The sequence below is a fragment of the Oryctolagus cuniculus genome, chromosome 5 (genome assembly GCF_051225735.1).
Source record: "Oryctolagus cuniculus isolate XC-2025 breed Fujian yellow rabbit chromosome 5, ASM5122573v1, whole genome shotgun sequence".
Taxonomy (NCBI): Eukaryota; Metazoa; Chordata; class Mammalia; order Lagomorpha; family Leporidae; genus Oryctolagus; species Oryctolagus cuniculus.
The window spans coordinates 137,094,267-137,633,386 of NC_142871.1; the positions used below are offsets into that span (position 1 = coordinate 137,094,267).

Here is a 539,120-nt window from a genome sequence, read left to right on the forward strand (position 1 = left end):
CACAGCCCTGAGCTGGCGCAGCTGTTATGTATGTCCAAAATGGTGTCTGCTGTATTGTTTTCCCCACCTTTGTAAGGTGAGTTGAGAGAGAGAATCGTGTCCATACTGGTCCCTTTTATTTTTTTTTCTCTCCTCTAGTCAGGCTGGTGAACTTTCCCCCATGTGGCTTCAAGCCTCGTTCTTTCTAGGCTCTTCCTGCTGCTTTTCTGCCAGTGTCTTTGGCTACTGCAGTTTTGCCTCACTCCTTTCCAGTGCTAGTGCGTAGACTTGGCAGCTGGGGTCCTGAGATTTGGGCGCCCGTGTCCTCTACGTAGGTCCACCCTGACCCAGTAGTTCTGAAACAGTTTCCTCTGCAGTTTTTTCCTTAACTCTTCCCTGAGACTACAGTATCTCCACTTTTATTAAATTATCTTTTCCGGGACTATCAGTGCACTCCCTCCCTATTCCACTATCTTGGAGCTCCTCCTTTCCTATAGACACTTTAGATTTAGTCAGGAAAATTTTTTCCTCAAAATATGTAGTTCATAGACTGCATCTTATGTCATGAGTTATGTCTGATTTGTGTGTGTACGTCTATATTTGTGAGATTGTATAACTTGAAAATTCATGTATACAACATAATGAACTATTTCATCCACATGAAGATCTTCCACTATTACCTCTTTAAACTCATCAAGCCCAACCTTCTCCCTTCTCGATCTCCTCCAACTCTAGTAACTGGTTATGTGCTCCCCATTTTCAAAACTATCATTTCACCTAAAGTAGGTGACACTTTGAGGTTGTATCTTCTACTCAGGATCAGGCCTTTGAGATCCATCCAAGTCATTTTTTGGTCAACAGTTTGTTTAATTAGTGATAAATATGTTCCAGGTATAGATATACCAAAGTTCCCTTAACCATTCACTCAGTGAAAACCATTTTCATATTTCTAGGTTTGGGATATTACAAACAAAGCTGCTATGAATTTTGTGTAGAGGTTTCTTTGTGGTTGCATGTTTTCTCACATAGGAAATACATGCAGGGATTACAACTGATTTGTGGCATAATGACTAAACATTTAGCTTTTCCATAAATTCACAAACTGCTTTTTTGAGTGACCATCCCACTTTACATGCCTACCAGCACTGTACATTCACCACCATCTTATATTAAGTTTTAGTCATTCCAGTGGGCATGTAGTGATATGTCATCATGGTCTTAACTTACACTTCAATAATGGTAGACAAACTTGAAAAAGATTTCCTGTGCCTATTTCCCATATGAGTATTTTTCCCTGTGGAAAATATGTTCATATATAATTATATTGGATTTTTTGAAAACTATTGAGCTCTAGAGCTTGGCAAAAATTGCAAATTGTCCCAATGACTTTGCATGTAGTATCTCCCAAACAGTATTGCATCTTTTCACCTTATTTATCATATCATCACTATTAAGATTTAAAAATTTTAAAGGCATATAAAAGTTGTACATACTTATAAGATACCATGTGACACTTTGATATATGTACATGTTATCCATTGCCCAAGTTACTTACAAGGATCTCCCACAGAGGAAAATATTTAATTTTGATGGAGTTTAAGTTTAAGGTGTCAGGTCAGTTTTTTTTTTCTTTCCTATTTTGCTTTTTTCATATAATTACTCTAGACTATTTAGTCAGTTATTAAATGAGGATAATTTATATTACTTTAGTTCAAAAGCAGGATCTTATGCTGTCTATTATTACTGTCTTGTGTGTTTCTGTGTTGATTCACACGGTAGATTCATGTAAACACCCACATATCAACATAGTGAACTATCTCATCCCCACAAAGATCTTCCTCTGCTACTGATTTCAGCTCACAGCTAAACTTCTCTATCCCCAACCTCCTCCAACCCTAGAAAACAGCAAGCTTGTCTCCATTTTCATGACTTTGTCACTTCATACGTGGAGATTAAGTGGAAACCTACTATACTATATCCTTCACTCTTTGTTCCTTACTTACATTTTTGTTTACCAGCCACAATTTTTCTCTATATTTACCTTCCCTGGCCTCCAGTGAATACCTGAGATCTCAAGTTAGGATGTTGAAATGAGAGATATTTCTATTCAGCAAATTATATCTTAAATACCATATATACGCTTAGGGTAGGGCATTTCAGCAGCACAGGGCATGCTGTGAAGAGAATTTATCAATATCTATCTATAGAATTATAATAAAAATAGAAGAATAGAGTTTATTCTCTTTTTATGGGTTTTTATACAATATTTTCTCTTATTTATTTATGAAGATTTTTCTATTGTATTGACATACCATGAGATAAGCATATAGTTTCTTTACATTTTTTGTGTATTAAAAATATACTGGCCGATATACCTATCGGGCACATTATATATCTACTAATGCTACCGTTAATACAAATAAAGCTAATTTTGTCCTTGCTCCAGTCCCATCCCCATTCCTCTTATTGGAAAGAGTTCCTGGAAGTTCACATCCTATATTTGGCACCTTTGACTCACAGGTCCACGGTACTTCCCTTACGTCAGGAACCTTATAGGCTGGAGGCAATTCAACTAAGCCCAACATTTGAGAGTGCACTACTGGTAATATCACTAGCATTATTAAGGGTATGAATTTTACTTTTATAAGAGGCCGCGATTTTTCCTTACCTGTGTATACCTTACCTGGCTCCCATTCAGTTAGTTTCTCTTTTATTTCCTGCAATTCTCCTGCCTTTTGTTCTTGTTGTTCCTTTTGGAGTCCCTCAAACAGGTTCTTCATGGAGGGCTCTCATGTTCCTTATCATCTTTTCTATGAGTTTTTGATACAATTCTTTTGCTTCTTCTCCACTAATTGGTAATACTTGCGCCATCGATACTCGATCTCTTTCTGCTTTTGTCTGGAATAAGATATCCCTAACTTCTTTTGTAGAAAGCATAATTGGCAATGATAGCAACATTCAGAGCACATGCAGGGATTATTTTGGCAGGGTAATCATAGCTGATAATCCATGTATGCTGTAGGAAGGTTAATTTTCCGGGTTTGGGATTAGCTTAACATGTCTTTGTGGTAAACTAATTATCCCTTTCTCAGGGGTTTCTACAACTACCACTTCTTCCCCTTTCCATAAGATAATTGTAGGCCTCTTCCAATCTTTGCTGTTGGGGAGTCTAGAAAAACAAGATACTTTTTGTTTTTTAAATTATTGGATTTGTAATTTCTGGCCTAGTTCCTGCCATCTTTGATAAATATACCTTTCTATAGGGGTGTATCCCCCTATTCCTCCCCTTTTCTTTTTTGTTAAGAGCTATAAGAGCCAATTGTAAATGAGCCTCTATAGTTTGTACTTCTTCAGTAAATTTATCCATCTCCTGCTTTAACGCTTGATTTGCTCTTTCTACCATGCCCTGGGATTGTGGATTATATGGAGTACCTGTGGTGTGACCAATATTTAAATATTTACATAGCCCTTCTACTTTTTCTGCTGTAAAATTAGGCCTGTTGTCTGTATGTAATCCTGTAATATGAAATAAGTGAGCCAGCTCTAATAGAGCCCATACGATTTCTTGTGCGTTTTCTTTTGGAACTATCTTAGCCCATAATAGTCCTGAGGATGTCTCAACTGCTACTATAAAGATTTTTCCTTCATCATGTGTGGCATCCATCTGCCATACACCTGGTCCTGATCTACTGAGATGTGGGATAGTTCCTCCTTTATTAATGCATTTGGGACACTTCTTAACTATTTGTTCTGCAACGTTCTTTGGAAGGTTGTACTTCTGTCTTAAGTATTGAACATCCCCATGCCATTTTGTATGGTCCTCTTCTGCTGACTTGATGTTTTCAAGGAAATAAATTCCTTGGTGCTTAGATCCTACCTGTTCTGGTACCTTCTCCCGGATATTACCTCCTTGCACCACTAGGTGTATCTGCATCCTACAAGATGTGGATGCTAGCTTGTCAATGTTTTCATTCCCTGATATACCTTTGTGCCCTGGTACCACTGTATATAAAGCTCCTCTTTGTGTTCTATAGATTCTAGTATAGTGTCGCTCCCCCTCTTCGTGGAGGAGCAACACAGGACCCTGCGCTGTTCTTTCGTCTGCTCGGCCCTCCCCGGGTTTCCTGCTGGTTCTTCCCGGGTTGGCTACTATCCCTTCCACCTCCGTGGAAGGGCAGTTCCCCCTGGCCACATTCCCCACTTCCGCAGGGGTGCGGCACACCGCCGGCCGGTTCTCTCGGGGGCTGCACGGGTTCCCTTAGATGTTCCCCTTAGATGTTCCCGGTGCATGCCGTCTCTCTCCTCCTTTATAGTCCTCCTCCGCCAATCCCAACTCGGCTGCCCACACGCCGAGTACGCTGCTCTCCAATCAGGAGCAAGTCCTACAGTTTATTAGCTGAACTGGAGGCAGCTGTGCGGAAGTTGTTTACTTCTCTCCCAGCGCCACATTGTGGGAGAGCAGATGCATAGAATAAGTCCTAATTCGAGTAACTTAGTCTAGTCCGGATTGCTCCCCACAGATCCCCCTTTCTTTTTATTTTTTAGCGTTGATACGCGCCTGTCTTCGGTGTCCCGCGGCACACACTCTGCTCTACTTGCTAGAGTTGCCACAGGCTCTTACAAGTCCTATCAGGCAAACCGAATCCGGGTCCTCTCTTCGCCATGTTGTGAGGAGGTTTTTAGGCGCTGATGCGTGCCTGTGTTCGGTGCCCCGCAGTGCATGCTCTGCTCTGCCTGCAGGGGCTTACAAGGCCTATCAGGCAAACCGAATCCAAGCCTTCTCATTGCCGTATTGTGGGGGAGACTTATTAGTGTTGGTTTGTGCCTATCTTCGGTGACCTGCAGCTCATACTCTGGTCGAGCTGCTTGCTGGCGCTTACCGCCTTAAATCAGGCAGACCGAATCCAAGCCTCCTAATTGTTGCATTGTGGGGAAGCTTTACTGATGTTAATTCGTGCCTGTCTTCGGTGACCTGCGGCGCATAAGCTGCTAGCCGCCCAGGTGCTCATCGTGCTCATCGCCTCACTTAATCAGGCAGACCGAATCCAAGCTCTCACAGTGCAGTGTTGTAGGGAGGCCTTTCTATTTCTCTATTTCTCTATCTCCGGGCATTCCTATTTCTCCCATTTTACTTCTATCTTCCAGCATTCCTATTTCTCTCACTTTACTTCTAAAACTTCTGTTTCTCTTATCCCCGCGGCTTCCCGGCGCCTCGCCCTGCCTGCAGGCTCCGCCCCGAGGCTATTTCTCTGCAGCTTTCCCGCCAAGCCGCTTCAGCCCGCGTCTCTCATCTGCGCGGCTTCCCGGCTTTGCGCGGCTTGGCTTCGCGCGCTCCGCGGTCTCCACGCCCTTCGCGTCTGCACCACGGCCTACGCCAGCCCCGTTCCCTATCTATTCACGCCCCGTGCTCTCTCTGCATGCGGCGGCTTCCGCGAGTAACACAGCGTAGCTTACGTGTCTGCCACTAGCATTCAATCTAAGTTCCCCGGGCTAGCCTGGCGAATTCAACCCAGCGTACGTCTCCGCCCCACGGTTTGGCTTCCCGTCCTTTGCTCCCCGGGCTAATCAGACGGATCCCAATCTGGCTTACGTCTCAGCTTCTGGTTTCAACTTTTCGCCCCCCATTCCCGGGCTAACTTGAGAATCCCAAAGTGGCTTTCGTATCCGCCTCGGCCTGCCCCCGCGGCTTCAATTTCCCTAACACTTTTCTCTACCCGGTATGTTTCCCCAAGCTTTCCTCCAACAATACTCCTCCCTCATTTCTCCTGGCCTCTCCCCACAGTCCGCGTCCGAGTCTGTTTGTTCTAGCTTTCACTTTCGCTTTCGACCTTAGAGATTTCTCCCAGCTTCCCCCCGTAGTCTGTATCCGAGTCTATGCCTAGGCTTTCAATAGCTTCTTCCGGCACCCTTTTCGTCCGGCTTTTCCCTAGGCTGTTTGCTAGTCTCTCTCTCTGATATTTTCCCAATTCTTCCCGTTTCTTCCCGTTTCTTCCCTCCTAAGTTTGCTATCCGTCCTAGGTTTCCTATCCGAGCTAGGTTTCCTATCCGAGTCACGGCACCATTATGTCGCTCCCACTCTTCGTGGAGGAGCAACACAGGACCCTGCGCTGTTCTTTCGTCTGCTCGGCCCTCCCCGGGTTTCCTGCTGGTTCTTCCCGGGTTGGCTACTATCCCTTCCACCTCCGTGGAAGGGCAGTTCCCCCTGGCCACATTCCCCACTTCCGCAGGGGAGCGGCACACCGCCAGCCGGTTCTCTCGGGGGCTGCACGGGTTCCCTTAGATGTTCCCCTTAGATGTTCCCAGTGCATGCCGTCTCTCTCCTCCTTTATAGTCCTCCTCCGCCAATCCCAACTTGGCTGCCCACACGCCGAGTACGCTGCTCTCCAATCAGGAGCAAGTCCTACAGTTTATTAGTTGAACTGGAGGCAGCTGTGCGGAAGCTGTTTACTTCTCTCCCAGCGCCACATTGTGGGAGAGCAGATGCATAGAATAAGTCCTAATTCGAGTAACTTAGTCTAGTCCGGATTGCTCCCCACAGTATAGTCTTCAAGAGAGGTTCTTCGATGTCTTCAGGCCGAGGCCTTGCCTCAATTAACCCACATACATACTGTGAATCAGTAACTATATTCATTTTTTCAGGTCCTGCATGAAGGGCAGAAAGTATAGCTCTTTTTTGTAATTCTTGGTTGCTCCCTTCATGTTCCTTAATCATTATTTTTCCTTCAGCTGTCCAAAAGCCATATTTTCCCATTCCCTGTTTGCTACCTCCATCACCGTAATATGGGGTCCTTCTACCGGCTTAGCTTGTAGACTGCTTAAAGCTCTCCTGAATTATAGGAGCATGCATGCATTCTATTTGGGGTACCCAGTGTAGATAAGGGTCTTCTAGGATAATGATATCCAAATCTCCCTTCTTTATAGGAAGCCTATAAATAGGTTCTCTTCCTAGTCTTATAATACTTTCCTGTCTTACTTTGTGTAGGCACCGAATTACTCTCTGTTTATGTTCCTGCAATGGTAAATCTGAACCAATATATAAATCATCCATATACTGATAAAGGTCCATTTCTGGATGTTGCTTTCTCCAAGGCTCCAGTATATCCCTTAAAGTGGTCTGATAAATTAAGGGACTTAATATAAATCCCTGTAGCAGGCAATTCCAGAGATACCTATGTCCTGGTCCTTTGTTATTAATTTCTGGGATTGTAAAAGCAGTATACTGTCTAAATCTTGGCTCTAAAGGGATAGTAAAGTATAAATCTCCTCTATCTAATACTGTAACCTGCCTTCTTTTCTGTTACCCCCTGGGATGTGGAATACCCAATTGCACCTCTTTTCCTTTTTCAACTAACTTGTTAAATTCCTGAAAGTCTATCAGCATATGCCATTTACCAGATTTTTTCTTGATAACAAAAACTGGGGTATTCCACGGATTGTCTGCAGCTGCAGGGGATATTTTCTTTTCCTTTAATAATGCATCTATTATCTCTTTTAATCCTATCAATTTTTCTTCAGTTAAAAGCCATTGGGGAGTAATAGGACCTTTATTGGGATCTTTCATTTTTATTTTCACTGGTTATATTTTAGTTGACAGTTGTGCCATTACTAGGGCTACTCCTAACTGGAGTAATAAATCCCTACAAAATATGTTGATCAGAATATTGGGGGAGACTAACAAAGATGTCCATTTGATGTCATTTTGTGTTTCCAGTTTCAGTCCTGATATTTTTCTGTAACCTAGTTCTTCCACTTACTCCTTCTACATATTGCCATCCCTCATTAATCCCCCCTTGTATTCCTTCTAGATCTTGTTTTTCTTTGATAAATAAATCTGCTCCTGTATCTAATAATCCTTCAACCATTTTTCCCCCATCTTAATTTTTATCATTGGTCTTTTTTCCAAGTCTAGTCCTTTGGTAATTTTGGGTAAATTCCTATTTGCGAGGTTTCTGCTTGCATTTCCTTCATTGTCGGGGCAGAGGGTTGGATATGACCAGGTTTCTCCTCCAATAGCATTTTGGCCATCATCGTCCAGGGAAGCCTTAAGCCCCCCCCCCACCCCCGTCCCCTGTTTTTTGACTTTCTACAATTTTTTGCCATATGTCCAATTAGCCCACAGTTATAACATTTTAAAGGAGGTCTAGTGGCTTCCCTCCCATGACTTTCTTTAGCCATATGACCTCTTTTTCCACATTTATGGCAATTTCCTTTAAATGTATTAGAGCTTCCCTTTTCATTCCCCACCTTTAATGCTTCTGCCAGCATTGCCATCTTATAGTCTGTGGACCCAAACTCTCGACAAGCATACATTTTGTCGTCTAAGGAGTCTTCTGGTCTTAAATTTCTAAGCAGTTTCTTACATTCATCATTGGCATTTTGAATGCTCATGGTGCCCTTTAAGTACTCCCTTAAATCTTCTCTAGATACCTCTAAGTCAATTTGAGAATATAGCCTGTCAATAAAATCAGAATAAGGTTCTTTTGGTCCTTTCCTTATGCTAACTGCTTTTGGAGCCCCACTAACTACCCTCTTGGTTTCTTGCATTGCCTCCATTATCCACTGACTAGATAGGGCTTGGGCATTATTAAATACAGGGTCAGGTGCTTCCTGTGGTGTCATGCCTATTCCCCTTATTTGGATAGATGTTAATGGTGCCGGTCCTGCTGTGCTGGCTGGCGGGGGTGGGTGTTATTCATCCCACTGTGCTGCCTTTTCCCTTATTTTTTTCTAGAATTAATTGCTTTTCTGATGCTGCCCCTGTTATCACATTTAGAAGCATATGTATATCTACTGATGTAAGATTTACTGAGACTACCCCAAAATAAGTAATGATAGGGGTTCCTGTTAAGCCATGTTCCTGTACTTGCTTTACCCAAGCTGAAATTGTGCTAGGACCCAATGGTTCATATTCTATGTTTCCAGCTTGCACTACTACAGGGTAGGCTGCCTACTCTTTCATTCTTTCTTCAGTCGTAGTGGGCAAAGGCTCAAGCCATGAACATCTGTCTTGAAAGTCTGCAATCATGTTATTTAGACTACAGGCTTCCTCAGTGTTCCTAGGGCATAGCTCTTTCCCAGAGCAGACAATCACCTTAAGGGTCTTGGCTGTGCACTTATAATCCTTTCCAAGATTACATTCTCCCTTTAGAAGGAAGTCCTTTAACATCTTCTGTATGTCTTCTACTGTCCTAAGACTAGAGAGGTCACGTTCTGTACAAGCTGCTGCCAGCTTACAAGCCCATGTTACATTACCTGGTGTGTAGCATTTTGCTCTTTTTCCTTTCTGCGTTTATCCTGGAAAGACTTTTACCTTTCCCATACTCTCTAGAGCCTTCCTATACTCTTTAGACTGGGATGTCCTACCCATTGTGGTCTTTTTCAACCACCGCTACTCACCCTTCTCTAGTCTTCTCAAGGGCACGTCTCCTTCCACTGCCTCAGTCGAGTCTCTGTTCTGGCGCCAACTGTTGACTTCCCGATCATCAGCAACAGGCCAGGAAGCCAATGACGGGTTCAAAAAAGGAGACTGAGAAGACTCAGGTACACACCTTTATTATGGCATCTAGAGGAAGACACTGCTCAGCCAAACTCCTGCAGGCATAAGGCACTACGGACCAGGAGAATCCCCCTAGGCACAAGGCACTATGGACCGGGGAGAGAAGCTGAGTAACCTCTGCTTACCGAGTCTGAGGGTCCACTTATATACAGTTCTAAAAGATCAACCCCGCCCCTGTGCCGCCCTCCCAGGGTCTTGTAATCATAGCAACGCTGCCCTCCTAGGCCCCATAGTCCTAGTAGAAGGGTTACATAGTTATAACAACGATCTGTGGTTAGGCCATTTCTTCTTGCAGGGCAGCTTAGAGTGCAGCTTCTTCTCCTTAGTAATTCCCTGACAATCCCTATGAAGATCTTCCTCTACTACCTCTTTAAACTCAGATCTAACTTTCTCCCTCCCCAAGCTCCTCCAATGCTGGCAACCACTGATCTGTTCTCCATTTCCATTTCCAATTTCATTTCATCTTAGACTGACTTTAAGTAGGTGACACTCTGAGACTGTCTTTTGCATTTAGTGTCATGCCTTTGAGGTCCATCCAAATAAATTTTGTATTAATAGCTTGCTTCATTATTGCTGAGTGTGTACCAAAGTATGGATATTCCAAAGTATGTTTAACTATTCACTCAGTGAAAGCCATTTTCAAATTTCCTGGTTTTGACTCTTACAAAAAAGCTGCTATGGGTTTCTTGCAGAGGTTTCTTTGTGGTTGCATGTTTTCTCATCTCTGAAATACATGCAGGGATTCTGAGTGATGAAGGGCATGTTATGTAAACATTTAAATTTTTAAAGACATTCCCAAATGACTTTTCTGAGTGACTCTACCATTTTACATGCCTACCAGCCCTGTATATTCACCAGAATATTATTTTACATTTATTTTGGTTGTTCCAGAGGTATGTAGTGACATTTCATCATGGTCTTACACTTCACTAATGGTTGATAAAGTTGAATAAGATTGCTTGTGCCTATTTCTCTTATGAGTATCTTTTCCTTGCATAGGTATGCAAATAGACATTACCAAAGTCTTGCTCTACTGGAAGAATATCATATATCCAAGGCCAAAATCAATTTGACAATAATACCTCCCCTCAAGGAGCAGGCACCTGTAAGCCATCTGACAGTGGCAGCAAAGTGGAAATTTACTCCAGAGATAAAGAGAAAAATATAAAATGCATATGTAAATTTCAGTGGTAAAAGGGTGACACGTGTCTGTCTTGATCAGAAATGCACCTGTAGTCCTTCAGGATGATGATAATATATATTCCGGAGATGGGAGGCAGAACTATAATTTCTGAGTCAATATATGAGACACTCAAATTGAGACAGCCTACAAACTCCTCAGAAATACAGGCAGAAATGCTAATTATTCTATACTTCAAATAATATAATATCTTTTTCTTTTTCCTTAGTGCTCCAAATAAAGGCAGAAGATAAATATCTTATCACGGTGCTTGTACTATGGAGGCTGGGGAGGGGGCAGGGAGGATGAGATTTTCAGTGTATTTTTATTTCTTTTTCTTTGGTAATCTCATTTAACTCTCTAAACTGATAATACAGAGAACAGAGATCATGATTTCCTAAATCTTGACACTGGTATACATTTTTAAAAAATTTTGTCTTTTCTGTCTGTGCCTTTAAGAAGGTAGTAGTTTAAATTAATCCTGTTGTGAAGTGAGTCCAGAGATTATTCCGCCTTGTTGTCTTCTAGCCTCCATACTACTACTTCTACCTATCTCTTTCACTCTTTGTTCCTTACTTTGGTTTGTTTACCAACCACAATTTTTCTCTACACTTACTTTTCCTAGGCTTCAATGATTACCAGCCATCTCATGTTAGGGTGTTGAAATCAGATATATTTCTATTTACTACTTGTTGAATAGGGTATTTAGTGGAAGGTTAAATTTGTGATTATTAAGAAAATTGAAAGTTTGTCATATGTCATTGTAAAAATTAAAAGAAAAATAAGAAACAAAGCGGGAGGTGGGAGAGAGGAACGGAGAGAGGGTAGGATGGGAGGTATCATTAAGGTCTTAAAACTGCATATATGAAACACATGAAATTTGTTCCCTTTTTATAAATAAAAATTAAAAAAGAAATGAGATATTAAGGTTTATGTCCTGAAGTTACTGTTATTTGTAGAATTTACCCAGTAATTTTATATTTTGATAACACATATAATTTCCAAATTTATATTCCCTTTAATGTGCTCATTTTAATTTTCCCAGTCTTGTATGATCCTAGATATCTCTAAAGTGGTGGCTGATAAATGCCTCTTTGATGACCATTACTTTACAGAAATCCTTCTTTTTTACTGACATTCTCAAAAAAGAGTTGTTAGCATCTCCACAGGTTAAGGTTATAATTTTCTCCTTGGGAAAGTTCCCACATATGGTTTGTCAGATAAAGTTGGTCCATGCTGAATAGTTGGGATTACAATTTTATTGAGTTAATTCAATCTTTCTCCCATAGATATGTCAGAGAAATCTTTAGAAGAAACACAGGGTGAGTTCTTTTACCTTTTTTACCTCTAGTTTTTCATTGTTATTATTTTTTACTTTTTAATTTTCCCTTGGGTCTCAGTCTTCTATTGTCTCATATTCTCATATGTTACAAGTTATATAAATATGTTTATGAAAATTAATCTCTCAAATTGAAGTTTATACTTTTTAAAATTTTATTTATTTATTTGAGAGGTAGTGTTACAGAGAGAGGGAAGGACAGAGAGAAAGGTCTTCCATCCTCTGGTTCACTCCTCAGATGTGTGCAATGGCCAGAGCTGTGGCAATCTGAAGCCAAGAGCCAGGAGCTTCTTCCAGGTCCCCCATGCGGGTGCAGGAGCCCAAGCACTTGGCCATCTTCCACTGCTTTCCCAGGCCATAGCAGAGAGTTGGATCGGAATAGGAGCACCCAGGTCATGTGCTGGCACCCATATGGAATTCTGGCTTCAGGCTGAGGCTTAGCTCAGTATGCCATGGTGCCAGACCCTACACAATTCTTAAATGAGTGTTTACTACCACACATTGCCTGCTTTGTCATCATATGTCATCATACTCAGATAATTAAAGATAACCTTTCCAGGTGGAGATCCTAAACTGAGTCACATTTGCAAAGTTCCCTTCTCCACATAAGGTAACAAAGTATAGAGAGTAGGAGATGGACATTTCTAGGGGAACATTAGTCTGCTTATCACAATGTATTTCATGGATATTTTACAGTTCTTATACTTAGTACTTATTTTTAAAATACTACATATGCTTAGAGTAGAATATTTCAGCACCACAAGACATATTATGAAGAGAAACTAACAATATCTATCTTTAGACTTGTTACAAAGATTTGAAGAAATTAGAACAGAGTTTTTAGTTCTCCTTTTATGCGATTTTATAAAATATTTCCTTTGATATAGAATTTAATGTATATGGAATCATACATTAAGTACTTTCTGGATTCTTTTGTTAAATACAATTCGCTGAGATTCATTCAGTTTACAGCTTGTAAAAAGTTATTTATTCTTAATTATTTATGAGGAATTTTATATTGCTTGGACATACCACAAGATGAGCATTTAATGTTTCCATTTTCTACATATTAAAAAATTTACTATCCATTTTTCACAAGCGTATGTATAAACCTACAATTTGATTTCTCTTAGAAGTAGAATGACTGAGTCATGTGATTTCTAGTAAATTCATATCATTTTCTTCTTGTTATTCCCTTTTGGATAATTTTGCTCTTATTTTTTCTCAATTCTTAGGTTGGAAGCTGAATTATTGATTTTCTTCTTAATATTAAAATTATTATTTATAAACTTCCATAAAAGCACTACTTTGGGTACATTCACTAAACACTGATATGTTGAATTTTTTAGAGTGTTTTCTTTCAGCTCTAAGTATGCTCAGACTTAACAGCCCCAACTTCATCAGATCATACGGACAAAAAAATCAACATAGAAAATTATATACTAGGTCAAATGTACCTGAGCAACATTATACATTTCACTGAACAACCTCAGAATATACATTCATTTCATCAGCCCAAAGAATGTTCTCAAGGAAAAGTCATCAATAAGTTAAAATAAATAAAATCACATTATGCATCTTTTCAGATCACAACATAATAAAACAAGGAATAAATGTTAATAGAAATTTTAGAAGTTACAGAAATACATGGAAGCTAAGCAACATGCTTCTGAATAATGGATCATTGAAAAATTCAAACTAGCAATTAATAAAATTCTTGGACAGATGAAAATTGAATACATAACATACCAAAATGCAGTACTAACAGGGACATTTATAGCAATCAGCACCTACATCAGATTATCTTGTCAGGATTGATGAATTATGTTCCAAAAAGTGTTTTCACTTCATGTAGGTTTCTAAAATGATTTCAAAGAGTTGTACATATGAACATCTTAAAATTAACTATCTTTATTAATAAAAATTTAGCAAAAATAAAACTATCACAAATAAACAACAATTGAAGATCAATGAAATGAAGAGTTAGGCTTTTATACTTAACAGTAATTGAAAATATTTGTGTATTGAAGTGTGGCTTTTCAATAATGCATACATGTATACTGATCAAATAAGGGTAATTAACATTTCCTTCTTTTGTTTTTAGTTTATGATTGGCGATTTGGAGATCCTCTGTTCCATTTGCTCACAGAATGTAGAATAGGTCACTGTGAACGTCAGTCACCCCACTATGCTGTGTAACACTAGCAGCCTGTTTTTTCTATCTAACTCTGAATCAATACCCATTATCCAACCTTCTTACAGTCCCCATCACCTTCCTAGCCCAGCCTCTGTAATTACTGTTGTATGTTCAAATTGAGTTGTTTTAGTTTCCACCTATAAAGGAGAAGGTGTGGCATTTGTCTTTCTGTGTTTGGCATGTTTCACTTCATGTCATCCACTTCCATTCATTTTGCTAAAAATGAAAGGATTCAATTCTCTTTTTTTAAGATTTATTTTATTTATTTGAGAGGTAGAGTGACAGACAGTGAGAGGAGAGACAGAGAGAAGGTCTTCCTTCTGTTGATTCATTCCCCAAATGGCCGCAATGACTGGAGCTGCACTAATCTGAAGCCAGGAGCCAGGAGTTTCTTCCAGGTCTCCCACGTGGGTGCAGGGCCCAAGCACCTGGGCCACCCTCTACTGCTTTTCTAGACCACAGCAGAGAGCTAGATTGGAAGAGGAGCAGCTGGGACTAGAACTGGCATCCTTATGGGATGCCAGCACCGACCCCAGATTCCATTCTTTTCTAACTGGATGATATTCAATTATATATTAAATATATAAAATATACATAAATCAATGAAACATTTGCTTTATCCACTCATTAACCCAGACTGATTACATATCTTGGCTACTGTGGATAGTGCTACATTAAACATGGTGGAGCAGCTATCTCTCTGATACAATCATTTCTTTTTTTTTTTTTTTTTTGGATATATACCCAGTAGTAAGATTTTATTTCTAGTTTTTTAAAGGACTCTCCATGGACGGTGCCATGGCTCACTAGGCTAATCCTCCACCTGCGGCACTGGCACCCCAGGTTCTAGTCCCAGTTGGGGAGCCAGATTCTGTCGCGGTTGCTCCTCTTCCAGTCCAGCTCTCTGCTGTGGCCCGGGAAGGCAGTGCAGGATGGCCCAAGTACTTGGGTCCTGCACCTGCATGGGAGACCAGGAGGAAGCACTTGGCTCCTGGTTTCGGATCGGTGCAGCGCGCCGGCCGTAGTGGCCATTTGGGGGAGTGAACCAACGGAAAATGTAAGACCTTTCTCTCTCTCTCTCTCTCTCTCTCTCTCTCTCTCTCTTTCTCTAACTCTGCCTGTCAAAAATATAAATAAATAAAATAAAAATAAAGGACTCTCCGTACTGTTTTTCATGGTTGCCGTACTAATTTACTTCTCACTACCAGTTATGTGATGTCACTCTTTCTCCATATCCTTGTCAGCATTTGCTACTTTCTGTCCTTCTGGTAACAGCTAGAATAAATGGAGTCAGATGCTATCGTTTTGTAGTTTTGATTTTCAATTCCCTAATGGCTAGTGAGCATTTTTTGAGCATTTTTTCATATATTTGTTGGTCATTTTATTTCTCCTTTTGAGAAATTTCTATTCAGATTCTTTGCTTGTTTCTTGCTTACTTTTCTTGTTTTGTGGCTGTTGTTGAGGTTTTTTAGTTCCTTATACAGTCTGTGTATTAATACTATGTTCGATAAGTAGCTTGCAAATTCTTTCTTCTGTTCTCTTAATTGTCTCTTCACTATGTTGATTGTTTCTTCAGCTGTGCAGAAATGTCTGAGTTGGATATAGTCCCATTTGTCTAGTTTTGCTTTTGCTGCCTGTGTTTTGGGGCTCATAACTAAAAGATTTTTGTGTACATCAGTGTCATAAAGCGCTTCCTTTATGTTTTCTTCTAGCAATTTAATAGTTCCAGGTATTATAATTAGGTCTTTGATCCATCTTGAGTTGATTTTTAATATAGTGAGAGAGAACTTACTTTCATTTTTATAAACATGCTTATCTAGATTTTTTGCCTTTTTTTTAAAAAAAAAGATTTATTTTTTATTTGAAAGACAGTTACAGAGAGAGGTAGGGACAGAGTCTTGCATCCTCTGGTTCACTCCCCAAATGGTCACAATGGCCGGAGCTGAGATGGTATGAAGGCAGGAGCCAGGAGCTTCTTCCAGGTTGCCCACGTGGGTGCAGGGGCCCAAGGACTTGTGCCATCCTCTGTTTTCTCCCCAGGTGCATTAGCAGGGAGCTGGATAGGAAGTGGAGCAGACAGGACTTGAACCAGCACCCACATGGGATGCTGGCTGTATGGGCCAAGGCTTTAACTGTTGTGCTACAGCATCAGCCCCTATATATCCAGTTTTGACAGCACCATAGATTAGACTATCCTTTCTCCAATGTATGTAGTCAATATCTTTATTAATAATTATTTGGCTATTTGTATATGCATTAACTCCCAAATTCTATAATCTGTTGTATTTATCTAATTATCAGTGCTTTATGGCAGCACTATGCTGTTTTAATTACTATAACTGTGTGGTATACTCCACAATCAGGCATAGTGATTCATCCAGCTTAATTTTTTCCGCTTAAGATTGTTTTGGTAATTCTGGTTCTTATGTGGTTCCACGTGAACTGTAGGACAGTTTTTTATATTTCTGTAAAGAATGTCATTGATACTTTAAGGAATATTTTTACTCTGTAGATTGCTTTGGATAGTTAATATTGTTAATTCTTTCAATCCATGAACATGTTTTATCTTTCCATTTAAAAATATTTTTATTATTTTCATTTCTGAATGAGAGAACAAGATAATGACAGACACAGAAATATCTCTCATCTAATGGTTTAATTCCCAAATACCTGCAACAGGTGAAACTGGGCCAGTCCAAATGCAGGAGACAAGTATTTAATTCTGGTCTCCCACATTGGTGATAGTGGCCCATACTTGAGCCATCATGCTACACTTCCCAGAATGCACATTAGCAGGAAGCTGGAATTAGGAATTGAGAAAGGATCAACCGAAGGGACTGTAATATGGGAGATGCATGCATCCCAAGTGCTGTCAAATGCTACTCCAAACACCTGCTCACTTTCCATATTTTATGGCCTCTATTTCTTTCACCAATGTCTTGTAATTTTCAGTGTAAAAATCTTTCACTGTTAGAATTTATTCCTATATATTGTGAAAGGAATTACTTTTGTCTTTTTCCTTTCAACAAGATTATTAATGATAATTTCTTGTTGATTTTGCATAGCACAACTTTATTGAATTCAGTTCTAACATGTATTTGTTGGAGTAGATTTTTTTCATGTATAGTAATTTGTAAACTTGGATATTTCTGTTTCTCCCCTTTCGGATCATAGCAGTTCTTCTCTTCATAAACACCCTCCCACCCGCAAATCATCCAGTCTCCTACTCCCTCTCCTATGCCATTCTTCATTAAGATTAATTTTTAATTATCTTTATATACAGATCAACTCTATACTAAGTAAAAATTTCAAGAGTTTGCACCCACATAGAAACAAAAAGTATAAAGTACTGTTTGAAGATTGGTTTTACTGTTAATTCTCGTAGTGCAACACATTAAGGACAGAGGTCCTACAAGGGGAGCAAGTGCACAATGACTCCTGTTGTTGATTTAACAATTGACACTCATTTATGATGTCAGTGATCACCCAAGGCCCCTGTCATGAGCTGCCCAGGCTATGGAAGCCTCTTGAGTTCACCAACTCTGATCTTATTTAGACAAGGCTATAATCAAAATGGAAGTTGTCTCCTCCCTTCAGAGAAAGGTATCTCCTTCCTTGATGACCCCATATTTCCACCAGGATCTCACTCACAGAGATCTTTCATTTAGGTCATTTTTTTTGCCACAGTGCCTTGGCTTTCCATGCCTGAAATATGCTCATGGGCTTTTTAGACAGATTTGAATGCTTTAAGGACTGAGGCCAGAGTGTCTTTTAGAGTATTTGTTATTCTTTGAGTCTGCTGTGTATCCTGCTTCCCATGTTGGATCATTCTCTTCTTTTTAATTCTATCAATTATTATTCACAGTCAGTGTCCTTTATTTCTTTCTCTTCCAAAACCACTCTAAGACTTTCAAAAATATATTGAGTAAGAGTGGTGAAAGCGGACATTCTTGTCGTGTTCCAGATCTTAGTGGAAATGCTTTCAGCTTTTCTACCTTCTGCATATTGATTGTGAGTTTGTCATATAAAACCTTTGTTATTTTGACATATGTTCCTTCAAATTAAAATTTTCAAGAGTTTTTAACCCTGAGAGGATATTGAATGTTAACATACACCTTTTCTGCATCTATTGAAAAGATCAGATGATTTTTGTACTTCATTCCATTGCTATGACTTATTATGCTAATTGATTGGAAATGTTGAACCATCCTTTTCACTAGGATGAATCCCACTTGATCATGATGTATATATAACCTTGTTGATGTACTGTTGGATTCTGTTTGATAATGTTTTATTAAGAATTCTGCATCAACATTCGCTAAAAATGTTTGTAATTATCTATTGCTTGTGTGTGCCTTTGTTTCTTTTTTGGTATCAAAACAATGTACGCCTTTTAAAAATAATATGCCAGTCCCAATTTTTTCATCTTTTGGAACAGTTTAATAGCAATGGAGTTAATTCCTCCTTAAATATCTATGTAAAATTCACCGTAAAGCCATCAGGTTCTGGGATTTTCTTTGATGAGACTTTTAACTATGCTTCAATCTTCTCTCTGATAGTTGTTTCATTTCAATTTTCTGTACTTCTTTGATTTAATCTGGGTAAATTGTACATATCCAGGGATTACAAAAAAAAAAAAAGAATTTCTTTGAATTGTTAGTATGTGGTGGTTCCTGTAAATTTCTTGTGATTCCTTTTGTTTCAGTAGTATTGGTTGCAATGTCTCCTTTTTCATCTCTGATTTTATTTTTCCTCTTTGACTTTGGTAGCTTGATAAAAGTTTGTGCTTTTTTAAAAAAATACAATATTTTAATTTTTTATCTTTTATGCAACTTACAATAAATCTGAAGTATTATTGAATGTCTATTAAATGCTTGAGAAAGGATACAGCTTGATGTTAAAGGAAATGAGGCCAAGAAATCAATTTGGATTGGGATGATGGGGAAGGTCCAAGAGCCTTGAGGTCTAAATAAAAATCACTGGCGGTTTTTTTTTGTTGTTGTTAATAGCTTTTATTTTTCTTTTATTAGACAGGTAGAGTTATAGACAGTGAGAGACAGAGAGAAATGTCTTCCTTCTGTTGGTTCACTCCCCTAATGGCCGCCACAGCTGGCGCTGTGCTGATCCGAAGCCAGGAGCCGAGTGCTTCCTCCCAGTCTCCCATGCGGGTGCAGGACCCCAAGCACCTGGGCCATCCTCCACTGCCTTCCTGGGCCACAGCAGAGAGCTGGACTGGAAGAGGAGCAACTGGGACTAGTACCCAGTGCCCCAGCCAGGACTAGAACCCGGGGTGCCGGTGCTGCAGGCAGAGGATTAACCAAGTGAGCCACGGGGCTGACCTGTTAATAGCTTTACTTTATGTATAACTGCATAAAAATAAAATTCACTCATTAAAATCATGCAACTGAAAAATTTGTGAAATACACATACACTTGTGTGTCCATAGCAACATTCAAGAATATACATATCTATCTCCTGAAAAAGTTTCTCTCTGGTCCTTTGTATTACCTCCTTCTGGCCCTTGCATGTTCTCTCTGGTCACAAGAAATCATTGATTTGCTCTCCATAGAAGTTGGTTTAAACTTTCTAGAATTTTCTCTAAGTGGAATCAAACTCTGTGTACAGCTTCATATCTTGCTTCCTTCCATCAGTAATAAGAATTTTGATATCACTCCATGCTGTTGCACATAGCAATAGTTCATTCCAGGCCTGACATTGTGGCATAGCCAGGATAGCTGCTACCTGTGATGCCAGCACCCCATATGGGTGACGATCTGAGTCCTGGCTGCTCCACTTCTGATCCAGCTCCATGCTTATGTGCCTGGGAAAGCAGTGGAGGATGGACCAAGTGCTTGGTTCCCTGCACCCAAGTGGGAGATCTAGCCCTGGCTGTTGTGGACATTTGAGGAGAGAATCAGCAGAAAAAAGATTTTTCACTCTCTCTCACACTCTCTCTTTGTAACTCTGTCTTTCAATAACAAAATAAATCTCAAAAAATCTGTTCATTCTTTTTATTACTACCTATTATTCCACTGTTTGTGTATGCATGCTATGACTATGTGAAGTTTGCTCAAATATATTACAAAAATCAATGTTAATAAAATAAATACAAGTAAGAGTGGCAGTCAGCTTTGAAGTAGATTATTAAAACATTTTCTCAAATATCAAGGTTTATACAAGTGGTAAGGAAGAAAAATTGGAATATACCTGGGAAAGCAGTCAGAAGGTAAATAGATATTCAAATTGACTTTAAGTGTAGATTGACTTGAATGATTGGATTATGAAACAAAGGAAGTAGATTCATTATTGGAGCCTGTCAATGAAATATTTGGTAAGTAGCCACTGAAATCTAGGATGGTGGTGTCTCCTCTGAGCAGAGGAAGAAAGATTTTCAGTGAGTAACATTGCCTTGGCAGGGCACCAGTAAGGTTTTTTTTTTTTTTAAGATTGATTTATTTATTTGAAAGTCAAAGTTACACAGAAAGAGGAGAGGCAGAGAGAGAGAGAAACAGAGAGAGAGAGAGAGAGAGAGAGAGAGAGAGAGAGCGGGGGAGGGAGAAGTATTCCATCCAATGGTTCACTCCCCAATTGGCCACAATGGCCGGGGCTATTTGGATCCGAAGCCAGCAGTCAGGAGACTCTTCAGGATCCACCATGTGGGTGCAGGGGCCCAAGGACTTGGGCCATCTTCTATTGCTTTCTCAGGCCATAGCAGAGAGCTGGATTGGAAGTGGAGCAGCCAGGTCTTGAACAGCACTCATATGGGATGCCGGCACTTCAGGCCAGGGCGATAACCCTCTGTGCCACAGCGCTGGCCCTGCAGCAGTAGGTTTTTACTCATGGGATATCGTAATACCATTTAGTATGAGAAAATTAACAAACCTTTGAAATGACCATTGATGATACTTGCTAACTTTTTAAATAAACAAATGAATGAGCTAGAGAGAATCAGCAGGATTCAGAGCCTAATGTCCAAATTGAATGGAAATGAGAATATAAGAAAAATAAGGATGACTTTCAATCTTATTCTGTAATTAGATATTACATAATGAGTGAAGTAGAATTTTATGAGGCATAAATGGCATAAAATGTAGGAAATTAAAACAAAGGATGATAAGTATGTGGGGAACAAATCTTTCTCAGAATTTGGGTTGAGATAATATAATTTTCCACTTTACTGTTGGTTAGCGTAGAATTGAGAAATCAAGCTGTCCCATAAATGTCTCTGCAAAATCCCTTTTCTAACTCTTTCTGCCCTCTATGATTACATTATACTAGTGAAGCATTCATGGTCTCTGCTCTGTGGTCACACCAAATCTTTTAAAGAAAAGCAGCCCTAGAAATTCAACTACATAATGTGACTTGGGGAAAACTTCCAAGACACAAAGTATAACTTCAATTTCTGTGCGATTCTCACAGCAGTTAGTGTAATTTAATGAAATTAGCTGTTCAGAAATTTGTTTCCATTGTTCAAATAAAGATACGAATATTTTAACTGGTCATATTGAGCATAAATACATATGAACTATTCTAGGATAAAAAAGGAATGAAAATTGTGTCTAACTCTACATGTCTTTGTTTTCTTTCAGGAAACTGTGCAAATGATTCTAAGACTTTGATTATGGATGCAGTCATCCTTGGGATTGTATTGTTTACTTTAATTTACATTTGCATTTCAACTTACTTTATTTGCAAAGGTTTTATAAAACGCATCCAAAATGGTAAGACATCAAAAATTGAATGTGATAAATTATGATGAAGCCAATAGATTGGGTGAATCAAATAAGAACAGAGAAGTGGTAACGTCAGTTTTGTCTTAATGTGTCAGCAGTTTAGAAAATCAATGAAAATCCAAGCCATACAAGAAAAAAATTTCTTTCATAAATTTTTATTTATTTTTAGCTGAATAGTGGTTGATAATTAGTATACCTGTATTCTGAATCAAAAGGACAATATACATTTTCATTGATAAAGTTGTTGTTGAGGAGAAAAAAGAAACCACAAATATTTAGATACTTGAGGCAAATTTTATCTTCTGCTTAAATTTTCATCTTGCCATAAATAATCTCTGCCTCTTAGTATTCAGTCTTGTGTAATCCTCTGTCCTTAAATAATTTTCTTCTCATTATATTACAAAAGATTTTGATGTCTGTCTTGCTGGCAAACTGTCTTTCTCACTGTTTCTGATGAATCACATTGTCACATTGGGGGAAACTAACTGGACGGGAAATTATGGCAGCCTTCAGAGTAAAGGTAGCTAGGAACTGAGGCTCTCAATCTAACAGTCACTCAGTTGGGATTCTGCCAGTATTCATAAAACTTTGAAACAGATCCTTCCCTAGTCCAAATCCCAGTGGTGACCAACACCTTGACTACAGCCTTGGGAGAAATTTTAAGGTAGAGTTAGAAAGCTGTGCTCAGATGCCTGATCCAGGATTCCTAATCCACAGAAACTGAGATAATAAGTGTGTGTTTTTTAAAGCATTATGTTTGTGGTAATTTGTTGTGCAGCAATGTGTAACTAATTTAATTTTAATAATAATTACCTTTGGAAAGCCTGCATAAACAGGTTAGATCAAACAAATTAGGAATATGGTCTTATAAACATAGTTATGATGTTTTTTGAAGTTATTGATATTTTAAAAACATTTAGCTGTTAAAATGAACACTTTGTTGAACTTAACTCATTTTATGTAGGTTTTTCATTGATGTTCTTGTATGTTTAGGATCTAAAATGAAATCAGATCCAATTATGATAGTTTTCATATATAATTAACTTACTCTAATTTACTTTTTGATTTTTGCAAGGTGTATTTATTTATTTGAAAGAATTACGGAGGGGATGGGGAGAGAAAAAGAGAGATGGAGAATGAGAGAGAGAGACCTTCAATCACCTGGTCCACTCCCCAGATGGCCTCAGTGGTGCTGCACCAGGCCTAAACCAGGAACCAGAACCTTCATCCAGGTCTCCCACCTGAGCAGCAGGGGCTAAAGCATTGGGCCATTTTCTATTGCTTTTCTCAGGCAATAAGAAGGGAGGTGGATCAGAAGTGGAACATCTGGGACATAAAACAGTGCCCATATGGGATGCCAGCATCGCAAGTGGCAGCTTTACTGGCTATGTCACAATGTCAGCCCCTAATTTACTCTTTATAAAATATGTTTTTATTGATGTGTATATACACACACACACACACAATATCTTTTTTCCTACTGTGTTTTTGGCTTGAACCACCTGAAATAATATTCCCTTGTTTTAATGTTTATCATTAAGAAAAATATTTATTATTCATTTCTGAAGGATATTCTTTGTTAGCGTTAAAATATTTTCTTCTGTTCTAGTTCTCTACTTTTTATTATTTTGTATCAAGGGTGCATTTATTTCACTTTTGGGATATAATAAAATGATAGTTCTTATATATATTACGTTGGAAATATCCTTTAGCATAATATCTAATTGTTGAATCATTCTTGTATTTCTGATCATATTTACTTGTTGAATATGTATAGCCTCTTAGTACATAGCTTTGTCAGGTTAAATACACTTTTATTGAGATTTTTTGCATTTATATTTAGAAATATCATTTGTCCCTACAATGCTTATCAAGCATATCTATTTAAGACTTGAGTAGAATGATTTTATGATAATTACTTCTTAGGTTCTCAGGGTCTCACAATTATAAATCATGTACTCTTGGATAAGGCACTTAAATTTTGTACGTCTAAGATATTATAACTACTAACAATATATTTCTGAATTATTATGAAGATAGACAACCTTGAGATTTAAAAATGTTCAAATAGCAATGACTAAAATGCAAATTTTAAGCACAAATATATTTAAAATTATAAAACTATATAAATGATAACTTATGTTTTCACACTTTGTTATAATGTGATTAATGATTCATTATTTTTCTTCTGTTCTCTATTTGTCATAATACTAAAGAGCTTAATGATATATATTTTTTCCATTTCAGGTTTATTACATCAAACTTCAGGTAAGACCTGAATACTAAAATTTTCCAAAACAATAGAAATAACAATTGAAATAACTAGCCATAATTATAGTGCTATTTATTATAATTAGAAGTTGCTCATATATTTATAAGCAACTTATATATATATAAGCTATATATACACACACACACATGCATATATATATTAGTTTGCTAGTGCTGTCTTTAAAAATACCCAAAATTATGTGCCTCAAATAGCAGAAATTTGTTGTCTCCATTGTTCTTTAGGATATAAGATCAAAATCAAGATATCTACATAACAACATAGTTGGTTCCTTTGAATAAAGAATCTGTATCATGCATGGCCCATAATATCTGAAAGTTTTCTGCCAATCTTCAGTATTGCTTGCCTTGTAGAAATTCCTTCATCTTCACATGGCTGGGCTCCTCATATAGTCTTCCCTTATGTATGTCTTTCTCTGTGTGCACATATCTCCTTTCCATAAGGACATCCTAGTAGTGCCTGCAATGACCTTTTTTCCAAATAAGATCATGATCCAAGCTACTAGGAGACAAGATTTCTACATATTAATTTCTGAGGGATGCACTTCAACTCATAGCAATTTTTTACTTAGAAAAATTTTCAAAACAAGTGTGGAGAACAACGAATTTCTACAAAATGAACATACCTATGTGACATCAATGATATCATAAAACTTAAAAATTAATATTGCTACAATGCTTCCTTCTTTCCTCTCTCAGTGCTAACCCCTTTATTCATAAATAACCACCACAATCATATTTATCAACTGCTTAGAGCTTGGATTTTGGCAGTAGAAGTGATTTTTTTGACAGGCAGAATTAGTGAGATAGAGAGAGAGAGAGACAGAAAGAAAGGTCTTCTCACCATTGGTTTACCCCCTAAATGGCCGCTACGACCAGCGCATTGTGCCAATCCGAAGCCAGGAGCCAGGTGCTTCCTCCTGGTCTCCCATGCAGGTGTCGGGCCCAAGCACTTGGGCCATCCTCCACTGCCTTCCTGGACCACAGCAGAGAGCTGGACTGTAAGAGGAGCAACCGGGACATAATCTGGCGCCTGACCAGGACTAGAACCCAGTGTGCCAGCACCGCAGGTGGAGGATTAGCCTATTGAGCCACGGTGCCAGCTGTATGTACAATTTTTGACAATGTATTCCATCACTGTATGTATGTCTGAGTGGTGACACAAAAGGCTAATGCCACTGAAAAGAGAAATTATTACGTATATTTTCTGAGAGAAAGGGGCGTACCAAAACACTATAGTTCACATGGGAAGCACCACTGTCAAACAGCAAGCAGAAAAAGAGAGAGGGCCTCCATTCACCGGTTCACTCCCCAGTTGGCTGCAACTGCCAGAGCTGCGCTGATCCAAAGCCAGGAGCCAGGAGACTCCTCCAGGTCTCCCACATAGGTGCAGGGACCCAAGGACTTGGGGCACCTTCTCTTGCTTTCCCAGGCCATTAGCAGAGAGCTGGATTGGAAGTGGAGCATCCAGGACTCGAACCAGTGCCCATATGGGATGCTGGCACTGCAGGCAGTGGATTCACCTGCTATGCCACATCGCCGGCCCCATCCCACTCTTAATTTTTACAATGAACTATTTTCAGTTCAGTTTATACTCAAAAGATTAACTGTATAAAAAGTAAAGAGTTCAACAAATAGTAAGAGGAAAAAAATACTGTTCCTCAACAGTAGAGACAAAGGCTATAAGCAAATCATTGAAACTGAAAATGTCAATTTCACTTGAACACATTATATTTTAGATACTCTATTAGTTACTATAGATAAAGGAACACATAGGGTATTTGTTTTTTGGGACTGGCTTATTTCACTAAGTATAATGATTTCTAGTTGTATCCATTGTTGCAAATGACAGGATTTCTTTTTTTAACTGCTTAGCAGTATTCCATAATGTATATACAATATAATTTCTTTATCCAGTCTTGGTTTATGGATATCTGGGTTGATTCCATATATTATCAATTGTGAATTGAGCTGCAATGAACATGGTGGTACTGATAACTCTTTCATATGTTGATTTCATTTACTTTGGATCAATTCCAGGTAGTGAGAAGGCTGGATCATTATTGTAGGTCTACTTTCAGGTTTCTGAGTTATCTGCGTTTTGTCTTCTACAGAGATTTCACCAGTTTACATTCCTATCAACAGTGGATTAGGGTACCCTTTTCCCTACATTCTTGGCAGCATTTGTTGTATGTTGATTTCTGTATGAGACCCATTCTAACTGGAGTGAGTTGAAACCTCATTGTTGTTTTGAGTTGCATTTCCCTGATAACTACTGATTCTGAACAGCTTTTAAAGTATCTGTTGGCCATTTGATGTGTTGTTGCATTCTATTGGCGAGAATTTTATTGAGGATTTTTGCATCTATGTTCATCAGGGATATTGGTCTGTAATTCTCTTTCAGTGCTGCATCTTTTTCCAGATTAGGAATTAAGGTGATGCTGGCTTCATAGAAAGAATTTGGGAGGATTCCCTCTTCTTCGATTGTTCTGAATAGTTTGAGAAGAATTGGAGTCAGTTCTTCTTTAAATGTCTGGTAGAATTCAGCAGTGAATCCATCTGGTCCTGGGCTTTTCTTTGTTGGGAGGGCCTTTATTACTGTTTCAATTTCTGTCTCAGTTATGGGTCTGTTTAGGTTTTCTATGTCTTCCTGGTTCAATTTAGGTAGGTTGCATGTGTCCAGGAATCTATCCATTTCTGACAGTTTTCCCTGTTTCCTGGCATACAAGTCCTTGTAGTAATTTCTGATGATTCTTGTTATTTATGTGGTGTCTGTTGTTACATTTCCTTTTTCATCTCTGATTTTATTGATTTGGGTCTTTTCTTTTTTCAGTTAGTTGGGCCAATGGGGTGTCAATTTTGTTTATTTTTTCAAAAAACCAGCTCCTCGTTTGGCTGATTTTTTGTAATGTTTTTTCTTGGATTCAATCCTGTTGATTTCTTCTCTGATTTTAATTATTTCTCTTCTCCTACTAGATTTGGGTCTGATTTGCTGTAGGTTTTCTAGATCCTTGAGGTGAATTGAAAGCTCATCTATTTGGTGCCTTTCCAATTTCTTGATGTAGGCACCTATTGCTATAACCTTTCCTCTTAACACTGCTTTTGCTGCATCCCATAAGTTTTGGTATGTTGTGCTGTTATCCTCATTTACTTCCAGAAAAATTTTGATTTCTCTTTTAATTTCTTCTATGACCCATTGTTCATTCAGGAGCATGTTGTTCAATCTCCATGTGTTTGTGTATGCTCTAGGGATTCCTGAGTTGCTAATTTCCAACTTCATTCCTTTATGGTCTGAGAAGCTGCATGGTATGATTCTAAATCTTTTGAATTTGCTGAGATTGCTTTATGGCCTAGTATGTGATCAATCCTAGAGAAGGTTCCATGTACTGCTGAGAAGAATGTAAAGTCTTTAGCTCTAGGATTGAAAGTTCTGTAGATATCTGTTAGATCCATTTGGGCTATAGTGTCGTTTAAATCTACTGTCTCCTTGTTGATCTTCTGTCCTGTTGATCTGTCTATTTCTGAGAGTGGAGTATTGAAGTCCCCCAGTACTATTGTATTGGGGTCTAAGTCTCCCTTTAAGTCCCTTAACAAATCTTTTAGATAAACCGGTACCCTGTAGTTAGGTGCATATACATTGATAATTGTTATATCTTCCTGTTGAATTAATCCCTTAATCATTATATAGTGTCCCTCTTTATCTCTCTTAACAGTTTTTGTGGTAAAGTTTTTGTTGTCCGATTTTAAGATGGCTACGCCCGCTCTTTTTTCATTTCTGTTGACATGGTATATCTTTTTCCAGCCTTTCACTTTCAGTACGAATGGATCATTATCGGAAAGATGTGTTTCTTGTAAGCAGCAAATAGATGGGTTTTGTTCCTTAACCCAATCGGCCAATCGGTGTCTTTTAACTGGACAGTTCAGGCCATTCACGTTCAATGTGACTAATGATAAGTGGTAACTTTGCCCTGCCATTTGCCAAAGATAAGTTCTTTTTTTTTTTTTTTTTTTTTTTTTTTTTTTTTTTTTTTGACAGGCAGAGTGGACAGTGAGAGAGACAGAGAGAGAAAGGTCTTCCTTTTGCCGTTGGTTCACCCTCCAATGGCCGCCGCTGCAGCCGGCGCACCGCGCTGATCCTGGCAGGAGCCAGGAGCCAGGTGCTTTTCCTGGTCTCCCATGGGGTGCAGGGCCCAAGCACCTGGGCCATCCTCCACTGCACTCCCTGGCCATAGCAGAGAGCTGGCCTGGAAGAGGGGCGACCGGGACAGAATCCGGCGCCCCAACCGGGACTAGAACCCGGTGTGCTGGCGCCGCAAGGTGGAGGATTAGCCTATTGAGCCACGGCGCCGGCCAAAAGATAAGTTCTAATATATGCTTCGAATTCCCTGTGATCTTTTGCTGTGAGGTTTCCTTCCTTTACCTTCTTTCATATTGATGACCGTGTTTCTGTGTTTCTGTGTGCAACACATCTTTAAGCATCTTTTTCAGGGCTGGATGAGTGGCAACAAATTCTTTCAATTTCTGTTTGCTATGAAAAGTCTTTATTTCACCTTCATTCACAGATGATAGCTTTGCACGATATAATATTCTGGGCTGGCAGTTTTTCTCTCTTAGTACCTGGGCTATATCTCTCCATTCCCTCCTAGCTTGTAGGGTTTCTGATGAGAAGTCAGCAGTGAGTCTGATTGGAGATCCTCTGAGAGTAATCTGACGTTTCTCTCTTGCACATTTTAGGATTTTTTTTTAAATTTTTTGACAGGCAGAGTGGACAGTGAGAGAGAGAGACAGAGAGAAAGGTCTTCCTTTGCCATTGGTTCACCCTCCAATGGCCGCCGCGGCCCGCGCGCTGTGGCCGGCACACCGCGCTGATCCGATGGCAGGAGCCAGGAGCCAGGTGCTTATCCTGGTCTCCCATGGGGTGCAGGGCCCAAGCACCTGGGCCATCCTCCACTGCACTCTCTGGCCACAGCAGAGAGCTGGCCTGGAAGAGGGGCAACCAGGACAGAATCCGGCGCCCCAACCGGGACTAGAACCCGGTGTGCCGGCACTGCTAGGCGGAGGATTAGCCTAGTGAGCCGCGGCGCTGGCCAGGATCTTTTCTTTATGTTTCACTGTGGAGGGTTCCTCTCTTGAAAAATGCCTGTTCAAATCTTTAAACCATTTCTTAACTAGATTGTTTTGTTGTTGTTGAATTTCTTTGGCTGTTTATAGATTCTAGACATTAATTGTTTATCAGTTGCATAGTTTGCAAATATTTTCTCTCATCCTTTCGGTTGCCTCTTCACTTTGCTGAGTATTTCTTTTGCATTGCAGAAACTTTTCAGCTTGATATAATCTCATTTGCCAATTTTGGCTGTGACTGTCTCTGGGGTCTTTCCCCAGAAGTCTGCCTGTGTCAATGACTTGCAGAGTTTCCCCAATGTTCTCTAGTAATTTGATGGTATCACATTGTAGATTTAGGTCCTTGGTCAATTTTGGATTTCTGTTTAAGGTAGAGGTCTTGTTTCATACTTCTCTATATGGAAATTCAGTTTTCCCAGCACCACTTATTAAAAAGATGGTGCTTGCTACAGGGATTGATTTTAGTTGCTTTTTCAAAGGTAAGTTGGTTGCAGATGCATGGATTGATTTTTGGAGTTTCTATTTTGTTCTATTGATATACAGTCTTTTAAAATCCATATGAATTTTAGCAGTTTTTATTTCCTAAATCGTAGAAGAATGCTGGGGTGGCATCGTGGTACAGTAGTTTAATCCTCCCCCTTGGCACCAGCATCCCATATGGATGCCCATTCTAGTCCCAGATGCTCCTTTTAGGATCCAGGTTTCTCCTATACTTGGAAAAGCAGTAGAAAATGGCCCAAGCACTTGTGTCCCTGCACTCATGTGGGAGGCATGGAAGAAGTTCCTGGCTCCTGGCTTTGGAACAGTCCAGCTCCAGCCATTGTGGCCATTTGGGGAGTGAACCAACGGATAAAAGAACTTTCTCTCTCACTGTCTGTTAACTCTACCTCTCAAATAAATAAAATCTTTTTTTTGAAAAAGAATGTAATTGGTATTTTGATTGGGAACATATTCAATCTGCAAATTGTTTTGGGCAAAATAACATTTTGATATTAATTCCACCATTCAATGTATATGGAAGATTTATTCCATTTTTTGTGTCTCCTATTTCTTTCTTTAAAGTTTTGTAATTTTCATAGTAGAGATCTTTGACTTCTTGGTTAAATTTATTCCAAGGTATTTAATATTTTTGTAGCTATTATGGAAGGGATTGGTCATAGATCTTTCTCAATCATGGTATATTTGTGTATACAAAGGCTATTGATTTTTGAGTGTTATTTTATACCTTGCCACTTTATCAAACTCTTTTATAAGTTCTGATAATCTCTTAGTGGAGTCTTTTTGTTTCCTTATATAGAATCATGCCATCTGCAAATAGGAATAGATTGACTTGCCTTTCCAATTTGTATCCCTTTTATTTCTTTTCCTTGCCAAACAGCTCTGGCTAAAACTTCCAGGACTGTGTTGAATAGCAGTGGTGAGAGTGGGAATCTGTGTATACTTCCAGATCTTAGATCAAACTTTCCCAGAAAAAGTTACTGGCTGAAGGTTTGTCATAAATTGCCTTGATTGTATTAAGGAATGCTCCTTCTATACCCATTTGTTTCCTTCATCATGGAAGGGTGTTGTATTTTATCAAATGCTTTCTCTGCATCTATTGAAATAATTATTTAGTTTTTGTTCCTCAGATTGTTAATGTGATGTATAACATTTAATTATTTTTATAATGTTGAACCATCTTTGCATAACAGGGATAAATCGCACTTATTCCAGATGAATGGTTCTTCTTGTCTGTTTTTGGAGTCATTTAGCTAGTATTTTGTTGAGTATTTTTGTGTCTATGTTCATTAGGGAGGGTGATCTATAGTTGTTTCTTTTTCTGCTTTAGGAATAAGGGTGATGCTGACACTAAAGAAAAAGTTTGGGAGGATTTCTGCCTTTGAAATATTTGAATAGCTTGAGAAGAATTGGATTTATTTCATCTTTAAATGTCTGGTAGAATTCACCAGTGAAGCCTTCTGGTCCTGGGCTTTTCTTTGTTGAGAAGGTCTTTACTACTGAATCGATCTATGTCTTATTGATTGAGCTGTTTATGTTTTTTATGTCTTCAGGACTCGATTTTATTAGATTGTATGTGCCCAGTATCTATCCATTTTTTAGATTTTCTGATTCATTGGCATAATTTGTAGTAATTCCTGATGATTCTTTTGTTTCTGCAGTGTCTACTGTAATAATTCTTTTTTCATCTCTGATTTTATAAATTTGGGGCTTCTTCCTCATTTTTTTGAGTATTTGGGCCAATAGTGTATGAAATTTTTTTTAAAAAAACAGCTCTTCATTTCTCTGATCATTTGTATTTATTTAATTTAAATTTATTTATTTATTTCTTCTCTAATTTTAACTATTTCTTTCCTCCTACTAATTTTGGTAATTGTTTCTTGTTCTTTTTCTAAGTTCTTGAGATGTGCTGATAGCTCGTTTATTTGGTACTTCTCCAATTCCTTTATGTAGGCACCAATTGTTATAAACTTCCCTCTTAATACTGTTTTTGCTGTGTTCCATTAGCTTTGATATGTTGTGTTATTGTCTTCATTTGTTTCCAGATATTTTTTATTTCCCTTTTGATTTCTTCTATGACCCACAGTTCATTCAAGAGGATGTTTTTCAGTCTCCATGTGTTTGCATATGCTTTAGACATTCCTGAGTTGTTCAGTTCCAGCTTTATTCCATTGTGGTTGGAGGCGATGCATGGCATGATTTTGATTTTTTAAATTTTTTTGAGACTTGTTTATGGCCTAATATATGGTCTATTATAGAATACCTTTACAAAGTTCCATGCATTGATGAAAAGAATGTGTGGTTGGCCGGTGCCACGGCTCAACAGGCTAATCCTCCGCCTAGCGGCACCGGCACACTGGGTTCTAGTCCCGGTTGCCCCTCTTCCAGGCCAGCCCTCTGCTATGGCCCGGGAGTGCACTGGAGGATGGCCCAAGTACTTGGGCCCACACCCCATGGGAGACCAGGAGAAGCACCTGGCTCCTGCCTTCAGATCAGCATGGTGCACCAGCCGCATTGCGCCGGCTGCAGCAGCCATTGGAGAGTGAACCAATGGCAATGGAAGACCTTTCTCTCTCTCTCTCTCTCTCTCTCTGTCCACTCTGTCAAAAAATAAAAAAAGAAGAATTTGTGGTCTGCAACTGTGGGATGAAAAGTTCTGTATATATCAGGTAGGTGCATTTAGTTCATAGTGTTGATTGGCTCTTTGATTCTTCGTTGATTTTCTTTCTAATTGATCTTTCCATTGCTTGAAGTCAGAGGTTGAAGTCCCCCATTAGTATTATATTGGAGTCTATGTCTCTCTTTAGATCCAGAAACATTTTTTTAACTTTTATTTAATGAATATAAATTTCCAAAGTACAGCTTATGGATTACAATGGCTTCCCTGCAATAACGTCCCTCCCACCCGCAACCCTCCCCTTTCCCACTCCCTCTCCACTTCCATTCACATCAATATTCATTTTCAGTTATCTTTATATACAGAAGATCAGTTTAGCATATATTAAGTAAAGATTTTAACAGTTTGTACCCACACAGAAACATAAAGTGAAAAGTACTGTTTGAGTACTAGTTATAGCATTAAATCACAATGTACAGCACATTAAGGACAGAGATCCTACATGAGGAGTAAGTGCACAGTAACATTTGTTTTAAATAGCCGGGCACTTTGTCACTGGGTGAATTTCCATTTATTATAGCTACATCTTCTTGTTGAAATAATCTTTTAATCATTTCATAGTGCCCTTCTTTGTGTCATTGAATACTTTTTGTATTTAAGTTTTTTTTATCTGATATTAGGATAGGTATACATGCTCATTTCTGCTTTCTGTTAGCACTTTGCATGTATCTTTGTTGGCGACGTGTGCTTCGTGTAGGCAGCAAATAAATGGGTCTTGTTTTTAATCCATTCAGCCAGCCTGTATCTTTTAGCTAGAGAGTTGAAACCATTTACTTTCAAGGTTTCTATTGATAATTAGTGATGTGGCCTTTCCATTTTCTCATAAATATTCCTATTGTTACTTTGGGTTTCCTTTATACTTATACTGTGAAATTTTTGTCTTCACATTCTTTCATAATTATGACTATCTATCTGTGTTTCTGTGTTTAGCATAACCTTAAACATCTAGTGTAAGGTGGATGAGTGGTGAAAAATTCTTTTAATTTCTGTCATGAAAGATCTTTATGGCTGGCACTGCAGCTCACTAGGCTAATCCTCTGCCTTGTGGCGCTGGCACACCGGGTTCTAGTCCCGGTCGGGGCGCCAGATTCTTTCCTGGTTGACCTTCTTCCAGGCCAGCTCTCTGCTGTGGCCAGGGAGTGCAGTGGAGGATGGCCCAAGTACTTGGGCCCTGCACCCTATGGGAGACCAGGATAAGTACCTGGCTCCTGCCATTGGATCAGCACGGTGTGCCAGCCGTGGCGGCCATTGGAGGGTGAACCAACGGCAAAGGAAGACCTTTCACTCTGTCTCTGTCTCGCACTGTCCACTCTGCCTGTCAAAAAAAGAAAAAAAAGAAAGATCTTTATTTCACCTTAATTCATAAATGAGAGCTTTGTTGGGTACAACATTCAGTGTTGTACAGTTATTGTACAGTGTTGACAGTTATTTTTCTTTTAAATATTAGACTATACCTCCCATTCTTTCCTAGTCTGAGGGTTTCTGATGAGAAGTCAGCTGTGAGGCTAATTAGAGATCTTTTGAAAGTAATGGTGTTTCTCTCATGCACATTTTAGAATCTTTAATTTATTTATTTGAGAGGTGCATTACAGAGAATGAGAGGAGAGAGAGGTCTTTCATCAACTGGTTCATTCCCCAAAAAGCCTGCAGTGGCTGGAGCTGTGCCAATCCAAAGGTGGAAGCCAGGTGTTTCTTCTGTGTCTCCCATGTGGGTGCACAGGCCCAGGTACTTGGGCCATTTTTCACTACTTTCCCATGACATAGCAGAAATCTGAATTGGATGAGGAGTAGCTTGGAGTGCCCTTAGGGAAACCTGGCACCAGAATTAGAGGCTTAAGCTATTCAGCCACAGGTCCACACAATTAGACTATTTTCTTTAAGTTTTACTGTTGAAAGTTAAACTACAATATCATGGTGAAGATGTTTTCTGTGTTCTATGTGCTTCCTTTACTTGGACATTCCTGCCTCTCTCCAAATTAGGAATATTTTCTAAATTATTTCACTGAATAGGCCCCTTCTAATCTATTCTCTCTTTCCTCACATTCAGGAACTCCAAAGACCCATATGTTGGGTCATTTGATAGTATCCCATTGATCTCCAACACTGTTTTTTAAGTTTTCCATTTCTTCTTTTGTTTGGTCTGACTGAAAAATTTACAGAGATTTGCCTTCTAGCTTGAATATTCTTTATTTTACCTCACCAAGTCTGTTGTTAAGGATTTCCACTATATTTTTATTAGACATATTTAAGTCTTCATTTCTAATTTATTTCATTGTGATTTCTCTTCAAAATCTCAATTTCATGGGAGAATTTTTTATTCATGTCATGTATGAATTTCTTTAATTTGTGAATTTGCTTCTCATTTCTTCTGAGTAGTCCTGTGATTAATCTTTTTAATTGTATTTCAGGCATTTCATGAATCCCTTCATCTTCACACCCTAATATTGAAGTGTTGCTGTGTTCCTTTGGGGGATAATGTTGTCTTCCTTATTTTTGTTTCTTGTATTTCTGCATTTATTTTTAGGTGTTTTTCGAAAGACTTGTTGGCTTTTTATTCCGATGGCTTTATCTTTGAACTATGCCTCTGTGGTTTATTGTGGTGTCAGCTCTTTCAATGAATACTCAGAGGTGTGTGCTGGGTGTGGCCAGGGAGCTCTGGTCATTGCTCCAGGGTGGGGTGTGTATCCAGGGTGACACTGTAGTTGAGCATGATAGATCTCCTCTCACCTCTTCTCTTCCAAGGTGATCAATGTCTCAGTGTTATCCCACAGTGGGTGCAATCCATGCTGCCTTATGTTCTGAAGGATCAGTACAGTCCTCAGCATGGATCCCCTTGCAGTGACCAATCCCTTGGCAATCAGGGAGCTCTGAGCATGTGTAGCCACTCATACTGATTGCTCACAGACCCAGCTACACCCTCTTGTGCAGTCACAGATTTCTCACAGTCTCAGTACATAATTCTCCCACAGTCACGGAGTGCAGAGTTTCCATTCCACCCCCACTAGCCTGACCCATCCACAGAGAGGCAGAGATGTTCCCTGAACTAGCTGTCCGTGGGTGCTCCACTTTTGCAATTTGTGTCCTGGAGTCTGTGATATGTTGAGAGGCTCGGGGCAACTCACATCCTGCATGGCTGCCCGGTCCCTTGTCAATCCTTCCAGTCAGATTCAAAGTCAGATTCAAATTTCTCCCTTTGGTAGAAATTCTGGATGCCATGCAAGGGTGAGGTTCTGGCCAAATGTTGCTATCTCCCTACTGGTTGCAGGGTGCATGCACCTGAGCTGTTGTTGCTTTTACTACTGACAAGAAGGATAGTTGTTGGGCATGCACACAAGTGTTTCTGCAGTTGCTGCCTATGCCCAAAATGTTGCTTGTCCTCTCTCAGCTGTTGCCAAGAGCCTTTGTAGGGTGGTGGTGGTGAGAGAGAAATGTGCCATTTTTTTTAACTGAGTCTGCAGATACCTATTCCCCTCAGGGTTTCAGGCTAGACTTATGCCATGTTCTACTTCTGGCTGTATCTACAGTGTCAATGACCACTGTAGTCTGACCTCATCTCACTCTTCAATGCTGGCACTTTCTCTGGCTCTTTTTGTGGAGGTCGGCTGTTGTGTCCATGTTCATGTTGCCCATCTGCACCTTCCACACCAATCCTCTGCATTCCTCTTCCTTCAGTACAATTTCCACTGTGGTTTTCTCTCTTCCTGTCCCCTGAGAATCTATCATGGATTTTTTAATGCATCCACTTCTGTGCAGATGATCCTAATCTAATCTTTAATCAGAAGAGAACATAACTAAAGAGGATGAATTAACATCCTCTTTCTTGTGAGTCTTTTAAAATGTTTTCACCAACATTCTTCATTGCTCAAGTTTCAATGTAACTCTGCCTTTAATCCTACTGCTCCAGTACTCCTAAACATATTGAACCTGATCTTGCCTGACACATTGCTCTTTCCATATCCAGTAACTTTTCTTTTTATTTATATTTTATAACATCAAATATTCATTGTAAAACTAATTTTCTTTTTGAGTCCTTTATCCTGGGATTTTTCACTGAGGGTTAGAACACTTAGTCCTTTTTATTTTTCAGAGGCATCTTAGAAACAATCTTGGCGAATATTCTCTGACAACCCTTAGATCTGCACCATGGTGCCTTTTTCCCTTTGACACTCCCTTCCTCTTCATTAGCATGGTTCCCATTTGTCCTGAATGTCTACTTTTCTGCCTCATATTTTGAATCTTAGACTTCTCCTATGTTAAGTTCTCTACCTTCTTTCTCTCCCATCTGTTTCCCTTTCTTCTTTTATCCATTGTCTTTCTTCTTTTAGATGCCATTTTTATTCCCTATAAACCCTGGCTCTTTATTCCAGATGCTTATCACAGAAAGACAAGTTTGTGATTATAAAATAGATTAAAAGCATGTTATAGCAAAATTTAAAAGAAGAATAAGAAAGGAAGGAGGAGGAAAGCTGTGAGGGAAGTATGGAGGATGTATGGAGAATGTCTTTATGGTCTTAAACTGCGTAGGTGAAATACTTGAAATCTGCTCTCTTTATGTAAATAAACTAATTGAAAAGAAAAACCAAGTTCTGTATTGATCCATTGGTATAAATGTGACACAAGCTTAGAATAATCTAAAGCTAGATTTCCTTCAAGAACAATGGTTTATGATTCTCCAATTCAGTGTTTGTGGTGACTCAATAAAACATAGCTACTACAATAATGATAATCTGCATTATCTATTTACTGGAAGTCAAAGAACATATTAGTTAGCAGACCAAATAATAAAAGCCAAAATAACATAAAAAGGAGTCAATAGCGATTTAATAGGATAATAATAATTTACATTTCTAAAATGTTTATAAATATTTTCCATCCCTCCAAATTTCATATTATGCTACATTATACTTTTAAACAACAACAAAAAAACTATTTGCCACTGCATATGTGTGTGAATATCCTGAGAGTTCTAAATTTGCTTTTTATGATAAATTGAGTGATCTTTTAAATTTGTTCTCAATAATATCTACTTTGTTATTTTTCATTTTATTTTTTAAGAAATCTTATGGAAAACAATGGTAAATGTTCCTTGGAAGCCCTTACTCCCATATCATATTTTGCATTTTCAGTAAGTTTGCATTTTCTTAAGCTTTGCTTCCCACAGCAAGCATATTTATTTTGTTTTTCCATCTTATTTTTCAGAACTTTGGAGACAATGTGGTAAATATTCCCTGACAGCCTTTACTCCCATGCCACTTTAAAATGACCACTTTCTCGCTATCTTTAACATTTGTTCCCTCCTCCCCTATATGTATCTCTTGATTCATGCTTCTTTTGAATGTCTACTCTCTTCCCCATATGTTGACTACTGGAGTTCTCCCACATTAAGTTCTCTCCTTTTTTCCCCCTCCATTTTCTTTTTTTTTTAACTTTTATTTAGTAAATATAAATTTCCAAAGTACAGTTTATGGGTTACAATGGCTTCTCCCCCCCATAACTTCCCTCCCACTCGCACCCCTCCCATATCCCAATCCCTCTCCCATTCTATTCACATCAAGATTAATTTTCAATTATCTTTATATATAGAAGATTGATTTAGTATATATTAAGTAAATATTTCATCATTTTGCACCCACACAGAAACACAGAGTGTAAAATACTATTTGAGTACTAGTTATAGCATTACTTCACATTGGACAACACATTAAGGACAGATCCCACATGAGGAGTAAGTACACAGTGACTCTTGTTGTTGACTTAACAATTTGACACTCTTGTTTATGGCGTCAGTAATCTCCCTAGGCTCTAGTCATGAGTTGCCAAGGCTATGCAAGCCTTTTGAGTTCGCTGACTTCGATCTTATTCAGACAGGGTCATAGACAAAGTGGAAGTTCCCTCCTCCCTTCAGAGAAAGGTACCTCCTTCTTTGATGGCCCATTCTTTCCACTGGGATCTCACTCACAGAGATCTTTCATTTAGGTCTTCAATTTTTTTCCCCCAGAGTGTCTTGGCTTTCCATGCCTAAAATACTCTCATGGGCTTTTCAGCCAGATCCGAATGCCTTAAGGTCTTATTCTGAGGCCAGGGTGCTATTTAGGACATCTGCCATTCTATGAGTCTGCTGAGTATCTCGCTTCCCATGTTGGATCATTCTCTCCCTTTTTGATTCTGTCAGTTAGTATTAGCAGACACTAGTCAGTTCACAATTGATCACACTGTACTTAATGTTATTTAGTACTTTTTGTACTCTATAACAATAAAGGATAAAGACAAGGTTGTTGCAAAAAGTGCAGTTTTTTTTTATTCTGATGAATGAAAATGATCTACCATGACACAGAGAATTGAAGTATAAATTCCAAGGTCCATTTTAGTACTCTGACTCCGCAAGTCTTCATTATTGAAGAAAAGTACTCATATCATAGCCCAAAATACTGGAGAAGTACATATAATCTTTCTTAAATAACATAAATAATTCTAATAAAATCATTAAAAGCATTACAGACCACCTGAGCCTTGGCCTTTTAAAGTGAAAAATAAAAAAGCTTCCAAATTGTATTTCTGCTTAATAATGCATGGTTGCCATGAACTGCTTAACAAGAAGGACCACAGGATGTTGCCAAACTTCCTTTACCTTCAACCCAAGCTGACGAGCTGACGGCATGGTCAGTGTCAGTATGCTCTGCAGTAATGCAGGTGGTCTCAAAGGACCCTTTTTATGTCAATTCTTTTACAATAACAAAAACAAAAGAAAGCCTTAGGAAAATCAATCCAAGCATCACTTTTTAAACTTCCAATACATTTTTATCTTTTCATTGTTTTCGGTAGGGGGGAAAAAACCCTCTAGTGCTCTAATCAAATGAACAAAGCATTAAACTGGTTACAGAAACACTGTCCATGATTATGCATTTTACAATTGTCTTGATAAATGTAAAACTGCCTTACTCTCATTTCTTATCTAAAACATTATTTCTATCACAGAAAGATGAAAAAATTTATTTTATCTTCATCATTAACCACTACTAATTTTAATCATGGAAAAATCATTTCACCTCAGACATTTCTTTTGAGATGTTGTGCTAATATTAAAAGTGTAACTATCAACTATAATGCAATACTTCACCATTGTATAAATGTATTAGTATTCATTTATGGGAGCACACTAGGATTAACATTAAAAACTAAGGACAAATTTTATAGAAAAAGCTTAGCAGATATAAAATAGGACTTTGTTACCTGAATTCACAGCCTATTACGTGACAATCTGTACACTAAGCCAAAGCTTCTTTTTGTTAGTATTATTGAAGTTTAGTTCAGAAAATACGAAATCAACTGCAAATAATGGAGTGCAATGTAAGAATGATCAGAATGAAGTTAACCTCTGAGATACGACCTTAAAAGTAAACAGCAAAATATTACATTGAAGGATTTGAGCATAGCTTAAGAGAAATCTAATTTTCAAAAATGTTACCTTCAAAACATCCATTATTTATGCCACCTGAACATCCCCCCCCCCACCTTTTTTAATAGACTGCATGGAAAGGAAATCTACCTATTAGAAAGGAAAGCATCCATGTTTTTCCTTTTAAATTATGTAACATAATTCAGTTTCTGAAAATAATTATAATTAAATAAATATAATAAATACCTGTAAAATAAAAAAAAAAGAGTCAAAGGGATCACACAAACAAACAAAACAAGACTAGTGTCCCCCTCCATTTCATCATTCCCTATCCTTTTTTGTTCAGTTATTCCTTTCCTTCCCTGTAAATACTGATTTATTCTGGATCAGATTATTGACATACAAGCATATAAAACAAAGTGATATTTTGGTACTGTGGTGGCCAGTGACTTAGAGGCATCTGAACTTGGATTTATTCCAGGATCAGTTGCCCAAGAGTCTGTAACTCAGAGTTGATGGTGACTCAATACAACATAGCTACCATGATAATGAGAATCAATATCATATATTTACTTGAAACCAAGACAGTGTTGAAGATAAGAACTCTAATAATAAAAGCTTAAATAACATAAAAGTAAAATAAAAATATATTATATAGTAACCATCAGAACTAATATTTCTATTTTTGTCAATGAAGCAGATTTTCTCCTTTTCTCATTTCATTCTGTATAGCATATTAGTTAAACAAAAACACTTTTCCAGCACCATGTATGAGTGTATATGTGTGTGTGTTTTTGTGTGTGTCCATATCCCGAGTTTTAACTTTGCATTGCATTTTTCATAAGTTGGAATTTTATTAACCTTGTTTTCCATTACAAGAATATTTATATTTATTTTTCCATCTTATTTTCAGATGAACTTCAGAGACATAATGGTCAGTACCATGACAGCTCTTTATTCCCCTATCACTTTAAAATAACTAATTTCTTGATGTCTTTAACTTTCCATCTCTCTTTACTTACATGTCTTCAGCTCTCCCTTCTCCAGATACCTACTTCTATTCTTCCATCTTCATTTTTTTTTTGGTTATGGGCCTCCCTCATGTTATCTCTATTTCTGTTTCCTTATCTTTTCCATTCTGTATTCCATTTATGTATTTTCCATTTCTGTATTACAAATACTTCTGAAGTTTATGATTTTGGTGAGATCATGCACATTAAGCCAAAAGGCACATAGTTTCCATTTAATGTATATAATTTCTGGAAAACTTCTCTTGATTTAGGAACTTTATCAGATATTCCAATCTAGAAGTGCCCGTTACTTTGCACATTACACCTCCCTTACCTTAAGAAATGACAAATAAATTCCAAACTTGTTTGTGATGAATTTACTTCATACATATTTTCATTTCATGTGATTTAGTTATTGAATAATGTGATTTTCCTCTCTGGAATGAATATGAGGTAACAGCATCATATTTTTTCCATTTAGAAAATTGTTCCCAGAGTCATTTTATTTTTTGAATACTATACTCTTCCTCCGTAGAGAGAGGAATATTCTGAAAAATCCAGCAAAGATGACAAAAGAATCAAGGAGAAATAACACAATAAAATGGATTTCTTTAAGAATGTAGGGCCAATAAAAGTTAAATATCATATAAAAAGTTGAAGTGTTATAAAGTGCAAAAATTGCCAATGTACAATAAAAATATCTATGAATTTTAGATTATGAGCTCATATTTCCAAAAGTATATATAAGCTATTTAAGGAATATCCCTGAAGCCTAAATTCATATATTTAAAAGAGATGGAATAAGAAAGTTTAAAGCACAGTTTTCAAACATTTTGTTCATGTAATTCTTAAAATAATTGTGGAAAACTAAGTCTACCTTAAACAACTTAAATATGACCTCAAAAATCTTCATCATAAATTTCTCAGTGAATTATTTGTTTATTATTTAAATAAAAGTATCAGTTTTATTTTATGTGCATAAAATGCGTGACATACATTTTCATTGTAATTATGAATTTCATAGCACTTTTAACTTGGTTTGCACATGCTTAATTTTGTATTGTTTATATAAGGTGAACAAATTTCGTGTATTTCATATATACAGATTACAAGCATAGTGGTAATGCTCCACTCAACACTCCCTCCTCCTTCCTTTCTTATTCTTTCTTGTTTAATTTTATTTCTCTGAAACACTTGAGTCAGTGGCCTATATCAATGCTTTTTAAACTTTATTTAAGGTGTGCAAGTTTCATGTATTTCATGTGTATAGATTTAGGAACATAGTGATACTTCCCATCCTAAACTTCCCCCTGCCCATGCCCCAACCCTTCTTTCTCTTCCCTCTCCTATTCCCTCTCTTAATTTTTACAAATATTTATTTTCAGTTTACTTTATACTCATAAGGTTAAACCTTCGCTAAGTAAAGTTTAACCAATAGTAAAAAGAAAAAAAAAAACACTGTTTCTCTACAGGTGAGAGAAAGGCTATAAAAAAATCATCAAATCTCAAAATTTCAGTTTAGCTCTAATAGAGTACATTTTAGGTACTATATTAGTTACCCCAGATCAGTGAAAACATATTGTATCTATCTTTTTGGGACTGGTTTAAGGAATATCCCTGAAGCCCAAATTCATGTATTAGAGAAGAGATGGAATAAGGAAGTTTCAAGCACAGTTTTCAAACATTTTGATCATGATTTATTTCACTAAGTATAATGATTTACTCCATTTATTTTCTTATTTTTTAATCAAATATTTATAGGCTAACAAATTGTGTTTTTATTTGTAAGATAATAAAAATAGGAAGGGCCTTAATTAAAACAATGTCACCAGATTTTGGAACTTCTCCTGAGATAAATAATAAAAACTACAGAATAACTATTTATCAAAGATAATTTTAAAAGTTCTGTCAACTGACAACTCAATTAAATCCTAATGAAATTTTATTAAATGGGAAGAATTAGAGACCATGAATCTTGCAAAAATATTGTGCCCAGATGTTATAGTAATCTGTTCCCTTATTGTTTGTGATATCTTCTGAGAAGCCTTTGGAGGTTATCAGAGCCTAAGAGAAAAGATGGGAGAGATGGAAAAAGACCTGGAGCCAGAAACTCAATCTGGGTCTCCCATGTGGTAGCAAGGACTCAATAACTGAATAATCACGGCTGCTTCCTACAGTGCACATTAGCAGGGAGTTGGATTCAGAAGTGGAGCCAGGATCCAAACTCTTTGATATGAGATTGCTCCAAATGCCTAATTCATTTTTTAAATGCCATATTTATATCTTTATTTGAGAGGTAGAGACAGAGAGGTATCATCTTTTAATCCCATTTTTCCACTTTTTGAATACCTTCAATTCATATGTCTGTGTATGTGTGTTGGATTAGTTAAATTACTTCAATACTTTAATCTATAAAGTATGTATGTATGATATAAATCCTAGGTAGTTCTTCTTTTCCATCATTTACATTCTTCTGTCCTGTTTCAGCTTTTCTAATATGCCACTTTTTCAAGTTTCTAAGTTAGAAATGTGCTTCCTTGTCACTTTGTTGATTTTATCATGACTATGTTTATGCTATAAATTATATTTATTCTACCAATTTATACTTTACACTAGAAAATTTAACTCATTTTCATTTTCTTTGTTGGTTCATATTGTCCCTTCACTTAACATTTTGAAATTCTATTTAGGTGCAAAATCTTAATTTTAAAATATGCATGGATTACAATGTATTGTTTTGATTCATGTTGACATTGTATAAGGACTCAGCAGGCTAATTAACATATCTGTTATCAATTTATTTTTGCAGTAAGATTATCAAATATCTTTAAGAGAAATTTTAAATTTACATTGTTATTAAGTGTGGTCACTATGTAGTCTAAAACATATTCCTCCAATTTAACTGAAACTTTGTACATTTTGATGAATCTCATTCCTCTTCCTTTTCCTTCTTCTCCCCTTCAGCTGCTGGTAATTAACTTTCTACTGTATGATATTGGTTTTTTATGATTTCACATGTGAAAGCACACGATATGTGTCATTCTGTGTCTACTTACTACAGTTAACATAACATACTCTAACTACATCTATGTTGTTCCTTGACATTTATATGAGTTTTTCCATTTTATTTTTCAGAAGAACTTCAGGGAGAGATTGGTAATTTTTGACTGTTTTTCTTATTGACAGATTTCTTAGATCTTTTTGCCATCTCTACTCTTCACTTCATCACTATCCTCTCTTTGCTTTTCCTTCTTGTGGATTTCAAATTAGGCTATGTATTTTCTTTTTTGGCTTCCTGAAATTATCTCACATTAAATTTCCTTCCCTCTCTTCCTTTCATCTCTATTCCTTTCTGTGCTATATATCCTTCTTCTTCTCTCTTGGAGATAATTGATATAAGTTTATTATAAGGTCATGAGATGAAAATGATTAGGTCAAGAGGAAAATAGCTGTTTCCACTCAATGGAAAACTCACTTTAATTGTGTTCCACAACACATCTTCTCTAGTAGAGAGTTCATTATTTTTTCACATGATGATGTCTTCACTCTTACCTATGGATATCAGACTATGGGTATGAGAGAAATAAATTCCTCCTTTTATTTGCCTTTTAAATGTTTGTATAAACTAATATTAAGCGTAGTCTTGAGACTTGCTGATCCATATCATTTGACAATATTTTTAAATATTCAAAAATGTTAAATATTTTTCCATGATTTTTCCGACAATTTTCTCTTTTCAACCATAGTTACTACTCTACTGCTTTTTCTTCCTTTTAGTTTACTCAGTTATAAATTGTTCTTCTTTCATGACCTAGGTATGCATTGTTATTCATGTAAATTCCATTGGTAATATATCTTTAAAATCTAAGACTTTGTTCTTTAAGATAGTTCTACAAATTTTAATATCACATTATAGGAATTTCAAGGAATCTCAAAAAAATGTGTTGAAAGTGTGAATTATGAAAAATTGTACATAGATTTCAAAATTTTTTGCACCAAAAATAAAACAAGTTTTCATTTCATTTCATACAAGATTTCTGAAGCATCTTTTATTTAACCATTCATATATCAGGCAGTTTTCTTCCAATTGGAGTGAGGTATTCATTTGGAATATACTTTAGAGTTTTCTTTTTTTGCTAATGAAATGAATAAGATGTGTCCAGTGTTGCAGGCACAAACACTGGCAGATATATGGTTTAGATTGTGTATTCTTCATAATATTAACAAAACTTATCTCATGAAGTGATGTTTTGTATTTTTTCTCTCAGATAGGAGGAAGGCTCAATATAAGTCTGGTAAGTAATTATTATCTCTTGGAAACCTCCATTTCTTTATCTCCCATGGGATCAGTCCATATCTAAGTACTATAGCAATTATACGATGCATGCTGACATTGCTTCTCTCAGAATAGGCTCAATTTAAGTTCAGTGAGTAATCATTCTCTCTCAAAATAATTCCATTTCTCTGCCTCTTTTGGATTCAATCCCTATATTAACCTCTATAGTAATTGGTTATGATACAGAAATGCAACAAAAATGCCTATTTGGCAAAGAAGAATTTGGGGCACAATCTTGACAAATTTTTTCCACTGTTTAAGGAATTTTATTAAAGTAAGAATTTTATAATCCAAATTATGTTTCCTTTCTCAGTCATAACTTCTGTTCCTTAAAATAGAGCTGACATTCTGTGCTATTATACAGTAAAGAATTATAACTTTAAAGAAAGGAGTGCTGTACATTTTTTATTTTGCTGAAAAATCTTTTTTCCAGGGTCTATAAAACATTAATTTGTCTTTATATTTTACTATTTTTGTTTTTGTTTTTGTTATTGTTGCTTTTAAATCAATAAGTAATCTAGGAGTAGCATTATGCTTGCTAGACCTGGCAATTGCTTGGTACATAGAGTTCAAAATTTCTTCTCTTTTTTAAAATTAATTTCATATTTTGCAATGTTTACTTCTTAATATTTAAATTTTTATGCTTATATATTTTTCTCTGGTGATGTATGAGTTTCTCTGCATTGTCCCTGATCATTTCTAAGCAATTAGAACACCAGTGGCACTGCTCACTGTTTTCCGGGCAGCTGCTTTAGTTGAAGGGCTTGTGGTACAGCTACAGCTCCACCAGTTTTACAGCAGACAGACTCTGGAGACTCAAGCTATGAAGAAGTTCTGAATTATTACTCTCCAACCACATGGCAGTGATTTTACCAGCAAGACTAGAGTGCATGGCTTTAGAGACACCGTAGGAGCCAGCAAGCACACTACTTTGTATGTATCCAGAAGACACAAAGTCATTGTGACTCAGCTTTCTTTACGCCCTTCCTTGCACTCTTCACTCTTTTTTCTTTCCTGCATTTCATGCTCCCACCTTCAGGCGTCTTCCTTTTATTACTTTTATGTTTCTACATTTCTTCCACTTGATCATTTTTCTCATCGTGTCTTTGAAATTTTAAATGTCGGATTATAGGTCAGAAAATTAAAGTACAAAAGATGTACAGGAGAAAATAAGAGAAAAAAAGGGTAAATGAGAAGGGGAATGAGAGAAGACTTAGAAGGAAAAAAGTAAAGGGTTTCCTGTTTTCTTCTCTTGCAGACTGGAGGAAAACAGTGTTATACCCTGGTGAGTGACTTGGTTTCTAAAAATAACCCATTGCAACTTACTATTTTATTTCTTTTAATATTTTTTGTTCTACTTAACCATTTGTTGAACTCTTTAATTAACACACAATTATTCTTATGTGTTTAAATTTAACTGAAAAGTTATCCCTGTTAAATATAAGAATGGGAATAAGAGAGGGAGGAGAGGTGCAGTTCGGCACATGCTCAATCAGACTTACCCCTAATGGTAGAGCTAGAAACGTGCCAGGGGATTCCAATTCAATCCCATCAAGGTGGCATGCATCAGTGCTATTTTACTTGTTAAAGTGATTAGTTTAAGTTCATAATTGTTCAAAAAGATAGTGTCAAAGGGATTACATAAATAAGACCAGTGTCTGCAAATAATAATTGATAGAATTAACAGGAGAGAGTGATCCTACATGGGAAACGGGATACACAGCAGACTCATAGAATTGCAAATGCCCTCAACAGCACTCTGGCCTCAGAATCAGCCCTTAAGGCATGCGGATCTGGCTAAAAAGCCCATGAGAGTATTTCAGATATGGAAGGCCAAGACACCGGCAAAAAAATGACCTAAATGAAAGACCTCTGTGAGTGCAATCTGAGTGGAAAGAATAGGCCATCAAAGAAGGAGGTACCTTTTTCTGAAGGGAGGAGAGAACTTCCACTTTGACTATAGCTTGTCTAAATAAGATCAGAGTTTGTGAACTCAAGAGACTTCCATAGCCTTGGCAGCTCATGACAAGAGCTACAGGTTGATTACTGACATCATAATTAAGAGTGTCAATTGTTAAATGAACAACAGGTGTCACTGTGCACTTAATTCCCATGTAGGATCTCTGTCCATAATGTGAAGTACTTTGTGAATTAACGGTAAAACTACTACTCAAACAGTACTCTATACTTTGTGTTGTTTTGTGAGTACAGTGTGTTGAAATCTTTACTTAGTATAGAGTTGATCTTCTGTAGATAAAGATAATTGAAAATGAATTGTGATGAAGAATAGGATGGGAGAGGGAGTGGGAGATGGGATGGTTATGGGTGGGAGGGAGGTTATACGGGGAAAAGCCATTATAATCCAAAAATTGCATTTTGGAAATTTATATTTATTAAATAAAAGTTGAAAAAATAACCCATTATTGAAGATACTATAAATGAACATCTTCAATATACAAAACATTACAAAGGAAAAGAAATCCAAATCATATCTCTCATAACATACTACACATTGGGGTGTGTATTTTGGCACAGAACTTTAGCTATGGCTTGGGACAGCTGCATCTCACACTGGAGTGCTGATATGATTTCAAGTTCCTCTGATCCAATCCAGCTTCCTAGTGATACAACTGGGAAGGTTCAGGTTTTGGCCCAAGTTTTGTTTCCCCACCTCCCTCATGGGAGACGTGCATCGAGTACTGGGCTCCTGGTTTCAGCCTAGCCCATCCTCAGTCACTGTAGTAGATAGAAAAGCTCTCTCTTTCGCTCTCTCTCTCTCTGTATATGTGTGTGTATGTGTGTATTTCTCTCCTCAACCCCATAATTTTACCTTTTAAATAAACTTAAAATTTTTTTAACTTTTATTTAATGAATATAAATTTCCGAAGTACAGCTTATGGATTACAATGGCTTCCCCCCCATAACATCCCTCCCACCCACAACCCTCCCCTTTCCCACTCCCTCATCCCTTCCATTCACATCAAGATTCATTTTCGTTTCTCTTTATACACAGAAGATAAGTTTAGCATACATTAAGTAAAGATTTCAACAGTTTGCTCCCACACAGAAACATAAAGTGAAAAATACTGTTTGAGTACTAGTTATAGCATTAAATCTCAATGTACAGCACACTAAGGACAAAGATCCTACATGAGGAGTAAGTGCACAGTGACTCCTGTTGTTGACTTAACAAATTGACACTCTTGTTTATGGAATCAGTAATCACCCTAGGTTCTTGTCATGAGCTGCCAAGGCTAAGGAAGCCTTTTGAGTTCAGCGACTCTGATCATATTTAGACAAGGCCATGGTCAAAGTGGAAGTTCTCTCCTCCCTTCAGAGAAAGGTACCTCCTTCTTTGATGACCCGTTCTTTCCACTGGGATCTCACTAGTGAAGATCTTTCATTTAGTTTTTTTTTTTTTTCCCCAGAGTGTCTTGGCTTTCCATGCCTGAAATACTCTCATGGGCTTTTCAGCTGGATCCGAGTGCCTTTAGGGCTGATTCTGAGGCCAGAGTGCTATTTAGGACATCTGCCATTCTATGTGTCTGCTGTGTATCTCACTTCCCATGTTGTTAACACATAATGTGACTGAAACATTAAATTTTAATATTTTTAAATTTGAGTATCACCTTATATTTGAGAGAAGACAGAATAGTAACTAGATACTAATTTGTGAAGAAAGAAAACAAAACAAAAATTTTCAAGTCAAATTCACCATAAATAGACCAAAGACTATTATCTTGAATAATATTTAAATGAGGAAATAATTGGCATAGGTCAGGTCCTTAAATCTGACATAATTTGGCAGGCTATAAAATGAAGGGCAAGGATATAAATAGAATTTTGTTCAGTTGCTATTATTTTAAACTAAACCTGGGGAATTAATACTCTAAATGGTCAGGTAGCTTTCTTTCTCAGATGGTGGTTCTCATTTTGATATATTTCTTGCAGATTGGAGGAAAGAAGAGTTCCAGGCTGGTGAGTCTATGATGGTGTACAGGGATCCACATCTTTGTGGGTAGTCTCACACAAAGATGGGTAGAGGTTAGCAGAATTCACCTTGGGCCAGAGAAGCTCTCACAGAATAGCTTCTCTAGCCCCGGACTACTGAGACTTTCCCTAGTTAGATGATGATGATTCTCTTGTCTTTGCAGTAAACGTGACCCTGGATGCAGAAACCGCCCATCCTGCGCTCTTCCTGTCTGAACAGAGACGTGTAACATGGCAAGAAGAGAAGGAAGATCTCCCTGACTCCCCACAGAGATTTCATTCCCTGCCCTGTGTGCTGGGTCAGCTGAGTATCACCTCGGGGAGATACTACTGGGAGGTAGATATTGGGGACACAGCTTCCTGTGATCTGGGAATCTGTAGGGACAATGTAACAAGGAAGGGGCAAGTCACAATATCCCCACAAAATGGTTTCTGGGCCATCAGGCTTTATGAGGAGGAGTACTGGGCTCTCACTTCCCCAGAAACTCATCTTACTCTGAGAGTGTCCCCCTGTAGGGTGGGGATATTCCTAGATTATGAAGATGGAGAAGTGTCATTCTATAACATGACAGATGGGTCCCATATTTACACCTTTACCCAGATTTTGTTCCAAGGTGCCTTAAGACCTCTTTTCAGGCTTTGGAACTCTGACTCAGGCACCTTGACCATTGTCCACTGAAGGAGAACAGAGTGATGTTGTAATTCAGAAGTGTACCCTGATCACAAAATGAGAGTCCTAATGTTGATTGCAATTCTACCTAACAATCCAAAAATTGCATTTTTGTTTTTCCTTATTTGTTAATTGTCAAAATGAAGCTGAGGGGCACAGATTCTGATTTTGCATTATATTCACTTTTTTTCTCCCTTATTAATAGATCTCTTGACCTGAGACAGCCTGGTTTAAAAATTAGATTTCCTAACTCCTCGGTTGCATGTGACTAGATGTTGGCCAGTTTAATATATGTTGAATTGTGCAATGTGATTTCCAAGATTTGCCTTTAAAGGGAAATGGTATGTCTTTCTATGCTGTTTACTTTTTCTCCTGGCTCGATATGACATGATGGATATTTACTTGAAGCATATTATTGAGCATGAAATAAAACATGATTACATAAAGTTAGTATGATTTTGACAAGTTATTGTATCTACTCTTGTTTAACACAAAACATCTTTTCTTTGGATAATAAAACTTTATCTTTAAGCCATTTGTGTATTTTTGTGTGTTTTATTATGAGATCTAACTCTAATTGGCACACACTCTTTTTCAGGATAGCAGCAGACTTCCACAGTTGAATATTAAAGTGAAACAGGAGGTTTAATGTCCTGACCTGCATAGTTCACTTTTCTACTCATCCAGTGCTTACATCTCATTAGACTTTCATTTTTTTCCTGGTCTGTCAGTCTCTCATGACTGCAATTCCCATCCTTTCCTACTTAAATAATAATGGTTAATAACTTCAAATATTTCCTTACTAGTAAATGAAAGCCCTGTCCTTGTCCTTCTGTGACATCTTCTTATCAAGACCCAAATATGGATGATTCTATCCGCTGCTCACACTAACAGCTTAACCTGCTATAAAATCATACAGATGATCACACTGGTACCTTATATACTTGTTGTATCTTTCACAACTTGGATGTCAACACTATTTCCCATACTTTTCGAGCTATCTACATTCCCTTAATTTTGTCTATAAAACTTTAAAAGAGCCCACTTACTATAACTTTAATTTCTACTCTTCCTTGTTCTCAATAAAGTACTGTGTTCTCACTTAGAAAATCAAAGTAATAATAACTAGAATCCATCAGAGAGGAACTGTCTGATTATTATAACAAAATATAAAAATTTGTATCTAATTTAGGATGTCTCCATTACTTCTCCCTCTCAGTTTTATTAGCATAACCTCTTCCTCTATAGAGAACAACATATATTCTCTTCCATCAATCCTATACTGACCTACGTGGTATGGGGAATCATCAATTATTTCTCTTAGCTTTTATATTCTCTCCTCAGGAATCTTAAATATTATAACTATATCAATATTAAAACTGTAAGAATAAAATATTGCATGAACTCTATATCTTCCTATATATTAATCTCATTTAACTTATATAATCAAAATTCTCAAAATAATTATCTAAATATGTAGTATAGAGCTGCACCAATACGAAGCCAGGAGTCAGGAGTTTCTTCTGGGTCTCCCATGCAGGTACAGGGGCCCAAGGTCTTGGGCCATCTTTTACTGCCTTCTCAGGCCATAGCAGAGAGCTGGATCGGAAGTGGAGTACCCGGGACATGAACTGGGGTCCATAAAGTATACTGGCACTATAGGTGGTGGCTATACCTGCTAAGCCATAGCACTGGCCCCATCATTACGTCTTTCAAGTCCAAGTATACTTTACACATGCCAGGATCTCTTTCTTAATGCTGAATGATATTTAATTTTACAAGAGTACTCTAGGGCCGGCGCCACGGCTCAATAGGCTAATCCTCCGCCTTGCGGTGCCGGCACACCGGGTTCTAGTCCCGGTCGGGGTGCCGGATTCTGTCCCGGTTGCCCCTCTTCCAGGCCAGCTCTCTGCTGTGGCCCAGGAGTACAGTGGAGGATGGCCCAGGTCCTTGGGCCCTGCACCCGCATGGGAGACCAGGAGAAGCACCTGGCTCCTGGCTTCGAATCAGTGCTGTGAGCCAGCCGCAGCGCGCCGGCTGCGGCGGCCATTGGAGGGTAAACCAATGGCAAAGGAAAACCTTTCTCTCTCTCTCTCTCTCTCACTCTCCACTCTGCCTGTCAAAAAACAAAAACAAAAACAAAAACAACAAAAAAAAAACCAACAACAACAAAAAACAAGAGTACTCTAAAAAGTTTTTCAATTAAATGTAATTAAAAGATGATCTACATGAAGGATCTCTGTAAGTGAGATCCCATGGGAAATAAGGGGCCATCAAAGAAGGATGCACTTTTCTCTAGAGTGAAGAGAAAACTTCTACTTTGCTTATGGCACTGTCTAAATGCTGACAGAGTGTGTGGAATCAAGAGGCTTCCATAGTATTGGAAGCTCATGACAAGAGCCTTGGGTGATCACTGATGTCATAAGTAGGACTGTCAATTGTTAAATCAACAACAGGAGTCACTGTGCACTTACTCCTATTGGAGGACTTCTGTCCTTAAGTGTTGTACTCTGAGAATTAATGTAAAACTGAACATCAAACAACAGTACTTTATATTTTATGTGTTTGTGTGGGTGCAAATTGTTGAAATCTTAACTTAGGATAGAGCTGATCTTCTGCATATAAAAATAATTAAAAATGATTCCTAATGAGGAATGGGATGGGAGACAGAGTAGGAGGTGGGACTGTATGAGGGTGGGAGGGCAAATATGGATGGAAGAGACACCATATTCCAAAAGCTATATCTTTGAAATTTAAAAAATTGAAAAGCTTTCTTAAAAATGTTTATTTGGTGAAAAAATTGAAATTCATACATAGCTTTTTTAAACTTTTATTTAATAAATATAAATTTCCAAAGAACAGCCTTTGGGTTACAGTGGCTTTCCCCTCCCCACAACTTCCCTCCCACCCGCAACCCTCCCAACTCCCACTCCCTTTCCCATCCCATTCACATCAAGATTCATTTTCAATTATCTTTATATACAAAAGATCAATTTAGTATATATTAAGTAAAGATTTCAACAGTTTGCACTCACACAGAAACAAAAAGTGTAAAGTACTGTTTGATTACTAGTTATACCATTGATTAACATAGTACAACCCATTAAGGACAGAGATCCTACGTGGGGAGAAAGTGCACAGTGACTCCTGTTGTTGATTTATAAATTGACACTCTTCACTCTTGTTTATGCATCAGTAATCACCCAAGGCTCTTGTCATGAGTTGCAAAGGCTATTTTGATTTCGCCAACTCTGATCTTATTTAGACAAAATCATTGTCAAAGTGGAAGTTCTCTCTTCCCTTGAGAAAGGTACCTCCTTCTTTGATGGCCCATTCTTTCCACTGGGATCTCACTCACAGAGATACTTCATTTAGGTCTTTTTTTTTTTTTTTGCCACAGTGTTTTGGCTTTCCATGCCTGAAATACTCTCATGGGCTTTTTAGCCAATTCAAAATGCTTTAAAGGCTGATTCTGATTCCAGAGTGTGATTTAGGACATCTGCCATTTTATGAGTCTGCTGTGTATCCCGCTTCCCATGTTGGATCATTCTCTCCTTTTTAATTCTATCAGTTAGTATTAGCAGACACTAGTCTTGTTTATGTGATCCCTTTGACTCTTAGACCTATCATTATGATCAATTATGAACTAAAACTGATCACTTTGACTAGTGAAATGGCATTGGTACATGCCACCTTGATGGGAAGGAATTGGATTCCCTAGGCATGTATCTACCTCAACCGTTTGGGGCAAGTCCGATTGAGCATGTGATAAACAGTACATCTCCTCCCTCTCTTATTCCCACTCTTCTATTTAACAGGGATCACTTTTCAATAGTATTAAGTAGAACAAAAATACTAACAGAAATAAAGTATTAAGTTGTTCCTCGACATTCAGGACAATGGCTGATCAAGTCATTGTTTCCCATAGTGTCCATTTCACTTGAACAGGTTTCCTTTTTGGTGCTTGGTTAGTTGTCAACAATCAGGGAAAACATATGATATTTGTCCCTTTGGGACGGGCTTATTTCACTCAGCATAATGTTTTCCAGATTCCTCCATTTTGTTGCAAATGACCGGATTTCATTGTTTGTTTTTTTACTGCTGTATAGTATTCTATAGAGTACATGTCCCATAATTTCTTTATCCAATCTACTGTTGATGGGCATTTGGATTGGTTCCAGGTCTTAGCTATTGTGAATTGAGCCGCAATAAACATTAAGGGGAAGACAGCCCTTTAAATTGCCAATTTAATTTCCTTTGGGTAAATTCCAAGGAGTGGGATGGCTGGGTTGTATGGTACGGCTATATTCAGGTTTCTGAGGAATCTCCAGACTGACTTCCATAGTGGCTTGACCAGTTTGCATTCCCACCAACAGTGGGTTAGTGTCCCTTTTCCCCCACATCCTTGCCAGCATCTGTTGTTGGTAGATTTCTGAGTGTGATCCATTCTAACCGGGGTGAGGTGAAACCTCATTGTGGTTTTGATTTGCATTTTCCTGATTGCTTGTGATCTTGAACTCTTGAACATTTTTCCATGTGTCTGTTGGCCATTTGGATTTCTTCTTTTGAAAAATATCTATTGAGTTCCTTGGCCCATCTCTTAAGTGGGTTGTTTGTTTTGTTGTTGTAGAATTTCTTGATCTCTTTGTAGATTCTGGTTCTGGTTTTTAATCCTTTATCTGTTGCATAGTTTGCAAATAGTTTTTCCCATTCTGTTGGTTGCCTCGTCACTTTTGACTGTTTCTTTTGCAGTACAGAAATTTCTCAATTTGATGTAATCCCAATTGTTAATTTTGGCTTTGCCTGGCTGTGCTCATGGGGTATTTTCCAAGAAGTCTTTGCCAGTACCTATATCTTGCATGGTTTCTCCAATGTTCTCTAATAATTTGACAGTGTCTGGTCGTAGACTTAGATTTTTAATCCATGTTGAGTGGATTTTTGTGTTAAGTGAAAGGTAGGACTCTTGCTTCATGCTTCTGCATGTGGAAATCCAGTTTTCCAAGCACCATTTGTTGAATGGACTGTCCTTGCTCCAGGAAATGGTTTTAGATCCTTGATCAAATATAAGTTGGCTGTAGATGTTTGGATTGATTTCTGGTGATTATATTCTGTTCCACTGGTCTATACACCCCTTTCTGTACCAGTACCATGCTGTTTTGATTACAACTGCCCTGTAGTATGTCCTGAAATCTGGTATTGTGATGCCTCCCCCTTTGTTTTTGTTGTACAAAATTGCTTTAGCTAGTCGAGGTTTCCTGTGTCTCCATTGAATTTCACCATCATTTTTCACAGACCTGAAGAATGTCTTTGGAATTTTGATTGGTATCACATTGAATCTATAAATTGCTTTTGGGAGAATGGACATTTTGATGATATTGATTGTTCCAAACCATTAACATGGAAGATTTTTCCATTTTTTGTATCCTCTTCTATTTCTTTCTTTAAGATTTTGTAGTTCCCATCCTAGAGATCTTTACCATCTTGGTTAAGTTTATTCCAAGGTATTTTATTTTTTTCGTAGCTATTATGAATGGGATTGATCTTAGAAGTTCTTTCTCAGCCATGGCATTGCCTGTGTATACAAACGCTGTTGAATTTTGTGCATTGATTTTATATGCTGCTACTTTGCCAAACTCTTCTATGAGTTCAAATAGTCTCTTAGTAGAGTTCTTTTGATCCCCGAAATAAAGAATCATATCATCTGCAAAGAGGGATAGTTTGAGTTCTTCCTTCCCAATTTGTATCCCTTTAATTTCTTTTTCTTGACTGATGGCTCTGGCTAAAACTTCCAGAACTATATTGAAGAGCAGTGATGAGAGTGGGCATCCCTGTCTGGTACCAGATCTCAGTGGAAATGCTTCCAACTTTTCCCCACTCAATAGGATGCTGGCCATGGGTTTTTCATAGATTGCTTTGATTGTATTGAGGAATGTTCCTTCTAGACCGAATTTGCTTAGATTTTCATCATGAAAGCATGTTGTATTTTATCAAATACTATCTTTGCATCTATTGAGATAATCATATGTTTTTTCTACTGCAGATTGTTAATGTGGTGTATCACATTGATTGATTTGTGAACATTGAACCATCCCTGCATACCGGGGATTGATCCTACTTGGTTTGGGTGGATGATCTTTCTGATGTGTTGTTGCATTCTATTGGCGAGAATTTTATTGAGGATTTTTGCATCTATGTTCATCAGGGATATTTGTCTTTAATTTTCTTTTTATGCTGCATCTTTCTCTGGCTTAGGGATTAAGGTGATGCTGACTTCACAGAAAGAATTTGGGAAAATTCCCTTTTTTTGATTGTTCTGAATGGATTGAGAAGAATTGGAGTTAGTTATTCTTTAAATGTCTGGTATAATTCAGCAGTGAATCCATCTGTTCCTGGGCATTTCTTTGTTGGGAGGGTCTTTATTACTGATTAATTTCAGTCTCAGTTATGGGTCTGTTTATGTTCTCTGTGTCTTCCTGGTTCAATTTAGGTAGGTTGCATGTGTCCAGGAATCTATCCATTTCTGACAGATTTCCCTGTTTGCTGGCATACAACTCTTTGTAGTAACTTTTGATGACTCTTTTTTATTTCTGTGGTGTCTGTTGTTACATTCCCTTTTCCCCTCTGATTTTATTGATTTGGGTCTTTTCACTTCTTTTTTTAGTTAGCTGGGCCAGTGGTGTGTCAATTTACACTTTCTATGAACTTTTGGACCACCCTCATATGCCAAATTTTCTTTTTTAAAACTTTTATTAATATGAATAAGACAGATTTCATTTATCATATATGTAGGTACATTTATAAAGTAACCATATACCCCAAGTTTCTCCTGTTCCTCCCACAATGCCTCCTTCTTTTTCATTAATTTTTCAAAAACAAAATTTGTTCCACTCTATAATCACTGACTGAATGCAGCACTAACCAAAATAGTCAACTAGCAAAAGTAGAAATACCACAGTTCCACAGGAGTTTAAATCAGGGTTAACTACAACAATGAAATCATAAAATGTCTATTACATTCCTATAATTTTTATGTTCTATATTACCTACCATTTATCAGAGAAAATACATGATGTTTACCTTTCAGGGACTGCTTTATTTCACTAAGCATAATAGTTTAGTTGCATCCATTTTGTTGCAAAAGACAGAATTTCATTCCTTTTTTTTTAACAGGCAGAGTGGACAGTGAGAGAGAGAGACAGAGAGAAAGGTCTTCCTTTGCCGTTGGTTCACCCTCCAATGGCCGCCACAGCTGGCGCACTGCGGCCGGCGCACCGTGCTGATCCGATGGCAGGAGTCAGGAGCCAGGTGCTTCTCCTGGTCTCCCACGGGGTGCAGGGGCCAAGCACCTGGGCCATCCTCCACTGCACTCCCTGGCCACAGCAGATAGCTGGCCTGGAAGAGGGGCAACCGGGACAGAATCCAGTGCCCCAACCGGGACTAGAACCCGGTGTGCCGGCGCCGCTAGGCAGAGGATTAGCCTAGTGAGCCGCGGAGCCGGCTCATTCTTTTTTGATGGCTGAGTAGTATTCCATAGTTTATAAATATACTACATCCAGTTATGTGTCAGTGGAAACTTAAGCTATTCACATATCTCAACTGTTGTGAATAATGATACAATGAATACAAGAATGCATTCATCACTTCGAGATAGTGATGCTATTTCCATTGGATTTATACCTAAAAGTGCATGGCTGGATCATATGCTAGTTCCCTTTTTAATTTTTGGAAGAACCATAATACTGTTTTTCATAATGACTAAAAAAGGTACATCACCAATACTATTAAACAGCCTCAAGAAGATTTATTTTTTCACTTCTTGAATATACTAACTGGTATGAACTCATATTTCATTGTGATATAGATTTACATTTTCGTAGCGATTAGCGTTATTGAGCACTTTTTCATATATTAGGTGCTCATTTGCGTATCTTCTTTCAAAAATGTTCATTTGAATCATTTGCCCACTTATAAATCACTTCCTTGCTTTCTTGCTATTGAGCTGCATGGATGATTTGTATATTTTGGATGTTATTCCTTTATATCATATACATGGTTTGCAAACATTTTCTCCCATAATATGGGTTTGCTTGTCATTTTATTGTTTTCTTTGATATACAAAATCTTTTATGACTTCTCATTCATTTTTGTTCTTATGGTTATGTCTTTTGTGGTTGTATCAAAAACTCATTTTCAAGACAAATGTCATGAAACTTCTCCAAGTTTCAGATTTTCTTTTTTTTCTTTTATTTAATGAATATAAATTTCCAAAGTACAGCTTATGGATTACAATGGCTTCCCCGCAATAACGTCCCTCCCATCCGCAACCCTCCCCTTTCCCACTCCCTCTCCCCTTCCAATCACATCAAGATTCATTTTTGATTCTCTTTATATACAGAAGATCAGTTTAGCATACATTAAGTAAAGATTTCAACAGTTGGCTCGCACACAGAAACATAAAGTGAAAAATACTGTTTAAGTACTAGTTATAGCATTAAATCTCAATGTACAGCACACTCAGGACAAAGATCCTACATGAGGAGTAAGTGCACAGTGACTCCTGTTGTTGACTTAACAAATTGACACTCTTGTTTATGGCATCAGTAATCACCCTAGGCTCTTGTCATGAGCTGCCAAGGCTATGGAAGCCTTTTGAGTTCAGCGACTCTGATCATATTTAGACAAGGCCATGGTCAAAGTGGAAGTTCTCTCCTCCCTTCAGAGAAAGGTACCTCCTTCTTTGATGACCCGTTCTTTCCACTGGGATCTCACTCGCAGAGACCTTTCATTTAGGTTTTTTTTTCCCCCCAGAGTGTCTTGGCTTTCCATGCCTGAAATACTCTCATAGGCATTTCAGTCAGATCCACATGCCTTAAGGGCTGATCCTGAGGCCAGAGTGCTGTTTAGGACATTTGCCATTCTATGTGTCTGCTGTGTATCTCACTTCCCATGTTGGATCATTCTCTCCCTTTTTTATTCTATCAGCTAGTATTTGCAGACACTATTCTTGTTTATGTGATCCCTTTGGTTCTTAGTCCTATCATTACGATCAATTGTGAACAGAAATTGATCACTGGGACTAGTGAGATGGCATTGGTACATGCCACCTCGATGGGATTGAATTCGAATCCCCTGGTATGTTTCTAACTCTACTGTTTGAGGTAAGTCAGCTTGAGCATGTCCCGAATTGCACATCTCTTCCCTCTCTTATTCCCCCTCTTATATTTAACAGCGATCACTTTTCAGTTAAGTTTCAGTACTTAAGAATAACTGTGTATTGATTACAGTATTCAACCAAAAGTATTAAGTAGAACAAACAAAAAAAATACTAAGAGGGATAACATATTAATTTGCTCATCAACAGTCAGGGTGAGGGCTGATCAAGTCACCTTTTCTAGTGTTCATTTCACTTTAACAGGTTTCCTTTTTGGTGCTCAGTTAGTTGTCACCTATCAGGGAGAATATATGGTATTTGTCCCTTTGGGATTGGCTTATTTCACTCAGCATAATGTTTTCCAAATTCCTAACAGGGATCACTTTTCAGTTAAAATTTAAACACCTAAGAATAATTGTGTGTTAATTACAGAGTTCAACCAATGGTACTAGAACAAAAAAATATTAAAATGGATAAAGTATTACATTGTACAGCAACCGTCAGGACAAGAGCTGATCAAGTCACTGTTTCTCATAGTGTCCATTTCACTTCAACAAGTTTCCCCTTTGGTGCAAATACTAGCTGATAGAATAAAAAAGGGAGAGAATGATCCAACATGGGAACGTGAGATACACTGCAGACCCATAGAATGGCAGATGTCCTAAACAGCACTCTGGCCTCATAATCAGCCCTTAAGGCACGCAGATCCTGCTGAAAAGCCCATGAGAGTATTTCAGGCATGGAAAGCCAAGACACTCTGGAAAAAAAAAAGGAAAAAAAAAACCTAAATGAAAGATCTCTGCGAGTGAGATCCCAGTGGAAAGAACGGGTCATCAAAGAAGGAGGTACCTTTCTCTGAAGGGAGGAGAGAACTTCCACTTTGACCATGGCCTTGTCTAAATATGATCAGAGTCGCTGAACTCAGGGCGCTTCCATAGCCTTGGCAGCTCATGACTAGAGCCTAGGGTGATTACTGATGCCATAAACAAGAGTGTCAATTTGTTAAGTCAACAACAGGATACACTGTGTACTTACTTCTCATGTGGGATCTGTCCTTAGCATGCTGTACATTGAGATTTAATGCTATAACTAGCACTCAAACAGTATTTTTCACTTTATGTTTCTGTGTGGGTGCAAACTGTTGAAATCTTTACTTAATGTATGCTAAACTGATCTTTTGTATATAAGAGAATTTAAAATGAATCTTGATGTGAATGGAAGGGATGAGGGAGTGGGAAAGGGGAGGGTTGCAGGTGGGAGGGAAGTTAGGGGGGGAAGCCATTGTAATCCATATTCTGTACTTTAGAAATTTATATTCATTAAATAAAAGTTAAAAAAAAAGAAACCAATAGTGAGTTACCTGGAAAAGAAGGTAGTTCCTATAGGACTTTTTACTTACCCAACTCTATTTAGTGGAGCATTAAGGCATTGACTATAAAGTCAATTTCAAATGTTATCTCAAAAATTATAAGAAGGGAGGAGAGAGAGAGGTAGAAGAAGGAAGGGAGGGAGAGTGGGAAAGAAAGAAGGAAGAAGAGGGAGGAAAAGGACATTATATTCTTAGAATTCCATCTGTGAATAATATTAAATCTGTTCTCTTTATAGTAATATTGTAAAAAGGAAATTAAGTAAAGAAAAAATCCCAATCCCAATAAATACAAAAAAAAAATAAAATTCTTAGGAATAAATTTAACCAATTAGCCGAAGGATCTCTACCATGAGATGTGAAACTGAAGCTATTAAAAGGATACATAGAGAAAATACATTATGCCATTGGAATGGGCAGGGATTTTATATACCACACTGCTAATTGCACAGCAAATTAAAGCCTAATAATTAAATGTGATTTCATCAAACTAAAGAGTTTCAGTAAAACAAAGAAAACAATAGACTGACTCAAACTACAGAATGAAGAAAATATTTGTGAGCCATACATGTTTACAGAGTATGTAAAAACTTAAATAACACACTAGAGGAAAGCATACACTCCAATTAAAATGCACAACAGATTTAAACAAATTTATCAGAAAAAGACATAAAGAGACCAAAAGATATATAAAACTGCTCAACATCAGTAATCATCCGGGAAATGGTCACTTATTAAAAGTTTCACCATAATGTAAACTTAAAACATTATCTCAAAAATTTTAATGGAGAAAAATTAACTTTGGATTACACAGAGAAGTACTCAGTCTTAAATAATTTCACTGTCCTGCTCTTTGGCAGTAAGACTGAAATAACCGAGTGGAGCCGAGCTGAGGCCCTAACTGATATGTGACCAGTCAGGCAGATACTTTATGTTCATGAGCTTCTTGCCATTCCTTTCCGGCTATATGTTACCATATCAACCACCTGTCAATTAGACGACCCCTCCCCTGGATGTACCTCCCCTTACCTGGGACCTGGGGACAGTACTATGTAACCACTCCCCTTCTCTAAGCTCATAGGAAGTCTGGTGAAGGGAAGGGGCTCATTCTTTCTCACCCTCTGTTCTCTCTCTGCCCTCATGGACCTAGGAAAAGCAGGGTATGAAAGGCCCAATTTACTTTTCCTGGCCCACTCTCCCTAAATAAGACCTCATGTACCTGTGTACTATTCTCACTCTGTAAAGAACCGTTACCACACTTCATGTTGTGTTTTTGCCTGTACTTACAATTCTTCTCTAAGTAAAAGGCAAGAGTCTGGAACAGAGATTTAGGCCCTGCCTGGCTCACAACACCACTAGGTGACATCTGGCAGGTCAGATCTTTCATACTGGGTGTTTCTCTCAAGGTTCATTCTATATCCTGCTACTCTTTAAAAATGAAGCATAGGATGAAATCAGGAACTCTGAACTTGCATGTACTAGATTCCATGTTTTACACATACATACAGCTAAGTACTTATTAAATTGTCACATTACTGCATGCAAGGCTTTAATGCTGCACCTGGTAAATATCAGGACACCATTTTCACAGGTCCGTGTGCCACCATGGTCTTCACACACTTCTCCATAGTCTTCAAAACAAAAGTGTGAATGAGACAAAAACCATGTTTGGTTTGAATAAGATCTGCAATATTGACTACAAGTGATGAGCTGAAGGAATTACAATTGGCATCTGTCAACACTGTGACTCTCATCTTCAAGGTCAACATAAAATTAAATAATCATGGGGAGATAAACTCAAGTATTACCTGCAGCAGTCAGCATCTAAATGGCCCTAATATACCCTAACTCCAAGAATTTGTATCTTTGTGTGCTATTCTTCCGTATTATTCCAAAGTAGGTCTGAGACTTCCACGATTGAGTAGTAAAAGAAATTGAATTCTTTGATACTGTGAAATTTACATTGGGTCTTTGCATCTCATTTCCTGGAACATGGCTCCAAAAATCCTTGAAGTCTCTGGAATTATGAGAATGTCTTCAGTTTATTAAGAAGACAACTGGAGCCTAAGGAGTCCTAGATAGCTTCTGAATGGGAGCAGATCATCCAACCTCCAGAGAAGGGTGAAGGGCTGATGATTCAGATTTTCACCAACAGGACTGTGTTTTGAGAGTCTCCAGATAGCTGGACAGGTGGAAGTTTCTGGATAGTGGCACTACCAGAAAGTATATGCAGACTAAACACGTCCTCACATTCCTTATCCTATGTATCTCTTCCATGTGTCTATTCATCTGTACCTTCTGAAATAATCTTTATAATAAATGAGTAGACATATTAAATTTTGTGACCCACTCTGGTAAGTTAGTCAAATCCAAGGAAGTGATCATAGGGTGCTCATATTTTAGCTGTTGGATCAGAAACGTTAACAACTGACTACCTACGACTGGCATCTGAAATAGAGGGCCATCTATGGATCTGAGCCTTCCACTTGTAGACTATGGCACAGTCTTTAGCTAGACAGTACCAGAATGGACACCCAGTTGGTGACTCCTGGAGAATTGCTTGAAATGCGTGGAAACAATCCCCATACATCTGGTTGTGGAAGTGCTGAATTGAGAGTAGAAATAGAAAAAGCACACACACCCTACCACCAGTTTCGAAAACCATTTATGTCTTCCTCTCAGTCTCTCTCTTGGATTACTCAGTGCAGAAAGCAAGCCATCTTTCATGAGCAGCGCTCTGAGGAAGCCCCATGGCAAGGAACTTGGGCCTATTAAGACAACATGAGGAACAAATCTTGTGAGCACATCCTCCATTCTTCATCAGTCTTTCAGGTGACTAACACCAGAGCAGATCTCAAATGCTATCTTTGAATCTTTAGCCAGAACCATTAGCTAAACCACCTTAAATTCATTATCACAGATGTTTTGTGATGTTTGTTATATTCAGCTGCTGAATTTTAGAATAGTTTAATATGTAGCAATCGGTACAGCCCAGATTTACAGAGAAATCATTTATGATTAATTAAATCAACATCTAAGCAAAATGTTGGAAGGCAGTGCCTGGAGAGTTTTAGAAAGCACACGTAACTAAAATTATTCACTGCTTGAAAATGTGCAAATTAAGCACAGTAATTGCCATTACCCTCCAGCAGAAGCAGAGGCAGCTATTCCACTCCATGTGTTAACCATGTCTTTTATTTAATGTATTCTGATACAGTGACAGATGGGGCTCTTCTGACCCTGGAGGGTTTGGCCTTATCAGGGATGGGCAGAAAATGTGTTTTCCAAAAAAAAAACACACCATCTATTTAAAAGCACATCTTTAATGGAGCCTTTGCCCACTGAACTAATATCTACCTGCTCCAGTCACCACAGACCAAAAAAACAGACAAGTACAGATAATCCCTAAGCCCAGAATTTGCTGAAATTTTTCAAACTAGTTAAAGCCTGCTTATTTACCTTACTCATTCCTTCTCATGGGCTGTAACCTGTGTCCCCCTTCCTTCTGCCTCATGACCATGCCCAGTACTTACCCATGTAGCCTTCCTAAGCATGGGTTGCACTCTCCTCTGGAAACTGCTAACAATATACTATACTTCCTTTTATTTCTTAAGCTTAATTTACCTATGGTTGATAAATACAAATAGCACAAATTGCATATATTTAAAATGCACATGTATTTTGTCATTTTATACACATAAACAAACATTGTGAAATGATCAACACAATCAACTTAATTAGCATATCAGCTACCTTGTGTAGTTATCATTTTAGGCTAATTTTGCTTCTCATGACATTTTTCAGGTTCACATATACTGTTCCAAATGGCAGGATCTCTTTCTTAATGCTGAATGATATTTCATTTTACAAGAATACTCTAAAAAGCCTCTCAGTAAATTGGAATTTAGTGAAAAAGTTGAATTTATATATATAGCTTTTTATCAACATACACATTCCATGAACATTTGGAAGACATTCACATGCCAAGTTTTTTTTTTTATCTTTTATTTAATGAATATAAATTTCCAAAGTACGACTCATGGGTTACAATGGCTTCCCCCCCATACCGTCCCTCCCACCCACAACCCTCCCCTTTCCCACTCCCTCTCCCCTTCCATTCACATCAAGATTCATTTTCGATTATCTTAATATACAGAAGATCAGCTTAGTATACCTTAAGTAAGGATTTCAACAGTTTGCTCCCACACAGAAACATAAAGTGAAAAATAATAGATGATTTTTTTAAATGATGATGAAATCAGATCAGACCTATTGTCATGTTTAATCCCAGTGAGAGTCAAGTTGGGAATTGATAATTTCTTTTTTTTTTTTTTACAGAAGATCAGTTTAGTGTACATTAAGAAAAGATTTCAATCGTTTGCACCACCATAGAAACACAAAGTGAAATATACTGTTTGAGTACTCGTTATAGCATTAAGCCTCAACGTACAGCACATTAAGGACAAAGATCCTACATGAGGAGTAAGTGCACAGTGACTCCTGTTGTTGACTGTACAAATTGACACTCCTGTTTATGGCATCAGTAATCTCCCTATGCACCAGTCATGAGTTTCCCAGGCTATGGAAGCCCCTTGAGTTCTCCAACTCTTATCTTGTTTAGACACGGTCATAGTCAAAGTGGAGGTTCTCTCCTCCCTTCAGAGAAAGGCACCTCCCTCTTTGAAGACCTGTTCTTTCCACTGGGATCTCACTCACAGAGATCTTTTTGCCAGAGTGTCTTGGCTTTCCATGCCTGAAATACTCTCATGGGCTTTTCAGCCAGATCCGAGTGCCTTTAGGGCTGATTCTGAGGCCAGAGTGCTATTTAGGACATCCGCCATTCTATGAGTCTGCTGAGTATCTCACTTCCCATGTTGGATCACTCTCCCCTTTATTTATTCTATCGGTTAGTGTTAGCAGATACTAGACTTGTTTATGTGCTCCCTTTGACTCTTAGTCCTTTCATTATGATCAATTGTGAACTGAAATTGATCACTTGGAATAGTGAGATGGCATTGGCACATGCCACCTTGATGGGGAGTTCAATAGACATTTTTCAAAAGAGGAAATCCAAATGGCCAACAGGCACATGAAAAAATGTTCAAGGTCACTAGCAATCAGGGAAATGCAAATCAAAAGCACAATGAGGTTTCACCTCACCCCGGTTAGAATGGCTCACATACAGAAATCTACCAACAACAGATGCTGGCGAGGATGTGGGGAAAAAGGGACACTAACCCACTGTTGGTGGGAATGCAAACTGGTCAAGCCACTATGGAAGTCAGTCTGGAGATTCCTCAGAAACCTGAAGATAACCCTACCGTTCGACCCAGCCATCCCACTCCTTGGAATTTACCCAAAGGAGTTTAAATTGATAAACAAAAAAGCGGTCTGCACCCTAATGTTTATTGCAGCACAATTCACAATAGCCAAGACCTGGAACCAACCTAAATGCCCATCAATGGTAGACTGGATAAAGAAATTATGGGATATGTATTCTTTAGAATACTATACTGCAGTAAGAAACAACGAAATCCAGTCATTTGCAACAAAATGGAGGAATCTGGAACACATCATGCTGAGTGAAGTAAGCCAGTCCCAAAGGGACAAATACCATATGTTCTCCCTGATCGGTGACAACTGACTGAACACCAAAAAGGAAACCTCCTGAAGTGAAATGGACACTATGAGAAATGGTGACTTGATCAGCATAGCCCTGACTGCTAATGGACAACTTAATACATTATCCCTCACAGTATTTTTTTTTGTCTGTTCTACTTAATATGACTGGTTTAATTCTGTAATTATCACACAGTTATTCTTAAGTGTTGAAAATTAACTGAAATGTGATCCCTGTTAAACATAAGAGTAGGAATAAGAGAGGGAAGAGATGTATAATTTGGGGCATGCTTGGGCTGACTTGCCCCAATTGGTAGAGTTGGAAACATACCAGGGGATTCCAATTCAATCCCATCAAGGTGGCATGTGCCAATGCCATCTCACTATTCCAAGTTTTGTTTTTAAAAGTTTTTTGATTAATATGAATAGAACAGATTTTGTTTATTTTACAGGAAGGAATGATTATAAGGTAACCATAATCCCCAACTTTATTCTTTCCCTCCCACAATCTGATCCCATTTTTTTCATTATTTTTAATTTAGTAAATATAAATTTCCAAAGTACAGTTAATGGATCACAATGTCTCCCCACCCATAATTTCCCTCCCACTCACACCCCTCCTATCTCCCGCTCCCTCTCCCATTCCATTCACATCAAGATTCATTTGCAATTATCTTTATATACAGAAGATCAATTTAGTATATATTAAGTAAAGATTTCATCAGTTTGCACCCACACAGAAACACAAAGTGTAAATTACTGTTTCAGTACTAGTTATAGCATTACTTCACATTGGACAACACACTAAGGACAGATCCCACATGAGAAGTAAGTACACAGTGAATCCTGTTGTTGACTTAACAATTTGACACTCTTGTTTATGGCGTCAGTAATCTCCCTAGGCTCTAGTCATGAGTTGCCAAGGCTGTGGAAGCCTTTTGAGTTCACCGACTTCGATCTTATTCCGATAGGGTCATAGTCAAAGTGGAAGTTCTCTCCTCCCTTCAGAGAAAGGTACCTCCTTCTTTGATGACACGTTCTTTCCACTGGGATCTCACTCACAGAGATCTTCCATTTAGGTCCTCTTTTTTTTTTTCAGGGTGTCTTGGCTTTCCATGCCTGTAATACTCTCATGGGCTTTTCAGCCAGATCCGAATGCCTTAAGGGCTGATTCTGAGGCCAGAGTGCTGTTTAGGACATCTGCCATTCTGTGAGTCTGCTGTGTATCCCGCTTCCCATGATGGATCGTTCTCTCCCTTTTTGATTCTATCAGCTAGTATCAGCAGACACTAGTCTTGTTTATGTGATCCCTTTGACTCTTAGACCTATCAGTGTGATCAATTTTGAACTGAAATTGATCACTTGTACTAGTGAGATGGCATTGGTACATGCCACCTTGATGGGATTGTATTGGGATCCCCTGGCATGATTCTAACTCCACCATTTGGGGCAAGTCTGATTGAGCATGTCCCAAATTGTACATCTCCTCCCGCTCTTCTTCCCACTCTTATATTTAACAGGGATCACTTTATAGTTAAAATTTAAATATCTAAGAATAATTTTGTGTTAATCACAGAGTTCAACCAATAGTAATAGAACAAAACAAAGAGAAAATACTAAAATGGATAAAGTATTTCATTGTACATCAACAGTCAGGACAAGAGCTGATCAAGTCACTGTTTCTCTTTTTTTATTTTTTGACAGGCAGAGTGGACAGTGAGAGAGAGAGACAGAGAGAAAGGTCTTCCTTTGCCGTTGGTTCACCCTCCAATGGCTGCCGCGGCCGGCGCGCTGCGGCAGGTGCACCACGCTGATCCGATGGCAGGAGCCAGGAGCCAGGTGCTTCTCCTGGTCTCCCATGGGGTGCAGGGCCCAAGCACCTGGGCCATCCTCCACTGAACTCCCTGGCCACAGCAGAAGCTGGCCTGGAAGAGGGGCAACCGGGACAGAATCCGGCACCCCAACCGGGACTAGAACCCGGTGTGCCGGTGCCACTAGGCAGAGGATTAGCCTAGTGAGCCGTGGCGCTGGCAAGTCACTGTTTCTCATAGTGTCCATTTCACTTCAACAGTTTTCCCCTTTGGTGCTCAGTTAGTTGTCTCCGATCAGGGAGAACATATATTTGTCCCTTTGGGACTGGCTTAATTCACTCAGCATGATGTGTTCCAGATTCCTCCATCTTGTTGCAAATGACTGGATTTCGTTGTTTTTGACTGCTGTGTAGTGTTCTATAGAGTACATGTCTTATAATTTCTTTATCCAGTCTACTGTTGATGGGCATTTGGATTGGTTCCAGGTCTTAGCTATTGTAAATTGAGCTGCAATAAACATTAATATGCAGACAGCTTGTTTGTTTGCCAACAACAGATGCTGGAGAGGATGTGGGGAAAAAGGGACATTAACCCACTGTTGGTGGGAATGCAAATTGGTTAAGCCACTATGGAAGTCAGTCTGGAGATTCCTCAGAAACCTGAATATAACCCTACCATTCAACCCAGCCATACCACTCCTTGGAATTTACCCAAAGGAAATGAAATTTTCATTATTTTTTGCAAAAACAAAATTTTGGTCCACTCTATAATCACCAGCTGAATGCAGCACTAACAATAATATTCAACTAGTAAAAAGTAGAAAGACCATAGTTCTACAGGAGTGTAAAAGAGGGTTTAAAACAACAATCAAATCATAAGATATCTATTTTATTCCTATAATTTTTTGTGTTCCATTAGCTACCACATATTATAGAAAATATATGATATTTATCTTCTGGGAACTGGTTTATTTCACAAAGCATAATAGTTTCTAGTTGCATCCATTTTGTAGCAAAAGAGAGAATTTCATTCTTTTTTGATGGTTGAGTAGCATTCCATAGTTTATATACACTGTATCAGTTACGTGTCAGTGGAAACTTTAGTTGTTCACAAATCTCAACTGTTGTGAATAATGATGCAATGAACACAAGAATGCACTCATCTCTTCGAGATAGTGATGTTATTCCCATTGTATGTATACCTAGAAGTGCACTGCTGGATCATATGCTAGTTCCCTTTTTAACTTTTGGAAGAGCCATAATGCTATTTTCCATAATGGCTACATAAAGTTACATCCCCAGTAACATTGCACAAAAATTTCCTTTTCTTCACAGCCTCAAGATTTATTTTTTCACTTTTTGAATACGCTAATTGGAGTGAGCTCATATTCCATTGTGATTTAGATTTACAGTTTCATGATGATGAGTGTTATTAAGCACTTTATCATATATTAGATGCTCATTTGCATATTTTCTTTGAAAATTGTCCATTTGAATCATTTGCCCATTTTTAAACCAGTCCATTGTTTTCTTGCTATTGAGCTGTATAGATGCTTTGTATATTTTTTTATATCATATACATGGTTTGCATATATTTTCTCCCATAATATGAGTTTCTTTTCATTTTATTGTTTTCTTTGATGTACAAAATCTTTGATGATTTCTCACTCATTTTTGTTCTCATTGTTATGTCTTTGTAGTTGTATCAAAAACACATTTCCAAGACAAATTTCATGAAACTTTTCTCCAAGGCTCAGATTTTATTTATTTGAAAGGTAGAGCTACAGAAAGAGAAATCTTCCATCTGCTGATTAATACCCCAAATGGCCACAGTGGCTGTAGCTGGGCCAGGCTGAAGCCAGGATCCAGGAGCCCCCTCCAGGTCTCCCACTTGGGTTCAGGGTCCAAGCACTTGGGCCATCATGTTTTCTCAGGCATTATAGCAAGGAGCTAGATTGGTAGTGGAGCAGCCGTGACTTGAACCAGCACACACATGCGATGCCGGTCTGCAGGTGGCAGCTTAACCCACTATGCCACAATGCCAGCCCACTCTTCAAGTCGTTTGGCTATTCCCAGTAGTGAGAATGGGATTTCTGGATCATATGGCAAGTTTATTTCTAGTTTTTAAAGAAATCACACTATTTTCCACAGTGGCTGTGCTAACTTACATTCCCACCAACAATATAAAAGTGTTCTAATTTTTCCACATCCTTGCCAGCATTCATTACTGTATGTTTTGGATTTTAGCCATGCTGACAGAGGTGAGGTGACAGCTCATTGTGGTTTAGATTTGCTATTCCCTGATGACTATTGATGTTGAGCATTTTTTTCTTATATTTGTTTGCCATTCATATCTCTTCTGTTGAGAACTGTCTATTGAAAACTTATGCTCATTTCTCTTTTTTTTTGTTCTTGTTGTTATTATTAAATTACCGATATGTTTGATATATTTGGGAGACTAATCCTTTGTGAAACAGGTGTTTTGCAAATATTATTTATATTATTTCCCATTCTATTGGAAGGCTTTTGACTCTGTTGATTGTTTCCTTTCTTGTGCAAAGCTTCTGAATTTGAAATAATCCCAATTATTTCATTGTGCTTTGTTGACTGTGCTTTGAGGGTCTTATCCAGGATATTAGCCTTACACAAATGTCTTGGAGTGTTCTCTGTAAATTTTTTTCCAGCAATTTCATTGTCTCAGGTCTTAAATTTAGGTCTGTGATCCATCTTGAGTTGATGTTTCTATATGGTGAGAGGTATGGATCTTATTTCACACTTCTACCCATGTACGTTTTATTTTGCCAAAATCATTTGTTGAAGAAATTATCCTTACTCCACAATATGGTCTGAGAAATTTTGTCAAAAATAAATTGGCTGTATGTATGTGGATTCATTTCTGGGCTCTACATTCTGTTCCATTTATATATGTATCAGTTTTCACGCCACTACCATGCTGTTTTAATTATTATAGCTTTGTAAGATGCTTTGAAATCAGGTATTGTGATCCCTCTAGCTTGATTTTCATTGTCCAGGTTCACTTCTAATATTCCAGTTCTTTTATGATTCCATCTGAATTTTTGAATTGCTTTTACTAATTTTGTGTAGAATGTCATTGATATTTTGATAGAGATTGCATTGAATTTGTAGATTGCTTTGGGTAGTATAGATATTTTACTGATACTGATTTTCCTAATAGATAAGCAAAGAATATTTTTCCTTTTTTGTGTGTCCTTGATGATGTCTTACATCAACGTTATCTTTAAATACACATTTGTACTCCTCTCTCTCTTCCCCTCTCTCTCTGTATCTCTCTCTCTTGTTTATGATATTCTCATAATACAACTTAGCTTGCTTGGAGTTGTATGCCAAATCCTATAGGTTTATTTAATTCCTTTTCAATTTTTTCTCCACCACTGTCTACTTTCAGAATATTAATCTTGTCTCACAGATTCATTTGCTCAAATCTGTTGTTGACTCTGTTTAGTGTACTTTTCACTTCATTCTTTCTATTATTCAGTATCAGCACTTCACCTGGGTTCTTCTTTTTTTAATGTCTCTTAACTGAACTTCTCATTTTCTCCTTATGCTGTTTTCATTTTTGAGGTCTGTATCTGTGTTCTCTTATAGTTCATTAACTGCCTTAGAACAATTTTAAATTCTGTGACAATTTTTAGACTTCTTTTAGGAACAATTTTCATTATTTTTGAGTCAAATACTCAATGTTTTTTGTGTTCTTTTGCTGGTGTTGTTTCTTTGATTCTTAGGGATTATTACAGCTTTGTGAAAGTATCTACACATTTGAAGTAGTAGTCATCTTTTCCAAACACTGTGGATTGACATTGGTGAGGAAAGAACTTTAGCTGTTACTCGGATAGATATTAAGGAACATGCCTGGTCACTGGATCAATCGAGTGACACTGGGTGCCAAAGCATTTCTGCCCTTTGGTGGACATGGGCACAGTGTCATGTTGGCTAAGACAATTGCTGTCCATGACATTACAATTGCATGATCTTGGAAATAAGAATTGTTGGATGTTTCTGCATGCAAGGGTTAATGATGATTTCAGAGGCATTTTTGTTTTTAGTATCAGGGAATCAATCCAGGCAGCTGTGGGGGTTGAGACCAGCCATATTCATGACTGAGCTATAGAGGCTTGCTACAAGTACATGTGTGGCAACAGAACCTGGCTTCAGGAATGCTTGCATTAGTAAAGCCAGGAGCTGGGGCCAATGCAGACTGTGTGCATAACCACAGCAGTGGGATCTGGCTTTCTGTATGCATGTAGCTACAACGTTCAGTGATAACAAGAGGCACATGTGCAGCTTTGTGGCCAGCTGTGGACACAAACATGATGATGGGATCTGATAACAGTTGCTGGTACCAGGTAAAGGTGCTTCAGCTGGCAGCATTCACATATCCAGCAGCGGTAGCCTGCTTTAGGAGCCATCAGTGTGCACATAGTTGTAGGGGAGTTTGAGCACACAGATATTTGGGGAAATGGAAATCTGCATCAGGGGCCCAGGCCATTTGTGTGTATGTGCACGGTGACTGTACTGGGTCATGGATGGATTTCTTTAATTCATGATTTTGCTTCTCTTCTGAGTAAGCCTGTGATAAATCTTTTGAATTCTGTTTCAGATGATTTAACAATCTCTTCATCTTCACATCTAATATTGAAGTGTTGTGTTCCTTTGGGGGGTTATGTTGACTTCCATATCCTTGTCTCTTGAATTTCTACATTTATTCTAAGGCCTTTAGGAAATACTTGTTGATTTTTTCCTATGATGGATTTCCTCTTTGAACTATGTTGCTGTGACTTTGTGGATTGTCTGCTCTTTCAGTGAATCCCCAGATGCATGTGCTGGGTGGCTAGTTGTGGGGAGCAACTGGGAGCAACTCAGACTAGACTGAGTTACTGGAATTAAGGCTTATTCTATGCATCTGCTCTCCCACAATATGGCGCTGAGAAGGGAGTAACAGCTTCTACGCAGCTGCCTCCAGTTCAACCAAGAAACTGTAGGACCTGCTCCTGATTGGAGGAGAGCAGCGTACTCGGCGTGTGGGCAGCCGAGTTAGGATTGGTGGAGGAGGACTATAAAGGAGGAGAGAGACGGCATGCACCAGGAACATCTAAGGGGAGCACCTGAGGGAACACCTGTGCAGCCCCCGAGAGAGCCGGCTGGCAGTGTGCCGCTCCCCCGCGGAAGTGGGGAAAGTGGCCAGGGGGAACCGCCCTTCCACGGAGGTGGAAGGGACGGTAGCCAACCCGGGAAGAACCAGCAGCAAACCCGCGGAGGGCCGAGCAGACGAAAGAACAGCGCAGGGTCCTGTGTTGTTCCTCCACGAAGAGGGGGAGCGACAGCTAGTGAGCTCTTGTCAGTGCTTCATGGTTGGGTGAGTATCCAGGGTGACACCTATGTTAGATTGTGGATCTCCTCCCCTTAGCAGGAAGGAGGTTATGAGTACCTCTCTTGGGGTAAACATACTTTCACCTCTTCCATTTCAAGGTGATCAATGCCCTGGTGTTAGCCTCATAAACTGTATAAAGGATCTGTGCAGTCCTTAGTGTTAGCATGGATCCTTCTGCTGTGACCCACCCCTGGGAGCTCTAAGCATGTGGAGCCACACTCAGTGATTTTCCAGAGAACTGCCTATATCTGGCTCCCTCTCTTGCATCCACAGATTTCCCAGTCTCAGCATACAGGGCTCCAATATTCATGGGATGCAGAGGACCTGCTCTGCTCTGTTTGCCCTTCCTGTCCACAGAGATGCAGAGATGTTCCCAGAGACAGCTGTCTGTGGGTGCTCTACCTAGGCAATTTGAACCACAAAGCCTATGATATCTTGAGAGGTTGTGGGCTTCACACAGCCCAAGTGGGTGCCAGCCCCTATCAATCCCCCCAATCAGACGCAAAGTCAGTGGGGAACATGGATTTTTCCCTCTGGTAAAACCTGTGGAATCTACGTTAGCATTAGAACCACTGGCCAAAACCCCTGCTCATTTCACAGTGGCTCCTTCTCCCCACCTATTGCTGTTTGCATGCAATAAAACTGCTGCTGCCTTCAATGTTTCTCTCTCTAGTTTTTAAAGGAGAAGCTTAGGTTATTGATTTAGGATGGTTCTACTTTTTGTACTTTAATACACAAAGCTCCAAACTTTTGGGCTGGCGTTGTGGCTCACTTAGTTAATCCCGGCATCCCATATAGGCACCTGGTTCTAGTCCCGGTTGCTCCTCTTCCAGTCCAGCTCTCTGCTGTGGCCCGGGAAGGCAGTGGAGGATCCCCAAGTGTTTGGGCCCCTGCACCTGCATGGGAGACCAGAAAGAAGCACCTGGCTCCTGGCTCCAGATGGGCGCAGCAATACCCGTAGCAGCTATTTGGGGGGTGAACCAACAGAAGGAAGACCTCTCTCTGTCTCTCACTGTCTGTAACTCTACCTGTCAAAAAAAACTTACTTCTAGGCACTGCATTAATTACATTTTAGACATTTTGGTTTGTACAATTTTCATTTTCAAGCAATCCAAATTATTTTTTAATTCTTTTTTGATTTCTTCTTGGATCCATGGATTACTTGTTTTGTTTAATATCCAAATTTTAATTAAGTTTCAATTTTGCTTCCACTTGGATTTTCAATTTAATTCCATTGTGAGAAAATAGTGCCCTTTTAAGTTTTTAGAAACGTGTTCTATTGCCTAGAATATTGTCTATATTGGGGAATGCATTACATAAGCTTGAAAATGATGTGTTTTGTATTGTTGCTTGGTGCTGTGCTCTGTAGATGTTAGTGAGATCATGTTACTAATAATGTATAAATCTTCACATCATTATCATTTTCAATGTAGTTGTTTTATCAATTATTGAGAGTTATTGAAACACTTGACCATTACTTTAAAATTATTTATCATACCATTAATTTTAGGCATTTTGCTTCATATACTAAGAATTCTGTGTTTAGGAGTGAAGGTGATTATAACTGTTAGATCTTGCTTCTGTTACCGGAGAAGCAAAGGGTCCTTGACTTCATGCAAGAAAGAATTCAGGCATGAGACAGTGAGCAGTGGAAAGCAAAGTAGCGAAGTTTATTAGGATAGGGACATTTGTAAGAACGGACGGGCACCTCTCCAGACAGAACCTGAGAGTGTGTAGTTCACATTTAGGCTGGGGCTTTTAATGAGATGGGTCTTGCCTTCCCGCCTTTTCTCTCCCCCTCTCCTTCTTCACCAGAACAAAGGACTTGTTGGGTATAAATATGAAAAATTCCTTTCTGAGTTTTCCCCCTGAAGTTGTCAGATAGGGGAGCTTCTGTCTAGGGTGCCTGCCTTAGAGGAAGGATGTTTATCAGGCCAGGTAGTAGGGGAAGGACCCCCTGGAAGTTCATCAGTGGTGCACTGCATCATCCAGGTGCAGTGCAGCCATGTGCGGCTCCTTGCATGGCTCCAACGGTGACCGTGTGGGGTCCAGGCCAGCCAGGTACGCGGCCAGCACGCAGCAGCCCTCGGCATTGTCAGCAAGGCGATGCATCAGGTGCACCCAGGGACCCTGGAAGGTGGCAGCCAAGTCCCCAGAAGGCTGCGGGGTGATCCACCCTCAAGGTGTTGTGCGGGGGCTCTGCCTGGCCCCAGGAGCTGCAGCACCAGCAGAGCAAGCAGCATGGCCACTGCCATGCCAGCGGCTGCTCCTGCATAGATCTCCTCATTTCTTCCCCCTCCTCCTGGGCAATTGCAAGGGTCTAGATCAGGTAGCTCCCTCCACGGCTCTACGTAGGGGGAGGCCACCTCTGCCCCTGGGAGGTATGGGGGGCGGTTCCAGTCTTTCTGGGGTGGATGGACTAGGTGGGGTGTCTTTTACTTTCATTTTTGCTTCCTGATTAAACTTAGCCCATTCTCTCTCCCCACCATCTTCCTCTGAGTCTTTGGGCTCTCCTAAGTCCTATAAGACCTTTAAGGCCAGGTTCACTTTGGACAATATTGCATTACCCATACTGAGGGTTTCACTTACCCTGAGAGACCACTTAGCCTCGGCTGATAACTTACTAGTTGAGCCCCATGTTGGGCGCCAGATGCAGGGTCTTAGTCCACCCATACGAGGATGGACTGGGCCCAAGGAAAGGTAAGAGTGCTGCTCGCCCGTTCCCCAGCCTCCCGAACTTGAAGACAATCAGACACAGTGGGGAGCCAAGTCAAGCAGGGACTCATTTATTTCATGCGTACAAGAGCCTTTTAAAGCACAAAACTGCAGAGTCATTGGGGCAGGGCATAAGGACCAACCAATCACTTAAACGGTCATTTTACGCGGTGATTTTCATAGGACTAGCCATATGTCTGTATACTTGTCATCAGTTGTGGTCACTTCACTTGATGCTGGGCAGCCAATCAACTTTAGTGACAAACAACTTTGAGTTCCACCCATCTTACTTCTTCTGGGTGCCATCTTTGAATTACCTCGCTTAACTAATTTCCCCACACCCCTCCTTCCTTTCTTATATTTCTTTGAAGTTTCAGAATGGCATACTTTCAATTTACTTTATAATCACAATCTTGACCATGCACTAAATAAAGGGTTCTACAAGTAGTGATTAGAAAAATCAATGTTAATGTATCTGTTTATTCTATTCCTTTAGATTATCCTGTATAAAACAGATACATTCTAAAGTACTAAATTATCTTGTTTAGTTATTACTATATTTTTCTGAGTGACATTTTAATATCTGCTCTGGGAATCACAAGATAAATCTTAAATGAAAGCAATTTACTTCAGATTACACTCACTGAATTCTGAAAATACAGAAAATCACTCCATTAACCTTCCATTCTCTTTATCAACTCATAAATTACTCCTTTCAGTTAAAGTTTCAAAATAAAATTTTATGGTACTAGTTTATGCAATTCTTTCATAAGTCAGTTAAGAGAAAAAATGGAAAATTATATAAGATATATACTTTTGGAGCTGGTGCTGTGGCTCAGTGGGTTAACGCCCGGGCCTGAGTGCAAGCATCTCATATGGGTGCCAGTAAAACACCTAGCTGCTCCACTTCTGATCCAACTCTCTGTTATGGCCTGGGAAAGCAGTGCTAGTTTAGTTGGCCCAAGTTCTTGGGCCCCTGCACCCATGTGGGAGACCTGGAAGAAACTTCTACCTCCTGGCTTCAGATCGGCACAACTCTGCTGTTGTGGTCAATTGGGGAGTGAACCATCGGATGGAAGATCTCTGTTTCTCTCTCTGCCTCTCCTCTCTCTGTGTAACTCTGACTTTCAAATAAAAAAGAAAGATATATTCTTTTTATACAAATTTATTGGGAATACTATTATTACACATTTATTGGTATTCTTTCTTTTAAAGATTTGATTTATTGACTTTTATTATTTCCTTTAATATAAATTTCTTACCAGCCAATTATCTCTGTTTTTATTTCCTTGGAATGCCTTCATTTTAGCCTTTATTATGCAATAAATACATTGTTAGATATAGACATTGTGTTGCTAGTTATTTTCTTTCAGTAGTTTGAATATGTTGTACTCATGTCATGAGTTTTTCTGTTGCTGCTTCCAACTTAATCTGTCATTACTCTTAACTGCTTGACTTCAGTGTGTAGACTTTGTTGTTTATGCTACTTTGAGTTAGTTGAGATACTCAGATGTGTGGATTAATATTTTTCATCAAACTTGAGATGTTTGTGGCCATTTTATTTCAAATATTCCGTTCTTTTCTTCTTTTTGGAGAAGTCTCACAAGTCTCTGAATTTCAGTTCATTTTTTTTTTTAATTTTTTTTTGTACTTTGGTTCTTTAGGTTGGATAATCTCTTAAGGTATTGTTTTCAATTCACTGATTTGATTGCATGCCTGAAAGGACACCACAAAACACACCAAAGACCTGATAAAGGGAATGGTTTATTGTTTCGGATGGGGGTGGGGGACCTGACAGGCTGGAGAGAGAAGGTAAGAGAATGTGAGAGAAAGAGAAGAGAAGAAAGCCTGTCTGGGAAAGCAGGTCTTCTTATAGCCTTGCAGGCATAGGGAGCTGGGAGTAGCAAATCTCATTATAGTAGGGGTGGAGCTGATGCTTGTGGTTGGGCCATTTGGTCTCCTGAATTCTAATAAGCCAGGCTGAGCTTAGGAATGAGGTTTACTGTGCAAGATGGCAAAGGGCCTAACTTGGCACCCGGGTCTTAGATGGTGCCACATATATGACCGTGCCATTTTACTAACATTCCCTCCTTTTTTTCTATAAAGGAAGTGTTTTATAGTTTTACATTGGCCCCAAGTGTCAAGAATGGGTAGCAGAATGATGATCTTTTAGAGCTACTGCTTGCTGGCATGGAGAAACAAGTCACTCTCCACGGGTGGGGCGATTTCTCAAGGCGTGATCTCCTGGGTGGGAAGCTGAGTATATCCCTGTAGTAGCATTTAGTTGACCACCTAGTTGGTGAAGACTTTGGATTATTTCAATACCACCTCCTGTAAACACTTAAATAGAAAAGTAGTATAAAACGCAAGGTGAGAATAGCAGCCAATGGTCCTGGAAGTGACATCAACTAAGTGGTGATGGTTCTACAGAGAGAGGAAGAAAGGAGAGACTCTCTGGATCCTAGGGCAGGCTTTCTAATAGATGTGGCAATTTGAGCTTTTTAAAACATTTTTTCCATGGCCTGATTAACATAATCATCATTGTTAGACTATTTATAAAGTGAGAAATGTGTTTTCTAAACCATGAGCAAGTTTTCCCAATGAGAAACAAATAGAAACTAACAAGAAGGCTTTGATAATAATCAGATAGCCTTTAAGGCCTTTTCAGTTATGAGGCCCAGACATGTCTATCTCTTTATATGGTCTACATCATAAGGGAGGTGTGAACTTCTTTGGGGAAGGGTTACCTGTTGATTTATATTACCTAGCTGACCTGGGAGGAGAGCTGGCTAGGTAAGGCAGGCAGCATCTCTAATAGGAAATTTACAGTTCTGCCTGCAATGTTGCTCACCCTACCTGGCTATCTGCTCAGTGGTGGTGGTTACTTTGGAAGCTGGGCTGAATGAAAGGCTTTTCAGATTAGAGCCAAAGATCTCTGAGACTCTGACCAGGATGTCCTTCAACTCCTGGGCAGTTCCATTTTCAGTGACCCAACTCTTGGCTGGTAGAGCTGGTAGGGCTCTTCATAAGATGACTTCTGCTGAAGCCCTGCCTTTCTACAGTGAAAACTGCTGAAGTGGACTGGCCTGTTGTGTCTCCTTGATGTCAGGTCACTGTGTAAAGCAGCCATTAATTGGCCTGCCATCTAGCTTCACCTTGCTTCTGCGCCTAGCTTTCTCTTCCTCCTGGTTTTTGTTAAAGCAGACCAGAGGAAACCTTTAAGGGGATGCAAGACATGTGCTCCATCTCTAATCCTTGGTGGAGTATACTAGAAATCCATAGTCACAGGCATGTTCTGATAGTGGGTTTTTTGTGAGATAGGGTAGACAATGCCCATGAGGGAAGCTATGCTCTTACTTTAACATCAAACTTGATGACCATCTTATATATAAAATTTGAAGTTATTAGTAAAACGTTCTCTCCATTCCTTTGTTCCCAAATTGAGGTTTTGCCTATTTATTGTACTCATGGCAAAATAATCTAGCTGTAAAATTATAATTTAAGCTCTCATTTCAGCTATGCTGTTACTACAGAAAAATGTTATCCATCCCTTTTAAAAGATCTGAAGATCAAACTCTACATTATGGAGAGTCCTTCAGTATGGAGTCAGTTTCCCACACATTATTTATGAAAGCACCTGTAGGATTTTTACAAAACAATTACCCCTTTTAGGCCTCTGGGCCTTTCTCATTAAGATCATATCTGACAGCAACACAAGATAAACTTGGACATTTGTATCAATAGTATTTTACATTATTATAATTGAAAACTTAGCATCACTTTACATCTTGACAGTATATTAATATAATCCAAATAGCCTTATTAGTTAGTGTCTCTACAAGATGAGAGACATATACTTTGATATATCTAGGGGCCCAACTGGAAATTTCAAATTCCAGGCAATTTGGAAATTTGATTTTTTTTGTTTAGACAGGAAGCACCATTGTGCTCTGTATGTTTTTTATTTGCCTCAGGTGGGGTAACTGTCACTGACCCACACTCTGGGTCTTTCTCATCTCACCACAAGGAGCCCTTAGATCTGCTCAAGTGGGACACTGGGAACGAGGACTTCTCACCCCTGCCATCCTGCCCACGGAGTCTCCTCTTAGAAAAAAATCAAATGGTTATTGCATGGGTCTGGATGATTCCACTCTCAGCTCTCCATGCTCCCAGCCACCTCGTCTTACATCCCCCACCACCAGTCCCATTTTTTCGTTTTTGGCAGGGAGAGGCCGGAGGATGCAGCTCTCCCACTCTCCTTCCTCATTCACCTAGTTAAAAACCAAAGGGGGGGAAAAAAAACAACCCAGCAATCTCCATCCCCTTTCTACACCCTTTGTTGGAACCCTTTGCATGTAAGGCAATGTGGAACTGATGTTTTTTTACTCATCTCGCTGTTTGAAAGCACTGTTGTGAAGTCAGGTTGTATAGTAGGTAACAGCACCTTTATATATATTTATATATTTATATATATATATCATATCTATTATATCTATATATATCTATATCTATAAAACAAGAGGGAACAGTGCCTTCTAGAAACTGATTTTCTTCAAGTTCTCCTGTGTGGTAGGCACCTGAAATACTGTAGAAAAGGGTCTTGTGTGGTGTCATGTCCCCTGACCCTAGTTGGATTCTGTTTTCCATGATCAGGAATGGTGCTGACAGGCAGCTCAATGGCTGGAAGAGAATGCGGCTACCTGAGTGTCTCTATTTTCTGTCCCTGCTTGTGCTCCTAATCTGATTAGGCTAGAGACAATGAAAAAAAAAAGATATATAGTAAAAAACAAACAACCAAAAAAATTCAAAATTCCCAATATATAGATTATTACAGAATTTCCATTTCCCCCTCTCCCACCGCCCTTCTCAAGGTATTGTTACTATTTTGTTGTCGTTGTGACTGATTTTTGCTGCAATAACCCTCTTGATTCAGTTACAGCAAGAAACAAAAACCCAAAGAAACAGAAAAACCCCTCTGAAAGAGTAGAAAACAAAAGGTTTGACCCAAAAAATGAGGGGAGGGGAGCAGAGAGGAAAGGGAGGGAAGGGTCTTGGTTGTTTTTAAATAGGACTGAAGATTATTGAGCCAAGGCTCAATAGGCTAATCCTCCACCTACGGCGCCGGCACACCAGGTTCTAGTCCTGGTCAGGGCATGGATTCTGTCTCTGTTGCTCCTCTTCCAGTCCAGCTCTCTGCTGTGGCCCAGGAGTACAGTGGAGGATGGCCCAAGTGCTTGGGTCCCTGCACTCGCATGGGAGACCAGGAGAAGCACCTGGCTCCTGGCTTTGGATCAGCGCGGTGCACCGGCCGCAGTGGCCATTGGGGGATGAACCAACAGAGAAGGAAGACCTTTCTCTCTGTCTCTCTCTCTCTCTCACTGCCCACTCTGCCTTTCAAATAAATAAATAAATAAATAGGACTGAAGATTAACATTGAAAAATCAAGAGACGATATCCAGCCCTTCTCACAAGGCAAAGCCCTCCAGTATTTCCGCCTCTGTGGTGTTTGTTTTAAATTCATTTTTCTCTTCTGGGTGCTAATACTTCTCTCCATCCTCACGTTCATGGTATCTTATTGTGTTTTGTGGTTTGTTGTTTGCTTGTTTAATTGTGTCACTACCTCAGTTTGCCCCTGGTCCCTTACACGTAAGCCAAATATTCCTTCAGCGGAGTGAAGAGGTGGTGGATCACTGGCACGCTCCACGACCGGCCCAGCAGTCTCTGCCTCGCCAAGCGGCTCATGTTGGAGACATCGGTATAGTGGACAGGAAAGGCAAACACCTTTCCATCTCAGGGCACCACAGGATGTCCTCTTTCTCGTTCATGAAGCCGGGGAAGTCCTGGTCTTTGCCCTGCTTTATGGAGTTTGACCTGGTAGTGATGGTCCTCACTTTACTGAACTTGGCTATCCTGCCATGCTCCAGACACTCCTGCAGCTCCAGCTTATCATTCACATAGGATGCCAACGGCTTATTCATACCTGGAAGGTTACCCCAGAGGTAGGGGGCCCTGTGTGACGCCGACACTTCTTTGGCATCAATCATGACGGTGTTGGCCTCGAGAAATCGCGAGATGTCCCTCTTGTCACTAACGCCCATGCCCACCACATTCACAAAGAGCCAGAAGAAGGGGCAATCATCTCCCTCCTTGGGCAGCACATCATGCAGGAGGCGGTAGAACTCAAAGAAGAGCCGGCCAGTGCCCTCATACAGTCCCTTGCCGGCAGGTTGACAATGGAGAGGTCGTTGCAGGGACTGCCCCCGTTCACAAGGTCAAACGGGCCCCATTCCTGGATGTGCTTCTGTGTGTCGCTGCGGACATCCCGCATGTACATGATCTTCCACTGGTGCCGCACCACGCCCACTGTGGTGGAGACCTCGCACACCTCCGAGGCAATGTAGCAGTCCACCTGGATGCCCAAGTCCTTCAGCACCAGGAGCCCTGTAGCAATTCCATCAAAGAGAGACAGCACCCAGATGAGCTTCCTCTTTTCAGCTGGGACAGGCGGGTAAACCTTTGGAGGATCAAATTCCTGGTCGTGATTATTGGCGAAGAACATCTGGAGCCGAGAGGGCCAGTCGTCCTGACGCCGCAGCAGCCTGTAGGTGCCCTTGTGGCTGCACATGTAGCAGTTCCAGGGGTCTTCCTTAATGGCCGCCTGCGCAGACCCTGACCCCACCACCAAGAGTTCCACACACTCCACACAGAAGCACATGCAGCAGTTGTTGTTCTCACACATGAGCACGTCATGGCCGCCACAGCAGATGGTGCAGTAGGACTGATAGCCATCGTCACCGTAATGGTAGGCGCATTCCAGGAAACAATTCTTGCAATTTTGGCACATTCCTCCAATGGAGAGGGGGTGTTCCAGGGTAACAATGACGCTCCCACAAGTGATGCAGATGTCCTCGATGTTCCAGCACTCCTGCCACACCTCGTACACCAGCCGCTCCGTGTGTGCTCATCAATGATCTCCTTGACCTTGGGCTTCTCTGTCAAGCTCTTCCACGGTTTTTTGGCTGGTGGGTGTGGGGCGTAGGCGGCTGCCTCGGGTTCCACCCACAAGTCCGTGTAAACTTCTTTGTAGGGATTCTTCTACTCTTCTGATGGCTCCAGACCCTTGGGGCCTGAGGGCTGGAATCCCCCAAGGGCTCACTCGATCATCTGCTTGTTCTGCACCTCCACGGCCTTGTCAGTATCACTCTTATCATTGTCGTGGCAGGCCGGGGAAGAGCTTGCCCGCGCGGCTGCTGGCCACACGCTGCACTGATCTGAAGCCAGGAGCCAGGTGCTTCCTCCTGGTCTCCCACACAGGTGCAGGGCCCAAACACTTGGGCCATCATCCACTGTCTTCCCGGGCCACAGCAGAGAGCTAGACTGGAAGAGTAGCAACCAGGACAGCATCTGGTGCCCTAACCAGAACTAGAACCCAGAGTACTTTTGCCGCAGGTGGAAGATTAGCCTAGTGAGCTATAGTGCAGGACTTCGTAGATGGCTTTGAGGTACATGGGCTGCTTGTTGTAGGTGACCTGGTGGAAGGCACTGCAGAAGGAGCTCAGCGGCATCAGCTTCTCCACGCACACCACTGAGAACTTGCCGTCTCCGAACTACATAACCCAGCGGGTCCCCTCGGCTGGGCAGCTCCAGCCCCTCATCCACCAAGACACTCTGCAGCCTGGCTGCCAGGAGAAACAGAGTTAGACAGTGAGAGAGAGACAGAGAGAAAGGTCTTCCTTCCGTTGGTTCACCCCCAAATGGCTGCCTCAGCCAGCACGCTGCACTGATCTGAAGCCAGGAGCCAGGTGCTTCCTCCTGGTCTCCCACACAGGTGCAGGGCCCAAACACTTGGGCCATCATCCACTGTCTTCCCGGGCCACAACAGAGAGCTAGACTGGAAGAGTAGCAACCAGGACAGCATCTGGTGCCCTAACCAGAACTAGAACCCAGAGTACTTTTGCCGCAGGTGGAAGATTAGCCTAGTGAGCTATAGTGCCGGTTGCAAAGTGATTTCTTAAGTACTTTATAATAAGCATATATATATAAACAAAGCATAACTCTTTTTTTAATTTATTTTTATTTAGTAAATATAAATTTCCAAAGTTCAGTTAATGGATTACAATGGCTCCCCCCCCCAATAATTTCGCTCCCACTCACACCCCTCCTATCTCCCGCTCCCTCTCCCATTCCATTCACATCAAGATTCATTTGCAATTATCTCTATATACAGAAGATCAATTTAGTATATATTAAGTAAAGATTTCATCAGTTTGCACCCACACAGAAACACAAAGTGTAAAATACTGTTTCAGTACTAGTTATAGCATTACTTCACATTGGACAACACACTAAGGACAGATCCCACATGAGAAGTAAGTACACAGTGAATCCTGTTGTTGACTTAACAATTTGACACTCTTGTTTATGGCGTCAGTAATCTCCCTAGGCTCTAGTCATGAGTTGCCAAGGCTGTGGAAGCCTTTTGAGTTCACCGACTTCAATCTTATTCCGATAGGGTCATAGTCAAAGTGGAAGTTCTCTCCTCCCTTCAGAGAAAGGTACCTCCTTCTTTGATGGCCTTGTTCTTTCCACTGTGATCTCACTCACAGAGATCTTCCATTTAGGTCCTCTTTTTTTTTCAGGGTGTCTTGGCTTTCCATGCCTGTAATACTCTCATGGGCTCTTCAGCCAGATCCGAATGCCTTAAGGGCTGATTCTGAGGCCAGAGTGCTGTTTAGGACATCTGCCATTCTATGAGTCTGCTGTGTATCCCACTTCCCATGTTGGATTGTTCTCTCCCTTTTTGATTCTATCAGCTAGTATCAGCAGACGCTAGTCTTGTTTGTGTGAACCCTTTGACTCTTAGACCTATCAGTGTGATCAATTGTGAACTAAATTGATCACTTGGACTAGTGAGATGGCATTGGTATATGCCACCTTGATGGGATTGTATTGGGATCCCCTGGCATGATTCTAACTCCACCATTTGGGGCAATTCTGATTGAGCATGTCATAACTCTTAATAAAACTCAGCTGTTTTAAGCAATCAGAATTAACAGAGACATAAATCAACATAATAATTTACTTTAACAGAACATAAAATCTGTGTCTCTTTGGTCATTCTAAGAATAAGAAATAAAATCCTAAATATACAAGTCAGTGCATGAAATCACACATAACTCAGAACAATTTTAATAGAGTCAAAACTAGGGAAGAAAAAATAGCTGACTGGAGCTGGCTAGAAAACTGACACAGTGAACAATCAACAAAACTATTAAAAGGAGATGCTGTAGGTTTTAAACAGTTTTTGTTATGATTTTTTAAAAGCACTCACTAACATATGTGCATTGTCAAAACCTCATTATTTTGGGCCTGGTGCTGTGGTATAGCAGGTTAAGCTGCTGCCTGCCATACCAGCATCCCATATGGGTACTGGCTCAAGACCTGGCTGCTTCACTTCTGATCCAGCTCTCTGCTGTGGCCTGAGAAAGCAGTGGAAGGTGGCCCAAGTCCTTGGGTCCCTGCACCCACATGGGAGACCTGGAAGAAGCTCCTGGCTCCTGGCCTCGGATCAGCACACCTCCAGCCATTGTGGTCATTTGGGAGATGAACCAGCAGATGGAAGACCCCTCTCCTTCTCTCTGTGTAACTCTGACTTTCAAATAAATAAATAAAATTTAAAAAAAAAACTCATTGTTTTAACAGGGGATCAGATTCTAATTCTATGTAAAATCTCCACATTTAAACATATTTTAAATAAGATAACACATTGAATTTTAACATTGGCTACTTTTAAGTGTGTTAAACTATTTTTACATATATTTTATGAAATATATTTATTAACAAACTCAAATATTATTTTTATAGAATGTAAGGTGTTAAGAGTACCAATATATACATTTAGACACATTAATCTCATTTATCTTTACCCAATTACATTTCACAATCATTCCTACATGAATTAAGATGTTGATATTATATCTTCATCTGAATTAAGGTCAAAATTGCATTTATATGGAAGTTTACTCTTCTTAGTTATAAATCAGTGATATTATACCAGGAATTGTATAGGAGTATAATGAGTACTAATTACCAATTTGCTGTTTCATCACATACTTATTACCAATCGCTATATCATTGGAAACCTGTTAAATTAAATTACAAAAATGTTTAGCAAGTTACAAAGCAATATTTTTAAAGGCAGTGACCTTCCTAGATTTAAGAGAGAAATTTCCTTAAAAAAATTAAATTCCTAATGTCTACAGCTGAGCCAAATTTTCATGTACAAGATTGTTATTTGTCAAACACATCTTTTAGATTTTAATTGAATTCGAGTCTAGTTTTATTTTTCCCAAAGAAAAACACCTTAGGCCAATGAAGCCTAATCAACAATCAACTACTTTGAACTGTCTATGAAAAAACACGTGTTAAGGCAGCTATAGGACAGGTTGCAAGGGTGACTGTGGGCCAGGGACCAGTTTGGCATAGATGAGTTACCCACTGGAGATTGTTTACCATTATGTTAGATTTTAAGATTGTAGGGTTTAAATAAGAAGTGGCTAGTTAGAGAAGACTTCAGAGATGAGCCTGTTTAAATAAAGGGCAGGGGTGCAAGGTTAGGCTTGAAAAGCAGAGCTACCTGTTGGGGGAGGTGCAAAGCACCACAAGGACTTTGATAAGAAGAGTAGAGGATTAGAGGAAGCCTCCTTGGTGAAGTTTGCAGTGTACTCTCTTAGGAACTTGAAATGTTGCAGGAGCAGAATTTTCAGAATGATAAACATTTTCTTAGATTCTATAGTATTTTTTTTTTTTTGTACTCAGGGTAGAGCGTGGCAGAACAGTGGAGGAGGGTTTAGGAAGAGAGAGGCAGTTTAGGGTGCTGCAGAGGGGAGGGAGAGATAGGGATCTGGGGACAACTGGAGGGGTGGAGTTGTATACCAAAGATCCAGGTAGAGTCTAGTGGTGGTATGAAGATGGAGACTTTCAGTTCTACTGAGTGAGAAAGGAACATGGACCCTGAATTTCCCCTCCACCCATTCACACTCTTGGAGGGGTAACAGGGAAGCAAGCTTTCCAGCTGCCACAGGAGTGTGAGTGATCAGGGACAGGAAAAGGGGGGTCATAAGGTGGCTGTCACAAGGCAGGAACAGGATGTTAACTCAGCAGAATGGGGGAGGGTTAAGTTGGAAAGAGGAGTTTGAGATAAGGCAGGAGGAGTAGAAATGGATGTTCCCTCCAGGAATTTCTGGGCAGGAAGGGCCCGTCAGTGAGACAGAGCCATGGGGCCAGACTGAGCAGGAGGAGGGGGCATGAGGTTGTTGAATGGGAGGTGACTGTATTGGGGCCTGAGCAGGGAGAGGTTGAGCTGGTGCCTGTGGTGGAAGGCAGTAATGTGGGAATTCATCTGTAGAATCAAATGTAGAACAAAAGGGCTTCAGTTTTGAATCTTTAGTGGAGAACTTGGAGGATAAGAGATCTGGGCCAGGAAGCATGAAGTGCAAATAGAAGGGTTAGATCAGAGAGAGGTGAGAGCTAAAATATCTGGAATCTCCTTCCATATTCCTGAATGAGCTATTAAGTGGCCATTTGTTGAGGTCATAAATGGGCCATGCCTTATTATAAAGAAAGGTGAGGTCTGGGGCCAATTTGAGAGGAACAAGATTATTTAGGAGACAACTGAAGGGAGAATCAGAAGGAATGTGGGATGAAGTTCCCGTAGTGACCTCTGGGATCTGATGGTGGATAGCAGGCATTCCCAGTGTCATAGCAGTCCAACATGAGAGAGAGGGGAGCAGAGAGTGGGGTTTGTCACTCATACCCACTGGAGCGCAAGGCATGGAGCCTGTGGAAGGGAAGTAGAGAGAGGGGTCATAACTCATGTCCACTACTACTTGATGTTTAAATCCCATGGAAAGTTGAACAGCCAGTGGAGTTTGTGGTGTCTGGTACCAGGGTGGAATCGCAACCTGTGGTAGAGGTCATCTTGACAGAATACCCTGTTCCCTATCTTAGGGTGTTGGAGGGCCAATGTTGAATGGAAATCAGAGAATTTGGTGGCAAAGAAAGAGGTCTCAGGCGAGTTTTGTGGTTGGCAGGAACACAGGATTCTGAAGCAGCTCAGATCACTGAGGGGTGATTAAGGTTAGTGGGAGAGCCTAGATCTGAGTCATGGCACCAAGGAAACACCACCACAAAACACAGCAAACACCAGAATAAGGGAAACGTTTATTGTGGAGGGGAGGTGTCAAACAGGCTGGAGATAGAGGGCCAGAGAGGGCAAGAAAGAGAAGAGAAGAAAGCTTGTGTGGGAAAGCAGGTCTTTATAATCTTGCAGGGGTAGGGAAGTGGGAACAGCAAATTCCGTTAGGGTGGGGGTGGAGCTGATGCTTGTGGTTGGGCCATTTGGTCACCTGACTACAAGTAATCCAGGCTGGGCTTGGACTAAGCCTTATTGTACAAGATGGCAATGGGGCCAGAGCCTCAGATGGCACCTGGGGCTTAGATGGCACCCAGAAAAGACTGTGCCATTTTACTAACACTGCTCAACTCTTCTATGAGTCCATCTAGAGATTTTATAAATTCTGTTATAAATTGCAATTCTAGGTTCTTCTCTGTATATGTTTTTGTAATTCCTCTTTGACATCTCAGTGTCATCATACTTTTCTTTGATTTACTCCTTAGCCTTCAGTTCTTTAAACTTATTTATAATATCTGTTTTGGCTTCCTTCTCTGTTATTTTCATTTTTTGTGTCATCTTGGCAGAAAGCTGTTTTTTTAATCTTATTTTTTATTTAGTAAATATAAATTTCCAAAGTACAGTTAATGGATTACAGTGGCTTCCCCCACATAATTTCCCTCCCACTCACACCCCTCCCATCTCTCACTCCTCTCCCATTCCATTCACATGAAGATTCATTTTCAATTATCTTTATATACAGAAGATCAATTTAGTATATATTAAGTAAAGATTTCATCAGTTTGCACCCACACAGAAACACAAAGTGTAAATTACTGTTTCAGTACTAGTTATAGCATTAAATCACTATGTACAACACATTAAGAACAGAGAACCTACATGAGGAGTAAGTACACAGTGAATCCTGTTGTTGACTTAACAAACTGACACTCTTGTTTATGGCGTCAGTAATCTCCCTAGGTTCTAGTCATGAGTTGCCAAGGCTATGGAAGCCTTTTGAGTTCACCGACTTTGATCATATTTAGACAAGGTCATAGTCAAAGTGGAAGTTCTCTCCTCCCTTCAGAGAAAGGTACCTCCTTCTTTGATGGCCTTGTTCTTTCCACTGGGCTCTTACTCGCAGAGATCTTCCATTTAGGTCTTCTTTTTTTTTTCCAGTGTGTCTTGGCTTTCCATGCCTGTAATACTCTCATGGGCTCTTCAGCCAGATCCGAATGCCTTAAGGGCTGATTCTGAGGCCAGAGTGCTCAGATAGCTTTTTTAATGAGCATTTTCCATGCTTTCCTTTTCCTGCACATTCTCTATGAAATTTTGTTGCTGTATAAAACTGAATACTAAATAACATAGTAATTTGGGTTCTGATATTACTCTCCCACCTGGGAATCATTGTGTATAGGTTTGTTCGTTTAGTGGTCTCTCAGTATTAATTATCCAAAGTCTTTTGATTCATCAACGTGTTGTTGTTAAAGCCTTTGCTCGCTTTTTAAGAGTTCTAAATTTTTCAATCTGGATTCCCAGAAGTCATCCCTGGGTCAGAATATTAGTGATACACAAACAATTGATTAAATGTTGTGGTTAACCCAATAAGGTTTTCATCTTTTGTTAGTAAATCTGTGTTTGTTTTAGAAAATTTATTCACATCACCGTCGTATTCCTGGTCTTTAGTCATCCTCACATTTTACATTCAGCATATTCAAAGTTCTCGTGTTCAACCAGGGACTATTAAACAAGTATTACCCTCTTCTTTTTCTAAAGAATATGTTTGTAGTCTTGTGCACATATGCAGCCTTCCAGATGACGAGGCGTCGATAAAATTATACTAGGTCTGTGTGTCACCAACCTCTGGATTTTTCTGACAATTAGTTGATTTACCTGATAATATAAAGGTAGGTGAAAAATGACCTTGCTTGATTGTTTGAAGCTGTTCCTTGAATGCACTCACTGTAGTAATATTGTTTTGAAAAGTTATCTGAACATATATTTTTTAGTGCTCTGGTTCCAAATCAATTCAGGCCTTATGGCAGCTGGATTGCTGGGACTAATGGCCTGTGTTTACCTTGTAGAATTAGTGCACCACTGTCCTACAGGATGTGAGAAGAAATATATGTTAAAACGATGATGTCCTTCATGATATTTTGTAATTTTTCATGATCAAATATCTCTAAATTTCATGTGTGCTTTTGTCAATTTCCAGAATTCTAAAATGGTCATTGACATTTGAATAATTTTTTCAGTCTTATTTTGGTTTCTGAGCAAAGGAATTGCAAGCCTACTAATTCAGCAATTCCAGATGTCCCCCTCATTTTATTTTCATTTTTAAATATTTATTTGCTTATTTATTTGAAAGGGAGAGAGAGAGAGAGACCTTCCATTTGTTGCTTCACTCTCCAAATGGTCATAACTGCTGGGGCTGGGCCATGGTGAAGCCAGACCCAGGAGCCAGGAGCTTAATCCTGGTCTCCCACATAGGAACAGGGACCCAAGCACTTTGATCATCTTCTGCTGCTTTCCCAGGTGCATTAGCAAGGAGTTGGTTAGGAAGTGGAGCAGCTGGGGCATGAATTGCACCCATACATGAAGCTAACGCCTCAGGCAATTCCTTTTCAGGCTATAGCACAATGGTGGCCCTTACTTTTGGCACAGTTGTTTTCAAAATCAATTGGGTTTTTCATATACTTACTTTAAGTTAGTTTCATGTATCCATAACTGAATCTTAATCGAATATGATATAAAGATGCATTTAAAAATATATTTCTTTTAATGGTTGCTCTCCTGAAGGATTCTTGAAGGTTGCTCACTTGAAAGTGGAACATTTATCATCTTTTTTTTTTTTTGACAGGCAGATTAGACAGTGAGAGAGAGAGACAGAGAGAAAGGTCTTCCTTTTTGCCGTTGGTTCACCCTCCAATGGCTGCCGTGGCCAGCATACTGCGGCCGGCGCATCGCGCTGATCCTAAAGCAGGAGCCATGGTCTCCCATGCGGGTGTAGGGCCCAACACTTGGGCCATCCTCCACTGCATACCTGGGCCACAGCAGAGAGCTGGCCTGGAAGAGGAGCAACCAGGACAGAATCTGGCGGCCCGACTGGGACTAGAACCTGGTGTGCCGGAGCCGCTAGATGGAGGATTAGCCTATTGAGCCACAGTGCTGGCCAGAACATTTATCATCTTAAGTTGTTCTTTCCCTAAGTCACATTATTCAATAAAGATATTGCATTATTCCTTTGACCTAAAAGGCATTTTAAAATTTCATCTCTTATGATATTGTGGTCTAGAAAAGTAGCTGGCATATTTTTTTCTTCCAAAGAGCCAGATCCTAAATTTTTGATGATGGGAATATTATTATTGTTGTTTTTGAGGGTGAAGAAGTTCATTTGGGGCACAATCCAAGAAAGCGTGTCTGAGACTATGAAATGTAATAGGAAAGGGAATGTATCTACCTAAGTGCCACTGTTGGGGACTAGTACCTCATGTCATTGGGAAACATTGGATATTGATATAGAATAGGCATATCAGATATTCTACCCCCCAAGTCATTGACTAGGGCCTGATGAGGAACATAAATTCTGTAACACATCTGGTCTACCTTTGGTATAAACAGAGAGCTTCAGCTGTCTAAGAAAACTTTCCAGCAAAGAAACACACCTGATGAGGGTTAGAAAGAAGACAGGAAGTGGACTAAAAGGTGAGGTTTTATGGTTGGTTGGCTATATGGTCCCTGTCTACCTATATAGCAAAATGCAGTCATAGGAAATATGTGAATGATTTAGTATGAATCTGTTCCAACAAGATTGTTTTTACAAAAAGAGATGGTAAGATTGCTTGACTCTTGTGCCAAAGACTGCTGACTTCACTTCTTGAAGAAGCCTTATTTATTTATTTATTGCTTTTTAAAATGCTACATAGCTATGCTATACTTAACAGAAATACACTCATATTGGTTAAAAGGACATAATTTAAATTTAACTTATATAATTTCAACCAAAAATTGGTACATGGTTTAAAATTTTTTAAGAATTTGCAAGCTGTCTTTTTTAATCTATTACAAATGTATAAAAGATTGGCCGGTGCCACGGCTCAATAGGCTAATCCTCTGCCTGCAGTGCCGGCACACCAGGTTCTAGTCCCGGACGGGGCGCCGGATTCTGTCCCGGTTGCTCCTCTTCCAGGCCAGCTCCTGGATATGGCCCGGGAAGGTAGTGGAGGATGGCCCAGGTCCTTGGGCCCTGCACCCGCATGGGAGACCAGGAGAAGCACCTGGCTCCTGTCTTTGGATCAGCGCGATGCGCTGGCCCCAGTGTGCTGGCCGCGGCGGCCATTGGAGGGTGAACCAACTGCAAAAGGAAGACCTTTCTCTCTGTCTCTCTCTCTCACTGTACACTCTGCCTGTCAAAAAAATGTATAAAAGATCTTCCATCAAATACTGCACACCAAGGAAGCAAAAACCTTGAGAAATTTACCTTTGGTTTGCCTCAGAAAAACAACTGTATTGCATTGTAAAAGTTTACAAAATGAGTGCAATAAAACACTGCTGTAATGCTTCAATACTTGTTTACAAATTTTCATAACTAATGAGGAAGGGGTCAGGCAAGAGCCTATGTACCCGTGTGTAACCTGAAGAGCTCTACAAAGTAGGTGAAATTTCATGTAGACTGTGAGTACACCTAAACCCAGATTTAGATCATTTCTTAAATCTGAATTAATTCTGTCTACTCACTTCATCGGCCGAGGCTAACAAGGAAACCCAGCACACTAATCTTTTCTGAATCATGCAAAAGAAGAACATTTTATTTATTCCCAGCTTTTCAGTCTGTGGTAATGGTACCTACAGGCAAGGCATTCCCTCCATCATCAGCATTCACCAGTGGGATGTGATGAGGTCTCCTTAGGTTTCAGTTTATATCAGCACTCATAGAAAACCATACCCAAAGTTAGTGACCATAGATAGGACTTCAGAACTGACTCAAAACAATAGCATAGCAGTTCTTGGTATACTATATCAAGAACAGAGACACAATTAAAATAAGCTTTACCTAAACAACAGATACAGACACTTGTGAATTCAATCAATAAAAAGTAGCTCCAAAATAAGCAGCTCTGAAAAAAAAAAAAAACAGGAGAAAATATATAACTTATAATATAACATGTTTCAAAAACCATGTTAAGATAGGTTCAAAAGATAATAAAAGAGATATACCTAATATAACTAGAATTAGGCTTTTAATGTTTTCTAGTAATTCAAGTTTAGTGCTGGTTAGTAATTTACAAATATCATGTTCTTTTACAAATATCATGTTACAATTTACAAATATCATGTTCTTTTTTGGTTCATTAATCAAAAGGGAAAATTCTATCTTCAATTCTAAGGAGGGGAGAGGGTTACAGGCCATGGGAAAGATTACCAGAAAACAGCTTTATGCAAATATCACATTTTTCAAAGCGGAAGAACTCCAACTGGACCACCAAAGTTACTAACTCAGTTTTCATTGAAACAATCTTTCATGATAAGTGCAAACATGGCATTAAGGTTCAGAACCTAGTATAAGCCTGACAAGTCCTTGTTTTCTGGAAGAAAGGCCTGAGATCCCAATAAATTCCCAGAAAAATGTTTTTAAAGATTTAACATGAGATTTTCTTCTTATTTTTGTTTTTAGCATTTTAGTTTTAATGACTAGATTAGAAATTAGTTTAGTTCTCCAGATGGTAAACTTTTCACCTGCAGTATGAAAGAATTCACAAAAACTTCTTCTTAAAACTGGCATTCAAGCTCCAATTTGTGCTTAAACTATATTTCTATAAAAGCAAAATGTAACCTAGGTAAAATGTGCCCATAGCATTATCACTAGTTTTTAGATTTAACTAGTTTTATAACTTGCATCTTAAAGCATAAATATTTGCAGCTTAATTTTCTGCTGACAATGATTGTCAGAGAAAGGATTTCAACATTTACAAACCTTCATTCATCCACATATTACACCCACCATTTATCATGCAACTTTTTTCCTGTGTCTTAAGAGAATCTTCTGTCTCTTTAAATTTTTGGCCTCCCAATCAATTCCAAGTTCAAACAAATTCTGCAGGGAAATTAGGCAATTCAAAGATGGCCCCCAAAGGAAGTAAGGTGGGCGGAACCCAAAGTTGTTTACCACCAAAGCTAACAGGCCACACATCAGGGGAGGTGACAACAACTATTGACAAGTGTATAGAAATATGGCTAGTCCTATAAAAAATTGCCCCATAAAATGACCTTTTAAGTGATTGGTTGGTTCTTATGTCCTGCCTCAATGACTCTGCAGTTTTGTGCTTTAAAAGCTTTGCTATACATGCAATAAACGAGTTCTTGCTTGACTTGACTCTCCGCTGCCTCTGATTATCTCCAGGATCAGGAGGCTGGGGAACGGGTGAGTGGCTCACCTACCTTTCCTTGGATCCAGTTCATCCTTGTTTGGGTGGAGTAAGACCCTGCAAATTCTAACTCAAATGCCACAATTAGATTTTTAACCAATTTTCAATGCTTGTTCCAGTTGTTCATATGTACTGACAAAACTCGAAAGCTGTCACAGAGAGAGCCTGTAAAAGAACACTGAGAGAGGTGCAGTTCATCGAGGCCTATATGTTGAATAGTATTTAATCTATTTTTATTTATGCTTGAAAAAGTGAGTGGTATAATAATAAATCTTTTGAAATAGGATGTTAGAAACAGATTTAATGACTACTCTCTTTTCAAACGCATTCCTTTACATCACTAGTCTGTTTAGGATACATGATATGCTTTCCAGATGACCAACACAGGCAACAGTCTTAGCCAGAGTTCTATCACTGCTCAACATGGAAGTCTATGAATTCTGTGAACCTAGACCACATATTTTAAGTGTGTGTTACAGCATTTCATTTTATTGTAACTTTTTTTTTCATAAAACAGTAATTAATTCTGTTTTTTAAATCATATCCCATATCTCAGTAGTTTACCATAATTTTTTACTCTATACTCTTACAAATTATAATACTAATATACCTGAATGAATGTGTCTCCTGGACAACTCTTCAAAATATTGACTCTGAGACCAGAGCATTTTTAATCTTCTGCTTCTATTTATGGGCCTTTACTATCAGCTTTTTCGTCCTGGGCAATATTGGAAAATTATTACAATGATAATAAGCATGAAGGAAACAAATCACATGAAGTATTTTATCAGAAATTGTACAGATCATCGCTAAGCATTTTTGGGCCACCTAAATATAATGAGAGTGGTGTTGAGGGCCATGTACTTGTTTTGTCTGTTCAAGAGGGGAATAACTGTCTTCTCGTGACTATCTATCTGTAGTTTACAGGAAGTGTTAAGTTGTAGGAATTAATTCTTTTTAAAAAACATACTCCTTTTATTTATTTGAAAAGGAGAGGGAAAGAGAATCTTCAATCTGCCCATATGAGCTAGAGCTGAGCCAGACTGATACCAGGATCCAGGAACTACATCCTGGTCTCCCACATAGGTGTCGGGTGCCTCAGTCCTTTAGCCATCTTCTACTGTCCTCGCGGGTGCATTAGCAGTGAGCTAGAGCAAAAGCAGAGCACCTGGGTCTTGAACCAGCATTCATATATGGGATGGTAGTGACACAAGCTGCAGCGTAACTTGCTGTGTCACAATGATAGCCCTAAAGAACTATGTCCTATGGGAATAGGCAATAGGAAAAGCAGTGGAGCATTTAGATCAAGTGAAAGGTGCAGAGTGCATTTGGAGTAAAACAAAATAGTGGAGAAAACAAATTATGGCTTGTGCCAGGAAATTCAAGCCAAAGGCTTGACAAAATATATCAATGTTTTTTTCAGACTGAAGGGAAGAATTTTTTTCAGGCTGTGACTCATGCCCTCATGGTCTAAGAGGGTCTCTAATCCTTCCGCTCAGGTTCAGTTTCAGGAGGAGTTCCTGGAGAAGGGCAGATGAGCACCCCATGTGAGAGTGTGAGTATGTGCTCCTCCCACAGTCCTCTGGATAGCTCAGGCTATTATAGACACCTTGCTTTTTTCATTACTCTAACCATTTAATTTCTCTCATAAATGCTTTCCCCTAAAGCCTGGTCCAGTATAAAGAAGTGTGTGTTACTTGTAGCATGATATGAAAAATTGCATACTTAGATGGTATAAACATACAGACACATGTAGTATAATCAAATTATCACTATAAGATTATACAAGAGGCTGGCGTCGTGGCTCAATAGGCTAATCATCCACCTCACTATTGCTTTTGGTTTTCATTTCCTTTTATTGCTTTAATGCTATCCAACATAATATTTTGTCTATCACTGCTTTGAGGCCAAGCTTGACCACGAAGGTCAACCTGGAACTGGCACCTTTTATTCTGTTTTTATATCAATTTTATGGAGTACAACTACAGCTTAAAAGAATGTATCTATTTTAAGTGTACATCCCAAGTAATTCTGGCTATGATTCATCCTGAATAAATGCTTTCCTAGTCAAGAAACCTTCCTCATTTCAGAGAGTTCTCTCATGTCCTTTGAATCAATGTACCCATTTCTGGAGCTAGTCAGCAACGGTTATGATTAACAATGATAATTTGATCTATTTTATAATTTTATGCATATAGAATCACTCTTTTAAAAGCTTATTGTTTATGTATTTAAAGTGTACAACATTATGTATTAAATACATATATACACATAAAAATATGTGTACTTCAAAAGTTTTGGGGAAAAGGAATTAAGAGTTTAATTTCATGCAAAATAATGCATAATTCACACTTTTTGTGCATTTTTCAAGTGCCTAATATGAATGTGTATGATATATATATGTACAAAAATGTATATGCATATATACACATTTATATTTGTGTGTGACAATTCTCATACATTATTGGACACTCATGTTTCTACATTTTGGCTACTGTAAATAATGCTGCAATGAATGTGCAAGCAAAAATCTCTGTTAGAAGATGATTTAATTTCCTTTGGACATACACTCCAAAGAGAGTGGTGATACTATTTTTAATTTTTGAGAACTTAACTACTATTTCCATATTGTTGATTCAATTACATTCCTACCAATCATGTGTAGGGGTTGTCTTTCTCCACATCCTCATCCATACTTGTTAACTCTGTTTTTTGAGAATAGCAATATTTTTTAAACTTTTATTTAGTAAATATAAATTTCCAAAATACAGTTTATGTATTACAATGGCTTCCCCCTCATAACTTCCCTCCCACACGCACCCCTCCCTTCTCCTGCTCCCTCTCCTGTTCCATTCACATCAAGCTTCATTTTCAATTATCTTTATATACAGAAGATCAATTTAGTATATATTAAATAAAGATTTTATCAGTTTGCACCCACACAGAAACACAAAGTGTAAATTACTGTTTCAGTACTAGTTATAGCATTAAATCACTATGTACAACACATTAAGGACAGAGAACCTACATGAGGAGTAAGTACACAGTGACTTCTGTTGTTGATTTAACAAACTGACACTCTTGTTTATGACATCAGTAATCTCCCTAGACTCTAGTCATGAGTTTCCAAGGCTATGCAAGCCTTTTGAGTTCACTGACTCTGATCATATTTAGACAAGGTCATAGTCAAAGTGGAAGTTCTTTCCTACCTTCAGAAAAAGGTACCAACTCTTTGATGGCCTGTTCGTTCCACTGGGATCTCATTCCAAGAGATCTTTCATTTAGGTCCTTTGTTTGTTTGTTTTTTTACAGAGTGTCTTGGCTTTCCATGCCTAAAATACTCTCATGGGCTCTTGAGCCAGATCTGAATGCCTTAAGGGCTGATTCTGAGGCCAGAGTGCTGTTTAGGACATCTGCCATTCTATGAGTCTGCTGTGTATCTCGCTTCCCATGTTAGATCATTCTCTCCCTTTTTAATTCTATCTGTTAGTATTTGCAGACACTAGTCTTGTTTGTGTGATCCCTTTGACTCTTTTTTTGACAGGCAGAGTGGATAGTGAGAGAGAGAGAGAGACAGAGAGAAAGGTCTTCCTTTGCCGTTGGTTCACCCTCCAATGGCCACCGCGGCCGGCGCACCGCACTGATCCGATAGCAGGAGCCAGGTACTTATTCTGGTCTCCCATGGAGTGCAGGGCCCAAGGTCTTGGGCCATCCTCCACTGCACTCCCTGGCCACAGCAGAGAGCTGGCCTGGAAGAGGGGCAACCAGGACAGAATCCAGCGCCCTGACCGGGACTAGAACCCGGTGTGCTGGCGCCAAAAGGCGGAGGATTAGCCTAGTGAGCTGTGGCGCCGGCCTCCCTTTGACTCTTAGACCTATCAGTATGATGAATTGTGAACTGAAATTCATCACTTTGACTAGTGAGATGGCATTGGTACATGCCACCTCGATGGGATCGAATTGGAATCCCCTCGCATGTTTCTAGCTCTACCATTTGGGGCAAGTCCCAAATTGTACATCTCCTCCCTCTCTTATTCCCACTCTTATATTTAACGGGGATCATTTTTTAATTCAATAAACACCTAAGAATAATTGTGCGTTAATTACAGAGTTCAACCAATATATTAACTAGAACAAAAAAAAATACTAAAAGGGATAAAGTATTAAATTGTACATCAACAGTCAGGACAAGGGCTGATCAAGTCACCATATATTAACAAGTGTGAGGTGATATTTCACTGTGGCTTTGATTTTCATCTCCCTAATCACCACTGATGTCAAGCCTTTTTTGATGGGCTTGTTTGTCATTTGTGTGTCTCTGTGAAACTATGTCAGTTCAAAACTTTTTTTTCTTGTTTTACTTGAAATTTTTATTAATCCCTTATTAGATATATGGATTACAAATATTTTCTTACAATTCGTAGCCTACCTTTTCATTTAGTTGACTGTTTCCTTTGCCTTGAATCAGCTTTGTAGTTTCATGTAGCCCCTTTTATTTACTTCTGTTTTTATTGCCTGAGCTTTCAATGTCACACCCTAAAAGTTTCACAAAGTCTAATGTCAAGGGGAAGTTTTCATTTATCATTTCTTCTATTTGTTATAGTTTCAATTATTATGTTTTGGTCTTTTTGTTCTACCTTTTAGAAGAATATACTAAGGCTCCATTAAGAAACTCTTAGAATTAATTAAAATTTTAACATAGTATCAAGATACAAAATCAATACACAGATGATCCCCAATTTACAATGATGGATCTCACACATTTCCACTTTATAATAATGAAAAAGCAATACAAATCCAGTAGAATATGTATTTTAATTTTTATCTTTTTCTGGGATAGAAAAGTGCGGTACAGCACATTTTTGCTAGGTTGGGACTTGATGTGAACCACAGTTCACAGTCAGCCACACAAACATGAGGGCAATTAATAATCTACAGTATTCTGGGTTATTGCATTTTTCGGATGTTGTGTTTTGTGTTTTCAATAATTATCATGCTTACAAAATGCCTTACTGTGTCTCTTATACCCACAGAACAGTATGTATTCTGTACACTTTTAGTATAGTAGTCAATATATCATATGACATATTCAATATTTTATTGTAAAATAAGCTTTGTGTTGGATGATTTTGCCAAACTTGTAGGCTTATATAAGTGTTCTGAGCACATTCAAGGCAGGCTAATTTACGTTATGATATTCAGAAGTGTAAGTGTATAAAATGCACAAAAGCTCAAGCAATGAATATGCATCTAGGCAAGTGAGATTACAGTCAACTCAGAAGCTTCTACATTGCAAGAAAATGATAGAGAGAAAATACATTTGACAGAATGAGAAAAATATTTGAAACTATCTTATAGAAGATTACTCTCAGTTTATGTAAGGGATTCTAAAATCTGAACCATAAAAAACACTCCATCCAGATAATAAGTGGGCAAAATGTCCTCGAAAGAAGAAATATAGCAATGGTACTGTGGCATATCATGCTGTTTCTGCCTGCAGTGCTGCTATCCCATATGAGCTCTGCCTCATGTACCAGCTGCTCCTCTTCTTTTGATCCAGCTCTCTGCTATGGCCTGTGAAAGAGTGGAAAATGGCCCAAGTGCTTCGGCACCTGAATCATCTGGGAGACTCAAAAAAGCTTCAGGCATCTAGCTTCGGATTGACCTCATTATGTTGTGACCATTTGGGGAGTGAATGAGCAGATGGAAGACTTTTCTCTCTGTCCCTCCCTCTCTGAAACTCTACCTCTCAAATAAATAAATAAAAATCTTTTTAAAAAAGAGGAGGGCCGGCGCCACAGCTCACTAGGCTAATCCTCTGTCTTTTGGCGCCGGCACATCGGGTTCTAGTCCCGGTCGGGGCTCCGGATTCTATCCCGGTTGCCCCTCTTCCAGGCCAGCTCTCTGCTGTGGCCAGGGAGTGCAGTGGAGGATGGCCCAAGTCCTTGGGCCCTGCACCCCATGGGAGACCAGAATAAGTACCTGGCTCCTGCCATCGGATCAGCGTGGTGTGCCGGCCAGCGCTGCGGCCGCAGTGGCCATTGGAGGGTAAACCAACAGCTAAAGGAAGACCTTTCTCTCTGTCTCTCTCTCTCTCTCACTGTCCACTCTGCCTGTCAAAAAATAAAAAAAGAAGAAATCCAAATGACCAACAGTATATGAAAAAATATACAGTATCATTAGTCAGCAGGAAGATGCAAATAAAAACTGCAATGTCACTTCACCCATTAGAATGGCTATTATCAAAAAACAAAAACTAATAAATTCTTTCAAGGATGAGGAGAAAACAGAACTCTCATACTTTGTTTTTATGAAGGCAAATTTGTATAACCATTATTAAAAAACAATATGGAGATTTCTTTAAAAACTAGAAATTGAGGCTGGTGCTGCAGCTAACTAGGCTAATCCTCTGCCTGCATCCCTGGTTCTAGTCCTGGTTGGGGCACCAGTTCTGTCCCAGTTGCTCCTCTTCCTGTCCAGCTCTCTGCTGTGGTCTGGGAGTGCAGTGGAGGATGGCCCAGGTCCTTGGGCCCTGCACCCCATGGGAGACCAGGAGAAGTACCTGGCTCCTGCCTTCAGATCAGCGCAGCACACTAGCCGCAACGCACCAGCGGTAGCGGCCACTTTGGGGGTGAACCAGCGGATAAAGGAAGACCTTTCTCTCTGTCTCTCTCTCACTGTCTAATTCTGCCTGTCCAAAAAAAAAAAAAACTAGAAATTGAACTGCCATATGATTCATAAGTTCCACTAATGCAAACATATCCGAACAACATGAAACCATAGGAAAGAGATACCTGTTCCACTATGTTTTTTGCAGTACTGTTGACAGTAACCAAGATATAGAATTAACCAAGTTGTCCTTCATCAGATTAATGGATGAAGAAAATGTGCTACATACACACAATGGAATATCATTCTTTCATAAAAAACTTGAAATCCTGTGATTGTGGCCAAATGGATAAGACTGGAGGACTTTATATTAAATTAAGTCAGACAAAGAAAGAAAAATACTGCATGTTCTCCCTTATATGTGGCAGCATTGCTAAACTAAATGAACACAGAATTATGATTACCAGAGATTGTGAGAGATTGGGGGGGGGGATGGAGGATGAGTATTCAATCAGAGTTAAAGCAAGGGAACAAGTTCCTGGTGCAATCTGAAGACTATAATTCACAACTACCTACTATACATTGTAGAAGAAACAACAGATGCTCCAAACATCAAATCATAAAATATGTCAATAAAGAGGAAATATTTTACCCTTTGTGATCAATACACTCTATGTAAATGAAATATCACACTGTGGTAACAAGTACTTATCTACCAAGGATTAAAGAGAACTCCATAGAAAATACAGATAGCAGCTACTATCCTCTGGGAATCAGGCTGAGGTCCCTAAGGAAGGAAGGAATTAGCAGTGTTGCACCGAAGGCTGAGATAAATTGTCTCCATACTTATGTAGAGACGGTGGGATGGATGCTGACAGGAGACAGAGGCTCACTATGTGGCTAAGGAAAAGCAAGAAACTGAATGCTGCAGAAACTCCTAGGAAATCATGTGTGAATTGCTTTAAATACTCAGTGGGAGATAACTGGGGAGCTGCTGGACTTCACTTGGAAGTCCACCTGTAGTCAGTGGCACCAATGAAACACAGTAAGAAGTGAGCCAAGCTAGCAGTTCTGTGTGCCAGAGCAGGAAGTGGAGAGAAGCCTGAGAGAAACAAGAGAAGGGCTTTTGTCTGTTGTGCATTAGTATTCCTAAAGGAATTTTCTATTTACAAAGCTTAACGTTGCGTGCTGGAGAAGAAGAAATATTACAGTCCAATTCCATGACAAAAAACAATGGATTTGGATGTCAGATGGAAAAAAAATTCTAATATTGAATATCTTATTTTGTTTCTTTGACACACTAGAGTTTGATTATGGATTTCCTTAGTAATGCTACAGTTTGCAGTATTTATAAATAAAACTTGGATAGCCATTCATGTGTAAATCTCTTAATGTGTGGATGTATTTTCATTTCTCTTGAGTTGGTATCTAGGAGTGAAATTGTTGGTTCATTTAATATATGTTTAGCTTTGTAAGATAACAATAAATTGTCTTCTAAAATACTCTTGCCATTTTCACTTCCTCCAGGAATATGTCACAGATCTATCACACACGATGAAGTGTATGTATGAACTGTAAGGTATCAATATCTGACATCAGGCCTTCTAAGACCAAACCGATTATTTAAACTACAAGAACAATGCCTTAAATGTATCATACTTATAATTTTTTTGATTTTAAGAAAGATTGATAGTTAACCTTAAAAAGAAACAGAAACGAAGCAAGAGGCTGGAAAAGTTGAATAGTTGCAAAACCCGTTAATGCTATTAAAACTTTATGAAAAAAAATCCTGTCGTTTTTACAACATGGATGACCTAAGGATATTATGTTAAGTTACACAAGACAGGCACAAGCACAGAGATATGAACATTGCACCATAATATTTGTTATGTACTTTTGTGGAATCTAAAAAGATGAATTCTAGAAGCAGTGAATAGAATGGTGGTTATCAAATGCTGCAGGTTAGGATTTGGGGTAATGTTGGTTCACAGATACTAAATTTTAGCTAGACAAAGGGAATGAATGTAACAGACCCATTATACAACATGGTGGTTACAGTTTATAACAGTGTAACAGATTCTTGAAAATTGCTAAGAGGATAGGCCCTTCTTTTTGTTCATAAAAAAGTGATTAAATATGTGAGGTTATGAGTATGCTGATTAGCATGATTTAACCATTCCACAATGTATACAGAAGTATACAAATATGTACCAATATATCACATGCTAAAACATTAAATATATAATTTTTTCAATTATGAGATTTCAAGGGGCCAACGCTGTGGTGTAGCATGTAAAGTAGCTGCTTGCAGTGCCTGAATCCCACATGGGCACTGATTCAAGTCCTGGCTTCTCCACTTCTGATCCAGCTCTCTACTATGACCTAGGAAAGCAGTGAAAGATGTCCCAAGACCTTGGGACCCTGCACCTGTGTGAGAGACTTGGAGGAAGCTCCTGGCACAGATTGGCACAGCTCCAGCCCTTAGGGCCAATTAGGGTGTGAACCAGAGGATGGAAGACCTCTCTCTCTCTCTCTCTCTCTCTCTCTGCCTCTTCTTCTCTCTGTGTGTAACTCTGACTTTCAAATCAATAAATAAATTCTAAAAAAAGAAATTTCAATTTAAAAATTGTGGCAAAAGCAAGAATGATATGGTGGAATCTGTAAGACAATGCAGACTAGAAGGAAGAAATTTAATTGTGCTTAATTTTCTTTTGTTTTTATATGGGGCATACCAAGTGACATGTTTACATATGAAGGAAGATAGAGAATGGACATAGAAATTGTAACACAGAAGGTGAAGTACCTGGGTCCCAGAAAGAACAAAGAAGATCACATGTAAGTCTAATGCTGAAGAGTGCATGAAATAGCACATGGCAGAAAAGACAGGAAAAGATCTTAGTTTTATTTATGAAATGCATGAAGTTTGTATGCCTTATATAAATGGTCTCTGGGTAAAAATATAAATAAAAAATAAAATAAATGCTAAGAAAAACTTAAAGGAAAGATAGCAGCACCACAAAATATGGGATTAAAATATTCACCTGGACTGGAGTTTTGAGTTGACTCAATGAATATGCATTAAGAATGGATTCAATGGAGAGTGAGTGTCCCCAAAGTGAAGATCCTGCACTATTGGGAGAAGCATCATGATAACAGATGTAAAAGCAGGCTAAGGAAAAGGGGACATTTCTGAGTTCTTGCATTGATGAAAGTGTAAGAAATTGTCAAGCTATGCACATTAATTGTAGAAATTATTAAAATTGCATTATTTTACCACTGCTATGTCCTAAAAGGTTTGTGTCTAATTATCACAAATTCTCACTGATCAGAGTATAGATCCAGTTACTAACAACCTCTGTATACAATCTGTACACAAATAATCTTCAAACATTGCATTGGCTATCTCCGGATGTTTTCTTGGTAGTCTCAAATTCTCATCTGTTTGTTGATACATTGAAATTTTTGTGTAAGATAGGATGGAAAGAAATATGTATTTGGGAACAAAATAATTTTGAAATCCACGCATGCTTTTTTCATAATATGTATTTTCATAAGCTTTTTGAAGATTCCTTGTATTTTAGATTGTGATTGTTTTCAAATGCCACTTTTACTGTGATTCATATATACTATTTATGTCATGATTTTTGCCTCTCAAATGTATCAATATTTTATTTTTTAAAAAGACATCATTTAAAATTTTTATTTATTTACTTACTTATTATTTTCATTCTATTTGAAAGATGGAGAAACAGAGATATAGAGAGATCTTCTATCTGGTGGTTCACTCCTTAAATACCCACAACAGTCAAGGCTGGCCATGTCAAAGCCAGGAGCCCAGAAGTCAATCTGAGTCTCCCACACGTGTGGCAAGGATTCAAGTACTTGAGCCACCACCTAATGCTTCTCAGGATGCTCATTCCCAGGAAACTGGATTTGCAAACATCCAAGACTCAAACTGAGGCTCTGTGATATGTGATACAGGTATCCTAAGCATCATCGTGATTACTGTGCCAAATGCCCACTCCCTAATATTTCATCTTCATTTCTATGAAATCTAAAATGTCCTTGCAGTTTTCAATATTGAAACAAACAAAAAAATGCTTGCATGGAATTGCTTTTCCAATAATAAAACTAATATCGCTACCCCAAGCAACTCTGTAGTTTATTTTATTTTTACTTTATTTTTTTATTTTTGACAGGCAGAGTGGACAGTGAGAGAGACACAGAGAGAAAGGTCTACCTTTTGCCATTGGCTCACCCTCCAATGGCCGCCATGGCCGGTGCGCTGCGGCCGGCGCACCACGCTGATCCGAAGGCAGGAGCCAGGTGCTTTTCCTGGTCTCCCATGGGGTGCAGGGCCCAAGCACTTGGGCCATCCTCCACTGCACTCCCGGGCCATAACAGAGAGCTGGCCTGGAAGAGGGGCAACCGGGACTAGAACCCGGTGTGCCGGTGCCACAAGGTGGAGGATTAACCTATTGAGCCATGGTGCCGGCTACTCTGTAATTTAAATAACAAAGTTAGATCAATTCATAGCCCAGGTCTTTGCTAAGTGTTCATTCATGGCTGATTTATTGCTGCAATCATTCTCTTTTTAAAGATTTACTTATTTATTTGAAAGTCAGAGTTACACAGAAAGAGAAGGAGAGGCAGAGAGAGAGAGAGAGAGAGAGAGAGAGAGAGAGGTCTTTCATCCACTGGTTCACTCGTCAACTGACTGCAGTGGCTTGAGCTGATCAGATCTGAAGCCAGGAGCTTCTTCCAGTTCTCCCAGTTGGATGCAGGGGCCCAAGGACTGGGCCATCTTCTATTGCATTCCCAGGCCATAGCAGAGAGCTGGACTGGAAGTGGAGCAGCCAGGACTCAAGATGGGATGCGGGCAGTGCAGGTGGTGGTCTTACCTGCTACGCCACTGTGCTGGGAAAATATTCTATCTGGGAAAAATATTTGGGTGACTTTTTCATATTAATATTTTCTGAAGTAATGTGTTAAAAATTAATAGTGTACCAGGAGGGCAAGAAAGAGACTGAATGCAAAAATGATAGAACCCTTGTTATCCTCAGTAATGAACTCATGGAAAGCAAATGCAAACTGAAAATCAGCAAGCTTTGGCAAAAGAAGCTGCAGAAACTATTCCATATGAACTTTGAAATCATAGATAACAGTATAGTGATAAAAACAGTACAAAGATTACTTTTGATGTGATATATACTTTAATTCTGTTTGCTAGAGTAAATTTTGAAAGAACACTAAGTAGCTGGAGTTCATACCATGGCATTTCTGGTCTGCCCCCCCAGAAGGTGTCCCTGGCAGTCTGGAACCAGCAGTCTGAGCCCTGGATTTAAAACTTAAAAAACAAACAGGAATATAAAGAGTTAAAATAAAAAACCTAACTCAGCAGAAGTTCAATGACTAAAGTTCAAGGAAGGTTACACACAAGATAAATAGATCTGAGAGTGGCACAGAATGATTTCAATTTAGGGAAGGAAAACCAGTTGTCTTTACCAAGAGAGGAAAGGATTTAAAGTGGAAGATCTCTGAGTGACTCCTGGAAGTGCCCTCATCAATACTGACTTTGTTATCTCCATCATGGATTAAATATCATTAACTATCATCCACATCTCTAGTCAGCAGTAGCCAGTTTGTCATTTTAACAGCCTAGGGTTATATCTTGTTTAAATGACAGAGATTTGTCATGCTTTCAATGAAAATTTTGCGAAGGAGTTGGATATTATTTTTTGGCTTAACTTTCTCTATTTGACATCTTTTTTACCTCAATTTCGGAAATAACAATTTGACCAGTAGGAAGAGAGTTATAAGAAATTCTTAGGCTTATAGGATACAGGGTTGTGAAAAGCAGCTCTGGGTTGTCCTGGTGTCTATGCAGTCACAGAAGCATGGCCACAGTTTCTTTCAATTTCCTGAAATCCTGAAAAGCTGGGGAGTTTTGGGGGAGAAATTCCCTTCCTGGTGTCTCTTGTGCATGCACAGCCTTTAAATTCTGTTCTTAATCTTACCCATTAATCTAAAAGTGTAGTTTCCAACTAATACAATTCTGCATTTCTCATCTCAAAAGTGTTCTGTTCTAAAATACTCACATTCTCTCAAGTCTGTGTTATGAGAGGAGGTCATATGCCTAAAAATATAGCTCACTAAGTCATCCAGACTTCCTACCTGAGAGGAGGGACTGTGCAGAACATTCACAGGTTGAACAAAGAGATGCAAAATGCCAACATTAGTGTTGGGGAAAAATTCCAGGGAAGGTTTTCAGGTACAGAATCAAATTCAAGGAAGCAAGAGGTATCTAATAAATTCAGGTTATGATCCCTAGAATTTACATTAGGTCCTAAGAGATTTTTTTAAAGATTTTATTATTTTATTTGAGAGTTAGAGTTACAGACAGTGAGAGGAAGAGACAGAGTCAAAGGTCTTCCTTCCATTGGTTCTCCCTCAAAATGGCTGCAAAGGCCAGAGCTGTGCCAATCCAAAGCCAGGAGCTAGGAGCCTCTTCCCATCCTCTCACATGGGTACAGGGGCCGAAGGACTTGGGCCATCTTCCACTGCTCTCCCAGGCCTGGACAGAGAGCTGGACTGGAAGAGGAGCAGCCAGGACTAGAAGTGGCTCCTATATGTAATGCTGGTGCTGCAGGCAGAGGATTAACCTATTGCAGACAGTGCTGTCCCCCAGGTCTTCAGAGATTAAACCGAGTTTAAGAATTCCAAAAACAAAAGGGACGTGAGCTTTTCGCTACTACATGAGTTCTTGCCTAGACCAACTGTCAGAATTTCTAATTCAGTCTTATGTGTTGATAACACTGACTACAAGGGAGTGTCCAGAGAACGCACACTTGATTGTTGTAAGTATTTGCACAGGCAGGCTGTAAACATTTATGGTTCTGGAGATATAAATGTAAGAACCAGCCTTTCTCAATATCCTAGGAAGATTTTATCTAAACTGTAGGATTGATAAGGCCCACTCATGATGCAGGACACAAGGTCCTCTCCACCAATTCTGTCCTCAATTCCTCACCATAGAATAACTCTAGGCAGCATCCTTCCTCTGTGTCCTGGGAAATGATAGAGACAGATAACATCAGCTTTCCTGAACAAAAGGCCACAGAGGAGACATATTTACACATCCATCACACTGAACGGAGTAAATACATGTATCTGGTATATGAATGCCTCATTTAAATCTCTTCTAAATGTTTTTCTCTTAGAAATAGTAATACTATTAATGATCTTTTTAAATTTTTTATTTAAGTTATACAAGTTTTCGTATACATATGCAAGTTATATATGTATTTCACATATACAGATTTAGGAACATAGTGACACTTCCCACCAATAGTAGTAATTAAAGAAAAAAATCAAGAAGGAGAACAGCCAGTCTTCAGAGCTTTCTTTAAGTGTATGTGTGTTTTTATATGAGCATATAAATATCTAGGTACAGTCTACTTTGTTTCATGTTCATTAGAGGTCTTTATTGCCACTAATTAAATGGAGTAGTTCAAAGTTCAGTCCAGAGTCCTTCCCTGTTATTCCTTTTTCTTTCTATTCCTTACAACTTTCATATTCCTGTTGGTTACAGTGCATGTAGCAGACAACTGCACTTCCAGATAATAGAAGAAATTTCTAAGTAAAGACATATTCATTGTTCCATTTGAACCTCATATTTTTTCAGCTGAAATTAAGACAGGTAAATTAAGAAATTTTTATCATGGAATAGTTTAAGGGTAGTGTTGGGGTGTGAGAGTGTGTGTGTGTGTGTGAGAGAGAGAGAGAGAGGGAGAGAGAGAGAGAGAGAGAAACAGGAGGGTTTATGAAGGACCTAAGGTCAATAGAGAAAACAAGGAATATAGGGAAACTTTTAGTTAATGTCATTTGTCCTGATGATTTATTCAACTGATTTTAATTTATTTCCTTCACAGTTAGAAAACCTTCAAGATTCTAGTCCATAATCCTATAAAACCTTAAGTATTGGGATTTCCCTCACACTCTGTTCTTGAGAACATGTCTGTCTCTATTTCTATTTGTTTGGATCCATTCCAAGGTCTCTTTACTATTGCCACATACTTCCGTTCCCCCCTCATTGTCTGTCTACCAGGAACACTTTTCTTTTGTGTGGTGAAAACATTGTAAGTCCATTTTCATCCCTGTAGCTCTTCCCCTCAGGTAAATCACTCATTAAAAATCGTCTCGAAATTTTATTCAAACAAATTTCATAATGATCAGGAATAACATATTTTTAGCTTCTCAGTCCCCTTATAGAAGGATGAGAGGACAAGAGCCAAGCTGTGGTCAGGTGAGGTTGTCCCACTCAAAGCTCACCATTACCCTGTAGGGAAGCTTGACTCCACCAACTCTGTCCTCAGTTACTCACCAAGGTACAACTTGAGTCAGCATCTTTCCTCCATGTCCTTGGAAGTAGTAGGGGAGGGGTATAACTTTCCTACAGAAACTTGATCTGAGTCATGATTCTCTGGTTTACTTGCAGCAAAGAAGTGAAGAGATTGACTGCATTCAAATTACATGAATTGACCAAAACATCTCCAGAGTTATCTTTTCACATCATAACTCCATTATGGCCAATTCATGCAAGATTCTTCCAGTAGTTCACCTAATCATGGTACTAATTTTGTTTTATCAAGGCATTTCTGCAGAATTCAAAGAAAAAGGTAAGTTTCTAAATGGGTGAATTTACAGATACATATATTTTGGCACAGAAACAGACACTGAATTAAGCAAAGAGAACCAATATTGTTAAGGACAAAAGGTTATAGTATTCAGAGTTATGCAATGTCTACAGCTCTAATGTAGGAAGAACAGTTATAAAATGGAAATATTTAACTTATGGAAAGTAATTTTAATGAGATGTGAAGTTGTTCTACTTTTAAATACATAAAGGACTATCAATTTGATGAGATGTGTGACTGTGCATTGATCAGCAGTATTAAGAATACCTTGTATCAATTGCAAATTCAGTGTCTTCATTGTGTTAAAATCAATGTGTTCAAGTTCAAATATAAAATGTTTCTTATTATCCTTGGTTATAACTAATTTAAATGCCCCCAAAATATGCCTTTACAAAAGGAAGAGATTTTTCTCTTTCTTGAGATTCTGTGGAGCTTGATCACATCAGGGAGAAGTTATGGGGGAGATTTTAGCACTGAACAAAGGGATAAAACATGAGCTTTAAGAATAACTATTTTCTGTATGCACATTGATGAAAATATTATTTTCTTCTCAGAACAAATGCACATTCCTGGTCACCTATCACTTTGTCCCTTCAGTTTTCTGCTGTCGTAGATTGGTATCATGCTGCCCTTGCTTATCCTCTAAGACAGGTTCCCATCCCCACCACTTCCCTCCTAACAGCAGGTAACCTCTCTCCCTCAGGGGCCTCATACAACTAACTATTCTATTCTACTTCAAGGCATACACAGGAATAATATTTCAATTTTAAAACTCCCCCCAAATATGATGGCATTTATTATTCTATTTACTTTTGCAAAGATTCTTTTGGTTCTAATCACAATGCCTTATTTATTCTGATCTGAGTGTTCTTTAAAGCCAAATCTGCATCCATTGTGAAGCAAATGGTAGAATTTTATTGTTCTTTTTATACCTGAATAATATTCCATTGTATACACATATATACCACATTTTCTTTATCCATAAATAATGATGGAAATATTGGTTGGTTTCATCTTTTGATTATTTTAAACAGTGCTGCTATAAATATGATGGTGCAAGTATCTCTTTATATAACATACTCATATGATTATGTGATTATACAGTGGTTTAAAAGCCTGGGATTATATTGTGGATTAAAATTATATCTCTGCAAAAATTAATGAAAAAGGGAGGGAAGTAGGGGAATTAGGTGAGGGAGAGGGAAGGGAGGAAAGTTTGATTATCATCATACTATTAAATATATAAATCTGTTCTCTACTAATAGAAAATACAATATGTTCATATCTTGTGGGTACATGCTCAGTAGTAAGATTGCTGGAAGCTAAGGCAAAACTACATCATTTTGAGTGAAATAAGCCAACCCACATAGACAAATACTGCATGTTCTCCCTTATATCTGGGAGTTAAATTTAAAAAGGAAAAAAACAAGGAAAAGATGCCTGGATCTATTGTTGCAGATATATTTTTAACAAACACTTTCCTCTATCTTTGTCAAACCACCTGTTAAGTGTTATGCTACTATAGTTTTAGACAACTGGTTTTATTTTAAAATTTACTATAAGTGGGTGAAATGATCATCTTTCCATTTTATTATTATTTATAGCCCTTGTCTATATTCCCATTGAACTGGGATATTTTATCTCTATTTAGTGGAGTATTGTTCCCTTGACTGTAAACACTATAATTAATTAATTAATTATTAATTAAAATTTGATCTAAAAATATAAAAAAAAGAGAGGGAGAGCGACGAGGAGTGAGGATGAGAGAGAGGGAGGGAATATCATTATAGTCATGGAATTGTATCCAGGAACTACATTGAATTCCTTCTGCTGGTTCACCCCCCAATGGCTGCTATGACCTGTGTGCAGTGCCGATCTGAAGCCAGGAGCCATGTGCTTCCTCCCGGTCTCCCATGTGGGTGCAGGGTGAAATGACTTGGACCATCCTCCACTGCCTTCCTGGGCCACAGCAGAGAGCTGGACTGGAGAGGAGCAACCGGGACAGAATCGGGCATCCCGACCGGGACTCAAACCCGCGGTGCTGGCACCGCAGGCAGAGGATTAGCCTAGTGAGTCGTGGCGCCGGCCGAAGGGATAGTTTTCTTTAAGCTTTTATTTAATGAATATAAATTTTCAAAGTACAGCTTATGGATTACAATGGCTTCTCCTCCCCCCCATAACTTCCCTCAACCCGCAACCCTCCCCTCTCCTGCTCCCTCTCTCCTTCCATTCACATCAAGATTCATTTTTAATTCTCTTTATATACAGAAGATCAATTTAGTATATATTAAGTAAAGATTTCAACAGTTTGCACCCACACAGAAGCACAAAGTGAAAAATACTATCTGAGTACTACTCATAGCATTAAATCACAAGGTACCACACATTAAGGACAGAGATCCTACATGAGGAGTAAGTGCACAGTGACTCCTGTTGTTGACTTAACAAATTGACACTCTAGTTTATGGTATCAGTAATCACCCTAGGCTCCTGTCATGAGTAGCCAACACCATGGAAGCCTTTTGAGTTTGCCGATGCTGTTCATATTTAGACAAGGTCATAGTAAAGTGGAAGTTCTCTCCTCCCTTCAGAGAAAGTACCTCCTTTTTTGATGGCCCGTTCTTTCTACTGGGATCTCACTCGCAGAGATCTTTTGTTTAGGTCCTCTTTTTTTTTTTTTCAAGAGTGTCTTGGCTTTCCATGCCTGAAATACTCTCATGGGCTCTTCAGTCAGATCCAAATGACTTAAGGGTTGATTCTGAAGCCAGAGTATTCTTTAGGATATCCGCCATTCTATGAGTCTGCTGTGTATCCCGCTTCCCATGTTGGATCTTTCTCTCCTTTTTTTTTTTTTCTATTGGTTAGTATTTTCAGACACCAGTCTTGTTTATGTGATCCCTTTGACTCTTAGTCCTATCATTATGAACAACTGTGAACAGAAATTGATCACTTTGTATCACTGAGCATGTACCAAATTGTACATCTCCTCCCTCTCTTATTCTTACTCTTGTATTTAACAGGGATCACTTTTCAGTTAAGTTTTAACACTTAAGAATAACTGTGTATTAATTACAGAATTCATCCAATAGTATTAAGTAGAACAACCAAAAAATACTAAAAGGGATAAATTATTAAGTTGTTCATCAACAGTCAGGGCAAGGGCTGATCAAGTCACCGTTTCTCATAGTGCCCATTTCATTTTAACAGGTTTCCTTTTTGGTACTCTGTTAATTGTCACCGATCAGGGAGAACATATGATATTTGTCCCTATGGGACTGGCTTATTTCAATCAGCATGATGTTTTCCAGATTCCTCCATTTTGTTGCAAATGACCAGATTTCATTATTTTTGACTGCTGTATAGTATTCTATAGAGTACTTGTCCCATAATTTCTTTATCCAGTCTACTGTTGATGGACATTTAGGTTGATTCCAGGTTTTAGCTATTGTGAATTGAGCTGCAATAAACATTAAGGTGCAGACCACTTTTTTGTTTGCCAATTTAATTTCCTTCGGAAAATTCCAAGGAGTGGGATGGCTGGGTTGTATGGTAGGGCTATATTCAGGTTTCTGAAGAACCTCCAGACTGATTTCCATAGTGGCTTAACCAGTTTGTATTCCCACCAATAGTGGGTTAGTGTCTCTTTTTCCCCACATGCTCACCAGCATCTCTCATTGGTAGATTTCTGTATGTAGCCACTCTAACTGGGGTGAGGTGAAACCTCATTGTGGTTTTGATTTGCATTTCCCTGATTGCTAGTGTTCTTGAACATTTTTGCATGTGTCTGTTGGCCATTTTGTCCTCTTTTGAAAAATATTTATTGTGTCCTTGGCCCATCTCTTAAGTGGGTTGTTTGTTTTGATGTTGTGGATTTTCTTGATCTCTTTTTAGATTCTGGTTATTAACCCTTTATCTGTAGCATAGTTTGAAAATATTTTTTCCCATTCTGTCGGTTGCCTCTTCACTTTCTTGAATTTTTCTTTTGCAGTACAGAAACTTCTCAATTTTATGGAATACTAATAGTTAATTTTGGCTTTGACTGCCTGTGCCTCCGAGTTCTTTTCCAAGAAGTCTTTGCCGGTACCTATATCTTGCAGGGTTTTTCCAATGCTCTCTAATAATTTGATGGTGTCGGGTCGTAGAATTAGGTCTTTAATCCATGTAGAGTAGATTTTTGTGTAAGGTGAAAGGTAGGGGTCTTGCTTCATGTTTCTGCACATGGAAATCCAGTTTTCCCAGCACCATTTATTGAATACCCTATACTTGCTCTGGGAATTGGTTTTAGATCCTTTATCAAATATAAGTTGGCTGTAGATGTTTGGGTTGATTTCTGTTTTTTTTTTTTTTTTTCTATGCTGTTCCACTGGTCTATCCATCTGTTTCTGTACCAGTACCATGCTGTTTGATTACAACTGCCCTGTAGTATGTCCTGAAATCTGGTATTGTGATGCCTCCAGCTTTTTTTTTTTTTGTACAAAATTGCTTTAGCTATTTGAGGTCTCCTGTGTCCCCATATGAATTTCAGCATCATTTTTTCTTGATCTGAGAAGAATGTCTTTGGTATCTTGATTGCTATCACATTGAATCTATAAATTGCTTTTGGGAGAATGGACATTTTGATGATGTTGATTGTTCCAATCCATGAGCATGGAAGATTTTTCCATTTCTTGGTATCCTCCTCTATTTCTTTCTTTAAGGTTTTGTAATTTTCATCGTAGAGATCTTTAACGTCCTTGGTTAAGTTTATTCCAATTTGATGATATTGATGATATTGATTCTTCCAATCCATGAGCATGGAAGATTTTTCCATTTCTTGGTATCCTCTTCTATTTCTTTCTTTAAGATTTTGTAATTTTCATCGTAGAGTCCTTTAACGTCCTTGGTTAAGTTTATTCCAAGGTATTTGATTGTTTTTGTAGCTATTGTAAATGGGATTGATCTTAGCAGTTCTTTTTCAGAGGTGGCATTGCCTGAGTATACAAAGGAAGTTGAATTTTGTGCATTGATTTTATATCCTGCTACTTTACCAAACTCTTCAATGAGTTCCAATAGTCTCTTAGTAGAGTTCTTTGGATCCCCGAAATAAAGAATCATATCGTCTGCAAAGAGGGATAGTTTGACTTCTTCCTTCCCAATTTGTATCCCTTTAATTTCTTTTTGTTTGCTGACAGCTCTGGCTAAAACTTCCAGAACTATGTTGAATAGCAGTGGTGAGAGTGGGCATCCCTGTCTGGTACTAGATCTCAGTGGAAATGCTTCCAACTTTTCCCCATTCAATAGGATACTTCCCATGCGTTTTTCATAAATTGCTTTGATTGTATTGAGGAATGTTCCTTCCAAACCCAGTTTGCTTAGAGTTTTCATCATGAAAGGGTGTTGTATTTTATCAAATGCTTTCTCTGCATCTATTGAGATAATCATAAGGTTTTTCTTCTGCAGTCTGTTAATGTGGTGTATCACATTGATTGATTTTAAAACATTGTATACCAGGGATAAATCCCACTTGGTCTGGGTGGATGATCTTTCTGATGTGTTGTTGCACATTTTATTGAGGATTTTTGCGTCTATGTTCATCAGGGTAATTGGTCTGTAATTTTCTTTCAATGCTGCTTCTTTCTTTGGCTTAGGGATTAAGGTGATGCTGTCTTCATAGAAAGAATTTGGGAGGATTCCCTCTTTTTCGATTGTTCTGAATAGTTTGAGAAGAACTGGAGTTAGTTCTTTAAATGTCTGGTAGAATTCATCAGTGAATCCATCTGGTCCTGGGCTTTTCTTTGTTGGGAGGGCCTTTATTACTGTTTCAATTTCTGTCTATTTAGGTTTTCTATCTCTTCCTGGTTCAATTTAGGTAGGTTGCATGTGTCCAGGAATCTCTCCATTTCTGATAGATTTCCCTGTTTGCTGGCATACAAGTCTTTGTAGCAATTTCTGATGATTCTTTTTATTTCTGTGGTGTCTGTTGTTACCTTTCATTTTTCATCTCTGATTTTATTGATTTGGGTCTTTTCTTTTTTAGTTAGTTGGGCCAATGGGGTGTCAATTTTGTTTATTTTTTCAAAAAACCAGCTCTTTACTTGGTTGATTTTTTGTAATTTTTTTTTATTAAATCCTGTTTATTTCTTCTCTGATTTGCAATTTCTTTCCCCTGTGGTCTGAGAAGCTGCATGGTATGATTCTAATTCTTTTAAATTTGCTGAGACTTGCTTTACGGCCTGGTATGTGGTCAGTCCTAGAGAAGGTTCCATGTACTGCTGAGAAGAATGTAAATTCTTTAACTGTAGGATGAAAAGTTCTATAGATATCTGTTATATCTATTTGGGCAATAGTGTCAATTAAATCTGATGTTTTTGTGTTGATCTTTTGTCTGGTTCATCTGTCTGTTTCTGAGAGTGGAGTAATGAAGTCCCCCAGTACTATTGTATTGGAATCTAAGTCTCCCTTTAAGTCCCTTGACATATCTTTTAAATAAATTGGTGCCCTGTAATTAGGTGCATATACATTGATAATAGTTATATCTTCCTGTTTAATTGAACCCTTAATCATTGTATAGTACCCCTCTTTGTCTCTCTTACCAGTTTTTGTGTTAAAATTTATTTTGTTGATATTAATATGGCTATGCCAGTTTTTTTGTTTGTTTTTGCATGGATATTTTTTTTCCAACTTTTCACTTTCAGTCTGCATGCATCCTTGTTGGAAATATGTGTTTCTTGTAGGCTGCAAATAGATGGATTTTGTTCCTTAATCCATTCAGCCAGTCTGTACCTTTTAATTGGAGAGTTGAGTCCATTAACGTTCAATGTGACTATTGATAAGTAGTAACTTTGTCCTGACATTTTCCCAAAGATATTTGCTAGCATATGCTTTGAGCTTCCTGTGATGTTTTACTGGTAGGTTTTCTTCCTTTACCTTCTTTCATATTGATGACCGTGTTTCTCTGTTTCTGTGTGTAGCACATCTTTAAGCATTTTTTCCAGGGCTGGACGAGTGGCAACAAATTCTTTCCATTTCTGTTTGCTGTGAAATGTCTTTATTTCACCTTCATTCACAAATGAGAGCTCTGCAGGATATAATATTCTGGGCTGGCAGTTTTTCTCTCTTAGTACCTGGGCTATATCTCGCCATTCCCTTCTAGCCTGTAGGGTTTCTGATGAGAAGTGTGCTATGAGTCTAATTAGAGATCCTCTGAGAGTAATCTCACATTTATCTCTTGCATATTTTAGGATCTTTTCTTTACGTATCACTGTGGTGAGTTTCATTAAAACATGTTGTGTAAGGATCTCTTTTTGACATGTTTATTAGGGGTTCTATGAGCTTCCTGTACTAGGATGTCTCTGTCCTTCTCCAAACCCGGGAAATTTTCTGTTACTATCTCACTAAAAAGGCCTTCTAATCCTTTCTCTCTCTCCATGCCTTCAGGAACTCCTAGAACCCGAATGCTGGGTTTTTTAATAGTATCCTGTAGATTCCCAACAATATTTTTTAGATTTCTATTTTCCTCTTCTTTACTTTGGTTTGACTGTATACTTTCCTGTTCTCTGTCTTCTAAGTCCAATATTCTCTCTTCTGCTTCACTGACTCTGTTTTTAAGGCTCTCTAATGTGTTTGTCATTTGATCTATTGAATTCTTCATTTCATTATGATTTCTTGTCACTATCACAGTTTCATGTTCTACTAGTTGCTTCATTTCATTTTGATTCCTCCTTAATATTTCATTTTCGCATGAGAGATTTTCTATCCTGTCCAGTAAGGATTTCTGTAGTTCAGAATTTGTTTTTGAGAACTTCTTAATGTTTTTATCAATTTTTTGAGATCCATATCTTGCATTTCTTCTATATCATCAGTTTCATAATCTTGAATTGGGTTTCTTATTCATTTGGGGGCATCATAGTGTCTTGTTCCTGTTTCCTCGGTTTCTGTATTTGTTGTTTGGAATTGTGGAGATATTCTTGTGTTTCTTTGCTCTACTGGTTTTTCTCCTTATACTGTGACTCTAGATTAAGTGGAATGTCTGCTTTTGATGGATCCTTAGAGGCAGTGATGTGTGTGAACAGAGAGCTCTTTTTTGGTTCTTCAGGGTTAAGGGTGTGCCAAAGGTAACTCACCCAGCTTGTTCTCTCTCTCTCTCTCTCTCTCTTTTTTTTTGACTCAGAGGGAAGTAATTCCACACAGCTGAGCGGAATTGAGGGTAGTCGATGTATGAAATCTGGCCCCTGTGGGTATTCGTCTGCTCTACCCCAAGGATCACACAAAGGGTCTATGCAGCCCTCAGTGTGGTCTCAAATTTCTCTGCAGTCTCCCACCAGGTTGCCAAGGTTACTGAGTTCGTGTACTCCGTGAGTTCTCTCGCCCACCCGCAGATTTTCACAGTCTCATTTAATTAGTTCCACACCTTCACTAAGTCCTAACCTCCTGTTATTTCTCCCCACCAGAGTCAGGTTTTTCTGCTTGGCTGATGGCGGGCGCCGCTTTACCTCAGTCCAAAATGGTGCCTGCTCTTTGTCTTGCTCGGCTTTGTAAGGTGAGTGGAGAGAGAGAGGCTCGCGTCCATGCAGGTTCCCCTTATTTATTCATTTTTTTCTCTCCTCCAGTCAGCCTGGTGAACTTTTTCCAGCGGAGCTTCAAGCCTCGTTCCCTCTAGGCTCTTTCTGCTCTTTCCCCGCCAATGTCTCAGGTTATCGAGGTTTTTGTATCACCTCCCCTTCCTGCGCTAGTGCGCAGACTCCACTGCTGGGCTTCTGAGCCGTGGGCGTCCTTGCTCTCCCCGTAGGTCCTCTGTGTCACATCTACTAGATTCGGAAGAGTTTGCTCTGCATTTTTTTTTCCTGAGCCTTTCCATGAGACTACAGTAACTCCACTTTTATTAAACTATCTTTTCCCGGACTATCCGTGCACACCCTCACTATTCCACCACCTTGGCTCTGCCAAGACAGTTTTAAAGAAGTGGATAAAGTGCCTTCGCAGGGAAGAGTTAGTGTCAAAACAGCAGAGGAAACTCTATGTTAATTGAAGGAACACAGTGGACCTATGTACGGGGCAAAGATGTGCACAACTTATTACCCCACCAGCCAAGAGCTTCCAAAGAAGAAAACAATAAGTATCCCCCAAATAACAAATGCACCAATCTAAGAAACAAGAAAAATGAAGAAGACAACATGACACCCTCAAAAGAGTACAACACCTCAATACCAGATTCTGAAGATGATGGACTAAAGACATGCCAGAAATGGAATTCAAAAAATTTATCATAGGATTACTTAGAAGTAATTAGAACCAAATGCATGAACTAATGAAATCCATTCATGACATTAGAGAAAATTTCTCCCTTGAAATTAAGAACTTACAGAGAAATCAAAATGAAACCTTAGGAATGAAAAATTCAATAGAACTAATAAAAACACAGTAGAGAACCATAACAACAAAATCACTGAAGCAGAAGAAATAATATCTGATGTATAAGACTAAGTACAGGAAATTATACTGCCAGAGCAAACACAGGAAGTAGAAATTAGACAACTGAAAAACACTGTTGGGAATAAACAAGATAGTATCAAACAACCTAATATATGGGTTCTAGTAATGGAAGGCCTTTTTAGTGAAATAATAACAGAAAACTTTCCCAATTTGAAGAAGGAAATGCAAATCTAAATATAGGAATCACGTTGAACTCCTAATGGATATGACCAGAAAAGATCTTCACCATGACACATGTAATAAAACCCTCCACAGTAAAACATAAAGAAAAGATTCTAAAATGTGCATGAAACACCAGATTACTTTCAGAGGATCTCCAATTAGACTCACCTTGGGCTTCTCATCAGAGACCTTAAAGGCTAGGAGAGAATGGCAAGATATAGTCCAAATCTTAAAAGAAAAAAAATCAACTCTGAATACTACACCCTGCAAAGCTCTCATTTATCGTTGAAGGTAAAATAGAGACATTCTATGACAAACAGAAACTGAAAGAATTTGTCACCACTGGTCCAGTCCTGTAGAAGATGCTTAAGGATGTGTTGTACACAGAAACACAGAAACATGATCATCACTATGGAAGAAGGTAAGGAAGGATAGTTCCCAGTAAAAGTGCAAAGGAAATCCAAAGTAAACAATAGGAATATTTATGGAAAAATGTCAGGGCAAAGTAATTTCTTATCACTAGTAACCTTCAATGTAAATGGCCTTAACTCTCCAGTTAAAAGACACAGACTGGCTCAATGGAAGAAAAAGCAAAACCCATCTATTTGCTGCCTGCAAAGATGCACAAAGTCTTAAAGTGAAAGGATGGAAAAAGATATCCTATGCCTACAAAATCAAAAAGAGAGCTGGTGTAGCCATCCTAATGCAACTGATAAAGGATTAATAACCAGAATATGTAAAGAGATCAACAGTTAAGAAATGGGCCAATGACTTTAACAGACATTTTTCCAAAGAGGAAATCCGATGGCTAACAGACATATGAAAAAATGTTCAGGTTCACTAGCCATCAGGGAAATGCAAATCTAAACCACAATAAGGTTTCACCTCATCCCAGTTAGAATGGCTCTCATACAGAAATTAACAAACAACAAATGCTGTCAAGGATGTGGGGAAAAGGGTACCCTAATCCACTGTTGTTGGGAATGTAAAATGATAAAACCACTATGGAAGTCAGTTTGGAGATACCTCAGAAATATGAATATAGACCTACCATGTGACCCAGCCATCCCACTCCTGAGAATTTACCCAAAGGAATTTAAATCAGCAAATAAAACAGCTATCTGCACTCCCATGTTTATTGTAGCTCATTTCACAATAGCTAAGACATAATCAACCTAAATGCCTGTCAACTTTAAATTGGATAAGAAATTATGGGATATATACTCTATCAAATACTACACAGAGGTAAATAAAATGAAAAAGTAGTCATTTTCAACAAAATGGATAAATCTGGAAAACATCATACTTAGTGAAATAAGCCAGTCTCAAAGGCCAAATACTATGTGTTCTCCCTGGTCAGAGCACCTAAAAGGATATCTACAGAAACAAAATTGACACTTTGAGAAGCAATGACCTGAATAGTCCTTGTCTTGACTGTCAAGGAACTGTTTTTTTCGTGTTTTTTTTTTTTTTTTCTTAATGGAGATTGGGACTGGAGACGAGAGAGGGAGGAGGAGTTGGCTTGGGATTGGTGCTGGAAGGGCGGGTATGATGGGAAGAATCACTATATTCCTAAAGTACTCATGAAAAAGAAGTACATAATGTAATAATTTGATATAAGTGTATATTGCACAATGTTTATCCCAAACGAATTAGCAAAATCATTACCACATCTGTAAAACAGATTCCCAAAACTTTCTCACATTCTATCTGAAAATTTGTACCCTTTCTTCCCCTTATTCTCTTCAATCCCTAGTCCCTGTTAACTACTCTTCTACTCTCTCTTTCCATGACTTCAACATTTTTAAAATTCAAGTTATTAAAATCATATAGCATTTGTCATTCTGTGTCTAGCTTATTAAACTTGGTATAATATCCTCCAGTTTCATACATATTGTTACAAATATAAGGATATCCTTCTTTGTGTTGTTAAATAATTGCCTATTTTGTTTGTAAAAAAATAAATTCTATTATTTTCTTCATGTTACTCCCTTTAGGATAATTTTGCTCTTACTTTTCTCAGTTCTTAGGGAGGAAAATTGGATTATTGAGTATCATCTTATCATTAAAATTATTAGCTATAAATTTTCCTATAAGCTTACTTTGGGTACATCCTCAAACATTGATATGTTATATTTTTTAGTAAATTTCCTTCCAGTTCTAAATATGCTTTATACTTTACCACCCCCAACTTTATCAGATCATACAGACCAAAATTCCACATCGAAAATTATACTACATGTCAACTGTACCTGAGCAACATTATATATTTCACTGATCAACCTCAGAATATAGATTCATTTCATCAGCCCAAAGAATGTTCTCAAGGATAAACCATAAAAAATGGTCAATAAATTAAAATAAATAAAATAACATTATGCATCTTTTCATATCACAACATAACAAAGAATAAATGCAAAGAGAAACTTTAGAAATTACAAAAATTACAAATTTTTTGTAAACACAGAAATTACAAAAATACATGGAAATAAAACAACATGCTTTTGAGAAAAATCAAAGTAGCAATAACTTTATTGGAAAGGTAAAAAATGGAAGCATAATATACCAAAATGCTTTGATAGGACAAAAGCAGGACTAACAGGGACATTTACCGCAATCAGCACTTATATCAGATTGTCTTGTGCCAGGATTGATTAATTATTTTCCAAAACGTGTTATCATTTCAGGTAGGTTTCCAAAATAATGTCAATAAATTGTACATAAGACCATTTTAAAATTAAGTATTTTTATTTAATAAAAATTTGCAAAAAAAACTATTGCAAATAAACAACCTAATAGATGCATCCCAAGTAAATAAAAAAGCAAGAACAATACAAAGCCAATATTGGTAGAGGGAAGTAAATAATGGAGATCAGAGTACAAATAGATACATACTAAAAAACAATTTAGAAGTTCAATGAAATGACTTTAGGCTTTTTAACTTAACAGTAATTGAAAATATTTTTGTATCAAAGTGTGGCTTTTCAATATATGCATACATGTGTACTGATCCAATGAGAGTAACTAACATTTCCTTCTTTTGCTTTCCTTTATGGTTGGAGCTTTGGAGGTCCTCCATTCTATTTGCTCACAGAATGTAGAATAGTTCACTGTGAACGTCAGTCACCCCACTATGCTGTGTAACACTAGCAGCTTATTTCTTCTATAATACTCTGATTCAATACACATTATCCAGCCTTCTCACAGTCCCCATCCCCTTCCCAGCCCAGCCTCTGTAATTGCTGTTCTATGTTCAGATTGAGCTGTTTTAGTTTCCACCTATAAGGGAGAATGTCTGACATTTATGTTTCTGTGTCTGGCATGTTTCACTTCATGTCTTTCACCTCCATTCATTTTGCTAAAAATGACAGGATTCCATTCTTTTTATGACTGGATTATATTCCATTATATATAGAATATGTAAAATAAATATATAAATTATATAAAACATTTGCTTTATCTTCTCATTAACCCTGATTGATTACATATCTTGACTACTATGAATAGTGCTATATTAAACATGGTGGAGCAGCTATCTTTCTGATACAATGATTTCATGACTTTTAGATATATACCTAGTAGTAAGATTGCTGGATCATATGGCAATTTTATTTCTAGTTTTTAAAGGAATCTTCATGTATTTTTATGGCTGCTATACTAATTTACATCTCACTACCAGTTTTGGGAGTACACCTTTTTCCATATTCTTGTCAGCATTTGCTACTTTCTATTCATAGTGTAATAGCTAGAATAAGTAGGGTGAGATGTTATCTTTTTGTAGTTTTGATTTGCAGTTCCCTGATGGCTAGTGATATTGAACATTTTTTCATATGTTTGTTGGAAATTTTATTTCTCCTTTTGAGAAATGTTTATTCAGTTTCCTTGCTTGTTTCTTATCTACTTTTCTTGTTTTGTTACTGTTGTTGAAGTTTTTTATTATTTTTTATTATATTTTTATTTCCTTATATATTCTGTATATTAATACTATGTTAGATGAACAGGTCATCTATCTACTTTTCTTGTTCTGTTACTGTTGTTGAAGTTTTTTTATTTCCTTGTATATTCTGTATATTAATACTATGTTAGATGACCTAATATACAGAATATGCAAGGAAATAAAAAAACTTCAACAACAATAACAGAACAAGAAAAGTAGATAATAAACAAACAAGGAAACTGAATACACATTCCTCAAAAGGAGAAATAAAATTTCCAACAAACATATACAGAACAGGTCATCAAAGAAGGAGGTACCTTTCTCTGAAGGGAGGAGAGAACTTCCACTTTGACTACGACCTTGTCTAAATATGATCAGAGTCGGTGAACTCAAAAGGCTTCCTTAGCCTTGGCAGCTCATGACAAGAGCCTAGGGTGATTACTGAGGCCATAAACAAGAGTGTCAATTTGTAAAGTCAACAACAGGAGTCACTGTGCACTTACTCCTCATGTAGGATCTCTGTCCTTAATGTGCTGTACATTGTGATTTAATGCTATAACTAGTACTCACAGTATTTTTCACTTTGTGTTTCTATGTGGGTGCAAACTGTTGAAATCTTTACTTAATATATGCTAAACCGATCTTCTGTATATAAAGAGAATTGAAAATGAATCTTGATGTGAATGGAAGGGGAGAGGGAGCGGGGAAGGGGAGGGTTGCGGGTGGGAGGGAAGTTATGGGGGGGAAGCCATTGTACTCCATAAGCTGTACTTTGGAAATTTATATTCATTAAATAAAAGTTAAAAAAATACTATGTTAGATAAATAACTTGCAAATATTTTCTTCTGTTAGTTGTCTCTTAACTATGGTGATTGTTTCTTAGGCTGTGCAGAAATGTCTGAATATTTTTAAGATTTATTTATTTATTTGAAAGTTGGAGTTACACAGAGAGAGAACAAGAGGCAGAGAGAGAGAGAGGTCTTCTATCCACTGGTTCACTCCCCAAATGGCCGCAATGGCCAGAGCTGCGCCGATCTGAAGCCAGGAGCTCTGAGCTTCCTCCAGTTCTCCCACGTGGGTAAAGGGCCCAAAGACTTGGGCCATCTTCTACTACTTTCCCAGGCCATAGCAGAGAGCTATGGACTTGAACTGGTGCTCATATGGAATGCCGGCACTGCAGGCGACGGCTTTACCAGTTATGCCACAGAGCTGGTTCCTTGAAGCATTTCCTTTATGTTTTCTTCTAGAAATTTAATAGTTTCAGGTGTTATATTTAGGTCTTTGATCCATCTTGAGTTGATTTTTAATATAGTGAGAGAGAATCTACTTTCATTTCTATAATATGTATATCTAGGTTTTTTTTTTCCATTTTTAAAGATTTGTTTTCTTTATTTGAAAGACAGAGTTAATTGCATCTTCTAGTTCACTCCCCAAATGGTAGCAACTGCCAGAGCTGAGGCTGTCTGAAGCCAGGAGCCGGGAGCTTCTTCCAGGTCTCCCACATGGGTGCAGGGGCATAAACACTTTTGCCATCCTCTGCTGCTTTCTCAGGTGACTTATCAGGGAGCTGGATCAGAAGTGGAGCAATTAGACTCGAAATTGGTGCCCATATGGGATGCTGGTGGTGCAGGCTGGGGCTTTAACCCACTGTGCTACAGTGCCAGCCCCTGTGTATCGCGTTTTGACAGCACTGAAGATTAGACTATAATTTCTCCAATGTATGTTCTCAGTGCATTTATTTGGCTATTTGTACATGCCTTGACTTTTAGGTTATCTAGTCTGTTTAATCAATCTAATTATCAGTGTTTATGCTAGTACTATGCTGTTTTAATTACTAGAACTTTGTGATATACTGCACAATCAGGTATAGTGATTCATCCAGCTTAATTTTTTCCCTTAAGATTGCTTTGGTAGTTCTGTGACTTTTGTGGTTCTATATGAACTTTAGAACAGTCTTCTATATTTCAGTAAAGAATGTCATTGATATTATAAGGAATAGTATCAAGTCTGTAGATTGCTTTGGATAGTTAACATTATTAATTCTTCTAATCTATGAACATGGTTTACCTTTCCATTTAAAAGCATTTTTATTATTTTTATTTCTGAAAGAGAGAGAGAAAGAGATAATGACAGACACAGAAAAATCTCCCATCTGATGATTCAGTCCCCAAATACTTGCAACAGCTGGAACTGGGCCAATCCAAAGACAGGAGCCAAGAACTTAATTCTGGTCTCCCACATGGCTGGTAGTGGTCCACGTTTGAGCCATCCTGCTACACTTCTCAGAGTGCACCCTAGCAGAAGCTGGAATTAGGAATTGAGAAAGGATCAAACCAAGGGACTTTAATACAGGAGATGCATGCATCCAAAATGGTGTCAAATGCTACCCAAACACCTGCCCACTTTCCATATTTTATGCCCTCTACAAATGTCTTGTAATTTTCAATGTCAAGATCTTTCACTTTTTTAGAATTTATTCCTAAATACTGTGAATGGAATTACTTTTGTTATTTTCCTTTCAATAAGATCGCTAATGGTGTATAAAAATTGTATAATTTTCTGGTTGTTGATTTTGCATACCACAACTTACTGAATTCAATTATCAGTTCTAACAGTTTTTTTGGTGGAGTATATTTTTTCAATGTATAAAGTCATTTGTAAGCTTGGATATTTTTTATTTCTCCCCTTCTAATTTCAGTGTCCTTTATTTCTTTGTTTTCCGAAACCACTCTAAGATTTTCAATACTACATTGAGTAGGAGTGGTGAAAGCAGACATTCTTGTCATCTTCCAGATCTTAGTGGAAATGCTTTTAGCTTTTCTGCATTCTGCATATTGATTGTGAGTTTGTCATATAAAATATTTATTATTTTGACATGTTGCTTCAAAATACAATTTTTCAAGAGTTTCTAACCCTGAGTGGATGTTGAATGTTAACAGACACTGTTTCTGTATCTATTGAGAGGATGACTTTTATACTTCTTCTGTTGCTGTGATTTATTATGCTCATTGGTTGGAAATGTTCCTTATTTCACCAGGATGAATCCTACTTGATCATGATGTATAACCTTTTGATGTACTTTTGGATTCAGTTTGATAATGTTGTGTTAAGAATTCTTCATCAACATTCACTGCAGATGATTTTTAATTATCTGTTTCTTATATGTGCATTTGTTTCTTTTTGATATCAAAATAATGTTGGTCTTTTAAAATATAATATGGCAGTCCCACTCTTTTTAATATTTTATAACACTTAAGCAGTGGAGTTAGTTCTTCCTTAAATATTAATGTAGAATTCAACTTAAAGCCATGAGGTCCTGGGATTTTCCTTGATGAGAGACTTTTAGCTATGCTTCATCTTGTTTCTGGTACTTGATTGGTTTCAATTTTCTGCATTTCCTTGATTATATCTTGGTAAGTTGTACATATCCAGGGATTTTTATGTATTTATTCAAATTGTTGGTATGTGGTGGTTCCTATAAATTTCTTGTGATTCCTTGTGTTTCAGTAGTATCAGTTGCAATGTCTCCTTTTTCATATCTGATATTGTTTTTCCTTTTTTTTTGTCTTTGTTAGCTTGGTAAAAGTTTGTCTTTTTTTCAAAAAAAATCCAATAGTTTAATTTTGTTTATCTTTTATGCTATTTTTAATCTCAGTTTCATTTATTTCTGTCATGAACTATATTATTTATTGCCTTCTGCTAATTTTAGACTGTTGTTTTCTAAGTCCCTGAGGTGCATAATGAATTGTTAATGATGGAGTTATTGACTTAGACTTCACACTGCATATTGCCTTTGCTCTAGCTCACAGAATTTAATGCTCTGTGACTGAATTTACATTTTATTTCAAAAATTTTATTTCATTCTTAATTTCCTGAGTGATCTATTGGTCATTAATGGGCATGTTTTTCAACTTATGAGTATTGTAAATTTCCCTTTGTTCATCTTATTGTTGATTCATTTATTCCACTGTGGTCTGAGAAGATACAGGGTGTGATTTTTTAAATTTATAACCTAACACATGGCTTTTCCTGGAAAATATTATGTGCTTATGAGAAAAATGTGTGTTTTGCAGCTGTTGAGTGAAATGTTCTATAAATGCTTATTAGATCCATTTTCTGTATAGTATGATTCTACTCAGATGTGTCCTTCTAGATTTTCTGTCCAGATGATCTGTCTTTTAATGACAGTGGGGTGCTGAAACCCCCCAACTACTATTGTATCTTACTTTACATCTAATGATATTTGCTTTGTATTTGAATGATCTGGTGTTGTATCTCATTGCTGAAACAATCCTTTCACAATAATATATAAGGCCCTTCTTTGTCTCTATTTACAGTTTAAGTTTGGTTTATTAGATGTAATTATTGCTACTCCTGCTCAATTTTGGTTCCCACTTGCATAAAATGTCTTCCTCCAATCCTTCACATTCAGCTTATATGTGTCTTAATTGTGAAGTGAATTTCTGGTAGGCAGCAGAGTTTGGTCTTGTATATTTATTCTTTTAGAAAACTCATATATCTTTTACTCATGGATGTAATCCATTTATATTCAAGGATAACACTGATAGGTAGGAACTCCTATCACTTTGTTAATTGCTTACTGATTGCTTTATATATTATTTAAAACTTTTATTAATAAGAAATGTACATTTCTTGGACAACAGCTTGGTATTTCAATGCTTGTATACAACTGTAATGATCAAAACATTTGTACTTATTTACAACACTTTAATTGGAGGCCAAGAGCTTCTTTCTTCTATTTGTTTTATCAAAAGGGGCCACACTATCATGACCTTCATTCTCCCTTCTATGTGTGTAACAGTAGGCATTTATTCCTTTCATCTGATTCTGATTTGGTGTTTCTTATGCAAACTTCTTCTATCCACACTCCCTGCCTCAACCCAGTCTCAAGTATCCGATATTTCTGTGTTCAGATTGAGGTTTTTGTTTTATAAGATCCCACATATGGGGAAAACATGTGGTAACTGTCTTTCTGTGCCTGGTTTATTTTAGTTAACTGTCCTCCATTTCCTTCTATTTTACAGCAAATGACAAGATTTCATTCTTCTTTTTAAAAGATTTATTCATTATTTGTAATACATATTAGAGAGACAGAGAGAGGCAGAAAGCAAGAGTGAGAATGAAGAGAGAGAGAGAGAATGATAGCTAGAGCAAGAGAGATGCAGGGGCCCAAGTACTTGGGCCATCTTCTTCTGCTTTCCCAGGCTCATCAGCAGAGAGCTGGATCGGAAGTGGAGCAACTGTGACTTTAACTGGCGCCCATATAGAATGCAGGCATTGCCTTTACCAGCAATGCCACAGCATCAGCACCCAATATTTTGTTCTTTCTCATAGATGAAAAATATCCCACAGTGTGTATATTTTCTTTATTCATTCTTTGGATGATGGATATATTGGTTGACTGTGTATCTTGGCTAAGGTGAACAGGGCTTCACTAAACATGGTGGGGCAGGTATCTCTTTGATACAATGATTTCATGTCCTTCAGATATTGACTCACTGGTGGTTTCAATGATTCATATGGAAGTTCTAGTTCTACCTTTTTGGGTAATCTCCAAATTGTTTTTCACAGTGGCTGTGCTAATTTAGAGTCACACCAACATAGTATGAGTTCTCTTTTCTCTACATTCTCACCACTATTTGTTACTTTCTATATTTTTAATGATAGTCATTCTAACAGTAGTAAGTAAGGTGATTTCTCATTGTGGTTTTAATTTGTATTTCCCTGATGGGTAGTGATATTTAGTATTTTTTTTATGTATCTGTTGGATAATTGCATTTAAACTTAGAATTGTCTACTGAGTCCTTTGCCCATGTCTTTGATTTGTTTGTTATATTATTGTTGAGTTTTTTTTTTTTGAGATGGTTTATATTCAGGATATTAATCACTTGTTAGTTAAGTAGCCTGCAAATATTTTTCTTATTCTGCTTGATGTCTTATATTCTGTTGATTCCTTTGCTGTTCTGAAGCTTCTGATTAATTAAATCTTATTCATCTAGTTTTGCTTTTCTGCTTATACTTTTGAGGTTATTTCCAAAAACTCATTGAGTACACAAATGTTTTGAGGTGTTCCCATATGTCTGCTTCTAGCAATTTCATGTTTTCAGCTTTTACATTTTGGCTTTTGATCAATCTTTAGTTTGATTTTTAACATTTTTTTAAAATACAGTATACAAATCAAGAAACACACATAAATGTAGAGATCGTTGAGATTGTTTTGTCATCTGATCAGCCTCATAACCAACACACAAATTAAGAACAAAGCATTACTAGCACCCAAAGAGACCTAACTATTCCCCCTTGTCCATTTAATTTTTTAATATGTACAACAAGCATATGTGGTCATTTACATGATATGATTCAGTGAAGCAATATTTATAACCATATATCAAATTATCTGACATTCAAACAATTTTTATCCTCTCTATATAAACAACCACAAATAAGAGAAAACATGAAATATGTGATGTTCAGCATCATTTATTCAAAGAATATTGTGTCCCCAAAGCATATTATTGGTATCTTAGTCAAAAATCTATTTATCTGTGTATACAAATTAATTTATGGGTTTTCTAATCTGTTCTATAGATCTACTGTATCTGTTTTTATAATAGCATCATGATGTATTAATTACTATAGATTTGTAGTATGCTTAAAAGTCAAGGTATCATGGGGCCGGCATTGTGATCTGGTGGGTTAAGCCACCATCTGCAATCCAGACATCCCATATGGGCACCAGTTCAAGTCCTGGAAATGTCCCAGCTACAGAGCTTGGTTAGGAGTTGCAGTAAGCCCTATGTTGAATTTTGAAGGCACTGTGCTGTTAGGGTTCCCATTACTTCTTCACCGAAGTTTTCCTTCAGTCGGTCTTTTGCAAGCACATTCTTTGTTGTTTTGATGAGTGCAGGGCAACACTATTCAGGCATCTGAGATCTGACAATTTGATTTTTGAAAACACAGATAAAGTTGATAACCCTTTAGTTAGAGTAACCAAGAAAAAGAAGGCACAAATAAAATCAGATGTTAAAATGAGATGTTAGACAATAACACAGAAAGCCAAGGAATTGTTAGAGTTGATTATGAATAACTAAATGTTAATAATATTAAAACTTGAAAGAAAATGGATAAAATTACAGAACCACATCATTTATCAAAATTGAACCATGAAGACATAGAAAATCTAGGCAGATCAATGAATAATAATCTTGAGTCAGTAACAAAAATTCTCCCAACTTAGAAAAACCCAAGATCAAATGGCTTCATTGCTGAGAACTTTCAACTTCTTGAGGAAAATCTAATATCAGTTATTCTCAAAACGCTCCAAAAATGAAATAGGGATACCAAAATTGCTACGCTGTTAAATCCAGACAAGGACAGAAAGAATGAAAGAAACCTGAATGAAGAAAATTTTATTTAAATGTAGAACAGTGAATGCTAGAGGGTGGAAAGGAGAGAAGATGGATAATAGGTATCAAAACATTGTTCAGTAGACAGAATAAGTTCTATTATTCCATAATACAGTAGGGTGATTAAGTTCATAATAATTTATTATGTTTTCTGAACAAATAGAATAGAGTAGTTGAAAGGCTTTATTCATAAAGTAATCACAAGGAGAGGGAAATGATTATTCAGATTTCATCATTCCAAATTGTATAGTTATTTAAACTTAACACTATACTTTGTAAGTATATACAATTAAACAACAATTTAAACTTCTAATTTTCCTTGTGATTTCCTCCTTGATAAATAAGTTTCTCAGAATGTGATTTACTTTCCAAATATTTATGGTCTCCAATTTCTTTGATGCCAAATTCCAATTTAATTCCATTTTGTCATAGAATATATATGATTTAATTTTTTTTAGTGTTACTGAAATTTGTTTATAGTATGTAATCTATGCTCGAGAACGTCCCATACACACTTGAGGCCATATCTTGACCACTTTTGTGGTCATTCACAAATATGTATGGAGTAGTAAAATTTTCGTCCACCAGATTGTATTGGATATTACCAGGTGAGTCCAAGTCTATTAATGTCCTGATTTCTTATTTCAGCTCTCTTATTCATACTTTTTGTTCATTGAGATAGCCTTTTAAATGAAGTATTTAATCTTTTAATAGTCAATATTATTTTTATCAAGGTGTATTTATCTCTATTTGTATATGAAACATGCCTTTTGGTTTCTTTACATCCTTTACCACTTCTGATTTCTTTTTCTATTATTTTTCTGCTTTACATATCAATAATTTTTACTTTGAGCTTTATTATTTCTCTTCTGATCTTTTTCAATTTAATGTTCTCTTTTGGGGTACTGGTCTTTTAATTAGTTTAAATATTTATTGCCTATTTTTCCATGGTTTCATTATTTACCAAGAAATTTGATTCATTTTTTTAGGTTTTATTATAACTTAATAAATAATTCTTGCTTAGATGGAAGGATGGATGTAGGTAAAGGCATTCCTTTGTTTCTCAAGTAGGAATTAAGTGCAATTATTTATTAAGCTCCTAAATAGTGGCTAACAAAACTGAAACATTCTGATATACTGGGTTTACATGTCAATTGGGTACAAAACTATTTTTCTTTTTAAATTTCCTTTAAGGACAATGTGTTACTTTGAAATATATTATTTTATTTCCTAATATTTGGAAATTTTCCAGAAACCTTTGTCCTTGGTTCCTAACTTGTTTTCATTTGAGTCAGAGAATATATTGTGTGTAGCTTTTTCCTTTACATTTACTTTTTTAACCTTTATATTCAGAAGAGTTTTACATTTACCATACCAATAGTGTGAAGTAGTATAAAGAGTTCCGATATACATCAACCTGACTTTCCCAATTATTAACATTTCATATTAGTATATATGTTGGTCACAATCCACAAACCACACCCAGTTCCCCCTATTATTATTATTAATATGCATATTCATATAATGTAGTTGTTGCAATTAATAAACCAAGCCTACCTTCCTTTTATAAAAAAAATTCAAACTCCTTCCATTCCTTTCACTCCTTAGTTTATCACCATTTGTATTCTGATTGAATTATTTTCAGTCTCCTATGAGCAAAAATATGAGGTATTTGTCTTTCTGTTTCTAGCTTATTTCAACGGGAAAATGCTTTCAGTGTACAGACATAAGTAAACCAGTTTTTTTTTTTTTTTGACAGGCAGAGTGGACAGTGAGAGAGAGACAGAGAGAAAGGTCTTCCTTTGCCGTTGGTTCACCCTTCAGTGGCCGCTGCGGCCGGCACGCTGCAGCTGGCGCACCGCACTGATCCAAAAGCAGGAGCCAGGTGCTTCTCCCGGTCTCCCATGGGGTGCAGGGCCCAAGCACTTGGACCATCCTCCACTGCACTTCCGGGCCATAGCAGAGAGCTGGCCTGGAGGAGGGGCAACTGGGACAGAATCCGGAGCCCCGACGGGGACTAGAACCTGGTGTGCCGGCACCGCAGGTGGAGGATTAGCCTATTGGGCTGAGGCGCTGGCCTAAACCAGTTTTTTTAAACAAAGATTTGACATAGCAAGTTTATACATACACAATATATTTTTTCTGATCAATTTGAAAAGTACTTACTGAGTGATGTACATGTTGATACAGATTATCTGAACATAATTTTTTTTTAACTTTTATTTAATGAATATAAATTTCCAAAGTACGGCTTATGGATTACAATGGCTTCCCCCCCATAACGTCCCTCCCACCCGCAACCCTCCCCTTTCCCACTCCCTCTCCCCTTCCATTCACATCAAGATTCATTTTCGATTCTCTTTATATACAGAACATAATTTTTAAGAAATTTAAGAAATGTCCTGTGCTCTTTGTTTCCTGAGAAAGAGGAAAAGTAGTCACTTAACATTTCATTTTCCTCAGGTATACTGAGTTGTGGTTTTCTTGTAGAAAGCATAGTTGGGTTTATGTTTATATACTGTCTGACATTCCCTGCATTTTCATTGGAATTTTTTTTAAATAACAACTGCTTTTTATTCATTTGTAGATATTAATAAATGAAAGGCTTAGCATTTTTTAAACTCCACTGTGAAATACAGGTTACCATAAAAATGTATTTTATGGGTTATTTCAATGTCTGATTTTAACAAAAAGAAAACAATAATTATAAAACTATATGTAAAACATTTGCTTCACTAAAGTTTAACAAATTATTAAATACAGGTAGAAGCATTTTTTTTTTCATACTGGCCCAATACGATGTATACAGGTGATGTGACGAAGCATCACAGTTGGTGTTTTTCTTCTCATCCTCCCAGATAGTACCAAAAGGTCAGACAGTTTATGGGAAATAGAAAAATGACAAATTTCACATACTATTATCCAAGTTTTCCCCAAAATTAGAAGGCCACATCCTGCTTCGCTGCCCCACCATTTCACTGAAATCTAGATTCTATCAAATAATAAAAAGAAATCACCCATTTGGTTCAAATCCTAGAGGGCCAGAACAGACTGCAGTGCTCTCAGAAAGTGTCTGTGGACACGTGATGAGATGATGCACTGATTACATCTCCCACAGTGCTGTCTACTCACATCAGACATCAGACAGACACAGCCAGGAGATTCCAGGCCACTCACCTGCTCTGTGCTCCTTCCTCTTGACACACTGTAGAAATCAGATCCTGATGCCAGAAGGCCTTAATCCTCACATTTTCATTTATTTACATTTTAGGGACTAATAAATATTATTGCAATGTTTAGGCTAATATGAAATGAACAACAGGCATCATGTAACCACAAAATCTGCTCACAGAAGTCAGTAAATTACATCTAATTTGCTCCTATTATTAAAATAGGTAACTTTTAATAAAAATCCATAATTTAATTGAAGTTCAAGAGTATAAATATTTAACGTTTACACCTTTAAATATATATGAATATCCATGCATCACTTCCAATTGCTTTCTCTATTTGCACATTTTGCATTACAAATCTTAGTGATCCCCATCACAGATGAACAAGGCATAACAGAATAAAGGGACTGCTGGAAATTCTATTACCAGCTCTATTTTAAAGGGTTATAATGAGGGGCTGGTGCCGTGGCTCACTTGGTTAATCCTCCGCCTGCGGCGCCGGCATCCCATGTGGTTGCCTGGTTCTAGTCCCGGTTGCTCCTCTTCCAGTTCGACTCTCTGCTGTGGCCAGGGAAGGCAGCAGGCATGGCCCAGGTGCCCCTGCACCCACATGGGAGACCAGGGAGAAGCACCTGGCTCCTGACTTCGGATCGGCACAGCCCCAGCCTTAGTGGCCATTTGGGGAGTGAATCAATGGAAGGAAGACCTTTCTCTCTGTCTTTCTCTCTCACTATCTATAACTCTACCTGTCAAATAAATAAAAGAAGAAGAAGAAGAAAGGGTTATAACAAAATTATGTACAGTATATAAAGCTTGCCAAACTAATATGGTCTTAGGCCATTAAAACTATTTCATTCCAATTTGGATTTTAATGTAATCAACTTAAAGATCTGAAATAAAAGTATTGCTTAACGGTTGCAGATGTATTTTGATATTTAATGTCTCAAGGAGTCTTGCAAATAATAGATTGTAACTATAATGAAGAGATCTGTCACGAATGCTGCTGACATGGACAACAGGGGGAACAGTGACTACAAATACTGTTCTTGAGAGTTCTATGAATTAAACATCATAAAATTTCTAGATTTCTTTAAAATAAACAAAATTAATAGCACATACAAGAGTACTTTTTTTGACAGGCAGAGTGGACAGTGAGAGAGAGACAGAGAGAAAGGTCTTCCTTTGCCATTGGTTCACCCTTCAATGGCTGCCGTGGCCGCCAAACTATGGCTGGCGCACTGCACTAATCCGAAGGCAGGAGCCAGGTGCTTCTCCTGGTCTCCCATGGGGTGCAGGGCCCAAGCACTTGGGCCATCCTCCACTGCACTTCCGGGCCATAGCAGAGAGCTGGCCTGGAGGAGGGGCAACTGGGACAGAATCCGGAGCCCCGACGGGGACTAGAACCCTGTGTGCTGGCGCCGCTAGGTGGAGGATTAGCCTATTGTGCTGTGGCACCAGCCAAGAGTACTTTCATATAGCATTAATGACCTAACAAACCTTCCAAATGGAAGGGAATACAAAATAAAGTTAACAAATACAAAATAAAGTTGACAAATCCAGTTCACCTTATATTAATATGCACCAGGTCATTTTGCTAGCTACATGCAGAAACCCTAATATAGGGGCAAGCTGTTAAGAGTCATGCTGCTGTGGGCTGGCTGTGTCCCACAGTCACACACACACAGAACCTTGTAAACCTGAGGCTTCCCTGACACCTCTCATGGTGCTCACAACACTGTGTATTCACGGCTGTCCTTCCTGCTCAATTTCCATGGAGAATTGTGTGGCTAAGCCAAATTAACAATATTAAACCTTCCACACATGGCACACATATATGAAGTATTTAGTTTAGTAAACTGAAAAATTATATTTCAAAAAATTAAATTTCAAAATAATACTGTAGTCTTTATTGAAGCAGAAGCCACCAATAGGGAGCACGCATTTCAACAGAGTGAATAAAAAAAAAAAAACACTGGGGCAGATCAGACATTTGTTCATGAGAATACTTCCTAATCACTGCTATGCGACATCTCCCAGATGATCTGCAACATCACTGAGCTGGGAAAGAGCTAGGTTACTGGTGAGTTTAGAATATTTATATTTAATGTAATTATCAATATAATTGGGTTTAAACCTATAATTTAAGCAAGTTTTTCCTGTATCCCCTTCATTGTTCATTTTTCTCTTATTCTGCTTCACATTAGATTGACTTTAATTAATTTAATTTAACAACATTTTTTTTCTTTCAAACTTTTATTTAATGAATATAAATTTCCAAAGTACAGCTTATGGATTACAATGGCTTCCCCCCCATAACATCCCTCCTACCCGCAACCCTCCCCTTTCCCACTCCCTCTTCCCTTCCATTCACATCAAGATTCATTTTCGATTCTCTTTATATACAGAAGATCAGTTTAGCATACATTAAGTAAAGATTTCAACAGTTGGCTCCCACACAGAAACACAAAGTGAAAAATACTGTTTGAGTACTAGTCATAGCATTAAATCTCAATGTACAGCACACTAAGGACAAAGATCCTACATGAGGAGTAAGTGCACAGTGACTCCTGTTGTTGACTTAACAAACTGACACTCTTGTTTATGGCCTCAGTAATCTCCCTAGGCTCTTGTCATGAGCTGCCAAGGCTATGGAAGCCCTCTGAGTTCACTGACTCTGATAATTTTTAGACAAGTCCATGGTCAAAGTGGAAGTTCTCTCCTCCCTTCAGAGAAAGGTACCTCCTTCTTTGATGACCTGTTCTTTCCACTGGGATATCACTCGCAGAGATCTTACATTTAGGTTTTTTTTTTCCCCAGAGTGTCTTGGATTTCCATGCCTGAAATACTCTCATGGGCTTTTCAGAGGGATCCGCATGCCTTAAGGGCTGATTCTGAGGCCAGAGTGCTCTTTAGGACATCTGCCATTCTATGGGTCTGCTGTGTATCTCGCTTCCCATGTTGGATCATTCTCTCCCTTTTTTATTCTATCAGTTAGTATTTGCAGACACTATTTTTGTTTATGTGATCCCTTTGGTTCTTAGTCCTATCATTATGATCAATTGTGAACAGAAATTGATCACTGGGACTAGTGAGATGGCATTGGTACATGCCACCTTGATGGGATTGAATTCAAATCCCCTGGTATGTTTCTAACTCTACCGTTTGAGGTAAGTCAGCTTGAGCATGTCCCAAATTGCACATCTCTTCCCTCTCTTATTCCCACTCTTACATTTAACAGCGATCACTTTTCTGTTAAGTTTCAGCACTTAAGAAGAATTGTGTATTGATTACAATATTCAACCAAAAATATTAAGTAGAACAAACAAACAAAAATACTAAGAGGGATAACATATTAAGTTGCTCATCAACAGTCAGGGTGAGGGCTGATCAAGTCACCGTTTCTCATAGTGTTCATTTCACTTTAACAGGTTTCCTTTTTGGTGCTCAGTTAGTTGTCACCTATCAAGTGGTGTTTTTCCCTTTGGGATTGGCTTATTACACTCAGCATAATGTTTTCCAAATTCCGAACATGGATCATTTTTTAGTTAAAATTTAAACACCTAAGAATAATTGTGTGTTAATTACAGAGTTCAACCAATGGTACTAGAACAAAAAAATACTAAAATGGATAAAGTATTACATTGTACAGCAACCGTCAGGACAAGAGCTGATCAAGTCACTGTTTCTCATAGTGTCCATTTCATTTCAACAAGTTTCCCCCTTGGTGCTCAGTTAGTAGTCGCCAATCATGGGGAAAATATGATATTCGTCCCTTTGGGACTGGCTTAATTCACTCAGCATGATGTTTTCCAAATTCCTCCATCTTGTTGCAAATGACCGGGTTTCTATAGAGTACATGTCCCATAATTTCTGTATCCAGTCTACTGTTGATGGGCATTTGGGTTGGTTCCAGGTCCTAGCTATTGTGAATTGAGCAGCAATAAATATTAAGATGCAGACTGCTTTTTGTTTGCCAATTTAATTTCCTTTGGATAAATTCCAAGGAGTGGGATGGCTGGGTTGAATGGTAGGGTTATCTTCAGCTTTCTGAGGAATCTCCAGACTGACTTCCATAGTGGCTTAACCAATTTGCATTCCCACCAACAGTGGGTTAGTGTCCCTTTTTTCCCCACATCCTCACCAGCATCTATTGTTGGTAGATTTCTGAATGTGAGCCATTCTAACTGCGGTGAGGTGAAACCTCATTGTGGTTTTGATTTGCATTTCCCTGATTGCTAATGATCTTGAACATTTTTTCATGTGCCTGTTGGCCATTTCGATTTCCTCTTTTGAAAAATGTATATTGAGGTCCTTGGCCCATCTCTTAAGTGGGTTGTTTGTTTTGATGTTGTCGAGTTTCTTGATTTCTTTGTAGATTCTGGTTATTAACCCTTTATCTGTTGCATAGTTTGCAAATATATTTTCCCATTCTGTTGGTTGTCTCTTCACTCTCCTGACTGTTTCTTTTGCAGTACAGAAACTTCTCAATTTGATGCAATCCCAATAGTTGATTTTGGCTTTGACTGCTTGTGCTTCTGGGGTGTTTTCCAAGAAGTCATTGCCGGTACCTATATCTTGCAGGGTTTCTCCAATGTTCTCTTAAAACTTGATGGTGTCAGGTCGTAGATTTAAGTCTTTAATCCATGTTGAGTGAATTTTTGTGTAAGGAGAAAGGTAGGGGTCTTGCTTCATGATTCTGCACGTGGAAATCCAATTTTCCCAACACCATTTATTGAATAGACTGTTCTACTCCAGGGATTTGATTTGGATCCTTGATCAAATATGAGTTGGCTGTAGATGTTTGGATCGATTTCTGGTGTTTCAATTCTGTTCCATTGGTCTATCCATCTGTTTCTGTACCAGTACCATGCTGTTTTGATTACAACTGCCCTGTAGTATGTCCTGAAATCTGCTATTGTGATGCCTCCAGCTTTGTTTCTGTTGTACAAGATTGCTTTAGCTATTCGAGGTCTCCTGTGTCTCCATATGAATTTCAGCATCATGTTTTCCAGATCTGAGAAGAAGTTCTTCAGTATCTTGATTGGTATTGCATTGAATCTTTAAATTGCTTTTGGGAGAATGGACATTTTGATGATATTGATTCTTCCAATACATGAGCATGGAAGATTTTTCCATTTCTTGGTATCCTCTTCTATTTCTTTCTTTAAGATTTTGTAGTTCCCATCATAGAGATCTTTACCATCTTGGTTAAATTTATTCCAAGGTATTTGATTGTTTTTGTAGCTATTGTGAATGGGATTGATCTTAGAAGTTCTTCCTCAGCCATGGCATTGCCTGTGTATACAAAGGCTGTTGATTTTTCTGCATTGATTTTATACCCTGCTACTTTGCCAAACTCTTCAATGAGTTCCAATAATCTCTTAGTAGAGTTCTTTGGGTCCCGTAAATAAAGAATCATATCATCTGCAAAGAGGGATAGTTTGAGTTCTTCCTTCCCAATTTGTATCCCTTGAAAATCATTTTCTTGCCTAATAGCTCTGGATAGAACTTCCAGAACTATATTGAATAGCAGTGGTGAGAGTGGGCATCCCTGTCTGGTACCAGATCTCAGTGGAAATGCTTCCAACTTTTCCCCATTCAATAGGATGTTGGCTGTGGGTTTTTCATAGATTGCTTTGATTGTATTGAGGAATGTTCCTTCCATACCCAGTTTGCTTAGAGTTTTCATCATGAACGGGTGTTGTATTTTATCAAATGCTTTCTCGACGTCTATTGAGATAATCATATGGTTTTTCTTCTGCAGTCTGTTAATGTGGTGTATCACATTGATTGTTTTGCGCACATTAAACCATCCCTGCATACCAGGGATAAATCCCACTTGGTCTGGGTGGATGATCTTTCTGATGTGTTGTTGCATTCTATTGGCGAGAATTTTATTGAGGATTTTTGAATCTATGTTCATCAGGGATATTGGTCTGTAATTCTCTTTCAGTGCTGCATCTTTTTCCAGCTTAGGAATGAAGGTGATGCTGTCTTCATAGAAAGAATTTGGGAGCACTCCCTCTTTTTCGATTGCTCTGAATATTTTGAGAAGAATTGGAGTCAGTTCTTTTTTAAATGTCTGGTAGAAGTCAGCAGTGAATCCATCTGGTCCTGGGCTTTTCTTTGTTGGGAGGGCCTATATTACTGTTTCAATTTCTGTCTCAGTTATGTGTCTTTTTATGTTTTCTATATCTTTCTGGTTCAATTTAGGTAGGTTGCATTTGTCCAGGAATCTATCATTTTCTGATAGGTTTCCCTGTTTGCTGGAATACAAGTCCTTGTAGTAGTTTCTGATGATTCTTTTTATTTCTGTGGTGTCTGTTGTTATGTTTCCTTTTTCATCTCTGATTTTTTTGATTTGGGTCTTTGCTCTTCTTTTTTTAGTTAGTTAGGCCAATGGGGTGTCAATTTTGTTTATTTTTTCAAAAAACCAGCTCCCCATTTGGCTGATTTTTGTACTTTTTTGATTCAATCCTGTTGATTTCTTCTCTGATTTAAATTATTTCTCTTCTCCTACTAGATTTGGGTCTGGTTTGCTGTAGGTTTTCTAGATCCTTGAGGTGAATTGAAAGCTCATCTATTTGGTGCCTTTCCAATTTCTTGATGTAGCCACCTATTGGTATAAACTTTCCTCTTAACACTGCTTTTGCTGCATCCCATAAGTTTTGGTATGTTGTGCTGTTATCCTCATTTACTTCCAGAAAAATTTTGATTTCTCTTTTAATTTCTTCTATGACCCATTGTTCATTCAGGAGCATGTTGTTCAATCTCCATGTGTTTGTGTACGCTCTAGGGATTCCTGAGTTGCTAATTTCCCACTTCATTCCTTTATGGTCTGAGAAGCTGCATGGTATGATTCTAATTCTTTCGAATTTGGTGAGAACTGCTTTATAGCCTAGTATGTGATCAATCCTAGAGAAGGTTCCATGTACTGCTGAGAAGAATGTAAAATCTTTAGCTGTAGGATTGAAAGTTCTGTATATATCTGTAAGATCCAATTGGGCTATAGTGTCATTTAAATCTACAGTATCCTTGTTGATCTTCTGTCCTGTTGATCTGTCTATTTCTGAGAGTGGAGTATTGAATTCCCCCAGTACTATTGTATTGGGGTCTAAGTCTCCCTTTAAGTCCCTTAACAAATCTTTTAGATAAACCGGTGCCCTGTAGTTAGGTGCATATACATTGATAATTTTATATCTTCTTGTTGTATTGATCCCTTAATCATTATATAGTGTCCCTCTTTGTCTCTCTTAACAGTTTTTGTGGTAAAGTTTATGTTGTCCGATATTAAGATGGCTACGTCCACTCTTTTTTCATTTCTGTTGGCATAGTATATCTTTTTCCAGCCTTTCACTTTCAGTCTGTATGGATCTTTGTCGGAAAGATGCGTTTCTTGTAAGCAGCAAATAGATGGGTTTTGTTCCTTAACACAATCAGCCAATCGGTGTCTTTTAACTGGACAGTTAGGCCATTAAGGTTCAATGTGACTAATGATAAGTGGTAACTTTGCCCTGCCATTTGCCAAAGGTATTTTCTAATATATGCTTTGAATTCCCTGTGATCTTTTGCTGTGAGGTTTCCTTCCTTTACTTCTTTCATATTGATGACCGTTTTTCTGTGTTTCTGTGTGTAACACATCTTTAAGCATCTTTTGCAGGGCTGGATGACTGGCGAAAAATTCTTTCAATTTCTGTTCGCTATGAAAAGTCTTTATTTCACCTTCATTCACAAATGATAGCTTTGCAGGATATAATATTCTGGGCTGGCAGTTTTTCTCTCTTAGTACCTGGGCTATGTCTCGCCATTCCCTCCTAGCTTGTAGGGTTTCTGCTGAGAAGTCAGCTGTGAGTCTGATTGGAGATCCTCTGAGAGTAATCTGACGTTTCTCTCTTGCACATTTCAGGATCTTTTCTTTATGTTTCACTGTGGAGAGCTTAATTACAACGTGTCGTGGTGAGGATCTCTTTTGGTCATGTTTATTAGGGATTCTGTGAGCTTCCTGTACTAGGATGTCTCTGTCCTTCTCCAAACCTGGGAAATTTTCTGCCAATATCTCACTAAAAAGGCCTTCTAAACCTTTCTCCCTCTCCATGCCTTCAGGAACTCCTAGAACCCGAATGTTAGGTTTTTTAATAGTATCTTGAAGATTCCTGACAATATGTTTTAGTTCCTCTTCTTTTCTTTGGTCTGACTGTATCCTTTTCTGTTCTCTGTCTTCTAAGTCCGATATTCTCTCTTCTGCTTCACCCATTCTGTTTGTAAGGCTCTCTATTGTGTTTTTCATTTGATCTATTGAATTCTTCACTTCATTATGATTTCTCGTCACTATCAGTTTCATGTTCTACTAGTTGTTTCATTTCACTTTGATTCCTCCTTAATATTTCATTTTCACATGAGAGATTTTCTATCTTGTCCATTAAGGATTTCTGTAGTTCAAGAATTTGTTTTTGAGAACTTCTTAATGTTCTTATCAATTTTTTGAGATCTGCTTCTAGCATTTCTTCTATCTCATCATCTTCATAATCTTGAATTGGGGTGTCTTTTTCATTTGGGGGTGAGTTTCTAGTTTTATCAAAATTAGTAATTTAAGACTATTTCTTCAAGCATTTACCAAACCCCCATTTATTTATTTGCAATTGGGGTCTGAATTATATTTATGTTTGTCTAATTGATATTCTCTGTACTTCAATATCAATACATGCAGCATGTCTAAAAGTTAATTGAAAATGGTATTTGATGAATTTTGAAGGTTTCTTGTATTCTAGTGGTACAAATATGCCTCCAATTTTGGTAATATCCACTTATGTGGTATGTAATATGTATGTATAATATGTATGTAGTTATGATTTTCAAACAAAATGGTCTTTCATTTGTAAGAGTCCCATTTATGTTTCTATTGTATTTAACATTGCTCTATGTACATTATTTTATGATTTTATGATTCATAGATTTCAAGTTTTATATAATCTTACTAGTTTATTTGTATTTCTATTGATTATTCTTTGATGTCCTAGCAAAAATAATTTTCCCTATATAATTTGTTCTTAGATCAGTGGCCATTGAGTTGTTGGTGCTCTTTTATTGATTAGCAAGTTATGCATATGCCATAGCAATAAAGCCTTTGTGTACAATATCAAATACAAATAATCAAAATACATCTCAAATTTGTCCATTTCTCTTCATTTCTATCATCCTATTAAACTTTTTTTCCAGGGTGATGTCCATTACTTCCTTAGATGATTTTTTTTTAAATTTTCACTCAGAAATGGCATTTTAGATACCCTGAAATAATTTGCCAGATTTAGATTTGGGGGTAATTAGTAGACAAAATTCAGTAAAGGGACAATTTACAATAATCTGAGGTATTATTTAATGTCTACTAAATGATTGAGAAAGAATACAACTTGATACAGCTTGATATGAAAGGAAATGAGGCCAAGAAAGAAAGTTGGATTGGGATGATGGGGAAGGTCCAAAAGCCTTGAGGTCTACATAAGATGTATTGTTTCTTTTTGGGGGGTGGGGGATGGTTTTGTTGTTAATAGTTTTATATACAACTGCATAAAATTCACTCATTAAAATCATGCAATTAAATAATTTGTGAAATACACATTCACCTGTGTTGTCCATAACAATATTCAAGAATATACATATCGGCCCAGAGCCATGGCTCACTTTGCCAATCCTTTGCCTGCGGCACTGGCACACCAGGTTCTAGCTCTGGTCGGGATGCCGGATTCTGTCCCGGTTGCTCCTCTTCTAGTCCAGCTCTCTGCTGTGGCCGAGAAGGTAGTGGAGGATGGCCCAAGTGCTTGGGCCCTGCACCCACATGGGAGACCAGGAGAAGCACCTGGCTTCTGGCTTCGGATCGGCTCAGCGTACCAGCTCAGCACGCTGGCCATGGTGGCTATTTGGGGGGAGAATCAATGGAAAAAAAGAAGACCTTTCTCTCTGTTTCTCTCTGTCTCACTGTCTAACTCTGCCTGTGAAAAGAAAAAAAAGAATATACATATCTATCTCCCAAAAAAGGTTCCCTGTGTCCCCTCTATTATCTTCTTCTGGCCCATGAATTTCTCTCTGCTCCCAAGAAATCATTGATTTGCTCTCCATAGAACTTGGTTTCCACTTTTTGAATTATCTATAAGTGGAATCAAACACTGTGTACAACGGTATATCATGCCTCCTTCCCTCAGTAATAAGAATTTTGGTATTCCTCCATGCTGTTGTACATAGCAATAGTTCATTCAGGGCTGGCATTGTGGCATAGCCAGTAAAGTTGCTGCTTGTGATGCCAACATCAAGTATGGATACTGATTCGAGTCGCAGCTGCTCCACTTCCAATCCAGCTCCCTGCTTATGTGCCTGCAAAAGCAGTGGAGGATGGCCCAATTGTTTGGGTCCCTGTACCCAAGTGGGAGATCCAGCCCCTGGCTCTTATGGCCATTTGGGAAGAGAACCAGCAGACAAAAGAACTCCTGCTCTCTCTCTCTCTCCCTTTCTCTCTGTAACTCTGCCTTTCAAATAAATAAAAGCTATCTACAAAAATCTGTATATTCTCCTTTATTGATACATATCATTCCATTGTGTATGTACATGTAATGACTATCTGAAATTTGCTCAAATATATTACAAAAATCAATGTTAATCAAAAAACACAACTAAGAGAGGTGATCAGCTTTGAAGTGGATAATTAAAGAGGTTTCTCAAATATCAAAGTGTTAGAGAGGAAAAAGGAATAAACCTGGGAAAGCAGTCAGAAGGTAAGTAGACAGTCAAATTGACCATAAGTATAGAGTGATTTAACTGATGGGATAATGAAACAAAGGAAATAGATTCATTAATGGAGCCTGTCAACGAAATATTTGGGAAGTAGCCTTTGAGGTCTAAGATGATGGTGTCTCCTCTGAGCAGAGGAAGAAAGATTTTCAGTGAGTAATTTTTCCTTGGCACTACAGAAAATTCTCAATTTGGGAATATTCAAGGGATATCCTCATATAATTTAATGTGAAAAAATTAACAAAACTTTGAAAAGACCATTGATGACATTCGTTAATTTCTTTTTGATAACAAATGAGGGAGTAAAAAATGAAAAGGAGATGAAAAGAGCTAGAGAGAAATAGCAGGACTCAGAGCAAAATTGAACAGAAATGAGAATATAAGAAAAAAGAAAGCTTTCTTAGTCTACAATTATGTATTACATAAGTGAGTGAAGTACAAATTCAAGAAGCACAAAAGGCATAAAATGTAGGAAGTTAAAGCATTGGATTATAAGTACATAAGGAACAACTCTTTCTCAGAATTTGGGTTGAAATAATATAATTTTCCACTTTACTGCTGGTTAGCAAAGGATTGAGTAAATCAAGCTGTCCCATAAACATCTCTGCAAAATCCCTTTTCTAATTCATTTTGCCTATTGTTACATTATACCAGTGAAGCATTGATGGCCACTACTCTGTGGTCACACTAAATCTTTTCAGGAGAAGCAGCCCTAGAAATTCAACTAGGTTATGTGACTTGAGGAAAATTTCCCAGGACACAAAGTATAACTTCAATTTCTGTGTGATACTCACAGCAGTTAGTGTAATTTAATGAAATTAGTTATTCAGAAACTTATTCCCATTGCTTGAACAAAGATAACAAATTTTATAACTGCTCATATGTGAGCATAAAAATACATATGGGCTATTCTAGGATAAAAAAGGAATGAAAATTGGGTCTCACTATGCATTCTTTCCTTTTTTTCAGGAAATTCTGCATTTGTTTACATGACTTTCTTTAAGGATGCAGTCATTATTGTGATTTCATCATATGTAATTTACACTATAAACCACAGGAGAAATGGTAAGGTATCAAAAATTGAATGTAATAAATTATGATGAAGCCAATAGATTAGGTGATTCAGATGAGAATAGGGAAGTGGTAGCATCAATTTTGTCTTGATGTGTTAGCAGTTTAGGAAAAACAATGAAGATCCAAACTATACAAGAAACATTTTCTTTCATAATCTTTTTATTTATTTTTAACTGACTAGAGGTTGTCAATCAGTCTACTTTTATTTTGACTTTAAAGGACAATACACATTTTCATTGATAAAGTTATTATTGAGGAGAAAAAAGAAACCAAGAGTATTTGGGTACTTGAGGCAAATTTTATCCTACACTTAAATTTTCATCTCACCATAAATAATCCCTGCTTCTTAGTACTGATAGCCCTGTGTAATCCTCTGTCCTTAAATAATTTGCTTCTCATTATATTACAAAATACTTTGATCTAACTTGCTGGCAAACTCTCTCAGTCTCTCACTGTTTCTGATGAATCACGTTGTCACATTGACTATTCCCTGTATTTGCAGAATGCACAAGTTGATAGTAGCAATGTTATTATTCTGATTAAAAAACGTTGGATGAAATTACTTATAGTAAGAGATTTCTCTGTCTACAGCCATACCACCCTGGGCATGCCCTGTCTCATCTGATCTCGGAAGCTAAGCAGGATTGAGCCTGGTTAGTACTTGGATAGAGTAAGAGATTTCTCATGGAAAGTTTGCCCATATAATTCACATTTATGCTATAATTTTTTAAGATTTCTTATTTGCCTAAACCAAGCACAGCTATTTGTTTTACTTACCTAACCAATAACAAGTTTTGGCATTTTCACTTATTTTCAAGTTAAAAGGAATAAGCATTTTATGGATAGTGATGATTGAGTCAATTCAGCCTTGTTAAGAGATAGATGAACATTGGTTCTAAAATTATCTATGTATTAATTGTACCTGAGTAGCAAACCAGCAGAGCACTCATCTTCTGGTTCATGCCCCAAAATGTATTCAAGAGCTAGGCTGGGCCAGGAAAAGCCAGGAGCTAGGAGCCCAATCCTTATCTCCCATGTGAATTACTTTGCTTCATCACATTCGTGGGGAGTTGGAATCTGGTTATTTCCATCCACATTTAATGGACTTTTCATTTTATTTCTGAGGATAAATAATTTGACAACTTTTCTTACAAAACCTTTTACTGATGCATCTCTTAGAGATTATTTATTTTGCATCAATTTCTTTAACATGATATCCTGAGTTTCTTCACCTGTGACACACCTTAGATAATTTTTTTTCTGGACTGGAACTTTATCCATTTTTAACTTCATTCTGTATTTAAAGAAGTCTTCTTTTTTTCCTTTCTATACTTTTCAAAATCCCTATCATTTACAATTATTCCATATATTTTCCAGGATCCTTTTTTAATTCCAAATAACAAGTAATTATAAAATTACAAATATAGTGCAAAGAGGAGATTTCAGTGTAGAGGAACATGGTTATTTCTACCCAAAATGTTTTCCGCAAAACTTCTTCTAACCTAGGTTCTCTATCATAGATTTTTTTTAAAAAATTATTTAAGGTATATAAATTTCATGTATTTCATAAACAGAAATAGGTAAATAGTAGTACTTCCCACATTGTCATCCATCCCTCCCATGCTGCAACACTTCTTCCTCCTCCCTTTCCTATTCCCACTCTTAATTTTTACAGTGAAGTATTTTCAGTTTACTTCATACGCATAAGATTAACTCTACACTAGGTAAAGATTTCAAGAAATAGTATGGACAAAAAATATTGCTCCTCAATAGTAGAGACAAGGGCTGTAAACAAATCATTGAAAATGAAAATGTCGCTGACGCCGCGGCTCAATAGGCTAATCCTCCGCCTTGCGGCGCCAGCACACCAGGTTCTAGTCCCTGTCGGGGCACTGGATCCTGTCCCGGTTGCCCCTCTCCCAGGCCAGGCCAGCTCTCTGCTGTGGCCAGGGAGTGCAGTGGAGGATGGCCCAAGGCTTGGGCCCTGCACCCCATGGGAGACCAGGAGAAGCACCTGGCTCCTGCCTTTGGATCAGTGCTGTGCGCCGGCCGCAGCACGAGAGCCATGGTAGCCATTGGAGGGTGAACCAACGGCAAAGGAAGACCTTTCTCTCTGTCTCTTGTCTCTCTCTCTCACTGTCCACTCTGCCTGTCGAAAAAAGAAAAAGAAAATGAAAATGTCAACTTCACTCCAATAAATTATATTTTAGGTACTATGTTAGTTAACACGTAACAGGGAATACATGTGACATCTGTCTTTACAGGACTGGCTTATTTAACTAAGTATAATGGTTTCCAGTTGCATCCATTTTGTTGCAAATGAAAGGATTTCATTTTTTAACTGCTCAGTATTATTCCATAATGTACATACAAAATAAATTCTTTATCCAGTTTACATTTGATGGACATTTGTGTTGACTCCATATATTAGCTATTGTGAATTGAGTTGCAATGAACATGTGGGTTATAGATAACTCTTTCATATGCTGATTTAATTTACTTTGGGTGAATTCCTAGTAGTGTGATGGCTGGGTCATGTAGTAGGTCTACATTCAGGTTTCTGAGGTATATCCACTCCTTCCACAGTGAATTCACCAGTTTACATTCCCATAAACAATGGGTTAGGGACCCTTTTTTCCCACATCCTTGCCAGCATTTGTTGTATGCTGATTTCTGTATGAGACCCAGTCTAATTGCAGTGAGGTGAAACTTCGTGTATTTATTTGTGTTTCCCTGGTGGCTACTGATTCTGACAAGCTTTTCAAGTGTTCATTGGCAGTTTGAATTTCCTCTCTTGAAAAATGCTTGTTCAAGTTCTTTGCCCATTTCTTAACTGGATTGTTTATATGGTTATTGTTGAATTTCTTGAGTTTTTATAGATTATAGAAGTTAAGCCTTTATTAATTATGTAGTTTGCAAATATTTTCTCCCATTCTGTCGATTGCCTCTTCACTTTGCTGAGTGTTTCTTTTGCAGTGCAGAATCTTCTCTGCTTGGTGTAATCACAATTGTCAATTTTTACTCTGTTTGCTTGGGCTCATGGGATCTTTTCTAACCAGTCTTTGCCTATGCAAATGTCTTCCAGAATTTCCCCAATGCTCTGTAGTAAGTTGATACTCCTGGAAGTTTTAGACAGGGCCATTAGGAGAGAAAAATAAATCAAAATGATAAAAATTGGAAAGGAGGTAATCAAACAATCTCTATTTGAAGGTGCCATGATTCTGTATACAGGGGATCCAAAAGACTCCACTGAGAGATTTTTGGAACTCATAAAAGTGTTTTCTAAAATGATAGGATAGAAATCAACACAGAAAAAAATCAATAGCCTTTGTACATTCAGATAATGTCATGGATGAAAAAGAACTTGTAAGATCACTACCAATAACAGTAGCTCCAAAAATAATTAAGTACCTTGGAATAAATTTAACTAAGGGTGTCAAAGATCTCTATAAGAAAATTATAAAATACTGAATTAAGAAATACACAATGACAGTAAAAAATGGAAAAATCTTCCATGTTCATGGATTGCAAGAATAAGCATCATCAAAATGTCTAGATTACTAAAAGATATGTACAGATTAAAAGTGATCTGAACCAAAATACCAAGAACATTTTTCATAGACCTAGAAAAAATGAGTCTAAAATTCGAAGGGAAACATGAGAGACCACAAATAGCTAAAGCAAACTGATAAACAAAAACAAGGAGAGGCATCACAATACCTGATTACAAGACATCTGGTCATTTGCATCAAAACTGAGGAATCAGGAAAACACCATGCTGAGTGAAATAAGCCAGTCCCAAAGGACCAAATTTCATATTTTCTCACTGATCTCTGACAACTAACTGAGCACCTAAAAGGAAACCTGTAGAAGTGAAACAGACACTATGAGAAGCAATGACTAGATAATCCTTTGTCCTGATCATCGAGGAACAACTTACTATTTTATTCATTTTAGTATTTTCTTTTTCTACTCTTTGAACTCTTTACTTAACACAGAATTATTCTTCGGTGTTTAAATCCAATGGAAAATGGATCCCTGTCAAAAATAAGAGTGGAAATAAGAGAGGGAGGAGATGTACAGTTCGGCACACATTCCCTCAGACTTACCCCTAAGGGTAAAACTAAAAACTTAACAAGAGGACTCAAATTCCCATTAAGTTGGCATATACCAATGCCACTTTTCTAAAATGATTTGTTTAAGTTCATAGCTGATCATAGTGATAGGATTAAGTGTCAAAGGAATCACATAAATAAGACCAGTGTCTGTTAATAATAATCGATAGAATTAAAAAGGAGAGAATGATCCAACGTTGGAAGCAGGCCACATGGCAGACTCATAGAATGAAAAAAGCCCTAAACAGCACTCTGGCCTCAGAATCAGCCCTTAAGGCATTCAGATCTGGCTAAAAAGCCCATGAGAGTATTTCAGTCTTGGAAAGCCAAGACACTCTGGCAAAAAAATGACCTACATGAAAGATCTCTGTGAAAGATATCCCAGTGGAAAGAAGGGGCCATCAAAGAAGGAGGTACCTTTCTCTGAAGGGAGGAGAGAACTTCCAATTTGATTATGGCCTTGTCTAAATAAGGTTGGGGTTTGTGCACTCAAGAGGCTTCCATAGCTTTTGGAAGAATGGACATTTTGATGATACTGATTTGTTGAATTGATATTGATTTTTTCATCCTTAACCAAGGATGTCAAATATCTCTACGATGAGATTAACAAAACTTTATTCCAAGGTATTTGATTGTTTTTGTAGCTATTATGAATGTGATTGATCTTAAAAGATTTTTCTCACTCATGGCACTGTCTATGTATACAAAGGCTGTTGATTTTTGTGCATTGATTTTATATCCTGCTGCTTTACCAAACTCTTCTATGAGTTCCAACAGTCTCTTAGTGGAGTTCTCAGGATCCCCTAATTAAATAATCATATCATCTGCAAAGAGAGATAGTTTGACTTCTTCCTTCCCAATTTGTATCCCTTTAATTTCTTTTTCTTGCCTAATGGCTCTGGCTAAAACTTCCAGGACTATATTGAATAGCAGTGGTCGGAGTGGGCACTCTCTGGTAGCAGATCTCAGTGGGAATGCTTCCAAATTTCTGCATTCAATATGATGCTGGCCTTGGGTTTGTCATAAATTGCCTAGATTGTGTTGAGCAGTGTTCCTTCTATACTCAATTTGCTTAGAGTTTTCATCATGAAAGTATGTTGTATTTTATCAGATGAATTCTCTGCATCTCTGGGATAATCATATGGTTTTCCTTCTGAAGTTTGTTAAAAGGTTGTATCACAATGATTTATTTACAAATGTTGAACCATCCCTGCATACCATTTTTTCCCTAACTCTTCCCTGAGACTACACTATCTCCACTTTTATTAAACTATCATCTTCTGGATTAGATCAGTAAGCTCAGTCCCTATTCCGCCATCTTGGAACCCCAATATATGTTTTTAATAGTTACATCTTCTGTTGAATTGATCCCTTAATCATTATACAGTACCTCTCTTTTTTCTCTTTTAACAGTTTTTGTGGTAAAGTACATTTTGACTGATATTAAGATGGCTACTCCAGCCTTTTTTTGGTTTCTGTAGGCATGGAATATCTTTTTCCAACCTTTCACTTTAGTCTGCGTGCATCTTTGTTGGAAAGATGTGTTTCTTGTAAGCAGCCTATAGATGGGTTTTTGTTTTTTAATCCATTCAGCCAGTATGTGTCTTAACTGGAGAGTTGAGGCTATTTACATTCAAGGTTACTATTGATAAGTAGTGATTTTGCCCTGCCATTTTTCCACATATATTCCTAATTTGTACTTTAAACTTTTGATCTCTTACTGAGATATTTTCTTCCTTTACCTTCTTTCGTGTTAATGGCCGTGTTTGTTTCTGTGTTTCTGTGTGTAACACATCTTTAAGCATAATTTGCAGGGCTGGACGAGTTTTGTAAATTCTTTGAATTTCTTTTTGTTCTGGAAGGTCTTTATTTCATCTTCATTCACAAAGGAAATCTTTGCAGGGTATGATATTCTGGAATGACAGTTTTTTTTTCCTCTTAGGACTGGGCTATATCTCGCCCTTCTATCCTAGCCTACAGGGTTTTTGATGAGAAGTCTGCTGTGGGTCTAATTGCAGATCCTCTGAAAGTAATATGGTGTTTTTCTCATGCACATTTTAGAATCTTCTCTTTATTTTTCACTGTAATGAGTTTGATTAAAATGTGTCATGTTGTGCATCTTTTCTGGTGATGTCTATTGGGAGTTCTGTGTCCGATATTCTCTCTACTGCCTCACTGATTCTATTTTTAATCCTCTCCACTACATTTTTTTTGTGGAATTCTTTATTTCATTTTTTGGAGATTTTATTTCTTTAATTGAGAGGTAGAGTTACATACAGTGAGAGGGAGAAACAGAGAAAAAGTTCTTCCATCCATTTGTTCACTCCCCAAATGCCCACAACAGCCGGAGCTACACCAATCTAAAGTCAGGAGCCAGGAGCTTCTTCCCAGCCTCCCTAGTGGGTACAGGGGCCCAAGGACTTAGGCCATCTTCTACTGCTTTCTCAGGCCACAGCAGAGAGCTGAATTGAAAGAGGAACAGCCGCGATTAGAACCGGCTCCCATATGGGATGAAGGCACAGCAGATGGAGGATTAACTTGCTGCATCACAGCACTGGCTCCTATTTATTTTATTTTGATTTTCTTTAATATCTCAATTTCATGTTCTATTGAATTCTTCATTTCATTTTGATTTCTCCTTAAGATTTCCATTCGCTGGGGAGATTTCCTTTCATGTCCTGCATGAATTTCAGTAGTTCATACATTTGCTTTTGATTACTTCTATGTAATCTTATGATCATTTTTTAGTTCCATTTCTTGCATTCCTTCTATCTCATCATCTTTATAATCTAGTATTGAAGTGTCGTGTTCTTTTGGGAGCAGCATGTTGTCTTCCTTTATCTTGTTTATTGGATTGTTGTGTTTGTTGTTCGGCATTTGTGATGATACTTGTTGGTTTCTTCTTTTTTTTTTTTCCACTGTGGCAGTTTTTTTTTCATTGTACTATTACTCTGTAGATAATTGGACTGTCTGCTTTTGGTGAATATCTAGAGGCTTTTAGTGAGTGTGGCCAAGGAGCTCTGTTCAGTTCTCCAGGGTTAAGGGCATGCTTAAGGTGACACACCCAGATTTGGAGTGGTAAATCTTCTCTCTCTTTTATTTTTAATCAGAAGGGAGGTATATTCTGCTCAGCTGAGCTCTTCTCCTCGATGGAGATGAGTGCCTGAGTGCTAGTCCCAGTGGGTATATTCATCTGCTCTTTTCCAAGGACCACAGAAAGGATCTGTGTAGTCCTCAGTATAAGTTCAGATTCCCCAGCAAAGTCTCTCATCAAGTAACCAGGAATCCCTTACCTTGTGAAGTCTCCCACTGAGACTGCTCAAAGTCTCAGCCACACCATGAGTTCTCCCACACACCCTCAGGTTGTTTTTTTTTTTTTTCACAATCCCAGTTCAGAAGCTTCACAGAGTCACAGGATCCTAGCCCCCTGTTATTTCTCCCCAACAGAGTCAGGATTCTCCACTCAGCTGATTGCTCAGTGCAGACATGAGTGGGCACAGATGTTAGGTATGTCCAAAATGGCACCTGATCTATCAGCTTGTATGCCTTTGTGAGTTGATCATAGAGAGAAATTTGTCCATAACTTCCATTTTTTTTTCTTTCCACTAGTTTTGCTGGTACACTTTCCCCCATGGGGTTTCTAGCCTCGTTCCCTCTAGGATTTCCCTGCTGATTTTTCACCAATGGCTCAGGCTACTGCGGTCTCATCTCACTTTCCAGCACTGGTGCCTAGGCTCTCAGCTATTGGAGACCCTTGCCATGGGTACCCATGCCCTCCATGTAGGTCCACCATTTCTCTCTAATTTTGGTAGATTTTCCTCTGCCATATTTCCCCTAACTCTTCCCTAAGACAACGCTTCTCCACTTTTTTAAAACTATCTTCTCTTTGGCTAAGGCAGTAAACTCCCTCCCTACTGCTCCATCTTGGAACCATCTGGACGTTAGTGATTTAAAAAAAAAAACCTTTAGTTCTTAAAAATGAACACTTTGGGCTGGTGCTGCAGCTCACTAGGCTAATCCTCCGCCTTGCGGCGCTGGCACACCGGGTTCTAGTCCCTGGTCGGGGCGCTGGATTCTGTCCCGGTTGCCCCTCTTCCAGGCCAGCTCTCTGCTGTGGCCCAGGAGTGCAGTGGAGGATGGCCCAAGTGCTTGGGCCCTGCACCCCATGGGAGACCAGAATAAGTACCTGGCTCCTGCCATTGGATCAGCACGGTGCACTGGCCGCAGCGCGCTGGCCGCGGCAGCCATTGGAGGGTGAACCAACGGCAAAAGGAAGACCTTTCTCTCTGTCTCTGTCTCTCTCTCACTGTCCACTCTGCCTATGAAATAAATAAATAAATAAATAAATAAAAATTATTTTTAAAAAATGAACACTTTGTTGAATTTACTTATATTCCATATGTTTTCCATTGATTTTTTATTTTTATGATCTAAAATAATCTTGAAATTTTGTTTTTTATATATAGTTGACTTACCCTAATTATTTTTTTAAAGATTTTTTTTTAATTTGAAAGGTAGAGTTACAGAAAGGCAGAGACACAGAGAGAGAAGTCTTCCATCCACTGGTTCACTTCCCAGATGGCCTCAATGTCCAGAGCTGAGCTGATTTGAAGCCAGAAGCCAGGAGATTCTTCCTGGTCCCCTATGCAGATGCAGGGGCACTTGGGCCATCTTCTACTGCTTTCCCAGGCCACAGCAGAGAACTGGGTTGGAAGTGGAGAAGCGGGGACTCAAACTAGTACCCAGATGGGATGCTGGTGCCACAGGCAGAGGCTTAGCCAATTATGTCACAGCACTGGCCCCTCTAATTTACTTTTTAAAAATTTTTGAAGATTCATTTATTTATTTGAAATAACTACAGAGAAAGAAAGAGAGAGAGAAAGTGGTGAGCAGGGGGGAAATTATGAATCTTCAGTTTTCTGGTCCACACCCTAAATGTCCACAATGGGCCTGGCCAGGCAAAACCAGGGGCCAGAAGCTTCAACCAGGTCTTCCACCAGATGGGACAGGACCAAAGCTCTTGGACAATATTTTGCTGCTTTTCCTAGGCCATTAAAGGGACCTGATCAGAAGTGGTGCATCTGGGACACAAACCAGTGCCATTACGGGATGCCAGCATCACAAGTGGCAACTTTACTAGCTAACGCACAATGTCAGCCCCTAATTTAATCTCCATAAATATGTTTTTATTGATGTATACACACACACGCGCACACACACGATTTCTTTTTTATACTATATCATTGACATTAGCTAGAATTACCTAAATTATATTGAATGCCTTTGATTTAATCGTTAAGTGTTGTATCATTATCAAAAAAGCTTATTGGTCATGTCTGATGGATATTATTTGTCTGAGTTAAAATATTTTCCTCTGTTTCTAGGTCTATACAGTTTTTACTATTTTAGATCAAGTGTGCTTATATTTAACTTTTGGATATAATAAAATGATCATTTTATTTTTTATATTATTTGGAAATATCCTCTAACATAATATCTAATTGTTGAATCATTATTTTATTGTATTTCTGATCCTACTTATTTGTCAAAGATGTACAATCTCTTCATACATTTCTTTATCATGTTAACTACACTTTCATTGAAATTTTGCATTTATATTTAGAAATACAAATTGTTCTTCTGAGTAGAATGGTTTTATGACAATTAATTGTTAGGTTCATGGAGTCTCCCAATTATTAATTGTGTACTCTTGGACAAGGCCATTAAAATTTGTAAGTCTAAGATAATATAACGACTAACCAATATATTTTTGAATTAGTATGAAGATGGACAACAACATGATTGAAAATTGCACAAATAGCAATGACTGGAAATTCAACTTTTTAAGCAAAATATTTCAAATATTATACAGGTTATAAATAATAATTTATGGCTTCACTTTTTGTTATGATGTTATATATTGATTCATTCTTATTCCTCTGTAATCTATTTGTCATAAGACTAAGGGGCCTAATGAAATTTTTAATTCATGTTCATTACATCAACTTGCAGGTACAACCAGAGTATTAAAATTTTCCAAAACAACAGCGAGAAATAATTAATTTAAATAAATAACAATAATTGCCATGCTATCCATTATATTAGATTATTTATGAATATCTGTGTATTAGTTTGCCAAGTCTATTTTTTAAAAATGCCCAAAATTATGTGCCTCAAGTAGCAGATATTGAGTTTCATTATTATTTAGGATATGAGACTGAAATCAAGATAGTAAGACAATTGTTTCCTTCCAGTTTAAGGAGAAACAATCTCTATCATGAATCACCCATAACATCTATTAGTTTGCTGCCAATCTTCAATATTGCTTGTTTTGCAGAATTTTGCCTTCATCTTCATGTGGCTGGTCTCTGTGTCTCATCACATTGAGTTCCCTTATGTATACCTTTCTCTGATTTTAAATATCTAATTTTCATAAGGATACCAATCATAATGCATTAGAGCAAACCCTTATAACCCATGTTAATTACACCTGCAATGACCCTATTTACAAATAAATTCATGATCCTGAGAGTAGGGTATAGGATTTCGATATATTAATTTCTAAAGGACATATCTCAATTCATAGAATTTTTACTCATGAAAGTTTTCAATAACAAGTGTGAAGATCAATGAATATCTACAAAATGAAAATACCTTTGTGACAATACTGAAATCATAAATATCAGCATTAATATTCCCACAGGATTCCTGTCACCCTTCTCAGTACCAGCCCATTTAATCACAAATAGCCACAACAATAAAATCCATCAACTGGCTGGAGTTTGGATTTTAGCAGTAGAAATGATTTTAAAAAGAAAGAAATCTCTTTCCATACTCCTATTGGAGATAGAGACATGATATCATTTGCACTTAGATTTGATGCTGAATTAATAGTGGTTCTCAATGGGGAGAAATGTATGAGGGCATTTCAAAAACACTCTAGTCAAACATTTTTGTTGCCTAAATGGTTAAGAAACTCAGACCCCATTATATTATGCCTTTAAGAAACTCACTTCACAAATAAAGATACATAAAGACTGAAAGTAAAGGGATAGAAAATGACATACCAGGCAAATGGAAACCAGAAATGAACAGAAGTAGCTATCCTCATATCAAATAAAATAGACTTTTAGCCAAAAATTGTAAAAAGAGACAAAGAAGGAGATTACATTTAAGAGGATTGAAACAACAAGAAGATAAAACAATCAAATATTACATGCCCAACACAAGACTATCCAGATACATACAGGAAATACTGTTAGACCTACAGGGAGAGATAGACTCCAATACAATAATAGTGGGTGACTTCAACACCCCACTCTCATTAATGGTCAGATCATTCAGTCAGAAAATCATCAAGGATACATCAGAGTTGAAGCATATAATAGAGCAAATGAACCTAACAGCTGCTTACAGGACATTTCACCAACAGCTACAGAATGAATGCTTTTCTCATCAGTACATGGAATATTTTGTATGGTAGAGCATATATTAAGCCACAAGTCTAAGATACTTAGTAAGATTGAAATCATACCATGTATTTTCTCATCTCAGAAAGGAATTAACTAGAAATCAAGAACAAGAAGGAAAATAGAGCATTCAAAAATACATGAAAATTCAACAACATGTTACTGAATGAAAAATGGGCCATTGAAGATATTAGAAAGGAAATAAAAATTTTTCTTGAAATAAATGAAAATGAAGACAATATATCACTTATGCATCTCATAAGTTTCTACTATTAAAAATGAATAAATTAAATGATATTTCTGGGCAGATGTCCCACATCTAAGTGCTTGGGGCCCATTTTGGGTTCCACTATCAACTCCAGTTTTCTGCTAATGTGAACCTAAATAGGATATTTGGGTCCCCGATACTCATGTGGGAACTCTGGATTAAGTTCCTGATTCCCAGCTTCTATCTTTTCCAGCTCTACATTTTGGGGCATATGGAGAGTGAAATATCAGATTGTATTTCTGTATCTCTCATTCTGTCTCTCAAATAATGATTTAAAAATCCTCAAATTATCTGAAAATACACTTCTACTAAAAAAAAAATGCTGAAGTGACCAGAGACTTAGAGGCATCTGAACTCAGATATTTTTCCAGGAGCAGTGGATCAGGAGTCTCGAACTCAGGGTTGACTGTGATTTAGAACAACATTGCTACCATGATGATGAGAATCAATCTATAGGTTTATTGGGAATCAAAAACAGTATCAAAGAACCCTATTAAGAAATGCGTTTCTCGCCAATAGAATGCAACAACACATCAGAAAGATCATCCACCCAGACCAAGTGGGATTTATCCCTGGTATGCAGGGATGGTTTAATGTGCGCAAAACAATCAATGTGATACACCACATTAACAGACTGCAGAAGAAAAACCATATGATTATCTCAATAGACGCCGAGAAAGCATTTGATAAAATACAACACCCTTTCATGATGAAAACTCTAAACAAACTGGGTATGGAAGGAACATTCCTCAATACAATCAAAGCAATCTATGAAAAACCCATGGCCAACATCCTATTGAATGGGGAAAAGTTGGAAGCATTTCCACTGAGATCTGGTACCAGACAGGGATGCCCACTCTCACCACTGCTATTCAATATAGTTCTGGAAGTTCTAGCCAGAGCTATTAGGCAAGAAAATGATTTTCAAGGGATACAAATTGGGAAGGAAGAACTCAAACTATCCCTCTTTGCAGATGATATGATTCTTTATTTACGGGACCCAAAGAACTCTACTAAGAGATTATTGGAACTCATAGAAGAGTTTGGCAAAGTAGCAGGGTATAAAATCAATGCAGAAAAATCAACAGCCTTTGTATACACAGGCAATGCCACGGCTGAGGAAGAACTTCTAAGATCAATCCCATTCACAATAGCTACAAAAGAAATCAAATACCTTGGAATAAATTTAACCAAGGCCGTTCAAGATCTCTACAATGAAAATTAGAAAACCTTAAAGAAAGAAATAGAAGAGGATACCAAGAAATGGAAAAATCTTCCATGCTCATGGATTGGAAGAATCAATATCATCAAAATGTCCATTCTCCCAAAAGCAATTTAAAGATTCAATGCAATACCAATCAAGATACTGAAGAACTTCTTCTCAGATCTGGAAAACATGATGCTGAAATTCATATGGAGACACAGGAGACCTCGAATAGCTAAAGCAATCTTGTACAACAGAAACAAAGCTGGAGGCATCACAATAGCAGATTTCAGGACATACTACAGGGCAGTTGTAATCAAAACAGCATGGTACTGGTACAGAAACAGATGGATAGACCAATGGAACAGAATTGAAACACCAGAAATCGATCCAAACATCTACAGCCAACTCATATTTGATCAAGGATCCAAATCAAATCCCTGGAGTAGGACAGTCTATTCAATAAATGGTGTTGGGAAAATTGGATTTCCACGTGCAGAATCATGAAGCAAGACCTCTACCTTTCACCTTACGCAAAAATTCACTCAACATGGATTAAAGACTTAAATCTACGACCTGACACCATCAAGTTTTAAGAGAACATTGGAGAAACCCTAAAAGATATAGGTATCGGCAATTACTTCTTGGAAAACACCCTAGAAGCACAGGCAGTCAAAGCCAAAATTAACATTTTGGATTGCATCAAATTGAGAAGTTTCTGTACTGCAAAAGAAATACTCAGGAAAGTGAAGAGGCAACCAACAGAATGGGAAAATATATTTGCAAACCATGCAACTGATAAAGGGTTGATAACCAGAATCTACAAAGAAATCAAGAAACTCCACAAAATCAAAACAAACAACCCACTTAAGAGATGGGCCAAGGACCTCAATATACATTTTTCAAAAGAGGAAATCCAAATGGCCAACAGGCACATGAAAAAATGTTCAAGATCATTAGCAATCAGGGAAATGCAAATCAAAACCACAATGAGGTTTCACCTCACCCCAGTTAGAATGGCTCACATTCAGAAATCTACCAACAATAGATGCTGGCAAGGATGTGGGGAAAAAGGGACACTAACCCACTGTTGGTGGGAATGCAAATTGGTTAAGCCACTATGGAAGTCAGTCTAGAGATTCCTCAGAAACCTGAAGATAACCCTACCATACAACCCAGCCATCCCACTCCTTGGAATTTACCCAAAGGAAATTGAATTGGCAAACAAAAAGCAGTCTGCATCTTAATATTTACTGCAGCTCAATTCACAATAGCTAAGACCTGGAACCAACCCAAATGCCCATCAACGCTAGACTGGATAAAGAAATTATGGGACATGTACTCTATTGAAACTATACAGCAGTCAAAAACAATGAAACCCGGTCATTTGCAACAAGATGGAGGAATTTGGAAAACATCATGCTGAATTAATTAAGCCAGTCCGAAAGGGACAAATATCATATGTTCTCCCTGATTGGCGACAACTAACTGAGCACCAAAGGGGAAACTTGTTGAAGTGAAATGGACACTATGAGAAACAGTGACTTGATCAGCTCTTGTGCTCATGGTTGATGTACAATGTAATACTTTATCCATTTTAGTATTTTTTTTGTTCTAGTACCATTGGTTGAACTCTGTAATTAACACACAATTATTCTTAGGTGTTTAAATTTTAACTGAAAAGTGATCCCTGTTAGGAATTTGGAAAACATTATAATGAGTGAAATAAGCCAATCCCAAAGGGACAAATACCATATGTTCTCCCTGATAGGTGACAACTAACTGAGCACCAAAAAGGAAACCTGTTAAAGTGAAATAAACACTATGAGAAACAGTGACTTGATCAGCCCTCACCCTGACTGTTGATGAGCAACTTAATATGTTATTCCTCTTAGTATTTTTTTTGTTTGTTCTACTTAATACTTTTGGTTGAATACTGTAATCAATACACAATTCTTCTTAAGTGCTGAAACCTAACTGAAAAGTGATCGCTGTTAAATATAAGAGGGGGAATAAGAGAGGGAAGAGATGTGCAATTCGGGACATGCTCAAGCTGACTTACCTCAAACGGTAGAGTTAGAAACATACCAGGAGATTCCAATTCAATCCCATCAAGGTGGCATGTACCAATGCCATCTCACTAGTCCCAGTGATCAATTTCTGTTCACAATTGATCACAATGATAGGATTAAGAACCAAAGGAATCACATAAACAAAAATAGTGTCTGCAAATACTAGCTGATAGAACAAAAAAGAGACAGAACGATCCAACATGGGGAGTGAGATACACAGCAGACCCATAGAATGGCAGATATCCTAAACAACTCTCTGGCCTCAGAATCAGCCCTTAAGGCATGCGGATCTGGCTGAAAAACCCATGAGAGTATTTCAGGTATGGAAAGCCAAGACACTCTGGGGAAAAACAAAAACAAAAACAAAAACAAAAACAAAAACAAAAAACTAAATGTAAGATCTCCGCGAGTGAGATCCCAGTGGAAAGAACAGGTCATCAAAGAAGGAGGTACCTTTCTCTGAAGGGAGGAGAGGACTTCCACTTTGACCATGGACTTGTCTAAATATGATCAGAGTCAGTGAACTCAGGGGGCTTCCATAGCCTTGGCAGCTCATGACAAGAGCCTAGGGTGATTACTGAGGCCATAAACAAGAGTGTTAATTTGTTAAGTCAGCAACAGGAGTCACTGTGCACTTACGCCTCATGTAGGATCTTTGTCCTTAGTGTGCTGTACATTGAGATTTAATGCTATAACTAGTACTCAAACAGTATTTTTCACTCTATGTTTCTGTGTGGGAGCAAACTGTTGAAATCTTTACTTAATGTATGCTAAACTGATCTTCTGTATATAAAGAGAATCGAAAATGAATCTTGATGTGAATGGAAGGGGAGAGGGAGTGGGAAAGGGGAGTGTTGTGGGTGGGAGGGATGTTATGGGGGGGGGAAGCCATTGTAATCCATAAGCTGTACTTTGGAAATTTATATTCATTAAAGAAAAGTTAAAAAATAGAAATTCCTGAATAACATACCAAAAATAAAGATATTTCATATGGTAACCATCAGAACTAATATTTCTATTTATTCTCAGTGAAGCAGATTTCCTCCTCTTCTTTAATTCTGTATGGCATGTTGCTTAGACAAAATTAGTTTTCCAGCAGCATGCAAGGGTGTGTATCTGTGTGTGTTGTAAGTATCTTGCATTTAAGTTTTGCATCGCATTTTCCATAAGTTGGAATTTTCTTATCCATTTTTAAACAAGAATATTTATCCATCTTATTTTCAGTTGAACCTCAGAGAAATAATTGCAAATATTGTCTGACATTCTTTTATTCTCTTGAAATGTTAGAATTTTCTTAATCTTGCATTCCATAAGAAGAATATTTATATTTATTTTTTCCATCTTGTTTTTAGATGAAATTCAGAGAAAATTTGGTAAAAACTCCCTGATATCTTTTATTCACTTCCATTTTAAAACGATTGCTCTCTTGTTGTCTTTTGCATTTATTCCCACTTCCTTAACTGCGAACCTTGATTCACCATTCTCCTGAATGTCTATTCTCTCCCCATATTTGTTGACTACTGGACATCTCCCATATTCAGTTCTCTCTATTTCTCTTTTCCTTCATTTTCTATAATTCAAATCCAGTTATAGTTCAGCAATGGATTTACTTCCCTGTAAGCATCTCTTTATTCTGGGTCCAGATTCTTGAAACAGAAGCATGGAAAACTTAGTGATATTTGGGTGCTGTGTTGAACAGAGACTTAGAGGCATCTGTACTCAGATTTTTTTCCAGGAGCAATGACTCTGGAGTCCTGAACTCAGGGTTGATTGTAACAACATTGCTACCATGATGATGAGAATCAATCTCATATGTTTACTGGGAATCAAAGATACTATCAAAGAACCCTAAAAATAAATGCCTGAATACCATAAAAAATAGATATCTTATGGTAACCATCAGAACTAATATTTCTATTTATTATCAGTGAAGCAAATTTCCTCCTTTTCTTTAATTCTGTATAGCATGTTACTTAGACAAAAACAATATTCCAGGAGCATGCATGTGAGTTCGTGTTTGTGTGTGTCTGTATCAAGATTAAATTATGCACTGAATTTTTCATAGTTGGGATTTCTTAACCTTTTATAGCAATAAAATTTATGTTGATATTTCCATCTTATTTTCATATATACTTAAGTGATTTATGTTGTTTAGAAAAAATTAGCTTTCCAGCAGCATGTGTGTGTGTATGTATTTGTGTGTGTCTGCATCATGAGTTTAAAGTTTGCACTGCATTTTACATAAGTTGCCATTCTATTAACCTATTTATAATACCATAAGTATAATTATTTTTCCATTTATTTTCAGATAATCTGAAGAGAAATAATGGTTAATACATTCTGACATTCTTTATTCAAATTAAAACGTTAGGATTTACTTAAAATTTTATTCCGTAATAGAATATTTATATTATAGTGTTCCATCATAGTTTTCAAAGAAATAAGAGAAGATGTGGTATATATTCAGGAGTCCCTAACTCAGGGTTGACTGTGACTTAATACAACATGGCTACCATGATAATGAGAATCAATATCATAGATATACTTGGAATCAAAGACAGCATCAAACAACCCCAACAATAAAAGCCCAAATAACGTACCAAAAATAAAGATATCTTTAGGGTAACCTTCAGAATTAATATTTCTGCTTTTTCTCACTGAAGCAAATTCCTTCCTTCTTTACTTCCGCACAGCATGTTACTTAGAGAAAATTAGTTTTCCTAGGGTATCTCTGTGTGTGTTTACGTGCGCGTAAGTCCACATCTTGAGTTTAAATTTTGAATTGCATTTTTCATAAATTGGAATTTTCAAACCTTTGTATAACCAGAATATTTATATTGATTTTGCTCATCTTATTTTCAGATGAACTTCAGAGAAATCATGGTAAATATTTACTGCCTTTCCTTTCCCTTAAAATGTTAAAATATTCTTCACCTTCCATTGCTGAAGAGGAATATTTTTATTGATTTTTCTCACCTTATTTTCAGATGAAGTTCAGAGAAATCATGGTAAATACATTCTGCCATTCCTTTATACTCATAAAATGTTAGAATTTTCTTAAGCTTGTACCGCAACAAGAATATATTGAATTTTTCCCTCTTATTTTCCGTGGAACTGAAGAGAAGATGTGGTAAATATTCCTGACAGCCTTTACTCCCTTGACACTTCCCAAGGACTGTTCTTGTTGTTTTTTGCTTTTGTTCCCTCTTCCCCTAATGGATGCCTTGATTTACCCTTCTCCTGAATGTGTAATCTCTCCATATACGTTGAATACTTGACTTCTCGCATATTAAGGTCCCTCCATTTCTCTTTCGCATCATATCCCATCATTCACCACCGATTTTGTTCAGCCATGGCTTTACTTCCCTATAAACATCTATTTATTCTGTGTCCAGATCCTTGACACTCAAGCATGTAAAACAAAGTGATATTTGGGTGCCGTGGTGACCAGAGACTTAGAGGCATCTGAACTCACAGTGTTTCCATGAGCAATGGCTCAGGAGTCCCTAACTCAGGGTTGACTGTGACTTAATACAACATGGCTACCATGATAATGAGAATCAATATCATAGATATACTGGGAATCAAAGACAGCATCAAACAACCACAACAATAAAAGTGTCAATAACATACATAAATAAAGATATTTTATACTGTTACCATCAGAGCTAATATTTCTGTTCTGTCTCTGAAGCAAATTCCTCTTTAATTCTGTGTAGCGTGTTACTTAGACAGAATTCCTTTTGCAGCAACGTGTGTGGGTGATTGTGTGTGTGTATGTGTGTGTGTGTTATGTCAGTAGCTTGAGTTTAAATTTTGCATTGCATTTTACATAAGTTGCAATTTTCTTAACATTTTTGTAACAAGTATATGTTATAAAAATAATGTATTTTTCCATTTACTTTCAGATAAACTTCAGAGAAATAATGGTAAATATTTTCTGGCATTCCTTTATTCCCTTAAAATGTCAGAATTTTCTTAAGCTTTCATTCTGTAAGAAGAATATTAATATTGATCTTTACCATCGTATTTTCAGATGAACTTCATAGAAGATGTGGTAAGCATTCCCTGACAGCTTTTAATCCCTTACCACTTTAAAATGATTTCTCTCTTGTTGTCTTTTGCATTTATTCCCTCTTCTCCTAATTGCACACCTTGATTTACCCTTCTCCTGAATGTCTACTCTCTTCCCATATATAGTGACTTCTGGACTTCTCATATATTAAGTTCTCTCCATTTCTCTTTTCCTTCGTTGTCTATCATTCACTTTCGTTTTCAGTTCAGAGAAGGCTTTACTTCCCTGTAATCATCTATGTACTCTGTGTCCAGATTCTTGACACACAAGCATGTAAAACAAATGGAATCAAATTTCCTCCTTCTTTAGTTCTGTATAGCTTTTTATTTAGAGAAAATTTGTCTTCCAATAGCATGTGTGTGTGTTTATGTCCACATCTTGATTTTAAATTTTGAATTTCATTTTTCATAAATTGGAATTTTCAAACCTTGTGTAACCAGATTATTTTCTTTGATTTTTTCCATTTATTTTTAGATGAACTTCAGAGAAGTAATGGTAAATATTTTCTGACATTTCTTCATTCCCTTAAAATGTTAGAATTTTCTTAAGCTTGCATTTTGTTTCAAAATATTTTATTGATATTTTCAATCTTATTTTCTGATGAACTCCAGAAAAATAATGGTCAATATTGTCTAACAGTCCTTTATCCCTTATAATGTTTTCTTGATGTCTTTAACTCTCTATCTCTCTTCTCATAGATGGCATCATTTAGCTCTCCCTTCTCCAAATATCTCCTCTTCTACCCTCCTCATTTTATTTTTTCATTAAGGGCCACTCATATATCAAGTTATCATTTCTTTTTCCTTATCTTTTCTATCCTTTCTCATTCCTTTTTTGTTTTTTGATTCTATGTCATTCATTTGTATAAATGTTGCTTTTGTACTCCAAATGTCTCTGAAGTTTCATTATTATTAGTGAGATGAGATGATGGAAGTTAAGCAAATAGGCACATACTTTCCATTCAATAAATTTAATTTCTGGAAAACTTCTCTTAATTTAGGACCTTTATCAGTTATCCCAAACTATAAGTGTCCTTACTTTGCATATGATAACACCTCATCATTAGGAAATGATTTAAAAATTTCCAAACTTATTTGTTATTAATTTATACTTCATCTATATTTTCATTTCAAGTGATTTAGTTAAGGCATAATGTGATTCTCCTTCCTGGAATGCATATGAAATAGCAGCATACTTTTTTTCCATGAAGAAAATTGTACCAAGCATCATTTTATCTGGAAATCTATACTCTTCCTTCAGAGAGAAAAGGTTTTGACAAATACAGGACAGATGGCAAAAGAACTAGAAAGAAATAACACAATAAAATGAATTTCATAAAGAATGTGGGAAAAACAAATATGTAAATATCATATAAAATCTTGAGACCTAATGAAGTGCAAAAATGGCTAAGGATCCATATAAAACAAAATCAATGAATTCTAAATTATGAGGTCATATTTCCAAAAGTATATGTAAGCTTTTTAAGGAATATCACTGAAGCCTAATGTCATGGATTAGGAAAGAGATGGAATAAGAAAGTTTAAAGTAACGTCTTTTAATATTTTGGTCATGCAAGTCTTAAAATAATTGTGGAAAACTAAATCTTTCTTAAACAATTTAAATATGCCCTCAAAGTTTTCATCATAAATTTCTCAGTGGATTATTCATGTTCATTCTTTAAATAAAACTATGGTTTTATTTTTTGTACATAAAATGCATGTTGTACATTTCCATTGTTACACAAATTTTATAGCAGCCTTTTACCTTGATTTATTCATGTTTAATTTTTATATTTTCTTTATTTTCATAGGTGAACAAATTTCATTTATTTCATATATAGAGATTTAGGAGCATAGTGATAGTTCCCTCCCAAAACTCTCTCCTCCTTCCTTTCTTGTTCTTTTATTTAATTTTATTTATCTCAAACACCTGAGTCAGTGACCAACATCAAATTTATTCCATAATTTTTCTTAGTTTTAATCAAATATTTATAGGCTAAGAAACTGTGTCCTTATATGTAAGATAATAGGAATAGGAAGGACCTTAATTAAAGCAGGGTCACTTGATTGTTGGAACTTCTCCTGAGGCACATATAAAAACCACAAAATAACTCTTCATCAAAGATAATTTTAAAAGTTCTGTCAATTGACAACTCAATTAAATGCTAATGAAAGTTCATTAAATGTGAAGAATTAGAGATGTTGAAGTTTGCAAAAATATTGTCCCAGATGTAATGGGAATTTGCTTTCTTCATTGCTCTTATATATTCTAAGAAGCCTATGGAGGTTATCAGAGGCTGAGGAGAAAAATGGGAGGGAGAGATGGAAAAAGTTTGATTAATATCTACAAAGTAATAGTTAGATAGGAGTAAGCAGTGCTGGAATGCTCCTATGCAGTAGGGTGATAACAGATAATATTAATGTACTTAACATTTCTCTAATTTAAAACACCCAGGAGATAGGATTTTGGATGTTTTCATTACAAAGAAATGCTAGATCTTTGAAGACATAGATATATTTACCTCCATTGGACATTACAGAATGTATACACGTCCAAAAACATCACTAAGTGCCCCACAAAAACGTATAATTTTTTATGTTCATTAAGTATTTTTAAGAAGTTTTTTTTTTTTTTTTAATTTGACACATAGAGTTAGACAGTAAGAGAGAGAGACAGAGAAAGGTCTTCCTTCCATTGGTTCACCCCCCAATTGGCTGCCACTGCCAGAACTATGCTGATCCAAAGTTTGGAGCTGGGTGCTTCCTGCTGGCCTCCCATGCGGGTGCAGGGGCCCAAGCACTTGGGCCATCTTCCACTGCCCTCCCGGGCCACAGCAGAGAGCTGGACTGGAAGAGGAGCAGCCAGGACTAGAACCTGGCACCCATATGGGATGCCGGTGATGCAGGCAGAGAATTGGCCAAGTGAGCCATGGCGCTGGCCACAAGAAGTCTTTATTTTTTATTTTTTTAAAATTTTTTTATATTTATATTTTATTTTATTTAATGAACATAAATTTCCAAAGTACAGCTTATGGATTACAATAGCTTTCCCCCCCATAACTTCCCTCCAACCCACAACACTCCCCTCTCCCACTCTCTCTCCCTTTCCATTCACATCAAGATTAATTTTCAATTATCTTTATATACAGAAGATCAATTTAGCATATATTAAGTAAAGATTTCAACAGTTTGCACCCACATAGAAACACAAAGTGTAAAATACTATTTGAGTACTAGTTATAGCATTAATTAAACACCTAAGAATAATTGTGTATTAAATACAGAGTTCAACAAATAGTTTTAAGTAGAACATAAAAAATACTAAAAGGGTAAAGTATTAAGTTTTTTTTTTTCTTTTTTTGTTTGTTATATAGTTTTTTTTTAATTTAATAATAGTGAATTTACAAAGTGCAACTTTTTTTTAACTTTTATTTAATGAATACAAATTTCCAAAGTACAGAATATGGATTACAATGGCTTCCCCCCCATAACATCCCTCCCACCCGCAACCCTCCCCTTTCCCACTCCCTCTCCCCTTCCATTCACATCAAGATTCATTTTCGATTCTCTTTATATACAGAAGATCAGTTTAGCATACATTAAGTAAAGATTTCAGCAGTTTGCTCCCACACAGAAACATAGAGTGAAAAATACTGTTTGAGTACTAATTATAGCATTAAATCACAATGTACAGCACACTAAGGACAAAGATCCTACATGAGGCGTAAGTGCACAGTGACTCCTGTTGTTGACTTTACAAATTGACACTCTTGTTTATGGCATCAGTAATCAACCTAGGCTCTTGTCATGATCTGCCAAGGCTATGGAAGCCCCCTGAGTTCACTGACTCTGATAATTTTTAGACAAGGCCATGGTCAAAGTGGAAGTTCTTTCCTCCCTTCAGAGAAAGGTACCTCCTTCTTTGATGACCTGTTCTTTCCACTGGGATCTCACTCGCAGAGATCTTTCATTTAGTTTTTTTTTTTTTTTTTTTTCCCAGCGTGTCTTGGATTTCCATGCCTGAAATACTCTCATGGGCTTTTCAGCCAGATCCGCCTGCCTTAAGTGTTGATTCTGAGGCCAGAGTGCTGTTTAGGACATCTGCCATTCTTTTTGTATTGTTGTGGTTCCCCCCCCCAACCTCCCTCCCTCCCGTGGCCCTCCCCTCTCCCACTCCCTCTCCCAATCCGCCATTCATCGAGTTTCATTTTCAATTACCTTCATATACTGAAGATCAACTTAGTATATACTAAAAGGATTTCAACAGGCTGCCCTCACACAACCGCACAAGGTATAGGGTATTGTTCAACTAGTAGTGTTGTTTTTAAGTTTCATAGTAAAACACATTAAGGACAGAGATCCTGCATGGGGAGCATGTATCCAGTGACTCCTGTTGTTGATTAACAATTGGCACTCTTATTTATGACATCAGCAATCACCCGAGACTCTTGCTATGAGTTGTCTAGGTTATGGAAGCCCCTTGAGTTCACCGATTCTGAACTTGTTTAGTCAAGGCCGTATCACAGTGGAGGTTCCTTCCTCCCTTCAGAGAAAGGCGCCTCTCTCCTTGAAGGCCTGGTCCTTCTGCTGGGGTCTTGTTCACCAGCATCTTTCATTTAGATTGTTTTTTGTCACCGTGTCATGGCTTTCCATGCCTGTGAGACTCTCATGGACCTTTTAGCTAGATCTGAATGTCCCAAGGGTTGATTCTGAGGCAGGAGTGCTGCCATTCTATGAGTCTGCTGTGTGTCCTGCTTCCCTCGGAGGATCATTCTCTCCCTTTTTATTCTATCCTTCATTATTTGCTTACACTGGTCTTATTTGTGAAATCTCATCGACACATACCCTATCTTTTTGATCGGTTGTGTATTCATACTTATCACTTTATCAAGTGCGCTGGCATTGGTACCTGCCTCCTTGGTAAGACTGAGTTGAAATCCCCTGGCACATTTCTAGATCCACAACTGGAGGTAAGTCCGAGTGAGCATGTGCCGACCTATATATCTCCTCCCTCTCTTATACCCAATCCTATGTTAAACAGAGATCACTTTTCTGTTAATTTTAAATGCCTAAGAATGATTGTGCATTGATTACAGAGTTCAACCAGTAGTCTTATGTAGAAAAAACAGAGCAACAACAACAACAACAAAATACTAAAAGGAATAAAATAGTAAATTGTTCCTCAACAGTCTACATAAGGGCTGATCATGTCATTGTCTCTCATAGTGTCCATTTCACTTCAAGGGGTATCATTTTATTTTATGCACTGAATCTGTAAATCACTTTGAATAATATGAACATTTAATAATATTAATTCTTCCAATTCATAAACATGAGTGATTCTTCTATTCTTTTTTGTGTCATTTTCTACGTCGTCCACTATAGAAATCTTTTACCAAAAAATTGTTAAATTTATTTCAAGGCATTTAAAAAAATTTTTGTGAATTAACGGTGGCTTGATCAGCATAGCCCTGACTGTTAATGAACAACTTAATACATTATCCCTCTTAGTAGTTTTTTTATCTGTTCTACTTAATATGACTGGTTTGGTTCTGTAATTGAAGCACAGTTATGCTTACGTGTTGAAAATTAACTGAAATGTGATCCCTGTTGAACATGGGAGTGGGAATGGGAGAGGGAAGAGATGTATAATTTGGGACATGCTCAGGCTGACTTGCCCCAAGTGGTGGAGTTGGAAGCATACCAGGGGATTCCAATTCAATCCCATCGAGGTGGCATGTACCAATGCCATCTCACTGTTCCAGGTGATCAGTTTCAGTTCACAGTTGGTCATGGTGGAGGGACTGGGAGTCAAAGGGAGCACATAGACAAGTCTAGTACCTGCTAACGCTAACCGATGGAGTAAATAAAGGGGAGAGTGATCCAACATGGGAAATGAGATACTCAGCAGACTCATAGAATGGCAGATGTCCTAAATAGCACTCTGGCCTCAGAATCAGCATTCAGATCTGGCTGAAAAGCCCATGAGAGTATTTCAGGCATGGAAAGCCAAGACACTCTGGCAAAAGATCTCTGTGAGTGAGATCCCAGTGGAAAGAACAGGTCATCAAAGAAGGAGGTACCTTTCTCTGAAGGGAGGAGAGAACCTCCACTTTGACTATGACCTTGTCTAAACAAGATAAGAGTCCGAGAACTCAGAGGGCTTTCATAGCCTTGGAAGCTCATGACTGGAGCATAGGGAGATTACTGATGCCATAGACAGGAGTGTCAATTGGTAAAGTCAACAACAGGAGTCACTGTGCACTTACTCCTCATGTAGGATCTCTGTCCTTAATGTGCTGTACATTGAGATTTAATGCTATAACGAGTACTCAAACAATATATTTCACTTTGTGTTTCTATGGGGGTGCAAACTGTTGAAATCTTTACTTAATGCATACTAAACTGATCCTCTGTAAAAAAAAAAAAAAGAAATTATCAATTCCCAACTTGACTCTCACTGGGATTAAACATGCAATAGGTCTGCTCTGATTTCATCATCATTTAAAAAAAATCATCTATTATTTTTCACTTTATGTTTCTGTGTGGGAGCAAACTGTTGAAATCCATACTTAATGTATACTAAGCTGATCTTCTGTATATTAAGATAATTGAAAATGAATCTTGATGTGAATGGAAGGGGAGAGGGAGTGGGAAAGGGGAAGGTTGTGGGTGGGAGGGACGGTATGGGGGGGAAGCCATTGTAATCCATAAGTCGTACTTTGGAAATTTATGTTCATTAAATAAAAGTTAAAAAAAAAGAAAAGAAAATTGCTGAGAAAGTGGATTTTAAGTTTCTGACCATAAAAATGATGAGAATTTGAGGTAATAAATATTGATTAACTTAATGTAGTCATTCAACCATGTATAGATGTTTAAAAATATTGTGTTATTCTTGCATATGATAATTGTTGATGATTTTAATTTATCAATTTACAATAATAAATACACTGAAAATGAAAAAATTTTGTGAATTTTGTGAATAAGTTTGCTGTTACAGCTTTTTTTTAGTGAGTTCATTACTGGGGTAACAAAAAGCTAACTAATTTTGTGTCTTGAGACTTGATCAGATTAGTTATTAATTCTAAAAGTCTTTTTTTTAACTTTAAGTAGAACAGACAAAAAAAAACTACTAAGAGGGATAATCTATTAAGTTGTTCATTAACAGTCAGGGCTATGCTGATCAAGTCACTGTTTCTCATAGTGTCGATTTCACTTCAACAGGTTTCCTTTTTGGTGTTCAGTCAGTTGTCACCAATCAGGGAGAACATATGGTATTTGTCCCTTTGGGACTGGCTTATTTCAGTCAGCATGATGTGTTCCAGATTCCTCCATTTTGTTGCAAATGACTGGATTTCGTTGTTTCTTACTGCAGTATAGTATTCTAAAGAGAACATATCCCATAATTTCTTCATCCAGTCTACCGTTGATGGGCATTTAGGTTGGTTCCAGGTCTTGGCTATTGTGAATTGAGCTGCAATAAACATTAGGGTGCAGACCGCTTTTTTGTTTGCCAATTTAAATTCCTTTGGGTAAATTCCAAGGAGTGGGATGGATGGGTCCAATGGTAGGGTTATATTCAGGTTTCTGAATAATCTCCAGACTGACTTCCAGTATCACCAGTTTGCATTCCCACCAACAGTGGGTTAGTGTCCCTTTTTCCCCACATCCTCACCAGCATCTATTGTTGGTAGATTTCTGAATGTGAGCCATTCTAACCGGGGTGAGGTGAAACCTCATTGTGGTTTGATTTGCATTTCCCTGATTGCTAGTGATCTTGAACATTTTTTCATGTGTCTGTTGGCCATTTGGATTTCCTCTTTGAAAAATGTCTATTGAGGTCTTTGTCCCATCTCTTAAGTGGGTTGTTGGTTTTGTTTTTGTGGAGTTTCTTGATTTCTTTGTAGATTCTGGTTATTAACCCTTCATCTGTTGCATAGTTTGCAAATATTTTTTCCCATTCTGTCAGTTGTCTCTTCACTCTCCTATTTCGTTTGTAGTACAGAAACTTCTCAATTTGATGTAATTCCAATAGTTGATTTTAGCTTTGTCTGCCTCTGCCTCCCGGGTCTTTTCCTGAAACTATTTGCCTATGCCAATATCTTGAAGGGTTTCTCCAATGTTCTCCAATAACTTGATGGTGTCAGGTCGTAGATTTAGGTCTTTGATCCATGTTGAGTGGATTTTTGTGTAAGGTGTAAGGAAGAGGTCTTGCTTCATGATTCTGCACGTGGAAATCCAATTTTCCCAGCACCATTTATTGAATAGACTGTCCTTGCTCCAGGAATCCGAAGAGCTGGTTTTTTGAAAAAATAAACAAAATTGACACCCCATTGGCCCAACTAACTAAAAAAAGAAGAGAAATACCCAAATCAATAAAATCAGAGATGAAAAAGGAAATGTAACAACAGACACCATAGAAATAAAAAGAATCATCAGAAATCACTACAAGGACTTGTATGCCAGCAAACAGGGAAACCTATCAGAAATGGATAGATTCCTGGACACATGCAACCTGCCTAAATTGAACCAGGAAGACATCAAAAACCTGAACAGACCCATAACTGAGACAGAAATTGAAACAGGAATAAAGGCCCTCCCAACAAAGAAAAGCCCAGGACCAGATGGATTCACTGCTGAATTCTACCAGACGTTTAAAGAAGAACTAACTCCAATTCTTCTCAAACTATTCAGAACAATCGAAGAAGAGGGAGTCCTCCCAAATTCTTTCTATGAAGCCAGCATCACCTTAATTCCTAAGCCAGAGAAAGATGCAGCACTGAAAGAGAATTACAGACCAATATCCCTGATGAACATAGATGCAAAAATCCTCAATAAAATTCTGGCCAATAGAATGCAACAACACATCAGAAAGATCATCCACCCAGACCAAGTGGGATTTATCCCTGGTATGCAGGGATGGTTTAATGTGTGCAAGACAATCAATGTGATACACCACATTAACAGACTGCAGAAGAAAAACCATATGATTATCTCAATAGACGCCGAGAAAGCATTTGATAAAATACAACACCCGTTCATGATGAAAACTCTAAGCAAACTGGGTTTGGAAGGAACATTCCTCAATACAATCAAAGCAATCTATGAAAAACCCACGGCCAACATTCTATTGAATGGGGAAAAGTTGGAAGCATTTCCACTGAGATCTGGTACCAGACAGGGATGCCCACTCTCACCACTGCTATTCAATATAGTTCTGGAAGTTCTAGCCAGAGCTATTAGGCAAGAAAAAGAAATTAAAGGGATACAAATTGGGAAGGAAGAACTCAAACTATCCCTCTTTGTAGATGATATGATTCTTTATTTAGGGGACCCAAAGAACTCTACTAAGAGACTGTTGGAACTCATAGAAGAGTTTGGCAAAGTAGCAGGGTATAAAATCAATGCACAAAAATCAACAGCCTTTGTATACACAGACAATGCCATGGCTGAGGAAGAACTTCTAAGATCAATCCCATTCACAATAGCTACAAAAACAATCAAATACCTTGGAATAAACTTAACGAAAGACGTTAAAGATCTCTACGATGAAAATTACAAAACCTTAAAGAAAGAAATAGAAGAGGATACCAAGAAATGGAAAAATCTTCCATGCTCATGGATTGGAACAATCAATATCATCAAAATGTCCATTCTCCCAAAAGCAATTTACAGATTCAATGCAATACCAATCGAGATACTGAAGACCTTCTTCTCAGATCTGGAAAAAATGGTGCTGAAATTTATATGGAGGCACAAGAGACCTCGAATAGCTAAAGCAATCTTGTACAACAAAAACAAAGCCGGAGGCATCACAATACCAGATTTCAGGACATACTACAGGGCAGTTGTAATTAAAACAGCATGGTACTGGTACAGAAACAGATGGATAGACCAATGGAACAGAATTGAAACACCAGAAATCAACCAAACATCTACAGCCAACTTTTTAACACTTTTAAATTAAATTTTGTAAGAGGTGTGGGCCTAATTTCATGCTTATATATCTACAGCAGTGAAATGAAGGAGTACCCTACCTTTCTAGGAAGTGGAGCTAATAACTGCACAGCCACCATCTTCCAGAGGTCACAAAACAAGTCTCCACAAATTTAAAATAGCAGAAATAAGATCCAGTATCTTTTCTGATCACACTGCAATGAAATCAGAAAATAAATAACTAGATAAGTATTGGGAACCATACAAGTACATAGACATTAAACAGCTTACTCCTCTAAATTCATAGGAAGCCTGGTAAAGGGAAGGGGATCACTCTTTCTCACTCTCCTGCTCTCTGTCTGCCCTCATGGACCTAGGAAAAGCAGGGTATGTTAGTCCCTCTTTACTTTTCCTGGCCTGCTCTCCCTAAAGAAGACCTCATGTGCCTGTGTATTCATCTCACTCTGTAAATAATCCTTACCACAGTGCATGCTGTGTTTCTGCCTGTGCTTATACAATTCTTCTCTAAGTAAAAGGTAAGAGTCTGGAAAAGAGATTTAGGCCCTGCCTGGCTCACAATAACACTAGGTGACATCTGGCAGGTCAAATCTTTCATACTGGGTGTTTCTCATTAAGGTTCATTCTATATCCTGCTACTCTTTAAAAATGAAGCATAGGATGAAATCAGGAACTCTGAATTTGCATGTACTAGATTCCATGTTTTGCACAGATACACAGCTAAGTACTTATTAAATTGTCACATTACTGCATACAAGGCTTTAACGCTGCACATGGTAAATACCAGGACTCCACTTTTGCAGGTCCATGTGCCACCATGAACTTCAGACACTTCTCCATAGTCTTCAAAACGGAATTGTGCATGAGACAAAAACAATGTTTTTTTGAATATAATCTGCAATATTGGCTACAAGTGATGAGCTGAAGGAATTACAATTGGCATCTGTGATAAACTATGCCCAGTTTCAACACTGACTCTCATCTTCAAGGTTAACATAAAATTAAATAAGCATGGGGAGATAAACAAAATTAGTACCTGCAATAGTCAACACCTAAAATGGCCCTAATATTCCCTAACTCCAAGAATTTGTACCTTTGTGTGCTATCCTTCCATATTATGCCAAGGTTGCTCTGTGACTTCCACGATTGAGAAATAAAAGACATTGGGCTCTGTGATACTGTGAAATTTACATTTGTTCTTTGCATCTCATTTCCTGGAACGTGGATTCCAAAATATTTTAACTCTCTGAATTATGAGAATGTCTTCAGTGTTTTAATGAGATAACTAGAGCCAAAGGGGTCCTAGATAGCTTCAGAATGGGGCCAGATCATCTGAAAAACCAAGGTATTATTAGAGCATTGTGATGTTGAAGCGCATCTCCCAAACTCCATGGAAGGCAGAAGGGCTGATGATTGACTTTTTCACCATAAGGATTGTATATTGAGGGTTTCCGTACAGCTGGACAGGTGGAAGTTTCTGGATAGTGACACTGCCAGAAAGCACATGCAAACTCCACACCCTCTCACATTCTTTACCATGTGTTTCTCTTCCATCTGTCTATTCATCTGTACCTTCTGTAATAACCTTTATAATAAATCAGTAAACAAATTTGTGACCCACTCTGTTAAGTTAGTCAAACACAAGGAAGTGATCATGGGGAGCTCAGATTTTTAGCTATTGATCAGAAATGTTAACAACAGACTACCTGAGACTGGCATCTGAAATAGAGGGCCATCTGTGGACTATGATACTGTCTCTTTAGGGAGACATTACCAGAATGGACACCCAGGTGGTCTCCTGGAGAAATGTTTGAAATGCGGGGAAACAATCCCCATATATCTGTTTTTGGAAGTGTTGAATTGAGAGTAGAATTAGAAATGCACACATACCTCACCCTGGTTTCTCAAAGCCTCATTTGTCACCCTCTCAAATCTCTCTTGGGTCGCTCACTGCAGAAAGCAAGCTACCTTTCATGAGCAGCCCTCTGAGGGAGCCCCCACGGCAAGGAAATTGGGCCTCTTAAGACGACATGAGTAACACATCTTGAAGCACATCCTCCATCCTTCATCAGTCCTTCAGGTGACTGACACCAGAGCTGACCTTAACTGCAGTTCTGTGAAACTTTAAGCCAGAAATATCAGCTAAACCACCTTAGATTCATTATCACAGACGTTTTGTGATGTTTGTCATCTTCAGCTGCTGAATTTTACAATAATTTGTTATGTAGCAGTGGGTACAGCCCAGATTTACAGAGAAATCATTAATGATTAATTAAATCAACATCTAAGCAAAATCTTGGAAGGCAGTGCCTGGAGAGTTTTTACAAACTACATGTAACTAAAGGTATTCACTGCTTGAAAATGTGTAAATTACATATAGTAATTGCCATTACCCTCCAGCAGAAGCAGAGGCAATTATCCCACTCCATGTGTTAACCATGTCTTTTATTTTCTGTTTTCTGAAACATTGATTAATGGGGCTTTTCTGACCCTCGAGGGTTTGGTCTTCCCAGCATTAATATATAGTAAACAATTGGACAGAAAATGTGCTTTCCCAATAAAAACCATCGATCTAAAACCACAACTTTAATGGAGCCTTCGTCCACTGAACTCTTATCTACCTGCTCCAGTCACCACAGACCAAAAAATCAGAGAAGTGCAGATAATCCCTAAGCCAAAATTTTGCTGAAATTGTTCAAACTAATTAAAGCCTGCTTATTTACTTTGCTAATTCATTCTCTTGGGCTGTAGTGTATGTCTCCGTTCCTCTGCCTCATGACCATGCCCAGTGCTTACCCATGTATTTGTCCTAAAGTACAGGTTACACTCTCCTCTGGGAACTGATAATAATGTACTATACTTCTTTTTATTTCTTAAGCTTAATTTACATATGATTGATAAATATAAATAGCACAAACTGCATATATATGAAATGCACATGTATCTTGACATTTTATACACATACACACACATTGTGAAATGAACAACACAATCAACATAATTAACATATCAACTACCTCGTGTAGTTATCATTTTTGGCTAATTTTACTTCTTATTACATCTTCCAGGTCCAAGTATACTGTTCCAAATAGCAGGATCTCTTTCTTAATGCTGAATGATATTTCATTTTACAAGAATACTCTAAAAAGTCTCTCAGTAAATTGGAATTAAAAGATGTTTATTTTGGTAAAAAAAATGAAATTCATATACAGCTTTTTAACAAAATACACTTTCCATGCACATTTGGAAGACCATCACATGCCAAATTTTCTTTTCACAAGTTTTTATTGTTTATTCTATAGGTAGGTACGATTCGTTTATTCTGTAGGTAGGTACAGTTATAAGGCAACCATATTCTCCCAACTTTTTCTTTCCTTCCTCCCAATTTTTTCATTAATTTTTGCAAAAACAAAATTTTGGTCCACTCTAAACTCACCAGCTGAATACAGCACTAACAATAATATTCAACTAGTAAAAAGTAGAAAGACCACAGTCCCACAGGAGTGTAAAAGAGGGTTAAGAACAACAATCAAGTCACAAGATACCTATTTTATTCTTATATTTTTGTGTTCTATATTTGCTACCACATATAATAGAAAATATATGATATTTATCTTTTGGGGACAAGTCTATTCCATTAAGCATAATGGTTTCTAGTTGCATCTATTTTGTTGCAAAACAAAGAATTTCATTCTTTTTTGATGGCTGAGTAGCATTCCATAGTTTATATACACTACATCCAGTTATTTGTCAGTGGAAACTTAAGTTATTCACATATCTCAACTGTTGTGAATAATGATGTAATGAACACAAGAATGCACTCATCTCTTCGAGATAGTGATGCTATTCCCATTGGATGTATACCTAGAAGTACATTGCAGGATCATATGCTAGTTCCCTTTTTAATTTTTGGAAGAGCCATAATACTGTTTTCCATAATGGCTACATAAAGTTACATCCCCAGGAACGTTGCACAAGAGTTCCCTTTTCTTCACAGCCTCAAGATGTATTTTTTCACTTTTTGAATGCACTAATTGGTGTGAGCTCATATTTCATTGTGATATAGCTTTACATTTTCATGATGATTAGTGTTATTGAGCACTTTTTCCTATATTAGGTGCTCATTTGCATGTCTTCTTTGAAAAATGTCCATTTGAATCATTTGCCCATTTTTAAACCAGTTCATTGTTTTCTTGCTATTGAGCTGTATGGATGCTTTGTATATTTTAGATGTTATTCTTTTATATCATATTCATGGTTTGAAAACATTTTCTCCCATAATGCGGGTTTGCTTTTAATTTTATTGCTTTCTTTGATGTATAAAATCTTTGATGATTTCTCACTCATTTCAATTCTCATTGTTATACCTTTTGTGGCTGTATCAAAAACACATTTCCAAGACAAATTTCATGAAACTTTTCTCCAAGGCTCAGATTTTATTTATTTGAAAGGTAGAGTTACATACAGAGAAATCTTCCATCCATTGATTCACACCCCAGTGGCCACAATGGCTGTAGCTGGGCCATACTGAGGCCAGGATCCAAGAGTCCCCTCAGGTCTCCCACTTGGGTTCAGGGTCCAAGCACTTTGACCATCTTCTTCTGTTTTCTCAGACATTTTAAGAAGGGGCTAGAATAGTAGTGGAGCAGCCATGACTTGAACTGAACCCCTCGTGTGATGCTGATGCTGCAGGTGGCAGTTTAACCCTCTATGCCACAATGCCAGCACACTGTTAAAGTCTTTTGGCTATATACCCAAGATGAGAATGTGATTTCTGGATCATATGGCAAGTTTATTTCTAGTTTTTTTTTTAAACATTTATTTAATGAAAATAAATTTCCAAAGTACAGCTTATGGATTACAATGCCTTCCCCCCCCCCATAACTTCCCTCCCACCCGCAACCCTCCCCTTTCCTGCTCCCTATCCCCTTCTATTAACATCAAGATTCATTTTCAATTCTCTTTATGTACAGAATATCAGTTTGGTATATATTAAGTAAAGATTTCAACATTTTACACCCAGATAGAAGCACAAAGTGAAAAATACTGTGTGAGTACAAGTTATAGTATTAAACCACAATGTGCAGCACTTTAATGACAGAGATTATACATAAGGAGTAAGTGCACAGTGACTCCTGTTGTTGACTTAACAAATTGACACTCTTGTTTATGGCATCAGTAATCACCCTAGGATCTTGGCATGAGTTGCCAAGGCTATGGAAGCCCCCTGAGTTCACTGACTCTGATCATATTTAGACAAGGTCGTAGTCAGAGTGGAAGTTCTCTCCTCCCTTCAGAGAAAGGTACCTCCTTCTTTGATGACCTGTTCTTTCCACTGGGATCTCCCTCGCGGAGATCTTTCATTTAGGTCATTTTTTTTTTTTTTTTTGCCAGAGTGTCTTGGCTTTCCATGCCTGAAATACTCTCATGGGCTTTTCAGCCAGATCCGAATTCCTTAAGGGCTGATTCTGAGGCCCAGAGTGCTGTTTAGGACATCTGCCATTCTGAGTCTGCTGTGTATCCCGCTTGCCATGTTGGATTGTTCTCTCCTCTGTTGATTCTATCAGTTAGTATTAGCAGATACTAGTCTTGTTTGTGTGATCCCTGTGACTCTTAGACCTATCAGTGTGATCAATTGTGAACTGAAATTGATCACTTGGACTAGTGAGATGGCATTGGTACATGCCACCATGATGAGATTGTATTGTTATCCCCTGGCACATTTCTAACTCCACCATTTGGGGCAAGTCAGCTTGAGCATGTCCCAAATTGTACATCTGCTCCCGCTCTTATTCCCCCTTTCTTATTCCCACTCTTATATTTCACAGCAATTCCTCCATCATGTTGCAAATGACCGGATTTCATTGTTTTTCACTGCTATATAGTATTCTATAGAGTACATGTCCCATAATTTCCTTATTTAGTCTACTGTTGATGGGCATTTGGGTTGGTTCCAGGTCTTAGCTGTTGTGAATTGAGCAGCAAAAAAACATTCAGGTACAGACCGCTTGTTTGTCTGCCAATTTAATTTCCTTTGGGTAAATTCCAAGGAGTGGTATGGCTAGATTGAATGCTAGGGTTATATTCAGGTTTCTGAGGAATCTCCAGACTGACTTCCATAGTGGCTTAACCAGTTTGCATTCCCACCAACAATGGGTTGGTATCCCTTTTACCCCACATCCTCACAAGCATCTGTCATTGGTAGATATCTGAATGTGAGCCATTCTAACTGGGGTGAGGTGAAACCTCATTGTGGTTTTGATTTGCATTTCCCTGATTGCTAGTGATCTTGAACAATTTTCCATGTGTCTGTTGGCCATTTGGATTTCCTCTTTTGAAAAATGTCTATTGAGGTCCTCGGCTCAACTCTTAAGTTGGTTGTTTGTTTTGATGTTGTGGAGTTTCTAGATTTCTTTATAGATTCTGGTTATCCACCCTTTATCTGTTGCATAGTTTGCAAATACTTTTTCCCATTCTGTTGGTTGCCTCTTCACTTTCCTGAGTATTTCTTTTGCAGTACAGAAACTTCTCAATTTGATGCAATCCCAAATGTTAATTTTGGCTTTGACTGCCTGTGCTTCCTGGGTCTTTTCCAAGAAGTCTTTGCTGGTGCCAATATCTTGCAGGGTTTCTCCAATGTTCTCTAATAATTTGATGGTGTCGGGTCATAGATTTAAGTCTTTAATCCACGTTGAGTGAATTTTTGTGTAAGGTGAAAGGTAGGGGTCTTGCTTCATGATTCTGCATGTGGAAATCTAATTTTCCCAGCACAATTTATTGAATAGACTGTCCTTACTCCAGGGATTGGTTTTGGATCCTTGATCAAATATAAGTTGGCTGTAGATGTTTGGATTGATTTCTGGTGTTTCAATTCTGTTCCATTTGTCTATCCATCTTTTTCTGTACCAGTACCATGCTGTTTTGATTACAACTGCCCTGTAGTATGTCCTGAAATCTGGTATTGTGATGCCTCCGACTTTGTTTTATTTGTACAAGACTGCTTTAGCTATTCGAGATCCCCTGTGTCTCCATATGAATTTCAGCATCATTTTTTCCAGATGTGAAATTGACACCTGAACAGCTCTTGTCCTGACTGTTGATGTACAATGTAATAATTTATCCATTTTAGTATTTTTTTGTTCTAGTACTATTGGTTGAACTCTGTAATTAACACACAATTATTCTTAGGTGTTCAAATTTTAACTGAAAAGTGATCCCTGTTAGGAATCTGGAAAGCATTATGCTGAGTGAAATAAGCCAATGCCAAAGGGACAAATACCATATGTTCTCCCTGATAGGTGACAACTAACTGAGCACCAAAACGGAAACCTGTTACAGTGAAATGAACACTATGAGAAACGGTGACTTGATCAGCCCTTGCCCTGACTGATGATTCTATTTATTTCTGTGGTCTGTTGTTATGTTTCCTTTTTCATCTCTGATTTTATTGATTTGGGTCTTTTCTCTTCTTTTTTTTAGTTAGTTGGGCAAATGGGGAGTCAATTTTGTTTTTTTTGTTTTTTTTTGTTTTTTTGTTTTTTTTTTTTTTTTTCCAAAAAACCTGCTCCTCGTTTGGCTGATTTTTTTGTAATTTTTTTTTTTTTATTCAATCCTGTTGATTTCTTCTCTGATTTTAATTATTTCTCTTCTCCTACTAGATTTGGGTCTGGTTTACTGTAGATTTTCTCGATCCTTGAGATGCACTGAAAGCTCATCTATTTGGTGCCTTTCCAATTTCTTGATGTAGGCACCTATTGGTATAAACTTTCCTCTTAACACTGCTTTTGCTGTACCCCATAAGTTTTGGTATGTTGTGCTGTTATACTCTTTACTTCCAGAAAATTTTTGATTTCTCGTTTAATTTCTTCTATGACCCATTGTTCATTCAGGAGCATGTTGTTCAATCTCCATGTGTTGGCGTATGCTCTAGGGATTCCTGAGTTGCTAATTTCCAACTTCATTCATTTATAGTCTGAGAAGCTGTATCATAGGATTCTAATTCTTTCGAATTTTCTGAGAACTGCTTTATGGCCTAGTATATGGTCAATCCTAGAGAAGATTCCATGTACCACTCTGAAGAATGTAAATTCTTTATGTGTAGGATGAAAAGTTCTGTAGATATCTGTTAGATCCATTTGGGCTATAGTGTCATTTAAATCTACTGTCTCCTTTTTGATCTTCTGTCTGCATGATCTGTCTATTTCTGACAGTGGAGTATTGAAGTTCCTCAAAACTATTTTATTGGAGTCTAAGCCTCCCTTTAAGTCACTTAACAAATCTTTTAAATAAACTGGTGCCCTGTAATTAGGTGCATATACATTGATAATTGTTCTATCATCCTGTTGAATTGATCCTTTAATCCTTATATAGTGTCCCTCTTTGTCTCTCCTAACAGTTTTTGTGTTAAAGTTTATTTTGTCTGATATTAAGATGGCTTTCCCACTCTTTTTTCATTTCTGTTGGCATGGTATATCTTTTTCCAGCCTTTCACTTTCAGTCTGTATGCATCTTTGTTGGAAAGGTGTGTTTCTTGTAAGCAGCAAATAGATGGGTTTTGTTCCTAAGCCAGTCAGCCAATTGGTGTCTTTTAACTGGACAGTTCAGGTCATTAACGTTCAAGGTGACTATTGATAAGTAATAACTTTACCCTGCCATTTGCCAAAGATATTTTCTAATATATGTTTTGAACTTCCTGTGATCTTTTGGTGTGAGGTTTCCTTCCTTTACCTTCTTTCATATTGATGACCGTGTTTTTGTGTTTCTGTGTGTAACACATCTTTAAGCATCTTTTGCAGGGCTGGATGAGTGACGACAAATTCTTTCAGTTTCTGTTTGCTATGAAAGGTATTTATTTCACCTTCATTCACAAATGAGATCTTTGCAGGATATAATATTCTGGGCTGGCAGTTTTTCTCTCTTATTATCTGGGCTATGTCTCGCCATTCCCTTCAAGCCTGTATGGTTTCTGATGAGAAGTTTGCTGTGTCTAATTGGAGATCCTCTGAGAGTAATCTGATGTTTCTCTCTTGCACATTTTAGAACCTTTTCTTTCTGTTTCACTGTGGTGAGTTTAATTACAACGTGTCGTGGTGAGGATCTCTTTTGCTCATGTTTACTAGGGGTTCTATGAGCTTCTTGCACTAGGATGTCTCTGTCCTTCTCCAAACCCGGGAAATTTTCTGCTAGTGCCTCAATATAAAGGCCTTCTAATCCTTTCTCTCTCTCTCCATGCCTTCAGGAACTCCTAGAACCCTAATGTTGGGTTTTTAATAGTATCCTGTAGATTCTCAACAATATTTTTTTGATTTCTAAAATTTTCTTAGGTTTGACTGTATACTTTCCTGTGCTCTGTCTTCTAAGTCCGATATTCCCTATTGTGTTTCACTGACTCTGTTTTTAAGGATCTCTAATGTGTTTGTCATTTGATCTATTGAGTTCTTCATTACATTTTGATTTCTTGTCACTATCACAGTTTCATGTTCTGCTAGTTTATTCATTTCATTTCGATTCCTCCTTAAGATTTCATTTTCTTGAAGGAGATTTTCTATCCTGTCCAGTAACGATTTCTGTAGCTCAAGCATTTGTTTTTGAAAACTTCTAAATGTTCTTATCATAAATTTTCTGAAATCCGTATCTTGCATTTCTTCCATCTCATCATCTTCATAATCTTGGCTCTGGGTGTCTTGTTCATTCGGGGGCGTCATAATGTCTTACTTGTTCTTGTTTCCTTGGTTTCTGCGTTTGTTGCTTGGCATTGTGGAGATATTCTTTGGATTCTTCCCTCACTGTGGTGTTTTTTTCTTGTTATACTGTGACTGTATTAAGTGGACTGTCTGCTTTTGAAGGAGCCTTAGAGGCTTGAGATTCGTGTGGCCTGAGAGCCCTGTTTGGTTCCTCAGGGTTAAGGGTGTGCCAAAGGTGATACTCCCAGGATAGGCGTGGTAAATCTCTCTTTCTTTGTTTCCTTTTTCTTTCTTTTTTTTATTCAGAAAGGAAGTAATTCCCCACAGCTGAGTGGAATTGAAGGTAGTTAGCAGGCTGATGATATACTCACAGGAGCCAGAGATCGAAAGCTGTTTCCCAAGGACCACACAGGGAATCTGTTCTGCCTTCAGTGTGGACTCAAATTCTCCTGCAGTCTCCCATTGGGTTGCCAAGGTTACCGAATTGTAGCATCTCTGGAGTGTACTCAGGTGAATTCTGTGAGTTCTCTCACCCACCATCTCTTTTTTCACAGTCTTGGTTCATTAGCACCGCACATTCACTAGGTCCTAATCTCCTGTTATTTCACCCCCATCCAGAGTCAGGTTTTTCTGCTTGGCTGATGGTGGGTGCAGTCCTGACTGAGGTTGCACCATTTATGACGTATGTCCAAAATGGCTCCTGCTCTTTGTCTTGCTCGCCTTTGAGAGGTGAGCGGAGAGATACTCATGTCCATACTGGTCACTTTTTTTTTTCCTCTCTCCTCTAGTTAGCCTGGTGAACTTTTCCCCACATGGTTTCAATCCTCCTTCCATCTAGTCTCCTCTTTCCACTTTCCCACCGGTGTCTTGGGCTATTAAGGTTCGGCTCAACTCCTCTTCCAGCGCTGGTACATTGATTCTGCCACTGGTGTCTTGAGCTGTGGGCTCCCACACCCTCCACGCAGGTCCACCATGAATCACTAGTTCCGGAAGGGTTTCCTCTGCTGTTTCTTCCCCTACTCTTCCTTGACCTGCAGTATTTCCACTTTTATTAAACTGTCTCTTCCCAGACTATCAGTGTGTTCCCTTCCTATTCCACCATCTTACCGCTCTCTTGAGGAGTTTCTTGATCTCTTTGTAGATTCTGGTTGTTAATCCTTTATTGGTTGCATAGTTTGCCAAAAGTTTTTCTCATTCTGTTGTTTGCCTCTTCATTTTCCTGACTTTTTTTTTTTTTTTAGCAGTTGACAAATTTCTCAATTTGATTAATCCCAATAGTTAACTTGGGCTTTGACTGCCTGTGCCTCCAGGATTTTCACGTGCTGAAGCATGAACAAGATCCCTACCTTACACCTTACACAAAAATCTACTCAACATGGATTAAAGATCTAAATCTACGACCTGATACCATCACATTATTAGAGAACATCAGAGAAACCCTGCAATATATAGGCATAAGCAAAGACTTCCTGGAAAAGACCCAGAGGCACAGATCTTTTTATTTTTTTTCTGAGCAATGTTGTCAAAAATAAGGGTGCTGGCACTGCAGTTCACTACACTAATCCTCCACATGCAGCACTGGCACCCTGGGTTCTAGTCCTGGTTGGGGCACCGGTTTTGTCCCAGTTGCTCCTCCTCCAGTCCAGCTCTCTGCTGTGGCCCGAGAAGGCAGTGGAGGATGGCCCAGGTCCTTGGGCCCTGCACCCGCATGGGAGACCAGGAGGAAGCACCTGGCTCCTGGCTTCGGGTCGGCGCAGTGCACTGGCTGCAACGTACTGGCCATGGCGGCCACTTGGGGGGGTGAACCAATGGAAAAAGGAAGACCTTCCTTTCTTTCTCTCTCTCTCTCTCTCACTGTCTAACTCTGCCTGTCCAAAAAAAAAAAGAAAGAAAAATAAGTTGGGTGTATGTATGTGGATTCATTTCTGGGCTCTATATTCTGTTCCATTTATCTGTGTAGCAGTTTTCATGCCAGTGCCATGCTGTTTTAATTATTTTAGCTTTGTAAGATGCTTTAAAGTCAAGTATCCTGATCCCTCTAGCTTGATTTGTGTTGTTCTGGATCACTTTGAATGAACTTCCTTAGAACAATTATTTTGAATTCTGTGACAATTTTTAGATTTTTTTAGGAACAATTTTCTTTGCTTTAAAATCAATTAATCAATGAGTATTGTGTTCTTTTGCTGGTCGTGTTGTTTCTTTGATTTTTAGGGATTATTACAGCTTTGTGTAAGTATCTACACATTTGAAGTAGTAGGCATCTTTTCCAAAATCTGTGGATTGACATTGGTGAGGAAAGAACTTCAGCTGTTACTCAGATAGACATTTTGGAACGTGCCTGGTCACTGGATCAATCGAGTGACACTGAGTGCCAAAGTATTTCTTCCCAGGGGTGGACATGGGCACAGTGTCATGTTGGCTAAGACAGTTGCTGTCTATGAAATTACAGCTGCATGATCTTGGAAATAAGACCTTCAGGAGGTCTCTGGATGCAAGAGTTATTATCGACCTCAGAGACACTTTTGTTTTTAGAATTGGGAACTCAATCCAGGCAGCTCTGGGGGTTGAGTCCAGCCATTTCATGTGTGGCAACAGAGCCTGGCTTGAGGAATGCTTGCATTAGTAAAGACAGGAGCTGGGGCCAGTGAAGAATATGTGCATAACCACAGCAGTGGGATCTGGCTTTCTGCATACACATAGCTACAACATCTAATGATAACAACAGGCACATGTGCAGCTTTGTGGCAGCTGTGGACACAAACATGATGATGGGATCTGATAACAGTTGTTGGTACCAGGTAAAGGAGCTTCAGCTGGCAGCATTCACATTTCCAGCAGCAGTAGCCTGCTTTAGGAGCCATCGGTGTGCACACAGTTGTAGGGGAGCTTGAGCACACAGTTACTTGGGGAAATGGAAATCTGCAGCAGGGTCCCAGGTCATTTGTGTGTATTTGCACTGTGACTGTACTGGGTCATGTATGGATTTCTCTAATTCATGATTTTGCTTCTCTTTTGAGGAAGCCTGTGATTAATCTTTTGAATTCTGTTTCAGATTTCTCATCAATCTGTTCATCTTCACATCTAATATTGAAGTGTTGAGTTTCTTTGGGGCATTATGTTGTCTTCCTTATTCTTGTTTAATGTCCAAATTTTAATTAAGTTCAAATTTTGCTTCCACTTTGATTTTCAATTTAATTCCATTGTGAGCAAATAATGCCCTTTTAAGTTTTTAGACACTTGTTTTCTTGCCTAGAATATTGTCTATAATGAGGGATGCATTCTTAAGCTTGAAAATAATTCATGTTGTATGGTTGCTGGGTGTAGTGCTCTGTAGATGTTAGTGAGATCATGTTACTAATAATGTATAAATCTTCACATCAGTATCATTTCAATGTCATTTTATTAATTATTGAGAGTTATTGAAAGAATTGATAGTTACTTTGAAATTATTTATCATACCATTAATTTTAGGCATTTTGCTTCATATATTAAGAATTCTGTATTTAGGAGTGAAGGTGATTTTAACTGTTAGATCTTGCTTCTATATCAACACTTTACCACTCTCCCCCTCCTTCCATTCTTATATTTCATTGAAGTTTCAGAATGGCATACTTTCAATTTTCTGTACAATCACAAGTTTGACAATGCACTAAATAAAGAATTTTTCAAGTAATGAGTAGAAAAACCACTGATAATTTATCTGTTAATTCTATTCTTTTAGATTATCTTGTATAAAACACATACATTCTAAAGTACTAAATTATCTTGTTTAGTTATTACTATATTTTTTCTGAGTTAAATTCTTATATCTGCTTTAAATTCACAAGATAAATCTTAAATGAAAACACTTTACTTCAGACTACACTCTCTGAAATCTGAAAATACAGAAAATCACTCCATTAATCCTCCATTCTCTTTATTGATGAATAAATTACTCCTTTCAGTTAAAGTTTCAAAATAAAATTATACAGTTACTTGTTTATGCAACTCTTTCATAAGTCAGTTAAGAGAAAATGGAAAATTATGTAGGATATATTCTTTTTATACAAATTTATTGGTAGTACTTTATTATGTGTACATTTATTAGGATACTTTATTTCTTTTAAAGATTTTTATAATTGACTTTCATTATTTCCTTTAATATAAGTTTCTTACCAGTCAATTTTCTCAGTTTTTATTTGCTTTGGAATTCCTTTATTTTTCTCTTTACAATCAAATAAATATATTTTTGGATATAGACATTTTATTAAGAGTTATTTTCTTTCAGTAGTTAGAATAAGTTATACAACTGCCTTCTGGCCTCCATCATTCTGCTGAGAAGTCATTTATTAATGACATTGCTGTTTCATTTTATGTCATGAGCTTCTTTTCTGTAGCTGCTTCCAACTTCATCTTTCATTATATTTAACTGCTTGACTTCAGTGTGTAGACTTTGTTGTTTATTCTGCTTTGAGTTAAACTACTCAGATGTGTGGATTAATATTTTTCATCAAACTTGAGATGTTTGTGCCATTTTACTTCAAATATTCTGCTTTTTTCTTCTTGGAGAAGTCTCACAAGTCACTGAATTTCATTTCAGTTTTTTTTTTTTTTATTTTTTTGTTCTTTGGTTCTTTAGGTTGGATCATGTCTTAAGGCATTTTTTTTTCAAATTCATTGATTTGTTTGCCTGCCTGAAAGGCCACCACAAAACACACCAAACACCTGATTAAGGGAAAGGTTTATTGTCCAAGATGGGGATGGGGACCTGACAGGCTGGAGAGTGAAGGTGAGAGAGAAAGAGAAGAGAAGAGAAGAGGAGAGGAGAGGAGAGGAGAGGAGAGGAGAGGAGAGGAGAGGAGAGGAGAGGAGTGGGGAGTGGGGTGGGGAGGGGAGGGGAGGAGGAGAGGGGAGGGGAGGGGAGGGGAGAAGGGGAGGGGAGGGAAGGGAAGGGAAGGGAAGGGAAGAGAAGAGAAGAGAAGGGAAGGGAAGGGAAGGGAAGGGAAGGGAAGGGAAGGGAAGAGAAGGAAAGAGAAGAGAGAGAAGAGAAGAGAGAGAAGAGAAGAGAAGAGAAGAGAAGAGAAGAGAAGAGAAGAGAAGAGAGAAGAGGAGCCTGTATGGGCAAGCAGGTCTTCTTACAGCCTTGTAGGCATAGGGAAGTAGGAGTAGGGAATCTCATTAGGGTATGGATGAGCTGATGCTTGTGGTTGGGCCATTTGGTCACCTGCCTTCTAGTAAGCCAGGCTGGGCTTAGGATTGAGGCTTATTGTGCAACATGGCAAAGGGGCCAGAACCTAACATGGCACCTGGGTCTTAGATGGTGCCATAGATATGACTGTGCCATTTTACTAACATCCCCCAATTTTTGTTTTTTATAAAGCAAGTGTTTTAGGGGATTACATTGGCCCCAAAAGTCCAAAAGGGGTTTCTCAGGTAGCCTTTAAGGCCTTGTCAGTTATGAGGCCCAGGCATGTCTATCTCTTTATATGGTCTACATCATTTGGGAGGTGTGAACTTTCTTGGGGAAGGCATCTGTTGACTTCTATTGCCTAACTGACCTGGGAGGAGAGCTGGCCAGGTAAGGCAGGTGGTGTCTCTAAAAGGGAATTTACAGTTCTGCCTGCATTGTTGCTCACTTGGCCATCCGCTCAGTGGTCGTGGCCACTTTGGAAGCTGGGCTGAATGAAAGGCTTTTCAGCTTAGAGCCAAAGAGGTCTGAGGCTCTGAACAGGATGTCCTTCAACTCCAGGACAGTTTCGTTTTCAGTGACACAACTCGGCTGCTAGAGCTGCCAGGGCTTTTCATAACCTGACTTCTGCTGAAGCCCTGCCTTTCTACATTGAAAACTGCTGCAGTGGACTGACCTGTTGGGTCTCCTTGATGGCAGGTCACTGCATAAAGCAACCATTAATTGCCCTGACATCTAGTTTCACATTGCCTCTGCACCTAGCTTTCTCTTCCTCCTGGTTTTTGTTAAAGCAGACCAGAGGAAACCTTCAAGAGGATGCAAGACGAGTGCTCCATCCCTAATTTTTGGTGGAGTATACTAGAAATCCATAGTCACAGGCATGTTCCTATAGTGGTTTTTTTGTGAGGTAGGGTAGACAATGCCCATGAGGAAAGCTCTGCTCTTACTTCACATAAAACATGATGACCATCTTATATATAAAATTTGAAGTTATTAGTAAAATGTTCTCTCCATTCCTTTGGTCTTAAATGGAGGTTTTGCCTGTTTATTGTGCTCATGGCAAAATAATCTAGATGTGAAATTATAATTTAAGCTCTCATTTTGGATACGCTATTACTACAGAAGACGTTAGTCATCCCTTTAATAAGATCTAAAGATCAAACTGTACATCATGAAGAGTTCTTCAGTATGGAGTCGGTTTCCCATTTTAAAGGGAATGGAGAAATGAGGAACAAGCAGGCTCCCAGATTGCTTACAAATGAAAACTCAGCACACGATTTTAACTACTAAATAATTTATGAAAAATTTACCAGAAATCCAATGCCTTCTATAAATTTTAAGACAATAGTACAAATATTTGGAAACATCGCTTAAATATCTCATACAAGTTTAATTAGTTTGACCAGCAAAATTCAAGTACAAACATATGAATGTGTTAAACATTTTTAGATTATTACACCAACAAATTTAAGATACGCAGATCGCTTAAATATCTAACACAGGTGTAATTAGTTTGACCAGCAAATTTCAAATACAAACACATGAATGTCTTATACATTTTTAGATTATTTTACCAAAAAATTAAAAATTTGGTACAGAGATTTTTGACACATGAACTAAAAACGTATCTTTGATTGATTTAGCAGTTTTTTTATGAGTAATCTTTTATCATCCTTTTAGTCAATTAAAACAGTTTTTGATAAAATTTTCCATGCAGACATATAATATGTATACACGTATAACATAACATACAAGATAGAACAATAAAGCAGTTTTAGTTATAGCTTCTTAAAATGTTTAACTGTTTTTTAAATTACCAAGTGTTTTGAATTACTTTCTGCTCTTTGTAACCTCAATTAACCATACATTCACTCAGTTGGAACCTGTAGTCAATTATTGCCTTCATCTGTTTACAGAATCATCCCACAGTACTGAATATGATAGAAATCACTGGAAAAAGACCTTCAGAACCTAGAGGACACATTTAAACACAGAACCAATAATGTTCTAGTTTTTTTTTTTTGACAGGCAGAGTTAGAAAGACAGAGAAAAAGGTCTTCCTTCCGTTGGTTCACCCCACAAATGGCCTCTACGGCCGCTACACTGTGCCGATCCAAAGCCAGGAGCCAGGTGCTTCCTCCTGGTCTCCCATGCAGGTGCAGGGCCCAAGCACTTTGGCCATTCTCCACTGCCTTACTGGGCCACAGCAGAGAGCTGGACTGGAAGAGGAGCAACCAGGACAGAACCTGGCACCCCAACCAGGACTAGAACCCGGGGTGCCAGCATCGAAGGCAGAGGATTGTGCTGTGGTGCTGACCAATGTTTTGGTTTTTATGATCAGTAAATCTGATTTTTAGGGTTTGGAGAAGAACACAAACTATGGATGACAAAAGACTTTAAATAGCCATGTTTAAAATTATAAATACATCACCAACAAGAGGCAATTTCTTACACCACCCATTATTTTTGAAAGCACCTGTGGGATTTTACAAAACATTTATCCCTTTTAGGCATCTGGGCCTTTCTTATTAAGATAACCATCATGTCTGACAGCAACATAAGATAAAATTTGGACATTTTTATCGATATTATTTTACATTATTATAACTTAAATAGCACCATTTTACATCTTGACAATATCTTTAATATAATCCAAATAGCCTTATTAGTTAGTGTCTCTACAAGATGAGAGTCATATCAATTGATATATTCAAGGACCCAACTAGAAACCTCAAAGTCCAAACAATTTGGACATTTAATTTTTTTGAATGCCTGTCAAAGATGCCAAGGAGTTTTAAAATATCTGCCTGAAATATGATCCCTTAAAGTCAGGACATAATATAGACCAGATTTGATTATTGTTAGAAAGTGATTACATACTCCAGGGATTGGTTTTGGATCCTTGATCAAATATGAGTTGGCTGTAGATGTTTGGGTTGATTTCTGGTGTTTCAATTCTGTTCCATTGGTCTATCCATCTTTCTGTACCAGTACCATGCTGTTTTGATTACAACTGCCCTGTAGTATGTCCTGAAATCTGGTATTGTGATGCCTCCGGCTTTGTTTTCGTTGTACAAGATTGCTTTAGCTATTCGAGGTCTCCTGTGTCTCCATATGAATTTCAGCATCATGTTTTCCAGATCTGAGAAGAAGGTCTTCAGTATCTTGATTGGTATTGCATTGAATCTATAAATTGCTTTTGGGAGAATGGACATTTTGATGATATTGATTCTTCCAATCCATGAGCATGGAAGATTTTCCATTTCTTGGTATCCTCTTCTATTTCTTTCTTTAGGGTTTTGTAATTTTCATCATAGAGATCCTTAACGTCCTTGCTGAAATTTATTCCAAGGTATTTGATTGTTTTTGTAGCTATTGTGAATGGGATTGATCTTAGAAGTTCTTCCTCAGCCGTGGCATTGCCTGTGTATACAAAGGCTGTTGATTTTTGTGCATTGATTTTATGCCCTGCTACATTGCCAAAATCTTCTATGAGTTCCAATAGTCTCTTAGTAGAGTTCTTTGGGTCCCCTAAATAAAGAATCATATCATCTACAAAGAGGGATAGTTTGAGTTCTTCCTTCCCAATTTGTATCCCTTTAATTTCTTTTTCTTGCCTAATAGCTCTGGCTAGAACTTCCAGAACTATATTGAATAGCAGTGGTGAGAGTGGGCATCCCTGTCTGGTACCAGATCTCAGTGGAAATGCTTCCAACTTTTCCCCATTCAATAGAATGTTGGCCGTGGGTTTTTCATAGATTGCTTTGATTGTATTGAGGAATGTTCCTTCCATACCCAGTTAGCTTAGAGTTTCATCATGAAATGGTGTTGTATTTTATCAAATGCTTTCTCGGCATCTATTGAGATAATCATATGGTTTTTCTTCTGCAGTCTGTTAATGTGGTCTATCACATTGATTGTTTTGCGCACATTAAACCAACCCTGCATACCAGGAATAAATCCCACTTGGTCTGGGTGGATGATCTTTCTGATGTGTTGTTGCATTCTATTGGCGAGAATTTTATTGAGGATTTTTGCATCCATGTTCATCAGGGATATTGGTCTGTAATTCTCTTTCAGTGCTGCATCTTTCTCTGGCTTAGGAATTAAGGTGATGCTGGCTTCATAGAAAGAATTTGGGAGGACTCCCTGTTTTTTGATTGTTCTGAATAGTTTGAGAAGAATTGGAGTCAGTTCTTCTTTAAATGTCTGGTAGAATTCAGCAGTGAATCCATCTGGTCCTGGGCTTTTCTTTGTTGGGAGGGCCTTTATTCCTGTTTCAATTTCTGTCTCAGTTATGGGTCTGTTTAGGTTTTCGATGTCTTCCTGGTTCAACATAGGTAGGTTGCATGTGTCCAGGAATCTATCCATTTCTGATAGGTTTCCCTGTTTGCTGGCATACAAGTCCTTGTATAATTTCTGATGATTCTTTTTATTTCTGTGGTGTCTGTTGTTACATGTCCTTTTTTTCATCTCTGATTTTATTGATTTGGGTCTTTTCTCTTCTTTTTTTAGTTAGTTGGGCCAATGGGGTGTCAATTTTGTTTATTTTTTCAAAAAACCAGCTCCTCATTTGGCTGATTTTTTGTAATTTTTTTTTGATTCAATCCTGTTGATTTCTTCTCTGATTTTAATTATTTCTCTTCTCCTACTAGATTTGGGTCTGGTTTACTGTAGATTTTCTCGATCCTTGAGATGCACTGAAAGCTCATTTATTTGGAGCCTTTCCAATTTCTTGATGTAGGCACCTATTGCTATAAACTTTCCTCTTAACACTGCTTTTGCTGTACCCCATAAGTTTTGGTATGTTGTATTGTTATATCATTTATTTCCAGAAAGTTTTTGATTTCTCTTTTAATTTCTTCTATGACCCATTGTTCATTCAGGGGCATGTTGTTCAATCTCCATGTGTTTGCATATCCTCTAGGGATTCCTGAGTTGCTAATTTCCAACTTCATTCTTTATGGTTTGAGAAGCTGTATGGTATGATTCTAATTCTTTTGAATTTGCTGAGACTTGCTTTATGGCCTAGTATGTGATCAATCCTAGAGTAGTTCCATGTACTGCTGAGAAGAATGTAAATGCTTTATGCGTAGGATGAAAAGTTCTGTAGGTATCTGTTAGATCCATTTGGGCTAAGATTTCATTTTCACAAGAGAGATTTTCTATCCTTTCCAGTAAGGATTTCTGTAGTTCAAGAATTTGTTTTTGAAAACTTCTGAATGTTCTTTTCATGAATTTTTTGAGATCTGTATCTTGCATTTCTTCCATCTCATCATCTTCATAATCTTGGAGTGGGGTGTCTTTTTCATTTGGAGGCGTCATATGTCTTCCTTGTTCTTGTTTCCTCAGTTTCTGCATTTGTTGCATGGCATGTGGAGATATTCTTTGTTTTCTTCCCTTGCTGTGGTGTTTTTTCTTGTTATACTATGACTGTATTAAGTGGACTTTCTGCTTTTGATGGATCCTTAGAGTCTTGTCATGGGTGTGGCCAGAGAGCTTTGTTTGGTTCTTCAGGGTTAAGGGTGTCCCAAATGTGACACTCCCAGCTTAGGTATGGTAAGTCTCTCTCTCTCTCTCTCTTTTTTTTCAATTCAGAACTGAAGTAATTCTGCACAGCTGAGTGGAATTGAAGGTGGTCAGTGTTTATTTCTGACTCCTGTAGGTACAATATTTGTCTGCTTTGTCCCAGGACCACACAAAGGCTCTATGCAGTTGTCTGTGTGACCTTAGATTTCCCTGCAGTCTCCCACCAGGTTGCCAAGGTTACCGAGTTTGCAGCGTCTCCGGAGAGTACTCACATGAACTCCATGAGTTCTCTCCCACACCCTCAGTTTTTCACAGTCTCAGTTCATTAGCTCCACACCTTCACTAGGTCCTAAACTCCTGTTATTTCTCCCCACCAGAGTCAGGTTTTTCTGCTTGTTTGATGGTGGGCACAGTTTTTACGTTTTCACATATGTCCAAAATAGCAACTGTTCTTTGTCTTGCTCACCTTTGTAAAGTGAGTGGAGAGAGAGACTCATGTCCCTACCAGTCCCTTTTTTTTTCTCTCTCCTCTAATTAGGCTGGTGAGCTTTCCCCCTTGGGGCTTCAAGCTTCGTTCCTTCTAGGCTCTTCCTTCCGCTTTCCCGCCAGTGTCTCAGACTACTGAGGTTTTCTCTCTTCTTCTTCTCCAGCGCTGGTAGATTCAGCTGCCAGTGTCCTGAGTCATGGGTGTTGGTGCCCCCTTCTTAGCTCCACCATGTTTCACCAGTTCTGGAGGAGTTTCCTCTGCTTTTTCTTCCCCAATGTTTCCCTGAACCCACAGTAGCTCTACTGTTATTAAATTATTTTTTTTTCCCGGACCATCAGTGTGCTCCATCCCTATTCCACCATCTTGCCCAACTCCCTAAATAATATATAAAGCTATCAGTAAGTAATTAACAAAGTGATAGGAGTTCTTATCTATCAATGTTAGCCATGAATATAAATGGATTACATCCATGAGTAAAATATATGAGTTTTCTAAAAAAATGACTATACAATACCCAACTATATATTGCCTACAAGAAATTCACTTCACAATTTACATACATATAAGCTGAATGTGAAGGGTTGGAGGAGGGTATTTTATGCAAGCGGGAACCAAAATTGAGCAGGAGCAGCAATAGTTACATCTAATAAACCAAACTTAAAAGAAACTGTAAATAGAGACAAAGAAGGGCCTTATATATTACTGTTAGGATTGATTCAGCAATAAGATACAACACCAGATCACTCAAATATAAAACAAATATCATTAGATCTAAAGTAAGATACAATAGTTGTTGGGGGGTTTCAGCACCCCACTGTCATTAATGGACAGATCATCTGGACAGAAAATCTACAAGGGCACATCTGAGTAGAATCATACTATACAGAAAATGGATCTAATAATCATTTATAGAACATTCCACTCAAACGCTGCAGAATAAAAATTCTACTTATAAGAAGACAATATTTTCCAGTAAATACCATGTGCTATGTCATAAATTTAAAAAATCATACCCTGTATCTTAGACCACAATGGAATAAATGAATCAAAAATAAAATGAACAATGGGAAATTTACAATGCTCATAAATTGAAAAGCATGCTTGTTAATGACCAACAGATCACTGAGGAAATTAAAAATGAAATAAAATTTTTGAAAAAAAATGTAAATGCAGTCACAAAGTATCAAAATCTGTGAGCTAGAGCAAAGGCAATATGGAGTGTGAGTTATAAGTCAATAACTGCATCATTAACAATTAATTATGCACCTCAAGGACTTAGAAAACAGCAAACAATCTAAAATTAATAGAAGGCAGGAAATAATATAGCTCAAGGCAGAAATAAATGAAACTGAGATTTAAAATAGCATAACAGATAAACAAAATCAAACTATTGGATTTTTTGGAAAAATCCAACAAACTTTTTACCAAACTAACAAATACAAAAAAAGGAAAAACAAAATCAGATATGAAAAAGGAGACATTGCAACTGATACTACTGAAACGTAAGGAATCACAAGAAATTTATAGGAACCAGCACATACTAACAAATAGAATAAATACATACTAATACCTTGATATGTACAACTTACCAAAATATAATAAAGGAAATGCAGAAAATTGAAACCAATCAACACCAGAAACAAGACTGAAGCATTGCTAAAAGTCTCTCATCAAAGAAAATCCCAGGACCTGATAGCTTTTAGTTGAATTCTACGTAAATATTTAAGGAAGAACTAACTACACTGCTTAAATGTTATAAAATGTTAAAAAGGATAGGACTGCCATGCTATATTTTAAAAGACCAACATTGTTTTAATAGCAAAATAAAACCAAAAGCACACAGAAGAAATAGATCATTACAAATCATCTGCAGTGAATGTTGATGAAGAATTCTTAACACAACATTATCAAACTGAATCCAACAGTACATCAAAAGGTTACACATCATGATCAAGTGGGATTCATCCCGGTGACATAAGGATGGTTCAACATTTTCAATCAATTAGCATAAAAATCACAGCAACAAAAAGAATTACAAAAATAATATGACCCTCTCAATAGATGTAGAAACAGTGTTTGGTAATATTCAAATCCCCTTAGGGTTAAAAACTCTTGAAAAAGTTTATTTTGAAGGAACAAGTCAAAATAATAAAGATTTTATATGAAAAACTCACAATCAATATGCAGAATGCCGAAAGGCTGAAAACATTTCTACTAAAATCTGGATGATGATAGGAATGCCATAGTATTGAAAGTCTTAGAATGGTTTTGGAAGAGAAAGTAATAAAGGACACTTACATTAGAAGGGGAGAAATAAAAAATATCCAAGCTTACAAATGACTTTATACACGGAAAAATTCTACTCCACTAAAGACCTGTTAGAACTGATAATTGAATTCAGTAAGTTGTGGTATGCAAAATCAACAACCAGAAATTTATACAATTTTTATACACCATTAATGATGTTATTGAAAGGAAAATAACAAAGGTAGTTCCATTCACAATATTTAGGAATAAATTTTAAAAATGTGAAAGATCTTGACATTAAAAATTATAAGACATTTGTGAAAGAAATAGAGGACATAACATATGGAAAGCGGTCAGGTGTTTGGAATAGCATTTTTTTTTATTTTTTTTTTATTTTTTGACAGGCAGAGTGGCAGTGAGAGAGAGAGACAGAGAGAAAGGTCTTCCTTTGCTGTTGGTTCACCCTCCAATGGCCGCCGCGGCCGGCGCACCGCGCTGATCCGATGGCAGAAGCCAGGTACTTCTCCTGGTCTCCCATGGGGTGCAGGGCCCAAGCACTTGGGCCATCCTCCACTGCACTCCCTGGCCACAGCAGAGAGCTGGCCTGGAAGAGGGGCAACCGGGACAGAATCCGGTGCCCCAACCGGGACTAGAACCCGGTGTGCCGGTGCCGCAAGGCGGAGGATTAGCCTAGTGAGCCACGGCGCCGGCCCGGAATAGCATTTGACACCACTTGGGATGCATGCATCTCCCATATTAGAGTCCCTTGGTTTGATCCTTTCTCAATGCCTAATTCAAGCTTCTGCTAAGGCGCAGTCTGGGAAGTGAAGCATGATGGCTGAAGCGTGGACCACTACCACCCATGTGGGATACCAGAATTAAGTTCTTGGCTCCTTCCTTTGCATTGGCCCAGTTCCAGCTTTTGCATGTATTTGGGGACTGAATCATCAGATGGGAGATCTTTCTGTGTCTGTCATTATCTCTCTCTATCTCTCTTGTTCAGAAATAAAAATAATAAAAATGTTATTAAATGCAAATATAATCCACATTCATAGATTAGAATAAGTAATACTGTTAACTATCCAAAGCAATCTACAGACTTGATACAATTCCTTAAAATATCAATGACATTCTTTAAAGAAATATAAAAGACTGTTCTAAAGTTCATATGGAACCACAAAAAACACAGAACTACCAAAGCAATCTTTTTTTTTAGACAAGCAGAGTTAGAGAGTGAGAGAGAGACAGAAAGAAAGGTCTTCCTTCTGTTGTTTCAGCACCCAAATGGCCACTACGGTCTGCGCCGATCCAAAGCCAGGAGCCAGGTGCTTCCTCCTGGTCTCCCATGCGTGTGCAGGGCCATCCTCCACTGCACTCCCAGGCTACAGCAGAGAGCTGGACTGGAAGAGGAGCAATTGGGACAGAACCGGCGCCCCAACCAGAACTAGAGCCCAGAGTACCGGCTCCACAGGCGGTGGATTAGCCTAGTGAGCCACAGCACCAGCCCCAAAGCAATCTTAAGGGCAAAAATTAAGTTGAATGAATCACTATACCTGATTGTGGAGTATACCACAAAGTTATAGTAATTAAAACAGTATAGTACTGGCATAAACACTGATAATTAGATTGGTAAAACATAATAGATGACCTAGAAGTTAAGGCATGTACAAATAGCCAATTGATTATCAATAAATGCACTGAGAACATATATTAGAGAAATGATAGTCTAATCTTTGGTGTTTTCAAAACTAGATATACATGGGCTGGTGCTGTAGTATAGTGGGTTGAATCCCCAGCCTGCTCCACCAGCAGCCCATATGGGCACCAGTTCCTGTCCTGAATGCTCCACTTCTGATCCAGTTCCCTGATAAGTCACCTGAGAAAGCAGCAAAATATGGCAAAAGTGTTTGTGCCCCTGCACCCAAGTGGGAGTCCTGTAAGAAACTCCTGGCTCCTGGCTTCAGATAGCCTCAGCTCTGGTGGTTGCTGCCATTTAGGGAGTGAACTAGAGGATGCAATTAACTCTGTCTTTCAAATAAAGAAAACAAATCTTTAAAAATGGCAAAAAAAAAACACCACTAGGTAAACATACACATAAAAAAGAAAGTAGATTCTCTCTCACTATATTAAAAATCAAGTCAAGATGAACCAAAGACCTAATTATAACACCTGAAATTATTAAATTTCTAGAAGAAAACATAAAGGAAATGCTTGAAGGGGCCAGCACTGTGGCATAGCTGGTAAAGCCGTTACCTGCAGTGCGGCATCCCATATGGGCACTGGTTCAAGTCCCTAGCTCTCTGCTCTGGCCTGGGAAAGCAGTAGGAGATAGCCTAAGTCTTTGGGCCCCTGCACCCACATGGGAGACCTGGAGGAAGCTCTGAGCTCCTGGCTTCAGATCGGTGCAGCTCTGGCCATTGCGGCCATTTGGGGAGTGAACCAGTGGATAGAAGACCTCTCTCTCTTTTCCTCTTCTTCTCTCTCTGTGTAACTCCAACTTTAAAATGAATAAATAAATCTTTAAAAAATTCAGTCATTTCTGCACAGCCTAAGAAACATTCACCATAGTTAAGAGACAACTAACAGATTAAATATTTGCAAGTTATTTATCTACATGGTATTAATATACAAAATATATAAGGAACTAAAAAAACTTCAACAACAGTGACAAAACAATAAAGATAGATAAGAAACAAGCAAGGAAACTGAATAGACATTTCTCAAAAGGAGAAATAAAATTTCCAACAAACATATGAAAAAATGTTCAATATCACTAGCCATCAGGGAACTGCAAATCAAAACTACAATAACATCTCAACCTCCTTATTCTATCTATAACCTGAAGAATAGAAAGTAGAAAAATTCTACCAAGAATATGGAAAAAGGTGTACTCCCAAAACTTGTAGTGAGGTGTAAATTAGTATAGCAGCCATAAAATATATTATGGAGATTACTTTAAAAAACTAGAAATAGAATTGCCATTTGATCCAGCAATTCTACTACTGGTTATAAAATCAAAAGACATGAAATCATTTTATAGGAGAGATAACCGCTCTACCATGTTTAATATAGCACTATTCATAGTAACCAAGATGCGTAATCTATCAGGGTTAATGAGTGGATAAAGCAAATATTTTATATGATTTATATATTTATTTTATATATTTCATATGTAATGTAATGTTATCCATTCATAAAAAGAATGGAATCCTGTCATTTTTAGGAAAATGAATGGAGGTGGATGACATGAAATGAAACATGCCAGACACAGAAACACAAATGCCACATGTTCTCCCTTATATGTGGAAGCTAAAACAACTCAATCTGAATATTGAACAGTAATTACAGAGGCTGGGCTGAGAAGGGTATGGGGACTATGAGAAGGCTGGGGAATGGGCACAGGATCAGATTTAGACAGAAGAAATAAGTTGCTAGTGTTAGACAGTGTAGTGGAGTGACTGACGTTCACAATTACCTATTCTACATTCTCTGAGCAAAAGAATGGAGGACCTCCAAAGCTCCAATCATAAAGTAATAACAATAAGAAGGAAATGTCAATTATACTCATTTGATCAGTACACATGTATGCATATATTAAAAAGCCACACTTTAATATAAAATATTTTCAATTACTGTTAAGTAAAAATACCTAAATTCATTTCATTGATCTTCTTACACTGATGTAAGTGCTGATTGCTGTAAACATCCTGTTAGTATTGCTTTTGCTGTATAAAAGCATTTTGTTTTGTTATGTTTCCATTTTTCATCTGTTTTAGAAAGTTATTGCTACTTTGATTTTTCTCAGAAGCGTGTTGCTTAGTTTCCAGTATTTTTGTAGTTTCTGTATTTACAAAAAATTTGTAATTTTTGCAATTTCTAAAGTTTATCTTTGCATTTATTCCTTGTTTTATTATGGAAAGATGCATAATGAGATTTTATTTATTTTAATTTATTTATATTTTTATGGCTTATCCTTGAGAACATTCTTTGGGATGATGAAATTAATCTGTATTCTCAGACTGTTCAGTGAAACGTGTAATGTTTCAGATACAGTTGACCTGTAGTATAATTTTCTATGTGGAATTTCTGTCTAAATGATATGATGAAGTTTGGGCTGTTGAAATCTAAAGCATACTTAGAACTTGAAGGAAATGCACTAAAAATTTAACATATCAATGTTTGGGGATGTACCCAAAGTAGTGCTTATAGGAGAATTTATACCTAATCATTTTAATAGTAAGAAGATACTCAATATTCCAAGTTTCCACCCTAAGAATTGAGAAAAGTAAGAGCAAAATTATCCTAAAGTGAGTAACAGTAAGAAAATAGAATTTCTTTTTATACAAACAAAACAGACTATTATTTAACAACACAAAGCAGGAAATCCTTATATTTGTAACAAAATGTATGAAACTGGAGGACATTATATCACATTTAATAAGCTAGGCACAGAATGACAAATGCTATATGAGAAATCAAAATGAAATGAAGAATTCAATAGATACAATGGCAAATGCATTGAAAAGCCTTAGAAACAGAGTCAGTGAAGCAGAAGAGAGAATATCGGACGTAGAAGACAGAGAGCAGGAAAGTATACAGTCAAACCAAAGAAAAGAAGAGGAAATTAGAAATCTAAAAAACATTGTTGGGAATCTACAGGATACTATAAAAAACCCAACATTTGGGTTCTAGGAGTTCCTGAAGGCATGGAGAGAGAGAGAAAGGATTAGAAGGCCTTTTTAGTGAGATACTAGCAGAAAATTTCCCAGGTTTGGAGAAGGACAGAGACATCCTAGTACAGGAAGCTCATAGAACCCCTAATAAACATGAGCAAAAGAGATCCTCACCACGACACGTTGTAATTAAACTCACCACAGTGAAACAGAAAGAAAAGGTTCTAAAATGTGCAAGAGAGAAACATCAGATTACTCTCAGAGGATCTCCAATTAGACTCACAGCAGATTTCTCCTCAGAAACCCTACAGGCTAGGAGAGAATGGCAAGACATAGCCCAGGTATTAGAGAGAAAAACTGCCAGACCAGAATATTATATCCTGCAAAGCTCTCATTTGTGAATGAAGGTGAAATAAAGACCTTTCATGGCAAACAGAAATTGAAAGAATTTGTCGACACTAGGCCAGCCCTGCAAAAGATGCTTAAAGATGTGTTACACACAGAGACAAAGAAACACAGTAATCAATATGAAAGAAGGTAAAGGAAGAAAACCTCACAGTAAAAGATCACAGGAAGTTTAAAGCATATATTAGAAAATATCTTTGGGAAAATGACAGGGCAAAGTTACTACTTATATATCAATAGTCACCTTGAACGTTAATGGCCTCAACTCTCCAGTTAAAAGACACAGATTGGCTGAATGGATTAACGAACAAAACTCATCTATTTGCTGCCTACAAGAAACAAATCTTTCCAACAAAGATACATGCAGACTGAAAGTGAAAGGCTGGAAAAAGATATTCCATGCCAACAAAAATGAAAAAAAGAGCAGGCGTGGCCATCTTGATATTAGACAAATAAACTTTAACACAAAAACTGTTAAGAGAGACAAAGAGGGGCACTATATAATGATCAAGGGATCAATTCAACAGGAAGATGTAACTATTATAAATGTTTATGCACCTAATTACAGGGCACCAGTTTATTTAGAAGATTTGTTAAGGGACTTAAAGGGAGACTTAGACTCCAACACAATAGTACTGGGGGACTTTAATACTCCACTAACAGAAAGAGACAGAACAACCAGACAGAAGTTCAACAAGGAAACAGCAGATTTAAATGACATGATAGCCCAATTGGATCTAACAGATATCTACAGAACTTTTCATCCTAAAATTAAAGACTTTACATTCTTCTCAGCAGTACAAGCACCTACTCTAGGACTGACCACATACTAGGCCATAAAGCAAGTCTCAGCAAATTCAAAAGAATTAGAATCATATTATGCAGCTTCTCATACCACAGTGGAATGAAGTTGGAAATCAGCAATCAGCAAATCAGGAATCCCTAGAGCATGTGCAAACACATGGAGATTGAAGAACATGCTCCTGAATGAACATTGGGTCATAGGAGAAATCAAAAACTTTCTGGAAATAAATGATATAACAATACAACATACCAAAACTTATGGGGTACAGCAAAAGCAGTGTTAAGAGGAAAGTTTACATCAATAGGTGCCTACATCAAGAAATTGGAAAGGCTCCAAATAAATGAGCTTTCAATGCATCTCAAGGATCTAGAAAACCTGAAGCAAACCAGACCCAAACCTAGTAGGAGAAGAGAAAAAATGTTAATCAGAGAAGAAATCAACACGATTGAATAAAAAAAATTATAAAAAATCAGCCAAATTAGGAGCTGGTTTTTTGAAAAAAATAAACAAAATTGACACCCCATTGGCTCAACTAACTAAAAAAAAAAAACAAAAAACAAAAAACATCCAAATCCATAAAATCAGAGATGAAAAAGGAAATGTAACAACAGACACCACAGAAATAAAAAGAATCATCAGAAATTACTACAAGGACTTGTATGCCAGCAAACAGGGAAATCTATTAGAAATGGATAGATTCCTAGACATATGCAACCTACCTAAATTGAGCTATGAAGACATAGAAAACCTAAACAGAGAGAAAGTCTTCCTCTTTGCCGTTGGTTCACCCTCCAATGGCTGCCACCGCCGGCACACCGCGCTGATCCGATGGCAGGAGCCAGGTACTTCTCCTGGTCTCCCATGGGGTGCAGGGCCCAAGCACTTGGGCCATCCTCCACTGCACTCCCGGGCCACAGCAGAGAGCTGGCCTGGAAGAGGTGCAACCGGGACAGAATCTGGCGCCCCAACCAGGACTAGAACCCAGTGTGCTGGCGCCGCTAAGTGGAGGATTAACCTGTCGAGCCGCGGCGCCGGCCCCAAATTCTTTTTATGAGGCCATCATCACCTTAATCCCTAAGCCTGAAAACGATGCAGTACTCAAATTTTTTTTGAAATCCGTATCTTGCATTTCTTCTATCTCATCATCTTCATAATCTTCTATTGAAGTGTCTTGTTCATTCGGGTGTATGGTAATGTCTTCTTTATTCTTGTTTCCTCGGTTTCTGTGTTTGTTGTTTGGCATCATGGAGATATTTTGGTTTTTTCTTTTTTTTTCCTTGCCTTAGTGGCTTTTCTCATTATACTATGTCTCTAGATTAAGTGGACTGCCTGCTGTTGGTGAATCTCTAGAGGTATGTAGTGAATGTGGCTAGAGAGCTCTGTTCAGTTCTTCAGGGATACTTACTGGACAGGATAGAAAATCTCTTTCGTGAAAATGAAATATTAAGGAAGAATCAAAATGAAAAGAAGAAACTAGTAGTACACGAAATTCTGATACATTATGTGACTTGAAGAAAACTTCCCAGAACACAAAGTGTAGCTTCACTTTCTATATGATTCTCCCAGCACTACTGTAATTTAATGAAGTTAGTTATTCAGAAACTTATTCGCATTGTTTGAACAAATATACAAATTTTATAACTGCTCATATGTGAGCATAAAATACATAGACAAGGAATGAAAATTGGGACTCACTACATATTCTTTCTTTTTTTTTTTTTTCAGGAAACTCTGCAACTTTCTTGAGGGTGCCATCATTCTTGGGATTCCATCATGTGTGTGTTTTTACAAGATTTACAAAAATGTTATAAATCACAGAAGAAATGGTAAGATATGAAAAATTGAATGTATGCCATCACCATGGCTCACTTGGTAATCCTCCACCTGCAGCACCCGTAGTCCCAGTTGGGGCTCCAGTACTGTCCCAGTTGCTCCTCTTTCAGTCCAGCTCTCTGCTGTGGCCCGGGAAGGCAGTGGAGGATGGCCCAAGTGCTTGGGCCCTGCACCCACATGGGAGACCAGGAAGAAGCACCTGGCTCCTGGCTTCGGATTGGCACAGTGCCCCAGCCATAGCAGCCATGTGGGGGGGGGTGAACCACTCTCTGTCTCTCTCTTTCACAGTCTAACTCTGCCTGTCAAAAAAAATGAATGTAATAAATCATGATTAATCCAATAGATTGGGTGGATCATATGAGCATAGAGAAGTGGTAACATCAATATTGTCTTGATGTGTTAGCAGTTTAGGATAACAATGAAGATCCAAACCATACAAGAAAAAAATTTTTCCATAATCTTTTTGATTTATTTTTAACTGAATAGTGGTTGTTAATCAGTCTACCTTTATTTTGACTTAAAAGGACAATACACTTTTTCATTGAAAAATTTATTATTGAGGAGATAAAAGAATCCAAGAACATGTGGGGACTTGAGACAAATTTAATCTACACTCAAATTTTCATCTCTCCATAAGTAATCCCTGCTTATTAGTACTCAGTCTTGTGTAAACCTCTGTCCTTAAATAATTTGCTTCCCATTATATTACAAAATATTTTGAGGTCTAACTTGCTGGCAAACTCTCTCTCTCTCACTGTTTCTGATGAACCACATTGTCAAATTGATATTTTCCCTGTATTTGTAGAATACACAAGTTGATAGTAGCAATGTTATTATTCTGATTTAAAAAGTTGGATGAAGTTACTTAGAGTAAGAGATTTCTCTGACTATAACCATACCACCCTGAATATACTCTATCTCATCTGATCTCAGAAATTAAGCAGGATTGGGACTGGTTAGTACTTGGATAAGAGTAAGAGATTTCTCATGGACAGTTTGCCCATATAACTCACATTTATGCTATAATTTTAAGATTTTAACTTTGAATAAACCAAGCACAGTTGGAATCAGGAGTTCCATTAACTTTCTGAAGTACTCTCATACTGAGCTGACTTTTACCTAACAACACAGTGAAGACACTTGATTGCCCAAAAATATACCTTTATACCATTTACTTGGTTTCATAGTACTCAACTGTACAAACCCAAACATATTGTCGTATATTTTGTTGAAGTTTATTTTGAATATCAGTTCCATATCTGTCTCCATTCTGGTACATTGACCTTTAGGCACAGAGGCCCATCCTCTAGAAATTATTTTCTATGACTTTCCATGTTATACTTGGCATATTGTAAATGTTCAATGAATAATAATTTTAACATGAAAGTTTACATCAAATTTAATATCCAAATAACTATATTATTTTTTGCATCACTAAATCTTATTTATAATTATCTTTTGATTTAGATATTTATATGCTCATATTTGGGCATCACAATTTGTTTTCAAGATTTATTTCTTTATCTGAAAGACAGAGTTACAGAGAGACAAAGTCTTCCAACTGCTTGTTCACGTCCCAAAGTAGCTTCAATGGCCAGGGCTGGAACAGGCTGATGACAGGAGTATGGAGCTCCATCTAAGTCTTCCATGTGGCTGCAGGGATCCAATAACTTGGGCCACCTTTTGGTACTTCCAAGGCACATAAATAGAGAGCTGGACTGCAAACAGAATGGCCAGTTCTTGAACTAGAACTCCAATATGGGATGCCAGTGTCGGGCTTAACCTGCTGTCCCATAATGCTGGCCACTACCATCACACTATTTAAAACAAATATTTGACAAACTACTTAAGCAGAAAATTGTAGAATATAGTGTAAAGAACATTAATCTATTCACAATCTCACTTTATAAATTCTTATTTTTTGTCATGTTTGCCTAAAATCTTTGAAAATAATTTATACCCATATTTTAAAAACTCAGAACACTGTATGATGGCATTCTTATGTGCTCTTCCCTTGAAGCAAGTACTGTCTTGAATTTGTCATTCAGCATTGTCATATATATTTTTACATAAATAGAAGGCACTTAATAAAATGAATGGGAACAGAAGCAGAAAAAGCCAATGAGACAAATACAGTTGATCTAACAGAAGCAGAAAAAGCCAGTGAGATGAATACAGTTGATCTAAGAAAGCAGTCTCTAATAAACAGAATCTGATTTGACATGACCACCTACGCCTTGGTGCTATTAAATGCTGGCCTAACACCCACAGCTGTGTGCTTGTGTCCTCCTGTTGAATGTGAACAACTTCATATAATAACAGCATCAGATAAGGCTGTTCTGTGACAGTGGTGGATCAAGAGCAAAACAATACCACCCTGTATATCATGTATGAATACATCAACATCAACATTGGCCCAAGAGCAAAATATGTAATAATTAAAAAAAGCCCCTCTTTACCTGTCTTACAGGAGAGACTGCTGGTCTTCTTTAATTATATTTTTAACCTTGCTTTAGTTTGCCTCCCTAAAGATAAGCATTTTCAACACATTTACATTTTCTTTCTAGTTTTTTCCATCCACATTTAATGGACTTTTCATTTTCTTTCTGAGGATAAATAACTTGACAACTTTTCTTACAAAACCTTTTACTGATGCATCTCTTAGAGATTATCTATTTTTTCTCAATTTCTTCAACAATATGATATCCCCAGTTCCTTCATCTGAGACACACCTTAGATAATTTTTTTCTGGACTGGAACTTTATCCATTTTTAACTTCAAGTCTTCCGATCACTTCCTTTTTTTCCTTTCTATACTTTTCCGAATCCCTATCATTTACAATTATACCATATATTTTCTAGGATCCTTTTTTAATTCCAAATAACAAGTAATTATATAATTACAAAGATAGTGCAAAGAGGAGATTTCAGTGAAGAGGAACGTGATCATTTCTACTCAAGATATTTTCCACAAAATTCTTTTAACCTAGATTTTCTTTCATAGATTTAAAAAATTATTTAAGGTATATAAATTTCATGTATTTCATAAACAGACAAAGGGACATAGTAGTACTTCCCACATTGTCATCCATTCCTCCCATTTTACAATACTTCTTCCTCCTCCCTTTCCTATTACCACTGTTAATTTTTACAATGAGCTATTTTTATTTAACTTTATACTCATGAGATTAACTCTACACCAAGCAAATAGTTCAACAAACAGTATGGAGAAAAAGCATTGCTCCTCAATAGTAGAGACAAGAGCTGTAAGCAAAGCATTCAATATGAAAATGTCAATTTTGGGGGCCGGTGCCATGGCTCAATAGGCTAATCCTTTGCCTTGTGGCGCCGGCACACCAGGTTCTAGTCCCGGTTGGGGTGCCGGATTCTGTCCTGGTTGCCACTCTTCCAGGCCAGCTCTCTGCTGTGGCCAGGGAGTGCAGTGGAGGATGGCCCAAGTGCTTGGGCCCTGCACCCCATGGGAGACCAGGAGAAGCACCTGGCTCCTGCCTTTGGATCAGTGCTGGCTCCTGGCTTCAGATCAGCACGGTGAGCCAGCCACAGCGCACTGGCTGCAGCAGCCATTGGATGGTGAACCAATGGCAAAAGGAAGACCTTTCTCTCTGTCTCTCTCTCTCACTATCCACTCTGCCTGTCAAAAAAAAAAAAAAGAAAATGTCAATTTCACTCCAATAAATTTTAGGCAATATATTAGTTATCACAGATCAGAGAATACATATGACATCTGTCTTTTTCAGGATTAGTTTATTTCACTAAGTACAATGGTTTCCAGTTGCATCCATTTTGTTGCAAATGGGAGGATTTCATTTTTTAACTGCTCAGTATTATTCCATAGTGTACATAAAACATAATTTCTTATCCAGTTTTCATTTGATGGACATCTGGGTGACTCCATATATTAGCTATTGTGAATTGAGTTGCAATGAACATGGGGGGTATAGATAATTCTTTCATATGCTGATGCTGATTTAATTTACTTTGGGTAAATTCCCAGTAGTGCGATGGCTGGGTCATATAGTAGGTCTACATTCAGGTTTCTGAGGTATATCCACTCCTTCCACAGTGACTTCACCAGTTTACATTCCCATAAACAGTGGGTTAGGGACCCTTTTTTCCCAAATCATTGTCAACATTTGTTGTATGCTGATTTCTTTATGAGACCCATTTTCACTGCATAAAGGTGAAACTTTATTGTTGTTTTGATTTGTGTCTCCCTGATGGCTACTGATTCTGACAAGCTTTTCAAGTGTCCATTGGCAATTTGAATTTCCTCTCTTGAAAATGCCTGTTCAAGTTCTTTTCCCATTTCTTAACTGGATTGTTTATATGGTTATTGTTGAATTTCTCAAGTTCTTTATAGATTCTGGAAGTTAACCCTTCATTAATTATGTAGTTTGCAAATATTTTCTCCCATTCTGTTGGTTGCCTCTTCACTTTTCTGAGTGTTTCTTTGGTGGTGCAGAATCTTCTCAGCTTGATATAACCCTAATTGTCAATTTTGACTTTGATTGCCTTGGCTTTTGGGATCTTTTCCTACCAGTCTTTGCCAATGCAAATGTCTTCTAGAATTTCCCCAATGTTCTCTAGTAATTTGATACTCTGGGAAGTTTTAGCCAGAACCATTATGTGAGAAAAAGAAATCAAAATGATACAAACTATAAAGGAGGTAATCAAACTATCGCTATTTGCAGGCGGCCTGATCCTGTATACTTGGGATCCAAAAAATTCCACTAAGGGATTTTTGGAACTAATAAAAGTGTTTGGTAAAATGATAGGATATAAATCAACACAGAAAAAATCAATAACCTTTGTACATGCAGACAATATCATTGATAAAAAAGAGCTTGTAAGATCAGTATCATTGACAGTAGTTCCAAAAATAATTAAGTACCTTGGAATAAATTTAACTAAGGATGCTAAAGATTTCTACAAAAATTATAAAATACCAAAGAAAGAAATACAAGATGACAATAAAAAATGGAAAAATCTTCCATGTTTGTGGACTGCAAGAATCAGCATCATCAAAATGTCTAAATTACTAAAAGCAATTAACAGATTCAAAGTGATCTGAACCAAAATACCAAGAACATTTTTCATAGATCTAGAAAAAATGAGTCTAAAATTCAAAGGGAAACATAAGAGACCACAAATAGCTAACGCAAACTTACAAACAAAAACAAAGCAGAGGCATCACAATACCTGATTTCAAGACATCCAGTCATTTGCAACAAAATGGAGGAATCAGGAAAACACCATACTTTGTTAAATAAGCCTGTCCTAAAGATACAAACATCATATGTTCTCTTCCTGCTTAGTGCTCCAGGCCAGACTCACACAATTCTCTCCCTCTAGTTATATCACCAGTGACAGGGGTGCTGCAGTCTGATATCATCTTACTCACCAAAGCTGGCAACTTCTCAGGCTCTCAGCTGCTGGGGTTGTGTGTTGTGGCTCTGTTTGTGATGTGTGTTTACACTTCCCACACCAATCCATGCATTCTTCTTCCTTCCATAGAATTTCCACTGTGGAAATTCTCTCTCTACCTGTCAACTGAGAATCGGTCATGGATATTTTGATGCATCTGTGCAGATGCTCCTAATCCAATCTGTAACTAGAAGAGGATAGACATTGAAGAGTTTGAGTTAGAATCCTCTTTCTTCGAGTATTTTCAAATGTGCACACCAATATTCTCCATTGCTCAGTACAACTCTATCTTTTATCCTATTACTCCAGTACTCCTAAATATATTTAACGATCTTGCATGGTACTTTGCTCTTTCAAAACATAGTAACTTTTATTTTATGTTTTAGTCTATAAAATATTAATTGCTAAACTACTCTTCCTTTTGAGTCCTGGAACCTGGACTTTTTCACTAAAGGCTATATCACTTGGTACTTTTTTTTTAGTTTTCAGTGGCACCTTAGAAACAAACATGGCAAATATTCTCTGACAACCTTCACATCCACACCATGGTGCCTTTTCCCCTTTGACAACATTCTTTTCCTCTTCGTTAGCATGGACTTCACATTTCCCAAATGTGTCTTCCTTCACACATTTTGACTACTAGACTTCTACCACATTAAGTTCTTTTTTTTTATTTTTATTTTTTTGACAGTCATAGTGGACAGTGAGAGAGAGAGACCGAGAGAAAGGTCTTCCTTTCCTGTTGGTTCTCCCCACAATGGCCACTGCAGCCAGAGTGTGTGAAAGTGTATTAATGTTCTTAAAACTGCATATATGAAATACAGGAAATAAGTTCTCTTTATATAATTAATTAATTGAAAAGAAAAGAAAAACAAATTTATGTATTGGTCCATTGATGTAAATGTGACCATAGGCTTAGAAGAATCTAAAGCTGGATTTCCTGCAAGAACAAAGGTTTACTTTTCTCCAGCTCAGTGTTTGTGGTGACTCAATGAAACATAGTTATTACAATAATGAGAATCAGCATTATCTATCTACTGGGAGTCAAACAAGGTATTAATTAACAGACCAAGTAAAGAAAAGCGAAATAACATTAAAAGAAGTCAATAGCAATATAACGCGATAATCATAACATGTTTCTAGAATGTTTATAAATATATTCCATTCCCCAAATTTCATATTATGGTAGATTATGATTTAAAGAAAAATGAACCATTTACCACTATATATGTGTATGAATACCTGTAACATTCTAAGCATACATTTGCACATTCTGATAAATTGAATTATCTAACAAATTTGTTCTCAATATTTACAATTGTTTCCATTTTATTTATCAGAAAATCTTCTGTAAAACAATGGTAAATGTTCCTTGGAAATCCTAACACCCATATCCCTTTTTGAATATTCAATTAGTTTTCCTCAAGATTTGCTTCCAAATAAGTAATTATTTGGAATGTTGGAATGTTGGAATATAAAAATATATTATTTTTAATTTTGAAAAATTTTGAAATTAATTTTCAAATCTTCAGATAAGTAGTAAGTATTCTCTGATGTCCTTTATACCTTTGACATTTTAAAATGATTGTGGTAACTAACTAGAAATAATATTTCTATTTATTCTCACTGAAGCAAATTTCCTCCTTTCTTTAATTCTGTATAGCATGTTAGTTAGACAAAATTAGTTTTCCAGTAACAAGGATGTGCGTGTGTGTATGTGTGTGTCCGTATCTTAACTTTATATTTTGCATTGCATTTTACATAAGATATAATTTTCTTAACTATTTTATAACAATGTTCCCTGACAGTCTTTACTCACTTAGCACTTTAAAATGATTGCTCTCTCATCATCTTTTGCATTTATTCTCTTTTCCCTAATTGTAAGCCTTGATTTACCCTTCTCCTGAATGTCTGCTCTCTCCCCATATTTGTTGACTCCTGGACTTCTACCATATTCAGTTCTCTCTATTTCTCTTTTGCTTCTTTGGCTATCATTCACCTCAAGTTTTAGTTCACCCATGGCTTTACTTCCCTAAAAACGTCTATTTATTCTGTGGCCAGATTCTTGACACACAAGCATGGAAAACTTAGTGATATTTTGGTGCCGTGGTGACCAGAGACTTAGAGGCATCTGAACTCAGATTTTTTTTCCAGGAGCAGTGGTTCAGGAATCCTGAACTCAGGGTTGACTGTGACTTAATACAACATTGCAACTATGGTAATGAGAAGCAATATCATAGGTTTACTGGGAATCATAGACAGTAAATAAATATATAAAAATAAAAGCGTGAATAACATACAAAAATGATATTTTAAACTTTTACCATCAGAACTAATATTTCTATTTTTTGTTCTGAAACAAATATCTTCTTTTCTTTAATTCTGTATAGCATGCTATTTAGACAATATTAGTTTTCCAGCAGCATGGATGTGTGTGTGTGTGTGCACGTTCATATCTTGAGTTTAAAATCTGTACTGCATTTTATTCATTTGCAATTTTCTTAAAAACTTTATAACAAGAATATGTATAATGATTTTTTCCATTTATTTTCAGGTGAACTTCAGAGAATTAATGGTAAATACATTCTGATGTTCTTTTAGCTCATTAAAAGTTTAGAATTTTCTTGGCCGGTGCCGTGGCTCAACAGGCTAATCCTCCACCTAGCAGCACCGGCACACCGGGTTCTAGTCCCAGTCAGGGCGTCAGATTCTGTCCCAGTTGCCCCTCTTCCAGTCCAGCTCTCTGCTATGGCCCACGAGTGCAGTGGAGGATGGCCCAAGTGCTTGGGCCCTGCACCCACATGGGAGACCAGGAGAAGCACCTGGCTCCTGCCTTCGGATCAGCATGGTGTGCTGGCTGCAGCGGCCATTGGAGGGTGAACCAACAGCAAAAGGAAGACCTTTCTCTCTGTCTCTCTCTCTCTCACTGTCCACTCTGCCTGTCAATTAAAAAAAAGAATTTTCTTAACCCTGCGTTCTGTAATATGAATATTAATATTGATATTTTCATATTAATTTCAGATGAATTTTAAAAAGTAATGGTAAAATTGTCTGACATCCCTTTATTCCCTTAAAATGTTAGAATTTTCTTATCCTTGCATTCCATAACAGGAATATTTATATTGATTTTTTTCATCTTATTTTCATTTGAACATCAGTGAAGATGTTGTAATTTTTCCCTGACAGCCTTTGTTTCCTTGACACTTTACATGAGTGCTTTCTCATTCTCTTTCCCATTTATTCTCTCTTGCCCTAATTACATGCCTTGATTTACCCTTCTCCTGTATGTGTAATCTTTCCCATATATGGTTACTCCTGAACTTCTCCCAGATTCAGTACTGTCCATTTCTCATTTCCTTCATTTTCTATCATTCACCTCCAATTATATTTCACTGATGGTTTTACTTTCTATAAACATCTATTTATTCTGTGTCCAGATTGTTGACACACAAGCATGGAAAACTTACTGATGCTTTGGTGCCGTGGTGACCAGAGACTTAGAGGCATCTGAACTCAGATTTTTATCCAGGAGCAGTGGCTCAGGCATCCCTAACTCAGGATAGATTGTGACTTAATACAACATTGCTACCATGATAATGAGAAATAATATCATAGGTTTACTGGGAATCATAGACAGTATCAGAAAACCCTAGGCTGGCACCGCGGCTCACTTGGCTAATCCTCCGCCTGCAGCGCTGGCACCCCAGGTTCTAGTCCCAGTCGAGGCACTGTATTGTGTCCCGGTTGCTCCTCTTCCAGTCAAGCTCTCTGTTGTGGCTTGGGAAGTAAGTGGAGGATGGCCCAGTTCCTTGGGCCCTATCTATGCATGGGAGAGCAGGAAGAACCACCGGCTCCTGGCTTCGGGTTCTCGCAGCATGCTGGCCATAGTGGCCATTGTGGGGTGAAACAATGGAAAAGGAAGACCTTTTTCTCTTTCTCTCTCATTGTCTAACTCTGATTTTCAAAAAAAAAAAAAAGAGAGAAGTATTTAAAAAAACACTAAAAATAAAAGTGCGAATAACATACAAAAAATAAGATATTATAAACTGTTACCATCAGAACTAATATTTCTATTTTTTCTCAGTGAAACAAGTTTCTTTCTTTTCTTTAAATCTGTATAGCATGTTATTTAGACAATATTAGTTTTCCAGCAGCTTGGGTGTATGTATGTATGTGTGTGTGTATGTGTGTGTGAGTCTATATGTTGAGTTTAAATTTGGTATTGCATTTTACATAATTTGCAATTTACGTAACTTTTTATAACAAGCATATGTATAATGATTTTTTTCCATTTATTTTCAGATGAACTTCAGAAAACTAATGGTAAATACATTCTGGCATTCTTTTATTTATTTATTTATTTTGCTTTCAAACTTTTATTTAATGACTATAAATATCTAAAGTACAGCTTATGGATTACAATGGCTTCCCCCCATACCGTCCCTCCAACCCGCAACCCTCCCCTTTCCCACTCCCTCTGCCCTTCCATTCACATCAAGATTCATTTTCAATTCTCTTTATATACAGAAGATCAGTTTAGCATACATTAAGTACAGATTTCAACAGTTTGCTCCCACACAGAAACATAAAGTGAAAAATACTGTTTGAGTACTAGTTATAGCATTAAATCTCAATGTACAGCACACTAAGGACAGAGATTCTACATGAGGAGTAAGTGCATAGTGACGTCTTTTGTGGACTTAACAAATTGACACTCTTGTTTATGGAATCAGTAATCACCCTAGGCTCTTGTCATGAGCTGCCAAGGCTATGGAAGCCCCCTGAATTCACCGACTCTGATCATATTTAGACAAGGCCATGGTCAAAGTGGAAGTTCTCTCCTCCCTTCAGAGAAAGGTACCTCCTTCTTTGATGAGGCATTCTTTCCACTGGGATCATTTGGGTTTATTTTCCCCAGCGTGTCTTGGCTTTCCATGCCTGAAATAGTTTCATGGGCATTTCAGCCGGATCCGCATGCCTTAAGGGCTGATTCTGAGGCCAGAGTGCTGTTTAGGACATCTGCCATTCTATGGGTCTGCTGTGTATCTCACTTCCCATGTTGGATCATTCTCTCCATTTTTTATTCTATCAGCTAGTATTTGCAGACACTATTTTTGTTCATGTGATCCCTTTGTTTCTTAGTTCTATCATTATGATCAATTGTGAACAGAAATTGATCACTGGGATAGTGCGATGGCATTGGTACATGCCCCCTTGATGGGATTGAATTGGAATCCCCTGGTATGTTCCTGGTGAATGTTGTCTCTCTCCTCCTTTATAGTCCTCTTCCACCAATCCCAACTCTGCTACCCACATGCCGAGCACACTGCTCTCCTCCAATCAGGAGCAGGATCAGCTCCTGCAGCTTATCAAACTGATGAGGCAGCTGCGTAGTTGTTTGCTCCTCCCCAGCACCATATTTTGGGAGAGCAGATGCATATAATTAGTCCTAGTTCCAGTAATTCAGTCTAGTCTCAGTTGCTCCCCACACCTAAGAATAATCGTGTGTTAATTAAACAGTTCACCTAATAGTACTAGAACAAAAAATACTAAAAGGGATAATGCATTACATTGTACATCAACAGTCAGGACAAGGGCTGATCAAGTCACTGTTTCTCATAGTGTCCATTTCACTTCAAATGGTTTCACCTTTGTGTATTGATTTTATATCCTGCTACTTTGCAAAACTCTTCTATGAGTCCCAATAGTCTCTTAGTAAAGTTCTTTGGATCCCCTAAATAAAGAATCATATCATCTGCAAAGAGGGATAGTTTGACTTCTTCCTTCCCAATTTGTATCCCTTGAATTTCTTTTTCTTGCCTAATAGCTCTGGCTAGAACTTCCAGAACTATATTGAATAGCAGTGGTGAGAGTGGGCATCCCTGTCTGGTACCAGATCTCAGTGGAAATGCTTCCAACTTTTCCCCATTCAATAGGATGTTGGCCATGGGTTTTTCATAGATTGCTTTGATTGTATTGAGGAATGTTCCTTCCATACCCAGTATGCTTAGAGTTTTCATCATGAAACGGTGTTGTATTTTATCAAATGCTTTCTCTGTGTCTATTGAGATAATCTAATGGTTTTTCTTCTGCAGTCTGTTAATGTGCTGTATCACATTGATTGATTTGCGAACATTGAACCATCTCTGCATACCAGGTGGATGATCTTTCTGATGTGTTGTTGCATTCTATTGGTGAGAATTTTATTGAGGATTTTTGCATCTATGTTCATCAGGGATATTGGTCTGTAATTCTCTTTCAGTGCTGCATCTTTTTCCCGGCTTAGGAATTAAGATGATGCTGGCTTCATAGAAAGAATTTGGGAGGATTCCCTCTTTTTTGATTGTTCTGAATTGTTTGAGAAGAAATGGAGTTAGTTCTTCTTTAAACGTCTGGTAGAATTCAGCAGTGAATCCATCTGGTCCTAGGGTTTTCTTTGTTTGGAGGGCCTTCATTATGTTTCAATGTATTTCTCAGTTATGGATCTGTTTAAGTTTTCTATGTCTTCCTGGTTCAATTTAGGTAGGTTGCATGTGTTCAGGAATCTATCCATTTCTGATAGGTTTCCCTGTTTGCTGGCATACAAGTCCTTGTAGTAATTTCTGATGATTCTTTTTATTTCTGTGGTGTCTGTTTCCTTTTTCATCTCTGATTGTATTGATTTGGGGTTTTTCTCTTCTTTTTTTAGTTAGTTGGGCCAATGGGGGGTTTCTTTTGTTTATTTTTTTCAAAAACAGCTCCACGTTTGGCTGATTTTTTGTAATTTTTTTTTATTCAATCCTGTTGATCTCTACTCTGATTTACATTATTTCTCTTCTACTAGGTTTGGATCTGGTTTGCTGCAGAATTTCTATTCCCTTGAGATTAATTGAAAGCTCATTTATTTGGTGCATTTCCAATTTCTTGATGTAGGCACCTATTGCTATAAACTTTCCTCTTAACGCTGCCTTTGCTGTATCCCATAAGTTTTGGTTTGTTGTGCTGTTATCCTCATTTACTTCCAGAAAGTTTTTGATTTATATTTTGATTTCTTCTATGACCCAATGTTCATTCAGGCGCATGTTCTTCAATCTCCATGTGTTTGCATATGTTCTAGGGATTCCTGAGTTGCTAATTTCCAACTTCATTCCTTTATGGTCTGAGAAGCTGCATCGTATGATTCTAATTCTTTTGAATTTGCTGAGACTTACTTTATGGCCTAGTATGTGGTCGATCCTAGAGAAGTTTCCATATACTACTGAGAAAAATGTAAATTCTCTCTATGTAGGATGAAAAGTTCTGTAGATATCTGTTAGATCCATTTGGGCTATAGTGTTGTTTAAATCTACTGTATCCTTGTTGATCTTCTGTCCTGTTGATCTCTCTAGTTCTGAGAGTGGTGTATTGAAGTCCCCAGTACTATTATATTGGAGTCCAACTCTGCCTTTAATTCCCTTAACAGATCTTTTAAATAAACCCGTGCCCTGTAAATAGGTGCATATACATTGATAATCGTTATATATTCCTGTTGAATTGATTCCTTAATCATTATATAGTGTCCCTCTTTGTCTCTCTTAACAGTTTTTGTGTTAGAGTTTATTTTGTCTGATATTAAGATGGCTACGCCCGCTCTTTTTTCATTTCTGTTGGCATGGTATATCTTTTTCCAGCCTTTCATTTTCAGCCTGTATACATCTTTGTTGGAAAGATGTGTTTTTTATAAGCAGGCAAATAGATGGGTTTTGTTCCTTAACCCAATCAGCCAATCGGTGTCTTTTAACTGGAGAGTTGAGGCCATTAACGTTCAAGGTGACTATTGATATATAAGTAATAACTTTGCCCTGCCATTTTCCCAAAGATATTTTCTAATATATGCTTTAAACTTCCCGTGATCTTTTGCTGTGAGCTTTCCTTCGTTTACCTTCTTTCATATTGATGACTCTGTTTCCGTGTTTCTGTGTGTAACACATCTTTAAGCATCTTTTGCAGGGGTGGCTGATTGTCGACAAATTCTTTCAATTTCTGTTTGCTATGAAAGGTCTTTATTTCACCTTCATTCACAAAGGAGAGCTTTGCAGGATTTAATATTCTGGGCTGGCAGTTTTTCTCTCTTAGTACCTGGGCTATGTCTCACCATTCCCTTCTAGCCTGTAGGTTTTCTGATGAGAAGTCTGCTGTGAGTCTAATTGGAGATCCTCTGAGAGTAATCTGACGTTTCTCTCTTGCACATTTTAGAACCTTTTCTTTCTGTTTCATTGTGGTGAGTTTGATTACAACATGTTGTGGTGAGTATCTCTTTTGGTCATGTTTACTAGGGGTTCTATGAGCTTCCTGTACTAGGATGTCTCTGTCCTTCTCCAAACCCAGGAAGTTCTCTGCAAGTACCTCACTAAAAAGGCCTTCTAATCCTTTCTCTCTCTTCATGCCTTCAGGAACTCCTAGAACCCGAATGTGGGTTTTTTAATAGTATCCTGTACATTCCCATCAATATTTTTTAGATTTCTAATTTCCTCTTCTTTTCTTTGGTTTGACTGTAAACTTTCTTGTGCTCTGTCTTCTGAGTCTGATATTCTGTCTTCTATTTCACTGACTCTGTTTTTAAGGCACTCAAATGTGTTTGCCATTGTATTTATTGAATTCTTCATTTCATTTTGATTTCTCTTCACTATCACACTTTCCTGTTCTACTAGTTTCTGTCTTTTATTTTGATTCCTCCTTAAGATTTCATTTTCTTTAACGAGATTTTCTATCCTGTCCAGTGAGGATTTCCGTAGCTCTAGCATTTGTTTTTAAAAACTCTAATTGTTCCTATCATAATTTTTTTGAGATCTGTATCTTGCATTTCTTCCATCTCATCATCTTCATAATCTTGGCTTGGGGTGTCTTGTTCATTTGGCGGTGTCATAATGTGTTACTTGTTCTTATTTCCTCAGTTTCTGCATTTGTTGCTTGGCATTGTGGAGTTAGTCTTTAGATTCTTCTTCCCTCGCTGTGTTTTTTTTTTTTTTCTTGTTATACTATAACTGTATTAAGTGGACTGTCTGCTTGTGATGGAGCCTTAGAGGCTTGAGATGGGTGTGGCCTGAGAGCTCTTTTTGGTTCCTCAGGGTTAAGGGTGTGCCAAAGGTGACACTCCCTGGTTATGTTGGTTTATCTCTCTCTTTCTTTTTTTTCTTTTCTTTTTCTTTTTTTTTTGGATTCAGAAGGGAAGTAATTCCACACAACTGAGTGGAATTGAAGGTAGTTAGTATGCGAATGATATACCCACAGGAGCAAGAGATCTGAAGCTCTTTCCCAAGGACCACACAGGGAATCTGTGCTGCCTAGCATGGGCTCAAATTCTCCTGTAGTCTCCCACTGGGTTGCCAAAGTTACGGAATTGTAGTGTCTCTGGAGAGTACTCACGTGAATTCCGTGATTTCCCTCATCCACTGTCACTTTTTTCACAGTCTCAGTTCATTAGCACCACACATTCACTAGGTCCTAATCTCCTGTGATTTCACCCTCCCCACTGGGGTCAGGTTTTTCTGCTTGGCTGGGGGCGGGTGCAGTCCTGAGGTCATGCCACTTATGTGTATGTCCAAAATGGCACTTGCTGTTTGTCTGGCTCACCTTTGAGAGGTGAGCGGAGAGAGAGAAACTCGTGTCCGTACCAGCCACTTTTTTTTTTTTTCCTTCTGTCTTCTAGTTAGCCTGGTGAACTTTTTCCCACGGGATTTCAAGACTCGTTTCCTCTAGTCTCCTCTTTCTGCTTTCCCACTGGTGTCTCGGGCTATTGAGGTTCAGCTCACCTCATCTTCCAGCACTGGTGTGTTGATTCTGCTGCTGGTGTCCAGAGCCGTGGTCTCCCACGCCCTCCATGTAGGTCCACCATGAATCACTAGTTCTGAAAGAGTTTCCTCTGCTGTTTCTTCCCCTACTCTTCCTTGAACCTGCAGTATCTCCACTTTTATTAAACTGTCTCTTCCCAGACTATCAGTGTGCTCCCTTCCTATTCTGTCATCTTGCCCTTCTCCCCTCTTTTCCTTCATTTTCTATCATTCACTTCCAGTTTCAGTTCACCCATGGCTTTACTTCCCTATGAACATTTACTTATTCTGAGTCCAAATTCTTGACACTAAAGCCTGCAATGGTTGCATTGTGGCCAGAGACTTAGAGGCATCTGAACTCAGATATTTTTCTAGGAGCAGTGGCTTAGGAGTCACTAACTCAGGGTTGATTGTGACTTAATACAACATTGCTATCATGAAAATGGGAATCAATATCATAAATTTACTGGGAATCAAAGACAGTATCAAAGAACCCTAAAAATAAAAGCCAGAATAACATACAAAAATAAAGATATTTTATACTTTTAGCATCAGAACTATTATTTCTATTCTTTCTCAATGAAGCAAATGTCCTCATTTTCTTTAATTCTTATAGCATGTTACTTAGTCAAAATTAGTTTTCCAGCATAATTTGTGGGTCTTTGTGTGTGTGTGTGTCCATATATTGAGTTTAAGTTTTGTATTTCATTTTACATAATTTGCAATTTTCTGAACCTTTTTATAAGAAGAATATGTTATAAAATAATGAATTATTCCATTTATTTTCAGATGAACTTCAGAAAAATAATGGTAAATAGTTTTTGAATTTCTCCTATTCCCTTAAAATGTTTTAATTTTCTTAAGCTTTGATTCCGTAAGAAGAATATTAATATTGATTTTTACCATCTCATTTTCAGATGAATGTCAGAGAAGATTTGGTAAGTATTACCTGACAGCCAATACCTATGAATTCTAGACTATGACCTCATCTTTCCAAAAGTATATGTAAGATTTTTAAGGAGTATCACTGAAGCCTAATGACATGTATTAGGAAAGAGATGGAATAAGAAAATTTAAAGTAAAGTCTTCATATATTTTGGTCATGTTATTCTTAAAATAATTGCAGAAAACTAAATCTATCTTAAACAATTTAAATATGGCCTCAAAGTTTTCATCATAAATTTCTCAGTTAATTATTTGTGTTGATTCTTTAAATAAAACTAGGCTTTTATTTTACGTACATAAAATGTGTGTTGTACATTTCCATTGTGATAAAAATTCCATATCATCCTTTTACCTTGATTCATTCGTGTTTAATTTTTATATTTTCTTTATTTACATAGGTGAACAAATTTCATTTATTTCATATATACAGATTTAGGAGCACAGTGATACTTCCCACCCAAAACTCTCTCTTCCTTCCTTTCTTATTTTTTCTTGTTAATTTTATTTCTCTCAAACACCTGAGTCAGTGACAGACATCAATTTTATTCCATAATTTTTCTTAGTTTTAATCAAAGATGTATAGGCTAGGAAACTGCATCCTTATATGTAAGATAACAGGAATAGGAAGGTCCTTAATTAAAGCATTGTCACTTGATTGTTGGAACTTCTCCTGAGGCACATGATAAAAACCACAAAATAACTCTTCATCAAAGATAATTTTAAAATTCTGTCAATTGACAACTCAATTAAATCCTAATGAAGGTTCATGAAATGTGAAGAATTAGAGATCATGAAGCTTGCAAAAATATTATCCCAGATGTAATGGTAATTTGCCTTCTTCATGGCTCTCATATCTTCTAAGAAGCCTTTGGAGGTTATCAGTGGCTGAAGAGAAAAATGGGGAGGGAAAGATGGAAAAAGGTTGATCAATGTGTACAAAGTTATAGCTAGATAGTAGTAAGCAGTGCTGGGATGCTTCTGCACAGTAGGGTGATAACAGAAACTATTCACGTACTGAACATTTCTCTAATTTAAAACACCCAGAAGATAGGATTTTGGGTGTTTTCATTACAAAGAAATGCTAGATCTTTGAGACATAGATATATTTACCTCCATCGGACATTACACAATGTATACATGTATAAAAACATCACTAAGTACCCCACAATAATGTATAATTTTATATGTTCATTAAGCATTTTTAGGAAGTCATTTTTGTATTGTTTTTAATTTGACAGATATAGTTAAGATCATAAGAGAGAGAGACAGAGAGAAAGGACTTCCTTCCTTTGTTTCACCCCCCAAATGGCTGCTACAGCCAGAGCTATGCAGAACCGAAGCCAGGAGCCAGGTGCTTTCTCCTGGATTCCCATGCGGGTGCAGGGGCCCAAGCACTGGGGCCATCCTCCATTGCTTTCCTGGGCCACAGCAGAGAGCTGGATTGGAGGAGGAGTAACCAGGACTAGAACCCAGAGCCCATAAAGGATGCTGGCGCTGAAGGTGGAGAATTACCAAATGAGCCACGGCTCTGGCCCCAAGAAGTCTTGATCATATTAATGTCAACACACTAATGCCAAGATAATATGCATTATAAAATATATTTACATGTAGAGGAAGGCAATGCATAGTCTCATACAGGAGGCTTCAAACAGTTTGTGGAAAATCTCCATCATCTATTTTTTTTAACTTTTATTTAATGAATATAAATTTCCAAAGTACGACTTATGGATTACAATGGCTTCCCCCCCATACCGTCCCTCCCACCCACAACCCTCCCCTTTCCCACTCCCTCTCCCCTTCCATTCACATCAAGATTCATTTTTGATTATCTTAATATACAGAAGATCAGCTTAGTATACATTAAGTAAGGATTTCAACAGTTTGCTCACACACAGAAACATAAAGTGAAAAATAATAGATTATTTTTTTTAAATGATGATGAAATCAGATCAGACCTATTGTCATGTTTAATCCCAGTGAGAGTCAAGTTGGGAATTGATAATTTCTTTTTTTTTTTTTTACAGAGGATCAGTTTAGTATGCATTAAGTAAGGATTTCAACAGTTTGCACCCCCATAGAAACACAAAGTGAAATATATTGTTTGAGTACTCGTTATAGCATTAAATCTCAATGTACAGCACATTAAGGATAGAGATCCTACATGAGGAGTAAGTGCACAGTGACTCCTGTTGTTGACTTTACCAATTGACACTCCTGTCTATGGCATCAGTAATCTCCCTATGCTCCAGTCATGAGTTTCCAAGGCTATGGAAGCCCTCTGAGTTCTCCGATTCTTATCTTGTTTAGACAAGGTCATAGTCAAAGTGGAGGTTCTCTCCTCCCTTCAGAGAAAGGTACCTCCTTCTTTGAGGACCTGTTCTTTCCACTGGGATCTCACTCACAGAGATCTTTTGCCAGAGTGTCTTGGCTTTCCATGCCTGAAATGCTCTCATGGGCTTTTCAGCCAGATCAGAATGCCTTTAGGGCTGATTCTGAGGCCAGAGTGCTATTTAGGACATCTGCCATTCTATGAGTCTGCTGAGTATCTCACTTCCCATGTTGGATCACTCTCCCCTTTATTTATTCTATCGGTCAGTGTTAGCAGGTACTAGACTTGTTTATGTGCTCCCTTTGACTCTTAGTCCTTTCATTATGATCAATTGTGAACTGAAATTGATCACTTGGAATAGTGAGATGGCATTGGTACATGCCACCTTCCATCATCTATTTTTAAATTTTTTTATTCATTTAATTTAAAAGTGACAGACATATGGAGACAGAGATTTCTCCAATTCTCTGGTTTATTCCCCAAAGCCTACAAAAGTCAGGCTGGGCCAGGTCAAAGCCAGGAGCAAGGAACTTATCTGGATCTTCCATGTGGGTAGCAAGGATACAGTAACTTAGTAATCACAGCTGCCTCCTCGGGTGTGCATTAGCAGGTAGCTGGTCTCAGAAGTGGAGCCAGGATTGGAACCCTTATGACATGAGGCACTGACATTCCAAACAGTGGGTTAGCCACTGCTCCAAATGCCCAACCCCATTTTATTTTTAAAAAAAAGTATATGTATTTATTTGTTTATATGAAAGGTAGAGACACAGACAAACAAGGTATCATCTTGTAATTCCATTTTCCACTTTTTAAAGCCCTTCCATTCATGTGTGTGTGTGTGTGTGTGTATGTGTGTGTGTGTGTGTGTGTGTATGATGGATTAACTGAATTACTTTAATCTATAAAATAAATATGGATGTCATAAATGTTAGTCTTTCCTATCATTTACATTTTTTCATCTACTTTTAGATTTTCTATAATCCCTCTTTCCAATTTCCTGAGCCAGAAATGGGCTTCCTTATCAGTTTGTTGATTTTTTAATAATTATATTTATCCTACCAATTGTATTTATTCTTCTAATTTATCTTTACAATAGAAGTTTGACTCATTTTCATATTCTTTGATAGTTTTCCCTAACATTTTCAATTTTATTTTAATTGAAAAATATTGATTTTGTAATTTTGTTGAGTATAATGTGATGTTTTGATTCATGTATATATTGTAGAAGAATCCAATCAGGTTAATTAACACATATGCCATCATTTATAGTTTTTGTGGTAAGAATATTAAAAATATGCTTTTTAAAGGAGCTTTGAAATTTATATTGCTAATAACTGTGGTCAATATGGTCTAAAACCTATTCCTCTAGTTTAATTGAAACTTCACACATTTTAATGAACTTCTTTCCTTTCTGTGTCCTTCCTACTCCCCTTTAGCTTTTTCTTTTTTAATTTTATTTAGGGTATACAAGTTGCATGTAGTTCATACATATATATCCAAGCACCTTCAGCTTCTTGAAATAAACTTTCTACACCGTTTCTATGGTATTCCTTTTTTAAGTTTTCACATGTGAAAACACATAATATTAGGCATTGTGTATTTACATATTACACTTAGCATACATACTCTAACTATATCCATGTTGTCCCTTGATATTTATATGAATTTTCCATTTTGTTTTTCAGAAGAACTTCAGGGAGAAATTGGTAATTTTTCTGATATTTTTTTCCTATTGATATATTTCTTTTTCTTTTTGCTGTCTTTTGACCCTTTTACATCATTTCTACTCTTCCCTGCTTTTTTCATCTTGTAGAGTTCAAATTAAACTATTTACCTTCTATTTCACTCCATGAACTTTGTCTTATTAAGTTTGCTTCTGATCCTCTCCCTCCCCTTCTCTTTATCCCTTTTCCATTCTGTACCGAATGTTCTTTGACTTCTTCTGTCTTGCAGATAATCGTTGTATCTCCAATATGTGATTATGAGATGAATAGAGGAATATAGTTTTTTCCACTGAAAAGAAAACTTCCTTTAAATGTGTTCCACAACACATCTTCTGTAGCAGAGTGCCATTATTTTTCACATGATGATATCTTAATTATTAGCTGTGGGTATCAGACTCCAAAATTCCTGGAAGTTACAAGTTCCTCCTTTTATTGGCCTTTAAACAGTTAGTATATACTAATATCAAATATAGTCTGGAGACTTGTTAATTTGTATTACTCAGTTATATTTTTAAATAATCCTAAGTATTAATTACTTTCCCATGATCTTACAATCTTCTCTTTACAATCATAGCTACTACTGCAATTTCATCTTTTGGTGTATGAATTTTGATCTCTGAATTTTCCTCCATTCATGACCTTAGTATGCATTGTTAAGTAAATTCCATTGGAAATATATTTTTAAAATCTAAGACCTTGTTCTAAGATACTTCTACAAATTTTAGTGCCAATTTATAAGCATTAGAAGGAGTCTTCAAGGGCCAGTGCCATGGCTCAATAGATTAATTCTCCACCTGCGGTGCCAGTACTCTGGGTTCTAGTCTCAATTGGGGCACTGGTTCTGTCCTGGTTGCTCCTCTTCCAGTCCAGCTCTCTGCTATGGCCTGAGAAGGCAGTGGAGGATGGCCCATGTGCTCGGGCCCTGCACCCACATGGGAGATCAGGAGGAAGCACCTGGCTCCTGACTTCGGATTGGCACAGCGCCCCAGCCATAGCAGCCATGTGGGGTGTGAACCAATGGAAGGAAGACGTTTCTCTCTCTCTCTCTCTCTCTCTCTCTCTCTCTCTCTCTAACTCTGCCTGTCAAAAAAAAGGAGTCTTCAAAAAGTTTGTGGAAAATGTAAATTATGAAAAAAAGTAGATATAAATATCAACATTTTTGTACCAAAATAAAAAATAACTTTTAATTCTTTCATACAAGATTTCTGAAGCACCTTGTATTTAACTATTTATACCTCATATAGTGTTCTTCCAATTGGAGTGAAGTTTTCAGTATGAATGTACGTTGAGTCTTCTTTTATTGCTAATGAAATTAATATGATCTGCTCAATATTGCAGGCATGAACACTAACAGATATATGGTTTGAATTGTGTATTATTTATGATTTTAACAAAACCTATCTCATGAAGGTATGTTTTGTATGTTTTTCTCTCAGATAGGAGGAAGGCTCAATATATGTTTGGTAAGTAATTATTATCTCTAGAACACCTCCATTCCTATATCTTCAATGTGTTCAGTCCATATCTGAGTTCCACAGCAATGAAAGGATGTATGTAGTCATTGCTTCCTTCAGATAGAAGTATGCTCAATTCAAATTCAACGAGTGATCATTCTCTCACAAAAAATTCCATTTTTTCTATCTCTTTTGGATTCAACCCTATCTTAACCTCTATAGTAATTGGTTATGATACAATAATGCAACAAACAATGTGTATTTGGCAAAAAGGATTTCAATAAATTGCTCCCTTAAATACAACTTAAAAGTGTTTCAACATTGGGGTGAATTTTTTTTAAAGATTTTACTTATTTATTTGAGAGGTAGAGTTATGGACAGTGAGAGGGAGAGACACAGACAAAGGTCTTCCTTCCATTGGTTCACTCCCCATATGGTTGCAACAGCCGGAGCTGTACCGATCTGAAGCCAGGAGCCACGTGCTTCTTCCCAGACTCCCATGCAACTCAGGGGGCCTAAACACTTTGGCCATCTTCACTGCTTTCTCAGGCCATAGCCGGGATTGGAAAAGGAGCAGCTGGGACTAGAACCGGTGGCCATATGGGATGCTGGTGCATAGGTAGAGGCTTAACCTAGTGTTCTATGGCTCTGGCACCTGGGGTGAATGTTATATTAGATTTTTATGATCTTATTTTTAAAAACTTTAAAATAAACTTTTAATTTCAGAATCATTTTAAAGTTACAAAGCAAAAAGTATATAGTACAGAGTTCCCATATACTCCACACTCATCTTCCCCTTATTACCATCTTATATAAGTATATGTGTACCACTTAAGAAACCACACCGTGTTTGTGCCCCTGCACCTGCATGGGAGACCAGCATGAAGCACCGGGCTCCTGGCTTCAGACAGGCACAGCGCAGGCAATAGCAGCCATTTGGGGAGTGACCCAACCGAAGGAAGAACTTTCTCTCTGTCTCTCTCTCACTGTCTATAACTCTACCTGTCAAATAAAAAAAAAAGAAACCACAACGAAGTTCATTATTACTAATATCTCATATTAGTATTTGCGACAATTAATGGACCATACCCAGCTGATCCTATTAATTTATCCAAACTCCCTCTATCCTCCCCATCCCTTCCCTTGCAGCCTGTGGTGGTCACTATTCTGTGTCATATTGAGGTTTTTGTTGTTGTTTTCTTATTTTATCCCCCATATAGGGTAGAGAATATGCAGTATTGTCCTTCCGTGTCTCACTTATTTTGCTTAACATGATATACTACAGTCCCATCTATTTTCCTGCAAATGATAACATTCATTTTTTGTTGTTGAATGGTATTCCATTGTACTTGTGTGTATGTGTATATGTACGAATACATACATACATACATACATACATTTTCTTTATTCATACATCTGATGATGGATACCTTGGTTGATTCCTTTATCACAGTTATTATGAATAGTGCCACAATTAACATAGTGGAGCAAATATCTCTTTTCTGACATAAAATTAGTATAAAAATATCTCAGTGACTCATAAACAACAACAACAACAACAAAAATCCAGAGGAGAAATTGACAGAAGACCAGAATAGACGGTTCTCAAAGAATAAATACAAATTGTCAATAACATATGAACAAATGCTTAATATCACTAGCCTTCAAAAACCGTAATGAGATATCACCTCACTCCAGTTAGAATAGCTATTATTAAAAAGACAGAAATAAATATTAATGAAGATATGGGATACAGAAACACAGTTGATGGGAATAAAAACTAGTAAAACCACTATGGAAAATAGTATGAAGACTTCCTATTTTCACTGTTTAAGGAATTTTTATTAAAGTAAGACTTTTATAACCCAAATTATGTTTTCTTGCTTGGTCATCATTTTCTTAAAACAAAGCTAACATTCTGTGCTATTTCATCAAAAAAGAATTACAAAATTAAAGGAAGGGATGTTACACATTTTCTACTTGTTAAAAATTCTTTTTTCCAGGACCTATTATACATTATTTTTTCTTTTTATTTTACTTTGTTGCTGCTGTTCTTAAATCAATAAGTAACCTAGGACTACCATTATGCTTGCTAGGTCTGGTATTAGCACAGTACATAGGGTTTTACATTTCCTTTCCTTTTTTATTTATTTTATATTTTGCAATGTTTTCCCATAATATTTAAGTTTCGAGGATTAGATATTTTTTCTCTGGTGAGGCCTGAGTATCTTTTAGTGGTCCCTGATCAATTATAAACAGCTGGAACCGCAGTGTCCCTGTTCACTCTTTTCTGGGCAGCCTGTTTACCTTGGTGGACATGTAGTACAGCTAGAGCTTCATCAGCTTTACAACAGAGAGACTTTGCAGGCTCAAGTACATGAAAAAATCTGAATTATTAATCTCTGACAACATGCCAGTGATGTTACAAGCAGGAATAGATGGTGAGTGCATTGCTTCAGAACAGCCATATGATCCAGCAATCACACTACTGGGTATATATCTGATATACATAAAATCATTGTGATTCTGCATTCTTCATGCCCTTTTTACACCCTTTCCTCATTCCACTTCCCTTTATTTCTTGCTCCCACCTTTACACTCCTACTTTTTATTGCTTTAATTTTTCTAAATTTCTTCCACTTCATCATTTTCATCATCACGTCTTTGAAATCTGGAATACAAAGATAAAGGCGAGAAAAAGAAAGCACAGAAGATGTAGAGAAGGAAAGGTGAGAAAAATGTGGGATGATATGAGAAGCATAATGAGAGAAGACACAGAAGGAAAAAAATAAAGGATTTCCTATTTTCTTCTTTTGCAGACTGGAGGAAAGCAGCATTATATCCTGGTAAGTGCCACGGTTTCTATTAATAACCTATTACTGAAGATATTATACATGAATATCTTCAATGTACAAAACATCATGAAGGAAAAGATATACAATACAAATCTCCCATATAAATGACATAATACTACAAAATTTTCACACATTGGGATGAGTATTTTGACACAGAAGTTAAGCTACTGCTCAGGACACCTGCATCCAATACTGGACTGCTGATGAGTTCAAGTTCCTCTGCTTCCAATCCAGCTTCCTACTAATGCACCAGGGAAGGGAGCAGATGATGGCCCAAGTACTTGGTTCTCTACCACTGCAAGGAGATTTGGATGGAGTTCTGGGCTCCTGGCTTTAGGCTAGCACATTCTTACTCATTGCAGTAGATGAAAGTGCCCTTGTTCTCTCTGTTTCTCTCCTCAACCCTCCATCAATTTACTGTTCAAATAAACTGAAAATTTTAACACATATGGGATTGAAACACTAAATTTTAATCTTTGTAAATCTGTGTGTTACCTTATCTTTTGAAAGAAGATAGAATGGTGTTTATTTACTAAAATTTGAAGAAACAAAGCAAAAATGAGTTATTGAGTCAGTCCCCATATGCCCTATTTCCACTCCAATCTCTAAATATAGAAAAGATTGTTACAGTGTAGAACTTTTTAAATGAGGAAAGATCCGGCTGAAAAGCCCATGAGAGTATTTCAGGCATGGAAAGCCAAGACACTCTGGGGGAAAAAAAAACCTAAATGAAAGATCTCCACGAGTGAGATCCCAGTGGAAAGAATGGGTCATCAAAGAAGGAGGTACCTTTCTCTGAAGGGAGGAGAGAACTTCCACTTTGACCATGGCCTTGTCTAAATATGATCAGAGTCAGTGAACTCAGGGGGCTTCCATAGCCTTGGCAGCTCATGACAAGGGCCTAGGGTGATTACTGATGCCATAAACAAGAGTGTCAATTTGTTCCGTCAACAACAGGAGTCACTGTGCACTTACTCCTCATGTACGATCTTTGTCCTTAGTGTGCTGTACATTGAGATTTAATGCTATAACTAGTACTCAAACAGTATTTTTCACTTTATGTTTCTGTGTGGGAGCAAACTGTTGAAATCTGTACTTAATGTATGCTAAACTGATCTTCTGTATATAAAGAGAATCGAAAATGAATCTTGATGTGAATGGAATGGGAGAGGGAGCAAGAGATGGGAGGGTTGCGGGTTGGAGGGACGTTATGGGGGGGAAGCCATTGTAATCCATAAGCTGTACTTTGGAAATTTATATTCATTATATAAAAGTTAAAAAAAATAAATAAGGAAAGCATTGGCATGGGTCAGTTCTTCAAGTCAGACATATTTAGCAATCTATAAAATGAAGGGCAAGGATATGTAAGAGAATTTTCTTTAGTTGCTATTATTTTAAACTAAACCTGGGGAATTCATACTCTAACTGCTCAAGTAGCATACTTTTTCAGATGGTGGCTTCTCACGTTGATATATTTCTTTCGGATTGGAGGAAAGAATTGTTCCAGGATGGTGACTCTATGATGGTGTAGAGGGATCCTGTTTTTTGTGCGTAGTCTCACACAAAGATGCACAGAGGTTAGCAGAATCCAGCTAGGGCCAGAGAAGCTCTCACAGAATTCAGTTTCTCTGGCCCAGGAATATTGAGACTTTCCCTAGTTACATGATGATGATTCTCTTGTCTTTGCAGTAAATGTTACCCTGGATGCAGACACTGCCCATCCTTCCCTCTTCCTCTCTGAACAGAGACGAGTAACCTGGCAAGATGAGAGGCAAGATCTCCCTGCCTCAAAACAGAGATTCGATTCCCTTCCCTGTGTGCTGGGTCAGCTGAGTATCACTTCCGGGAGATACTACTGGGAGGTAGATATTGGGGACACAGTTTCCTGTGATCTGGGAATCTGTAGGGACAATGTAACAAGGAAGGGGCAAGTCACAATATCCCCACAAAATGGTTTCTGGGCCATCAGGATTTATGAGGGGGATTACTGGGCTCTCACTTCCCCAGAAACTCATCTTACTCTGAAAGAATCCCCCCGCAGGGTGGGGTTATTCCTGGATTATGAAGATGGAGAAGTGTCATTCTATAACATGACAGATGGATCCCATATTTACACCTTTTCCCGGATTTTGTTCCAAGGTGCCTTAAAACCTCTTTTCAGGCTTTGGAACTCTGACTCAGGCACCTTGACGACTGTCCACTGAAGGAGAGCAGAGTGATGTTGTCATTCAGAAGCACACCTATTTCACAAAATAATGACTTTGAGTCCTAATGTTGATCGTTATTCCATCTAACATTGAGAAATTGCATTTTTTTCTTTCTCCTTATTGGTTCATTGTCAAAATGAAGCTGGGGGGCACAGATTTCGGATTGTTCCTTACTACTAATTTTCCTCTTCCTTAATAATAGTTTTCCTGACCCATGATAGTCTAGTTTAATATTAGATTTCCTAGCCTCCTCTGCTGCATGTGACTAGACGTTGGCCAGTATAATTATGCTGAATTGTGTAGTCTGACTTCTGATATTTTCCTTTAATAGGAAATTGTATGCCTTCCTTTGCGGTTCACTTTTTCTGCTGGCTAGATATGAAATGATGCATAATTACTTGAAGCATATTTTTGAGCGTGAAATAAGAAATGGATAACAGATAGATATTGTGATTTTAAATTTTTGACAACATATTGTAAATTCTCTTGTTTAACATAAGACTTCTTTTCTTTGGAAAATAAACTTTTATGTCTTTAAGCCATTAGTGTATCTTTATGGGTCTTATTATGAGATCTAATTCTAACTGAAAGGCACTGCTTTTCAGGATGGCAGCAGACATCCGCATTTGAAACAGGAGGTTTAGCATCATGAACTGCACACTTATCTTTTGTACTCACCCAGTGCTTCAGCCCCATCAGACTCTCATTTTTTCCTGGTCAATCAGTCTCTCCTGATGTCAATTCCCACCCTTTTCTACTTAAATAGGAATGGCTAATAGCTTCAAATATTCCCTTATTAGTAAATGAAAACCTTGCCCTCTTTGTCCTGCTGTGACATTTTCTTAGCAAAACCCTAAATATGGATATTTCTATCCTTTGTTTACACTAGCAGCTTAACATGCTTTAAAACTTCATAGGTATAAACAGACTGGTATCTTATATATTCGTTGTACCTTTCACAACCTAGATGACAACACTATCCCCCATGCTTTTCTAACCATCTACATTTGCTTAGATTTGACCAATCAACTTTTAAAATAGTCCACTTATTTAAACTTTCAATTCTATTCTCCCTGGTTTTTAATAAAGTACTATGTTCCCACTTAGAAAATCAAAGTAATAATAATTAGAATCCATCAGAAGGGAACTGTCTCATCTTTATAACAGCAAATAAAACAGTTCTAACTATCTGGGAGTCTGCATTACTCCTCCCTCTCAGTTACATTAATACAAACAACCTCTTCCTATGTAGGGAACAACGGGTATTCTCTCCATTAATCCTATACTGACCTACCTGGTTTGGGGAACAGTTAGTTATTGTTCTTACATTTTCTATGTACTCCTTCTCATGAATCCTAAAAAAATCAAATTCCTACGCATATTAAAACTGCAAGAGTAAAATTTTCCATGAATACTATATTCTCCATTATATTCATCTTTTTCCTTATATAATCAAAATTCTCAAAATAATGATCTAAACACATAATGTTTTCTATTCTTCATATTTCTCTTAAATATTCTCTGTTCTAATGATTGAATTGTGTCCTAGCCTCAGTCTCAGATGCTGAATTTCTAACCTCTAGTATCTCATCTCATAATGTGACTTTATTTGGCTATAGGATTACTGCAGATATGTAAGTTGATATTACACTGAATGAGGACATGTCTTTAATTCAATATGACTGGTATCCTTATGAAAAGGCAAAATCGGTACAACTCTCCAGCACATAGGGAGAATCCAAATGAATAACATCTACATGAATGCCATACAGATTTCCCTCTATTTTTATCTATTATCTTTTCAGCTTCACGTTTCTGATTCATCTTTTTAACACTTTTTAATTAAATTTTGATTGGGTGTGGACCTAATTTCGTACTTATATATATACAGCAGTGAAATGATGGAGTACAGTACCTTTCTAGGAAGTGGAGCCAATAAATGCACAGCCCCCATCTCCAGAGGTCACAAAACAAGTCTTGACAAATTTAAAATAGCAGAAATCAGATCAATATCATTTCTGACCACACTGCAATAAAACCAGAAAAAAACAACTAGGTAAGTATTGGGAACCATACAAGTACATAAACATTAAATGGCTTACTCCTATACAATCAATGGATTCAGACACATACAATCAGAAATGAAAATGGAGACAATATGATTGATTTCACAAAGATATAAAATTGTAGGAGATTACCATTAACAATTGTATGACAAAAATTTGGTTACCCAAAAAATGCCAAATTCTTAAATATGTATAATTTAGCAATATAGAATCATGATCAGGGTGCCTGAGCGATTAAATAAATACTAGAAATATCTGGTAGCTTTGGGATCCACAAGGAGGGAAGGCCTACACTTCTGGGAATGGAAAGTTTCTTCCTGTACTTCCAGGGAAGACAAGTCCTTGTCAAGGTCCCTGTGGGTGCCTAAAGGTCAACCAATGAGGATCAGTCCTGCCTCAACCTTTAAACCCCATGCCCTGAATCTATAAAAGGAGCTCTCCCAATCTCTGATGCACGACTTCCCCGGCCCCCACTCTGTTGGGACTGGGGAACTTTGCCTGGGAGCAGAACCCCAATAAAAGCCTGTGAATTAATTGATTCATCTGCCTGGGAAGATTTGTTACCTGCCAGACACCTTGCAGATTGCGCCAAAACCCAGGAGCTGAGGTTGGCACCTCCTCTTTCTGGGAATGAGGCTCCCTCGCTCCTTGAACCTGTCTGGTGCCCCAGGCTGACTACAGACCATGCTCGACCAACTATAAGTAACTCCTCCCTTGATCTCCCTCCCTCCTCTGGGTTGGCCCAGTCTCTGCGATCTCCGGCTAGCTCTCTGTCTGGACAGAGACCTCCAAATCGTGCGCACATGGGCTCTGTTCTCCGCTGTTTAGCCTCCCAGCGGCTTGTGGAGATGTCCTGCAACTGGGTTGACCCTGTAGAGGACTGACCTCTAATCCGTCTGCTGAAGTCCAGGAGAGGGGACACCTTGATGGAATTTCAGTAGATCCAGGCTACCGGGGAGACCATGGGATCTGGCTAATCCCGAGGGTGGGACTCAAAATTCCCCCTGGCCTGCCTCCTAAAGAACTTGAAGAAACTGGGACTGGCCCAGGACCTACGGTGTAAATGCCTAATCTTCTACTCCACCCAGGCATGGCCTAATTACCTCGAGAATTTCTGCCACAGGGAGAGAAAATGGTCAGAGGTCCCATATGTCCAGGCTTTCTGAGACCTCTGCTCCCATCCTACCCTCTTCTCTAATTTCCTCTCTGCCTGCTCCATGGCCCAGGTCTTGCTGGCCAAGATTGGGCCCCCACCTCCTTAGGATGCCTCTTCTGTTTTACTGCTAATTCTTGACACTCCACCTTTTCCGACCCTCCTGAGTTCGTAGGTATCCCACAGCTAGCCGGGAATCTCCCTCCCCCATATGCGCATTCTTCCATCCTGCCCCACCCCATGTCCTGCCTCTCCCCGCTGCCATCACTGGAAGTCAGGTAGCCACGTGGCCCAACCACTAGTGTTAAGCTCCCACCCCCATCCTAGTGGGATTTGCTGCTCCTGCTTCCCTGGCTGCCCTCCGGCAAAGTTTTAAAAGGACCTGTTCCTGAACACATGGCTCTCTAGCCTCCTCCTCTGGTTTCCTTTCTTTGAATCTAGAAAGATCACTACCTTTGAAAATATTGTTTTGTAACTGGCTGTGCTTATTTTTGCAATTTATTTTAACAGGTTTCTGGGCAATCAGTACTCAGTGAAACAGCAATGGGTAATTAGTACTTGTTTTAGATGAAAGCAATTTTAATTTTAATTGAATTCAAGTAGAGATATATCATATCACCATCTTAAGTAATTTAGGTGTAACTGCAAATTTATTGTAAACTCTTGTATACTCAGCATGTTAAATTTGTGTTAAAAATGTTATATAAATGTGCATTTGGTTAGGAAAGTTAAAAGGAAAGAGTTATTTTGAATAAAGAAAGGACAAAGTTTGTAAGATTGACTTCATCCTGATGGCTAGTTTACTCTAGACTGGAATGGAAATGATGAAATGTTTCAAGTAGGTTGAAGAGGGTGTGTGGAAGTCACAGAAGGTTACAAAAGAATTCTTGGATCTTAATGAGAAAGCCACAGAGGCCTAAAGAGTTAAATGTTCTGTAAAATCCTACAGGTGCTTTCAAAAATGCTATGTGAAGTAAGTATGTGCCTCTTGTTGAGTTTATAATAAGTTTATAATTTTAAACCTGGCAACTTAAAGTATTTTGTCTTCCACAGTTTTATATATCAGAGTCACTGCTCATAAAACTAAAGCATTGTTGGTTCTGTGCTTAGCTGTCCTCCTATAGGTTCTGATGGACTTTTTCCAGCCCCATCTATTGTATTCAGTACTTTGGGGTGGCGCTGTAAACAGATGAAGCCAATAATGTATTATAAGTACCAACTAAAAGTATGGTTAGCTGAGGTTACTAAGAGCAGAAAGTAATTTGAATCAATTGGTAAATTAAAAAACAGTTAAAGTTTTAAAAAGCTAGTATTGAAACTGCTATATTTGTTATCTAATGATTTAAACTGCTTTCTAAATTTTCATTTGATATTACTGTTGTCAGTAAGTGATCTCGGACTTGAGCACCCCCTTGACTTGCATCCTCTGGTCTGCTTTAACAAAAACCAGGAGGAAGAGAAAGCCAGGCATCAGAAGCAATGTGTGGCAGGCCTATTAATGGCTGTTCTGTACAGTGATCTGCCCTCAAGGAGACCCAACTGGCAAGTCCACTGCAGTGGCTTTCAACGTGGCAAGCCTGGGCTTCAGCAGAAATCAGCTTGTGAAGAGCCCTGGCAGTTCTGCCAGCTGAGACTTGGATCACTGGAAATGGACCTGCCCTGGAGTCGAAGGACTTCAGGTCAGAGCCACGGATCTTATTGGCTCTAAGCTGAAAATCCCTTCACTCAGCCCAGCTTCCAAAGTGACCACCGCAGCTGAGGGGACGGCTAAGTAGGGTCAGCCACATTACAGGCAGAACTGTAACTTTCCTGTTAGAGATGCCACGTGCCTTCACCTGGCCAGCTCTCCTCCCAGGCCAGGTAGGTAATGGAAGTCAACAGGGTGCCTTCCCCAAGGAGGTTCACACCTCCCTTAGGATGTACCCTAGGAAGAGATAGGTCTGGGCCTCTTAACTTACAAGGCCTAAAGCCCACCAGATTATTATCAAGCCCCTTCTGTCAGGTTCTTTTTGCCTCTCAATCAGAAAACTTAGTTGACTCTACTCCCAACCTGTGTGTATTGATAGTCCTCTCCTTCTCCACCACTTAATGTTGTATGGTTATTCAGAATTTCTCTACAGACAAACCCCTCTACCTGAAAAAAATTGAGTGGCCTTTTTCCTGGTCTTGGCTAGGATCAGATTTAAACCACGTCCTTCAAACAATCCTCACAAGGGTCCAGAGACCCCCCTCATTTCCTCTCCTCTTTGAAATCCTTTCATTACCTGGTTAATGCCACTCTTAGGGTCATTGGTTGCCATTCTCACCCTGACTTGTATAATACAGTGTCTGTTTAAGTGTTTACAGCAGGTGATAATAGAATGAACCAAGGCCTTCAGCAACCAGGCAGTCAACCAGATGCTTCTCCATCCATATATGCCTGTCCCTGCGGAACCCCAAGATACCCGCAGTGGGCCCCTGTAGACGATATCCCCAGTCAGCAGGAAGTAGCCAGAGAGACTCATCATTGCCCCCTTTCCTATCATCAAAAGGTCGGGATGGTAGATTTGGGATCTGCAAGGAAGGAAGGCCTACACTTCTGGGAATGGAAAGTTCCTACCTGTACTTCCAGGGAAGAAAAGTCCTTGTCAAGGTCCCTGTGGATGCCTAAAGGTCAACCAGAGAGGATCAGACCCGCCTCAACCTTTAAACCCCATGCCCTGAATCTATAAAAGGAGTTCTCCCAAACTCTGATGCGCGACTTCCCCAACCCCTTCTCTGTTGCCCTGTTGGGACTGGGGAACCTCCCCCGGGAGCGGAACCCCAATAAAAGCCTATGAATTAATTGATTCGTCTGCCTGGGAAGATTTGTTATGCGCTGGACCCCTTACAATATCCTTTTAATAATGAAATCTCCCAACAAAGGAAAGCCCAAGACCAAATGGCTTCACTGCCAAATTATACCTAACATTTAAACAAGAATTAACAAAAATTTTCTTAAATAATTTAAAAAAACTAGAAGAGGAGGAAACTCTTCCAAATATATATTATTCACTCAACATTACATTCATATCAAAATAAGACAAGGACACAACAAAAAGAAGAAAATTTGGGGCCAATTTTCTTAATGAATATGAGTGCAAAAATCTTCAGCATATACTAGCAAATCGACTTGAGCAGCACACTAAAATATCATTCAGCATGATCAAGTAGGGCTCATACCAGAGATGGAAGGACAATGCAAGAAATGTTAATCAATAGATGTGATACACCATCAAAAGAATGAAGGACAAAACCAATATGATCATCTTAAGAGATGCAGAAAGGCATTTAATAAAATTATACATCCTTAATGTTAAAACTCTCACCAAATTTACTGTACAAGAAATATATGTCATGATAATAAAACCCATATGTAACATGTCAGCAAATAACATCATATTGAATGGGGAAAAGCTGAACTTTTCTCTCTAGATCTTGCACTATACAGGGGTGTCCACCTTCACCAATTTTATTCAACATGGCACAGGTGGCCCAGCTAAACTATTAGGCAACAGAAAAAAATGCACCCAACCAGAAAGAAGAAAGCCAAACTGTTACTAGTTGCTGATGCATGATCTTATATTATAGGAAATCCCTAAAATTCCACTGGAAAGCTGTTAAAACCAATAAAACAAATTAAACAAAGTTGCAGAAAACAGTCAATGTAAAAAAATAATTAGAATTGTTAGATATTAATAGAGACTTATCTGGTAAAGAAAGTAGTCCCTATAGGACTTTTTACTTGCCCACCTCTTTATTTAGTGGAGCATTAAGCCTTTCACTATAATGGCAATTTAAAACATTTTCTCAAAAATTAAAAAGGAGGAGAGAGAGAGATAGAAGATGGAAGGGAGTGAGAGAGGGAAAGAGAAGGAAGAGGAGGGAGGAAAAGGATATTATATTCTTAGAATTCCATCTGTGAACAATATTAAATCTGCTCTCTTTATATTAATATCATAAAAATAAATTAAGATAAAGAAAGCAATCCCATTGCCAATGAATACAAAAAATGAAATTCCTGGGAATAAATTTAACTAAATAGATGAAGGATCTTTACCATGAGATGTGAAACTGAAGCTATTAAAAGAAAAAATAAAGAAAACACCTCATGACATTGGAATGGGAGAGGAAATTATATATCAGACTGCTAACTGCACAGCAAATAAAACCCTAATAAATAAATGTGATTGCATCAAACTAAAGCACTTCAGCAAAACAAAGAAAACAATAGGTTGACTCAAACTGCAGAAACAGAAAATATTTGAGAGCCATACATGTTTACAGAGTATGTAAAAAATAACACAGTAGAGGACAGCATGCAATCCAATTAAAATGCACAACAGATTTAAACACATTTATCAGAGGAAGACATAAAGGAGACCAACAGATATATAAAAATGCTCAACATCAGTAATCATCAGGGAAATGGTCACTTATTAAAAGTTTCACCATAATGTAATCTTAAAACGTTAGCTTGAATTTTTTTCATGGAGAAAAAAGTAACTTTGGATTACACAGAGAACTACTCAGTCTGGAATACTTTCACTGTCCTGCTCTTTGGCAGTAAGACTCAAATAAGAGAGTGGAGCCCAGCTGAGGCAGTAACTGATGTGTGATGGTGAGGCAGATACTTTATGTTCATGAGCTGCTTGCCATTCCTTTCCTGCTCTGTGTAACCGTATCAACCCACCTGTCACTCAGATGACCCCTCCCTTGGATGTACCTCCCCTTACCTGGGACCTGGGGGCAGTACTAGGTAACCACTCCCCTTCTCTAAGCTCATAGGAAGCCTGGTAAAGGGAAGGGGATCACTCTTTCTCACTCTCCTGCTCTGTCTCTGCCTCATGGACCTAGGAAAAGCAGGGTATGGAAGTCCCTCTTTACTTTTCCTGGCTCACTCTCCATAAATAAGACCCCATGAGCCTTTGTATTCTTTTCACTCTGTAAATAATCATTACCACACTGCATGTTGTGTTTGTACCTGTACTTACAATTATTCTCTAAGCAAAAGGCAAGAGTCTGGAAAAGAGATTCAGGCCCTGCCAAGCCCACAACAACACCAGGTAACATCTGGCAGGTCACAGTTTTCACATTCAGCAAGGTTTCTCATCAAGGTTCATTTTATATCCTGCTACTCTTTAAAAATGAAGCATAGTTTGGAATCAGGAACTCTTTTTTTTTTCTATTCTTAACTACTTTATTATAAAATGTCAGACAGGAATATTTCTAGTTGACTGGGCATTCTATCATTTTTTAAAACTTTTATTTAATGAATATAAATTTCCAAAGTACAGCTTGTGGATTACAATGGCTTCCCCCCATAACGTCCCTCCCACCCGCAACCCTCCCCTTTCCCACTCCCTCTCCCCTTCCATACACATCAAGATTCATTTTCATTTCTCTTTATATACAGAAGATCAGTTTAGCATATATTAAGTAAAGACTTCAACAGTTTGCTCCCACACAGAAACATAAAGTGAAAAATACTGTTTGAGTACTAGTTATAGCATTAAATCACAATGTACAGCACACTAAGGACAAAGATCCTACATGAGGAGTAAGTGCACAGTGACTCCTGTTGTTGACTGAACAAATGGACACTCTTGTTTATGGCATCAGGAATCACCCTAGGCTCTTGTCATGAGCTTCCAAGGCTATGGAAGCCCCCTGAGTTCACTGACTCATAATTTTTAGACAAGGCCATGGTCAAAGTGGAAGTTCTCTCCTCCCTTCAGAGAAAGGTACCTCCTTCTTTGATGACCTGTTCTTTCCACTGGGATCTCACTCACAGAGATCTTTCATTTAGGTTTTATTTTTCCCCAGAGTGTCTTGGCTTTCCATGCCTGAAATACTCTCATGGGCCTTTCAGCCAAATCCACATGCCTTAAGGGCTGATTCTGAGGCCAGAGTGCTGTTTAGGACATCTGCCATTCTATGGGTTTGCTGTGTATCTCACTTCCCATGTGGAATCAGGAACTCTTAACTTGCATGTATTAGATTTCAAGTTTTACACGGATATACAGCTAAGTCCTTATTAAATAGTTGCATTGCTGCATGTAAGGCTTTAATGCTGCACATGGTAAATATCAGGGCACCACTTTTGCAGGTCCTTGTGCCGCCATGGTCTTCATACACTTATCCATAGTCTTCAAACCAAAAGTGTGCATGAGACAATAAGAAAGTATGGTTTGAATATGATCTGCAATATTGACTACTAGTGCTGAGCTGAAGGAATTACAATGGGCATTTGTGATAAACAATGCCCAGTTTCATCACTGTGACCCTCAACTTCAAGGTTAAAATAAAATTAAGTAAGCATGGGGAGATAAGCACAAGTAGTATCTGCAGTAGTCAACATCTAAAATGGCCCTAATAGTCCCTAACTTCAAAAATTGGTACTTGTGTGCTATCCTTCCTTATTATGCCAGGTTTGCTCTGTGACTTCCATGATTGAGTAATAAAAGACATTGATCTCTGTGATACTGTGAAATTTATATTTACTCTTTGCATCTCATTTCCTAGAACATGACTCCCCAAAATTCTTGAAATCTCTGGAAAGATAAGAATGTCTTCAGTGTATTAATGAAATAACTGGAGCCTAAGGGCTACTAGATAGCTTCGGAATGGGGGCAGATCATCTGAAAAAAATAAGGTATTATTGGAGCATTGTGATGTTGAGCCTATCACCCTCCAGGGTAGGGTGAAGGGCTGATGATTCAGGTTTTCACCAACAGGGCTGGGTTTTGAGAGTCTCCGGACAGTTGGACAGGTGGAAGTTTCTAGATAGTGGCACTATCAGAAAGCATATGAAAACTCCACACCTCATCACATCCTTTACCCTATGTATCTCTTCCATCTATTCCATATATTCATCTATACCCTCTGTAAAAACATTTATAATAAATGAGTAAACATATTAAATTTTGTGACCCACTCTGTTAAGTTATCAAACCCAAGGAAGTGATCGTGGGGAGCTCAGAATTTTAGCTGTTGGATTACAAATGTTAACAACAGAGGGACAAATATCAAATGTTCTCCCTGATCAGGGACAAATAACCTAGCACCAAAAAGGAAACCTGTTGAAGTGAAATGGACACTATATAAAACAATGACTTGATCAGCCCTTGTCCTGACTGTTGATGTACAACTTAATACTTTATCGCTTTTAGTATTTTTTTGATCTACTTAATACTATTGGTTGAGCTCTGAAATTAACACACAATTATTCCTAGGTGTTTAAATTTAACTGAAAAGTGATCTCTGTTAAATATGAGAGTGGGAATAAGAGAGGGAGGAGATGTACAATTTGGGATATGCTCAATCAGACTTACCCCAAATGGTAGAGTTAGAAATGTGCCAGGGTATTCCAATTCAATCCCATCAAGATGGCATGTACAAATGCCATCTCAGTAGTCAAAGTGATCAATTTCTGTTCACAGTTGATTATACTGATAGGTCTCAGAGTCAAAGGGATCACATAAACAAGACTAGTGTCTGCTAATACTAACTGATAGAATAAAAAAGGGAGAGAACGATCCATTATGGGAAAGGGGATACACAGCAGACTCATAGAATGGCAGATGTCCTAAACAGCACTCTGGCCTCAGAATCAGCCCTTAAGGCATTCAGATCTGGCTAAAAAGCCCATGACAGTACTTTAGGCATGGAAAGCCAAGACACTCTGTAAAAAAAAAAAAAAGGACCTAAATGAAAGATTTCCGCGAGTGAGATCCCAGTGGAAAGAATGGGTCATCAAATAGTTGGTACCTTTCTCTGAAGGGAGGAGAGAACTTCCACCTTGACTATGACCTTGTCTAAATAAGATTAGAGTTGGTGAACTCTAAAGGCTTCCATAGCCTTGGCAACTCATGACTAGAGCCTAGGGAGATTACTGATGCCATAAACAAGAGTGTCAATTTGTTAAGTCAACAACGGGAGTGCACTTACTCCTCATGTAGGATCTCTGTCCTTAATATGTTGTTCAATGTTAATTAATGCTATCACTAGTACTTAAACAGTATTTACACTTTATGTTCTGTGTGGGTGCAAACTGTTGAAATCTTTACTTAGTATTTACTAACTTGATCTTCTGTACATAAAGATAATTGAAAATTAATCTTGACGTGAATGGAATGGGAAAAGGAGTGGGAGTTGGGAGGGTTGCAAGTGGGAGGGAAGTTATGGGGGGCAAAGCCATTGTAATTCATAAGCTGTACTTTGGAAATTTATATTTATTAAATGAAAGTTAAAAAAAGGGAAAAAAAAGAAATGTTAACAACTGACTACCTGCAACTGGCATCTGAAATAGAGGGCCATCTTGGATCTGAGCCTTCCATTTGTGGACTATGACACCGTGTTTAGGTAGAAGTGCCAGAATGAACATCCAGTTGGTATCTCCTGGAGAATTGCTTAAAATGTGGGGAAACAATCCCCATACATCTGGTTTTTGAAGTGCTGAATTGAGAGTAGGAATAGAAAACGCACACATACCCCACCCCTGGTTTCTCAAAGCCTCATTTGTCACCCTCTCAATCTTTCCCTTTGATTACTCAGTGCAGAAAGCAAGCTATCTTTCATGAGCAGTCCTCTGAGGAAGCCCCCAGGGCAAGGAACTCAGGCCTCTTAACAACTACATGAGTAACACTTCTTGGAAGCACATCCTCCATCCTTCTTCAATCCTTCAGATGACTGACACCAAAGTGTGGGGAGCAATCCGGACTGGACTGAGTTACTCGAATTAGGACTTATTCTGTGCATCTGCTCTCCCACAATATGGCGCTGGGAGAGAAGTAAACAGCTTCCGCACAGCTGCCTCCAGTTCAACTAATAAATTGTAGGACTTGCTCCTGATTGGAGAGCAGCGTACTCGGCGTGTGGGCAGCCGAGTTAGGATTGGCGGAGGAGGACTATAAAGGAGGAGAGAGACGGCATGCACCAGGAACATCTAAGGGGAACATCTGAAGGAACACCTGTGCAGCCCCCCAGAGAGCCGGCCGGCGGTGTGCCGCTCCCCTGCGGAAGTGGGGAATGCGGCCAGGGGGAACTGCCCTTCCACGGAGGTGGAAGGGATAGTAGCCAACCCGGGAAGAACCAGCAGCAAACCTGGGGAGGGCCGAGCAGACGAAAGAACAGCGCAGGGTCCTGTGTTGCTCCTCCACGAAGAGGGGGAGCGACATAATGGTGCCGTGACTCGGATAGGAAACCTAGGACGGATATGAAACTTAGGAGGGAAGAAATGACTCGGATAGGAAACCTAGCTTGGATAGGAAACCTAGGACGGAGATGAAACTTAGGAGGGAAGAAACGGGAAGAATTGGGAAAATACCGGAGAGAGAGACTAGCAAACAGCCTAGGGAAAAGCCGGACGAAAAAAGAGCCGGAAGAAGCTATTGAAAGCCTAGGCATAGACTCGGATACGGACTACGGGGGGAAGCTGGGAGAAATCTCTAAGGTCGAAAGTGAAAGTGAACGCTAGAACAAACAGACTCGGACGCGGACTGTGGGGAGAGGCCAGGAGAAATGAGGGAGGAGTATTGTTGGAGGAAAGCTTGGGAAAACATACCGGGTAGAGAAAAATGTTAGGGAAATTGAAGCCGCGGGGGGCAGGCTGAGGCGGAAACGAAAGCCACTTTGGGATTCTCAAGTTAGCCCGGGAATAGGGGGCGAAAAGTTGAAACCAGAAGCTGAGACGCAAGCCAGATTGGGATCCGTCTGATTAGCCCGGGGAGCAAAGGACGGGAAGCCAAATCGTGGGGCGGAGACGTACGCTGGGTTGAATTCGCCAGGCTAGCCCGGGGAACTTGGATTGAATGCTAGTGGTGGAGACGCAAGCTACGCTGTGTTACTCGCGGAAGCCGCCGCGTGCAGAGAGAGCACGGGGCGTGAATAGATAGGGAACGGGGCTGGCGTAGGCCGTGGTTCAGACGCGAAAGGGTTAAGCGTGGAGACCGCGGAGCGCGCAAAGCCGAGCCGCGCAAAGCCGGGAAGCTGCGCAGATGAGAGAGGCGCGCGGGCTGAAGCGGCGCAGAGCCGGGAACCCGCCGGCGGGGCGAGGTGCCGGAAAGCTGCGGGGATAAGAGAAACAGAAGTTTAGAAGTAAAAGAGAAATAGGAATGTTGGCAGACAGAAGTAAAATGGGAGAAATAGAAATGCCCGGAGATAGAGAAATAGAGAAAAATAAGGCCTCCCCTCAACATGCCAATGAGAAAGCTTGGATTCGGTCTGCCCAATTAAGTGAGGCGATGAGCACCTGCGGGCGGCTAGCAGCTTATGTGCCCCAGGTCACCGAAGACAGGCACGAATTAACATCAGTAAAGCTTCCCCACAATGCAACAATTAGGAGGCTTGGATTCGGTCTGCCTGATTTAAGGCAGTAAGCGCCAGCAAGCAGCTCGACCAGAGTATGAGCTGCAGGTCACCGAAGATAGGCACGAACCAACACTAATAAGTCTCCCCCACAATAAGGCAATGAGAAGGCTTGGATTCGGTTTGCCTGATAGGTCTTGTAAGTCCCCTGCAGGCAGAGCAGAGCATGCGCTGCAGGGCACCGAACACAGGCACGCATCAGCGCCTAAAAACCTCCTCACAACATGGCGAAGAGAGGACCCGGATTCGGTTTTCCTGATTGATAGGACTTGTAAGAGCCTGTGCCAACTCTAGCAAGTAGAGCAGAGTGTGTGCCGCGGGACACCGAAGACAGGCGTGTATCAACGCCAAAAATAAAAAGAAAGGGGGATCTGTGGGGAGCAATCCGGACTGGACTGAGTTACTCGAATTAGGACTTATTCTGTGCATCTGCTCTCCCACAATATGGCGCTGGGAGAGAAGTAAACAGCTTCCGCACAGCTGCCTCCAGTTCAACTAATAAATTGTAGGACTTGCTCCTGATTGGAGAGCAGCGTACTCGGCGTGTGGGCAGCCGAGTTAGGATTGGCGGAGGAGGACTATAAAGGAGGAGAGAGACGGCATGCACCAGGAACATCTAAGGGGAACATCTGAAGGAACACCTGTGCAGCCCCCCAGAGAGCCGGCCGGCGGTGTGCCGCTCCCCTGCGGAAGTGGGGAATGCGGCCAGGGGGAACTGCCCTTCCACGGAGGTGGAAGGGATAGTAGCCAACCCGGGAAGAACCAGCAGCAAACCCGGGGAGGGCCGAGCAGACGAAAGAACAGCGCAGGGTCCTGTGTTGCTCCTCCACGAAGAGGGGGAGCGACACCAAAGCAGACCTTAACTGCAGTTCTGTGAATTTTTAAGCCAGAACCATCAGTTAAACCACCTTAGATTCATTATCACAGACGTTTTGTGATGTTTGTCATCTTCAGCTGCTGAATTTTACAATAGTTTGTTATGTAGCAATGGGTACAGCCCAGATTGTCAGTGAAATTCTTTATGATTAATTAAATCAACATCGAAGCAAAATCTTGGAAGGCAGTGCCTGGAGAGTTTTTTACAAAGTGCATGTAACTAAAACTATTCACTGCTTGAAAATATGCAAATTATGTATAGTAATTGCCATTACCCTCAAGCAGAAGCAGAGGCAATTATTCCACTCCATATGTTAACCATGTCTTTTACTTTCTGTATTCTGATACATTGACAGATGGGGCTTTTCTGACCCTGGAGTGTTTGGCCTTCCCACAGTAAAACAGTTACTAGATATAGTAAACAATAGGACACAAAATGTACTTTCCCAATAAAAGCCATCAATCTAAAAACACATCTTTAATGGAGCCTCACCCACGGCACTATCATCTACCTGCTCCAGTCACCACAGACAAAAAAAAAAAAAAAAAAAAAAAAAAAAGACAAGCACAGATAATTAGAAACCATCAATCTAAAACCACATCTTTAAGAAAGCCTTTTCCCACTGAATTATTATCTACCTGCTCCAGTCACCACAGACCAAAAAATCAGAGAAGTACAGATAATCCCTATGCCCAAAATTTGCTGAAATTTTTCAAACTAGTTAAAGTATGCTTTTTTAACTTGCTCATTCATTCTCTTGGGCTGTAGCCTATGTCCCCCTTCCCTCTGCCTCATGACCATGCCCAGTGCTTATCCATGTAGCCATCCTAAAGTATGGGTTGCACTCTTCTCTGGGAACTGCTAACAATATACTATAGTTCCTTTTATTTCTTAAGCTTAATTTACATATGATTGATAAATATAAATAGCACAAACTGCATATATTTAAAATGCACATGTGTCTTCACATTTTATACACATACATACACATTGTGAAATGATCAACACAATCAACCTAATTAACATATCAACTACCTCGTGTGATTTTCATTTTTGGCTAACTTTACTTCTCATTACATCTTTCAGGTCCACGTATACTCTTCCAAATAGCAGGATCTCTTTCTTAATACTGAATGATATTTCATTTTACAACAATACTATAAAAAGTCTCTCAGTATATTTGAATTAAAAGATTTTTATTTTGGTGAAAAAAAATGAAATTCATATACATCTTTTTAACAAAATACACTTTCTAGAAGTGCACTGCTGGATCACATGCCAAATTTTCTTTTCAAAAGTGCACTGCTGGATCATATGCTAGTTCCCTTTTTAATTTTTGGAAGAGCCATAATACTGTTTTCTATAATGGCTACATAAATTTACATCCCCAATAATGCTGCACAAGAGTTCTCTTTTCTTCACAGCCTCAATATTTATTTTTTCTCTTTTTGAATATGCTAATTGGTGTGGGCTCATATTTCATTGTGATATAGATTTACAGTTTCATGATGATTAGTTTTATTAAGCACTTTTTCATATATAAGGTGCTCATTTGCATATCTTCTTTGAAAAATGTCCATTGAATCATTTGCCCATTCTTAAACCAGTTCATTGTTTTCTTGCTATTGAGCTGTATAGAAGCTTTGTATATTTTGGATGTTATTCCTTTATATCATATACATGGTTTGCAAACATTTTCTCCCATAATGTGGGTTTCATTTCATTCTATTGTTTTCTTTGATGTACAAAATCTGATGATTTCTCACTCATTTTTTTTCTCATTGTTATGTCTTTTGTGGTTGTATTAAAAACTCATTTCCAAGAGAAATGTCATGAAACTTTTCTGCAAGTTTCAGATTTTATTTATTTGAAAGGTAGAGTTACAGACAGAGAAATCTCCCATCTGCTAATTCACACACCAAATGGCCACAATGGCTGTAGCTGAGCCAGGCTGAAGCCAAGATCCAGGAGCACCCTTCATGTCTCCCACTTGGGTTCAGGGCCCAAGCACTTGGGCCATCCTCTGCTGTTTTCTTAGGTATTTTAGCAGGGAGCTAGATTGATAGTGGAGCAGCCGTGACTTGAACCAGCACCCTCATGTGATGCTGGTGCTGTAGGTGGCAGCTTAACCCTCTATGACACAATGTCAGTCCATCTTTCAAGTATTTTGGCTATATACTCAATAGTGAGAATGGGAATTCTGGGTCATATGCCAGGTTTATTTTTAACTTTTAAAGAAATCTCCACACTGTTTTCCACAGTGGCTGTGCTAATTTACATTCCCACCAACAGTATGTAAGTGTTCTCATTTCTGCACATCCCTGTCAGCATTTGTTATTCTGTGTTTTGGATTTTAGCCATTCTGACAGATGTGAGGTGATAGCTCATTGTGGTTTAGATTTGCTATTCCCTGATGACTAGTGATGTTGTGTTGTGGTTGATTTGCTCTGAGATGAGGATTCGTTCTGAGAGGAGGAGCATGGTAAAGGCAAGAGGCACAGTGTCACCACACAGACCCTTGGAGTCTGGCGAAAGCGGGCCAGAAGTGAGCAGCCCGCAGACTCATTTATTTCAGTTGGTACGACAGCTTATATAGCCAAGACAGCAAATCCGGTCAAGGGGCGGTTTATGCCCTAACCAATCACAGCCTGTTGCCAGGCAGTATCTGAAGCCATCCAATCACAGCCTGTTTGCAGGCAGGCTCCATTGCCAGGTGGGATTCAAAGCCATTCCTGAGTAACTGATGCTTGCTTGCTCAAAGTTGAGCATTTTTTTCATATATTTGTTGGCTATTTGTATCTCTTCTGTTGAGAACTGTATATTGAAGACTTTTGCCCATTTCTCTTTTGTGTGTGTGTGTTGTTGTTGAGAATATTATTACTGATATATTTGGGATATTAATCCTTTGTCAAATAGGTGGTTTGCAAATATTACTTCCCATTCTATTGGAAGATTCTTGACTCTGTTGATTGTTTGGGCTGTTTTGCAAAATTTATGAGTTTGAAACAATCTCATTTTCTAGTTTGGCTTTGTGTCTGTACTTTGAGGGTCTTATACAGGAAGTTAACCCTGCACAAATGTCATGGAGTGTCCCTTTTTGTTTTCTTCCAGCAATTTCATTGTCTCAGGTTTTAAGTTTAGGCTTGTGAACCATCCTGATTTGATTTTTGTATATGGTGAGAGGTATGGATCCAATTTCATTCTTCTACATATGTAGATTTTAATTCACCAAAATCATATTTTGAAGAAATTATCCTTACTCCACTGTATTATCTTAGCAATTTTGTCAAAAATATGTTGGCTGTATGTAAGTGGATTCATTTCTGGGATCTATATTCTGTTCCATTTATTTATATAACAGTTTTCACGCCAGTACCATGCCATTTTATTTATTATCACTTTGTAACATGATTTGAAGTCTGGTATTGTGTTCCCTCTAGCTTTATTTTTGTTGTTCAGGATCACTTTGAATATTTCAGTTCTTTTGTGATTCCATATGAATTTTCAGATTGCTTTTTCTAATATTGTCAATGGTTTTTGATAGAGAGTGCATTGAATCTGTAGATTGCTTTGGATAGTATAGACATTTCAGTGATACTGATTTTTCTAATCCATAAGCAAGGAATATTTTTCCTTTTTTGTGTCCTTGATGATGTCTTACATCAATGTTATCTTTAAATACACATTTATACTCCTCTCTCTCTATCTCACCCCCCCTCTCTATCTCTATCTCTCTCTTCTTTATGATATTCTCATAATACAACCTAGCTTGCTTGGTGTTGTCTACCAAATTTCCCACGGTCTCAGAATATAGGGCTCCAATATTCATGGGTTGCAGTCTTTTCTGCTGGCCCTTCCTGTCCACAGAGATGCAGAGGTGTTCCCAGAGACAGCTGTCTGTGGGTGCTCTGCTTAGGTGATTTGAACCCCAGAGTCTATGATATCTTGAGAAATTGTGGGCTCCACACAGTCCAAGTGGGTGCTCAGCCCCTGTCAATCTCTCCATTCAGACCCCAAATCAGTGGGGAATATGGATTTTTCCCTCTGGTAAAGTCTTTGGATTCCACGTGAGCACAAGAATCACTGGCCAAAACCCCTACTCACATTACAATGGCTCATTCTCCCCACCTTTTTCCGTTTGCATATAACCAAACTGCTGCTGCCTCCAATGCTCCTCTCTCTAGTTTTTAAAGGGAGAAGTTTAGGATATTGATTTAGGATGGTTCTACTTTTTGTACTCCAATATACAAAGCTCCAAACTTCCTTCCAGGCACCGCATTAATTACATATTAGCCATTTTGGTTTATACAATTTTCATTTTCATGCAATACAAAATATTTTTTAAATTCACTTTTGATTTCTTCTTTGATCCATGGATTACTTGTTTTCTTTAATGTCCAAATTTTAATTAAGTTCAAATTTTGCTTCCATTTTGATTTTCAATTTAATTTCACTGTGAGCAAATAATACCCTTTTAAGTTTTTTGAAATTTGTGTTATTGCCTAGAATATTGTCTATATGGGGGAATGCATTACATAAGCTTGAAAATAATGCGTGTTGTGTTTTTGCTGGGTGTAGTCTCTGTAGATGTTAATGATATGCTACTAATGATGTATAAGTATTCACATCATTATCATTTTCAATGTAGTTTTTTCTCGATTGTTAAGAGTTATTGAAACACTTGACAATTACTTTAAAATCATTTATTACACCATTAATATTAGGCATTTTACTTCATATACTATGAGTTCTGTGTTTAGAAGTGAAGATGATTATAACTGTTAGATCCTGCTTCTATATCAGTACTTTACTATTATACAATATTTCTTTTTCTGTGATAGCATTTTTTTTGTTTTAGAGTCTACTTTCCCTGAAATTGGTATAGTCAATGAAGTTTTCTATTATTTGTGCTTGAATAATAATTATTTTGTTATTTTGTTTTTAACCAGTTTTGCCTTTGAATCTAAGTTTTGTTTCTTGCAAATACATATAATTAGATGATGATCATATCTCTATCTCTTGCTTGGGGTATTAATATGTTTAAATTTAACATATTCTCTATGATTTTTACCATATTTTCAATTATTTCCTGTATATATTTTTATTAGCTTTTACCTTTTCAATTTTGTATATATGGTTTAAAAGCATAGTGATACTTCTCACCACACCTTTTCTCCCTCCCTCATTCCCACTCTCCCCCTCCTTTCTTTCTTATATTTATTTGAAGTTTCAGAATGGCATACTTTCAATTTACTTTTAATCACAAGCTTAACCTTGCACTAAATAAAATTTCTATTAGTAGTGAGTAGAAAAACCACTGTTAATGAATCTTTTTATTCTATTCTTTTAGATTATCCTGTATAAAACAGATAACATTCTAAAGTACATTTTCATTGCTTTATTTAGCTATTACTATATTTTTTTTCAGAGTCACATTTTCATATTTGCTTTGGGAATCACAAGATAAATCTTAAATGAAAGCAATTTACTTCAGATTACACTCACTGAATTCTGAAAAAAACAGAAAATCACTCCATTAACCCTCCATTCTCTTTACTGATGCATAAATTAACTTTCAGTTAAAATCTCTCAAAATTTTACAGTTATTTGTTTATGCAGCACTCATAAGTCAGAAGAAAAAATGGAAAATTATGTAGGATATATTCTTTTTATAGAAATTTATTGGTAATACTACTATTATGTGTACATTTATTGGCATTCTTTATTTCTTTTAAAGATTTGAGTTATTGATTTTTATTATTTCCTTTAATATAAGTTTCTTATCAGCCAATCATCTCAGTTTTTATTTCTTTTGGAATGCCTTTATTTTTGCCTTTATGGTTGAATAAATATATTTTTGGATATAGACATTGTGTTGTTAATTATTTTCTTTCAATAGTTTGAATATGTTGTACAACTCCCTTCTGTCTTCCATTGTTTCTGCTGAGAACTCATTTATTAATGACATTGCTGTTTCATTTTATGTCATGAGTTTCTTTTCTGTAGCTGCTTCCAACATAATCTGTCATTAAGTTTAACTGCTTGTCTTCAGTGTGTAGACTTTGTTGTTTATGCTACTTTGAGTTAGTTGAGCTACTCAGATGTGTGGATTAATATTTTGCATCAAACTTGAGATGGTTGTGGCTGTTTTACTTCAAATATTCTGCTCTTCTCTTCTTCTTGGAGAAATCTCACTAGTCTCTGAATTTCAATTCAGTTTTTTTTTCATCTTTTGTTCTTTGGTTCTTTAGATTGGATAAGCTCTTGAGGTATTGTTTTCAAATTCACTGATTTGTTTCCCTGCCTGAAAGGCCACCACAAAACACACCAAACACCTGATTAAGGGAAAGGTCTATTGTCCGGGATGGGGTGGGCGAATTGACAGGCTGGAGAGAGAAGGTGAGAGAAGATGAGAGAGAAAGAGAAGAAATCCTCTATGGGAAAGCAGGTCTTGTATTAGCCTTGTAGGCATAGTGAGTGGGAGCAGCGAATCTCATTAGGGTAGGGATTGAGCTGAGGCTTGTGGTTGGGCCTGTCGGTCACATCACTTCTAGTAAGCCAGGCTTGGCTTAGGACTGAGACTTATTGTGCAAGGTGGCAAAGGGACCAGAGCCTAGCATGGCACCTGGGTCTTATACGGTGCCAGAGATATGACCATCCCATTTTACTAACATCCCCCCTTTTGTTTTTTATAAAGCAAATGTTATAGAATTACATCAGTCCCAAAAGTCCAGAAGAGGTGGCAGAATGATGATCTTGTAGAGCCACTTGTTGCTGGCATATGGAAACAAGTCACTCTCCACTGCTGGGGCAATTTCTCAAGTCAAGATTTCTTGGTGGAGAGGCAAGCATATCCCTGTAGTAGCATTTGGTTGACCGCCTGGTTGGTGAAGATTTTGGTTTATTTCATTACCACCTCCTGTAAACACTTCAATAGAAAAGTGGTATAGAATGCAAGGTGAGAATAGCAGCCAATGGCCCTGGGAGTGACATTAACCAAGTGGTGAGGGGTCTCCAGAGAGGAAGATAGGAGAGACTCTGCATCCTCAGACAGGCTGTTTAATAGGTGTGGTGATTTGTTGGAGCTTTTTAAAACATTTTTACATGGCCTGATTAACATAAACGTCATTGGTAGACTATTTTTGCAGTTAGAAAGGTGCTGTCTAAACCATGAGCAAGTTTTCCCATTGAGCAGCAAGTAGAAACTAACAGGAGAGGCTTGATAACAATCAGGTAGCCTTTAAGGCCTTGTCAGTTATGAGGACCAGACCTATCTCTTTATACGTGCTACATCATGAGGGAGGTGTGAACTTCCTAGGGGAAGGCACCTGTTGACTTCTATTACCTAGCTGACCTGGGAGGAAAGCTGGCCAGGTAAGGCAGGATGCATCTCTAATAGGAAAATTACAGTTCTGCCTGCAATGTTGCTCACCCTACTTGGCCATCTGCTCAGAAGTGGTGGTTACTTTGGAAGCTGGGCTGAGTGAAAGGCTTTTCAGTAAAGCCAAAGAGGTCTGAGGCTCTGACCAGGATGTTCTTCAACTCCAGGGCAGTTCCATTTTCAGTTACCCAATTTTTGGCTGGTTGAACTGCCAAGGCTCTTCATAAGCTGACTTCCGATGAAGCCCTGGCTTTCTACATTGAAAACTGCTGCAGAAGACTGGCCTGTTGGGTCTCCTTCATGGCAGGTCACTGTATAAAGTGGCCATTAATTGCCCTGCCATCTATTTTCACATTGCTTCTGCACCTAGCTTTCTCTTCCTCCTGGTTTTTGTTAAAGCAGACCAGAGGAAACCTTTATGGGGATGCAAGACGAGTGCTTCAACCCTAATCCTTGGTGGATATACTAGAAATCCATTGTCACAGGCATGTTCTGACAGTGTTTTTTTTTTTTTTTTTTTTTTTTTTTTGAGGTAGGGTAGACAATGCCCATGAGGAAAGCTATGATCTTACTTTACATCAAACATGATGACCATCTTATATATAAAATTTGAAGTTATTAGTAAAACGTTCTCTCCATTCTTTTGGTCTGAAATGGAGATTTACTTGTTTATTGTGCTCATGGAAAAACACTCTACCTGTGAAATTATAATTTAATCTCTCATTTTGGCTATGCTATTAATACAGAAAAATGTTATCCATCCCTTTTCTAAGATCTAAAAATCAAACTCTACATCATGGAGAGTCCTTCAGTATGGAGTCAGTTTCACATCTTAAAGAGAATAGAGAAATGAGAAACAAGTCAGGCTTCCAGATTGCTTACAAATGAAAACTCAGCAAGCAATTTCAACTATTAAATAAGTTATGAAAAATTTACCAGAAGGCCCACTGCCTTCTATAGATTTTAAGACAGTAATACATATATTTGGAAACATTACTCAACTATCTAACGCAAGTGTATCTTGTTTGACCAGCAGAAATCAAGTACAAACATATCAGTGTCTTAAACATTTTTAGATTATTTTACCAACAACTTTAAAACATTTGGTATGGAGATTTTAGACACACAAACCAAAATCTTATCTTTGATAATTTAGCAGTTTAAATTTAGGAGTAATCTTTTATCAACCTTTTAGCCCAATAAAACAGTTTTTAATAAAATTTTCCATGCAGATATATAATATGTATATACAAATAACATATGATAGAAGATAGAACAATAAAGCAGTTTTAGTAGTAGCTTCTTAAAATGTTTAAATTTTTAAATTACCAATTGATTTGAATTATTTTCTGTTCTTAGTAACCTCAATTAACCATACATTCACTTAGTTGGAACCTGTAGTTCATTATTGCCATCATCTGTTTACAGATCCATCCCACAATACTGAATATAATAGAAGTTGCTAAAAAAGACCTTCAGAACCTATAGGACACTTTTAAACAATGTTTTAGTTTTTGTGAGAAGCAAATCTGAAATTTATTGTTTGGGGGAGAACACAAACTATGGACGACAAAAGACATTTAAATAGCCATGTTTAAAATTATAAACTCATCAACCAACAAGAGGCAATTGCTTACTCCACATGTTATTTTTTTTTTTTTTTGACAGGCAGAGTGGACAGTGAGAGAGAGAGACAGAGAGAGAAAGGTCTTCCTTTGCCGTTGGATCACCCTCCAATGGCCGCCGCTGCAGCCGGCGCACCGCGCTGATCCGATGGCAGGAGCCAGGATCCAGGTGCTTTTCCTGGTCTCCCATGGGGTGCAGGGCCCAAGCACCTGGGCCATCCTCCACTGCACTCCCTGGCCATAGCAGAGAGCTGGCCTGGAAGAGGGGCAACCGGGACAGAATCCGGCGCCCCAACCGGGACTAGAACCCGGTGTGCCGGCGCCGCAAGGTGGAGGATTAGCATATTGAGCCACGGTGCCGGCTTTCCACATGTCATTTTTTAAAGAACCTGTAGGATTTTATAAAACATGTAAACATTTTAGGCCTCTGGGCCTTTCTCATTAAGATAACCATCATGTCTGATAGCAAATTTGGAGATATGTATCAATAGTATTTTACATTATTATGACTTAAAACTTAGCAACACTTGATACATCTTGACGGTATCTTTAATATACTCCAAATAGCCTTATTAGGTAGTGTCTCTACAAGATGAAAGACATATTATTTGATATATCCAGGGACCCAACTGGAAATTTCAAACCATTATTCTTTCTTTTTAATTTTTATTTAATGAATATAAATTTCCAAAGTACAGAATATGGATTACAATGGCTTCCCCCCCATAATGTCACTCCCACCCGCAACCCTCCCCTTTCCCACTCCCTCTCCCCTTCCATTCACATCAAGATTCATTTTTGATTCTCTTTATATACAGAAGATCAGTTTAGCATATATTAAGTAAAGATTTCAACAGTTTTCTCCCACACAGAAACATAAAGTGAAAAATACTGTTTGAGTACTAGTTATAGCATTAAATCTCAATGTACAGCACACTAAGGACAAAGATCGTACATGAGGAGTAAGTGCACAGTGACTCCTGTTGTTGACTTAACAAATTGACACTCTTGTTTATGGCATCAGGAATCACCCTAGGCTCTTGTCATGAGCTTCCAAGGCTATGGAAGCCCCCTGAGTTCATTGACTCTGATCATATTTAGACAAGGCCATGGTCAAAGTGGAAGTTCTCTCCTCCCTTCAAAGAAAGGTACCTCCTTCTTTGATGACCCATTCTTTTTTATTTATTTATTTTTTTTTTTGACAGGCAGAGTGGACAGTGAGAGAGAGAGACAGAGAGAAAGGTCTTCCTTTTGCCGTTGGTTCACCCTCCAATGGCCGCTGCGGCCGGCGCGCTGCGGCCGGCGCACCGCGCTGATCCAATGGCAGGAGCCAGGAGCCAGGTGCTTTTCCTGGTCTCCCATGGGGTGCAGGGCCCAAGCACCTGGGCCATCCTCCACTGCACTCCCTGGCCACAGCAGAGGGCTGGCCTGGAAGAGGGGCAACCGGGACAGAATCCGGCGCCCCGACCGGGACTAGAACCCGGTGTGCCGGCGCCGCTAGGCGAAGGATTAGCCTAGTGAGCCGCGGCGCCGGCCTGATGACCCATTCTTTCCACTGGGATCTCACTCGTGGAGATCTTTCATTTAGGTTTTTTTTTTCCCCCAGAGTGTCTTGGCTTTCCATGCCTGAAATACTCTCATGGGCATTTCAGCCGGATCCACATGCCTTAAGGGCTGATTCTGAGGCCAGAGTGCTGTTTAGGACATCTGCCATTCTATGGGTCTGGTGTGTATCTCAATTCCCATGTTGGATCATTCTCTCCCTTTTTGATTCTATCAGCTAGTATTTGCAGACACTATTCTTTTTTAGATGATCCCTTTGATTCTTAGTCCTATCATTACGATCAATTGTGAACAGAAATTGATCACTGGGACTAGTGAGATGGCATTGGTACATGCCACCTTGATGGGATTGAATTGGAATACCCTGGTATGTTTCTAACTCTACTGTTTGAGGTAAGTCAGCTTGATCATGTCCCAAATTGCACATCTCTTCCCTCTCTTATTCCCACTCTTATATTTAACAGCAATCACTTTTCAGTTAAGTTTCAGCACTTAAGAAGAATTGTGTATTGATTACAGTATTCAACCAAAAGTATTAAGTAGAACAAACAAAAAATACTAAGAGGGATAACATATTAAGCTGCTCATCAACAGTCAGGGTGAGGGCTGATCAAGTCACCGTTTCTCATAGTGTTCATTTCACTTTAACAGGTTTCCATTTTGGTGCTCAGTTAGTTGTCACCTATCAAGGAGAACATGCGGTATTTGTCCCTTTGGGATTGGCTTACTACACTCAGCATAATGTTTTCCAAATTCCTAACAGGGATCACTTCTCAGTTAAAATTTAAACACCTAAGAATAATTGTGTGTTAATTACAGAGTTCAACCAATGGTACTAGAACAAAAAAAAAATCCTAAAATGGATAAAGTATTACATTGTACATGAACCGTCAGGACAAAAGCTGATCAAGTCACTGTTTCTCATAGTGTCCATTTCACTTCAACAAGTTTCCTTTTTGGTGCTCAGTTAGTTGTCGCTGATCAGGGAGAACATATGATATTTGTCCCTTTGGGACTGGCTTATTTCACTCAGCATAATGTGTTCCAGATTCCTCCATTTTGTTGCAAATGGCTGGATTTCGTTGTTTCTTACTGCGGTATAGTATTCTAAAGAGTACATATCCCATAATTTCTTTATCCAGTCTATTGTTGATGGGCATTTAGGTTGGTTCCAGGTCTTAGCTATTGTGAATTGAGCTGCAATAAACATTAGGGTGCAGACCTCTTTTTTATTTGCCAATTTAAATTCCTTTGGGTAAATTCCAAGGAGTGGGATGGCTGGGTTGAATGGTAGGGTTATCTTCAGGTTTCTGAGGAATCTCCAGACTGACTTCCATAGTGGCTTGACCAGTTTGCATTCCCACCAACAGTGGGTTAGTGTCCCTTTTTCCCCACATCCTCTCCAGCATCTATTGTGGGTAGATTTCTGAATGTGAGCCATTCTAACCGGGGTGAGGTGAAACCTCATTGTGGTTTTGATTTGCATTTCCCTGATTGCTAGTGATCTTGAACATTTTTTCATGTGTTTGTTGGCCATTTGGATTTCCTCTTTTGAAAAATGTCTATTGAGGTCCTTGGCCCATCTCTTAAGTGGGTTGTTTGTTTTGATGTTGTGGAGTTTCTTGATTTCTTTGTAGATTCTGGTTATCAACCCTTTATCAGTTGCATAGTTTGCAAATATATTTTCCCATTCTTTCAGTTGTCTCTTCACTTTCCTGACTGTTTCTTTTGCAGTACAGAAACTTCTCAATTTGATGCAATCCCAAATGTTAATTTTGGCTTTGACTGCCTGTGCTTCTGGCGTGTTTTCGAAGAAGTCATTGCCAGTACCTACTGTCGCTCCCCCTCTTCGTGGAGGAACGACACTAAACCCTGCGCTGTTCTTTTGTCTGCTCGGCCCTCCCCGGGTTTGCTGCTGGTTCTTCCCGGGTTGGCTACTATCCCTTCCACCTCCGTGGAAGGGCAGTTCCCCCTGGCCACATTCCCCACTTCCGCAGGGGAGCGGCACACCACCGGCCGGCTTTCTCGGGGGCTGCACGGGTGTTCCTTCAGATAGATGTTCCCCTTAGATGTTCCCCTTAGATGTTCCTCCTAGATGTTCCTCGTGCATGCCGTCTCTCTCCTCCTTTATAGTCCTCCTCCGCCAATCCTAACTCGGCTGCCCACACGCCGAGTACGCTGCTCTCCAATCAGGAGCAAGTCCTACAGTTTCTTGGTTGAACTGGAGGCAGCTGTGCGGAAGCTGTTTACTTCTCTCCCAGCGCCATATTGTGGGAGAGCAGATGCATAGAATAAGTCTTAATTCCAGTAACTCAGTCTAGTCCGGTTTGCTCCCCACACCTACCTCTTGCAATGTTTTTCCAATGTTCTCTAATAATTTGATGGTGTCAGGTCATAGATTGAAGTCTTTAATCCATGTTGAGTGGATTTTTGTGTAAGGTGAAAGGTAGGAGTCTTGCTTCATGATTCTGCACGTGGAAATCTAATTTTCCCAGCACCATTTATTGAATAGACTGTCCTTACTCCAGGGATTGGTTTTGGATCCTTGATCAAATATGAATTGGCTGTAGATGTTTGGATTGATTTCTGGTGTTTCTATTCTGTTCCATTGGTCTATCCATCTGTTTCTGTACCAGTACCATGCTGTTTTGATTACAACTGCCCTGTAGTATGTCCTGAAATCTGGTATTGTGATGCCTCCAGCTTTGTTTTTGTTGTACAAGATTGCTTTAGCTATTCGAGGTCTCCTGTGTCTCCATATAAATTTCAACACCATTTTTTCCAGATCTGAGAAGAAGGTCTTCGGTATCTTGATTGGTATTGCATTGAATGTATAAATTGCTTTTGGGAGAAAGGACATTTTGATGATATTGATTCTTCCAATCCATGAGCATGGAAGATTTTTCCATTTTTTGGTATCCTCTTCTATTTCTTTCTTTAAGGTTTTGTAATTTTCATCGTAGAGATCTTTAACGTCTTTGGTTAGGTTTATTCCAAGGTATTTGATTGTTTTTGTAGCTATTGTGAATGGGATTGATCTTAGAAGTTCTTCCTCAGCCATGGCATTGCCTGTGTATACAAAGGCTGTTGATTTTTGTGCATTGATTTTATACCCTGCTACTTTGCCAAACTCTTCTATGAGTTCCAATAGTCTCTTAGTAGAGTTCTTTGGGTCCCCTAAATAAAGAATCATGTCATCTGCAAAGAGGGATAGTTTGAGTTCTTCCTTCCCAATTTGTATCCCTTTAATTTCTTTTTCTTGCCTAATAGCTCTGGCTAGAACCTCCAGAACTATATTGAATAGCAGTGGTGAGAGTGGGCATCCCTGTCTGGTACCAGATCTCAGTGGAAATGCTTCCAACTTTTCCCCATTCAATGGGATGTTGGCTGTGGGTTTTTCATAGATTGCTTTGATTGTATTGAGGAATGTTCCTTCCAAACCCAGTTTGCTTAGAGTTTTCATCATGAACGGGTGTTGTATTTTATCAAATGCTTTCTTGGCATCTATTGAGATAATCATACGGTTTTTCTTCTGCAGTCTGTTAATGTGGTGTATCACATTGATTGTTTTACGCACATTAAACCATCTCTGCATACCAGGGATAAATCCCACTTGGTCAACCCATTACTCTTAATAAAAACTCAGCAGTTTTAAACAATCAGAACTTAACAGAGATATAAAGGAGCACAATAAATTACTTAAACAGAACACAAAATCTGTGTCTCTTTGATCATTCCAAGTATCAGAAATAAAATCCTAAATATACAATCAGTGCATGAAATCCCACATAACTTGTAACAATTTTAACAGAGTCACAACTAGGGAAGAGAAAATAGCTGACTGGAGTTGGCAAGAAAATTGACACAGAGTCAACCATTAAGCAAAACTACTAAAAGGAGATGCTGTAGGTTTTAAATAGTTTTTTTATGTTTTTTTTTAAAACATTCACTAACTTATATGTATTGTAAAATCTCGTTGTTTTGGAGCTGGTACTGTGGTGTAGCAATTAAGCCACCGGCTGGCTGGACTGCCAGCATCCTATATGGGTGCTGGCTCGAGACCTGGGTACTTCACTTCCAATCCATCTCTATGCTGTGGCCTGGGAAAGCAGTGGAAGATGGCCCAAGTCCTTGGGCCCCTGAACCCACGTGGGAGACCTGGAAGAAGCTCCTGGCTCCTGGCTTTGGATCAGCACAGCTCTGGCTGTTGTGGCCATTTGGGAAGTGAACCAGTGGATAGAAGTCCTCTCTCTTTCTTCCTCAGCCTCTTCTCTCTCTGTGTAACTCTGACTTTCAAATAAATAAATAAATTTTTTAAAAAACCTCATTGTTTTAACAGAGGATCAGATTCTAAATCTATGTAAAAATCTCCAAATTAAATTCTTTTAAATAACACGTTGAATTTTAACCTTAGTTACTCTTAAGCAGTGTTGAACTATTTTTAATATATTTTGTGAAAATATATTTGTAAACAAACCCAAATGAAATTTTTATAGAATATACAGTGTTAAGAGCACTGGTATACACATTTAGACACATTTATCTCATTTATCTTTACCCAATTACATTTCACAATTATAATTACATGAATTAAGATGCTGATATTAAATTATATCTTCATCTGAATTAAGAGCAAAATGGCATTTATATGGAATTTTACCCCTCTTAACTATAAATCATGATATTATACCAGAGATTGTAAAATAACCATAAGGGCTATAATGAGTACTAAACACCAATTGCTTCTTCATCAAATACTGATTACCAATTATATCAAGAGAAACCTGGTAAACTAAATTGCAAAAAAGTTTGGTAAGTTACAAAGCAATATATATATATATATATATATATTTTTTTTGACAGGCAGAGTGGACAGTGAGAGAGAGAGAGACAGAGAGAAAGGTCTTCCTTTTCCGTTGGTTCACCTTCCAATGACCGCCATGGCCGGTGCACTGCGCTGAGCTGAAGGCAGGAGCCAGGTGCTTCTCCTGGTCTCCCATGGGGTGCAGGGCCCAAGCACTTGGGCCATCCTTCACTGCACTCTCGGGCCACAGCAGAGAACTGGCCTGGAAGAGGGGCAACCAGGACAGAACCCGGCGCCCCAACCAGGACTAGAACCCGGTGTACCGGTGCCGCAAGGTAGAGGATTAGCCTATTGAGCCACGGCACCAGCCACAAAGCAATATTTTTAAAGAAAGTGACATTTTTGTATTTAAGAGGGAAATTTCCTTAAACCCAATGTCTAGCTATAGACGAACCAAATTTTCATGACCAAGATTATTATTTATCAAATGCATCTTTTAGATTTTAACTGAATTTGATTCTGGTTTTCTTTTTCTCCCAAAGAAAAACACCTTAGGCCAATGATGCCTAGTCAACAGTCAGCTACTTTGAATTTTCTCTGAAAATAAAAGTGTTCAGGCAGCTATAAGACAGGTTGCAAGGGTGACTGTGGGCCAGGGACGGGTGTGGCGTAGATGAGTTACCCACTGGAGATTGTTTAGAATTATGTTAGATTTTAAGATTGTAAGCTTTAAAGAAAATTTAGAGAAGACTTCAGAGCTGAGCCTGTTTAAACAAAGGGCAGGGGAGCAAAGTCAGGCTTGAAAAGCAGAGCTACTTGTTGGTGGAGGTGCAAAGCGCCACAAGGACTTTGATAAGAAGAGTGGAGGATGAGAGGAAGGCTTCTTGATGAAATTTGCAGTGTACTGTCTTAGGAGCTTGAAATGTTGCAGGAGCAGGACTTTCAGAATGATAAACATTTTCTTAGATTCTATAGTATTTTGTGTGTGTGTGTGTGTGTGTACTCAGCGGAAAGAGTGGCAGAACAGTGGAGGAGGGTTTAGGAAGAGAGAGGCAGTTTAGGGTGCTGCAGAGGGGAGGGAGAGATAGGGATCTGGGGACAACTGGAGGGGTGGAGCTGTATACCAAAGATCGAGGTGGAGTCTAGTGGTGGTATGAAGATGGAGAATTTAGTTCTACTGAGAAAGGAACATGGACCCTGACTTTCCCCTCCACCCCCATTCACATTCTTGGAGGGATAGCATGGAAGCAAGCTTTCTTGCTGCCACAGGAGTGTGAGTGATCAGGGACTGGGGACAGGAAAAAGGGGTCAAGGTCGTAAGGTTACTGTGGCAGGACAGGAGCAGGATGCTGACTCAGCTGAATGGGGGAGGGTTAAGTTGGAATGAGGAGTTTGAGATAAGGCAGGGGGAGTAGAAATGGCTGTTGCCTCTGGAATTTCTGGGCAGGAGGGTGAGGTATCACTGAGACAGAGCCATGGAGCCAGATTGAGCGGGGGTGGGGGGCTTTGAGGTTGTTGATGGGGAGGTGACTATACTGGGGCCTGAGCAGGGAGAGGTTAAGCTGGTGCCTGTGGTGGAAGGCAGTGGTGGGGGAGCTCATCTGTAGGACTGAACGTAGAACAAGGGGGCTTCAGTTTTGAATCTTTAGTGGAGAACTTGGAGGCTAAAAGGACCTTGGCCAGGAAGCATGAAGTACAAAAAGAAGGGCTAGATCAGAGTCAGGAGAAAGACTAAACATTTGGAATCTCCTTCAATTTTCCTGAACGCTTACAGAAGTGGTATAGAGCCTGAATGTCAGGGTCGAAGGAGGTGTTAAGTGGCCTTTTGTACTGGTTGGTGAGGTCATACATGGACCACACCTGGTTACAAAGGAAGATAAGGTGGTACCATTTCAGATCTGGGGCCAATTTGAGAGGAACAAGATTATTTAGGAGACAACTGAGGGGAGAATCAGATGGAATATGGGATGAAGTTCCCATAGTGACCTGTGGGATCTGACTGGTGGATAGGAGGCATTCCTAGTGTCATAACAGTCCAGCATGAGAGTGGGAGCAGAGAGTGGGGGTTGTCAAAGCATGGAGCCTCTGGAAAGGAAGGAGTGTGTGGCATCATCATTGATGCCCACTGCTGCTGAGGTGTAAAGCCCATGGAAAGGTGAACAGCCAGTGGAGGTTGTGGTGTCTGGTACCAGGGTAGAATCGCAACCTGTTGTAGAGGTCACCTTAACAGAATCCCCTGTTCCCCATCTTACCTCAGGGTGTTGGAGAGCCAGTGTTGAATGGCAATCACAAAGAACTGGGTGGCAAAGAAAGAGGTCTTGGGGTGAGTTTTGTGGTTGGCAGGAACACAGGATTCTGAAGCAGCTCAGATCACTGAGGGGAGAGTAAGGTCAGTGGGAGAGCCTGGATCTGAGTCATGGCACCAAGGAAAGGCCACCATAAAACACAGCAAACACCATAGTAAGGGAAATGTTTATTGTGGAGGGGAGGTGTCAAACAAGCTGGAAAGAGAGAGCAAGAGAGGGCAAGAGAGACAGAGAAGAGAAGAAACCCTGAGTGGGAAAGCAGGTCTTTATAGTCTTGCAGGGGTAGGGAAGTGGGAACAGCGAATCCCGTTAGGGTGGGGGTAGAGCTGACGTTTGTGCTTGGGCCATTTGGTCACCTGACTACTGGTAACCCAGGTTGGGCTTAGGACTAAGCTTGTTGTACAAGATGGTGATGGGGCCAGAGCCTAAGATGGCACCTGGGGCTTAGATGGCATCACAGATAAGACCGTGTCATTTTACTAACACTGCTCAACTCTTCTATGAGTTCATCTAGAGATTTTTTAAAATTTTGCTATAGATTTTGTTATAAATTTCTTTTTTTAAAACTTTTATTTAATGAATATAAATTTCCAAAGTACGACTTATGGATTACAATGGCTTCCCCCCATACAGTCCTTCCCACCCACAACCCTCCCCTTTCCCACTCCCTCTCCCCTTCCATTCGATTATCTTAATATACAGAAGATCAGCTTAGTATACATTAAGTATGGATTTCAACAGTTTGCTCCCACACAGAAACATAAAGTGAAAAATAATAGATGATTTTTTTTAAATGATGATGAAATCAGAGCAGACCTATTGTCATGTTTAATCCCAGTGAGAGTCAAGTTGGGAATTGATAATTTCTTTTTTTTTTTTTTTACAGAGGATCAGTTTAGTATGCATTAAGTAAGGATTTCAACAGTTTGCACCCCCATAGAAACACAAAGTGAAATATATTGTTTGAGTACTCGTTATAGCATTAAATCTCAATGTACAGCACATTAAGGATAGAGATCCTACATGAGGAGTAATTGCACAGTGACTCCTGTTGTTGACTTTACCAATTGACACTCCTGTCTATGGCATCAGTAATCTCCCTATGCTCCAGTCATGAGCTTCCAAGGCTATGGAAGCCCTCTGAGTTCTCCGACTCTTATCTTGTTTAGACAAGGTCATAGTCAAAGTGGAGGTTCTCTCCTCCCTTCAGAGAAAGGTACCTCCTTCTTTGAGGACCTGTTCTTTCCACTGGGATCTCACTCACAGAGATCTTTTGCCAGAGTGTCTTGGCTTTCCATGCCTGAAATACTCTCATGGGCTTTTCAGCCAGATCCGAATGCCTTTAGGGCTGATTCTGAGGCCAGAGTGCTGTTTAGGACATCTGCCATTCTATGAGTCTGCTGAGTATCTCACTTCCCATGTTGGATCACTCTCCCCTTTATTTACTCCATCGGTTAGCATTAGCAGGTACTAGACTTGTCTATGTGCTCCCTTTAACTCCCAGTCCCTCCACCATGACCAACTGTGAACTGAAATTGATCACCTGGAACAGTGAGATGGCATTGGTACATGCCACCTCGATGGGATTGAATTGGAATCCCCTGGTATGCTTCCAACTCCACCACTTGGGGCAAGTCAGCCTGAGCATGTCCCAAATTATACATCTCTTCCCTCTCCCATTCCCACTCCCATGTTCAACAGGGATCACATTTCAGTTAATTTTCAACACTTAAGAATAACTGTGCATCAATTACAGAACTAAACCAGTCATATTAAGTAGAACAGATAAAAAAACTACTAAGAGGGATAATGTATTAAGTTGTTCATTAACAGTCAGGGCTATGCTGATCAGGCCACCGTTTCCCATAGTGTCCACCTCACTCCAACAGGTTTCCCTCTTGGTGTTCAGTCAGTCGTCACCGATCAGGGAGAACATATGGTATTTGTCCCTTTGGGACTGGCTTATTTCACTCAGCATGATGTGTTCCAGATTCCTCCATTTTGTTGCAAATGGCTGGATTTTGTTGTTTCTTACTGCGGTATAGTATTCTAAAGAGTACATATCCCATATTTCTTTATCCAGTCTATCGTTGATGGGCATTTAGGTTGGTTCCAGGTCTTAGCTATTGTGAATTGAGCTGCAATGAACATTAGGGTGCAGTCCGCTTTTTTGTTTGCCAATTTAAATTCCTTTGGGTAAATCCCAAGGAGTGGGATGGCTGGGTCGAACGGTAGGGTTATCTTCAGGTTTCTGAGGAATCTCCAGACTGACTTCCATAGTGGCTTGACCAGTTTGCATTCCCACCAACAGTGGGTTAGTGTCCCTTTTTCCCCACATCCTCTCCAGCATCTGTTGTTGGTAGATTTCTGCATGTGAGCCATTCTAACCAGGGTGAGGTGAAACCTCATTGTGGTTTTGATTTGCATTTCCGATTGCTAGTGATCTTGAACATTTTTTCATGTGCCTGTTGGCTATTTGGATTTCCTCTTTTGAAAAATGTCTATTGAGGTCCTTGGCCCATCTCTTAAGTGGGTTGTTGGTTTTGTTTTTGTGGAGTTTCTTGATCTCTTTGTAGATTCTGGTTATTAACCCTTTATCTGTTGCATAGTTTGCAAATATTTTTTCCCATTCTGTCGGTTGTCTCTTCACTCTCCTGACTGTTTCTTTTGCAGTACAGAAACTTCTCAATTTGATGCAATCCCAATAGTTGATTTTGGCTTTGACTGTCTGTGCCTCCCGGGTCTTTTCCAGAAATTCTTTGCCTGTGCCAATATCTTGAAGGGTTTCTCCAATGTTCTCTAGAAACTTGATGGTGTCAGGTCGTAGATTTAGGTCTTTAATCCATGTTGAGTGGATTTTTGTGTAAGGTGTAAGGTAGGGGTCTTGCTTCATGATTCTGCACGTGGAAATCCAATTTTTCCAGCAACATTTATTGAATAGACTGTCCTTGCTCCAGGAATTAGTTTTAGATCCTTGATCAAATATAAGTTGGCTGTAGATGTTTGGGTTGATTTCTGGTGTTTCAATTCTGTTCCATTGGTCTATCCATCTGTTTCTGTACCAGTACCATGCTGTTTTGATTACAACTGCCCTGTAGTATGTCCTGAAATCTGGTATTGTGATGCCTCCAGCTTTGTTTTTCTTGTACAAGATTGCTTTAGCTATTCGAGGTCTCTTGTGCCTCCATATAAATTTCAGCACCATTTTTTCCAGATCTGAGAAGAAGGTCTTCGGTATCTTGATTGGTATTGCATTGAATCTGTAAATTGCTTTTGGGAGAATGGACATTTTGATGATATTGATTCTTCCAATCCATGAGCATGGAAGATTTTTCCATTTCTTGGTATCCTCTTCTATTTCTTTCTTTAAGGTTTTGTAATTTTCATCGTAGAGATCTTTAACGTCTTTGGTTAGGTTTATTCCAAGGTATTTGATTGTTTTTGTAGCTATTGTGAATGGGATTGATCTTCTTCCCCAGCCATGGCATTGTCTGTGTATACAAAGGCTGTTGATTTTTGTGCATTGATTTTATACCCTGCTACTTTGCCAAACTCTTCTATGAGTTCCAATAGTCTCTTAGTAGAGTTCTTTGGGTCCCCTAAATACAGAATCATGTCATCTGCAAAGAGGGATAGTTTGAGTTCTTCCTTCCCAATTTGTATCCCTTTAATTTCTTTTTCTTGCCTAATAGCTCTGGCTAGAACCTCCAGAACTATATTGAATAGCACTGGTGAGAGTGGGCATCCCTGTCTGGTACCAGATCTCAGTGGAAATGCTTCCAACTTTTCCCCATTCAATAGGATGTTGGCTGTGGGTTTTTCATAGATTGTTTTGATTGTATTGAGGAATGTTCCTTCCATACCCAGTTTGCTTAGAGTTTTCATCATGAACGGGTGTTGTATTTTATCAAATGCTTTCTCGGCATCTATTGAGATAATCATATGGTTTTTCTTCTGCAGTCTGTTAATGTGGTGTATCACATTGATTGTCTTGCGCACATTAAACTATCCCTGCATACCAGGGATAAATCTCACTTGGTCTGGGTGGATGATCTTTCTGATGTGTTGTTGCATTCTATTGGCGAGAATTTTATTGAGGATTTTTGCATCTATGATCATCAGGGATATTGGTCTGTAATTCTCTTTCAGTGCTGCATCTTTTTCCAGCTTAGGAATTAAGGTGATGCTGGCTTCATAGAAAGAATTTGGGAGGATTCCCTCTTCTTCGATTGTTCTGAATAGTTTGAGAAGAATTGGAGTTAGTTCTTCTTTAAACGTCTGGTAGAATTCAGCAGTGAATCCATCTGGTCCTGGGCTTTTCTTTGTTGGGAGGGCCTTAATTACTGTTTCAATTTCTGTCTCAGTTATGGGTCTGTTTAGGTTTTCGATGTCTTCCTGGTTCAATGTAGGTAGGTTGCATGTGTCCAGGAATCTATCCATTTCTGATAGGTTTCCCTGTTTGCTGGCATACAAGTCCTTGTAGTAATTTCTGAGGATTCTTTTTATTTCTGTGGTGTCTGTTGTTACGTTTCCTTTTTCATCTCTGATTTTATTGATTTGGGTCTTTTCTCTTTTTTTTTTTTTTTTTTTTAGTTTGTTGGGCCAATGGGGTGTCAATTTTGTTTATTTTTTCAAAAAACCAGCTCTTCGTTTGGCTGATTTTTTGGAATGTTTTTCTTGATTCAATGCTGTTGATTTCTTCTCTGATTTTAATTATTTCTCTTCTCCTACTAGATTTGGGTCTGGTTTGCTGTAGGTTTTCTAGATCCTTGAGGTGAATTGAAAGCTCATCTATTTGGTGTCTTTCCAATTTCTTGATGTAGGCGCCTATTGATATAAACTTTCCTCTTAACACTGCTTTTGCTGTGTCCCATAAGTTTTGGTATGTTGTGCTGTTATCCTCATTTACTTCCAGAAAGTTTTTGATTTCTCTTTTAATTTCTTCTATGACCCATTGTTCATTCAGGAGCATGTTGTTCAATCTCCATGTGTTTGCGTATGCTCTAGGGATTCCTGAGTTGCTAATTTCCAACTTCATTCCTTTATGGTCTGAGAAGCTGCATGGTATGATTCTAATTCTTTTGAATTTGCTGAGACTTGCTTTATGGCCTAGTATGTGGTCAATCCTAGAGAAGGTTCCATGTACTGCTGAGAAGAATGTAAAATCTTTAGCTGTAGGATTGAAAGTTCTGTATATATCTGTTAGATCCATTTGGGCTATTGTGTCATTTAAATCTACTGTATCCTTGTTGATCTTCTGACCGGATGATCTGTCTATTTCTGAGAGTGGAGTATTGAAGTCCCCCAGTACTACTGTATTGGGGTCTAATTTCAATTCTAGGTTCTTCTCTATATATTTTGTAATTCCTATTTGACATCTCAGTGTCATCATACTTTTATTTGATGCTATGTTTTATCCTTTAGTTATTTAAACTTATTTATAATATCTTCTTTGATTTCCTTCTGTGTAATTTTCATCCTTTGTGTCATCTGACAGACAGCTTTTTTAATGAGCATTTTCCATGCTTTCCTCTTTCTGCACATGCTCTATGAGTTTTTGTTTGTTTGTTTGTTTTTCTTTTTTTTTTTTCTGTAGAAAACGGAATGCTAGATAACATAGTAATTTGGGTTCTGATTTTGCTCTCACACCTTGGAATCATTGTGTACAGGTTTGTTTGTTTAGTGTTCTCTCAGTATTAATTCTCCAAAGTCTTGTGATTCATCAACATGTGGTTGTTAATGCCTTTGCTCACCTTTTAAGAGTTTAATATTTTCAACCTGGAATTCTGTAAGTCGTCCTTGAGTCAGAATATTAGTAATAAACAAACCATTGATTAAATGTTGTGGTTAACCCAATAAGGTTTTCATCTTTTGTTAGTGAATCTGTGTTTGGCTTAGAAAATTTATTCAAGTCTCAGGCTGATCCTGGTCCTTAGTCATCCTCACATTTTGCTTTCAGCATATTCAAGTTCTCATGTTCAACCAGGGACACTTAAACAAGCAGTATCCTCTTCTTTTTCTGAAAAATATGTATGTGGTCTTGTGTACATATTCAGGCTTCCAGATGATGAGGGGCAGATAAAATTATACTTGGCCTGTGTTCCACAAACCTCTGGATTTTTCTGACAATTTGTTGACTCAGCCAATAATATAAAGATAGGTAAAAAGTGGTACATGGTTTAAAACTTTTTAAAAGGAATTTGTAACTTTTTTAACTCTATTATAAATGTATAAAATATCTTCCATTAAATACTGCACATAAAGGCAGCAAAAATCTTGAGAAATTTACCTTTGATTTGCCTCAGAAAAACAACTATATTGCACTGTAAAAGTTTTCTAATATGATATATTTGTAAATATATATATTTGTAATAATAAATATATAAATATATAATTTATATACTATATAAATATATATATTTGTAATATATAACTAGAATTAGGCTTAGATGTTTTCTAGTATTTCAAGTTTAGTGCTGGTTAGTAATCATCAATTTAAATCAGCTTGTTTGGAGGTTCTAGCAGGGGAGCGCAGCTACTCGTATACCCTTGACTGAAGACCAGTCCTCCTCTAGCAGGGAAGGTCTTCCGCTTTGACCAAGCATGCAGCTTAGGGAGGGACGCACATGGAGCAGTGAGGGAGAAAGGGGACACCTACCTAGCCAGCCAGATCAGCCGAATCAACCCTGGCGATCGATGGGGTGACAGATGTCACAGCCAGATCGCCCTCACATCCACATTTTACTTTTATTGAAATATATTTTAAGCACAAATTGGAGCTTGAATGCCAGCTTGGAGAAGAGGGTTTTGTGAATTCTTTCATACTGCAGGTGAAAAATGTGCATTCTGTGGAATCAAACTAATTTCTTTTCTTTTTTTTTTTTTACTTTTCTTTTTATTCTGTTTAAAGATTCATTTATTTATTTGAAAGAGTTACACAGAGAGGAGAGGAGAGGCAGAGAGAGAGAGAGGTCTGCCATATGATGATTCACTCCCCATTTGGCCACAATGGCTGGAGCTGTGATGATCCAAAGCCAGGAGCCAGGAGCCAGGAGCTTCTTCCAGGTCTCCTACGTGGGTGCAGGGGCCCAAGGACTTGGACCATCTTCTACTGCTTTTCCAGATCATAGCAGAGAGCTAGATGGGAGTGGAGCAGCTGGGATATGAACCAGCACCCAAATGAGATGCCATAGCTTCAGGCCAGGGTGTTAACCCATTGCACCACAGTGTTGGCCCCACAAATATCATATTTTTCAAAGTGGAAGAACTCTAATTGCACCACCAAAGTTACTAACTCACTTTTCACTTTAACAATCTTTCATGATAAGTACAAACATGACATTAAAGTTCATACCCTAATATAAGCCTGACAAGTCCTTGTTTTCTGGAAGAAAGGCCTGAGATCCCAGTCAATTCCCAGGAAAAATGTTTTTAAAGATTTAATATGAGATTTTCTTCCTGTTTTTGTTTTTAGCATTTTAGTTTTAAAGACTATATTAAAACTACTATCCAAAGAGTACTCTCTACTTTGTGTGTCTTGGTGGGTGCAGTCTGTTGAAATATTTACTTAGTATATACTAAGTTGATCTTCTGTATATAAAGATAATTGAAAATGAATCGTGATGAACAATGGGATGAGAGAGGGCGTGGGAGATGAGATGGTTGCAGGTGAGAGGGAAGTTATGGAGGGGGAAGCTGCTATAATTCAAAACTTGTACTTCAGAAGTTTATATTTATTCAATAAAAGTTAAACAGAATAAAAAGAAAAGAAAAAAAAAGAAATTAGTTTGATTCCACAGAATGCACATTTTTCACCTGCAGTATGAAAGAATTCACAAAACCCTCTTCTCCAAGCTGGCATTCAAGCTCCAATTTGTGCTTAAAATATATTTCAATAAAAGTAAAATGTGGATGTGAGGGCGATCTGGCTGTGACATCTGTCACCCCATCGATCGCCAGGGTTGATTCGGCTGATCTGGCTGGCTAGGTAGGTGTCCCCTTTCTCCCTTACCGCTCCATGTGCGTCTCTCCCTAAGCTGCATGCTTGGTCAAGAGGACAACCTTACCCACTAGAGGAGGACTGGTCTTCAGTCAAGGGTATACGAGTAGCTGCACTCCCCTGCTAGAACCTCGAAACAAGCTCTCAATTGAAGTAAAATGTAACCTAGGTAAAATGTGTCCATAATCATTATAACTAGTTGTTATATTTAACTAGTTTTATAACTTGCATTTTATAGCATAAATATCTGAAGCTTAATTTTCTGCTGACAATGATTGTTGGAGCCTAGATTTCAACATTTACAAACCTTCACTCATTCACATATTATACCCACCATTTATCATGCAACTTTTATCCTGTGTCTTAAGATAATCTTCCGTTTCTTTAAATCTTTGGCCTCCCAATCAATTACAAGTTCAAACAAATTCTAACTAAAATGCCACTCTCAGATTTTTAACCAACTTCCCACTCACATGTAAGTGCTTGTTCTAATTGTTCATGTGTACTGACAAAACCTAAAACATGAAACCTGCCTCAGAGAGAGCCAGATTACAGAATACTGGGAGAGATGCAGTTCATTCGAAGCCTATATGTTGAATAGTGTTTAATCTATTTTGATTTCTGCTTGAAAAAGTGAGGGATATAATAATAAAGCTTTTGAAATAGGATGTTACCAAGAGATTTAATGACTACTCTCTTTTCAAATGCATTCCTTTACATCACTGGTCTGCCTAGGATACATGATATGCTTTCCAGTGACCAACATAGGCAATAATTTTATCCAGAATTCTATCACTGCTCATCATGTAAGTCTACAAGATAACATATTTTAAGTATGTGTTATAGCATTTCATTTTATTGAAACATTTTCTGCATAAAACTAATTAATTCTGTTTTTTTTTTTAAATTTTTTTGAACAGTCAGAGTTAGACAATGAGAGAGACAAAAAGAAAAGTCTTCCTTTTTCCGTTGGTTCACCCCCCAAGTGGCCGCTACGGCCGGTGCATTGCAGCCGGCGTGCTGTGCTGATCCGAAGCCAGGAGCCGGGTGCCTCCTCCTGGTATCCCATGCAGGTGCAGGTCCCAAGGACCGGGGTCATCCTCCACAGCCTTCCTGGGCCACAGCAGAGAGCTGCACTGGAAGAGGAGTAACCGGGACAGAACTGGCACCCCAACCGGGATTAGAACCCAGGGTGCCGGTGCCACAGGCAGAGGATTAGCCTAGTGAGCTATGGCGCCGGCCTTATTCTGTTTTTTTTTTTTTTTAATCATTTCCCATATCTTAGAAGTTTAACGTAATTTGTTACTCTATACTCCTACAAGTTATAATACTAATATACCTGATTGCTTGTTTTTCCTGGGCAACTCATCAAAATGATGACTCTGAGAATGAGAGCTTTTTTCAATCTTTTGCTTCTACTTTATAGGGCTTTACTTTCTACCATGTAGTCCTGGGGAATACTGGAAAAGTATTACCATGATAAAAGCATGAGAGAAACGAATCACAGGAAGTGTTTTATCAGAAATTATGTTGGCCGGCACCACCGTAGCTCACTAGGCTAATCCTCTGCCTGCGGCGCCAGCACACTGGGTTCTAGTCCCAGTTGGGGAGCCATATTCTGTCCCGGTTGCCCCTCTTCCAGTCCAGCCAGCTCTCTGCTATGGCCCGGGAGTGCAGTGGAGGATGGCCCAAATGCTTGGGCCCTGCACCCACATGGGAGACCAGGAGAAGCACCTGGCTCCTGCCTTCGGATCAGCCTGGTGCGCCGGCTGCAGCAGCCATTGGAGGGTGAACCAACAGCAAAAGGAAGACTTTTCTCTCTGTCTCTCTCTCTCTCACTGTCCACTCTGCCTGTCAAAAAAAAAAAAAAAAGAAATCATGTAGATCATTTCTATGGATTTTTGGGGGCACCTACATGTAATGAGAGTGGTGTTGAGGGACATGCACTTGTTCTTTCTGTTCAAGAGGGGAATAACGTATTTTCATGAATATTTCTCTGCAGTCAACAGGAAGTGTAATTTATAGGAATTAATTATTTTTTAAAATACATACTCATTTTATTTATTTGAAAAGGAGAGAGAAAGAGAATCTCTCATCCACCATTTGAGCTAGAGCTGGGCCAGACTGATATCTGGATCCAGGAACTCCATCCTGGTCTCCCACAGAGATGTCAGGGGCCCCAGTCCTTTAGCCATCTTCTTTCCTCGCAGGTGCATTAACAGTGAGCTAGAGCAAAAGCAGAGCACCTGGGTCTTGTAGGAGCACTCATGTGTGTGGGATGGCAGTGTCACAATCTGCAGCTTAACTTGCTGTGTCACAATGCTAGCCCTAAGGGATTACTTCCTATGGGAATAGGAAATAGGAAAAGCAACAGAATACTTAGATCAAGTGAAAGGTGCAGGGTACATTAGGAGTACTAGCAGGAAAATAAAGCACAAAAAATAGTAGAGAAAATGAAATTATCTCTTGTGCTAGGAAAGTAAAGCCAAATTGCCTGACTGGAGGGAAGAAGTTTTCAAGGCTGTGGCTCATGCCCTCATGGTCTAAGAGGGTCTCTAATCCTTCCATTCAGGTTCAGTTTCAGGAAGAGTTGTTGGAGAAGGGCGGATGACGCACCCCTTGTGAGATTGTGAGTATGTGCTCCTCCCACAGTCCTCTGGATAGCTCAGGCTAATATTGACACCTTACTTTTTGCATTACTCTAAAGATTAAAAAATTATATTTTTTACAGAAGATCAATTTAGTTTATATAAAGTAAAGATTTCAACAGTTTGCACCCACACAGAACATAAAGTGTAAAATACTGTTTGAGTACTAGTGATAGCATTACTTCACATTGAACAACACATTAAGGACAGAGATCCTACATGAGGAGTAAGTGCACAGTGACACCTATTGTTGACTTAACAAATTGACACTCTTGTTTATGGCATCAGTAATCTCCCTAGGCTTTTGTCATGAGTTGCCAAGGCTATGGAAGCCTTTTGAGTTCGCCGATTTTGATCTTATTTAGACAAGGTCATACTCAAAGTGGAAGTTCTCTCCTCCCTTCAGAGAAAGGTACCTCCTTCTTTGATGGCCCATTCTTTCCTCTGGGATCTTACTCACAGAAATCTTTCATTTAGTTTGTTTTTTTTTGTTTGTTTGTTTTGTTTTGTTTTGTTTTTCCCAGAGTGTCTTGGCTTTCCATGCCTGAGATACTCTCATGGGCTTTTTAGCCAGATCCAAATGCCTTAAGGGCTTATTCTGAGGCCAGAGTGCTGTTTAGGACATCTGCCATTCTATGAGTCTGCTGTGTCTAAGAATGATTTTCCTTGCAGTGAATGTGGTCTTGTATCCAGACATAGTGCAACCTGCTCTCATCTTGTCTGAAGAGAAGACATGTGTAACATGGGGAGAGGAACTTCAAGATCTAGCTAACAACCCACAGAGATTCTATGCCCTTCCCTGTGTGCAGGGCCAATAACTCACGACCTACTGGGAGGTGGAGGTTGGGAACAAGACAGCCTGGGACCTAGGAATTTGTCGGCATAATGTAGTGAGGAACTAAAGGGTTTACACAAAACCTGAGGATGGTTTCTGGGCCATCAGGTTGTATAAGGGTGAATACAGGCACTCAACTCTCCAGATACACTGCTCACCCTAAAAGAACACCGTGCACGGGAGTGTATTTTCTTAGAATATAAGGATGGACATGTCTCATTCTATAATATGACAGATAAATCTCATATTTACACTTTTCCTGAGACTCATTTGATAAGTCCCTGAGACTTTTTTAAGACTTTGGTCCACAGACTCAGGACATTTGTCCCTGTGTCCAGTGCCTTAATCAGTGCAGCTTGCAGATAGCTCTCACCCTTATGTCATCCCATGCCTAGTGACATCATGTACCCTGCAAGTCAGTGAGGACTGAGACCTGCACTAGAGCAAATCACCTTTTATACTCTCTATGGTTCTTTACATCATTTAAATTCTATTTTTTTTAAAAAAAGATTTATTTATTTATTTGAAAGGTAGAGTTACAGAAAGTGAGAGGGAGAGACAGAGAGAAATCTTCCATCTGCTGGTTCACTTCCCAGATGTCCGCAACGGCCAGAGCTGTGCTGACCCGAAGCCAAGAGCCAGGCGCTTCCTCTAGGTCTCCCACTTGGGTGCAGAGGCCCCACGACTTGGGCCATCTTCTACCGCTTTCCCAGGCCATAGCAGAGAACTGTACTGGAAGACAGGCAGCCAGGACTAGAACCGGCACCCATATGGGATGCCAGTGCCGCAGATGGAGGACCAACCTACTGTGCCATGGAGCCAGGCCCTGCATCATGTAATTTTCCTATAAATGCTCTCCCTTAAAGACTGGTCCAGTGTAAAGAAGTGTTTGTTGCTTGTAGCATATGAAAAACGATATAAGACATAGACATACATACCCATGTAGCACAATCATATTGTCACTATAATATTATACAAGAAACTATATTATCTATTGAGTGATATTTGTTGAGTATTTATCAAGGGTAGGAATAAGGAATGATTAATTTTCCTTCCATATTTTTTGTAACTTCAGATTTTGATCTTTGTGTTTTAAAATGATATGAATAAAAGTAAACTATTTTAAAAAAAAGAAATAAATTATTCTCACTTGTTTAACCCAGTATGACTATGGGGGAAGCAAGTGTTTGTGATTTTATCCTTTAGCTTCCTCTGTGAGAACATTATGTACATTACATCTTGATGTTTCTACCCTCTCATTCCTTTCTAACACATTATATTTTCTTTTTCCTTTGCTTTTTTGAAAGATTTATTTATTTATTTGAAAAACAGAGTGAGAGAGAGAGAAAGAGGAGAGAGAGAGAGAGAGAGAGAGAGAGAGAGAGAGAGAGAGAGAGAGGAATATTCCAAGAGAGAAATCTTCCATCCACTGGTTCACTCCCCATGTGGCTGCAATGGCTGGAACTGGGCCAATCTCAAACATCCACATGGGTGCAGGGGCACAAGCACTTGGGGCATCCTCTGCTGATTTTCTGGACACATTAGCAAGCAGCTGGATTGGAAGTGCAGCAGCTGGAGCTTGAAGTGGTGTCCATATGGGATGCTGAAACTGCAAGTGGCGGAGTAACCCATTTAACCACAGCTCTGGCTCTTGTATTTTTGTTTCACCATTTATAGTTTTAGAAAGTGTTTTCTTATTGTACAGGTAGTAAATTTGTCTCTTTATAGTACATCTATGTGTTTCTGCACATGTGTACACTCATGTGCCACCATTGGATATATAACCATTTTATTATTCACATAAATTTTCTAAAACCATGCCTTGGTACTCATTCCTCTCAAGGACCTAACTCGTTAACAATGGATAAAATTTTGTCTCTATACTTTTGCATTTACAAAGATATCTTATAAAATTTACAGATATGAGTACCTGTCTTCTTTTACTCAGAATGAGGCCTCTGATAGTCATCCATGTTAATGTGGGTATTGAGTGTGCATTATCATGTTGGCTGAGTAGTTGTACATTGAATGAACATACCACAGTTTGCCCATTCACCCTTTGAAAGCATTTATGTTTTATTTTCAATTTGGGTGATTAGTGAATAAAGCAGATAAAAACATTCATGTAAGCATTTTAGGTGTGTGTTAGTTTTCATTTTTTTGACTAACATCTATGTATGGAATAACTGTGTCAAATGATGGAATTACAACTTTGTGAGAAATTTGGAAATGCTTCCTCTCAGGCAACACCATTGTGAATTCCTACTGAAAATGCCTAAGACTTTCAGTTGTTTCTCACACTGCTTTTCGGTTTTGATTTTGCTCTATTGTTTTAATTTTATCCAACATAATATCTGGCTTAGACACTGCTTTGGGGCCAAGCTTGAACAATAAGGTCAACCTGGTACCAGCACCTCTTATTCTGTTTTTTAAAAACAATTTTTATTGAGTATAGCTTCAGCTCAAAGACTGCATTTCTTTCAAGTGTACAGCCCAAATAATTTTGACTAAAATTCATCCCATGTAAACACATTACTAGCCAAGATGTGTACCTTCATCATCTCTGAGAGTTCTCTCATGTCCATCTGAGTCCATATACTCATTTATGAAATTGGTCACCAATAGATATGATTTACAATGATAATTTGATCTATTTTATGTATTTATACATATGGGATCACTCTTTTAAACATTTACTATTTATATATTGAAAGTGTACAACATTATATGTGAAAATATATATGAATGTAAAATATGTGTACTTCAAAAGTTCTGTGGAAAAGGAATTACAAGAAAAGTTTAATTTAGTGAAAAATAATGTAAAATTCAGCTTTTCCATGCATTTTGAAGCCCCTTAGTGTATGAAATTTATATGCATAAACATGTATATGCATATATAGACATATACATTTGTGTATGACAATTCTTTTTACTAATTTTTATTTAATAAATATAAATTTCCAAAGTATAGCTTGTGGATTACCGTGGCTCCCCCCCACAACTTCTATCTTCATCATTCATGGCTGATTTACTGTTGCAGTCATTCTTATCTTGGGAATAATATTTGGGAGACTTTTTCATATTAATATTTTCTGAAGTAATGTGTTAAAAATAAATAGTGTACCAGGATGGTAAAAAAGACTGAATGCAAAAATGATAGAATCCTTGTTATACTCAATAAAGAACTCATGGAAAACAAATGCAAATACAAAAATCAGCAAGCTTTGGCATAAGAAGCTGCAGAAACTATTCCATATGAACTTTGAAAACATAGGTAACAGTAGAGTTATAAAAACAGTACAAAGATTACTTTTGATTTGATATATACTTTAACTCTGTGTAGAGAGTAAATTTTTAAAGAACACTAAGTAGCTGGAGTTCATATCATGGCATTTCTGCCCTGCCCATCCAGAAGGTGTGACTGGCAGTCTGGTATCAGCAGTCTGAGCCATGGATCACACACTTAAAAAACAAACACAAACATAAAGAGTTAAAATGAAAACCTAACTCAGCAGAAGTGCAAAGACTAAAGTTCAAGGAAGGTTACACACAAGATTAACAGATCTGAGAGAGGCACAGGATAGTTTCAAATTAGGGAAGGAAACTCAGTTATCCTTACCAAGAAAGGAAAGGATTTACAGTGAAAGGTCTCTAAGTGAATCCTGGAAATGCCTTCATCATACTTTGTGACCTAAGTCATGGATTAAATATCATTAACTATCATCCACATCTCTAGACAACAGTAGACAGTTTGTCATCTTAACAGCCTAAGATTATATCGGGTTTACTTGACAGAGATTCCTAAGACTTTCAATAGAGTTTTGTAAAGGAGTTGTGTATTATTTTTTGGCTTAACTTTCCCTAATTAGCATTTTTACCATGACCACAGAAATAACAATTTGACCAGTAGGAAGAGAGTTATAAGAAATATTTGGATTATAGGCTTCGAGGGTTGTGAAAAGCAGTGCTGAGATGTCCTGGTATCTATGTAGTCACAGAAGCATGGCCACAGTCCCCTTCAACTTCGTGACATCCTGCAAAGTTGGGACATTTTTAAAAGAAATTCGCTTCCTGAAGTCTTGTGCATGCATAGGCTTTAATTCTGTTCTAAATCTTATCCATTAATCTAAAAGAATAGTTTGCAATTAATGCAATTCTGCATTTATCTGAAAAATGTTCTGTACTCAAATATTCAAATTCTTTCAAGGCTGTGTGACAAGAATAAGTTGTATGTTTAAGAATACACCTCACTAAGTCATCCAGACTTCCGAACTGAGAGGAGGGACTGGGCAGAACATTTACACGTGGAACAAAGTGGTGCGAAATGCTGACATCAGTGTAGGGGAATGAATTCCAGATAGCGTTTTCAAGTACGGAATCGAATTCAAAGAAGCAAGAGGTATCTAATAAATTCAGATTATGATCCCTAGAATTTACTTTAGATCCTCAGGGATCCTCAGAGATTAAACCTCACATAAATGTCCCAACAACAAGAGGGACATGGGCTTTTCACTACTACATGAGTTCTTGCCTAGACCAACTGTCAGAATTTCTAATTCAGTCTTATATGTTGACAACACTGAATAAAGGGGAGTGTTCAGAGAATGCACACTTGATAATTTTAAGTATCTGAAGTATTACTCTACACAGGCAGGCTGTAAACATTTATGGCTCTGGAGATATAAATGTAAGAATCAGCCTTTCTCAATATCTGGGAAGATTTTATCTAAACTGTAGTATTGATAAGGCCCACTCATGATCCAGGACACAAGGTGCACTCCAATTCTGTCCTCAATTCCTCACCATAGAACAACTCTTGGCAGCATCCTTCCTCTGTGTCCTAGTAGGTCAGGTAACATCAGCTTTTCTGAACAAAGGGCCACAGAGGTGATGTATTTATACATCCATCACACTGAACAAAGTAAATACATGTATCTGGTAAGTTGGTGTATGAATGCCTCATTTAAATATCCACTAATTTTTTCTCTTTGAAATAGTAGTAATTTTGATTATCTTTTCTTAAAATTTTATTTAAGTTATACAAGTTTTCATGTACATATACAAGTTATATATATATTTCTCATATACAGCTTTAGGAACATAGTGACACTTCCCACCAATAGGAGTAATTAAAGGAAAAATTAAGAAGGAGAGTAGTCAGTCTTCAGCGATTTTTTTGAGTATGTGTGTATTTATATGAGCATATAAATATCTAGGGTCAGTCTACTTTGTTTCATGTTCATTAGAGGTCTTTATTGCCACTAATTAAATGGAGAAGTGCAAAGTTCAGTCCAGAGTCCTTCCCTGTTATTCCTTTTTCTTTCTATTCCTTACAACACTCATATTCCTGTTGGTCACAGTGCATGGAGCAGACATCTTCACTTCCAAATAGTAGGAGCAGCTTAAACAGAAAGACATATTCAGTGCTTCATTTGAACCTCATATTTTTCAGCTGAAATTAAACCAGGAAAATTAAAAAGAAATTTTTATCATGGAAAAGTTTAAAGATAGTGTTGGGATGTGTTTCTGTGTGTGTATGTGTGAAAGAGAGAGAGAGAGGGAGAGAGAGAGAGAGAAACAGGAGGATTCATGACGGGCCTAAGAAAGGTCAATAGAGAAAACAAGGAACACTTGGAAAGATTTAATTAATGTCATTTGTCCTCATGATTTCTTCAACTGACTTTAATTTTTTTTCCTTCTACAGTTATAAAACCTTAAAATTCTTCTAGTCTGTAATCCTATAAAAACTTAAGTATTTGGATTTCCCTCACATTCTGTTCTTGAGAACTTTACTGGCTCTATTTCTCTTTGGATCCATTCCAAGGCCTCACAAGTATCCCCACACCCTTCAGTTTATCCCATTGCAGTCTGTCTACCAGGAGCACTTTTCTCCTGTGTGGTGAGAATATTGTAAATCCATTTTCCTTTATTTTGAATTTTTATTTAATAAATATAAATTTCCAAAATAAAACTTTTGAATTATAGCGGTTCCCCCCCATAACCTCCTTCCTACACGCAACCATCCCATTTCCCACTCCCTCTCCCATCCCATTCTTCATCACGATTCATTTCCAATTATCTTTATACAGAAGATCAACTTAGTATATACTAAGATTTCAACAGTTTGCACCCACACAGACACACAAAGTATAGCATAGTGTTGTGAGTAGTAGCTTTATCATTAATTTGCATAATGTAACACATTAAGGACAGAGATCCTACATGGGTAGTAGGTGTACAGTGACTTCCATTGTTGATTTAACAATTGACACTCTTGTTTATGACCCAAGGCTCTAGTCATGAGCTGCCAAGGCTATGGAAGCCTTTAGAGTTTGCCGACTCTGATCTTATTTAGACAGGACCATATTCAAAGTGGAAGTTCTCTCCTCCCTTCAGAGAAAGATATCTCCTTCTTTGATGGCCCATTCTTTATGCTTGGATCTCATTCACAGAGATCTTTCATTTTGGTGATTTTTTTTTTTTTTTTGCCAGGGTGTCTTGTCTTTCCATGCCTGTGAAACTCTCATGGGCTTTTTAGCCAGATCCAAATGCCTTATGGCTGGTAAATCCATTTTCATCCCTGTATATCCTCACCTCAAGTAAATCACTCATTAAAAACCTTTCATTCAAACAAATTTCATAACGATCTGGAATTACATCTTTTTAGCTTCTCAGTCCTATTCTAGAAGGATGAGAGGATAAGACTCAACCTGTGATCAGATGAGGTTATCCCACTCAAAGCTCACCATTGCCCTGAAGGGAAGCTTGCCTCCTCCAACTCTGTCCACAATTACTCGCCTAGGTATAACCTGAGTCAGCATCCTTCCTCCATGTCCTTGGAAATAGTAGGGGAAGTGTATCAACTTATTTATGGAATCTTGATCTGAGTCATGATTCTCCGGTTTACTTGCAGGAAAGAAGTGAAGTCATTGATTGCATTCAATCAAAACATCTCCAGAATTATCTTTTCACATCATGGCTTCATAATGGCCAATTCATCTAAGATTCTTCTAGTAATTCACTTAATCATGGTTCTAATTTCATTTTATCAAGGCATTTCTGCAGAATTATAGGCAAAAGGTAAGTTTCTAAGTGGGTGAAGTTACAGATCCAGATATTTTGGCATAGAAACAGACACTGAATTAAATTAGAGAACAAATGCTGTTAAGGACAAATGGTTATAGTATTCAGAATTATGCAAGGTCTACAAGCTCTATGTAGGAAGAACATAGATTTATAAAATAGAAGATATTTAACTTATGGTAAGGAAACATTAATGAGATGTGAAGTTGCTCTAATTTAAATACATAAAGACTATCAATTTGATGAGGTGAGCAACTGTATGTATTGATCAGTGGTATTAAGAATACTCTGTATTAATTTCAAATTCAATATGTAAGTGTGTTAAGATCAATGTGTTCAAGTTCAAATATAAAATATGTTTCTTATTATCATTGATTATGACTAATTAAATTGCCTCCAAAATATGCCCTTACAAAGGGATAGTCTTTTTCTTGAGATTCACTGGGGCTTGATCACATCAGGGAGAAGTTATAGAGGAGATTTCATCGCTAAACAAAGGGATAAAACCTGAATTTTAAGAGTAACTGTTTTCTGTACCGACATTGATGAAAATATAATTTTTTATCATAATAAAGGCATATTCCTGTTACCTATCACTATGTGCCTTCTGTTTTCTACTGTCACAGATTGGTATCATTCTGCCTTTGCTTACCCTCTAAGACAGGTTCCCATCCCCACCACTTCCCTTATAACAGCAAGTAACCTCTCTCCTTCAGGGGCCTCTTGTAACTAACTATCCTGTTCATAATCATGTATTATCAAAGAAGTACACTGTTCCAGACTGCTGATAGTATGGCAACATACTCCATCCTGGGCATTGGTAAAAGGGTTATTAGCAAAGAAGATGACAGCAGACCCTCTGAGAGTCTACTGTAAATCACACAGACGTGGGATAGAAAACAGGACTAGACTATCTTCCAGTAATAGGGTCTGCATTTGGAAAGGGCTTCTCATCCCTCCACATGGCTTAGTCTCCACCACAAAATGGTATTCTCATGTTGAATGTTGCAAATAAATAACACACACAGCTACAGACATTTCTAAGATTTTTTTTAAGAATTTTTTTTGACAGGCAGAATGGACAGTGAGAGAGAGAGACAGAGAGAAAGGTCCTCCTTTTTCCATTGGTTCACCACCCAATGGCCTCCGCAGCCAGTGCGCTGTGGACAGCGCACCGCGCCGATCCGAAGCCAGGAGCCATGTGCTTCTCCTGGTCTCCCACGCGGGTGCTGGGCCCGAGGACTTGGGCCATCCTCCACTGCACTCCCAGGCCACAGCAGAGAGCTGGACTGAAAGAGGAGCAACCGGGACTGCATCCGACATCCCAACTGGGACCAGAACCCGGGGTGCCAGTACCGCAGGTGGAGGATTAGCCTGTTGAGCCATGGCACTGGCCTGGACATTTCTAATTACAGAATGAAGTAAACGACATGACCATGTCCTATCAACTGTAAGGGGCTGTACACATGAGAATCTTGGTATTAAGAAAACAGACTGTGATGAATGTTCCTTCCTCATACATATAAATACTACACAGGAGCAGGGCACAACAAATGGATTTTGCTTAATATTCTTTTGTGTCTCCTCTAGAACAAGGAACTGGTAGATGATTCAACAAGACAAAACCGTCTTTGTCTTAAGTGGGGGAGAATGTAGTGTTCTCTTGCTTCCTATCTCCTAAGACCAGTGTTGTGGCTCTGGACGTGAGTTCTGCAAGAAATAGCTTCTTTTGGGGCCTTTCTCCATGGGAAAGAGCTTCAATCCATTCACACATCAGCGTATTGAGGAATAACTGAATCCATCAAGGTCTCCATTGGAAAGGGGCGTGTCTCTCTGAGGCTCAAGGATGACACTGCCTCACATGCTGACAGATACAGTTCTAATTCAGCCCCAAGATTTATGACCAGAAGGCCACTTGGGAGCTTGAGTTGTCGGGACTCGTTAAATAGTTTGTTGATTGAGGACTTATATCTCAAAATGCGTAGTTCAAAGGCAGCATCTTATAGCATGAGTCCTGTTTGTGTGTGTGTGTGTGTGTGTGTGTGTGTGTGTGTGTGTTTGCATAAGATGTCAGGTAAATTTTTCTCATTACATTTTATTCTGCTTATGATGTCAGGTCAATTTTTTTCATACTTGCTTATTCTGAATAAGTACAACGGACTCACTAGATGGTTTGTTGATTGAGGAGATTTTTATCTGAAAATAAGTGGTTCAATTCAGCATCTTATAGCATGAGTCATGTCTGTATTTGTGTGTGTGTGTGTTTATGTATCATTATGTATCATCTGGATGTTCATGTACACAACATAATGAACTATTTCATCCCTATGAAGATCTTCCTCTAATATCCCTTTAAACTCACAAAGGTTAACCTTCTCCCCCCTCATCTCCTGTAATCCTAGCAAACACTGATCTGTTCTCCATTTCCATTTCCAATTGTCATTTCACCTAAAGTAGGTGACAATTTGAGACTATCTTCTCCGTTCAGCATCATGCCCTTGAGATCCATCCAAGTCATTTTTTTTGTAATAATAGTTTGCTTCATTGTTGCTGAATGTGTTCCAAAGTATGGATATTCCAAGGTTTGCTTAACTATTCACCCAATGAAAGCCATTTTCATATTTCCAGGTTTTGGCTCTTACAAAAAAGCTTCTATGACTTTTTTTTGCAGAGGTTTCTTTGAGATTGAATTTTTTTTTTCTTTCTGAAATACATACAGGGATTGCACTGATTTGTGGCATGTAAAATAAACATTTAGATTTTAAAGAAATTTTTGAACTACTTTTGCGAGTGACTGTACCATTTTATATGCATACCAGCACTGTACATTCACTAGCATATTATCTGATGTTTCAGTCATTCCAGTGGGTATTTAGTGATATGTCATCATGGTCTTACACTTCAGTAATGGTTGACAAAGTTGAATAAGACTTCTTGTGCCTATTTCCCTTATGAATATCTTTCCCTTGTGTAGGTAAGACTTTCCCAAAGTCTTGTCCTGCTTTCCTGTCAAGGATTAGAGAAGTGGTGGTGGACGAGGACACTTAGCCAAGAAGGGCCAAATCATTTGCTCTATTGGAAGAATATCATATATCCAAGGCCAAAATCAATTTGACAATAATATGCCCCCTCTTGTTTTGGGCACCAGTTGTGGGTGATCTCAGCAGTTACCTGAACCCAGACACATTTCTCCCCACCCCTACCTTCTGCCAATAAAGTAATCTAGTCCTGGATGCAATCCAGGTCAATTAGCCCACCTGGGGAGCTATCCTGTCTGCATGACCTTCAAGCTAATTGGATAGGCATATTGGCTCCAGTGTCCATTCTGCACTATGGTCAGATTCCCCAGAATTGGTTACAACACTTTTACCTGCCCTTATAATTTATGTGCTTGTGAATAAACATGGATATGTTCACAGAAGCCTGTCCCAGGTGTCTTTGTGGAGGGAAAGTCACCAAGACTAAGCAGCAACCAGTAAGCCCTCTGACAGTGGCGACAAAGTAGAAATTCACACCAGAGATAAAGTGAAAAATATTGTGTGTGTGTATATATATATATATATATATATATATACATACATATATATATATGTATGTATATATATATATGTATGTATGTATATATATATATATATATACATATATATATATATATACACACACACAATATTTTTCACTTTATCTCTGGTGTGAATATATATATATATATATATACATATATATATATGTATATATACATATATATATACACACACACATATATAAAAATTTCCATAGTGAAAGGGTGACATGTGTTTGTCTGTATCAGAAACGCACCTGTGGTCCTTCAGGGTGATGATAATATATATTCTGGAGATGGGAGGCAGAACTACAACTTCTGAGTCAATATATGAGACATTCAAATAGAGACTTAACCTACAAACTCCCCAGGAATACAGGCAGAAATGTTAATTATACTGACATTTAAATAAAGATATGTTTGTTTCTCTTTTTGTGTGTGTGTGTGTTCCAAAGCAAGACAGAAGGTAAGTATCTTATTATAGTGCTTGTCCTATGGGGGTGCAGAGAGGGCGAAATTTTCAGTCTATTTTTTTTTTCCTTTTTATTTGGTAAACTGATTTAACCTTTCAAACTGATACACAGAGAAGAGGTTTCATGTATTTTCTAGATCTTATTTTGCCCCCATTGACACTAATAAACATATATTTTAACAACATTTTTAATAAACATATTTTTAAAATTTTATCTTTCCTGTATGTGCCTTTAAGAATCTTGTAGTTTAAATTAACCCTGTTTTGAAGTGTGCCAGGAGATTATTCCACCTTGTTTTCTGCTATTATCCTCTTACTTCTACCTATCTCCTTCACTCTTTGTCCTTACTTTCATTTTGCATACCAGCCACAATTTTTACCGACACTTACCTCACCTGGAGTCCAATGGATACCAGAAATCTCCTGTTAGTGTGTTGAAATGAGAGGCATTTCTACTTACTACTTGTTGAATAGGGTATTTAGTGGAAGGCTAAGTTTGTGATTATCAAGAAAAATTGAAATTATGTCATATGCCATTGTGAAAATTTAAAAAAAATGAGAAACAAAACTGGAGGGTAAGAGTAAGTGAGGGGAGCAGGGTCAGGTGGGATGTATCATTATGATCTTAAAACCGTATATAGCCGGCGCCGGGCTCACTAGGCTAATCCTCCGCCTTGCAGCACCGGCACACAGGGTTTTAGTCCCGGTCGGGGCGCCGGATTCTGTCCCGGTTGCCCCTCTTCCAGGCCAGCTCTCTGCTGTGGCCCAGGAGTGCGGTGGAGGATGGCCCAAGTGCTTGGGCCCTGCACCCCATGGGAGACCAGGATAAGTACCTGGCTCCTGCCATCAGATCAGCACGGTGTGCCGGCTGCAGTGCACTGGCCGTGGCAGCCATTGGAGGGTGAACCAACGGCAAAGGAAGACCTTTCTCTCTGACTCTCTCACTGTCCATTCTGCCTGTCAAAAAAAAAAAAAGAGGTATATATAAAATACATGAAGTTTTTATTAAAAATTTTTATTAAATAAAAATTTATAAAGAAATGAGAGAGTTTAAAGTTTATATCCTGAATTTACTGTTATTTGTAGAATTTTTCCCAGTAATTTTAAATTTTGATAACCCAGAGAATTTCTAAGTAGGCATTCATGTTTATGTGCTCATTTTAATTTTCCCAGGCTTCCATGAGTCTAGATATGCCCTAAGTGGCTGATAAATTACAGTTTTATTTCCATTACTTAAAGAAAGCCTTCTTTTTTACTGACATTCTCAAGACAAAGTTATTAGCATCTCCATAGATTAAGGTTATAAATTTCTATTTGGGAAAGTTCCCGAAAATGGTTTGTAAGATAAAGCTGTTTTGCATTGAGATGAAAACCATACTGAATAGTCTGGGTTTCATTTTTTTGTGTGTGTGTGTGAACTCAGTCTTTCTTGCAAGGGGATGTCAGAAAGATCTTCAGAAGAATCACAAGGTGAGTTCTGTTACCTTTTTTACCTCTTGTTATTCATTGTTACTATCATTTTTTTGCTTTATAATTTTCCCTTTAGTCTCAGTCTTCTATTTTCTCAGGTTCCTCATATGAAACTAGTTACAAAAGTATGTTTATGGAAAGTAGTCTCTCAAATTGAAGTTTATATATTTTAAAATATTTCATTTATTTTTTTGTGAGAGAATTACAGAGAGAGGGAGAAACAGAGAGAAAGGATTTCCATCTGCTGATTCACTCCCCAGATGGCCACAATGGGTGGAGATGAGACAATCCAAAGCTAGGAGCCAGGAGCTTCTTCCAGGAATCCCACATGAGTTCAGGGGCCCAAGCACTTGGGCTATCTTCTTCTGTTTTCCCAGGCCACAGCAGAGAATTGAATTGGAATAGGAGCAGCCAGAATCTAAACCTCTGCCCATATGGTTTTCTAGCACAGCAGGAGGAGGCTTAGTTCACTATGCCACAGCGCCAACCCCTACCCAATTCTTTATTGTGTGTTTACTACTACACCTTACCTTCTTTGTCATCATATGTTATGATACACAGATAATTAGAGATAACCTTTCTAGCTGGAAATTTTTAGGGGACCATTATTCTGCACATTACAATAGATTTCTGTATGTTATTTCAGAGTATAGATGGATGCTTTATAGTTCTTATTCCTTTGGGACTTATTTTTAAAATACCACATATGCTTAGCATGTACCACCTGACATATTATGAAGAGAAACTATCAATATCTATCTATAGACTTGTTACAAAAATTTAAAGCAATTAGATCAGAGCTTTTACTTCTCCTTTTATGAAATTTTATAAAATATTTTCTTTGCTATAGAATTTAATGTATATGGAATCATATATCATATATTATTATATATAACATATTATTATATATTATATTAATATATTAATGATATATTACATATTATATATGGACTAATATATAATATATTAATATAATGTATTATAATATTGTATTAATTATTATATATTATATTATTATACATATATTATATGTATATTATACATATTTTATATGCCTTCTGACTTCTTTTATTAAATACAATTATCTGAGATTAACTCAGGTTGTAGTTTGTAAAAAGTTATTTACTCTTATTTATTTATGAGGAATTATCTATTTTATGGACATACCACAAGATGTTCATTTAGTTTATTTCCAATTCTTACATATTGAAAAATTTACTACTAATGTTTGACAAGTGTTTTATACATCTACAATTTGATTTCTCTTAGAAGTCAAATGACTGAGTCATAGGACTTATAGTAAATTCATAATTATTTAAATAACTGAATGAAGATGGCAGAATAGATAGGAAGTTTGCTCCTCAAGATTAGGAGAAGGCATTTAAAAAAAAAGTTGAAAGAGTCCCTTTTAGGGAAGAGTGAGAGGGACAACAACAGAGGAAACCCTATGTTAATTGGAGGAACACAGAGGACCTATGCGGAGGGTGAAGAATGCACAACTTAAGACCCCACCAGCCAATTACTTCTGCACCAGCATTGGATAACAAGGTGAGACTAGATTACAGTAGCCTGAGCCACTGATGAAAAGCTGTAGGAAGATCCTAGAGGCAATCTGGCTTGGAATCCCATAGGGGACATTATACCAGCCTCTAGAGAAGAAAAAAAAAAAAAAACAAAGGGAAGCACATTTTCTCTCTCCCAAATCATCCTGAAAAGCCATCTTGTAACAAGCTGACAGAAAGCAGGCCCATTTTGGACATATGAAACATCTTTGCCAGTTCATGTCCATTCTTTGCAACCAGCCAAGCAGAGACTCCTGAGTCTGGTGGGTAGAAATAACTGGGGGTTGGGTGCTCATGCTGCCTAAAAAGATGCACAGAGACTTAAAGTGAAAGGATGGCAAACGATATTCCGTGCCCACAGAAATCAAGAAAGAGCTGGTGTAGCTATCCCAACATCAGTCAAAATAGACTTTAATACAAAAACCATTAAAAGAGACAAAGAAGGACACTATGTAATGATTATCGGATCAGTTTAACAGGAAGATGTGACTATTATAAACATATATGCACCTAATTACAGGTCACCTGGTATGATGGAATGAGAAGGCCATGCCAAGATGGCCACTGGCAAGCGAGCGTCAGTTACTCAGGAATGGCTTTGAATCCCACTTGGCAACGGAGCCTGCCTGGCAACAAGCTATGATTGGATGGCTTTGAATCCCACATGGCAAATGGAGACTGCCTGGCAACTGGCTGTGATTGGTTAGGGCATAAACCGCCACTTGATTGGATTGGCTGTCTTGGCTATATAAGCTGTTGTACCAACTGAAATAAACAAGTCTGCAAACTGCTTGCCTCAGGCCTGCTTTCACCCTACTCCTGGAGTCTGTGTGGTGACTCTGTGCCTCTTCCCCCACCACACTCCTCCTCTCAGAAAGGAATCCACTGCAACATTGTTTCTCAGAAGAAACCAACCACAACAACCTGGCTATTTAAAAGAAATGTTAAGAGATCTAAAACGAGAATTAGACTCAAATACAATATTCCGCTTTCAGCAATGGACAGATCAATAAGTCAGAAAATTAGCAAAGAAACAGCAGAGTTAATTGACACTATATACCAAATAGACCCAACAGATATCTATAGAACTTTTCATCCTACAGTTTCAGAAAACACATTGTTCTCACCTGTGCATGCAACCCACCCTGAGATTGACCACATATTAGGCTATATTGTGAGTATCAGCAAGTTCAAAAAAATAAAAATCATACCATGCATCTTTTCAGACCACAATGCAATGAAGCTAGAAATCAGCAACTCAGGAATCTCTAGAACATATATGAATACATTCTGACTTAACAACAAGCCCCTGAAAAAACAGTAGTTCATAGAATAAATAAAAGGAGAAATCAAATAATTCAAACGAATGAAGACAACACAGCATGTCTAAATGTATGGGATGTGGCTGACACAGTGGCATGTGGGTAAAACCAACACTTGCAATTCTGGCATTTCATATGAACATAGGTTCAAGTCTGGGCTGTTCCACTTCATATCCACCATTCCGATGTGGCTTAGGAAGGGAGTAGAAGACGACCCAAACTTTGGGCCCCTTCACCCACCTGAGTGACCTGAAAGAAATTCCTGGATCCTGGCTTTGGATCAGCAAAGCTCCAGCTATTGCAGCCACCTGGAGTTAAGCAGCTGATTCAAGACAGCTTTCTCTCTCTCTAACTCTCTCTCTGCCTCCACCTCTCTATAATTCTGCCTTTCAAATATATACAATAAATCTGTTAAAAAAAAAGCTTAAGTGATACAGCAAAGCCAGTGTTCAGAGAAAAATTTATACCAAAACTTATAGGATTCAGCAAAAGCAGTGTTAAGAGGAAAGTTTATATTAATAGGTGCCTACATCAAGAAATTGGAAAGGCACCAAATAGATGAGCTTTCAATTCACCTCAAGGATCTAGAAAATTTGTGGCAAACCAGACCCAAATCTAGTAGGAGAAGAGAAATAATGTAAATCAGAGAAGAAATCAACAGCATTGAATCCAAAAAAAATTACAAAAAATCAGCCAAATGAGGAGCTGTTTTTTTGAAAAAATAAACAAAATTGACACCCCATTTGCCCAACTAACTAAAAAAAGAAGAGAAAGGACCCAAATCAATAAAATCAGAGATGAAAAAGGAAATGTAACAACAGACACCACAGAAATAAAAAGAATCTTCAGAAATTATTACAAGGACTTGTATGCCAGCAAACAGGGAAACCTATCAGAAATGGATAGATTCCTGGACACATGCAACCTACCTACATTGAACCAGGAAGACATCGAAAACCTAAACAGACCCATAACTGAGACAGAAATTGAAACAGTAATAAAGGCCCTCCCAACAAAGAAAAGCCCAGGACCAGATGGATTCACTGCTGAATTCTACCAGACATTTAAAGAAGAACTAACTCCAATTCTTCTCAAACAATTCAGAACAATCGAAAAAGAGGGAATCCTCCCAAATTCTTTCTATGAAGCCAGCATCACCTTAATTCCTAAGCTGGAAAAAGATGCAGCATTGAAAGAGAATTACAGACCAATATCCCTGATGAATATAGACGCAAAAATCCTCAATAAAATTCTGGCCAATAGAATGCAACAACACATCTGAAAGATCATCCACCCAGACCAAGTGGGATTTATCCCTGGTATGCAGGGATGGTTCAATGTGCTCAAAACAGTTGACATGATACACCACATTAACAGACTACAGAAGAAAAACCATGTGATTATTTCAATAGATGCCGAGAAAGCATTTGATAAAATACAACACCCGTTCATGATGAAAACTCTAAGCAAACTGGGTATGGAAGGAACATTCCTCAATACAATCAAAGCAATTTATGAAAAAACCACGGCCAATATCCTATTGAATGGGGAAAAGTTGGAAGCATTTCCACTGAGATCTGGGACCAGACAGGGATGCCCACTCTCACCACTGCTATTCAATATAGTTCTGGAAGTTTTAGCCAGAGCTATTAGGCAACAAAAAGAAATTAAAGGGATACAAATTGGGAAGGAAGAACTCAAACTATCCCTCTTTGCAGATGATATGATTCTGTATTTAGGGGATCCTAAGAACTCTACTAAGAGACTATTGGAACTCATAGAAGATTTTGGCAATGTAGCAGGGCATAAAAATCAGTGCACAAAAATCAACAGCCTTTGTATACACAGACAATGCCATGGCTGAGGAAGAACTTCTAAGATCAATCCCATTCACAATAGCTATAAAAACAAACAAATACCTTGGAATAAACTTAACCAAGGACGTTAAGGATCTCTACAATGAAAATTACAAAACCTTAAAGAAAGAAATAGAAGAGGACACCAAGAAATGGAAAAATCTTCCATGCTCGTGGATTGGAAGAATCAATATCATCAAAATGTCCATTCTCCCAAAAGCAATTTACAGATTCAGTGCAATACCATTCAAAATACCAAAGACATTCTTCTCAGATCTGGAAAAAATGATACTGAAATTGATATGGAGACACAGGAGACCTCGAATAGCTAAAGCAATCTTGTACAACAAAATCAAAGCCGGAGGCATCACAATGCCAGAGGATTTCTTTACCATAACAACCACCACATCTGTGGGAGCTGTCAGGAGTTGAGTGTAGATCCTGATAATTTTTATGGTTCCATGGGGATCTCGCAGGTTATTTCCTCTATACAAAGTGACAGATCCTTCGACCCCATCTTGCCAGGCCTGAAGCTAGGGGTTGACTATAGTGAAAGCTAAGAGGGGTTGGATCCCGTAGTCTGGACCTAACAATGGCCTCCTATTTAGAGTGGGTTTTTCCTGGGGGAGGACCTTATAAAATTGTTTTCTGGGAGGCTCTGTCCTTGGTCAGTGTGGTAATAGTTACAGGACCATGATAAGCACCCTTTCCAATAGCTGTCATCATATGAGCCTGTGTTATTCTTAGTTAGGCACAAACAATACAGATTTTCTATGAAGTGAGATAACCTATATCTAGCCCAGTCATAACAGTTACATGTGCAGGCCTGAGCAAAATTAAAATACAAAGTGATCGGGCCTGCACAGCCAGTGGTGGTGCAAAAGGTCACACTGAGTAGCTTGGATGGAGTGGAAGTGGAGTATATTTGAAATTGCCATGCATAATGTGCTTCAGGGGCTGCTGCAGATGTGGGACAGACACAGAGGAGTAGAAGGAGTGATATTATTGAGAGATTCATTGTGGTATATAGAAGAGGGAATGAGATAATAGGAGAGGGTATGGAAAAGTGTAGATCTCGGAGGGAGTGAAGTCTGAGAAGGTTCCCTGGAAATGTAAGTCTTCAATATCTGAAAGGAGCTGAGAGGGGTCTATAGGTAAGGAGTGTGTCTGATACTCTTTCCACAGGAGTTGTAGGAAGAGCTGGTAGTAGTGTAAGAGGGGATCAGTACTTATCCAGTATCGGAATTGGCGGATGGCTGGATGATTATTGCTTCTCCAAGGTAAGTTCATTAAGCACAGGAGGGTCTGGGTTTTCAGATACCGTTGGTAATGGAGCTTGAGTCTGGGTGAACTTGGTTTTGAGTGGCCCTGTGGGAGTAACTGTATAATGAGGGGGAGGAGAATGCTTAAGGTGGGTGAAGTGGATCCAATGAGGGATTCCCTGCAACTTTGCTGCAGTAGGAGCAGTGAGAATAACCCAGTAAGGTCTGAACCATTTAGCCTGTAGTTTAGTGGGAGTGGGGGGTAAGGAGGGGTGTGAAGAGGACAGGAAGACCTCATCTCCCAGTGTGATGGGAGGAGAGCTGTCTGAGGTAGTTGGACTTGGAGCTGGGCAGTAGGTGTCTGTATATTTCCATAGCTCTGATCAGAGATACCTGAGGAGAGGCGAGAGTAGGTGGGATGGTAGGAGTGGAGATTGAGAGTGTACAGTTGGAGGGATTAAGGGACGTCCGTACATCAGGTCAAAAGGTGAAATATCGAGAGGTTTTCTTGGGAGGGCCCTTATACGGAGTAGGGCCAGAGGAAGTAGTTTAGTCAGGTCCAGGTGAAGCTCAAGGGAAAGTTTAGTCAGAGTATTTTTTAGCATATGATTTGCCATCTCTACTTTTCCTGAAGATTGAGGGTGGTAAGGGATGTGGAAGTGCCAGGGGATTTTAAGGACCTTAGTCAGCAGCTGAGTTACCTGAGATGTAAATTCAGGACCATTATCTGACTGCAGAGAGCTAGGAACCCCAAAACGGGGGATAATCTCCTGAAGTAGGATGTTGGAAACTGTTAGTAGTAGGGAAAGCATCAACCCACCCAGAGAAAGTATCTACTAACACCAAGAGATATTGAAAACGTCTCACTCTGGGAATATGGGTGAAGTCAACTTGCCAGTCAGAGGCCGGCAGGTGTCCTCTGGCCTGATGAGAAGGGAAGGGTAGAGGACAGAGGTTAGAGTTAGGGTTTGTCCTTTGACACACAGAACAAGAAGAGGGTGAGTTGTTGAAGATATTTGGCATCTTCTGGTGAGAGAGGAAGAGACTGTTTAACAAATGATAATAGAGAAGAGACATTGGGATGAAACAAGTGGTGGAGATAGAATAAGATGGCCTGAGTGGAGGGCTGTTGAGACAGCTGGTCCTGAGGGTGGATTGCTAGTATAGCAGGTGGAGTGAAGGATGCACTGGAAGGAGAAGAGGACAGTGCCACCTGATGAGCTGCCTGATCTGCCCTGTTATTACCGGCAGTGATGGCAGAATTATCAGTATGATGGGCCTTACAGTGGACAAGTCCGATTTTTGTCGGAAGACGGGCTGCCTCTAGGCAAGGGGTTATGAAAGTAGCGTTGGAGATGGCTGTCCCCTTAGTAGTGAGAAGGCCTCTTTCCTTCCAAATAGCCGAGTGGGATAAGAGATATGGAAGGCATATTTTGAGTCAGTATAGACCGTGATAGTTTTGTTTTTGGCCAGCATAAAGGCACAGGTTAGAGCATAGAGCTCAGCCTGATGATTAGTGGTATTAGAAGGGAGTGGTCCTGCCTCTACAATGTCCATGGTCAAAACCACAGCATATCCTGCCTTTTTTGTTCCCTCATGAAAGATAGAGCTACCGTCTGTGAACCAGACTAGAGTGGGGTTAATGAGGGGACCCTCCTGGATGTTCAAGGGGTGAGGTAATAGATTTTTCATAGTTTCAATGCAGGAGTGGACAGGTACTGAATAATCTGCAGATGGAGGAGGAGCGGGAAGGAGAGTCGCTGGGTTAAGCGGAGGACAAGGTTTAAAAGTGAGGGTAGGGTCCTCAATTAGTGCTACCTGAAGGGCTAGAATGCAAGATGGTGGAAGAGACTGAAGGCCTTTGTAAGTTAGAAGCTCTGATAGATGGTGTGAGGAGAGGATAGTAAGTGGTGAGCCAAAGTTGAGTTTCTTTGACTCTTGTATGAGGAATTGCTGCTGAGGCTAGTACCCGAAGCAGGTCGCCCAGCCCTGAACTGTGGGATCTAAAGTTTTTGAGAGGTAGAGACAGGAGCAAAAGAGGGACCAGCTTGATGTCTGAGAACCCCAAAGGCTGTTCCTTGTTTTTCAGTGAAATAAACAAGGAAGGGCTGTGTGAGATCTGGTAAGTATAAAGCAGGGGCCTGTAGGGTAGCTTGTTGGAGCTTATAATACTGGGAGGTAATTGGAGTCACAAGGGGCTCCTAGAGGGTCCCCTTTACAGCTTCATAGAGTGGATGGGCTAAGAGGGAGAAGTTTGGAATCCAGGATCTTAGAAATGCTACCAGGCCTAGAAAGGAAAGAATTTCTTCCTTGGTAGAGGGAGGTTGGAGGTCAGCTATGAGGCACTTTCTGTCAACAGAGATAGATTTGAGGGTGGGGGTGAGATGAACCCCAAGATAGGTTACCTCAGGCACACAGAGCTGTGCTTTGGCGAAGGATACATGACAACCTTTGGCTTCTAGGAAGTTGAGGAGAGTAGCAGTCTGTCGTTGGCTATCTATCTCTGAGGGGCTGCAAAGAGGAGGTAATCAACGTACTGGAGAAGAAAGTAGGGTGTTAGGTCCAGGGTGTCTAGATCACTTGCCAAGGCCTGACCAAACAGGCTGGGCCTATCCTGGAACCCCTGAGGGAGTACAGTCCAGGTTAGTTGAGTGGACACTCGGGTGTCTGGGTCAGTCCAGATGAAAGCAAAGATGTCCTGAGAGTTAGGATGTAAAGGAATGGTAAAGAAAGCATCCTTTAGATCCAAGACAGAGTAGTGAGATGTGGATGAAGGGATAGAGGAAAGTAGAGTGTACAAATTGGGGACCACAGGGTGTATTGGCACTATGGCTGCATTAACAAGGCAGAAGTCTTGTACCAGGCAAAGGACACATTAGGCTTTTTGACTGCCAATATTGGGGTGTTATAGGGGGAGCTAGTCTTGCGTAGCAGGCCCTGATGGAGGAGTTTAGAGATTATAGGCTTTAAATCTAGGAGGCTGGAAAAGGGTAGTGGATATTGCTGCTGGGAAGGAAATGCAGAAGAATTTTGTAGCTTTATTTGGATGGGAGGATGGTGGACTGCCACTGTAGAGTGGCTAGTGTCCCATACTCATGGGTTGACTGTGGACAGGGGTCCTAACATGGATAGGGTGGCTGGGACCAGGTTATCTTGAGAGAGGAATAGTAAAAAGGGAGGCAAAGGTGAGCTGGAGGACACGGTCATAGGCTGAAAGGTAAAAATCACCTGAGCACCAAATCGATAGAGTATGTCCCTCCCCAAGAGGGGGGTGGGACAATGAGGTATAACAAGGAAAGAATGGGAGAATGGCCTCATATTTATCATGCAGAGCAGTTTTGGAGTCTGTAAGGGTCTATAAGGCTTTCCCTCCACCCCGACTATGGAGGTTGAGGCAGCAGAGGTAGGCCCCCAAAACTGGGTAAGGACTGAGAAGGTTGCCCCTGTTTCAATAAGGAAAGAAATTGGCCTACCTGCTTACTGTCACAGTTACCCTGGGCTCCCGCGGAGTTATGGCCGTAGTCAGGTGGCGGGAGTCTGGGCCCCTTCAGTCCGCAGTAGCCAGCCCTAGAATGTCGACTTGGGGCATAGGTGGGGAGGATGGCATACTGCCTTGATGGACAAGAGGACAGTCCACTCCCCAGTGGCCCTTCTGGTGGAATTTTGGGCAAGGACCCATTGGGCCTCTGGGATTAGGACACATCCTGGCCCAATGACCCTTTTGGCCACATTTGAAGCATGGACCTGGAGGGTTCCTGCTGTTAGCTGGGTTCCTGTGGTTATCAGAGTTACTGGAGGCAGCAGGTTGCTGGAAAACCTTGGCCAGCATCTGGAATTTTTCCTTCCAGGCTCTCTTGTCCCTCCTGTTATATACTTTAAAGGCCACCTCTAGAATTTCTGCCTGTGGAGTTAATGGACCCTTCTCAAGCCGCTTTAACTTTGCCTTAATATCTGGAACACTCAGAGCAAAGAAATGATTCATAAGAAGGCTGCAGCCATTGGGAGACTCCAGATCTAAGTTGGTATATTGGAGGAGAGTCTGTGTTAGGCGCTGCAAAAAGCATAGGGATTTTCCGATCTATCCTGAATAACTTCTCCCAGCTTATCATAATTTACCGCCTTTCTGGTGAATTTATTTAGGCCAGCTAACAAGCAGATAATAAAATGATTTCTGGCTGTTATACCACCACATTTGCACCTATGGGACGGGCAGTTTCTGTCTGATGGATCTCATCCACGTGGAGACGGGCTTGTTCCCAAACTCGCCTTTGCTCCTCTGGAAGAAGGGTATTATAGAGAATCATAAAGATATCATGAAAAGTCAGATTGTAAGATTGGGTTAAATAGAAAATTCCTTAATGTACGATGTTGGGTTAGCGGTGAAGGAACCCAATTTTTGTTTGATCTGTGAAAGATCAGCAGTTGAGAAAGGAACATGGACCCTCACAATGCCCTCCACCCCTGCCACCTCCCGTAGGGTTAGTATGGAGGCGGGCTCCCTGGCTGCTGCCAGGAGCAAGTGACTTGGGGACTGGGCACAGGGGGAGGTAGGGGAGGGATGTGAGGGAGAGTCAGGGTGGGGATGGAATGTGGATCCTGGAAAGGCATGGGCAGGGGGGAAGATTGAAGTGTAGATTGGGTTTGGGTTCAGGTTAAGGGTATGGTGGGCATGGCAGGAGCAGGAATGCCCTGAGGATGAGATAAGCAAGGAACTTGCGATAAAGTGGGGGGAGGCACAGTAGGTGTGGGGGGAGGAGCTAGGGAGGAAGCGCTCACAGACAGAGAATGGTTTTGAGAAATAGATAAGCAAGGGGCTTGAGATAAGACAGAAGAGGTTTCAGTGGAGGTGGGGGCAGAAGCTGATCCTGCCCCCTGATATTCGGCGGGAGGGGGAGGTGATGATGCAGCTAGGGCCGGAGCCAATGGTGGATTTCGCAGCTGCCACATGGGAGATAATGGTGCTGGAGATTCAGCCACTGAGGCCTCAGATTAGAGCGATAAGGGGGAGGTTTATCTGCAGGATCAAAGGAGGCTGTGGTAGTGGCGGTAGAAAACAAGATTTTCTGCTCAGGTCTCTGACCCCTAGTGGGAGTCTTGGAGACCAGAAGGACCTGAACAGGGGAGCAAGAAGTACACATGGAAGGTTTAGTTCGAAGATAGGAAAAGGCTTGAATGTATAGGATCTCCTTCCATTTTCCTGAATGCTCACAGAAGTGATAAAGGTCTTGAATGATATCAGGGTCAAAGGTACCATGGAGGGGCCATTCCAGTTGATGGTCAAGGTCATACTTGGGCCACAGCCAATTACAGAGAAAGATGAGGTGTATCCACTTGAGGGCTGGGGCCAATTTGAGAGAGACCATATTACTTAAAAGGCAACCAAGAGGAGAATCAGATGAAACATGGGAGGAGAAATTTCCCATGGTGACTCAGTAGGTCAGATCGGTGGACAGCAAGTGTCCTTGAGGTCCTGGCTGTCTGACTAACAGAGGAATGGGAGCAGAAGGTTGGGTTGTCACCCAAGCGCCCACTGGAGCCCAGGGCCTAGCCTGTAAGAAGGTGAACAGAAGTGGAGTCGTCACTTGCACCACTGTTACCTGGCACTGTGTCCGTAGAGGCTAAAGGCCTTAAGTAGGAGAAGTAGGAGTGGTAGGTAGTGTACAGAACTATGACCTTTACGAGAGTCAGGTGAGTATACGACAGTACCACCACTCAAATAGCAGTCGCCATGAGGAATCCCTGTTCCGCGTCTTACCTCATAATTTGGAAAGCCAATGAGTGGATGGAGATCACAGAGTATTCAGTGGCATGGAAGGAGTTCCAGGGGTGTGTTTTGTGACTGACAGAAATCCAGGATGGCAGAGCACTGGGGGACCCTGGATTACCAATGTAGGGCTTTCCCGGCCAACGCACCAATGTTATATATTAATGTGAGACGTCACAAAACACACCAAACGCTGGAATAAGGGAAAGGATTTATTGGGGAACACCCAACAGACCGGAGTGAAAGGGCAGTGAGGTGGAAAGAGTGCACATGTCCGGGAAAAGGGTCTTAATCCCTTTTCCAGGGGGCGGGCAGTGAGGTAGGAATTGGCCAATCCCATTAGGTTGGGGGTGGAGCTTGGCACAGATAGTTTGGGCCATGTGGTTACCTGGCTTTCAGTGATGGCTGCTGGTACCAAGGCATAGAATGTAAATTAGGTATAGATTGCACCACAGATAAGACAAAAGACAGACTGCGCCTACGCGCCATTTTCCTAACAAGCATGAAGTGCGAAGAGAAGGGTTAGATCAGAGACAAGAGAAAGCCTAAAGATTTGGAATCTCCTTCCATTTTCCTGAACACTTACAGAAGTGGTAGAGATCCTGAATAATGTCAGGGTCGAATGTGCCATTAAGTGACCATTTGTACCATTGTTGAGGTCATACATGGGCCTTGCCTGATTACAAAGAAAGATGAGGTGGTGCCGTTTGAAGTCTGTGGCCAATTTGAGAGGAACAAGATTATTTAGGAGACAACCGAGAGGAGAATCAGATGGAATGTGGCATGAGAAACTCCCCATAGGGACCTGTGGTATCTGACAGGTAGATAGCAGGCATTCCCAGTATCATGGCAGTCTAGCAAGAGTGAGTAGGGAACAGAGAGTGGGGGTTGTCACCCATACCCACTGGAGTCCAAGGCGTGGAGCCTGTGGAAAGGAAGCAGAGCATGGGGTCATCATCCATGCCCACTGCTGCACAGCGTGTAAAGCCCATAGAAAGGTGAACAGGCAGTGGAGTTTGTGGTGGTGCCTGGTACCAGGATGGAAACGCAACCTGTGGTTGAGTTGACAGTTCACCTTGACAGTTCACCTTGACAGAATCCTCCATTCCCCATTTTACCTCAGGGTGTTGGAGGGCCAGTGTGTGGATGGCAATCACAGAGAATTGGGTGGCAAAGAAAGAGGTCTCAGGCGAGTTTTGTGGTTGGCAGGAATACAGGATCCTGAAGCAGCTCAGATCACTGAGCGGAGAGTAAGGTCAGTGGGAGAGCCTAGATCTGAGTCACAGCACCAAGGAAAGGCCACCACAAAACAGACCAAACACTGGAATAAGGGAAATGTGTATTGTAGGGGATGTGTCAAACAGGCTGGAGAGAGAGGGCAAGAGAGACAGAGAAGAGAAGAAAGCCTGTGTGGGAAAGCAGGTCTTTATAGTCTTGCAGGGGTAGGGAAGTAGGAACAGCGAATCCTGTTAGGGTGGGGGTGGAGCTGATGATTGTGGTTGGGCCATTTGGTCACCTGACTTCTATTAAGCCAGGCTGGGCTTAGTACTGAGCCTTATTGTACAAGATGGCGATGGGACCAGAGCCTAAGATAGAACCTGGGGCTTAGATGTTGCTACAGATAAGACCGTGCCATTTACTAACACTGCTCAACTCTGCTATGAATCCATCCAGAGATTTTTAAATTTGTTTCTATAAATTACAATTCTATGTTCTTCTCTCTACTTTATGCCTTTATTGTAATTCCTATTTGACATCTTATTATCAATTTTCTTTGATTCCTATGTCTTATCCTTTAATTCTTTAAACTTATTTATAATATCTGCTTCGAAGTCTTTCATCCTTTGCATCATCTCATCAGAGACAGTTACTGTCGATTGCTTTTTTAATGAGCATATTTATGCTTTCCTCTTCCTGCACTTTTTTAATAATTTTTAATTATTGTAGAGAACTGTATACTAAATAGCATACATGATATGTTATAACAATTTGAGTTCATATTTTGTTCTCCCACCTGGGAATTACTGTGTACAGATTTGTTTGTTTGGTGATCTCTCAGTATTAATTCTCCAAAGTCTTTTTATGCATCAATATGTGGTTGTTAATGCCTTTGCTCAGCACTTTTTAAGAGTTTTAAAGTTTTCAACAAGTCATCCCTGGGTCAGAATATATTAGTGATAAACAAACCATTGATTAAAGGTTGTGGTTAATCAAATAATGGTTTCATTCTTTGTTAGTAAATCTGTATTTGCTTTAGAAAATTTATTCAAGTATCAGGCAGATTCCTGATCCCTAGTCATCCTAACATTTTATTTTTTGCATATTCAAGTTCTCATGTTCAACAAGGGGCAATTAGATGTTCTTTTTCTGAAGAATATGTGTGTGGTCTTGTGCACATATGCAGCCTTCCAGATGATGAAAGGTAGATAAAACTTGCCCAGGTACACTATGTCTATTTCACAAATCTCTGGATTTTTCTTACGATTAGTTGATTTAGCCAATAAAATAAAAGTAGCTGAAAATAAACTTTCTTGATTGCTTGAAGCTGTTCCTTGTATGCTCCCACTGTAGTAATATGTTTTTTTTTTTTTTTTTTTGACAGGCAGAGTGGACAGTGAGAGAGAGAGACAGAGAGAAAGGTCTTCCTTTGCCGTTGGTTCACCCTCCAATGGCCGCCGCGGATGGCGCGCTGCGGCCGGCGCACCGCGCTGATCCGATGGCAGGAGCCAGGAGCCAGGTGCTTTTCCTGGTCTCCCATGGGGTGCAGGGCCCAAGCACCTGGGCCATCCTCCACTGCACTCCCTGGCCACAGCAGAGGGCTGGCCTGGAAGAGGGGCAACCGGGACAGAATCCGGCGCCCCAACCGGGACTAGAACCCGGTGTGCCGGCGCCGCTAGGCGGAGGATTAGCCTAGTGAGCCGCGGCGCCGGCCAGTAATATGGTTTTGAAAAGTTATCTGAGCATATGTTTTACAGGTCTCTGGCTTCAAATCAATTCAGACCCTATGGCAGCTGGATTTCTGGAACTAATGACCTATGTTCGCCTTACAGAATTCATGCAACACTGATGTGAGAAGAGATCTAAGCTAAAATGATGATATTCTTCTAGAGATTTCATAGTATTTTATGCTCAAATGTTTTTCAATTTCATTTGAGCCTTGTAAATTTCCAGAATTCTAAAATGGTCATTTAAATATTTTTTTCAGTCTTATGTTTGCTTCTGAGCAAAGGAATTGCTAACCTACTCATTCAACCATTCCAAATGTCCCATCATTTTATTTTCATTTAAAATTTATTTATTTATTTATTTGAAAGGTAGAGGAGAGAGAGAGAGAGAGAGAAAGAGAGAGAGAGAGAATCTTCCAATCATTGGTTCACTCTCCAAACGGTCATTACTACTTGGGCTGGGGCTGAGCCAGGAACCAGGAGCTTAATGCTGGTCTCCCACATAGGTTCAGGGGCCCAAGCACTTTGGCCATCCTCTACTGCTTTTCCAGGTGCATTAGAAAGGAGTCGGATTGGAAGTGGAGCAGCTGGGACATGAACTGTACCCACATGGTACAGTTTTTTCCTGCAATAGCACAATACTGTTCCTTATTTTTTGACATAATTTTTTTCCAAATTCATTAGATATTTCATATATTTTCTGCCAGTTAGTTTCATGTATCCATAACTAAATCCAAAGCAAATATGATGTAAAGACGAATTTTAAAATATATTTCTTTTCAAGATTGCTCTCTTGAAAGTGAAAATTTTATCATCTTAAGTTGTTCTTTCCCTAGTCACTTTATTCAAAAAAGAAATTGCACTATTCCTTTGACCTAAAGGGGAATTTTAAAATTTCATCTCTTATGTTGGGGTATTCTAAAAAAGTAGTTGGCATACTTTTTCTTCCAAGGAGCCAGATCCTAAAGTTTTGACCATGTGATTATTATTGTTGTTTTTGAAAGTGAAGAAGTTTATTTAGGGCACAATCCAGGAAAAAGCATCTGGGACTATGAAATTAAATAGGAAAGGGAAACTATTTATCTAGCTACCACTGTTGGGACCTAGCACATCATGTTATTGGGTAACGTTGCAAATGGAATAGAACAGGCAATTCAGAGATCTTGCCCATGCCAAGTGATTGACTAAGGCCTGATTAGGAATATAAATTCTGTAACACATCTAGCCTACCTTGAGTATGCACAGAGAGGTCTTCAGCTGTCTAAGAAAACTTTCCAGCAAAGAAATACACCTGATGAGGGTTAGAAAGAAGACAGGAAGTAGACTAAATGGTGAGGTTTTAGGTTGGTCAGCTGTATGTCTCTGTCTACCCATATAGCATAAAAGCAGTCATAGGAAACATGTGAATGAGTTAGTATTAATCTGCTCCAACAAAACTGCTTTTACAAAAAGAGATGGTAAGATTGTTTGGCTCTTGCGCCATAGATTGCTGACTTCATTTCTTGAAGAATCCTTATTTATTTATTTATTGCTTTTTAAAATTTTACATACCTATGCTTACAGAAATACACTCAAATGGGTTAAAAGAACATAATTTAAATTTAACTTGTCCTACAATTTTAACGAAAAATTCATAAATGGTTTAAATTTTTTAAAAAAGAATTTGCAACCTGGTTTATTTTCGTCTATTATAAATGATTATAGATCTTCCATCAAATACTGCACAGCAAGACAGCAAAAACCTTGAGAAATTTACCTTTGCTTTGCCTCAGAAAAAAAGCTGTATTGCACTGTAAAAGTTTATAAAATCAGTGCAATAAAACATTGCTATTATTCTTTATTGCCAGTTTATCAAAAAAAATAAAATTTCATAACTAATGAGGAAGGGGTCAGGCAGGAACCTGTGTACACAAGTGGAACTGGAAGAGCTGTCCAGTGTAGATAAAATTGCATGTAGTCCGAGTCCACATAAACCCAGATTTAGATAATTTCTTAAATCTGAATTAATACTGTGTACTCACTTCATGTGCCGAGGCTGACAAGGAAACCCAGCACACTAAGCTTTTCTGATTCATGCAAAAGAAGAACATTCTGTTTCTTGCCAGCTTTTCAGTACAGTGCTATAGGTAACTACAGGCAAGACATTCCCTCCATTCTCTGGGTGGCATGTGATGAGGTCTACTTGAGTTGCAATTTGTATCAACACTCATAGAAAATGGTCCCCAAAATCAGTGACCGTAGAACTTCAGAATTGACTATAAAAAATAAATTGGCAGTTCTAGATAAACTGTAACAAAACACAGAGCCACAATTAAAATAAGCCTTACTAGAACAACAAAGCTCTGAAAAAAGAACATGGAAAACATATATAAATTATAATAAAACATAGTTGAAATATCATGTGAAGATAGGTTCAAAAGATAATTTAAGGAGATACATTTTAATATGACGAGAATTAGGCTTACACTGCTTTCTACTATTTCAAGTTTTCTACTAGTTACTAACCATCAATTTACAAATAAATGTTCTTTTTCAGTTCTGTTATCTAAAAGGAAATTTCTAGCTTCAGTTCTACAGAGGGGAGAGGGTCACAGACGATGGGGAAAGGGACTAGAAAACAGTTCCAGGAAAATATCACATTTTTCAAAATGGAAGAACTCCAACAGGACCACCGAAGTTCATTGTTAGTAATGCACTTATCACTGAAGCAATCTTTCATGAAAAGGCAAAATATATGGTATTAAGGTTCAGAACCAAATATAAGTCTAACAAGTCCTTGTTTTCTGGAAGAAAGGCCTCAGGTCCCAATCAATTTTCAGGAACAATGTTTTCAAAGATTTAATATGGGATTTTATTCCTATTTTTGTTTTTAGTATTTTAGTTTAGAGACTAGATTAAAAATTAGTTTGATTCCCCAGAAGGCAAATTTTTCACCTGAAGTATGAAAGAATTAACAAAATCCTCTTCTCCAAACTGGCATTCAAGCTTCAACTTGTGCTTAAAATATATTTCCATAAAATAAAATGTAACCTAGGTAATATGTGCAAATAGTAGTATAACTAGTTGTTAGATTTAACTACCTTTATAATTCACATTTATTTTTTTATTTGCAAATATTTTTCCCATTCTGTCAGTTGCCTCTTCACTTTCCTGACTGTTTCTTTTGAAGTACAGAAACTTCTCAATTTGATGCAATCCCAATAGTTAATTTTGGCTTTTACTGCCTGTGCCTCCAGTGTCTTTTCCAAGAAGCCTTTGCTGGTGCAGGGTTTCTCCAATGTTCTCTAATAATTTGATGGTGTCAGGTCGTAGAATTAGGTCTTTAATCCTAAACATGTTTAATTAAACATGTTTAATCATGTTTAATCTAATCTAATCCTAATGGATTTTGTGTATGGTGTAAGGCTGGGGTCTTGCTTCATGCTTCTGCACGTGGAAATCATCCAGTTTTCCCAGCACCATTTATTGAATAGACTGTCCTTGCTCCAGGAATTGGTTTTAGATACTTGGTCAAATATAAGTTGGCTGTAGATGTTTGGGTTGATTTCTGGTGTTTCATTTCTGTTCCATTGGTCTATCGATCTGTTTCTGTACCAGTACCATGCTGTTTTGATTGCAACTGCCCTGTAGTATGCCCTGAAATCCTGTATTGTGATGCCTCCAGTTTTGTTTTTGTTGTACAAGATAGCTTTAGCTATTTCAGGTCTCCTCGGTCTCTGTATGAATTTCCTCATCATTTTTTCCAAATCTGAGAAGAATGTCTTTGGTATTTTGATTGTTATCACATTGAATCTATAAATTGCTTTTGGGAGAATGGACATTTTGATGATGTTGATTCTTCCAATCCATGAGCATGGAAGATTTTTTCGTTTTTTGGTATCCTCTTCTATTTCTTTCTTTTTTTTAAACTTTTATTTAATGACTGTAAATTTCCAAAGCACAGCTAATGGATTACAATGGCTTCCTCCCCATAACGTCCTCCCACCCGCAACCCTCCCCTTTCCCACTCCCTCTCCCCTTCCATTAACATGAGGATTCATTTTCGATTCTCTTTATATACAGAAGATCAGTTTAGCATACATTAAGTAAAGATTTCAACAGTTTGCTCCCACACAGAAACATAAAGTGAAAAAGAATAGATGATTTTTTAAATGATGATGAAATCAGATCAGACCTATTGTCATGTTTAATCCCAGTGAGAGTCAAGTTGGGAATTGATAATTTCTTTCTTTCTTTTTTTTTTTTTTTTACAGAAGATCAGTTTAGTATACATTAAGTAAAGATTTCAACATTTTGCACCCCCATAGAAACACAAAGCGAAATATACTGTTTGAGTACTCGTTATAGCATTAAATCTCAATACACAGCACATTAAGGACAGAGATCCTACATGAGGAGTAAGTGCACAGTGACTCCTGTTGTTGACTTTACCAATTGACACTCCTGTTTATGGCATCAGTAATTTCCCTATGAACCAGTCATGAGTTTCCAAGGCTATGGAAGCCCCTTGAGTTCTCCGACTCTTATCTTGTTTAGACAAGGTCATAGTCAAAGTGGAGGTTTTCTCCTCCCTTCAGAGAAAAGTACCTCCTTCTTTGAAGTCCTATTCTTTCCACAGGGATCTCACTCACAGAGATCTTTCATTTAGTTTTTTTTTTTTTCCAGAGTGTCTTGGCTTTCCATGCCTGAAATACTCTCATGGGCTTTTCAGCCAGATCTGAATGCCTTTAGGGCTGATTCTGAGGCCAGAGTGCTGTTTAGGACATCCGCCATTCTATGAGTCTGCTGAGTATCTCGCTTCCCATGTTGGATCACTCTCCCCTTTATTCATTCTATCGGTTAGTATTAGCAGGTACTAGACTTGTTTATGTGCTCCCTTTGACTCTTAGTCCTTTCATTATGATCAATTGTGAACTGAAATTGATCACTTGGACTAGTGAGATGGCATTGGTACATGCCACCTTGATGGGATTGCATTGGAATCCCCTGGTATGTTTCTAACTCTACCATTTGGGGCAAGTCAGCTTGAGCATGTCCCAAATTGTACATCTCTTCCCTCTCTTATTCCCACTCTTATGTTTAACAGGGATCACATTTCAGTTAAATTTCAACACTTAAGAATAACTGTGTATTAATTACAGGATTAAACCAGTCATATTAAGTAGAACAGACAAAAAAAACTACTAAGAGGGATAATGTATTAATTTGTTCATTAACAGTCAGGGCTATGCTGATCAAGTCACTGTTTCCCATAGTGTCCATTTCACTTCAACAGGTTTCCTTTTTTGTGTTCAGTCAGTTGTCACCGATCAGGGAGAACATATGGTATTTGTCCCTTTGGGACTGGCTTATTTCACTGAGCATGATGTGTTCCAGATTCCTCCATTTCGTTGCAAATGACTGGATTTCGTTGTTTCTTACTGCGATATCGTATTCTAAAGAGTACATATCCCATAATTTCTTTATCCAGTCTACCGTTGATGGGCATTTAGGTTGCTTCCAGGTCTTGGCTATTGTGAATTCTGCTGCAATGAACATTAGGGTGCAGTCCGCTTTTTTGTTTGCCAATTTAAATTCCTTTGGGTAAATTCCAAGGAGTGGGATGGCTGGGTCGAACGGTAGGGTTATCTTCAGGTTTCTGAGGAATCTCCATTCTGACTTCCATAGTGGCTTGACCAGTTTGCATTCCCACCAACAGTGGGTTAGTGTCCCTTTTCCCCCACATCCTCACCAGCATCTGTTGTTGGTAGATTTCTGTATGTGAGCCATTCTAACTGGGGTGAGGTGAAACCTCATTGTGGTTTTGATTTGCATTTCCCTGATTGCTAGTGATCTTGAACATTTTTTCCTGTGTCTGTTGGCCATTTGGATTTCCTCTTTTGAAAAATGTCTATTGAGGTCCTTGGCCCATCTCTTAATTGGCTTATTGGTTTTGTTTTTGTGGAGTTTCTTGATCTCTTTGTAGATTCTGGTTATTAACCCTTTATCTGTTGCATAGTTTGCAAATATTTTTTCCCATTCTGTTGGTTGTCTCTTCACTCTCTGACTGTTTCTTTTGCAGTACAGAAACTTCTCAATTTGATGCAATCCCAATAGTTGATTTTGGCTTTGACTGCCTGTGCCTCCTGGGTCTTTTCCAGAAATTCTTTGCCTGTGCCAATATCTTGAAGGGTTTCTCCAATGTTCTCTAGTAACTTGATGGTGTCAGGTCATAGATTTAGGTCTTTAATCCATGTTGAGTGGATTTTTGTGTAAGGTGTAAGGTAGGGGTCTTGCTTCATGCTTCTGCACGTGGAAATCCAGTTTTCCCAGCACCATTTATTGAATAGACTGTCCTTGCTCCAGGAATTGGTTTTAGATCCTTGATCAAATATAAGTTGGCTGTAGATGTTTGGGTTGATTTCTGGTGTTTCAATTCTGTTCCATTGGTCTATCCACCTGTTTCTGTACCAGTACCATGCTCTTCTATTTCTTTCTTTAAGATTTTGTAATTCTCATCGTAAAGATCTTGAATGTCCTGGGTTAAGTTTATTCCAAAGTATTTGATTGTTTTTGTAGCTATTGTGAATGGGATTGATCTTAGCAGTTCTTTCTCAGCCATGGCATTGCCTGTGTATACAAAGGCTGTTGATTTTTGTGCATTGATTATATATCCTGCTACTTTGCCAAACTCTTCTATGAGTTATTTTTTTTATTTGTCAGGGAGAGTTAGACTGTGGGAGAGAGAGAGAGACAGATGGAAAGGTCGTCATTCCACTGGTTCACTCCCCAAATGCCTTCCAATGCCTGAGCGCTGCTCTGATCTCAAGCCAGGAGACAGGTGCTTCCTCCTGGTCTCCCATGTGGGTGCAGGGCACAAGCACTTGGGCCATCCTCCACTGCATTCCCAGGCCACAGGAGAGAGCTGACCTAGAAGAGGAGCAACCAGGACAGAATCATTTTTTCCAGATCTGAGAAGAAGGTCTTCGGTATCTTGATTGGTATTGCATTGAAGCTATAAATTGCTTTTGGGAGAATGGACATTTTGATGATATTGATTCTTCCTATCCATGAGCATGGAAGATTTTTCAATTTCTTGGTGTCCTCTTCTATTTCTTTCTTTAAGGTTTTGTAATTCTCATCATAGAGATCTTTAACGTCCTTGGTTAAGTTTATTCCAAGGTATTTGATTGTTTTTGTAGCTATTGTGAATGGGATTGATCTTAGAAGTTCTTCCTCAGCCATGGCATTGTCTGTGTATACAAAGGCTGTTGATTTTTGCGCATTGACTTTATACCCTGCTACTTTGCCAAAGTCTTCTATGAGTTCCAATAGTCTCTTAGTAGAGTTCTTTGGGTCCCCTAAATAAAGAATCATGTCATCTGCAAAGAGGGATAGTTTGAGTTCTTCCTTCCCAATTTGTATCCCTTTAATTTCTTTTTCTTGCCTAATAGCTCTGGCTAGAACCTCCAGAACTATATTGAATAGCACTGGTGAGAGTGGGCATCCCTGTCTGGTACCAGATCTCAGTGGAAATGCTTCCAACTTTTCCCCATTCAATAGGATGTTGGCTGTGGGTTTTTCATAGATTGCTTTGATTGTATTGAGGAATGTTCCTTCCATACCCAGTTTGCTTAGAGTTTTCATCATGAACGGGTGTTGTATTTTATCAAATGCTTTCTCGGCATCTATTGAGATAATCATATGGTTTTTCTTCTGCAGTCTGTTAATGTGGTGTATCACATTGATTGTCTTGTGCACATTGAACCATCCCTGAATACCAGGGATAAATCCCACTTGGTCTGGGTGGATGATCTTTCTGATGTGTTGTTGCATTCTATTGGCGAGACTTTTATTGAGGATTTTTGCATCTATGTTCATCAGGGATATTGGTCTGTAATTCTCTTTCAGTGCTGCATCTTTTTCCAGCTTAGGAATTAAGGTGATGCTGGCTTCATAGAAAGAATTTGGGAGGATTCCCTCTTCTTCGATTGTTCTGAATAGTTTGAGAAGAATTGGAGTTAGTTCTTCTTTAAATGTCTGGTAGAATTCAGCAGTGAATCCATCTGGTCCTGGGCTTTTCTTTGTTGGGAGGGCCTTTATTACTGTTTCAATTTCTGTCTCAGTTATGGGACTGTTTAGGTTTTCGATGTCTTCCTGGTTTAATGTAGGTAGGTTGCATGTGTCCAGGAATCTATCCATTTCTGATAGGTTTCCCTGTTTGCTGGCATACAAGTCCTTGTAGTAATTTCTGAGGATTCTTTTTATTTCTGTGGTGTATGTTGTTACGTTTCCTTTTTCATCTCTGATTTTATTGATTTGGGTCTTTTCTCTTTTTTTTTTTTTTTAGTTTGTTGGGCCAATGGGGTGTCAATTTTGTTTATTTTTTCAAAAAACCAGCTCCTCGTTTGGCTGATTTTTTGTAATGTTTTTCTTGATTCAATCCTGTTGATTTCTTCTCTGATTTTAATTATTTCTCTTCTCCTACTAGATTTCGGTCTGGTTTGCTGTAGGTTTTCTAGATCCTTGAGGTGAACTGAAAGCTCATCTATTTGGTGCCTTTCCAATTTCTTGATGTAGGCACCTATTGATATAAACTTTCCTCTTAACACTGCTTTTGCTGTATCCCATAAGTTTTGGTATGTTGTGCTGTTATCCTCATTTACTTCCAGAAAATTTTTGATTTCTCTTTTAATTTCTTCTATTACCCATTGTTCATTCAGGAGCATGTTGTTCAATCTCCATGTGTTTGTGTATGCTCTAGGGATTCCTGAGTTGCTAATTTCCAACTTCATTCCTTTATGGTCTGAGAAGCTGCATGGTATGATTCTAATTCTTTTGAATTTGCTGAGACTTGCTTTATGGCCTAGTATGTGGTCAATCCTAGCGAAGGTTCCATGTACTGCTGAGAAGAATGTAAAATCTTTAGCTGTAGGATTGAAAGTTCTGTATATATCTGTTAGATCCATTTGGGCTATAGTGTCGTTTAAATCTACTGTCTCCTTGTTGATCTTCTGTCCTGTTGATCTGTCTATTTCTGAGAGTGTAGTATTGAAGTCCCCCAGTACTATTGCATTGGGGTCTAAGTCTCCCTTTAAGTCCGTTAACAAATCTTTTAGATACACCGGTGCCCTGTAGTTAGGTGCATATACCTTGAGAATTGTTATATCTTCTTGTTGTATTGATCCCTTAATCACTATATAGTGCCCCTCTTTGTCTCTCTTAACAGTTTTTGTGGTAAAGTTTATGTTGTCCAATATTAAGATGGCTACGCCCGCTCTTTTTTCATTTCTGTTGGCATGGTATATCTTTTTCCAGCCTTTCACTTTCAGTCTGTATGGATCTTTGTTGGAAAGATGTGTTTCTTGTAAGCAGCAAATAGATGGGTTTTGTTCCTTAACCCAATAAGCCAATTAGTGTCTTTTAACTGGACAGTTCAGGCCATTCACGTTCAATGTGACTAATGATAAGTGGTAACTTTGCCCTGCCATTTGCCAAAGATAAGTTCTAATATATGCTTTGAATTCCCTGTGATCTTTTGCTGTGAGCTTTCCTTCCTTTATCTTCTTTCATATTGATGACCGTGTTTCTGTGTTTCTGTGTGTAATACATCTTTAAGCATCTGTTGCAGGACTGGACGAGTGGCGACAAATTCTTTCAATTTCTGTTTGCTATGAAAAGTCTTTATTTCACCTTCATCCACAAATGAGAGCTTTGCAGGATATATTATTCTGGGATGGCAGTTGTTTTCTCTTAGTACCTGGGCTATATCTCGCCATTCCCTCCTAGCTTGTAGGGTTTCTGATGAGAAGTCAGCTGTGAGTCTGATTGGAGATCCTCTGAGAGTAATCTGACGTTTCTCTCTTGCACATTTTAGGATCTTTTCTTTATGTTTCACTGTGGAGAGTTTGATTACAACGTGTCGTGGTGAGGATCTCTTTCGGTCGTGTTTATTAGGGGTTCTGTGAGCTTCCTGTACTAGGATTTCTCTGTCCTTCTCCAAACCTGGGAAATTTTCTGCTAATATCTCACTAAAAAGGCCTTCTAATCCTTTCTCCCTCTCCATGCTTTCAGGAACTCCTAGAACCCGAATGTTGGTTTTTTTAATACTATCCTGCAGATTCCCGACAATATGTTTTAGATTTCTAATTTCCTCTTCTTTTCTTTGGTCTGACTGTATCCTTTCCTGTTCTCTGTCTTCTAAGTCCGATATTCTCTCTTCTGCTTCACCCATTCTGTTTGTAAGGGTCTCTATTGTGTTTTTCATTTGATCTATTGAATTCTTCACTTCAGTCACTATCCCAGTTTCCTGTTGTACTAGTTGTTTTGTTTCATTTTGATTCCTCCTTAATATTTCATTTTCACGAGAGAGATTTTCTATCTTGTCCATTAAGGATTTCTGTAGTTCAAGAATTTGTTTTTGAGAACTTCTTAATGTTCTTATCAATTTTTTGAGATCTGCTTCTTGCATTTCTTCTATGTCATCGTCTTCATAATCTTGAATTGGGGTGTCTTTTTATTTGAGGGCTTCATGGTGACTTCCTTGTTTTTATTACCTCGGTTTTTGCGTTTGTTATTTGGCATATTGGAGATATTTGGTTTCTTCACTGTGGTGCTTTTTCTTGTTATACTATGACTCTAGATTAAGTGGACTATCTGTTTTTGATGGAGCCTTAGGGCTTGAGATGGGTGTGGCCTGAGAGCTCTGTTTGGTGTGCCAAAGGTGACACTCCCAGGTTAGGCGTGGTAAATCTCTCTCTCTCTCTCTTTTTTTTTGATTCAAAAGGGAAGTAATTCTGCACAGCTGAACGAAGTTGGAGGTAGTTAGCAGGCAAATAATATACCCACAGGAGCCAGAGATCAGAAGCTCTTTCCCAAGGACCACACAGGGAATCTGTTCAGCCCTCAGAGTGGGCTCAAGTTCTCCTTCAGTCTCCCACTGGGTTGCCAAAGTTACGGGATTGTAGCGTCTCTGGAGAGTACTCACGTGAATTCCGTGAGTTCTCTCCCCCACCTTCTCTTTTTTCACAGTCTCAGTTCAGTAGCACCACAAATTTACTAGGTCCTAATCTCCTGTTAATTCGCCCCACCCAGAGTCAGGTTTTTCTGCTAGGCTCAGGGCCGGTGCAGACCTGAGGTCACTCTGCTTATGACGTATGTCCAAGATGGCGCCTGCTCTTTGTCTTGCTCGCCCTTGAGAGGTGAGTGGAGAGAGAGAAACCTGTGTCCGTACCAGTCACCTTTTTTTTTTCTCTCTCTCTCTTCCAGTTAGCCTGGTGAACTTTTTCCCCCCGGGGGTCATTCCCTCTATTCTCCTCTCTCCGCTTGCCTGCCGGTGTCTCGGGGTATTGAGGTGCGGCTCACCTCGCATTCCAGCGCTGGTGTGTTGAGTCTGCCGCTGGTATCCCGAACTGTGGGCTCCCACGCTCTCCACGCAGGTCTGCTGTGAATCACGTGTTCCGGAAGAGTTTCTTCTGCTGTTTCCTCCCCTACTCTTCCTTGAACCTGCAGTATCTCCACTTTTATTAAACTATCTCTCCCGGACTATCAGTGTGCTCCCTTCCTTTTCTGCCATCTTGCCTCCTCCTCAATAATAAAGTTTTTGAAATAGGATGTTACCAACAGTTTTAATGACTACTCTTTTCAAATGCATTGATTTACATCACTGGTCTGCCTAGGACACATGATATGCTTTCCAGATGACCACATAGGCAACAGTCTTAGCCAGAATTCTATCACTGCTCATTGTGGAAATCTATGAATTCAGTGAGCCTAGACCACACATTTTAAGTGTGTATTACAGCATATTATTTAATTGTAACATTTTCTGCACAAAGAATAATTATTGTATGAATCAGAGAACCTCTTTACATGTATTGTTGGTTTAATAACTGTTCCTCTCTTATTATTGTAAGACAGGAGGAATAGGGATAATTATTTGCAATCAGCTAATCAATTATTTGTGGATTGTTAAACAGATTTTCGTTTTTAAGGAGCAATCAACACTTCCAAATACATTTTCACCCCCTCACAACACATCCTGAAGAACACAGAATAATCAAAGCAGACTTGCTATTCCTGTAGGGCGTTTGCTAACCTAAAGGACCACTGTCCATTAGGTGACAATTACAGGAAAGAACATGGTATCTGTGAGGAAACGATTATACTTGAAAGAAAATAGACTTTTTTCAGAGAGGTAATGTGGTACAGTGAGTTCTAAGTTTGTGGATTCAAGGCAGATCAGGCTAAATTCAAGTCTCTATATTTCAGATAAGAGTCGGAGAACTCAAAAGGCTTCCATAGCCTTGGAAACTCATGACTGGTGCATAGGGAGATTACTGATGCCATAAACAGGAGTGTCAATTTGTAAAGTCAACAACAGGAGTCACTGTGCACTCACTCCTCATGTAGGATCTCTGTCCTTAATGTGCTGTACATTGAGATTTAATGCTATAACGAGTACTCAAACAGTATTTTTCACTTTGTGTTTCTATGTGGGTGCAAACTGTTGAAATCTTTACTTAATGTTTACTAAACTGATCTTCTGTATATATAGTATTTGAAAATGAATCGTGATATGAATGGAAGGGGAGAGAGAGCGGCAAAGGGGAGGGTTGCGGGTGGGAGGGAAGTCATTGGGTGGTGGGGGGAAGCCAATGTAGTTCATAAGCTGTACTTTGGAAATCTATATTCATTAAATAAAAGTTAAAAAAAAAGTTCTGCAAATAAGCAATAAAAAAGTCTCTATATTTCCTAAAAAAAAAAAAAAAAAAGAATAATTAATTCTTTTTTTAAAAAGTCAACTCATATATCTCAGTAGTTTACCATAATTTGTTACTGTATAATCCTACAAATTATAATACTAATATACACAATTGAGTGTTTCTCTTGGGCAACTCTTCAAAATAGTGACTCTGACAACCAGGGTTTTTTCATTCTTCTGCTTCTACTTATGGGTCTTTACTTTCAGCCTTGTAGTCCTGTGGCATATTGTTAATACAATAGTAATGAGTATGAGGAAAACAATTCACAAGGAATATTTTATCAGAAATGGTATAGGTCACTGCTATGCGTATTTTAGCCACCTAAATGTAATGAGAGTGGTGCTGAGGGGACATGTACTGGTTCTGTCTGTTCAAGGAGAAATAACTGTATTTTTGAGAATGTCTATCTTCAGGAAGTGTAAGTTAGAGGAATAAATTTTTTAAATACACACTCATTTTATTTATTTGAAAAGGAGAGGGAAAGACGATCTTCCATCTGCCCATAAGAACTAGAGCTGAGCCATCTATACCAGGATCCAGGATCTCCATCCTGGTCTCCCACATAGGTGTCAGGGGCCCAAGTCCATTAGCCATCTTCTACAGTCCTCGCAGGTGCATTAGCAATGAGCTAGAGCAAAAGAAGAGCACCTGGGTCTAGAACCTGCATTCATATATGGGATGGCAGTGTCACACGCTGCAGCTTAACTTGCTGTGTCACAATGCTAGCCTAAAGAATTACTTCCTATGGGAATAGGCAATAGGAAAAGCAGTGGAACATTTAGACCAAGTGAAAGGTGCAGAATACATTTGGATTTTTAACGGAAAAAAAAAAAACACAACAAAAGAGTAGAGGCATGGAAATTATGGCATATGCCAGGAAATTAAATCGAAGGAATTACAACAAATATTAATATTCTTTTCAGGCTTCAGGGTAGGATTTTTCCTTTTGTTGCTTTAATGATATCCAACATAATATCTGACCTATCACTGCTTTCAGGCCAAGCTTGACCACTAAGGTCAACCTGGAACCAGCACTTCTTATTTTTTTTAAAAATATCAATTTTATGGAAGTACAGATTCAGCTCAAAAGAATACATTTATTTTAAGTACAGAGCCCAAATAATTTTGACTATGATTCATCCTGTGTACATACTTTCCTAGCCAAGATACATACCTTCATCAACTCAGAGAGTTCTCTCATGTCCTTTTGAGTCAGTATACCCATTTCTGAAGCTAGTCAGCTATAGCTATGATTTACAATGATAATGTGATCTTTTTTATAATTTTATACATATGGAATCACTCTTTTAAAAACTGATGTTTGGCCGGCGCCACGGCTCACTAGGCTAATCCTCAGCCTTGCAGTGCCGGTACACCGGGTTCTAGTTCCAGTCAGGGCGCCGGATTCTGTCCCAGTTGCCCCTCTTCTAGGTCAGCTCTCTGCTGTGGCCAGGGAGTGCAGTGGAGGATGGCCCAAGTGCTTGGGCCCTGCACCCCATGGGAGACCAGAAGAAGCACCTGGCTCCTGCCTTCGGATCAGTGTGGTGCGCTGGCCACAGCGCGTCGGCCGCAGCGGCCATTGGAGGGTGAACCAACAGCAAAGGAGGACCTTTCTCTCTGTCTCTCTCTCTCACTGTCCACTCTGCCTGTCAAAAATAAAAAAAAATTTAAAAAACTGGTGTTTATGTATTTAAAGTGTAAAACAGATATAAATTATATATGCTCATGTAAATATGTGTACTTCAAAATTTTTGTGGAAAAGGAATTAGATGAAAAGATTAATTTGGAGAAAAATAATGCATAATGCACATTTTCCGTCTATTTTTGAAACCGCTCATATGCAGGTGCATGATATGTATATGCACAAACATGTATATGCATATATAGGCGTATATATCCGTGTGTGACAATTCTCATACTTTATTGGACACTCATATGTTTCCATATTTTGGCTACTGTGAATAATGCTGCAATGAACATGCACGCACAAATTTCTGATTTAATTTCCTTTGGGCATATACTCCAAAGAGAGATTGCTGGGTCATATGATCTGTTTTTAATTTTTTGAGAACCTACTTACTATTTTCCATATGGTTGCTTCAGTTACCTTCCTACCAATCATGTGTAAGGTTCATCTTTCTCCACACCCTTACCAATACCTGTTAGCTCCTGTCTTTTTGATAATAGCAATCTTAACAAGTGTGAAGTGATATTTCATTGTGGCTTTGATTTTCATCTCCCTGATTACCACTGATGTCAAGCATTTTTCGATGTGTTTGTTTGTAATGTGTATGTCTTATGTGGGAAGATATAATTTCAGAACTTATTTTTTACTTGAAATTTTATTAATATCTTATTAGATACATGGTTTACAAATATTTTCTTCCAATCTATAGGCTACTTTTTTAAATTAGCTGATGTTTCCTTTGCCTTGAATAAGCTTTGTAGTTTCATGTTGCTCCATTTATTTATTCTTCTTTAATTGCCTGAGCTTTTAATGCCACACCCTAAAAGTTTTGCCAATTCTATGTCAAGGAACTTTTCGTTTATGATTTCTTCTATATTTGTTATGGTTTCAAGTATTATGTTTTGGTCCTTTTGTTCTACCATATAATAGAACACCCTAAGATTCCATTAAAAAACTCTTACAGTTAATTAAAAATTTAACATAGTATCAAGATATAAAATCAATATACAGATGATTCCCAACTTACAGTGATTTATCTCATACATTTTCCACTTTATAATGGTGAAAAAGCAATACAAATCCAGTAGAAAATGTATTTTTAATTTTTATCTTATTCTGGGATAGAAGTGTTTGGTATAACACCTTTTTGTTATGTTGGGACTTGAAGTGAACCACCGTTCCCAGTCAAAAACACAAACATGAGGGTAATTTTTATCTAAAATATTCTGGGTTATTGCAATTTTTGTGTTTTCAAAACTTATTATGTAAACAGAATGTCTGTCTGTATCTCATACCCATATAATAGTTCTTTCACTTGCAGCACAATAGTCAATATATCATATGAGATATTCAATATTTTATTGTAAAATAGGCTTTGTGCTGGATGACTCTGTCAAACTGAAGGCTTATATAGGTGTTCTGAGCACATTTGAGGTAGACTAATTTATGCTATGATATTCAGAAGTTTAAGTGTGCAAAATGCACAAAGGCACAAGCAACAAAAGAAAACTAGGCAAATGAGATTACAGCAAACTCAGAAGCTTCTACACTGCAAAGAAAATGATAGAGAGAAGAGATATCTGACAGAATGGGAAAAATATTTGAAACTATCTTACAGAATATTACTATCAGTAAATGTAAGGGATTCAAAAATCTCAACAACAAAAAACCACTTCATCTAGATAATAAATGGGCAAAATGTCCTCAAAAGAAGAAATACAGCAACTGGTGCTGTGGCACATTAGGCTAAGCTTCTGCCGGCAATGCAGGCATCCAATATGGGCTCTGCTTCACGTCCCTGATGTTCTTCTTCTTATTCAGCTCTCTGCTTATGGCCTGGGAAAGCAATTTACATGGTCAAGTGCTTGGGCCCCTGCACCCGCAAGTGAGACTCAGAAAAATTTTCAGGCTTCAGATATGCCTCATTTCCTTGTGGCCAGTTGGGGAGTGCATGAGCAGATGGAAGACCCTTCTCTCTGTCTCTCCCTCTCTGTAACTCTGCCTCTTACATAAATAAATAAATAAAAATATTTTTAAAAAGAAGAAATACAAATGGCCAACACTCTGTGAAAAACACACACAGTATCACTAGTCAACAGGAAAATGCAAATCAAAACCACAATACCACTTACCCATTTGAATGTCTATTATCAAGAAATAGAAACTATCAAATTTTTTCAAGGACAAGTAGAAAAGAGAATTCCTCATACATTGTTTTTGTGACTGGAAATTTGTATAGCCACAATGAAAAATAATAGGGAGATTTCTTTAAAAACTAGAAATTGATCTGCCATATGATTCATCAGTCCCATTAATGGAAATATATCTTAATGTGGTACATACATACAATGGAATATCATTCATTCATAAAATCTTGAAATCCTGTGATTTGTGGCAGTATGGAAGTGACTGGAGGACTTTATATCAAGTTAAATAAAACAAAGATAGACAAAAACTGCATAGTCTCCCTTATATGGAAAAGCATTGCACAGAATTATGATTACTAGAGATTGTGAGGTAGAGAGAATGGAGGGAGTTTTGATAATGAGTATTCAATCAGAGTTAAAGCAAAGGAATAAGTTCCTAGTGCAATCCAAAGACTATAATTTGCAATTACCTACTATACATTGTAGAACAAACAACAGATGCCCCAAGCCTCCAATCATAAAGTATGTCAAGAAAGAGGAAATATTATCAGCCCTTGTGATCAGAACACTGTATATACATATTGAAATATCACACTGGTAACAAGTACTTAGCTACCAAGGGTTATAGAGAACTCCATAGAAAATACAGATAGCAGCCACTGCCTCTAGGAGTCTGGCAGAGGTCACTAAGGAAGGGAAAAAATTAGCAGGGTTGCACCAAAGGCTGAGAGAAATTGTCTCCATACTTATGTAGAGATAGTGTGATGGATGTTGACTGAATCAGAGGTTCACTGTGTGGTGTAAGGACAAGCAAGAAATTTGATGCTACAGAAACTCCTAGGAAATTATGTGTGACTTGCTTTAAATACTCAGTGGGAGATAACTGGGGAGCTGCTGGATGTCACTGGAAGTCCCCTGTAGTCAGTGGCACCAGTGAAACTCAGTAGGAAGTGAGCCAAGCTAGGAGTTCTGTGTGCCAGAGCAGGGAGTGGAGAAAAGCCTGTGAGAAACAAAAGAGAAGGGCTTTTGTCTGTTGTGCATTAGTATTCCTAAAGGAATCTTCTATTTACAAAGCTTAACATTGTTGCCTGCTGGAAAAGAAGAAATATTATAGTCAACTCCAGTTTCAAAAAGCATGACAAAGAACAATGGATTAGGATGTCAGATGAGAAAAAACATAACGTTGAATATCTTATTTCATTGCTTGGACATACTAGAGTTTGATTATGGGTTTCCTTAATGATGTTTCCATTTGCAGCTGTTATAAATAAAACTCTTATAAACATTCATGTGTAAATTTTTTAATGTGTGGATATACTTTCATTTCTCTAGAGTCAGATCTAGGAGTGAAATTGTTGGGTCATTTAATATATGTTTAGCTCTGTAAGAGAATGAAAAATTGTCTTCAGGAATACTCTTGCCATTTTCACTCCCTCCAAGAATATGATACAGGTCTACCACACACAATGAAGTGTGTGTATGAACTACAGGATATCAATATCTGACATCAGGCCTTCTAAGACTAAACCCATTATCTAAACTACAAGAAAAATGCCTTAAATGTATCTTACTTATATTTTTAAATTTTAAGAAGGATTGATAGTTAGCCTTAAAAAGAAAGAGAAGTGAGCACAAGGGTGGAAAAGCTAAATAGTTGCAAAACATGTTAATGCTACTAAAACTTTATGGAGAAGGAAATTCTGCCATTTGTACAGCATGGATGAACCTAGAGGATATTATGTTAAGTGACATAAGGCAGGCACAGAAATATAAACATTGCACAATAACACCTGTTATGTGTTGTGTGTGGAACCTAAAGAAAATGAACTCACAGAAGCAGAGAGTAGAATAGTGGTTACCACAAGCTACAGATTAGGGTTTGGGGTGATGTTGATTCACAAACACTAAATTTTAGCTAGACAAAGAGAATGATTGTAACAGACCCATTATACAACATGGTGGTTACAGTTTATAACAATGTATTATATGCTTGAAAATTGCTAAGAGGGTAGGCTTTTCTTAACAAAAAAAGTGATTAAGTATGTGAGGTTATGAATATGTTGATCAGCCTGATTTAACCATTCTACAATGTATACAGAACTATACAAATATCTACCAATATATCACATTTTATAACATTAATATATAAGTAAGTTTAATGCTGAAGAGTGCATGAAATAGCACATGACAGAAAAGACAGGAAAAGATCTTAGTTTTATTTATTAAATGCAAGAAGTTTGTATGCCTTAAATAAAAGATCTCTGGGTTAAAAACAAATAAACAGAAAAATGCTAAAAAAAAAACTTAAGAGAAAAATATCAAAAACACAAAAATAAGGGATTAAAATACTCACTTGGACTGGAGTTTCAAGTTGACTAAATTAATATGCATTAAGAACGGATACAATGGAGAGTGAGTGCCCCCAAAGTTAAGACCCTGCCCTATTGGGAGAAATATCCTGACCACAGAGGTAATAGCACACTCAGGAAAAGGGGACATAACCGAGTTATTGCATTAATGAAAGTGTAAGAAATTGGCAAGCTGTGCAAATAAATTGTAGAAATTATTATAGTTGCATTTTTTTTACCACTTATACTCTAGGCTTGTCACCATTTGGTCTTTTAGAGAGGGCATGGACACTGCCATGTCTTAAAAGGTTTGTGTATAATTATCACAAATCCTGATTGATCTGAGTTTAGATCCAGTTTCTAACAACCTCTGTATACAATCTATGTACACAAATAATCTTCCAACATTGCATTGGTTATCTCCAAATGTTTTCTTGGTAGTCTGAAATCCCTTCTCATCTGTTTGTTGGTGCTTTAAAATGTTTCTGGAAAATGGGATGAAAAGATATGCATATTTGGGAACAAAATAATTTTGAAATCCATGCATGTTTTTTTTTTTTACATCAAATGTCTTTTATTTGAGACACAAAAATGCAAAATTGCCGAGATATCAAACGTTTCCTGATCAGCTACGATCCTGCCGCTATGTACAGAGATGTAACGAGGGATACGCACACACACAGGACACGCGTGTGCCACCTACGTACAGTGCACGTGCAACACGTATGGCACCCGGCCATGATGCGGACTCGAGGTCAGGGGTGCAGACAGCAGGGACGAAGGCATCATGGTTTTCTTCTTAAAAACAACACAAAGGCAATAACAAATGGACCCCCAACTGCCATCGTTTCTTGTTGCTTCAACAAGCAGGGCTCCGTGGATTGGTATCTTTCTTCTTTTTTTCATAGAGTGAGATGCTAAGACATAATGTGACAATGAAAATAAGAAGAGAAACACCTATCACGTTGCATTTCTATTGCAAGCAAGAAAACTAATTTCTACATGGAAAGGAAAAAAACCTTGTATTGCATAATATGCATTGTCATAAACTTTTTGACAATTCCTTGTTTATTCAATTAGGATTGTTTTCTTCTTTCTTTCTTTCTTTCTTTCTTTCTTTCTTTCTTTCTTTCTTTCTTTCTTTTTGACAGGCAGTCTCAAGACATTGAGAGAGACAGAGAGAAAGGTCTTCCTTTTCCGTTGGTTCACCCACCAAATGGCTGCCGAGGCCAGCGAGCTGTGGTGATCTGAACCCAGGAGCCAGGTGCTTCCTCCTGGTCTCCCTTGCGGGGGCAGGGCCCATGCACTTGGGACATCCTCCACTGCCTTCCTGGGCAACAGTAGAGAGCTGGACTGGAAGAGGAACAACCTGGACTGGCGCCCCAATGGAGACTAGAACCCAGAGTGCAGGTGCACCAGGTAGGGGATTGTTTGCAAGTGCCATTTTTTCTTTATCATTTATGTATACTATTTGTGTCATGATTTTTGCCTTTCAAATGTACCAATATTTTATATTTAAAGTAAAGGTCTTTTAAATTTGTTTATTTAGTTAGTTACTCATTATTTTCATTCTATTTGAAAGATGGAGAAACAGAGATATAGAGAGATCTTCTTTGTGCTGGTTCACTCCTTAAATACCCGCAACAGTTAGGCTGGCCATGTCAAAGCCAGGAGCCCAGACCTCAATCCAAGTCTCCCACATGTGTGTCAAGGATTCAAGCACTTGAGCTACCACCTTATTCTTCCCAGGATGCTCATTTCCAGGAACTGGATTTGCAAACATCCAAGACTCAAATTCAGGCTCTGTGATATGGGATGCAGTTACCCTAAGCTGACATCATCACGATTACTGTGCCAAATGCCCACTTTCTAATATTTCATCTTCATTGCTATAAAATCTAAAAGGTTCCTGCAGTGTTCAATATTGAAACACAAAAAGTACTTGGATGGAATTGCTTTTCTAGTAATAAGACTAACACCTTTACCCCAAGCAACTCTGTGAACTAAATAATAAAATTTAATCAATTTATAGCCCAGATCTTCCCTAAGTGGTCATTAACAGTTGATTTACTGCTGCAATCATTCTATCTGGGAAATAATATTTGGGTGACTTTTTCATATTAATATTTTCTAATGTAATGCATTAAAAATTAATGGTGTACCTGGAGAGCACCAAAGAGACTGAATGCAAAGTTGAGGGCCCCATATTATGCTCAGTAAAGAATTCATGGAAAGCAAAATGCAAACACAAAAATCAGCAAGATTTGTCAAAAGAAGCTGCAGAAACTATAGCATATGAACTTTGAAAACATAGATAACAGTGTATTGATAAAAACTTTTGATTTGATATATAATTTAATTCTGTTTGTGAGAGTAAATTTTGAAAGAACACTAAGTAGCTGGAGTTCAGATCATGGCATTTCTGGTCTGCCCCTCCAGAAGGCATCCCTGGCAGTCTGGAACCAGCAGTCTGAGCCATGGATTTCACACTTAAAAACAAACACGTACATAAAGAGTTAAAATAAAAACCTAACTCAGCAGAAGTGCAAAGACTAAAGTTCAAGGAAGGTTACACACAAGATTAATAGAGCTGAGAGAGGCACAGGATAATTTATGGAAGGTAAACCAGTTGTCCTTACCAAGAGAGGAAAGGATTCAAAGTGAAAGATCTAAGAATGACTCCTGGAAATGCCTTCACCAATACTGACTTTTGTGTGACCTTCATCATGGATTAAATAGGATTAACTATCACCCACATCTCTCGTCAGCAGTAAACAGGCTGTCATTTTAACAGCCTAGGACTACATCAGGTTTACTTGAAAGAGATTCGTAATGCTTCAATGGAATTTTTGCAAAAGAGATGGGTATTATTTTTTGGCTTAACATTCCATATGAGGCATTTTTTTACCTCAACTACAGAAATAACAATTTGACCAGTAGGACGAGAGCTATATGAGATTCTTAGGCTTATTAGCAATAAGTGTTGTGAAAAGCAGCTCTGGGTTGTCCTGGTGTCTATGCAGTCACAGAAGCATGGCCACAGTCCCCTTCAATTTCCTGAAATCCTGCAAAGCTGGGGAGTTTTTGGAAGAAATTCCCTTGCTGATGTCTCTTGTGCATGCACAGCCTTTAAATTCTGTTCTTAATCTTACCCATTAATCTAAAAGAGTAGTTTCCAACTAATACAATTCTGCATTTCTCATCTCAAAAGTGTTCTGTACCAAAATACTAATATTCTCTCAAGTCTTTGTGATGAGAATAGGTCACTTAAAATATACGTCACTAAGTCATCCAGAGCATTCACATGTGAAACAAAGAGGTGCAGGATGCTGACATTAGTGTTGGGGAACCAATTCCAGCTAGGGTTTTCAAGTACGGAATCAAATTAACAGGAAGCAAGAGGTATCCAATAAATTCAGGTTATGATCCCTAAAATTTACTTTAGGTCTTCAGATTTTTTTAAAAGATTTTATTTATTTTATTTGACAGAGTTATAGACAATGAGAGTGAGAGGCAGAGAGAAGGTTCTACCTTCCTTTGGTTCACTCCCCAAATGGCTACAATGGCCAGAGCTGTGCCAATCCGAAGCCAGGAGCCAGGAGCCTCTTCCTGGTCTCCCAGGCAAGTGCAGGAGCCCAAGGACTTGGGCCATCTTTCACTGCTTTCCCAGGCCATAGCAGAGAGCTGGACTGGAAGAGGAGAAGCTGGAACTGGAACTGACACCCATTTGGGATATCGGCACAAAGGCAGAAGATTAACCTACTATGCCATGGCACTGGCCCCCAGGTCCTCAGAGATTAAACTGAGTGTAAGACTTCCAACAACAAGAGGGACATGGGCTTTTTAGTACTACTTCAGTTCTTGCCTAGACCAACTGTCATTATTTCTAATTCAGTCTTATGTGTTAACAACATAAATATAATGGAGTGTCCAGAGAACTCACACTTGATAATTGTAAGTATTTCACTGGAAGGCAATAAACATTTATGATCCGGAGATATAAATTCAAGAATTAGCCTTTCTCAATATCCTGGGAAGATTTTATCTAAACTGTAGGATTGATAAGGCTCACTCATGATCCAGGACACAAGGTCCCCTCCACCAATTCTGTCCTCAATTCCTCACCATAGAACAACTGCAGGCAGCATCCTTCCTCTGTATCCTAGGAAATGATAGGGACAGGTAGCATCAGCTTTCCTGAGCAAAAGGCCACAGAGGTGACATATTTACACATCTACCACATTTAACAAAGTAAATACATGTATCTGGTGAGTTGGTGTATGAATGTCTCATTTAAATATCTACTATATGTTTTTCTCTTTGAAATAATAGTAATTTTAATGATCTTTTTAAATTTTTTAGTTTAATTTATCAAGTTTTCCTATACATATACAAGTTACATTTGTGTTTCACATATACAGGTTTAGGTACATAGTGACACTTCCCACCAATAGTAGTAATTAAAGGAAAAATTCAAGAAGTGGAGCAGTCAAGTCTTCAGAGATGTTTTTAAATATATGAATGTATTTATATGAGCGTATAAATATCTAGGTTCAGTCTACTTTGTTTCATGTTCATTTGAGCTCTTTATTGCCACTAATTAAATGGAGAAGTGCAAAGTTCAGTCCAGAGTCCTTCCCTGTTATTCCTTTTTCTTTCTATTTCTACAACTCCCATATTCCTGTTGGTTACAGTGCATGGAGCAGACAACTGCACTTCCATAATAGGAGAAATTTAAAAGAAGACATCAGCTAAGTTAAGAAATTTTTACCATGAGAAAGTTTAAGGGTAGTGTTGGGATGTGTGTGTGTGGGGTGTGTGTGTGTGTGTGTGTGTGAGAGAGAGAGAGAGAGAGAGAGAGAGAGAGAGAGAGAAACATGAGGGTTTATGAAGGACCTAAGAAAGGTCAATAGAGAAAAACTAGGAATACAGGGAAAGATTTAAGTAATGATATTTGCCCTCATGATTTCTTCAACTGATCCTAATTTATTTCTTTCCACAGTTAGAGAACCTTAAAGAGTCTTCTAGTCTATAATCCTAAAAAACCTTAAGTATTGGGATTTGCCTCACACTCTTTTCTTGAGAACTTCTCTGGCTCTATTTCTATTTGTTTGAATCTATTCCGGGGTCTCTTTAATATCCCCACACCCTTCAGGTTCCTCTATCACTGTCTACCAGGAGCACTTTTCTTCTGTGTGGTGAGAACATTTTAAGTCCATTTTCATCCCTGTAGCTCTTCCCCTCAGGTAAATCACTCATTCAAAACCCCCTCAAAATTTCATTCAAACAAATTCCTTAATGATCTGGACTCATATCCTTTTAGCTTCTCAGTCCCATTCTAGAAGGATGAGAGGATAAGAGCCAACCTGTGGTCAGGTGAGGTTATCCCTCTCAAAGCTCACCATTGTCCTTTAGGGAAGCTTACCTACACCAACGCTGTCCTCAATCACTCACCTAGGTACCACCTGAGTCAGCATCCTTCTTCCATGCCCTTGGAAACAGAGGGGAGGGGCATCCACTTTCCTAAGGAAACTTGATCTGAGTCATGATTCTCTGGTTTACTTGCAGTAAAGAAATGAAGACATTGACTGCATTCAAATTATATGAATCGACCAAAGCATTTCCAGAGTTATCTTTTAACATCACAGCTTCATAATGCCCTATTCATGCAAGATTCTTCCAGTAGTTCCCCTAATCATGGTACTAATTTCATTTTGTCAAGGCGATTCTGCAGAATTCAAGGCAAAAATAAGTTTCTAAATGGGTGAAGTTACAGATCCAGATATCTTGGCGCAGAAACAGACACTGATATAAACTGAGAGGCCCAGTTTTTGTAAGGAAAAAAGGTGATAGTATTCAGAATTATACAAGGTCTACAAGCTCTAATGTAGGAAGAACAGTTATAAAATGGAAAATTTAACTTATGGAAAGGAAATTTTAATAAGATGTGAAGTTTCTCTACTTTTAAATACAAAAATGATTATTAATTTTATGAGATGAGCAACTGTGTGTATTGATCAGTGGTATTAAGAATACTCTGTATTGCATGGAAAGCCAAAACACTCTGGAAAAAAAAAATCCTACAAGAAAGATCTCCACGAGTGAGATCCCAGTGAAAAGAACAGGTCATCAAAGAAGGAGGTACCTTTCTCTGAAGGGAGGAGAGAACTTCCACTTTGACCATGGCAATGTCTACATAAGATCAGAGTTGGTGAACTCAAAAGGCTTCCATAGCCTTGGTAACTCATGACAAGAGCCTAGGGTGATTACTGATGCCATAAACAAGTGTGTCAATTTGTTAAGTCAACAACAGGAATCACTGTGTACTTACTCCTCATGTAGGATCTCTGTCCTTAATGTGCTGTACATTGTGATTTAATGCTATAACTAGTACTCAAACAGTATTTTTCACCTTGTGTGTCTATGTGGATGCAAACTGTTGAAATCTTAACTTAATGTATGCTAAACTGATCTTCTGTATATAAAGAGAATGGAAAATGAATCTTGATGTGAATGGAAGAGGAGAGGGAGCGGGAAAGAGGAGGGTTGCGGGTGGGAGGGACGTTATGTGGGGGAAGCCATTGTAATCCATAAGCTGTACTTAGGAAATTTATATTCTTTCAATAAAATTTAAAAAAATGAAAAAAAGAATACTCTGTATTAATTGCAAATTCAATGTGTTCAGTGTGTTCAAATCAATGTGTTCAAGTTCAAATATAAAATATGTTTCTTATTATCATTGATTATGACTAATTAAAAAGCCTCCAAAATATGCCTTTACAAAGGGATAGTGTTTTCTCTGTCTTGAGATTCAGCAGAGCTTGATCACATCATGGAGAAGTTAGGGGGAGATTTCAGCTCTGAACAAGGGGATAAAACTTGAGTTTTTTAAAAAATTTTTTGACAGGCCAAGTTAGACAGTGAGAGAGAGAAACAGAGAGTTATAGATAGTGAGAGAGAGACAGAGAGAAAGGTCTTCCTTCCGTTGGTTCACTCTCTAATGGCCACTACACTGATCCAAGTCAGGAACAGGGTGATTCCTCCTGGTCTCCCATGCAGGTGCAGGGGCCCAAGCACTTGGGCCATCCTACAGTGCCCTCCAGGGATACAGCAGAGAGCTGGACTGGAAGAGGAGCAACTGGGACTAGAACCTGGAACCCCAACTGGGACTAGAACCCGGGGTGCCAGCACCACAGGCGGAGGATTAGCCTAGTGAGCTGTGGTGCCAGCCAAAACTGAGTTTTATGAATAACTGTTTTCTGTACTCACATTGATGAAAATATTATTTGCTTCTCAGGATAAATGCACATTCCTGGTCACCTATCACTATGTCCCTTCATTTTTCTGCTTCTCACATATTGGTATCATCCTGCCTTTGCTTACCCTCTAATACAGGCTTCCATCCCCACCACTTCTCTTCTAGCAGCAGGTAACCTCGCTCCCTTAGGGTCCTCATGTAACTAACCATCCTGTTCTACTTCAGGGCATACACAGGAATGATATTTCCACCTAAAACTGCCCCCCAAGTAAGCTGGCATTTATTATTCTCTTTGCTTTTGCAAAGATTCTTTTGGTTCTAATCACAATGCCTTATTGATTCTCATCCTGAGTGTTCTTTAAAGCCAAATCTGCATCCACTGTGAAGCAAATGGTAGAATTTTCTTCTTCTTTTTATACCTGAATAATATTCCATTGTATATACAACATATATACCGCATTTTCTTTATCCACTAAATAGATTCTTCTGTCATCAGCACTCACCAGATGGGTTGTGATGAAGTCTACTAGGGTTTCAATTTCTATCAACATTCAGAGAAAACAATCCCCAAAGATAGTCACCACAGAACTGACTCAAAATAACATGGCAGTTCTTGGTGCACTATAACAAAACACAGAGCCAAAATTAAAATAAGTACTACCAAAAAAAACCACAATACAGACCATTGTGAATTAAATAATTTTAAAAAATCCCCCATATAAGCAACTCTGAAAAACAAACAGGAATAAATATATAACTTGTGATACGTTGAAAAAGTAATATGAAGATAAGTTCAAAAGATAATTAAAAGAGATACATTTCAATATGTCTAGAATTAGGCTTACACTGCTTTCTACTATTTACAGTTACTGCTAGTTACCATCCATCACTTTAGAAATCTCATGTTCTTTTTTACTTCCTTTATCAAAAGGGAAAATTCTAGCTTCAGTTCTACAGAGGGGAGAGGATCACAGGCCATGAGGAAGGAGACTAGAAAACAGTTCCAGGCAAATATCACATTTTTCAAAATGGAAGAACTCCAACTGGACCACCAAAGTTCATTGTTACTCACTTTTCACTGAAACAATATTTCATGGTAAGTGCAAATACACGGCATTAAGGATAAGTACTAATGCTGGCCTGACAAGTCCTTGCTTTCTGGAAGAAAGGTGTCAGGTCCCAATCAATTTCCAAGAACAATGTTTTTAAAGAATTAATAAGGGGTTTTCTTCCTGTTTTTGTATTTAGCATTCAGGTCTTAAAGATGGGAAAGGGGAGGGATGCGGGTGGGAGAGACGATATGGGGGGGAAGCCATTGTAATCCATAAGCCATACTTTGGAAATTTATATTCATTAAATAAAAGTTAAAAAAAAGAATATGTATAAAAAGGCAACCTGATGTGTGTTTAAGATTTTAACTATGATACTGCTATTTCATTATTGCCTATAGTAATAAAAAATTTGGAGACAACCCCCCCCCAAAAAAAAGATTAATTAGGCCGGCACTGCGGCTCACTAGGCTAATCCTCATCCTAGCGGCGCCGGCACACTGGGTTCTAGTCCCGGTCGGGGAGCCAGATTCTGCTCGGTTGCCCCTCTTCCAGGCCAGCTCTCTGCTGTGGCCTGGGAGTGCAGTGGAGGATGGCCCAAGTACATGGGCCCTGCACCCCATGGGAGACCAGGAGAAGCACCTGGCTCCTGCCTTCAGATCAGTGGGGTGCGCTGGCCGCTCTGGCCATTGGAGGGTGAGCCAACGGCAAAGGAAGACCTTTCTCTCTGTCTCTCTCTCTCCCTGTCCACTCTGCCTGTCAAAAAAAAAAAAAAAAAGACTAAATTAGAAATTAGTTTGATTCTTCAGAAGCTAAATTTTTCACCTGCAGTATGAAAGGATTCACAAAAACCTCCTCTCCAAATTGACACTCAATCTCCAATTTGTGCTTAAAATATATTTCTATGAAAATGAAATGTAATTTAGGTAAAATGTGCCAGTGAGAACTAAACTAATTGCTAGATTTAACTAGTTTTATAACTTAAATTTGTAATTATAATATTTTCAGCTTAATTGTCTCTTGGCAATGATGTCAGAGACTAGATTTCAACATTTACAAACCTCCATAAATAAATTACAAACCTCCAAAATAAATTGGCAGTTCTTGGTACACTATAAAAAAATACAGAGCCACAATTAAAATAAGTCTTACCAGAACAACACAGCTCTGAAAAAAGAACAGGGAACAAATATATAAATTATAATAAAACATGGTTGAAATGCCATGTGAAGATAGGTTCAAAAGATAATTAAAAGAGATACATTTTAATATGACTAGAATTAGGCTATAATGTTTTCTATTATTTCAAGTTTTCTACTAGTTACTAACCATCAATTTACAAATTTTTTTTGGTTCCTTTATCAAACAGGAAAATTCTAGCTTCAGTTCTACAGAAGGGAAAGGTCATAGGCCATGGGTAAAGGGACTAGAAAACAGTTCCATGCAAATATCACATTTTTCAAAATGGAAGAACTCCAACTGGACCACCAAAGTTCATTGTTAGTAACGCACTTATCACAGAAGAAATCTTTCATGATAAGTGCAAATACATGGTATTAAGGTTCAGAACCTAATAAAAGCCTAACAAGTCCTTGTTCTCTGGAAGAAAGGCCTCAGGTCCCATTCAATTTTCAGGAACAATGTTTTTAAAGATTTAATATGAGATTTTCTCCCTATTTTTGTTTTTAGTATTTTAGTTTAGAGACTAGATTAGAAATTAGTTTAATTCCCCAGAAGGCAAATTTTTCACCTGCAGTATGAAAGAATTCACAAAGAACCTCCTCTCCAAACTGGCATTCAAGCTTCAATTTGTGCTTAAAATACATTTCTATAAGAGTAAAATGTAACCTAGGTAAAGTGTGCCCATAGCAGTATAACTAGTTGTTAGATTTAACTAGCTTTATAATTTAAACATTTTAATATGTAAATATTTGCAGCTTGATTTTCTGCAGACAATGATTGAGCCTAGATTTCAACATTTACAAACCACCATCTACTCACATATTACACACACCATTTAGCATACAACTTTTTCCTGTGTCTTAAGAGAATCTTCTGTTTCTTTAAATCTTTTGTCTCCCAAACATTTCCAAATTCAAACAAATGCTAACCCCAATGCCACTCTCAGATTTTTAACCAGCTTCCCACTCACATGTCAGTGCTTGTCCTAATTGTTCATGTGTACTGACAAAACCTAAATCCTGAACCCTCTCAGAGAGCCAGATAACAGAACACTGGGAGAGGTGTAGTTCACATGAGGACTCCATGTTGATTAGTTTTTAATCCATTTTGATTTATGCTTGACAAAGTGAGGGATATAATAATAAAGTTTTTGAAATAGGATGTTACCAATGGATTTAATGACTACTGTCTTTTCAGATACATTTCTTGACACCACTAGTCTGCCTAGGACACATGATATGCTCTCCAGATGACCAATAGAGGCAACAGTCTTAGCCAGAATTCTATCACTTCTTATTATGGAAGTCTACGAATTCAGTGAACCTAGACCACATATTTTAAGTGTGTGTTACAGCATTTCATTTTATCATAACCTTTTCTGCATAAAATAATATCAATTCTTTTTTAAAAAATCAACTCCCATAGCTCAGTATTTTACCATAATTTGTTAGTGTATAATCCTACAACTTAAAATAATAATAAACCCGATTAGTGTTTCTCCTGGGCAACTCTTCAAAATAGTGATTCTGAGAACCACAGCTTTTTTCAATCTTCTGCTCCTACTTTAACGGCATTTACTTTCAGCCTGTAGTCCTGGAGAATATTGGGAAAGTATTACAATAGTAATGAGTATGAGAGAAACAACTCCCAAGGAACATTTTATCAGAAATGGTATAGGTCACTGCTATGCATATTTTTGGCCACCTAAATGTAATGGGAGTGGGGTTGAGGGGACATGTACTTGTTTGGTCTGGTCAAGAAGGAAATAAGTGTATCTTCATGAATATCTGTCTGCAGTCTCAGGAAGTGTAGATTATAAGGATTAATTATTTTTTAACATGCACACTCATTTTATTTATTTGAAAAGGAGAGGGAAAAAGACAATCTTCCATCTGCCCCTATGAGGTAGAGCTGGGTCAGCTAATACCAGGATCCGAGAACTCCATCCTGGCCTCCCACAGAGGTGTCAGGTGCCCCAGTACTTTAGCAATCTTCTGCTGTCCTCGCAGGTGCATTAGCAGTGAGCTAGAGCAAAAGCAGAGCACTTGGGTCTAGAATCAGCACCCATATATGTGATGGCAGTGTCACAAGCTTCAGCTAAACTTGCCGTGTCACAATGCTAGCTCTAAAGAATTACTTCCTATAGGAATAGGCAATAGGAAAAGCAGTGGAACATCTAGACCAAGTGAAAGGTGCAGAATACATTTGGAGTTTTAGGGGAAAAAAAAAAACACAACAAAAGAGTAGAAAAAAGGAAATTATGGTTTGTGCCAGGAAATTCAAACCAAAGACTTGACAACTTGTTAATGTTCTGTTCAGACTGGAAGGAAGAATTTTTCCAGGCTGTGATAATTTCCCTGATGGTCTGAGTCTCTAATCCTTCCGCTCAGGTTCAGTTTCAGGAGTTGTTGGTGAAGGGCAGATGATGCACCCCATGTGACAGTGTCAGCATGTGCTCCTCCCACAGTCCTCTAGATAGCTCAGGCTAATACAGACACCTTGTTTTTTTGCATTACGTGAGCCATTTAGAAATTCAAAGAATGATTTTCTTTGCAATGAATATGGTCCTGTAACCAGACACAGTGCATCCTGTCCTCATCTTGTCTGAAGAGAAGAGATGTGTAGCCTCAGGAGAGGAACTTCAGGGTCTAGCTAAGGACCTACTGAGATTCTATGCCCTTCCATGTGTGCAGGGCCAATAGCTCACCACCTACTGGGAGGTGGAGGTTGGGGACAGTAAAGCCTGGGACCTAGGAATTTGCAGGCATAATGTAGTGAGGAAGGGGAGGATTTGCACAAGGCCTGAGAATGGTTTCTGGGATGTCAAGTTTTGTAAGGGTGAATACTGGGCACTCACTTCTCCAGAAACACTGCTCACCCTAAAAGAACACACTGCCATGGTGTGTATTTTCTTAGAATCTAAGGATGGACGTGTCCCATTCTATAACATGACAGATAAATAGCATGTTTACACTTTTCCTGAGACTCATTCGATAGGTCCCTGTACTCAGGACATTTGTCCATGTGTCCAGTGCCTGAATCAGCAGAGCTTGCAGATAACTCTCACCCTGATGCCATCCCAGTCCTGGAGAAATCATGTACCCTGCAAGTCAGTGAGGACTGAGGCCTACACCAGAGCAAATCAACTTTTATACTCTCTATGGTTCTTTACACCATGAATTTCTCTAATAGATCTCCCCTGTCTCTCCTGTCACTACTTATAGTTTTGGAGCATGTTTCCCTAATGTCTTAATGTACAGTCCATAAATTTATCTCTTTATAGTACATCCTATGAGTTTCTACACATGTACACACTCATGTAGCCACCATTGGATATATAACCATTTCATTATTCACATAAATTTTCTAAACTATGCCTTGGTACTCATTCCTCACAAGAACCAACTTGTCAACAATTGATCGTTTTGTAACTATACGCTTCCATTTCTAAGGATATCTTATAAAATTTACAGAAATGAATACCTATCTTTTTTTCATTCAGAACAAGGTCTTTGATAGTCATCAATGTTAGTGTGTGTATTAATAGTACATTACCATGTTGGCTGAGTAGTTGTACAATGAATGAATATACCACAGTTTGTCCTTTCACCAGTTGAAAAGCATGCATGTTGTTAATTTGGGTGATTTGTGATTAAAGCAGCTGTAAACATTCATGTACACATTTTTAGGAGGATGTTACTTTCAATTTTAAAATTATTTTTATTTTTATTTATACATTTTTTGACAGACAGAGTTAGACAGTGAGAGAGAGAGACAGAGAAAAAGGTCTTCCTTCTGTTGGTTCACCCCCTAAATGGCTGCTACGGCCGGCGTGCTGCGCCGATCCAAAGCCAGGAGCCAGGTGCTTCCTCCTGGTCTCCCATGCAGGTGCAGGCCCAAGCACTTGGGCCATCCTCCACTGCACTACCAGGCCACAGCATAGAGCTGGACTGGAAGAGAGGCAACCGGGACAGAATCCGGCGCCCCAACCAGGACTAGAACCTGGAGTGCCGGCGCCCCAGGTGGAGGATTAGCCTAGTGAGCCATGAGGCTGGCCTGGAAATTTATATTTATTAAATAAAAGTTGAAAAAAATAATGCTTCTATTTTAAGTGTACAGCCCAAATAATTTTGATTTGATTCATCCTGAATAAATACTTTCCTAGCCAGGATGCATACCTTCATCATCTCAGAGAGTTCTCTCATGTCCCTTTGAGGCAATGTACCCATTTCTGAAGCTAGTCAGCTACAGTTATGATTTACAATGCTAATTTGATCTATTTTATAATTTTATGTATATGGAATCACTCTTTAAAAAACTTATTGTTTATAAATTTAAAGTGTACAACATTATATATAAAATATATCTGTATATGTAAATATGTATACTACAAAAGTTTTGTGGAAAGGGGATTAGAAGAGTTTAGTTTAATTTGGTGCAAAATAATGCATAATGCACACTTTCTGTGCATTTTTGAAGTGCCTAATATACATGTGTATGATATATATATGCACAAACATGTATATGCATATATAGACGTATATATCTGTGTGTGACAATTCTCGTGCTTTATTGGTCACTCATGTTTCAACATTTTGGCTACTGTGAATAATGCTGCAATGAACATGCAAGCAAAAATATCTTTAAGAAGCTGATTTAATTCCCTTTGGCTGTATACTCCAGAGAGATTGCTTGGTCATGTGGTTGTTCTAATTTTGAGAACTTACCTACTATTTTCCTCATGGTTGCTTAAATTACATTCCTACCAACGATGTGCAGGGTTTGTGTTTCTCCACACCTTCACCAATACCTATTAGGTACTGTCTTTTTGGTAATAGCAATCTTAACAATTGTGAAGTGATATTTCATTGTGGCTTTGATTGTCATCTCCCTAATGACCAATGATGTCAAGTATTTTTTTTTTTTGACAGGCAGAGTTAGACAGAGAGAGAGAGAGAGACAGAGAGAAAGGTCTTCCTTCCGTTTGTTCATCTCCCAAATGGCCACTATGGCCAATGTGTTGCACCAATCCAAAGCCAGGAGCCAGGTGCTTCTCCTGGTCTCCTATGTGGGTGCAAGGCCCAAGGACTTAAGCCATCCTCCACTGCCTTCCCAGGCCACAGCAGAGAGCTGGACTGGAAGAGGAGCAACCAGGACAGAATCCAGAGCCCAACTGGGACTAGAACCGGGAGTGCCGGCGCCGCAGGCGGAGGATTAGCCTAGTGAGCCATGGCGCCGGCCAAGTATATTTTGATATGGTTGTTTGTCAGTTGTGTGTCTTCTGTGAAAATACATCAGTTCAAAACTTTTCAATTTTTTTACCTAAAATTTTTATTAACCCCTTATTATATACCTGGACTACCAATATTTTCTTCTAATTCATAAGCTATCGTTTCATTTACTTGACTGTTTCTTTTGCTCTGAATAAGCTTTGTATTTTCATGTAGCCCCATTTATTTATTTCTGTTTTTATTGCCTTAACTTTTAATGTCACACCCTAAAAATTTCACCAAGTCTAATGTCAAAGAACTTTTCATTTATCATTACTTCTAAATTTGTTATGGTTTCAATTATTATGTCTTGGTCTTTTATTTCTACCATATAGTAGAACTCAGTAAAGCTACATTAAAAAAAACTCTTAGAATTAATTAAAAATTAAACATAGTATCAAGATACAAAATCAACACACAGATACAAAATCATACACATACATATATATGTCTATATGCGCAACTTAAAGTGATTGATCTCACACATTTCCACTTTATAATGGTGAAAAAGCAATACAAATCCAATAGAAAATGTATTTTAATTTTTATCTTTCTGGGATAGAAATGTGTGGTATAGCACATTTTTGCTATGTTGGGACTTGAATTGATCCACAGCACCCAGTCAACAACAAAAACATGGGGGCAATGAAATATCTACATTATTCTGGGTTATTGCATTTTTGGGATGTCCAGCTTTTGTTTTCAATACTTACCATGCCTAGAAAATGCCTTACGTGTCTCTTGTACACATACAACAGTTCTTTCACTTTCAGTACAGTAGTCAATATATCATGACATATTCAATATTTTATTATAAAATAGGCTTTGTGCTGGATGATTTTGCCAAACTGTAGGCTTATATAAGTGTTCTTAGCACATTTAAAGTAGACTAATTTACGTTATGATATTCAGAAGTTTAGTGTATAAAATACACAAAAGCTCAAGCAACAAGTGTAAAACAAGGCAAGTGAGGTTACAGCAAACTCAGAAGCTTCTACATTGCAAAGAAAACAATAGAGTGAAAATATATCTGACAGAATGGGAAAAATATTTGAAACTATCTTACAGAATATTACTATCAGTAAATGTAAGGGATGCGAGAATCTCAACTATAAAAACAGCCCATCCAGATAATAAATGGGCAAAATGTCCTTGAAAGAAGAAATACAGCAACTGGTGCTGTGTCATATCAGGCTAAGTTTCTGCCTGCAGTGCTGATATCTCATATGTGCTCTGCTTCATGTCCCTGCTCCTCTTCTGATGGATCCAGCCTGGGAAAGCAGAGGAAGATGGCCCAAGTGGTTGGACACCTGTATCCATGTGAGAGACTCAGAAAAAGCTGCAGGTATCTGGCTTTGTATCGGCACAAATTTTCTTGCAGCCATGTGGGGAGTGAATGAACATCGAAGACTTTTCTCTCTGTTTCTCCCTCTCTGAAACCCTTCCTCTCAAATAAATAAATAAATAAAAATCTTTAAAAAAAGAATAAATACAAATGACCAACACTGTGTGAAAAAATACGCAGTATCACTAACCAGCAGAGAAATGCAAATCAAAACCACAATATCACTTCACCAATTAGAATGGCTATTAACAAAAAACTGAAACTAATAAATTCTTTCAAGGATGAGGAGAAAACAGAATTCTCATACATTGTTTTTGTGAATGCAAATTTGTATAACCAATATGAAATACAATATGGAGATTTCTTTAAAAACTAGAAATTGAACTGACATATGGTACATCAGTCCATTAGCTGAAACGTATCCTAGCAACATGAAATCACAGTAAAGAGATACCTGTTCCACTACGTTTATTGAAGTATTGTTCACAGTAGCCAAGATATAGATTTAACCAAGGTATCCATCATCACATTAATGGATAAAGAATATGTGGGCTGGCGCCACGGCTCAATAGTCTAATCCTCCACCTGCGGCGCCGGCACTCCGGGTTCTAGTCCCGGTCAGGGCGCCGGATTCTGTCCCGGTTATACCTCTTCCTCTCCAGCTCTCTGCTGTGGCCCGGAAGTGCAGTGGAGGATGGCTTAAGTCCTTGAGCCCTGCACCCGCATGGGAGACCAGGAGAAGCACCTGGCTCCTGGCTTTGGATCAGCGCAGTGCGCCGGCCGCTGTGGCCATTGAGGGGTGAACCAATGGAAAAAAAGGAAGACCTTTCTCTCTGTCTCTCTCTCTCACTCTCCACTCTGCCTGTCCAAAATTAAAAAAAAGAAAGAAAGAAAATGTGGTACATACACATAATGGAATATCGTCCATTCACAAAAATACTTGGAATCTTGTGATTTGTGGCAAAATGGATGGGGCTGGAGGATTTTATATTTTAGTTAAATAAGACAAAGAAAGACAAATATTGCGTGTACTCCCTTATACGTGGAAGGTTTGCAAAATTAAATCTGAACAGAATTGTGATTACTGGAGATTATGAGAGGTAGGGGGGAAAGGAGGAAGTTTGGATAATGACTGTTCAGAGTTGAAGCAAAGAAATAAGTTCCTGTTACAGTCCAGAGACTATAATTTGCAATTACCTACTATACATTTTAGAACAAACCACAGATATTCCAAGCCTCCAATCATAAAATATGCCAAGAAAGAGGAAATATTTTACCCCTGCGATCCGTACACTGTATATGCATATTGAAATATCACACTGTGGTAATAACTACTTACCTACCAAGGGTTAAAGAGAACTCCACAGAAAATATAAATAGCAGCCACTGCCTCTAGGACTCAGGCAGAGGTCTCTAAGGAAAGAAGGAATTAGCAGTGTTGCACCAAGGATGAGAGAAATTGTCTCCATACTTATGTAGAGATAGTGTGATGGATGCTGACTGGAGACAGAGGCTTACTGTGTGGTGTAATGAAAAGCAAAAAACTGGATGCTGCAGTAACTCCTAGGAAATCATGTGTGAGTTGCTTTAAATACTCCTTGGGAGATAACTGGGGAGCTGCTGGACTGCACTGTAGTCAGTGGCACCAGTGAAACTCAGTAGGAAGTGAGGCAAGCTAGGAGTTCTGTGTGCCAGAGCAGGGAGTGGAGAAAAGCCTGTGAGAAACAAGAGAGAAGGGCTTTAGTCTGTTATGCATTAGTATTCCTAAAGGAATCTTCTATTTACAAAGCTTAATGTTGCTGTCTGCTGGAAAAGAAATATTACAGTCCAAATCCCGTTTCAGAAAGCATGACAAAGAACAATGTATTATGATATCAGATGAAAAAAACTATAACATTGAATATCTTATTTCATTGTTTGGACATACTAGAGTTTGATTATGGATTTCCTTAATGATGTTGCAGTTTACAGGTGTTATAAATAAAACTCTTATAAACATTCATAGGTAAGTCTGTCAGGATCTCTCCCTCCGGGAACTGGCCAGGTTGCTGCAAAGGAAGAGTGGAGGAGACTGAGGAAGGTCAAGCTAAACACACTTTATTGATACTCTAGGCGACTAGGAGGAGAGATCGCTCAAGCCTACTCCTGCAGGCACTAGGCACTACGGACCAGGAGCTTCTCCCCATGGGCACTAGGCACTATGGATAGGGGAGAGAGGCTAAGCAACCTCTGGTTTACAACGTCTGAGGGTCCCCTTATATACAGTTTCTAGAGGCTAGCCCCGCCCACATTCCCGACCTCCCAGGGTCCCGTAGTCATGGCAACGACAGTTTGTAGTTAGGCTGTCTAGTTAGGCCATCCCTTTTCAAATCTTACCAGCTAGAGCAACTACTTTTCTACTTTTCTTTCAAGCTGTGCTACTGCGCAGTTACTTTCTTTCAAACAGTGTTACAGTTACTTTGTTTCAAATGGCACTACAATTACTTTCTCCAAGAATGTTTCTCTAACAAAGTCTTTTAATGTGCAGACTTATTTTCACTTCTCTAGAGTCAATATCCAGGAGTGAAATTGTTAGGTCATTTAATATATGTTTAGCTCTTTAAGAGAATGATAAATCGTCTTCACAAATACTCTTGCCATTTTCACTGCCTACAGGAATATGATACAGGTCTATCATACACAATGAAATGTGTGTATGAACTATAGGATATCATATCTGACATCAGGCCTTCTAAGGCCAAATCCATTACTAAACTACAACAACAACACCTTAAATGTATCTTACTTATAAATTCTGCAAGCAAAAAATTTTAAATTTATACTAAATTGATCTTCTGTATATAAAGATAATTGATGAAGAATGGGATGGAGAGGGAGTGTGAGATGGGTGGTTGCGGGTGGGATGGTGGTTATGGGGGGAAAAAGCTGCTATAATCCAAAAGTTATACTTTGGAAATTTATATTTATTACATAAAAGTTAAAAAAGACAAAGGATTGGTAGTTAGCCTTAAAAAGAAAAAAAGAAATGATGCATAAGTGTGGAAAAGCCTAATAGCTGCAAAACCCGTTAATGCTATTAAAGCTTTATGAAGGCCGGCGCTGCAGCTCACTAGGCTAATTCTCCGCCTGTGGCACTGGCACACCGGGTTCTAGTCCAGGTCGGGGGGCTGGTTCTGTCCTGGTTGCTCCTCTTCCAGTCCAGCTCTCTGCTGTGGCCCGGGAAGGTAGTGGAGGATGGCCCAAGTCCTTAGGCCCTGCACCTGCATGGGAGACCAGGAGAAGCACCTGGATCCTGGCTTCAGATCAACACAGTGTGCCGGCCACAGCGTACTGGCCACAATGGCCATTTGGGGGATGAACCAATGGGAAAAGGAAGACCTCTCTCTCTCTCACTGTCCACTCTGTCTGTAAAACAAACAAACAAACAAACAAAAAACTTTATGAAGAAGAAAATCCTGTCACTCCTGGTTCATTGTGGATGAACCCAGAGGACATTATGTTAAGTGACAGAAGGCAGACACAGAAATATTAACATTGTACGATAATACTTGTTATGTGTTTTTTTTTATTTGGAATCTAAAGACGATGAACTCCTAGAAGCAGAGAGTAGAATGGTAGTTACCAAAAGCTGCAGGTTAGGGTTTCGGTTGATGTTGATTCAAACACTAAATTTTAGCTAAACAAAGAGAATGAGTGTAACAGACCCCATTATACAACGTGGTGGTTACAGTTTATAACAATGTGTTATATTCTTGAAAATTGCTAAGAGGGTAGATTTTACTTGTTCTTAACACAAAAAAGTGATTAAGTATGTGAGGTTATGAGTATGTTGATTAGCCTGTTTTAACCACTCCACAATGTATACAGAAGTATACAAATATATATCAATATATTATGTGCTACAACATTAATATATAATTTTTGTCAAGAAATTTCAATTTAAATATGGATGCTAATGTAAGAAAGGTATGGTGAAATCTGTAAAACAATGCGGATTAAAAGGAAAAATTAATTTTACTTAATATTCTTTTGTTTTTATATAGAGCATACCAAGTGATATGTTTACAGATAAAGCAAGATAGAACATGAGAAATAGAAATTTTAACACAGTAGGTTAAGTACCTATGTCCCAGAAAGAACAAAGAAGAACACATGTAAATCTAATGCTGAATAGTGCATGAAATAGCACATGGCAGGAAAGGCAGGAAAAGATCTTACTTTTATTTATGAAATGCATGAAGTTTGTAAGCCTTAAATAAAAGGTCTCTGGTTAAAAAAATTAATAAACAAATAAAATAAATGCTAAAAATAAAACAAAGTGAAAATAGCACCACAAAATATGAGATTAAAATACTCACTTGCACTGGAGTTTCAAATTGACTAATTAATATGCATTAAGCATGGATTCAATGGCCGGCACTGTGGTGCAGTGGGTTAAAACTGAGGCCTGCAGTGCCTGCATCCCATATGGGCACTAGTTCGAGTCCTGGCTGCTCCCCTTCCAATCTTTCTCTATGCTATGGCCAGGGAATGCAGTAGAAGCTGGCCCAACTCCTTGGGCTCCTGCACCCTTGTGGGAGACCTGGCAGAAGCTCCTGGTTTCTGGCTTCAGATCTGCTCAACTCTGGCTTTGTGTGGTCATTTGGGGAATGAACAACTGATGGAAGATATCTCTCTCTCTCTCTCTCTCTCTCTCTCTCATCACAAATCCTGATTGATCTGAGTATAGATCCAGTTACTAACAACCAATGTGTACAATCTGTACACAAATAATCTTCCAACATTATCTCCAGATGTTTTCTTGGTAGTCTGAAATTCTCTCTTATCTGTTTGTTGGTAATTTAAAATGTTTATGGAAAAGGGGATGAAAAGATATATGTATTTGGGAACAAAATTATTTTGAAATCCATGCATGGTTTTTTCAGAATATGCATTTTCACAAACCTGTTGAATATTCCTTGTATTTTTGATTATGATTTTTTTCAAATGCCTTTTTTTCTTTATCATTCATGTGTAATATTCATGTCTTGATTTTTGCCTCTCAAATGTACCAATGTTTTATTTAAAAAAAAACTTTTAAAATTATTTATTCATTTACTCATTATTTTCATTCTGTTTGAAAGTTGGAGAAACAGAGATATAGAGAGACCTTTTATTGGCTGGTTCACTCCTTAAATACCCACAAGAGTCAAGGCTGGCTAGGTCAAAGCCAGGAGCCCAGACCTCAATCCAAGTCTCCCACATGTGTGGCAAGGATTTAAGTTCTTAAGCCACCACCTAATGCTTCCTAGGATGCTCATTCCCAGGAGCTTTACTTGCAATCAGAGCCAAGACTTGAACTCAGGGTCTATGATATGGGATACAGGCATCCAAGCGTCATCTTGATTACTGTGCCAAGATCTTCATTTCTCTGAAATCTAAAAGGTTCCTACAGTTTTAAATATTGAAAAAAGTGCTTGGATGGACTTTCTTTTCCAGTTATAAGACTGATATCTCTACCCCAAGCAACTCTGTGGACTAAATAACAAAGATTAATCAATTTATAGCCCAGAGCTTTGCTAAGTCTTCATTCATGACTGATTTATAGCTGTAATAATACTTTTTATAGATTTATTTATTTATCTGAAAATCAGAGTTACACAGAGAGAGAAGGAGAGGCAGAGGTGAGGGAGAGAGAGAGAGAGAGAGAGAGAGAGAGGTCTACTACTTGCTGGTTCACTTCCCAATTTGCTGCAACAGCTGCAGCTGTACCAATCTGAAGACAGGAGCTAGGAGCTTCTTTCAGGTCTCTTCCGCAAGTGCAAAGGCATAAGCATGTGGGTCATCTTCTACTGCTTTCCAAGGACATAGCAGAGAGCTGGATTGGAAGAAGAGTGGCTGGAAATCGAACTGGTGCCCCTATGGGGTGCCAGCAGGCAAGCGGCAGTCTTACCCACTACAGGACCACTGGCCCCTGCAATCATTCTTATTTGGAAAATAATATTTTGGTGAATTTTTTCATATTAACATTTTCTGAAGTAATGTGTTAAAATCAATAGTGTATCAGGACGGCAAGAAAGAGATGAATATAAGATGATAGGCCCCTTGTTAAACTCAGTAAAGAACTCATGGAAAGCAAATGCAAATATGAAAATCAGCAAGCTTTGGCAAAAGAAGCTGCAGAAACTATTCTATATGGATTTTGAAAACATGGCTAAAAGTATAGCGATAAAACAGTACAAATATTACTTTTGATCTGATGTATTATTTAATTCTGTTTGTGAGAGTAAATTTTGAAACAACACTAAGTAGCTGGAGTTCAGATCATGGCATTTCTGGTCTGCCCCTCCAGAAGGCATCCCTCGCAGTCTGGAACCAGTAGTTCTAGTCATGGATTTTACACTTAAAAAACAAACACGTACATAAAGAGTTAAAATAAAAACCTAACTCAGCAGAAGTGCAAAGACTAAAGTTCAAGGAAGGTTACACACAAGATTAATAGGACTGAGAGTGGCATGGGATAATTTCAAATTAAGAAAGGTAAACCAGTTGTCCTTACCAAGAGAGGAAAGGATTTAAAAGGAAAGATCTCACGGTGATTTCTGGAAATGTCTTCACCAATACTGACTTTTGTGTGACCTCCATCGTGGATTAAATAAGATTAACTATCATCCCCATCTCTCGTCAACAATAGCCAGTCTGTCATTTTAACAGTTTAGGATTGCATCTGGTTTACTTGAAAGAGATTCCTAATCCTTTCAATGGAATTTTTGCGAAGGAGATGGGTATTATTTTCTGGCTTAATTTTCCTTATTTGGCATTTTTTTAACCTCAACTACAGAAATAACAATTTGACCAGTAGGACGAGAGCTATATGAGATTCTTAGGCTTATTAGCAATAAGTGTTGTGAAAAGCAGCTCTGGGTTGTCCTGGTGTCTATGCAGTCACAGAAGCATGGCCACAGTCCCCTTCAATTTCCTGAAATCCTGCAAAGCTGGGGAGTTTTTAGAAGAAATTCCCTTGCTGATGTCTCTTGTGCATGCACAGCCTTTAAATTTTGTTCTTAATCTCACCCATTAATCTAAAAGAGTAGTTTCCAACTAATACAATTCTGCATTTCTCATCTCAAAAGTGTTCTGTATTAAAATACTCACATTCTCTCAAGTCTTTGTGACAACAGTAGGTCAAATGCTTAATAATATGGCTCACTAAGTCATCTAGACTTCCTACCTGACAGGAGGGACCGTGCAGAACATTCACATGTGAAAGAAGGAGGTGCAAGATGCTGACATTAGTGTTGGGGAATGAATTCCAGCTAAGGAATGGAATCAAATTCAAGGAAGCAAGAGATACCTAATAAATTCAGGTTATGATCCCTAGAATATACTTTAGGTCAACAGAGATTTTTTTTAAAAGATTTTATTTATTTTATTTGAGAGTTAGAGTTACAGACAATGACAGGGAGAGACAAAGAGAAACGTCTTCCCTCCATTGGTTCATCCCACAAATGGCTGCAATGGCCAGAGCTGTGCCAATCCGAAGCCAAGAGCTAGGAGCCTCTTTCCAGTCTCCTACGCAGGTGTAAGAGCCCAAGGACTTGGGCCATCTTCCACTGCTTTCCCAGGCTGTAGCATAGGTCTGGTCTGGAGGAGCAGCAGCCAGGGCTAGAACTGAGGCCTATATGTGATGCCAGCACAAAGGCAGAGGATTAACTTACTGTGCCATGGTGCTGGCCTTCAGGTCCTCAGAGATGAAACCTTGTGTAAGAGTTCCAACAACAAAATGGGCTTTTCACTACTACGTGGATTCTTGCCTAGACCAACTGTCAGATTTTCTAACTCAGTCCTATGTATTGAGGACACTAAATACAAGGGAGTGTCCAGAGAATGCACACTTGATAAATGTAAATATTTGCATAGGCAAGCAGTAAACTTTTATGGTCCAGAGATATAAATGCAAGAATCAGCATTTCTCAATATCCTGGTAAGATTATATCTAAACTGTAGGATTGATAAAGCCCAATCATGATGTAGGATACAAGGTCCCCTCCACCAATTCTGCCCTCAATTCTTCACCATAGAACAACTCCAGGCAGTATCCTTCCTCTGTGTCCTAGGAAATGATAGGGACAGGTAACATCAGCTTTCCTGAGCAAAAGGCCACAGAGGAGACATATGTATACATCCATCACACTGAACAAAGTAAATACATGAATCTGGTGAGTTGGTATATGAATGCGTCATTTAAATCCCCACTAAAAGGTTTTCTATTTGAAATAATAGTAATTTAAATGATCTTTTGTAAAATTTTATTTATGTTCTACAAGTTTTCATATACATATCCAACTTATATATGTATTTCACTTATACAGATTTAGGAACATAGTGACATTTCACAAAAATAGTAGCAATTAAGAAAAAAATCAAGAAGGAGAGCAGTCAGTTTTCAGAGATTGTTTTTAAGTACATATGTGTGCCGGTGCCACAGCTCACTAGGCTAATCCTCCACCTGCGGCACCACCACTCCGGATTTCTAGTCCCAGTTAGGGTACCTGTTCTGTCCCGGTTGCTCCTCTTCCAGTCCAGCTCTCTGCTGTGGCCCGGGAAGGCAGTGGAGGATGGCCCATGTGCTTGGGTCCTGCACCTGCGTGGGAGACCAGGAGGAAGCACCTGGCTCCTGGCTTCGGATCGGCGGGCTATGGAGGCCATTTGAGGGGTGAACCAATGGAAGGAAGACCTTTCTCTCTGTCTCTGTCTCTCTCTCTCTCTCTCTCTAACTCTGCCTGTCAAACAAAAATTAAAAACGTTTATATGCATATTTGTATGAGCATATAAATATCTAGGTTCAGTTTACTTTGCTTCATGGTTATTTGAAGTCTTTATTGCCACTAGTTAAATGGAGAAGTGCAAAGTTCAGTCCAGAGTCCTTCCCTGTTATTCCTTTTTCTTTCTATTCCTTACAACTCTCCTATTCCTGTTGGTTAAATGCATGTAGCCAACAACTTCACTTCCAGACAATAGAAGCAACTTAAAAGAAAATACATCAGGTAAGTTAAGAAATTTTTGCCATTAGAAAGTTTAAGGGTATTGTTGGGATGTGTGTGTGTGTATGTGTATGTGTGTGTGCATGTGTGTGTGCATGTGTGTGTGTGTGTGTGTGTGTGTGAATGAGAGAGAGAAAGGGAGAGAAAGGGAGAGAAAGGGAGAGAAAGGGAGAGAGAGAGAGAGAGAGAGAGAGAGAGAGAGAAACAGGAGGGTTTATGAAGGACCTAAGAAAGGTCAATAGAGAAAACAAGGAATACAGAAAAACTTTTAAGTAGTGTCATTTGTCCTCAAGATTCCTTCAACTGATTCTAATTTATTTTCTTCCACAGTTAGAAAACCTTAAAGATTCTGCTAGTCCCTAATCCTAGAAAACCTTAAGTATTGCGATTTCCCTCAGGCTCTGTTCTTGAGAACTTGTCTGGCTCTATTTCTATTTGTTTGGATCCATTCCAGTATCTCTTTACTATCCCCACATAATTCAGTTTCCTCCATCACTGTCTATCTACCAGGAGCACTTTTCTTTTGTGTGGTGAAAACATTGTAAGTCCATTTACCTGTATGTCATATCATTGTAAAAATGAAAGACAACTAAGAAACAAAGCTGGAGGGTAGGAGTAAGGGAGAGAGAGTGTGTAGGGTGGGAAATATCATCATGGTCTTAAAACAGTATATATAAAATACATGAAGTTCATTCCCTTTTTTTGAAATATTTATTTTATTTATTTGAAAGAGTTACAGAGAGAGGTAGAGACAGAGAGAGAGGTCTTCCATCCACTGGCTCACTTCCTAGATGGCCATAAAGGCTGGAGCTGTGCCAATCAAGCCAGGAGCCAGGAGCTACTTCCAGGAATCCCAAGTGGGTACAGATGCACAAGTGCGTGGGCTAACTTCCACTCCTTTCTCAGATCATAGCAGAGGGCTGGATCTGAAGAGGAGCATCTGGGACTAGAACCAGTGTCCATGTGGGATGCTGGCGCCTCAGGTAGAGGATTAACCTATTGCGCCACAGTGCCAGCCCCTCCCTTTGTATAAATATAAAATTAAAAAAATGAGGGAGATTAAGGCTTACATCGACATTAATGTTTGTAGAATTTTCTCCCAGTAATTTTAAATTTTGATAACCCACCACATAATTTCCACGTTGGCATTCTCTTTTATGTTCATTTTAATGTTCCCAGCCTTCTATGACTAGATATCTCTAAAGTGGATGATAAATTCCTCTTTGATGGCTGTTACTTTAAAGAAAGCCTTCTTTTTTACTGGTGTTCTCCTAAATAAGTTGTTAGCCACTCCACAGATTAAGGTTATAAATTTCTATTTGGGAAAGTTCCTGCAAAAGGTTTTTCAGATAAAGCTGTTTTGCATGAGATGAAAACCATACTGAATAGTCTGTATTTCAATTTTATTGAGTGAACTCAATCTTTCTTGCATAGGTATATCAGAAAAATCTTTAGAAGAAACACAAGGTTATTCTCAGGTGTTTAAATTTTAACTGAAAAGTGATCCCTGTTAGGAATTTGGAAAACATTATGTTGAGTGAAATAAGCCAATCCCAAAGGGACAAATACTACTTGTTCTCCTTGATAGGTGACAACTAACTGAGCACCAAAAAGGAAACCTGTTAAAGTAAAATGAACACTATGAGAAATGGTGACTTGATCAGCCATCACCCTGACTGTTGATGAGCAGCTTAATATGTTATCCCTCTTAGTATTTTTTTTTGTTTGTTCTACTTAATACTTTTGGTTGAATACTGTAATCAATACACAATTCTTCTTAAGTGCTGAAACTTAACTGAAAAGTGTTTGCTGTTAAATATGAGTGGGAATAAGAGAGGGAAGAGATTTGCAATTCGGGACATGCTCAAGCTGACTTATCTCAAACAGTAGAGTTAGAAACATACCAGGGGATTCGAATTCAATCCCATCGAGGTGGCATGTACCAATGCCATCTCACTAGTCCCAGTGATCAATTTCTGTTCACAATTGATCGTAATGATAGGAATAAGAACCAAAGGGATCACATAAACAAGAATAGTGTCTGCAAATACTAGCTGATAGAATAAAAAAGGGAGAGAATGATCCAACATGGGAAGTGAGATACACAGCAGACCCATAGAATGGCAAATGTCCTAACAGCACTCTGGCCTCAGAATCAGAACTTAAGGCACGCGGATCTGGCTGAGAAGCCCATGAGACTATTTCAGGCATGGAAAGCCAAGACACTCTGGGGAAAAAAAAAAAAAAAAAAACCTAAATGAAAGATCTCCGTGAGTGAGATCCCAGTGGAAAAAATGGGTCATCAAAGAAGGAGGTGCCTTTCTCTGAAGGGAGGAGAGAACTTCCACTTTGACCACGGTGTTGTCTAAAAATGATCAGAGTGAGTGAACTCAGGGGCTTCCATAGCCTTGGCAGCTCATGACAAGAGCCTAGGGTGATTACTGATGCCATTAACAAGAGTGTCAATTTGTTAAGTCAGCAATAGTAGTCACTGTGCACTTACTCCTCATGTAGGATCTTTGTCCTTAGTGTGCTGTACATTGAGATTTAATGCTATAACGAGTACTCAAACAGTATTTTTCACTTTATGTTTCTGTGTGGGAGCAAACTGTTGAAATCTTTACTTAATGTATGCTAAACTGATCTTCTGTATATAAAGAGAATGGAAAATGAATCTTGATGTGAATGGAAGGGGAGAGGGAGTGGATAAGGGGAGGGTTGTGGGTTGGAAGGACCTTATGGGGGGGAAGCCATTGTAATCAATATTCTGTACTTTGGAAATTTATATTCATTAAATAAAAGTTAAAAAAATCAAAAAAAATAAAAGAAGAAACACAAGGTGAGTTTGTTTCCTTTTTTAATATTCATTGTTACTATTTTTTTTTTCCTTTTACTTTTCCCTTTGGTCTCAATCTTCTATTTTCCCATGTTCCTCAATTGGTACTAGATATTTAAGTATGTTTATGAAAAGTAATTTCTCAAATTGAAGTTGAAGGTTTTTTTTAAGATTTGTTTGTTTGAAAGTCAGAATTAGAGAGAGGAGAGGCAGAGAGAGAGGTCTTCCATCTGATGCTTCACTCCCCAATTGGCCACAATGGCTGGAGCTACGCTGACCCGAAGACAGGAGCCAGGAACTTCTTCTGGGCCTCCGATGCGGGTGCTGGGGCCCAGAGATTTGGGAAATCTTCTACTTCTTTCCCAGTCCAAAGCAGAGAGTGGAACCAGAAGAGGAGTAGCAGGGTCTCCAACTGATGGCCATATTGGATGCAGGCACTTAAGGCCAGGGCATTAACCCACTGCACCACAGCGCTGGCCCCTCAAATTGAAGTTTACACATTTTTAAAAGATTTTCTTTATTTTTTTGTGAGATAGAGTTACAGAGAGAGGGAGAGACAGAGAGAAAGTTCTTCCATTCGCTGAATCACTCCCCAGATGTCTGCAATGGTTGGAGCTGAGGCAATCTGAAGCTAGGAGCCAGGAGCTTCTTCCAGGTCTCCCACATGGGTGCAGGGTCTTATGCACTTGGGCTAACTGTTTCCCTAGGCCACAGCAGACAGTTAGTTGTAGTGGGAGCAGTTGGGACCTGAAATTCTGCCCATGTAGGATTCCAGCAATGCAGGTGGAGGCTTAGCTCACTATGCCACACTATGGCTACACAGTACTTAATGGGTGTTATCACACATTGCCTGCTTTGTCATCGTATGTCATCATACCCAGATAATTAAAGATAACCTTTCCAGCTTGAGATCGTAAACTGAGTCATATTTGCAAAGTTCCTTTCTCCATATAAGGTAACAAAGTATAGAGAGTAGGATATGGACATTTCCAGGGGACCATTATTCTGCGTTTGCAATAGATTTCTGGATATTATTCCAGAGTAAACATGGATATTTTATAGTTTTTATGTCTTTAGGACTTATTTTTAAAATATTACATGTGCTCAGCATAGAACATTTCAGCACCATAAGATATATTTTGGAGAAAAAACTATCAATATCTATCCATAGACTTGTTACAAAAATTTGAAGAAATTAGAAAAGAGTTTTTACTTTTCATTTTATGAGACTTTATACAATATTTCATTTGATATAGAATTTAATGTATATGGAATCATATATTCCTTCTGGCTTCTTTCATTAAATACAATTATCTGAGATTCACTCATGTTGTAGTTTGTAAAAAGTTATTTATTCTTATTTATTTATGAGGAATTCTCTATTGTATCTACATACCCAAGATGCTCATTTAGTTTGTTTCCATTTCTTACATATTAAAACACTTACTATCAATTTTTGATAAGTATTTGTATAGATTTACAATTTCATTTCTCTTAGAAGTCGAAAGACTGAGTCATGTAATTTCTAATAAGTTCATAATTAAGAAATTCTAAGTAACTGAATGAAGATTACAGAGTAGAGAGGGAGCTTGCTGTTTGAGGGTAGGAGAAGACAGATTAAAAAAAAAAGTGGAAAGGGTTCCTTCTCAGGGAAGAGTTAGGGAGAAAGCAGCAGAGGAAACTCTATGTTAATTGAAAGAACACAGTGGACCTATGTGTAGGGTGAAGATGTGCACAACTTAAGACCCCACCAGGCCGGCGCCACGGCTCACTAGGCTAATCCTCCACCTAGCAGTACCGGCACACCAGGTTCTAGCCCCGGTCGGGGCGCCGGATTCTGTCCCGGTTGCCCCTCTTCCAGGCCAGCTCTCTGCTGTGGCCCGGGAGTGCAGTGGAGGATGGCCCAAGTGCTTGGGACCTGCACCCCAAGGCAGACATGGAGAAGCACCTGGCTTCTGCCTTTGGATCAGCACAGTGCACCAGCCGCAGCGCGCCGGCTGCGGCGGCCATTGGAGTGTGAACCAACGGCAAAGGAAGACCTTTCTCTCTGTCTCTATCTCACTGTCCACTCTGCCTGTCAAAAAAAAAAAAAAAAGACCCCACCAACAAAGAGCTTCCACACTCTTCCACACCAGCATTGGAGAACAAGGTGAGACCAGATTACAGTAGCGTGGGCCACTGGTGAAAAGTTGCAGGAAGAGCCTAGAGAGAATCTTGCTTGGAATCCCATGGGGGACATTTTACCAACCTCAAAAGGAGAAAAAAATAAAGGGGGGCACGTTTTCTCTCCCTGATCATCCTGCATAGGCATCCTGTAACAAGCTGACAGAAAGCAAGCACCATTTCAGACATATGTAACAACTTTGCCCACACCTAGCAATCAGCCAAGTGGAGACTCCTGAGTCTAGTGGCGAGAAAACACTGGGGACTGGGTGCTCATGACTTAGGAGTCTTGTGTGCCAGGACTGTGAAAACACTTAGGCTGTGTGGGAGGATTCAAGATGTGGCTGCCGTATTGGGCAGTCACTGAGGAAGGCTCCACATGATCAGGGCTCCCTGGTTACCTAGCAAGAGACATTGCTGGGGAATCTGAGCTTAAACTTAGACTTGCATGGATCCTTCATGTGGTCCTTGTGGCAGAGCAAACAAATAATATACTCACTGGGGCTAGTGCCCAGGACTGGTCTCCTTTGAAGAGAGGAGCTGAGACTATGCCAACAGACAAGAAGAAACCTCCCCTATGATAAGAGAGAGAGAGAGAGAGAGAGAGAGAGAGAGAGAGAGAGAGAGATTTACCACTCCAAACCTGGATGTGTCACTTCTGACACACCCTTCACCCTGGAGCAATGAACACAGCTCCCTGGCCACTCTCACGACTCAACTCTAGTTATTCCCTGAAAGTAGGCACTCAACTAATCCAATCAGATATAGTCCAAATATAAAAAGTCATGACAAAAAAAATTAAAGAAGAAACCCATGAGTATCAGCACAAAAGCTAAATAACAAATGCACCAATCTAAGAAAAAAGAACAATGAAGACAACATGACACCCTCAAAAGACCAGAACACCTCAATACTCGATTGTGAAGATGAAGGGACTAATGACATGCCAGAAATGGAATTCAAAAACAATGCTTTGATAGAACAAAAGCAATACTAACAGGGACATTCACAGCAATCAGCTCTTACATCAAATTTTCTTGTGCCAGGATTGATTAATTATGTTCCATACAGGTTGTCATTTCATGTAGGACTCCAAAATAATTTCAAAAAATTGTATGTAAAACCATTTTAAGTATTTTTTATTAATAAAAATTTAGCAAAAATAAAACTTCTGGAAATAAGCAACCTAATAGATGGATCTCAAGTGAATAGAAAAGTAAGAACAATACAAAGCCAGTATTGGTAGAGGGAAATAAACAGTGGAGATCACAGCACAAATAGATAAATACTAAGAAAACAATTCAGAAGATCAGTGAAATGAAGTTAGGCTTTTTTCCTTAACAGTAATTGAAAATATTTGTGTATTCAAGTGTGGCTTTTCAATATATTCATATATGTGTATTGATCAAATGAGGGTAATTGACTTTTTTTTCTTTTTGTTATTACATTATGATTGGAGCTTTGGAGGTCCTCCATTCTATTTGCTCATAGAATGTAGAATAGGACACTGTGAATGTCAGTCACCCCACTATGCTGTGTAACACTAGCAGATCGTTTTTTCTATCTAACTCTGATTCAGTAACCATTACCCACCCTATTTATAGTCCCAATCCCCATCCCAACCCCACCTGTGTAATTACTTTTCCATGTTCAGACTTAGCTGTTTTAGCTTCCACGTATAAAGGAGAATGTGTGGCATTTGTCGTTCTGTAATTGGCATGTTTCATTTCATGCCATCCACTTCCATCCATTTTGCTAAAAATGACAGGATTCCATTCTTTTTATGACTCGATAATATTCTATTACATACAAAATATACAAAATATATATGTATATATTATATATAATAAATATAAACATAAAATGAATATATAAATTATATAAAACATTTGTTTTATCCATTCGTTAACCCTGATTGATTACACATCTTAGCTACTATGAATAGTGCTATATTAAACATGGTGGAGCGGTTATCTCTCTTATAAAATGATTTCATGTCTTTTGATTATATGCCCAGTAATAAAATTGCTAGATCATATGGCAATTCTATTTCCAGTTTTTTTAAAGGACTCTACATAGAATTATTGCACTAATTTACATTTTGCTACCATTTAAGGGAGTTCACCATTTCTCCATATTATTGTCAACATTTGCTACTTTCTATTCTTCTGGTAATACCTAGAATAAGTGCAATGAGATGCTATCTTATTGTAGTTTTGATTTTCAGTTCCTGGTTGCTAGTGATATTGAGCATTTTTTTCATATATTTGTTGGACATTGTATTTCTCCTTTTGAGAAATGTCTATTGAGTCTCCTTGCTTGTTTCTTAGATTTATTTTTCTTGTTTTGTTGCTTTTGTTGAAGTTTTTTAGTTGCTTATATATTCTCTATATAATACTATGTTAGATAAATCACTTGCAAATACTTTCTTCTGTTAGTTGTCTCTTCATATGTTGATTGTTTCTTAGACTGTGCAGAAATGTCAGAATATTTTAAAGATTTTTTTTATTTATTTGAAAGTTGGAGTTACACACAGAGAGAATAAGATGCAGAGAGAGAGAGAGAGAGAGAGAGAGAGAGAGAAAGAGAGGTCTTCCATCCACTGTTTCACTCCCCAAATGGTCACAATGGATGGAGCTGATCAGCTCCAAAGCCTGGAGGTAGGAGCTTTCTCTAGGTCTCCCACGTGGGTCCATAGACCCAAGGTTGGGCCACCTTCTGCTGCTTTCCCAGGCCATAGCAGAGAGCTGGATCAGTAGTGGAACAGCCAGGAATGAAACCAATACCCATATGGGATGCTTGCACCACAGCCAGTGGCTTTACCCTCTACACCATGGCACTAGCCCCAAAATGCTTGAATTTGATATAATCCCATTTGTCTAGTTTTGGGTTTCTTGCCTGTGTTTTGGGGACATTATCAAAAAGTTTTTTGTGTACATCAATGTATTAACGTATTTCCTTTTTTAAAAAATTATTTATTTTTGAAAGTCAGATAGAAAGTTATACAGAGAGAGGAGAGGCAGGGGAGGCAGGTCTTCAATCTGCCAGTTCACTCTCTAATTTGCCGCAACTGCCAGAGCTGTGCCGATCCAAAGTCAGAAGCTTCTTCCAGGTCTCCCATGTGGGTGCAAGGGCTTGGGCTAACTTGTACTGCTTTCCCAGGCCATAGCACAGAGCTATGGACTTCAATCGACACACATATGTGATGATGGCACTGCAGATGGCAGCTTTACCCGCTATGCCAGAGTGCTGGTCACTTGAAGTGTTTCCTTTATGTTTTCTTCTAGAAATAAAATAGCTTCAGGTGTTATAATTATGTCTTTCATCCATTTGATTTGATTTTAATGCAGTGAGAGGGAATCTGCTTTCCTTTTTATATGTATGTGTAACTAATTTTTTCCATTTTTTAAAATTTTATTTAATAAATATAAATTTCCAATGTACAACTTTTGGATTATGGCAGCTTTTCATCCCCATAGCCTCCCTCCTGGCTGCAAACATCCCATCTCCCACTCCCTCTCTCATCCCATTCTTAAAAAAGATTCATTTTCAATTATATTTATATACAGAAGATCTACTTAGTATTTACTAAGTAAAGATTTCAACAGTTTGCACCTACACAGAAACACAAAGTATAAAGTACTGTTTTAGTAGTAGTTTGACCATTAATTCACATAGTACAACACATTAAGGACAGAGATCCTACATGAGGAGTAAGTGCACAGTGACTCCTGTTGTTGATTTAACAATTGACATTCTAATTTATGATGTCAGTAATCACCCAAGGCTCTTGTCATGAGCTGCCAAGGCTATGGAAGTCTCTTGAGTTCACCAACTCTGAATTTATTTAGACAAGGCAATAGTCAAAGTGGAAGTTCTCTCCTCTCTTCAGGGAAAGGTACCTCCTTCTTTGATGACCCATTCTTTCCACTGGGATCTCATTCACAGAGATCTTTCATTTAAGTCATTTTGTTTATTGCCAGAGTGTCTTGGCTTTCCATGCCTAAAATACTCTCATGGGCTCTTCAGCCAGATCCAAATGCCTTAAGGGTTGATTCTGAGGCCAGAGTGCTGTTTAGGACATCTGCCATTCTATGAATCTGCTGTGTATCCCGTTCCCCATGTTGGATCATTCTCTCATTTTTAATTCTATCAGCTAGTATTTACAGACAGTAGTCTTGTTTATGTGCTCCCTTTGGCTCTTAGTCCTATCATTATGATCAATTGTGAACTGAAACTGATCACTTGGAGAGTGAGATTGCATTGCTACATGCCACCTTGATGGGATTGAATTGGAATCCCCTGGCACATTTCTAACTCTACCGATTTGGAAAAGTCACCTTGAGCATGTCCCAAATTGTACATCTCCTCCCTCTCTTATTCTCCCTGTTATATTTAACAGGGATCACTTTTCAGTTAAATTTAACACCTAAGAATAATTGTGTGAATTATAGAGTTCAATCAATAGTATTAAGTAGAGCAAAAAAAAATACTAAAAGGGATAAAGTATTAAGTTGTACATCAACAGTCAGGACAAGGGGCTGATCAAGTCACTGTTTCTCAGAGTGTCCATTTCACTTCAACAAGTTTCCCCTTTGGTGCTCAGTTAGTTGTCGCCAATCAGGGAGAACATATGATATTTGTCCCTTTGGGGCTGGCTTATTTCACTCAGCATGATGTGTTCCAGATTCCTCCATTTTGTTCCATAGCCTTGGCAACTCATGACTAGAGCCTAGGGAGATTAAAGGAGCCATAAACAAGAGTGTCAGTTTGTTAACTCAACAACAGGAGTTACTGTGCACTTACTCCTCATGTAGGATCTCTGTCCTTAATGTGTTGTTCAATGTGAATTAATGCTACAACTAGTACTCAAACAGTATTTTACACTTTATGTTCTGTGTGGGTGAAAACTGTTGAAATCTTTACTTGATATATGCTAAACTGATCTTCTGTATATACAGATAATTGAAAATAATCTTGATGTAAATGAAATGGGAGAGGGAGCGGGAGAGGGGAGGGTTGGGGTTGTGGGTGGGAGGGAAGTTATGGGGGGAAGCCATTGTAATCCATAAGTTGTACTTTGGAAAGTTATAAGTACTAAATAAAATTTTTAAAAAAGACCTTTCATAGCAATCAGAAATTTGTCACCACTCATCCAGCCCTGCAAAAGTCACTTAAAGATGTGTTGTTACACACAGAAACACAGAAGCTGACCATCAATATGAAAGAAAGTAAAGGCAGAAAAATCTCTTAGTAACAGATTGTAGGAAGCTCAAAGCATATATTAGAAATATCTTTGGAAAACTGGCAGGGCACAGTCACTACTTATCAATAGTCAAATTGAATGTAAATGGCCTCAACTCTCCAGTTGAGAGACACAGACTGCATGAGTGGATTAAAAAACAAAACCCATCTATTTGCTGCTTACAAGAAACACATCTTTCCAAGAATGATGCATGTAGACTGAAAGTGAAAGGTTGGAAAAAGATATTCCATGCCAACAGAAACCAAAATGAGCTCACATAGATATCTTAATATCAGACAAAATAAATTTGGTTGGAAATGTTGAACCATCCTTATGTCACTAGGATGAATCCCACTTGATCATGAGGTATATATAACCTTTTGATGTACTGTTGGGTTCAGTTTGATAATGATTTGTTAAGAAGTCTACATCGACATTCCCTGAAGATGTTTGTAATTATCTATTGCCTGTGTGTGCCTTTGATTCTTTTTGGTATCAAAACAATGTTGGCCTTCTAAAACATAATATGGCAGTCCCATCCTTTTAAAATTTTATGACAGATTAAGTGGTGGAGTTAGTTTCTCCTTAAATATTTATGTAAATTTCAACTTAAAGCCATGAGGTCCTGGGATTTTCTTCGATTAGAGGCTTTTTGCTATGCTCCAGTCTTCTTTCTGGTACTTAATTTGTTTCAATTTTCTGCATTTGTTGATTTAATCTATATAAGTTGTACATATCCAGGGATTATTATGTATATCTTTGAATTGTTAGTATGTGGTGGTTAGTATAAATTTCTTGTGATTCCATGTGTTTCAGTAGCCTCAGTTGCAATGTCTCCTTTTTCATATCTGATTTTTCTTTTCCTTTTTTTGTCCTTGTTAGCTTGGGAAAAGTTTGTCCTTTTTTTTTAAATCCAATAGTTTAATTTTGTTTATATTTTATGCTATTTTAATCTCAGTTTAATTTATTTCTGCTCTGAGCTATATTATTTCTTGTCTTTTATTAATTTTAGACAGTTTGTTGTTTTCTAATTCCTCAGGTGCGGAATTAATTGTTAATGATGCAGTTATTGACTTATACTTCACACTGCATATTGTCTTTTTTCTAGCTCAGAGATTTTGATGATTTGTGTCTTCATTTACATTTTATTTCAAAGATTTTATTTTACTTTTAATTTCCTCAGTGATTTATGGGTCACTAACAAGCATGTTTTTCAGTTTATGAGTATTGTAAATTTCCCTTTGTTCATATTATTTTTGATTCATTTATTCCACTGTGGTCTGAGAAGATATAGGGTATGATTTTTTGAATTTATGACCTAAATCGTGATCTTTCCAGGAAAATATTTGTACTTATGACAACAATGTGTATTCTGTGGCTGTTGAGTGAAATGTTCTGTAAATGCTTATTAGATCATTTTCTGTATAGTATGATTCTAATTAGATGTGTCCTTGTTGATTTTCTGTCCACATGATCTGCCCATTAATGACAGTAGGGTGTCAAAAATCCCCAAGTATTTTTGTATCAGAGCCTGCCTCTTACTTTATATCTAATAATATTTGCTTGTATTTGAGTGATTCAGTGATGTATCTTATTGCTGAACCAAGCCTTATAGTAATATATAGGGTCCTTCTTTGTCATTATTACACTTTTTTAAAATTTATTTTATTAGATATAACTATCACTATTGCTGCTCAATTTTGGTTACCATTACATAGAATTTCTTCCTCCAATCCTTCACATTCAGCTTATAGGTTTCTTAACTGTTTAGTGAATATCTTGTATGCAAAATTTAGTTGGGTCTTCTATAATTTATCCTTATAGTAAACTCATATCTTTTACTCAGGATTGTAATCCATTTATATTCAAGGCTAATATTTTCTTTTAAACTTTAATTTAGTAGTTTTAACTTTCCAAAGTACAGCTTATGGATTACAATGGCTTCCCCCCCCATAACTTCCCTCCCACCGCAACCCTCCCATCTCCCACTCCCTCTCCCTTTCCATTCACATCAAGATTCATTTTCAATTATCTTTATATACAGAAGAACAATTTAGTACATATTAAGTAAAGATTTCAACAGTTTGCACCCACACATAAATGCAAAGTGTAAAATACTGTTTGAGTACTAGTTGTAGCATTAATTCACATTGAACAGCACATTAAACAGAGATCCTACATGAGGAGTAAGTACACAGTGACTCCTGTTGTTGACTTAACAAATTGATGCCCTTGTTTATGGCATCAGTAATCACTCCAGGCTCTTGTCATGAGTTGCCAAGGCTATGGAAGCCTTTTGAGTTCGCAGGCATCGATCTTATTTAGACAATGGCATAGTCAAAAAGGAAGTTCACTCCTCCTTTCAGAGAAAGGTACCTCCTTCTTTGATGGCCCATTCTTTCCACTGGGATCTCACTTGCATAGATCTTTCATTTAGGCTTTTTTTTCCCCAGAGTGTCTTGGCTTTCCATGCCTAAACTACTCTCATGGGCTCTTCAGCCAGATACAATGCCCTAAGGTCTGATTCTGAAGCCAGAGTGCTATTTAGGACATCTGCCATTCTATGAGTCTGCTGTGTATCCCGCTTCCCATGTTGGCTCATTCTCTCATTTTTAATTCTATCAATAGTATTAGCAGACACTAGTCTTGTTTATGTGATCCCTTTGACTCTTAGACCTATCAGTATGATGATTTGTGAACTGAAATTGATCACTTAGACTGGTGAGATGTCATTGGTACATGCCATCTTGATAGGATTGAATTGTAATTCCCTGTCACATTTCTCTTTTTTGACAGGCAGAGTGCATAGTGAGAGAGAGAGAGAGAGAGAGAGAGAGAGAAAGGTCTTCCTTTTCCATTGGTTTACTCCCTAATGGCCACTGCGGCCGGCACTCTGTGGCCGGCGAACCGCACTGATACGAAGCCAGGAGCCAGTTGCTTCCTCCTGGTCTCCCATGCGAGTTCAGGGCCCAAGCACTTTTGCCATCCACCACTGCACTCCCAGGCCACATCAGAGAGCTGAAATGGAAGAGGAGAAACCAGGACAGAATCCGGGGCCCTGATGGGGACCAGAACCCAGTGTGCCTGTACCGCAGGTGAAGGATTAGCCTTTTGAGCTGTTGTGCCAGTGCCCCTGGCACTTTCTAACTCTACCATTTGGGGCAAGTTAGATTGAGCATGTCCCAAATTGTACATCTCCTCCCTCTCTTATTCCCGCTCTTATATTTAACAGAGATCACTATTCAGTTAAATTTAAGCACCTAAGAATAATTGTGTGCTAATTACAGAGTTCAACAAATAGTATTAGGTAGAACAGAAAAAAATATTAAAAGGGATAAAGTATTAAGTTGTACATCAATAGTCAGGACAAGGGCTGATCAAGTCACTGTTTCCCATAATGTCCATTTCACTTCAACAGGTTTCCTTTTTGGTGCTTGGTGAGTTGTCACTGATCAGGGAGAACATATAATATTTGTCCCTCTGGGACTGGCAGTGAGTTCCAGATTCCTACATCTTGTTGCAAATGACCTAATTTCATTGATTTTGACTGCTGAATAGTATTATATAGAGTACATGTCCCATAATTTCTTTATCCAGTCTACTGTTGATGGACATTTTTGTTGAATCCAGATCCTAGCTATTGTGAATTGAGCTGCCATAAACATTGAGGTGCAGATAGCTCTTTTACTTACCAATTTCATTTCCTTTGGGTAAATTCCAAGGAGTGGGATGGCTGGGTCGAACGGGAGGGTTATATTCAGGTTTCTGAGGAATCTCCAGACTGACTTCCATAGTGGCTTGACCAGTTTGCATTCCCACCAACATTGGGTTAGTGTCCCTTTTTCCCCACATCCTTGCCAGCATCTATTGTTGGTAGATTTCTGCATGTGAGCCATTCTAACTGGGGTGAGGTGAAACCTCATTGTGGTTTTGATTTGCATTTTCCTGATTGCTAGTGATCCTGAATATTTTTCCATGTGTCTGTTGGCCATTTGGATTTCCTCTTTTGAAAAATGTCTATTGAGGTCCTTGGCCCATCTCTTGAGTGGGTTGTTTGTTTTGTTGTTGTGGAGTTTCTTGATCTCTTTGTAGATTCTGGTTATTAACCCTTTATCTGTTGCATAGTTTGCAAATATTTTTTCCCATTCAATCGGTTGAAAGGTAAGAATTCCTATTACTTTGTTAATTGCCTAGTGATTATTTTATGTAGTATTTAAAACTTTTATTAACAATGCATGTACATTTATTGGGCTACCATGTAGTATTTCAATGCTTGTAGACAACATGTAATGATCAAAACATGATACTCAATATTTGTACTGATTTATATTACTTTATTATTGGAGACCAGCACCTTCTTTCTTCTATTTGTTTATCAAAATTCCTCATTATTGTGAGCTGCAGTCTCTTCACTATGCTGTGTGTGTAACACTAGGGGTTTATTCCTTTCATCTGTTCTAATTTGGTGTTCATTATGCAAAATTTCTCTACCCACATTCCCCACCTCAACCCAGTCTCTAGTATCCACCATTCTGTGTTCAGATTGAGGTTTCACTTAATAAGCACCCACATATGAACGAGAATGTGTGGTAATTGTCTTTCCTCGCCTTGCTTATTACAGTTTGTTGTCCTCTAGTTCATTCTATTTTTCTTTTTTAAAGTTTTTTTTTTTTTCAGGCAGAGTGGATAGTGAGAGAGAGAGACAGAGAGAAAGGTCTTCCTTTGCTATTGGTTCTCCCTCTAATGGCCTCCATGGCCGGTGCACTGCGCTGATCCAATGTCAGTAGCCATGTACTTATCCTGGTCTCCCTTGGGGTGCAGGGCCCAAGCACTTGGGCCATCCTCCATTGCATTCCCGGGCCACAGCTGAGAGCTGGCCTGGAAGAGGGGCAACTGGGACAGATTCCGGTGCCCCAACCGGGTCTAGAACCCTATGTGCCGGCGCCACAAGGTGGAGGATTAGCCTAGTGAGCCGTGGCACCGGCTTAAAGATTTATTTTTATTAGAAATGCAAGTTAGAGAGACAGAGAGAGGCAGAAAGCAAGAGTGAGAGTGAAAGAGAGAGAGAGAGAGTCTCCCATCTCTGGATTCATTCCCCAATGACCACCATGGCCAGAACTGGGCCAGTCCAAAGCCAGAAGCCAGAATCTTCTGAGTCTCCTACAAGAATGCAGGGGCTCAAGGACTTGGGCCATTTTCTGCTGCTTTCAGAGAAAAATTTCTTTCCATCAGAGAGCTGGATCAGAGTGGAGCAACTGTGAGTTTTACCAGTGCCCATATATGATGCAGGCTGTGTCTTTACCAGCTATGCCTCAGCATCAGCCCCCAATATTTTATTCTTATTCATAGCTCAATAGTATTCCATAGTGTGTATATTTTCTTTATTCATTCTTTGGAGATGGACGTATTGGTTGATTCTATATCTTGGCTATGGTGAATAGGGCTGCAATAAACATGGTGGTCCAGGTATCACTGATACAATGATTTCATTTATTTTGGATATATGTTCAGTGGTGGCTTCAAAGAGTCATATAGAAGTTCCATTTCTACCTTTTTGGTAAATCTCCATACTGTTTTTCACAGGGGCTGTGCTAATTTACAGTCATACCAACATAGTATAAGAGTTCTCTTTCCTCTCCATTCTCACCACTATTTGCTACTTTTTATATGTTTGATAATATTCATTCTAACAGGAATAAGGTGATTTTTTCACTGTGATTTTGATTTCCATTTCTCTGGTGGATAGTGCTATTTAGTACTTTTTCATGTATGTATTGGATAATTGCATTTATTCTTCTTGGAATTGTCTACTGAAGTCCTTTGCCCGTGTCCTTGATTTGTTTGCTATTTTGTTGTTGAGTTTTATGAGTTTGGATATATTCAGGATATTAATAATTTGTTAGTAAAGTAGCTTGCAAATATATTTATTATTTTGCTTGATGTTTTATATTCTATTCATTCCATTTCTGTTCTGAAGTTTCTGATTTTGATAAAATCTTATTCACCTAGTTTTGCTTTTGTGCTTTTATTTTTGAAGTTTTACCCAAAAACTCTTTGCTTACATAAGTGTTTTGAAGTGTTCCCATATGTCCTCTTCTAACAATTTCATGTTTTCAGTTTTACATTTGGTCTTTGATCAATCTTTAGTTTGATTTTTTAACATTTTGTTAAAATACAGTATACATATTAATAAATGCATGTAAACGTATAAATCATTGAGTTGTTTGTCATCTGATCACCTTCATAACCAACACCCAAATTAAGAACAAAGTATTATTAGCATCCAAAGAGACCTCAATATCCTCCCTTATCCATTTCTTTTTTTAATATGTGCAACAAGAGTATGTGGTCATATATGATATGATTCAGTGAAGCAATATTTATAACATATATCAGATGACCTGATCTTCACTCTCAGTTTTTATCCTCTATATATTAACAACCACAAATAAGAGAAAACATGTGAAATATGTGATGTTCAACACCATTTATTCAAAGATTATTGTGTCCCCAAAGCATATTATTGGATTCATAGTCAAAGATCTGTTTACTGTGTGTATACAGTTTAATTACTGGGTTTTCTAATCTGTCCCATTGATCTTTGAGTCAGCTTTTATAAGAAATCATGCTGTTTTAATTACTATAGCTTGTTGTATGCTTAAAAGACAGGTATTGTTGGGCTGGCATTGTGATGTGGTGGGTTTAGCCACCATCTGTGATGACGACATCACATATAGGCTCCAGTTCAAGTCCTGGACATCCCCCAGCTGCAGAGCTTGGGTAGGTGTTGCAGTATGCCCTATGGTGAATTTCTGAGTCACCATGATTTTTAGGGTTCCCATTACCTCTTCACTGAAGTTTTTCTTCAATCACTCTCCTGCAAGCACATTATTTATTGCTTTGGTTCACCTCTGTGGAAGAGCTGAGTGCAGGGCAACACTATTCAGCCATCTGAGATCTGAGAAGAGTTTGTTTTCTGAAAAAAAAAAAGAAAGACAGCTGGTGCCATGGCTCACTAGGCTAATCCTCTACCTGCAGCACCAGCATTCTGGGTTCCAGTCCCTGTTGGGGTGGCAGTTCTGTCCCGGTTTCTCCTCTTCCAGCCTGTGGGGAGCAACCCGGACTAGACTAAGTTACTGGAATTAAGACTTATTCTATGCATCTGCTCTCCCACAATATGGCGCTGGGAGAGGAGAAAACAGCTTCTACACAGCTGCCTCCAGTTCAGCCAATAAACTGTAGGACTTGCTCCTGATTGGAGAGCAGCGTACTCGGCGTGTGGGCAGCCGAATTAGGATTGGCGGAGGAGGACTATAAAGGAGGAGAGAGACAGCATGCACCGGGAACATCTAAGGGGAACATCTAAGGGGAACATCTGAAGGAACATCTGTGCAGCCCCCGAGAGAGCCGGCCGGCGGTGTGCCGCTCCCCCGCGGAAGTGGGGAATGTGGCAGGGGGAACCACCCTTCCATGGAGGTGGAAGGGACGGTAGCCAACCCGGGAAGAACCAGCAGCAAACCCGGGGAGGGCCGAGCAGACGAAAGAACAACGCAGGGTCCTGTGTCGTTCCTCCACGAAGACGGGGAGCGACATAATGGTGCCGTGACTCGGATAGGAAACCTAGGCAGGGTTTAGTGTCATTCCTCCACGAAGAGGGGGAACGACACCAGCCCAGCTCTCTGCTGTGGCCTGGGAAGGCAGTGGAGGATGGCCCAAGTGCTTGTGCCCTGTACCCGCATGGGAGACCAGGAGGAAGCACCTGGCCCCTGTCTTCAGATCGGTGCCCGCTGGCCATATCGGCCATTTGGGGGAAAAAAAACACAATGGAAAAGGAAGACCTTTCTCTCTGTCTCTCTCTCACTGTTTAACTCTGCCTGTCCAAAAAAAAAGATAAAATTGATAACCCTTAATTAGGGTAATCAAGGAAACTAAGGCACAAATAAAACAAGTTGTGAAAATCAGATATTAGAAAGAATAACAGAAATTCAAAGAATATTTAGAGATGATTCTGAATAACTACATGCAAATAATTTGAAAATTTGGAAAAAAGGATAAAATTCCAGACCCATGTAATTTATCAAAACTGAACTATGAAGACATGAAACTGAACCTAGAAATCTAGGCACATCAATGATCTTGATCAGTAACAAAAATTCTCCCAACCAAGAAACGCCCAGGATCGCATGGCTTCATTGCTGAGATCTTCCAACCTCTTGATGAAAAATTGATATCAGTTATTCTCAAAATGTTCCAAAAAGTGAAATGGTGCTACTCTTTGTAAATCATTCTGATGGACCAACGTTACTATCATGTCGAATCCAGACAGGGACATATTGAAAAAAAAAAAAAGAAAGAAAAAATGGAAAGAAAGAAAGAAAAAAAAGAAGAAAAAAAACCTATGGATCAATGTCCTTAATAAATATAGTACAAAGATTCACAGAAGAATATTAACAAATAGAACCATTAAATATAAAAACGATCTACCATGATCAAATTGAATTAGAGGCTTTTTCAACATATATGAATCTACAAATATAGAACATATCAACCGAATAGAAGCAAGTAAGTTTATACACTACTGGTGGGGATATAGATTAGTATAGTAATTATGGAAAACAATATGGATGTTTCTAAAAAATGTAGATCTGTAATATAGTCCATTTCTTCCACATAATAGTTATATGTCCAAATGGAACAAAATCAGCATATAAAAGCACTCCAATGATTATTGCTACACTATTCAAAATAGCTAAGATATGCCATTGACCTTGAGGACTATCAACAGATGAGTGGTTAAATATGATGTGATATATATATATATATATATATATATATGTACAATGGAATATTATGCAGCCTTAAAAAGAATGATTTCCTTTCATTTATAGAAAAATGCATGGAACTGGGGGACATCATTTTAAGGGAAATAAGACAAATTCAGAAAAAAACATATGCTGCGCTTTCTCTTATGTGGAAACCTGAAGGAAGAAAAGTTGATCTGAATGTAGGACAGTGATTATTAGAGGATGGAAACCAAATATTTTTGGTAGTAGAATAAGTACTTTTATTCCATAATACGGTAGGGTGATGAAGTTCACAATAATTTATTATGTTTTCTGAGCAAATAAAATGGAGGAGTTAGAAGGCTTTAAACATAAAGTAAATACAAGGAGAAGGAAACATTGACTATTCTGATATTCTGTGTATCTATTTAAATTTAACACTATACTCCATAATTTCATACAATTAAATAAGAATTTAAACTATTATTATTTTCTTTGTGTTTTCCTCCTTGACAAATAAGTTTTTCAGAATGTCATTTACTTTCCAAATATATATGGTCTTCAATTTCTTTGTTGCCAAATTCTAATTTAATTCTATTTTGTCAGAGAATATATGATTTAAATTTTTCTAATGTTCCTGAAAGTTGTTTATAGTATGTTATCTATGCTGGAGAATGTCCCATACATACTTCAGGCCATATCTTGACAATTTTTGTGGTCATTCTCAGATATGTACAGAGGTGAGAAAAATTTATTCCACCCAGTGTTGTATTGTATATTACCACACCTAACTTCTTTAAAAAAAAATCAAACTCCTTCCAGTACTTTCACACTTTAGTGTTATCTCCATTTTGTATTAAGATTGAATCATTTTTGATATGCTAAAAGCAAAAATATGAGGTATTTGTCTTTCTGTTTCTTTTCTTAAGATTTATTTATTTATTTGAAACGTGATTTATAGAGAGATAGAGGAAGGGAGGAAGGGAGGGAGGGAGGGAGAAAAAGGAAGGAAGCAGGGAGAGAGAGAGAGAGAGAGAGAGAGAGAGAGAGAGAGAGAATGAGAGGTTTTCCATTCACTGGTTCACTTCCCAAGTGGCCACAGCAACTGGAGTACAGAGTTCAGCTGTTCCACAGCCAGGAGTGAGGAGCCTCCTCCCCATCTCCTATGTGGGTGCAGGAGCCAAAGGACTTGGGCCATCTTCCACTGCTTTCCCAGGCCACAACAGAGAGACGGATCAGAAGTGGAGAAGTTGGGACTCGAATTGGGGTGCCGGTACCTCAGGAGACAGCCTCACCCACTATGCCACAGTGCCATCCCCGTCTGTTTCTAGCTTTCTGTTTCCACTTGATGCACATGACAAGGTTTCATTATTTTTTGATGAATATGACTATGTACTATATTTTCTTTATAGATTCATCTGGTCATGGACACCTTAGTTGATTTCTTATTTTGGCCCTTGTGAATAATGTAATATACATGATAGAAATAATATCTCTTTGATAAAATTGTTTTATATTTTTTTGGGAGTATACCAAGTAGTGGAATTGCTAGAACATATGGTAGGTCTATTTCTGGTTTCTGAGAAATCTCCATACTGATTTCCATTACGGCTGCACTAATTTATATTCTCACCAACATTGTGTAAGAGCTCCTATTTCTCCACATCCTCACCAGCATTTATTGTTCTCTTTCTTTTGAATAATAACCATCTGACAGTGGTGAGGTGATACTGTGATTTTGATTTGCATTTCTCTGCTGGCTAGTAATACTGAGCATTGTTTATATATTCGTTTGCCATTTGTACTTCTTTTGAGAACTGTCTATTCAAGTCCTTTGCCTGTTTCTTAACTGGATTAGTTTTTATTGTTGAGTTTTTGGATTTCTTGATGTTTTCTGGATATTAATCCTTTGTCAGATAGGTAGTTTAGAAATATTTTCTCCCGTTCTGTTGGATGTCTCCTGACTCTGTTCTGTTGTTTCCATTGCTGGGCAGAAGCTTCTGAGTTTGATAATTTAATTTGTCTTGTTTTCTTTCTGTTGCCTGTGCTTTGGGGTCTTTCAAAAAGCTGTTTCATACACAAAGGTCTTGAAGTGTTTTCCCTATGTTTTTTCTAGAAATCTCATGGCTTCAGGTCATAAATTTAGGTCATCGATTCACATTGGCATAAATTTTTATATGATAAGAGGTAGGGTTCTAAAGTTGTTTTTCTATACATGCATTTCCATTTTTGCTGGCACTCTTTAATGAAAAGATTATCCTTTCTCTGGTGTATGCTATTGGCACCTTTGTCAAAAAACAGCTGCTCGTTTGTAAATGAAATAATTTCTGGACTCTCCATTCTGTTCCATCACTCTATATGTCAGTTTTTATGTTAGCATCATGTTATTTAATTGCTATAACTTCATGGAAAGATTTGAAATCAGGTAGTTTGATGTCTAAAACTTGATTTTTTTTACATTTCTTTTTTTTAAACTTTTATTTAATGAATATAAATTTCCAAAGTACAGCTTATGGATTACAATGGCTCCCCCCCCATAACGTCCCTCCAACCTGCAACCCTCCCCTTTCCTGCTCCCTCTCCCCATCCATTCACATCAAGGTTCATTTTTGATTCTCATTATACATGAGATCAGTTTAGCATACATTAAGTTAAGATTTCAACAGTTTGCTCCCACACAGAAACATAAAGTGAAAAATACTGTTTGAGTACTCGTTATAGCATTAAATCTCAATGTACAGCACACTAAGGACAAAGATCCTACATGAGGAGTAAGTGCACAGTGACTCCTGTTGTTGAATTAACAAATTTATACACTTGTTTATGGCATCAGTAATCACCCTAGGCTCTAGTCATAAGCTGCCAAGGCTATGGAAGCCCTCTGAGTTCACTAACACTGATCATATTTAGACAAGGCCATGGTCAAAGTGGAAGTTCTCTCCTCCCTTCAGAGAAAGGTACCTCCTTCTTTGATGACCCATTCTTCCACTGGGACCTCACTCGTGGAGATCTTTCATTTAGGTTTTTTTTTTTCCCCCAGAGTGTCTTGGCTTTCCATGCCTGAAATAGTCTCATGGGCATTTCAGCCAGATCCGCATGCCTTAAGGGCTGATTCTGAGGCCAGAGTGCTGTTTAGGACATCTGCCATTCTATGGGTCTGCTGTGTATCTCACTTCCCATGTTGGATCATTCTCTCCCTTTTTGATTCTATCAGCTAGTATTTGCAGACACTGGTCTTGTTTATGTGATCCCTTTGGTTCTTAGTCCTATCATTATGATCAATTGTGAACAGAAATTGATCACTGGGACTAGTGAGATGGCATTGGTACATGCCACCTCGATGGGATTGAATTGGAATCCCCTGGTATGTTTCTAACTCTACCGTTTGAGGTAAGTCAGCTTGAACTTCTCCCGAATTGCGAATCTCTTCCCTCTCTTATTCCCACTCTTACATTTAACAGCGATCACTTTTCAGTTAAGTTTCATCACTTAAGAAGAATTGTGTATTGATTACAGTATTCAACCAAAAGTATTAAGTAGAACAAACAAAAAAAAAATACTAAGAGGGATTACATATCAAGTTGCTCATCAACAGCCAGGGTGAGGGCTAAAACTTGATTTTTTCAGGACTGTTTTATCTATCTAAGATCTTTTACGGTTATCTTAGGTATTTTGAGGTTATATTGAATCTTTTATTTATCTTGGATCTTTTGATGCTCCGTGTGAATTTTATTTTTTTTTAAATCTCTAAGGAGTGTCATTGTTATTTTGATATGAATTGCATTGAATCTTTAGAATATAGATAGTTTAAAAATATTAATTCTTCCAATCCATGAACAAGAAATATCTGGATATGAAGTATATTATTTTAGAAAATTCCCTCTATGAACTCAAAAAGAAAGCTCTCTGTAGGTAAAATGTTCTGTGATCTTGTAATTACTTTACAGAGTTGATTGTTAGTGTTATTTATGTCTTCTCTTTATTTAGTAAATTCTTAAAGCTTTTAAAATAAATTATTATGAAGAGAATATTGAAATAATCAAATAAAGTTGGAGATTTATCTATTTTGCTTGCAGATTTATCAGTTTTCATTCATAAATCCAAGTGATATAACTTATACCCCTTCACATGTCATAAAAAATGTCGAATTGTACTTCCATTCCTTTTTTTTAGAGAAATTAAGAAATGATTTATTTTTTTCTAAGAGCCAGTAGAAGAAAATGACTTGAACCTCACACATGATGAGCTTATTGCAGATAGAGATCTGGCTAGAAATATTAATCTAATAACTTTTCTTTTTTTAACTTTTATTTAATGAATATAAATTTCCAAAGTACAGAATGTGGATTACAATGGCTTCCCCTCCATAACATCCCTCCAACCTGCAACTCTCGCCTTATCCACTCCCTCTCCCCTTCCATTCACATCAAGATTCATTTTTGATTCTTTTAAATATACAGAAGATCAGTTTAGCATATATTAAGTAAAGATTTCAACAGTTTGCTCCCACACAGAAACATAAAGTGAAAAATACTGTTTGAGTACTAGTTACAGCATTAAATCTCAATGTACAGCACACTAAGGACACAGATCCTACATGAGGAGTAAGTGCACAGTGACTCCTGTTGTTGAATTAACAAATTTACACACTTGTTTATGGCATCAGTAATCACCCTAGGCTCTTGTCATGAGTTGCCAAGGCTATGGAAGCCCCCTGAGTTCACTAACAATGATCATATTTAGACAAGGCCATGGTCAAAGTGGAAGTTCTCTCCTCCCTTCAGAGAAAGGTACCTCCTTCTTTGATGACCCATTCTTCCACTGGGACCTCACTCGTGGAGATCTTTCATTTAGGTTTTTTTTCCCCCAGAGTGTCTTGGTTTTCCATGCCTGAAATACTCTCATGGGCTTTTCAGCCAGATCCGCATGCCTTAAGGGCTGATTCTGAGGCCAGAGTGCTGTTTAGGACATATGCCATTCTATGGGTCTGCTGTGTATCTCACTTCCCATATTGGATCATTCTGTCCCTTTTTGATTCTATCAGCTAGTATTTGCAGACACTGGTCTTGTTTATGTGATCCCTTTGGTTCTTAGTCCTATCATTATGATCAATTGTGAACAGAAATTGATCACTGGGACTAGTGAGATGGCATTGGTACATGCCACCTCGATGGGATTGAATTGGAATCCCCTGGTATGTTTCTAACTCTACCGTTTGAGGTAAGTCAGCTTGAGCATGTCCCGAATTGCAAATCTCTTCCCTCTCTTATTCCCACTCTTACATTTAACAGCGATCACTTTTCAGTTAAGTTTCATCACTTAAGAAGAATTGTGTACTGATTACAGTATTCAACCAAAAGTTGTAAGTAGAAAGAACAAAACCCATCTATTTGCTGCTTACAAGAAACACATCTTTCCAACAAAGATCATACAGACTGAAAGTGAAAGGCTGGAAAAAGATATACCATGCCAACAGAAATGAAAAAAGAGCGGGCGCAGCCATCTTAATATCGGACAACATAAACTGTACCACAAAAACTGTTAAGAGAGAAAAAGAGGGACACTATATAATGATTAAGGTATCAATACCACAAGAAGATATAACAATTATCAATGTATTTGCACCTAACTACAGGGCACTGGTTTATCTAAAAGATTTGTTAAGGGACTTAAAGGGAGACTTAGACCCCAATACAATAGTACTGGGGGACTTCAATACTCCACTCTCAGAAATAGACAGATCAACAGGACAGAAGATCAACAAGGATATAGTAGATTTAAATGACACCATAGCCCAAATGGATCTAACAGATACCTACAGAACTTTTCATCCTACATATAAAGCATTTACATTCTTCTCAGCAGTACATGGAACCTTCACTAGGATTGACCACATACTAGGCCATAAAGCAAGTCTCAGCAAATTCAAAAGAATTAGAATCATACCATGCAGCTTCTCAGACCATAAAAGAATGAAGTTGGAAATTAGCAACTCAGGAATCCCTAGAGCATACGCAAACACATGGAGATTGAACAACATGCTCCTGAATGAACAATGGGTCATAGAAGAAATTAAAAGAGAAATCAAAAAGTTTCTGGAAGTAAATGAGGATAACAGCACAACATACCAAAACGTATGGGATGCAGCAAAAGCAGTGTTAAGAGGAAAGTATATGTCAATAGGTGCCTACATCAAGAAATTGGAAAGGCACCAAATAGAAGAGCTTTCAATTCACCTCAAGGATCTAGAAAACCTACAGCAAACCAATCCAAATCTTGTAGGAGAAGAGAAATAATTAAAATCAGAGAAGAAATCAACAGGATTTAATCCAAAAAAATTACAAAAAATCAGCCAAACGAGGAGCTGCTTTTTTGAAAAAATAAACAAAATTGACACCCCATTGGCCCAACTAACTAAAAAAAGAAGAGAAAAGACCCAAATCAATAAAATCAGAGATGAAAAAGGAAACATAACAACAGACACCACATAAATAACAAGAATCATCAGAAATTACTACAAGGACTTGTATGCCAGCAAACAGGGAATCCTATCAGAAATGGATAGATTCCTGGACACATGCAACCTACCCACATTGAACCAGGAAGACAAAGAAAACTTAAACAGCCCCATAACTGAGACAGAAATTGAAACAGTAATAAAGGCCCACCCAACAAAGAAAAGCCCAGGACTGGATGGGTTCTACCAGACATTTAAAGAAGAACTAACTCTAATTCTTCTCAAAATATTCAGAACAATCGAAGAAGAGGGAATCCTCCCAAATTCTTTCTATGAAGCCAGCATCACCTTAATTCCTAATCTGGAAAAAGATGCAGCATTGAAAGAGAATTATAGACCAATATCCCTGATGAACATAGATGGAAAAATCCTCAATAAAACTCACACCAATAGAATGCAACAACACATCAGAAAGATCATCCACACAGACCAAGTGGGATTTATCCCTGGTATGCAGGGATGGTTTAATGTGCGCAAAACAATCAATGTGATACACCACATTAACAGATTGCAGAAGAAAAACCATATGATTATCTCAATAGATGCCGAGAAAGCATTTGATAAAATACAACACCCGTTCATGATGAAAACTCTAAGCTAACTGGGTATGGAAGGAACATTCCTCAATACAATCAAAGCAATCTATGAAAAACCCACAGCCAACATCCTATTGAATGGGGAAAAGTTGGAAGCATTTCCACTGAGATCTGGTACCAGACAGGGATGACCACTCTCACCACTGCTATTCAATATAGTTCTGGAAGTTCTAGCCAGAGCTATTAGGCAAGAAAAAGAAATTAAAGGGATACAAATTGGGAAGGAAGAAGTCAAACTATCCCTCTTTGCAGATGATATGATTCTTTATTTAGGGGACCCAAAGAACTCTACTAAGAGACTATTGGGACTCATAGAAGATTTTTGCAAGCTAGCAGGGTATAAAATCAACGCACAATAATCAACAGCCTTTGTATACACAGACAATGCCATGGCTGAGCAGAATTTCTAAGATCAACCCCATTCACAATAGCTACAAAAACAATCAAATACCTTGGAATAAACTTAACCAAGGACGTTCAAGATCTCTACGATGAAAATTACAAAACCTTAAAGAAAGAAATAGAAGAGGATACCAAAAAATGGAAAAATCTTCCATGCTCATGGATTGGAAGAATTAATATCATCAAAAAGACCATTCTCCCAAAAGCAATTTATACATTCAATGCAATACCAATCAAGATACCGAAGACCTTCTTCTCAGATCTGGAAAAAATGGTGCTGAAATTTATATGGAGACACAGGAGACTTCGAACAGCTAAAGCAATCTTGTACAACAAAAACAAAGCTGGAGGCATCACAATACCAGATTTCAGGACATCCTACAGGGCAGTTGTAATCAAAACAGCATGGTACTGGTACAGAAACAGATGGATAGACCAATGGAACAGAACTGAAACACGAGAAATCTATTCAAACATCTACAGCCAACTCATATTTGATCAAGGATCCAAAACCAATCCCTGGAGTAAGGACAGTCTAGTCAATAAATGGTGCAGGGAAAATTGGATTTCCACATGCAGAATCATGAAGCAAGACCCCTACCTTTCACCTTACACAAAAATCCACTCAACATAGATTAAAGACTTAAATCTACGACCTGACACCATCAAATTATTAGAGAGCATTGGAAAAACCCTGAAAGATATAGGTACCGACAATGACTTCTTGGAAAATTCCCCAGAAGCACAGGCCGTCAAAGCCTACATTAACATTTGGGATTGCATCAAATTGAGAAGTTTCTGTACTGCAAAAGAAACAGTCAGGAAAGTGAAGAGGCAACCGACAGAATGGGAAAATATATTTGCAAACTATGCAACAGATAAAGGGTTGGTAACCAGCATCTACAAAGAAATCAAGAAACTCCACAACATCAAAACAAACAACCCACTTAAGAGATGGGTCAAGGACCTCAATAGACATTTTTGAAAAGAGGAAATCCAAATGGCCAACAGACACATTTAAAAATGTTCAAGGTCATTAGCAATCAGGGAAATGCAAATCAAAACCACAATGAGGTTCCACCTCACCCCAGTTAGAAAGGCTCACATTCAGAAATATACCAACAATAGATGCTGGAGAGGATGTGGGGAGAAAGGGACACTAACCCACTGTTGGTGGAAATGCAAACTGGTTAAGCCACTATGGAAATCAGTCTGGAGATTCCTCAGAAACCTGAAGATAACCCTACCATTCAACCCAGCCATCCCACTCCTTGTAATTTACCCAAAGGAAATGAAATTGGCAAACAAACAAGCAGTCTTCACATTAATGTTTATTGCAGCTCAATTCACAATAGCTAAGACCTGGAACTAACCCAAATGCCCATTAACAGTAGACTGGATAAAGAAATGATGGGACATGTACTCTGTAGAATACTATACAGCAGTCAAAAACAACGAAACCCAGTCATTTGCAACAAGATGGAGGAATTTGGAAAACATCATGCTGAATTAATTAAGCCAGTCCCAAAGGGACAAATATCATATGTTCTCCCTGATTGGCGACAACTAACTGAGCACCAAAGGGGAAACTTGTTGAAGTGAAATGGACACTATGAGAAACAGTGACTTGATCAGCTCTTGTCCTGACGGTTGATGTACAATGTAATACTTTATCCATATATTATTTTTTTTGTTCTAGTACCATTGGTTGAACTCTGTAATTAACACACAATTATTCTTAGATGTTTAAATTTTAACTGGAAAGTGATCCCTCTTAGGAATTTGGAAAACATTATGCTGAGTGTAATAAGCCAATCCCAAAGGGACAAATACCACTTGTTCTCCTTGATAGGTGACAACTAACTGAGCACCAAAAAGGAAACCTGTTAAAGTGAAATGAACACTATGAGAAACGGTGACTTGATCAGCCCTCACCCTGACTGTTGATGAGCAGCTTAATATGTTATTCCTCTTAGTATATTTTTGTTTGTTCTACTTAATACTTCCATTTCTTCCTCCTGACCTTTGTGTTTTTATTATCATTTACTTATATACACCTTATATCTTAAAAAAACATACTGATATTTTTGTTTAAAAAGTAAAAGTCTTTTTTAAATAAAAAAGTATTGCCTAATAGTAAATGCATGCCAACATCAATTTATAGTGTAACATTTTTCAGCACAGCACACAGAGATGAACAGAAATTAAGCACCTAGTAAGGCCTAAAGAAATAGCCTTATAGTCAATGGGAAAAAAATCAGACCTTATTTTCTTGTAGAAACTGTTGGTTCATTCTGCTCTATGCATACTACCACATAATTTTAAAGGAAATACAATAAATATACTTTTTTTCTACTAAGACAGTGCTTAACAACTTTGGAAAATAGGAATATTCTATTTACTCCTTTTCTTTTTATTTTTAACAATACATAATTTTCCTAAAACCAATTCAAACTTTTTCAAAGCTCAACTTGATTTGTTGCATTCATACAAAGATGCATTTGGGCACAAAACTACAATTGTAAATCCTCACAAATCTGGAATATAGAATTGTTGGAGGACACTTAATTGCTTAAAATGTACTTGATCATTCTGAGTCTATACTGAAAATATCCTTCAGGAACTGCATTAAAGAAGGTAGATTCAGGATTGCATTATTTCTAGAACATGTATGCAATACCACATACAAAAAAGACAACTCCACTATACTGAACAGAAAAATAGAACCTTAAAATTTAGAAATAATGAGCAAGAAATTTCAATCTCATTCTTAAATGAAAAATTGCTTTGGCCATTTCGTTACTAAAATAATATCACCTTAAGTGGCGAGCCAGTGTTTAGTTGTGAACTGTAAGCGCTTGATGAGAAATCATTAGATATATACCATTTTGTTGCTGTTTGGCCCCTTCTGCCTTCTTTTAATTTGCTAATTTAAAAAAAATTAAAGGCTACTCATTTTTTTCAGTTAATAATGTAAAGAAGGCTGCTTTAACATGGTTAAATTCCCAGAACCCTTCATTCTTTATGGATGGCCTAAATTACCAATATCATTTCTCATATAAATATTTTGAACTTGATTGACCTTGAGAAATAAAACTTTCATTTTTAATTTTTATTTTTAACTCCATTTCCCATGAACTTTTTGAAGTCCCTTCATACAGTCCCAGTATTTCAAGTTAACATACCATTCTTTATCATATTTATCTTTTCTTCTTAGCTTTATTTTAATCTTTTACATTTCATATCTGTTATTTTATCTCTATTTTTAATCTAAATTATTAACTATAGTGTATTTCATTGATCAACTCTGGAATTCAACTATGAAAACAGATAATGAAGATGTAAGGTGTTCCATGACAGTATTTAGATCCTTTAAAAAAACTAATGACATTTGGCTTCTTCTTGTCATTCTGTGTTGCATACAGTTAAGCTTTTTCTCCTTTATAAAGATACAAGAAAAATATCTACATGTTATCAATGAGAATGTATCAGAGATTGTATAACCTTATAAAGGTTAAAAAAGAAATAATGATCAGATGTTTGGATCTAATTCCTAAATTTTATCACTGAACCACTATTTATCATATTTTACAGGAAATGTTCTCAAAATATTTGATTTCAAGGGAAAATACTTTCAGCATATAGAGGTCATAAGTAAAACAGTATTTTTTAAACAAGATTTGAATAGGAAATTTATACATACATAATATATTTCTTCTGATTAATTTGAAAAATACTTAATGATACACATGTTCATACAGATTATCTGAACGTAATATTTAAGAATTTTAAGAAATGTTCTGTGCTTTTTTTCTGAGCAAGAGTAAAAGTAGTCACTTAACATTTCATTTTCTTCAGAAATATTGAATTGTGGTTTTCCTGTAGAAAGCATAGTTGGGTTTGCATTTACATACTGTCTGACATTCCCTGCTTTTTCACTGCTGTGCTGTTTTAGAAATAACTGCTTTTTATTCATTTGTAGGTATCAATAAGTGAACAACCTAGCATTTTTAAAACTCTACTGTGAAATACAAGTTACCATAAAAATGCATTTTGTGGGTTAATAGTACAATGTATGACTTTAACAAAAAGAAAATACTAATTCCATGTAAAACCTTTCACTTCACTAAATTTAACAAATTATCACATTAAAGAATACAGGTAGAAGCATTTTTTTCATAGTGGAATTTTAAGTCATTTAAAATTCTTCAGTAAGATGTGTACAGTGATGTGACAAAGCTTCATGGTTGGTGTTTTTCTCCTCATCCTCCCAGATAGTAGCAAAAGGTCAGACAGAGTCTCTGGGAGATAGAAAATGACAAATCTCAATACCACTATCCAAGTTTTCCCCAAAATTAGAAGGCCACATTCTGCTATGCTGTCCAAGTACTTCACTGAAATCTAGATTCCATCAACTATTAAAAAGGAATCATACATTTGACCCGGATCCTTGAGGGCCAAATAGAACTGCAGTGCTCTCAGAAGTTTCTGTGGACGCGTGGTGAGATGATGACTGAGTACATCTCCAACAGTGCTGTCTACTCACATCAGACACACACAGACGCAGCCAGGTGCTTCCAGACCACTCACCTGCTCTGTGCTCTTCCCTCTGGATGGTTAGAGCTCAACCTGACTGACACTGTAGAAACCAGATCCTAATGCTAGGGAGGCTTAATCCTCACATTTTCATTTCCTCTACACTTTAGGGCCCAATATATATTTTTGCAATGTTTATGCTAATATGAATTGAACAACAGGCATCATGCAACCACGAAATCCGATCACTGAGGTCAGTAAATTACATCTAATTTGCTCCTATTATTAAAATTGGTAACTTTTAATAAAATCCATAATTTAATTGAAGTTCAAGAGTATAACAATTTAACATGGTTATACCTTTACATACATGTAAATATCCATGCATCACTTCCAATTGCTTTCTCTATTTGCACATTTTGCATTACATATGTTAGTGATCCTCATCACAGGTGCACAAGGCATAACAGAATAAAGGGAGTGCTGGACATTCTATTTTTAGCTCTGCTTTTATAGGGTTATGATGGAATTATGCACAGTATATAAAGCTTATCAAACTAAATACAGTCTTAGCAATTACTACTATTTCATTCCAAATTGGATTTTAATATAATCAACTTACAGATCTGAAATAAAAGCATTGCTTAATGGTTTCAGATGCATTTTGGATTAATATGTCAAGGTCTCTTGCAAATAATAGATTTTAACTATCATATCACTAATGCTGCTGACAGGGAAAACAGGAGGAACAGTGACTACTAATGCTGCTATTCACAGTTCTATGAATTAAAAGTCATAAAATTTCTAGATTTCTTTAAAACAAGAAAAACTAAATAGCACATACAAGAGTACTTTAATATAACATTAATGGTTTAACAAACTTTCCAAATGGAAGGAAATACCAAATAAAGTTGACAAATGCAATTCAACTTACATTAATATGCACCAGGCCATTTTGCCAGCTACATGCAGAAACTCTAATATAGGGGCAAACTGTTAAGAGCCATGCTTCTGTGGGCTGGATGTGTCCCACAACCACAACACACAGAACTCTGTAAACCTGAGGCCTCCCTGACACCTCTCATGGTGCTCACAACATGAGCTGATATTTTCATGGCTGTCCATCCTGCTCAATTTCCACAGAGAATTGCATGACTAAGCCAAATTAAGAACATTAAACCTTCCATACATGCACTCATATAGGGAGTATTTTGCTTAGTAAACTTAAAGTTAATTTTCAAAAAAAATACCTGCAATCTTTATTGAAACACAAGTCACCAATAGGGAGCACACATTTCAACAGAGTGATTAAAAAACAAAACAAAGCACTGGGACTGATTAGACATGTGTTCCTCAGAATGCTTCCTGCTCACTGCTATGTGACATCTCCCAGGTAATCTGCAACACCATTGAACTGGGACACAGCTAGGTCACTGGTATGTTTAGAATAGTTATATTTAATATAAGTATCACATAATTGAGTTTAAACATATAATTTAAGCAAGTTTTTTCCTGTATCCTCTTCATTATTAATTTTTCTCTTATTCAGCTTTACTTTCAATTGAATTTAATTAATTTAATTTAACAACTCTTTTGAGCTGTACCCTTGCTTTATTAGTTGCAACTATTTATCTGTTGCTGTCATTGTTATTTAGTAATTGCATCTTTGCCTTTTCATTTTCTTTCAATTGTAAATATAATGTAAAGGATTTAGAGCAGTATATTTTGAATACCCTCTTATAATCTTGTATGCTATTTTATGTATATATGTACATTTTGTATATATATATTGTGTATATTTATATACATTTTGTGTATATATATATAGAGTGTGTATATATATATATATATATATAGAGAGAGAGAGATACAGAGAGACAGTTCTTCTATGTACTGGCCCACTCCCCAAATGGCTGCAAAGGCTGGAGATGGCCAGTCCAAAACCAGGAGCCTAAACCTCCAATTGGGTCTCCCTCATGGATGGCAGGGATCCCAGCACCTAGGCAATCCTCCAGCATCTTTCCAGGCACATTAACAGGAAGCTGGATTGGAAGGGGAGAAGCCAGGACTCAAACTGGCACTCATACAAGATGCTGATGTCACAGGCAGCAGCTTAATCCACTGTGCCACAACACTGGGCCTCTATATATTTGTTATTAACCTCATGATAGATTTTCATTATTTGTATTAAATAATCTTTCCAAGTAAACAATAATGGGAGTTATTTTACATTTTTGCATAATTAACATCTCTCATACACTAGAATCCTTTGAGTACATCAAATTTTCCATTTACCATTGTGTTCTATCAACCCAAAAACTTTCCCTTAACATTTCTTGTAGCACAAGTATCTAGTGACAGTATTTCTCGACTATTGTAGCTTCCAAGGAAAACCGATTTTTCTCTTTATTTCTGATGGATGTTTCACTGATTCTAGTATTCTATGTTAAATGTAATTTTTACAGTGAGAACATTAAATCATCATTTAACAATCCTGCAGATTTATGACATTTAACTATGCCTGAAATCACCCTTGTGTTATTCTGCACATCCAATGCCTTTTTTATTCAAGGTACTTTCAAGATTTTTTTTTTTTACGTCAGTGGTATTTAGCAAACTAATTCTCATGGTTCATAGTAAGACACTTTTCTAATTTATCCAGCTTGGAACCTGTTGAATTTTTAATATATGTATGAATTTCTAGTTTTATCAAAATTAGTATTTTTAAGACTATTTCTTCAAGAACTTACCAACCTTCCATTTATTTATTTGCAATTAAGGTCTGAATTACATTCATTTTTGACTAATTGATATTCTCTGCACTTCAATATCAATATATGGAGCATGTTGAAATTGAAAATGGTATTTAATGAATATATTTTATTCATGAAATTTTTGAAGGCTTCTTGTATTCTAGTGGTACCAATATACCTCCAATGTTGGTAATATCCACTACTGTTGTATGTAATATGTATACAAGATGTATGTATAATATGTATGTAATTATGATCTTCAAACAAAATGGTCTTTCATTTCTAAGAGTTCCATTTATGTCTTTATTGGATTTATCATTGCTCTATGCACATTATTATATAGAAGATTTCAAATTTGATATATTACTAATTTATTTGTATTTCTATTGATTATTTTTTTCATGTCATAGCAAAAATAATTACCAGTTTCCCTGAATAACTGGTTAATTGAGTTGTTAGTGTTATTTTATTCATTACCAAGTAATACATATATCATAGCAGTAAATCCTTTGTGTATAATATCACATACAAATAATCAAAATACATCACACATTTGTCCATTTCTCTTCATTTCTATTGTCCTATTCAACTTTGTTTCCAGGGTGACCTCAATCACTTCCTATGATGATTCTTTTTATTTTCACTCAGAAATGGCATTTTAAATACCCTAAAGTAATTTGTCTGATTTAGGTTTGGGGATTATTAGTATCAGAATTCAGTAAAGGGATCACTTATAATAATATTGAATGTCTATTAAATGCTTGAGAAAGGATACAGCTTGATGTGGAAGGAAATGAGGCCAAGAAAGAAATTTGGATTGGGATGATGGGGAAAGTCCAAAAGTCTTGAGGTCTAAATAAGATACGTTGTTTCTTTTTTTTCTTTTTTTGTAGTTTTTGTTAATAGCTTTACTTTGTGTATAACTTCATACAATAAAATTCACTCATTAAAATCATGCAACTGAATGATTTGTGAAATACACACACACCTGTGTGTTCTTAACAACATTCAAGAATATAGATATCTATCCCCCAGAAAAGTTTCCCTGTGGTCCTTTGTATTACCTCCTTATGGCCTATGCATGTTCTCTCTGCTCCCAAGAAATTATTGATTTGCTCTCCATACAGGTTTGCTTCCACTTTCTAGAATTTTCTATAAGTGGAAACATACACTGTGCACAACATCGTATCATGCTTCCTTCCTTCAGTAATAAGAATTTTGATATTCCTACATGCTGTTGCACACAGCAATAGTTCATTCTGGGGCTGCCATTGTGGCATAGCCAAGACAACTGCTGCCTGTGATGCCAGTATCTCATATGGGTGTTGGTTTGAGTCCCAGTTGCTCCACTTCTGATCCAGCTCCCTGATTATGTGCTTGGGAAAGCAGTGGAGGATGGCCCAAGTGTTTGGGTCCCTGCACCTAAGTGTAAGATCCAACCTTGGCTATTGTGGTTATTTGGGAAGAGAACCAACAGACAAAAGGTTTCTCGGTCTTTGTCTCTCCCTCTCTCACTATAACTCTTTCAAATAAATAAATCACTAAAATTTGTTAATTCCTTTTTATTGCTAGATATTATTCAATGTGTGTGTGCACATGTTATGACTGGGAAGTTTGCTCAAATATATTACAAAATCAATGTTAGTAAAACAAATACAACTAAGGGTCTTTGTTACTGATTCAATTTCTGACTTGGTTATGGGTCTGTTTAGTGCAATGTCTGCTTCCAGTGAATTTCTAGAGGCTTTTAGTGGGTGTGGCCAGAGAGCTCTGTTTAGTTCTCCAGGGTTAAGGATGTACTTAAGGTGACACAACCAGGTTTGGCATGGTAATACTCTCTCTCTCTCTTTCTCTCTCTGTCTCTTAATCAGAAGGGAGGTATATTCTGCTCAGCTCAATTCTCCTCAATAGAGACTAGAGCCTGTGCACTAGCTCCACTGAGTAAAATATTCGTCTGCTCTGCCCCAAGGACCAAACAAAGGATCTGTTCTGTCCTCAGTGTAAGTTCAGATTCTTCAGCAATGTCTCACAAGGTAACCAGGAACACCCAAGCGTGTGGAGCCTCCCATTGAGACTGCTCAAAGTCCCAGCTGCACCATGAATCCTCCCACACACCATCAGTTTTTTTTCCCCAGTCGGGGTTCTGAAGCTTCAGACAGTCCCAAGCTCCAAGCCCCCTATTAGTTCTCTCCACCTGAGTCAAGAGTCTCCACATGCCTGTTTTCCAGGAATAGACAATACCTGGCACAGCTCTTATGTATGTCCAAAGTAGCACCCACTTTATCAGCTTGTATGCCTTTGTAAGGTGATCAGAGAGACAGAAATTTGTCCGTACCTTCCTTTTTTTCCCCCTCTCCTCTAATTTGCTGGTACACTTTCCCCCACGGGGTTCTAAGCCTGATTCCCTCTGTGCTCTTCCTGCTGTTCTTTTGCAAGTGCCTTGGGCTGCTGCAGTGTGCAGCACTTTCCAATACTGGTGTTTAGGCTCTCAGCTATTGAGTCCTGAGCCGTGAGTGCCTGTGCTCTCCACGTAGGTCCACTGCATCCTTCTAGTTTTGGCTGAGTTTCTTCTGCCATATTTTCCCTAACTCTTCCCTGAGACTACACTATCTCCACTATTTTCAAGCTATCTTCTCCTAGGCAAGAGCAGTAAGCTCCCCCCTACTCTGCCATCTTGGAACCACCCCCCCCACAATTTCTTTTTTATACTACATTATTGGCTACAACCCCTGATATACATTGAATGTCCTTGTTTTAAATTTTATCATTAAGAAAATGTTTATTATTCATTTATGATGAATATTTTTAGTGTTAAAATATTTTCTTCTGTCTCTCGTCTCAACATTTTTATTATTTTATATCAGTTGTGCATATAGTTAACTATGGGTTATAATAAAATGATAATTCTTCCAATTTTATCTATTACTTTGGAAATATTCTCTAACGTATATCTAGCTGTTGAATTATTCTTCTATTTCTGGCCATGTTTACTTTTCAAAGATGTATAGTCTCTTAGTACATTGATTTACCAGATTAAATACACGTTTATTGAGATTTTCGCATTTATATTTAGAAATATCATCTGTTCTACAAAGCTCATCAAGCTTCATCTAATACATGAATAGAATGATTTTATAATGATTTCTTGGGTTCTCATGTCTCCCAATTATAAATCATATACTCTTGGTCAAGGCCCTTAAGCTTTTGAGTCCAAGATAATATAAATACTAAATAATTTAATTCAGTACATTTCTGAATTATTATAAAGATGAACAATGATAAGATTTTAAGCTGCTCAAATATCAATGACTGAAAATGAAAATTTTAAGCAAAAATATTTTTAATAGTTGCTAATTCTAGATTCAGTCAATCAGCTTAGAATCACAACTTTTCTCAGGTCCAATGTACTGCTGACTGGAGAGTATCCATCCTTTTGTACTTCTGAGACTAGAGTGACAAAGTAGACTTGAATGATCTTCAATACATATCCAGTTTTACCATCAAATCCTGAAATTATAAAGGAATGAATATTAAAAAAGAAAAACTGTAAAATTCTGAAGGCTTGAGTAAAACTTTCATTATCTCACAAAAGAAAATGATCTGAGTTCAAGACTCTTCAGGAGGATAACTGGAGAAATGCAGCTTAAGTGATTCTTTCAAGAACAGTTTTATGCTATTAAATGTGTATGGGCATTTGTATTTCTCAAATAATAAAATACAAATTTTCAACAAACATGAAAAATATCCAGGATCACTACCCATCACGGAAATGCAAATAAAACCCACAATAAGCTATTGACTTACTCCAACTAGAATGACTATCATTGAAAAATAAAAAAACATGCTAGAGAGGATGTGGATAAAATGGTATAATAATACACTGTTGGTGGGAAGGAGAATTTTTGATATATTTTTGGCTATTTATGTTTTCTTTTGAGAAATGTCCATTCATGTTCTTTGCTTATTATGTCTGTTGCTATTGAGTTGCAAGAGTTCCTCATGTATTTTGGATATTAAACTTGTATCAAATACATGATTTTCACTCACTCTTTCTGGAACTTTACAAACTGATTGCAAAATTTAATGGTATATTCAAAGTGCAAAGAATAAAAAGAACCCTAAAGATTATAGCCCCAAACAAATAGTTAGAATTGATAAATTCAGCTAATAAACACATAAAATCAGTTGTAACAATTGTGTTTCCATATACTTATGTATTATGAAAAACGAAGTTAGAGAGCAATCTCCTGTGTAACAGAATATGAAAGAACAAAATACTTGGGAATAAATTTAACCAAGGATTTGTAAAACCAGTACTCTGAAAACTGGAAAATATCTATGATGGAATTTAAGACACAAATAAATTGAGAAGTATCCCATGTTCTTTGATTAGAAAAACTAATATTATTAAAAATGTCCATGCTAACTACACATTTGATGCAATCACCATCAAAATACCAGTGGCATTTTTCACAAAGATAGGAAAACAATCATTAAATTTATATGGAATAACAAAAAGTCAAGTAGCCAAAGCAATCCTTACCTGAAAGAACAAAGTTGGGTATATCACACTGCAAGAACTTCACATAATATTACAAAGTCATAGTGATCAAGATGCATAAAAACAGATATTGATATCAATGAAACAGAATGGAGAGTCCAGAAATACATCTATGAACATAAAGAGATCCCCTTCCTGCCTGCCTCCTTTCCTCTCCCTCTCAAAAACAAAGAGATAAATGGAGAGTATGTGCTGTCATTGTCTGATTCACTCTCCAAATGCCTGCCATGGCCAGATCACAGCCAACAGCTGGGAATTCAATATAGGGCTCTTTGGTGGGTGATAGGAACACAATTATTTGAGCCATCACTGTTAACTCCTAGGGTGAGCATTGGAAGAAAACTTAGGGGTCAGGCTCTAGAGCTGGGCAAAAGAATTGAGGTACATCCCAGGACCTGGGATGCAGGTATCTTAACCACTAGGCTAATAGATTTTTGAAAAAATAATTTTATTCAAATTAAGAGTTTTGTTTATTTAAACTAACAAATGGCTAAATGCATATATTTATGTTATATACCATGATGTTTTTGATATATGTATGACTGTGTCATGATTAAATCAAAGTAATTAACATGTCAATCACCTCATAGTCTCCTGCCTGCATTTCACCTCTCCAGACCCATGCATGCCAGAGAAAAATGTCCTGCACAGGAAAAACTTTCTCAAAAGCAAACAAAAAAGCTAAGAAGTAAGTGATAAATAAAACTGTAGAAATTATGGTTATAGGAAGAGTTAAACAGTTAAAGTTTATTTTCTTCAAAAAGGAATCAAACCAGATCATTAGTTAATTAAAGGAAGTAAAAAGGGATCAATTATATATTTGCAAAATATGAGATGATAAAGGCTAATAAACTATTGACACACCAGCTGATAATTTGTTGGCCCCCAAAGCCGAGCAGAGCAGGGCTGATATATGCCACCTACTATCTCTACTGTCATCTGATTTAGTTATCTCTCTCCCTGCCTTTTTCAAATAAATGGATATAGATCTGTTTTAAAAACAAAAGAACCTAAATGTAATACCTTGGATCAATAATATTGACGATTTTTTCCATTTTTTGTAAAAAAAAAAAACTTATTTATGTATTTGAAAGGGAGAGTGACAGACAGAGAAAGAGCCAGAGAGTTCTTCCATCTGCTAACTCATTTCTTTTTTGAATTATTTTTTAACTTTTATTTAATGAATATAAATTTCCAAAGTACAGCTTATGGATTACAATGGCTTCCCCACCATAACTTCCCTCCCACCCACAACCCTCCCCTTTCCCTGGCCCTCTCCCCTTCCATTCACATCAAGATTCATTTTCCATTCTCTTTATATACAGAAGATCAGTTTAGCGTATATTAAGCAAAGATTTCAACAGTTTGTACCCACATAGAAACACAAAGTGAAAAATACTGTTTGAGTACTAATTATAGCATTAAATCTCAATGTACAGCACATTAAGGACAGAGATCCTACATGAGGAGTAAGTACACAGTGACTCCTGTTGTTGAATTAACAAATTGGCACTCTTGTTTATGGCATCAGTAATCTCCCCAGGCTCTTGTCATGAGTTGCCAAGGCTATGGAAGCCTTTTGAGTTCACCAACTCTGATCATATTTAGACAAGGTCGTAGTTAAAGTGGAAGTTCTCTCCTCCCTTCAAAGAAAGGTACCTCCTTCTGTGATGGCCCGTTCTTTACACTGGAATCTTACTTGTGGAGATCTTTCATTTAGGTCTTTTTTTTTTTCCAGAGTGTCTTGATTTCCATGACTGAAATACTCTCATGGGCTTCTCAGCCAGATCCGCGTGCCTTAAGTTCTGATTCTGAGGCCAGAGTGCTGTTTAGGACATCTGCCATTCTATGGGTCTGCTGTGTATCTCGCTTCCCATGTTGGATCATTCTCTGCCTTTTTTAATCTATCAGCTAGTATTTACAGACAGTAGTCTTGTTTATGTGATCCCTTTGGTTCTTAGTCCTATCATTATGATCAATTGTGAACAGAAATTGATCACTGGGACTAGTGAGATGGCATTGGTACATGCCACCTTGCTGAGATTGAATTGGAATCTTGGAATCCCCTGGTATGATTCTAACTCTACCGTTTGGGGCAAGTCAGCTTGAGCATGTCCCGAATTGCACATCTCTTTCCTCTCTTATTCCCACTCTTATATTTTACAGTGATCACTTTTCAGTTAGGTTCAACACTTGAGAATAACTGTGTATTGATTACATTATTCAACCATAAGTATTAAGTAAAACAAATCCAAAAAATACTAAGAGGGATAACGTATTAAGTTGTTCATCAACAGTCAGGGCAAGGGCTGAACATGTCACCATTTCACATAGTATTCATTTCACTTTAACAGATTTCCTTATTGGTGCTCAGTTACTTGTCATTGATCGGGGAGAACATATGATATTTGTCCCTTTGGGACAGGCATAATTCACTCAGCATGATGTTTTCCAAATTCCTCCATCTTGTTGCAAATGACTGGGTTTCATTGTTTTTGACTGCTGTATAGAATTCTATAGAGTACATGTCCCATAATTTCTTTATCCAATGTACTGTTGATGGGCATTTGGGTTGGTTCCAGGTCTTAGCTATTGTGAATTGAGCTGCAATAAACATTAATGTGAAGACTGCTTGTTTGTTTGCCAATTTCATTTCCTTTGGGTAAGTTCCAAGGAGTGGGATGGCTGGGTCGAACGGTAGGGTTATCTTCAGGTTTCTGAGGAATCTCCAGACTGACTTCCATAGTTTCTTTACCAGTTTGCATTCCCACCAACAGTGGGTTAGTGTCCCTTTCTCCCCACATCCTCTCCAGCATGCATTGTTGGAGATATCTGAATGTGAGCCATTCTAACCGGAGTGAGGTGAAACATCATTGTGGTTTTAATTTGCATTTTCCTGATTACTAGTGATCTTGAACATTTTTTTCATGTGTCTGTTGGCCATTTGGATTTCCTCTTTTAAAAATGTCTATTGAGGTCCTTGACCCATCTCTTAAGTGGGTTGTTTGTTTTGATGTTGTGGAGTTTCGGCCTTTGCTTCTTGGGTATTTTCCAAGAAGTCTTTGCTGGTACCTATATCTTGCATGGTTTTTCCAATGCTCTCTAATAATTTGATGGTGTCAGCTTGTATATTTAAGTCTTTAATCCATGTTGAGTGAATTTTTGTGTAAGTTGAAAGGTAGGGGTCTTACTTCATGATTCTGCATGTGGAAATCCAATTTTCCCTGCACCATTTATTGACTAGACTGTCCTTACTCCAGGGATTGGTTTTGGATCCTTGATCAAATATGAGTTGGCTGTAGATGTTTGGATTGTTTTCTGGTGTTTCAATTCTGTTCCATTGGTCTATCCATCTGTTTCTGTACCAGTACCATGCTGTTTTGATTACAACTGCCCTGTAGTGTGTTGTGAAATCTGGTATTGTGATGCCTCCAGCTTTGTTTTTGTTGTACAAGATTGCTTTAGCTGTTCGAAGTCTCCTGTGTCTCCATATGAATTTTAGCACCAATTTTTCCAGATCTGAGAAGAAGGTCTTCGGTATCTTGATTGGTATTGCATTGAATGTATAAATTGCTTTTGGGAGAATGGACATTTTGATGATGTTGATTCTTCCAATCCATGAGCATGGAAGATTTTTCCATTTTTTGGTATCCTCTTCTATTTCTTTCTTTAAGGTTTTGTAATTTTCATCGTAGAGATCTTGAACGTCCTTGGTTAAGTTTATTCCAAGGTATTTGATTGTTTTTGTAGTTACTGTGAATGGTATTGATCTTAGAATTTCTTTCTCAGCCATGGCATTGGCTGTGTGTGGGGAGCAATCGAGACTAGCAGAGCAGAGTATGCGCTGCAGGACACTTAAGACAGGCACGTATCAACACCAATAAAAGCCTCCCCACAACATGGCAATGAGAAGGCTCGGATTCAGTCTGCCTGATTAGTAAGGTGATAAGCACCTGCGGGCAGCTCTAGCAGGGCAGAATATGCACTGCAGGGCACTGAAGACAGGCATGTATCAACACCAATAAAAGCCTACCAAAACACGGCAATGACAGGGCTCGGATTCAGTCTGCCTGATTAGTAAGTTGATAAGCACCTGCAGGCAGCTCTAGCAGAGCAGAGTAGAGTATGCGCCGCAGGGCACTGAACACAGGCATACATCAGCACCTAAAAGCCTCCCCACAACATGGCGATGAGAGGACCCAGATTCAGTTTGCCTGATTGGTAGCGCGATAAGCACCTGTGGGCAACTCTATCAGAGCAGAGTGTTGTCCGCGGGGCACCGACAACAGGCACGTATCAACGCCAAAGAATAAAAAGAAAGGGGGAATTGTGGGGAGCAACCGAGACTAGACTAAATTACTGGAAATGCTAAGACTAATTCTATGCATCTGATCTCCCATCATATGGCACTGAGAGAAAGTAAACAACTTCTACACAGCTGCCTCACCAATTCGACTGATAAGCTGCAGGAGCTGATCCTGCTCCTGATTGGAGGAGAGTGGCATGCTCAGTGTGTGGGGAGAGAACGCCAGGAGAGTTGGGATTGGTGGAAGAGGACTATAAAGGAAGAGAGAGACAACATGCACCAGGAACATCTGAGGAACATCTGAGCAACCCCTGAGAGAGCCGGCCAGTGGTATGCTGCTCCTCCGCGGAAGCAGGGAAAGCGGCGGTGGTGCCGCCCCTCAACGGAGGCAGGGGGGCCGGCAGCTAACCAAGGACGGCGTCATTCCTCTGCAAGTGAGGTAACGGCAGCTAACCTGGGAAGGGCTGGGCAAAAAGAACAGCGCAGGGTCCGGTGTCATTCCTCTGTGAGTGGGGGAGCGACAGCTGTGTATATAAACTGTTGATTTTTGTGCATTGATTTTATATCCTGCTACTTTGCGAAACTCTTCTATGAGTTCCAATAGTCTCTTAGTAAGTTCTTTGGGTCCCCTAAATAAAGAATCATATCATCTGCTAAGAGGGATAGTTTGAGTTCTTCCTTCTCAATTTGTATCCCTTTAATTTGTTTTTCTTGCCTAATAGCTCTGGCTAGAACTTCCAGAACTATATTGAACAGCAGTGGTGAGAGTGGGCATCCCTGTCTGGTACCAGATCTCAGTGGAAATGCTTCCAACTTTTCCCCATTCAATAGGATGTTGGCTGTGGGTTTTTCATAGATTGCTTTGATTGTATTGAGGAATGTTCCTTCCATACCCAGTTTGCTTAGAGTTTTCATCATGAACGGGTGTTGTATTTTATCAAATGCTTTCTCGGCATCTATTGAGATAATCATATGGTTTTTCTTCTGCAATCTGTTAATGTGGTGTATCACATTGATTGCTTTGTGCACATTGAACCATCCCTGCATACCAGGGATAATTCCCACTTGGTCTGGGTGGATGATCTTTCTGATGTGTTGTTGCATTCTATTGGCGAGAATTTTATTGAGGATTTTTGCATCTATGTTCATAAGGGATATTGGTCTGTAATTCTCTTTCAATGCTGCATCTTTTTCCAGCTTAGGAATTAACGTGATGCTGGCTTCATAGAAAGAATTTGGGAGGATTCCTTCTTTTCCAATTGTTCTGAATAGTTTGAGAAGAATTAGAGTTAGTTCTTCTTTAAATGTCTGGTAGAATTCAGCAGTGAATCCATCTGGTCCTGGGCTTTTCTTTGTTGGGAGGGCCTTTATTACTGTTTCAATTTCTGTCTCAGTTATGGGTCTGTTTAGGTTTTCTTTGTCTTCCTGGTTCAATGTGGGTAGGTTGCATGTGTCCAGGAATCTATCCATTTCTGATAGGATTCCCTGTTTGCTGGCATACAAGTCCTTGTAGTAATTTCTGATGATTCTTTTTATTTCTGTGGTGTCTGTTGTTACATTTCCTTTTTCATCTCGGATTTTATTGATTTGGGTCTTTTCTCTTCTTTTTTTAGTTAGTTGGGCCAATGGGGTGTCAATTTTGTTTATTTTTTCAAAAAACCAGCTCCTCGTTTGGCTGATTTTTGTAATTTTTTTTTTTTTTGGATTCAATCCTGTTGATTTCTTCTTTGATTTTAATTATTTCTCTTCTCCTTTTAGATTTGGGTCTGGTTTGCTGCAGATTTTCTATATCCTTGAGATGCATTGTAAGCTCATTTATTTGGTGCCTTTCCAATTTCTTGAGTAGGCACTATTGATATAAACTTTCCTCTTAACACTGCTTTTGCTGCATCCCATACGTTTTGGTATGTTGTGCTGTTATCCTCATTTACTTCCAGAAACTTTTTGATTTCTCTTTTAATTTCTTCTATGACCCATTGTTCATTCAGGAGCATGTTGTTCAATCTCCATGTGTTTGCGTATGCTCTAGGGATTCCTGAGTTGCTAATTTGCAACTTCATTCCTTTATGGTCTGAGAAGCTGCATGGTATGATTCTAATTCTTTTGAATTTGCTGAGACTTGCTTTATGGCCTAGTAAGTGGTCAATCCTAGAGAAGGTTCCATGTACTTCTGAGAAGAATGTAAATGCTTTATATGTAGGATGAAAAGTTCTGTAGGTATCTGTTAGATCCATTTGGGCTATACTGTTGTTTAAATCTACTGTCTCCTTGTTGATCTTCTGTCTTGTTGATCTGTCTATTTCTGAGAGTGGAGTATTGAAGTCCCCCAGTACTATTGTATTGGGGTCTAAGTCTCCCTTTAAGTCCCTTAACAAATCTTTTAAATAAACCGGTGCCCTGTAGTTAGGTGCATATACATTGATAATCGTTATATCTTCCTGTTGAATTGATCCCTTAATCATTATATAGTGTCCCTCTTTGTCTCTCTTAACAGTTTTTGTGGTAAAGTTTATGTTGTCCGATATTAAGATGGCTATGCCCCCTCTTTTTTCATTTCTGTTGGCATGGTATATCTTTTTCCAGCCTTTCACTTTCAGTCTGTATGGATCTTTGTTGGAAAGATGTGTTTCTTGTAAGCAGCAATTAGATGGGTTTTGTCTATTTTTTTCAAATTAATTAGATACATAATTACAAATACAGCTAGAATAAAAAGCTAGTATTGATGAATAATACAAACTCTGACCCAAGGGTGAAAAATACCATTGAGCCACACAAACACACACTGCAATAGGCCTACAATAGTCCTTCCATTCCTCTCCACCACCTCTTTCCTAATAAAGAAATACAGAGCAGGTTAGCCAAGACCAGCCTTCTTAACCCAGCAAAGACAAAATCCTCATTTGTTATTTGGATTATATAGCTGGATGCTGTAACTGACCCAACTGCTGAGTTTGAATGTTTAACCCTTCTAAAATTCTTCTTGAAGTTCCTATTTTTTCCCACATTATTTATTTTTTTAAACTTTTATTTAATGAATATAAATTTCCAAAGTGCAGTTCATGGATTACAATGGCTTCCCCCCCATAACTTCCCTCCCATTGCAACCCTCCTCTTTCTCTGGCCCTCTCCCCTTCCATTCACATCAAGATTCATTTTCCATTCTCTTTATATACAGAAGATCAGTTTACCATACATTAAGTAAAGATTTCAACAGTTTGCACCCACATAGAAACACAAAGTGAAAAATACTGTTTGAGTACTAGTTATAGCATTAAATCGCAATATACAGCACATTAAGGACAGTGATCCTACATGGGGAGTAAGTGCACAGTGACTCCTGTTATTGACTTAACAAATTGACACACTTGGTTATGGCCTCAGTAATGTCCCTAGGCTCTTGTCATGAGTTGCCAAGGCTATTGAAGCCTTTTGAGTTCACCAACTCTGATCATATTTAGACAAGGTTGTAGTCAAAGTGGAAGTTCTCTCCTCCCTTCAGAGAAAGGTACCTCCTTCTTTGATGACCCATTCTTTGCCCTAGGATCTCACTCGTGGAGATCTTTCATTAAGTTTGTTTGTTTTTTTTTTTTTTTTGCCAGAGTGTTTTGGCTTTCCATGCCTGTAATAATCTCATGGGCTTTTCAGCCAGATCCGCATGCCTTAAGGGCTGATTCTGAGGCCAGAGTGCTGTTTAGGACATCTGCCATTCTATGAGTCTGCTGTGTATCTCACTTCCCATGTTGGATCATTCTCTCCCTTTTTTATTCTATCAGCTAGTATTTACAGACAGTAGTCTTGTTTTTGTGCTCCCTTTGGCTCTTAGTCCTATCATTATGATCAACTGTGAACAGAAATTGATCACGTGGACTAGTGAGATGGCATTGGTAGATGTCACCTTGATGGGATTGAATTGGAATCTTCTGATAAGTTTCTAACTCTACCATTTGAGTTAGGGTTTTCTTTCTTAACACAATCAGCCAATCGGTGTCTTTTAACTGGACAGTTGGGCCATTAACATTCAATGTGACTATTGATAAGTAGTAACTTTGCCCTGCCATTTGCCAAAGATATTTTCTAATATATGCTTTGAACATCCTGTGATCTTTTGTTATGTAGTTTCCTTTCTTTACCTTCTTTCTTACTGATGACTGTGTTTCTGTGTGTAACACATCTTTAAGCATCTTTTGCAGGGCTGGACGAGTGGCGACAAATTCTTTCAAATTCTGTTTGCTATGAAAGGTCTTTATTTCACCTTCATTCACAAAGGAGAGCTTTGCAGGATATAATATTCTGGGCTGGCAGTTGTTCTCTCTTAGTACGTGGGCCATATCTCGCCATTCCCTTCTAGCTTATAGGGTTTCTGATGATAAGTCAGCTGTGAGTCTGATTGGAGATCCTCTGAAAGTAATCTGACGTTTCTCTCTTGCACATTTTAGGATCTTTTCTTTATGTTTCACTGTGGTGAGTTTAATTACAACGTGTCGTGGTGAGGATCTCTTTTGGTCGTGTTTATTAGGGGTTCTAAGAGCTTCCTGTACTCAGATGTCTCTGTCCTCCAAACCTGGGAAATTTTCTGCTAATATCTCACTAAAAAGGCCTTCTAATCCTTTCTCCCTCTCCGTGCCTTCAGGAATTCCTAGAACCCGAATGTTGGGTTTTTTAATAGTGTCCTGAAGATTCCTGACAATATGTTTTAGATTTCTAATTTCCTCTACTTTTCTTTGGTTTGACTGTATATTTTCCTGTGCTCTATCTTAGTCTGATATTCTCTCTACTGCTTCACTCATTCTGTTTGTAAGGCTCTCTAACATGTTTGTCATTTGATCCTTGAATTCTTCATTTCATTATGATTTCTCATCACTATCACAGTTTCATGATCTACTAGTTGTTTCATTTCATTTTGATTCCTCCTTAATATTTCATTTTCACGAGAGAGATTTTCTATCTTGTCCATTAAGGATTTCTGTAGTTCAAGAATTTGTTTTTGAGAACTTCTTAATGTTCTTATCAATTTTTTGAGATCTGCTTCTTGCATTTCTTCTATGTCATCATCTTCATAATCTTGAATCAGGTGTCTATTTCATTTGGGGGCGTCATAGTGTCTTCCTTGTTCTTGTTACCTTGGTTTTTGCGTTTGTTGTTTTGCATATTGGGGATATTTTTGGTTTCTTTGGTGTGGTGTTTTTTCTCATTATACTGTGACTCTATATTAAGTGGGCTGTCTGCTTTTGACGGATCCTTGGAGACTGTGATGGGTGTGGCCAGAGAGCTCTGTTTGGTTCTTCAGGGTTAAGGGTGTGCCAAAGTTGATTCACCCTGATTGTTCTCTTGCTTGCTCTCTCTCTCTCTCTCTCTCTCTCTCTTTTTGACTCAATTGGGAAGTAATTCCACACAGTTGAGTGGAATTGAGGGTAGTTGATGTATGAAATCTGGCCCCTTTGGGTATTCGTCTGCTTACCGCTGGGACCACAGGAAGAGTTTATGCAACCCTCAGTGTGGTCTCAAATTTCTCTGCAGTTTCTCACCAGGTTGCCCAGGTTACTGAGTTTGTGTACTTGGTGAATTCTCTCGCACCCCCTCAGTTTTTCACAGTCTCAGTTGGTTAGCTCCACACTTGCATTATGTGTTAACCTACTGTTATTTCTCCCCACCAGAGTCAGGTTTTTCTGCTTTGCTAATGAGGGGCATCTGCTTTACATATGCAGAATGGTGCATGCTGCTTTACATATGTAAAATGGCACCTGCCCTTTGTCTTGCTAGGCTTTGTAAGGTGAGTGGAGAGAGAGGCTAATGTCCATGCCAGTTCCCGTTATTTATTCAATTTTTTCTCTCCTCCAGTCAGCATGGTGAACTTTCCCCAGTGGGGTTGCAGGCCTCATTCTCTGCAGGCTCTTTCTGCCTTTCCCTGCCAATGTCTCGGGTTACTGAGGTCTCACCTCCCCTTCCAGCGTTGGCACACAGACTCTGCGGCTCGGCTCCTGAGGCTCCCGTGGCTCGGCTTCCACGTGGTGGGTGACCTTGCTCTCCCTGTAGGCCCTCCGTGTCACATCCACTAGATCCGGAAGAGTTTCCTCTGCAATTTTTTCCTGATCCTTTTCCTGAGGCTACCGTAACTCCACTTTTATTAAACTATCTTTTCCCAGACTATTGGTGCACGCCCTCACTATTCCGCCATCTTGGCTCCACCCCCTGCTAACTCATTTCTTAAATGGCCATAAGAGCTAAGGATGAGCCCAGCTTAAATAAAGCGTGTAGAACTCCATTCAGGTCTCCATCGTAGGTCACAGGGCCCCATGTACTTGAGTTTTCTTCTTTTGCCTTCCCAGCTGCATTTTCAAGCGGCCGGATCAGAAGTGGAGCAGCCAAGTCTCCAAACATCTCTCCAACCATCACTGACCCCTTTCTTGTATTTTGTCTCACCTTCTCTTAATACTTAACTTCTGTTTTTTAGGATCACCCCCAGGTAAAACATGGGCACCTAAGCACTTATTTCAGGTTCTGCTCTCAAGGAACCAAAATAAAGAAGAGAAAGATACAGAAAAGAAAATATAGTGACTTCCCCAAAATAGTGGAGAGGAAAGTGACACCTCATCAGAATTGGAAAGTAGTTTTTCCAGAGCAGAGGCCAAAAGTTCAAGACATTGAGAAACTAGGGAATATTTCATATATATATATGTGTGTGTGTGTGTGTGTGTGAGTGTGTATGTGTGTGTGTGTGTGTGTGTATATATATATATATATAAAGAGAGAGAATTCTTTTCATTATTTTGGATTTTCTTTGCTAACATCTAGAAAATTATTTTAGGATGAATTAGAGACACATACATTGGTAAGTAGGTGCTTTATTAATTATTAAATATTTTATTAATAATAATTATCTATATTTTTGGCTAGAGTATGATAATTCAATATATGTATACAATATGTACTACATGATAGTCTAATCAACATTTCTCCTTGTTTGAAATAACTTTATGATTAGAAGCTTGGAGTTTCTTTCTTCTGTTTGTTCATACAATGTGTACTAGTTTGTTGTAAGCTATAGTCTCCCCACTATGCAGTGTACGAGAAGGAAGTTATTCCTTCACTCTGATTCGGATTTGATACCCATTATCCAAACTCTGTCTATAAAAAGAGACAATTACTAAATTTAGAAAAAAAATTAACTGTAGAATAAAATTTTAATCTTATTTTACTAAATGTTTATGTAGTAAATAACATTTATGTGGTCATTTTAATATATAAAGTAAGAATTGATTTAACTGCCTGAAGTGGCAGTTAGGATGGTGGCTGAAAACATGTCCATATATGTAAATTGGGAGTTGAGGTGCTGGAGACCAGAAAAGACACCTTTCTTCTTAATCAGTCAACTCCTTTTTCCAAATTAAAAAATCTACTAAATATTAACAAATAGATATACAAGCATAGCTTTCTGATTTCTTATTAATCTCTTAACTCCTTCTTCCAAATAAAAATCAATCTAAAGTCTAAATATTAACATACACACACACACACACACACACATACACACACATAGTTTTCCTATTTGCTAGTTAAAAGACAAGCCTGAATTCTGCAAAGGGTAGAAAGAAAGAGTAAAGGTTAATGATTATAAGAGAATGGATAGTAGGGGAAATAGGCACTGACTCCCTGCTTTTATACTGAAGAGGAGGAAAAAAAATGAGAACAGTAATGTCAGAGGGAAACTTTAGGGAAACTTATTGAGCAAAAAAGTTAATAAACAATAGAGAGAGAGGTTAGAGGAAGTTAGAGCAGCTATTTGGGGACTTAGAATCTCAGTAAACTAGTGTTGACAGCTAAAGTCTTGTCTGTGGTTTTTCAGAGAATATGATGTTAAGCCTCACTGATGACAGCCTAAGATTATTCTATTTGGGTAATGAAGTGAATTGATACCATCTCTCTTCATCACTCTTTCTGTTTTTCAGATAACGTAATGGAAAAGGGTGAGTCCTATTTCACACTAAACATACAGCCATTTTGTTATGTGGTCAACTGTTTCTTTTTCCTTATTTTTCCACTGTTCTTGGAATAAATATGTTCCTAAGATGTTATTCTTTTCTATTTCTAAATTACCAATATAAACCTCTCATATGTATTTTAACTTCACCAGGTTATTAATGTCACAAAGAGTTCTTTAAATATTTCTACATGTATGAATAATTTATGACAATGGATTTCATCACTATAATAAAGCATAACTTGAAATTAATTATTAGGTGTATGTCTGAGTGTTGACATGGAAGGCTAATGCCATTGAAAAGAGAAAATATTACTTACATTTTATAAGAGATAGGGTATATCAAATCACTATAGTTCACATGGGTAGCACCACTGTCAAACAGGAAGCAGAAAGGTGTAAGTAAATGATGTAGACAATTGTTTTTACCAGGGTATCCTCATGAAAAGCAAGGCAGAAAGAGTAAACAGGATAGGAGTGACTAGTTTAAATAATTCCAGTAGGCTTTATGATATGGTCTCATATTGCTTGGTCTCAGGTTGCCCGGTACTTGGTCTTTGGATGATTTATGGCAAAGTAGATATTGGCTTGGTGTGTGGAGTTAGGTAAAATGTGATTGGCTTGCATATGCTCCCAAGTAAGTTATTTATCACCTTTAAAATTCATCTATCATTGAAGAATTAATCTCTCCCTAGTTAATGAGGCTACACAAGTCAGGAGGTTAACAATACAGGCAGTAAGAAAATACAGATAATAAAATTGACACTATGATGAGTATGTGACAAATATACAAATACATAAACTAAGAAAATAAAGAACAATTATATACTTCTGAATTTATGGACTATTTGTAAATGGAGGAAATACATACTTTGATACTTTATTTTAAAATATCCTGATATCATTTGCCTTATTCACCATACAAATTGCATACAGCTTATTTTTACTATTTAGAAATAATGAGCACTCTGCTTTAAAATGTGTAATAACCTTTCGCTTTCAATTAGAATCATTAGTACTGCACAGCAAAAAAAGGAAGCAAATAAATATTAGTAAAAATAATTGATATATTAGTACCCAAACTTTTCTTTTGCATTGATATTTTCTCTGTCTTTGTAGAAGACACAGGTTGATAGTAGCAATGTTATTATCCTGATGAAAAAGGTTGGATGAAGTTACTTATAGTAAGAGATTTCTTTGTCTACACCATACCACCGTGAACATGCTCTATCTCATCTGATCTAGAAGCTAAACAGGATTGGTCCTGTTAGTACTTGGATAATTTATGCTATAATTTAAAAATTTTTCTTTGATTAGACCAAGCAACTATTTGTCTTGCTTACCTAACCAACAAGTTTTGGCATTTTCACTTATTTCTAAACTAAAAAGGAATAAGCATTTTACGGATAGCGATGAATGAGTCAATTCAGCCTTGTAAAGATATAGATGAACACTGGTCAAATTTAAACACCTAAGAATAATTGTGTGCTAATTACAGAGTTCAACCAATAGTATTAAGTAGAACAAAAAAATACTAAAAGAGATAAAGTATTAAATTGTACATCAACATTTAGGACAAGAGCTGATCAAGTCACTGTTTCTCATAGTGTCCGTTTCAATTCAACAGGTTTCCTTTTTGGTGCTTGGTTACTTGTCACTGATCAGGCAGAACATATGATATTTGTCCTTTGGGACTGGCTTATTTCACTCAGCATGATGTTTTCCAGATTCCTACATCTTGTTGCAAATGACCGGATTTCATTGTTTTGACTGCTGTATAGTATTCGATAGAGTACATGTCCCATAATTTCTTTATCTAGACAACTGTTGATGGGCATTTGGGTTGTTTCCAGGTCTTAGCTATTGTGAATTGAGCTGCCATAAACATTGAGGTTCAGATAGCTCTTTTATTTGCCAATTTAATTTCCTTTGGGTTAATTCCGAAGAGTGGGATGGCTGGGTTGAATGGTAGGGTTATATTCAGGTTTCTGAGGAATCTCCAGATTGAATTCCACAGTGACTTTACCTGATTGCATTCCCACCAACAGTGGGTTAGTGTCCCTTTTTCCCCACATCCTCTCCAGCATCTATTGTTGGTAGATTTCTGAATGTGAGCCTTTCTAACTGGGGTGAGGTGAAGCCTCATTGTGGTTTTGATTTGCATTTCCCTGAGTGCTAGTGATCCTGGATATTTTTCCATGTGTCTGTTGGCCATTTTGATTTCCTCTGTTGAAGAATTGTCTCTAAAATCCTCTATGTATGTAACAGCTTTCACATTTATACACATGTATAATGTGTTCCATTCAGAGTACCCTAAAAGACTCAAGAAATTGTAATTAATTAAAATATCAGCTTCTTTTGCCATCAAAAGTAATCCCTCTGGAATCCATGTTTACCAAACATATTTAAATGTTCATAGAAAATGCATATTTTGAAAACCTATGCATGTATTTCAAAATTTTTTGCACCAAAATAAACATTTTTTTCTGGGGTTTATTGATTGTATCTGAGCAGCAAGCAGAGCATTAATCTGCTGGTTCATGTCCCAAATATCCAAGGGCAGGGCTGGGTCAGGCAAATTCCAGGAGCCAGGAACACAATCCAAATTTCCCATGTGAATGGCATGAATCCAATTACTTTGCTTCATCACATTTGTGGGAAGTTGGAGTCAGGAGTTCCATTAAATTTCTGAAGTACTCTCATACTCAGCTGATTTTTACTTAACAACACAGTGCAGATGGTTGATAGCCAAAAAATTATACCTTTATAACATTTACTTGATTTCATAGTACTCAAACATATTTTCATATGTCTCATTGAAATTTATTTTGAATATCAGTTTCATATTTGTTTCCATTATGGTACTGCAAGTAACTAGGCACATAGACCCATCCTGTAGAAAATATTTTCTATAGACTTGTCATGTTATACTTGGCATATTGTAAAGATTCAATGAATAATAATTAAACAAATTAATATGAAATTTTGCATCAAATTTACCATTCAAATAACTATATTATTTATTGCATCACTAAATCTTATTTATAATCCATTTTTTGCTTTATATATTTATATGCACATATTTGGGCATCACAATTTGTTCTCAAGGTTTATTTATTTATCTGAAAGACAGAGTTACACAGAGAGAGAATATTCCATCTGCTTGTTCACTCCCTAAAATAGCTTCAATGGGCAGGGTGGGAACAGGCTGATGCCAGGCGCATGGAGATCCACCTGTCTCCCATGTTGGTACAGGGACCCAAGAACTTGAGCCACCTTTTGGTGGTTGTGAGGCACATAAGCAGAGAGCTGGACTGCAAACAGAGCGGCTAGGTCTTGAAAAAGAACTCCAATATGAGCTCAACCTGCTGTCCCACAATGCTGGCCACTACCATCACACTATTTTATTTTATTTTTTCTATGACTATTTAATTTTTTTTTATTTTTTATTTTTAAACTTTTATTTAATAAATATAAATTTCCAAAGTGCAGCATATGGATTACAGTGATTTTTCCCTGTGGGGAGCAACTGGGAGCAACTCGGACTAGACTAAGTTACTCGAATTAAGACTTATTCTATGCATCTGCTCTCCCACAATATGGCGCTGGGAGAGGAGGAAACAGCTTCTACACAGCTGCCTCCAGTTCAACCAATAAGCAGCAGGACCTGCTCCTGATTGGAGGAGAGCAGCGTACTCGGCGTGTGGGTAGCAGAGTTGGGATTGGCGGAAGAGGACTATAAAGGAGGAGAGAGACAACATGCACCAGGAACATCTATCTGAAGGAACACCTGTGCAGCCCCCGAGAGAGCCGGCCGGCAGTGTGCCGCTCCCCTGCGGAAGTGGGGAAAATGGCAGGGGGCCCGCCCCTCCATGGAGGTGGAGGGACGGTAGCCAACGCGGGAAGAACCAGCAGCAAACCCGGGGAGGGCCGAGCAGACGAAAGAACAGCTCAGGGTCCTGTGTCGTTCCTCCACGAAGACGGGGAGCGACATAATGGTGCCGTGACTCGGATATGAAGCCTAGGCAGGGTTTAGTGTCATTCCTCCATGAAGAGGGGGAGCGACATTTCCCCCTATAACTTTCCTCCCACCCACAACCATCCCATCTCCCACTCTCTCTCCCATTCCATTCACATCAGGATTCAATTTCAATTGTCTTTATATTCAGAAGGTCAACTTAGTATATATTAAGTAAAGCTTTCAACAGTTTGCACCCACATAGAAACACAAAGTGAAAAATACTCTTTGAGAACTAGTTATAGCATTAATTCACATTGTACAACATATTAAGGACAGCAATCCTACATGGGGAGTAAGTGCACAGTGACTGCTGTTGTTGACTTAACAATCGACACTCTTGTTTATGGCATCAGTAATCACCCTAGGCTCTTGTCATGGGTTGCCAAGGCTATGGAAGCCTTTTGAGTTCACCAACTCCAACCTCATTTAGACAAGGTCGTAGTCAAAGTGGAAGTTCTCTCCTCCATTCAGAGAAAGGTACCTCCTTCTTTGATGACCTGTTCTTTCCACTGGGATCTCACTTGCAGAGATCTTTCATTTAGGTCTTTTTTTTTTTTTGCCAGGTTGATTTGACTTCCCATACCTAAAATACTCTCATGGACTCTTCAGTCAGACCCAAATGCCTTAAGGGCTGATTCTGAGGCCAGAGTGCTATTTAGGACATCTGCCATTCTATGAGTCTGCTGTGTATCCCACTTCCCATGTTGGATCATTCTCTCCCTTTTTAATTCAATCAGTTAGTATTTGCAGACAGTAGTCTTGTTTAGGTGATCCCTTTTCCCTTTGACTCTTAGTCCTATCATTATGATCAATTGTGAACTGAAATTGATCACTTGGACTAGTGAGATGGCATTGGTACATGCCACCTTGATGGGATTGAATTGGAATCCACTGGCACATTTCTAACTCTACTATTTGTGGCAAGTACAATTGAGCATGTCCCACACTGTACATCTCCTCCCTCTCATTCCCACTCTTATATTTATCAGGGATCACTTTTCCGTAAAATTCAAACACCAAAGAATAATTGTGCCATCACACTATTTTAAACAAATATTTGACAAAACACTTAAATAGAAAATTGTAGAATATTATATAAAGAATATCAATCTATTCTTAATCTCACTATACATTCTTATTTTTGTCATGTTTACTTAAAATCTTCTCATTTTTTTTGACTGGCAGAGTGGACAGTGAGATAGAGAGAGAGACAGAGAGAGAGAGAGAGACAGAGAGAAAGGTCTTCCTTTTGCTGTTGGTTCACCCTCCAATGTCCGCCACGGCTGGCACGCTGTGGCCAGCGCATTGCACTGATCTGAAGTCAGGAGCCAGGTGCTTCTCTTGCTCTCCCATGCGGGTGCAGGGTCCAAGCACTTAGGCCATCCTCCACTGTACTCCTGGGCCATAGCAGAGAGCTGGCCTGTAAGAGGGGCAACTGGGACAGAATCTGGTGCCCTGACCAGGACTAGAACCCGGTGTGCCAGCACCGCAGGTGGAGGATTAGCCTATTGAGCTGCTGCACAGGCCTTAAAATCTTCTAAAATCCTTTTATATCAATATTTTAAAAATTCAGAACACTGTGTGTTGTCATTTTTATGTGCTCATCCCTTGAGGCAATCACTGTCTTGAATTTGTTGTATTGCATTATCATGTATATTTTTACATAAATAGATGACACTTAATAAAATGGAGGGGAACAGAAGCACAAAGTGCCACAGAGACAGACAAAAAGCAATCTCTGACAATCAGATTCTGATTTGACAGGAACAGCTCAGCCTTGTTGCTATTGAGTGCTGGCCTGACACCCACAGCTATGTGCTTGTGTTCTCCTGTTGAGTGTAAACAACTTCATATAATAACAGAATCAGATTAGGCTATTCTGTGACAGTGGTGGATCAAAATGAAAACAGTACTATACTAGTTACCACACATCAGGGAATACATATGATATCTGTCTTTCTGGTACTGGCTTATTTCATTAAGTATAATGGTTTCCAGTCATATCATTTTGTTGCAAATGAGAGGGTTTTGGTTTTTTTTTAACTGCTCAGTAGTATTCCATAGTGTATATACATGTTTTCTTTATCCAGGTTCAAGTTGATGGACATCTGTATTGGTTCCATATATTAGATATTGTTAATTGAGCTGCAGTGAACATGGGGAGTACAGAAAACTTTCATATGCTGATTTCATTTACTTTAGGTAAATTCCCAGTAGTGTGATGGCTGTGTCATATGGTAGGTCTACATTCATGTCTCTGATTTTGATTGGGCTTCTGGGATCTTTTCCAACCAGTCTTTGCCTATTTCAAAGTCTTCCAGAATTTCCCCAATGTTCTCTAGTAATTTGATACTCCTGGAAGTTTTAAATGGAGCCATTAGGCAAGAAAAGGAAAACAAAGTGATACAAACTGGAAAGGAGGGAATCAAACTATCTCTATTTGAAGATGGCATGATCCTGTATACAGGGGATCCAAAAGGTTCCAGTAAGAGATTATTGGAACTCATAAAAGTGTTTGGTAAAGTGATAGGATATAAAATCAACACAGAAAATGTCAATAGCCTTTGTATATACAGACAATGTCATGGAGGAAAAAGAACTTGTAAGATCAGAACCCTTCACAGTAGCCCCAAAATAATTAATACCTTGGAATAAATTTAACCAAGGATGTCAAAGATCTATACAATGAAAATTATAAAACATTAAAGATAGAAATAGATCACAATAAAAAATGGAAAAATATTCTATGTTCATGGATTTCAAGAATCAGCATCATCAAAATTTCTATACTACTAAAGCAGTTTACAGATTCAAAGTGATATGAACCAAAATACCAACAACTTTCTTCTTAGATCTAGAGCAAAATGATGCTAAAATTCAAATGGAAACACAAGAGACCCCAAAAATCTAAAGCAAGTTTATATACAAAAACAAAGCAGAGGCATCACAATACCTGATTTCAACTCATCTGGTCATTTGAAACAAAATGGAGGAATCAGGAAAACAGCATCCTGAGTGAAATAAGCCAGTCCCAAAGGAACAAATATCATATGTTCTCCCTGATCTGTGACAACTAACTGAGCAGCTAAAAGGAAACCTGTAGCAGTAAAACTGACACTATGAGAAGCAATGACTTGATCAGCCCTGTCCAGACTTTCAAGGAACAGCTTACTATTTTATTCTTTTTAGTATTTCTTTTTCTGGTTAATACCAATGGTTGAACTCTTAACACAGAATCACTATCAGGTTTTTAAATCCAATTGAAAATGGATCCCTGTTAAAAATAAGAGTGGGAATAAGAGAGGGAGGAGATGTACAGTTTGGCACATGTTCCCTTAGACTTAACCCTAAGGGTAAAGCTAAATCTTGCCATAGGACTGCAAATCCCATTAAATTGGCATGTACCAATGCCATCTTACTAGTTCAAGTGATCAGTTTCATTTCTTAACTGATCATAAAGATAGGATTAAATGCTGAAAGGATCCCATAAATAAGACATGTGTCCATTCATAATAATTGATAGACTTAAAAATGAGAGAATTATCCAACATGGGAAACAGGATACAAAGCAGACTCATAGAATGACAAATGGCCTAAATAGCACTCTGGCGTCAGAATCAGCCCTTGAGTAATTTGGACCTGGCTAAAAAGCCCATGAGAGCTTCTCAGGCATGGAAAACCAAGACACTGTGGCAAAAATGACCTACAGGAAAGATCTCTGCTAGTGAGATTCCATTGGAAAGAAGGGGTGATCAAAGAAGGAGGTACCTTTCTCTGAAGGGAGGAGAACTTCCACTTTGATTATGGCCTTGTGTATATAAGCTCAGATTTTGTGGACTCAAGAGGCTTCCATCGCCTTGGCAGCTCATGACAAGAGCCTCGGGTGATTACTGATGTCATAAATAGGAGTGTCAATTGTTAAATCAACAACAGGAGTCACTCTACATTTGCTCCCCATGTAAGACCTCTGTCCTCAATGCATTTTACTATGAGATTTAATGGTAAAGCTAGTCTTCAAACAGTACTTTATAATTTGTGTGTCTGTGTTGTGCAAATTGTTGAAATCTTTACTTAGTATAGAGTTGATCTTCTGTATATAAAGATAATTAAAATGAATCTTAATGAAGAATGGGATGGGAAATGGATTAGGAGATGGCATGGTTTGCGGGTGGAAGGATGGTTATGAGGGGAAAACCGTTATAATACAAAAGTTGTAATTTCAAAATTTTTCTTTATTAAATAAAATTTTTCTAAAAAAGGACATACTTCAGGGCAGTTACAATCTAAACAGCCTGATACTGGCACAAAAATAGACTTGTAGACCAATATAACAGAAAGAAATTCAACCCATGCATCTATAACCAGCTTGTATTTGGCAAAGGGGCATCCCTGGAGCATGGATAGCCTCTTTAACAAAAGGTGTTTGAGAAAATAGATCTCCAAATTCAGAAGTGTGAAACTAGATCCCTACATTATACCTTACACCAAAATCCACTCAACATGTAGCAGAGATCTAAATCTACTACAATACACATTTATATTGATAAAGTTACTACTGAGGAGAAAAAATAAACTAAGAATATTTGGCAACTTGAAGCAGCTATTTTATTTTATTTTAATTTTATTTTGTTTTGACAGACTGAGTGGACAGTGAGAGACAGAGAGAAAGGTATTCCTTTACTGATGGTTCACCCTGCAATTGCCACTGTGGCTGGTGCACTGCAGCTGGCACACCACACTGTTCTGAAGCCAGGAGCCAGGTGTTTCTCCCGGTCTCCCATGAGGGTGCAGGGCTAAAGCACTTGGGCCATACTCCACTGCCTTCCTGGGCCACAGCAGGGAGCTGAACAGGAAGAGGGACAACCGGGACAGAATCCGGCACCTCGACCATGACTAGAACCAGTGGGCTGGTGCCACAGGTGGAGGATTAGCCTTTGAGCTGCGGTGCCGGCCTTGAAGCAGTTTTTATCCTACATTCAAATTTTCATCTGGTAACCAATAAGCTCTGTCTCAGTATTCATATCCTTGTGTAATTCTTTGTCCTTAAATTATTTGCTTCTAATTATATTACAAAAAATATTGATGCCATGCTTTGTGAGCAATATCTCCCCCCTCTCTTTTTTGTTGTCTTTTAAAATTTTACATTTATCTTTAATTTTTTTATTTAATGAATAAACTTTTATGTAGACACAACTTTAGGAATACCGTGGTTCTTTTCTCCATGAAACCACCCTGCTCCCTTCCTACCTCCCATTCCCTCTCCCATCTCCTTCATTATTGATCATTTAGTATGACTTTATATATGACCATCTCTATGTTAATCATAGATTTCAACAATTTTCCCCCATGCCCACACACAACATATAGAGTACAGTTTGGGGAGAGATTTTGCAGTCGATTTTCATATTGCAATTCAATAGGGACAGAGGTCCTATCTGGTGAGCAAGTACACAGTGACTACTGTTGTTCCTTTAACAATTAACACTCTTTCTTTTTAAAGATGTCAGTGATCATCTGAGGCTCTTGTTGTGGGCTTCCATGGCTATTGAGTCCTTTTGTGAGCATAGACTCTGTTGTTATTTGGACATAAGAAAAGAGGATGTTCTCCTCTCCCTTCAGAGAAGAGTGTGTCCTTCTTTGATGACCCTTCCTTTCCTCTGAGGCCTCACAGAGATCCTCTGTGTAGGGATTTTTTTCCCACAGAGTCTTGTCTTTCCATGCTTGAGATGCTCTTGCAGGCCTTTTGGCCTGACCAGGAAGCCTTAAGTGTTAATTCTGAGGTCAGAGTGTTATTTACTGTGAAAGTCATTCTAGGAGTCCACTATGCAGACTGCTTTCCATGTTGGTCCTTCCTTCCTTTTTTAATTCTATTATCTTTACCAGGTATTTTATGTTACTTATGTCGTCCCTTTTAAATTTAAACTGGTATATCTGTTGCCTTTAACATTTAAGTTTATCATTGTTACAGTCAAGATGGTGTTTATACCACCAATTCTTATGCGTGTGGAGCCCCATGATTAGTTCTTAGGCTGTTTCCTTAGAGGTAAGTCTATATGCCTGTATGCAGAACTATACTGTTTTACAGTTTTAGACTACAACCTCCATATCTTATTCCCTCCTTGTTTTTAACTGGTATCTCTTTCCAATTGCTTTAAAATACATGTAATTAACTCTGTGTTACATAGAGAGTTCAACCTATAGTGTGAGGTAGAGAAATTAGAGAGAGAGAAAGAAAAAAGAGGAAAAGAAAAAAAAGAAAAAAACAAACCAAAAGGATATTCGCAGTAAAAAGTAACTATAATTAACTGTCTCTCAACAATCAGGTCAAGGATTCTTGAGGACATTAATTCTGAAAGTGACTATTTTGATTCTATAGCTTTAATTTTAGCTGTGATGTTAATTCACCTGAATCAGTAAAAACATATGGTATTTGTCTATTTGGGACTGGGTTATTTCACTAAGTATGAGGTTTTCCAGCTTGCTCAATTTTGTTTCAAAGGCCACATTTCATCCTTTTTTACTATGTACACTATTCCAGAGTGTACATATCCCACAATTTCTTTATCCAGTCTTCAGTTGATGGACATTTAGGTTGCTTCCATGTCTTAGCTATTGTGAATTGAGCTGCGAAAAACATGGAGGTGCAGATAGTTCATTTGTTTACTGATTTCATTTCCCTTGGGTAAACTCCCAGTAGTGAAATGGATGTCTCATATGGTAGGTCTATATTCAGGTTTTTGGGATATCTCCACACTGTTTTCCACAGTGGTTTACCTGTTTACATTCCCACCAACAGTGGTGTCCTTTTCTCCACATCCTCTCCAGCATTTGTTATTTGTTGATTTTTGGGACTAGTGAGATGGCATTGGTACATGCCACCTTGATGGGATTGAATTGGAATCCCCTGGTATCTTTCTAACTCTACCGTTTGAGGTAAGTCAGCTTGAGCATGTCCCGAATTGCACATCTCTTCCCTCTCTTATTCCCACTCTTACATATTTAACAGCGATCACATTTGAGTTAGGTTTCAGCACTTAAGAAGAATTGTGTATTGATTACAGTATTCAACCAAAAGTATTAAGTAGAACAAACAAAAAAAAAATACTAAGAGGGATAACATCTTAAGTTGCTCATCAACAGTCAGGGTGAGGGCTGATCAAGTCACCATTTCTCATAGTGTTCATTTCACTTTAACAGGTTTCCTTTTTGGTGCTCAGTTAGTTGTCACCGATCAGGGAGAACATATGGTATTTGTCCCTTTGGGATTGGCTTTTTTCACTCAGCATAATGTTTTCCAACTTCCTAACAGGGATCACTTTTCAGTTAAAATTTAAACACCTAAGAATAATTGTGTGTTAATTACAGAGTTCAACCAATGGTACTTGAACAAAAAAATACTAAAATGGATAAAGTATTACATTGTACATCAACCGCCAGGACAAGAGCTGATCAAGTCACTGTTTCTCATTTCACTTCAACAAGTTTCCCCTTTGGTGCTCAGTGAGTTGTCGCCGATCAGGGAGAACATATGATGTTTGTCCCTTTGGGACTGGCTTAGTTCACTCAGCATGATGTTTTCCAAATTCCTCCATCTTGTTGCAAATGACCACGTTTCATTTTTTTGACTGCTGTATAGTATTCTACAGAGTACATGTCCCATCATTTCTTTATCCAGTCTACTGTTGATGGTAATTTGGGTTGGTTCCAGGTCTTAGCTATTGTGAATTGAGCTGCAATAAACATTAATGTGTAGACAGCTTTTTTGTTTGCCAATTTAATTTCCTTTGGGTAAATTCCAAGGAGTGGGATGGCTGGGTTGAATGGTAGGGTTATATTCAGGTTTCTGAGGAATCTCCAGACTGACTTCCATAGTGGCTTGACCGGTTTGCATTCCCACCAACAGTGGGTTAGTGTCCCTTTTTCCCCACATCCTCTCCAGCATCTATTGTTGGTAGATTTCTGAATGTGAGCCATTCTAACTGGGGTGAGGTGGAACCTCATTGTGGTTTTGATTTGTATTTCCCTGATTGCTTGTGATCTTGAACATTTTTTCATGTGTCTGTTGGCCATTTGGATTTCCTCTTTTGAAAAATGTCTATTGAGGTCCTTGGCCCATCTCTTAAGTGGGTTCTTTGTTTTGATGTTGTGGAGTTTCTTGATTTCTTTGTAGATGCTGGCTACCAACCCTTTATCTGTTGCATAGTTTGCAAATATATTTTCCCATTCTGTCGGTTGCCTCTTCACTTTCCTGACTGTTTCTTTTGCAGTACAGAAACTTCTCAATTTGATGCAATCCCAAATGTTACTGTAGGCTTTGACGGCCTGTGCTTCTGGGGAATTTTCCAAGAAGTCATTGTCGGTACCTATATCTTGCAGGGTTTTCCCAATGCTCTCAAATAATTTGATGGTGTCAGGTCGTAGATTTAAGTCTTTAATCCATGTTGAGTGGGTTTTTGTGTAAGGTGAAAGGTAGGGGTCTTGCTTCATGATTCTGCATGTGGAAATCCAATTTTCCCTGCACCATTTATTGAATAGACTGTCCTTACTCCAGGGATTGGTTTTGGATCCTTGATGAAATATAAGTTGGCTGTATATGTATGGATTGTTTTCTGGTGTTTCTATTCTGTTCCATTGGTCTATCCATCTGTTTCTGTACCAGTACCATGCTGTTTTGATTACAACTGCCCTGTAGTGTGTTGTGAAATCTGGTATTGTGATGCCTCCAGCTTTGTTTTTCTTGCTTTAGCTATTCGAGGTCTCCTGTGTCTCCATATGAATTTCAGCATCATTTTTTCCAGATGTGAGAAGAAGTACTTCGGTATCTTGATTGCTATTGCATTGAATCTATAAATTGCTTTTGGGAGAATGGACATTTTGATGATATTGATTCTTCCAATCCATGAGCATGGAAGATTTTTCCATTTCTTGGTGTCCTCTTCTATTTCTTTCTTTAAGGTTTTGTAATTTTCATCGTAGAGATCTTGAACGTCCTTAGTTAAGTTTATTCCAAGGTATTTGATTGTTTTGTAGCTATGGTGAATGGGATTGATCTTAGAAGCTCTTCTTAAGCCATGGCATTGTCTGTGTATACAAAGGCTGTTGATTTTTGTGCATTGATTTTATACCCTGCTACTTTGCCAAAATCTTCTATGAGTTCCAATAGTCTCTTGGTAGAGTTCTTTGGGTCCCCTAAATAAAGAATCATATCATCTGCAAAGAGGGATAGTTTGAGTTCTTCCTTCCCAATTTGTATCCCTTTAATTTCTTTTTCTTGCCTAATAGAACTGGCTAGAACTTCCGGAAGTACACTGAATAGCAGAGGTGAGAGTGGGCATCCCTGTCTGGTACCAGATCTCAGTGGAAATACTTCCAACTTTTCCCCATTCAATAGGATGTTGGCCGTGGGTTTTTCATAGATTGCTTAGATTGTATTGAGGAATGTTCCTTCCATACCCAGTTTGCTTAGAGTTTTCATCATGAAAGGGTGTTGTATTTTATCAAATGCCTTCTAGGTGTCTATTGAAATATCATATGGTTTTTCTTCTGCAGTCTGTTATTGTGGTGTATCACATTGATTGTTTTGCGCACATTAAACCATCCCTGCATACCAGGGATAAATCCCACTTGGTCTGGGTGGATGATCTTTCTGATGTGTTGTTGCATTCTATAGGCAATAATTTTATTGGGGATTTTTGCATCTATGTTCATAAGGGATATTGGTCTGTAATTCTCTTTCTTTTTATTTATTTATTTATTTTTATTTTTTTTTTTGACAGGCAGAGTGGACAGTGAGAGAGAGAGACAGAGAGAAAGGTCTTCCTTTGCCGTTGGTTCACCCTCCAATGGCCGCCGCGGCCGGCGCGCTGCGGACGGCGCACCGCGCTGATCCGATGGCAGGAGCCAGGAGCCAGGAGCCAGGTGCTTTTCCTGGTCTCCCATGGGGTGCAGGGCCCAAGCACCTGGGCCATCCTCCACTGCACTCCCTGGCCACAGCAGAGGGCTGGCCTGGAAGAGGGGCAACCGGGACAGAATCCGGCGCCCCAACCGGGACTAGAACCCGGTGTGCCGGCGCCGCTAGGCGGAGGATTAGCCTAGTGAGCCGCAGCGCCGGCCTGTAATTCTCTTTCAATGCTGCATCTTTTTCCAGATTAGAAATTAACGTGATGCTGGCTTCATAGAAAGAATTTGGGAAGACTCCCTCTTTTTCGATTGTTCTGAATAGTTTGAGAAGAAATGGAGTCAGTTCTTCTTTAAATGTCTGGTAGAATTCAGCAGTGAATCCATCTGGTCCTGGGCTTTTCTTTGTTGGGAGGGCCTTTATTACTGTTTCAATTTCTGTCTCAGTTATGGGTCTGTTTAGGTTTTCTATGTCTTCCTGGTTCAATGTAGGTAGGTTGCATGTGTCCAGGAATCTATCCATTTCTGATAGGTTTCCCTGTTTGCTGGCATACATGTCCTTGTAGTAATTTCTGATGATTCTTGTTATTTCTGTGGTGTCTGTTGTTATGTTTCCTTTTTCATCTCTGATTTTATTGATTTGGGTCTTTTCTTTTCTTTTTTTAGTTAGTTGGGCCATTAGGGTGTCAATTTTGTTTATTTTTTTTTCTTCAAAAAACCAGCTCCTCGTTTGGCTGATTTTTTGTAATTTTTTTTGCATTCAATCCTGTTGAATCTCTGATTTTAATTTTAACAGCGAATCTCTGATTTTAATTATTTCTCTCCTCCTTCTAGATTTCGGTCTGGTTTGCTGTAGATTTTCTAGATCCTTGAGGTGAATTGAAAGCTCATCTATTTGGTGCCTTTCCAATTTCTTGATGTAGGCACCTATTGGTATAAACTTTCCTCTTAACACTGCTTTTGCTGCATCCCATAAGTTTTGGTATGTTGTGCTGTTACCCTCATTTACTTCCAGAAAATTTTTGATTTCTCTTTTAATTTCTTCTATGACCCATTGTTCATTCAGGAGCATATTGTTCAATCTCCATGTGTTTGCGTATGCTCTAGGGATTCCTGAGTTGCTAATTTCCAACTTCATTCCTTTATGGTCTGAGAAGCTGCATGGTATGATTCTAATTCTTTTGAATTTGCTGAGACTTGCTTTATGGCCTAGTATGTGGTCAATCCTAGAGAAGGTTCCATGTACTGCTGAGAAGAATGTAAAATCTTTAGCTGTAGGATTGAAAGTTCTATAGATATCTGTTAGATCCATTGGGCTATAGTGTCATTTAAATCTACTGTCTCCTTGTTGATCTTCTGTCCTGTTGATCTGTCTATTTCTGAGAGTGGAATATTGAAGTCCCCCAGTACTATTGTATTGGGGTATAAGTCCCCCTTTAAGTCCCATAACAAATCTTTTAAATAAACCGGTGCCCTGTAGTTAGGTGCATATACATTGATAATTGTTATATCTTCCTGCTGAATTGATCCCTTAATCATTATATAGTGTCCCTCTTTGTCTCTCTTAACAGTTTTTGTGGTAAGTTTATGTTGTCTGATATTAAGATCGCCACGCCTGCTCTTTTTTCATTTCTGTTGGCATGGCATATCTTTTTCCAGCCTTTCACTTTCAGTCTGTATGCATCTTTGTAGGACAGATGTGTTTCTTGTAAGCAGCAAATAGATGGGTTTTGTCCCTTAAGCCAATCAGCCAATCTGTGTCTTTTAACTGGACAGTTCAGGCCATTAATGTTCAATGTGAGTATTGATAAGTAGTAACTTTGCCCTGCCATTTGCCAAAGATATTTTCTAATATATGCTTTGAACTTCCTGTGATCTTTTGTTATGTGGTTTCCTTTCTTTACCTTCTTTCATACTGATGACTGTGTTTCTGTGTGCAACACATCTTTAAGTATCTTTTGCAGGGCTGGACGAGTGGCAACAAATTCTTTCAATTTCTGTTTGCTATGAAAGGTCTTTATTTCACCTTCATTCACAAAGGAGAGCTTTGCAGGATATAATATTCTGGGCTGGCAGTTTTTCTCTCTTAGTACCTGTGCTATATCTTGCCATTCCCTCCTAGCTTGTAGGGTTTCTGATGAGAAGTCAGCTGTGAGTCTGATTAAAAAATAGAGATCCTCTGAGAGTAATCTGATGTTTCTCTCTTGCACATTTTAGGATCTTTTCTTTATGTTTCACTGTGGTGAGTTTAATTACAACATGTCGTGGTGAGGATCTCTTTTGGTCGTGTTTATTAGGGGTTCTAAGAGCTTCCTGTACTCGGATGTCTCTGTCCTCCAAACCTGGGAAATTTTCTGCTAATATCTCACTAAAAAGGCTTTCTAATCCTTTCTCCCTCTCCATGCCTTCAGTAACTCCTAGAACCCGAATGTTGGGTTTTTAATAGTATCCTGAAGATTGCTGACAGTATGTTTTAGATTTCTAATTTCCTCTTCCTTTCTTTGTCTGACTGTGTCCTTTCCTGTTCTCTGTCTTCTAAGTCCAATATTCTCTCTTCTGCTTCACCCATTCTGTTTTTAAGGCTCTCTAGTGGGTTTTTCATTTGCTCTATTGAATTCTTCACTTCATTATGATTTCTCATCCATATCACAGTTTCCTGTTCTACTAGTTTCTGCGTTTCATTTTGATTCTTCCTTAATATTTCATTTTCACGAGAGAGATTTTCTATCTTGTCCATTAAGGATTTCTGTAGTTCAAGAATTTGTTTTTGAGAACTTCTTAATGTTCTTATCAATTTTTTGAGATCTGCTTCTTGCATTTCTTCTATCTCATCATCTTCATAGTCTTAAATTGGGGTGTCTTTCTCATTTGTGGGCGTCATAGTGACTTCCTTGTTTTTATTACCTCAGGTTTTGCGTTTGTTATTTGGCATATTGGAGATATGTGGTTTCTTCACTGTGGTGCTTTTTCTTGTTATACTATGACTCTAGATTAAGTGGACTGTCTGTTTTTGATGGAGCCTTAGAGGCTTGAGATGGGTGTGGCCTGAGAGCTCTGTTTGGTGTGCCAAAGGTGACACTCCCAGGTTAGGCGTGGTAGATCTCTTTTTTCTTTCTTTTTTTGATTCAAAAAGGAAGTAATTCTGCACAGCTGAATGAAGTTGGAGGTAGTTAGCAAGCAAATGATATACCCACAGGAGCCAGAGATCGGAAGCTCTTTCCCAAGGACCACACAGGGAATCTGGTCTGCCCTCATAGTGGGCTCAAATTCTCCTTCAGTCTCCCACTGTGTTGCCAAAGTTACGGAATTGTAGCATCTCTGGAGAGTGCTCACGTGAATTCTGTGAGTTCTCTCCCCCACCGTCTCTTTTTTCACAGTCTCGGTTCAGTAGCACCACAAAATCACTAGGTGCTAATCTCCTGTTAATTCACCCTGCCCAGAGTCAGGTTTTTCTGCTAGGCTCAGGGCCGGTGCACACCTGAGGTCACTCTGCTTATGACGTATGTCCAAGATGGCGCCTGCTCTTTGTCTTGCTTGCCTTTGAGAGGTGAGCAGAGAGAGAGAAACCCGTGTCCATATCAGTCACTTTTTTTTCTCTCTCTCTCTTCTAGTTAGCCTGGTGAACTTTTCCCCCCGGTGTCATTCCCTCTAGTCTCCTCTTTCCGCTAGACTGCCAGTGTCTCAGGCTATTGAGGTTCGGCTCACCTCGCGTTCCAGCACTGGTGTGTTGAGTCTGCTGCTGGTGTCCCAAACTGTGGGCTCCCATGCTCTCCACGCAGGTCCACTGTGAATCACTTGTTCTGGAAGAGTTTCTTCTGCTGTTTCTTCCCCTACTCTTCCTTGAACCTGCAGTATCTCCACTTTTATTAAACTGTCTCTCCCCATACTATCAGTGTGCTTGAGAGCCATTCTTACTGTGGTGAGGTGAAACCTCATTGTGGTTTTGATTTGTATTTCCCTGATGGCTAGAGATCCTGAGCATTTTTCATTCGCTGTTGGCCATTTGGATTTCCTCTTTTGAAAACTGTCTGTTAAGGTCCTTGGCCCATCTTTTTATTGGTTGTTTGTTTTGTTGCTGTGGAATTTCTTGATCATTTTATAGATTCTAGTTGTTAATCCTTTATCAGTTGTGTAATTTGCAAATAATTTCTCCCATTCTGTTGGTTGCCTCTTCACTTTCCTGACTGTTTCTTTTGCTGTAAAGAAACTTCTCAATTTGAGGTAATCTGAATTGTTCACTTTGGCTTTGACTACCCATGCCTCTGAGGTCTTCTCCAGGAATTCTTTGTCTGTTCCAATGCCCTATGCTGTCAATTAATTTGATGGTGACATGGCGTAGATTTAGATCTTTAATCCATGTTGAGTGGATTTTTGTACATGGTGTAAGATAGGGGTCTTGCTTCATATTTTGACATGGTGATGTCCATCCAGGTTTCCCAGTACCATTTGTTGAAGAGTTTGTCCCTGTTCCAGGGGTTGGTTTTAGCTCCTATCTTGAATATGAGTTGGCTATAGATGTTTGGATTGAATTCTGGCATTTCTATTCTATTAAATTGTTCTATCCATATGTGTTTATACCAGTTCCATGCTTTTTTGATTAAAACTGCCCTGTAGTACCTTTTGAAGTCTGGAATTGTGATGCCTCTGGCTTTGTTTTTATTGTATATGATTGCTTTAGCTACTTACTGTCTCCTGTTCCTCCCTATGAACCTCAGCAAATTTTTTTCTAGATCTGAGGAGAATATCTTTGGTATTTTGATTGGTATCACATTGAATCTGCAAATTGTTTTTGGAACATTGGACATTTTGATGATATTAATTCTTTAAATCCATGAATATGGCAGATTTTTCCATTTTTTCTCTGCTTCATATTTTTCAGGTTTACATATTAAGGTGGTGCTGGCTTCATAGAAAGAATCTGGGAGGATTCCCTATCTTTCAATTGTTCCGTATAGTTTGAGAAGGAGGTAGTACTTTAAATATATCATAGAATTCAGCAGGGCATTCATCTGGTCCTGGGCTTTTATTTGTTGGGAGGGCCTTTATTATTGATTCTATTTCTGTCTTGTTTCTGGATCTGTTTAGGTTTTCTGTGTCTTCATGGTTCAATTTCGGTAGGTTGTATGTGTCCAGGAATCTATCAATATGTGCTAGATTTCCCAGTTTTTTGATATGAAACTCGTTGTTGTAACTTCTTATGACCTTTTTATTTCTGTGGTGTCTGTTGTTATATTCCCCTTTTTCATCTCAAACTTTATAGATTAGGATCTTCTCTCTCATTTTTTTTTTTGGTTAATTGGGCCAATGGTGTGTACATTTTGTTTATTTAAAAAACAGTTCTTCATTTTGCTGATATTTTGTAAATTTTTTGGATTCAATTTTGTTGACTTCTCTAGTTTTACTTACTTCTTTTCTAGTACTAGTTTTGAGTTTGGGTTGCTGTAGTTTTTCTAGATCCTTGAGATGCATTGATAGCTCATTTATTTGGTGCCTTTCCAATTTCTTGATGTAGGTACCTATTGCTATAAACTTCCATCTTAACACTGTTTTGCTGTTTCCCATAGGTTTTGATATATTGTGTTATGTTCATTTGCTTCCAGAACATTTTTGCATTTTTGAATATCTTTTGATTTCTTCTATGACCCATTGTTCATTCAGGAGCATGTTGTTCAGTCTCCAGGCGATCACATATGCTCTAGAAATTTGTGAGTTACTGATTTCCAGCTTCATTCTATTGTTGTCTGAGAAGATGCATGGTATGATTTTGATTTTTTTTAAATTGGCGAGAATTGCTTTATGGCCTTGTACATAGTGATTTCTAGAGAAAGTTCCATACACTTCTTTTTTTTTGACAGGTAGACTAAGACAGTGAGAGAGAGAGAGAGAGAAAGGTCTTCCTTCCATTGATTAACCCTCCAAATGACCTCCATAGCCAGCACGCTGTGCCGATCCAAAGCCAGAAGCCAGGTGCTTCCTCCTGGTCTCCCATGCAGGTGCAGGGCCCAGGCTCTTGGGCCATCCTCCACTGCCTTCCCGTGCCACAGCAGAGAGCTGGACTGAAAGAGGAACAACTGGGACAGAACTGGCACACCAACCAGGATTAGAACCTGGAGTACTGGTGCTGCAGGCAGAGGATCAGCCTAGTGAGCCCAGGCATTGGCTAGTTCCTTGCACTTTTAAGGAGAATTTGTATTCTGCAACTGTAGTATGATAAGTTTTATAACTATGTTAGATCCATTTGGTCTATAATGTTGATTAAATCTGCATGTCCTTATTGATTTTCTGTTGGGTTGATCTGTCTTGCTGAAAATGGAGTATTGTGGCCCTTTAATACTATTGCATTCAAGTCTGAGTCTCCTTTTAAATCCTTTAACATTACTTTTAAATAGCCAGGTGCCATGTAATTAGGTGAATATATGTTTATAATAGTTGCATATTCCTGTTGAATTGATCCCTTACTCATTATATAGTGTCCTTCTTTCTCTCTTTTAACAGTTTTTGTGTTAAAATCTATTTGTTCTAATATTAAGATGGCTACACCAGCTATTCTTTCCTTTCTGTTGTCATGGAATATCTTTCCAACCTTTCACCTCAGTCTGCATGCACCTTTGTTGGAAAGATGTGGTTCCTGTAAGCAGCAAATAAATGGGTTTTGTTTTTTTAATCCATTCAGCCAGTCTGTGCCTTTTAACTGGAGAGTTGAGGCCATTTACATTCAATGTGACTATTGATGAGTGGTGACTTTGCCCTACCATTTTCCCAAAGATATTCCTAATTTGTACTTTGAACTGCTTAGATCTTTTACTGAGTGATTTTTTCCATTACCTTCTTTCGTATTGATGACTATGTTTCTGTGTTTAATACAGCCTTAAGCATCTTTTTCAGGGCTGGACAAGTGGTCACATAGTCTTTCAATTTTTGTTTGTTTTGAAGGGTCTATATTGCACCTCATTTACAAATGAGAGCTTTGCTGGGTATACTACTCTATAATGACAGGTTTATCTCTTAGGACTTTGGCTATGTCTCGCAATTCTCTCCTAGTCTGCAGGGTTTCTGATGAGAGGTCTGCTGTGGGTCTAATTGGAGATCCTCTGAGAGTAATCTGGTGTTTCTTAGGATCTTCTCTTCATTTTCACTGTGGTGAGTTTGATTACAATGTGTCATGCAAAGGATATTTTCTGGTCATGTCTATTGGAAGTTCTCTGTGCTTCCTATCTTGGACATCTCTTTCTTTCTCCAAACCCAGAAAGTTTTCTGCTATTATTTCACTAGAAAGGCTTTCTAATCCTTTCTCTATCACCATGCCATAAGGAACTCCTAGAACCCGAATGTTAGTTTGTTTTTTTTTTTTTTAATATCCTCTAGATCCCATACAGTGTTTTTTAGATTCCTAATTTCCTCTTCTTCTCTTTGGTTTGACTATAAACTTTCCTCTGCTTTAAGTCCAATATTTTCCCTTCTGCCTCACTGATTCTATTTGTAAGGCTCTCCACTGGAAATTTTATTTGTACTATTGAATTCTTTATTTCATTTTAGAGACTTTATTTATTTATTTTAGAGGTAGAGATACAGATAGTGAGAGGGAGAAACGGAGAGAAATGTCTTCCATCCATTTGCTCACTTACCAAAAGGCTGCAGTGGCAAGAGCTCTGCCTATATTGAAGCCAGGAGCCAGGTGCTTCTTCCTGGTCTCCCATGTGGGTGCACAGGCCCAAGGACTTGGGCCATCTTCTACTGCTTTCCCAGTTCAAAGCAGAGCTGGATTGGGAGAAGAGCAGCCAGGACTAGAACTGGCGCCCATATGGGATGCCGACACCACAGGCAGAGGATTAACCTACTGCATCATGGCACTGGCCCCTTTTTATTTCATCTTGATTTCTCTTTAATATCTGAATTTCATGCTCTATTGAATTCATCATTTCATTTTGATTCCTCCTTAAGATTTATTTCATGGGAGATATTTTCTTTCATGTCCTGCATGGATTTCAGTAGTTTGTGCATTTGCTTTGATTACTTTTATGTAAATTTATGATCTTTTTTGCATTCCATTTCTTGCATTTCTTCTATCTCATTGTCTTTATAATCTAGTATCTAAGTGTTGTGTTCTTTTGAGAGCATTATGTTGTCTTCCTTATTCTTGTTTCTTGTTGCATTTGTTGTTTGGCATTTGTGCTGATAATCGTTGGTTTCTTCATCTTTTTTTTCTGCTGTGTCAGCTTTTATCATTGTACTATGACTCTGTAGGTAATTGGACCTTCTGCTTTTGGTGAGTCTCTAGAGGCTTGTAGTGGTTGTGGCCAGAGAGCTCTGTTCAGTTCTCCAGGGTTAAGGGTGTGCCTAAAGTGACACACCCAGGTTTGGCATGGTAAATCTTCTCTGTGTGTTTTTTTTTTTTTAATCAGAAGGGAAGTATATTCTGCTCAGCTGGGCTCTTCTCAGTAGCGACCAGTGCCTGAGTGCTATCCCCAGGAGATATAATATTCATCTGCTCTTTTCCACGGACCACATAATCTTTCTGTGTAGTCCTCAGTGTAAGTGCAGATTCCCCAGCAATGTCTTTCACCAAGTAACAGGAACCCCCTACCTTGTGAAATCTCCCACTGAGACTGCTCAAAGTCTCAGCCACACCATGAGTTCCCCCACACACCCTCAGTCTTTTTTTTTTTCCACAGTCCTGGTTCAGAAGCTTCACAAAATTACAAGCCCCTAGCCCCCCATTCTTTCTCCCACCAGTCAGGGGTTTTGCTGCAGTAATTGCTGGGCACAGACATGAGTGGGCACAGCTGTTAAGTACATCCAAAATGGCACCCACTCTATCAGCTTGTATGCTTTATGAGGTGATCATAGAGAATATTGTCTCCATACCTTCTCTCTCTCTCTCTCTCTCTCTCTCTCTCTCTCTCTCTCTCTCCTCTTGTTTGGCTGGTACACTTTCCCCCAAAGGGTTTCAAGCCTTGTACCCTCTAGGCTCTTCCTGCTACTTTTTCATCAGTGGCTTGCACTACTGTGGTCTCATCTCACCTCACTTTCCAGCACTGGTGTGTAGGCTCTCGGATGTTGGAGACCCAAGCCATGGGTACGCATGCCCTCCATGTAGGTCCACCATGTCTCTCTAATTTCCGTAGTGTTTCCTCTGCCATTTTTTCCCTGACTCTTACCTAAGACTCCACTTTATCTAAACTATCTTCTCTCGGGTAGAGCAGTAAACTCCCTCCTTACTCCACGATCTTGGAAACCTCTAGAAGTTAGTAATTTTTTAAAAAAACATTTAGCTCATAAAAATTAACACTTTGTTGAATTTACTCATTTTACATGTTTTTCATTGATGCTTTTTTATTTGTATTATCTAAAAATAAACTTAAAATTTTGGTATATCTAACTTATCCTAATAATAAGTTAATACATTATATTAATATTTTATATTATAAACAGTATAATAATGTTAAATATTGTTATTAATAACATTAATGGTTAATAATATTAAATAATATTACCACATTAATCATATAGTAATATCAAATATTTATTTTATATAATATTATATTATTATATAATATGTATATTCTATAAGCTATATATAATATATAATATCATATAATAGATATTATCTAACATGATATAATTATATAATATAATAATATAAAATAATATTATTATATCATATTATTATATATTATAATGTATATTATATGATATATATTATACATTATATAATATTAATTAATAATTATATTATATACATTAATATATTAATTATATTATGCATTATATTAATATATTCTATTTCTATATTATATAATTATATGTTATGTTACATTAATATTATATTATATTGTTATATTATATCAATATATTATATATAGTTATATATAAAATATGATATATAAAATATATGATTATATATTAATCTATATTAATATATAATTAATACTTATATATACACTATATATACTATTGCATAGTATATAATATATTTTAATATATATTAATGGATAATTATATAATATATAATTATATGTTAATGTGATTATATATTAATATGCTATATTATATATTAATATATTAATATCTGAAGGACACATCTCAATTCATAGAATTATTACTTATGAAAGTTTTCAATAAGAAGTGTGAAGATCAATGAATATCTACAAAATGAAAATACTTATGTGAAAATAATGGAATCATAAATCTCAAAATTAATATTCCCACATGATTCCTGTCACCCCTTTCAGTACCAACCCATTTAGTCACAAATAGCCACAACGATCAAATCCATCAACTGGCTGGAGTTTGGATTTCAGCAGTAGAAATGATTTTAAAAAGAAAGAAATCTCTTTCCATACACCCATTGGAGATAGAGACATGATATCATTTGCATTTAGATTTGATGCTGAATGAATACTGGTTCTCAGTGGGGAGAAATGTATGAGGGCATTTCAAAAACCCTCTAGCCAAAACATTTTTGTTGACTAAATGGGTAAGAAACTAAGTCCCATTATATTATGCCTTTAAGAAACTCACTTCACAAATAAAGATATAGAGAGAATGAAAGTGAAGAGCTAGAAAAAGATATACCAGCCAAATGGAAACCAGAAATGAACAGAAGTAGCTATCCTCATATCAATTAAAACAGACTTTTAGCCAAAAACTCTAAAAAGAGACAAAGAAGGACATTACATTTGGCTAAGAAGATTGAATCAACAAGAAGATAAAACAATCAAATATTACATACCCAACACAAGACTATCCAGATACATACAACAAATACTGTTATAACTAAAAGGAGAGATAGACTCCAATACAATAACAGTGGGTGATTTCAACACCCCACTCATTAATGCACAGATCATTCAGTCAGAAAATCATCAAAGATACATCAGAGTTGAAGCATACAATGGAGCAAATGAACCTAACAGATATAGGACATTTCATCAACAGCTATAGAATACACATTTTTCTCATCAGTACATGGAATACTTTCTATGGTAGAGCATATATTCAGCCAAAAGTCTAAGTAATTTAGTAAGATTGAAATCATACCATGTATCTTCTCAGCTCACAAATGAATTAGCTAGAAATCAAGAACAAGAAGAAAAATAGAACATTCAAAATACATGGAAATTCAACAACATGCTAATGAATGAAAATGGGTCATTGAAGAAATTAAAGAGGAATTAAAGTTTTTTCTTGAAATAAGTGAAAATGAAGACAATATATCTTCTCATAAGTTATGCATCTCATAAGTTTCTACTATTAAAAATGAACAAATTAAATGATATTTCTGAGCAGATGTCTCACATCTAAGTGCTTGGGGTCCATTTCTGGTTCCATTCTCAATGCTAGTTTTCTGCTAACATGAATCCCAATAGGATATTTGGGTCCCTGATACTCACATGGGAGCTCTGGATTGAGTTCCTGGATCCTAGCTTCTATCTTTTCCAGCTCTAGCTGTTGAAGCATATGGAGAGTGAAACAGCAAATTGTATTTCTTTCTTTTTTTCTCTCTCTCTCTCTTTTTTTTCCAGGCAGAGTAAGACGGTGAGAGAAAGAGACAGAGAGAAAGGTCTTCCTTCCATTGGTTCACCCCCAAAATGGCTGCTACAGCTGCGCTTTGTCAATGCAATGCCAGGAGCCAGGTGCTTCCTCCTGGTCTCCCATAAGGGTGCAGGGCCCAAGCACTTGGGCCATCCTCCACTGCCTTCCTGGGCCACAGCAGGGAGCTGGACTGGAAGAGTAACAGTCGGGACAGAACTGGCGCCCCAACTGGGACTGGAATACAGAGCACTGGTGCCACAGGCGGAGGATTAGCGTAGTGAGCCGTGGCACCGGCAAATTGTATTTCTTTCTCTCTCTCTTTCTCTCTCTCTCTCTCTCTCTCTCTCAAATAATAATGATTTCAAAATCCTCAAAGTATCTGAAAATACACTTTTCCTAAGAAAAAAACATGCAAACAGCTAACAAATATATTTAAAAAAAATCTTCGGCAGGCGCCGCGGCTCACTAGACTAATCCTCTACCTTGCGGCACTGGCACACTGGGTCCTGTCCCGGTCGGGGCACCGGATTCTGTCCCTGTTGCCCCTCTTCCAGGCCGGCTCTCTGCTGTGGCCCTGGAGTGCAGTGGAGGATGGCCCAGGTCCTTGGGCCCTGCACCCTTATGGGAGACCAGGAGGAAGCACCTGGCTCCTGGCTTCGGATCAGCGCGATGCGCCAGCCGCAACGTGCCTGCTGTGGTGGCCATTGGAGGGTGAACCAACGGCAAAAGGAAGACATTTCTCTCTCTCTCTCTCTCTCTCTCTCACTGTCCACTCTGCCTGTCAAAAAAAATCCTTCAATATTACTACCCCATTCATCTGTACACTCTGGGGTCCACCCTCCACTTGGGCTACCACCATTCATCTAATTATGATTGTACCCCAGGGAGAAGCTGCAGATGCTGCAGCCAGCCCTGGTCAGTATAACCACAACCATGAACAGCAAGGTAAGAGAGGCAGCAGGTCTCACCATGGCCCTGCCATTCCTGCACTCAGGGTAGCCAATCCAAGCCCAGTGCCATGGGAAGCACAGTGAGCAGTGGTCTTGGAGGCTTCACATCTGTAGCACCTACCAGTGAGGACAAAAATGTCATTAAAGGTTTTGGGAACAGTAGAATGTTTCAATATTAGAAACATATGTTCTGGTTTCATCAAAAGAAATGACAGCAAGGGAGACATATTTGTATACAAGGCTGCCATAAAGAATAACCACAGGAAGTCCCTTCACAGTGTAGGATGTGGAGAGATTGTGAAGTTTGATATCGTTGGAGAAAAGGGTTTGGAGGCAGCAAATGTTACTGGCCCTTTTGGAGTTCCAGTACAAGGCAGTAAACATGCAACAGACATTAATGATTATAGCAGTTCTGTCACAGGGGTTCTCCATCAATGACCAGAATTACCAGAATAGTGAGAGCGGGGAAAAGAATAAAGGATCTGGGAGTGTTCCTGAAAGCCAGGCCCAACAATGCTGGCCCTATTGCAGCCATTGGTTCCACATGGAGATCCTATAGACCTCTACTAAAATATTGCAACCCTGCTATGCAGGGAGAAGTGATGGAAGGTGCTGACAACCAGGGTTCAGGAGAAAAAGGTAGACCAACAAGACACAATATGTATCGATCAGGGTTATAGACCATAATTCTGCAGAGATTGCCTTGCCAAAGACAGCCTTGAAAGGATGCCAATGAAGAAGACTAGGACAATCAAGGAGATAAGTCCCAGCAGCCACCTCAACACTGATACGACTTCAACATCAATTACAGAGGCAGATGCCCAGAAAACTGTAAACCACAAGGTGGAAAAGAGTCAAAAGCAGCTGACCCACCAGCTGAGAATTCATTGGTTCCTGGGGCTGAGTAGAGCAGGCCTGAGTAAATGCCCCTTAATGTCTCTACTGCCATCTGTTTTAGTCATCTCTCTCCCTCCATTTCAGTTAGAAAGATAGGGAGTAGATAGATAGAAAGATAGATATATACATATATACATATGTAGGTAAGTAAGAAGTAAAAACATTAAAAAAAACATAAAACGTAGTAACCCTCATTAACATTGACAATTTTTTTCTTCATTTCTTTTCTAAAAAGCATTTATTTATGTATTTAAAAAGAAGAGTGATAGACAGAAGAAGAACCAGAGATCTTCCATCTGCTTGCTCATTTCCCAAATGGCCATAGTGACCAGGGATGAGCCAGGCTGCAGCCAAGAGCCCAGAACTCATTATAGTCTCCAATGTGGGTCACAGGGCCCCAAGTACTTGAGTCATCTTCTGTTACCTTCCCAGTTGCATGATCAAGCAGTTGGATTGGAAATGGAGCAGCTGGGACTCGAACCAGCACTCCAACATAAGATGCTAGCATCACAAGCCTAATGCTGGCCCTCTTTCTTGTTTCTTGTCTCACTTTCTCTTAATACTTCACTTCGCTTTTCTGGGATCACCCCCAGGTAAAACATGGTTATCTAAGTACTTATTTCAGGTCCTCCTTTCAAGGCATCAAAATAAGGAAGAGGAGAGATGTGGGTGTGGGTGTGTATGTGTGTGTCCATATCTTGAGTTTAAATTTTGCATTGCATTTTACATAAGTTGTATTATTCTTAGCCATTTTATAACAAGATTATTTATATTGATTTTGTCCATCTTATTTTCATATATATATATATATAAAAGATGCAATGGTAAATACATAATGACATTTCTTTATATCATTAAAATGTCATGTTTTTCTTAACCTTGCATTCAGTAAGAAGAATATTTATATTTCTTTTTCCTTCTTATCTTCAGCACTACATCAAAGAAGAGGTGGTAAATATTCCTTGACAGCCTTTACTTCCTTTACATTTAAAATGATTGCTCTGGTTGTCTTTTGATTTATTCCCTCTTCACTAATTGTATGCCTTGATTTACCCTTCTAAAATGTCTACTCTCTCCATATATATGGTGACTCCTGGACTTCTCCCAAATTCAGTTGTCTCCATTTCTCTTTTCCTTCATTTACTATCATTCTGCACCTTTTTTTGTTCAGCCATGGTTTTACTTCCCTATAAACATCTATTTATTCTGATCCAGATTCTTAATACATAAGCATGGAAAATTTAGTGATATTTGGATGCCAAAGTGACTAGAGACTTAGAAGTACCTGAAATTAGATTTTTTCGAAAGCAGTAGCTTAGGAGTCCATAACTCAGGGTTGATTGTGACATAATACAACATTGCTACCATGGTAATGAGAAAGAATATCATAGGTTTACTGGGAATAAAAGACAATATCAAAAAACTCAAAAAATGAAAGTGTGAATAATATACAAAATAAAGATATTTTATATGGTAACCATCAGAACTAATTTTTCATTTTTTCTCAGTGAAACAAATTTCCTCCTCTTCTTTAATTCTGTATAGCATGTTGCTTAGAAAAAATTAGTTTTTCAGCACCATGCATGGGTGTGTGTCTGTGTGTGTGTGTATTTATCTTGAGTTTAAATTTTGCATTGCGTTTTACATAAGTTGGAATTTTCTTATCCTTTATAAACAAGAATATTTATATTGATTTTATCCTTCTTATTTTCAGAAGAACCGCAGAGAAATAATGGTAAATATTGTCTGACATTCCTTTATTCTCTTCAAATGTTAGAATTTTCTTAACCTTGATTCCATTACAAGAACTATATTTATTTTTATTTTTTATCTCATTTTTAGATGAACTTCAGAGAATATTTGGTAAATATTCCCTGACAGCTTTTACTCAGTTACCACATTAAAACAATTGCTCTCTTGTTGTCTTTCCATTTATTGCCACTTCCCTAATTGCAAGCCTTGATTTACAATTCTCCTGAATGCCTATTCTCTCCCAATATTTGTTCGCTATTGGACATCTCCCACATTCAGTTCTCTCTAGTTCTCTTTTCCTTAATTTTCTATCATTCACATCCAGTTTTAGTTCAGCCATGGCTTTACTTCCCTATAAACATCTATTTATTCTCTGTCCAGATCCTTGACACACAAGCATGGAAAACTTAGTGATATTTGGGTGTCTTGGTGACCAGAGACTTAGAGGCATCTGAACTCAGATTTTTTTCCACGAGCAGTGGCTCAGGAGTCCTGAACTCAGGGTTGATTTTGACATAAAATAACATTGCTACCATGAAAATGAGATTCAATATAATAGGTTTACTGGGAATCAAAGACAGTATCAAAAAACCCCAAAAAATTGAAAGTGCGAATAACATACAAAAAATCGATATTTTATAGGGGAACCATCAGTACTTATATTTTTATTTTTTCTCAGTGAAACAAATTTCCTCCTCTACTGTAATTTTATATAGCTTGTTACTTAGACAAAATTAATTTTCCAGCAGCATGCATGGGTGTTTGTGTATGTGTCCATATTTTGAGATTAAATTATGCATTAAAAATGCATTGCATTTTTCATAAGTTGGATTTGCTTAGCCTTTTTATAACAAGAATATTTACATTTATTTTTCCATTTTATTTTCATATATACTTAAGAGATATGATAATAAATACATTCTGTATTTCCTTTATCTCATTAAAATATTGGGATTTTCTTAACCTTGCATTCAGTAAGCAGAATATTTATATTGTTTTTTTTCCATCTTATTTTCAATCAACGTTGTTTTTTTTTCCATCTTATTTTCAATCAACGTCAGAGAAGATGTGGTAAATATTCCCCAACAGCCTTTTCTCACTTGTGACTTTAAAATGATTTCTCTCTTGTTGTCTTTTGCATTTATTCCCACTTCACCTAATTGCATGCCTTGATTTACCCTTCTTTTAATGTCAATGCTCTCACCACACGTGGTGATTCCTGGACTTCTCCCATATTCCATTCTCTCTATTTCTCTTTACCTTCGTTTTCTATTATTCCACTCACTTTTTGTTAATCCATGGCTTTAGTTCCCAATAAACAACTACTTATTCTGTGTCCAGATTCTTGACTCTCAAGCATGTAAAAAAAATGGAAGCTTTGGTGCCGTGGTGACCAGACACTGAGAGGCATCTGAACGCAGATTTTTTTCCAGGAGAAATGGCTCAGAATCTCCTAACTCAGGGTTCAAAGTGACTTAATACAACATTGCTACCATGATAATGAGAATCCATATCATAGGTTTACTGGGAATAAAAGACAGTATCAAAGAACCCTAAACAGAAAAGCCTGAATAACATAAAAAAAATAAAGATATTTCATTTGGTAACCATCAGAGCTAATATTTCACTTTTTCTCAGTGAAGCAAATTTCCTCCTCTTCTTAATTCTGTATGGCATGTTGCTTAGACAAAATTAGTTTTCCAGCAGCATGCGTGGGTGTGTGTATGTGTGTGTGTGTACCTTGAGTTTAAGTTTTGCATTGCATTTCACGTCAGTTTGAATTTTCTTATCCATTTTTGGGTAAGAATATTTACATTGATTTTTTCCATCTTATTTTTTGATGAATTTCAGAAAATATATTGTAAATATTGCTTAACAGCCTTTATTCACTTTGCAATTTAAAATAATTGCTGTTCTGTTGTTTTTTGCATTTATTCCCTCTTCTCTTATAGCAAACCTTGATTTACCTTTCTCCTGAAAGTCTACTATCTCCCCATATTTTTTGACTACTGGAGTTTTCCCCTATTAAGTTCTCTCCATTTCTCCTTTCCTTCATTTTCTATAATTCACACCAAGTATTACTTCAGCCATGGCTCTATTTCCCTATAATCATCTATTTATACTGTGTCCAGATTCTTGACACACAAGCATGGAAAACTTTATCAAATGTGGGTGCCATGGAGTCCAGAGACTTAGAGGCATCTCAACTCAGATTTTTTTGAGGAGAATTGGCATAGGAGTCCCAAACTCAGGGTTGATTGTGACTTAATACAACTTTGCTACCATGGTAGTGAGAATCAATATCATAGATTTACTGAGTATCAAAGTCAGTATCATAGAAACCTAGATTTGAAAGTGTGAATAACAGCCGGCGCCGCGGCTCACTAGGCTAATCCTCCGCCTAGCGGCGCCGGCACACCGGATTCTGTCCCGGTTGCCCCTCTTCCAGGCCAGCTCTCTGCTGTGGCCAGGGAGTGCAGTGGAGGATGGCCCAGGTGCTTGGGCCCTGCACCCCATGGGAGACCAGGAAAAGCACCTGGCTCCTGGCTCCTGCCATCGGATTAGCGCGGTGCGCCGGCCGCGGCGGCCATTGGAGGGTGAACCAACGGCAAAGGAAGACCTTTCTCTCTGTCTCTCTCTCTCACTGTCCACTCTGCCTGTCAAAAAAAAAAAAGTGTGAATAACATACAAAAATAAAGATATCTTATAGAAACTATCATAAACCAATATTTCATCTATTCTCAGTGAAGCAAATTACCTTCTCTTCTTTAATTCTTAATGCATGTTGCTTAGACAAAATCAGTTTTCCAGCATCCTACATGGGTTTGTGTGTCTGTTTGTGAGTCCATTTCTAGAGTAAATTTTGTTTTGCATTTCGTATAAGTAGGAATTTTCTTATCCAATTTAAAACATGAACATTTATATTGATTTATCCATCTTATTTTAAGGTGAACTTCAGAGAAATAATGGTAAATATTGTCTGTCATTCCTTTATTCCATTAAAAATTTAAAATTTTCTTAACTTTGCATTCCATAACAGCATATTATATTGATTTTTCCATCTATTTATAAATGACATCAGAGAATATTTACTACATATTCCCTGACAGCCTTTATTCACTTACCACTATAAAATGATTGCTTTCTTGCTATCTTTTGCATTTATTCCCCCTTCCCCTAATTGCATGCCATTTTTACCCTTCTCCTAAGTGTCTTCTCTCTCCCTATATATGTTCATTGCTGGACTTCTCCACTATTCAGTTCTATTTCTCCTTTCCTTAATTTTCTATCATTCACCTCCCTTTTTGTTCATCCATGGCTTTACTTCCCTATTAACATCTATTTATTCTGTGTCCAGAGATCCTTGACACACAAGCATGGAAAACTTAGTGATATTTGGCTGCCGTGGTGACCAGGGACTTAGAGGCATCTGAACTCAGATATTTTTTGCAGGAGCAGTGGCTCAGGATCCTGATCTCAGTGTTGGTTGTTACTTAATACAACAGTGCTACCAAAATAATGAGAATCATACATAGGTTTACTGGGATTAAAAGACATTATCAAAGAACGCTAAAATGAAGCACAAATAATGTACAAAAAATAAAGATGTTTTATCCGTTGACCATCAGAAATATTATTTCTATTTCTTCTCAGTGAAGCTAATTTTCTCCTTTTCTTTAATTCTGTGTAGCACGTTACTTAGACAAAATTAGTTTTCCAGTATCATGTGTGTGTGTGTGTGTGTGTTGTGTGTCTGTGTTTTTGTGTTTCCACGTCTGTATCTTGAGTTTAAATTTCACATTAAATTGTACATAATTTTCAATTTTTAAACTTTTTATAACAAGAATATGTATAATGATTTTTCCTGTTTATTTTCAGATAAACTTCTGAGAAATAATGGTAAATACATCCTGATGTTCCTTTAACCCATTAAATGTTTAGAATTTTCTTAACCTTGTGTTCTGTTAAGAAGAATACTAATATTGATTTTTTCATCTTATTTTCAGATCAACTTCAGAGATGTGGTAAATATTCCCTGACAGCCTTTACTCCCTTTACACTTTAAAACGACTGCACTCTTCTTTTATTTTGAACTTATTCCCTCTCACTCTAATTGCATGACTTGATTTACCTTTCTCCTGAAAGGTAAATCTCCATATATGGTGACTGCTGGACTTCTCCCATATTCAGTTCTCTCCATTTCTCTTTTCCTTCATTTTCTATCATTCACATCCAGTTTTAGTTCAAGCATGGCTTTACTTCCCTATAAACATCTACTTATTCTCTGTCCAGAGACTTGACACACAAGGATGGAAAACTTAGTGATATTTGCCTGCCATGGTGACCAGAGATTTAGAGGCATCTGAACTCAGATTTTTTTGAGGAGCAGTAGCTCAGGAAACCCTAACTCAAAGTTGATTGTGACTTAGTACAACATTGCTATATGATAATGAGAATCAATATCTTAGGTTTACTGGGAATCAAAAACGGTTTCAAAGAACCCTAAAAAGAAAAATGCAAATAACATAAAAAAGTGAAGATATTTTATAAGGTATACATCAGAACTAATATTTCTATTTTTTCTCAGTGATGCGAATTCCCTCCTTATCTTTAATTCTGTATAGCATGTTGCTTAGACAAAACTAGTTTTCAGGAGCATGCATGGGTGTGTTTCTGTGTGTGTGTGTGTAAGTATCTTGAGCTTAAATTTTACCTAAGTTGGAATTTTCTTATCCATTTTTAATCAAGAATATTTATATTAATTTTATCCTTCTTATTTTCAGAAGAACCACAGAGAAATAATGGTAAATATTAGCTGACATTCCTTTATTCTCTTGAAATGTTAGAATTTTCTTAACTTTTCATTCCATAACAAGAATATTTATACTGATTTTTTTTCCATCATGTTTTTAGGCGAACTTCAGAGAATATTTGGTAAATATTCCCTGACAACCTTTACTATTTACCATGTTAAAACGAATGCTCTCTTGTTGTCTTTTGCATTTATTCCCACTTCCCAAATTGCAAGCCTTGATTTACTGTTCTTCTGAATGTTTGCTCTCACCCATATTTGTCCACTACTGGACTTCTCCCCTATTCAGTTCTCTCTCTTTCTCTTTTCCTTCATTTTCTATCATTCATCTCCAGTGTTATTTCAGCCTTGGCTTTACTTCCCTATCAACATCTATTTCTTCTGTGTCCAGAGACTTGACACTCAAGCATGGAAAACTTAGTGATGTTTTAATGCCAAAGTGACCAGAGACTTAGAGGCATCTGAACTCAGATATTTTTGCAGGAGCAGTGGCTCAGGAGTAATGAACTCAGGGTTGATTGTGACTTAAAACAGCATTGCTACCATGATAATGAGAATCAATATCTCAGGTTTACTGGGAATCAAAGACAGTTATCAAAGAACCCAAAAAATGAAAGCACAAATAACTTACAAAAATATATTTTTATGGTCTCCATCAGAGCTATATTTCTATTTATTCTCAGTGAAGAAATTTCCTTCTTTTCTTTAATTCTCTGTAGAATGTTACTTAGACAAAATTAGTTTTCCAGCAGCATGCATGGGTTTGTGTATGTTTGTGTTTTTTTTTTTTTCGTGTGTGTGGTGTGTGTGTCTGTATCTTCAGATTAAATTTCGCATTGCATTTTTCATAAGTTGGATTTTCTTAACCCTTTTATAACAAGAATATTTATTTTAATTTTTTCATCTTATTTTCATATATACTTAAGAGATGTGATGGTAAATGCATTCCGACATTATATTATCTCATTGGAATATTAGGATTTTCTTAACCTTGCATTCAGTAAAAAGAATAGCTATATTGTTGTTTTTTTTTTTTTTCATCTTATTTTCAGATGAGCGACAGAGAAGATCTGGTAAATATACCCTGAAAGCCTTTACTCACTTACAACCTTAAAATGATGGCTCTCTTGTTGTCTTTTGCATTTATTCCCTCTTCCCCTAATCGCATGCCTTGATTTACCCATCTCCTGAATGTCTACTCTCTCACCCTATATGGTGACTCCTGGACTTCTCCCATATTCCATTCTCTCAATTTCTCTTTACCTTCATTTTCTATCATTCAACTCACTTTTTTATTCAGCCATGGCTTCACTTCCCAATAAAGAACTATTTATTCTTTGTCTAGATTTTTGACACTCAAGCATGTAAAACAAATGCATGCTTTGGTGCCATGGTGATCAGAGACTTAGAGGCATCTGAACTCAGATTTTTTTTTCCAGGAGCAGTGTGGCTCAGGAGTCCAGATCTCAGGGCTGATTTTGCCTTAAAACAACATTGCTACCATGATACCATGATAATGCGAATCAATATCATAGATTTACTGGGAATCATAGACAGTATCAAAGAACCCTAAAGAGAAAAGCCTGAATAACATACAAAAAAATTAAGATATTTTATATGGCAACCATCAGACTAATATGTCTATCTTTTTCTCAGTGAACAAATTTCCTCCTCTTCTTAAATCTGTATGGCATGTTGCTTAGACAGAATTAGTTTTTCAGCAGCATGCATGGGTTAGTGTCTGTGTGTGTGTGTGTGAGTCCATATCTTGAGTTTAAATTTTGTATTGCATTTTACATAAGTTGGAATTTCTTATCCATTTTTAAACAAGAATATTTATGCTGATTTTTTCCATTTATTTTTTAGGCGAACTTCAGAGAATATATGGTAAATATTCCCTAACAGCCTTTACTCACTTACCACTTTATGATAATTGCTCTTTTGTTGTCTTTTGCATTTCTCCCCTCTTCCCTAATTGCAAACATTGATTTACCATTTGCCTGAATGTCTACTATCTCCCCATGTTTGTTGACTACTGGAGTTCTCCCCCATTAAGTTCTCTCCATTTCTCCTTTCCTTCATTTTCTGTCATTCACACCCAGTTTTACTTCAGCCAGGGCTTTACTTCCCTACAATCATCTATTTATTCTGTGTCCAGATTCTTGACACACAAGCATGGAAAACTTAGTGATATTTGGTTGTCTTGGTGACCAGAGACTTACAAGCACCTGAACACAGATTTTTTTCGAGGAGCAGTGACTCGGGAGTGCTGAGCTCAGGGTTTAATTTGCCTTAAAACAACATTTCTACCTTGATAATGAGAATCAGTATCATAGAATTACTGGGAATCAAAGACAGTATCAAAATACCCTAAAAGTGAGACCGCAAATAACGTACAAAAAATAAAGATATTTTCTATGGTAACCATCAGAACTAATATTTCTGTTTTTTCAGTGAAGCAAATACCTCCTCTTCTTTAATTCTGTATAGTTTGTTGCTAAGACAAAATTAGTTTTCCAGCATCCTACCTGGGTGTGTGCATGCCTTTGTGCGTCCATATCTTGAGTTTAAATTTTGCTTTGCATTTTGCTTAAATTGGAATTTTCTTATCCAATTAAAAATATGAATATTTATATAGATTTTATCCATCTTACTTTCAGATGACCTTCAGAGAAATAATGGTAAATATTGTCTGATATTCCTTTATTCAATTAAAAATTTAAAATTATCTTAACCTTGCATTCCATAACAGCATGTTTATGTTGATTTTTTTTTCCACACGAGCATGAGAAACTTAGTGATATTGTGGTGCCAAGCGACCAGAGACTAAGAGGCATCTGAACTCAGATATTTTTGCAGGAGCAGTGGCTCAGGGTAATGAACTCAGGGTTGATTGTGACTTAATACTACATTGCTACCATGATAATGAGAATCAATATCATAGGTTTACTGTGAATCAAAGACAGTATTAAAGAACCCTAAAAAGAAAAGTGCGAATAACATACCATAAATGAAGATAGTTTATACTGTTACCCTCAGAACTATTATTTCTATTTTTTCTCAGTGAGGCAAATGTCCCCCTTTTCATTAATTCTGCATCACATGTTACTTAGACAAAATTAGTTTTCCAGCATCATGATTGTGTGTGTGCATGTGTTTGTGTGTGCGAGCATCTGTTTCTTGAGTTTAAATTTCAAATACATTTTACATAAGCTGCAAGTTTCTTAACCTTTTTATAACAAGAACATGTATAATAATTTTTTCCATTTATTTTCAGATAAACTTCCAAGAAATAATGGTAAATACATTGTGATGTTCCTTAAACCCATTAAAAGTTTAGAATTTTCTTAACCTTGGTTTCTCTAAGAAGAATATTAAGATTGATTTTTTCATCTTATTTTCAGATGAACTTCAGATAAATAATGGTGAGTAGTGTCTGGCCTTCCCTTAAAATGCTAGAATTTACTCATCTTTGCATTCCATAACAAAAATATTTATATTGACTTTATGCTTCTTATTTTCAGATGAACTTCAGAGAAATAATGGTAAATATTGTCTGACATTCCTTTATTCTCTTAAATTATAAAATTTTCTTCACCTTGTATTCCATTCACCATATTTATATTGAGCTTTTCCATCTTATTTTTAAACGAAAGTCAGAGAATATTTGGTTCATATTCCCTGACAGCCTTTACTCACTTACCATTTTAAATGACTGCTCTCTTGTTGTCTTTTACATTTATTCCCTCTTCCCCTAATTGCATCCTGGATTTAACGTTCTCCTGAATGTTGACTCTCTCCCCATATTTGTTGACTACTGGAGTTCTCCCCGATTCAGTTCTCTCTATTTCTCCTTTCCTTCGTTTTCTATCATTCACTGCCCTTTTTTGTTCAGTCATGGCATTACATCCCTAAAACATCTATTTATCCTGTGTCCAGAGACTTGACACTCAAGCATGGAAAACTTAGTGATGTTTTAATGCCGAAGTGACCAGAGACTTAGAGGCATCTGAACTCAGATATTTTTGCAGGAGCAGTGGCTCAGGAGTAATGAACTCAGGGTTGATCGTGACTTAATACAACATTGCTACCATGAAAATGAGAATCAATATCATAGGTTTACTGGGAATCAAAGACATTATCAAAGAAACCTAAAAAGAAAAGTGCAAATAACATACAAAATAAAATTATTTTATACTGTTACCATCAGAACTAATATTTCTATCCTTTCTCAGTGAATCAAATTTCTTCCTTTTCTTTAATTCTGTATATCATGTTACTTAGACAAAATCAGTTTTCCAGCATCATGGCTGCGTGTATGTATGTGTTTGTGTGTGCATGCATCTGTATTTTGAGTTTAAATTTTGCATTGCATTTTACATAAGTTGCAAGTTTCTTAACCTTTTTATAACAAAAATATGTATAATGATTTTTCCATTTATTTTCAGATAAACTTCTGAGAAATAATGGTAATTACATTCTGACGATTCTTTAACCCATTAAAAGTTTAGAATTCTCCTAACCTTTTGTTATTTAAGAACATTAATATTGAATTTTTCATCTTATTTTCAGATGAACTTCAGAGAAATAATGGTAAATAGTGTCTGACATTCATTTATTTCCTTAAAATGTTAGAATTTTTGGGTCCGGCACTGTGGTGCAGTGGGTTAACCCTGGCCTGAAGCGCTAGCATTCCATATGGGTGCAGGTTCAAGACCCGGCTGCTCTGCTTCCTGTACAGCTCTCTGCTAAGGCCCAGGAAAGCAGTAGAAGATGGCCCAAGTCCTTGGGCCCCTGCACACAAGTGTGAGACCAGGAATAAGCTCCTGGCTATTGGCTTCGGATTGGCACAGTTCCAGCCATCGCAGCCATCTGGGGACTGAACCATCAGATGGGAGAACTCTCTCTCTCTCTCTCTCTCTCTCTCTCTCTCATCTCTGTGTAACGCTGAAACTCCAAAACTAAAATAAATATTCAAAAAGAAGTTAGAATTTTCTCATTCTTGCATTCCATAACAAGAATGTTTATATTGATTTTTTCCATTTTATTTTCAGAAGAACGTCAGAGAAGATGTGGTAAATATTCCTAGACAGCATTTACTCACTTATCACTTTAAAGTGACTGTGCTCGTGTTATCTTTTGCATTATTTCCCTCTTCCCCTAAATGCATGGCTTGATTTACCCTTCTCCTGTATGTCACTCTATCCCCATATTTGTTGACTACTGGGCTTCTCCCATATTCCTTTGTCTCCATTTCTCTTTTCCTTCATTTTCTATCATTCACCTCCAGTTTTAGTTCAGCCATGGCTTTACTTCCCCATAAACATCTATTTCTTCTGTGTCCAGAGACTTGACACTCAAGCATGGAAAACAAATGGATGTTTTGGTGCCGAAGTGACCAGAGACTTAAAGGCATCTGAACTCAGATATTTTGGCAGGAGCAGTGGCTCTGGTGTCCCTAACTCAGGGTTGATTGTGACTTAATACAGCATTGCTACCCTGATAATGAGAATCAATTTCATAGATTTACTGGGAATAAAAGACAGTATCAAAGAACCCTAAAGAGAAAAGCGAAAAGAACATACAAAAAATAAAGATATTTTATGTGGTAATCATCAGAACTAATATTTCTATTTTTTTATCAGAGAAGCAAATTTCCTCCTCTTCTTAATTCTGTACAGCATGTTGCTTAGACAAAATTAGTTTTCCAGCAGCATGTGTAGGTGTGTGCCTCTGTGTGTGTGTAAGTATCTTAAGTTTAGATTTTGCTTTGCATTTTATATAAGTTGGAATTTTCTTATCCATTGTTAAACAGAATATTAACGTTGATTTTATCCTATCTTATTTTCAGATGAACCTCAGAGAAATAATGGTAAATATTGTCTGACATTCCTTTATTCCATTAAAAGTTTATAGATTTATTAAGCTTGCATTCTGAAAGAAGAATATTTATATTGATTTTTTTCCATCTTAGTTTTAGATGAACTTCAGAGAATATTTGGTAAATATTCCCCGACAGCCTTTACTCCCTTTTGTCTTTAAAATGATTGCTCTCTTGTTGTCTTTTGCATTTATTCCCTCTTCCCATAATTGCATGCCTTGCTTTACCCTTCTCCTGAATGTCTACTCTCTCCCCTTATATGGTGACTTCGGCACTTCTTCCATATTCTGTTCTCTCTATTTCTCTTTACCTTCATTTTCTATCATTCACCTCCCTTTTCCGTTCAGCCATGGTGTTACTTCCCCATAAATATCTATTTCTTCTGTGTCCAGGGACTTGACACTCAAGCATGGAAAGCTTAGTGATTTTTTAAAGCCGAAGTGACCAGAGACTTAGAGGCATCTGAACTCAGATTTCTTTCCAGGAACGGTGGATGAGGAGTAATGAACTCAGGGTTGACTATGACTTAATACATCATTGCGACCATGATAATGAGAATCAATATCATAGGTTTACTGGGAATCAAAACAGTGTCAAAGAACCATAAAAAGTAAAGCACGAATAACGTACAACAAATAAAGATATTGTATATGATAACCATCAGAACTAATATTTCTATTTATTCTCAATGAAGCAAATTTCCTCCTCTTCTTTAGTTCTGTATAGCACGTTACTTAGACAAAATTAGTTTTCTAGTCGTATGGGTGTGTGTGTGTCTGTGCATATGTATCTCGAGTTTCAATTTTGCATTATATTTTACATAATTTGCAATTTTCTTATCTTTTTAAGACAAGAATATGTATAATGATTTTTCCATTTTTTCAGGTGAACTTCAGAGAATTAAGGGTAAGTACAAACTTTTATCCCATTAAAAGTTTAGAATTTTCTTAACCCTGCATTCTGTAAGATGAATATTAATATTGATTTTTTTCATCTTAATTTCAGAACAACTTCAGAGAAATAATGGTAAAATTGTCAGACATCCGTTTTTTCCCTCACAATGCTAGAATATTCTTATCCTTGATTTCCATAACAAGAATATTTATATAGATTTTTCCACCTGATTTTTAGATGAATCTCAGAGAAGAAGTGATAAATATTCCCTGACAACCTTTACTCCCTTGAGACTTTAAAATGATTGCTCTCTGGTTGCTTTTTGCATTTATTCCCTCTCCCATAAATGCATGCCTTGATTTACCCTTCTATGAATGTCTACTATTTTCTCATATGTGGTGACTACTGGACTTCTCCCATATTCAGTTCTCTCTCTTTCTCTCTTTTCCTTCATTTTCTATCATTCACCTCCAGTTTTAGTTCAGCCATGGCTTTACTTCCCCATAAACATCTATTTCTTCTGTGTCCAGAGACTTGACACTCAAGCATGGAAAACAAATGGATGTTTTGGTGCCGAAGTGACCAGAGACTTAAAGGCATCTGAACTCAGATATTTTGGCAGGAGCAGTGGCTCTGGAGTCCCTAACTCAGGGTTGATTGTGACTTAATACAGCATTGCTACCCTGATAATGAGAATCAATTTCATAGATTTACTGGGAATAAAAGACAGTATCAAAGAACCCTAAAGAGAAAAGCGAAAAGAACATACAAAAAATAAAGATATTTTATGTGGTAATCATCAAAATTAATATTTCTATTTTTGTATCAGAGAAGCAAATTTCCTCCTCTTCTTAATTCTGTACAGCATGTTGCTTAGACAAAATTAGTTTTCCAACACCATGCGTAGGTGTGTGTCTCTCTGTGTGTGTAAGTATCTTGAGTTTAGATTTTGCTTTGCATTTTACATAAGTTGGAATTTTCTTATCCATTGTTAAACAAGAATATTAACGTTGATTTTATCCTATCTTATTTTCAGATGAACCTCAGAGAAATAGTGGTAAATATTGTCTGACATTCCTTTATTCTCTTGAAATGTTAGAATTTTCTTAACCTTGCATTGCATATCAAGAATATTTATATTGATTTTTTCTATCATGTTTTTAGACAAACTTCAGAGAAGGTTTAGTAAAGATTCCCTTACAGCCTTTACTCATTTGCCGCTTTAAAATGATTGCTCTCTTGTTGTCTTTTGCATTTCTCCCCTCTTCCCTAATTGCAAGCCTTGATGTACCCTTCATTTGAATGTCTGCTCTCTCTCCATATTTTTTGACTACTGGACTTCTCCCATATTCAGTTCTCTGCTGTTATCCTTTTCTACATTTTCTATCATTACACCCAGTTTTACTTAGCCATGGCTTTACTTACCTACAATCATCTATTTATTCTGTGTCCAGATACTTGACACACAAACATGGAAAACTTAGTGATATTTGGCTGCCGTAGTGACCAGAGACTTAGAGGCATCTGAACTCAGATTTCTTTCCAGGAGCAGTGGCTCAGGAGTCCCGAACTCAGGGTTGATGGTGACTTAATACACCATTGCTACCATGATAATGAAAATCAATATCATAGGTTTAATGGGAATCAAAGACATTATCAAAGAACCCTAAAAAAATTAGCATGAATAACATAAAAAAGATATTTTATACTGTTGCCACCAAATTATTATTTCTATTTTTTCTCATTGAAGCAAATTTCCTCCTTTTCATTAATTGTGTATATGTAGTTACTGAGACAAAATTAGTTATCAGTATCATGGCTGTGTCTATGTGTGAGTTTTTGTGTGCGTGCATCCATATCTTGTGTTTAAATTTCGTCTTGCGTTTTACATAAGTTGTGATTTTCTTAACCTTTTTTATAACAAGGACATACATAATAATTTTTTTTCATTTATTTTCAGATAAACTTCCAAGAAATAATGGTAAACACATTCTGAATTTCCTTTAACCCCTTGAAAGTTGTGGATATTCTTAACCTTGGTTTCTCTAAGAAGAATATTAATATTGATTTTTCATCTTATTTTCCGATGAATTTCACAGAAATAATAATAAATAGTGTCTGACATGCCTTTATTCACTGAAAATGTTAGAATTTTATTATCCTTGCAATCCATAACAAGAATATTTATATTGATATTTTCCATCTTATTTTCAGATCAACGTCAGAGAAGAGGTGGTAAATATTCACTGACAGATTTTACTCCCTTGACACTTTAAAATGTCTGTGCTCTTGTTTTCTTTTGCATTTATTCCCTTTCACCCTAATTGCATGCCTTGATTTACCCTTCTCCTGAATGTCTACTCTCTCCCCATATACCATACTTCTCCCATATTCAGTTCTCTCCATTTCTCTTTCCTTCATTTTCTATCATTCACATCCAGTTTTAGTTCAGCCATGGCTTTACTTCCCTATCAACCTCTATTTATTCTCTGTCCAGAGACTTGACACACAAGCATGGAAAATTTAGGGATATTTGGCTGCTGTGGTGACCAGAGACTCAGAGGCCACTGAACTCAGATTTTTTTGAGGAGCAGTAGCTCAGGAAACCCTAACTCAAAGTTGATTGTGACTTAGTACAACATTGCTATATGATAATGAGAATCAATATCTTAGGTTTACTGGGAATCAAAAACGGTTTCAAAGAACCCTAAAAAGAAAAATGCAAATAACATAAAAAAGTGAAGATATTTTATAAGGTATACATCAGAACTAATATTTCTATTTTTTCTCAGTGATGCGAATTCCCTCCTTATCTTTAATTCTGTATAGCATGTTGCTTAGACAAAACTAGTTTTCAGGAGCATGCATGGGTGTGTTTCTGTGTGTGTGTGTGTAAGTATCTTGAGCTTAAATTTTACCTAAGTTGGAATTTTCTTATCCATTTTTAATCAAGAATATTTATATTAATTTTATCCTTCTTATTTTCAGAAGAACCACAGAGAAATAATGGTAAATATTAGCTGACATTCCTTTATTCTCTTGAAATGTTAGAATTTTCTTAACTTTTCATTCCATAACAAGAATATTTATACTGATTTTTTTTCCATCATGTTTTTAGGCGAACTTCAGAGAATATTTGGTAAATATTCCCTGACAACCTTTACTATTTACCATGTTAAAACGAATGCTCTCTTGTTGTCTTTTGCATTTATTCCCACTTCCCAAATTGCAAGCCTTGATTTACTGTTCTTCTGAATGTTTGCTCTCACCCATATTTGTCCACTACTGGACTTCTCCCCTATTCAGTTCTCTCTCTTTCTCTTTTCCTTCATTTTCCATCATTCATCTCCAGTGTTATTTCAGCCTTGGCTTTACTTCCCTATCAACATCTATTTCTTCTGTGTCCAGAGACTTGACACTCAAGCATGGAAAACTTAGTGATGTTTTAATGCCAAAGTGACCAGAGACTTAGAGGCATCTGAACTCAGATATTTTTGCAGGAGCAGTGGCTCAGGAGTAATGAACTCAGGGTTGATTGTGTCTTAAAAGAGCATTGCTACCATGATAATGAGAATCAATATCTCAGGTTTACTGGGAATCAAAGACAGTTATCAAAGAACCCAAAAAATGAAAGCACAAATAATTTACAAAAATATATTTTTATGGTCTCCATCAGAGCTATATTTCTATTTATTCTCAGTGAAGAAATTTCCTTCTTTTCTTCAATTCTCTGTAGCATGTTACTTAGACAAAATTAGTTTTCCAGCAGCATGCATGGGTTTGTGTATGTTTGTGGTTTTTTTTTTTTTTTCCGTGTGTGTGGTGTGTGTGTCTGTATCTTCAGATTAAATTTCGCATTGCATTTTTCATAAGTTGGATTTTCTTAACCCTTTTATAACAAGAATATTTATTTTAATTTTTTCATCTTATTTTCATATATACTTAAGAGATGTGATGGTAAATGCATTCCGACATTATATTATCTCATTGGAATATTAGGATTTTCTTAACCTTGCATTCAGTAAAAAGAATAGCTATATTGTTGTTTTTTTTTTTTTTCATCTTATTTTCAGATGAGCGACAGAGAAGATCTGGTAAATATACCCTGAAAGCCTTTACTCACTTACAACCTTAAAATGATGGCTCTCTTGTTGTCTTTTGCATTTATTCCCTCTTCCCCTAATCGCATGCCTTGATTTACCCATCTCCTGAATGTCTACTCTCTCACCCTATATGGTGACTCCTGGACTTCTCCCATATTCCATTCTCTCAATTTCTCTTTACCTTCATTTTCTATCATTCAACTCACTTTTTTATTCAGCCATGGCTTCACTTCCCAATAAAGAACTATTTATTCTTTGTCTAGATTTTTGACACTCAAGCATGTAAAACAAATGCATGCTTTGGTGCCATGGTGATCAGAGACTTAGAGGCATCTGAACTCAGATTTTTTTTTCCAGGAGCAGTGTGGCTCAGGAGTCCAGATCTCAGGGCTGATTTTGCCTTAAAACAACATTGCTACCATGATACCATGATAATGCGAATCAATATCATAGATTTACTGGGAATCATAGACAGTATCAAAGAACCCTAAAGAGAAAAGCCTGAATAACATACAAAAAAATTAAGATATTTTATATGGCAACCATCAGACTAATATGTCTATCTTTTTCTCAGTGAACAAATTTCCTCCTCTTCTTAAATCTGTATGGCATGTTGCTTAGACAGAATTAGTTTTTCAGCAGCATGCATGGGTTAGTGTCTGTGTGTGTGTGTGTGAGTCCATATCTTGAGTTTAAATTTTGTATTGCATTTTACATAAGTTGGAATTTCTTATCCATTTTTAAACAAGAATATTTATGCTGATTTTTTCCATTTATTTTTTAGGCGAACTTCAGAGAATATATGGTAAATATTCCCTAACAGCCTTTACTCACTTACCACTTTATGATAATTGCTCTTTTGTTGTCTTTTGCATTTCTCCCCTCTTCCCTAATTGCAAACATTGATTTACCATTTGCCTGAATGTCTACTATCTCCCCATATTTGTTGACTACTGGAGTTCTCCCCCATTAAGTTCTCTCCATTTCTCCTTTCCTTCATTTTCTGTCATTCACACCCAGTTTTACTTCAGCCAGGGCTTTACTTCCCTACAATCATCTATTTATTCTGTGTCCAGATTCTTGACACACAAGCATGGAAAACTTAGTGATATTTGGTTGTCTTGGTGACCAGAGACTTACAAGCACCTGAACACAGATTTTTTTCGAGGAGCAGTGACTCGGGAGTGCTGAGCTCAGGGTTTAATTTGCCTTAAAACAACATTTCTACCTTGATAATGAGAGTCAGTATCATAGAATTACTGGGAATCAAAGACAGTATCAAAATACCCTAAAAGTGAGACCGCAAATAACGTACAAAAAATAAAGATATTTTCTATGGTAACCATCAGAACTAATATTTCTGTTTTTTCAGTGAAGCAAATACCTCCTCTTCTTTAATTCTGTATAGTTTGTTGCTAAGACAAAAATTAGTTTTCCAGCATCCTACCTGGGTGTGTGCATGCCTTTGTGCATCCATATCTTGAGTTTAAATTTTGCTTTGCATTTTGCTTAAATTGGAATTTTCTTATCCAATTAAAAATATGAATATTTATATAGATTTTATCCATCTTACTTTCAGATGACCTTCAGAGAAATAATGGTAAATATTGTCTGATATTCCTTTATTCAATTAAAAATTTAAAATTATCTTAACCTTGCATTCCATAACAGCATGTTTATGTTGATTTTTTTTTCCACACGAGCATGAGAAACTTAGTGATATTGTGGTGCCAAGCGACCAGAGACTAAGAGGCATCTGAACTCAGATATTTTTGCAGGAGCAGTGGCTCAGGGTAATGAACTCAGGGTTGATTGTGACTTAATACTACATTGCTACCATGATAATGAGAATCAATATCATAGGTTTACTGTGAATCAAAGACAGTATTAAAGAACCCTAAAAAGAAAAGTGCGAATAGCATACCATAAATGAAGATAGTTTATACTGTTACCCTCAGAACTATTATTTCTATTTTTTCTCAGTGAGGCAAATGTCCCCCTTTTCATTAATTCTGCATCACATGTTACTTAGACAAAATTAGTTTTCCAGCATCATGATTGTGTGTGTGCATGTGTTTGTGTGTGCGAGCATCTGTTTCTTGAGTTTAAATTTCAAATACATTTTACATAAGCTGCAAGTTTCTTAACCTTTTTATAACAAGAACATGTATAATAATTTTTTCCATTTATTTTCAGATAAACTTCCAAGAAATAATGGTAAATACATTGTGATGTTCCTTAAACCCATTAAAAGTTTAGAATTTTCTTAACCTTGGTTTCTCTAAGAAGAATATTAAGATTGATTTTTTCATCTTATTTTCAGATGAACTTCAGATAAATAATGGTGAGTAGTGTCTGGCCTTCCCTTAAAATGCTAGAATTTACTCATCTTTGCATTCCATAACAAAAATATTTATATTGACTTTATGCTTCTTATTTTCAGATGAACTTCAGAGAAATAATGGTAAATATTGTCTGACATTCCTTTATTCTCTTAAATTATAAAATTTTCTTCACCTTGTATTCCATTCACCATATTTATATTGAGCTTTTCCATCTTATTTTTAAACGAAAGTCAGAGAATATTTGGTTCATATTCCCTGACAGCCTTTACTCACTTACCATTTTAAATGACTGCTCTCTTGTTGTCTTTTACATTTATTCCCTCTTCCCCTAATTGCATCCTGGATTTAACGTTCTCCTGAATGTTGACTCTCTCCCCATATTTGTTGACTACTGGAGTTCTCCCCGATTCAGTTCTCTCTATTTCTCCTTTCCTTCGTTTTCTATCATTCACTGCCCTTTTTTGTTCAGTCATGGCATTACATCCCTAAAACATCTATTTATCCTGTGTCCAGAGACTTGACACTCAAGCATGGAAAACTTAGTGATGTTTTAATGCCGAAGTGACCAGAGACTTAGAGGCATCTGAACTCAGATATTTTTGCAGGAGCAGTGGCTCAGGAGTAATGAACTCAGGGTTGATCATGACTTAATACAACATTGCTACCATGAAAATGAGAATCAATATCATAGGTTTACTGGGAATCAAAGACATTATCAAAGAAACCTAAAAAGAAAAGTGCAAATAACATACAAAATAAAATTATTTTATACTGTTACCATCAGAACTAATATTTCTATCCTTTCTCAGTGAATCAAATTTCTTCCTTTTCTTTAATTCTGTATATCATGTTACTTAGACAAAATCAGTTTTCCAGCATCATGGCTGCGTGTATGTATGTGTTTGTGTGTGCATGCATCTGTATTTTGAGTTTAAATTTTGCATTGCATTTTACATAAGTTGCAAGTTTCTTAACCTTTTTATAACAAAAATATGTATAATGATTTTTCCATTTATTTTCAGATAAACTTCTGAGAAATAATGGTAATTACATTCTGACGATTCTTTAACCCATTAAAAGTTTAGAATTCTCCTAACCTTTTGTTATTTAAGAACATTAATATTGAATTTTTCATCTTATTTTCAGATGAACTTCAGAGAAATAATGGTAAATAGTGTCTGACATTCATTTATTTCCTTAAAATGTTAGAATTTTTGGGTCCTTTGTCTCCATTTCTCTTTTCCTTCATTTTCTATCATTCACCTCCAGTTTTAGTTCAGCCATGGCTTTACTTCCCCATAAACATCTATTTCTTCTGTGTCCAGAGATTTGACACTCAAGCATGGAAAACAAATGGATGTTTTGGTGCCGAAGTGACCAGAGACTTAAAGGCATCTGAACTCAGATATTTTGGCAGGAGCAGTGGCTCTGGTGTCCCTAACTCAGGGTTGATTGTGACTTAATACAGCATTGCTACCCTGATAATGAGAATCAATTTCACAGATTTACTGGGAATAAAAGACAGTATCAAAGAACCCTAAAGACAAAAGCGAAAAGAACATACAAAAAATAAAGATATTTTATGTGGTAATCATCAGAACTAATATTTCTATTTTTTTATCAGTGAAGCAAATTTCCTCTTCTTCTTAATTCTGTACAGCATGTTGCTTAGACAAAATTTATATTGATTTTTCCTTTGGATTTTTAGATGAACGTCAGAGAAGATGTGGTAAATATTCTCTGACAGATTTAATCCCTAACACTTTAAAAGGACGGCTCTGTTGCTGTCTTTTGCATTTATTCCCTCTTCCCCCATGCATGCCTTCATTTACCTTTCGCTTGAATGTCTGCTCTCTCCCGAAATATGTTGACTGTGGACTTCTCCCATATTCAGTTCTCTCCATTTCTCTTTTCTGTCATTCACCTCCAGTTTTAGTTCAGCCAAAGCTTTCCTACCCTATAAACATCTCTTAATTCTGTGTCCCGATTCCTGACACACAAGCATGTATAATTGAAGTGAAATTGTGGTCCTGTGATGGCAGAATCTTAGAGGCATGTGAACTCAGATTTATTCCAGGAGCAGTAGCTCAGGAGTCCCCAACTCATGGTTGATTGTGACTCGATGCACCCTTACTACAATGGTAATGAGAATCAATATCATAGATTTACTGGGAATCCAAAACCGTACCAAAGGAGCCAAAAAATAAAAGCCTGAATAACATACAAAATATAAAGTTATTTTATATGGTAACCATCAGAACTAATATTAATATTTTTTTCTCGGTGAAGCGAATTTCCTCCTTTTCTTTAATTCTACATAGCATGTTATTTAGACAAAATTAGTTTTCCATCATCATTGATATGTGTGTGTGTGCGTGGGTGTGTGCATGTTTGTCAATATCTGTAGCTTAAATTTTGCATTGCATGTTTAATAAGTTGGAATTCCTTATCCACGTTTAAACAAGAATATTTATATTCATTTTATTTATCTTATTTTCAGATGAACTTCAGAGAAATAATGGTAAATATTGTTTGACATTCCTTTATTCCATTAAAATGTAGAAATTTATTAGCCTTGCCTTCAGTAAGAAGAATATTTATAGAGATCTTTTTCTTCTTATATTTAGATGAACGTCAGAAAAGATGTGGTAAATATTCTCTGTCAGCATTTATTCCCTTGACACTTTAAAATAATTGCTCTCTTTTGTTCGTTTGCATGTATTCCCTCTTCACCTACTTGCATGCTTTGATTTACCTTTCTTTTGAATGTATACTCTCTCCCCATAAATGTTGACTGCTGGACTTCTCCCATAGTAGGTCTCTCTATTTCTCTGTTCTTTCATTTCCTATCACTCAGTCTAGTTTTTGTTCAGCCAAGGCTTAACTTCCCTATATACATCTATTTATTTAGTATACAAATTCTTCTTGTTTTTAAATTTATTTCACAGAAAGGGTTAGACAGTGAGAGAGAGAGAGAGAGAGAGAGAGAGAGAGAGAGAGAGAGAAAAGCCTCCCTTCCTTTGGTTAACCCCAAATGGCCATCATGGTCAGCGCTGTGCCTATCTGAAACCTGGAGCCAGGCACTTCCCATTGGGCTCACATGTTTGTGCACAGGACCAAGCATTTGGGCCAAATCTCCACTGTCCTCCTGGGCTTCAGCAGAGAGCTGGACCAGAGAGGAGAAACAGTAGGCGCACTGCTGCCGGAACACTGCACTGATCGGAAGCCAGGAGCCAGGTGCTTCTCCTGGTCTGCCATGTGGCTGCAGGGCCCAAGCACTTGGGCCATCCTCCACTGCACTCCTGAGCCACAGCAGAGAGCTGGACTGGAAGAGGGGCAACCAAGACAGAATCCGGCGCCTGGACTGGGACTAGAAACCAGTGTGCCAGCGCAGCAGGTGGAGGATTAGCCTATTGAGACATGGCACTGGCCATGTATTTTGATTCTAGAAAAACAAGCGTGTATAATGAAGTGAAATATTGGTCCTGTGGTGACCATTCACTTACAGGCATCTGAACTCAGATGTTTTCCAGGAGCAGTGGCTCAGGAGTCCCTCGCTCAGGGTTGATTGTGACTTAATGCAACATTGCTACCATGATAATCAGAATCAATGTCATAGATGTACCGGGAATCAAAGACAGTATCAAAGAACCCTAAAAATAAAAGCTTGAATAGCATACAAAAATAAAGATATTTTACATGGTTACAATCAGACTACTATTTCTATTATTTCTCAGTAAACAAATTTACAATTCTTAAATTCTGTATAGCATGTTAATTAGACAAAATTAGTATTTCAGCATCATGCATATGTGTGTGTGTCTGTGTATGCTAATCCATATCTTCAGTTTAAATTTTGCACTGCATTTCACGTAAGTTGGAATTTTCTTAACAGTCTTCTGAAAAGAGTATTTATATTGATTTTTCCATCTTGTTTTCAGATGAACTTCAGAGAAAATGTGGTAAATATTCCCTGACAGCTTTTACTCTCTTGACACTTTAAAATGATTGCTCTCTTGTTGTCTTTTGCATTGATTCCCTCTTGCCCTAATTGCATGCCTAGATTTACCCTTCTCCTGACTATGTACTCTCTCCCCATGTATGTTCACTACTGGACTTCCCCCGTATTAAGTTCTCTCCATTTCTCTTTTCTCTCGTTTTCTGTCATTCGCCTCCCTTTGTTGTTCCGCCATCGCTTTACTTCCCCATAAACATCACTTTAATCTGTGTCCAGATTCTTGGCACACCAGCCTGTAAAACTAGTGGGAGCTTGGGTGCCGTTGTGACCATTGACGTAGAGGCATCCGAACTCAGATTTTATTCCAGGAGCAGTGGCTCCGGAGTCCCTAACTCAGGGTCGATTGTGACTTAATGCAACATTGCTACCATGATAATCAGAATCAGTATCATAGATGTCCTGGGAATCAAAGACAGTATCGAGAAACCCTAAAAATAAAAGGCTGAATAACAAACAAAAAATAAAGGTATTTTATATGGTAACCCTCCAAACTAAGATTTCTACTTTGTAGTATAGCAAATGTCCTCCTTTTCTTTCATTCTGTATAGCATGTTACTTAGACAAAATTAGTTTTCCAGCAGCATACGTGGGAGTTTGTGTGTGTGTGTGTGTGTGTGTGTGTGTCTGTATCATGAGTTTAAATTTTGCATTGCATTCCTCATAATTTGCAATTTTTAAAACGTTTTATAACAGGAATATTGAGTTTGATTTTTTCGTCATATTTTTACGTGAACTTCAGGGATGTAATGGTATATATTTTCTGGCAGCCCTTTATCCCCTTATATTTTTTCTTGATGGCTTTAACTCTCTCTCGTCTCATTAATGGCATCCTTTAGCTCTCCCTTCTCCACATATCTACTCTTCTTCCTCCTCATTTTATTTTTTGGTTTTCGGCCCTTTTTATACCAAGTTCTCATCATTTCTTTTTGCTTAACTTTTCGATCCATTATCATTCTTTTTTTGTTTTTTATTCTATGTCTTTGATTTTGTGTAAATGTTTCTTTCTTACTCAAAATCTTCTGAAGATTCAATATGATTGGTGAGGTGATGGGAGTTAAGCAAACAGTCACATAGTTTCCTTCAATATATTTACTTCCTGAATACTTCTCTTGATTTAGGACCTTTATCAGATATTCCAAAATATAAGTGTCCGTACTTTGCATATGTTATCTCCTCATCTTTAGGAAATGAGTTAAAAATTTACAAACTTGTTTGTGATTAATTTATACTTCATTTAAATTTTGATTTCAAATAATTTTGTTAAGGTAAAATGTGATTGTTCCTTCCTGAAATAGATATGAGTTAACAGCATCCCATTTTTTCCAAGAAGAAAATTATACCAAGAGTCATTTTATCTGGAAGACTATACTCTTCCCTATTTTTTCTCAGTGAAGCAAATTTCCTCCTTTGCTGTAATTCTGCCTAGCATGTTACTTAGAAAACATTAGGTTTCCAGCAGCATGGTTGTGTGAGTGTGTGTGTGTGTATGTGTGTGTGTCCATATCTTGAGTTTAAATTTTGCACTGCATTTGGAATAAGCTGGAATTTCTTATCGACGTTAAAACATGGTTATTTATATTTATTTTATCCATCTTATTTTCAGATGAACTTCAGAATCGTAATGGTAAATACATGATGACATTCCTTTATTCCCTTAAAATATAGGGATTTCTTAGCCTTGCATTCCATAAAAAGAATATTTATATTGATTTTTCCTTTGGATTTTTAGATGAACGTCAGAGAAGATGTGGTAAATATTCTCTGACAGATTTAATCCCTAACACTTTAAAAGGACGGCTCTGTTGCTGTCTTTTGCATTTATTCCCTCTTCCCCCATGCATGCCTTCATTTACCTTTCGCTTGAATGTCTGCTCTCTCCCGAAATATGTTGACTGTGGACTTCTCCCATATTCAGTTCTCTCCATTTCTCTTTTCTGTCATTCACCTCCAGTTTTAGTTCAGCCAAAGCTTTCCTACCCTATAAACATCTCTTAATTCTGTGTCCCGATTCCTGACACACAAGCATGTATAATTGAAGTGAAATTGTGGTCCTGTGATGGCAGAATCTTAGAGGCATGTGAACTCAGATTTATTCCAGGAGCAGTAGCTCAGGAGTCCCCAACTCATGGTTGATTGTGACTCGATGCACCCTTACTACAATGGTAATGAGAATCAATATCATAGATTTACTGGGAATCCAAAACCGTACCAAAGGAGCCAAAAAATAAAAGCCTGAATAACATACAAAATATAAAGTTATTTTATATGGTAACCATCAGAACTAATATTAATATTTTTTTCTCGGTGAAGCGAATTTCCTCCTTTTCTTTAATTCTACATAGCATGTTATTTAGACAAAATTAGTTTTCCATCATCATTGATATGTGTGTGTGTGCGTGGGTGTGTGCATGTTTGTCAATATCTGTAGCTTAAATTTTGCATTGCATGTTTAATAAGTTGGAATTCCTTATCCACGTTTAAACAAGAATATTTATATTCATTTTATTTATCTTATTTTCAGATGAACTTCAGAGAAATAATGGTAAATATTGTTTGACATTCCTTTATTCCATTAAAATGTAGAAATTTATTAGCCTTGCCTTCAGTAAGAAGAATATTTATAGAGATCTTTTTCTTCTTATATTTAGATGAACGTCAGAAAAGATGTGGTAAATATTCTCTGTCAGCATTTATTCCCTTGACACTTTAAAATAATTGCTCTCTTTTGTTCGTTTGCATGTATTCCCTCTTCACCTACTTGCATGCTTTGATTTACCTTTCTTTTGAATGTATACTCTCTCCCCATAAATGTTGACTGCTGGACTTCTCCCATAGTAGGTCTCTCTATTTCTCTGTTCTTTCATTTCCTATCACTCAGTCTAGTTTTTGTTCAGCCAAGGCTTAACTTCCCTATATACATCTATTTATTTAGTATACAAATTCTTCTTGTTTTTAAATTTATTTCACAGAAAGGGTTAGACAGTGAGAGAGAGAGAGAGAGAGAGAGAGAGAGAGAGAGAGAGAAAAGCCTCCCTTCCTTTGGTTAACCCCAAATGGCCATCATGGTCAGCGCTGTGCCTATCTGAAACCTGGAGCCAGGCACTTCCCATTGGGCTCACATGTTTGTGCACAGGACCAAGCATTTGGGCCAAATCTCCACTGTCCTCCTGGGCTTCAGCAGAGAGCTGGACCAGAGAGGAGAAACAGTAGGCGCACTGCTGCCGGAACACTGCACTGATCGGAAGCCAGGAGCCAGGTGCTTCTCCTGGTCTGCCATGTGGCTGCAGGGCCCAAGCACTTGGGCCATCCTCCACTGCACTCCTGAGCCACAGCAGAGAGCTGGACTGGAAGAGGGGCAACCAAGACAGAATCCGGCGCCTGGACTGGGACTAGAAACCAGTGTGCCAGCGCAGCAGGTGGAGGATTAGCCTATTGAGACATGGCACTGGCCATGTATTTTGATTCTAGAAAAACAAGCGTGTATAATGAAGTGAAATATTGGTCCTGTGGTGACCATTCACTTACAGGCATCTGAACTCAGATGTTTTCCAGGAGCAGTGGCTCAGGAGTCCCTCGCTCAGGGTTGATTGTGACTTAATGCAACATTGCTACCATGATAATCAGAATCAATGTCATAGATGTACCGGGAATCAAAGACAGTATCAAAGAACCCTAAAAATAAAAGCTTGAATAGCATACAAAAATAAAGATATTTTACATGGTTACAATCAGACTACTATTTCTATTATTTCTCAGTAAACAAATTTACAATTCTTAAATTCTGTATAGCATGTTAATTAGACAAAATTAGTATTTCAGCATCATGCATATGTGTGTGTGTCTGTGTATGCTAATCCATATCTTCAGTTTAAATTTTGCACTGCATTTCACGTAAGTTGGAATTTTCTTAACAGTCTTCTGAAAAGAGTATTTATATTGATTTTTCCATCTTGTTTTCAGATGAACTTCAGAGAAAATGTGGTAAATATTCCCTGACAGCTTTTACTCTCTTGACACTTTAAAATGATTGCTCTCTTGTTGTCTTTTGCATTGATTCCCTCTTGCCCTAATTGCATGCCTAGATTTACCCTTCTCCTGACTATGTACTCTCTCCCCATGTATGTTCACTACTGGACTTCCCCCGTATTAAGTTCTCTCCATTTCTCTTTTCTCTCGTTTTCTGTCATTCGCCTCCCTTTGTTGTTCCGCCATCGCTTTACTTCCCCATAAACATCACTTTAATCTGTGTCCAGATTCTTGGCACACCAGCCTGTAAAACTAGTGGGAGCTTGGGTGCCGTTGTGACCATTGACGTAGAGGCATCCGAACTCAGATTTTATTCCAGGAGCAGTGGCTCCGGAGTCCCTAACTCAGGGTCGATTGTGACTTAATGCAACATTGCTACCATGATAATCAGAATCAGTATCATAGATGTCCTGGGAATCAAAGACAGTATCGAGAAACCCTAAAAATAAAAGGCTGAATAACAAACAAAAAATAAAGGTATTTTATATGGTAACCCTCCAAACTAAGATTTCTACTTTGTAGTATAGCAAATGTCCTCCTTTTCTTTCATTCTGTATAGCATGTTACTTAGACAAAATTAGTTTTCCAGCAGCATACGTGGGAGTTTGTGTGTGTGTGTGTGTGTGTGTGTGTGTCTGTATCATGAGTTTAAATTTTGCATTGCATTCCTCATAATTTGCAATTTTTAAAACGTTTTATAACAGGAATATTGAGTTTGATTTTTTCGTCATATTTTTACGTGAACTTCAGGGATGTAATGGTATATATTTTCTGGCAGCCCTTTATCCCCTTATATTTTTTCTTGATGGCTTTAACTCTCTCTCGTCTCATTAATGGCATCCTTTAGCTCTCCCTTCTCCACATATCTACTCTTCTTCCTCCTCATTTTATTTTTTGGTTTTCGGCCCTTTTTATACCAAGTTCTCATCATTTCTTTTTGCTTAACTTTTCGATCCATTATCATTCTTTTTTTGTTTTTTATTCTATGTCTTTGATTTTGTGTAAATGTTTCTTTCTTACTCAAAATCTTCTGAAGATTCAATATGATTGGTGAGGTGATGGGAGTTAAGCAAACAGTCACATAGTTTCCTTCAATATATTTACTTCCTGAATACTTCTCTTGATTTAGGACCTTTATCAGATATTCCAAAATATAAGTGTCCGTACTTTGCATATGTTATCTCCTCATCTTTAGGAAATGAGTTAAAAATTTACAAACTTGTTTGTGATTAATTTATACTTCATTTAAATTTTGATTTCAAATAATTTTGTTAAGGTAAAATGTGATTGTTCCTTCCTGAAATAGATATGAGTTAACAGCATCCCATTTTTTCCAAGAAGAAAATTATACCAAGAGTCATTTTATCTGGAAGACTATACTCTTCCCTATTTTTTCTCAGTGAAGCAAATTTCCTCCTTTGCTGTAATTCTGCCTAGCATGTTACTTAGAAAACATTAGGTTTCCAGCAGCATGGTTGTGTGAGTGTGTGTGTGTGTATGTGTGTGTGTCCATATCTTGAGTTTAAATTTTGCACTGCATTTGGAATAAGCTGGAATTTCTTATCGACGTTAAAACATGGTTATTTATATTTATTTTATCCATCTTATTTTCAGATGAACTTCAGAATCGTAATGGTAAATACATGATGACATTCCTTTATTCCCTTAAAATATAGGGATTTCTTAGCCTTGCATTCCATAAAAAGAATATTTATATTGATTTTTCCTTTGGATTTTTAGATGAACGTCAGAGAAGATGTGGTAAATATTCTCTGACAGATTTAATCCCTAACACTTTAAAAGGACGGCTCTGTTGCTGTCTTTTGCATTTATTCCCTCTTCCCCCATGCATGCCTTCATTTACCTTTCGCTTGAATGTCTGCTCTCTCCCGAAATATGTTGACTGTGGACTTCTCCCATATTCAGTTCTCTCCATTTCTCTTTTCTGTCATTCACCTCCAGTTTTAGTTCAGCCAAAGCTTTCCTACCCTATAAACATCTCTTAATTCTGTGTCCCGATTCCTGACACACAAGCATGTATAATTGAAGTGAAATTGTGGTCCTGTGATGGCAGAATCTTAGAGGCATGTGAACTCAGATTTATTCCAGGAGCAGTAGCTCAGGAGTCCCCAACTCATGGTTGATTGTGACTCGATGCACCCTTACTACAATGGTAATGAGAATCAATATCATAGATTTACTGGGAATCCAAAACCGTACCAAAGGAGCCAAAAAATAAAAGCCTGAATAACATACAAAATATAAAGTTATTTTATATGGTAACCATCAGAACTAATATTAATATTTTTTTCTCGGTGAAGCGAATTTCCTCCTTTTCTTTAATTCTACATAGCATGTTATTTAGACAAAATTAGTTTTCCATCATCATTGATATGTGTGTGTGTGCGTGGGTGTGTGCATGTTTGTCAATATCTGTAGCTTAAATTTTGCATTGCATGTTTAATAAGTTGGAATTCCTTATCCACGTTTAAACAAGAATATTTATATTCATTTTATTTATCTTATTTTCAGATGAACTTCAGAGAAATAATGGTAAATATTGTTTGACATTCCTTTATTCCATTAAAATGTAGAAATTTATTAGCCTTGCCTTCAGTAAGAAGAATATTTATAGAGATCTTTTTCTTCTTATATTTAGATGAACGTCAGAAAAGATGTGGTAAATATTCTCTGTCAGCATTTATTCCCTTGACACTTTAAAATAATTGCTCTCTTTTGTTCGTTTGCATGTATTCCCTCTTCACCTACTTGCATGCTTTGATTTACCTTTCTTTTGAATGTATACTCTCTCCCCATAAATGTTGACTGCTGGACTTCTCCCATAGTAGGTCTCTCTATTTCTCTGTTCTTTCATTTCCTATCACTCAGTCTAGTTTTTGTTCAGCCAAGGCTTAACTTCCCTATATACATCTATTTATTTAGTATACAAATTCTTCTTGTTTTTAAATTTATTTCACAGAAAGGGTTAGACAGTGAGAGAGAGAGAGAGAGAGAGAGAGAGAGAGAGAGAGAAAAGCCTCCCTTCCTTTGGTTAACCCCAAATGGCCATCATGGTCAGCGCTGTGCCTATCTGAAACCTGGAGCCAGGCACTTCCCATTGGGCTCACATGTTTGTGCACAGGACCAAGCATTTGGGCCAAATCTCCACTGTCCTCCTGGGCTTCAGCAGAGAGCTGGACCAGAGAGGAGAAACAGTAGGCGCACTGCTGCCGGAACACTGCACTGATCGGAAGCCAGGAGCCAGGTGCTTCTCCTGGTCTGCCATGTGGCTGCAGGGCCCAAGCACTTGGGCCATCCTCCACTGCACTCCTGAGCCACAGCAGAGAGCTGGACTGGAAGAGGGGCAACCAAGACAGAATCCGGCGCCTGGACTGGGACTAGAAACCAGTGTGCCAGCGCAGCAGGTGGAGGATTAGCCTATTGAGACATGGCACTGGCCATGTATTTTGATTCTAGAAAAACAAGCGTGTATAATGAAGTGAAATATTGGTCCTGTGGTGACCATTCACTTACAGGCATCTGAACTCAGATGTTTTCCAGGAGCAGTGGCTCAGGAGTCCCTCGCTCAGGGTTGATTGTGACTTAATGCAACATTGCTACCATGATAATCAGAATCAATGTCATAGATGTACCGGGAATCAAAGACAGTATCAAAGAACCCTAAAAATAAAAGCTTGAATAGCATACAAAAATAAAGATATTTTACATGGTTACAATCAGACTACTATTTCTATTATTTCTCAGTAAACAAATTTACAATTCTTAAATTCTGTATAGCATGTTAATTAGACAAAATTAGTATTTCAGCATCATGCATATGTGTGTGTGTCTGTGTATGCTAATCCATATCTTCAGTTTAAATTTTGCACTGCATTTCACGTAAGTTGGAATTTTCTTAACAGTCTTCTGAAAAGAGTATTTATATTGATTTTTCCATCTTGTTTTCAGATGAACTTCAGAGAAAATGTGGTAAATATTCCCTGACAGCTTTTACTCTCTTGACACTTTAAAATGATTGCTCTCTTGTTGTCTTTTGCATTGATTCCCTCTTGCCCTAATTGCATGCCTAGATTTACCCTTCTCCTGACTATGTACTCTCTCCCCATGTATGTTCACTACTGGACTTCCCCCGTATTAAGTTCTCTCCATTTCTCTTTTCTCTCGTTTTCTGTCATTCGCCTCCCTTTGTTGTTCCGCCATCGCTTTACTTCCCCATAAACATCACTTTAATCTGTGTCCAGATTCTTGGCACACCAGCCTGTAAAACTAGTGGGAGCTTGGGTGCCGTTGTGACCATTGACGTAGAGGCATCCGAACTCAGATTTTATTCCAGGAGCAGTGGCTCCGGAGTCCCTAACTCAGGGTCGATTGTGACTTAATGCAACATTGCTACCATGATAATCAGAATCAGTATCATAGATGTCCTGGGAATCAAAGACAGTATCGAGAAACCCTAAAAATAAAAGGCTGAATAACAAACAAAAAATAAAGGTATTTTATATGGTAACCCTCCAAACTAAGATTTCTACTTTGTAGTATAGCAAATGTCCTCCTTTTCTTTCATTCTGTATAGCATGTTACTTAGACAAAATTAGTTTTCCAGCAGCATACGTGGGAGTTTGTGTGTGTGTGTGTGTGTGTGTGTGTGTCTGTATCATGAGTTTAAATTTTGCATTGCATTCCTCATAATTTGCAATTTTTAAAACGTTTTATAACAGGAATATTGAGTTTGATTTTTTCGTCATATTTTTACGTGAACTTCAGGGATGTAATGGTATATATTTTCTGGCAGCCCTTTATCCCCTTATATTTTTTCTTGATGGCTTTAACTCTCTCTCGTCTCATTAATGGCATCCTTTAGCTCTCCCTTCTCCACATATCTACTCTTCTTCCTCCTCATTTTATTTTTTGGTTTTCGGCCCTTTTTATACCAAGTTCTCATCATTTCTTTTTGCTTAACTTTTCGATCCATTATCATTCTTTTTTTGTTTTTTATTCTATGTCTTTGATTTTGTGTAAATGTTTCTTTCTTACTCAAAATCTTCTGAAGATTCAATATGATTGGTGAGGTGATGGGAGTTAAGCAAACAGTCACATAGTTTCCTTCAATATATTTACTTCCTGAATACTTCTCTTGATTTAGGACCTTTATCAGATATTCCAAAATATAAGTGTCCGTACTTTGCATATGTTATCTCCTCATCTTTAGGAAATGAGTTAAAAATTTACAAACTTGTTTGTGATTAATTTATACTTCATTTAAATTTTGATTTCAAATAATTTTGTTAAGGTAAAATGTGATTGTTCCTTCCTGAAATAGATATGAGTTAACAGCATCCCATTTTTTCCAAGAAGAAAATTATACCAAGAGTCATTTTATCTGGAAGACTATACTCTTCCCTATTTTTTCTCAGTGAAGCAAATTTCCTCCTTTGCTGTAATTCTGCCTAGCATGTTACTTAGAAAACATTAGGTTTCCAGCAGCATGGTTGTGTGAGTGTGTGTGTGTGTATGTGTGTGTGTCCATATCTTGAGTTTAAATTTTGCACTGCATTTGGAATAAGCTGGAATTTCTTATCGACGTTAAAACATGGTTATTTATATTTATTTTATCCATCTTATTTTCAGATGAACTTCAGAATCGTAATGGTAAATACATGATGACATTCCTTTATTCCCTTAAAATATAGGGATTTCTTAGCCTTGCATTCCATAAAAAGAATATTTATATTGATTTTTCCTTTGGATTTTTAGATGAACGTCAGAGAAGATGTGGTAAATATTCTCTGACAGATTTAATCCCTAACACTTTAAAAGGACGGCTCTGTTGCTGTCTTTTGCATTTATTCCCTCTTCCCCCATGCATGCCTTCATTTACCTTTCGCTTGAATGTCTGCTCTCTCCCGAAATATGTTGACTGTGGACTTCTCCCATATTCAGTTCTCTCCATTTCTCTTTTCTGTCATTCACCTCCAGTTTTAGTTCAGCCAAAGCTTTCCTACCCTATAAACATCTCTTAATTCTGTGTCCCGATTCCTGACACACAAGCATGTATAATTGAAGTGAAATTGTGGTCCTGTGATGGCAGAATCTTAGAGGCATGTGAACTCAGATTTATTCCAGGAGCAGTAGCTCAGGAGTCCCCAACTCATGGTTGATTGTGACTCGATGCACCCTTACTACAATGGTAATGAGAATCAATATCATAGATTTACTGGGAATCCAAAACCGTACCAAAGGAGCCAAAAAATAAAAGCCTGAATAACATACAAAATATAAAGTTATTTTATATGGTAACCATCAGAACTAATATTAATATTTTTTTCTCGGTGAAGCGAATTTCCTCCTTTTCTTTAATTCTACATAGCATGTTATTTAGACAAAATTAGTTTTCCATCATCATTGATATGTGTGTGTGTGCGTGGGTGTGTGCATGTTTGTCAATATCTGTAGCTTAAATTTTGCATTGCATGTTTAATAAGTTGGAATTCCTTATCCACGTTTAAACAAGAATATTTATATTCATTTTATTTATCTTATTTTCAGATGAACTTCAGAGAAATAATGGTAAATATTGTTTGACATTCCTTTATTCCATTAAAATGTAGAAATTTATTAGCCTTGCCTTCAGTAAGAAGAATATTTATAGAGATCTTTTTCTTCTTATATTTAGATGAACGTCAGAAAAGATGTGGTAAATATTCTCTGTCAGCATTTATTCCCTTGACACTTTAAAATAATTGCTCTCTTTTGTTCGTTTGCATGTATTCCCTCTTCACCTACTTGCATGCTTTGATTTACCTTTCTTTTGAATGTATACTCTCTCCCCATAAATGTTGACTGCTGGACTTCTCCCATAGTAGGTCTCTCTATTTCTCTGTTCTTTCATTTCCTATCACTCAGTCTAGTTTTTGTTCAGCCAAGGCTTAACTTCCCTATATACATCTATTTATTTAGTATACAAATTCTTCTTGTTTTTAAATTTATTTCACAGAAAGGGTTAGACAGTGAGAGAGAGAGAGAGAGAGAGAGAGAGAGAGAGAGAGAGAAAAGCCTCCCTTCCTTTGGTTAACCCCAAATGGCCATCATGGTCAGCGCTGTGCCTATCTGAAACCTGGAGCCAGGCACTTCCCATTGGGCTCACATGTTTGTGCACAGGACCAAGCATTTGGGCCAAATCTCCACTGTCCTCCTGGGCTTCAGCAGAGAGCTGGACCAGAGAGGAGAAACAGTAGGCGCACTGCTGCCGGAACACTGCACTGATCGGAAGCCAGGAGCCAGGTGCTTCTCCTGGTCTGCCATGTGGCTGCAGGGCCCAAGCACTTGGGCCATCCTCCACTGCACTCCTGAGCCACAGCAGAGAGCTGGACTGGAAGAGGGGCAACCAAGACAGAATCCGGCGCCTGGACTGGGACTAGAAACCAGTGTGCCAGCGCAGCAGGTGGAGGATTAGCCTATTGAGACATGGCACTGGCCATGTATTTTGATTCTAGAAAAACAAGCGTGTATAATGAAGTGAAATATTGGTCCTGTGGTGACCATTCACTTACAGGCATCTGAACTCAGATGTTTTCCAGGAGCAGTGGCTCAGGAGTCCCTCGCTCAGGGTTGATTGTGACTTAATGCAACATTGCTACCATGATAATCAGAATCAATGTCATAGATGTACCGGGAATCAAAGACAGTATCAAAGAACCCTAAAAATAAAAGCTTGAATAGCATACAAAAATAAAGATATTTTACATGGTTACAATCAGACTACTATTTCTATTATTTCTCAGTAAACAAATTTACAATTCTTAAATTCTGTATAGCATGTTAATTAGACAAAATTAGTATTTCAGCATCATGCATATGTGTGTGTGTCTGTGTATGCTAATCCATATCTTCAGTTTAAATTTTGCACTGCATTTCACGTAAGTTGGAATTTTCTTAACAGTCTTCTGAAAAGAGTATTTATATTGATTTTTCCATCTTGTTTTCAGATGAACTTCAGAGAAAATGTGGTAAATATTCCCTGACAGCTTTTACTCTCTTGACACTTTAAAATGATTGCTCTCTTGTTGTCTTTTGCATTGATTCCCTCTTGCCCTAATTGCATGCCTAGATTTACCCTTCTCCTGACTATGTACTCTCTCCCCATGTATGTTCACTACTGGACTTCCCCCGTATTAAGTTCTCTCCATTTCTCTTTTCTCTCGTTTTCTGTCATTCGCCTCCCTTTGTTGTTCCGCCATCGCTTTACTTCCCCATAAACATCACTTTAATCTGTGTCCAGATTCTTGGCACACCAGCCTGTAAAACTAGTGGGAGCTTGGGTGCCGTTGTGACCATTGACGTAGAGGCATCCGAACTCAGATTTTATTCCAGGAGCAGTGGCTCCGGAGTCCCTAACTCAGGGTCGATTGTGACTTAATGCAACATTGCTACCATGATAATCAGAATCAGTATCATAGATGTCCTGGGAATCAAAGACAGTATCGAGAAACCCTAAAAATAAAAGGCTGAATAACAAACAAAAAATAAAGGTATTTTATATGGTAACCCTCCAAACTAAGATTTCTACTTTGTAGTATAGCAAATGTCCTCCTTTTCTTTCATTCTGTATAGCATGTTACTTAGACAAAATTAGTTTTCCAGCAGCATACGTGGGAGTTTGTGTGTGTGTGTGTGTGTGTGTGTGTGTGTCTGTATCATGAGTTTAAATTTTGCATTGCATTCCTCATAATTTGCAATTTTTAAAACGTTTTATAACAGGAATATTGAGTTTGATTTTTTCGTCATATTTTTACGTGAACTTCAGGGATGTAATGGTATATATTTTCTGGCAGCCCTTTATCCCCTTATATTTTTTCTTGATGGCTTTAACTCTCTCTCGTCTCATTAATGGCATCCTTTAGCTCTCCCTTCTCCACATATCTACTCTTCTTCCTCCTCATTTTATTTTTTGGTTTTCGGCCCTTTTTATACCAAGTTCTCATCATTTCTTTTTGCTTAACTTTTCGATCCATTATCATTCTTTTTTTGTTTTTTATTCTATGTCTTTGATTTTGTGTAAATGTTTCTTTCTTACTCAAAATCTTCTGAAGATTCAATATGATTGGTGAGGTGATGGGAGTTAAGCAAACAGTCACATAGTTTCCTTCAATATATTTACTTCCTGAATACTTCTCTTGATTTAGGACCTTTATCAGATATTCCAAAATATAAGTGTCCGTACTTTGCATATGTTATCTCCTCATCTTTAGGAAATGAGTTAAAAATTTACAAACTTGTTTGTGATTAATTTATACTTCATTTAAATTTTGATTTCAAATAATTTTGTTAAGGTAAAATGTGATTGTTCCTTCCTGAAATAGATATGAGTTAACAGCATCCCATTTTTTCCAAGAAGAAAATTATACCAAGAGTCATTTTATCTGGAAGACTATACTCTTCCCTATTTTTTCTCAGTGAAGCAAATTTCCTCCTTTGCTGTAATTCTGCCTAGCATGTTACTTAGAAAACATTAGGTTTCCAGCAGCATGGTTGTGTGAGTGTGTGTGTGTGTATGTGTGTGTGTCCATATCTTGAGTTTAAATTTTGCACTGCATTTGGAATAAGCTGGAATTTCTTATCGACGTTAAAACATGGTTATTTATATTTATTTTATCCATCTTATTTTCAGATGAACTTCAGAATCGTAATGGTAAATACATGATGACATTCCTTTATTCCCTTAAAATATAGGGATTTCTTAGCCTTGCATTCCATAAAAAGAATATTTATATTGATTTTTCCTTTGGATTTTTAGATGAACGTCAGAGAAGATGTGGTAAATATTCTCTGACAGATTTAATCCCTAACACTTTAAAAGGACGGCTCTGTTGCTGTCTTTTGCATTTATTCCCTCTTCCCCCATGCATGCCTTCATTTACCTTTCGCTTGAATGTCTGCTCTCTCCCGAAATATGTTGACTGTGGACTTCTCCCATATTCAGTTCTCTCCATTTCTCTTTTCTGTCATTCACCTCCAGTTTTAGTTCAGCCAAAGCTTTCCTACCCTATAAACATCTCTTAATTCTGTGTCCCGATTCCTGACACACAAGCATGTATAATTGAAGTGAAATTGTGGTCCTGTGATGGCAGAATCTTAGAGGCATGTGAACTCAGATTTATTCCAGGAGCAGTAGCTCAGGAGTCCCCAACTCATGGTTGATTGTGACTCGATGCACCCTTACTACAATGGTAATGAGAATCAATATCATAGATTTACTGGGAATCCAAAACCGTACCAAAGGAGCCAAAAAATAAAAGCCTGAATAACATACAAAATATAAAGTTATTTTATATGGTAACCATCAGAACTAATATTAATATTTTTTTCTCGGTGAAGCGAATTTCCTCCTTTTCTTTAATTCTACATAGCATGTTATTTAGACAAAATTAGTTTTCCATCATCATTGATATGTGTGTGTGTGCGTGGGTGTGTGCATGTTTGTCAATATCTGTAGCTTAAATTTTGCATTGCATGTTTAATAAGTTGGAATTCCTTATCCACGTTTAAACAAGAATATTTATATTCATTTTATTTATCTTATTTTCAGATGAACTTCAGAGAAATAATGGTAAATATTGTTTGACATTCCTTTATTCCATTAAAATGTAGAAATTTATTAGCCTTGCCTTCAGTAAGAAGAATATTTATAGAGATCTTTTTCTTCTTATATTTAGATGAACGTCAGAAAAGATGTGGTAAATATTCTCTGTCAGCATTTATTCCCTTGACACTTTAAAATAATTGCTCTCTTTTGTTCGTTTGCATGTATTCCCTCTTCACCTACTTGCATGCTTTGATTTACCTTTCTTTTGAATGTATACTCTCTCCCCATAAATGTTGACTGCTGGACTTCTCCCATAGTAGGTCTCTCTATTTCTCTGTTCTTTCATTTCCTATCACTCAGTCTAGTTTTTGTTCAGCCAAGGCTTAACTTCCCTATATACATCTATTTATTTAGTATACAAATTCTTCTTGTTTTTAAATTTATTTCACAGAAAGGGTTAGACAGTGAGAGAGAGAGAGAGAGAGAGAGAGAGAGAGAGAGAGAGAGAAAAGCCTCCCTTCCTTTGGTTAACCCCAAATGGCCATCATGGTCAGCGCTGTGCCTATCTGAAACCTGGAGCCAGGCACTTCCCATTGGGCTCACATGTTTGTGCACAGGACCAAGCATTTGGGCCAAATCTCCACTGTCCTCCTGGGCTTCAGCAGAGAGCTGGACCAGAGAGGAGAAACAGTAGGCGCACTGCTGCCGGAACACTGCACTGATCGGAAGCCAGGAGCCAGGTGCTTCTCCTGGTCTGCCATGTGGCTGCAGGGCCCAAGCACTTGGGCCATCCTCCACTGCACTCCTGAGCCACAGCAGAGAGCTGGACTGGAAGAGGGGCAACCAAGACAGAATCCGGCGCCTGGACTGGGACTAGAAACCAGTGTGCCAGCGCAGCAGGTGGAGGATTAGCCTATTGAGACATGGCACTGGCCATGTATTTTGATTCTAGAAAAACAAGCGTGTATAATGAAGTGAAATATTGGTCCTGTGGTGACCATTCACTTACAGGCATCTGAACTCAGATGTTTTCCAGGAGCAGTGGCTCAGGAGTCCCTCGCTCAGGGTTGATTGTGACTTAATGCAACATTGCTACCATGATAATCAGAATCAATGTCATAGATGTACCGGGAATCAAAGACAGTATCAAAGAACCCTAAAAATAAAAGCTTGAATAGCATACAAAAATAAAGATATTTTACATGGTTACAATCAGACTACTATTTCTATTATTTCTCAGTAAACAAATTTACAATTCTTAAATTCTGTATAGCATGTTAATTAGACAAAATTAGTATTTCAGCATCATGCATATGTGTGTGTGTCTGTGTATGCTAATCCATATCTTCAGTTTAAATTTTGCACTGCATTTCACGTAAGTTGGAATTTTCTTAACAGTCTTCTGAAAAGAGTATTTATATTGATTTTTCCATCTTGTTTTCAGATGAACTTCAGAGAAAATGTGGTAAATATTCCCTGACAGCTTTTACTCTCTTGACACTTTAAAATGATTGCTCTCTTGTTGTCTTTTGCATTGATTCCCTCTTGCCCTAATTGCATGCCTAGATTTACCCTTCTCCTGACTATGTACTCTCTCCCCATGTATGTTCACTACTGGACTTCCCCCGTATTAAGTTCTCTCCATTTCTCTTTTCTCTCGTTTTCTGTCATTCGCCTCCCTTTGTTGTTCCGCCATCGCTTTACTTCCCCATAAACATCACTTTAATCTGTGTCCAGATTCTTGGCACACCAGCCTGTAAAACTAGTGGGAGCTTGGGTGCCGTTGTGACCATTGACGTAGAGGCATCCGAACTCAGATTTTATTCCAGGAGCAGTGGCTCCGGAGTCCCTAACTCAGGGTCGATTGTGACTTAATGCAACATTGCTACCATGATAATCAGAATCAGTATCATAGATGTCCTGGGAATCAAAGACAGTATCGAGAAACCCTAAAAATAAAAGGCTGAATAACAAACAAAAAATAAAGGTATTTTATATGGTAACCCTCCAAACTAAGATTTCTACTTTGTAGTATAGCAAATGTCCTCCTTTTCTTTCATTCTGTATAGCATGTTACTTAGACAAAATTAGTTTTCCAGCAGCATACGTGGGAGTTTGTGTGTGTGTGTGTGTGTGTGTGTGTGTGTCTGTATCATGAGTTTAAATTTTGCATTGCATTCCTCATAATTTGCAATTTTTAAAACGTTTTATAACAGGAATATTGAGTTTGATTTTTTCGTCATATTTTTACGTGAACTTCAGGGATGTAATGGTATATATTTTCTGGCAGCCCTTTATCCCCTTATATTTTTTCTTGATGGCTTTAACTCTCTCTCGTCTCATTAATGGCATCCTTTAGCTCTCCCTTCTCCACATATCTACTCTTCTTCCTCCTCATTTTATTTTTTGGTTTTCGGCCCTTTTTATACCAAGTTCTCATCATTTCTTTTTGCTTAACTTTTCGATCCATTATCATTCTTTTTTTGTTTTTTATTCTATGTCTTTGATTTTGTGTAAATGTTTCTTTCTTACTCAAAATCTTCTGAAGATTCAATATGATTGGTGAGGTGATGGGAGTTAAGCAAACAGTCACATAGTTTCCTTCAATATATTTACTTCCTGAATACTTCTCTTGATTTAGGACCTTTATCAGATATTCCAAAATATAAGTGTCCGTACTTTGCATATGTTATCTCCTCATCTTTAGGAAATGAGTTAAAAATTTACAAACTTGTTTGTGATTAATTTATACTTCATTTAAATTTTGATTTCAAATAATTTTGTTAAGGTAAAATGTGATTGTTCCTTCCTGAAATAGATATGAGTTAACAGCATCCCATTTTTTCCAAGAAGAAAATTATACCAAGAGTCATTTTATCTGGAAGACTATACTCTTCCCTATTTTTTCTCAGTGAAGCAAATTTCCTCCTTTGCTGTAATTCTGCCTAGCATGTTACTTAGAAAACATTAGGTTTCCAGCAGCATGGTTGTGTGAGTGTGTGTGTGTGTATGTGTGTGTGTCCATATCTTGAGTTTAAATTTTGCACTGCATTTGGAATAAGCTGGAATTTCTTATCGACGTTAAAACATGGTTATTTATATTTATTTTATCCATCTTATTTTCAGATGAACTTCAGAATCGTAATGGTAAATACATGATGACATTCCTTTATTCCCTTAAAATATAGGGATTTCTTAGCCTTGCATTCCATAAAAAGAATATTTATATTGATTTTTCCTTTGGATTTTTAGATGAACGTCAGAGAAGATGTGGTAAATATTCTCTGACAGATTTAATCCCTAACACTTTAAAAGGACGGCTCTGTTGCTGTCTTTTGCATTTATTCCCTCTTCCCCCATGCATGCCTTCATTTACCTTTCGCTTGAATGTCTGCTCTCTCCCGAAATATGTTGACTGTGGACTTCTCCCATATTCAGTTCTCTCCATTTCTCTTTTCTGTCATTCACCTCCAGTTTTAGTTCAGCCAAAGCTTTCCTACCCTATAAACATCTCTTAATTCTGTGTCCCGATTCCTGACACACAAGCATGTATAATTGAAGTGAAATTGTGGTCCTGTGATGGCAGAATCTTAGAGGCATGTGAACTCAGATTTATTCCAGGAGCAGTAGCTCAGGAGTCCCCAACTCATGGTTGATTGTGACTCGATGCACCCTTACTACAATGGTAATGAGAATCAATATCATAGATTTACTGGGAATCCAAAACCGTACCAAAGGAGCCAAAAAATAAAAGCCTGAATAACATACAAAATATAAAGTTATTTTATATGGTAACCATCAGAACTAATATTAATATTTTTTTCTCGGTGAAGCGAATTTCCTCCTTTTCTTTAATTCTACATAGCATGTTATTTAGACAAAATTAGTTTTCCATCATCATTGATATGTGTGTGTGTGCGTGGGTGTGTGCATGTTTGTCAATATCTGTAGCTTAAATTTTGCATTGCATGTTTAATAAGTTGGAATTCCTTATCCACGTTTAAACAAGAATATTTATATTCATTTTATTTATCTTATTTTCAGATGAACTTCAGAGAAATAATGGTAAATATTGTTTGACATTCCTTTATTCCATTAAAATGTAGAAATTTATTAGCCTTGCCTTCAGTAAGAAGAATATTTATAGAGATCTTTTTCTTCTTATATTTAGATGAACGTCAGAAAAGATGTGGTAAATATTCTCTGTCAGCATTTATTCCCTTGACACTTTAAAATAATTGCTCTCTTTTGTTCGTTTGCATGTATTCCCTCTTCACCTACTTGCATGCTTTGATTTACCTTTCTTTTGAATGTATACTCTCTCCCCATAAATGTTGACTGCTGGACTTCTCCCATAGTAGGTCTCTCTATTTCTCTGTTCTTTCATTTCCTATCACTCAGTCTAGTTTTTGTTCAGCCAAGGCTTAACTTCCCTATATACATCTATTTATTTAGTATACAAATTCTTCTTGTTTTTAAATTTATTTCACAGAAAGGGTTAGACAGTGAGAGAGAGAGAGAGAGAGAGAGAGAGAGAGAGAGAGAAAAGCCTCCCTTCCTTTGGTTAACCCCAAATGGCCATCATGGTCAGCGCTGTGCCTATCTGAAACCTGGAGCCAGGCACTTCCCATTGGGCTCACATGTTTGTGCACAGGACCAAGCATTTGGGCCAAATCTCCACTGTCCTCCTGGGCTTCAGCAGAGAGCTGGACCAGAGAGGAGAAACAGTAGGCGCACTGCTGCCGGAACACTGCACTGATCGGAAGCCAGGAGCCAGGTGCTTCTCCTGGTCTGCCATGTGGCTGCAGGGCCCAAGCACTTGGGCCATCCTCCACTGCACTCCTGAGCCACAGCAGAGAGCTGGACTGGAAGAGGGGCAACCAAGACAGAATCCGGCGCCTGGACTGGGACTAGAAACCAGTGTGCCAGCGCAGCAGGTGGAGGATTAGCCTATTGAGACATGGCACTGGCCATGTATTTTGATTCTAGAAAAACAAGCGTGTATAATGAAGTGAAATATTGGTCCTGTGGTGACCATTCACTTACAGGCATCTGAACTCAGATGTTTTCCAGGAGCAGTGGCTCAGGAGTCCCTCGCTCAGGGTTGATTGTGACTTAATGCAACATTGCTACCATGATAATCAGAATCAATGTCATAGATGTACCGGGAATCAAAGACAGTATCAAAGAACCCTAAAAATAAAAGCTTGAATAGCATACAAAAATAAAGATATTTTACATGGTTACAATCAGACTACTATTTCTATTATTTCTCAGTAAACAAATTTACAATTCTTAAATTCTGTATAGCATGTTAATTAGACAAAATTAGTATTTCAGCATCATGCATATGTGTGTGTGTCTGTGTATGCTAATCCATATCTTCAGTTTAAATTTTGCACTGCATTTCACGTAAGTTGGAATTTTCTTAACAGTCTTCTGAAAAGAGTATTTATATTGATTTTTCCATCTTGTTTTCAGATGAACTTCAGAGAAAATGTGGTAAATATTCCCTGACAGCTTTTACTCTCTTGACACTTTAAAATGATTGCTCTCTTGTTGTCTTTTGCATTGATTCCCTCTTGCCCTAATTGCATGCCTAGATTTACCCTTCTCCTGACTATGTACTCTCTCCCCATGTATGTTCACTACTGGACTTCCCCCGTATTAAGTTCTCTCCATTTCTCTTTTCTCTCGTTTTCTGTCATTCGCCTCCCTTTGTTGTTCCGCCATCGCTTTACTTCCCCATAAACATCACTTTAATCTGTGTCCAGATTCTTGGCACACCAGCCTGTAAAACTAGTGGGAGCTTGGGTGCCGTTGTGACCATTGACGTAGAGGCATCTGAACTCAGATTTTATTCCAGGAGCAGTGGCTCCGGAGTCCCTAACTCAGGGTCGATTGTGACTTAATGCAACATTGCTACCATGATAATCAGAATCAGTATCATAGATGTCCTGGGAATCAAAGACAGTATCGAGAAACCCTAAAAATAAAAGGCTGAATAACAAACAAAAAATAAAGGTATTTTATATGGTAACCCTCCAAACTAAGATTTCTACTTTGTAGTATAGCAAATGTCCTCCTTTTCTTTCATTCTGTATAGCATGTTACTTAGACAAAATTAGTTTTCCAGCAGCATACGTGGGAGTTTGTGTGTGTGTGTGTGTGTGTGTGTGTGTCTGTATCATGAGTTTAAATTTTGCATTGCATTCCTCATAATTTGCAATTTTTAAAACGTTTTATAACAGGAATATTGAGTTTGATTTTTTCGTCATATTTTTACGTGAACTTCAGGGATGTAATGGTATATATTTTCTGGCAGCCCTTTATCCCCTTATATTTTTTCTTGATGGCTTTAACTCTCTCTCGTCTCATTAATGGCATCCTTTAGCTCTCCCTTCTCCACATATCTACTCTTCTTCCTCCTCATTTTATTTTTTGGTTTTCGGCCCTTTTTATACCAAGTTCTCATCATTTCTTTTTGCTTAACTTTTCGATCCATTATCATTCTTTTTTTGTTTTTTATTCTATGTCTTTGATTTTGTGTAAATGTTTCTTTCTTACTCAAAATCTTCTGAAGATTCAATATGATTGGTGAGGTGATGGGAGTTAAGCAAACAGTCACATAGTTTCCTTCAATATATTTACTTCCTGAATACTTCTCTTGATTTAGGACCTTTATCAGATATTCCAAAATATAAGTGTCCGTACTTTGCATATGTTATCTCCTCATCTTTAGGAAATGAGTTAAAAATTTACAAACTTGTTTGTGATTAATTTATACTTCATTTAAATTTTGATTTCAAATAATTTTGTTAAGGTAAAATGTGATTGTTCCTTCCTGAAATAGATATGAGTTAACAGCATCCCATTTTTTCCAAGAAGAAAATTATACCAAGAGTCATTTTATCTGGAAGACTATACTCTTCCCTATTTTTTCTCAGTGAAGCAAATTTCCTCCTTTGCTGTAATTCTGCCTAGCATGTTACTTAGAAAACATTAGGTTTCCAGCAGCATGGTTGTGTGAGTGTGTGTGTGTGTATGTGTGTGTGTCCATATCTTGAGTTTAAATTTTGCACTGCATTTGGAATAAGCTGGAATTTCTTATCGACGTTAAAACATGGTTATTTATATTTATTTTATCCATCTTATTTTCAGATGAACTTCAGAATCGTAATGGTAAATACATGATGACATTCCTTTATTCCCTTAAAATATAGGGATTTCTTAGCCTTGCATTCCATAAAAAGAATATTTATATTGATTTTTCCTTTGGATTTTTAGATGAACGTCAGAGAAGATGTGGTAAATATTCTCTGACAGATTTAATCCCTAACACTTTAAAAGGACGGCTCTGTTGCTGTCTTTTGCATTTATTCCCTCTTCCCCCATGCATGCCTTCATTTACCTTTCGCTTGAATGTCTGCTCTCTCCCGAAATATGTTGACTGTGGACTTCTCCCATATTCAGTTCTCTCCATTTCTCTTTTCTGTCATTCACCTCCAGTTTTAGTTCAGCCAAAGCTTTCCTACCCTATAAACATCTCTTAATTCTGTGTCCCGATTCCTGACACACAAGCATGTATAATTGAAGTGAAATTGTGGTCCTGTGATGGCAGAATCTTAGAGGCATGTGAACTCAGATTTATTCCAGGAGCAGTAGCTCAGGAGTCCCCAACTCATGGTTGATTGTGACTCGATGCACCCTTACTACAATGGTAATGAGAATCAATATCATAGATTTACTGGGAATCCAAAACCGTACCAAAGATCCATAATAATATATAAAAGCAAAAACATTGTATGATAAATACAGATATTTTATATGGTCACCATCAAAACTAGTAGTCCTATTTTTTATCAGTAAAGCAATTTCTCTCCTTTTCTTGAACCTCCTTAACATGCTACTCCTACGTAATTAGTTTTCCAGCAGCATAGATGAGTGTGTGTGTGTGTTTGTGTGTTCCTCCATATCTTCAGCATGAATTTTGCATTGCATTTTTCACAAGTTGGAATTTTCTCAACATTCTTCTGAAAGAGTATTTATATTGATTTTTTGCATCTTATTTTCAGATGAACTGCAGAGACATAATGGTAAATACCTTCTGACAGTCCTTTATTCCCTTAAAATATGGTAGAGGTCCTACAGGGGGGCAAGTGCATAGTGACTATGAGAAACAATGAATGATAAGCCCTTGTCTTCACCGTCGAGGAACAACTCCATTGACACTTGAAAATGATTGCTCTCTTGTATTTTGCGTTTATTCCCCATTCTCCTAACTTCATGCCCTGATTTACCCACATATATAGATTTACCCACATATATAGCTTTTGGAGCATAGTGATACTTCCCACCTAAAACTCTCTCCTCCTTCCTTTCTTATTCTTTCTTGATTAATTTTACTTCTCTCAAACACCTGAGTCAGTAAAACAGCAATTTTATTCCATTTATTATTTTTTTACTTAAAGATTTATTTTTTATTTGAAAGTCAGAGTTACATAGAGAGGGGAGAGGCAGAGAGAGAGAGAGAGAGGTCTTCCATCCACTGCTTCACTCTCCAGATGGTCACATGGCTGGAGCTGTGCCGATCCGAAGCCAGGAGCTTCTTCCAGGTCTCCCACGTGGGTGCAGGGCCTCAAGGACTTGGGCCATCTTGTACTTCTTTCCCAGGCCATAGCAGAGAGGTGGATCAGAAATGGAGCAAATGGTATTCAAACTGGCGCTCATATGGGATGCCGGCACTTCAGGCCAGGATGTTAACCCGCTGCGCCACAGCACCGTCCCCATCTTTTCTTAGTTTTAGTCAAAGATTTATAGACTGAGAAATTGCACCCTAATATGTAAGATAACAGGAATAGGAAGGACCTTAATTAAAGTGTAGTCACTTGATTGTTGGAACTTCTCTTGAGGCACATGATAAAAACCAAAAAATTACTCTTCATCAAAGATAATTTCGAAATTTCTGTCAATTGACAACTCAATTAAAACCTAATGAAAGTTCATTAAATATTAAGGATTACAGATCATGAAGCTTGCAAAAATATTGCCCTTCCCATCAAGGTGGCATGTACCAATGTTATCTCACTAGTTCCAGTGATCAATTTCTGTTCACAATTGATCATAATGATAGGACTAAGAACCAAAGGGATCACATAAACAAGACTAGTGTCTGCTAATACTAGCTGATAGAATAAAAAAGGGACAGAATGATCCAATATGGGAAGTGAGATACACAGCAGACCCATAGAATGGCATATGTCCTAAACAGCACTCTGGCCTCAGAATCAGCCCTTAAGGCATGCAGATCTGGCTGAAAAGCCCATGAGAGTATTTCAGGCAAGGAAAGCCAAGACACTCTGGGGAAAAAAAAAAAAAAAAAAAAAAACCTAAATGAAAGATCTCCGCTAGTGAGATTCCAGTGGAAAGAACGGGTCATCAAAGAAGGAGGTACCTTTCTCTGAAGGGAGGAGAGAACCTCCACTTTGACTATGGCCTTGTCTAAATATGATCAGAGTCGGTGAACTCAGGGGGCTTCCATAGCCTTGGCAGCTCATGACAAGAGCCTAGGGTGATTACTGATGCCATAAACAAGAGTGTCAATTTGTTAAGTCAACAACAGGAGTCACTGTGCACTTACTCCTCATGTGGGATCTCTGTCCTTAGTGTGCTGTACATTGAGATTTAATGCTATAACTAGTACTCAAACAGTATTTTTCACTCTATGTTTCTGTGTGGGAGAAAACTGTTGAAATCTTTACTTAATGTATACTAAACTGATCTTCTTATATAAAGAGAATTGAAAATGAATCTTGATGTGAATGGAAGGGGAGAGGGAGTGGGAAAGGGGAGGGTTGCGGGTGGGAGGGACGTTATGGGTGGGGGAAGCCATTGTAGTCCATAAGCTGTATTTTGGAAATTTATATTCATTAGATAAAAGTTAAAAAAAATCCTAAAAAAAATATTGCCCTACACGTGGCAGTAATTTGCTTTCTTCATGGCTCTTATATCTTCTTTTTTTTATTTGACAGATAGAGTTAGACAATTAGAGAGAAAGACAGAAAGTTCTTCCTTATGTTGCTTCACCCCCTAAATGGCCGCTACAGCTAGAGCTGTGAAGATCTGAATCCAGGAGCCAGTGCTTCCTCCTGGTCTCCCATGAGGGTACAGGGGCCCAAGCAACTGGGCAATCCTCCACTGCCCTCCAGGACCACAGCAGAGTGCTGGACTGTAAGAGGAGATACTGGGGCTAGAACCCGGCACCACATGCAGAAGACCAACAAAGTGAGCCACGGCACCAGCCCATGGCTCTCATATCTTCTAAGAAGCCTTTGAAGGTTATAAGAGGATGAGGAGAAACATGGGGAGGCAGAGATGGAAAAAGGTTTATTAATGTGTACAAAGTTATAGCTAGGTAGGAGTAAGCAGTGCTGGGATGCTTCTGTGCAGTAGGGTGATAACAGATAATATTAATGTACTGACTATTTCTCTAATTTAAAACACCCAGAAGATACGATTTTGTATGTTGTCAGTACAAAGAAATGCTAGATCTTTGAAGACATAGATATATTAACCTCCATCGGACATTGCACAATGTATACATGTATAAAGACATCACTAAGTGCCCCACAAAATGTATAATTTTATATGTTCATTAAAAATTTTTAAGAAGTCTTGATCATACTATAATATTAAATACTAATTCTAAAAATTATGTTTTAGTTAAAGATATCTTGTTTATTCTGACATAGTAGAGAAATCTTGGAAAATTAAAATATCAATTTCAACACACTAATGCCAAGATAATATGTATTATAAAATATAATTACCTATAGAGGAAGGCAATGCACAGTCTCGTACAGGAGGCTTCAAACAGTTTATGGAAAATCTCCATCATCTATTTTTAAATTTTATTTATTCATTTAATTTAAAAGAGACAGACATACAGAGACAGAGAGATTTCCAATTCTCTGGTTCATTCACTAAATCCTACAAAAGTCAGGCTGGGCCAGGTCAAAGCCAGGAGCCAGGAACTCTTCTGGATCTTCCATGTGGTAGCAAGGATCCAGTAACTGAGTAATCACAGCTGCTTCCTTGGGAGTGCATTAGCAGGAAGCTGGACTCAGAAGTGGAGCCAGGATTGGAACCCTTATAATGTGAGATGCTGACGTTATAAGCAGTGGGTTAACCACTGTTCCAAACACCTAACCCATTTTTTAACAAACGTATATGTATTTATTTATTTATATGAAAGGTAGAGACACAGAAAGACAAACAGAAGGTAACATCTAAGAATTACATTTTCCACTTTTTAAAGCCCTTCCATTCACGTGTGTGTGTGTGTGTGCGCGCATGAGCGTGCATTGGATTAGCTGTATTACTTGGATATTTTATAAAAAAAATGTATGGCACATATCTTAGTCTTTCTTTCCAATCATTTACATTTTTTCATCAATTTTTAACTTTTATTTAGTAAATATAAATTTCCAAATATAATTTCCCTCCCACACGCACCCCTCCCATCTCCCGCTCCCTCTCCCATTCCATTCACATCAAGATTCATTTTTAATTATCTTTATATACAGAAGATCGATTTAGTATATACTTTTTTTTGTTTGTTTGTTTTTTTCTTTTTTTTTAAACTTTTATTTAATGAATATAAATTTCCAAAGTACGACTTATGGATTACAATGGCTTCCCCCCAATACTGTCCTTCCCACCCACAACCCTTCCCTTTCCCACTCCCTCTCCCCTTCCATTCACATCAAGATTCATTTTCGATTATCTTAATATACAGAAGATCAGCTTAGTATACATCAAGTATGGATTTCAACAGTTTGCTCCCACACAGAAACATAAAGTGAAAAATAATAGATGATTTTTTTTAAATGATGATGAAATCAGATCAGACCTATTGTCATGTTTAATCCCAGTGAGAGTCAAGTTGGGAATTGATAATTTCTTTTTTTTTTCTTTTACAGAGGATCAGTTTAGTATGCATTAAGTAAGGATTTCAACAGTTTGCACCCCCATAGAAACACAAAGTGAAATATATTGTTTGAGTACTCGTTATAGCATTAAATCTCAATGTACAGCACATTAAGGATAGAGATCCTACATGAGGAGTAAGTGCACAGTGACTCCTATTGTTGACTTTACCAATTGACACTCCTGTCTATGGCATCAGTAATCTCCCTATGCTCCAGTCATGAGTTTCCAAGGCTATGGAAGCCCTCTGAGTTCTCCGACTCTTATCTTGTTTAGACAAGGTCATAGTCAAAGTGGAGGTTCTCTCCTCCCTTCAGAGAAAGGTACCTCCTTCTTTGAAGACCTGTTCTTTCCACTGGGATCTCACTCACAGAGATCTTTTGCCAGAGTGTCTTGGCTTTCCATGCCTGAAATACTCTCATGGGCTTTTCAGCCAGCTCCGAATGCCTTTAGGGCTGATTCTGAGGCCAAAGTGCTATTTAGGACATCTGCCATTCTATGAGTCTGCTGAGTATCTCACTTCCCATGTTGGTTCACTCTCCCCTTTATTTACTCCATCGGTTAGCGTTAGCAGGTACTAGACTTGTCTATGTGCTCCCTTTGACTCCCAGTCCCTCCACCATGACCAACTGTGAACTGAAACTGATCACCTGGAACAGTGAGATGGCATTGGTACATGCCACCTCGATGGGATTGAATTGGAATCCCCTGGTATGCTTCCAACTCCACCACTTGGGGCAAGTCAGCCTGAGCATGTCCCAAATTATACATCTCTTCCCTCTCCCATTCCCACTCCCATGTTCAACAGGGATCACATTTCAGTTAATTTTCAACACTTAAGAATAACTGTGCATCAATTACAGAACTAAACCAGTCATATTAAGTAGAACAGATAAAAAAACTACTAAGAGGGATAATGTATTAAGTTGTTCATTAACAGTCAGGGCTATGCTGATCAAGCCACCGTTTCCCATAGTGTCCACCTCACTCCAACAGGTTTCCCTCTTGGTGTTCAGTCAGTCGTCACCGATCAGGGAGAACATATGGTATTTGTCCCTTTGGGACTGGCTTATTTCACTCAGCATGATGTGTTCCAGATTCCTCCATTTTGTTGCAAATGACTGGATTTCGTTGTTTCTTACTGCGGTATAGTGTTCTAAAGAGTACATATCCCATAATTTCTTTATCCAGTCTACCGTTGATGGGCATTTAGGTTGGTTCCAGGTCTTGGCTATTGTGAATTGTGCTGCGATAAACATTAGGGTGCAGACCGCTTTTTTGTTTGCCAATTTAAACTCCTTTGGGTAAATTCCAAGGAGTGGAATGGCTGGGTCGAACGGTAGGGTTATCTTCAGGTTTCTGAGGAATCTCCAGACTGACTTCCATAGTGGCTTGACCAGTTTGCATTCCCACCAACAGTGGGTTAGTGTCCCTTTTTCCCCACATCCTCGCCAGCATCTGTTGCTGGTAGATTTCTGCATGTGAGCCATTCTAACCGGGGTGAGGTGAAACCTCATTGTGGTTTTGATTTGCATTTCCCTGATTGCTAATGACCTTGAACATTTTTTCATGTGCCTGTTGGCCATTTGGATTTCCTCTTTTGAAAAATGTATATACTAAGTAAAGATTTCAACAGTTTGCACCCACACAGAAACACAAAGTGTAAAATACTGTTTCAGCACTAGTTATAGCATTACTTCACATTGGACAACACATTAAGGACAGATCCCACGTGAGAAGTAAGTACACAGTGACTCCTTTTGTTGATTTAACAATTTGACACTCTTGTTTATGGCATCAGTAATCTCCCTAGGCTCTAGTCATGAGTTGCCAAGACTATGGAAGCCCCCTGAGTTCACCAACTTCAATCTTATTCAGACAGGGTCGTAGTCAAAGTGGAAGTTCTCTCCTCCCTTCAGAGAAAGGTACCTCCTTCTTTGATGGCCCTTTTCTTTCCACTGGGATCTCACTCACAGAGATCTTTCATTTACGTCTTCTTTCTTTTTATTTATTTATTTTTTTTTTTTTTTTGCCACAGTGTCTTGGCTTTCCATGCCTAAAATACTCTCATGGGCTTTTCAGCCAGGTCCAAATGCCTTAAGGGCTGATTCTGAGGCCAGAGTGCTGTTTAGGACATCTGCCATTCTATGAGTCTGCTGTGCATCACGCTTCCCATGTTGGATCGTTCTCTCCCTTTTTTATTCTATCAGTTAGTATTAGCAGACACTAGTCTTGTTTGTGTGATCCCTTTGACTGTCTCTTAGACCTATCAGTGTGATCAATTATGAACTGACATTGATCACTTGGACTAGTGCGATGGCATTGGTACATGCCACCTTGATGAGATTGTATTGGAGTCCCCTGACACATTTCTAACTCCACCATTTGGGGCAAGTCAGATTGAGCATGTCACAAACTTTACATCTCCTCCCTCTCTTATTCTCACTCTTATATTTAACAGGGATCACTTTTCAGTTAAATTTATACACCTAAGAATAATTGTGTGTCAACCACAGAGTTCAACAAATAGTATTAAGTGGAACAAAAAAAAAATACTAAAAGCGATAAAGTATTACATTGTACATCAACAGTAGGACAAGGGCTGATCAAGTCACTGTTTTTCATAGTGTCCATTTCACTTCAACAAGTTTCCCCTTTGGTGCTCAGCTAGTTGTCGCCAATCAGGGAGAATATATGATATGTGTCTCTTTGGGACCGGCTTAATTCACTCAGCATAATGTTTTCCAGATTCCTCCATCTTGGTGCAAATGACCTGATTTCATTGTTTTTGACTGCTGTATAGTATTCTATAGAGTACATGTCCCATAATTTCTTTATCCAGTCTACTGTTGATGGGCATTTGGGTTGGTTCCAGGTCTTAGCTATTGTGAATTGAGCTGCAATAAACATTAATGTGTAGACAGCTTTTTTGTTTGCCAATTTAATTTCCTTTGGGTAAATTCCAAGGAGTGGTATGGCTGGGTTGTATGGTAGGGTTATATGCAAGTTTCTGAGGAATCTCCAGACTGACTTCCATAGTGGCTTAACCAGTTTGCATTCCCACCATTTTTAGATTTCTATATTTCTATATTCCCTCTGTTTGATTTTCTGAGCTAGAAATGTGCTTCCTTGTCAATTTGGTCTTTTAACTTTTATTTAATAAATATAAATTTCCAAAGTACAATTTTTTGATTATAGTGGTTTTTCCCTCCATAACCTCCCTTTCACCTGGAACCATCCAATCTCATACCACCTCTCCCAACCCATTCACATCAAGATTCATTTTCAATTCTCTTTATATAAAGAAGATCAATTTAATATATACTAAGTAAAGATTACTTCAGTTTGCACCCACACAGAAACACAAAGTGAAAAATACTGTTTGAGTACTAGTTATAGCATTAAATCACAATGTACAGCACATTAAGGACAGAGATCCTACATGGGGAGTAAATGCACAGTGACTCCTGTTGTTGACTTAACAACTGACACTCTTGTTGATGGCGTCAGTAATCACTCGAGGCTCTTGTCATGACTTGCCAAGGCTATGGAAGCCTCTTGAGTTCACCAACTCCATTCTTATTTAGAAAAGGTCATAGCCAAAGTGGAAGTCTTCCCTTCAGAGAAAGGTACCTCCTTCTTTGATGGCCCATTCTTTCCACTGGGATCTCACTCACAGAGATCTTTCATTTAGGTCAGGTTTTTGTTTATTGGTTGTTTTGTTTTGTTTTTGCCTCAGTGTCTTGGCGTCTCCTGCCTGAAACACTGTCATGGGCTTTTTAGCTGGATCCAAATGCATTAAGGGCAGATTCTGAAGCCAAAGTGCTGTTTAGGACATCTGCAATTTTATGAGTCTGCTGTGTATCCTGCTTCCCATGTTGGATCATTCTCTCCTTTTTAATTCTATCATTTAGTATTATCAGACACCAGTCTTGTGTATGTGAAATCTTTAATTAACACACAATTATTCTTAGGGGTTTAAATTTAACTGAAAATGATTCCTGTTAAATATAAGAGTGGGAATAAGAGAGAGGAGATGTAGAATTTGGCATATGCTCAATCGGACTTACCCCTAATAGTAGAGTTAGAAACGTGTCAGGGTCTTCCAATTCCATCCCATGTAGGTGGCATGTACCAATGCCATCTCACTAGTCAAAGTGATCAGTTTGTTGATTTTTAATAATTATATGTATCCTACCAATTATAATTATTCTACTAATTTATCTTTACAATAGAAGTTTAACTCATTTTCATATTCTTTGATAGTTTTCCCTAAAATTTTGAGATTTTATTTTAATTGACAAATATTATTATTAGATATTGGAGTATAATGTGATGTTTTGATTCATGTATATATTGTAGAAGAATTCACTCAGGTCAATTAACACATTTGGCATCAATTTATAATTTTTGCGATAAGAATATTAAAAATCTGCTTTTTAAAGGAACTTAGAATTTTATATTGCTAAGAACTGTGGTCACGATATGGTCATAAACCTATTACTTCAGTTTAATGGAAACTTCGCACATTTTGATCAAACTCTTTCCTTTCTGTGTCCTTCCTCTTCCCCTTTAGCTTTTTCTTTTTTAATTTTATTTAAGGTATCCAAGATGCATGTATTTCATACATATATATCCAGGCCCCTTCAGCTTCTTGTAACAAACTTTCTAAACTGTTTCTATGCTATTCCTTTTTTAAGATTTCACATGTGGAAGCACATAATATTCGGCATTCTATATCTACTTATTACACTTAGCATAACATACTCTAACTATATCCATGTTGTCCCTTGACATTTATATGAATTTTCCACTTTATTTTTCAGAAGAACTTCAGGGAGAAATTGGTAATTTTTCTGATATTTTTACCTATCGATAGATTTCTCTCTTTTTTTGATGTCTTTTGACCCTTTACATCATTTCTATTCTTCTCTGCTTTTCCTACTTGTGGAGTTCACATTAAACATCTTCTGTTTCACTCCATGAACTTTTATCTTATTAAGTTTCCTTCTGATCCTCTCCCTCTCCTTCTCTTTATCCCTTTTCCTTTCTGTACTGTATGTTCTACGCTTTCTTATGACTTGCTGATAATTGTTGTATCTTCAATATAAGATTTTGAGCTGAATACAGGAATATAGCTATTTCCACTGAATAGAAAATTTTCTTTAATTGTGTTCTACAGCGATCTTCTGTAACAGAGTGCTCATTATTTTTCACATGATGATATCTTAGTTATTAACTGTGGATATAAGACTCCAAAGTTCCTGGGATATATAAATAACTCCTTTATTGGCCTTTATACACTTAGTATATACTAATATCAAGTACAGTCTGGAGACATGTTAATTTGCATTACTCAACTATATTTTTAATAATCCTAGATATTAAATATATTCCCATGAGCTTACAATCTTCTCTTTACAGCCATAGCTACTACTGCTCTTTCTTCTTTTTGTTCTATAAATTTTGATCTATTAATTTTTCTACTTTCATAACCTTAGTATGCATTGTTAAGTAAATTCCATTGGAAATATATTTTTTAAAATCTAAGACCTTGTTCTAAGATATTTCTACAAATTTTAGTGCCACATTATAAGCATTAAAACTGGTCTTCAAAAAGTTTGTGGAAAATGTAAATTATGAAAAAGTAGATATAAATTTCTACATTTTTGTATGAAAATAAAACTTAACTTTTAATTCTTTTCATACAATATTTCTGAAGCACCTTGTATTTAACTATTTACACCTCATATAATTTTCTTCCAATTGGAGTAGGTTTTCAGTTAGAATGTACTCTAGAGTTTTCTTTTATTGCTAATGAAATGAACATGATCTCAATATTGCATGCATGAACACTGACAGATATATGGTTTGAATTGTGTATTCTTTATGATATTAACAAAACCTATCTCATGAAGGTATGTTTTGTTATTTTTCTCTCAGATAGGAGGAAGGCTCAATATATGTTTGGTAAGTAATTATTATCTCTAGGAAACCTCCATTCCTACATCTTCAATGTGTTCAGTCCCTATCTGAGTCCTATAACAATTATAGGATGCATGTAGTCATTGCTTCCTTCAGATAGAAGTAGGCTCAATTCAAATTCAGTGAGTAATCATTCTCTTGCAAAAAATTCCATTTTTCTGTCTCTTTTGGATTCAATCCCTATCTTTTTTTTTTTTTTTTGACAGGCAGAGTTACACAGTGAGAGAGAGAGAGAGAGAGACAGAGAGAAAGGTCTTCCTTTTCCGTTGGTTCACCCTCCAAGTGGCCGCTAGAGCCAGTGCATTGCGGCCTGTACACTGTGCTGATATGAAGCCAGGAGCCAGGTGCTTCCTCCTGGTCTCCCATGCGGGTGCAGGGCCCAAGGACCTGGGCCATCCTCCACTGCACGCCCAAGCCACAGCAGAGAGTTGGACTAGAAGAGGAGCAACCAGGACAGAACCAGTGCCCCAACCAGGACTAGAACCTGGAGTGCCCAGGCCGCAGGCAGAGGATTAGCCTATTGAACCGCAGCACTGGTTCAACCCCTATCTTAACCTCTATAGTAATTGGTTATGATACAACAATGCAACACAAAAAAAGTCTATTTTGCAAAGTAGAATTTCAATAACTACCCCCCTTAAATAAAATTTAAAAGTGTTTCAACATAGGGGTGAATATTTTTTTAAAGATTTTATTTATTTATTTGAGAGGTAGAGTTACAGACGGTGAGAGGGAGGGACATAGAGAAAAGTCTTCCTTCCATTTGTTCACTCCACAAATGGCCGGTAGGGCTGGAACTGTGCCATGCCGGAGCCAGGAGCCAAGTGCTTCCTCTAGGTCTCCCATGTGGGTGCAGGTGCCTATGCACTTGGACCATCTTCTACTGCTTTCTCAGGCAATAGCAGAGAACTGATTGGAAGAGGAGCAGCTGGGTCTAGAACCAGCAGCCATATGGGATGCTGGTGCTGCAGGGGGAGGATTAACCTACTGCGCTATGGCGCTGGCCCATGGGGTGAATATTATATTAGATTTTTATGATCTTATTTTTAAAAAATTTAAAATAAAGTTTTAATTTCAGAATTATTTCAAAGTTACAAAACAAAAATCATGTAGTACATAGTTCCCATATACTCCACACTTATTTCCACTTATTACCATCTTATATTAGTATATTTGTCACTCTTAAGAAACCACACTGAAGTTCACTATTACTAATATCTTTTATTAGTATTTGTGACAATTAATGAACCATAACCAACTGATCTTATTTTTTTAAATAAACTCCCTCTATCCTCCCCATCCCTTCCCTTGCAGCCTGTTTGCAGCCTGTGGTGGTTACTATTCTGTGTCCATATTGAGAATTTTGTTGTTGCTATTTTCTTCTTTTAGCCCCCATATAAGGTAGAGAACATGCAGTATTGTTCTTCTGTGTCTGGCTTATTTTGTTAACAAGATATAATCCAGTCCCATCTATTTTCCAGCAAATAATAAGATTCATTTTTTGTTGTTGAATAATATTCCATTGTTTCTGTGTATGTGTATATGTACGTATACATACATACATTCATACATTTTCTTTATTCATACATCTGATGATGGATACCTTGGTTGATTCATTTATCACAGTTATTATGAATAGTGCCACAATAAACATAGTGGATCAAATATCTCCTTTCTGACATAAAATTAATATAAAAATATCTCAGGAACTCAAAAGCTCAACAACAACAAAAATCCAGTTGAGAAATCGACAGAAGTCCAGAATAGACAGTTCTCAAAAGAATAAATACAAATTATCAATAATATATGAAAAAATGCTTAATATCACTAGCCTTCAAAACCGCAATGAGATATCACCTCACTCCAGTTAGAATAGCTATTATCAAAAAGACAGAAATAAATATTAGTGAAGATATGGGAAAGAGCAACTCAGTTGATGGGAATAAAAACTAGTAAAACCACTATGGAAAATAGTATAAAGACCTCCTTTTTTCACTGTTTAAAGAATTTTCATTAAAGTAAGACTGTTACAATCCAAATTATGTTTTCTCGCTCGGTCATCATTTGCTTAAAATAGAGCTAACATTTTGTGCTTTTTCACAGTAAAAGAATTACAAAATTAAAGGAAGGAATGTTATATATTTTGTACTTGCTAAAAATTCTTTTTTCCAGGATCTATAATACATTATTTTCTCTTTTTATTTTACTTTGTTGCTGCTGTTTTTAAATAAGTAATTAACCTAGGACTACCATTATACTTGCTAGGCCTGGCATTAGCTCAGTACATGGGGTTTTACATTTCCTTTCCTCTTTTATTTATTTTATATGTTGCAATGTTTTCCCCATATTTCAGGTTTTGATGATTAGCTATTTTTTCTCTGGTGAGGTGTGAGTTTCTCTTAGTGGTCCCTGATCAATTATAAACAGCTGGAACAGCAGCGTCACTATTCCCTGTTTTCTGGGCAGCCTGTTTACCTTGGTGGATATGTAGTACGGCTAGAGCTTCATCAACTTTACAACACAGAGACTGCAGGCTCACGCATATGAAAAACTTCTGAATTACTAATCTCTGACAACATGCCAGAGATTTTACAAGCAAGAGTATAGTCTGGCCAGCTAATCCTCTGCCTCCTCACATGGCTCCTGGCTTCGGATCAGCGCGGTGCACCGGCCGCAGCACGCCAGCCTCAGCGCCCATTGAGGGGTGAACCAACAGCAAAAGGAAAACCTTTCTCTCTCTCTCTCTCTCTCACTGTCCACTCTGCCTGTCAGAAAAAAAATAAGAGTAAAGTCGAGTGCATTGCTTCAGAACAGCCATATGATCCAGCAATCACACTACTGGATATATATCCAAAAGCCATAAAATCATTGTGATTCTGCATTCTTCATGCCCTTTTTTACACACTTTCCTCTTTCCACTTTCCTTTATTTCTTGCTCCCACCTTCACACTCCTACCTTTTATTGTTTAATTTTTTCTAAATTTCCTCCACTTGATCATTTTCAACATCATGTCTTTGAAATTTAGAATACAAGGATAGAGGTGAGAAAAAGAAAGCACAGAGGATGTAGAGAAGGAAGTGTGAGAAAAATGCAGGATGATATTTGAAGCATAATGAGAGAAGACACAGAAGGAGAAAAATAAAGGATTTCCTATTTTCTTCTCTTGCAGACTGGAGAAAAGCAGCATTATATGCTGGTAAGTGCCACGGTTTCTATTAATAACCTATTACTGAAGATATAATACATGAATATCTTCAATGTACAAAACATCATGAAGGAAAAGAAATCCAAAGCATATCTCCCATAAAAATGACATAAAACTACAAGATTTTAACACATTGGGATGAGTATTTTGACACAGAAGTTAAGCTACTGCTCAGGACACCTGCATCCAATACTGAAGTGCTGATGAGTTCAAGTTCCTCTGCTTCCAATCCACGTCCTTCCTCACCTGGGAAGGGAGCAGATGATGGCCCAACTACTTGGTTCTCTACCACCGCAGGGAGACTTGGATGGAGTTCTGGGCTCCTGGCTTTAGGCTAGCCCATTCTTACTCATTGCGGTAGATGAAAGAGCTCTCATTCTCTCGGTTTCTGTCCTCAAACATCCATCACTTTACTGTTCAATTAAACCTAAAATTTTAGCATATATGGTATTGAAGCATTACATTTTAATCTTTGTAAATCTGTGTATCACCTTATCTTTTGAGGGAAGGTAGAATGGTAATTATGTACTAAAATTTGAAGAAACAAAGCAAAACGTAAGTTGTTGAGTCAAGTTCACTATATTCCCTATTTCCTCTCCAACATCTAGATAGATGAAAGACTGTTATCTTGTAGAATTTTTGAAGGATGAAAGCATTGGCATGGGTCAGGTCTTCAAGTAGACATAATCTGGGAGGCTATAAAATGAAAGACAATGATATAAAAGAGAATTTTCTTTAGTTGTTGCTATATTTAACTAATCCTCAGAAATTGATACTCTGAATGGCCAGGCAACTGTCTTTCTCAGATGGTGGGTTCTCATGTTGATATGTTTCTTGCAGATTGGAGGAAAGAAAAGTTCCAGGCTGGTGAGTCTATGATGGTGTAGAAAGGACCATTTTCTTTGTGCATAGTCTCACACAAAGATGGACAGAAGTTAGCAGAATCACCTGGGGCCAGAGAAGCTCTCACAAAATAGTTTCTCTCAGGGCAGAACCCTGGCTCACTTCCTTAATCCTCTGCCTGTGGCGCCAGCATCCCATATGGGTGCTGGTTCTAATTCCAGTTGCTCCTCTTCCAGACCTGCTTTCTGCTGTGGCCCAGGAGGGCAGTGCAGGATGGCCTGAGTGCTTGGGCCCCTGCACACATATGGGAGACCAGGAGGAAGCACCTGGCTCCTGGCTTCGGATTGGCGCAGTGCCGGCCCTACTGGCCATTTGGGGAGTGAACCAACAGAAGGAAGACCTTTCTCTCTGTCTCTCACTCTCTCACTGTCTATAACTCTACCTGTCAAATAAATAAAAAATTAGTAAATTAATTAATTAAAAATAGTTTCTCTGGCCCAGGAATATTGAGATCTTTCCTACAGAGATGATAGTCCTCTTGTCTTTGCAGTACACATGACCCTGGATGAAGACACTGCCCATCCTGCCCTCTGCCTCTCTGAACAGAGACATGTGACCTGGCATGAAGAGAGGCAAGATCTCCCTGACTGCCCACAGAGATTTGATTCCCTTCCCTGTGGGCTGGGTCAGCTGAATATCACCTCTGGGAGATACTACTGGGAAGTAGATGTTGGGGACACAGTTTCCTGTGATCTAGGAATCTGTAAGGACAATGTAACAAGGAAGGGGAGAGTAACAATATCCCCACAAAATGGTTTCTGGGCCATCAGGCTTTATGAGGGGGAGTACTGGGCTCTCACTTCCCCAGAAACTCATCTTACTCTGAGGGAGTCCCCCCGTAGGGTGGGGATATTCCTGGATTATGAAGATGGAGACGTATCATTCTATAATATGACAGATGGATCCCATATGTACACCTTTACCCGGATTTTGTTCCAAGAGTCCTTAAGACCTTTTTTCAGGCTTTGGAACTCTGACTCAGGCACCTTGACCATTGTCCACTGAAGGAGAGCAGAGTAATGCTGTAATTCAGAAGTGTACCCCATTTCACAAAATAATGACTTTGAGTCCCAATGTTGATTGCCATTCCAGCTAACTATTGTGAAATTGCATTTTTCTTTCTCTTTATTGGTTCATTGTCAAAATGAAGCTGTGGGGCACAGATTTCTGATTGGTCCTTACTACTAATTTTCCTCAACCTTAATAATTGACTTCCTGACCTATGATAGTCCAGTGTAAACATTAGATTTCCTAGTCTTCTTTGCTGCATGTGACTAGATGACGGCCGGTATAACATATGCTGAATTGTGTAGTCTGACTTCTGAGACTTGTACTAAAGGGAAATTATATGTCTTTGTTATTTACTGTTTCTGTTTAATAGATATGACATTAAAGATGTAACTTGATGAATATTTTTGAGAATGTAATAAGACATGGATACATAAAAGACATAATTAGTTTAAATTTCTGACAACTTATTGTAACTACTCTTGTTTAATACCAGATATCTTTTCTTCGGAAAATAAACCTTATATCTTTAAACCATTTGTATATTCTTTGTGTTTCTTATGATGACATCTAATCCTACCTCATGCACACTCCTTTTCAGCGTGGCGGCAGACACCTTCAGTTGAATATTCAGGTGAAATAGGTGTCTTAATGTACTGAGCTGCAAACATAGCTCTTTCTACTCATCCAGTCTTCAGTTTCATCAGACTCATTTTTTCCTGGTCTGTCAGTCTCTTCTGACTTCAATTACCACCCTTTCCTACTTAAAATATGAATGCATAATAACTTCAAGTATTCCCTTACTAGTAAATGAAAGCCCTGCCCTCCTTATCCTTCTGTGACATCATCTTAGCAAGACCCTAAATATGGGGTTGCTCATACTAGCAGCTTAACATGTTATAAAAATTCAAACAAGTGAACACACTGGTACCTTATATACTTTTTGTACCTTTCACAACCTGGATGCCAACACTATTTTCCATGCTTTTTCCAGCCATCTACATTTCCTTGGATTTATCCATCAGCCTTTAAAATAATCCACTTATTTAAACTTTCAATTCTTTCAGTTTTATTCTCAATAAAGTACTGTGTTACCACTTAGAAAATCAGAGTAATAATACTTAGAATCCATCAGAAGAGAACTGTCTCATCTTTATAACAACAAATAAAACAATTCTATCTAAATCAGGATGTCTCCATTACTCCTCCATCTCAGGTGTATTAATACAAACAACCTTTTCCTGTTTAGGGAACAACATCTATTCTCTCCATCAATCCTACACTGACCTACCTTGTATGGGGAACTATCAGTTATTTCACCTAGCTTTCCTACTTTGTCCTTATAATTAATGTAAAAATCTCAAACACTGTTCATATTAAAATTGCAAGAATAAAATTCTCCATGAACTGTGTATCCTCCTGTATATGCATCTTTTTCCTTATATAATCAAAATTCTCAAAATAATTATCTGCAGCGTATAGGGCAAATCCGAAAGAATAACAAACACATGAATATCACAGAGATTTTCCCCTATTTTTCTTCTAGTAGCTCTGCAGTACCATATTTTTTTCAAAGATTCATCTATTTATTTGAAAGGCAAAATTACAGACAGAGAGGGAGAAACAAAAACATCTGTCAACTGCTGCTTCACTCCCCAAATGATTGCAATGGCTAGGAGCTAGGCTGATCCAAAGCCAGGAGCCAGGAGCTTCTTCCAGGTGCCTCAAGGGGTCCAAAACTTTGGTCATCTTCCACTGCTTTCCCAGGCCATAGCACAGAGTTGGATTGGAAAAGGAGCACCACAACTGATGCCCATATGGAGGTCTCGGCACTACAGGTTGAGGCTTAGCCTACTGCACCACAGCACTGGCCCCAAGAGTTTCACATTTTACATTCAACCTTTTAACACCTTTTTAATTAAATTTTCTGTGAGGTGAGGGCCTAATTCCATTCTTATGCATTTTCTCGGCCATTTGAAATGATGAAGTGTCCTACCTTATTAGGGAGCAGGGCCAATAATGCATAGCTTTTCATCTTCCAGAAGTCACAAAACAAGTCTCAATAAATTTAAAACAGCAGAAGTCATATCTAGTATCATTTCTGAACACACTGCAATAAAACCAGAAAAAAATAACTACAGAAGGATTGGAATCCAAACAAGTACATAGAACTCCTGAACAAACAATGGATTCAGCTACACACAATCAGAAATGAAAATGGAGACATTATGACTGACACCACAGAAATACAAAAGATTGTAGGACAAATTTGATTACCTAAAAATGGACAAATTCTTAAGCATATATAATTAATTTAGCAATATGTAATCATGAACAGGATGTCTGAGCAGATCAATAAAGAGTAGAAATATTGAATTAATAATAAAAATCAGCCATCAAAGAAAAGCCCAGAACCAGATGGCTTCAGTGCTGAATCATACTAAACATTTAAAAAACAATTAACAAAAATCTCCTTAAACTATTTCAAAAAGTAGAAGAAGAGGAAAGGGACATTATTTTCTTACAACTCCATCTATGAAAAATATTAAATCTGTTCTCTCTATATTAATATCATAAAAATAAAATTTAAAAAGCAACCCCATTCCCAATAACTACAAAAAAAATTCCTGGGAATAAATTTAACCAAGTAAGTGAAGGTCTCTACAAATGAAAACTAAATCACTGATGAAAACACTGAAGAGGGCATAAAAAACAGGAAAGCATGACTATTGCCAAAGTTGATTTGCAGATTTAATACAATCCTTAATAGGATTCCAATGACATTTTTCAAAGAACTAAAAAAAAAAAAGTGTTAAAATCTGTATGGAATCACAAAAGACCCAAAAAGCCAAGGTAAGAGTGAGCAAAGAGAAAAGGCATAAGGTATTATACTACCTGACTTCTAAGCCTTGTGCTTGCTTAAAAGCCTCTGAAACAGACACTGTGCTGGACAGGAGAGATGCAAAGGTGTTCCAAGGAATCAAGGAGTTTTTAACAAAAACTCCAACATTAGAAATTCCTGAGCAAGCCATTCATAAGAAGATCCTCTTCAGATCAGTTTCAGCTTAAATAAAAGGGACCTGACCAGGTGCTAGTGAACACGACTACTTCCGTGAAATCAGAACTAAACTTCTACCTCTTAAGTCTTCACAGGTGAATGCGAAAGACATTCCTGACTGTTCCTATAAGCCAATCAGAAACCTTAGAACTCGACTTCTGGGAGTAACTGACTACGCAGGGACACAGACCTTGGCAATGATCGAGACTGCTCCAACCCACAAAGCAAATTTGTTAGACAGGACATACAGAGACTTACAGACACTGGATAGGCAGGGCCTGCACTACACCCCTCATGAACAGGAAGCAGTTACAGAAGATATGATTCAACAGCCATCAACTCCCCTTAGGATTAAGGGGATGGAGTCTCTGAGAGGGGAATGAATTAGGCAGATGTACTCTAGTAGGCCAGACCTATGAGATGAGACCCTGAAAAATCCAGATGCTGAATGTTTTACTGATGGCAGCAGCTATATGAAGGAAGGAGTTAGAAAGGCAGATGACATATATACAGATTACAGATATGCTTTCCTTGTGTTACACGCACACACAGCATCTGGCAAGAGAGGGGCTTACTGACTGCAAAGAGTTCCCCTGTTAAATATGGAAAAGAGATACTGCATGCTCATGGATTGGAAGAATCAATATCATCAAAATGTCCATTCTCCCAAAAGCAATTTACAAGTTCAATGCAATACCAATCAAAATACCAAAGTCATTCTTCAAAGACCTAGAAAAAATGATTCTGAAATTCATATGGAGAAACAGGAGACCCGGAATAGCCAAAGCAATCCTTAATAATAAAAACAAGACCGGAGGCATCACAATTCCAGACTTGAAGGCATACTGCAGGGCAGTTATAATCAAAACAGCCTGGTACTGGTACAAAAACAGATGGATAGACCAATGGAACAGAATAAAAACACCGGAGATCAATCCAAACATCTATAACCAACTCATATTCGACAAAGGACCTAAAACCAACCCCTGGAACAAGGACAGCCTCTTCAACAAATGGTGCTGGGAAAACTGGATGTCCACATGTCGCAGTATGAAGCAAGACCCGTACCTTACACCTTATACAAAAATCCACTCAACATGGATCAAAGAACTAGAGATGCGCCACGACACCATGAAACTAATTGAGAGCATAGGGGAAACCCATCAAGATATCGGAATAGGCGAAGAATTCCTGGAGAAGACCCCACAGGCACGGGTAATCAAAGATAAAATAAACAAATGGGATTACCTCAAATTGAAGAGTTTCTTAACAGCAAAGAAAACAGTCAGGAAAGCGAAGAGGCAACCAACAGAATGGGAGACGTTATTCACAAACCACACAACAGATAAAGGACTAACAACTAGAATCTACACAGTAATCAAAAAACACCACAGAATCAAAACAAGCAACCCAATAAAAAAATGGCCCAAGGACCTTAACAGACATTTTTCAAAAGAGGAAATCCAAATGGCCAACAGGCACATGAAAAAATGCTCAGGATCCCTAGCCATCAGGGAAATGCAGATCAAAACCACAATGAGATACCACCTCACTCCAGTTAGATTGGCTTACATACAGAAATCAACCAACAACAGATGCTGGCGAGGATGTGGAGAAAAGGGGACACTAATCCACTGTTGGTGGGACTGCAAACTGGTAAAGCCACTATGGAAGACAGTCTGGAGAGTCCTCAGAAACCTGAATATAGCACTACCACAGCCATCCCACTCCTTGGAATATACCCAAATGGAATTAAAGGGGTGAAAAAAGCCATTTGCACCTCAATATTTGTTGCAGCTCAATTCACAATAGCTAAGACATGAAATCAACCTAAATGTCCATCAACAGATGACTGGATAAAGAAACTATGGGATATGTACTCCATGGAACACTATACAGCAGTAAAAACAATGAAATTTGGGCATTTACAACAAAATGGAGGAAGCTGGAAAACATCATGCTGAGTGAAATAAGCCAGTCCAAAAGGGATAAATATCACATGTTCTCCCTGATCGATGGCAACTAAACGAGCACCTAAAATGATACCCATTGAAGTGAGAGACAATGACATGAGCAGCCCTTGGCTAGACTATTGAGGAACAACTTACTATTTTGTTCCTTTAGTATTTTTGTTGTTGTTGTTGTTGCTCGATTTGCTCTACACAAGGCCACTGGTTGAACTCTGCAATCAATGCACAACCATTCTTAAGCGTTTAAAAATTAACAGAAAATTGATCTCTGTGGAACATGGGAGTGGGAATAAGAGAGGGAGGAGATATATAGGATGGCACATACTCACTCAGACCTACCTCCAATGGCAGAACTGGAAATGTGCCAGGGGATTTCAACTCAACCTTACCAAGGAGGCAGGTACCAATGTCAGCACACTTGGTAAAGTGACAAATATAAATACACAACTGATCAAAAAGATAGGGTAAGTGGCAAAGAGATTACACAAATAAGACCAGTGTAAGCAAATAATGAAAGATAGAATCAAAAGGGAGAGAATGATCCTGCGGGGGAAGCAGAACACACAGCAGACTCATAGAATGGCAGCACTCCTGCCTCAGAATCAACCCTTGGGACATTCGGATCTGACTAAAAGGTCCATGAGAGTCTCACAGGCATGGAAGGCCATGACACGGTGGCAAAAAATAATCTAAATGAAGGATCCTGGTGAACAACACCCCAGCAGAAGGATCAGGCCATCAAGGAGAGAGGCGCCTTTCTCTGAAGGGAGGAAGGAACCTCCACTGTGATATGGCCTTAACTAAACAAATTCAGAGTTGCTGAACTCAAGGGGCTTCCATAGCCTAGACAGCTCATAGCAAGAGTCTCGGGTGATTGCTGACATCATAAATAAGAGTGCCAATTGTTAAATCAACAAAGGGAGTCACTGGGTTCATGCTCCCCACACAGGATCTCTGTCCTTAATATGTTTAACTATGAAACTCAAAAACAACACTACTAGTCGAACAATACCCTATACCTGGTTCGGTTGTGTGAGTGCAACCTGTTGAAATCCCTGCTTAGTATATACTAAGTTGATCTTCTGTATATGAAGGTAATTGAAAATGAAACGTGATGAAGGGCGGGATGGGAGAGGGAGTGGGTGAAGGGAGGGCCATGGGAGGGAGGGAGGTCGGGGGGGGAACCACAACAATACAAAAGATGCATTTTATATTCTACTTAAAACTATTGGTTGAACTCTGTAATTAATACACAATTATTCTTAGGTGTTTAATTAATGCAATAACTAGTACACAAATAGTATTTTACACTTTGTGTTTCTGTGTGGGAGCAAAATGTGGAAATCTTTACTTAACATACGCTAAATTGATCTTCTGTATATAAAGATAATTGAAAATTAATCGTGATGTGAAGGGGAAGGGGAGAGAGAGTGGGAGAGGGGAGCGTTGTGGGTGGGAGGGAAGATACGGGGGGGGGAGGAGGCTATTGTGGTCCTTAAGCTGTACTTTGGAAATTTATGCTCATTAAATAAAAATAAAAAAATAAAAAAGAGATACTGGCTCTACTTCAGGCAGTACTGGAGCCTTTAGAAGTGGCGGTCATCCACTGCAAGGGACATCAGAAAGGAGATAATTATGTTAACCAGAGAAATGAGATAGCAGATAGAGCAGCTACACAGGAGAGTTTGGAAATGGCCCTTATACATCAATCTGTGGAAGTAGCTAAGGAACCTCACTATACGGAGCCTGAAAATGAATGGACCCAACAGCAAGGCTATACTAAAAACACAAATGGATAGTGGATGCTAAATCACAGAATTATGCTACCAATGGCCACTTAATAGAAAATTACACAACTCTACCCACTTGGGAAGAGATGCCTTAGTACAACTGGTCTCCTGAGCTTTTGGAGGAAAGGGACCAAATATGGTCATAAAGGAAATGACTCACTCTTGGCCACTATGTTTACAGAATAACCCTCACCATTTAAGGCCACCTCCCCTGTTGACTCCTGTGCAGAGGAAGGGAACATAAGCAGGTGTAGATTGGCAGGTTTTTACCAATATGCCTCCAACAAGCAATTATAGGTACTTTCTAGTCTTTATTGATACTTTTACAGGATGGATAGAGGCCTTTCTGACCCAAATGGAGAAAGCACATGAGGTGTTTAAAGCCGTGTTGAAAGACATCGTGCCACGCTTTGGACTCCCACGATCACTCCAGAGTGACAATGGACCTTCATTTATATCTAAAATGACCCAGCAGAACCCAGCAGCTTCTGAGAATAATGATGACCACGCAGGAAACACTGAGAATGCTGGTGACTGAAAGAGATCCAGCTCATAAAGTGAACTCATTAGATGAGATAGGCAGAGACTTCCAGACCGAGAACAGGCAGGGTCTGTGCCCCTAATCAGCAGGAAGCAGCTACAGATTAAGGTCTGGAGTCTCTGAGGGGGGAACGAAGTAGGCACGCATACAGGCTAAAATTGATCAGATTTGTGAACTGGAAGACCACGCCTTTGCTACTCCCCTGTGTGGCCTCATCCCCCTACCTGGCCACACCTGGGTGCCCACCAGCCAATCAGGTTAATTAACCACTCCCCTTTGGAAGTGGGTTAAAAGCCAGGCCACAGTGTGTCCGGCCCTCTCTTCTTCCCTGGCCTCTTGCTAGGAAGGGGCTTGCTGTAACCCTCTACCTCTAGGGTGCATGGCCTTCGGGCCATGTGCTCTAGGCTTCCTGGCCTAGATGCTCATCCACGTGCCTGGTTCCTGGTGCTCGGTATGAATCCCCATTCACTTCTCTCTCCTAAATAAAGCTCTCACTCTCTTATGCACCTTTCTTACTAAATAAAAGATTAAAATGTACCATGCTGCCTCGTTTATCTATGCCGGCATTTAGAATTCTTCTCTAAATATTAGGCAAGAACCCTCTCAGGCTTATTAATATCAGGGATTTAGTAATAAGCCCGTGGTGAAATCGTAAGGCACCCCAAATTCTGGTAGCACATGTGGCACCCCGGATAGCATTTCTAGGGAACTTTAAGGAGCCACATTTCAGGGTAAATTTTAGGGGGTCTTCTCCGATTTCAAGTTCAAGACCTTTATACTGGGTATGTTTCTCAGCAAGATTCAATTTATAACCTGCCATTCTTTAAAATGAAACATAGGTTGAAATCAGGAACTCTGAATTTGCATGTACTAGATTCCAAGTTTTATATAAATATACAGCTAAAGCCTTGTTAAATAGAGTCTCATTACAGGCTTGCAAGGCCTTAATTCTGCACATGGTAAATATCAGGACAGAACTTGTGTAGGTTCATGTGCCACTGTGTTCCTCATACACTTCTCCATAGTCTTCAAAAAATAAAGTGTGCATGAGACAAAAACGATGTTTGGTTTGAATATGATCTGCAATACTGACTACAAGTGCTGATCTGAAATAATTACAATTGGGATCTCTGATAAGCTAGGCCCACTTTCAACACTGTGACCCTCATCTTCAAGGTTAATATTAAACAAGCATGGGGAGATAAGCACAAGAAGTAATTAAAGCAGTCAACATCTAAAATGGCCATATTGTTCCCTAACTCCAAGAGTTTGTACCTTTGTGCTATATCCTTCCATATTAGGCAAAGATTGGTCTTTTATTCCAAGATTGAGTAATAAAAGACATTGATCTCTGTGATACTGTGAAATTTGCATTTGGTATTTGCATCTCATTTTCTGGGATCATGGCTCTGGAATGATGTGAATGTCTTTGGTGTGTTAATGAGATAACTAGAGCCTAAGGGCACCTAGCTGGCTTCAGAATGGGGGCAGGTCATCTGAAAAACTAAGGTATTATTAGAGCATTGGGATGTTCAGCCATATCTCCCAACCTTCAGGGAAGGGAGATGGGATAATGATTGAGTTTATCACCAAAAAAAATTGTGTTTTGAGAGTTTCCAAACAGCTGGACAGGTGGAAGATTCTGGAAGGCAGCACTACTGGAAAGCACGTACAAACTCCATACCCCCTCACATACTTTGCCCTATGTATCTCTTCCATCTGGCTATCCATATGTACCCTTTGTAATGGCCTTTATAATAAATACTAAACAAATTCTCTGACACACTCTGGTAAGTTAGTTAAACCCAAGGAAGTGATCATGCGGAGCTCAGATTTACAGCTGATGCATCAGTAATGTTAACAACTTGCTACTTGAGACTGCCATCTGAAATAGAGGCAGTCATGGATCTGAGCCCTCCACTTGTATAATATGACATCATCTTTAGGTAGACAGTACCAGAATTGACACCCAGTTGTTATCTACTGGATAATTGCTTGAAGTGTGGGAAAACATCCCCATACATCCAGTTTTAGAAGTGTTAAATGCAGAGATACACAAAGCACACACTTCCCACCCTGGTTTCTCTTTTGTCACCCTCTCAGTTTCTTTCTTGCAACAGTCACTGCAGAAAGCAAGCCACCACTCATGAGCAGCCCTCTGAGGAAGCCTCCATGGCAAGGAACTCAGGCCTCTTAACAACTACATGAGTAAAACATATTGGAAGCACATCTTCCATCCTTCATCAGTCCTTTGGATGACAGACACCAGAGCTGATCCTTAACAGCAATCTTGTGAAACTTTAAATCAGAACCACTCAGCTAAACAGCCTTAGATATGTTACCACATTAGTTTTGTGATGTTTGTCACCTTCAGCTGCTGAATTTTACAATAGTGTGTTATGCAGCAATAAGTACAGCCCATATTGACAGAGAGATTTTTTGTGATGAATGAAATCAACATCTAAGCAAACACTTGTAAAGCAGTGACTGGAGAGTTTTTACAAAGTATATGCAACTAAAACTATGTACTGCCTGTGAATGTGTAAATTACATGTAGTTATTGCCATTACCCTCTAGCAAAAGCGGAGGCAATTATTCCACCCCATGTATTAACTATTTATCTTATTTTCTGTATTCTGATGCTTTGACAGATGGGGCTTTTATGACCTTGGAGGGATTGCCCTTCCCAGAGTTAAACAACTAGCAGGAATAGTAAACAATTTTCCATAAAATATGCTTTCCAAATAAAAACCAACAGTCTAAAACCACACCTTGTATGGGCCCTGCACCTACTGAAATACTATCTACCTGGCCGGTGCGACAGCTCACTAGGCTAATCCTCCATCTGCGGCACTGGCACCCCGGGTTCTAGTCCTGATTGGGGCACCGGATTCTGTCCCGGTTGCTCCTCTTCCAGTCCAGCTCTCTGCCGTGGCCTGCCTTAGTGGAGGATGGCCCAACTCCTTGGCCACTGCACCCGCATGGAAGACCAAGAGGAAGCACCTGGCTCCTGGCTTTGGATCGGCGCATCGCACAGGCCGTAGCGACCATTTTGGGGGTAAACCAACGGAAGGAAGACCTTTCTCTGTGTCTCTCTCTCACTGTCTAACTCTGCCTGTCAAAAATAAATAAATATATAAATAAAAAAAAGAAATACTATCTATCTGTCCCAATCACCGCAGACCAAAAAATCAGACAAGCAGAGATAATCCCTGTGTCCAAAATGGGCTGAATATTTTCAAACTCGTTAACTCAAAGCCTGTTTATTTACCTTACTCATTCGTTCTCATGGGCTCTCGCCCACGGTCCCTCTTCCCTCTGCCTCATGATCATACCCTGCACTTACCCATGTAGCCTTCCTAAAGCATGGGCTGCACTCTCCTCTGGAAACTGCTAACAACATGCTATACTTTCTTTTATTTCCTAAGCTCAATTTACCTATGATTTATAAATACAAATAATACAAGCTGCAAATAGTTAGAATGTATAAAATGGTGTCTTAACATTTTACACACACACACACACACACACATTGTGAAATAATTGCCACAATCAACCTAATTAACATATTCATTACTTCATATACTTTTGATTTTTGACTAAGCTCACTTCTCATTGCATCTTTCAGGTTTACTTACACCATTCCAAAAGGTAGGATTTTTTCTTCTTTTTTTAGATTTCATTTATTTATTTGAGGGGCAGAGTTACAGACATAGAGAGGGAAAGACAGAGAGAAAGGTCTCCCATCCACTGGTTAATTCCCAAGTTGGCCACCTCAGCCAGGGATGAGCCGATCCGAAGCCAAAAGTCTGGAGCGTTTCCAGGTCTCCCATGCAGGTGCAGTGGCCCAAGCACTTGGGTCATCTATTATTGCTTTCCCAAGCCATAGCAGAAAGATGGATCAGAAGAGGAGCAGCTGGGACATGAACTGGCAGCCACAATGGATTCTGGCACTGCAGGCAGAGGCTTAGCCCACTCCACCACAGCTCCTGTACAGGACTTCTTGGTTAAAGCTGAATAAGATTTCATTTTACAAGAGTACTCTAGGCCAGCGCCGCAGCTAAATAGGCTAATCCTCTGCCTAGTGGCGCCAGCACATGGGGTTCTAGTCCCAGTCGGGGTGCCGGATTCTGTCCCGGTTGCCCCTCTTCCAGGCCAGCTCTCTGCTATGGCCAGGTAGTGCAGTGGAGGATGGCCCAAGTGCTTGGGCCCTGCACCCCATGAGAGACCAGGAGAAGCACCTGGTTCCTGCCTTCGGATCAGCGCGGCGGCCATTGGAGGGTGAACCAATAGCAAAGGAAGACCTTTCTCTCTGTCTCTCTCACTGTCCACTCTGCCTGTCAAAAAAAAAAAGAAAAAGAAAAAGAAAAAAGAAAAAAATTAAAAAAAAAGAGTACTCTAAAAGTGTCTTGGAAAAAATAGAATTAAAAGATGTTTATTTTCATGAAAAAATTAAAATACATACATAGCTTTTTTAATAACATACACCTTCTATGAACTTTTGGAAGACCCTCACATGCCAAATTTTCTTTTTTAAAAAATTTTATTAATATTAATAGAACAGATTTCATTATTCTATAGTTAGGTATGATTGTAAGGTAAATATTCCCCACACTTTTTCTTTCCCTCCCCCAATCCCCCTCCTTTTTCATTAATTTTTATGAAAACAAAACTTTCTCCACTCTATAATCACTGGCTTAGTGAAGCACTAACCATAATATCCAGCAAGTAAAAAGTAGAAAGAACATAGTTCCACAGTAGTATAAATTAGGGTTAAAAACAACAATCAAGTCACAAGATGTCTATTTTTTTCCTATAAATTTTTTGTATTCTATATTAGCAACCACATATCAGAGAAAATATATGATATTCATCTTTGGGGACTGGTTTATATCACTAAGTATAAGTGGTTTCTAGCTGCATCCTTTTTCTTAAAAAGACAGAATTTTATTCTTTTTTATGGTTGAGTTGTGTTCCAAAGTTTATATATACTACATTAAGTTGTGTGTCAGTGGACATTTAAGTTGTTCATATACCTCAACTGCTGTGAATAATGATGCAATGAACACAAGAATACATATATCTCTTCATGATAATGATATTTCCATTGGGTATACACATTGCTGAATCATATGCTTTTTAATTTTTTGGAAGAAGCATAATACTGTTTTTCATAATGGCTACATCAATTTACATCCCCAAAAACAGTGTACAAAAGTTCCCTTTTTCTTTATATCTACACTAAGGCTTATTATTTTTCACTTTTTGAATACACTGACTGGTGTGAGCTTATATTTCATTGTGATACAGGTTTACATTTTCCTGGTGATTAGTGTTATTGAGCACTTTTTATACACTAGGTGATCATTTTCATATCTTGTTTGAAAAGTATCTATTTGAATCATCTGCCCATTTTTGAATCAGTTCATTGTTTTCTTGCTATTGAGCTGTATGGATGTTTTGTGTATTTCAGATGCTAATCCTTTATATCAGATACATAGTTTGCAAACATTTTCTCCCATGTCATGGGTTTGCTTGTCATTTTATTGTTTTCTTTGATGCACAAGGACATTTATGAGGTCTCTCATTTTTGTTACCATTGTTATGGATTTGGGGGTTGTATCAAAAACTCATTTCCAAAAAAAATGTCATGAAGATTTTCTCCAAGTTTCAGATTTTGTTTTGGCTTTAATCTACTTCAAGTTGACTTTGTATGATTGTATAAAAAGGATCAGTTTAACTTTTTGTATATGGACATCCAAATGTCTCAAAGTATTTATTGAAGATATTTTATCTGCATCTATTGTGTCTTGTTGGCATATTTATTGAAAGTTAGGTGAACATATATGTCTGAGTTTATTTCTGGGCTTTCTATTCTGTTCCATTAATCTATGCATTTATTTTTATGCCAGTAACATACTGTCTTGATTACTAAAGCTTTATAGTATATTTAAAAATCTGGTAGTATGATGCTCCTAGTTTTATTCTGGCTCATAAACAACAAATTATTCCTTGAAATATCAGTGAATTCTTCTGTGGTTCCATATGAATTTCAGGACTTTTTTTCTATTTCAGTGAGAAATGTTATTAGATGAATTGGGGTACTCTGGACATTTTAGTTTTATTTTTAAATTATATTTAAGTTATATGAGTTTCATGTATTTCACATATACAGATTTCGGAACATACTGATACTTCTCACCCAACCCTCCCTCTTGTCCATGCTTCCTCCTCCCTCTCCCATTCAACCATTCTTCCTCCTCCCTCTCACATTCCCACTAGTAATTTTTACAAAGATCTACTTTCAGTTTACGTATTGATCATAAAGTAATCCCTACACTAAGTAAAAGAGTTCAACAAATAATATGAAGAAAGCAAAACACTATTCCTCAACAGAAGAGACAGGGCTATAAACAATCACTGAATCTCAAAATGTGCATTTCACTCCAATACATTACATTTTAGGTACTCTATTAGTTACTTGTGATCAGGGAAAACATATGATATCTCTCTTTCAGGGATTGGCTTATTTCACTAAGTATAATGGTTTCCAGTTATATCCATTTTGATACAAATGACAGGATTTCGTATTTTTTACAGTGAGTAGTGCTCCATAGTGCTACATACCATAATTTATCCAGTCAACAGTAATGGACATCTGGGTTGATTCCAGATTTTAGTTAATCAGGAATTGAGCTGCAATGGACATGGGTATACAGATCACTCTTACATGTGGCAATTTCATTTGGTTTGTATAAATTCCCAGTAGTGGGATGGCTGGATAAGAAGGTAGGTCTATATTCAGATTTCTGATATATCTCCATACTGTCTTTCACAGTGGCTGCACCAGCTTACATTCCCACCAACACTGGATTATGCTGTCTTTTCCCCTACATTTTGTCAGCATGTTGTTTGTTGATTTCTGTATGACAGCCATTCTAACTGGTGTGAGGTGAAACTTCACTATGGTTTGAATTTACATTTCCATAGCTAGTGATCCTGAGCAATTTTTCAAGTGTCTATTGGCCATTTGAATTTCCTCTTTTGAAAAATGCCTATTCAAGTCCTTTTCCCATTTCTTAACTACATTATTTGTTTTGTTGTCATTGAATTTCTTAAGCTCTTTGTAGATTCTGGATATTAACACATTATCAGTTGCATAGTTTGCAAATATTGTCTTGTGTTCTGTGTGTTTCCTTAGTGTTTCATTTGCAGTGCAGAACCCTCTCAGCTTGAAGTAATCCCATTTGTCAATTATGGTTTTGATTGCCTGTGCTTCTGGAGTCTTTCCGAAGAAGTTTTTTCCTATACCAATGTCTTGCAGGATTTCCCCAATGTTATCCCAATGTTGTATGGTATGATTTTGTAGACTTAGATTCTTCATCTATTTTGAGTGGATATTTGTGTAAGGTGGGAACTTTTTCATATTTCTGAATGTGGAGATCCAGTTTTCCCAATATCATTTGTTGAAGAGACTATCCTTGCTCCAGGGACTGAAATTAACTCCTTTGTCAAAGATAAGTTGTTTATAGACATATAGAATATTTTCTGGAGTTTCTATTCTGTTCCTTTGGTCTACACATCTTTTTTTTATGCCAGTACCAGGCTGTTCAGATCATAACTGCCCTGTAGTATGTCCTGAAATCTGGTATTTTGATGCCTCTGTCTTTGTTTTTGTTGTATAAGAGTGGTTTAGCTATTCAGGGTCTCTTGTGTTTCCATATGAATTTTAGCATCAACTTTTTCCAGATCTGAGAAGAATGTCATTGGTATTTTGATTGGGATTGCATTGAATCTGTAAATTTCTTTTGGTAGTATGGACATTTTGAAGATATTGATTCTTCCAATCAATGAACATGGATAAGTTTTTGAATTTTTATGTTGTCTTCTACTTATTTCTTTGTTTTGTAATTTTCATTGTAGAGATCTTTGACATCCTTGGTTAAATTTACTCCAAGGTATTTAATATTTTTGGTGGCTAGTGTGAATGGGATTGGTCTCAAAAGTTCTTTCTCAGCCATGGCATTGTCTGTGTATAAAAAGGCTATTGATTTTTGTGTGTTTATTTTATATTCTGCCAATTTTCCAAACTCTTTTATGAGTTCCAAGAGTCACTTAAAGGAATCTTGTGGTTCCCTATATATAGAATCATGTCATCCGCAAATAGGGATACTTTGACTTCCTTCTTCACAATTTGTATCCCTTTGATTTCTTTTTCAGCCTAAAGGCTCTTGCTAAAACTTCCAGGACTGTATTATATAGCAATTGTGAGAGTGGGCATCTTTGTCTGGTTCTTGATCTTACAGGGGATGCTTCAGCTTTTCCCATTCAATAGGATTCTAGCCTTTGGTTTGTCATAAATTGCCTTGATTGTGTTGAACAATGTTCCTTCTAAACCCAATTTGCTTAAGGTTTTCCTCATTATAAGATGTTATTTTATAAAATAAAATTTCCTTAGTGTTTCTAAGGAAATTCTCTGCATGTACTGAAATAACCATATGGTTTTTGTTTTTCAGTTTGTTACTGTGATGCATCACATTTATTGATGGATGGGTAAATGTTGAACCATCCCTGCATACAAGTGATAAATCCTAGTTGATCTGTGTCAAAATATCTTTCTGACATGTTGTTGGATTTGATCAGCTAATATTTTGTTGAGGATTTTGCCATCTGTGTTCATCAGAGATATTTGTCTATACTTCTCTTTCTCTGTTGTATCTTTTTCTGGCTTAGGAATTAAGGTGATGTAGGGTTCATAGAAGGAGTTTGAAAGGATTACCTCCCTTTCATTTGTTTTGAATAACTTGAGAAGAATTAGAATTAGTTCTTCTTTAAATGCCTGGTAGAATTCAGCAGTGAAGCCATCAGTTCCTAGGCTTTTCTTTGTTGGGAGGGTCTTTATTACCAATTCAATCTCTTTTGGTTATTGATTTGTTTAGGTTTTATATGTCTTCATGACTCAATTTTGGTAGATTGTATGTGCCCAGGCATCTATCCATTTCTTCTAGATTTCCTAGTTTGTTGGCATACAGCTATTCATAGTAATTTCTGATGATTCTTTTTATTTCTGTGGTTTCTGTTGTTAATTTCTTTTTACCTCTAATTTTGGTTTTCTCCCTCCATTTTTGATTAGTTGGGCCAAGGGTGTGTCAATTTTCTTTATTTTTCAAAAAAACAGCTCTTAATTTCAATCTTTTGTTATTTTTTGTTTCAATTTTATTTATTTCTTCTCTAATTTCTTTTTTTATTTGACAGGTAGAGTTACAGACAGTGTGAGAGAGAGAGACAGAGAAAAAGATCTTCCTTCTGTTGGTTCACTCCCCAAATGGTTGTTACGGCTGGCACTGCACCAATCCGAAGCCAGGAGCTAGGTGCATCTCGTGGTCTCCCATGCAGGTGCAGGGACCCAAGCACTCGGGCCATCCTCCACTGCCCTCCCGAGCCCACAGTAGAAAGCTGGACTGGAAGAGGAACAACTGGGACTAGAACCCGGTGCCCATATGGGATGCTGGTGCCACAGGCGGAGGATTAATCAAGTGCTCCATGGCACCGGCCCCTATTTCTTCTCTAATTTTAATTATTCTTTCTTTATTTTTTTTTTGAAAGGTAGAGTTAGACAGTGAGAGAGACAGACAGAGAGAAAGGCCTTCCTTCTATTGGTTCAACCCCCAAATGGCCGCTGTGGCTGGCGCTCTGCACTGATCCAAAGCCAGGAGCCAGGTGCTTCCCCTTGGTTTCCCATGCAGGTGCACTTGGGCCATCCTCCACTGCCTTCCCAGGCCACAGCAGAGAGCTGGACTGGAAGAGGAGCAACCAAGACAGAATCAGGCACTCCAACCGGGACTAGAACCCAGGGTGCCAGCGCCCCAGGCAGAAGTTTAGCCAAGTGAGCCGTGGTGACAGCCCAGCCAATTATTCTTTCTTCTTACTAATTTTTTAGTATATATTTTCCAACTGCTTGGTCAAATTTATTTCTACCTTTTTGTAGCTATTATAAATGTGATTGTTTTCTTGAGTTGTTTTTCAAATAGTGTATTAATATGTGTGGAAATGCCACTGGTTTCTATATGTTGATATTTTGTCCTGGAACTTCACTGATTTTGTTTATAGGCTCCAACAGTTTTGTACTGCAGTCGTCAAGGTTTTCTATATATAAGTTCATATCATCTGCAAACGATTGTGCTTCTTCCTTTCTACTTTTCTTTTTCTCGCCAAATGTCTCAGACAAGGACCATAATATTATGTTGACTAGAAAAAGTGAGTGTAGACATCTTTGTTTTATCGAGGATTATAAAGGAAAAGCTTTTAATATTTCATCATTGAATATAATGTTATCTGTGATGTTGTGGTATATGGTCTTCATTATTTGGAGGTACCTTCCTTCTATACATAAATTATTGACAATTTGCTCCAAGATAGCTGTGTTGAATTTTGCAAATGCATTTTGTATATCTGTTAAGATGGTATACGATTTTTCAATTCAATTTGCAAAACATTTATGGATTTTCATTTTTTTATTTTGCACCATTTAACTTCTTTAATTTTAATTTTTTAATTAGTTTTTAACATATTCAATGTGATGCATGTATATAATTCTAAGAATACAGTGATATTCTTTCTTCCTTTCCCCTCTCCCCCTCTCACCTTCCTGCCTTCTCTCATTCCTTTTTTTTTAGTTTTTTTAGATAACATATCTTAAACTTACATTACAGTAAAAAGGCTAAACACTTCACCAAATAAGAATTTTAAAAAGTAAAAAGCAGGGGCGGAGCCAAGATGGCGGAATAGTGAGGGCGCGCACCGATAGTACGGGAAAATTTAGTTTAATAAAAGGGGAGTTACGGTAGCCGCAGAAAATAGAACCAAAAAAAAAAATTGCAGGGGAAACCCTTCTAGATAGAGCAGGCGTGAATCGGAGGACCTACTGGGAGAACAAGGGCGCCCACCGCGCAGAAGCCAAGTCGCGGGACCCAGCAGCAGAAGCCCCAGGATCCCCTCGACAGTGCTCCAAGGGGAGTGCATGCCACACAGACAACAGTGGGGAGACTTGGGACGCTCAGGGCTCCGAGTCCACACATCAGCGCTGGAAGGGGAGGTGAGCTCAATAACCCGAGACATTGGTGGGGAAACGGGGGTCAGAATCTAGAGGGGGGCCGGAAAGTGCAGCAAACTCACTACCGGAAAGAAGGAAAAAAAAAGCTTCGGGGTCTCTCTTCCCCCTAACCTTGCAAAGGTTACAAGGCTGCAAGGCTTGAAGAATTCCCAAGAGACAAAGAGCAGGCCTCCTCTCTGGATTTACATATCAATGGGGGAGAGCTAAGGAACTGAGTCACTACAATTCAGTAGCCTAGGCAACCCAGTGGGAGTCCAGAGGAGCCAAAGACTGGAAGCTAAATACCATCAATTCTGCACAGCCATGCCCTGCGGTGTTACTTACCCCCTGAATAAATAAAATAAATAAATAAATAAAAAGAGAGAGATTTACCACGCATAACCTGAGGGTGTCACCTTTGCACACCCTTAACCAGGAAGAACCAGGCAGAGCTCTCAGGCCGCACCCATCTCAAGCCTCCAAGGCTCCTCCAACAGCAGGCAGTCCACTTAACACGGACACAGTATAAAAAAAAAAAAAGAAAAAAAAAACGCACAGTGACGCAAGAAGAATTAACTATGCCGAGTAACAAACACAGAAATAGAGGGAGCAAGATCAACGATGACACTATGATGCCTCCAAATAAGCAAAACACCCCAAGCCAAGAGTATGAAGATGATGAGATAGAAGAAATGCAAGATACGGATTTCAAAAAATTTATGATAAGAACATTTAGAAGTTTTCAAAAGCAAATCCTTGAACTACAGAAATCCTTAATGGACAAGATTGAAAATCTCTCTCGTGAAAACGAAATTTTAAGGAAGAGTCAAAATGAAACTCAGAAACTAGTAGAACAGGAAAGTGTAATAGTCAAGAGAAATCAAAATGAAATGAAGAGCTCAATAGATCAAATGACAAACACATTAGAAAGCCTTAAAAACAGAATGGGTGAAGCAGAAGAGAGAATATCGGACTTAGAAGATAGAGCACAGGAAAACATACAGTCAAACCAAAGAAAAGAAGAGGAAATTAGAAACCTAAAAAATATTGTTGGGAATCTACAGGATACTATTAAAAAAACCAACATTCGAGTTCTAGGAGTTCCTGAAGGCATGGAGAGAGAGAAAGGATTGGAAGGCCTTTTCAGTGAGATACTAGCAGAGAACTTTCCAGGTTTGGAGAAGGACAGAGATATCCTAGTACAGGAAGCTCATAGAACCCCCAATAAACATGACCAAAAGAGATCCTCACCACGACACGTGGTAATTAAACTTACCACAGTGAAACATAAAGAAAAGATCCTAAAATGTGCAAGAGAGAAACGTCAGATTACTCTCAGAGGATCTCCAATCAGACTCACAGCTGACTTCTCATCAGAAACCCTACAAGCTAGGAGGGAATGGCGAGACATAGCACAGGTGCTAAGAGAGAAAAATTGCCAGCCGAGAATATTATATCCTGCCAAGCTCTCATTTGTGAATGAAGGTGAAATAAAGACCTTTCATAGCAAACAGAAATTGAAAGACTTTGTGGCCACTCGTCCGGCCCTGCAAAAGATACTTAAAGATGTGCTACACTCAGAAACACAGAAACACGGCCATCAATATGAAAGAAGGGAAAGGAAGAACACCTACCAGTAAAAGAGCATGGGAAGCTCAAAGCATATACTAGAAAATATTTCCGGGAAAATGGCAGGGTAAAGTCACTACGTATCAATTGTCACATTGAACATTAATGGTCTGAATTCTTCAGTTAAAAGACACCGTTTGGCTGACTGGCTCACAGAACACAACAAAACTATTTGTTGCCTACAAGAAACACATCTCTCTAACAAAGAGGCATGCAGACTGAAAGTGAAAGGTTGGAAAAAGATATTCCATGCCAACAGAAACCAAAAAAAAGCAGGTGTAGCCATATTAATATCAGACAAAATAAACTTTAATACAAAAACTGTTAAGAGAGACAAAGAGGGACACTATATAATGATTAAGGGTTCAATTCAACAGGAAGATGTAACTATTATAAATGTATATGCACCTAATTACAGGACACCGGTCTATTTAAAAGATATGTTAAGGGACTTAAAGGGAGATTTAGATTCCAATACAATAGTACTGGGGGACTTCAATACTCCACTCTCAGAAATAGACAGATCATCCGGACAGAAGATCAACAAGGAAACAGCAGATTTAATTGACACTATTGCCCAAATGGATCTAACAGATATCTACAGAACTTTCAACCCTACATCTACAGACTTCACATTCTTCTCAGCAGCGCATGGAACCTTCTCTAGGATTGATCACATACTAGGCCATAAAGCAAGTCTCAGCAAATTTAAAAGAATTAGAATCATACCATGCAGCTTCTCAGACCACAGCGGGATGAAGCTGGAAATTAGCAACTCAGGAAACCCCAGAAAGTATGCAAACACATGGAGACTGAACAACATGCTCCTGAATGAACACTGGGTCATTCAAGAAATCAAAAGAGAAATCAAAAACTTTCTGGAAGTAAATGAAGACAACAACACAACATATCAAAACTTATGGGATACAGCAAAAGCAGTATTGAGAGGCAAATTTATAGCAATAGGTGCCTATACCAAGAAATTGGAAAGGTACCAAATAAATGAGCTTTCAGCGCACCTCAAGGACCTAGAAAAACTGCAGCAAACCAAACCCAAATCTAGTAGGAGAAGAGAAATAATTAAAACCAGAGAAGAAATTAACAGGATTGAATCCAAAAAAACATTACAAAAAATCAGCCAAGCGAGAAGCTGGTTTTTTGAAAAAATAAACAAAATTGACACCCCATTGGCCCAACTAACTAAAAAAAGAAGAGAAAAGACCCAAATCAATAAAATCAGAGATGAAAAAGGAAACGTAACAACAGACACCACAGAAATAAAAAGAATCATCAGAAATTACTACAAGGACCTGTATGCCAGCAAACAGGAAAACCTATCAGAAATGGATAGATTCCTGGACACATGCAATCTACCAAAATTGAACCATGAAGACATCGAAAACCTAAATAGACCCATAACTGAAACAGAAATTGAAACAGTAATAAAGGCCCTCCCAACAAAGAAAAGCCCAGGACCAGATGGATTCACTGCTGAATTCTACCAGACATTTAAAGAAGAACTAATCCCATTTCTTCTCAAACTATTCAGAACAATCGAAGAAGAGGGAATCCTCCCAAATTCTTTCTATGAAGCCAGCATCACCTTAATCCCTAAGCCAGAGAAAGATGCAGCACTGAAAGAAAATTACAGACCAATATCCCTGATGAACATAGACGCAAAAATCCTCAATAAAATTCTGGCCAATAGAATACAACAACACATCAGGAAAATCATCCACCCAGACATAGTGGGATTCATCCCTGGTATGCAGGGATGGTTCAACATTCGCAAATCAATCAATGTGATTCACCACATTAACAGACTGCAGAAGAAAAACCATATGGTTATCTCAATTGATGCAGAGAAAGCATTTGATAAAATTCAACACCCTTTCATGATGAAAACTCTAAGCAAATTGGGTATAGAAGGAACATTCCTCAATATAATCAAAGCAATTTATAAAAAACCCACAGCCAGCATCCTATTGAATGGGGAAAAGTTGGAAGCATTTCCACTGAAATCTGGCACCAGGCAGGGATGCCCACTCTCACCACTGCTATTTAACATAGTTCTGGAAGTTTTAGCCAGAGCCATCAGACAAGAAAAAGAAATCAAAGGAATACAAATCAAGAAGGAAGAAGTCAAACTATCCCTCTTTGCAGACGATATGATTCTGTACTTAGAGGATCCAAAGAACTCTACTAAGAGACTATTGGAACTCATAGAGGAGTTTGGCAAAGTGGCAGGATATAAAATCAATGCACAAAAATCAACAGCCTTTGTATACACAAGCAATGCCATGACTGAGAAAGAACTGCTAAGATCAATCCCATTCACAATAGCTACAAAAACAATCAAATACCTTGGAATAAACTTAACCAAGGACGTTAAAGATCTCTACGATGAAAATTACAAAACCTTAAAGAAAGAAATAGAAGAGGATACCAAAAAATGGAAAAATCTTCCATGCTCATGGATTGGAAGAATCAACATCATCAAAATGTCCATTCTCCCAAAAGCAATTTATAGATTCAATGCAATCCCAATCAAGATACCAAAGACATTCTTCGCAGATCTAGAAAAAATGATGCTGAAATTCATATGGAGGCACAAGAGACCTCGAATAGCTAAAGCAATCTTGTACAACAAAAACAAAGCCGGAGGCATCACAATACCAGACTTCAGGACATACTACAGGGCAGTTGTAATCAAAACAGCATGGTACTGGTACAGAAACAGATGGATAGACCAATGGAACAGAATTGAAACACCAGAAATCAATCCAAACATCTACAGCCAACTTATATTTGATCAAGGATCTAAAACTAATTCCTGGAGCAAGGACAGTCTATTCAATAAATGGTGCTGGGAAAACTGGATTTCCAAGTGCAGAAGCATGAAGCAAGACCCCTACCTTACACCTTACACAAAAATCCACTCAACGTGGATTAAAGACCTAAATCTACGTCCTGACACCATTAAGTTATTAGAGAACATTGGAGAAACCCTTCAAGATATTGGCACAGGCAAAGAATTTCTGGAAAAGACCCGGGAGGCACAGACAGTCAAAGCCAAAATCAACTATTGGGATTGCATCAAATTGAGAAGTTTCTGTACTGCAAAAGAAACAGTCAGGAGAGTGAAGAGACAACCGACAGAATGGGAAAAAATATTTGCAAACTATGCAACAGATAAAGGGTTAATAACCAGAATCTACAAAGAGATCAAGAAACTCCACAAAAACAAAACCAACAACCCACTTAAGAGATGGGCCAAGGACTTCAATAGACATTTTTCAAAAGAGGAAATCCAAATGGCCAACAGACACATGAAAAAATGTTCAAGGTCACTAGCAATCAGGGAAATGCAAATCAAAAGCACAATGAGGTTTCACCTCACCCCGGTTAGAATGGCTCACATACAGAAATCTACCAACAACAGATGCTGGCGAGGATGTGGGGAAAAAGGGACACTTACCCACTGTTGGTGGGAATGCAAACTGGTCAAGCCACTGTGGAAATCAGTCTGGAGATTCCTCAGAAACCTGAATATAACCCTACCGTTCGACCCAGCCATCCCACTCCTTGGAATTTACCCAAAGGAGTTTAAATTGATAAAGAAAAAAGCGGTCTGCACCCTAATGTTTATTGCAGCACAATTCACAATAGCCAAGACCTGGAACCAACCTAAATGCCCATCAACGGTAGACTGGATAAAGAAATTATGGGATATGTACTCTTTAGAATACTATACCGCAGTAAGAAACAACGAAATCCAGTCATTTGCAACAAAATGGAGGAATCTGGAACACATCATGCTGAGTGAAGTAAGCCAGTCCCAAAGGGACAAATACCATATGTTCTCCCTGATCGGTGACAACTGACTGAACACCAAAAAGGAAACCTCCTGAAGTGAAATGGACACTATGAGAAATGGTGACTTGATCAGCATTGCCCTGACTGCTAATGGACAACTTAATACATTATCCCTCATAGTATTTTTTTTTGTCTGTTCTACTTAATATGACTGGTTTAATTCTGTAATTATCACACAGTTATTCTTGAGTGTTGAAAATTAACTGAAATGTGATCCCTGTTAAACATAAAAGTGGGAATAAGAGAGGGAAGAGATGTATAATTTGGGGCATGCTCGGGCTGACTTGCCCCAATTGGTAGAGTTGGAAACATACCAGGGGATTCCAATTCAATCCCATCAAGGTGGCATGTGCCAATGCCATCTCGCTATTCCAAGTGATCAATTTCAGTTCACAATTGATCATAATGAAAGGACTAAGAGTCAAAGGGAGCACATAAACAAGTCTAGTATCTGCTAACACTAACTTATGGAGTAAATAAAGGGGAGAGTGATCCAACATGGGAAGTGAGATACTCAGCAGACTCATAGAATGGCGGATGTCCTAAATAGCACTCTGGCCTCAGAATCAGCCCTAAAGGCACTCGGATCTGGCTGAAAAGCCCATGAGAGTATTTCAGGCATGGAAAGCCAAGACACTCTGGCAAAAAGATCTCTGTGAGTGAGATCCCAGTGGAAAGAACAGGTCTTCAAAGATGGAGGTGCCTTTCTCTGAAGGGAGGAGAGAACCTCCACTTTGACTATGACCGTGTCTAAACAAGATAAGAGTCGGAGAACTCAAGGGGCTTCCATAGCCTTGGAAACTCATGACTGGTGCATAGGGAGATTACTGATGCCATAAACAGGAGTGTCAATTTGTAAAGTCAACAACAGGAGTCACTGTGCACTTACTCCTCATGTAGGATCTCTGTCCTTAATGTGCTGTACACTGAGGCTTAATGCTATAACGAGTACTCAAACAGTATATTTCACTTTGTGTTTCTATGGGGGTGCAAACGATTGAAATCTTTACTTAATGTACACTAAACTGATCTTCTGTAAAAAAAAAAAAAAAGAAAAGAAAAAAAGAAATTATCAATTCCCAACTTGACTCTCACTGGGATTAAACATGACAATAGGTCTGATCTGATTTCATCATCATTTAAAAAAAAATCATCTATTATTTTTCACTTTATGTTTCTGTATGGGAACAAACTGTTGAAATCCTTACTTAAGGTATACTAAGCTGATCTTCTGTATATTAAGATAATCGAAAATGAATCTTGATGTGAATGGAAGGGGAGAGGGAGTGGGAAGGGGGAGGGTTGTGGGTGGGAGGGACGGTATGGGGGGGAAAGCCATTGTAACCCATGAGTCGTACTTTGGAAATTTATATTCATTTAATAAAAGATAAAAAAAGTAAAAAGCAAAAAACTCTGATGGAAATATAGACAATGGCTATAAATAATTATCAAATGGAAAAATGATCATTTCACCCATATACAATAAATTTTAAAGTAATCAAAGATCATTAAAACTATAGTAGTATAACATTCTTAGCCATTGGTTTGACAAAAGTAAAAATCAAAGATTTACCAAACTAATTTGCAGCAATACTGATAAACATTTCTTTCTCTTTTCTTTCTTTTTGGTTTTTAAATTTTAGCTTCCACATATAAAGAAGAACATCTAGTATTTTTCTTTCTGGGTCTGGCTTTTTCACTCAATGTGATATCCTCAAATTGTGTTCATTTTACTGCAAATGGTAGAATTTAATTTTTGTTTACACCTAAATAATATTCCGTGTGTTTATACACCACTCTTCTTCATCCATTAATCTGATGTTGGACATCTTGGTTGATTCCAAATTTTGTTTATTGTGAACTATGCTACTATAAACATGGTGGGGCAAGTATCTCTTTGATACCTTGTGCTCAAGTCTTCTTAAAAAAAAGATTTATTTATTTTCAAGTTAGAGTTACAGAGAGAAAGGCTGAGACAGAGAAAGAGAGATCTTCCATCTTCTGGTTCACTCCCCCAAATTGTCACAATAGCTGGAACTGGGACAGACTGAAGCCAGGAGTCAGGAGCCCCCTCAGGGTCTCCCACTTAGGTTCAGGGGCCCAAGCACTTACTCCAATCTCTGCTGCTTTCCCAGGCACATTAGCAGGGAGCTGGATTAAGTGTGAAGCATCCAGGGCTCAAACTGGCACCCACATGGGATGCTGGTACTGCAGGGAGCAGCTTAACCCACTACACCACAACGCCAGCCCCCTGTTCAAGTCTTTTGGATATATACTTGGTTGTGGGATTGCTGGATCATCTGGCAAGTTTATTTCTAGTTTTTTTAAAAAAATATCTCCACATTGTTTTCCACAGTAGCTGCCCTAATTTACATTCCCATAAAGAGTATATAAGGATTCCCTTATATACTTTGTCAATATTTGTTATTTTGTGTTTTGGATTTTTTCCATTCTGAGAGGGGTGTGGTAATATCTCATTGTGGTTTTGAATTGCATTTCCCTGCTAGCTAGTGATATTGAGCATTTTTCACATGTTTGATGGACATTTGTATTTCTACTTTTGAAAATTGTCTGTTGAACTCTTTCCCATTTCTCAACTGCACTGGTTATTTTTGTTGATGTTGAGCTTTTTAAGTTTCTGATATATTCAGAATATCAATCCTTTGTCAGATAGGTGGTTTGAAATTTTTCCCCATTATGTTGGAAGTCTCTTCACTCTGTTGATTGTTTTCTTTATTGCACAAAAGTTTCTGAGTTTGATATAACTCATTTCTTTAGTTTTGCTTGTGGTGCCTGTGCTTTGGGGGTCTTATCCAAGAAGTCATCCCCTACACCAATGTCTTGGAGTGTTTGCCGCATGTTTTCCCCCAGCAACATCATAATCTCAGGCCTTAAATTTATGTCTTTGATTAATCCTGATTTGGTTTTTGTGTATGGTGTGAGATATGGGTATAATTTCATATATACATATATTTACATAGTTATATATATACACACACAGCATACAGCACAATTTGTTCAAGAGATGATCTTTAATCCACTATATAATCTGAGCACTTTCATAAGAAATCAGTTACCTGTATGTATGTAGATTAATTTCTGGACTCTCTATTCTGTTCATTTATCTATGTATTGGTTTTTATGCCAATATATGCTGTTTTACTTACCATAGCTTTGTAGTATACTTTGAAGTTAGGTATTGTGATGTCTCCAGCTTGATTTTTCTTGTTCAGTATCAATTTGCCTGTTCTGGGTCTTTTGTGATTCCATATAAATTTTAGGATTGCTTTTTCTAATTCTGTAAATAGTGTCATTGGTATTTTGACTTTTCTCCTGGTCTTGGCTGGAATTTGTTTTATTCTCACTCTGTCTCTATACTACAATGTCTGTTCAAGTGCTTACAGCTGGTGACGGGGCAAACCAAGGCCTTCGGCAACTAGGCGGTCAACCGAATGCTACTACAGGAATGTGCTCGGCTCCCCACCCAGGAGACAGGTGCTTAAGACATCACCCCATGACAGCGAAGAGTGCCTTGTTGCCCCACGTCAGCAGGGGTGGCTCTGAAGATGGATCGTCATCCCTCTGCCCCTCCTGGACTTTTGAAACTGATGTGGTGGGCTGTGTGCCACTCTGGAAAAGAATGCTGCTCTTATGCCAATCACTAGGGCCTAATAAAAGATAACATGGCTGGCTAAAGTCAGGAAAGGTCTGGACAAGCACCAAAGAGACCGGGAGGCCTCCCAGGGATGGTTTGCGTCTTGGTTTAATTCCTCTCCATGGCTCACCACCCTCCTATCAGGAGTCATAGGGCCCACTAGCCTTCTGATTTTAATTTTAACCTATGGCCCTTACATTATTAACAAACTTGTACAATTTAGGAAACAGAGACTGGGCACCATTCAATTAATGGTCCAACGGTCCCAGTAGACCAATAAATGTTTGTGAAACCTGTGAACTGTCAGTCCAAAACCCATGATTGGGTTTTTCAAACATGTACAAAAACAAGGGGGGAATGAAGAGCCAAAGTGACTCCATTCTAAAACAATAAAAAAAGCAGCCTCCGTTTCCCATAGCAGACCCGAGTCCCTGTAAAAGCAGGCATTCAGGCATTCCAGAGATATTAAAGCTTACCAGGGACAGCTAGCTCAGTAGACCAAACACAGCACAGTAGAGATTGCTAAACAAAGTACTCCCTGTCCCCAAAACTCCCATGCTGTAAGCCCCTGCTGTAACTCCCTGTACCCAAAGCTTCCATGCTGTAAGCACCCACTGATGTAACTCTTTTTTCCTGCTGATGTAACTCTTCTTTCCTTTAAAAACTCTCCCAAAGACCAGGGCCTCACAGCTTCCTCTGTTGTACCAGTTGGTTGGATGGGGTCCCTGTTGCGGCTTGTACTTTAAAAATAAACCTTGCTTTTGCAGTTCAGTGTGATCGGGTCACTGATACCTTCTTGGGGATCTACTTATCTGGGCACAACAGTACCAATGCCATCTCACTAGTCAAAGTGATCAGTTTCAGTTCATAATTGATCACAAGGATAGAAATAAGTGTCAAAGGGATCACATAAACAAGACTAGTGTCTGCTAATACTATCTGATAGAATTAAAAAGGAGAGAACGATACAACATGGGAAGCAGGATACACAGCATACTCATAGAATGGCAGATGTCCTAAACAGCACTCTGGCCTTAGAATCAGCCCTTAAGGCATTTGGATCTGGATAAAAAGCTAATGATAGTATTTCAGGTATGGAAAGCCAAGACACCCTGGAAAAAAAAAAAATGACCTAAATGAAAGATCTCTGTGAGTGAGATCCCAGCGGAAAAAAAGGGCCATCAAAGAAGGAGATACCTTTCTCTGAAGGGAGAAGAGAACTTCCACTTTGAGTATGAGCTGTCTGAATAAGTTCGGAGTTGGTGAACTCAAGAGGCTTCCATAGCCTTGGCAACTCATGACAAGAGCCTCAGGTGATTACTGACGCCATAAACAAGAGTGTCAATTGTTAAATCAACAACATGAGTCACTGTGCACTTACTCCCCATGTAGGATCTCTGTCCTTAATGTGTTGTACTATGTAAATTAATGCTATAACTAGTACTCAAACAGTACTTTATACTTTGTGTTTCTGTGTGGGTGCAAACGGTTGAAATCTTTACTTAGTATATACTAAATTGATCTTCTGTATATAAAGATAATTGAAAATGAATCTTGATGTGAATGGAATGGGAGAGGGAGTAGTAGATGGATGGTTGCAGGTGGGAGGGAAGTTATGGAGGGGAAAGCCACTATAATCCAAAAGTTGTTTTTTTGGAAATTTATATTTATTAAATAAAAGTTAAAAAAGTTGTTAGGGATTTTTCCATTTCTTCAAGGTTTTCCCATTTGTTAGCACATAGTCATTATAGTAGTTTCTTATGCTGCTATCTGTAGTTTTGTGGTATATGGCCTGCATTATGTGGCGATACCTTCCTTTTATACATAATTTGTTGACAATTTTCTTTTGTTTCACAGTAATTTTTTTAAAATACAGAAATTATTCTCATTTCTTAAACATCAAACATTTCTTAGTGCCTGTGAAAATCCTCTGCCTCAGTAGTTAATAAGATAAGTGAGGTATAGTCTCAGTCATCAAATTATGTAGAAAAGCAGAAATTACTTTAAGGAGGAGATAAAGAAAATTCCCGTCTAGTATCCTATGAAAGTTCAAGGTCCTCCAGCATGTTCTTAAACCTTGGTCTTTCTTTTCAATTTCTTCTGCCTCTCTAAAGTTCTAAATCTTTGTTATGACACATTCTAGAACTTTCATGACTACAGTACCATAGTTTGCTTAGATCTGATTACTTGAGCTATAAAATTCTTTAGTAACCCTCCATATATTTGCCTGCAGGAGCCTGCCTGACACTCCAGTTCATACTGCTATGAAACAATTCTTTCGGTCTTGATCTGCCTCTGACTGAGAAATCCAGATGACACGGAACTCACTGAAGACAATACCTGGAAAATGTCAATTTTCGGTATGGATCATTTCCTTTCCTGGTTCTTCCTTAACCATATTGCCCAGGAATCTTCTCTTGGGATTTTAACATAAATATTTTACCTTCCTTGTTTGCTGTCTAGTCAAACTCAATGTCCTTTCTTTCACTGTCATTTATTCCTATGTGAGCCTGGGAGAAATCAATCATAGTCAACTCAGCTCCAGAGTGACAGCACTATTTTCCCCCATGGTTCTGGAGTATTAATTGATCAAAAAAAATAACCTTCCTCCATAGCTCTAGGAAAATTCATTAGCTCATTATTTTTCTCTTTTTGTAGTACCGTTCACTCTTTGATCTGTTCCAACTCTGAGAAATAATATTTTCCTCATACTTAATGTGGATCAATATCTAACCACCCCAGGGTCAGAGCATTTCAGACACCACTCAGAGGGATTACTACTTTCCAGAGGTTTATCCTCCATTCACTACATAATTTTCCTTTTTTCCTGTAAAGATAATTTCACATTAGTCAAAATTTCTATTCTCAATATGTTTACTGAGTGGTATATTATTAGAAGTAAATGTTGATTTGATAGAATTTTTGGACATTACCAAATACCTAGAAGATTAAGTAGACATGTACCTAGTCTTGATTGGAAGTATGTTATTACACATTGAGGTAGATTCACTTATCGAATTTTTGTGTATAATACTTTTTATTAGTTTTTCAGAATTGTATATTCTTCAACATTTTCACTGTCTAAGGTATATTTATGATTAGTTTCATCCTTCCTCTTCTTTTTTCCTCTCTCTTGTTCTGTCCCCTCATCTTGCCTTTTCTCCCAAAACAATAATAGCCTGTTCCTAAAAAACATGGCACATTATTAAGATTTTTCTTTTCTATGACTACATATCTGTCTTATATCAACTGAAACACATAAACAGTGGTTGGGCATTTCCAGCATGACTTATCCTATCTCAGAGGCTCATGGATTCTTTGTAAATCACTGATTCCCTTTAACCTTCTAATGCCTAGGAAGTAAGGGATTCAATTCATGAAAAAATTTGTCAGATTGTCCACTCTAAACAAAAGAAATACAGTATCTGAGGTTCTTAATATTTAACCGAAAGAACAAACATAACAGATAAGAAATGAGCTGGGTTGGGAATGTGAAGACCGTAAGATGCAGAAGATAGAGGAATTAAGGAGTTGAAGTAGCAGCAAAGAGAAAGAAAGGAGACAATCTGGTGGACAGTTAAGAATTGACCAGAAATTGCTTTTGGTAATGACCTGCTCCATATAAGCAGTCCTACAGGTGAGTTTTTGTTTCAGAAATAACTTTGGCTGTCATCCTGACTCTACTGGGACTTGCCATTCTGGCTATTTTGTTAGCAAGATGGACACGACGAAAGCAAAATGGTAAGTAACAATGTATCAAAATGAAGATTTCCTATGAAAGTCACAGAGGGAGGGATGCCAAGAATCAGTCTGAGTTTATTTCTAATTTTCAGATAGAGACTGCCAATATTCTAAGACTGTTCAATACATGAGTCAAAGAATATGACCTATTAGTGATATCCCTTGCATTTTTAAACTCAAAGCTTAAATGATCCATCTCAACAAATTTTAAAAAATCACAGAGTTCAGCAAATATAAGAAAAACATTTTAAAACTATCTGTTCTTCAACAGAAATTTACCTAAGTTTAAAAAATGAAGGTGATAAAATGGTATTCTAGTAGACACTAATATCTAGTATTTTATAGAAAGAATCAGAGACTTAGTGATTTCACATAGGTAAGATGAGACAAATACACAGTAGTACTTGTCAGTGAAATAGAGATGTGACACATGAAAGCAAAGACCTTTTCTACATCATAAGGTATGTCTAGGATTTTTCTTATTGTCTTTCCCACCCCCTTCTAATCAGCTATATTTCCCACTTATTTCCTATCTTTAATGCCTGTGAGAATAAGTAGTATGAAAAAATAGACAGAATAAGCCTGGTTGAAACTCATAAAAAGTGGTTCAACAATACATTATATCAGGAACAAGAATAAGCAGTATGAAAAAATATAATAAGGCTAGTTGAACCTCATGAAAAGTGGTTCAACAATTATATCAGGAACATCACCTTTGTTAAGGGAAGCAAAGCTTAAAGTGAAGAGAGTTGGATCAGGGGAAGAACACCTCTCAAAAGAAGCTAATAAAGATATTTTTGCCTAATTTTTCCACAGAAACTTATATGTCCAGATACAGTTCAGAACAAAGTAAGTATTTATACCCTTAAGAATATACTTAGAGAGAGAGAGGCATTCATGGACAGTTCATAATGCAAGAATGAAATCTGTCTTGTTTATTTCCTTCACTTGTATAGTTACCATTCTATGAACTGAACTCTAAGTTACTGGGAGAAATCAAAGATTAGGAGAAGTCAAAGACTTATGAGCAGTGCTGAATGTCAAAGTGGAGTTGGTCCAAATGAATTAGTAGTGAGAAGGACTGCTTAGTAGTGGGACAGCCTACATTATTCTGAAGCTGGACTGAGATGCTCCCTGTGGTCTGAAAGCAGAAAGGGAGATACCAAACCATGGAAATGGAAGCCTCAGGAACTGCAGAGGATCCAGCAGCAAATTTAAGTCTCATAGTGAAGAGGGCTTCTGTAGGGTAGCTCAATAGAATTTAAACTATTCAGGAATAATGTGAGCAAAGTTAAGTTAATTATCATTGAGATGAAGAGTACCAAGTTCAAGATATAAATAAATAAAGCAGAATTTCATGGTAAGGGTTGGAAAGACACTCAGGTTGCTAAGAAAGGTAGTCCATTATTGGTAAGTGAGGAAAACCAGGAGCTAGGTGCTCAAATTCTAAGAGGTAAGAGCAACTTTGAAGCTCCTTCTGATTCTCATTTTATATTATAAAATTATTATTTTATAATCTCATTATTTTATTTTATTATTCATTATTATATTAGCCTGTCTAATATAATAAAATTTGTGACAGCAGCTTATCATTATCTGCTCCTATGACTTAACCATAATCTCTAGTTCCTGCAAAGTAAATTAATTCACATCATTATTCCTCATTGGGAGTTCATGTTTACACTAATTCACAGCCTGAAATAAAACCTCACTAATAATCAAGAAACAAAAACCTGGAGTTCTCTCTCCTTTCTTCTTTAGGTACTGGACTTCTGGATTCTGAGGATGATAAAGGTAAACAGATTAATAACTATTACAGAATTAAAGGAAGAATGCATTCATTAGAGAAGAAATGAGCTCATTTCTCTTCAAGCATAACTTGTTGTTAGCATGTCTTTTGCTATTACAATATATAATTATCTTCCAACCTTTCTAGGCATATATATCAGTGCTGCAATTGTTTATTAAAATAGATTTAAAAGGTAATCCACATGTGTCATGAACTTTTTGAGGTCCCTATATATTAAACACAGATATATACCCATAGATATAAACACAAAATAATTGTGCATTTTTTCTAGAAAAGGAAAATATTCCTCCTTTCTAGGGTCATTAAATAATTCATTTCCAGCTCTTACTTACTCCCAAAATCTCAAAAAGGTTAAGGGACCTCTCTGAAACATTTTTTCTAGATGTTTAAATGAGGATAAAAAATAGTTCACAGGTTGGCATAAAGATTAAATGGAATGGTATATTTGAAAACACACTTAGAAGACTATCCAGTATTACAGAAAAAAAACTTATTATTTCCATTTGAGAAGGTGAAATTGATGCTTAAAATGGTTGAAGCTTATCTGGATTTATTTAACTAAGGAAGGAATTAGATATTAAGCCTAGGTCTTGTGGCTCTGAATCAGTACCTAAAGTCTTATACCATAAAAGAACAGGTCTTCAAAGAGGGAGGTGCCTTTCTCTGAAGGGAGGAGAGAACCTCCACTTTGACTATGACCTTGTCTAAACAAGATAAGAGTCGGAGAACTCAATGGGCTTCCATAGCCTTGGAAACTCATGACTGGTGCATAGGGAGATTACTGATGCCATAAACAGGAGTGTCAATTTGTAAAGTCAACAACAGGAGTCACTGTGCACTTACTCCTCATGTAGGATCTCTGTCCTTAATGTGCTGTACATTGAGGCTTAATGCTATAACGAGTACTCAAACAGTATATTTCACTTTGTGTTTCTATGGGGGTGCAAACGCTTGAAATCTTTACTTAATGTATACTAAACTGATCATCTGTAAAAAAAAATAAAAATTATCAATTCCCAACTTGACTCTCACTGGGATTAAACATGACAATAGGTCTGATCTGATTTCATCATCATTTAAAAAAATCATCTATTATTTTTCACTTTATGTTTCTGTGTGGGAGCAAACTGTTGAAATCTTTACTTAATGTATACTAAGCTGATCTTCTGTATATTAAGATAATTGAAAATGAATCTTGATGTGAATGGAAGGGGAGAGGGAGTGGGAAAGGGGAGGGTTGTGGGTGGAAGGGACAGTATGGGGGGGAAGCCATTGTAATCCATAAGTCGTACTTTGGAAATTTATATTCATTAAATAAAAGTTAAAAAAAAAGTCTTATACCATACTACCCCCAGTTTATTTATGACAAAAACAGGACTCATTTTATGCTGTAGAATTTTCAACATTTTCCATTATTAATAGAGAAATAAATTGCCATTTGAATCAGAACATGTGGTTTTACGTTAATGAAGAATAATGATAAAATATATTTGAAATAGAACTTCTTCAAAAATGTTATGATATTTTGGTATGTATGTATCTGCAAAAAGTAGGCAGTACCACCAATTTAAATGTACTATAGCTAACCTTGGTCCTTACACTCCAATACTTAGAATTCTCTCACAGTATGCACTCACCAGAATTGTCTGTAGATGTACCCTGCTCTCTCTCCTCCCCACCAGTTCTACCTCCAAAACTTATTAAAACTCACTCATTCCTTCAAGAAGCCAATAACTTGACTTTGACCTTACTATTCCCACCAAACAAACTAGAACAATGAAGTTGTGAATGTGTATACAATTACACACACACATACACACACGCACACACACACACAAACACCCCTCATGAACATATAGATCCCAAAGAGTTGAGTGATGAAAAGAGGAGGTAACTTGGTGACTTTCCTGGCTGTTCACATCATAAGCAACAAAAGCGAAGAGCAAAGAAACATGGAATTCTGTTTCTTCTCTGAAATGGAGCCCTCCCTCCCAAAAATGAGAGGATCTAGGAAAGCAGTAAATATTTTCTTAGTTGAATTTAGTCTAATGATAAACTTATTTTTTATAAGCTATAATAAGGCTGATCTGGCTTTTTTCTTTCCCAAAAGATTATTCCTCTAGAAGATCTAAAAGAGGAAGAGGTAAATAGATTTTCATCTAATAAGAAAATAATATGTACATATTTTCCAACAAAGAATCTCATTATATTTCACCTTCTCTTTTAGGATTCCGACATTCATATTCAACAGAAAGTGGTAAATAAATTAGATACTTTACTGCTAAGAAATTAATACAGAGTCTGTTTATAAGAAATTAATAATCCTTTTTTTAAATCCTTTAGATATTTCTTATGGTGATCAGGGTAAGTATATTTAGAGATTATGGTATTTTTTTTAAAATCAATGTTTCTTCTTGCTACAACATGAGAGGCTATACATTAATCAAGGTAAAAAGACAAGATATGAAAATAGTGTGCAGAATATTCTGATATTCAAATGTTTACCTTCACACTGTAAGCTACCTTTCTCCAGTTCCTCATCTTTCTACCCCCTACTCAATTAACAAGAGCAAGCTGTGAATGATGACAGCAATGAAGTGAAATAGGGGATTTCTACTATTATCTTCTACATAAGCACAGATCTAGACAGCTGTCCATGAGTAAGAATACCTTTATGGCCATGCAAGAATTCAGTGTAAGGGCGGAATAGTGAGGGCGCGCACCGATAGTCCGGGAAAATTTAGTTTAATAAAAGGGGAGTTATGGTAGCCGCAGAAAAAAAGAACCAGGAAAAAATTGCACGGAATCGTGAATCAGAGGACCTACTGGGAGAACAAGGTCGCCCACCGCGCGGAAGCCAAGTCGCGGGACCCAGCCGCAGAAGCCCCAGGGTCAGCATGCCAGTGCTCCAAGGGGAGTGCACGCCACACAGACAACAGCGGGGAGACTTGGGACGCTCAGGGCTCCGAGTCCACACATCGGCGCTGGAAGGGGAGGTGAGCTCAATAACCCGAGACATTGGTGGGGAAACGGGGGTCAGAATCTAAAGGGGGGCCGGAAAGTGCAGCAAACTCACTACCGGAAAGAAGGAAAAAAAAGCTTCCGGGTTTCTCTTCCCCCTAACCTTGCAAAGGTTACAAGGCTGCAAGGCTTGAAGAGACAAAGAGCAGGCCTCCTCTCTGGATTTACATATCAATGGGGGAGAGCTAAGGAACTGAGTCACTACAATTCAGTAGCCTAGGCAACCCAGTGGGAGTCCAGAGGAGCCAAAGACTGGAAGCTAAATACCATCAATTCTGCACAGCCATGCCCTGCGGTGTTACTTACCCCCTGAATAAATAAAATAAATAAATAAATAAAAAGAGAGAGATTTACCACGCATAACCTGAGGGTGTCACCTTTGCACACCCTTAACCAGGAAGAACCAGGCAGAGCTCTCAGGCCGCACCCATCTCAAGCCTCCAAGGCTCCTCCAACAGCAGGCAGTCCACTTAACACGGACACAGTATAAAAAAAAAAAAAGAAAAAAAAAACGCACAGTGACGCAAGAAGAATTAACTATGCCGAGTAACAAACACAGAAATAGAGGGAGCAAGATCAACGATGACACTATGATGCCTCCAAATAAGCAAAACACCCCAAGCCAAGAGTATGAAGATGATGAGATAGAAGAAATGCAAGATACGGATTTCAAAAAATTTATGATAAGAACATTTAGAAGTTTTCAAAAGCAAATCCTTGAACTACAGAAATCCTTAATGGACAAGATTGAAAATCTCTCTCGTGAAAACGAAATTTTAAGGAAGAGTCAAAATGAAACTCAGAAACTAGAAGAACAGGAAAGTGTTATAGTGAAGAGAAATCAAAATGAAATGAAGAGCTCAATAGATCAAATGACAAACACATTAGAAAGCCTTAAAAACAGAATGGGTGAAGCAGAAGAGAGAATATCGGACTTAGAAGATAGAGCACAGGAAAACATACAGTCAAACCAAAGAAAAGAAGAGGAAATTAGAAACCTAAAAAATATTGTTGGGAATCTACAGGATACTATTAAAAAAACCAACATTCGAGTTCTAGGAGTTCCTGAAGGCATGGAGAGAGAGAAAGGATTGGAAGGCCTTTTCAGTGAGATACTAGCAGAGAACTTTCCAGGTTTGGAGAAGGACAGAGATATCCTAGTACAGGAAGCTCATAGAACCCCCAATAAACATGACCAAAAGAGATCCTCACCACGACACGTGGTAATTAAACTTACCACAGTGAAACATAAAGAAAAGATCCTAAAATGTGCAAGAGAGAAACGTCAGATTACTCTCAGAGGATCTCCAATCAGACTCACAGCTGACTTCTCATCAGAAACCCTACAAGATAGGAGGGAATGGCGAGACATAGCACAGGTGCTAAGAGAGAAAAATTGCCAGCCCAGAATATTATATCCTGCCAAGCTCTCATTTGTGAATGAAGGTGAAATAAAGACCTTTCATAGCAAACAGAAATTGAAAGACTTTGTGGCCACTCGTCCGGCCCTGCAAAAGATACTTAAAGATGTGCTACACTCAGAAACACAGAAACACGGCCATCAATATGAAAGAAGGGAAAGGAAGAACACCTACCAGTAAAAGAGCATGGGAAGCTCAAAGCATATACTAGAAAATATTTCCGGGAAAATGGCAGGGTAAAGTCACTACGTATCAATTGTCACATTGAACATTAATGGTCTGAATTCTTCAGTTAAAAGACACCGTTTGGCTGACTGGCTCACAGAACACAACAAAACTATTTGTTGCCTACAAGAAACACATCTCTCTAACAAAGAGGCATGCAGACTGAAAGTGAAAGGTTGGAAAAAGATATTCCATGCCAACAGAAACCAAAAAAAAGCAGGTGTAGCCATATTAATATCAGACAAAATAAACTTTAATACAAAAACTGTTAAGAGAGACAAAGAGGGACACTATATAATGATTAAGGGTTCAATTCAACAGGAAGATGTAACTATTATAAATGTATATGCACCTAATTACAGGGCACCGGTCTATTTAAAAGATATGCTAAGGGACTTAAAGGGAGATTTAGATTCCAATACAATAGTACTGGGGGACTTCAATACTCCACTCTCAGAAATAGACAGATCATCCGGACAGAAGATCAACAAGGAAACAGCAGATTTAATTGACACTATTGCCCAAATGGATCTAACAGATATCTACAGAACTTTCAACCCTACATCTACAGACTTCACATTCTTCTCAGCAGCGCATGGAACCTTCTCTAGGATTGATCACATACTAGGCCATAAAGCAAGTCTCAGCAAATTTAAAAGAATTAGAATCATACCATGCAGCTTCTCAGACCACAGCGGGATGAAGCTGGAAATTAGCAACTCAGGAAACCCCAGAAAGTATGCAAACACATGGAGACTGAACAACATGCTCCTGAATGAACACTGGGTCATTCAAGAAATCAAAAGAGAAATCAAAAACTTTCTGGAAGTAAATGAAGACAACAACACAACATATCAAAACTTATGGGATACAGCAAAAGCAGTATTGAGAGGCAAATTTATAGCAATAGGTGCCTATACCAAGAAATTGGAAAGGTACCAAATAAATGAGCTTTCAGCGCACCTCAAGGACCTAGAAAAACTGCAGCAAACCAAACCCAAATCTAGTAGGAGAAGAGAAATAATTAAAACCAGAGAAGAAATTAACAGGATTGAATCCAAAAAAACATTACAAAAAATCAGCCAAGCGAGAAGCTGGTTTTTTGAAAAAATAAACAAAATTGACACCCCATTGGCCCAACTAACTAAAAAAAGAAGAGAAAAGACCCAAATCAATAAAATCAGAGATGAAAAAGGAAACGTAACAACAGACACCACAGAAATAAAAAGAATCATCAGAAATTACTACAAGGACCTGTATGCCAGCAAACAGGAAAACCTATCAGAAATGGATAGATTCCTGGACACATGCAATCTACCAAAATTGAACCATGAAGACATCGAAAACCTAAATAGACCCATAACTGAAACAGAAATTGAAACAGTAATAAAGGCCCTCCCAACAAAGAAAAGCCCAGGACCAGATGGATTCACTGCTGAATTCTACCAGACATTTAAAGAAGAACTAATCCCATTTCTTCTCAAACTATTCAGAACAATCGAAGAAGAGGGAATCCTCCCAAATTCTTTCTATGAAGCCAGCATCACCTTAATCCCTAAGCCGGAAAAAGATGCAGCACTGAAAGAAAATTACAGACCAATATCCCTGATGAACATAGACGCAAAAATCCTCAATAAAATTCTGGCCAATAGAATACAACAACACATCAGGAAAATCATCCACCCAGACATAGTGGGATTCATCCCTGGTATGCAGGGATGGTTCAACATTCGCAAATCAATCAATGTGATTCACCACATTAACAGACTGCAGAAGAAAAACCATATGGTTATCTCAATTGATGCAGAGAAAGCATTTGATAAAATTCAACACCCTTTCATGATGAAAACTCTAAGCAAATTGGGTATAGAAGGAACATTCCTCAATATAATCAAAGCAATTTATAAAAAACCCACAGCCAGCATCCTATTGAATGGGGAAAAGTTGGAAGCATTTCCACTGAAATCTGGCACCAGGCAGGGATGCCCACTCTCACCACTGCTATTTAACATAGTTCTGGAAGTTTTAGCCAGAGCCATCAGACAAGAAAAAGAAATCAAAGGAATACAAATCAAGAAGGAAGAAGTCAAACTATCCCTCTTTGCAGACGATATGATTCTGTACTTAGAGGATCCAAAGAACTCTACTAAGAGACTATTGGAACTCATAGAGGAGTTTGGCAAAGTGGCAGGATATAAAATCAATGCACAAAAATCAACAGCCTTTGTATACACAAGCAATGCCATGACTGAGAAAGAACTGCTAAGATCAATCCCATTCACAATAGCTACAAAAACAATCAAATACCTTGGAATAAACTTAACCAAGGACGTTAAAGATCTCTACGATGAAAATTACAAAACCTTAAAGAAAGAAATAGAAGAGGATACCAAAAAATGGAAAAATCTTCCATGCTCATGGATTGGAAGAATCAACATCATCAAAATGTCCATTCTCCCAAAAGCAATTTATAGATTCAATGCAATCCCAATCAAGATACCAAAGACATTCTTCGCAGATCTAGAAAAAATGATGCTGAAATTCATATGGAGGCACAAGAGACCTCGAATAGCTAAAGCAATCTTGTACAACAAAAACAAAGCCGGAGGCATCACAATACCAGACTTCAGGACATACTACAGGGCAGTTGTAATCAAAACAGCATGGTACTGGTACAGAAACAGATGGATAGACCAATGGAACAGAATTGAAACACCAGAAATCAATCCAAACATCTACAGCCAACTTATATTTGATCAAGGATCTAAAAATAATTCCTGGAGCAAGGACAGTCTATTCAATAAATGGTGCTGGGAAAATTGGATTTCCACGTGCAGAAGCATGAAGCAAGACCCCTACCTTACACCTTACACAAAAATCCACTCAACATGGATTAAAGACCTAAATCTACGTCCTGACACCATTAAGTTATTAGAGAACATTGGAGAAACCCTTCAAGATATTGGCACAGGCAAAGAATTTCTGGAAAAGACCCGGGAGGCACAGGCAGTCAAAGCCAAAATCAACTATTGGGATTGCATCAAATTGAGAAGTTTCTGTACTGCAAAAGAAACAGTCAGGAGAGTGAAGAGACAACCGACAGAATGGGAAAAAATATTTGCAAACTATGCAACACATAAAGGGTTAATAACCAGAATCTACAAAGAGATCAAGAAATTCCACAAAAACAAAACCAACAACCCACTTAAGAGATGGGCCAAGGACCTCAATAGACATTTTTCAAAAGAGGAAATCCAAATGGCCAACAGGCACATGAAAAAATGTTCAAGATCACTAACAATCAGGGAAATGCAAATCAAAAGCACAATGAGGTTTCACCTCACCCCGGTTAGAATGGCTCACATGCAGAAATCTACCAACAACAGATGCTGGCGAGGATGTGGGGAAAAAGGGACACTAACCCACTGTTGGTGGGAATGCAAACTGGTCAAGCCACTATGGAAGTCAGTCTGGAGATTCCTCAGAAACCTGAATATAACCCTACCGTTCGACCCAGCCATCCCACTCCTTGGAATTTACCCAAAGGAATTTAAATTGGCAAACAAAAAAGCGGTCTGCACCCTAATGTTTATTGCAGCACAATTCACAATAGCCAAGACCTGGAACCGACCTAAATGCCCATCAACAGTAGACTGGATAAAGAAATTATGGGATATGTATTCTTTAGAGTACTATACCGCAGTAAGAAACAATGAAATCCAGTCATTTGCAACAAAATGGAGGAATCTGGAACACATCATGCTGAGTGAAGTAAGCCAGTCCCAAAGGGACAAATACCATATGTTCTCCCTGATCGGTGACAACTGACTGAACACCAAAGGGGAAACCTCCTGAAGTGAAGTGGACACTATGAGAAATGGTGACTTGATCAGCATAGCCCTGACTGCTGATGGACAACTTAATACATTATCCCTCATAGTATTTTTTTTTTGTCTGTTCTACTTGATATGACTGGTTTAATTCTGTAATTATCACACAGTTATTCTTGAGTGTTGAAAATTAACTGAAATGTGATCCCTGTTGAACGTAAGAGTGGGAATAAGAGAGGGAAGAGATGTGTAATTTGGGGCATGCTCGGGCTGACTTGCCCCAATTGGTAGAGTTGGAAACATACCAGGGGATTCCAATTCAATCCCATCAAGGTGGCATGTGCCAATGCCATCTCGCTATTCCAGGTGATCAATTTCAGTTCACAATTGATCATAATGAAAGGACTGAGAGTCAAGGGGAGCACATAAACAAGTCTAGTATCTGCTGACACCAACCGATAGAATGGATAAAGGGGAGAGTGGTCCAGCATGGGAAGTGAGATGCTCAGCAGACTCATAGAATGGCGGATGTCCTAAATAGCACTCTGGCCTCAGAATCAGCCCTAAAGGCACTCGGATCTGGCTGAAAAGCCCATGAGAGTATTTCAGGCATGGAAAGCCAAGACACTCTGGCAAAAAGATCTCTGTGAGTGAGATCCCAGTGGAAAGAACAGGTCTTCAAAGAGGGAGGTGCCTTTCTCTGAAGGGAGGAGAGAACCTCCACTTTGACTATGACCGTGTCTAAACAAGATAAGAGTCGGAGAACTCAGGGGGCTTCCATAGCCTTGGAAACTCATAACTGGTGCATAGGGAGATTACTGATGCCATAAACAGGAGTGTCAATTTGTGAAGTCAATGGCAGGAGTCACTGTGCACTTACTCCTCATGTAGGATCTCTGTCCTTAACGTGCTTTACACTGAGGCTTAATGCTATAACGAGTACTCAAACAGTATATTTCACTTTGTGTTTCTATGGGGGTGCAAACGATTGAAATCTTTACTTAATGTACACTAAACTGATCTTCTGTAAAAAAAAAAAAAATTATCAATTCCCAACTTGACTCTCACTGGGATTAAACATGATAATAGGTCTGATCTGATTTCATCATCATTTAAAAAAAATCATCTATTATTTTTCACTTTATGTTTCTGTGTGGGAGCAAACTGTTGAAATACTTACTTAAGGTATGCTAGGCTGATCTTCTGTATATTAAGATAATCGAAAATGAATCTTGACGTGAATGGAGGGGGAGAGGGAGTGGAAGGGGGGGGTTGTGGGTGGGAGGGACGGTATGGGGGGGGAAGCCATTGTAACACATGAGTCGTACTTTGGAAATTTATATTCATTAAATAAAAGATAAAAAATAAAAAAAAAGAATTCAGTGTAAAAGTTCTAGCACATTATTGCATCATAAAGTCTTGAAATGGATGCATTAAGGAGAGTAAGAACAGCTTCACTTTATCCACATCACCTCTCCCTGGGGAATAAAATTTAATGACACAAGAGGCCTGCTTGAGCATCTCAAGGTCTCACAAGGAAAAGTGACAGTGGAGTAAGAGCTCACCTCATCCAATAATGTGGAATATTACCTAACAGGACCACTTCTTTTTCTTTTTTTTTTTTTATTTTTTTATTTTTTTTATTTTTTGACAGGCAGAGTGGACAGTGAGAGAGAGAGAGACAGAGAGAAAGGTCTTCCTTTTTGCCGTTGGTTCACCCTCCAATGGCTGCCGCGGCCGGCGCGCTGCGGCCGGCGCACCGCGCTGATCCGATGGCAGGAGCCAGGAGCCAGGTGCTTTTCCTGGTCTCCCATGGGGTGCAGGGCCCAAGCACCTGGGCCATCCTCCACTGCACTCCCTGGCCACAGCAGAGGGCTGGCCTGGAAGAGGGGCAACCGGGACAGAATCCGGAGCCCCGACTGGGACTAGAACCCGGTGTGCCGGCGCCGCTAGGCGGAGGATTAGCCTAGTGAGCCGCGGCGCCGGCCCACTTCTTTTTCAACCCATCCTGAACACTGAAGTGATCATCATAGCTGAATAGTTGGTGGAGGCTGGGAACTAGAAATAGAGGTGACAGAACTCACTAACCACTCATCAGACTCCAGTGGGAATCCTGCCCATGACGCTACTTGAAATGCCTGAACAGCATCATGTAGACTGGTCCACAAGTACTCCAAATGTTCTGTGCATTTCATGTCTATGCCTAGGGTGGATCTCCGGGGGTACCCCCATGAACAGCCAAGTGGAATGTCTTATGCAGGCAGTTGATTCAACTCTATGGGATTCTAAAAAGTACACAAAGAAACATGAGAGCACCAAAAACAAACCAGTAATAATTCAGCAATCAACCCCTTAAAATGGAGATTTTCCCAAAATTGTATTTATAATTGTCTGATCAATAATTCAAATAACTGTTCTAAGAAATATAGATAAATACATCAATGATATTTTACAATAGCAAAGTAAAAGTTTAAAAAATATCTAAACAGATGTTTTGAGCTGAAGAATACAATGACAGAATTTTAAAAAGCAATAGAAATCAACAACACAATGGATCAAGTACAAGGATGAATAAGCAAATCTGAATACAAATCATTTTAAAATATCGAATCAGGGCAGCATTGTGGCACAGTGGGTTCAACTACTGCTGGTTATTCCTACATCCCATATCAGAGTGCCAGTGAGTCCTGGCTCCTCTCCTTCAGATCCATTTTCCTGATAATGCATCCTTAGGAGGCTGCAGACGATAGCTCAAGTATTTTGATCTGTACCAGCCATGTGGAACTCCCTTTCAGGTTCCCGGCTTCAGCCTGGCCCAGCCCTGGCTACGATGAGCAACTGGACAGTAAATCAGACTAAAGAAGTTTGCTCTCGCTCACTCTCTCATTCTCTCTGTCTCTCTTGCTTGTGCTCTCTTGACTCTTCCCTTTAAGACAATAAAGATAACCAGAAAAAATAAGAAATATCTAGTCAGAAGAGAAAAAAAAAACTGAAAACGAACAAAGAAAAATTGCAAGATTAAAAGGATTCAGAGAACTAAGTATTGCAGCATGGGGGTCACATTTAATGACAAAATGGCTAAAAATTTCCCAAATCTGGAGAGAGATACTAACATCCAGGTAAATGAAACCCAAAGTTCTCCAATCAGATATCAGATTCAAACCAAAGAACACTTCAGCAAGACATATTATCAAAAACAAAAGACATAAAGAAAATATGGAAGTAGCAGGAGAAAGAAAGTATATTACATACAAAGGAATGCTGAAAGGGCTATTAGTGTTTCTAAGTAGATGTTTACAGACAGGACACATGATGTGTGTCCTCAGAAACCCTGATTTTTCTGTTTATCTATTTGGGAGTTCCATATGGGTGGTACAGATCGAAATATCTGAGGCAACATCTGCAGCCTCCCAGGGATGAATTATCAGGAAAATGGATCTGAAGGAGAACAGCCAGGACTCACACTGGCTTATTTCTCTAACATAATGATCTCCAGTTGCATCCATTTTGTTTTAAAGACAGGATTTCATTCTTTATGGCTGAGTAGTATTCCATCGTTTGTATACACCACAATTGCTTCATGTAAACCTCATGGTAAACACAAAGTAAAACCTATTGCAGGTACACAAAACAGAAAAAGAAAGAAGTCAAAGTATACCCTTACAGAAAATCATCAAATCATAAATACAGTAAGACGAGTAAAAAGGAACAAAGGATTTATAAAACAACCAGAAAATAACAAAATGATTATAGTAAGTTCTTATTTTTTAATACTTCAAATGTCAATGGATAAAAGTATCCATTCATAAGACATAGAAGGGGGAGGGAATTTAGTAGAGTGCATAATATGATTGCATCCCCTGCTCAGCTCCTTGCTCCAGCTTCTGACTTCAGCTTTCCATCAACGCAGGCCTTAGGAGACACTGATAATGGTTCAAGTAATTGGGTTTCTGCTACCCATGTAGGAGGCCATAAGTGAATCTGAAGCATGTGCTTCTGGCTCTGGCCCAGCCCCAATCACTGAGATCTGTGTATCTGTCTCTGTTTCTCAAATTTGAAAAAAAAAGACATAGAATAGCAGAATGTGTAAAAGACTTGAACATATTCCATCTACAAGAGACTCACTTCAGCTTTAAAGATACACAGAGAAGGAAAGTATAGGGATAGAAAAAGATATTCCAGGCAAATGGGAAAAATGAGAGAAGCAATAGTTTTCTTATATCAACAAAATAGGTGTTAAACCAAAAACGAGAGCCAAAGAAGTTTACTATATACTAATAAAGGGTTACTCTGTCAAGAAGGCATGACAATTGTAAATACGATTGTAAATACATACATAACCATCAGAGCACTTAAAAATATAAATCAAATATTAACAGAATTAAGAAGAGAAACAGAAAAAAACATTAAAATTAGAGAATACCAAGGCTCCATTTAAAATAATGCTTAGATCACCTATGCAGAAATTAAAATGAAGGGGCCAGCACTGTGGCACAAAAGGTAAAGCCATTGCCTGCGGCACCAGCATCCATGTGGACGCTGGTTCAAGTCACATATGCTCCAGTTCCCATCCAGCTGCCTGCTAATGAGCCTGGGAAGGCAGTAGATTGAAGATCTGTCTCTCCTTCTCTCTCAGTAACTCTGCCTTTCAAATAAATAAATCTTTTAAAACATTTTTAAAACATAATTTTTTTTAACTTTATTTAATGAATATAAATTTCCAAAGTACAGAATATGGATTACAATGGCTTCCCCCCCATAACGTCCCTCCAACCCGCAACCCTCCCCTTATCCACTCCCTCTCCCCTTCCATTCACATCAAGATTCATTTTCGATTCTCTTTATATACAGAAGATCAGTTTAGCATACATTAAGTAAAGATTTCAACAGTTTGCTCCCACATAGAAACACAAAGTGAAATATACTGTTTGAGTACTAGTTATAGCATTAAATCTCAATGTACAGCACACTAAGGACAAAGATCCTACATGAGGAGTAAGTGCACAGTGACTCCTGTTGTTGGCTTAACAAATTGACACTGTTGTTTATGGCATCAGTACTCACCCTAGGCTCTTGTCATGAGCTGCCAAGGCTATGGAAGTCCCCTGAGTTCACTGACTCTGATCATATTTAGACAAGGCCATGGTCAAAGTGGAAGTTCTCTCCTCCCTTCAGAGAAAGGTACCTCCTTCTTTGATGACCCATTCTTTCTTTCCACTGGGATCTCACTCGCAGAGATCTTTCATTTAGGTTTTTTTTTTTTTTTTTTTTTTTTTTTTTGCCAGACCAGAGTGTCTTGGCTTTCCATGCCTGAAATACTCTCATGGGCTTTTCAGCCGGATCCGCATGCCTTAAGGGCTGATTATGAGGCCAGAGTGCTGTAAAACATAAAATTAAAAAGGAAATATTGAACTAGAACTAAATTTTATACAAAATTGACTTAACAGAAAGATAAGTAGTGAAACATTCCATCTTCCACCAAATAGCAGCAGAATTTTTACAGGTATTTTTTATTTTATTTAAGCTATAAAAATTTCATGTATTTCATATATACTGATTTAGGAACACAGTGATACTTCCCACCCTTCCTTACCTCCTGTCCATGTCCCCATTCTTTTTCCTCTGCCCTCTCCTATTCTTACTTTAATTTTTTAAAAGAAAAATATATTTTCAGTTTACTTTATACTCATAAGATTAACCTGATGCTAAGTAAACAGTTCAACAAATAGTATGAAGAAAAAAAAAGTGGTTCTTCAACAGTCCAAACAAAGACAAAGACTGTAAACGATCATTGAATCTCAAAATCTCAATTTCACTCCAATATATTACATTTTAGGAGCTCTATTAGTTACCACAGACCAGGGAAACCATATGGTATCTGTCTTTTCTGACCCAAAGGATCTAGATTATTCTCCAGGATAGATAAAATGCTAGATCACAAAACATGCTTTAACAGGCTTATGATTAAAATCACACCAAGTATCTTTTTCTGACTATAATAGCATGAAACTAAAAGCCAAAACAGAAAATCCAGAAGTATATGGAAATTAACTACCAACCTCCAAAATAACCTATAGGTCAAAGAAGAAATCAAAATGGATATTTTGAAAGTCTTTCATGTACTTGCTGGTTCTTGTATACCCTCTTTTGAGAAAGGTCTGTTCAGATAATTTTCCTACTGTTCATTAATGATTTTCATCTACTTGAAAGGCACAGTGATAAAGAAGAGGAAGAAGGTTAAAAAGATCTTCCATCTTCTGGTTTACTTCCCAAATGCCTGCAAAAGCCAGGGCTGGTCCAAGTCAAAGATAGATGCAAATAACTCCACCCCATTCTCCCACATTGTGGCAGCCATCATCTGCTGCCTACCAGGATACATTATCTGAAATCTGGATTAGAAGCAGAGTAGCAGGGATCTGAACCAGCACTCCAATATGGGATGCAGGCATCCCAAGTGGTGGCTTAATTCACTGTACCACATGTTTACTCCTTATTTTTAAATGGAACTTATTTTTTGTTATTATTGTTACTGATGTGAGCTTTTTTGAATTCCATATTCTGAATATTAATCTCTTGTCAGGTATTCAGTTTGAAAATTCTTTCTCTCATTCTGTAGATCAGCTCTTCAGTTTGTTGACTATTTCCTTTAATGTACAGAAATATATTAGTTTGATTTAGGCATGTTTATCTAATTCTGCTAGTTGTCCTTTTGAGGTCATATCTACAAAAAATGCCTATACTTAAGTCTTGAAGTGTTTCTCCTAGTAATTTTTCAGTTTCAGGTTTTTGCCTTTGAGTCTTTGATTCATTTTGCGCTGATTTCTGTATGTGGTAAAAGATATGGGTCCAGTTTCTCTTCTGCATATGAAGAGATCGTACATCCACTGGTTCACTCCCCAGATGGCCACAATGGGGCTGGGCCAGGCTAAAGCCAAGAACCTGAAACAAACCTCCTCAGTTAATAATTAGAACATATTTGACCAGTGTAAGAAGTTACCTCAATATGAGAAATTTAAGTGGTCATATACAGGCAAAATAAAACTATACAAAATATCAAAGGAAGAAAATTAACATATACTTAGTACCGACCATGTGCTAGTCACTCTGGTAGGCATTTTTCATTATATTTTAACTTATATCTGCAAGCAACATTGTCAGCTCCATGAAGATGAACTACCCATAAATCCTGCCCTGACTGCCCAAGGCCCTGACTAGCCTAGAGAGGAACATATTAGTAAAGTCTCATTCCAGGTGAACGCAGCTCTGTATCTAGGACACTTGATGGTTTCAGTTATAATCCTTTGTGTACTGAACCAACTATAAAATCATAATACACTGGCCCTGAAGCTATCTGAAGGCTTGCCACTCTTAAGATGTCCAGTTACCTGATTATTCTACACACAGATACTGCCACCTTTATTCACCCAATTTCTCAACTCATCTAGCCTGGAGTCATCTTTAACTTTTATCTCTTACTCTCTTTATCTAATCCATCAGCAAATCCCATCACCAGTATTATAAATTATATTCGAAATTAGGCCATTTTCCACCACTGTTGACAGTCCAAGCACAATCACAACCATCTCTCACCTGAACAACTCCTACCGCCTCATCACCAACATCCCCACTTCTCCTCCTGCCTTCTTATGGTCTAGTCTTCTCACAGTTAGGGATGTTCTTAATAAGCAGTTCTTAAATAAATCAATTTATTATACATTGGTGTTCCTAATTTATGGAAGTGAATCTTCTATATGAATTTCCATGATCAACTGTGATACAAGTGACTCAACCTGGATATGAACTTAGAATTGTGTGACTCCAAAGTTCAAGAAATTAGAAATTATTTTATACAATTTAGCAATATCTTAATTATTAATTTCTGGTTATAGATCTTTAGTGTAGAGCCTAAATGAACTATAATTTAAAATGCATTAAGTCAAATAATTATTTATTTTTCTGATTTCTCTGATGTCAAATGAAAAATAATTTAGTGAAATTGTAGAGTGTTTATCAAAAATTACTATTCAGTTTTACAATTTTGTGACTAGATTTTAATGTAATTTGTCTTGTCTTCAGATCTCTTAGAAATGTTATTTCCATGAAATCACTAAGAAACCAGGTTTAGACCATTAGATACACATTAAATTATAATAAATACATGCCTATATATTTATTATAATGACATATTTTCATTGGATTTGAATTTCCAATCAGCTAAGTACTTTTCTATTCCTTCTGAGGCCTCAACATATTTTAACTAATATATTCTTTTGTTTTAAAATGTCTCCATGCAGTGTATTTCTTTTCAATATAATTATTTACATTATTTAGCCTTTGGCTGGTTTCTTATGCCATTCAATTCACAAATTAAGACATTTGGAGATTTTGCTTACAGTCTTTTGCTGGCTTGGGTATTTGAGGGTATTGAGTGAGTAATCCTCTGTAATGATACCAAAACCATAGAAGTAGAAAACTCAAAGTGAGTTTTCTTTGTTTTCAGGATCCAAAGGAAACTGCAGTAAGTATTCTTTAGTTTGTCAATAGTTTATTTCCCATTATTAACACCTTTCTAGATTGTTATTGCTTTGAGGAAAGACAATCTTTACCAATTCATATAAATACTAAGTAACAGTTAGAGAATCTAATAGTGTTGGTTTAGTAAGGTCTGTCAGTTGATAAATTTCAAATTTATCAGGAAGAAAGAAAAAATATAGAGAATTGATGACTGAGATAAAAGAAGGGAAGAGAAAAGAGAAAGAAAGAAGGCAGAGAGATGAGGACAGGGATAAATGACAAGCGCATAAAGTGTTTAGGAATATTACACTATCTACTGAAAATTATCCTCTGGAGATTGAAAGAATAAATGATAGCTGGTGGGAATAGTTTCTAGTCACCATCACTAGTTCAGCAATAATTACCAAGGCCTGAATTTGAATTCTGGAGAAGGGGATAACAATGATTGAAGCTGTTATGAAAAACTAAAGGATCCATAATTCTGATTATTCACCCCATGTTTTACTGTGCATTTTTTTAGCACCATCAAACAACTCTCTGGGTAAGTCCTTTTATGGATTTCTTTGTTTAACTGTCATCTGATTTGATTTAATATGAGGGGGCTTCAAAATGTTAGCAGAAAGTGCATATTATGAAAAACCTATGCATGAATTACAAAATTTTTGTATGAAAATAAACTCGTAATAAATTTGTTATATTATGTCTGACTAGGATACAGTATGAGGCACTAAGAAAAGATACTAGTTTTGAAGGAGTCTCTATAAGAGCAACATAAATTCTGCTAAAATTAAAGCAATAACAAACATTCAATTTATGGTGAGGCTTGGGTGGAAGAATGGTGAAATCACCGATGGTTTACAAAAACTTTATGGCAAGAATGTCTCAAAGAAGTCAACAGTTTTCAAATTAATAACTCACTTTAGGAAAGGCTAGGATAAAGTTGAAAATGAAGTCTGCAGTGGTAGACCACACACATTAATTTACAAGGTAAAAATTAATTTTGTATATCCCTACTTGAAGAGGATTAACAAGAGCATACACAATAAACACTATAGATATCTGCTTCCAGTTTACTAACAAGTTATTCAAGAGTGAGCAAATAATAAATTTTAATTGATTTTTATTAATTGTTAAAAATTATTTCATGACTTAAATTAATTATCATATATAGAAATAGGCTTTATTTTTAAAATATCAATGATTTATGCTCCCTTTCTGTGATGATTATGCCAAAGAGTATTATTATTATAATTATTGTTATTATTAATTTATTTAAAACCCTATTTGGCTTTGTTGAATATCTAATGGTTCATTATCTCTGATTTCATTCATTTCCATGTTTTAGTATTTTTTTCTACTTTGGCTTTCTTTTTGCTCTTTTTTCTAGTCTGCTATATGAAACTCTTAATTCTCAGACTTTCTTATTTTCTAATTTAAGTAGCTTCTAAATGCTGCTGAAGCCGCATCACACAAGTATTGACAGTGTATTTCTTGAACTTCAGTTTAACTATTTCATATTTCCATCATGATTTAGTAAATTACAAAGAATATTCTTTAATGCTTTATTTTGGTGTGTTTATTGCTTATTTCAAATGTTGTTACATTATCATACATATGTGTGATATGTGTGATATAGATTCTTTTAAATGTGTTAGGACTTTTGAGACCTAGTAAGCAAATTTGAAAAGAACACTTTTATTGGCTGGGTACAGATTTTAGCCATAGATAATACATATCATCTTAAATTTGTTAACTATC

At 38.0% G+C, this 539,120-nt stretch overlaps 5 long non-coding RNA genes and 1 pseudogene across 6 annotated transcripts in view; 4 read left to right on the forward strand and 2 right to left on the reverse strand.

The window, feature by feature from the left end:
• The first annotated feature begins 40,576 nt into the window (after positions 1-40,576).
• LOC127488063 (uncharacterized) lies at positions 40,577-50,421 on the forward strand. Its single transcript, XR_016233462.1, has 5 exons — positions 40,577-40,899; positions 44,111-44,131; positions 45,244-45,270; positions 46,570-46,596; positions 49,263-50,421. It is a non-coding gene; the product is annotated as an uncharacterized LOC127488063 (long non-coding RNA).
• A 22,574-nt stretch (positions 50,422-72,995) lies between these two features.
• LOC149126696 (uncharacterized) lies at positions 72,996-105,390 on the forward strand. The gene is made up of 3 exons (XR_016233465.1): positions 72,996-73,312; positions 103,985-104,083; positions 104,989-105,390. It is a non-coding gene; the product is annotated as an uncharacterized LOC149126696 (long non-coding RNA).
• On the reverse strand, positions 81,683-89,904 carry LOC100340552 (DNA (cytosine-5)-methyltransferase 3A pseudogene; annotated as a pseudogene).
• A 3,420-nt stretch (positions 105,391-108,810) lies between the features above and the next one.
• On the forward strand, positions 108,811-163,983 carry LOC149126697 (uncharacterized). 2 transcript variants are annotated; one of them, XR_016233463.1, is made up of 4 exons: positions 108,811-108,947; positions 109,746-109,926; positions 145,863-145,958; positions 163,958-163,983. It is a non-coding gene; the product is annotated as an uncharacterized LOC149126697 (long non-coding RNA). The 2 variants fall into 2 exon arrangements; XR_016233464.1 differs by lacking the exon at positions 163,958-163,983 and adding an exon at positions 155,131-155,444.
• A 66,470-nt stretch (positions 163,984-230,453) lies between these two features.
• On the forward strand, positions 230,454-487,259 carry LOC149126698 (uncharacterized). Its single transcript, XR_016233467.1, has 3 exons — positions 230,454-230,482; positions 486,119-486,145; positions 486,672-487,259. It is a non-coding gene; the product is annotated as an uncharacterized LOC149126698 (long non-coding RNA).
• A 46,847-nt stretch (positions 487,260-534,106) lies between these two features.
• Positions 534,107-539,120, reverse strand: part of LOC149126699 (uncharacterized) — an 18,014-nt gene continuing 13,000 nt past the window's right edge. The window contains exon 3 of the long non-coding RNA XR_016234677.1: positions 534,107-534,226. This is a non-coding gene — a long non-coding RNA (uncharacterized LOC149126699). The remainder of the gene's footprint in view (positions 534,227-539,120) is intronic.